This window comes from Mixophyes fleayi, chromosome 2 (assembly GCF_038048845.1).
Source record: "Mixophyes fleayi isolate aMixFle1 chromosome 2, aMixFle1.hap1, whole genome shotgun sequence".
Lineage (NCBI taxonomy): Eukaryota > Metazoa > Chordata > Amphibia > Anura > Limnodynastidae > Mixophyes > Mixophyes fleayi.
In genome coordinates this window covers 158,396,429-158,973,144 of record NC_134403.1, presented here as the reverse complement: position 1 = coordinate 158,973,144, position 576,716 = coordinate 158,396,429, and the positions used below count along the sequence as shown (strand labels likewise).

The window sequence follows — 576,716 nt, the reverse complement described above, 5'->3', positions numbered from 1 at the left end:
CTTCAAGCGCAAAGTACACTTACAACAGCCTCCGATTTCGGGGAGGATACGGGGCATTCGCCAATCATCAACGTAGAGTAAGGGTGTGCCAATTTTCAGACGCGTCCAATTCAAGCTCTGGTCATCTCAAAAGTACTTGCTTCTTAGCCTTATCGCTTGCTCCAGCTACAAGTCTAGTCCAAGTGCTGCTTACTAATGAAGATAGCTGATTAAGCATGCTATTACATGTGTTTGCAATCAACTGTAAAAGTTTATTTTATGTAGACAATCATAACATACTGATAAATGTATTTTATTTGGGGGGGGGGGAGATACTATTTTTTTCAATGTTTTATCATTAGTGCCTGCATTAACAGGACAGGCGACATTAATTGAATTTATTTTTTTTGTTCGTTCTTTTGTGATTTTATATTCCACATATGTATTGGATGTATCATGCAGTGTCTTGTGTAGTAGAGCAGAGTGGATCTACACCTGTATTCATCACCACACATCTTCATACCCACTCCTTGTTCCAACAGTGTGTACGTATACCAGATTTACATGTGTTTTAGGCAAACGTACACTGCACTCAGCATGCGTGCCTTGATGAATCAGGCCCATTATGTTTAAACAAAAACTTTTGCGTTTATGTAGTATTGTGCTGGATTCAGGCTTTTTCAAACAAACACAGACTTTGGTGGACACAACTGTAATTCACAGAAGTGCGAATGTTTAGTGCATGTTAAGGTAAGAAAGCACATCTGACTTTCTACTATCATCTACAGCAGATGTGTTACTTTCACCATTTATTAAGCACTCTTTAGATGGTGTTATGTAGGGGAGGGAGGGGATGCATAGAAAATTGTGCAGGCCAAGTTTTAAGTTAAGTTTAGACAATAGAAAATGCACCTAGCCGCTGCATAGATTCCATCATGAGACATATGGACCGATTTGGTCTAAAACCAAGCTTACATTGTATACTATCTGTAATAACCAAGCTTGAATATGGTAGAAGAAGTATTTAACCTGCAGATCTAGATATCCATGAATGACAATATATGGCTGAATATAGCCAAGTCAAGCAGCAGCTGCAAGAGCAAATAAAATATTGGCATGCATGAAAAGGGGCATAGATGCAAGGGAAGACAGAGTAATTTTGCCATTGTATAAATTGTTGGCAAGACCTCACCTTGAATATGGAGTATAGTTCTGGGCACCACTCTATATAAGATATTTTGAAACTAGAAAGGGCAACAAAATTGATAAAGGGTATGTCATCATTAAGTTATGAGGAACGATTAGCCAGTTTAGGCATATTTACTTTAGAAAAGAGGCATCTAAGAGGAGATATGATTACTATGTACAAATACATTAATGGTCAATACAGAGAACTTTCATGGGAAATTTGTACCCCAAGGACTATGCACAGAACACGTGGTCACCCCCTAAGGTTAGAGGAGAGGCCGTTTCAGAACCAGCAAAGAAAGGGGTTCTTTACAGTAAGGTATTGAATTCAATGCCAGGGAAGTTTGTGATGGCAGATTCAATAGATATGTTTAAGAAAGGGTTAGACAAATTTTTAGCGGAAAAGTGTATCCAGTGATACGACAGTTAATTAAAAAGGATAGTAGTGAATCTATGGGGGGGGAAATAGGACTGCAATAATGGGTCCGGAGGGATTTTTCCCCATTTGAAACAGATTGGTAGTTGCTTAATCTGGATCAATTTCACATATAAAAGTCAGGGATCGCAGTAGATCCAAAATAGGTTGAACTTAGTACTGGTGTCTTTATTCAGCCTCATGGGCTATATTACTATGTTACAAAAAAGCATGAATGTCACAAACCGATGGTGACCTATAAAAGTTCTCAAACAATGCCAGCCTCCACCTATCCCATTTACTTCTAACATAAGGATTTGTACACAGGAGCACATCGTACAAATGGCAGCACAGCATAATGGTAAAAAACAAAAGAAATACATGTAAAACTAATGGATTCAGGTAATGTATCAATAAATATTTGGAAAAGCTACACTCGGGAGAACAAGTTAATCACATTGTGGTGGTGGTCTCACTAGTTGCGTAGAAGTTACTGTGGGGAGACAATCTAATGGTTACTGGGAAAAAAAAAAAACTTCTATTGTGTATACTATGAATTAAAAGTTATTACCTACCTGGTAAATAAAAGGGACATAAAACAAAACAGCAATCTCATCATGACAGCATGAAGTCCTAGCAGTGAGAAGTACACAGATGGAAGGTGGCCCTGAACTACACCAAGCATACAGGAAGTAGAAGGAGCTGCCATGTAGAAGAAGCTGCCATGTTTGCCATTGTTGCAGGTGTAGAGAAATACTTTAGTTTCAGTTTACCAATAAATGAAAGTTCACTGAAGCAAAGCAATTTCTCTTTATGCATCTCTCAAGGGATTTGTAAAGCACTCCCAAGTAACAGTTATGACATTAATAAACTAACAGCTAGAACAGCAAATGTAAATAAAATACATTTATAGACAGCGTGACAAGCACAATTAGAAATATAGATGCAAATTGGGCTTTGTTCCACTTAGAAATGTAGCATTTTTTCTGTGAACAATTAAGCTTTGTTCAAACTAATGAGGTTTACAAGCTTTAGACTTTGCAGCTATTTCCAGATCCATCACAGAGCCATGAGGCATTTTTAGAAAATGTAGAGATGACAAATTAAAATAAACTATAAAATACTCCAGATTCCATTTTATAGGAATTATGTGCACATTTCGAGCTTCAAAGTGGTTTAGGGCACAGCCTGATGAAAGTCCATGTTCTTTAGATCCATCCACAATTTGCAGACGACATTATACATCTTGTTGCTACTACCTGATCTTGCTGTTTATACACACTTCCCTACACATTATGGATGGATGGATGGATGGGTGGGTGGGTGGGTCAAGATGACTGTCCACATAAATAGAAAATTCAGCATCTTCTGATGAGAACCTGGGAGGATCGGGCTGTTCCATGAATGTACAGAATTATACTTCCACATGCAGAGAAAAGGCAAACCTGAGATAGGCATATTTTTATAATTTCAATGGGATGTCTTTTAAGGGACAGTAAGCACCTATAAGTGTCAGAGTACACACATAGAGCAAAACCAAGCAGTATTTTAAGAGGAAAAGAGAAAACAAATGAATTAAAAGGGGCGGTCCTAAATTAGATTAGTAAGCTTTTGTAATATATCAGTAGGACAAAAAGGCGCATTTGCAAAATTAGAATTCTGCATGCCAGCATATTTTGTGGTTTGAAAATAGCCCATTATGATGGAAATGTCTCCACAAAAAAGAAAAACCCAAATACTCCGGACAGTTTACGCAATATATTTAGGTTTTTCACCTAATCATCCTAATAACTGACAGGGTACCTCTAAGGCCTAGAGAGCCTCGGACATTTTTTATTTATATTTACAAATTCCAATTTTAGCAATGGCAACTTACTAAAACACTCCAGCAGTTCCGAATAGTTCAACCTCTCCAATGCATGATCGTCGATATCAGTACGGACAGTTTTCAAACACATTTTTAGCGTTCAATAAAAAAAAAAAAAAAAAACCCTCTCAAATCATTAAAAAGAAAGATAAATAATAGACCACTGAAAGTAAATTGGTCCACATAAAACTCTTACAATTTATTGATTTTGTTTAAGCAAAAATAGTATTTTCTCAACTGAATTGCAACAGATACCCATTTGGGAAAAAAAACCTGAAATGCTACAAAACATACTTAAAAACACAAAAAACAAAAACAAAAACAAAAAACAGAGCTATACGGTGCATTAATTCCTTTTTCTGACTTAATTTAGCTTTGGAACAATACATTTTTTGTATTTCGTTTGTTCATTGTGCTGTAAAGAACAACTCATTTCAAATAACTTGCCTTCTTTTACCAGCTATGTTAACAATGCACACCATTATTAAAAAATAAAAAAAAACACACACTAATAGAAAGATGTATTTCATTTGAGGAAACTATTGCTTTTTATAATGAGCAATCAACTGCAAGAGGCAATATGGAAAAGACCCGTACATTTGTCTGTTCCATGTACAAGTATCACCAAAGCAGTAAACATTTACAATACACACTGGTAACAGATAATGGAACTTTATGACAATGCCTGCAAAAGTTCACTAAATATGCCTGGTTCCTAATGGGTACTAAGGGAGGCAAGTTAGAGAGCACTTTTTATTTTATTTTTAGGCAGTTGTCACAAGTCTCCGATTCTTGTGCCATCTGCACTCTTGATGCGCCTTAGACGAATGTAAAAATTCAGAGCGGCAAAAAAAACATGTTAATTCGCACTGCAAAATCACAGGTGTGAACGGATCCTTGACATAAAATTATAATAGCACTGGGGAAGGGTGGGACAGACAGTGCAACATGTACGATTAACACTTGTGTCCGCTTTATTAAAGTTTAAAGGATAACCACCCAAGACTGCATTAGTTTTGGGTGGAGTTGGCCTTTAAAGTTAAATAAGTTGAACCCTACAAACTAGCTGTAGTCCAGAGAGAACAATCTACTGTAGATAATTACACATCTGCTAGTATTAAGAACTGCATACAGTACAAAAAAGGATTTCTCTACCCTTCCCACACAACCCAAATCTCCAAAAGCCTTTCACTGGAAAAGGTAACATTCAAAGTGTCAAAACTATTCAGTGACATTCACCGATAAATCATCTTGTGCAAGTACACAGCCATAAATTGTATCCAAAACATCCACAGAGATTTTATTAAATATAAACACAGGTATAAGCAGCACAGGTATGAGGGGTTGCTTTCAGCACTGTCATAAACAGAAAGCATTCAAAACACTATCTTCTTGCTAAGCCTCACTCTTCCAAGGATTGGGAAGAAAAGGTACAGTTTCTGAAACTAATAGGCAATTTAATATCTGGCTTTTGGTTAACCTTGCTTTAAAAAAAAAAAAAAAAAAAAAAAAAAAAAAAAAAAAGAATAGAACAGGACTGTTGCATGCAGAGAGCAAACAGTTTATAATGGAACATGACTGAAGAGGTATGATACAGATTCGCCATTATGAGTCCTTCTAATCGCTTCTGCCAAAATCATGGATATGTCGATCACCTAGCATGAAGGGGAGAAAAAAAAAGTTAATTTGTTTACATTTACAATACGAATTAGTTTTTAACCTAACTAATTCTCCATTCCTTATTTATCAGATAGGCACTGAAAAATAAATTAAGTGGCAGTGAAGATTCACACAAGGATTGTGTAACTCTGGGTAGTTATGACTAAACTGCACGAGATAAGAGACTTCTTATCTTAATAGAATTCGAACCATAACTAATGAAACATGCAGCACTTCCATACATAAAGTTATTTATGTAGAGCTAGACAAATTTCTAAACCTTTTCCAAAGCACTAGAAGTGCTCATGATAAAGCAAAAACATGGAAAGCAAAACACTAGCTTTGTCAGACATTGTAACAATGTAGTGGAAGGTTACCCTATCCATGTAACTGGTGGGGAGGATAGGGTTGCCACTATTCACATTAGTGAAAATAAACACAATATATTTGTATATTGTTAGGAGTCGCGGCTCCTCGCTGCGACTCACTTCCGGTGCATTGGACGTCCCCATGACGTCACTTCCGCCTCCCACGTCCCGGTTGCCTGGGCAACAACCGGGACGCTCTGTAGTCTGCCGCAGCACCCGGCCAGCTGTCCTACAGCCGGGCGCATGTGCGCAGTAGAAGGTGGGTGGGTGTATAATATATATATATATTTATTATCTTAGCAGGATATGCTTTCTAGGGAAAATATTTCCCACATCTGAGAACTTTGTTTAAGAGGTTTATCTTGTATTTCTAACGCATATGTCTGTTACTTGGATAGCCTGATATGCATTGGGAGGAGTCTCGCTGCACACTGCTCTGATTGGTTCTTCTCACTACTTAAGGCAGTGAGGACAGAGCCTCACTGCCAGTTCTAGCTCCCAGTGTAGCTAGGCTCCCTGTTCCTGTTCCTTGACCTGATCTACCGTGTATGACCCCTGGCTTGTTTCTGGACCTTGTAGTATTGCCTGTGACCTCTGACCTCAGCTTTCCCTGGATTCGTTGTCTGCTGCCGGCCCTCGACCCTTGCCTGGATTTCACGCTGCTGTTTGTTTCTACACTTTATTGCAGGGTTCTCCCCAGTCAGAGCACATCACACGACCCTCTGTTTGTCTGCGGCCAAGTCTGTCCCCACCACTAGGGGCTCCAGTGAACACCAGACTTTCAAAGCAGACTCCGGGTTTTGATGTACTGGCTGGAGGGGTTCCTAACATATATATGAGTCTTACCAACATATGGAGCCCAAATTATTCCAAAATGAAACCAACTGGGGTGCCATTTGTGTTCAGGTGACTCAAGGTAGACTGATAGAATTTGAGACCATTCATTATGGATCCTTTTTATCCCCCTCCCTGTCAATAACTTCTTTAAATGTGCAATGTTGGGTGATCATTGAACTTTAATTGAGGAATTAATCCGTTATCCAGATTCACTAAAAACCATAGCAGTATTCTGAAATCAGAACACATGGGAAATCCTGGTTCTGTGTGAAAAGTAGATAGGTAGTAATCCTAAGCAAGGCACTAATTTCATGTCCTATCTTCTACATCACTCCCGTACATAGACAAAGCCCATGTTTTCCTGCAGTCTGTTTGCTGTAGCTGCAACACAAATGACTAATTACACAAATTACAAATTGTAGACTTCACTAAATAAAAATGAACTTTGGCTGATACATGCTACTTCTCATACAGACAAAGAGTTCAAACATCGCTCAAACTGCATGTCCACAAATTCTAGTAATGCTTTATAATACTGGGGCTCCAAAAATAAAAGTTATGTAACTGAATAGACCTTTACACTCATTCTCAATTTTGATGCTGCAACAGTTAGCGGCTGGTAAAAATATTGTGGAGTGCTTTGGGAAACCTCTGCTATACATTTTACTGCTTCACAAATATTATAATATATAAATATCATTTTCAAATATTGTATTTAAATCTGTAAATGCTAAACAGTACAGCTTACAAAATATTGTGTCACAACAAGTGTTTTTTCATTAGACTTGTTTATAATTCATGAAAAATGTAATTATTCAATAATATGCATGAATGAAAACAAATCTAATCTAAGTGTGAAACACGTTATTGCAGTACCTGAATCTTTGAGCAGTGTCTCATTTTATCTTCTTGTGGGATAGTGTTAGTTACCACTACAGCCTCAAACGCTGCATTATTGATACGAGAAATGGCGGGTCCAGAGAAAATGCCATGGGTTAAGATTGCATAAACCTTTGTGGCACCAGCCGAAAGTAGTCTGTTAGAGGAAGAATAGAAGGAGAGAACAGATTTTTATTACATATAAAACCATTTTTTATTCTGCCGTCAGTGGGGGCACCATTATGATGCATGCATTATCCACTGGGCAACTACCAGTCAGCAAAGACTGGTGAATGTATAAAATAGTCAGTGTCAACCGGACCCATTTTATCTAGATATGGGTCTGCTCCTGTATTTTGCAATTATTTTCTGACTGGATCAATTACTTGATGAATAACAAGATTTTAAAATGAACTGAACACAGGTTAATACAATGGGAAAGTACAAAATATAAAAAACCCCCCAAAAAAACCCAGACAAATATTTTCTGGCGTGAAATGTGACAGGTTTGATGTTTCTGCATTTATCACTACACATAGCAAATAGATGTACTCTCCAACATTAAATATCAAACCATTTATAAATTCTATTTGCAGTATCATGGCTAATTACCTTTTATGAATGACAACAATCCAAAAACTTCAAAATTAATAAAAAATAGCATCATGCAACTCCCAAAGCTTCTGTGGCAAGGTGTAAAAAAAAACAAAAAAAAGATGCCTGTATTTTGTTGCCACCTCAGTGATCTCAGTATAAATGGACAGGGGATCATAAGACCCTCATTCGCTATACCATAATAGTAAAAATTTACAATTTTCAACTAACCAAAATCACCCAACATTAAAAGATGCAGGTTACATCTGTATGCCATGCTTTTAGGAATCTCCCCCCAAAATTCTCAATGTTTTCTAAAAAAAACTAAAAAATAAATAAATAAATTTGACTTTTTTCCTCTACTGAAACACATTTTATTTGTTCAGTCTGTTTTCAGGCCATGCTAAGAGATCTATTCTGCAGTCAAAAGGGGACTATTCGGATGCATGGGGACAGTAATCTTTAGGAGATTGCTTTTCCCCATCTGTCAATTAGTAACTGGGTAGCCAGGATTATATTTAAGCACTATTTACACACGAGACAGATGCCCCCAGGCTCACAGAAGCTGCAGCCAACATAGATTCTATGCCATTGGCCAGGTAAATGTGTGACATAGAATAGACACTAATAACTGTAAAAAGGTAATTGATAAAATGCTTGTCAGTAGTAGCAGCAATAATGCCAAGAAAAAAAAAAAAAAACTAGGGATGTGCACCGGCGACTTTTGAGGTCTCGTGTTTTGTGTTTTGGATCCGGATTTTCGTTATTTTTGAGGTTCGGATTTGTCTCGCAAAACACTTGACGAAAGGTCTCGGTTCGGATTTAAGGTATTGGATTCGGATTTTTTTTGAAAAAAACATAAAAAGTTTAAAAATCAAGTTTTTGGGCTTATTTTCACTCCTAGGCTATTATTAACCTCAATAACATTCAATAACAAGCATTTCCACTAATTTACAGTGTATTCTGAACACCTCACAATATAGTTATTAGTCCAAAACGTTGCAACAAGGTATCTTTCTGGACTGCGTAGAGGAGTGGGTCACCACAATATATATTAAAAACCCTGAACTTTTCTGAATCGCACCAATAAATGTACCTGGACTGCGTAGAGGAGTGGGTCACCACAATATCTTAAAAACCCTGAACTTTTATGATTCGCACCAATAATTGTACCTGGACTGCGTAGAGGAGTGGGTCACCACAATATCTTAAAAACCCTGAACTTTTATGATTCGCACCAATAATTGTACCTGGACTGCGTAGAGGAGTGGGTCACCACAATATATTAAAAACCCTGAACTTTTATGATTCGCACCAATAATTGTACCTGGACTGCGTAGAGGAGTGGGTCACCACAATATCTATTAAAAACCCTGAACTTTTATGAATCGCACCAATAAATGTACCTGGACTGCGTAGAGGAGTGGGTCACCACAAGATATATTAAAAACCCTGAACTTTTATGAATCGCACCAATAAATGTACCTGGACTGCGTATAGGAGTGGGTCACCACAAGATATCTTAAAAACCCTGAACTTTTATGATTCGCACCAATAAATGTATCTGGACTGCGTAGAGGAGTGGGCACTGGGCACCACAATAAAATATATAAAAAACCTTCAACAGATCTGCATTACACTACACATACGGCTGCTCCTCCATCCTCTCCATCATATACATGTTGGAGTTTTAGCGTGTGACAACCTCTTGTTTTTGATAATGTCAGTGCATTTGGAATATTTTTCAATTTGCCCCACACCACTGAATGTACTTTATCTATGATACGCAATACGCATCTATCTATCTTGACTGCGTAGTGTGGTGGCCCCGGTACACAATTTGGTACCGAGGCCACAATATAATTAAAAAACCCTCCACGTGTCGGAATTCCACCAAACAAGTATCTGGACTGCATAGTGGGGTGGCCCCGGTACCCAATTTGATACCGGGGCCACAATACCTCCTCCAAACATGCTACAGACAATTCGTCATTGAGAGACCCCAGACAGACAGGGTCGAAGTGTTATTGTTTGACTTTGTAAACCCAAAAAAATGTCCCTGTTGCACTTGCACATAGTCGTGCAATGAAGACTGACTTTTTCATTTAAAGGCACGATCTTTAAAGTGTCAGAAAGAGAGAGAAGACACAGGAGAGGAGAGTTGTAGCTGGGGACCTGGGGTGGAAGCTCCCAGGCTACCCCAGCATTGCCTGGAAGTCTGAGCGTGGTGACTGAGCCAGGGCAAGGAATGTGTGCCCTGGATGAGGGGGAGAACTCCATGCCACTATAGTGAACCCAAGAGAGAGGGGGACACTGCACATGGAAGAGGCCCTGGAGTGAGGGCTGCTACAAGAGGCATGGTAGCTGTAGTGTCAGATCCTGAGGCTGAGAGTACACAGAGTGACGTGTCAGAGCACAGGAGACATTATCCCCGCAGAGGAGGGATGAGCTGCAGTTGAGAGGTATGTTGTTGAAATAGGACATGCACACTTTAACAAACCAATCATTTCAGCGACAGGGCCTACCAAACAACTTTGACTGAAATGATTGGTTTGTTTGGGCCCCCACACCAAAAAAGCTATTCATCTCTCCCTGTACAGACTAAACAGGCTCTACTGAGGCAAGATGTCGTCCTCATCCTCAACCTCTGATTCCTCTCCCCCTACAGTGTCTACTTCCTCCTCATCACACATTATCAATTCGTCCCCGCTGGACTCCACAACCACAGGTCCCTCTGTAGTATCTGGAGGGCAGTGCTGTACTTCATTGAGGAATTGATTATTCATTTTTATAAACATCATTTTTTCAACGTTGTGAGGAAGCAACCTCCTTCGCCGCTCACTGACCAGGTTCCCCGCTGCACTAAAAACTCTTTCCGAGTACACACTGGAGGGGGGACAACTCAGGTAAAATAGAGCCAGTTTGTACAGGGGCTTCCAAACTGCCTTTTTTTCCTGCCAGTAACAATATGGACTGTCTGACATGTCTACTTGGATGGTGTCAGCAAAGTAATCATCCACAATTTTTTCTATTGTCACAGCATCCAATGCAGCGAGAGTAGACATGTCTGCAATGGTTGGCAGGTCCTTCAGTCCGGACCAGATGTTATCAGCATCCCCGCCAGTGCCTCTTTTGGGAAAACTGAGCTTTTTCCTCGCAGCCATAGATGTGGAAGAAAATGAGGGTGGAGCTGTTGGCATGTCACGGTCCTCTTCAGAGGACAATCTCCTGACCAGCAGGTCTTTGCACCGCTGTAGACTTGTGTCCGCCGGAAACAGAGACACAACATACGCTTTAAACCGAGGATCGAGCACGGTGGCCAGAATGTATCCCTTTGACTTTAAAAGAGTGACCACCCTCGGATCCTGGCAAAGCGTACGAAGGGCTACATCCACAAGAGCTACATGCTTGCTGTAATCGCAATGGCTTACCAGCTCCTCCCTCACTTTCTCCAGCTGCTTCTGCAACAGCCTGATCAGGGGAATGACCTGACTCAAGCTGGCAGTGTCGGAACTGACTTCTCGTGTGGCAAGTTCAAATGGCTGCAGAACCTTGCACAACACGGAAATCAGTCTCCACTGCGCTTGACTCAGGCGCATCCCCACTCCTTTGCCTATGTCGTAGGTGGCTGTGTAGGCCTGAATGGCCTTTTGCTGCTCCTCCATCCTCTGCAGCATATAGAGGGTGGAGTTCCAGCGCGTCATAACCTCTTGTTTGAGGTGATGGCAGGGCAGGTTCAAGCTTTTTTGATGTGCCTCTAGTCTGCGGTAGGCACTGGCTGAATGCCGAAAGTGTCCAGCAATTTTGCGGGCCACCGCAAGCATCTCCTGCACACCCCTGTCACTCTTGAGGTAATGCTGCACCACCAAATTAATGGTGTGGGCAAAACATGGGACGTGCTGGAAATTGCCCATATTTAATGCCCGCACAATGTTACTGGCATTGTCTGACACCACAAATCCCCATGAGAGTCTAAGTGGGGTAAGCCACTGGGAGATAATTTCCCTCATTTTCTCTAATATGTTGTCAGCGTTGTGCCTCTTATTAAAGCCTGTAATGCACAATGTTGCCTGCCTTTGCATGAGCAGCCATTTTGTAGATGCTGCTACTGATGCAGCTGTTGCTGCGGAAGGGGATGCATCTACCCAGTGGGCTGTCACAGTCATATAGTCCTTCGTTTGCCCAGAACCACTTGTCCACATGTCCGTGGTTAAGTGGACAGTGGGTACAACCGCATTTTTAAGAGCACTGAGGACACTTGATCGTACTTCTCTGTACATTTTTGGTATCGCCTGCCTAGTGAAGTGGAATCTCGAGGGGATTTGGTACCGGGGACACAATACCTCCATCAACCCTCTAAATCCCACTCCACTGATGGCGGACACCGGGCGCACGTCTAACACCAACATTGCAGTTACAGCCGCAGTTATACGCTTTGCAATAGGGTGACTACTATCGTATTTGGTGGTCATGGCAAACGACTGTTGGACGGTCAATTGTTTGGTGAAAGACTTAGCGGTCTTACGACTTCCCCTCTGGGAAGATGACCGACTAACAGCAGCAACAGCAGCAGTGGCAGTAGTAGGCGTACCGCTGCAGGATTCCTCGGATGAATCCCGTATTGAGGAGGACTCAGTCTGGCTGCTGACTTGGGCTGCAGGACTGAATCTGATGGAGATTGTGGAGGAAGTTGACGAGGAGGGTGTTGCTGGTGTGTATCCAACTGGACCACGGGATTTAGGTGTCCCTGTACCGATGAGGGTCCTAGCCCCAGTTCCTGAACTAACCACTGAACTATGAAGGTTATTCAGGTGACGTATAAGGGAGGATGTTCCTAGGTGGGCAAGATCCTTACCCCTGCTTATTTGAGCTTTACATAAGCTACATATTGCCATACATTGGTTGTCTGGATTTGGATAAAAATAACTCCAGACCGAAGAGGTGCATTTTTTGGTCTTCTGACCAGGCATGACGATGGGCTTTTTCATCCCATGGACATCAGCTGTTTCCCCCCCTGGTGCCTCATTTACAATAACCACATCACCATCCTCATCATCAAGTTCCTCCACAGCGCCAGCTACATCATCAATAGCCTCCTCCCGAGCCACCTCTTCCCGTACAGTGATGGGAAGGTCAGGCTTGACAACCACCAACACCCTTGGACTCGCCTTGGGGATTTGTGATAATTTCTCTTTAGAAGGCAGAGTTGTTTGCTGTTTTGTTGCTGACAGCATAACTCTCTTCAATTTTTTGTAGGGGGGGGGAGGAGGAGGAGGGCTAAGATCCGTGGGTGAAGCTGAACCACTAGTCATGAACACGGGCCAGGGCCTAAGCCGTTCCTTGCCACTCCGTGTCGTAAATGGCATATTGGCAACTTTACGTTTCTCCTCAGATGATTTTAAGTTTCTCTTTTTGCTACTTTTTCTTAACTTGGGCTTTTTGGATTTTACATGCCCGGTACTACGAGATTGGGCATCGGGCTTGGAAGACGACGTTGATGGCATTTCATCGTCTATGTCATGACTAGTGGCAGCAGCTTCAGCATTAGGAGGAAGTGGGTCTTGATCTTTCCCTACTTTATCCTCCAAATTTTTGGTCTCCATTATATGTAGCACAAGATACTGCAGAATGTGTGAACTTGGTAATATTGCAGTACCAATGGACTTATACTGCTGGATTGGTTTTGCAAATTTGGTTATAATTATTATTTTTTATTTTTTTTTACTTTTTTCTTATTTTTAAAAAACTTGGGAATAGTGGGGAAATAACTATGCCCTTAGAAGCACAGAGCACAGGACACAGCACCACTGGACTGATACTGCAGAATGTGTAAACTTTGTAATATTGCAGTACCACTGGACTTTTACTGCTGAATGTGTGAACTTGGTAATATTGCAGTACCAATGGGCTTATACTGCAGGATTGGTTGTGAAAATTTTGTGGTAATTAAAAAATATTAAAGTAGTTTTTGGTATTTTTTAAAAAAACTTTTTTTTATTTTTTTAAACACAGGGGAATATTGGGGAAATAACTATGCCCTTAGAAGCACAGAGCACAGGACACAGCACCACTGGACTGAACAGGACACAGCACAGGACCCAGCAGCACCACTGACCTCAGAAGGACAGAGCACAGGACCCAGCACCACTGGACTGATACTGCAGAACACAGCACAGCACAGCACAGCACAGCACAGCACAGCACAGCACAGCACAGCACAGCACAGCACAGAACTAAACAGCACAGAACTAAACAGCACAGAGGACCACCTAACACACCCTCCCTCTACCCTGATCAATGCCCGAGTGAAGATTGCGGCGACTAGCGGGGAATTTATAGGATCCGAGTATCGCGAGATCCGACAACGGGATTATGAGTCAGAGCCTCAGTTTCACTTTTGAATTTGGCGCCAATACCCGGATCTGTCTCGGATCCGACTCGGATCCGCAACGTTCGGGTGGGCTCGGATTTCATAAATCCGAGTGCGCTCATCCCTAAAAAAAACACACCAAAATCACTTCAGAGATATAAAAATTTTTTTTTCATTTTTTTTAAAGATAACAGCGAAAAAATATTGAAATAAATGGCTGATAACACAGAAAGTTTAAGTATCATGAAAAAAAAAAAAAACAACCTGAAAGACAAACCATATTGCAAGATACTGATATTACAATCTTATTTAAAACAAGGTACATATACAGCATATAAAGAAGCCCTCAGGGGTACGCATACAGGCATATTAGAGGTGAAAGTAGTATAATTTTTTTTGGGTGGTCTGAGGTTGAAACTTGAGTGGTATAGTGGCTGTTTTAAATTAGAGATCTGAGGTAGCATTATGTAGTTTGTTGCAGAGCTGTATCATGACTAAGAGTATGGTTAGGTTTTCTTTCATAAAGACACATTGTGCTTGTTTAGCATGCTGCTCCTGCACGTTGGGACTTACTAATCTCCACACGCACCCTTCTTTGGATATATCCAAACTCAGTCTCACATTTGTCACCAGGGCTTATGACTGCAATTTCATTATATTTTTTGACAATCTTAATAGTAAATCATTAACTTCCATGGTAGAAAAGATTAGATTATTTTTTGTTTTTACAATGGAATAATAATGGGAATACCAAAGTCCAAGTGAAAAACTGTTGTATAGTTTGAAACAAACAGACGAGACGAATGAGACATTTGTGAGCTGCACTTCCTATGAGCAAGTCAGACTGTCTAAAAGTAAATGACAATGTTCAGAAGCCTATTGTCGCTTTGTGGTGGATTATGAGTGGGAATAAAAAGTTTTTTTTTTTTAAAGATACAATGAATGCACATTATACCACAATGCCGTATATATATATTAAAAAAAAAAAAAAAAAAAAAAAAAGGCTAATCAAGTGTGCAAGGAAAGCTTTTTACGGCCTGCTATAGATTTCATTCAGTGTAGACAGATAGCTACTATAACCATTTCTGTGCTTTAATGCCACTGTGAATAAAGAATAGAGACAGATACCATAGAACTTTTTTCTAATTGCAGGACCATAGAGCTCACATGCCAAGGACCCTCGTAGGTCCAGAAGACTAGCTCTTCAGCCTCACAAGGCTTCTTGAACCGGCATTGGCAACTAAGGGTGAATCAAATTCTATTGTCATTGTATTGGCGTTTCTAACAAAGGCACCAAATGGACATTGCTGTGATAACTGCTATGGCTCCGATAGCTGCTGCAGCAGCCCACATGGCTCTTGCACTTGGGGTGAGGGAGATCCTGGATAAAATTATACTGCGTGCTACCCTTTAATATATGTTTCATTGACTTCTTGGCTCATAATAATGTTTGGAAAGATCCAGCACTCACTTGTCAACAGCATGGCATACGGTACCACATGTGTCAGCCATGTCATCTACTAGGATAGCAACCCGGTCCTTCACATCTCCAACCAACACCATCCTGTCTACCTCATTGGCTTTCTTCCGTTCCTTGTGGATTAGGGCAAACTCAACATTGAGTCTATCAGCAATCGATGTCACCCTGTCAACAAATAAAATGATGATCAAATACTAAAAATCAGAAAAGACATTTAAAATTAACATATCTAAATTTATTTTGCTGACAACCAAATACCAATTACTTGTTGCGAAGCAATATTCATTAACTCAAATGCCGAGTAACATGTTTACACTTTTTGAACATAACAGAAAACTGGGATAATTTGCGTAAAAAAAGTGGACTAATCATTATTATATATGAAATTATAAAATGACTTCATCTAGAACAGTGGTCAGGGAACAGGGGTAAATAACCCCAAATGTGGTAAAAATGAAATTCCTGGGGGTAATGTTGCCAATTCACATGCTGTCAGTTGGATTGTAGACCCTTTAAATGTGAAATTGCTGTTGTACCAGAAGAGCCTCATGGGTTGGCAGAGGCACTTCTTGAGCTTTGATGCAATAATGAAGCACTTATTGCATTTGAAAACAAAGCAGATCTGTCATATTTTCGGATGTCAACAGCTGCAAAGGCATTCAAAATTGCACATGAGGAGGCAGTCAAAAAGTTGCTGCCTTTTCCAACAACCTACCTTTGCGAACAAGAATTTTTCCACTCTAACGAACATAAAAACAAAGCAGAGAAATCGTTTGGACGCTGATGACTGTATCCAAATTGCTCAGACATCAAAATGCCCCAATATTGATGCTCTCGTAGTTTAAGAAATATTGAATAGATTCAATAAAATTTTGAATTCTAATAATAATATACGATTTCCTTCCTTTCAAATCAAGGGGGTAACGTCGGCGTATCTAAATATATTTTGGGGTAAGGGGTAAAAAAGTTCCCTGATCTAGAAAGATGTGGAGTGGGGGGGGGGGGGGGGGGGGGTAGGTTGACTGCTGCTTCCTGTTCTCTTGAGACTAGGGAAAGTAATATTGACCTTATAATTTAATTACATTACTGTGTTAGAGCCTGGAGAGTAGACAAAGGGCTAAAACCTACAAAACATGAGGATATTGCAGTTCTCACTGCAGTAATAAATATGAAAATCTGATTAAAAATTATTTGGCGGCCTCTAGTGGACATTGGTTTTTAAACTCAGACGTATTAAAGAAAATGATGTTGAAATAGTGTTAAACAAAGGCACCACAATTTTCGCTGTATAATGGTGACTAGATGGCAAATACCACTGCTTCTGTACCTCTGTTCCACCTCAAAACGCACAAAAGTGTAATGCAGAGGGAAGGCCAAAAAAAAAAAATTAATCTTCAAAACATTTCTAATCAGCAAATATGGGTTATTCAGTTACAAAGTGTGTGTGTGTGTGTGTATATATATATTATATATATATATATATATATATATATATATATATATATATATATCTGTATATCTGTATAAATAGATTGTTGGGCTTGGGAATACCCCTCCTCTCCCCCCATCCCAGCTGCAGTATCATACAGTCCACTTCTGCAGGTGATGTGACCTTTAATTGATATTGTAACTGCCATCAAAGAGAGACCGTGGTAAGGGCAGCTCATAATGTGGAACAGTTGTATATAGAACAGTGAAAAAGGCTGGCGACGCTCAATGATAGAAACGTAGCTAGTAAGGATTCCATGAGGACTAGAAAGTTACTCATTTTAGGTGTAGCATTTAAGAATAAGCACAGAAGCTATTGGTTTCCCAACCTTTAAAACCTTAACCGATAAAAAGTGCTTATATTCAAGACAATGTATTAAAACACTTTCTGAAAAACGACAGCCTTGTTATTGTGTATGGTCCTAGTATTATTTTTTAAGAATGTGCAAAAGTCTTGGTGACCCAATGCAAAAAAGTAAGGCTCACTTGACTTATTTTTATAAAACATGAAGATCCTGAAGTAACAATGGTATTTTAAGAAATACAGTGTAAAAGTACAACAAAGTGGAACATAAATCGGAATATCATACTACCTCTTGGCACCACCAGCATCAGGAGATACAATAATACAGTTCTTCCATTCAGGGATGTTCTCTCTAATCCACTGGAGTACTGCCGGTTCAGCATATAGGTTATCCACAGGGATGTCAAAGAAACCCTGAAAAACAAAAATTCATAGTTTCTACTTAACACATTTACCTAAAAAGACAAAAGACTGCTAGTAGGGCAGCAAAGTAACAAAACATTGAAAACAGAGGTGGTTTATTACTGTCTTTAAAATTATCCATTTTTGATACTCAATGATAAGCATGCATTACATAAAAAGATTAAAAAGGCCAATTCTACATTAAACTCTGGTCCCAATACTTGAAAAAAAGACAGTTTACTTAAAATACCCAAAACACAGAATGTTCAGTTTTTGGCAGTATTATCCTTTAAGAAGTATAAACAAAACCAATAAATATAAAATATTGGTGTGCATGATCTGGACACGTTATAAACGAGCACAGTTAGTGACAGGCATCCCTTATTCTGCCCTAGGTGTATATAAAATTAATGAGCAATGTATGCGTGCTTATAAGTAGAAGAGCAGAGCAAACCTGTATCTGGGAGGCGTGGAGATCCATGGTGATGATATGATCAGCTCCAGCAACAGAAAGCATGTTCGCAACCAGTTTGGCAGATATAGGAGCCCGGCTCTGTTTAAAGAATACACAGCCAATGACATAAAGAACATATGCAAGAAGAAACAGATTGGAAGCTTTTCTGGCACTGCTGTACAAAGTACGAAGAGGAGTTTAGCAATCCGAAGCACCTCAATTTAGGCAGCAAAAATGAGCACTTGCAGCTCACATGTGGACCAAAATACATACAATTTATTTCACCATGCTGAACAAAAGGCTTTGAGGGTATCCATCATACTGGCAGTCATCAAACCCAGAAACATTGCAGCTGTCTTTTAATGCTATGAGTAATTATGTTCTATTACCTGGCTACCAGATTCTTATCAGATATTGGTGCTGCCATAAAGTCAAATATAAATAATATTTCTCATTAATCTGTAGACTAATCTGCATATGTCACTGTTGGTTGCAAGAGTATATATATGCACCAAGATTACATCCTGCAAAGGCTTTACAATAAATTATTTCTATGTTATAAACCTAATGTGAGAGCATAGGAAACTTGTGCATGCTGCGTTCAGGTTATTACAACCAATGTTTATGGCCAAACTGACAAAAGGGTCAAAAGAAATGTTCAATAGATTAAATGTATTATTTTGCTAAAGTCAAGTTTTGGATTGATAATTGCATTATTTTTATATTTGAGCTCATTAATAAAGTTGAAGAGCATGAAATAGTTTGCAAAAAGACATACATTAATAATGGCTGCACACAATTTTTATTCATTCTGGAGATCAAACCTAAGAAACATACAACAAGCACTGAACAAGTGCAAGGTACATGTTTTGGAGGAATGTATAAAAACATTAGTTTTCTATGAAATATACAAAGCCTGCTTACATCATGTTAAACCCACATTTCCAGTATTCTGCTAGGGATCCACAGGTTCTTAAACTCACCTAGCAGAAAGAAGGGCCGATGCATGCAAGAAAGGCAATAACACTTTGTAATATTTAGCAGGTCTGTCTATGTCCATTTTCTTCATTGGGTGGGTAAAGAATTTCTATCCGGTCAGCCAATGACAATGTTCATAACACAGATTAATTTGGGAGGCAAGTGTGCTGATCTTGTGTGAGGGAGTGACCATTTCCCCAATTGTGTAAATAAGGACTTGACTGCATGTGACAAAGAACGTGCCATGATGTTAAGATAATAATAGAGAGCTAAACCCAAAGAGATAGGTGCCACTGCACCTTAAATATTCCTATAGGAAGCATAGACTTCCTGTTCTTACCATAAAACTTCTCTACAGTTCTCTGAAGTGGAACCGAGCAACTCTCCCACCCCCAGCCACCGAGCAACTCTCCCACCCCCAGCCCAATAACAGCTGAAGCCCCATCTTGTGTTTTAGTACACTGTCCTAATAAGACCTGAAACAAGGATCCAACACTCTGGTCTATACAGAACACATATGACTTCACCCTGTTCTAGAATAAAGGTAAGAAAGAAACATTGCCCTCTAATGCAATTGATCTTTGCTCTGAAGGATAGAAGAGACAGGATGACAGACATTAACCAAGTATAAGTACAATATTCATTTCTGGCATGTTTAGTTCAATAACAGGCAGTTATAGTGTATTTGTTTGTTAAACTTTATTTTTGGTGTGTTCCTTTTGTACTTCGCATAGTGTCCAACTTAAATCTCAAAATTTTCCTTAACTAATCCCTTAATCTACACTATTTATCCATTCTGACTAAAGAGAAACAAGTCTTAAGATGTACTTTTTGTTATTTACATATATGCACGAGTAGTAGTTTATCTAGCCAAATTATTAACAGATTTCACTTGCCAGTCTTGAATGCCTGCAAAACCGTTATTAAAATAGGTTGCCACCTACTGGCCAATACACACCTGCACACACTAAAAGGAAAACATTTTATAGAACAGGTGTTCAAGATTTGACATCAGTCCAATTTTATCAAATGCTCAAAAGAGGCTGTTGGACTGATGTTTTGTCTTTTTTTTTTTTTTTTACTGAAAAACATAAAATACTTTATAAATTACACTATATTGAAGAAAACAATCATTTAAAAAACAACCCATCTATTATGGAGTTCTTAAGGCTCTATAGCACAAGTATTCCTCTTTGTGAGAGCACTCTCACATTTTCTATACAGTGCAATTTGAAGTGGATGCCTGTGTGAATTTAGCATTGCAAATCCATGTAGCTACAGAGAATATTAATGGATATTTACGTGGCAAGAAAACTGCCAAGCCCACTACAATATATATATATATATATATTGTATCGCTGTATTGTGACCACCACTTGAGACTATGCTGTTTACATAAAAATTATGTTTTTATTGTTAATAACACTACAATTCTACATTGACATGATATTTTGGTGTTAATCAAAACCACCTACATTTCAATCTTCGTATTTCAACTAGTATTTATTTATTTAACCAGGGGAGATAGGAGTCTGATGCAAATAGGTCTCTGCTATTTTTATTACAAATGGACACAATACAAATAGGATCTATTATTAGATTAGTAGTTAATAGGATTCATATCAGAATTCCAAAACTCCAGCAAACTGCTGCCTTTCATTAACAGCTGAGGTTCAGAAATGGGAAGTCGTGCAACAGTTCCCATGAGATTAACGCACGGGGATATTTACATTTACTTGTCCCACGTGACATTCACATTTAAATAAACCAGAACATATTGGAAATTGCAACTCTGTGTACATTTGTTTCCCTGAAGTTACAACTGCACAGTCCTATAAAAATGCTTTAAGAGACTGAAAACTAAACAGTCAGACAGTAATTTCCTGCTAGATAAAGGTTATTTAAACATTATTGTAACAACTAGTAGAACAATGTTCACACTTGTAAAGCAAAGAGAAACACCTTGGGAATGGTCATCTTGTTATGTCAAACAGCAGCAAAATATTTTACTTTTAAGAAAACTAGTTGAAAACATCAAAATTGTTCCTGTGTGAAAAAGAGGATAACATTCCAGGCATTTATCAAGATATACAAAATAAGAATTATAAAGGAAAATGGCATGTTTTGCATTTGACTAAACTTTACATTTAAATATAGGTGTTTTGGGCTTTTTGACGAAAGCAAAATAAACATTGCATAAAAGTATCAAAGTGTTTGCATTAGGTTTCATGTAACCCTGACCCTGTTCACAAGAAAACCTTGAGAACAGATATTAATAGTAGTAGAAAATAGATCTCTTATAAGGCAATGTAATAAAATATTTTAAAAAGGCCATAAAAGCCAGAAGAGCTTTAAAGTTTATAAATAAGTCATTGGTTCAGTAAAATAGAAACTACCAACTTTTGTGATCTTCAGTGAACTGAACCAGAATGAACACTTTTGGGAAATAAATGGCACATCCATTTACAATAAGTTACATTTTAATAACCTTCTCCCTTCCCTAGCTGGAGCCCCAGTGGCTTCTGCGTTATGGAATGCAGAACCGGCAATCAATTCAGTTCAACACTTTAAAAAGGCTGTAGTGGGGTGGACAGGTGAGTGGGAGGACCAATCAGCAGCCACAATACCTGAAAAAATGAAAACAGAACGCATCTGAAATTCTGCCAAAGTTTGGGAACATTTACATATATTTTTAGTCCTTCTATAAATGCACATTTTAGGTTCAGTGTTCCTTTAAGCTTGATAAGGCTACTTACACAAAGATGTTTCTATACACTGTAAAGCGGAGTTGTCAGTTTAGCAGACATAGGGATAAGGATCAGCCCTACACAGAACAGAAAGTCTGTACAAACACACTTATAAAAGTCCTTGACAGAACATAAAGGAAAAAGTTCATATTCTATGTATTCTATCCAAAATGTCCTCTAAGAGGGAGATACAATTCAGAGCTATGCATCCCCGGAGCATCCACTGACAAACATCGTGCAGACGTTACAGCTGGGTCATTCCATGTCCATTCATCCAGGGGTGTCCACCACCAATCTCAGATTTGTTTGAAAAATTTTTAGTTAAGGGAGGATGTCAAAACAACTATTTCTGCCAAATATCTCCACTGTGACAATTAGTTGAATAAATATTGATTTTTTAATTTAATAATTTACTAAATCACAGCTTCTTTATCCAGTTTATTTGAAGTATCACGGGTGTTTATCAAGGAATCACCACAAAATGTGGACCCCTAAGATAACTTCCTCTCGAATCCAAAACAAATTACTTTATCAGACACCTTTTTTGCTTTACGGCAAAAATGCACATTTTTAGAATAAAATTTAAAAACGCTAGGTTCAATACACATTAGGGATCCCATTATTTTTTTTTTTTTTGGGGGGGGGGCCTGTATTAAAAAAAATTATATATATATATATATCTACCACGAAAAAAATAAAAAAAAATTAGCAGGGCGCTCCTCTTTCATAGTGGAGAACACAAATGAATGAAGTTGCTGCCCGCTACTTACTACATACATAATTAACACAAGGACATGAAATTTAAAACTTATACAAGCACATCTTGTTCCTCCTCATTACATTGAATAATATACGCAATGTACCAGATGTTATCATACACTGCTGCTATGTATGTTCCAGGTTGCAGATCACTTTTGTCCACATTTTTTGTGACTGGTCATAGTGACACCAACTCTGGTTCCTGCTGTCTTTATGCCATCTGATGACAATCGATATATATGTGTAGCTCATCATTGCTAATAGGCCGAAATCTGTGATGAGAACGTGTTCCTGCCACAGTCTTTCTACACGGCTATGCAGCTTGGTTTTGCAAACAACATTGTATTTCGTTTTGTGACACGTAAAAAAATTTTTTTTGCCATGTACATTTTCATTTGCTCAGCTATACAGGTTCAAAAGGTGTCAAGATGTGATGTCTTTCCACTGCTTGCAGACTGGTGCATGTGGCTAGACGTTTAACTGTCCCTCCAATGTCATCACATGGACTCTTACCATGAGATGTGGCTAAAAAAAAAATCCATTCAACTTGAATGTTGAAGTCATCCTTATGGAAGCATAAGTTCAAAAAGTTTTTGCAGTTCTTGTATTGTACACTAGCACCATCACTAAAGTAGTAAACATACACCAATTTTGGACATTAGTTTTGCCAAGTGTTTCATAACTACGGTAATGAAGGTATGCACAGTTATGGCTACATGGTCACGGGTATCGCTAATAACGCACAGGCTCACACAGTTTAAAGTGTCACAATCATCTTGCCAAAAATATACAACAAATGGGTGGAGTGTTTCTAGTGAAGTGTCCCAGTGGAATCCTTGAATTGCATACTGACACACGAATGAATAATTTTCTGTAAAATCTAGTAATACAATAGCTTCAGTTTCTGGGCGAATGGTTTCCTTCAGCCGGCATAGGTATTCAACCTGCGACTTTGCTGCATACAGATGGGCTGTTGCATCAACAGCACTACAAATAACTTCACGGAATTGTTCCACATTACTAGTAATCGTAACCAATTTTGTTTGGTCAGTGTAGACCCACTGCTTATAAACAATTGTGTCATCATCCATGTCACTATCATGAAAAAGTTCTTCAACTGTTTTCTGAAGTGCTTCCAGACCTGGGCATTTGTCACATTGACGAAGCATACAAGTTATTGAGACTAAAGAACAAACAACGATTTCAGTTAGGTCTTTGTAGTCCATCTTTAGTGGTAGAGGAGCAACCAATAATTGTAAGTTTTGGTGAATTTCGCACACAGAGAATGCATACCTCTTGCCGCAACACTACCACCACGTAGGTCGTAAGGAACAAAATTTAGACAATCCAACTTGAATGTATGGAAAAAGGGTCCTTAAAAGCAAGATTATGCTCTTTCAAGTTTAATAGGAGTAGCCTTTTCTGTTTGTTTCTGTAGAAGTTCCAGGAGGAAAAAGGATTCACAAACTCTTTCTTTCCAGGGCACATGCAAGAATGTTCATCTTCGTAAAACTGCTGTACCTGATGAACGATGTCTATAGGAAGGGCTTTCCCTCTATATTTTTCAGGTTCTGCAGTATACCATGGGTGATGTTGAATGACCCGGCTGGCATATCTGCTTATTTTTCCTTGCACATAAAGGTACAAGGAAAAATGAGCAGATATTCCCTACCGTAATGGGCAGAAATGTGCGCAGCTAGAAACCATGGTGATGTCCGGCACACTTCCAGTTACTACGGTAGAGAAATATTGTCTCATTCATGCTCAAATCCATTTTAACCTGAATGAGTATCGTTGCACATGGCTATTAAGGGATGAAATTAAATGAATTCCCACTTAAAATGCACCAGTAATTAGGCATTTGCTTTAAACTACAAGGAAACATTATGCAGTAGCCCGAGGCCTCATTCATACCATACACTATTATTACCATTTATACACGTTAGTAAGTGCACTAAAAAAATAGGACAAATAAGAGTCAACCATGCCATTTCTACCACTACATTGTACCATTTCAACATTGTGTTAATACCAGTAAAAGATTTTATTGATAAACAACAACTTATGTAAATCATGTACATTAAATATTAATTGGTAATATATATCTAAACCCCGCATTTTCATGCGTTTTTTAGCCATTTTTTCCAGCGCATTTGTGAGAATAAGCCCTTATACTCAAAAAACAAACAAAAGGAAAAAAAAACAAACTACAATTTTTAGAGACGATAAAGAAACATATTAATCTAAGAAGCTCTGAATCAAATGCACCAAAATATTTAATCTTGTGCTAAAGTAAATCATGCCACATTATATACAATACCACATCTACAAGAAGTATTATATACCAAAACGTTTATGCAGCAAGACTGGTTAGTTTAGTCAATCCAGTGCAAAAGATAACAGTAAAACATGGCTTCTAATCATGCTTTGAATTATTATCACAAACACTGTGTACCCAGAGGCAGCACAGCATGACGATTTATATGGTGAAAAGCAATTATAGCTCCTAATGTGAGCACTTGCTGTCAGACTCTACACTAGCTCTATTCATTTGGCAGGAAACTCAATTAATCGTTAACCCAGTGATGCTTATTAGACAGACAGTCAAGCTTATCATGCAATGCATTTTTAGAAATGACCAAATCATACAGTTTATGTGAAGTGCTCAAGTCAGTACTGTTATAGACAATCAATATATAATTCAAGCCACCTGCCCAGAAAACATGAGTGGAGTTTATATTATGCTAGGTGTATCTCGGACTGCCCAAGGGGGCGTAGACTACACATATAAGGTATACAAGTACAAATACAAGTGCCTTATACAGGTATAAGGCATGGACTACACAATGTGGGGATTAGATTACTGCAGCAACACAATATCCTGGTTAACATGAAATACTGGGAATTTCCAGGATAAATGATCGGGCTGTGCATGTGACAAGGGCATAAATGATAATTAAGACAAACAAAAAAACAACCTACTGTTAGAGAAATTAATTTGCTCAAGAATAGGAGGGTGGGGTTTGTGAACATGGATGGTGCTTATACCCATCAGGAATGTGCGTCTCCTCAAACTAGGAAACACTACCTCCAACATGCCTTATGCCTGAACTACAACTTAAAATGTTCTAGGCACTGCAGAATTTGAATTGCACGATTAGCTTATATGATCTGGAATCTCCCTCTTAATATACAATTTAAAAAAAAAAAAAAAAAAAAAAATTCAGCAGGTGACCACTGCACTCCATGTGGCGCTCCGCACACTTCTGACCACCACTAGTTTTTACATTAGGTCACATATATTATGTGCATGCAACAGGTTGACTTCTTTTTAGTTTTAAGCTTTTCTTGGAACAAAGCATGGGGGGGGGGTTCTTTATTACTGTGTGTTGGGGGTACCTAGTGGTCACAAAATATGGGATAAAGTTTGTCACTTGGAAACATGTTTTTTGTTGAGCTCCAACTACTTTTGGAGTTTCCTAAAGAACAGAGCTCATCAGTATCTAAATGTGTGCCCCACAGTTTTTGCATTTTGCTGTTCAGTGGAAACACATCCACCATTTGGCTGTATCCAATACAATGTGCATGAATGAAAACTATAGTAATATAACTGAAGAGTATCAGTCTGGCAGTGTTTGGAATGGCCATCCTTAAATAGATATACACATCCAAAAGCCAGGCATTCATGAACAGCTGAATTTCCTGAATTAATGGTAACTTAGTCAAATCAGGCTTACATAGGCTTTACTATGCAGTAGTAGCAACCATTAAGTGTAGTGAGGATTGCACAATAATGATACATGTTCACAAATTTATTTCAATAAAAACATATTTCAATGAAGATATATAATTGCCACGGTCTACAGCAAACATTGATGTATGACCAATAACGTTTTAAATTTTCTTTTTTTTTACTGACTTTCATATAGTCTGGTTGCCAAACAAAAGTGCACAGCGCCCTAGCTAATCGTAATGGAAATGCATAAAACACTTCTGAAAATAAGACCTAAACTTCATTCTGATTTTTTCAGAATTCAAATGGACCAAATGAGAAGATAATGTGTAAATTAACGTTTTGTCTGCCTACTTGTGAAATAATTAGCATATATTTAATATGATTTAAACATTTAAAAAAAAAACAAACCCAAAACTAAACATTGATGCTCTGCACTCACCAAATACACAATTAACACTGTTCTAACTAAAGCTATATATAGTGTATTACAAACAGGCAATGTTAGTTCCACACATTACAATATATGTTAAACTGATCAACTCACGTCAAAGTCTTCCTTTTGTGGTCATTCCTACACTAAATAGAATCATGATCATTGCTGCGATTTTTATCTGGGTTGAGGATTACCTGCACAGCTTTTAAAGGCAAACCCTCCACAAGCAATAACAGCCATTGGACACCTAGGGACTCAGCTGACACAAGTTGGATTTAACTAAAGAACTAGAAATAGAAAGCTGTGACATATATTGTATAAACATGAAGACATTGAAAGACACAGCTCTCCCTTTATAGTTCTTTACATTAATGAAATGCAATTTGTGTTAGGCGAGTCTCTAGGTGTAGAATGGCTGCTATTGCTCATCACAGACAGTCAGCAGCAGGTGCGGGGTTACTGATGAAGGATTTTTACCTCCTTTTATGGGTTTTAATCTCCTTAATATTCTGGCAAATGTATGTATGACCATTTAATACCGTGTTATATATATATATATATATATATATATATATATATATATATATATATATATATATATATATATATATATATATATATATATATATATATATGACTATTACCGTCAACCAACTCCTCGCAGAAGGTATTTCTAAATTAACCCAAGAAACATCATTCTTATATTCCCTTAAATCGACAGGCTTCAAAAATAACCACAGCACGATATAACTTCATTTAAAGTGTGTTACGCTGTTTAATGTTCTATAATATAATACAATATTCTCCACAAAATATAGATTTTGGTGCCATATATCACACTTACTGCCTGTAATATAAATATATAAGTGTGTGTGTGTGTGTGTGTTACACTGGGAGGAGGAGGGGGGGCAAGAAGACCCATCTGACCGGGGGGTAGGGAGACCAAACACACATACTCCATTTATCTCATTCAAAGTCCAACGTTCATTTTTAACACATGGTATTTCAACCACGTACTCAGAGCCACAAACTTTCCTATAAACTGACAGTCCAACAAAACATTATATTTATCACTTTCTATGCATCTACATTAAACTGCATAAAGCAAACTATTTCCAGTCAAAAACTCCATTGCAGCATTAAACCAACACAGAATCACACAGACCTATGTATAACACCAATGCTTCCATGACTCCATTACAGCTTTAAACCAACACAGAATCACACAGGCCTATGTATAACACCAATGCTTCCATGACCAAAACTTAACCAACACAGAACCATGTATAACACAAACGCCTCCATTTATATCAACAATCTATCCCAAACACAACAGGAATTCCAAGAATTGTACAGAACTTCAGGCAATTCCGATCACATTTACCAGCTGTATAAGTGATCTTTCATGCTCATATACTCTACACATATGCGTCTTACGTTCAACAACACATTCACACTCGCCTTTAATTTCATTCAAACTCCATCATTCACACTAGTCAGGGCCTAAGGCCTGTTCACCTAGGAGCAAAAGCAGCATGTCTTCAGTCTGGGGATCAAGCATGAAGAGAGAGAACTATTTCTGAATCGTGTGTAAAACCTTCTTGTGGGCAGATACTACCTTTTACAGGAACCACTCACAGCATTCATATGCTAATTACTGGCCAACTAATCCAAAAACCTGATTATCTGGTATCATGTTTCCCAGTGGGGGAAGGATTTTTATGTGTACAGTCATTTATCTAATTCCATTGTGGTTGAATCTGTTCGTATATTATGTTCATATATAAAATAATAGATTTATATACTCTTCATCAGTTACAGACAAGTAAGCAGCGGGTTTAGTGGGGCTGAGCACCACAGAGGGACATTTGAAGTCAGCTTGGACTGAACTCAGTTGCTGAAATGGGATGAATTAAACCACATAGGCAGTGTTGACTATAATAACACTCAATTAGAAAGTCCAGAACACTCTTGGCTGCCTGCTTCATATAAACAATCAATACAAAAGTTAAAAAAACCAGTAACACTGCATGTCAAACGTGAATGTACGTGCTGTTTAAGAAGAGCTTATATTTGCATTTTGGGAGATCACTGTAGGACATTAGCTTGATCTCAATGCACTAGACTTTCACAGAATAGGAGGGGAGAAAAAAAAAAAAAAAAGGAGTAGACAGCGACCGAAAAACTGGGTCACAAAAACACAACACTGGAAATAGTGGGTTTTCCACTTTGTCCTTTCCTAGTAACTGGACTGATTATAAATTCGACTTAAAGAAACTTGCTACTTAATGCAGGTCCACCTGGTACATGAGTTTGCTCAATAGTGTTTATCTGGGTAAAGAAATGGATAACCTGTTTGATTGACTGTGTGAATGCACTGCAATAACTGAGATATCAGCCCATTTATCAGCTTAGTCTGCAACTGGATGGTTAGGTCTTCCCACCTGCTTGGCTACTCCACATAGCTAATCTCCTCCGCGAGCACTTTACGTTGCTTCCCGAACGCAAAAACACAATCTTCGCATTCTTTGTGAAGTTGCAGAAGAACTAGAAGATCACCAGATTAACACCACACAACAGTTCATACCAGTTTACATTTAATCTCCTTTTTTGTAGTCAAATATATCTGAACCCTGACTGGATCACATATACCCCACTAAGCCCCATTTCCCATTGCTATCTGTCTGTCAATACCTTTGTTTGTTGTAGAGTCTTGTTTAATTACTGTGTTTATCCCCAGTTGTGAAGTGCTATGGAATATACGGACACTATATACAATAAATGTTTTTGTAATGTTTTGCCTTGGAGGGCAGAGAGCCATATGCAAGACCCTTTTAAATTATGTTGTTTACTGAACTAACCTGAACACAGCTGCTTACTAGTTTCTATAGGTCTCTTTTACACCTATGTCAGCTCCTTACTCTGGAGTACAAAATGTTGCTGATGTATGTGTACTGGCTTACCTTGTCTTTTTTATCTTGGCGGGCATATGGAAAACATGGAATGACAGCAGTGACCCGGGATGAGGAGGCAATCTTGCACGCATTTATCATGATGAGGAGTTCCATCAGGTTGTCATTGATTTCACCACAGCCACTCTGTATGATGTAAACATCTTCCCCCCTCACACTCTCGCCGATCTCTACACTACAAGAACCAAAATAAGAGAAATAAAGCTTTATGCAAACATGATACACGTTAATCTTCAATAAAAGCATCTGAAAATGTTTACATGGTAAAGAAAATGCATAAAATATAGGAGTTTGACAGAAATATAAAAACCATCATTAATGAAATTGTGGCCAACAGGCTCATATTTAACTGGTTCAGGAAAACTAATGCCAAATGTACCTCTATATTAAAAATCATATGTTCAACCTATTTGTAATCAAAATAGACTGGTATAGTCATGATCTTAAACAAATGTAACAGGAAACAAAAACAAAAAAAAAAAAGAAATTTAAAATACCAAACTTAATATATACACGGAAAACAGCTCTAATAATTTGGAACACGTAATATGGAACAGGTCTCCCCAAGCAAAAAAAAACAAACCAAAAACATTTGGGGTAGGGCATGTCAATGAGAGATTTTGTTCAGAAGTTAAAAACCGCCCAATTACCCATTACCCATCAATCTATTAAAAAACTATTTGAAATTCAGTCGATTTTGGATGATTTTACTATGCTGAGCAACCACCATTATTGCTACAGTGTTTTCCCGATAAGACGTACCCCGATAATAAGACCTAGCTAAATCCCCATTTTGCTCGGTCCCAGCGCTACAGTACAATGACCCCAGCTCCGCCCCCCGCATGAAATGAATGCCGCTGTTCAAGATTTAACAGCGACATCCAATCAAGCTGCAGAGTCTCACTCTCTCACAGTGAGCACGCACCTTCCCCTCATTTTCTGTGAATGACGCTGGCATGTGTCCCAGCGTCATGTACAGCAGCGCCGCGGAGGAGAGTACAGAAAGAGGAAAGTGAAGACATAAAAAAAACGTTAAGTGAAGTATTGTAAAGCAGGACTGAGGAGCATGATGGGGAAAAAAAGCAGGACCAATTAAAATAAGACCTACCCCGAAAATAAGCCCTATGCTGTTTTTTGGACCCAAAAAAAAATAAGACAGTGTCTTATTATCGGGGAAACACGGTATAAATTTCATTAGACAATGCATTTACAATGGGTGCAGAAAGCCAATAGCATGAGTGGCAAAACCAATGAACTACTATTGTAGAACTGTTCCAGTATGCCTTGGCTGACATGCCATGCTGAAACTTATAGTTCCACTGTACGTTTTTTTTTGGGGAGGGGGGGTAACTAATATTAATTCAATATAGCATTTTCCCATATGCATTTCTACAGGCTGTGATCATTGAAATGTGTTTTCATTAGAAATAAAGGGAAATCCCACTCAACTGAATTTCAGGCAATCTTGACTTTCTGAAATGGATTTTGTCTGCTCTACATCTCACAAAATTACTGATTACGAGATGTATGGAAATTGTTTTTCTGGGATATTCAATAGAATGTAGATTTACATGGCGATTTGCATCTATCTAGGTTAGTCAAATTCCAAATCGCCTCTTAAATAAAGTTAAGAAATTTGATCAAAATCAACCTCTGATGTTACAAAGCTAATTTGCAGAAGTCATAGAATTTATGGATGGCCAAATACACCTGTACAACAATTGCTTTTCCAGAATACAGAAATAGGCTTGTCTATTGTCAAATATGCAACTTATTGTATACTTTTCATACCAACTATTACAGTCCACCATTGACAACCTGATGACATCTGAAACGCTCTAGTGTAAAAAGGCAATTTTAAAAAAAAAAGTTGGAACTTCTATATTGTATTCCATATAAATAGAGCATACAAAATATGTACAAAGCATGGAAATTTTATGTACAGTACAAGTAAATTAAATGGGTTTCAATGGTTTAATACACGTTTAACCTCCCCCACACACAAATAAAAAAAAAAAAAAAAAGCAGCATTAAGCTTTATTGCTGGCTTGGTATGCTTAGTATAATCTAAAAATTATACACTGATTTAACCTCTGCAGTACTCAATCAGTCCAGTTCTATTCAATAGTCACAGCCAAGTTGTATAGTTCACCTGCATTTTGAACTATTGCCTGTAGAGGTAGACACCGCTCATATAGGCTTCTCCCAGTGTCAGGTAACAGGAGGAAGAGTTTTAGGGGCAGCAAGGAAGGGGGGGGGATAATGAATGTAAAAAGAAACACTTTATATTATATTACAATGTTTAATCCAGCATTCTTGTATGCTGATCACAAAATGAGACAGGAAAGTATAAACATGCAATGCAAATATTGCATAGTCTGGACCAATTCATCAGCCAAATGTTTTTGATTTGCCATTTCACACGCTGATAGCTGCTAGAAGTAGCACCACTACAGGTACCTCAAAAAGCACATACTATCCAGAGGACATTAAACAGGTTATGCAGGTTCTACATAGAACTAGTGTGAACAGACCTTTGTATCTTGATTAGAGGTTAGTAACCAGTCTCCTGACTTTAAAGCCAGTCTTTCTGAAGCTATGTGAAGGTCAGACACACACAGACAGGAAAACAATACAAATGGGAACAGGACAGAAAGATAACAATATTGTGAGATGGATTTCTGAAGTAAAATATGACATAACAAATCTACAGCCAGCAAAAGGCAGCTGAATTTTCTACAATATACACAAGCCCCCCCCCCACCAAATTTAAATAAGCACATTTATAAACATATCTAAATAGACCAATTTTATCAAAACGAGTCCATCTCTGTAATGCCAATTTCTCTCTCATTAGAGGGCAAGTCTGTAATAGCACAAACGTGGTTGCATCTTTTACATACAAGGGCCCAAACCCTCCCTTTCAGCCTGAACATGTCAGCTGTCATGTTGGACACATCTGATCATATCACAGTGCGACCGGATCACGTGGAGGCCTATTAACCACGTTGACAATAGATTGCGGTTACCATATGTGACCAAAAATCATTAATTTAGCTCTGATCATTCTCAAGCATGACAGTTTCAGGGCCACCCTTTCAGGGCCACCCATATAGAGATTTGAGACCAAGCATGTTACTGAATGCATTTACTGCACAGCATACAATACAGTATACTCTTTCCCTCGTCTTGCTCTGGTAAAACTTGCTCATCTAGTTAAATGTATTGTACTGGTGTCATCTTTACTACCAAAGCTGTTGCTAAGTAATTTGTGGAGCAGCCACATAACACCAAGTAGAAGTATTGATGCCAAACTGTTTACAGGAAGGTAAAACAAAGGAAGGTTATGCACTTCGGAGCTATTTAAGCAAAGAGATTTAAAATCAAAACTTGGCAGTTTATTCAAGACATTTAGTATGATCATGGAAGGACAGCATCTTTACTGGAAAGGAATGCACGGGTTCTGCTAGTCAGAAATACTCCCTTATTTAAACTTGTATTATTTCCCAATGACATGCTCTGCTTTGCCAGCCAAATAGCACATTCTGAGGTTGGTACAACAAGAAACAAGGGAAATGTTACTCATGCATGAGCCGCAGCCAGCATTCCATCAATTCATTCAACGCAAACATAATGTTCTAATTCCACTGTGAAAAGGAAGTGCTAATTGTGCAAAAAACATTCTAAAATTGTTCCACGGTCCAAGTGGATTAGTCCCGAGTTTATACTACGGGAAGAAGCGTGATCCACTGGATTAAACAACTGAAGCAATTTTATATACAACCGGCACTGCAGTTCTACTTAACAGACCACAGATCAACATACAGTAGTGTCTAATGTGAAAATAGAGGGTTTGTTGTGCCAAAATGTGAGTATTTGGTGCACTGTGTATATTTTCCTTCCCGGTCTATTAATAAACTAAAATTAATTACTACAGCAAGAACCCAAAATAACTCATGGTGCCATTTGCAGCCGTCCTATACTAAAGGCACCAAGAGATCTACAGTCCCATCTTCAGTTGTTCTCAAGTTGTGTACACCATACTGTAAATGCAGTGCATAGATCTGGCCATGGGTCAGTAAAAGCCCTAAATCCTGCTCTTGGAAATGTACATACCAGTGATGCAAAGAAACAGAACGCATTTAAAATGAGGTGAAAATGCATTAAAAAAAAAAAATGCTTTAAGTGAGCAAAATATTAAATGTATAATAAGGTGCGGTTTTTGAAGGAAGCTACTTTTTAAGCCGGGTTTATTCTGAATATCTAGCATGACATGACGTTAAAACCTGGTCTTGAGTGAACAAAAGCCATCTTTAAAAAGATAAAATCTCGGCTTGGGTGTGCGTCTAAAGCAGAGGTGTCCAAACGAAGTGTTCAAGGGCTACCAACAATTCATGTTTTCAGGATTTCTTTAATCAATCACAAGCGAGTTAATCTACTTAGCTGGGTCAGTAGATATCCCACTGGTTTCTACAGAGAAATCCAGAAAACGACCTGTTGGCAGCCCTTGAGGACTGAGATGGGGAGGTAAATGTATCAAGCTGAGAGTTTTCCAGCGGGTTTGAAAAGTGGAGATGTTGCCTATAGCAACCAGATTCTAGCTATCATTTTGGAGAATGTACCAAGCTTGAAAACGCTCAGCTTGATACATTTACCCCCTGATCTAAAGCATCTAATCTCTAGAAGACATGCTGAAATAAACAAGTTGATATGACAGGGAAAGTGGACACACAACTGCAGTGAATGATTAAAGTTAAAATAAAGTAGTAGCCAAGCCCTTTAGGGAAAAAAAAAAAAAAATCTCTCCCCACACTTTCTGGAAACTTCCCCTGCAAAAAAGACCACATGAGAATCTGCCACTGTGGGGGTGCCTGTAACCAAATGCTTGTAGTTCTAGTTGTTGGGAAGATGACTAACAGGGAGGGAGGGAGCGTGTGTGTTGTTCAGAAATACAACTAGCTAAAGTCTGATGCTCATGGGGTTTAAAACCCAATGCCTGTTAAAAACACACAAAAAGTACTTGAACAGAACATTTGGAGGGTGTTCGTAAAGCCTCAACAGCATAGGGTTAAGGGAGTTCAATTTGCTGTGATGTTCTTTACAGAAAACTACGCTAATTTTTCCCTGAACCCTATTGAAGTGCAGAGATTTTACCGTAGTAGGAGGTAAAAATGGGCAGTTCTGATGTCCTTAAGGAACACTGCGGCTAACTGAATTCCCCCCATAGTGTAATATGTACTTAACCAACACTCCCATAAAATACAAACAGAGCTACTACACATCGCAGGTAGCATTTAAATTGGAATAAACTAATGCAAATTACATATTTTACATTATTTTTTGGATCATAAGCATTCATGTTAAAAGCATAGAATATTTGCCAACAAGCATTTGCTTTGCTGTAGCTTTCAAAAAAAAAAAAAATCAAAAAAAAAATCGTTGCCTAGATAAAAGGAGTACTCCAGTAAACCTCATTAATTTCACAAGTTGGCAGGTTAGATTTGAAAATACACTTTAAATGCCCCAGCAAAAAAGCACAATACAAGGTTATGTCTATGCATTTAGCTAGCAATTTTCAATGCCCATTTATTCAAATTTTAAGAAGGAGTACATTTTAAAAAAAATTACATATAAAATATGAGAAAGAAGTAAACATAAGAGGGGAAAAAAAACCAAAAAAAAACCAATGGTCTCTAATTCACCTGATTTCCAAACTAATTCAGTGTGTATGATTACATATTTATACATGGAATAACGTAACTTTGGGAAAAAAAGAAATGCTGCATCTCTAAAGTTGCACTAGTGTTAAACTAGTCCAGCTTTATCTTTCCACGTCACATTGTGTAACAAGGCGGAAACAGGGCCATTGACCATGTTGTAAGGTCGTCACTAACAGCTGACATATTTGTTGACAATTATAAAAACTAATACACAGGAAAAGTGTGGTGTAGCTCATATAGATAAGATGAAAATGACAGAATCTGATTGGTAGCTATAGGAAACACCACATACGGCCTGTGCACTAGAATTTGTAAAGGTTTCCAGTTAAGTTCGGAAGAAGAACATTACTACACCATACAAAACACCAGTACAATGCACATATGAAAAAGGTCTACTAATATTACATGAATATAATAGGCATGAAGTGTACCGATTTGTTAACTGCTATTTATACAGTGATCACACTTATTAAGGCTAGGTACCCACCTAAATTGAGTTTAAGATTAGCAAAAAACATGAGCAACTAGGGTGATATTAGAAACAATTGTTAGCAATAGGTTGTACGAGCGCAGTTGGGTAAGAAGCCTGAACAATTAGTAACTTTCACTGTAAACTTTTGGGCATATGAGTGACCTAGCAACATAAAAACATCAGACAAATCAAGTAGGACTATTCATCGAAAACCACATTGCTTCTGCTCCTGGTTTAGTAAAACAAACTGTTGTGGTAAGACATATGAGCAAAACAATACTACGTTAATGTAGACTATTCATGAGATTCGCTCTGCTGGAGAAACAGGCATATTGTATACCATATCTCTATATAAACAAACAGAAGAACGTCGACATCTAGACAGTCCATTTAAAAGTGGATCCATTACCTATATAGCAGAGGCGACCATTCCTGAGAATGCAACCTATTAACTAGAAACTTATAACTGTAGGCAAAAACAATGTCATATTATAATTTAAAACACAAATACAATTCATGTGTTTCTAGGATTGCCTCAGAAAAACACCATCATTAAAATTAGTGAGCAATCTGTATGTTCTGAACACCTGGGTCCTGGGTGAAGGTGTCAGCCTCTACTGTTTACTGGTGGGGCAAAATGCTATAAATGCAAAAGCTATGTATAATCAATAAAATTACTTCAACAACGTCAAACATCCATCCTTATTAATACCAGCATTTAAGGTCAGCATTATTCTTAATTTTCAGTATGTCAGTGTGACAGGATGGACCGCCTATCCAACCCTCACCGTAGGAGGGGCTTATAATGCTCCTTAATGGCATCCAGAACCACGGTCCTTCTGGGTAACTGTCGCTGCTAGTGTACCCCCTTGCTGGTGCACCCAGGCTGGTACCCCTGACTTCTTTCTATAGGGTTGTTGTGGATGGATACCCCCCTGGCCTATCACACTGGCCAGAGCTGCTGGGTAGTGGGCAATGTGATGGTACTTGGAGCTGGGTACAAACTTCAGAACAGCCGAAACGGATTAAAGTTGGGTCTAATCTGTAGGTCACAGGAAAGTACAGCAGGGAAGAAGTTGTCAAGCAGGTCTTGAAGCAAGTGATGTTTATTAGTTCACACTGGTTGAAGCTACCAGTGATCAGAAAGTCAGAGGAAAAGTCAGATGAAACAATAATGATACATTTCAGTATAAACCAGTGCTGTTTTATACAGTTTTGGACACAGCCTAACAGGAGGTAAGCAAGCCCCCTGAACTCTTTGCTGGCCCCAAGAAGTGGGAGATAGCTTTAGTATCAGGATGAAATATGTTTCCCCAAACAGGGATTTAAATGCATATGCCTTATCCTGTGCCGTTTACAATGTTTAGACAGGTTCTAACACTCTGGACAAAAGGCCACTCAGGAAAACCAGTAATGACCTCCTGTGGTGCATTTAGGCTAAAAAGGACATGTTGGTTACTCACATGAATAGACTTAGGGGTATATTTATTAAGCTGCGGGTTTGAAAAAGTGGGGATGTTGCCTATAGCAACCAGATTGTAGCTTTCATTTATTTAGTACTTTCTACAAAATGACAGCTAGAATCTGATTGGTTGCTATAGGCAACATCCCCACTTTTTCAAACCCGCAGCTTAGTAAATCTAGCTTAGTCTTAATGAGGACTTCCTCTCAAAGCTACACAACTGACTTCATCAACAAATGCTTATTGTATCATAAATAAAAAAAACACAGAAATTAATGTATTTCCTATACAAAGTGCCACATGATGTAGTAAAATCAGTACATTGCAATGATGTAAATAGGCACCCTGCACTATTTTTTTTAAATAAATTCATACCATAAGCTATTTATAAGTGATCCAGCCACAGTCAGCATGAGATATCACTTAATTTGAATGTGAAATGTTATTCAGCAACATGAGCACGTAGAGCTAATAGCTCAATGTTAATTTTATTGCTGCAATATTTGCATACAGTTTCTAAAGTTAGTTCAGACCTTTGGCTCTGTACAAATGTGAAAGACAGTCTTTCACTGGTTGCATTTTGAGGCCTTATCACTCATGAACATATGATATGCAAGATTGTCACCTAGTCTGTACGCATAAAACACCCATGATACAGAAACTGTCAGTTCCATCATTCGTAAAGGATAATGCCTCTGTCTGAATAACAAAGATCAGCTGACTGATACAGATACACTTTGGTAGGGCTGGGAGGAGGGGAAAAGGATCCCAATGGACTACTGCAGCTTCTTACAATAAACACTTGTCCCCACCAACTACCTTATGTGAGAGGCACTTCCCGATATATTTCCTTAGGCCAGTATACTATCCAGCAAACAGTGTGTCAATTTAACCCTTTTTCAGCTTTCCACACAAGTGGCTGCAACTTGACAGCTGAAAATCCTATCCAATATGATCCGAACCCATATGTCAAACTAGGAAAACAAGTCAGCCAAAGAAGCCCATCCGGTCGTTCATGAGGCTGATCCTAAAGTGGAGAGTAGGTCAGAGTTGCCCTAAGTACAGGATGCCCATTTCCCACAATCTGGCTAAATTAAGCTGGGTGGAGGAGGGGAGGGGGGTTGCGTAAGCTACCATTTATAAACCAAATTGCCCAAAAAAAATCACTATCATTACATCTTCTAGGAGGTTTGGTTTTACTTAATTTAAGTACATTCATAAGGCTTATGACCCATCTTATAATGCGCATGTTGCTAGTCTGGCAGAGGTGTGTACCATGTTATTTTTAATTGGCTTGTGTCATGATCCCTCGATGTACATCCCCGAGTAATTTGTTAGCCCAACAAGATAAATATAATTTTAAAAAAAACAAAAAAACATTATTGGGTGAAAATAGTTTCAGATAAAGAAAAACATACAGATTTTTTTTTATTTTTGAGACATGGAGTCTGTGGTTGGATCACTTATAAATAACTTATTGTATGAAATTATTTAAAGGGAAATAGCGCAGGGTGCTTATTTATATAACTGCGGATGTACTGGTTTTGTTGTATCGTGTGGCACTTTGTATAGGAAATGCATTCCTTTCAGGGGTATATGTCTGATGCAATAAGCATTTGTTTGAGGAGTCTGTTGTGTAGCTTCGAGAGGAAGGCCTCATTAAGGCTAATTAAGTCCATTCATGTGAGTAACCAACATGTCCTTTTTATTCTAAATGCACCGCAGGTCGTCATTACAGGTGTTCCTGAGCAGCCTTTTGTCCAGAGTGTTAGAACTTGTCTAAACATTGTAAAACAGCACAGGATGTAGGGTATCACAGAAAAGTGTAAATTTTGTTAAGTACAAAGTGCATTTAAAACCATGTTTGGGGAAACCTATTGAATCCTGATACTAAAAATAACTGACTTCTTGGGGCCAGCAAAGAGTTCAGGGAGCTTGCTTACCCCCTGCGAGGCTGTGTCCAAAACTGTATAAAACAGCACTGGTTTGTACTGAAATGCATCATTGTTGTTCCATCTGACTTTCTGATCACTGGTACCTTCAACCAGTGTGAACTGTCCTTATCAGGACACTGGAGCTAACAAACATCACTTCCTTCAAGATCCTGATTTGACAACTTCCACCCTGCTGTAATCTCCTGTGACGTACAGATTAGACCCAAATCTAATCTGTTTCAGGCTGTTCTGAAGTTAGGACCAGTGCTCTGCCCGCTACCAGCAGCTCTGGCCGGTGTGATAGGCCAGATGGGATCTATCCACAGCAACCCTGATCTATAGGAAGAGGTCAGGAATACTAGTCCAGGTGCACCAGCAAGGGGGTACACTAGTAGCATCAGTTACCCAGAAGGAACGCGGTTCTGTATGTCGTTAAGGAGTCCAGTGGTGGCTGCAGCTTAAGCCCCTCCTACTGCTGTTAGAGGGCACATTTGAGATAAAGAAATGGAATGGTCGCAAAGTAAGTCCAGCCGGTTACCAGCAACAAACAGGGTGGCGTAGGCGGTCCATCCTGTCATGGAGTCCTTATATGCATACCTTGTCCCCACGTATGAGGGAGACCCTTAAGTCTTCCTTTCTGGTGGAATAGCTCAAACTGTTAGGATATTGGGAACATTAAGATTGAAAAGAGCGATATAGAAAAAGGTGGCCGTTTAGATACAATTTAAAAGGTTTGTAGATTTCTTTTCTTTGCTTGAGATTTATCTCTTGTATTATTGTATAGCAAAAAAAAACCAACAAACTAGAAAGCAAATAAACATTTGTCTACTTGTAGCGGACTGTGCTGTACCTTAGTTGCTCCATTGGCTGGTTATAAAATGACTTATGAAAATGACATTATTTCTTTCTGTAGTATCGGGCATTGCATTTTACCACAATGTCGGACAGAGTAAACTTTATTTTTCAGTGCAATTAGTTTTCTTATGGAAGAAAACAGCTTTCCAAACTTGGTCTTATAAGGAGCGAGACCACCGTTGCAGAGTTATCGGAGTTTGTTTGTTCTCCGGAGCTTCGGTGGGTGGCCTTGCCCCTATTTTATACGCTTTATTTACAGATAGAGTTTTTAATATAGTTTTTATACTTATTTGTATGCAAACCATTTGTGGTTTAAATAAAAAAAGATATATATACTTTCTCCTACCTCTCTTATATCCTTGGATTTTAATTACATCGAGGGGATTTCGGAGAGAGAACTATGTGAGAATTATTGGTAATATAAGGAACCTGCGACCAATTTTCACAATAGTGCCTCATCATCTATACCATGTGTATTGTGTAAGTGTTTCTTTTGATGATATTCTATTCATCGATATATATACCCCTTTTTCCTGCATGATATTGTGCTAATGATGGGGTTTTCCTTCACTCACTCCTGGTAATTGAAGTGCGAAGTTTGTGATTCACACAGGGTGTTGATATGTGATATATTATTTACATAACACTCTGATACCAACTTCTCTTTATTTTGAGGATAACATCATAAGTGGACTTAACTTCTTGGAGATTTTAACAGCATTTGTACCAAGGAAGAAATATTGGAAGAGATACATATTCTATTTTATATATGAACTAATGCACATTGAAAGAACATACTTTGAATGCTATATAACTGTTTATATTTCATGACCTGGAGATTAGCGCCATCTATTACATAATTGTGTTGTTTTAACTTACCAAACTTGTAGCTTACAGAACTTCATTTTATGGAAGATTAGGTATTGATTTCAATGCATACAGTTTTATATTATTGCTATAACAATAAAATACTTTCTGGAGACCCTTGCTGGAATAAGAGTACTTTGATGTTTAACTTGCACTAGTTACTTTATCTCCATGTCTGAAATAAAAAGATATTAAGGGCAGCATACACATTCAATTGTTTAAATAGAAAAATATTTTTTTTATTCAACCAATTGGCAGCAACTGTGTATACACACACAACAACCATCACCATAGATTGCGTTAACACATGTACGGGCATTATCGATTTTGGATATAAATTGTTATTTTCACGACTACATACTCTTGACCAGTACTGTAAACAGAAAAACTGTCCGTGTCAATGATATGCTGGGAGTTTGGGGGGTGGTCTATGCCATGATGGAAACTTGGAGAAGCATGGGAGTTGAGAGACGGTATGGTAAACAGAAAATTTGGGCAAGAGGTTTTTGTTCCAAAATAGGAATAATTAGCACAAGCCTGTGTAGTAAGGTGGTAAAAGCAGCTTCTGAATGTACCAAACAAATATAGCAGTTTTGTTATTAAATGCTCAATTTGTAAAAATAAGCAAAGTATTTTCTGTAAGCACAAACCGTATTAAACAGGCACAGTGCAGGGAAATGAACATGTTAGGGATATGAAATACAATTGAATACATTGAAAACAAAATGGTACACAGAACCAATTAGACTATTTATGCATAATATGTTATAGAAGAATTTGATGGCAGATAAGAACCACTTGGCCCATGCAGTCTGTCCATTTCTTAACCTATGGTAACCACAAAATGTATTTGATCTTTAGATCTCTAACATCCTTATGTCTATCCCAGGCATGTTTAATTAGCTCTAGTGTATTAGCCTTTGCCACCTCTGATGGGAGTCTAGTCCACTTATCCACTACCCTTTCAGTGAAGTAATTTTTCCTCAAATTTCTTATGAACCTACTTCCCTCTAATTTCAGAGCATGTCCTCATGTTATAATACTTGTCTTCCTTTGGAGAATGTTGTTCTCCTACAGGAAAAAATATTTGCAACCAGTTTTACTTGAAAGTCCTTCACGTCTTGACATATATTGGAGTAGCGGTGAAATGCTGTTTTGCCTGTGAACACAGGACATTAAAAAGAATTGCTGGGAATATGTATTTAATATGAATATATATTTGTTTGTATGTAGAATTTAGGAGCAAGCCATAAGATGATATGAGTTCACAAAAGAAAATAAATCCAAATGAAGCATTAGAAATAAAATGGTGGTTGACTGGCTGTAGGAATATGGACAGAGTAGCTGCACATGTTTTTACTATAACTTTAGTGATGCCTGGAATTTTACACTAACAAAACAGGTTTTTGACAACCTGTTAATGTAAACAGGTTATTATTAATAGCAATCACAGAGTAACACTTAAATGAAGGAGGGTTTTTACAATAACATGACATTTGCAGTAGACAGACAAGCATTTTAGATCAGTTTGCCAGCAGTAATGGGATGTGATAACTACATGTGGATTCAATTTGAACAGTATATACAAAGTGGTTTTATAAAAAGCAAATATCTTTTCACTGTATGTATTATAACAACGTAATAGTTTACTTTGGATAGCAACTGATTCTTAACAAACCACTGTATTAATAGCAATTGATATTTAAAACTGCCACAATGGAGCAAGTCACAATAATGCAATGTTAATATACTGTCACCATTTATAAACTGTATTATTGCCAGTATAGCTCGAAGTTTTATTTTATTTTTATTTGTTAAAGTATGCCCAAGTTACAAATTAGCATTACAGTTGTGATCACAATGACTGAATACAAAGCTTTGATGAATCCACAAACAAGTAAATATATCACTATGTGTAACTACAATAGTCACAGCTCAGCAGGTTGCTGGATTTTAAATACCAGTAACTCTATATACATTACTCTCTATCCCCTGGGGGTGTAGGAGACGAATTCCAACATTAGCTAGCTGTAATCAGGAAACAAACAGTGAAAGCATGGTCTACGGACTCTATGTTGTACTCAAAAGAAATAAAACATAATAAAATGGTAGCAAGTAGCTAGGGAATAATCATTCAGCACATGATTGCCCCTGAAAAGATAAGGCATGTTTTTGATTACAACAAAACACCTATGAAACAAAAACGTTATACAAAATTGATAAAGTTGCTCCCAACTGTCTACAAATGGGATTTATAGGTGCCAAAAGAAACAATTCAAAGACTGCTGCAATTAATACCGATAAACGTATTGTTTAACCCCTTGGTATACAAAGCGGTCTGAATATGAATGACCTCCCTTTGCACACACACACTGGTACTAAGGACAATGTGACTCCTGAAGCATGGCCATGTTATCAAGTCTGAACGAACATGTTGTGAGTCAGAAAATACACATGAGGCTGCCTTGATGATGCAATTAGATGATGCATTTTAATTCCGATCCTGTCACTACATATGAACCCGGCACTGCATGACCCTACGGGGCTCCCGTTTCTCCACACCCGGCTGCTCACCTGGTCTCCTGGTTGCTGAACTTCTTAGTGACCACCTTACCCAGCTCCAGCCCCAGGCGGTCCGCCACTTTCTGGGAGAGATCTTGGTGAGAGCTGCCGCTGAAGAGCACGATATTGGGCATGTCGACTGCGTGCAGACACCGGTGCTGATGAACGAGGAAAGCACCCTGAACAAGCAGAGAGCAGAAGGGGGAGAAGGAGGCGGGAAAAAATCCGCGGTCCTGGTGATAGAGGAGGATTTTCTATTGAATATCCTTTCTTCCCTTCTGCTTTCAGGGTGCAGACCTCAGCAGTGTCATGTGGCTGCCGTGGAAGCGGCGGCGGTAGGGGGAGTTACTAGGTTGAGAGGAAGTGATGGCAGTGTCTGTCCTGTCTCAGGGACGGGCCTCCCTCTCTCCTCCTGTCCAATCTCCGCCTCAGTCAGTGCTCACTGTCTGGTCTCCTAAGAAGCAGCACACACAGGACTATATCACGTTGTGTGCTCTGTTCAGCTGCATGACCGGCTGCATGACCCTCATGGTGGAAGTCACAGTAATGAGTATTGTTATCACTTACAGCCAGTAATAGCTAGTGTAACAGCACCGCCCTGTTTATTGGCTAATGCTATTAATAATTAATACTCAGGGTTGTGTTGACCATATAACAAACTATGTGACTAGGGCAGCTCAATTTAGGGGCAGGGCAGAGATGACTTTATGTAAAAATCAGAGCTGGATTAAGGCTCTGGGGGGCCCGGGGCACTTTAGACAGGGGGGCCCCTATGATGTAACATGGTTATCATTTTAGACAAACACACAGGCAATGCTGTGTGCACTACTGTTAGGAGCACGCAGCTCTGCCTTCACAAGCAGTACAGGGTGAAGCAGGACATACCTTCCAACTGTCCTTGTAGTCGGACCCAATCCTGACTACGCGAGACAGTCACCCAAATTCAGGACTGCCCGAGCAGATTCAGAACAGTTGGCAGACTGTCCTGCTCTCTTCTAACTGTTCTTGTCACTTTCTCCATCTGTGGCTGCTGGTGTCTTTAGCTCAGTTGCTGCTTGTCTGGATCTTGGAATGTTGGGGGCACTATTTGGAAAAAAAAATGGGTACATGAAAATTAGAAAATTCTAACCAACCCCGATGTTAAATCAATAGTATTCCCTTTTAATATATAAACATATTTCGCTCTCTCGAAAAAGCGCCATCAATAAATTAAATGGCATTTATGTTTAAAATATATAACCATTTTCTACAATCATCCACGGCATTAAATAATTAATATTCACATTTAATAAACAGACCTAATTTTCCCCAAAAAGCCCCACAGTCATTTATGAGCTTCCAAACCACCCAGCATCAAATTTAAAGGTCCAATCACCCCATCTTAAATTGATAGCCCACACTATTAAATTAAATTGCCCCACCATCACTCCACAAATAAAATAGCACCCATTAAATAACTAGCATCCACCTGCAATCCAAGTTAAATTAAGAACCCCCCTTCCCTCCCACATTATATTAAGAACCCCCCTTCCCTCACACATTATATTAACATACTACCCCCCTCACACACACACACACATTATATTAACATACTACCCCCCTCACACACACACATTATATTAACATACTACCCCCCTCACACACACACATTATATTAACATACAACCCCCCTCACACACACATTATATTAACGTACTACCCCCACTAACTTTGTTTTATCTGCACGCTGTATGACCTTGTTTCTCTTCACAAATGGGACGGCACCTGTCACGTGGTGCAGGTCCCATGTGACACCAATAGCAGGCCACACATGGGGGAAGGGGGGGGGGAGGATCGTAAGGATCCGCTGCCAATGATAGAAGGTAGCTGGCCCTGGAGGAGGGGCCAGCCACCAAGTAATAGAGACTTGGGCTGGCCCAAATTAGTCTTTTTCGTGTCTGGCCCGGGGGGCATATGCCCTCCTGCTCCCCAGCCTGCCCCTGAAATTAGCATTGATACCGCGTATTAAAAATACCATTGATACTGCACATTAAAAATACCATTGATACTGCACATTAAAAATACCATTGATACCGCACATTAAAAATACAATTAATACCGCACATTAAAACTACCATTGATACCGCATATTAAAAATACAATTGATACCGCACATTAAAAATACAATTGATACCGCACATTAAAACTACCATTGATACCGCACAATAAAAATACCATTGATACTGCACAATAAAAATACCATTGATACCGCACAATAAAAATACAATTGATACCGCACATTAAAACAAAAATACTGCACATTAAAAAAAAAACTAAACATTGATAACATAACACCAATTTTGACAATATATACAGTATGTATGAGTGTATTTCTATATATATATATATATATATATATATATATATATATATATATATATGTGTGTACATATATATATATATATATATATATATATATATATATATATATATATGATACAGTATATTTTGTGAAACATAGCTGAAAATTTTTTATATGTATATACACATTCAAGAAGACCCTTCATAGTGTTACTATTTTACTTGATCAAATATCTCAAATGTAGCCTATAGCAGCTAGAATGATTGATATATATATATATATATATATATATATATATACACACACAAATATTATTCTAGCTGCTATAGGCTACATTTAACATTCAATCAAGTAATAATCAATGATGAGGGTCTTCTTGAATAAGTATATAGATATGATTGTTTTTTTTAATCTGTTTAAATATGTACATGGCCAGTAGAAGTGTGACACTTACCTAGTCACTTTCGTCACAGTTCTAATGCTGGGAGGAGCTGCTGCAGCTGCGCATGCTCAGCAGCTCCATTCTGGCTATTTTAAAATGTACAGCAGCAGCGGTGCTGCTGTACATCTATTAGATATTATTCTGTCGGGTGGAGGATGGTGCGCATGCACCCGACACAGCAAGAGACCACCCGCACAAACTAGAGAACAATCGGATCACCAAATGAGAGGTGAGGTGATCCGATCAGCGGGGGGCCCTCGGAGAGAGGGGGCCCGGGGCACGTGCCCCCTGTGCCCCCCCCTTAATCCGGCCATGGTAAAAATGTAGTACTTCTGTTGCCTTTCAATAATTCTTTTGCTACTTGCTCTTTAGCAGCCACTCATTTTTGCTCATGAAAACAATTGAGAAAGGTATGTGGGATAATGGGCCTTATGCATGTTGGGTCTTCTGGAGGACTTGCCTCTGAGCAACAGCTAGTGGGTGGTAGCAGACCCCCAAAAAAGCTACACAGTAGAAAAAGAAAGAACTAATCGCTCATCATCCATAGGTACTCCTCCCAGGATAAGCCACCAACAGCTGCAGTGTCATCACAGGAGGAGTACGAAATCAAGCAGGTTTTAAATAGCCGCAGATACAGTGGTACCGTTCAATATCTGGTAGATTGGAAGGGATTTAGCCTGGAGGAATGAACCTGGATGGGGGCATCAGATATGCACGCTCCACAGGCAATCATTTCCTGAGCAAATTCCCCCTTAGAATTCGAGGGTGTCTTATTGCCACTCTTTTAGGAGGGGGGATACTGTTAGAGCCAGCGGCTTTAAAACACTTGGGGTCATCTTTTCCATTGGGCACGATGGGCAAGTGCCCGGGGGCCCCAGAGGCAGGGCTCTTTAATTAGAATAAATAATCCTGCAAAAGAAAAAACCTACAAAAAAACCTTCAAGGGTCACTGAGCAAGTACATCTATCTATCTCTATCTCTATATATCTATATCTGTATCTCTATACATCTATATATATATATATATATATATATATAGGGGCCCCGGTGCACTGCTTTGCCCGGGGGCCCATAATGTTGTTAAGATGGCCCTGTTGGGAAGTCCACTGATTGCTGGACTTCCCAACTACAATATGTAACAGAACTCAACTGGGCTCAGGCTAAAAATTACATAACACCTCTCACATGAGTTACCACTAACCTCTAGTACTGATGACACTTGCAGGGAATCACCAATCAACCAACCACTATAGGAACCTGCTCAGTGCACCCCTCAAGTACCTGATTATCAATTGTGTCCAAAAACGATACTCCCGCTCCAATACTATACTAGAAAGTATAGCTGCTATTCGTGTTCTTCAAATGCTGTGTCCTGTCTCCCTGGCAGCAGCACATCCATATCCGCATTTCCATCTGGTGTGTTTTCGGTAGAGCCCTCATACCAGCTAAGTACTGTGCTGCTTTCAGAGGGAACCAACTGGACTAGGTCGCGATCTGGGTCCTCACTGAAAGAAGTCCATTTTCTCTTGTTGAAGTCCAGTGGTGATGTTAGACTCTGCGCCAGTGTATTTGATTGTGCCAGTCCCGCATTCTAGCAATTGTCATCTGTGCGAGTGATACCCAGAAAACTGCTGGGCAATAGGAGCCAGTGGACCAGGACTGTCTCATAGCATGATATCGGAAAGACTTTAGGACCCAGCGTAAATCCAGTTTGTGAGGGCTGCTTTAGAGTTCTGTGTTGTGTGTGGCAAGAAAGAAAGATATACTGTGAAAAGTGATTAAAAAAAAGCAGGGTAACAGAGAGAGGGCCGGGGAGCCTTGTGAAACACGGAAATAGAGGAAAATAGATTGAGAAAAAGACAGCTAATGAACTGGAGTAACAGCAGTAGTGACCAGGAAAACAGTCAGAGTGACAGAGGAGCAGCAGTGAGCAGAGGTGGTGAGACACAGTGAGAAAGAAATCTGAGAAAGACATTAGGGGTTCTATGCATCAAGCTAAAAGTTACTTAAAAGATGTGGAAATTGCCGTTTACGCATCCGCATCTTTTAGGTATGTAAGCTATTCATGACATGACTAATGGAGGAGATATTGCAGACATCTCCTCCGTTGAGTCAAATAACATGCAGCAACGCAGTCCCATGACTAGCCATTGGGAATGCGATCTGCAAGCTATACATCAAGCTCTGAAGTGAAAGACTTTTCAGATCTTTGGCTCCGTAGCTAATTATATGCATCCTTAGATGGCGTTAGCATTAGAAAGGAGGGTCTTACCTTCATGTGGCCTCTCCTCGCTACAGGAGCCCTTCCCTGTCAGCAGCTAAACTCCTTTCCTTCCTGTTTATTCATGTGCAGTAAGCAAATGAAATTAGAGTGCAGGAAAACCTGCACAACAATAATAAAATAAAAGTATATAAAATTTAGTAATTAAATATAATGATTAAAATATCAGTAGCATAAGTAACATTGTCAAATGTGATGGTAATAGAACATTCATTTTATATGTATGATTATATGAAAATGTACCAAAAGGTTGGTGCATTCCTTATTTTTCCTTCCCCTCTCATTAATATTTAATAGTGCAATTTAGGTCAAACTTATTGATATATAGATATGTATATATGTAGTTGTTAAGGTGTGTGCATATATATATATATATATATATATATATATATATATATATATTTATTATTAAAGTAATTTTATAGTTTTCCAATAAGCATTGTCTAAGCGATTTCTTGTATCCAAAGCACAAACAATTTATTTAGCAGATGCAAAAGCTTTAGCAGTTCAATACATAATTATAATACAGTACAGCCGATACCAAAGATATATACATACCGCTGCGCTCCACTGGTACCAGCTACAGTACTTCAACCCAGAAGACTGTGGTCAGAGATGACTGGGCTAGCTAGTCCCAGGGAGCTTGTATATATACACTGTCACGGGCACTAGGAGTCTTTACCCAGGTATCACCAGATGATGGACTTACCAGAGCAGTATAGGTGGTAATATGGTACTCTGGTAGCGGGGTGATAACGGAACAGGAGACAGCAGATGGTAAGAGAATGCTCGTGGAAAGTCTATGACTAGCAGCACTGGTAATATATAGATAATTATACACGAGGAACTGGATGGACAAGGAAACGTGAGAGTAGTCAGTGGTCTGCGGATAGCAAGTTGTACCACTGCTATAGTGAGGAGGAATGTCCAGAAGTAACGAGGAGGTGATAAGAGTCAGCGGTCTGCGTATAGCAAGTGGTACCGCTGTCTAGGTGAGGGAATGGAATCCAGGTGAAGGTATCCGGGAAGTCAGTGGTCTGCGTTAGCAAGTTGTACCACTGCTATGTGAAAGGATACAGGAAACTGGTGACTCAGGAAACAGGGAACAGTGGTCTGCCTCTAGCAAGTTGTACCACTGAAATATATCTGTGAGGAGGAGCACGGGGAGGTAAATGCAATGCAGAGTATACATGGGCACACTGAACTTGATCCCACGATGATATGCACAAAATAGTAATAACTGAACAGCACTGCACAATTATACAAAGTCACAAGAACTATCCAGGCTAAAGGTAACACAGTCAAATGATGGCAATACATAGTAACATAGTTGATGAGGTTGAAAAAAGACACCAGTCCATCAAGTTCAACCTATTTTGGATCTCCTGCGATCCTGCACTTATATTTGAAATTAATCCAGAGTAGGCAACCGCCCATCTGTTTCAATTTTGAAAAACCCCCCAGACTCAATATTGCAATCCAATTTTTACCCTATATCCACTACTATCCTTTATTTTAAATTAACGGTCGTATCCCTGGATACACCTTTCCGCTAAAAATTTGTCTAACCCTTTCTTAAACATATCTATTGAATCTGCCATCACAACCTTCCCTGGCAATGAATTCCATATCTTGACTACCCTTACTGTAAAGAATCCCTTCCTTTGCTGGTTGTGAAATTTCCTCTCCTCTAACCTTAGGGGATGACCACGTGTCCTGTGTATGGTCCTTGGGGTAAAAAGTTCCCATGAAAGCTCTCTGTATTGACCCCTAATGTATTTGTACATAGTAATCATATCTCCCCTTAGACGCCTCTTTTCTAAAGTAAACATGCCTAAACTGGCTAACCTTTCCTCATAACTTAATGACTCCATACCCTTTATCAATTTTGTCGCCCTTCTCTGAACCCTTTCTAGTTCCAAATTATCTTTTTTATAGAGTGGTGCCCAGAACTGTACTGCATATTCAAGATGAGGTCTTACCAATGATTTATACAGTGGCAAAATTACACTGTCTTCCCTTGCATCTATGCCCCTTTTTATGCATGCCAATACTTTGTTTGCCCTTGCAGCTGCTGCTTGACATTGAGCACTATTGCTAAGTCTACTGTCTACGAGCACTCCCAAATCCTTTTCCATTATAGATTCTCCCAAATTAATTCCATTTAATTTATAGATTGCGTACTTGTTTTTGATCCCTGAATGCAAAACCTTACATTTATCTGTGTTAAACCTCATATTCCATTTAGCCGCCCAATCCTCCAGTTTATTTAAGTCCCTCTGTAGAGAAGCTACATCTTGCTCTGATTTTATTACCTTACAGAGTTGTGTCATCTGCAAAAATAGAAACTTTACTCTCTAAACCATCACCAAGGTCATTAATAAATATATTAAAAAGGAGTGGTCCCAGCACAGAACCTTGAGGAACTCCACTTAAGACCTTTGACCAATTAGAAAATGTTCCATTTATCACAACTCTCTGTTCCCTATTCTCTAACCAGTTTTCGATCCAAGTACAAATTTTGATTTCTAGACCCAGTTCCCTTATTTTGTAAACCAACCTCTTGTGTGGCACTGTATCAAAGGCCTTTGCAAAACCTAAGTAGACCACATCTACTGTCCTGCCCTGGTCTAAGTTCCCACTAACTTCCTCGTAGAAACTAATTAGATTAGTTTGACATGACCTATCCCTCACAAATCCATGTTGATTCCCACTAATAATTTTATTGCGTACCAAGTAATCCTGAATACTGTCCCTTAAAATACCTTCCAGTAGTTTCCCCACTATTGATGTCAGGCTTACAGGTCTATAATTCTCTGGTTGTGATTTTGTCCCCTTTTTAAACAACGGCACCGCATCTGCTATTCGCCAATCCCTTGGTACTGAGCCTGATGAGATTGAATCTCTGAAAATTAAGAATAGCGGTCTAGCTATTTCCGAGTTTAATTCCATAAGGACCCTTGGGTGTATGCCATCTGGACCTGGAGCTTTATTTATCTTAATATTCTTCAGTCGCCTTTGGACTTCTTCCTCGGACAACCAAGTATTAATTAATGGCATGGTTTCATTTCCATTTTTATGTATTACTCCTGCCATTTGTTCCTCTCTGGTAAATACTGAAGAAAAGAACGTGTTTAATATCTCTGCTTTTTCCTTAGTATCATTTATCAATTCACCCATCTCACTTCTTAGTGGTCCTATATTATCTTTTTTAAATAGTCTCAGCGGATAGGAAACTCCAGAGGAGAACAACTCAGTCCAGCAAGATATGCAATACACCAGCACAGTCAATGAGAAGTATGCATACCGTGGTTCAGGAGAGCAGGCTGTCAGACAGAAGTGCAGGGATACCTGAACGGCTGGAGGCCGGCAGGATACAAAGTCCCAGGAGGGTGGAAGCGGTAATCAAGTAGGTGCAGCGCACAGGTAGGTAGACCAGCAGAGATGGAAACAATACTCAGGAAGCAGTAGTATATAGAACTGGGCACCTGAAGAACACTGAAGAGTAGAGATGGTCTAGCCGAGATGAAAGCAGCGGAGCGTTGATCCAATGCAGACAGGCGAGTTGACACAAGCGGAGACACTGTAGAAGCACGGAGAGCGGATCAGCTGGCTGCAGACACGAGTACTGGAGGGTTGCGATGAGCAGGGCACTGCAGATACACGGAGGCAGCGGATAGGAATCAGCTGGTGCAGTCACGATGAAACACGGGAGAGTTGAAATGAGCAGGATACTGTAGATACACGGAGGCAGCGGATAGGAATCAGCTGGAGCAGTCACGATGAAACACGGGAGAGTTGAAGTGAGCAGGATACTGTAGATACACGGAGGCAGCGGATAGGAATCAGTTGGAGCAGTCACGATGAAACACGGGAGAGTTGAAGTGAGCAGGATCTTGTAAATACACGAAGGCAGCGGATAGGAATCAGCTGGTGCAGTAACGATGAAACACGGGAGAGTTGAAGTGGTCTGGAAACTGTAGAAGCACGGAGGCGGCGGATAGGAATCAGCTGGTGCAGTAACGATGAAACAGGAGAGTTGAAGTGGTCTGGATACCACAAACGAACAACAGGAATCAGCAGAAGCTGAACACACGAGGAAACACAGGAACACCTTCAGAGGGTCATTGTCACGTACCAGTAGGGTTAAAACCGGATCCTAGTAGTTCAGCCGGGATTGGCGTTACTCTCGCTAGGGGCGCGGGGTCTAACAAGTGAAAGGTGTTCACCAGTGATTCCCGCAAGGGAATATGGGCTTTTGCGGCTTCCACTTGCAGGTCGCGGTCCCCTAAGGAAGTTCCCAGTGAACCACAATAGAGAGAGCGTAGAATCAATGAGGGATAAACTTGCCACTTGATCGAGATGATGCTGGTAATGTTTTAGCGACGTTGCCACTTGGGAGTGGAAATAGCAGGGAGATACTCCAACGTAGATACTTGGAAGTTGGCTTGCAGACGTAGAATATAGTTGCCACTTGGGGGGTGCTGGCCGGAGCTTCGGTAGCGAAGCCACCAGAGGTGGTGTTCCCGGAGGAATAGCGGCTTGGAACCTCGGAGAGGAGCAAAACACAGGAGCTGTATCCAATACTAGAGTCAGGGACTGACTGAAAGAACCAGCATTGAGTTCTGGTCATAGGGTTTAGATATAGTGCAGTTCCTATTAGGCAGCCAATAGAGGGCAGTGAGAGCACAGAAAAGGACTAGACAGTTCTGCGCATGCGCAGAACACTGAGCGCTGAACGGAAGAGGGGAACAGACAGCGCTGGACGGTGGCAGCGGCGTGGAACCAGGTAAGTGAGTTTTTGTTAAACAGGGGGAGAATCCTGGTGGAGGAGACCTCCAGAGTCAGCGGGGACAGGCGCCGGCTCCCGCGGAGACAGCGGGAGTCCGGCGTGTGACAGTACCTCCCCCTTTAAAGGTGGGCACTGAACACCTAGGACCTGGTTTTTTCGGAAAACTGGAATGAAATTTTTTCAGCAGAAGAGGAGCATAGATGTCTGCAGCGCGTACCCAGGAGCGCTCTTCGGGGCCGTACCCTTTCCAGTCAACTAGATACTTGATTGTTCCCCTAGAACTCTTGGAATCCAGAATATGGCTGATCTCGAATTCATCAGTTTGTTGGAGGGAAAGAGGAGTAGTAGATGTAACGGGCACAGTGAATCGATTAATGATGAGCGGTCTCAATAGGGAAATATGAAAGGCATTAGCAATACGCAGAGTGGATGGTAGTCGTAACTTAAAACAAACCGGACTGATTACTTGAATGATCCTATAAGGACCAATGTAGCGAGGAGCCAGTTTCATACAGGGTACTTTAAGACGAATATTCTTTGTAGATAACCATACCTTGTCGCCAATCTTCAACAGAGGAACAGCTCTGCGTTTCTTATCTGCCGCTAACTTGTAGCGAGTGGAGGATTTTTTAAGCGCCTTCCGAACTCGAGACCAGATGGATAGAAAGTCCTGCCGAAGAGTGTTAACTGCTGGTACTTGGGTGGGAGGGAGGGCTGAAAATTCTGGCATGCGAGGATGGTGCCCAAATACCACGGAGAAGGGAGTGGATGATGTGGATTCATGAAAGGAATTATTGTGAACAAATTCTGCCCAGGGCAATAAATCCATCCAATTCCTCTGATTGGCTGAGGAAAATATCCTGAGAAACGTTTCAAGATCTTGGTTTACTCTTTCCGTCTGGCCGTTGGTCTGGGGATGATACGCGGAGGAGAATTTCAGACGGATGCCCAGAAGATGACAAAGGGACCTCCAGAACTTTGAGACAAACTGCACCCCACGATCCGAGACAATCTCCGCGGGACAGCCATGCAGTCGGAAAATCTCCTTTACAAAGTGTTGAGCCAGGCATACTGAGGACGGAAGGCCGATGAGTGGAACGAAGTGTGCCATTTTAGAGAAGCGGTCCACAATGACCCAGATGGTATTGAATTTATTAGCTGGGGGTAAGTCAGTGATAAAATCCATGCTAATATGAGTCCACGGTTTGGTAGGTAGTGGAAGAGGGTGGAGTAGCCCCTGTGGGACTTGGCGGGGGGTTTTGTTTTGAGCACAGGTAGGACAGGCAGCCACGAAATCTTTAACTTCAGAGTGGAAATTGGGCCACCAGTACTGTTGAGAGAGTAATTCTGATGTTTTACGGGAGCCAAGATGGCCTGCGAATCGTGAAGCATGGGACCAGCGTAGGAGACTCTTCCGTAAATGAGGAGGAACAAAAGTTCTCCCCTGAGGGGGAATAGGAGCTGGAGTTGTTGAAAATAATTTTAGACATTTAGAGTCCAAGATAGGACGTTCCGGCAAAGTGTCTGTTCCCAGATTACCTGGAAAAGCTCGAGATAATGCATCCGCCTTCTTATTTTTTATTCCGGGTTTGAAAGTGACCCGCAGATCAAATCGGGTAAAGAAAAGCGACCAGCGGGCTTGACGTGGATTCAGGCATTGGGCTGTCTGGAGATAGAGTAAGTTTTTATGATCCGTGAAGATCGTAACTGGATGACGAGCCCCCTCCAAAAGATAGCGTTTAGGGCCAATTTCATGGCCAGAAGTTCTTTGTCCCCGATGGCATAATTACTCTCTGCTGGCAGAAATTTGCGGGAGAAGAATGCACATGGATGGAACCTGCCTTGGGAGTTTTTTTGAGAAAGGACTGCCCCCACACCGGCGGAGGATGCATCCACTTCTAGAAAGAAAGGAAGAGAAATATCGGGTTGCTTGAGGATAGGTGCAGAGGAAAAGGCTCTTTTGAGAGAATGGAACGCTTCCAATGCTTCTGGGGACCAAACCTGTGGTGTTGCTCCTTTACGGGTAAGAGCTATCAGAGGTGCCACAATAGAGGAATAACTAGCAATAAACCGTCTATAGTAATTGGAGAAACCCAGGAAACGTTGAATGGCTTTGAGTGTGGTTGGTTGGGGCCAGTCGATTATAGCACGAACTTTCCCGGGATCCATTTGTAGGCCTGATCCAGACACTAAATAGCCCAGGAAAGGCAATTTAGAGGCCTCGAAAATGCACTTTTCCAATTTGCAGAATAAATGGTTGATGCGTAATCTGGAAAGAACTTCAGCCACATGTAGGCGGTGAGAGGAAAGGTCTCTGGAGAATATTAGGATATCGTCTAGATATACCACTACGTAGGAATATAGTAAATCACGGAAGATTTTGTTAATAAAGCTTTGAAAAACAGCAGGAGCGTTGCATAGGCCGAACGGCATTACCAGGTATTCGTAATGCCCGTCCCGTGTATTAAAAGCCGTCTTCCACTCATCCCCAGAGCGTATCCGAATCAGGTTGTATGCACCGCGGAGGTCGAGTTTAGTGAAGATCCTCGCACCCTTGATGCGATCGAATAGCTCGGTGATCAAAGGAATAGGGTAGCGGTTTTTAATAGTGATGGTGTTCAAGCCTCTGTAGTCGATGCAAGGACGGAGTGCTTCATCTTTCTTCTTCACAAAGAAAAACCCCGCTCCGGCAGGTGATGAGGAAGGTCTAATGAAGCCGCGTTGCAGATTTTCCTCGATGTAACGTGTAGTAGCCTCTGTCTCGGGTAGTGAGAGCGGATAGACTCGGCCTCGAGGAGGGGTTTTCCCCGGAAGGAGATCGATGGGACAGTCCCAAGGTTGGTGGGGTGGTAGACGCTCGGAAGAGACTTTGGAGAAGACATCCACAAACGAAGAATACTGGTGCGGTAGGATAACCGTAGTGGGTTCTGGAATTTGCGTGAAGCCGAGAGGCTTGACTGGTGTCAGGCAGTGGTGAGAGCATGCTGGGCCCCATGCGATGATTTGTGATGAAGGCCAATCCAGATGGGGTGAATGAAGATGGAGCCATGGTAATCCAAGGATGATTGGGCTGATGGTCAATGGCAGGACGAGAAAGGAAATTTTTTCCCAGTGGAGGGCCCCCACTTGCATGGAGATAGGTCTGGTACGTCTAAGAATACTGCCGTGAGGGAGACGGGAGCCATCGATGCCAGTAGTGGCCATGGGCCTCCTCAGCGCAACAGTGGGTAGCGCAAGTTGTGTTACTAACGATTGTGATATAAAGTTCTCAGCTGCTCCTGAATCCAACAAGGCTTTGGACGACCTGGGCCCTGAAAGAAGATGCAAGGTGACAGGAAAAGAACAGGTTAGATCTGGAAAAGAAGTTGGAGAGGAAGTAAAAGTCCCCAGACTGACCTCTCCAGTGCAGGCTAGGGTTTGTCGTTTCCCGAACGCCGGGTGCAAGAAACCAGGAGGTGACCAGAATCTCCACAATATAGACATAATTTGTTTTTCATCCTTCTCTCCCTTTCATCCGGAGTTAAACAGGAGCGCCCCAGTTGCATAGGCTCATCCGTAGACGTGGGTGGCTGAAAGCGAGGAGCTAGCCGGAGGGTAGTACGTCTAGGAAAGTCTTTCTCGGACGATCTTTCCCGAAGCCGGAGATCTACCCGGTTGCAGAGAGAAATTAATGCGTCTAAGGTGGGAGGTAATTCTTGAGTTGAAAGGGCATCCTTGATTTTCTCTGACAGCCCTTGCCAAAAGGCAGCGACAAGCGCCTCATCATTCCACTGGAGTTCGGAGGATAGAGTCTGAAACTCAATAACGTATTGAGCCACAGACCGTGAGTTCTGACGGAGTCTTAGGATGCTTGTAGCAGCAGATGTTACTCGTCCTGGTTCGTCAAAAATCCTCCGGAATGCTGAGGTGAAGGCTGTAACATCGTTGAGGAGTTCGTCATTACGCTCCCATAGAGGAGAGGCCCATGCTAGGGCTTGGCCGGATAGGAGTGAGACCATATAAGCCACTTTAGACCTGGAGGTAGGAAAATTCTGAGGTAATAACTCAAACTGGATGGAGCATTGGTTTAAAAAACCACGGCAGGAGTTAGGGTCACCATCAAATTTGGAGGGAGTTGGCAAACGAAGAGAGGAAGCAGCTGCAGGAGGACCCTCAGCGACTTGTGGTTGTGGTTGAATAGCCGGCTGAGGCGGAGCCACCTGTAGTGCGTCTAAACGGGTAGCCAGAGTTTGCAGACATTGTAAAAGTTGCATCTGAACCGCATCTTGGCGCTCCACTCTTCCAACCAAGTGTTGAAGCATATCCTTGGCGGAAGGTTCTCTATCAGGATCTGACATGGCTGGTTCTTAGTGTCACGTACCAGTAGGGTTAAAACCGGATCCTAGTAGTTCAGCCGGGATTGGCGTTACTCTCGCTAGGGGCGCGGAGTCTAACAAGTGAAAGGTGTTCACCAGTGATTCCCGCAAGGGAATATGGGCTTTTGCGGCTTCCACTTGCAGGTCGCGGTCCCCTAAGGAAGTTCCCAGTGAACCACAATAGAGAGAGCGTAGAATCAATGAGGGATAAACTTGCCACTTGATCGAGATGATGCTGGTAATGTTTTAGCGACGTTGCCACTTGGGAGTGGAAATAGCAGGGAGATACTCCAACGTAGATACTTGGAAGTTGGCTTGCAGACGTAGAATATAGTTGCCACTTGGGGGGTGCTGGCCGGAGCTTCGGTAGCGAAGCCACCAGAGGTGGTGTTCCCGGAGGAATAGCGGCTTGGAACCTCGGAGAGGAGCAAAACACAGGAGCTGTATCCAATACTAGAGTCAGGGACTGACTGAAAGAACCAGCATTGAGTTCTGGTCATAGGGTTTAGATATAGTGCAGTTCCTATTAGGCAGCCAATAGAGGGCAGTGAGAGCACAGAAAAGGACTAGACAGTTCTGCGCATGCGCAGAACACTGAGCGCTGAACGGAAGAGGGGAACAGACAGCGCTGGACGGTGGCAGCGGCGTGGAACCAGGTAAGTGAGTTTTTGTTAAACAGGGGGAGAATCCTGGTGGAGGAGACCTCCAGAGTCAGCGGGGACAGGCGCCGGCTCCCGCGGAGACAGCGGGAGTCCGGCGTGTGACACTCATGGGGAATGAGACTCCAAGATGAGGTAACGAGGTATTGACCTCAGGTGCTTTAAATAGGGAGTGTTGCCTGATCAGCCAATTAACTAAAAGGAACATGTACTGAAGGTTTGGAAGGGCTGCACATGCGCAGACCCTCAGGATGGTGGACGGCCACGGTTCCTAAACACACGAGAAGTAGCACTCACAGTCCAGTGAGTGACAGTACCCCCCCTTTTAAAGGTGGGCACAGAACACCTGTAACCGGGTTTGTCCGGAAATTTGGAATAAAACTTCTTAAGAAGAGTTGGAGCGTTGAGATCTTCAGCTTTGATCCATGAACACTCCTCAGGACCAAAGCCCTTCCAATGAACGAGGTAACGAAGAACTCCTTGCAAAATTTTTGCATCCAATATATGAGTAATCTCAAAGTCTTCCTCCTGATGAATTTGAACTGGCCGAGGTGCTGAAGGAGGGACCGAGAAACGGTTGATGATGAGAGGTTTGAGCAAGGACACATGGAAGGCGTTGGAAATACGAAGGTTCTTAGGAAGTAGAAGTTTGAAACAAACTGGATTGATCACTTGAATGATCCTATACGGACCAATAAAACGAGGAGCGAATTTCATAGATGGGACCTTCAAACGAATATTTTTGGTAGATAACCAAACACGATCTCCAATTTTCAGTGGTGGAATAGCCCGCCTCTTTTTATCTGCAAAAGACTTATATTTGGCAGATGTCTTCTTTAAACAGGTTTTGACCTGAGACCAAATATTTTTGAAAGTTTGACAAACAGTCTCTACAGCAGGAACTTGGGTGGGAGGGAGGGCAGGAAATTCCGGAAAAGACGGATGGTGACCGTAAACCACAAAGAATGGAGTTTTAGAAGATGACTCATGGTACATGTTGTTATGAGCGAATTCAGCCCAAGGAAGCAATTCTACCCAGTTGTCTTGATTGGCTGATGAGAACATTCTTATAAACGTCTCAAGATCTTGATTGACCCTCTCAGTTTGTCCGTTTGATTGAGGATGGTAGGAAGATGAGAGTGCTAATCGTATGCCCAAGGTCTTGCAAAGGGCCCGCCAGAATCTGGAAACAAATTGTACGCCTCTATCTGACACAATCTCAGACGGACATCCATGAATACGAAAGATTTCTTTGATGAAATGCTCAGCCAGGGTAGAAGAGGAAGGTAAACCAGACAAGGGGACGAAATGCGCCATCTTCGAAAATCTATCCACCACTACCCAAATAGTATTGCAGTTTTTACTAGGAGGAAGATCAGCAACAAAGTCCATACTAATATGGGTCCATGGCTTGGACGGAATGGGTAGTGGTTGAAGCAAACCCGCTGGAGTTCTGCGGGAGGTCTTGAACTGAGAACACAATTCACAAGCGGCTACAAACTCTTTGACATCTCTCCTCATAGAAGGCCACCAGTAACTTCGAGAGAGAATCTCAAAGGTCTTGCGTTCACCATAAGTGTCCAGAAAAACGAGAAGAGTGGAACCACGAAAGGATTTTCCTCCTAAGAGTAGGAGGCACGAGGGTTTTCCCAAATGGTAGCACCTTAGTGGAAGAAGCAGCCAGCGAAACACATTTGGGGTCTAGTATAGAGTGGTTGGAAACCTCTTCAACGTCAGAGGACGTCACAAAGGCTCGAGATAGAGCGTCAGCTTTTTTGTTCTTTGCAGCTGGTTTGAAGGTTATGATTAACTCAAAACGAGAAAAGAAAAGAGACCATCTTGCTTGACGAGGATTCAAACATTGAGCAGACTGTAGATATGACAAGTTCTTATGATCCGTGAAAATTGTCACAGGATGACGAGCTCCCTCCAACAAGTATCTCCACTCCTCTAATGCTACTTTAATAGCCAGCAACTCCTTGTCCCCGATGGTGTAATTCTTCTCCGCAGGCAGAAGACCCCGAGAGTAAAAGGTACAAGGATGGAATTTCTGTTGCTCCGATCTTTGGGAGAGAATGGCTCCTAAACCAACATTAGAGGCATCTACTTCTAGGAAGAAGGGAAGCGTCACATCAGGCTGTCGAAGAATGGGAGCAGAGGAGAAGGACTCTTTAAGAAATTGAAAGGCTTGAAGAGCCTCAGATGACCATTGTTTAGTATTGGCCCCTTTACGAGTCAGGGCCACAATAGGAGATGCAATCGAAGAGAAATCTTGAATGAAGCGTCTATAGTAATTGGCAAAACCTAAAAAACGCTGAATGGCACGAAGAGTAGTTGGCTGAGGCCAATGTAACACAGCATTCACCTTTTCTGGATCCATTTGTAGACCAACTCCGGTGTCGAAGTCAGCAAATTGGATAAAGTCATTTCAATTAAAGTCTAGCAAACTTGGTTGTCTTTGTCTGAAAAGATGCGTACAGTACGCTATGACGCACAAGGGCACGCTACGGCGTGAAAGGGCGTACTCATCCACTACACGTGGCAGCAACAGTAATTGGTCTTTTACCATACATTTGCACAAACACGCATACTTATAAAATAGTACACATTATTGGTAGTTGCAACACATAGTCAGTTATGTCGAAATATAGTAGTATTTATATGTTATATCAGAGTTACATGCATATTAGTGAAATACACAGAACGGGTTAAAGGAATAACATCATGAGTGGTATCATAATGAACCTTGTTACATATCCTACTGTTTGGTGCGCTCTGCGAGGGAATCGCAGAGTGCATACGCAAGTTATGAATGATAGGGAATTATGAACTACTTAAGACCAAGGAATTCTGGCGGGAAGAGCAGAGCATACCCCCTGCAGAGATGACCCCCTCCTTTGGATTCCTTAGGATGAACCAGCCAATGATTGACGACCCCTTGGACATTCCTGAGACCCGGACCAATAGATGCAAGCCATACCATCTTCATTGTATTACTGTACTTGATTGTGTATATAAGCAGCAGCTTGTGATCCAGAGTGCAGACTTCTTGTCCCCAGACTTCAGGATTGAATGACTGCACTGGATCCAGAGCGCCTGCGTTAAGTAACGGCTGTATTTACTATTACATCGCTTGAGCATATTTTTTCCACTTATTACGAATAAATCTTTGTGCGTTGGAAACACAAATCGAGGTTCGAAAATCGTTATTGGTTAGCGACAATACGCACATAACAATTTGGGGGCTCGTGAGCTTTGGAGGTTTCGTTGCCGATGATACGCAAGACCAACGGATTTCGGTTCCTCAACAAAGGGTGGAGACGCGTCATAAACGGGTAAGAACGCATGGAGTTCAAAACCTGAATTTTACTCTGTGTTGTGAAACCGAATGTCCGTTTTGCATTATCTAGGGCACGCTAACTAGAACCTAGGGACAAAAGAGAAAACTGTTTCTTTTTTCTGTCATTGTGCGTTTTAACTGTATTGCATTGTTTAGCGTATGTGTACTTCCTGCTGTGCGTACGCGAACTTCCGGTAAACTTGCCACGTGGTTAAACAATCGTTTTGATAGTTATTATACATGCATAGTATAATTACTTGTGAAAGCCTCTGAGACATTATTACTATTGTTGGGAACTTTTGATTTTCTGCGCAGAAAAGGTGTATAGTGTGTGATGTTGTAACGTAGATACACTGTTTTATTGTTGAGGTGCTCAGTTGCTGTCTGACGAGGCGGATTGCCCAACTGAAGGACGGTATACAGGGCAGGTATACCGAATGCGAAAACAAAGTTTTCGCGAAAGCGCTACCAATAGATCGCAAGGTTTGCTAATAATTAGTATTGGTAGGCAGTGCGATCCGGTCGCACCGTTAGTGCGAATTGGTGAAGCAGCTAGGAGGAATTATACTGGAAAGGCAGGTTGATTGTATCGACTTTGTGCTCCCAGCGATAATAAACTCAGCAGATTTTGTGGTTTAGCCAGGGTATCGAGGAGCTGATAGCCCTTGGGGCCCACAGTGATATTTCTGTATTAGGGAAAAGCGAGTGAGCGCGGCTAAAGGAAATACGTTCACCGAGGATTATAGATCTCTAGCGGTGAGTATAGCAACAGAGTTGAAATTATTAGGTGGAAAGAACAGAGCATTGCGGTGTGTCTGTATTTCACATTTGGCCGGAAGGAACAGAGCATTGCGGTGTGTCTGTGTTCCGGGTAGAAGGTATATTGTTCAACATGGGTGCTAAGCATACGCTAGAGATGGTCAGTGTACTGCCTAAGGAAGGCCCTATTGGTTCAGCGAGGTTTCTCATGTGTAAGAAGTATGGTGCATATGCAACTGTGTATTGTGACACGTGGGTCGGGATGACCAAAGCTTGTGATAGGCCTTTCCCAACAATAGGGAGTTTTAATGCAGAGGTACTGAATACTGTAAAAGATAAAATATGGTTGATCAAGTCAACGAAAAAGAGAAATAGACATAATGATTGTTTAAAATTGTGGCAAATGGAAGGTAACACGTGGCAGAGCAGCGAATACAAACCGGAAATAGGCGTGGCGAAAAGCGCGCGCAAGGCGGATGTAACCATTGAGAAGCGTGGCGAACTCAGCGCAAGCGCGCCCCCGCCACCTTATGTGGCGGGAGGGGTAAGTACAGCCGTTGTTAAAACTGAAAATAGAAAAATTACTAAATTGTACCCTGTTTTAAATCAATTTCAATCAAGTGTATCTGAAAACGAAGATGAACCCACTGTGATTTCGGCCATTGCCCATGCTGTTAATGTACTAGAGACTCAGCGCAAGTATGAGAAAATGGCTGAGATAGGTGAGAGTAGCGTGATCACTAGGAGTGAAAGTGTTCTAAATCTAGGGCCTGTAAATCCTGTAGCGTCCCCTGAAGTTAGTGTACCAGAGGGTGTGTTCCCGGTCCGCACAATATCAGTTCCCAATGGGAAACCGGATAAGGATGGTGTAGTTCCTTTAAGAAATGTTACAATGCATTGTCCCTGGACTAGATCAGAATTACGTTCCATTATGACTGAATTCCCAGATCCTAGAAAAGAGTTAGCTAAATGTCAAAAATTTGTTAAAGACTTAGGGAATGCTCATGAACCAACCAGTAAGGATTGGCGGGTAGTGTTGAGGGCGTGTCTTCCTCCCAATACTAACATACAAAAATTTATTGGAGATTGTTTGTTGGAGGAAGATGACACCCTGACTGATGAGATTAACCAACGGAATATAGAACAAATTGTCAAACACTTAGCCATCTGTTTTCCAGTAGTAGTAAATTGGAGTAAGATTTTCACCATCAAACAAAAAGATAGTGAAACTGCCTCAGATTACTTTGCTAGAGCTATAACAGCGATTGCACGATTTACTGGGATATCCAACATAAGTGAGGACCCACATCACAGAGAGGTAGCTGTAGGGGTACTGATGGATGGCCTTAGGGAAAATTTAAAGACGAGAGTACAAACCACATTACCTAATTGGAGAGGCGTCACGGTAGACTTCCTTAGGGAGTCTGCTGTGGAGCATGACAAGAACCTTTTTAGAAAAAGGGAAGAGAAAAGTGATAGGTTAATGACGGTAAGTATACAGGCTCTAGAAGGGGTGCATACACGACCACCAGCATACAACCCATATAACAGGAAACCTAAAGTGATCAGGTGTTTCAACTGTAACGAGGAAGGACATTACAGGAGAGATTGTAATAAAGAAAGACCCAATACACATAAGGGTGGGTCACATAGATATCCTCCAAGAAAGGATTCACATAGACTAGAAGACTCACATCTACCCGCGCATATTACGGCAGCAAATGCTGCGCGGGAAATCACTAGTCAGCGCTAGGGGTCAGGTCATACCTGTAGTCTACAGCCAGTGAGGTTAACTGAGAGTCAGAGTGAAGAACCAACAATGATAGTTGACATAGCTGGCAGGAAACAAACTTTTCTTGTAGATACAGGGGCGGCCCGATCTGTGATAACCTCTCCTTTCAATCTACAGGTGACCAGCAAAACTATTCCAGCTATGGGGGTGACGGGAAAAGTGTTACATTATCCTCTAACTAAACCCGCCGAAGTTACTATCGGGCCTCTGCATACTAAGCATTCGTTTCTCTTGGCTGCAGCGGCTCCTACTAACTTGCTAGGGAGAGACTTGTTATGTAAAATGGGATGTGTCATATACTGTACTTCAGATGGTGTGTTCCTAGATATACCCGAGAAGGTTGCACATGAGGTACAGGACATATTGGACACCCCTCCAAGGTTAATGTTACACTCTCCTGTTATAGAACAAAGTCCATCTCAAGTAAAGGGGATGTTGCTGGAAATACCAGGTTCCCTATGGACCAGAGATGGACAGGACACTGGACTGATGGCAAACGTAGCCCCTGTCATGGTCAATCTAAAAAGTGGTAGGATAGCTCCAAAAATCCCACAGTATCCATTAAAACCAGAGGTGGAACTAGGGGTATATCCTGTTATTGAGGCTGTTACAACAAGGGATTTTAATTCGTACAGCCAGTACAGCAAATAGTCCCATTTTCCCTGTGAAGAAGAGTGGGGGGAGGGGCTATAGATTAGTCCAGGACTTAAGGGGAATTAACAAAGTTGTTGAGAGCCAATTCCCCGTAGTGCCGAATCCAGCTGTCATCCTCATGCAGATTCCACCGTCTGCCAGTCATTTTACTGTCATTGATCTATGTTCTGCTTTCTTTTCAGTCCCTCTTCACCCTGACTGCCAATACCTTTTTGCATTCTCCTACAGGGGAGTGCAATACACATGGACCAGACTACCCCAGGGGTTCATTGACAGCCCCAGTATTTTCTCCCAAGCCTTACATGACTGTTTGCAATCCTTTCAACCCCACAATGGGTCTGTTCTAATTCAATATGTGGACGATTTGTTGTTGTGCTCTGATTCTTTTATGTCATGTTTACATGATACTAAATTGTTGTTGCTTCATCTTTCACAAACAGGGCACAAGGTGGCAAAGGATAAATTACAGCCATGTCAGACTAAGGTCAAATACTTAGGACACTGCCTCACTAAGGGGCTAAGACACCTGACAACCGACAGAATTGAGGCCATACAACACATGACCCTGCCGCAGAGCCAGAAGCAGATTCGTACTTTCTTGGGGATGTGTGGATACTGTAGGTCCTGGATCCCAGGTTTTTCTATTCTAGCATTACCATTGCAGGAGCTAGTCTCTTCCTCAAAACCAGAACGTGTCGTACACACAGAAGAGTCAGAGCAAGCGTTCTTTAATCTTAAAGATAGTCTGACAAGAGCACCTGCATTGGGAATACCTGATTATGAAAAGCCTTTTGAGCTATTTTGTACAGAAGCTGATGGCTGTGCAGCAGGTGTCCTCACACAGAAACATGGTGACGCTAGCAGACCGGTAGCATACTACAGTGCACAATTAGACAATGTGGCAAGGTCACTCCCAACATGTCTCAGAAGTGTAGCAGCAACGGCCCTTCTAGTAAGTAAGAGCGAGGATGTAGTATTAGGACATAATTCAACCATCTATACACCCCATGCTGTATCAGCTCTGTTAAATTCAGCCCAAACCAGACATGTTTCTTCAGCTAGATTCACAAAGTGGGAACTAGCCCTGATGGCACCCTCAAACATCACCATCAAACGATGTAGCACCCTAAATCCAGCTACATACCTTCCGTATGTGTCTCAAGAGACACAAAGGGTGGGAGGTGAGGAGACCCTGGTTGATGATGAGTTAGGCAAGAATACTGACACGCACGACTGTATGGAACACCTGAATCAGACCTTTACTGCAAGGCCCGACATACGTGACACCCCCTTAGAAAATGTAGATTTTACGTTTTATACAGACGGAAGTTGCCATAGACAGACAGAGACAGGAGAGCTATGTACTGGTTACGCTGTTGTAGACGATCAGGATGTGGTAGAAGCTGAACCCCTTGGTCCACCTCACTCAGCCCAGGTGGCGGAACTAGTAGCACTAAGGAGAGCGTGTGAATTGGCAGAGGGTAAATCAGCCAACATATATACTGACTCTAGGTACGCCTTCGGGGTAGTGCATGATTTTGGGGCCCTTTGGCGTCTTAGAAACTTTACGACAGCAGCAGGTACACCAGTGGCACACTCACAACACATAAAAGGACTTCTGACAGCGATACAGTTACCCAGAACAGTAGCCGTCATAAAGTGCAAAGCCCATACCTTTGAAGAAGACCCAGTGTCATTGGGCAACAGCAGGGCAGACGAAGCTGCTAAATGGGCAGCAGGGCAACCTATGACTGTATCGACCGAGACTATGATGGTTTTTCAGACATTAGACACGCAGAAATTAATTGAAATGCAAGATTTGTGTTCCCTGCAGGAGAAGGCGGTCTGGAAGGCGAAGGGATGTGGTCAAGAGTCCTCAGGACTCTGGAGGGATGGACAAGGTAAGCCTGTAGCTCCCCGAACATACTATCCAAGCCTGGCTGAAGCAGCACACGGCCTGACTCACCTGGGTAAAGAAGGTATGTGCAAACTGGTGAGAGCATACTGGTGTGCTCCCGGATTTTCCTCTCAAGCTGGTAAGAAAGCAATGTCATGTCTTACTTGTTTGAGGAAAAATGTTGGGAAAACTATTCCAACTGAGCCATCCCACATCCCTCCTACAGACGGACCTTTTCAGGTAATACAAATTGACTATATCCAACTACCACCGTGCAGGAATCTAAAGTATGTGTTAGTGTGTATTGATGTGTTTTCCGGTTGGGTAGAAGCATATCCGGCAGCCACTAATACTGCTGTGTTCACTGCAAAGAAAATTGTACAAGACTTTGTGTGTAGGTTCGGTATCCCTAGAATCATTGAAAGTGATAGGGGTACCCATTTTACTGGTGATGTCTTCCAAAATATGTGTAAACTCATGGGAATCAGTAGCAGACTTCACACCCCTTACCGACCACAAGCCAGTGGTAAGGTGGAGAGAGTAAACGGTACTATCAAGAACAAACTAGGTAAGATAATGGCTGAAACTGGGTTGGCATGGCCTGAGGCTTTGCCGTTGGTCCTCCACAGCATTCGAACCACTCCTAGACCTCCTTTTAATCTGTCCCCCTTTGAGATACTGTTCGGACGACAACCTCATTTGATCGTGAGTCCACAAGACGACTTAAAGTGTAATAATGAAGTGACTGTACAATATCTTATAAGAATGAGTAGACAGCTGAAACAACAACAACAAAAACTAAAAATGCTGTCACCTGGTATGCCAGAAACGAACTGTCATGATGTTGAACCTGGAGACTATGTTATGATCCGCAATTTCTTACGTTCAGGTTGTTTAACAGACCGTTGGGAAGGCCCGTACCAAGTGCTGCTGACCAGTACTACATCACTGAAGGTTGCAGAGAGAGACACTTGGGTCCATTCCACCCACTGCAGGAGAGTCCATAATCCGGAGAAAGTGCAAGACAAGACTCAGACCGACGACATAGAGCTGTCACTTGTGAGCCTGTTCCGGGAGACCTAAAGCCTGCAGTTAAGACACCTGAACCAGAGACGTTGCCTCAGAACTATCTTTCCAGCGATGGAGTGGCGGTTTTTGTTTTTCTTTTGTTCCAGGATTTTCCTTGTTTTTACTTTTTCTAGGACATTCTATTTTTGTGAAGGAGAATGGAGGATGGAGGAGAGTTCTGGGAGTGATACGGATGAAATGGAGGCCGAAGAAAAGTTAATAGGATATCCTGAGCAGCCCATTATCAAACTTGGTCCAGGGGTTATGAAAAGGTCTGCTAGCTCAGGAACTCGGAGGCAGTGTGAGGGGCTATTGTCTGATGAGTATTGTATCTGCAAGTTCTGCAACTCCCTAGTTGACGAGAGATGCATCCAACGATGCCAGTCCCCCAGTACTCTGAATATAGGCGGACATCCTTTGGAGGATTATCACTCCCTGGTGGGTAAGGTGCTAAACCAAACTGAGTGTTGGGTGTGCTCTCACGTGCCTCAAGGGCAGCATAACATAGGACTAGTGCCATTCCCGCTAAACATATCCGAAGTACTCGAATTAAGGGGTGGGAGGCCCATAGAAGGGAGGTACAATAACGCTAGGTCCCCTAGTCTGACGCTTCGACAATACTCCATAGGCAGATCGTTGCTGTGCCTAAACATATCTCATGCAAAGCGCCTGGAGAATTGGGAGGCTGACCTATCAGATCAGACAATGGCTCGCCACACTCATTTTAGAGAGAGACTCACAAGGTCACTCCTAGGCAGGAATGCTGATGGAAGTCACAAGTTAGGGCGTATAACCAAACATAAGAAGGTATCTATTGGAAAAGTCTCTACAGATAAATGTGAAAATATCATTAATGCCGACACGTGTACAGAGCAGATGGAGACACTAGGCATGGGTAGTTTTATCAAAACTCTGTGTGATATAATTCATGGGCATACTGTTCCTTATGTTCTCCCTGATGATGTGTATTTTGTTTGTGGGAGAAAAGCTTATTCCTGGGTGACTCCGAGTTCCAAGGGCTTGTGTTTCTTAGCTAAACTGGTTCCTGAAATCATGACTATTACTCATGAAGAAATGGTAGATATTCACAAGACTACATCACCACCATACATACACACACAGTATGAACACCGTGGCAAGAGAAATATGATTCTTGGTGAGGAACCCATAGCTACAAAATTGATTAGTGAAACTGCTGGTTTCCAAGTTATGGTTGCTCTAGATCTCACCAGGACCGCTCGGGGAACATTAAACTTTAAATATATCCAAGACCTAGCTAAATTAATAGATAATATCACCGAGATGTATGATGACACTTTCAGGTATACTGGAAGGGAGCTACAAGCGTACAAGAAGGAGTTGGTGCAACATAGACTGGTACTAAATTATCTCACCTCCATTACTGGTGGGTACTGTGTGACACTGGCCACCCAGTTCGGTGTCAAATGTTGCACGTACATTACTAATAATACGGAAGACCCTAAAGAGGTTATAGACCGGAAGATGGATGAAATTTTGCAGCTGAAATGGGAATTTCGAAAGAGCCATAATTCTTCGTTATATGAGGTCGGGGAAAAGGTGGCGGGTTGGTTCTCATGGTTGAACCCAGCAAAATGGTTCTCTGGTCTGGGGGAGTGGGTACAGGAAATGATTGCGAGTGTAGGTAAGCTCCTTCTCCTTATACTGGGTGTCATCTTAGCAATTGGTTTAGTTGTCAAATGTGTTCCTACTGTGTTGAAGTGTGGAAAACGGTCTCATAAGAGTAACACTGAGAAAGAGACTGAAAGGGTGGTACCAGATACCGAGATCATGGTCTGTGAAGAAGTATTGTATAATCCTGAACTTGAAACGGTGATTGGGTGATAGTTTATTACACTATCAAAGGGTGGAACTGTCGAAGTCAGCAAATTGGATAAAGTCATTTCAATTAAAGTCTAGCAAACTTGGTTGTCTTTGTCTGAAAAGATGCGTACAGTACGCTATGACGCACAAGGGCACGCTACGGCGTGAAAGGGCGTACTCATCCACTACACGTGGCAGCAACAGTAATTGGTCTTTTACCATACATTTGCACAAACACGCATACTTATAAAATAGTACACATTATTGGTAGTTGCAACACATAGTCAGTTATGTCGAAATATAGTAGTATTTATATGTTATATCAGAGTTACATGCATATTAGTGAAATACACAGAACGGGTTAAAGGAATAACATCATGAGTGGTATCATAATGAACCTTGTTACATATCCTACTGTTTGGTGCGCTCTGCGAGGGAATCGCAGAGTGCATACGCAAGTTATGAATGATAGGGAATTATGAACTACTTAAGACCAAGGAATTCTGGCGGGAAGAGCAGAGCATACCCCCTGCAGAGATGACCCCCTCCTTTGGATTCCTTAGGATGAACCAGCCAATGATTGACGACCCCTTGGACATTCCTGAGACCCGGACCAATAGATGCAAGCCATACCATCTTCATTGTATTACTGTACTTGATTGTGTATATAAGCAGCAGCTTGTGATCCAGAGTGCAGACTTCTTGTCCCCAGACTTCAGGATTGAATGACTGCACTGGATCCAGAGCGCCTGCGTTAAGTAACGGCTGTATTTACTATTACATCGCTTGAGCATATTTTTTCCACTTATTACGAATAAATCTTTGTGCGTTGGAAACACAAATCGAGGTTCGAAAATCGTTATTGGTTAGCGACAATACGCACATAACACCGGAGACAATATAACCCAAAAATGGAATCTGGGGCAACTCGAATGAACATTTTTCTAATTTGCAGAAAAATGAATTTCTCCGGAGTCTGGACAGAACTTCTGCCACATGTTGGTGATGAGAAGGCAGGTCCTGTGAAAAGATCAATATGTCGTCCAGATAAACGACGACACATACATATAACAAGTCCCGGAAGATATCATTAATGAAGCCCTGGAAAACAGCGGGGGCATTACATAACCCGAAAGGCATTACTAAATATTCATAATGCCCATCTCTGGTGTTGAAAGCTGTCTTCCATTCGTCACCGGACCTGATTCTAATTAAATTGTAGGCACCACGAAGGTCCAACTTGGTAAAGATCCGAGCTCCCTTAATCCAATCAAATAGCTCAGTAATCAGAGGAATAGGATACCGATTTTTAATAGTAATGGCGTTAAGTCCACGAAAATCTATGCAGGGGCGTAGTGATCCATCCTTCTTTTTTACAAAGAAGAACCCGGCTCCAGCGGGAGAAGTAGAAGGTCGAATAAATCCTCGCTGGAGATTCTCTTGGATGTATTCAGATGTAGCTTGAGTTTCAGGTAACGAAAGTGGATACACACGACCCCTAGGAGGAGTCTTGCCAGGTAGAAGATCAATCGGACAATCCCATGAACGATGAGGAGGAAGACGTTCACACTGAGTTTTATCAAAAACATCAGCAAATGAAGCATACTGAGGAGGGAGTCCCGGTGAGGAAGGTGAAATGGAGGATTGCTGTATTTTAAGAGGAACGACTTGGGAGAGACAACGATGATGACATTCAGCTCCCCAAGACGTAACTTGAGGAGTGCGCCAGTCAATCTGGGGAGAATGACATTGAAGCCATGGAAGGCCTAAAACAATCGGACTTGTAGTAACAGGAAGAATTAAAAACAAAATTTCTTCTTGGTGTAGCACACCAATCTGAAGCGTTACTGGAGACGTACTCTGGGTGATGAGACCATTGATAAGACGTGATCCATCAATAGCAGTCACAGTAATAGGTATCTTCAGGGTAATCACTGGTAGGGACCATTGATTCACTAGGGATTTAGAAATAAAATTTCCCGCAGCTCCAGAATCAAGTGCTTGGGACTCAAAGGATTTGGTAGCGAAGAAAATTGTAACATCAAAAACGCAGACTTTTAATTTCGTAGAAAATGGAGAGGACTCCAGGGACCCTAACTTCACCTCTCCAGACTAGTTAGGGCCTGGCATTTCCCGATTTTTTAGGGCATGAATTGAGCATATGTGTGGAATCAGCACAATAGATACAAAGTCTATTCTTTACTCTTCGGTTCCTCTCTTCAGTAGTTAATTTGGAGCATCCTATCTCCATGGGTATCACAGGAGATGAAGCTGAACGAAGTTGAGAGGTTGAGCGAAGAGGTGCTTTAACTGAAGTTGTTTTTTCAGACTCCCTTTCACGAAATCTCATGTCTACACGATGGCAAAGAGAAATCAAATCTTCTAAAGAAGTAGGTAGTTCTTGAGTAGTCAGTGCATCTTTAATTTTATCGGAGAGCCCCTGCCAGAAGGCGGCAATTAACGCTTCAGTGTTCCACTGAAGTTCAGAGGCTAATATCCTAAATTGAATGACGTACTGGCCTACTGTACGAGAACCTTGACGTAAACGGAGAATGCTGGATGCAGCGGAGATGACACGACCTGGTTCATCGAATACACTTCAGAACGTGGAAATAAATTTGGCACTATCCTGTAATAATGGATCGTTTCTTTCCCACAGAGGGGAAGCCCATGCGAGAGCTTGTCCAGAAAACAATGAAATAAGATAGGCCACTCTGGAACGATGAGTAGAGAAATTTTGAGGTTGGAGCTCAAAATGAACAGAACATTGATTGAGAAAACCCCTACAAGTTTTGGGGTCTCCATCATACTTTGACGGAGTAGGCAGGTGAAGCGTGGAAGTCGTAGACACCTGGGATGGCACTGGGGAAACGGAGGAAAGCCCAGGAGCATCAGCATTAGCTGTGATATTCTGTCCAGATGTTCTTTGGGAGGCTAACGCCTGGTAACATTGTAACAACAGCTGTTGGCGAGCATCCTGTTGCTCCATATGGGTGACCAGATGCTGCAGCATCTCTTTAGCTGTAGGTTCCGAATCTGGGTCTGTCATGGCCTGATCTTACTGTCACGGGCACTAGGAGTCTTTACCCAGGTATCAACAGATGATGGACTTACCAGAGCAGTATAGGTGGTAATATGGTACTCTGGTAGCGGGGTGATAACGGAACAGGAGACAGCAGATGGTAAGAGAATGCTCGTGGAAAGTCTATGACTAGCAGCACTGGTAATATATAGATAATTATACACGAGGAACTGGATGGACAAGGAAACGTGAGGGTAGTCAGTGGTCTGCGGATAGCAAGTTGTACCACTGCTATAGTGAGGAGGAATGTCCAGAAGTAACGAGGAGGTGATAAGAGTCAGCGGTCTGCGTATAGCAAGTGGTACCGCTGTCTAGGTGAGGGAATGGAATCCAGGTGAAGGTATCCGGGAAGTCAGTGGTCTGCGTTAGCAAGTTGTACCACTGCTATGTGAAAGGATACAGGAAACTGGTGACTCAGGAAACAGGGAACAGTGGTCTGCCTCTAGCAAGTTGTACCACTGAAATATATCTGTGAGGAGGAGCACGGGGAGGTAAATGCAATGCAGAGTATACACGGGCACACTGAACTTGATCCCACGATGATATGCACAAAATAGTAATAACTGAACAGCACTGCACAATTATACAAAGTCACAAGAACTATCCAGGCTAAAGGTAACACAGTCAAATGATGGCAATAGTCTCAGCGGATAGGAAACTCCAGAGGAGAACAACTCAGTCCAGCAAGATATGCAATACACCAGCACAGTCAATGAGAAGTATGCATACCGTGGTTCAGGAGAGCAGGCTGTCAGACAGAAGTGCAGGGATACCTGAACGGCTGGAGGCCGGCAGGATACGAAGTCCCAGGAGGGTGGAAGCGGTAATCCAGTAGGTGCAGCACACAGGTAGGTAGACCAGCAGAGATGGAAACAATACTCAGGAAGCAGTAGTATATAGAACTGGGCACCTGGAGAACACTGAAGAGTAGAGATGGTCTAGCCGAGATGAAAGCAGCGGAGCGTTGATCCAATGCAGACAGGCGAGTTGACACAAGCGGAGACACTGTAGAAGCACGGAGAGCGGATCAGCTGGCTGCAGACACGAGGAGTACTGGAGGGTTGCGATGAGCAGGGCACTGCAGATACACGGAGGCAGCGGATAGGAATCAGCTGGTGCAGTCACGATGAAACACGGGAGAGTTGAAATGAGCAGGATACTGTAGATACACGGAGGCAGCGGATAGGAATCAGCTGGAGCAGTCACGATGAAACACGGGAGTGTTGAAGTGAGCAGGATACTGTAGATACACGAAGGCAGCGGATAGGAATCAGCTGGTGCAGTAACGATGAAACACGGGAGAGTTGAAGTGGTCTGGTAACTAGAAGCACGGAGGCAGCGGATAGGAATCAGCTGGTGCAGTAACGATGAAACACAGGAGAGTTGAAGTGGTCTGGAAACTGTAGAAGCACGGAGGCACCGGATAGGAATCAGCTGGTGCAGTAACGATGAAACACAGGAGAGTTGAAGTGGTCTGGAAACTGTAGAAGCACGGAGGCAGCGGATAGGAATCAGCTGGTGCAGTAACGATGAAACACAGGAGAGTTGAAGTGGTCTGGAAACCACAAACGAACAACAGGAATCAGCAGGAGCTGAACACACGAGGAAACACAGGAACACCTTCAGAGGCTCATGGGGAATGAGACTCCAAGATCAGGCAACGAGGTATTGACCTCAGGTGCTTTAAATAGGGAGTGTTGCCTGATCAGCCAATTAACTAAAAGGAACATGTACTGAAGGTTTGGAAGGACTGCACATGCGCAGACCCTCAGGATGGTGGATGGCCACGGTTCCTAAACACACGAGAAGTAGCACTCACAGTCCGGTGAGTGACATACACTCAGTGTTACAGAGAAAACAATACAGATTACGTAGCTTGCTTCTATAGGTCCAGACTTCAGGAGGGTCCAGTGTAAACAGGTCATAGGCTAGTTCAAACAACCCCCTCCAAGGGTGAGGGTCAATATTCCAGATGATTCTCCCGCCCAGAAACCAGTTTGAGCTAGTCTATTCACAATACACAGTCAGTAACATTTTAAACATTTATTCCCTAACATTGCTAACTAGAGTATGCAATGTGCGATCCCTTCGGCGAATGAACCGGACAACTGCAGATGAATAGGGGATTAAAATGACACTAAACATGACATGTTTCCTGTAACCTGAACCTTAAATATCACTAGAGTGTACATATAACCTTAATATATATATATATATATATATATATATATATATATATATATATATATTGGCTCGCATTGGAGTTTCCGGGCCAGGCCGAGCCCAGCGCTATCACCAATGGCGCTATGATAAAAAAAAACCGGTCAGAGCGCAAGTGGCTGAGCTTTCTAAAATTTTAAAGAAATGGCTGCAGCCTGAGGAGAATTCGCTTTCTTTGATTATTGAAGTTCTGGCGATAGATCACTGCATCCGGGGGCTGAACTCCGATTTGCAAAGGTGGGTTCTGCAATCAGACCCAAAAACTTATGAAGAGCTTGCCACCGTGGTAGAAAGGTTTTGTGCGCTACAGCAAATGACTAAAGAACCTGCATTTGTGCCAAAGCCGCTGCCACGCCAAAAGCCAGGTTTGACAATTCTTGCTACAGGGCCCAATGGCAAAACTGCTACGTTCAGAGGGCCAGGTGCAAAGCTGTCTAATCTGAAGTGTTTTGAATGTGGTGAGCCAGGCCACTTTAAGGCAGAGTGTCCTAAACTACCGGAACCCATGGACTGTTCCGTGGCACACATTGGGCCTGCTTTTCCAAGCTGTTTTACCATGAGTCCCACATCAGGAAGTCCTTGTTTGTTCCGGGTGACTGTGCTAATCAACCAAAATCTTGTTCTGGCCTTGGTTGACTCGGGGAGTGAACTCTCATTGGTTTCCAGCTCTGCCTTACCCGAAACCATAACTTCTCGGTTGCCCAAGGTGAAGGTTCTTTGCGTACATGGCACGACAGAGGAGTATAAAAGAACAATACTACCAGTCACACTCAAAGACAAAACTGTTATGGTGGTAGCTGCCATAGCACCTAAACTCCCATATCCACTCATTTTGGGGCGAGACTTCCCACTGTTTAATGATGTCCTCGGTGAGCGGATCCGGCCGGACATGCCGGCAACTGATGCAACGGTCGGAAGCCCGGTCTTAAAGGAGCCGCCTAGGAATCCACAACATCTGGACATCGATCTTTAGGAACCGCCAAACCGGAATGCCATCCTGGGAGTCACAGCAGGCGTTCCACAAAAGCATCCACCTGTGGGGAAACATGGACAGTCTAAACTAGCATTGGTCGGCGATGTCGCAGATGAGCCCACCCCGCCTGTCAGTGAGGATATGGACTGGTTCGCAATACCAATTTTGTTTCCTCTGCAGGACTTTGCTTGAGACCAACTTAATGATGCCACTTTGGAACATGCCTTTAAAAGTGTGACTGAACTAAATGAGGTAGCGAAAGCCGCCCAGCCTGCAGAAGGTATACCATATTTTATTGTTAAAAATAATTTCCTGTATTGAGTTGCTAAGGTGCAGGGGGAAAAAGTAGAACAATTAATGGTTCCTCAGGTCCATGTAACCCTAGTGTTAAAAGCAGCACACACACATGTCTGTGGGGGACACCTAGGGGAGGATAAAACAAGGGAACGAGTTCTGCTTACGTTTTACTGGCCCGGGGTACACATGGCAGTGGAAAAGTATTGCCGGTCCTGTCCCATTTGTCAGAGAACCTGTCCCAAACCCATGTACAGGCACCTCTCATTCCAATACCAATAGTACAAGTTCCCTTTGAACGGATAGCTATGGACCTTGTGGGGCCACTGGAAAGATCCGCACATGGGCACCAATATATACTAGTGGTGCTTGACTATGCAACCAGGTATCCAGAGGCAGTTCCCCTACGAAACATAAAGTCCAGCACCATAGCTAAGGAACTTGTATTGATGTTTACACGTTTGGGAGTACCCAAAGAAATTCTCACAGATCAGGGTACTCCATTCATGTCTAAACTGATGAAGGACATGTGCCAGTTGCTAGGGGTTACGGCGCTTCACACCTCTGTATACCATCCACAAACAGATGGCTTGGTGGAACGCTTTAACCGCACATTAAAGCACATGCTCAGGAAAGCAGTGGCTCAAGAAAAAAAAGATTGGGACACTCTTATTCCCTATTTGATGTTTGCTATCCGTGAAGTACCTCAAGCTTCAACAGGGTTTAGTCCCTTTGAGTTATTGTTTGGGAGACAGCCCAGGGGTATCTTGGATATGTTAAAAGAAGGGTGGGAGCAGCAAGGGCCCAGGGAGCCAAATCTGGTCCAATTTGTGTCCCAAATGTATGAGAGGCTAGGAAAGATAGGGCCCATTGTGCAGCAACATGTAAAAGAGGCTCAGGAACGACAGAGAAAAAGTTATTATAAAAGTGCTGTTGTTCGATCTTTCAAGCCTGGGGACAAGGTCCTAGTCCTGGTTCCCACCCAGGAAAGCAAACTTTTCGCCCATTGGCAGGGTCCATATGAAGTTCTAGAGGCTGTCGGTCCTGTCAATTACAGAGTCTGCCAGTTAGGTAGGAGAAGGGAGGAGCAAATATTTAATGTGAACCTCCTTAAACCTTGGCATGATGAGGAAACCTCTCCTCAGGTAGTGAGTAGTGCCATTGAAAAGTCTGAAGTGCCCATAGAGCCAGCTTTGTCCATTCAGCAGAGACAACAGACTGAAGAAATGATTCACCGGAACAAGGATGTCTTCTCTTCCATTCCTGGGCGACTACCTTAATCGAACACGACATTGTCACTGTGCCAGGAGTCATTGTAAAGTAGAAGCCGTATCGTATTCCAGAAGCTAGACGGGTGGACGTGAGAAAGAAGGTTGAGAAGATGCTCCAGTTAGATGTGATTAAAGAGTCCACTAGTGAGTGGAATAGTCCCATTGTGCTTGTCCCGAACCCCAATGGGACAATTAGGTTCTGCAATGACTTTAGGTGCCTAAACAGTATGTCGCAGTTTGATGCCTATCCGATGCCACGTGTGCATGAACTAGTGGTTAATCTTGCTGGTAGCAATTATTTAACAACCCTTAATCTAAGAAAGGGTTATTGGCAAGTTCCCCTGACTTCCACGGCCAAGCCAAAGACTGCATTTTCCACCCCTGATGGTCTCTATCAATATAAAGTCTTACCCTTTGGGTTGCATGGGGCACCTGCCACCTTCCAAAGGGCCATGAATAAATTGCTACGACCTCACACAGCTTATGCAGCCGCTTACCTGGACGATATAGTGATTTATACCCCAGACTGGAGATCACATTTAGCCAAAGTTAGGGCGGTCTTAGCTTCATTAAGGTCAGCAGGGTTAACAGCTAACCCAGAGAAATGTGCCATAGCCATGAGAGAAGCCAAATATTTGGGGTACATTGTTGGTCAAGGGCGTGTGAAACCCCAGCTAGATAAAGTGGAGACAGTCAAAAATTGGGTGTCAGGATTTCCCAGGTATGACCACGGAGAGGGGATAAGTGGTTATAATGAGTTTATTAACAAACACAGATGACAAGGTAATTCACGAGACAGTTCAATGTGCAGATGAGAAACAACAGGTAACTGCAATAGTAGATTTCAACAGGCAGCGTGGAACTATAAGAACCAGGTATAATGGTTGAAGATGCAGGAGTCCAGTAGCAGGTAACAGCAGTAGAGAATACAATGAAGTAATTTGCAGGAGTCCAGATAGCAGATAACAGCTGACAACTTGGTAATGCAGACAGTAGCTAACAACTTGGTAATGCAGACTGGAGCTGACAACTTGGTAATGCAGACTGGAGCTGACAACTTGGTAATGCAGACTGGAGCTGACAACTTGGTAATGCAGACTGGAGCTGACAACTTGGTAATGCAGACTGGAGCTGACAACTTGGTAATGCAGACTGGAGCTGACAACTTGGTAATGCAGACTGGAGCTGAGCACATGGAAATGCTCACAGGAACAAAGCACATGGAAATGCTCACAGGAGTGACCTGATGATCTGGCCCAGACCGTATGAAGCAGGCAGGTTAATATAGGCCTCATGCAGGTGATACAACTCTCAGTAATCAAGGAAAATGATCAAGGTAGCACAGTGGCCCCTTTGGTGGGCAGTGGTACTACAAGTAGAATACATAATGAATCCAATAAAGTCACTGCAGACAGCAGCTGCAGAGTGCAAGTCGTGACATTAGACAAGACCAGAAAAAAAGTCGCAGTTAATAACCTTTTTAGGCTTAGTAGGTTACTACAGGCGGTTTGTAAGCCACTTCGCCACTAGAGCTGCTCCACTAACGGACATGTTAAAAAAAAGTTGTCCAAATAGATTAACCTGGTCTGACTCTGCAGAAACCGCCTGGTCTGATCTTCGGTTAGCTCTTTGTTCCTCCCCAGTTCTACAAGCACCGGATTTTACCCGGAGGTTCTTCCTCCAAACTGATGCTTCTGGTGTTGGCTTAGGTGCAGTCTTGTCACAGGAGAAGAATGGAGTAGAAAATCCTGTCCTGTACCTAAGTCGTAAATTGCTTCCAAGGGAACAAAAATATGCCACTGTGGAGAAAGAATGTCTCGCCATAAAATGGGCTACAGAAGCTCTGCGCTATTATCTCCTAGGCAGAGAGTTCACCTTAATAACAGACCATGCACCATTGAGATGGATGCAGAACAACTGGGAGGTAAATGCCAAGGTAATCCGCTGGTTCTTGGCACTGCAACCTTTCAAGTTCTCAGTAGAACATAGACTTGGGATTCTGCACAAGAATGCAGATGCATTGTCACGAAAATATGCGCTCCTCGCAAAGTCCGCGTCCCCCTACTTGGAGACGCTAGGGGGAGGGATATGTAACAAAGGGAGGCATGTATCTGACAAGAGGCAGAGAAAGTATATGGGCGTTTCCTTATAAAGAGAAGGTGGGTGTGTCACCTGCCCATCAAGTTAAGGCTGGGGGAGGAGTATCATGTATAAAATCTTGACTGTGTTACTTGTTCAGGGAGATCAACGCTGGGGAAGCTGGCTGGTCTTGAGAGAGCTGAGCTATGTCTAGCTAGTGTTTAGGGTCTCCAAGTATTGCTGTGAAATCTGAACAGTGTCAAAACATTTACCATCCTGACAATAAAACTACAATAAAAGGAAGAAGTTGTTCGCGTATGCTTCAGCAGTAGCGGGCTCTTGCCACAATATATATATATATATATATATATATATATATATATATATGTATTTAAGTGAGTATACCACTGCCCTAAATAAATACATTTCTCGCAAATTACCAAATATAGTTCACAGCAGAGGGTGGATTTTGGGAAGTAAACGTAGTAGCCCGAGCATTATGAAACTCAGCAGTGCTTCATTTTACCAGGGCTTAATCACTGCAACATAATAATAAAACACCAGTAATATTTCTGGTACTTTATTATTACTGTGGTCTATGCCTCATTGTTGCCAGTGGCACAGCGTGAGTAGCGCTAGTGTTCAAAGATATTCTTTATACTATTTGCTTTTTATATACATTGGGATAAAAATCACTTGTATGTATCAGTCTGTACAAATGTTTACTACTGTAATTGCTCTACGTAAATAAAAAGTAAAGACATAAATTTTTACATAATTGTATTATTTTTTCATTGGGTTTATCCGGTAATTGTTGAGAATACGGTAATCCATACAATACCATTATGGAGTTTTTCCTTCAGTATCTGATAATCTGTTTCAGAATGCAGATTTCTGCAGTGACAACAGCAGCCTCAACTGACACAGATGTAATAGAGAATGATGAGACTAGGAGAATAAACACATGTGTTCAAAATACGCCAAACTCTTGATGGTTTACGCGTTTAAGACATACCGTATATACTCGAATATAAGCCGACCCGAATATAAGCCGAGGCACCTAATTTTACCACGAAAAACTGGGAAAACTTATTGACTAGAGTATAAGCCTAGGGTGGGAAATGCAGCAGCTACTGGTAAATTTCAAAAATAAAAAAACTTCTCAGCTGACCCATCGCCACTGTGTTTGCAGGAGAGACTGTTATAATAGACCATAATGCTAAATCAATCGCTGCTGTTCTTGATTAGTAAATATTAATTCAACTGGGTTTAAAGAAACTTTGTAAGATACTCAGATCCTCCTGATATATGTATTTTGGTGTTGACTGAAGTCAATTGAGATGTCCACGTAGTGAGTCAATAAAAATAATTATTGTCCGAGAAGTCTCCATACAGATTGCTAACAAAAAAGCAGAGGCTGATGGAAAAAAACACAAACAAACTGCGGGTGAGAATGATCGCCCAACTTACAGATACAGCGTCTCACTCTCTCCGGTTCCAAGCATCCTTTCCTAGTGTAGTCCGCACTAGTTTCTGCCTCCCAGATGTGCAGTGCAATCTCGGCATTTGTGGTTCTTTCATCGCGCATGCGTTTGATGTTCCGTAGCGGATAGATGCTGCCGCCGGCTAGAATCTGCCGATGTTAGAAATAATGTTGATGAGAGAAACAATGTAAATAGTCCAATCCTGTGCATTTCGCCAGTTAGACTGGCTTCCTCAGGTATGGTTGAAATGTGTAGCAGGGTTCCTTTTAAAGATATAGATAGGGATCCTGTTGATTTGTGGTCCTTCACAGCAGAGCAGCTGTGTAGCATTTAGCTTATCAGTGTGTCACAGCTGCACTAATTACATCTAAATCAGAGAGGAGAGTAAATGTGCCCCTCTCAGTCCTGATAATAGAAAAGTTCCATCGGGTAATAATAAAGGCACCCTGGATTAACTCTGTCCCATACTGATAGGTACCAGAGGTGCATTTAAAGCAAGTTGTAATGTTTTGTGCACCCATACATACTTTAAATATTTCAGAAAGATGCTGATGTAAACAAATAAAATGCATAAGCCTTAATGCACCAGATTTTTTTTATAGTATTCCTCAACATATGCATGCATAAAGGTACATATATTGAGGCACCTGTAGGGCCAATAATCACAACATCAGCAAAAACATAAATGTCATAGAAAATGTAGCAGGGTGTTCACTCTCTGATGAAATGATCAATGTAGGATAGGAGCACTATAAAATATTATGGATTCATAAACTGTCTTAGAGGAAACAGGCCATCTCAAAATCAATATTCAACCCATAGGGTTATAAATCCACCTGCTCTCTTCTCTAGATATGCAACTAATAATCTCCTCCCTCCAAGGTTTTGGAACTTTGCATATTACTACAAAGTTCAATACTGAGGGATCCTTCTGATGGCACAAAGCAAAGTGGTCAGAGACACTGTGTGCCTCAAACCCCTTTCTGATGTTCCTGTGGTGTTCTGAGATACGTATATGCAGTAGAGATGAGCGCACTCGGATTTTGTGAATCCGAGCCCACCCGAACCTTTCGGATCCGAGTCGGATCCGAAACAGATCCGGGTATTGGCGCCAAATGAAAACTTGAAACCGAGGCTCTGAGTCATAATTCCGCTGTCGGATCTCGCGATACTCGGATCCTATAAATTCCAAGCTAGTCGCCGCCATCTTCACTCGGGCATTGAACAGGGTAGAGGGAGGGTGTGTTAGGTGGTCCTTTGTCCTGGTAGATCTCGTGCTGTGCTGTTTAGTTCTGTGCTGTGCTGTGCTGTGTTCTGCAGTATCAGTCCATGGTGCTGTGTGCTGTGCTCTGTCAATTTTGAGTTCAGTGGTGCTGCTGGGTCCTGTGCTGTGTCCTGTTCAGTCCAGTAGTGCTGTGTCCTGTGCTATGTGCTTCTAAGGGCATAGTTATTTCCCCATTATTCCCAAGTGTTTTAAAAAATAAAAAAAAGTTATAAAAAAAAATACAAAGAAAATTTTTTAAAAAAAATGAATTACAACAAAATTTGCAAAACCAATCCTGCAGTATAAGCCCATTGGTACTGCAATATTACCAAGTTCACACATTCAACAGTAAAAGTCCAGTGGGGCTGTGTGCTGTGCTCTGTCAATTTTGAGTTCAGTGGTGCTGCTGGGTCCTGTGCTGTGTCCTGTTCAGTCCAGTGGTGCTGTGTCCTGTGCTCTGTGCTTCTAAGGGCATAGTTATTTCCCCATTATTCCCAAGTGTTTTGAAAAATAAAAAAAAGTTATAAAAAAAAATACAAAAAAATAATTAAATTTTTTTTTAATTACAACAAAATTTGCAAAACCAATCCTGCAGTATAAGCCAATTGGTACTGCAATATTATATTACCAAGTTCACTGATTCAGCAGTATAAGTCCAGTGGTACTGCTATTACAAAGTTCACTGATTCAGCAGTATAAGTCCAGTGGTACTGATATTGCAAAGTTCACTGATTCAGCAGTATAAGTCCAGTGGTACTGATATATTACAAAGTTCACTGATTCAGCAGTATAAGTCCAGTGGTACTGCTATTACAAAGTTCACTGATTCAGCAGTGTATAAGTCCAGTGGTACTGCTATTACAAAGTTCACTGATTCAGCAGTATAAGTCCAGTGGTACTGCTATTAAAAAGTTCACTGATTCAGCAGTGTATAAGTCCAGTGGTACTGCTATTACAAAGTTCACTGATTCAGCAGTATAAGTCCAGTGGTACTGCTATTACAAAGTTCACTGATTCAGCAGTGTATAAGTCCAGTGGACTGCTATTACAAAGTTCACTGATTCAGCAGTATAAGTCCAGTGGTACTGCTATTACAAAGTTCACTGATTCAGCAGTGTATAAGTCCAGTGGTACTGCTATTACAAAGTTCACTAATTCAGCAGTATAAGTCCAGTGGTACTGCTATTACAAAGTTCACTGATTCAGCAGTATAAGTCCAGTGCTACTCTCCTGTGCCGCATATAATTTTTAAAGGCTTTGCCGAGTGTGTGTGGCTTAGGGGTACGCTCTCTTGGGCTACTCTTGTGCTACATATAATGGAAAACCAAAATTTGGAGGATAAAGTAGGGAAAGATCAAGACCCACTTCCTCCTAATACTGAAGCTGCTGCCACTAGTCATGACATAGACGATGAAATGCCATCAACGTCGTCTGGCAAGCCCGATGCCCAATCTCCTAGTACAGGGCATGTAAAATCCAAAAAGCCCAAATTCTCAAAAAATAGCAAAAAGAGAAACTTAAAATCATCTGAGGAGAAACGTAAAGTTGGAAATATGCCATTTACGACACGTAGTGGCAAGGAACGGCTTAGGCCCTGGCCCGTGTTCATGACTAGTGGTCCAGCTTCACCCAAGGATCTAAACTCTCCTCCTCCCCCCCCCTACAAAAAAATTAAGAGAGTTATGCTGTCAGCAACAACAACAAAACAGCAAAGAACTCTGCCTTCTAAACAGATGACATCACAAATCCCCAAGGCGAGTCCAAGGGTGTTGTTGGTTGTGAACCCTGACCTTCCCATCACTGTACGGGAAGAGGTGACTCCATCCAGCATTTGCAGCACGCCCTCTGCATATGCTGGAAGGATCACCCACAGTCCAGTTACAGATTTGGCTAATGAAGGTGTGAATGTTGTACACCGGGAGGAGGATATTGATGTAGTTGGCGCTGAGGAGGATGTTGATGATTATGATGCAGACAGATACCAAATTGCCATTCTCAATTTCTATTTATATTCTAGATTATATAACGGCTGAATAGTTTTCTGGTTTACTCCTAGTGGAGAGGGGATCTTATGCAGACAGATACCAAACTGCCTTTGTCCATTTCTTTGTATATTTGAATTTCTAGTTCTACAGTCTATGCAGGCTGCTTTATTTATATTCAACTACAAGTGTAGGGCGGGGGCGGGGGGGGGTTGCATAGTTAGCCACCAAAGTAACGTGGTCCATTTAATTTCACTTTCTAGCTCCACAGTCTGTGCAGCCTGCTTTTTTTATCTTCAAAGTATTTATATTTACAAGCCTTGCAATCTAAATTAACTAGAGGTAGTGACGTGGTAGAACTTCAAAAGGCAGTTTGGAAGCCCCTGTACAAACTGGCTCTATTTTTTAACTGAGTTGTCCCCCCTCCAGTGTGTACTCGGAAAGAGTTTTTAGTGCAGCGGGGAACCTGGTCAGTGAGTGGCGAAGGAGGTTGCTTCCTCACAACGTTGAAAAAATGATGTTTATAAAAATGAATAATCAATTCCTCAATGAAGTACAGCACTGCCCTCCAGATAGTACAGAGGGACCTGTGGTTGTGGAGTCCAGCGGGGACGAATTGATAATGTGTGAGGAGGAGGAAGTACACACTGTAGGGGGAGAGGAATCAGAGGTTGAGGATGAGGACGACATCTTTCCTCAGTAGAGCCTGTTTAGTTTGTACAGGGAGAGATGACTTGTTTAATTGGTGTGGGGGCCCAAACAAACCAATCATTTCAGCCACAGTTGTTTGGTAGGCCCTGTCGCTGAAATGATTGGTTTGTTAAAGTGTGCATGTCCTATTTCAACAACATAAGGGTGGGTGGCAGGGCCCAAGGACAATTCCATCTTGCAACTATTTTTTTGGCATTATGTGACCATTCAACAGTCGTTTGCCATGTTCAAAAAGTAAAAGAAAATGCCAACAAATTCAATAAATTAAATCAAAAGTTAATTGCCCTGTCATTATTTAAAATAAGAGGTTTTGACGTGCTAGAATTAGTGTAGTGTTAAGATGTTATAAACACTACACTTGGAACTTGGAGGAGGTATTGTGGACCCGGTATCAAATTGGGTACCGGGACCACCCCACTACGCAGTCCAGATACTTGTTTGGTGGAATTCTGACCAGTTGAGGGTGTATTTATTTTATTGTGGCCCTGGTATCAAATTGGGTACCGGGGCCACCCCACTACGCAGTCCAGATACTTGTTTGGTGGAATTCTGACCAGTTGAGAGTGTATTTATTTTATTGTGGCCCCGGTATCAAATTAGGTACCGGGGCCACCCCAATACGCAGTCCAGATACTTGTTTGGTGGAATTCTGACCAGTTGAGGATTTTATTATTATATTGTGGGGACCACTCTATACCACACTACCACTCTATACCACTCTATTTAATACTTTAATTCTATTTAATACTTTAATTCTATTACTAATTCCCATAAATAGGAACTGCTGCTTCTATTTAATACTTTAATTCTATTAGTAGTTACCATAAAGAGGAACAAATTAAACAAATTTTACCAAAAGTATAATATGACTTACAAACACTACACTTGAAAGATGGTGCCTTTAAATGAAAAAGTCAGTCTTCATTGCACGACTATCTGCAACAGGGACAGTTTTTTGGTTTGCAAAGTCAACCAATAACACTTCGACCCTGTCTGTCATTAACATACTTGATGGGATCTCAATGACGAATGGTCTGTACCATGGTTGGAGGAGGTATTGTGGCCCCGGTACCAAATTGGGTACCGGGGCCACTCCACTATGCAGTCCAGAACCTTTTTTTTGGGAATTCAGACCCGTGGAGGGTTTTTTAATAATATTGTGGCCCCGGTAAAAAATTGTGTACCGGGGCCACCCCACTACGCAGTCCAGAACCTTTTTTTTGGGAATTCAGACCCGTGGAGGGTTTTTTAATTATATTGTGGTGACCACTCCTCTACACAGTCCAGGTACATTATTGGTGCGAATCATACAAGTTCAGGGTTTTTAATTTATATTGTGGTGGCCCACTCCTCTACGCAGTCCAGGTACATTATTCGGTGCATTTCATACCAGTTGATGGTTTTCTTATTATATATATTGTGGTGACCCACTCCTCTACGCAGTCCAGGTACATTATTGGTGCGAATCATACAAGTTCAGGGTTTTTAATTTATATTGTGGTGACCCACTCCTCTACGCAGTCCAGGTACATTATTCGGTGCGAATTATACCAGTTGATGGTTTTCTTATTATATATATTGTGGTGACCCACTCCTCTACGCAGTCCAGGTACATTATTGGTGCGAATCATACAAGTTCAGGGTTTTTAATTTATATTGTGGTGACCCACTCCTCTACGCAGTCCAGGTACATTATTCAGTGCGATTCATACCAGTGGATGGTTTTCTTATTATATATATTGTGGTGACCCACTCCTCTACGCAGTCCAGGTACATTATTGGTGCGAATCATACAAGTTCAGGGTTTTTAATTTATATTGTGGTGACCCACTCCTCTACGCAGTCCAGGTACATTATTCGGTGCGATTCATACCAGTTGATGGTTTTCTTATTATATATATTGTGGTTACCCATTCCTCTACGCAGTCCAGGTACATTATTGGTGCGAATCATACAAGTTCAGGGTTTTTAATTTATATTGTGGTGACCCACTCCTCTACGCAGTCCAGGTACATTATTGGTGCGAATCATACAAGTTCAGGGTTTTTAATTTATATTGTGGTGGCCCACTCCTCTACGCAGTCCAGGTACATTTTTTGGTGCGATTAAGACCAGTTGATGGTTTTCTTATTATATTGTGGGGACCACTTGTTAGGAACCCCTCCAGCCGGCACAACACAACCCGGAATCTACTCTGCCAGTCAGGTGTTCACTGGAGCCCCTGATGGTGGGGACAGACTGGGCCGCAGACTGACAGAGGGTCGTGAAGTGCGTACCAGCTGGGGAGAACCCAGGCAAGAGGAGTCAGGTCCACGCAGAGGTCAAGGGCCGGCAGCAGACAACAGTATCGATGAACAAGCTGAGGTCAGGGGTCACAGGCAAATAGCAGAACGGGTAAACAGGCCAAAGATCAGGGTCACAGGAAACACGAGCAAGGTCCAAATCAAAGCCAAGGGTCATACACGGGGAGTCAAATAGAGATATCAGGATACAGGACAGGAACTAGCAGGTTAGCAGACTGGAACACAGGAGCTATAACCAGCAATGAGGCAGCAGACCTCATTGCCTTAAATACCAGTGGCCACCAATCAGAGCCTAGCTCTGAATTAGACACAGCCCCCAGCATAATTAATAGGCTGCATTAATTAGCCCACAGGCTAGAACATGGTGAGCTCTGCGCCCGGCTTCCACTCATTGCCGGGACGCAGCGCTGAAGCGTCTTCTCGTTGCCCCGGCAACGGCCGGGTCAGGGCCGGAAGTGACGTCCCGGTCGCCATAGCGACGTCCGGGACGCAGGTGAGTGAGTCGCGGCGGCTGGGCACCGCCGCGGCTCGTAACAGTACCCCCCCCTTGAGGAGGGGTCGAGGGACCCCGACATCCAGGTTTTCTTGGGAACCTCCTGAAGAATTCCTTCAATTGTTTAGGGGCATGGAGTTGTCTTCGCGGAACCCAAGATCGCTCTTCTAACCCGCGGTTCCTCCACTGCACCAGGAAGTGCACCTGTCCTTGCACTTTTTTGGAATCTAAAATCCTTTGAACCACATATCTTAGTGGCTTACTCGAACTTCCCCCAGGCACAGTTGAGGATTGGCTAGGATACAATACCGGCTTCAACAATGAACAATGAAATGTGTTCGGAATTTTTAGTGAACTAGAAATCTTCAATCTAAAAGCTACCGGATTGATCTGTTTGGTAATCATGAACGGCCCAATAAATTTAGGCCCTAGTTTTTTACAAGGCTGTCTGAGCCTAAGATTTCTAGTTGATAGCCATACTTTCTGGCCCACTTTGAATGGGCAGGTGGTACGGTGGCGATCCGAAAAATTTTTGGCCGACAATGAGGATTTTTTCAAGGAGGACTGAACTTTCCCCCAAATTACTTTCAGATCAGCAGCTGTGGAATGAATCTCCGGAATACCAGCAGATTTGAGAGAGTACAGAGAATTAGACCTGGGATGGAAACCGAAGTTACAGTAGAACGGGGAAGTTTGAGTAGATGAGTGAGATGAGTTATTGTAGGCAAACTCTGCCCAATGCAGCAAAGATGACCAGTTGTCATGGAATTCTGAGGAATAACATCGGAGGAACTGTTCAAGTGCTTGGTTAACCCTTTCAGTTTGCCCGTTAGACTGAGGGTGGTATGCAGATGACAGACTGATCCGGATTCCGAGGAGGGTGCAGAAGAATTTCCAGAATTGTGCTATGAATTGTGAACCACGATCAGAAACAATATCGGAAGGAAGTCCATGGAGCCGGAAAACATGTTGTATGAAGAGAATGGCCAGATCTCAAGCTGTAGGAAGCCTGGTTAATGGGATGAAATGTGCCATTTTACTGAAACGGTCCACCACAACCCAAATAGTATTATGTCCTGCAGAAGGTGGCAAATCAACAATAAAATCCATGGACAAATGTGTCCAAGGTTTTGCAGGAATGGGCAATGGAAGCAATTGACCCACCGGGCGAGTCCTGGGGACTTTGTTCCTGGCACAAATTTCACACGAGAGGACATGACTCTTGACGTCAGCGGACAAGGATGGCCACCAGACCGTACGGGAAAGGATCTCCAGCGTCTTATAAACTCCAGGGTGTCCAGCAGACCTACTATTATGCGCCTCTGCAAGAACCGCCTTCCTTAGATGGACTGGAACAAAAAGAGGTTGTTCCGGAGTAGTATCAGGGGCTAATTTCTGGAATCTCTGAAGTGTGATACTCAGATCTTGGGTTAATCCAACATGGATTATGGAAGGAGGAATAATAGGCTCTGGGTTCGAAACTGGAACGTGGTGTGCCAAGAAACTTCTGGACAGGGCATCTGCCCGGACATTTTTGGAACCCGGTCGATAGGTGATCAGGAAATTGAACCGGGTAAAGAATAACGACCAACGGGCCTGTCTGGGATTTAGGCGTTTGGCCGATTGTATATATTGCAAGTTCTTGTGGTCGGTAATGACAGAGATCTGATGTGGAGCACCCTCCAGCCAATGTCGCCACTCCTCGAAGGCCCATTTGATTGCCAACAGTTCCCTATTCCCGACATCATAGTTGGCTTCTGCTGAAGAGAACTGGCGGGAGAAATAGGCACTCGGGTGTAGACGATTAGTATGAGGGTCCTTCTGTGATAGTATAGCCCCAGCACCGACGTCAGAGGCGTCGACCTCAGGAACAAATGATTTAGCTGGATCCGGGTGTCTAAGGACCTGAGCGGAGACAAAGGCTTTTTTCAGGCTTTCGAATGAGGCTACTGCTTGAGGCGACCAATTAGTTGGATCCATTCCTTTACGGGTTAGGGCGACAATGGGAGCCACGATGTCCGCAAAACCTGGAATGAACCTTCTATAATAATTGGAGAAGCCCAGAAACCTCTGCACCGCCTTAAGGTTGTTTGGTTGCACCCAATCTAGAATAGCCTGAACCTTAGTTGGATCCATGGAGAATCCCTCAGAAGAGATTATGTAACCTAAAAAGGATACTTTCTGCACCTCGAACTCACACTTTTCTAGTTTGGCGTAAAGGTGGTTCTCTCGCAGTCTTCGTAGAACTTGTTTAACGTGATTCTGATGTACAGACAGAGATCTGGAATAGATGAGGATATCATCTAAATAGACGACCACGAAACTACCAAGAAAGTCCTGAAGAACCTCATTGATTAAGTCCTGGAATACTGCAGGTGCATTGCTAAGACCGAACGGCATAACCAAGTATTCATAATGGCCAGAGTGCGTATTGAATGCCATCTTCCACTCGTCTCCCTCCTTGATACGGATGAGGTTATACGCTCCACGAAGATCGATTTTTGAGAAGACAGTAGCACCTCTCAGCTGATCAAATAATACGGAGATGAGCGGAAGGGGATAGGTATTCTTGATTGTAATAAGATTCAATCCCCGGTAATCAATACAGGGTCTTAGTCCTCCGTCCTTTTTGGATACAAAGAAGCATCCTGCTCCTACGGGAGATTTAGATGGCCTGATGAAGCCCTTCTCCAGATTTTCTTCAATGTATTCCTGCATGGACTTGGTCTCCGGACCAGAGAGAGAGTACAGGCGACCCTTAGGCAACTTGGAACCAGGAATAAGCTCGATGGCACAGTCAAAGTCACGGTGAGGTGGTAAGGTGTCAGCAGCTTTCTTGGAGAACACATCCCAGAACTCATGATATTGTGAGGGAAGCTGCTCCGGAATAGACTGAATCACCCGCAGGGGCAGTGACAAGCAGGACTGTGTACAGTAAGAGCTCCACTGGACAATTTCTCCTTTTACCCAGTCCATGACAGGGTTATGACGGGAAAGCCATGGGTGGCCCAAGATCAAGGGAACTGATGAACAATCGATAAGAAGGAAGGTTATTGACTCTGAATGGAGAGCTCCGATTTTTAATTGTAGTGGCGAGGTCTCCCAGGAAATCTTGCCACCAGGCAACGGACCTCCATCTAATCCACAGACAGTAATAGCGGACTTGAGTTTTACCATCGGAATTTTAGCAGCACGGGCGAACCCGATGTCCAGGAAGTTGCCTGCAGCTCCACTATCAACGAAGGCGGACAGGTCCATTGAACGAGCACTAAACATGACCTGTGCAGGGATCAATACGGCGTTTTTCGGGGAGACAATCTGCAGACCTAGGTGAACTTTCCCCTCGTTCCCTAGGCATGCTCTTTTCCCGGCTTATTCGGGCAGGAACGGGAGAAGTGGCCTTTTGTGCCGCAATAGAGACATAGGCCCTGTGATTTTCTCTTGTCTCTTTCCTCAGGGGAGAGACGAAACGCCCCCAATTGCATGGGTTCCTCACCATCCGTGGGAACAGGAATGAAGCCGGATAGAGGTGATGATGTCTCCTTTTCGATTTTCCGCTCTTTAAATCTCCTGTCGATTTTAATGGAGAGGTGCATCAGATCCTCTAGAGAGGTAGGAGATGGGTACTGCACCAAAGAGTCTTTGACCTGTTCCGACAGGCCAAGATGGAACTGACTCCGCAAGGCAGGATCATTCCATCCACTATCAGGTGACCATCTACGGAATTCAGCGCAGTATTCCTCTGCCGAGCGCCGGCCTTGTTTCAAGGCCCGTAGATGAGTTTCAGCGGAGGCAGTACGGTCCGGGTCGTCATATAGTAGACCTAACGCCTCGAAGAAAGCGTCTACTGACTGCATGGCAGGACTGGTCTGCGGCAAGGAAAATGCCCAGGACTGGGGGTCACCCTGTAGAAGGGAAATGATAATCCCGACTCTTTGATGCTCTGACCCGGAGGAGCGGGGTCTCAATCGGAAATAGAGCTTGCAGCTCTCCCTGAAATTCCGAAACAGGGATCTATTTCCAGAGAAGCGATCCGGCAAGTTCATCTTAGGTTCACAGACGGAACTTGGAGTGGGTTGTGACACTTTTGCGGCTTCTTCTTGAACAGACAGACGCTCAGCCAATCCCTGGATCATCTGATATAAGGACTCAACATGGGCTGCTAGGGCTTGTGCCGGAGACGGTGAGGATCCACTTGCATCCATTCCAACCTCGTCTCCGTGAGTGGGCCGGTTATAATGTTAGGAACCCCTCCAGCCGGCACAACACAACCCGGAATCTACTCTGCCAGTCAGGTGTTCACTGGAGCCCCTGATGGTGGGGACAGACTGGGCCGCAGACTGACAGAGGGTCGTGAAGTGCGTACCAGCTGGGGAGAACCCAGGCAAGAGGAGTCAGGTCCACGCAGAGGTCAAGGGCCGGCAGCAGACAATAGTATCGATGAACAAGCTGAGGTCAGGGGTCACAGGCAAATAGCAGAACGGGTAAACAGGCCAAAGATCAGGGTCACAGGAAACACGAGCAAGGTCCAAATCAAAGCCAAGGGTCATACACGGGGAGTCAAATAGAGATATCAGGATACAGGACAGGAACTAGCAGGTTAGCAGACTGGAACACAGGAGCTATAACCGGCAATGAGGCAGCAGACCTCATTGCCTTAAATACCAGTGGCCACCAATCAGAGCCTAGCTCTGAATTAGACACAGCCCCCAGCATAATTAATAGGCTGCATTAATTAGCCCACAGGCTAGAACATGGTGAGCGCTGCGCCCGGCTTCCTCTCATTGCCGGGACGCAGCGCTGAAGCGTCTTCTCGTTGCCCCGGCAACGGCCGGGTCAGGGCCGGAAGTGACGTCCCGGTCGCCATAGCGACGTCCGGGACGCAGGTGAGTGAGTCGCGGCGGCTGGGCACCGCCGCGGCTCGTAACACCACTCCACTACGCAGTCCAGAAAGATACCATGTTGCAACGTTTTGGACTAATAACTATATTGTGAGCTATTCAGAATACACGGTAAATTAGTGGAAATGCTTGTTATTGAATGTTATTGAGGTTAATAATAGCGTAGGAGTGAAAATAAGCCCAAAAACTTGATTTTTGAACTTTTTATGCTTTTTTCAAAAAAAATCCGAATCCAAAACCTTAAATCCGAACCAAAACCTTTCGGCAGGTGTTTTGCAAAACAAATCCAAACCCAAAACATCGCGGAAATCCGAATACAAAACACAAAACACGAGACACCAAAAGTCGCCGGTGCACATCTCTAATATGCAGGCTTTGAATAGTTCTGCCTACATATTGTTTTCCACATGGGCATTCCAGTAAGTAGATGACTCCCTTGATACTGTGGGTTTGGCCCGTGACATTGGACATGAAAGTCTTAACTGGTTTAATGCTGTTGTTCCGATATGTCTTGCAAGCAAGATATCTGTTACAATAATAAAATCCAGGACTGTTCTCTCCTAGCCAGGAATTTATGGAGCCATGTGTGTCGGCAGGGAGACTACTTTTAACTAGCCTGTTTCTAAGATTATCTGCCTTTTTATAAATGAACCTTGGTTTTACCGGCAATATGTCCTTCAATTTTTTATCACAGAGCAGAACCCAATTTTTTCTAACAATATTTTCAACTATCCTTGAATCTCTGTTGAATTTAGTGACAAATGGAAGGTGTGTAGAAATGTCATGGGGTCCCCTGTTTCTTTTGGTGAGAAACCTATCTCTCTCTGTATTCCGTACCTCTGTGTAGGCTTTCTCTACAAGTTCCTGATCATAGTCTCTCTCATGAAATCTCTCTTTAAGTTTGGTGGCTTGCAGGTCATAATCCTCCATCCTAGAGCAGCTGCGTCGAAGCCTAATGAATTGTCCTTTAGGAATGTTACGTAGCCTATTGGTATGGTGGCTGCTGGAGGACGGCATATAAGAATTGCAGTCCACTTCCTTAAGGAAAGTTCTGGTTTCTATCTTGTCCTCTGTGTATATGTCAAGATCCAGAAATTCTACCCTAGTGGGACTGATGTTGACCATAAAATGAATGTTCAGATTATTGTCATTTAGGTATTTCACAAATGAGTCCAGTACGTCTCTAGGGTCTGTCCAAGCGCATAGAACATCATCTATAAATCTGTACCAGTGAAGGATGTGGTCCCTAAATGGGTTGTTATCCCATATAGACTGATTCTCCCAATGGGCCATGAACAGATTCGCGTAACTGGGCGCGAATTTCACACCCATAGCAGTCCCGCGAATCTGTCTGTAATACCCACAGGTGGTCCAAAAAATAGTTGTGATGTAAAACAAAATTGATACAGTCAAGTATAAACTCAATTTGGCCGATAGGAAGCTTGGCATCATCCATCAGAATGGATCTCAGATGTTAGCATCCAGCTTTGTGGTCTAGAATCGTGTAAAGTGATGTTACATCACAAGTCATTAGAAAAAGCCTTCCTTCCATTCCGTACTTTAGTATCTCAAGCGTATGGCTGGTATCACGGAGATAACTCTTTGTTGAGTTACTAAAGGTTGTAAAAAGCAATCTATATAGCTATATCGATTGGTGGTAACTGAATTGATGCCTGAGGCAATGGGTCTCCCAGGTGGATTAGTCAGAGATTTGTGAATCTTGGGTAACTGATATATCAACGGAAGCCTCGGGTAATCTATTTTCAGAAATTCTAATTCAGATTTGTTGACTATAATCAAACGGGATGCTCCTCTAGACTCTTTTGATAATGAGCAGTAGGGTCGCTGAGGAGACGCTCATAACTGTCAGTATCACTGAGCTGCCTTTCTAATTCCAATACATAGTCCTTTTGGTCCAAAATGGTGATCCCCCCTTTATCTGCTGGTTTGATAATTATACTCCGATTAGTTTCTAACTCTTTGATGGCTATCCTCTCTGTCCTACTGATATTGGTCTGGGCTCTTCCTTTTTTGGTGTTTAATTTATCCAAATCTTGCTCAACCAGTTTTTGAAAGATGGTAATAAAGGGACCTTTACAATGCTGTGGATAAAAGGTAGATTTTAAAGAAGAAGTTAGAAGTCAGTAGAAATCAGTGTGGGTAAATATATCTGGGGGGTCATTGATTATATCTGTTGTCTGTATGTGGCCCCTAGGACATGTATCTCTCAAGTCTTTCATAAAGAATTTCTTAAGTGTCGATTTCCGGATAAACCTATGCACATCTATGTAGGTTTCAAATTTGTTCAGAGGTTTCTCTGGTGCAAATTTGAGGCTTTTCCTTAATATGGTCTTTTGAGGTGCGGTCAATGTGGTGCTGCTAAGATTGAAAATCACCTTCCGTGATTTACCTACTTCTTTAGTTTTGGTACGGTTCTTACATATTCTTCCCCCCCTCGCTTCCCTCTGATGGTTTTTGTCTTTTCTTCCCATGAAATGAAGTGGGTTCTTGTGTTGGCATGGGCTCTGAAAGGGTGGGCTGGTAGTGTCCTGGGGTACTCTCGATGGGAGCGATGGCTCCTTGGTTAGTTCTAAAAAAAAGGTCCAAATTTCTCTCTGGATCTGAATCCCATGTGGTATGGTCCACCTCTGATTTTTCCTGTGCCCTTTCTATTCTCTCCACAAATTCCCGTTGTGAGCGAGTGATTTCTTTGGAGGCTATCTCCTTTCCCCTATTATATCCTTCCTTAACTAGTCTCGTATACCCCTTTCTGGATGTTCTCTGTTTGTGGGTGGTGGTGATGTTCCTGGGATCTAATGGTTTGTAAATCCTTGTGTGTGTTTCCCTTTTGGGGGGTTCTTTTATAAGTGGAAATCTAGTACTCTGATCTTTTAATGAGTGGTGATGTTTGGGGACACGGCTGTACTGTGTGTGTGTCCTCTGCTATTTTAACTGATCGTGGTTCCCACTTTTCTTGTTATTCTTCCCTACCCATTTGGTTTCAATACCACCACTATTTTTGGGGGGTCTGGGATTTATGTTTTTTGGGTCATGATGGTTTGGAAGAGTCAGTTCATAGTTCTTAATGTCCCTAAGGATTTTTTTCTTTGTTCCTAATGATACTTTCTTCAATATTCTTGATCTTATTTAGAGTTAATTCCTCTAAATTCTTGTAATCCTTAGCTCTTTAAACCTACTGTCTATCATTTTGTGATGTTTATTGGCAGATATGGTATGCTGATTTATGAGGTTTTACACTTTGTCAGTTTTATTAAACCATTTAGGACCCAACTATCAGGCGCCCTCGGAATTTCTTGCATTCTGTCTCACCTAGGAGGGTTGGAACCCCCTCCTCCCATCCCATAATCCGGCTGCCGCCATATACGCTGTCTCACAAAGTGCAGACACCTTTATCTTTTATACATCAGGATCATTCCAGCCTACAGTGGCAGCTGTGAGTGGATGTTCCCAGTCAACATTTTGTCGATTTTTACCAAAGGTCATCCACACCATCCTCAAACACATTGATAAATACATCTACTATCAACATGACCACAGTGAGTGGCAGCAGGTTAAGCAAGGTTTTTATGCTATTGGCAAGATCCCAAATGTAATGGGAGCTATTGACTGCACTCATATTGCCTTTAGACCCTCCCACGACATGGATGAAATATCTCGCAATAGATAGCATTTTCATTCTATGAGTATACAAGTAATATGTGTTTCTAACTTTCAGATTATAATGTATTTGCTGCTTTTCCTGGATCGACACATGACTCATACATTCTTTGTAACTCTCAAGTTTTTAGAGATTTTGAAAATTCAACACTACATGGAGGCTGGTTGTTGGGTGAGTGAATCAAAATGTATAGTAATTGTAAATTAAGAATTTAAATAATGTCTCAAGATAATGCTTTTTTCGTCATGTTTTCTGCAGGTGATTCCGCATATGGACCTAGAACCTGGTTTCTTACGCCAATCTTGAGACCAAAAACTTGAGCGGAAATTAAATATAACCAGGCACATCTTGCGACAAAGGGTGTAATAGAACGTACATTTGGAGTTTTAAAAAGCCGTTTTAGGTGTCTGGATCGGTCTGGGGTCGCCTTGCAATACTTTGCTTCAAAAATTTGTGAGATTTTTACTGTGTGCTGTATATTACATAATATATGCATCCGACATAACATTTAATGTACTGAAGAAAACATCTTAATGGGGATCCAGAAGATATTCCAGAGTGTGAAGACAATGGAACAATCTTTGGAAGTCAAGTCCGTTAGAACCTTGTTTGAGACTTTTTTTGTATGTGAGTAACTATGTAAATGTTTACTGTTAAATGGTATAAATTAAAAAAATTTAATACTTACCTATCTGATTTATGTACATTATTGTGTTATATATATCATAATCATCAATTTACAAGTAGCTGTAATAATCTCTGTTTATTTCATATTTTGTCGAAGAGAAATGCTTACGATTATGCTAAGGGATGTCATGTGACACATTAATAAAGGTCAATATAACTCCTGAAGTACTCTGTAAAGTTTCAAGAACTTTTGTATGAATAACATACACCAATTTTAAATTTATAAGAAAGTTAAAATATGATAGTTACACAGAAAATAGTTTAAGAAATGTGGTTCTATACATTGCATACAATCGTCTATGTGTCAAACAGTAAATGGTAATAATTTGCAAAATACAAACCTACGTCACGTTATTGTGTTCTAAATTGTAGTTTATATGTTGAAATATGTAAATTGAACTTATTTACTTAGTGTGTTCTGCCAGTCATAAGCTTAAAGTAAGCAAAATGTGTAATGACAAATAGGCTGGACAATATTTCTTTATTGGTTTATAGTAATGCTTGTGATAAAATATTGTGTATAATACATTTGTTTATTCTGAAATAAATATTTACAATATTTAATTGTCTGAAAATATAATAAGTTATGTTGTCTTACTGTAACAAAAGGAGGCATTTAGCTGGCAATATGCAGAGAAAGCAGGGAAGTAGAGTAAAACATTGGCACAGTTATGTACCTAGGTGGAGATTAAACCAGGTAAAAACATATGTGTAGTTTAAAATTGATTTACTTACATGATTTAAAAGCTGCTTCCTCTCAGCAAACAGACAGGGTGGGTCTGATAGTCTAAACAGAGCCAGGGATGGGCGTTTCCTTTTAAAGAGAAGGTGGGTGTTTTACCTGTCCATCAAGCTAGGCCTGTGGGAGGAGTGTCAGGTATAAAACCCTGCTTGTTTCATTGTTCAGGGAGATCAATGCTGGGCTAGCTGGCTGATCTGGACAGAGAGATGGACTATGTATAGTAAGCGTTGAGGGTCTCCATAATTGCTGTGCAAGTATACGGTGTCAAAACATTATTACCATCCTGACAATAAAGAACCATAAAAAGGAAGAAGTTGTACGCGTGTGCTTCTGCAGTAGCGGGCTCTTGCCACATTACATATATACACACACACACACACACACACACACACACACACACACACACACAAATAAACAAAGATATAATGGAGTAAATGATATTGGTTTCATTTTACTAGTGATTCAATTTAGTCCAGAAACATCTTTAATTGGAATTGTGACTTAGAAGCTACCTAACAATCAATAATGAATGACAAAACACAGTGAGACATTTCAAATAGTATTTTTACTGTCTTGTAATATATTTAATATACAAATTGGACTAAAAAATATAAAACATCCACTATAGTAATATAATACAACATTCTATAGGTGTACAATTTTACATGCCTTCAAAAACTGGAATAAACATCTTATAAACTTTAAAATCTACATAAATGACCTAATAGTATGCAATAAACCTCAACCTCATAAGTTTGTTACAATATACAAAATAAATACTGAATTTTAGTAAACATTTATTCTAATGGAATGTTAAGGTCTGTTTCCATTAATATTTGTACAAAGGTGACCACTCATGGTTTTGTACAACTGGAAGTAGAAGAAGTTGGAGATTCATCACCTACACGGGAAATAACTTGTGAACCAAACACTGATAAATCGTTGGATATTTTTTTCATTTGGCCAAGCATCTCTAAATGATGTATTTGTTGTTCGTGGCCAATACTTTCAATGCCTTCCACTATTTTTCCTGTCATCTGTGACATTTTTTTTATTATAATTAGCATTGTATTGCAATGTTTTTTTAATTTCGGTAAGTGTCCCCAAAATATTGCTTTCAATCCTTGACATGGCCATAACTTCACAGGATCTTTTAAAACTTATTCTTGCTTTCACATGTTTACTTTTCTTTGGATCTGTACATGGCAATTCTTCTCAAGCTTTTGGGGTAGATTGTTTTTTGCATTTGGTTCATCTACTACAAATAAAGTTACATAACGTTCCTCATCTATCACATCACTATCATTTATGAGGTTTAAGTCTTCTCCCCCAAGTAATAGGTCCTGTTTTAAACATACTGGTGGGCTCTATCGTACGTTCATAATTGTCTAAAGTAGTTTCTGCAGATCTATCTTCATTGGTTAGTTATTGAAATAAACTCTCCAGTTCTGAAAAAAATAAATAAATTAATAGTTAATATTTTTCTATATCCTTTTTGTGGATATTTTAATCTTGTTACGATTTTCAAGTTACTGTCAGATATCTAAGAGATGAACTATACACTTTGCATAAATTGTACCAAATTAGCGAACATTACTCATGCATTACAAAAAATAAACTTTTATGTGGCTGCTTTGCACTTACCTATATTTTAACTAACTTTAATGCCGCCTTGTTTACAATTATTTGTTCTTCTATAAAATTAGCTCTTGTACAACAGCTAACTACGAACACATAATATATATATATTTAATAATTTAGTTCACATGTGAGATTTAAGCAACATGCATTCACCCATCTGAAATGCATTATAAATAAAATTAAAATTGAACAAAAAACCTTAACCTCTGTAAATAGGAAATTTAAATCTGTTCAAATTTAATGTGTATACTTTTTCAATTTTTAACTTAACACCACATTCTTCAAACAAATTCATAACAATAAATAGAGTTATAAAATAAAATCTTAGTTTATAGACACTTTCCATTAACATACCATTTGAATCTCACTTGGCGTGGTCCATTTGGATGTTTATCAGAGCTAAAATAAAGAAATTGGACATTACATGTTGGACAATAAATAATAACTCTCTAGATTTTTCAATTTAAACATAATAAAAATATAAAATGTTATTAACTGTGTTTTTAGAAATCTGTTGGACTAATCCATCTGGTATCTTTTGGGCAACTGTTTAGTCCTTTTAACTCTGGACGATCTTTCACTGATCTTTAGAAGGAGTACCACTAGCAGATATGGATACCTCAATGACACTAGATAGTTCTGTAATATAGATTTCTGGATTTCATTTCAGATAACATTTCCTTTTGTGTTTGCAACATTTCTTGGTGTGTTTTCGACATGTCACCAAAGGCATTTGCTATCACAGCAAAGGAGTTACAAACCCCTCTGTGCGAAGTAGCAGCATCTTGTACAATTGATTTCATTTAATTTAATTGTTTTTTTACACCTACAACCTTGTCCTGTAAAACTTTAGTAAATGTATTTAAAGTTCCAATGAAAGCATTGTCCACATCCTCCAAACTTGGCATCATATAGGCAATATTTACATTCCTGCTATCTGTCGTTATTTACAGGGGTTGCAGTAATTTCACTAGATCCAGATGCGGAATTTGTATCCTCTTCTGATGTAAGTTCACTGAGGACGGTAGATTGTTTGCCTGCAATTGTGTCTTCAGTACTTTCACATTCATCTGTTGAATCACTTTTGCTTTGGGTGGATATTTCAAGGTTCGTTGCGGATTCTTCCTGTACCTCCCCCTCCTCTATTAATACATAAATTGTAATGTAGTAAAAAATCTGGTATCTAAACAAAATGTCCTATAAATATTATATTACAACATAATTGTTACGCAACTGATCAAAACAAATAAAAAATGAATGCTTTCAAGGTACAGACGAGTTAACAGACTATTGAACTTACTACATTATGTTAACTTTAGCCCAACAAATTTAATCAATCAATTTACCATGGGACTGGGCTAATTCGTCATCCTCAGTGACTGTAGTGTATTCATCCTCTACATTTGGGGTATCTATAATTAAAATAAATATGAAAAAAATATTACATTTCACATTAGTGTACTAGAGACCAATCACTGTCATATGTAAGTAACCCGACAGAAACATATGTACTTTGAAAGCAAAGTGTAATTTCTTATGTAAGCTCATAACATTGTACTTTTTTATGTACAGTTCATTGTGCAATAGTATGATAAATATATATTTGTAACCAAGCAATATACAGTTTGCAAACTCTTACTTTCTAAAGTAAAGTAGATTGTTGAAAAAGGGGCTATTGAATGATAACAGCTCTATTTCTTCAGATATATAAATAGTATACAGAAAAATATTTAATTATGTGGTCTATGATTCGATTCGGAAATTATAAATAAATGTAAAATATATCTATATTTAGAAACATGGTGCAACTGTGTTAACACAATAATAAAATGGTAAAAAGTTTAAAACGTGTGACATGTATTCAAGTTCAATACCTTGGAGGATTACACTGGATTGGGTACTCTTTTTATGCACTGTCAAATGATGCAATATATCATAAGTTAATGGTCTGGGATTAGTAATGCTCATATTTTCCAGCATCACATTCACATCTTTTTTTTGAGATATCTTGTGGGATAGTCCTAAGAAGGCAAAATGAAGATTATTTTTGGTTCATATGAAATAAAAATATATGTGTCATTATTTTGACAGATAGAACCTTCACATACATTAGTTTTTGTTTGTGTCATATTTATTTCACTCTAATAAACTGTAGTTTTACACTATGCATCATTTATCCGTTTGATGCATTTTACATAACACATAAAAGTAGACTTTTTGAATGTTTTCACAATTTCTTGGAAAGCTTCTAAATTTATTGAAATATGTTGTTGCATCCTTAACAATTTTATGGTACACTTCATTAATTACCTTTGTAATGATGTTTCTCTTATTGTTTGTGCATTAAAACTGTAAAAGAAAGATAACATTAGGTAGATCTAAATTTCACAACACAAATCAATGATCATGATAATATGCCTATACTGTACAATGTAGTGAATACATTTTTAATAAGCAATCAAAATCAAATCAATATTTCTTTGTAAAAACAACATTAGACTTGGTACAGCCTTAAAAATATCATACAAATTTACAAAAAGTTGTAAGACAATTATTTCAAACAATGCTATTACGTTAAAAAATAAAAACTTGGTTGACCCACACAAAAAAAATAAAAATTCAAAGTTAAGTTTTAAAAGTATGCGTAACACCCATTCTGGTGTTGTTGATGCCTCCCAAGGTTGGTATAGGAGGAGCGGAACCTTTATGACCATAGTTGCCATTTCCGCTTATAACAAGCGGAATTGGGCTTCTTTTTTTGTGAAGTTGCAGGGTTATTTTCACTGCCGCGGGTAGCATGTTTTTGGGCTTGGAGATGTCCGCATAAACGTTTTTTTTTTTCCTCCGTTATTATTTTGTGATTGGTTGCCTACAAAACAGTGATATAATTTTTAATAAATAGTTAAAAATATTAATAAATTGTTAGTAATATTCATAAATCCATTAACATTTGCTTTATAAACAATATAAAAATGCCCTTTATATATTAATTAGAAAACAATGGGCTCTAATCACTGCCGCGACAACTTCTCTTTTGTATCACATCCATACATCTTCTGTGGTGTTCAAAATCCTAATACATATACATACATATAGTATCATGCTGTCTCCTGTCTTTTCTTATGAAATTTGATTTCTAATGCCAGTGAAATAACTACAAACAATTATTTCTTGTTTTAGACATCTATAAAAGCTGGAACCACTCAACACGGAAGTGTTACAAATCATAAAAATGGAATCAAAGTAAAAAATAAATTGATGCAACATGAATTTTCTACAGTAAAACCAAGTGATAAACTGTAAAAAATTGCCAAAAGAATGATATTGACAACAAAAAAATGTAAACAATAATTGGTTTATTATTTTCCTTGCCTAATAATTGTTCCACTTACTTTAATGATAGTGTTTTGACTATGGAAAAAAATATCTTGCCTTTGCAGGAAAAAGTTTTCAGTGTTTTATTCTGCATTAATGTGGCATTAAATTGCTTCACAGTTTTTTAAATAGGCAAAATGTTTCCTGTGTATTTGATATAGGCAAAAATGAAGATTCCAGAAAGTACCGTTCTAGGGGAGTTACTTGTGATATTCTCACCTTGCTTCCCAGCCCACATCCCGCTGTTACTCCACCTTACCGTCCACTCAATATGTTATGATTTTTTTTTTATTTGGTTTTGAAAAACAAACAAACAGATCCTATTAGAGTCACAATGAAAGTTACATTTCTCAGCGTCTTTGTACATATGAAGAGCATAACAGCACCAGGCCAATGAAAGAGTATCAGCAGCCAAGTATATTAAAATATTACAATCAAACAGCAGAAAACATAAAGACAGAAGGGGAATGGGAAAGGTGAGGACAAGAGGGGAGAGGGATGGGAGGGGGGGGGTAACAGAGTATTTAAGTACCGGCATATTTCTAAATGTGTGGGAAAAACTCTCAGAGGACCAGGGGTGTTGCAGAAAAACCTCTATACTCCTAAATAAAAAGATGTTGCAGAGGATAGGGCCAAGAATTTGGCAGAGTCTGTGAATTTGAGCCAGGAACCCCAAATGGCGTAGTACACCTCAGATGAGTCTGCCGCTGAGAGAAGCATTTCATCCATAATTCCAATATCTTAAACCAGTCTTGAATAGTAGGCGGGGAGGTGGATCTCCATCTAACAGGTATAACAGCCCTTGCTGCTATACAATTTATTTTGAGGCATATTTATTTTGTTAAGGATCCAGAAGGAATGGGAGTCAGGGATTGGTCTACCTAGCAGTTTCTGTGAGAGGGTTATTACTTGAGACCAGAAGGGCCGCAATATAGGGCATTCTCACCATATATGGAGTGGGATGCCAGGACCTTGAGTGCAACGCCAACAAGAGCTGCAGACCTTGCGGTAGATTCTAGCCAAGTGGCCGGGACATCTGTACCACCTGATCCAGCTGCCGACTCCGAAACTTCCAAGAAGCCAGCGGTCGAGCTCGGAGAGGACCCCCTTCCACAGGTGAAGGCCCTGGAAGAGATGGTAGAGGAGCTGCTGGCAGCTCAGGATTCTGAAACGGAGGAGAAGTTGGATGTAGACGAATTCCTGCAGCTGCCCGAAATCTGCCTTTTCGATCAGCTGGAAGAGTGAGGCCTGCTCCCATCTCAACATGGGAACACGAGCAGACCGAACCAAGTCCCAACTGACAAGGATGGTAACTGATGTATTGTGCTAACTAATGGCTAACTTTTCTCTTTTTACCATTAATGTGAGGAGTGTGAAGGATAAGATTAGACGTTAGTCTGTGTTTACCTTCCTTGACAGTCAGAAATGTGATGTTTACATGTTGCAGGAATGTTCTTTGCCTTTCTCTAGCTCTTATAGACATCTGGGTAGGCAGTGTTCTCATGGGCCCTCCTATTGGTCTAGCAGGGAGTGACTGTAAGTCTGCGGGGGTCACCATACTTATCAGGGGAAGCCTTTTCACACTGGATGTCTGTGGCATATTGTTTATCGTAGACGGCTCTTGGGCGGGTGAGCCTATAGGCTAATATGTGGGTATGCATCACCTGGTACTGGGCTCGCAACCACCAGGGCGGTAGTGATGGCCTGGGATTTTACCTGTCCTATACAGGAAGGAGGACATAGTACTAACAGCACAGCTAAACTCAATGTTTCTTCTAGGTTGCTTCAGGAGATGGTAGCCGAAGCATCCTTGTGGGATGCAGTGGAATCCTTGGCTGCTGGCTCTGTACATTATACTTGGAGCCGCCCTGATGGCTCAGTGCGTTCCCGGATTGATTTTGTGTTTAACTCGAGAGTAGTATGACAGAACAGGCATGCCATGGTTCCCTGCTTCTTCTTGGACCACAGGACCATTCTTTTCAAGGGGGTTCTGGGCCACGGATTTCTTCCCGGCCCAGGCTCCTGGAAATTGAATTGTGCTCTGCTGGAGAGGGAGGAGCTGAGGGATGGCTATATCACGTGGAAAAATAATAAATTGTACTTTGATTGCATGTCTAACTGGTAGGAATAAATATGTCAAGGTCAAGATTCGCAGTTTCTTTCAGGCTAAGGGAAGACAGCAGGTGTGTGAGAGGAAGAGAAACTTCAGGAGGCTGCAGCGTCAGCTGTAGTTCCTGTTGGATCTCCAACTTTGCGGCTGGGACGTGAATGATCTGGCGGAGGTCAAGGGGGGCCTGAAAAGGCACTTAGAGGAGGAGTCCAGGTTCATCGTCTTCCGTTCCAAGGTGGAGAACCTGGTAAAGGGAGAGAAATGTATCTCATTCTTTTTCAGAATACTCCACTCCTGCCACACGCCCCTGATTGAGCTGCGGGACAAGAATGGCATTCCCCGAAAGGGGAAAGAGGGCGTCATGGGAGTTGACACAGACTACTACAGCAGCCTCTACTCCCCCAAGACCATCGACACAGATGCGGCTGAAACATTCCTATCAGGTATCACTAACACTATTGATCCTACAGGTAAAGAAGCCATGGACGCTCCCTGACATTGGGGGAGTTGCATTCTGCCGCTAGATCCTTTAGGGCGGGAAGGACCCCAGGCAGTGACAATCTCCCAGCGGAGCTCTATGTAGCATTGTGGGACCTCATTGGCCCGGACCTACTAGAGCTGTACGAGGAGATGGTGGTGGAGGGCAGAATGCCTCCTACTATGAGAGAGGGACTGTGTCAGGCCGATGGCCTTCTGGAGAGTACAAAGGAGCAGAACACTAACCGGAATTAGCACTACTGAACTAGTAGGTGCGGAGTCTAACCTACCCCTGGTATTCGCCAGGAACCCCGCAAGGAGGTTTGGACTTCGCTGCACAGGGTACGCAGGTCGCGGTCCTACTAGCCAGTTGCCGGTGTAGTGTAGAAGAGTCAGACGGACCGGGTCACTCCAAACGGGATAATACGGTGCCAAGGGAAATCCAAAGAGTAGTCGCCAAGCCGAGGTCACAGTACAATATGGGTCACATAGATAGCAGATTAGTCGCCAAGCCGAGGTCACAGTACAATATGGGTCACGTAGATAACAGAATAGTCGCCAAGCCGGGTCACAACGAAGAGCAGGAACGGATGAAGCACACAGGAGCACTAACCAGGAACACAGGCTGATAATCTGTTACTCTGGCACCCTAATGGCGCCAGAGCCAGATTTAAAAAATGGGGGAAAGCCGCTGATAGGAGAGCTCAGGAGGCGGCACTGATCGGCAGCAGAAGCGTCCTGTCGCCTAGCAACGGGACGAAGGCAGAGCGCATGCGCCCGACCTCAATCCCAGGAGGTGGAGGTCGATGCCGCCACGGAGGATCAGACGTCCGTTCCCCGACTGACAGGGAATCAGCGGGGACGGCGTCTGACAGACTGATCACGATCCTGTATAAGCACAAGGGGGAGAGATGTGACCTTAAAAATTGGTGGCCCACCTCTCTCCTCAACGTGGACTACAAGATCCTCGCCACGGTACTAGCCAACAGGCTAAAGGTTGTCATTGGGCAGATTGTTCATCCGGATCAGACTTGTATTCCTGGTCGCAGGATTGCAGACAGCCTTGAGCTGTTTAGGGACACGGTCCATTACATCAAAGATTGCCATGCACACGTGGCCCTGGTCAGTCTTGATCAGGAGAAGGCCTTTGATTGTGTCTCTCATGATTTTATGCGTAGGGTTTTGTGCAGGTTTGGCTTGGGTGATATGTTTTTTTCTTATGGTAACCTTATGTACCTTGACATTTACAGCTCTGCGTTAGTGAACAGTTGGAAGACTGACCCCTTTTCCGTAATGTCTGGGGTCAGACAAGGCTGCCCTCTTTCACCTCTTATTTTTGTTTGTTGTATAGAACTCTTAGCGATGTGCATCACATGGAATCCAGAGATAAGAGGCACCTGTGCACTGGGTCCAGGCCGACTAGAGGCCAAGTGTTCGCTCTACATGGACGACTTCACTGTCTTCTGCGCTGACCAGCGTTCGGTGACAGCACTCATCCAGACCTGCGAGAACTTTGGCCGAGCTTCAGGGGCAAAGGTCATCGGGCAGTGGCACCTGTCATCCCCTGCTGCATTCCCCTTCACAATCAAGTCGAACTTAATCAAAATTCTTGGAATTTGGTTTGGTGGAGAGGAGGCAGCCCTGAAGTGTTGGGAAGAGACACTGGCCACAGTCAGACAAAAGATTGGCTTGTGGAGCCTCAGAGACCTCACCATCGAAAAGAAAGCACTGGTATTGCACAACGATATCCTTCCCGTTCTGCATTACACAGCCCAAACTTGACCACCTGTTGCTACCGTATGCAAGACCATCACTAGCACAGTCTTCCACTTCATCCGGGGCTCCAAAATGGACAGAGTTAAGCAGTTGGTTATGTACAAGGAGCCCCTTAATGGTGGGAAAGGGATCCCGGATATCCTTATCATGTTGCAAGCCTTCTTTGTTTGTAACTGCATCCACAGAACTCTTATTGAAAAGAACATTTGCTGTGCTGGGAAGTCGATGTCTCGCTTTTTCCTCCTGCCTCTTTGGAGGACCCTTGGTTGGGACAAGGGGGACAGCTCCTTCCCTTACAACTGGACTACACCTTGGTTTTACCTGGATGTTGGACAGTTTGTGAGGGAGAACTTAAACTAGACTTGTGGAGGCCAAACACTGTCCACAAACTCATCAGAGCATAACACAGTATGGAGTCTGTTCCATGGCTCCCTGTTGCTACAGCCAAACACATGTGGGAGAATGTGGCCTCCAAGAGACTGATTAATAGACATAAAGACATTGCATGGATGGCTATCCATGGGGGTCTACCTCTCAGGACATTCATGCACTCCCGGAACCTGTGCAGATATGTTCACTGCCCCTTTTGTATCACCAGAAGGAAAACAGCACAGCAAATTTTTTGGTACTGCCCCACTGAACAAGCACTGTTGGATGCCTTGGAATATGAACTTAAGGACAGTGTGCCCAGGACTTGCTTTTCATATCAATCAGTATTTTATGGATCAGTTCCTGGGACCCACGCCATGGGGCAATCCAGGAGGCCTGTGTTAGGCTGCCGGTTTGATAACTAACTTACAGAACAGATGACAGAGGTCTTCACCTTTAGCAGTCGCCTTTTCCGTAGAGCGTTGTGCGCTCACAGATACTCAGATGCCCCCAGGACTTAACTCTTAGTGTAGTGCTAGTTTGTTATACAACACCGCAGCGGCAGGCCAGAGGAGGCTGAGTAGATTGTAGCGGATGGTCAGACATAGCCAAGGTCATGGGTCACAAGCAAGGTAGAATGGTCAGATAACACGCCAAGGGTCAGGCTCACAGGCAAAACAGTGGAGCCCAAGATACAGGCCAAAGGGTCAGGGTCACACGCAAGCAGGCAAGGTCCAAGGTACAGGCAAAGGGGAACAATGGCAGATCAGATAATAAACGGGCAGAGTATTAAAAGGAACAACAGGGACTGGACAAAGCAGGTCAGCAACAGAGTAACTACTCGCTATAACTGGCATGGAGGCTAAGCCCTCCCTGCCTTAAATACTAGTACTGGCCAATCAGGGCTTTGCCCTGTAACAATTCTCAGTGGCAGATTAATTAATGCACTGATTCATCAATCAGTCCACAGGCTGTATGATTCTTAGTGCATGTGCCTGGCTGCCCTGTGTTGCCGGGGTGTGCTAATAGAACGTCATGGAATCTCGACTTCATGGAAACAGCCTCAGCTCACCCTGGTGTGACAAGGTAGATGTGAAGAAAGATTATCTGTGTAAATGACTTCTTGGTCATACTCAGCAGTCCCAATAGAGCAACAGCTAGCACACTCAGGGCAGCAGATATATTAGAGATAAAAACACCATATAGTGAAGTATAGTATAGTATATGGTATTTTTATCTCAAATATATATCTGCTGAGCTTATTGTACTAGCGGTTTCCCTATTGGGATTGCTGAGCATGACCAAGAAGTCATTTACACAGATAAGCTGTCTTCACATCCACCTTGTCACACCAGGATGAGCTGAGGCTGTTTCCATGAAGTCGAGATACAGATAAGCTGTTTTCCTTATTTCTTTTGGTATGCTACCACTTGGTGCTTTATATTGAACTGTCACTGGTGTACTGATTATACTACCCTACATTTGTTTTTTGTCTGTCTGTCTATTGGTCTATGGTTGGAGGCAGTAGAAGCTGTACGGCATTGATTAATTCATCATATGATGAGCCTTAAAGTCTCCACCTCTGGTACGCATATATTACAATATTTTTGACTTGGGAGTATTCCCCGGCGAACATTGCACTATCTGGCGCCAGTACTCCTCTATTTTGTTTATAGTGGTTTTTGACCGGAGTACCATCCGGATTTTTGGAGTAAGGCCGCCACCTCTCAGGGAGGAAGTGCATATGATTATGGACACTATTGTTATTTTTTCACAATTCTAATTTGAGCGCCATTGTTTATCATTTATTTATTTCTACATGTGTATATATATATATATATATATATATATATATATACAGTGCTCAAAGTGTGCTGGTATAAGACGGTATGCCACACCGGCACTTCTAAACTGGGCAGTGTTCTCAACAGTCTGAAAACATTTTACAATTCTGTTCTGCCCTAGTGTTTTTTTTTTCCTGCGGGGTTGCATGGGGATGGTTTTCCATGAGGCGTGCAGCAAGGGGGTGGGGGGGCTGGATGCCGAGAGTCGCGGGAGGTAGGGGAAGGAATGGATCGCAGCTGGTACTGGTCAGCCATGTGATCGGTGGGGGTGGGGCGTGGCAGAGCTCTCACAGTGCATCAGTGTGACCTGCTATCAAGTGTCACACAGCTTCCTCTTCTGCCGCAGAAGTGGGTCTCTACAACACTGCTAAAAGTGAGTTTATAGGAGCAGCATGTTTATGCAAAGTAAGTTGTTGTCAATTTGTTGTTCTACCTCTCTCCTCCAGTCTGACAGGATGCACCTACAAAGCATTAAATCAGATCATACAATACTCCACATGATTTTTATTGCTAAACAGACATTTTTGAGAGTCTACTCAAGATTTAACTATACAGGTGTACACCCCATCCCTAAAGAAGGGGCAATTTGGAAAAAAATAGCGGGAGGTGTTTTTGATCTAAAAAAAGTTATAAGCATGTAACATGGTTTTGGACATTATCAGGCAGTAGCTATTTATTAATATTGGGCCCAGTGGTCGAATTGAGCCGGTATACAACGGTATACCATACTGCAACTACTGTCATGTTAGCTCCCAATGTGTCGTCTATCACATATATGTAATGTGTGGCCGTGAACCACCCTTCCCCCACACCCTTCCCCCGCACTCCCCAGCAGTGCGGCCGCACATAGGTACAACATTTTTGCGTTCCACCTGCACTTCATTCACTCTCACCGAGTGAGCAGAAAAGTCAGCAGAAGAAAGAAAATTGAAGCAGACCTATATGCATAACAATAACTGAATATCCAGGGGAGAGCTGTGAAAGGGCAAAAGGACAGTGCCCATGAGCCAATTAAAAATGAAGACTGGGGACAAATAGAAGGATCATCTAATTTCTTTTCAAAACCAGCAGTGCAGTCACTGCAAGCAGAACTTTTTCAGCTGTTTACTTCTTGCAGGCCAATACTAGACATCACACAGCAAACTTCTCTGCTATAGTCACATCCATCATTATCTTGTAATAGGATACACTTTCTGGCTCATGAGCTGCTACAGTATCTCTTTATTCATTCTTATAACAGTCTATTAATGTAAGCATGTGAGTATATTGATGTACTACCTTTTGCTATTCAGATAACCATGTTAAAGCCTTTCCTGCTTCTGCCTTATGTGTGTCACAAGGGGTTATTATTTCTACTGCAAACATATCCCTCTGCAGGATGTTTCTTAATGCGGAACTAAACTCATTTTCTGAAAGAAATTATGTGAAACTCCAAAGTTGTGGACAAAAATATGTAATTTACGAAATAGCAATTATAAGGATGAGTGAGAGGCTTCGCTGGTCTAAATGGCATTGAATGTGGTGTCCAATATAGTTTTCCTTGTGATTGGAGAAGCTGGGCAGATCAGGAATTTCATGGTGAGTGTTGGCTAGGAGCAGACTTATGTGCTAAGTTGCCACATACAAATGTAAGATTTCATTTTGTGGAAGAAAATATTTAAGGGAATTTCAAGCAATGAAGAGAGTGTATTTAGTGGGATGTTCCTCTGTACCTGTGGACCCTGGAGTCTTCCTCCCCATAAAAGGACTTGAATTTGACTCATCTTTGGAGGTGGTTGAGGCCTATACTGTCAATGGGACACCATTTCCACCTCTCTTTACTGTTCCCGAGGTACATTATATTCAAAGACAAAAAAGACCAATTCTCGCCTGCTGGCAACCAAACCCGTCGTTGCTCGGAGCATCTGCTCCACCCTCTACACCCTTGAGTGCACTTATTTTAAAAACAATTAGTAGTTGATCATATTTCTATTTCTATGCACAGGGTAAGTTTTAGATTGTGGAAGTTGATTGATTTTAATAAGCTTGTTAATCTTTTAATTTTTAAGTTAAGCTGCTGTCAATCCATTTTGATTTGGGGAATTTATGGGATTGTTTTAGGGCCTCCTAGGATGCTGGTTTTGGTTTGTTTGGTGGTTTGCTCATTTTTTTAAAATGTTTTTGCCTATAGTACTTACACTTGATTATGAACCATTGAAATATTGGTAGAAGCTCGACCACTGGCCATAATGCAGGAATCACAAGAATAATAAATGTGCTTTGTAAAATCTGCTGCAGCGACTTTTCTCTTCCATTGTGTTGCGTGTCCCGGCTGCTGCCTGACAGCCGGGACATCACTTCCCCCTATGTGTCCCGGCTGTCATTAGGGCAACAGCTGGGAGGCTCCTGTCAATCACCGCCGCAGCCTGGCTAGTTTGACAGCCGGGTGCGCGTATGCACTCATCTTTACTGTAATTAATAGCCTCCTGAGGCGGATTGCTACTCCTGTGGCTCCCTACTGCTCATTTGCACCTATGTGTTTATAAGGCAGGGAGAGCTTAACCTCCCTGCCGATTATAGCATCCACTGTGCTAACCTGCTCTGTTCCTGTGAATACTTTACTACTTGACCTGATTATTCGTTGTGACCGTTGGCTTTGTTTCCAGACCCTACTTGCACTCTGTTCGCCTTGACCTTTGGCTTTGTCATTGGTAAACCCTGCTTGCTGCCAGCCCTGACCCTTTGGCCTTTTCCTGAATACTCTCTCTGCTACGGGCCCCTGACCCTGGCCTGCTTCTGACCACCCACTCCAGTCTTGGCTACCGTCTCCTATTCCAGCTGCGCTATTGCCGCCATAGATAAACTTTTACTACGCTAGAGCTTAAGATGTGGGGACATCCAAGGACCTGTGAGCACATAAAGCTCTACGAAAAAAGGTGGTTGCTAAAGATGAAAACCATTATACCATCTGTTCTAAAAGATTATTTTGGTAGCCATTAGCCCTAATATCATCTACAGCTTGCCTATGTAATTATTTGTGCCATATGACTGCCTCTTAACAAAGAAATAATGGGAACTCCCTGGAAAGTTGACAACAATGCTATTGATGAGGAAAAAAACATCATATATAGCCTGGACATAATGGAATGAAAATTAGTCTGATTCTGAAAAATGTATTCAAATCCTGGTGGTACCAGGGCTACACGAGTACCATCCACTTCCCCTATGATGTACAGAAATTGAGCAATGTTATAAAATTATATGTTTCCCCGTATTGTCTCTGTTTCTTAGACAACGAGACACTATAACAGTAGCAGAGTTTACAAAAAGCCCCCTTGGGAGACATCAGATTGTGATAGACAGAAATGAGTTATAACAACTAATCAGATCAGATCAGTAAGCTCCGATCAACTATTACAAACTTTGTACAATAATTATTGTAGCTAAGTTCAATACCATATGAACAATACATTATAACGAAAAATCTAGAGGGATTGCTATTTTTGGAACTGTATTATTTTTTAACTGTACTCACTTCAGACAGTATTTTCTTTCTGGATACTATATTGTTTTTGAAACAGTATTATGGTTGTATATAGTGTATACTGAACACTCAGCCAATGATTTCTATTAACAGATACATTACATTTAATGGTAATACTCAAAGGAAAACTATATGATTTGAATGCAAAGAACTACTTATAATATACGTATCATTTCAATTGGGATTTACTTGCCAGACCTAGCACTAACCACATAAGACACCTGTCTAGGATAGATAAGAGCACTACTCGTTTTGGTTTATTGATATCAAACTGCTGCAAAATGAATTCCTCATCCAATGACTAACAAATAATCTGCTTGATGCATGACAGGAATGCTCATGGTACCCATTTGAGTACCCGACTGAAAACATTCAGAGATATTCCTGCAGCCACAGCTACTGTGGTCTGGAATGATCCAGAAGCAAAGAAATGTAACACCGCCAACAATTTAGTCAACAATTGTAATGCTGTGCGAATGCTGATCATAGGCTCTAAGTCATTCTGCGCAATTGCAGAGTCTCCATGATGACATAAGGTGGTAACCAAAATTGGCATATCAACTCTGTGTCTGGCATCCCAAGGAGACTTATACATGTAGACAATCTCCATGGGTTGTTAATGGTGCTGTTGTCAAAGGCGACATTGGTACAAAATAATAGAATATGCCAGAAATTATTTTAAACAGCACTAATAAAAAATACTGACATTATTTATAAAAGATAAGTTTAATGTTAGCTAAAACTTTAAAAACAAAATATAAAGGTATGCCATGACAAAAATACATATGAGAGATTTGAAAAAGAAAAATGACATAAGGTTGACATGGGTAATTTAATCATCAGAGAAAAATATAAAAATAATATTACAGTTAGAAATCCTGGCATGTTGTTTTCCCAAAGCACAAAAAAATCTAAGGAGAAAATAAATAACAATAGTGGGCCTGAATCATTAAGGAGAAGAGAGCATAAAAAGGAGTAACTTTGCACCTTATGAAAATAAGACAGATTTATAGTTGGGAGAGGGCATATGCTAGATGAACTTAAAATTTCAGTGTAAAAATTAAGCTATCAAGTATTTGTGTGCTACATAAAAATAAGCCAGGATTTAACTTATATGCAAAATAGTAAACTAATTTGCACCCTTTCATTGTATCATGGTTTGTTCCAGAGAACATTTACTCCCTTTTTTGCCTTACTTTCATTAATTACTCAGGCTCAGTGTGTTTATATTTTTGATTGACTTTGGGGCAGATTGAATTCAGAAAATATTCCTCCGGAAAGGCCATGAGACATCTAGCACGGATATTTTCTTACAGAAGTAACACTGATTTCTGCTCGCGCCCCATAGAGGTGCAAGCAAAAACTGTGTTACTTTTTACCATAGTAACGGTAATAAAGTGCGGCCGCGATGTTCTGAGGAACATCGTGGCCAATTGAGTTTGCCCCAATATGAAATATATTCTGACATATGCTTTGCTAGCAAGGCAATCATTCGCTATTCAATGTAATAAAAAAAAAAATACATACCTCTACAGAGCTCCAGTCTGCCCACAAAATGCAACAAAGTCACACAAACATGCATCCGCTAAATCCTTTAAAATAGCCACAAGAAATGAAGTAGGTGATATCTGCTGGAGAGATTAATCCACAGTCACTTAATCAAAAGTATTTAGCTAACAGTGGCAGTTATCATCATAATCAGTGTGTATTTGCACCCACCCTCTATCAGCACAAGTGATACGGCTCCTGACAGGAGTACAAGCATATCCGTGGTGGTCTGCCTCAGCCGCATTGGTATGAAAATGTACTTGGTACCGTATCGGCCTATGTTGGACCGTCCCATTCCGTCTCTCCAAGTTTAGGAGGTGCAAGAACCAAAAGTGTGCAAATTTGTTTGTGTACATATGTGTTCAGTGCATGTTCATTGCAAATTTGCATACTTTAGTATTTGTGGAAAATACACAAATCTGCAATGTACAAACAAGCATAGTTTCCACTCTGTATCAGCCACATAGTATTCCTTCCTTTGTGCCTAATCTCAGTGTTGCTGCAGAAACCCTGGCAACCATTGGGTACCTAATGGAAAGATTCTTTCTGTGGGATCTACATATTCCTGGGGATTATAAAACTGTGATGTAAAGGAAGCCTTCTCTGACTATAGAAGTGTGTATTCTGAGGAAGATTATACCGACTCACTCCTCTTCCTGCAGTGGTGGTAATTCCTAACTTCCTCATCCTTAAGGCAGTTTAGTTGACATGAAAGCTCTTGTTTTTGAATATTTACTTCTTCTTTCCTAAGTAGCCTAGATCTTTCTCTACTGAAGAATTAAAATTATGTCTGATGATGTTGTTTTATTGTTCTGAAAGAAGATCAACAGACGTGGGACTTACCGAAACAGACAGTAGTGTCCATTAAATTTCTTAGAGTCATAATGTATTGAGATGAATCAGATATACCTTCAACAGCTGCCTATGGGTAACAATAGTAGTCCTGAAGAATACTGCTTTGTGTTTCATTGTTGGGTCATTAACAAAATGGACCAAGCCTATATTTAAGTTTTAGTTAGGGCTTGTTAAATGCCTTCAACTATATGCTGGTTCAAACTCCTAAAACCGCCACTCTGGATAACTTATACAATTAACAATCTATATAGACCATTTAGACCATCATCATCATCATCATCATCATCATTTATTTATATAGCGCCACTAATTCCGCAGCGCTGTACAGAGAACTCATTCACATCAGTCCCTGCCCCATTGGAGCTTACAGTCTAAATTCCCTAATATATACACACACTCACACAAAGACAGACAGAGAGGGAGACAGACAGAGACTAGGGTCAATTTTTGATTGCAGCCAATTAACCTACCAGTATGTTTTTGGAGTGTGGGAGGAAACCGGAGCACCCGGAGGAAACCCACGCAAACACAGGGAGAACATACAAACTCCACACAGATAAGGCCATGGTCGGGAATCGAACTCATGACCCCAGTGCTGTGAGGCAGATGTGCTAACCACTAGGCCACTGTGCTGCCCATACAGACCAGACCAGATACATAAGTAGATACTGCTAAAATATCTAAATCCAATAATACAATGTATTCTGATACGCTTGTCTGGAGAGCCTTTTCCACATCCTCTGATATGGAATCTGGTAATATGGTATGTAATTTGGGCATATTTGCCTCGCAGCTGAGACACGTCAATGACACTGCAATTTGATACCTCTATATCTACTGAGAGGAAAAGGGAAACTTTCTGAAATATACCACTATTATTTTGGAAACTTCAGGGCCTAGATGCAATGTGAGAAGGAACACCCAACCTCCATCTCTGCTATGTTGTCATCCACACAATTATACTATTGATTTTATTATTGGATCTATTACTCTGAGAGTGTTGATATATGGGTCATTCCATGTCAGTTCAACCAGGGTTGTCCACCACCCATCTCAGATTTCTACGAACATTTTTTAGTTAAGAGAGGATGTCAAAACAACTATTTCTGCCAAATATCTCGACTGTCTGACAATTAGTTGATTATATATAGATTTTTCAATTTATTAAATAATTTACTAATCTTGACTTCTTTATCCAGTTTATTTGAAGTATTACGGGTGTTTATTAAGGAATCGACACAGAATTTGGACCCCTAAGGTAACTCTTCCTCCCGAATCCAAAAATCTAAACCAAATTACTTTATCTGCCTCATGTTTTGTGTTACGGCAAAAACGCACGGTTTTCGAATATCATTAAAAACGCTAGATTCAATTGACATTAGGGATCCCATTTTTTTGGGGGGGGAGGGGGTGTTTAAAAAAGGTATAAATTACTACCACAAACAAAATCAGACAGGTACTCTGTTTCATAGTGGAGAAAAAAAATAATGAAGTTGATGCTCGATCACTGCTGTACAGCATACATAATTTACACATTGTTAAAAACCATACCAAAAAAGTGAACTAAATTGAGGCAATGGGATAAACCTCCCATAGAGGAAATGAAACAAACAAACTGATGGGAAGGGGATTCCCTTTAGAGAGACCAAAACTGAAACTTTCCAGAGAAAGAGAGAGGGAGACACAGAAAGAGTCAATCATGGCAGCTGCTCATTTGGTAGTCTTTTAAATACGGGCTGCCATATTACTATTTACTCAAAAACCATTGGATTACATAGCTGGGACCACTCTACAGATGAAGAAAAAGAACTTTTGATTCTGAGAACTGAAGTTTCAAATGCAGTAACCAATGATCCTGAAACCTCAGTCTGCTACCATCATGAAAAGCTTCTTCTAAGATATGAAGAATTTCAGAAAACATGCTGTAATCCTTTTTTTGGACAAGAAGGAAAGAAAAGAAGTGTATAGAAGGGGCACTCCGATTAGGTCTATAATAAAATAAATCTTTATTGGATATGCATTAAAAAATGTTCTGGTTAAACAGGAGCGAAATATTTAAAAATACACATATAGGACAAACAAGTGTGGAGGTGAATTAAAATGCAAATACAATTTGCATTGCCTCTGCTATCTATCAGAATGCGCCTTTATAAGTGCAAAGATCCCAGCCTGAATAAATGCTCCAAAGTTGGAATAATTACCATATGAGGTCACAAGAGCCAAAAGGTGATTCTAATAATATTATTAGGTAGTGTAGCCCAATAATAGTGGCATAAATAAGTTCCCTACGATCGCAAATATAAAGGAAATCCCTGCTTGAATAGGTAACCTAGAGCGATCAGGGAGAGATATTATACTACCTATCAAACTGCCCCATAATAAGTGCAAAAATCGAGTACTCAAAAAATTAGGTTAGTTGCCATATAGAGTTTGAAAAACCCAAGGTATTTCTAGTAGTATTAGGTAATATAGCCCAATAGCATTGGCATAAAAAAATGAATGAAGAGACAAAGTATTATTAAGTCCCCTATGATTGCGGGTATATGTGAAAATCCCTGCCTAAGTAGGTAACTGGGGAGCGATCATAGGGAGAAAGGTGCAGGCTGGATGATGAGGATAGCGAGACAAAACGCCAAAGTGCATTTCGCTCTGTAGCTTTTTCAAGCCTGATTGTTTTTTCATGTAGCACACAAATATCAACTTTAAACTTCAGTGTACAAATAAGCTATCAAGTGTTTGTGTGCTACATGAAAAAACAGTCAGTATTTAACTTATGTGCAAAACAGAATACTAATTTGCACCCCTTGCATTGTAACATGGTTTTGTCCAGGAGACTGAAATAAGAAGTTTCTCAAGTTAAGATCCTTAATGAATCAGGCCCAAGATGTGCTGATACACTTAATGAAACCAATCAACAAATGTGCTGTCCTGGCCTTCAAGAGATAAGTGTTTTGTTCCTTTTATTCACGTCCTCTGTGTAACGGAAGTGCCTACTATCCAAGGAAGTACTGGAAGGCAGTATTCACTTTCTGCTGACACTTTAAGGAAAATTACAGACCGTTACAAACAAGGGAAAAATAATGAGATTGTTGACTCAACTTCAGTTAAGGGCTTAAGTTATGTTAAACGTTTTAAATCTCATGATTTGTTGTGTTAATTATGTATGCGGTACAACAGTAATCGAACATCAGCAGCAACTTCGTTATTTTTTTTCTCCACTATGAAACAGAGTACCCTGCTGATTTTTTGTGGTAGTAATATATACCTTTTTTAAACACCCCCCACCCCCCCCCCCCAAAAAAAATGGGATCCCTAATGTCAAATGTAAAGTGGTCTCAGCTATGTTATCCAATGGTTTTTGAGTAAATAGTAATATGGCAGTCTGTATGTAAAAGACTACTAAATGAGCAGCTGCCATGATTGACTCTTTCTGTGTCTCCCTCTCTCTTTCTCTGGAAAGTTTCAGTTTGGTCTCTCTAAAGGGAATCCCCTTCCCATCAGTTTATGTTTGTTTCATTTCCTGTATGGGAGTTTTATCCCATTGCCTCAGTTTAGTTAACTTTTTTGGTTCGGTTTTTAACAATGTGTAAATTATGTATGCTGTACAGCAGTAATCGAGCATCAACTTCATTATTTTTTTTCTCCACTATGAAACAGAGTACCTGCCTGATTTTTTTTGTGGTAGTAATTTATACCTTTTTTAAACACCCCCCAAAAAATGGGATCCCTAATGTCAATTGCATCTAGTGTTTTTAATGATATTCTAAAACCGTGGGTTTTTGCCGTAACACAAATCATGAGGCAGACACAGTAATTTGGGTGGGATTTTTGGATTCAGGAGGAAGAGTTACATTAGGGGTCCAAATTTTGTGTCAATTCCTTAGTAAACACCCGTATTACTTCAAATAAACTGGATAAAGAAACCGCGATTACTAAATTATTTAATAAATTGAAAAATCAATATATAATCAACTAATTGTCAGACAGTCAAGATATTTGGCAGAAATAGTTGTTTTGACATCCTCTCTTAACTAAAAAAATTTCAAAAAAAATCTGAGACGGGTGGTGGACAAATCATGTTTTTTTGGGTGATCTGATGTGGAATGACCCATATATGTTTTCTTAATCAATTATCAAAGCCTTTCAGAAATATTGTAAATGAAGCTTAGCTAAATAATTTGTGCAGTCTTTACTAACTTGAGCTAAATCTGTCTTTCCTGCTAATAAAATAATGAAATAAATTCACAATAAAAGCTTAGTATCATCTGCCTCTTTTCTTAAGGGAGTATACATTCATACTGAACTGAAACTTTGAAGCTTTGTAATACAATAACTACATTACATTGATATTACTATGTAAACTATTAGTGGGATGTAAACTAGGAATTACATAAAATACATAATTATATCAATAATAAAGATATAATGATATTAATGACTCAATAGCAGAAGCAATGCCAATGCATGGTATTTCTGCATCCAATGTAATGTTGCAAAAACTTTTACTTCCCTGCTCTTGTCTATTCTCTTCATGGTTCCTTTTTTTAGTTGACTCTTGATTTCCTGTCATTATACAATGTTACCTCCAAGGAGTACCAGCGCCAAGCCACCTTACTGCAACCATATGAATGACTGTCCCCTTTTCTATTCTACTAACCAATGGCACAGCTTATTGTTACAGCTGTGTCATTCAGACAATAGACCACAGCAGCAGCTAGCTGGGTCCATGTATTGGTGGGAGGGTGGGATTTATAAATTAATATACAGGCTACTGGTAGAAAGATTAGCACTGCCCCCATATATACTATATTGAGGTTACTTTAATTAACCATGCAGGAGCTTAACTACATGCCAGACTGTACATGTGTAATTCAATGTAATAAAAATGTGCTGTATGACTACTGTTTAATAATAACTCTGTACTTAGAGCAAAACATATAGCTGAAAATCATTATGCACATTCTTTCTTGGATATATTTACACATATTAATATCAATTAAAAATCAAAACAGTATTACCCATTATTAAAAACAACTTTACAAATGTATACTTTTTTGTAAGTAAATCAGATCATTGTAATGATTGTGATGTTGTTGAGACTAATATGAAAAGTTATCTTTCATGTACCCCGGTTATGTAGGGGAGTGCAATTCTGTGAAGCAGTACTGACACATGATCACATGTCCTAATATGTAATGCATAGCCTGCAGCATGTCACATAATCTAATGGTAAATTAAGCTCCACACACAAGCTCCGTCATCACTTAGTCTCTGACTGTATCCAGAGCCGGATTAACAATAGGGCTAAAGGGGCTACAGCCCAGGGGCCTCGGGCAGCTGGGGGGCCCACAGGCATTCATCGGGTCGGGGGCATCCAACTGTCACCTGTTCAAGAAAATGGCAGGCAGCTAACAGCAAATGTTATACCGTTAGCTGCCTGCTGTGACTGTACGACTTAATCGGCGCACAGTAATCTCATTACCGAGGAGGTCTCGTGAGAGTGAGACTATGACTCATAGTCTCACTCTCGGAAGCAGGTAAATTCACGGGGGGCGGGGGATCTCATGGCTGAAGGGGCCCTCACAGTATCCTTAGCCCGGGGGCCTCCCTTCCTTTAACCCGGCCCTGACTGTATCACAACAGCTGTGATATTATTGCTGCATGTAGATTTCCTGCTTGTATGCTGCTCAATTGATTGCTTTAACTAAATAGTGATTATTGATGTGCTGTACAAATCATTCTGGCTTTAAACAGGCCATTTACTAACAGTGTTACTCTATCCCACAACTGATGGTGGGAGTCCATAAAGTGTACTTGTCGTACGTGTGCCTATTTCTAACCACTGATGTGTCTGATGAAATGAAAAATAAACTGTTCACAGGAGATGGGCAGATTATGCTAGTTCTGAAATATTGCTGAAAAGCGGATTAAGTACAATGATGCGCCTTATTATGTGAAATGTCTGTAAATGTGACCTTTTGTTTTACAGAATGACACATTTAAATGAACTAGTAGGCATGGAGAATGCATATATAAGTATGTCTTCCTGATTTTACATAGGAACCCAGCACTTTTAAGTCGTGTAAATTTACAGTGCTTCTCAGGAAATGTTAATTAAATCCCTAATGCCATGTAGTGGCACATCTGCAGAGTCTAAGGTACGATGGGTCTGAGTCATTAAGGAGAGCAAGGCAAAAATCAAAAAGGAATTAAATTTGCATCTTGGCAAAATCATGTTGCATTGGAGCGGGAGGTAAATTTAAAACGTGGGGACAGATTTATAGTTGGAGAAGGGCATGTCCTAGATCAGTGATGGGCAAACTACGGTCCACGGACCAGATCCGGCCCACTTAGAGGTTCTATCCGGCCCGCCAATATTTTAAAAAATTTCATTAAAATATGCATAAAATTATTAGGGCCGACCCTGTGTGTCAGAACCTTCATTTTTATGCCTTCCCAGCTATTTCCTCCATTACACTTCATCCTCCTTCCTAAAAGGACACTTCGTATGTCAGTCACTCAAACACCTGCCCGCCCCCTAATGGCTGAAAGTCATGTGAGAAGAGATGGGCTGGGCCATATACTAAAGCGGATTTCGATTGGTTGCTGTGTTGTCAGTTAGTGGCTCACCAGAAAGACGGATCTGCAACAACTTGCTGAAATAAGTGCTGTGTCTGTACGATCACTGCACTTATAGAGGTAACACTGCCATATAACACCCTCCTGTCCCATTCAAAAAATTTGTATTATATATTTCGATATTTGAGTTTTTTAATAAATTATATTGGCCCGCCTAAAGTTTTTCTTTTTTATTTGGCCTGCTCCTGAAAAAGATTGCCCATCACTGTCCTAGATCAACTGTAAATTTCAGTGTAAAAATAAAGCTATCAAATATTTGTATGCTACATAAAATAACAGGCAGTACTCAACTTATATGCAAAATAATAAAGTAATTTGCACCCTTTGCATTGTAACATGGTTTGTCACATTTACTCCTTTTTTTGCCTTGCTCTCCGTAATGACTCAGGCCCGATGTGTGTATATTAAGGAAGCTCCAATGTCCTCTTATAAATAGATTTAATTGATGATGGGGGAGACACAGATGTCAAAGTAGGTCGAGCTTTACTCATTCACATGCTGCGCTGTGGACATTCCAAACCATAATAGGAAAAAGGGTAAAATGAGGGTGGCTGAGATATGAATATAGAGCAACTGTTAAAAGTATGGTTAAGTATATATTAGTAAATGGTAAGCAGCAAGATGGTTTAGTGAATAAGTAGAAGTGTGAGCATACGGTGATGCGAAAAAAAAGTATGAGTGACTGTAATGCAGAGGAAGTTGATGCTTAAGGGATAGTAAATGGAGGCATGTAAATGGTGCAGTTGTGCATGAGAGTAATGGTGAAGGGTATGGTGAACTGAAACAGGCTGCATGTTACAGTCTGGTTGCAGCATAAATTTGGTAGTGTGAGTCCCAAGCATGTACTTAATGGGGGGAGGGAGGACAGTTGCCCATGGCTCAAGTCACTACTGCAGTCAGCAAATGCTGCTGCTGTAACATATGTAAAATGCTTGAAACCGAGCTGCTGTACATGTCCAGTGGTGTCAGCTCTTCCTATCTAGTTGTGCTTTTGCAGATCTGACCAGTCTACTGCTCAGTCCTCGCATTGGAGAACGGTAAGTTAGTGAGTTGCAGTAAGTGAAATAGAAGTAAAGCTTGTGGTTAAAATAAATTGAATGCATGGGATATTCAGCATATATTTGTAATGGCTTATTCAATGGATAACAATCAGACTGGAATGATACACTGAATCCTGTTTAGTAATATGTGACATTAATATAGGGAGTTATGTTACTATGTTAACAAGTCATAATAAAATGCTAATAAGTCAATATATTAAGCTGTTAGTATAGTGTTATGTATATGCCTGTCAGGCCGGCAGAGCCTAGATAATTTAAAGGGTTGAGTCACAGTTTCAAAAAGTTCTTTAAAGCTGATTTATTTTTATTTATTTTAAAATACACTGCTAGTTTCAATTTTGATAAAAGATAATGTCTTACTCTGTGAATAAGCAGTACCTTGTGACTCAATCGTATTTAAAAATTGTTATTTATAAAAAATAAATAAAATAAAAACAAGTTGACTACACTGTTTCAGGCTTATTGTAGCAAGTGTCATTTTTGTTTTGTTGTAAAATCAAGCATTCGGAAAACCCTTCCAGTATTCCTGAATTAGCCCCTGAGTTCTTGTGAAGCAGTGGCGCACGCAGGGGGGGTTTCTGAGTCTCCAGAACCCCCCCCCTGCGCTAACTAAATGGCCACTATAGCGGCACTGTCTTATACAGCAGCCGCAGCACTGTCAAAGAAGCGTCCGCGGCGGTGCTGTAGTGTATACAGCACCGCCGCGGACGCTTCTTTGACAGTGCCGCGGCTGCTGTATAAGACAGCGCTGCATAAACGGAGCTGCTGGGGCATGCGCAGTAGCTCTCGCGCGGGATGGATGTTTTTTTTCTTTTTTCTTGTGTCGGGGGGGGGGGGGGGGGTCCGACAATCCTCCGTGCGCCCCTGTGAAGGTATATAGTTTTCATAGATTTGTAAAATTTACTCTGTTAAGAACTTTTAAAGTGTCTTGCTCTTCATAAATGACCCTAAATGAACATAAATGTCCTTGATTTTATGTTTTCGTTTATGTGTCAGCCATTGTAATTGTCTGTTCTCACACAGTAGATAAAAATATTAAATTAACTGTGTAGCCTTGGTGAAAACTCAATGTTAATTGCAATGTTTTTATTATCGTAAAGCAGTGAGCAGTCAGATAATAGACACTATACAACAAGTGTTGTGCACTGGAATAATAATAATATCATCATAAACTGTGATATTCTTGGGATGACATTCCTTTAGTGTAAAACAATGCATACTTTAAATAGTTTTCTTGTGTATGAACAACCTCTCTGCGACTGTTATTAACAAGATGTTGTCCTTTGAAGATGAGTGATATTTCATTCCCAGCTCCATTGTGCGAATTGGAACCACGTCTGTAAGTCAACAATTGAAAGAAGAATATGAAGCGGCAGCTTGCAGATCAATAAACAGCATTCCATGCTTATTTTAGAAAGCTTTTTGAATGTGTGCCAATGTACAGAAGCATACTCTAGTTCAATATAGTAGAATAAATAAATAGACATTGAGCAATATGTCAAAATAAGGTAATGTGCCAAGCAGGGATAAAGTCACACACATTGGTGCAAAGTGCAATCCTTGTCTTCATTTCAATCTTTACGTGTAACTACCTATTCTATAAAAATATTATAAATATATATATATATATATATATATATATATATATATATATATATATTATATAAAAATTTACATCATCCTGGTGTAAAAAAAACATGCTGCAGAGAATAAAGAGTTGCAGAAAACACATAGGGGGACATTTATGACACCTGTTCTGCAGATAAGTTTGTAGAAAAGAAGGTCCTATTAGCAAGGCTAATAGACTAAACTGCGGGTTTGAAAAAGTGGAGATGTTGCCTATAACAACCAATCAGATTCTAGGTTTCATTTGTTACATTTAGTACATTCTAAACAATGTTAGCTAGAATCTGATTGGTTGCTATAGGCAACATCTCCACTTTTTCAAACTGCTGTTTAGTACATATACCCCTAAATGTAACTTTTCTAATACAGTTTAGAAAATAAAAGCAAGCATCTGATCTGGTAGTTATGGGCAACACCACCTCTTTTTTAGTTCTGTGTCCCCAATTTGTTACTTAGCATAATTTAAAGAGACTGAAGATAATGAAAAAATTATATTTCTTTTTAATTTTAATGTGGCTAAGCACTGTTAAGTGGACTGTGACAATTGTCAGGGCCGCCATCGGGGGAGTACAGAAGGTACCAGTGTATGGAGCCCAGACTGACCAGGGGGCCCGCCGTCTGATATTAGTGGGTTTTTTTCCATTTCAATAACCTGTTGAAGCTCTCACTCATTCTGAGTAATGGGGGCTTTGCTCAGCATTATCGGGACCAACCCAGTCCTAAAGGGGGGGCATGCCCATCATTGCTGTACTTTCAATTAGCTTACTTCCTTTCTAGTCCTGCCCCTTCCCTATGTGTCCCATCCTCTACTTTCTTTTCTCCCATGCCACTCATCTCCTCTGCTCATATTTCCCTCCCCTCTCTACATGTGGCTCAGTGGCTGCCTCCATCTGCTTTGAATATAGCTAAGTGACATGGAATCATCATTATCATCATCATTTATTTATATAGCGCCACTAATTCCACAGCGCTGTACAGAGAACTCACATCAGTCCCTGCCCCATTGGAGCTTACAGTCTAAATTCCTTAACACACACACAGACAGACAGAAACATACTGGTATGTTTTTGGAGTGTGGGAGGAAACCGGAGCACCCGGAGGAAACCCACGCAAACACTGGGAGAACATACAAACTCCACACAGATAAGGCCATGGTCGGGAGAAAGGGTCAATATTTACAGTGTTGACCTTTTTTTTTGAAGACCTCTGCAATTCGCCCTGGCATGCTGTCAATAAACTTCTGGACAACATACTGACTGATGGCCGAATATTCTTGCCTAATCAATGCTTGGAGTTTGTCAGAATTTGTGGGTGGTTTTTTGTCCACTCGCCTCTTAAGGATTGGTCACAAGTTCTCAATGGGATTAAGGTTTTGGATTTTCCTGGTCATGGACCCAAAATTTTGATGTTTTGATCCCCAAGCTACTTAGTTATCACTTTTGACTTATGACAAGGTACTGCATCATGCTGGAAAAGGCATTGTTTGTCTCCAAACTGTTCTTGGATGGTTGGGAGAAGTTGCTCTTGGAGAATGTTTTGATATCATTCTTTATTCATGGCTGTGTTCTTAGGCAAAATTGTGAGTGAGCCCACTCCCTTGACTGAGAAGCAACCCCACAAATGAATGGTCTCAGAATGCTTTACTGTTGACATGACACAAGTTTGATGGTAGCACTCACCTTTCCTTCTCGGGACAAGCGTTATTCCAGATGTTCCAAACAAACTGAAAGGGGATTCACCCGAGAAAATGACTTTACCCCAGTCCTCAGCAGTCCAATCCCTGTACCGTTTGCAGAATATCAGTCTGTCCCTGAAGGTTTTCCTGGAAAGAATACAAAAGTGGAAGTTGCTCAAATCAATTTATAGGCCATAACAGGTGCTTGAAAGGGTGGGGTTATCCTGCAAGGAACATACACACAACATTTTTTCCCCCAGCACACTGCTATAGCCAGCAACAGATCTGCCATTTCTATTGTAGATAAAAATGCAAAAGTCTTTGTTGCACACATTTGCAAATGTATGTTGAAGCCATCCGCCACGCCAAGGCGCTTTTGCTAATAGGATGGTCCTACTCTAAACAATGAGAGTCCCATATATTTGGGCCATACATATGTGTTTTTAAATTGACAGCCAACTTACCAAAGAGGTACCCCAGAAGCCTCCAAACAGCAATTCAGTGCCAGTACCCCCTCTCAGCTACTGACACCAACATGCCTCTCAGACAAATACAAAAGTGGAAGCTGCTCAAATCAATTTATAGGCCATAACAGGTGCTTGAAAGGGTGGGGTTATCCTGCAAGGAACATACACACAACATTTTTTCCCCCAGCACACTGCTATAGCCAGCAACAGGTCTGCCATTTCTACTGTAGATAAAAATGCAAAAGTCTTTGTTGCACACATTTGCAAATGTATGTTTAAGCCATCCGCCACGCCAAGGCGCATTTTTATCTACAGTAGAAATGGCAGATCTGTTGCTGGCTATAGCAGTGTGCTGGGGAAAAAAATGTTGTGTGTATGTTCCTTGCAGGATAACCCCACCCTTTCAAGCACCTGTTATGGCCTATAAATTGATTTGAGCAGCTTCCACTTTTGTATTTGTCTGAGAGGCATGTTGGTGTCAGTAGCTGAGAGGGGGTACTGGCACTGAATTGCTGTTTGGAGGCTTCTGGGGTACCTCTTTGGTAAGTTGGCTTTCAATTTAAAAACACATATGTATGGCCCAAATATATGGGACTCTCATTGTTTAGAGTAGGACCATCCTATTAGCAAAAGCGCCTTGGCGTGGCGGATGGCTTAAACATACATTTGCAAATGTGTGCAACAAAGACTTTTGCATTTTTATCTACAGTAGAAATGGCAGATCTGTTGCTGGCTATAGCAGTGTGCTGGGGGAAAAAATGTTGTGTATATGTTCCTTGCAGGATAATCCCACCCTTTCAAGCACCTGTTATGGCCTATAAATTGATTTGAGCAGCTTCCACTTTTGTATTTGTCTGAGAGGCATGTTGGTGTCAGTAGCTGAGAGGGGGTACTGGCACTGAATTGCTGTTTGGAGGCTTCTGGGGTACCTCTTTGGTAAGTTGGCTCTCAATTTAAAAACACATATGTATGGCCCAAATATATGGGACTCTCATTGTTTAGAGTAGGACCATCTTATTAGCAAAAGCGCCTTGGCGTGGCGGATGGCTTAAACATACATTTGCAAATGTGTGCAACAAAGACTTTTGCATTTTTATCTACAGTAGAAATGGCAGATCTGTTGCTGGCTATAGCAGTGCGCTGGGGAAAAAAATGTTGTGTGTATGTTTCCTGGAAAGTGGCTTCGTTGCTGGCCTTCTTGACACCAGGCCATCCTCCAAAAGTCTTCGCCTCACTGTGTGTGCAGATGCACTCACACTTGTCTGTTGCCATTCCTGAGCAAGCTCTGCACTGGTGGTACCCTGATCCCGCAGCTGAATCAATTTTAGGAGACGTCCTGGCACTTGTTGGATGTTCTTGGGTGCCCTGAAGCTTTCTTCACAACTATTGAACCTCTCTCCTTGAAGTTCTTTATGACCCAATAAATGGTTGATTTAGGTGCAATCTTACTAGCAGCAATATCCTTGCTTGTGAAGCCCTTTTTGTGCAAAGCAATGATGACTGCTCGTGTTTCCTTGCAGATAACCATGGTTAACAATGATGTCAAGCACCACTCTCCTTTTAAAGCTTCCAGTCTGTTATTCTAACTCAATCAGCATGACAGAGTGGTCTCCAGCCTTGTCCTCGTCAACACTCTCACCTGTATTAACGAAAGAATTACTGACCTGATGTCAGCTGGTTGGTCCTTTTGTGGCAGGGCTGAAATGCAGTGGAAATGTTGTTCTTGGGATAAAGTTCATTGTCATGGCAAGGAAAAACTTTGAATTAATTGCAATTCATCTGATCACTCTTCATGACATTCTGGAGTATATGCAAATTGCCATCATAAAAACTGAGGCAGCAGACTTATAATAATATATATTAATATATAATAATAATATTTGTGTCATTGTCACAATTTTTTGGCCATGACTGTACTGGGCATGTGGAGAGGTTTTACGGGCACATAAAGGGCATGTGGGGAGGTCTCTGGGGCATGTACAGGGCATGTGGGGAGGTTTTATGGCATGTAAATGACACGGGGAAGGTCTGGAGGCATATTGTTGCTCCGTGTGCTAAGGCTTCATACAACACCTCTGCGTCCAAAAGCCCGAGTGGGTTGGCGTGGTCAATGAGAAGGGGGGCCCCTGTCTGTTTCATTTGTAATGGTCCCCACAATTTCTTTTGGTAGACCTGCCCCTTGTTATGGACAAGAAAAAGAACAATCACCAGTGTGGGATTGAGATTTAGCAGAGCAGTGGGGACAACCAGAGAACTGTGTAGACTGAAAGATATGCTAGTCATGTGGCAGACACATGACCAGCATATCTCTCGGAGAAAAGCAAGTGCTGTGTGGAGCTGCATAGATAGTGTGCCAAACCTGATACTATCAATTTACTTACAGAGTAGAAACTGTGAGGACAGGACACCTAAGCTTAATGACAGAGCCCGTTACCAGTAAGCTGTGTGGTTCACCCATGTCTAATGAAAAGGACAATGGAGAAGTGACATGTTGATTGTCTTGCTGTTAAAAGGTCAATGGAGCTGCTGAGAACTGTATAGTGATCCTGAGGCAAAGGGACAATCCCCAAGACAAGTGAGTGGTTGCTCTTGTGTGGAATTTATTACTCACTGTCAAATTGAGATGCTAGAACCAGCTGCTTATCATTTCTCAAAAAAAGTCAACAAATATGCACAAAGATGGTTCAATCAATCAAACTGGTTTAAATGTGTAACTGCTAAAATTGATAGATTTTATGTATTTTTACTGGCTAATAGCGAACCTCAAATGTGAATGGTGAACTTCAAAACCGGTAGTGTTCACAGTTCAAATGAAGAAAAGTAAACATATTTAAATTATTTTTAAACACTAATTTTAAGAAGGAGAACCACAAACCTTTAATGCAAAAGTGAATGACAAACACGATCAGCAAATCTGTAGAATATAAACTGTGAACACATTTTTAACTGGTGCAATTTTTTTTCACTAAAATCTGAGATGTGTACTGCCCTGCTACACCTGTTTTAACTAACAGTCAAACTCACTGACAAACTTGCATGTGCATTGGCTGTATTACACATTAAAACACAGGACCTGTATATAAAAGAGTGACTGATGTAGCCTGGAGAAGCCCGTGTAAGAGGTAGGTACATGTATGGAAGGCACCTACATCATACATATAAAGACAATATAACAAATCTGAAAAGTTAGATGTATCATTTTCTGAAGCAAAACAGAAAAATTATGTCTGATTTTCAGTTGAGATGCATTAGAATGTTTTTTTCTACACAGTGGAATTACATATGTATTACACTGCAAAACTGCAGCATCAGTGGAATTACATATGTATTAGACTGCAAAACGGCAGCATTTGTTGTATGGATACACCTCACATAGGCCTTAAATCCAGTACCATTCATCTCTAAAGCTAAATAACCCCTGGTTGTCTTACTCTTTATTTGGAGCTTACTTAACTTTCCAGTGCCACATACTGGTACATCATTAGCACAAGGGCTTACATTTGCTAAAAAGAAGGGATTCACTTATCAACCCTTTTCAGTCTAAAGTATTACAGATAATGCTAGCTTTCAAGCAGTGTAACATGCTACCATGACCATTTTATAACACTCCCTCATTATTCTCTTTTTCTCTTCTATATTCTCTGCTATAGAGGTAATCTGCTTTTCATTTTTAAAAATGTCAGCAAACCTGATATAAGTCAGTTCTAAATCAGGGACACTTCATTTACTGAAAGTTGACGAAAGTATCTTTTGTATACATTTTACTACTAAGGTGTTTTTTTTTTTTACTAGAATAAGTGTCCTCTACCTTACTTAGTACTCTCCTCGCTGTCTCTCTCTCTTTGCCTCCCTTTCTCTGACCAAACCCACACTGGCAATTTTGACAAAAATCATTGGAATGAATAGAAATATCGGTTGCCACCTTTTTAGTCCTATGAGATTTGTCCATCTTCATCTTGCTACATGCTACAGGTAACAAATTAAAGCAAATACCTGAGTAAATGAGTTTGTGAAAGTACTATTAGAAATAATACTTTACACATCACTACCAGTGGGCATATTACTAGACATATTACTGCAGCTGAAAATATTGCTGAATGTATAACTATAGGTGGACATAATAGTGAGGATACCACATAATATTCATGTGACTATTATCACACCTGGATATATCACTGGGTATATTAATTCTATTGGGGGTATTGCTGGGCATTACTATTTTGAGTTCATTTCTATGGCTTAGGAGTCTATGCTGGGTATATGCCTTGGATCTCTTGGGAGCTTAGTGACATCTTTTTCTAGGGTAGAAGACTGCATTCTCCATATACAGTTTGCACCCTCATCTGTCCGTAGCTGTGGAGCGCTGCATGCAGGATGTTATTGGGTTGTTGTACAGGGGCTTTGATTTGTAGATTGTGGATATGGAGATGCGATCACGGTTTGTAGAAGGTGGATAGTTGGCTGAGTGGAAGAATAAGATTCCAGGAATAAAGAGGTGTTGTGAGATGTAGTAAAGTGAGTAGTGGACTGAGCACTATTAAGGTTAAAAATTTTGGCACTCTCTAATGCCTTCGATACTGCTGCTCCAGCCGTCCTACTTCATCTCTGACACTCTGAACTTCCACTCTACAGAGCACCATTAGAGAAAATCCCACTCTGATGCTGACTTCATCTACTTTAAATTCATCCTTTCTTCCTACTACACTGCCCACTCCCTCGCCAAACAAATCTACTAGAAATCCCTTTTCTTCTCCCTATCTAACAACCCCTCTGCCTCTTCGCCACTGTCAATTTGCTTATCTCTCCTCACTCATCTCCCTTTCTATCCTCACTAATCATTAAAGGCTTTGCCACTTACTCAATAATGGCCCTACCCACCTCAAAATCTCCTCTAGCCAGACACAGCCCACCTCACCCAGGATCTTCACCTCCCAAGCTGCCACCCTAAGTTCCTTCACTTCTTTTACTGAGACTGAGATACTCACTCTCCTCTCTACTTCTTAACCCACAACCTGCCTCTTCAACCCAGTTTTGTCCATGCTACTCCATTCCTTCTCCCTTATTGCTTACTGCACCTTGCTCACCTCTTTAACCTTTCTCTCTCCATCTGCGTCTTCCCCTCTGCCTTCAAATTTATTATTATTACCTTCATGTTTCTGTCATCTATGTTCCTCCTGGCCCTTACTCCCAAGTTCTTGATAACTTTGCTTCCCATTTCCTCTCTTCTGATCTTCCCACGATTATTATCGGTGATTTTAACATAACTACTGAATCTCCTATTACTAATGCTGCCTCTAAAATCCTAACTCTCACTTCTTCCTATGGCTCCTCCCAATGGACAACTTCCGCCACCTTCCGTGACAGCACTACCTGGACCTTGTGTTCTCCCATCTCTGTGACATCTCCAACTTCTCCAATTCTGTCTTCCCACTCTCTGACCACAATCTCCTCTCCTTTACTATCTCTTCACCTATTGCCGCCCCTCTCCCACCCAAAGTCACTTGCATGCAGCGTCCCATCAACAACATTGACCCCATCATCTATGTTTCCTCCCTCCAACCACTTCTCACTCACTCCCATTTCTTTCCTATCATGCCCCAATGTGCTGTAACTCTTTGCAATGCTTCACTCTCTGTTGCCCTTGATACTGCAGCCCCAGCCACCACACTCCATCTCTCACAATCTAAATCCCAACCCTATTCATATCTTCCCCTCACCCCCTTTTTTTCATGAAACCCTCCCTTGACTCATCCTCTCTATCCAACTATCACCTCGTATCTCTGCTTCTTGAACGACTTGTCTTCAATAGTCTGACTCACTTTCTCTCCCACCACCCTCTTCTAGACCTCTCCAGTATGACTCCCGTCCCCTTCACTCAACTGAAACTGCCCTCGCTAAAGTAACAAATGACTTACCCTCAGCTAAGTCCAAAGGTCACTTCTACCTTCTCATACTTCTCAACCTCCCTGCTGCTTTTGACTTCATCAATAATTTTCTTCTCCCCGGCACCCTTCACTCCATAGGTCTTCATAAAACAGCTCTTTCCTGGTTTTCCTCCTATCTCTCTGGCCGCTCTTTTAGTGTCTCTGCGTCTGACTCCCCCCCCTTCCTTTTTCTGTTAGAGTCTCTCAAGGCTATGTCCTTGGCCCTCTGCTCTTCTCTTTCTACATCATCTCTCTCAATGAACTTATTCAATCATTTAGCCTTCAATGCTGATGACACGCAAATCTATGTTTCCTCCCGTGACCTCTCTCCAGCCTTCCTAAGCCAAATATCTAGCGGCCTCTCTGCTGTAAATACTAGGATATCACAGTGCTTCCTCAAATTCAACATCACCAAATCCAAGCTTATCATCTTTCCTCCTGCCAATGTTGCTGTCCCTCCCAAAATCTTCCTCTTGTGTGAAAGCATAACTCTCTCTCTCCTGTCACACAAGCCCGCTGCCTTGGAGTCACCCTTGACTCTGCCCTCAATGTTTACCACTCATATCCAGTCCCTCACCAAATCCTGCCACTTCCTCCTCCATAACATCATGAAAATCCATCCCTTCCTCTCTCAGGAGGCAACCATAATCCTGGTACATTCAATCATCATTTCTCGTCTCGACTATTGCAACCTCCTTCTCACTGGCCTTCCCGACTCACATTTCTGACCTTTAATCAATACAGAATGCTACAGCTAGGCTCATCTTCCTCTCCCACCACCCTTCTTCTGCTTCTCCTCTGCATAAATCCCTTCATTGGTACCCATCTGTTTCAGAATTCCGTTAAAGCTCCTTACTCTCACTTACAAAGCCCTTGCCAACATTTCTCCTCCTTACATCTCTAACCTTGTCTCGAGGTACATACCTACCCGACCACTCTGCTCTGCTTGTGACCTCTGCCTCAGTTGAACTCTCATTACCTCCTCCAAGACTTCTGCCATGTTGCCCCCATTCTTTGGAACTCCCTACCCCACCTCCCTCAACTCTCCCCCAACCTTCAGTCCTTTAAACGTTCACTCAAAATTCATCTTTTCAAATTCGCCTATTCTACCACCTACCGACCATCTTATCCATCACCTCCTCTTCCTTCGCTTGCCATCTCACGGGCAAGGTCCTCTCTACCTATTGTCCTATGTCTGTCCACTGTCTGACCCCCTTGTACATCCTGTCATGTATTTTGCTGCAGTCCCCATAGCATTACTCACACTCATCTGTGCTACTTATGTGTGTCACCTCATCTATTTGTTAATTGCTTCTGTATTCGGCACTGTGGCGCCTTATAAATAAATAAAATAAATAATAATCTGAAGTTTTATATATTGGCATTTATTTGTCTAATAATTGTTTTCTGCCTTTATTGTGAACTACAGTCAGAAGGATCTATATAGTCACATATTTTTAGACTAATTGTTCTTGTTGGTAATGGGTGTCTGTGAGCATTGATTTTGTTTGCTGTATAACGGTAAAACATGCTAAACGTTTTAGAAAAATGTTTTTTAAAAAAAAAACTGGCGACTAAGGCCCAACTTATAGTAAGCTCTAGCTATAAATTTTAACGAGAGACAGAAAAAATGCCAAATCAGTAGACTGTTGACAGGCGCGGGCTGGCAAATTTCAGCCCGGGGGGTGCACAGGCGGCCGCATCACATGACACGCGATGCGTGTCATGTGATGCGCCCGCCTGTGCGCCGCTGGTAATATTGCATCCACAGGGGGGGTGGCCGGCCCAAACAGCAATTAGACTGAGCGGCCCGGGGGGACGATGCCCCCTTGCCCCCCGGCTCAGCCCGCCCCTGACTGTTAACCTGTCCTTTCTGTAAGTCAAACAATGTGAGTGTAGGTGTTTTGAGAAACACCTGTGCAGTCTGAGGCTGCACTTGGTAATGTCCCAGGTGTTAACTGAGGATGGAAGGAGGTACCCAGTGCAAAGGAGTAAGGTAGTGTAACTGCAACTGTAAAGGGGCAGATAAGTGAGAGTTAAAGTGTCAGTCCCACTATGTTATAACATTAGCTCTTGTGTCATGTAACTATTGCCTAAAGTAACTAAATAAACTCTGTTGGAATGGGAGGTTGTACGATATAAAGTATTTTCTCTATTATTCTTTCATGTGGAAAGATTTATTAAAACTTTGGGTTGAATACAATTTGTACTGTCACAGACCACAATAAATGAAGGTCCTCTACATCAGTAAATATGTATTGTTCATTATCTTGTCACACAATCCATCCACACTGGAACCATATGATAGATGAGGAAACTTTACCCGTCTGCCTCCTACACAAATTTCATGCAAATAGAAGGAATACAATGTTCGAGTTCAGCTTTTACTTCACCAGTGCACAGAATTCCTGTTTGTATTTATATATATCACAGTCTACATTTTAGGGAAGTTTTCATCTATAAACAGAGCAGAGACGATGATGATGTCAGTACATTCTGCTTTGTGGCGTGGTTAGAATTCTGGGTAGAATAACAATGTTAGGGGGAATTCCATGCAGAACACTTAAGGTCTCATTCCACTGGAGAAACATGTAAAATTCCACTTCCAAATGTGGAAACTTCACTCATTTCTATCTGGAAGTTAGAAAAGTCTCATGTCAGACACAACGGCTAGAAAAAAACAGTATTAGAATAAATTATAAATGCCTAATTAATTGTTGATTTACTTTTACTCTTTCGTCACAATTAATAACACAGAAAAGACAAGAATTGTCTGTATAAACAAAGGTATGACAATGTAACTTACAGTTCCATGAGCTTTATATGTGAAGCTACTTTACATTAGCCAGCACTTAATTAGCACAGACAAATGGCAGCAGCACATATTGATTATCACTCTTCATGATTGCAGGCAATATTTCCCCTAGAGACCTTTGTTCTTTTTTAGTTAAGAATTGTATTGTAATGTTTACATAGTTTAGTTAACTTTGCATTTGTGAAACTGACCTATGATCTACTTGGCTGTGCAATTTTTTACAGACATATTAAGTGGAATTATCACACCTAAGAAACAGGTACAATAAGCGATCTTGAAGATAAAAGCAAATTGCACAAAACATTTATATAGTACAAGTTAAGCATTTTCAAAGCTTTTATCTTATAGGGGTGTCTAACACCACAGTGTAAATGGAGTAACATTAAGTGACATTAAACATATTCAGACCTGTCATCTTGACTTACCTATCTGGGGTGTCATTGCAATTGTTTAATCTGAGCACTTTTTTGCTTTTACATTTCTATACAATAATGAAGTGACTATTGATACATAGGGGTATATTTACTAAACGGTGGGTTTGAAAAAGTGGAGATGTTGCCTATAGCAACCAATCACATTCTAGCTGTCATTTATTTAGTGCATTCTACAAAATGAAAGCTAGAATCTGATTGGTTGCTATAGGCAACATCTCCAGTTCCTCAAACCAGTTTAGTAAATCTAGCCCATAATAGCTTTGAAAAAAATATAATTAACTCAATGTTATCATGCTTACATGTAGAAATGAGTACTACTTTCTAATGAATTAAATGTAGCTATATATAAATGGAATGTCCTATATCTCATAATTCACAATATTTACATATTTAAAATATATTTTAAAGACACGTCAGAGGGTTCTTCATCTCATGATCATATTGCAAGAACTTATACTACGTTCTAAGGCTGGGTACACAAACAGAAAATTTCTCCTAATGCCATATTGTTAACAATTTTACCAACATCTTAAAGTCCCAATCAGCATGCTGATTCATGCATCAAAAATGCATGGATCGGTGATCCATAGGACTGAACCGATATCAAATGTCAAAATTAATATAACCAGCATAAATATTGCAGAGTCAGTGTTACTTTATATAAAAACAAGTTATTGTAAGTACTAATATGCAACACTAGAGGTAATATAAAAAATGCTGATTCATGTGTAGACACTATACACGTTTTGCAAGATATACCTTCAGATCTTTGCTCTTCATCTGTCATAACCATCTGCTGAAAAGATCTCTACGGAGATCTGCCTGCATTGCTGGTCATGAGTGCATACACACTTCAGAATTTGCCCGACATCGTTCTACCCTTCATAGTGATTTTTAGTCAGTTTACAAGATCAAATCAAATGATACTATGTGCTTTGGTATAATAAAATATGGTCGTGGGAGTGTACACACGAATGCAATATTAGACCTAACAGTCGTTTATCGTGTGATTTGCACAATAATCGGGTGAAAAACCATGAACATAGCAAACATAGGATATCTGACAGTCAAGCGTCAGAATATCATAGATAAGTCTTACTGACAAGTTGTGGCAGTGAGACTCTGTATGTTAAGTAATGGAGTAAGGCATGAAAAAATGCCTTTGTACTAGGATGAACTCACTAATTGATATATGGTTATTCAGGACTTAGCAGATATGTATGCTTTAGCAAATAACACAAGTTATTAAAGCATCGGGACATACAGTCCAATAGACAGTGCATTTATGGAGCACATACCTCCCAAGTGTCCCAATTCCAGCGGGACAGTCCCGATTTCAGTGGACCGTCCCGCTGTCCCGTCCGACTTACAATTTGTCCCAGTATCGGAGCTCCGATACCAGGACATAGCAGCCAGTTTCCCCAATGGTCTAGGAGGAAATGGGGCAGGATGTGTCCAAAAACCACTACTGCGCATGCGCAAACTGTGCACAAACAGAAAGTTCATGGGCAGTGATTAGGTTCGACGAGGGGCGTGGCTTATATGTCCCTCTTTAGAGACTAGGGGGCATATTCAATTGTTGGCGGTTTCCGCCGCGGAAAAAGTATTACCGTTATTACTAAGCCGTATTTCAGCTCGCAGCCCCCTGAGCCACGAGCTGAAATCCAGCATGAAATGTACCGTAATAACGGTATTTACGCACACTATTACCGTAATGACGGTAATAGTGCGCGGGGCGCATTGCTTTTGTGAGGTACCCTCACAATTGAATATGCCCCTACAAATGTTGGGAGGCATGGGAGTAGAATATAATGGTATCACCTCAAATGGTTATTCATTGCTGTTAAAAGGTGCAGGTCCAAACGGAGCATATTCTGATGAGATCAACACCATGATCTGGCAGCCCTTGAAATGCAGTGTACCCACCAGCTCACACTGCATACTCTATACACTCCATCCTACACTGGTAATACTGTACATCAACTCATCGTAAGGCACTATTTTTCTAACATGTTGCATCTGTGCTCTGCATAGTATGAGAGCAGTTAAAGATATTCATCAGACATGCTTGGGCATGGTCTTATCATGCTTTATTATACATTTGTCTATTATTCACACTCATAATTTGTACTGCATGATGATGGTTTAGTATTCTTATTTTTTTTATGTTCTTTTAGTTCTTATGACTGGAGAGCATGTAAAGTTTGAAAATGTGCAATAGCTATATCCTGATTAACATTAACAGTGCCATCTAGTGCCTAACTGTGCTTATTACCATTTAGTAAAAAAAGGCAATTACTTGTTATATTAGTCTGTGCTTTTCTCATTTTTGCAGCATTTTTTAAAATCCTATCTGCCAAAAGGACATCCATAAAAGTCCAAAAGGTGATGGCTGTCGTTGAGGAAACCAGCTACCGTTTCCCTTGTCTACCTGGTCCAGTATACATGAATGTTAGATGATCCTTTGATTAAAAAAGTACAAAGTAAATATGCTTTTATTTTTGGTACCATAACTGATTATACTTGATTAATTGACATATATTTGGTATTTCTAAGAGCAGTAGAACTAGATGATTACATTTTGTTATAAATAAATGGACACTGCAAAATGTGTGTATGCATATATGAGTAGAAACATAATACCTTTGCTTGACTTATTGTCATTATAAAATGATCACAAACAAACATATTTGTATTAATATTTTATTAAAAGCATTACCTCTCCTAAACCTAAATAAGTAAAATTTGCTGAGCCATGTTAAAAAAAACCCCAAAAAGGTTGTTCCTGCCGAAACCAACGCTGCACGAAATGCAAAAAACAGTTGTGCGAGCCTATAAAATGTATCATCACTTGATATGGCCAGGTGAAAAAGTGGAAAAAGCTAAGATACATGGTTAAAGCTTACAGATAAAGAAAAAAGCATTGTTTGTTTGTTTTTATGACAATTTTGAAAATTTAAATCAGCAGTATTAGGTTAATATTTTACTGAACATTTGGTAAAATAAACGGAAAACACAGTAAAAAAAATATTTAAAAAAATAATTTCTGAAGTAAAGTGATAGGAAAAAGATCACAAAAAATATTTAACTTAGGGACTATAAACAGTTCACTGCTATAAAGGCTAATTTCAGTCAAAACTAGTAAATTAAATGAAATAAAATATTGATGTTACCTTTATGCGCTCCACTGGTCTGATGGGTCCCTTTGTGAATTTAAGGGCTCATATACATGGGTGTTTTCCCTGTTAAACTGCAAGATGGCGTTATTGCACACTGTGAAGAAAGGGTCAACAGTAACCAAAATGTGGACGCAATATGTCCTGTTGTGTTGTCATTTCCTGTTGTGTGCTGTCTCCTCCTTCTCCATATGGTTCAATGAACTATTTGCAGTGCTGGTTGAGCTACCTACCTTCACCAAGCAGTAAGTGCAGTTCAAAACACATGCACCAGGTGCATAGGAAAAGTGTCCATGTGTACAAGCCCCAACAGTCTTGACAGGATAGGGCTGGCAAATTTTAGGGGGGGTGGATCAAACCTCGACTCTGCAGCCTATTAGCTACATTTTAAAGGAAAATGATGCCCCCCTGCCCCCCAGCCGAGCCTGCCCTGCTTTTAAAGCTGCAATCCCCGGACCCCACGCCTATATAATGGAATACAGGAGTGGGGTCCGAGTATTGCCTCTTTAAAAGCACCATTTTCACTGTGCCCATTGTAAATGACGTAATTTTGTACTGTAGATGTTTGTGACATTCAGATTTCACACTGGACGGTGATTTAAGGTTTCGGACAAACTATGTGTGTTATATGGTAAGTCATGATTTTATAATTCTCTGACTTATAGTAATCAATATTGTTACGTTGTTTTAAACTATGTCGGCATTTCCACATTAATTTGATGAAGTACCTGGAATCAAAACATGTTTCTTTGAACAGAGTATTAGTTGCAAATTTTACAATTTAAATCTTTCAATAGTAATGTCATATACATAAAAGATAATTCCATGTTAAAATAACATATGTAATAAAGCTACACTTTGCCTAAGAAATGTGTTTTTTAATTATTTTCGTGACCCCAGAAATATATTTTACATGACTTTCAGTAAATACCAGTAGCAGTTTTCTGGCTAACTATATTTTAAAATGTATGTTTAGGCTCTTTATATTTAATGAAATCTTGGTTAAATCCTGTAAGATATTTTCTTGTCAAACCAGGGGTGTCGAATGTGGATGATAATCTGATTTTTCAGAAATAACTGCAATCAAATCTATACATGTATGGCCATCTTATTATGTACATGACAAATGTGAGTCTCAGGGTGAGATTCGAAAAGTTCTCAGATACGTCAGTATTTACATTGTCTATTATGGCAAAGAGGAATAGGAGAATAACAGAAATATGCTGTTGAGTCTTTGAAAACTTCACATCCTAAATCACTTGCTATCTTCTTAGTCTCAATGCATTATACAATCTACTGTTTTTATGCACACTAGCCAACTCTCCTGGAATGTCTGGGAGACTCCCGAAATTCGGGTATGTCTCCCAGGCTCCCGGTAGAGCAGGCAAATATCCCGCATATGGCATCTGCTCCTCAAAATGACACAAATTGTGGTGAATTGCATCATTTTGGCCCCGGCCCCCGTAAAAAAACGGCATTTTGTCGTGGGGGGCGGAGCCGAAATCAAGCGAATTACTGCGCCCCGCCCCTCTCGCCCACCAACCACGCCCCCCTGCCTGGGATCTCCCGGAATTAACTTGGTAAGTATGTTTTTATGCTATTACCAGGCCCTAATTCATGAAGAGGCTAAATAGGCCTGAGTGTTCTTTTTTAATAATTATTTACATATTATATTTAAATATGGACTGAAATAGGCTGATTAATTTTGATTTATTTCTTTCCTATAGATAGTGTGAAGTGGATGTTAGGACTATGGAGAGGTACAGCCTCTATGTGTGGCTATGGGGCCACAGAGTAAGAGTCTACAGGGATTACTATCTTCTCTCTGCTCTCTGTATTACCATGTTAAAGAAATGTACCTGTGAGGTGTCATTTTCTGATTATGTACTCTATTCTCTATGATTTATGCCATTTGACATATGGTTTATTCTCAGGAAATCAAGAGTATCCATGAGGGCACTTTTGTGACATGTTTAAATTCTCATTGTTAAGTAAATAACAAGAAATACACGGCATGAACAAAAAAAAAAATCAATTTATTTGTGTATATATATATATATATATATATATATACTCTAGTAAATCATAATACCTTCTTTGAATTGAAACATATTTCAGAATTTTCAGAGCTTAAAAATTATAATTTAAAATATTAAATACTGTCTATTTACAGTATGATTCCATTGTCTATTTCTAGCATGACTGGGAAGGAGGAAAAGTGGAAGATGCAGCAAGGGTTAAATGGTAACATGATGTGCCTGCGGATAATGGAAGATAAGTAATCAAGGTTCATTAGGCTCCAGAATGCTGTACTTTTTACATGAGGATGCATCACATCAGCATTTTTGCTATTGTCTAGGTTCTGTCTCAAAAGGAGGGAAAAAAATGTGTTTTAGAAGTTAAGAAGGAGGTTATGCAATTTACATTGGTCTATACACATGTTTATGTATGGCTTTGTCAAGGTAGTTTATGAAATGACTATCTTAGTTTATTTGTTCAAAAGCATTTTAAGAGAACGTGTTAGTGTGCTTACAACGGCAGCCATAGTACTAGAATGTCGAGCCATAAGTTTAACACTGGGATCGCTGAACATCTTGACTGATGTGGTCTCTGCAGCCCTCAGCAAGCAGATGTAGTTCATTACCACCTCATCTATTTTCGCTACAATTTCTTGTTGCTGTGTTTCAGAGTTCACCGCTTTTACTAATCGCATGCAAGCTTCTGTTAGACAACAGAGAATTTGAAAGCTTGAAGTCATAGCTGACAGCATTTCTTCTGGGTCCTTGTCTGTGGCAGCCATTTTCCTGCAGGCACTTCCTAGTTGTCTTGATTCCAGGGACAAACGTTGTTTATAATGAGACAGTTCCTGGTCGTAGGTATCTAACCTTGCATCTTCCCCCTTTCCAGGGTGATTTGATCGTATTAGGCAAAGTAACTCATTAGCATCTCGTTGAGCAGCATGAAATCCATCAGGTATTGCATAAACTTTTTCTTTTAGTGCATTTATTCTGGCAATCTTTTCATCAAACTCCATATTCTGGACATTTAACTCAATTTGTCCAGCAAGTTGATCATCCTCAGTAGATTTTGTGGCTCTTTCTATAGTGGCCCTGGGAGATTCTATGTCTTTACTTCCGCTCTGTGTGGAGGAAAGCAGATCTCCTTTTTGCCCTTCCGCTGGTGATTGTGGTAAGTACACACATGATAGTTCTTTCTTTTCATTATTATTCCCATTATATACCTCTTCACACTCATCCTCTTCTTCATCACCATTATTTCCCCTGTTTTGGAAGCAATAACTAAAGGGCCCTCGACATTTCCAGTTACTTGCATCTATTTTCAACAACGGCAGAGACCTAGATTGTTTTTGTACCTTTTGCATAGAACCGGTAGTAGCAGATCTTTTACTATCTTTGCTTTCACTGATTGAATTCACAGAACTGTGGGAGCAACTTTTTGATAACTTTTTCCCCAATGGAAGCTCAAATCTCTTTTCAGATCGAGAGAGTTCTGTCTGTACTCCATCCAAGCACAAGCTTATTGAAGAAATTTTTTTGTCAGTTGCCTCCATGCCTGAGGATCTTGTTATGACACTGCTGCTGCGTCTCAACACTTTTCTGTTATGTGGCATTTTTAGACTTCCACCTAACATGTCATATTGGTGTGACTGTGAACTTATATCTGCTGTACAGGCCTGGCTCCGTTGGTGAAAAGAGTGAGAGTCTTGATTCTGAGTTGGCACATTTGATTCTGAGCGAATGCAGGATGATGCAATAGGGTCACCTTTCAGGGGTTTAGTAGTAGCTTCAGGCATGCCATCTCCTCTTCGTCCTTTTGCAGGCTCTGTCAAAGCTACACTAGGGGTAGTAGAAAAGCAGAGATATTTGTTAAGCATTTCAGAAATAATTACATACCACCATTAAAAATAACTGTTCTGGACTAACTTTTGATTGGTGCAGTTAAAGGAGAACTCCTGACCCCACCCACCCCCTACCATAGGGAAACATCCCCCTTGTAGAGGTTCTTCTATCAGGATTCTGCTCTTTACCTTACAATTGCCTCTGGAAGATTTCGAGAGGTGGAGCAACTGAATTGAAATAGTTGTCAATGGGGTTTGTGCAATGAACTTGATTAGTCATTACACAAGTCAAGTCTAATCACTTGTCAAGTGACAAGTGATTAGAGATTCAATCAGATGGTACTTTGATGCACCCTCCTATTGACAACCATTTTACCCTTTGCTCTTCCTTTAGGGTTCTGTGGCAATTGTTAAATAAGAGAAAGGAGTAGGGACTCCATTGTATTTTTACAAATGGGGTGGCTTCCTTATGAGGAAAACTTCATTTTTGACTTGTAATATGTTGCGCAGAGACTTAAATATGATGAAAACTCTGGCTCTGTCAATGCAATAAGATATACATATAATTGAACTACACATGCAGTCAAACATACATTGACAATAAAATCAAATACATATTTATGTATATTTGAGAACTAACATTTCCAATAAAATAGTACAAGAATTCTTTTTTCACAGAATACGTTTTTTCATCTGTACACAACTTATGCTGCTGTCATACTGGCATTATTAAACGGTGTGTGTTGTGTTTTCAGTCAGAAAAGTGTGGTTTTCTGAAATCATAGTATAATAGACAGTTTCCTTGTCACACTAGAACTTATCAGCTGCTGAAACACTGTCTGCCGTTTTAGAAGCTGAAATGGTCTGAAGTGCTTCTTGTGTGGCAGGAAAATAGTGCTTTTCTGGCTGAAAAAACATTGCATTCTACAATGCTCATGTGATAATAGCCTAACATTTTTAAAAAAGGTCTGCCCCTGACTTTCATGGGAATATGTTAAAGACTCAGTCTAAAATATATATTTTTTACTATCCTAAAATACATGTGAAAAAGATTGAAATGCTCATTATGAGGTCCTCCTGAATGCTGTGTGGTTTGCCAAATATCCTCAGCTTTTAGCACTGTTTGAGAACAACATCTATTTTAATTTGGTGTCCTCACTATGACATTTTCAATGCTTATTTTTGTCCATTGTCAATTTATGTTAATTATATCGATATTTGCAACATTTTTGTGACTGTTTGCACAAATGCTAATAGCTATATTTGAAAAATCTGATTTTTAAAATTGAAAAAGTGAACATTATGTGCTGCATTATGTACTAGTTTGAACTGGAAATCCTGGACTTCTCCCAGCAGAGGGCGTTCACACTGCAAAGCAGGAGAGACCTGTATCACCCCAGCTAACATTATTAGATCCATATAAACTGCATCTTATATAAGCAGTTTTATTAGATGCAGTTTGTGCAGCCATTATGCTTAAAACTGGCATCCTTTTTCTCTTCCAAAATTGAGGCTATCAGACTGAACATCTCCTCTTCCCCTTCTCCCGCCACCCCCATCGCTTCACCTCCCTCCAACAACCAACTCTGGTGCTCCTTTTGCCCTACAACAGGTGAAGAAGTTTGCTGCCTTATTCTTTCCTCTCCACCATCTACCTGTGCTCTCGATCCTCTCCCCTCTCACCTCCTTCGCTCTCTCTCTCCCACTGCCTGCTCTTACCTCGTACACCTCTTCAACCTATCACTCTCCTCTGGTGTAGCCCTCTCCTCTTTTAAACACGCTCTTATCCCTCAAAAAACCCAATCTCGACCCCACCTCTCTTGCTAAGTATCGCCCAATCTCACTTCTCCCCTATGCCTCCAAATTACTTGAGCGGATTGCCTGCAGCTGCCTCGCCAGACACCTCTCGGACAATTCCCTCCTTGACCCTCTCCAATACGGCTACCGTCCCCTCCACTCCACCGAAACTGCCCTGGCCAAGGTTACTAATGATCTCCTATCAGCCAAATCCAAGGGTCACTTCTCCCTACCCATCCTCCTTCACCTCTCTGCAGCCTTTGACACCATGGACCACCCCCTCCTGCTGCAAACTCTTCTCTCTCTCTCGGCCTCTCTGGTTCTGTCCACGCCTGGTTCACCTCATACCTCGCTAACCGCTCCTTCTCTGTATCCATGTCTGGTTCTTCCTCCTCCCCCTACCCTCTCCCTGTCAGAGTCCCGCAGGGCTCTATTCTCAGCCTTTTACTCTTTTCGCTCTATACTTCCTCCATTGGTGCTCTTATCTCCTCCTTCGGTCTTCAGTATCACCTTTATGCTGACGACATTCAACTCTACATCTCTTCTCCTGATCTTTCTTCCACCCTCCTCTCTCGGGTATCCTCTCCGCCATCTCCTCCTGGATGTCCGCGCGTTTTCTCAAAATCAATATCTCTAAAACTGAACTCATTGTCATTCCTCCGCCTAGACTCCCATCCCACCATGATCTCTCTATTGTCGTCAACAACACCACCACCTCCTCTGCCTGGATGTCACCCTTGACTCCTCTCTCTCTTTTGCCCCCACATTCATTCCCTTGCCCAAGCCTGTCGCTTCCAACTACGCAACATCGCCCGCATCCGTCCCTTTCTCTCTCAGCATGCCGCCAAAACTATCATCCACGCACTCATCATCTCCTGCCTCGAATATTGAAACCTCCTCCTCACTGGCCTCCCCCACTCCCATCTCTCCCCACTCCACTCTATACTCAATGCGGCCGCAAGACTCATCTTCCTCTCATGCCGCTCCTCCTCTGCCTCCCAACTCTGCCTTGCCTTACACTGGCTTCCCTTCCCCTACAGAATCCTTTTCAAACTCCTCACCACCACTTACAAGGCTCTCTCCCACTCTACTGCCCCTACATCTCTAACCTCCTCTCCATTCACACTCCTGCCTGCTCCCTGCGCTCGGCAGCTGATCGCCGCCTCTCCTCCACTCTTATCACCTCTTCCTACTCCAGAATCCAAGACTTTTCCTATGCGGCCCCCCTTCACTGAAATGACCTCCCTCTTTCCATCAGTCTATCTCCTACTCTGTGCTCCTTCAAACAAGCACTCAAAACTCGCCTCTTCCTCAAAGCCTACCAACCATCCACTTAACCCCCTCATCTCCACCGCTTGCTCTGCCTTCTCTCCCCCTTGCCTCAACTGGCTCCCCTTGTGCCTGGTCTGTTTACCCTCCCTTAGGATGTAAGCTCACATGAGCAGGGCTCTCTTCCCTCCTGTCTCCTTACCTGTTCTTCTGCTCCGTGTTTATTGCATTAGCCTGCCTGGAGTTTCTGAAGTATTGGTATTTTTTGTTTATTGTTCTGTACTGTTTCACCCTGTATAGTCTACTGTTTGTACTGTGTACGGCGCAAATCTTGTGGCGCCTAACAAATAAATGATAATAATAATAATAATAATAATCCTTGAACACAAAAGTATTAAATCTGTAGAACTTTGTGAAGTTGTGCACCAAAGACCAGGTCATCATATTAAAATCCTTGGTCCTATTCACATAGGTTCTCAAGGTCCTAACCAAATCCAGAGATTGAATAGAGCCCTCTCACTCTGAAAACGTATCCTGGTCTAAAGCTGGAACCACAAGGAAGGCTTGGTCCAAATCAGTACTCTGTCCAAGACTCTTCTGACAGAAGAGATAGCCAAAAGAAAAACTGTCTTCTGGGTAAGGGATTATAACTTCACCAAAGCAAGTGGTTCGAAAAGAGACTGTTGCAAGGCTGTCAATACCAGATTGAAATCCCATGGAGCCACTGGAGTCACATACATCCCTCCCTGCAAGAAGGTCTGCATTTCAGGTAAAAGAGCCAGTTTTCTCTGAAAGAAAACTGAAAAGGCTGGGCCTGGACTTAGAACTTCAACTAAGTTTTATCCCCCATTTGAGATAGTCCTGCAGGAACTGCAGCAACTGGTCCAACCTGAAAGAAGCGGTAGGAAACCACTTCAGTCCACACCACAAAATGTAGATATTTCAGATCGTGGTAATTTATGACTGACACAGGCTTACGAGCCTTGATCATGGTCTGAATCACCTTGTCAGAAAACCCCTTGGCCTTAAAAATCATGGCTTCAACAGCCACACTGCTAAAGCTGAGGTAAACTCTGGTTGAGGAAGGGTCCCTGACTTAACAAGTCTGATCTTATAGGCAAAAAAAGCGCCACACCGGCACCTTTCCAAGACCTCCTGGATCAGTCTGGTGCAAAAAGAATTGTTATTATTTATTTATTTGTAAGACACCACAGATTGGATACAGAAAGCAAGTCACAAATAGACGAGCTAATACACCTAAATAGTACAGATGCGTGTGAGTAATGCTAAGGGGAGAGAGTGTAGCAAAAGACATGAAAGGACATAGAAGAGAGTCAGACAGTAGACTGACATGAGACAATAGGTAGAGAGAGGGAGGGTTGGTGAGAGACAGTAAGACTGACTGGGATACAATAAAGAGGGTGTGCAAGGAAGAGGAGATGATGGATAAGATAGTCATGAGGTGGTAGGATTGGGGGGTTTGAAAGGTGAGTTTTGGGTGAGCATTTAAAGGATTAAAGGATTGTAGATGGGGAAACTACGAGTGAGGCAGCATAGGGATTTCCAAAGATTGGGGGCAGCACGGTAGAAGAATCACCAAAATGCCCCCTCTCTTTGCCTTTTTTAGCAAACTAGTTAGCATTGCTAATGGAGAGAACAGGTATACGAGTTGGAAGGTTAATGGAACTGATATGGTGTCTAATTGACACGCCTATGGATCCCTAGTCCTGAAATAGAAGTACTCCATGTTATGGTTCAACCAAGATGCTATCATGTCGATGTTTGGTTGACCCTAACAGACTACAAGCTGCTGGAATATCTTTGGTAAATAAACCATTGCCCAGGATAAAGTTCTTGCCTGCTGATAAAGTTGGCCTCTCAGTTCTGTATTGTAGGGAGGAAGACCGCTGAAATGACCAGAACATACTATTCCACCCAACAGAAAATTCCGGCATTCTCCCTCATTGCTAAGGCAATCTTGGTGCCCCCTTGGTGATTTATGTACACCACCACTGTGGCGTTGTCTGACTGAACTTTTATGGCCCTTTTCTGAAGCGAGGTCAGGGAACTTGCCTTGTTCAGGTCATCAAGGTGCAGAATGACCTTCATCACTATGGATCAGAAAAGGGTTGCCATCAGTGCTATGCTCTTTGTGAACATTCTCAGCACTGTCACCAGGCCAAATGGTAGGGTCCAAAACTGATAATGGCAGGAATGAACGGTGAATATGACAAGGCATTGCTGACCGTCCCAGATTGGAAGATGTAGGTATGTGTCCTTAATGTCCATGTACACTTCCCGTTCCATGCTGTTGATGACCGACCTAAAGAACATGTACTTCATCTTAAACCTGTCCACCCTTAATTGTACATTTTAGGGATTTCAGATTCAGAATAGGTCAGAAGCAGCCGTTTGGCTTCAAGACCAGCAAGAAATGTCAGCATAAACCCAAACCATTTCTTTGAATGGCACAGAAATACCCCCACTTAAGTAAGGGACTAAATGGCTTCTCTTAGAGTTAAACACTTTGCCCTGCCATATCAATGGTAGCCCCCACAAGAAATTCAGAGGCCTCTCAGTTATGCTCCAACTAAATTAGCAAATTCAATCTGGTTCTGTCAGACTCCAAACCCTCAGTCAATTGCTCCTCCTATCTTTCTTCGCCATATTGACCAAACTGTAGCTAAGCTGGGGCTAAATGAAGCCCCCTGCGTCTGTGTAAATGGTATTAAGGGTGGCTTCAATTTTCCTATCCATGCTGTCCCTTAAGGTAGCAATATTAGTAATAAGAATAGTGATAGTCTTGATAAGGTGAGCTATGGGAGCATTAACCTTGGATTCCCATTTACCTACATCCTACATGATAAATGGACTGCAACCTGCGGGAGATCTGAAATTTACAGTCAAGTCTTGCCCACGCCTCATCTAAACAGGTCCTCCAGCTGAATGGATGAAGGATATTGCCTGTTTATTTTTCTTATTAAATAGTGACCTCTGATTGCACACTGTCCTTGATCTCTAGTGTCTGCCTACCAGCACGCACTCCCTCTTTCTTGTAGGATCCTTAACATAGCTTTTAAATCGACACCTCTGGTCTGCACAAGATCTGCATCCAGAGCCGTAACTGGGGTGAGAAGCAAAATTGCTGCTCCCCCTAGTCTCAATTTTATCCAAATAATCATAAAATTTTCATAAACTGCACTCCCCTTCAGCGTTGCGCCCTGGGCGGTCGCCCCTCTCGCACAGCCTTAGTTATGGCCCTTTCTGCATCTCTAATTCACACTCATTATCTGCTCCCATTCCATTTTACAGGACTTTTAATGGGCTGTACTCATTTTGTGGAATTCCCTCCCTTACATAATAAGTTTTTCCTCTAGTCTTCAAACCTTCAAGCGTTCTCTGAAAACCCACCTCTTCAGGCTAGCTTATAAAATTCCTCAACCACCCTCTTAACCTCCTTAAGGTATCCCATTACCACCCTTTACACAGTTCACAAAAGATAACCCTTTGACCAACATTGCTGTGTGACTGGATCATATAGCCCACTAAGCATGTTTTACCTTTGCAATCTGGCTGGACCAATATACAATATGTAGCACTTAGCCTCATGTATCAAACTCCCATTGTCCATTACTGTATTTGTTCCCAATTACAAAGCACTAATTTTCTGGCGCTATATAAATAAATGTTGTTGTTGATGATGATGAATTCTCCTCAAGAAATGAATAAACCCTCTAGATCAGATGCTGAAGTGGTGGAAGATGACAGAATCCTCTGAAGGAATAGGAAACCTTATCTAAGCCCTGCACTGATTTGACAGGTCCGGCTCATCAAGTACCAAAAATGCAGAACCAGGTTCCAGGGAGTTAGCTCAGGGGAGGAAACAAAAAATATACACTCTTACCAGAGTAGGTGCACCTTGATAAAGACTCTCTGGATTCGAAACATGATGGAGCAGGAGAGCTGTATAGAAATATTTTTAAGAACTATTCTGAGACACTTCCTATAAGAGATTCCATTGTGAGGAGACTACCAGTGATAGGGAGATCAGAGCCGTGACGAGGCCGGTGCCACCGCCCCGAGCGCAGTCCCAAGGGGGCGCAGTGGCCGCCCGCACCGACCTCTCTGTGAGGATGAAATTTTTTTTTTAAAAAAACATAAACAGACCTCAGATTCAGACTGCCGGCCGCCCGGCGCATCCAAGATGGCGGCCGGCACCCGGCTCCTCCTACTTTTTAACTCTGCCCTCTGTCCCTGCAGCATCAGAGGTCATGATGCTGCTGGGAGCAGAGGAGCAGAGATTTACACAGGGGGCTGGGCTTGACTGCAGGCGCGCAAACAGCAAGGACTGCCTGGCTGGCTGAACAGGAAAAAATCATCAGTGAGCAGGAAAGAAAAAAAACTGAAAAGAAGCTGAAAATGTAAGTAACATGAGAGGGAGAGAGGGAGAGAGGGAGAGGGGGGATGGTGGGGGATAGGGGGGGGGGAACTTTTAACACTTTAATGTTACAGTTTATAATTATCACCATGCCATTGATGTTGATTTCTGCAGATGAGCAGAAACACAATGAAAAAAAAGTGCCCATCCATGAGGGGTAAGGAGATTTAAAGTGTGTCTCCCTAAGGAGGGTTATATAAGAATATATATATATATATATATATATATATATATATATATATATATATATATAACACCCTAAGGAGGGTTATATAAGAATTTACTGTTTTTAGGTATTAGAAGGCTATGGTCTGTTTTAGGGGCATTAATGACGTTGACCATTATAAATCTACCTGGCTTGCCTAGTGCTGGTTATGGTAAAATTGGGGGGGACCAACTGTAATGCCACCAGACCAGCCGGCTCTGAAGGAGCTGACAGATATGTACCTACCTGCAGCGTCCTGTGTAGTAGAGCACAGCAACCCTGCACCCAAATTCAACGGGGCACGTTCCTTGCTGAATTCGGGAGTGCGCAAAGCCTAAATAAGTAAGTGTGTACAATACTGAACGCGGGTTGTGATCAGAATGAGGAAAAGTATGTCCCGGCTTCTTTGTACAGTCTATAATGTATTTATATCCCTCTGGAGATATGGCGTCCAGAAATGGACACAGTATTTTAGATGAGGCCGTACCAATGACCTATACAGGGGCATTATTACTTCTTTCTTTCTGCTACCGCTTTTTCTCCATATGCAACCAAACACCTCTCCACCTCTGCAATTAATAGATTTATTATAAACGTTTCAAAAAAATACAAGGAATTATTTTATTTATTTCTGCAAGGACATCTTTAAAATCAGAGAACACATATTTTCTTATGGCCAAAACACCTGAATGAGAACACTGTCACCTGCTGGACCTATTAGTGGAGTCTGCTGCTTATTAATGCATCAAAAATAAAGATTTTTACTCCATATATTTTAATATGCAGGAAAATATAAGGCTGACATCGCCATTCAATCAGTTGTATTTCTCACAATATACCATCACCTTTCACTCTGCCAAGAGTGTTGTTTGTATATTTTGCTTGGGATTGTAAGGGCAACATGTACAGGAAAATATTACACTGTCTGGGATTGCTATATTATTTGTATTTTTGATTGAAGCCAATTTTTTTTTCGGGAACACCTCTCTAGAACGGCTTACACCTGTGTCCCAGACCAGGTACAACAACTAGAGAAGAAGAAACATGCCACCTGACCTGTCTCGGCACCGTGGACAGACCAGTCGTTTCATTTGCACCCCATCACTGAAAGAGGGACGGTAAGGCCAATTCTAATATATAACACATAATTAGGTTTTGTGTGTATATATATATATATATATATATATATATATATATACATATATATATATATATATATATATCTATATATATGCATTGTGATGCATATATGTGTATATATATATATATATATATATATATATATATATATATATATATATGCATTTTGATGCATTTGGCTTTTTATGCATTTGCAAATGTGTGTAACTGAGAATTCTGCATCTCTATTATACAAATGGAGAGGCAGCTCTTATACTGTTAGTAGTGTTGCTGGGGGAGATCCCTCTCTCTCTCTTTCTCTCTCTTTCTTTCTCTTTGATACAAGTTTTTTCACCTAATCCTGGAGGAACATTACAATTTTCAGTGAGATTCACAGCTAGCTTATTATTGGAGCATCGTTGGGTTTCGGTTTAGTTTTCAGGAATATTAGTGAGACACATTGAAGGTTAAGCACTTTGTGTGTGGTCATCACGACCAGTGTTGCAGTCCACTGTGTTGTCCTCTGTTCCCTTATTGTACATGGTTCCCTTCACAGCTTAATATCTTCTGGGACTGTCTCTTTATTTAATTTTTAATCTTCATGATGAGTGCAGAGTATTGTATGGTATTACATCACACCACTAAAGTCAAATGTATCTTTTAGTAATAAACGATGCCCCCAAAGAAGCCATCTGGTGCAGAATTCCGAAAGCTGAGGAGAGGTAGAGAAGAGGAAGCTCGTAAGCTTTCCCATCATTTTCAGAACTGGCTCACAAAGTCAGCCAGCGATGAAGGTGCCGGGAGCTCTAGAGCAGAGTCAGCACCACTAGAGATCTCTCATTCTGAGCCAGAGAGTCAGGAAGACGTTTCTGCCGTCACTGGTACTACTGACGTGGACCCTAATGTAGAAAATGAGACTGACAGCACAAGTAATGAAATTTTGGGCCTTAGGTTTAAAGATCCACATTCTTGGCCTAACATAACGGACAATGTGAGGTGCTGTTTAGTGAGACATGGACCAGAGCAACAGAAAGATTCAAATTTTACACTCTCAACCACTAGTGACGGGAGGCGATTTAGTCAGGATTGGTTCATTAAAACTGCACCTAATGGAGAAACAGTAGAGAGAACCTGGCTTATGTACTCTGAAATGCAGAGAGCTGTATTTTGTTTTCCCTGTATGCTTTTTGGAGTTAAATCTGCATTAACTCCAAGCATTGCAAACCCACATAAAGGCTTCTCTAATTGGAGGCATTTAAATCCCAGGATTGTAGAACATGAAAACTCACCTGAGCATCTACAAAATTATTTAAGTTGGAGGTCTTTAGCGATGCATTTAAAACTTGGTCGTGGAATTGACCATGAACTGCAAACCGTTATAGCTTCAGAAAAGGAGAAGTGGCGCACTGTTTTAAAAATAATTCTGGATGCAATTATTTTCTGTGCCATAAACAATTTTGCTCTTCGGGGTTCATGTGACCAAATTGGCCAACCCAACTCAGGGATATTTCTTAATGCGCTGGAAATGATTAGCCATTACAATGCTGAGTTAGCTGGTCATATTGAAAAGCATAAGAAAGGCAGTGTTTCCTATTTTTCACCAGTCATTCAAAATGAATTTATTAACCTTCTTGGTAACACTGTGAGAAAAGAAATAATAAACCGAATCAAAGAAGCAAAATACTATTCCATTATCTTTGACTGCACTCCGGACACCTCACACAAGGAACAGCTCTGTGAAATTATCAGATATGTTAGAATTGCAGATGGACAATGCAGTGTTGAAGAGAGTTTTATAGACTTTATTGAAACCACTGAGAAGACAGGTAGTGGTCTTGCTGTGGAAATAGAAGAGAAGCTCTGCAAGGATGGATTAGATCCTGATAATATTCGTGGACAGGGTTATGACAACGGAGCAAATATGGCAGGAAAATATAATGGTGTGCAGGCAAGAATAAAACAAGTAAACAATCTGGCTAGATTTGTTCCATGTGCTGCACATTCCCTTAATTTAGTAGGAGTTCATGCAGCCAGTTGTTCTGTTGATATGGCATTATTCTTAGGAACTGTTCAGAGACTGTTTAATTTTTTTGTAAGTTCAACACGCAGATGGGAAACCTTAACAGGCATTCTCAAAATTACCCTCAAAAGTCACAGTGACACCAGGTAGTCCTCAAAAGCACGTGCTATCAGGTCCTTAAGTAACCAATTGCCAGGAGTTCTTGAGGCACTGCACAAGATATACGATCAGAAGACATGTGGAGAAACAAGTTCTTCAGCTGAGAGCCTTGTGATGCAAATTAATTTTAAATTCATTTGCTTACTTCTAGTGTGGGGTAGAATTTTGAACAATATTGATTTTGTCAACCAAGCTTTGCAAAAGAAAGGATTATCTGTTGACCTAGCTGCAAAACTGATAATTGGACTTCAGAATGGACTACAGCACATGCGTGAAGAAGGTGTTGATGTTATACTGAAAGATGCAGCTGTTCATGCTCAGTCTATGAACCTTCCTATGGAATTTCATATGAAGAGGAAAAGGAAGATACGAAGGATTGACTATGATGAAGCTGAAGATGAGGGTTCCAGTATGTCCACTGAGCAGGTTTTCAGAAAAGAATTCTGTAATGTACTGGACACTGTGAATGCACAACTGAAGTGGCGTTGTGAAACATTGATGGAAATATCTTCAGACTTTGAGTTTCTCACTGGGTCTGCCCTCTTCAACATGCCACTAACTGATCTGAAGAAGTGTGCTTCTGACCTGGCACAGAAGTACTCTAATGATCTCAATGCCACTGAAATTGTGACAGAGATCGAAAGCTTCAAATTCCAAGCAGTTTCCATCCTCCCAGATTGCAGCACAGCAACACCACAGGATATTTTAAACCTCATACATGAGTGGTCCCTGAGTTCGGCATATACAAATATCAAGATAGCTCTGCGCATCTTCCTCAGTATACCTGTTACTGTGGCATCTTGTGAACGCAGCTTCAGTAAATTAAAACTAGTGAAGAACTACTTGAGGTCTTCAATTGGACAACAACGCCTTTCAAACTTGGCAATTCTTTTCATTGAACATAAACTGACAAGTTCCATTAACTTTGACACTATCATAGAAGAGTTTGCAAGTGTGAAGGCTAGGAAGGCACCTCTATAAACATATAACATTTATTTATTGTATTGTATTGTTTATTTAAGATGTTTATTTTAGTTACAAAGTTCTAAAGAGAAATATAGTTTATTTGTTACAATTTGTTTCATAGTTTTATTTCAATAACCAATTAATTTTTTTTACACAGCTAGCATGCGATAGCTGCATTGAAAGTACTGTGATTCTATGAATGCTCATTACATAAATATCCCTACAAAGCCAGAATGTGAAGAATGGGGAGGGAGGGGGTTTCAGTGCTGTCTAGCACTGGTAAAGCACTAGCCACACCCCACAGGAGGTTGGACACGCCCACTCAAAAAATGACACTCCCACTTACATGGGGGCGCCGGTGCCCTGTCTCGCCCAGGGCACCAAAATGTCTAGTTACGGCACTGAGGGAGATCCCTGGGTCCCCATTTAACATCATTATCTACTGCTGTGTACGTTCTCTGCTCTGGTAGGAGTTTATATTTTTGCATTGATTTCAACATATTTTAATGTAGTTTGATCACATATGTTTTTGACTTCTTATGTGCAATAAAAACGGTATTATGCTAGATGCTCCTTCTCTTGTTTTGTTTTTTATATGCCATATTGGATGGAAGGATTCCTGATGGTTTGAATCCTCAAGAGGGAGAAAGAGAGAAATATACAGATTTGATATCAAGTATTCTATATCTATTACTTTCTTGTGAGTAGCCTGACATCAGGGAGTGCTGCATTTGGGTTCAACTGAAGATTCATCTTATCCTCTGCATAATAGAAACACTTCAGAAATTTTGTTATAAGAGCATGAAGTGCATACAATATTTCTTTATTGTGATTTTATCTGTTTTTCTGTATGTGAATTCAACTGGAAGAGATATCTATCATCATCATCATCATCATCATTTATTTATATAGCGCCAACATATTCCGTAGCGCTTTAAAATTGGGGACAAACATAATAAACTAATAAACAAACTGGGTAAAACAGACAAAGAGGTGAGAAGAGAACCATCACTAGTATAAGATAAGTCATCTAAATATAAGTATTTTCTTCATTATTTACTTATAGATGTATTTAAGGGATATTAAATGCGCTTGAGAGGATTCCTATTTTTTGTGCTAATATTTTTAAAGTACAGTATTGTTTGCAAAACATCTAAGGGCTTCGTCACATCAATGTTTGAAATGTGTTAATTATGACTTGAAAATTGCATTATATTTAAATTATGTCATTCTTAATTAGTTTGTTCACACCTATGCTGAGGAGTACAGAAGTTATAATGTGTGTTGAGAAAGGTTGCATGTTACAGGTATTATTTATTTAATTAATTTTCTATTAATACCTGTGGCTGGATCACTTATAAATAAATTATTGTATACATTTATTTAAAGGAAATAGCACAGGACGCTTATTTATTTAATTGCAGATGTACTGGTTTTGTTGTATTTGTGTGGCACTTTGTATAGGAAATGCATTCTTTTCTGAGGTATATGTCTGATGCCATAAGCATTTTTTGAGGAGTCTGTTGTGTAGGTTCGAGAGGAAGTCCACATTAATGCTAATTAAGTCCATTCATGTGAGTAACCAACATTTCCTTTTTAGTCTAAGTGAACCACAGGAGGTCGTTACTGGTGTTCCTGAGTGGCCTTTTGCCAAGTGTGTTATAAGCTGTCTTAACATTGTAAACAGCATGTGATGTAGGATATCACAGATAAGTATAAATTTTGTTATGTATAAATTGCATTTAAATCCATGTTTGGGGAAACATATTGCATCCTGATACTAAAAATAACTCAGACTTTTTAGGGCCAGCAAAGAGTTTAGGGGGCCCCTGCGAGGTTATGTCCAAAACTGAATAAAACAGCACTGGTTTGTACTTAAATGTATCATTATTGTTCCATCTGACTTTCTGATCACTGGTACCTTCAACCAGTGTGAACTGTCCTTATCAGGACACTTGAGGTAAATAAACATGACTTGCTTTAAGACCTGCTTGACAACTATCTCCCTGCTGTAATTTCCTGTGACCTACAGATTAGACCCAACTCTAATCCGTTTCAGGCTGTTCTGAAATATGGACCCAGCTCCTAGTACCACCGCTCTGCCTGCTACCCAGCAGCTCTGGCCAGTGTGATAGGCCAGGGGCAAGTTTATCCACAGCAACCCTGATCTATAGAAAGAGGTCAGGGGTACCAGCCCAGGTGCACCAGCAAGGGGGTACACTAGCATCGACAGTTACCCAGAAGGAACGCGGTTCTGGATGTCGTTAAGAAGTCCAGTGGTGGCAGCATTGTAAGCCCCTCCTACTACGATGAGGGCACAATTGGGATAAAGAAAGGGAACGGTGGCAAAGTAAGCCCAGCTGGTTCCCAGTAACAACAGACAGGGTGGCAATATGTGTTCCATCCTGTCACAATACCATAATTGCTCAACAAATCAAAAATGCTTGAACAAGATATGCACTTTAAAAAATATGGATTTGTTGAAAACCTAACAATGCATTGGTGTGAACTAGCACATAGGTGAACTTAAGTAAATACAATGCTCCATCTGACTTCATTTTAAAATTTTTGTGATGGACCCTCTTTAAACACACCCTACTGAAATATTAGAGATTTCTGGGTAGTGCACCACGATGTGACCATGTTCCTCTTCCGAGGTGTCCTGGTTCACAAAATTTGACTTGTGTATTATAAGGAATGTACCCCGTTACTGTAAAATAACTGTGGCATTGTCACAAGCTGCGTGAACTAGCAGCTGGGCGTGTACTTTAGTTTCTGTGCTCTGTTATTATCCTTGTGGCATAGATGTTAGAGGGTGTAGGGACATCCTCCAACACCAGGGGGAGCTCTCATATGATTTAAACTGGTTCACTTATATTTTTATACATGCTTCCTGGTTATGTTATTACCTATGCTAGTTCTAGCTAGTAATTAATTAGCTGCCTCCTGAGGCTGATTGTCAGCCCTATCCTCCTCTGTCCTGATTGGCTCTTAGGACTATTTAAGGCAGTGAGATCTGGGCCTCACTGCCGGTTATAGCATCCAGTTTGCCTGTCAGCCTAACCTGCTCCTGCTCCTGCTCCTGCTCCTGCTCCTGCTCCTGCTCCTGCTCCTGCTCCTGCTCCTGTGAATCCTGTTGGACTGATTGCCTGTGTATGACCCCTTGCCTGGATTTGGACTCTGCCTGTGTTTCTTGTGACCCCGACCTCTGACGTGTTTACTGACCTTCCTGTTTGCTTGTGACCCTTGACCTTGGCCTGTTTACTGGATCTGCTGTCTGCTGCCAGCCCTTGACCCTTGCTTGGACTCCACTTTGCATGCCTCGGTTCTCCCTAGTCGGTACACACTTCACGACCCTCTGTCAGTCTGCAGCCAAGTCTGTCCCCACCACTAGGGGCTCTAGTGAACACCTGACTGGCGGAGCAGACTCCGGGTTGTGCTGTATCGGCAAGAGGGGTTCCTAACAGGCATCTAACGAACACAGTCTGTTCTGATAAATGTTATGTTTACTCTGCTTTTAAGTAAAACCTTTGCAGTGGCTAGTTTTAATGAAGAAAATAAGATTGAATATGGGAGGCTGATTTCCCAATTCCTAGGGCAGTCCATCTGTTCCAATTCCATTCAGCCTGTAAAAGTTTCCTGAATTTATCTGTCACTCATGAACAATGTTCCCCATTTTGAGATGCCTCCTAGCTGCCTCTACTTATAGGTGCCTTCTAGCTAATCTGATGCTACTGAACACAATTCAGATCCTAGCAGATTCTAACATTGGTGCTGAGAGATCTATGGATATTATGGCTACACAGGCTTGGTTGGCAGCATATTTCATGAATGACTCAGCATAAAATCCCATACTTGTAGAACACACATATTTCTTTTACAGACATTCTGCAATGGACGTGCAGATTGGGGCATTTGGGGTGCAGACACAGCAAACCCTGTTAAAGGGTGCAAAAGTTAAACACTGGACATGTGGCTACACCTATTGTTCCATTGACATTCTCCATTCCACATTATAAAATATTTTGCTGTTAAGCTGTTTCAGTTAATAAATAAATTATTTTCACCACATTAGACAATTGCATTACTAGATGAACTAAATATTTTATTTTTAATCTCTAATTTGATTGTAATTGTTTTTTTTATTATTCTTTTATTGGTGCCGAAGACAATTTATCTCTGCTAGTCTCTGATATTGTACTTGTATGTAATTTTGTATGTATATATATTGTATATTTTACAGACTTTTTATATCTGCATTCAATAATGTAAGTGGTGAAATCACAAAAAGTATGTTTAAAGTTTCATAAGCGCAATTTGTTCCTACTGTAATAAAACCTCTGATTTGTAAAACAATTAGTGATGTACCTGTGGTTTCTTTAATCTTAGAAATCCGATGGCATCCATCTCTCAAGGTTCCAAACAATGGGTCTGCATTCCCTGACGTATGTGCAATAGGTACACTCATCCTGTGACAAACAGAGTCACCTTGTTGATGCAGTTCTGGATATGATGCCCCATGGTTTGTAAGCATAGATTGTCTTTCATCTGAGTTTATATAACTCCCACTCTTTACTGATGCATCAGAGAGAATATGTTTAACATCAGAAGTACACAGTGGAGACTCAACAGGGGTTGCACATGAACTGCTACCAGTACTACAGCCTGCATCCACTGAAGAACACTGGGAACTCTGAAGAGAAAAATGTCCTTCACTTTGGAACGATGACATGTTCTTGGCGATGTGGTACTCACAAATCCTGTTTATGCTCTGCTCCGTGTCTACTAGCTTAGAAATATTTTCTGCAGATGTATTGTCATCTTCAGAGTTACCAAGGTCTTTGGAAGAAGAAATGAAAGCTGCATTGGAAATAAATATATCCTCTTGTTCAGCAAGAGCATTTTCAGTATGTACATCGTCCTTGCTATCACTTTCAATTTTTCCTAACCCACAAAGCCTTGGCAATGTCTTAACATACACTGTGCCTGCTGGTAGTTTCTCTATTGCTCCCTTCTCAGTGGTGTTATACCATCTTTGATTGTCTTTACGAAAAGCAGTTCTTTCCAAGTTAAAATTACTTAGCTGTTGACAGTCCTTTGAAGGAAGTGTTTCAAATTTTGCTTTTAATTCACTATCATTTTCTGTTCGTTTACCTACTTGTTTTTTGACTGTAACGTTTATATCAAAATGAGTCTTTATTTCTGTGTCTGGTTTATTTTTTCTTTTGCAAGCATACACCAAAGACCCCATTTGCGTTTTGTTAAAGTAGTCGGTGACAGATTTAATCTCCATAGTTTCTGGCTCCATTTCTATGTTGTCAGAATGAAGTATTGGTTTTGAAGGCACAGCTTTTGATTGAAGTTCCACTGCCTGCCGATTTGTTAATGAGGATGAAAATTTAACAGACATACATCCAGTTTGGTTCTTAGCTAAAGAAATTTCAGTCTGTTCTGTCAACAGAGTCTGATGTCCTTCACTGCTCTGCAGAACTGCACGGGCTGGATTTTCTGTTTGTTTCTGCGCTGAAGCTAGTTCTGAACTCTCTGTCATCTCGGAGGAATTTGTCTCATTTCCAGAATCGGAGGAAGATTCAGGACTGTATGCTCTTAACAGTGTTACACCTGTATGCCAGAAAAACAGAGAAGCGTTTTAGTAAATGTAGCACATTACTACAGGAATATTTTCGATATGATCTACGTTGTTTTACACCACGACCATACCTTTTTCAATAACATTTGCCTTTTATATAAAAAGCCAAAAATCATAAAATGAATGGCAGGTCCAATGGATAAAATAAAAGATGACTTGAAAATGAAGAATCGTAACACAAATAAATGGAAAACATATGATGACTCAAAGGGATGATATGATGGGTGTTGTACGCTAATGAATAAATGTCACAATGGTGAAAGAACCTGAGGTGTCATCTGCTTGGCTTTCTTCCGAGACAGCCAAATCTTGCATTGCTTGAAGATTTGAAACTACCGCTTCTTCTAGGATTGTCTCACATTTTTCGTCTGCACTCGTTGGAACGGCATCGATAAGAGACACAGGAATGTCATCATTAGACATACTAACAGCAGACGCAGACTGAGCCTGGCAGTCCTCTTCATCAGAGCTGTCTCTGAAGCCAGGAGGAGGAGCAGCGATAGCCATGTTCAAGGAATGCAACAAGAAATCATCTTCGTTGTCATCCCCTTCAGGTGGTGGAAGTGAGGTCAAATCAATGATATCATCACTGGATCCTGACATGCTAAGAATATCTGTTCTATTATCCTCTGGCACTATAACATCTTCCTCACAGCTTGCCTCATCCTCATCCTCAACATCATCTGTCGTTTCAGAATAACAGATATCATGTAACAGAGGTTCTTCAATCCCTTCTGTATTTCCAAACATTTTAGCCTCAGAAATATTTGCATAAACAGCGTTAGCAGCAAAATGAATGCTTTCAGCATCTGACGTCAAGTCTAAGTCTTTAATGTCATTGGCATTATTTAAATAAATTACATTTTGTTTGTCTAACATGTCAGGGCTTTCATCCAGAAGTCTTTCATAACCAAGTGTCTGTGGGCTTATGGAATCCAGGTTGTGATTCCCAAATATAAAAGACACTTTTGCACTCCTGGGAGAGTCTTGTGCTGTGCTAGAGTGTTCCAGCCCAGAGAAAGATACCAATGATGTCTGGCTTACACTGAGGCTGTTTTCTAAATCTATATGGTCACACTGTTTGGTTAATTGCTGATCAAGTTCTCCTGAATTAAATGTAGTCTCTATGTACAGACTCCGACGGTCTTTGTGACATAGCGGACTATCTGAAACATCTACATTTCGTTGTTTCAAGTCTGTATATATTTGATGTACTTCCTGATTTTCTTCAAAAGCAAAGATGGTTGATTTTGGTAAATAGTTCCAATCACAATCATGATAGTTAAGTTTAGTTCGAATTTCATTTCCTAAAAAAAATAAAAAAAATAATAGTTAACGACAAATATTGATTTTTTTATTTAGATTAATTTAAAAAAACAGTCACCATGTAATATTTTAAAGGAATAAAATATATGAATTTACCTGCTTCTCGATTGGCTGTGTTTTTATTTGCCACATTAAAAATTGATCGTCTTGAATCAACCAAGAGTCGGTAATAACCTGCTGTTAAGCAGGCTAAATTCATGGCATCAGATGATTCCATAAGCAGCGTTATAGGCTGTAAATAAAAAGATTTTTATATAAAAAATAATTGATCATTATTTATTCTATGGTAAAATAGCATATGATTTGGTCCAATATGAAGGCTGATTTTCTAAAATTTTGCAGAGACTGTAGAGATCACCTATGCCGAGAACTCTTCACTATAAAATGGCCTTGTTTCCATCTCTGACCTTTAAAAACAATGTTGTTTCTATCAAAACCGATCAGTTAAGTTGGAAGTGATCCAACCAGATATTAACTGATATGGCAACCCATGTGTGTGGCCAAATTGATTCATGGGGGAGAGGACCACTTAGTTATTTTTACAGAACTGCTTCCCAAGTTCTCATCCCAACTTTGCATTTTTCATTGTTACAAGGCCTTGTAGTCCTTAGTTGCATGGTGGTAATTAGCACCTTTACACGTGTGCCTGAGTTTGACACTCATTTCATACTTTGTTTTAGAATTTTTTTATTGTTTAGGGTTCTATTATTAATATTATGCTAGTCTAAATAATGGAATTTAATGACCTGGATACATGCTGTCTACAATGCATCATTTTCAACATTGCCTGTAGAGTTCATGAAAGTTATGAAGATTATGTTATAAAGATCTGTAGGAGCACTCATTAGGTACATAGTAAACTATGCTGCAGAAATGCTTTGAACGCTATGCTAAAAGCTAGGGCAAAATACAAAATTTTGTCTACACTTTTAACATACTTTTAACACCTGTAAGTGCCTGCCGTTAAAGTGAAATGCACAAATGAACAGGATAGAGTAGTAGCCTATACGTGGAAGTGGTTACATAAATGAGAAAATAAAAGTAAAAAACACTTTACTGTTATTTATAGAATGTTCAGATATACTGCTAGATTGTGTTGTGTCACTGATGATGTTCATCAAGATCCCAAATATCTTCCAACCAATCTTACATTTTGCTTTAAGGACTGCCAGCAATAATGAAAAAAATATGGTATTAAAAATGGTAGGTCACACAATGTATTATTGGTTAGCACTTCTGCCTTACAGCACTGGGGTCATGAGTTCAATTCCCGACCATGACCTTATCTGTGAGGAGTTTGTATGTTCTCCCCGTGTTTGCGTGGGTTTCCTCCGGTTGCTCCAGGTTTCCTCCCACACTCCAAAAACATACTGGTAGGTTAATTGGCTGCTATCAAATTGACCCTAGTCTGTGTGTCTGTCTGTCTGTCTGTGTATTAGGGAATTTAGACTGTAAGCCCCAATGGGGCAAGGACTGATGTGAGTGAGTTCTCTGTACAGCGCTACGGAATTAGTGGCTCTATATATATTGGAGCTTACAGTCTAAATTCCTTAACATACACACACACAGACAGACACTATTAGGAAAACTTGCTAATGGTAGGGTTTTTCCAAACGTATTTCAAGTAAAGTGACCAGAGAGTTAGTACTGAATTTACACTCCTTAGCCTTACTTTATTTCCTTGTTGTTCCTATCTTTGCTATTAAATAGCTTTTCCTTTGGTATTTTCTAACTGTCACTTGGGCTTTTATGCCTACATATTGGAGGTCCCCAGGTATCCCCTCTGCAACTCAATCGATTAAGGAACTCTATTATATTATGAGAATGGCTTCTTCGTAGACAGTCTCTGTCTATATTTCAACCAGAATGGATTTAAGTCTACAATGGCACCAAAATTATAATTATGCAGCCCTATTAAATTCAGCAAAATCTACATTATATAGTGTTGATGTTCCACATTCTCCTCCTTCCCCTTCCTTTACTTATCACCCTATCCCCTGTTCTTCCAATTATTTATGTTTCAAATTGAAAACGTCTTAAATATTCTTTAAGTAAAGATTACATAAACAAAAGTGTGATGTCATTGCATGCACAGAAAAAAACAGATATTCCCCTGGAAACAATTCCATTTCTGAACAAAATTGATGAAATAAACGGGGCAAGAATTTTTTTTACTTACTTTCACATCAAGAACATGAAGCTCTACTCTAACTGTTACATCGTCTTCTGTAAACATCTCAATCAGATTGACGTGGCTGAAATCCGCGAGTAGGGCAACTAGGTTGGTCTTTGTGTTGATTACATGGCTGATGCCATACCGTGGACCAGCTAACAAAGTGACATCTGAATGTTTTTCTCCCTGCTGTAAATACAAGGAAATAAAAGGGTTACCTTTTTCCAAATCCTCTGGTGGTCGATCTAACGCAAGGTTAAAAATAAATGGCACCATCAGTAATAAACATTATACATGCATTTGCTGATTAAATGAATATGGATAGGTAAATGCATTTAAATCTAAAGCAATGAAGCAACATGTATATTTGCGTAGCTGTGAAATTCGATAAATTTCCTCGTCTACTTGCTCTAGGAGACATGGGAAATTGCCAAGGAAATATTGATGGCACTTTTACTAGCTTTCACAATTAATTTCACATTGATTATTTCTGCAACCCTTTTTATGCAGTAATAAATTATAGACAGACTGAAAATATGAACACTGTATATAAACTTTTCCATAAAAAAAATCACTTACAACCAATTTTGCTTTAAATACACGTCCTCCATATAAGCGCAGATCGCTAAGGAACTTCAGATAGTGCACTTTGGCTTGTAAAGCAGACAGCTGTAAAGATAAAAGGAAAGGGACAGTTTGTTTATCCAAATCATGGTATTGAGTTTTTCATTGATTCAATTTTAATTATTGATATCAGTAAACATTATGGCAAAGTTTCTTTTGCTGCTTAATAGTATTTAACATAGTCCATAATTAAGGATAAGTTTGTAGGCTAAAAAAATATACGGAGAATTCAACATTATATAAATTAGAGAACATATATATGTGAGAGAAAAAGTGCAGAATACAATCTCAGTTACTGCAAATCAGGAGCAGTGTCTTATACTGCTCACCCAATTACAGATAAAAGACTGTTTCTGATTGGATGCCCAGCTATTAAGTAGTTGAGCTCACCAGGGATTAATACATTTTGTGTCGGTGCTCCACGGGATTGACGTTTCCACCCACAGGTTGTTTTTAAAATTCCTTATATGGATTACATTTGAGCAAGAAAAGAAGAAGAGTTTAGATAAGCATTTAGTAGGGAGGCAACATTTAATAACTAATTATGAGGGCCATATTAATTTATATAATATAATAACAATATAAATTTAAAAATAAATACAAGTGGGCACTATTATTGGCTTTAAGAACTGGGGAAATATTAATGAATTATTAAGTACTGAGGCAACATTATTTATTTAATACTGGGGACATATTCTTTCTTTTATTTATGTTAGTTCTCAGCTTTTGTAGTGCACAGTTCTGCTACTATAAACTTTCTCCCAAGCTCCAGCATGCAAGAACAGTCATGGGATTACATGCTGGCACATGTAGTATCACAAGTGCTTGCACACTATTTTTTACAGTATTTCCCTGGTACCCTCCAGCCAGGGGTACCAGGTGGGGCCCAGTGCTACTCAGGATAAGGCCTGTCCTCTCTAGATGCGAGAGACAAATAATTTTTTCAGGTCATACATAGAGGGGTGGGCCCAATGCTGAAAAGAGGTAAAACCAGTGCTCTAAGTGTGCTTGTATGAGATGGTATAACATACCGGTTCTTCTAAATTCGCACTGTCTCTGGAGTTTCTCGACAATCTGCAAGTATGTATTTTACTTGCAAACTGTTCAAGCGCAAATATGCTCCAGTTCTGCCACAGCAGAATGCAAGGCTCCATTGATCATTTTGTGGCTGAGCAGTCTCATCAGTGAGGGTGGAGTGGAGCTCCAGCCCTGCAGCAGTGTGACCTACTTGGTCAATCAACTGTCCCTTCCTGCACAGATAGTGATGTTCTCAAAAGGGTCCTGTCAGGACTGCGTAAGTCTGTGTGATAACTTGTCATGTCTGTGTGGTTCTGTGTTAGAACCTGTCATGCCTGTGTAGGTCTGTGTGAGAGCATATCATGCCTGTGTAGGTCTGTGTTAGAGCCTGTCATGTCTGTGTAGGTCTGTGTTAGAACCTGTCATGTCTGTGTAGGTCTGTGTTAGAGCCTGTCATGTCTGTGTAGGTCTGTGTTAGAGCCTGTTATGTCTGTATAAGTCTGTGTTAGAGCTTGTCATGTCTGTGTAAGTCTGTGTTACAGCCTGTCATGTCTGTGTAGGTCTGTGTTAGAACCTGTCATGTCTGTGTCGGTCTGTGTTAGAGCCTGTCAAGTTTGAGTCTTCCAGCTTGTGCTCAGCGTTTAGCTTCTATATGATAATGTTGTAATTTTCCAGGAGTGAGTAAAGATATGATGGAGGATCATTGGTCATCTTTGATCTGTGAAGGATAAATTCCAACTTCATATTAAAGTACTGTTCCAACACTGCTTGTATGGCAGCACCCATGCCAAACTGTTTAAGAAGGTGGGCTACTTTTGAAGGATTAAAGACAATTATTAAGGGCATATGCACCTGAGCATAATTAATTCCATTTTGCATCAATTTCATGTGTGAGGAGTGATGGAGTGTTCACATAGGGATGACTGTTCTCCATGGAGAGATGCTGATGTACTGCATATGGCACACTTTCCAAATTGCATGACAGAGCAGCGACAGGGAAATGTAGAATCTGCGGTTTCATAATTCTACCTCCATGATGCAGGATAGTAAATCTGGATCTGATGTGTGGGGATTTGCAAACAGCATCAAAAAACATCCTTTATTACTCTGTCCTAAAGACATTGTATATATCTGTAGTACATAAGCTGTTGATTAAGTGTCAACAGCAATTTAACTACAATTTCAGCGTGGCGGTTTTATTTAATATATATTTAGAAAGTAAAAACAGCAAATACTCTGCTCTTGCAAATGATCAATAGAGAAAAGTTTGTCTTTTACTTGTTTAGGAGTCTTGCATAGTTGAGTCTTGAACATATACATTTATACATTTATTCAGTTGCATCCCTTTTGAATGTATGCTCACAATTTCATTGTGAGCATGAACCACTCCCAATTTCTATTAGCCAGGTCATTATTATATCTTGTTTATTTTTATTTGTGCGAAGCATTGAAAAAGGCAATAAATATATAAAGAAATGACAATACCAGACAGAAAAATGCATGAAATTACTCCAATACATAAAATCTGTTTCCCGGATGATGACATGTTGGAAACTTATGTTTGCCCTAAACCCTTTAAATGGGGTAAATGTATCAAACTGCGAGTTTGCCAGCGTGTTGAAATCGCTGGTCATCTCTAGCGATTTTGAGCGATGTAAACACTCCCGAGTTTAGCTAACTCTCCTGTGTTTGGAAAACTCTCCTGTGTTGTAACAGTGAGTTGTAAACACATCACTGTTACACTGCCCCTGTCATACAGCTGCCGGAGCTCCAGCAGCTGTAAAAACTGTAAAGAACAGATCAAAGTGAAAAAAAAAAAAAGCGTGGGGTCCCCCCTCTATTCCAGCTTAACCCTAGTGCTGCCTCACTAGTGCTGGTCCCGTGAAAATCGGGGAAAAATTTGGCGTGGGGTCCCCCCGATTTTCACTTTACCAGCACTAGGCAAACCAGCCAGGGTTGGCGGCACTATAGCAGGGGGACGCGCGGCAGGGGTCCCCCTGCCATAATGACTAACCAACCCTAGACTGTTCAGCGCTGGGCTGGATTCCCTAGGGAGTGGGGTCCGCCGAAAAAAACGAGCGGATTATGGCAGGGGGACCCCTGCCGTGCGTTCCCCTGCTATAGTGCCGCCAACCCTGGCTGGTTTGCCTAGTGCTGGTAAAGTGAATATCGGGGGGACCCCACGCAAAATTTTTCCCCGATTTTCATGGGACCAGCACTAGTCAGGCAGCACTAGGGTTAAGCATGAATAGTGGGGGGACGTCACTTTTTTTTTTTTAAAACTTTTGTCTGTTCTTTAACTTTTTAACACTGCCAGGGCAGTGTAACAGTGATGTGTTGATACAACACGCTGCTATCAAGCAGCGTGTTGTATCTGGCGTGTTTAGAAGCAAACTCTCCTGAGTTTGCTAACTCGCAGCTTCATACGTTGAAGACTTGTATAGCTGCAGTGGCAAACAGTGGTGAGTTTGATCTCTGGCGATTTTGCAAGTAGCGATTTTGACAGAAGCAGAACTCTGGCGATTTTGTATGAAAACTCAGCTTCATACATCGGTGAGTTTCAACTCTCCCGAGAAAATCGCTGGTGTTGCAAAATCGCACTTTGATACATTTACCCCCATGTCTTTTACACAAAATATTCTGCAGCTTTCCAGTTCTACCACAGAACAAAGTAAAGGCAATCCCCTACACTATTCATGCATGCCTCCCTTAGAAAAGTCATGTTCCTTGGGTAAACTTCCGTCCACACAGTTCATTTATCATATTTCCCACTTCAGTTTAACTTTGCATCCCCTACATTTTCTCAAATAATCAGTTCACTTTTCTTGGAGGGTTCAAGAATACGAATAAATTATTGCATTGTGCAGGAAGAACTAATTCTAACTTTACCCATAAGTAAATTAAAAATAGTTAAACTTTTGATCAGTTCTCTACTTTTCTACTTTACTATACTAAGGAGTATATTTACTAAATTGTGGGTTTGAAAAAGTGGAGTTGTTGCCTATAGCAACCAATCAGATTCCAGTTATCATTTATTTAGCACATTCTACAAAATGACAGCCAGAATCTGACTGGTTGCTATAGGCAACATCTCAACTTTTTCAAACCCGCAGTTTAGTAAATATACCCCTAAGTATCTGGGGCTAAACGCTATCTCGAGTATGGGTAGTTCCATTAATTGACTTGAACATCTGATGAGCAAAACATTGTCTTATAAATAATATGTATATATTTCTAACAATTGGTCTAAAACCTTGTAATTTAATAATGTGGCAATTCAGTATGTGAATTTCTAGTACTTAAGAAATAGTACCAGTGTTGCCTATAAAGGAGGACCACTGAGAACAAAGTTCCTTGTAAGGAATTATTTGCCCAAGACCAATAGAATTTCATATAAACATGGTCTCTAAAGTCCAGGCTCTAATATATCAGTATGGGTGGATATGACAGGGCAATGTTCCCATGATATCCATTCATTAATAATAGGGGTGTAACAGCAGTAGCAACTGCAACGGAGCGTAAGGACTGTGGGACCCTATAGCATTCCCTTTTTGCTACATTTGGCTATTTGTTTCTTCTCATCTATTTGCGACTGATTTCCTAATATTTAACTTGGCTACATCACTGACTATCTTTGTTTGATGGTGTTAATGATAATGGATCTGTTTTCTCTTCAACACTTCATCAGCAGCCTAGAGAAGAGACTTGCTTGGGTACTACAACCTAGAGATGATCAGAAGCTAACCCCATGTAATCTTGCAGTTATCTCAGGAGTACCTCTGAATCTCTATGTACCAGGTGTAGCCTGGGCGAGTCTCTATAATTCAACCAGATCAACATATTGTTACATAGAAACATAGAATTTGACGGCAGATAAGAAATACTTAGCTCATCTAGTCTGCCAACTTTTTATTAACCTTTAGTAACCTGAAACCCCATTTGGTCCTTTAATCTTTTTAAGGATAACCTTATGTCTATCCCAAGCATGTTTAAATTGCTCTACTGTATTAGCCTCTACCACCTCCGATGGGAGGCTATTCCACTTATTCACTACCCTTTCTGTAAAGTAGTTTTTCCTCAAATGTCCTCTGAACGTATTTCCCTCCAGTTTCAGTGCACGTCCTCATGTTCTAATATTTCTCTTCCTTTGAAGAATGTTTCCCTCCTGTACCTTGTTAAAACCCTTGATATATTTGAAAGTTTCTATCATAACCCCCCTTTCCCTTCTCTATGCCAAACTATACATATTAAGATCTTTTAGTCTTTCTGGGTACGTTTTAGTTGCCCTTCTTTGTGCAGTCTCTAATGTATTTATATCCTTCTGGAGATATGACCTCCAGAACTGAACACAGTATTCTAGATGAGGCCGTACCAATGGCCTATACAGTGGCATTATTACTTCTTTCTGCCACTGATTCCTCCACACCACAAAGGCAAATTATGCAAATTTTTTAAGGTCTTTTAATGCATATGCAACAGGAGAATTTGCCTTTGGTCAACTAAGTCAGGGGTGCATTTAATAAAGCAGATGGTGGATAGGACTAATAGGCTGCTATCTTGACTCCTTGGGTCAAAATGTGTCTGGAAATTCTTTTGAAATCTTGGAAATGATGAGCATGTGTGGTAAGCCTCAAAAATGGAGAGCATATATTAATGCTTTGTAACATTGTGCATATGCATATTTTTTTCAGTATGTAGCGGGTAGGTTCAGTTTAAAATTGCAAAAATGGAATAGACAACCTTCAGTACTTCAGCGAATATCTCCTCAAGCAGCAGATGCTTGCAAAGTATCATGGGAAATGTAGTGTAGCAGCTGGAGTGCCAAAGGTTGATTAAAACTATTCTAGTCAATTATTGCAGACCAAGAGATTTCAATGGTTTTTGCAATGCAAATATGTCCACATCTAATGTTTGAGTAATGAATTAATTCTTCACTTACTCTTGGACGCAGAGAAGTGAATCCCATACTTTGCACATGTTATACTATTTTTTACATGCTCTGATTTCTTATAATTAACTTTCTTTAGAGGTAAATGCTTTACCTTTTTGCCCGGAGGGACCAGATTTTGATTAGCTTTGACAAGGTGTGACAGCGCTTTCTTTATGTTCTTTTCTTTCATGCTTTGTAACACAGCAGATGGAAGGAAAGTCTCTAATCCCCATTCTTTTCTACAGGAAAAGAAAAGCATTTAAAAGTGTTTATTGTCATATTTATATCTACATTAATTTACAGTTCAGCAGATTCTCCAGCAATGCAATGCTAGCATAATGTTAAGTACCAAACAGCTACCTACTTTCAACCACAAATAGGCACAAAGGTGATTATGACTGGATGAACAACCCACAACTATACCTTGTATGTAAGCAGAAACTGTTTTCCATTTCATTTTCATTAGACATAAATTACATGTTGAACTGTAATATTCACATATGTTGTAACAAAATGTAAGCCTGAAAAATTGTAACGAAATAGTTTGGGCCCTATCGGATCTATTTATTATATTTATCTCTTTTTTTTATACATGCCAATATTAATAGTTGTCACTGGTTCCTGCAAACAAATAACTTTAATTCTACTTTTGAGCTCTATAACATATCCAGCCAGTGAAAAATACCTATTAAATCTTGTTTATTTATTATTAGAGCAGTGTTTCCCAACTCCAGTACTCAGGGACCCCTAACAGTGAAGATTTTCCAGGTCACAAGTAAAATAATTAGTACCACCTTTGGATCTGTGCTCCAGCAAAGAGATATGGAAAACATGGACTGTTAGGGGTCCCTGAGGACTGGAGTTGGGTACCAGTGGTCTTGAATCTGCAAGGGTGGACTGGACCAGGGGGCAGAGTGCCCCCTGCCGCCGGGGTGTTTCCATATTGGTCCAGTTCTGCAGGTCACATGTGATATTTTTTTTACATACCCTAATAACATGCTGGAATTGCCCAGCACAGTTATGACAACCCTGTGCATGCCAGGGGTACAGCTTGTTTACATAGGGGGTGCAACCTCTTTCTGTGCACAGTGCACATGTGCATCCCTTAAACCTACCTCTGTGCTTCCTCCACTGGGTAAGTAGTTCCTTGGCAGCTTTCCTGCCCATGCTTCCTTATTGCTCTGCTGCCTGCATCCCCTCCTCCATGTGTCTGTTTTTCTCTATCTATCAACTCCTATCATTGTCTTCCCCTTTGGGTTTTCTCTCTGTCTCCAATTTTTATATGTACCTTCCTCCTGAGCGTGCGATCTTTACTCCTCTTTGTGTGTCTGTCTCTAATTATGCATGTGCTCCTCTGTCATCCCATCTGTCTCTCTTTATCCCCCATCTTTGTGTTTCTGTGTCTCTGTGTCCACATTGCAGGTATCTGTCCTTTCTCTCCTCCATTTTGTATGTCTGTCTGTCTCCATTTACCCCTCTTATTATATTATACTTTTCCTCTGTTCCCCTCATAACCCACATTTCCTATTGCCCTGCACCGTCTCCCACCTCTCCTTCTTCCAGTTATCCCCTCTTACTTTCCTCCTCCTCTTATGCTGAAGTTGGAGGTATCCTGGTGGCTGTTGAACAGAAGTGACGTGGATAAACCTGAGAAGGGCAGTAAGCACAATCTTTTGAGCTACTGAATAGAAGACATTACAGATCCTATTCATAAAGGTCAAAAACCCCATTAGCGCACTCGTTAATGTGGAATTAAGACACTGCCAGTCAAATGCATGAACTAAAAGTTAGATTTATTAAAAGGCAAAAAGCCCTATTACTGGTGATAACCCTGCTATCGCCAATGATAATCCTTGATGGAGGAAAGAGTCACCAACTTTCGCAAGTAAAGGCATCCCATGTGAATTAAAGTAATTAATTCACATTAATTAAGTATTACAACGGTACTTGTACTGCTACAATACCTGCTCTGTTATCACCATCTCATATTGGTGATAACAGATTACAATAATGTTAAAAATGCTCTATTCTTTGAGTAAAACATTTTTATTGTATAAAGGTTTTAAATATTTTTTCAATTTTTTTAAATCAATGTTATCTATTTTTAAACTTTTTAGAAAATATTTTTTCACTTTAATGGAACTAAAATCCCAAATCTTGCAAGATGGCTCAAGCATGCGGACATCTGCAAAGAGTGGCCTGGCTAAGAGGTAAGTTAACCCTTACCATTACCAGCCAGTATATTACCACTTAACTGCCCTGGTAATATTTTCTTTACAGAATGTGAAAACAAAGGCTTTTTTACCAATGTGATATTTACATATTGCCATGAAGGGATTGTTTATGCTAAATAGTTCACTATATTTTTGCACTGGATCTCTATGGCTTTAAACATAAATAAAATTCATCAAGCTACCTTGTCATTTTGATAATACTAGTTTGACTAGTGTTATTAAAATTATGATGCAATGAAAACACAAATAATTTATAAATACCTGCTTTAAATGTAGTTATTGTGACACAGGTCTTTTAATAATAGTGAAAGACCTTAAAATATCCAACTTGCGATTGCATAGCATATTTTTTTTGTATAGCAAAGCAAGCTTCCCACATGGATGGACTACACTATTCAGCACTGCCAGGGCCATCTTAACAACATTATGGGCCCCCGGGGCAAAGCAGTGCATCGGGGCCCCTACATATATATATATATATATATATATATATATATATATATATATATATATATGTATAGAGATACAGATACAGATATAGATATAGATAGATAGAGATAGAGATAGATAGATGTACTTGCTCAGTGACCCTTGAAGGTTTTTTTTGCAGTTTTTTTTCTTTTTGAAGAATTATTTATTCTCATTAAGAGCCCTGCCTATGGGCCCCCCTTGCCTGTGGGGCCCCCGGGCACCTGCCCATTGTGCCCAATGGAAAAGATGGCCCTGAGCACTGCTCCAGAGAAGCTACAAAGGTGAAGCAGACAGGCCAGAATACAAGCTGCAAGGTAGGTGGAATTTCAGTCAGTGACACTTAACTTTTATCAATGCCTCTGGCTCTTCCGTGTTGTGGAGCTACAAAGCAAAGGGCAAGCTGGAACCTATGGAGATCCATAGGTTACACTGTATACAGCCAGCCACATAATATGCTTAAAATGGAACTGTCATCATAGAGAGGGGCCAATGCTCATGCACTATGAGCCAGTGCTGTGTGCTCATCCCCAGGATAAAACTGCCAGCCAACCACTGACAGTAGAAGGTGTAGTTGCCAACTATCGGAAAATGTGTTGTCAGTCATTACAAAAATAATTATAATTTTTGCTCCTCAGTAAAAAATTGTCAAAAATTGACAACCGAAATAATGACACCCTACTAATTACACTAAATTACACATACCATGTACTACACTTGGTTTGGGGACCTGAACAATGTCTTTGAACCTTTAGATACAGTTAATGTAACCCCTTGTCCTCAGGACTGATCCTAATTTCAGTATTTGATGCATCTTAATTTCATGTTCCCCATCTGCATACCTGTATTTGTGTTTAGTATGTTGGAGGATATTATATATGAGATATAGTAATGAAAAAGTATGTTAATGGCTTCAAACTTTTGCTGCAGCTAATTATTGTAAATAAGCACTGTACAGCAACATGAAATAGGATTTCTATATATACTTACTCAATGTATTTCAGAGAGATTTTCTGTGTTTGCTTAGTGGTGACTGTTGCAATGTACATCTGTAATGCTGCTAGTCTCAGTGCAATATCATATTTCAACTCTGGTCCAAATCTCTCTTGAACAACATCATTGCAACTCTGTAATAAGCCAACAGATGGGGTATCAGGCTCAAATTTCCACAATACAGCATACAGTATTTTCAAATGAATAGGCATAACAGTGAAGCAGTGCACTACATAAAATTATTTGAACTACACTGGAATGCCATGCATTGTGTTCTTTTATAAGCAAACACATTTATGATTATATAATTTATAATTTAATATCTAGAAATAAAATCCATTAAATGCATTAATGAAAAATGGTAAAAATCAAAATTGCTGGATAAGTTATTATTTATTGTAACTCAGTTTTTCACAAATACAAAAACCAAACATTGTACTTTAAATTGACCAATGAAAAATACACCCATAAATCAAATCAGTTTTGGATCATGTGTCAATGTAGAGAATAGGTTAGATCTTACCTGCACATATAAATATTCAAAGGCAACAGGATCCCTCCGGAGTAAATCAATTGGATCCTTTGGAACAAAACTAATTCTAAATAGGCATCTCATCATGTGCGAGCTGGGTCTTTGAGTCACCTAGACACAATCCAACAAATATGAATTGAATTATATTTCTAGTAATCAAGTTTTAAATTGTTCATTTAAACAATTCTGTTTAATCCCCTGTCGTGAACATAGAGAACTTATAGCCATAAGGGTTAACCCATCCCATAATTGTGGGGAACAAGGCCTAAATCATAACTGCACTGTAAATGTCACGATCTGCATCCTGCAGCTCCTGTCTGCCAGGTACTTTGTTGGACCTTTGTATATATTTGTATCCTGCCTGTAGTACCACTGTCCACCAAAAGGGCCACTGTGGTACTTAGACTGCTCTTACCTGCCAGAGCTGCCTCGTTATTTCTGGAAGTTTAAACACCTGCCTCTGGGCTATATAAGCCTGCCTGTCCCAAGCAACCTTTGCCAGATCATCTGTTGTAATTACCTGTGTTGCTGTGCCTGTTCCCTGGCTCCTGTTTGCTGCCTGCTCTCTGAGTCTCCAGCACATTTATCCGCAGATCATGTCAGCCAATGTGACTACTCCACTATCCTGTGATAACGCTCTGCAGATTATTGCTACCTGTTCTCTGAATCTCCAGCACATCTATCCGCAGATCCTCACAGAAACTGTGACTACTCCACTATCCTGTGATAACGCTCTGCAGATTATTGCTACCTGTTCTCTGAAGTTCCCACGACATCTATCTGCAGATCATCACAGTCACTGTGAATACTCCACTATACTGTGGTAACGCTTTGCAAATTACTGCTACCTATTCTCTGAATCTTCAGTGCCTTGCTCTGCAGACCGTAGCACCTTGTGTGCCATCTCTACCACTTCGTAGTAAAGTCCTGCGGGCCATCGCATTCTGCACCTGTGATCCACTGTGTTCTTTAGCTATTTCTGCCATACCCTATCGTACTGCAACCTGAAACCTCTGTAATCGGTGTTAATAAAAAACACTTAATTTAAGTACGCACTTTCTGTGCTTCTTATTGGGAATCCTGATAGTAAATATGGTATATCAAATGAATCCATTGATAAGTTGAGCTACTAAAGTGTAAAATGTGAAGCCAGAGAGTCTGTTGTGTATGTCTTTGGTGGCTCTGCACATCCCAGGGTTAGCAGTGTCATCTGTAGCAGGTTCAAAGGCCCCTGCGGTGAGAAATTCCTGGCCTGTTATGGAGTTTTGACACCTGAACAGACTTTTAGGAACCGCTCAGTATGGTGTCTGGCTCAAAGAGCCCATGTGCTGACTTGGCTATACTTTATATAAACAAGAATAATTCAGTTTTAAAATATGCCACTTTAAATCAATAAAAGTAGTCATCAACCACATATTCCTCAATGGCATTATGAAGAGAACTTCATATGTCAAATCAAGAATTCTGCCACACAGAGAAATTGAGGAAATGAATATAAGCTCAAACTGACACAGTGTACCTAACCTTGTTTGGTATCAATTGATGGGTAAATTCATAGGGGATCTATTATTAATACAATTGGGTCTGACGTTCCTCAGTAAAGTTAGGTCACATAGTAGAATATGGTAGCAAATCAGGCAACATGCAAATGGTGATTGAAAAAAGTGTCACAGACCACAACCCCTGGAGTCCGGGACAGGTGTGGAAGTGTATTTAAAAAGATATGGCCAGCTATCAACAAGTTGACAGTCTTTTTGGAAAATCAATCCACATTGATAAGCTGTCCATCTTCCAAGCTAATTTCCCATGGCAGAGATTATACTGTAAGTGATACTCTGAACTTATTCCCTTTTATTTTTAAACTGTTTTCCTTGTGTATGTTATGTTAATTGTTTTTTATATGTGAATGTCCTGTACCTTTGTATATTAAATCTATAAAATGAATAAGTGGCTTCTTTGATACTCTAATGAATCCATTAGCATGTTAAGAAGAATATAGCTCGACCAAGTTAACCCATTGAATGTCGGTGTGTAATTTATTAATACATTTGACTAACAAGCCTAGTGTGTGCTTGCATTTACATTTGTGTAACAGTCTGGAGGTGTGATGAGTTAACCCTTTGATTGCTGGTGTGGGTTTTGCTAACCTGTGGGAAGCCAGAGGCCTTGTGTGCAAGTGTGGGACAGTATTTTTGGGTCCTATTGCCCGTATTCAGTAGGTGGTGGCAAACCTGAAGTGTGTGGGGGGTGTGAGAGCACTGTGTTGGGGCGACTCAGTAGGTCTATAACCTGTGTGATAGGTAGAGAGAGAGACTACGGGCTGGAATCTTGTGTAACCTCATACAGCAAACACCCAAAGTCACAGAAGCTGTGAGCGTGTTTGTGACATCCCCTAACATTCTCTAGTAGGAAGGACTATTTTGGGGGCCAGTAGTGTAATTATGAACTTATATTTACAGTGAGTGGACACTTAATTATGTATGCACTGTATTACAGGCCAGAAGTTGCCACTATTCCCCTATGCACAACATTTTAAACTATGATAAAAGGACAAATGACTAATCTGACCATATACAAGTCGCAAATATGAGAAAAACAATTAGGCTTATTTACTATCATTGCTCAAAGGTGCACATTTGCATTAAAACCACAGCAAATCAGCAATATAATTTTTATCTGTCTAGATCGGACATGTAAAACTCACAGGCTGCATGCAGCCCAAAAGCATATTATTTTGCAGCCCAGCCAGGGCTGCAAAAAAATAAGCAAAAGCAGCATGGAGGGCACAGTGTGAAACGGGAGGCAGGTGAACGGGAGCAAAAGCAGCATGAGGGCACAGTGTGAAACAGGGGACACAGGTGAAGGAGAGCAAACGCAATAGGAGGGCACAGTGTGAAATAGGGAAGACACTTGAAGGGGAGCAAAAGCAGCATGGAGGGCACAGAGTGAAACGGGAGGCAGGTGAAGGGGAGCAAAAGCAGCATGAAGGACACAGTGTGAAACAGGGGACACAGGTGAAGGAGAGCAAACGCAATAGGAGGGTACAGTGTGAAATAGGGAAGACACTTGAAGGGGAGCAAAAGCAGCATGGAGGACACTGTGTAAAATGTGGGAGACAGATGAAGGGGAGCAAAAGCAGCATGGAGGTCAAAGTATCAAACATCGGAAAGAAAACATTAAAGTTTATTTTTGTCTTTTCTTAATAATAAACCTTACAAAATTGCATATTAGACTTTTACTTTTTCTTGTGGCCCACACAATCTTAGACTTTAATTATTTTGCCCATTTGGGGTTTTGAGTTTGACATGCCTGGTCTAGATCCAAGTTAGACATTAAGGTTGTTTTATAAAAATTAAAAAGTGCGAAAAACACATGACAAAATAATCCTTTGTGACATGTTTAGTTAATGTGAGTAAATGAACAAGATTATTTAAATGAGATAAAGGGGCGGATAGGACACATTCAGAAGGGTTGTTCCCTACTTTTTAGCAGTGCACAGATACTTTTTCCTCCCAGAAAAAGGTGCTTAGGAGGTGCCAGTGATCTGGAATGCCCCCTAGCCTGACAATGGAATTACTTTTTTTGCCATCTAGGCACATCTGATGTGGGCATGCACAAAGATTCCCATGTAATTAAAATATTCAAACATTCAAACATGCCAGCGTTTCTCACTCTCTTGATTAATTAGAAACATACATGAGGAAGGAATGAGCAGTGTTTTAGGTACAAATGTGAAATTGTAAAATTAGGTTTGGACTGATTTGACAGGAACAATTCCTAAAACTGGAATATGGGCATATACCTATGCCAGTGCGAGGCAGATAAGTACATATTGTCACAAATATAAAATGATTTTGAGGGGGACATTTTTTGCACAATTGTAAATTAACTTTAATTCGTGTCACTATTCATTTTTAGAATTTGTTGGATGTTTTGTAATTTTAAGAGTATATAATTCATTTTGGGAATAAAACTGGAAGTTCTCTTATGGTGATCATCACTAAAGAATCAATTCCTGAAGCTCCTCTTTTATCCCACATGGGGAAAGTGTGTATAATGTAGGGATGAACGCGCTCGGATTTCTGAAATCCGAGCCCACCCGAACGTTGCGGATCCGAGTCGGATCCGAGACAGATCCGGGTATTGGCGCCAAATTCAAAAGTGAAACTGAGGCTCTGACTCATAATCCCGTTGTCGGATCTCGCGATACTCGGATCCTATAAATTCCCCGCTAGTCGCCGCCATCTTCACTCGGGCATTGATCAGGGTAGAGGGAGGGCGTGTTAGGTGGTCCTCTGTGCTGTTTAGTTCTGTGCTGTTTAGTTCTGTGCTGTTTAGTTCTGTGCTGTTTAGTTCTGTGCTGTTTAGTGCTGTGCTGTGCTGTGCTGTGCTGTGCTGTGCTGTGCTGTGCTGTGTTCTGCAGTATCAGTCCAGTGGTGCTGTGTGCTGTGCTCTGTCCTTCTGAGGTCAGTGGTGCTGCTGGGTCCTGTGCTGTGTCCTGTTCAGTCCAGTGGTGCTGTGTCCTGTGCTCTGTGCTTCTAAGGGCATAGTTATTTCCCCAATATTCCCCTGTGTTTAAAAAAATAAAAAAAAGTTTTTTTATAAAATACCAAAAACTACTTTAATATTTTTTAATTACCACAAAATTTTCACAACCAATCCTGCAGTATAAGCCCATTGGTACTGCAATATTACCAAGTTCACACATTCAGCAGTAAAAGTCCAGTGGTACTGCAATATTACAAAGTTTACACATTCTGCAGTATCAGTCCAGTGGTGCTGTGTCCTGTGCTCTGTCCTGCTGAGTTCCGTAGTGCTGCTGGGTCCTGTGCCGTGTCCTGTTCAGTCCAGTGGTGCTGTGTCCTGTGCTCTGTGCTTCTAAGGGCATAGTTATTTCCCCATTATTCCCAAGTTTGTAAAAAATAAAAAAAAAGTAAAAAAAAATAAAAAATTAAAAAAAAAAATAAATATATAATAATTATAACCAAATTTGCAAAACCAATCCAGCATTATAAGTCCATTGGTACTGCAATATTACCAAGTTCACACATTCAGCAGTAAAAGTCCAGTGGTACTGCAATATTACAAAGTTTACACATTCTGCAGTATCAGTCCAGTGGTGCTGTGTCCTGTGCTCTGTCCTGCTGAGTTCCGTAGTGCTGCTGGGTCCTGTGCCGTGTCCTGTTCAGTCCAGTGGTGCTGTGTCCTGTGCTCTGTGCTTCTAAGGGCATAGTTATTTCCCCATTATTCCCAAGTTTGTAAAAAATAAAAAAAAATTAAAAAAAAAAAAAAAATTTAAAAAAAAAAAAAATATATAATAATTATAACCAAATTTGCAAAACCAATCCAGCATTATAAGTCCATTGGTACTGCAATATTACCAAGTTCACACATTCAGCAGTAAAAGTCCAGTGGTACTGCAATATTACAAAGTTTACACATTCTGCAGTATCAGTCCAGTGGTGCTGTGTCCTGTGCTCTGTCCTGCTGAGTTCCGTAGTGCTGCTGGGTCCTGTGCCGTGTCCTGTTCAGTCCAGTGGTGCTGTGTCCTGTGCTCTGTGCTTCTAAGGGCATAGTTATTTCCCCATTATTCCCAAGTTTGTAAAAAATAAAAAAAAAGTAAAAAAAAATAAAAAATTAAAAAAAAAAAAAAATATATAATAATTATAACCAAATTTGCAAAACCAATCCAGCATTATAAGTCCATTGGTACTGCAATATTACCAAGTTCACACATTCTGCAGTATCTTGTGCTACATATAATGGAGACCAAAAATTTGGAGGATAAAGTAGGGAAAGATCAAGACCCACTTCCTCCTAATGCTGAAGCTGCTGCCACTAGTCATGACATAGACGATGAAATGCCATCAACGTCGTCTTCCAAGCCCGATGCCCAATCTCGTAGTACCGGGCATGTAAAATCCAAAAAGCCCAAGTTAAGAAAAAGTAGCAAAAAGAGAAACTTAAAATCATCTGAGGAGAAACGTAAAGTTGCCAATATGCCATTTACGACACGGAGTGGCAAGGAACGGCTTAGGCCCTGGCCCGTGTTCATGACTAGTGGTTCAGCTTCACCCACGGATCTTAGCCCTCCTCCTCCTCCCCCCCCTACAAAAAATTGAAGAGAGTTATGCTGTCAGCAACAAAACAGCAAACAACTCTGCCTTCTAAAGAGAAATTATCACAAATCCCCAAGGCGAGTCCAAGGGTGTTGGTGGTTGTCAAGCCTGACCTTCCCATCACTGTACGGGAAGAGGTGGCTCGGGAGGAGGCTATTGATGATGTAGCTGGCGCTGTGGAGGAACTTGATGATGAGGATGGTGATGTGGTTATTGTAAATGAGGCACCAGGGGGGGAAACAGCTGATGTCCATGGGATGAAAAAGCCCATCGTCATGCCTGGTCAGAAGACCAAAAAATGCACCTCTTCGGTCTGGAGTTATTTTTATCCAAATCCAGACAACCAATGTATGGCAATATGTAGCTTATGTAAAGCTCAAATAAGCAGGGGTAAGGATCTTGCCCACCTAGGAACATCCTCCCTTATACGTCACCTGAATAACCTTCATAGTTCAGTGGTTAGTTCAGGAACTGGGGCTAGGACCCTCATCGGTACAGGGACACCTAAATCCCGTGGTCCAGTTGGATACACACCAGCAACACCCTCCTCGTCAACTTCCTCCACAATCTCCATCAGATTCAGTCCTGCAGCCCAAGTCACCAGCCAGACTGAGTCCTCCTCAATACGGGATTCATCCGAGGAATCCTGCAGCGGTACGCCTACTACTGCCACTGCTGCTGTTGCTGCTGTTAGTCGGTCATCTTCCCAGAGGGGAAGTCGTAAGACCGCTAAGTCTTTCACCAAACAATTGACCGTCCAACAGTCGTTTGCCATGACCACCAAATACGATAGTAGTCACCCTATTGCAAAGCGTATAACTGCGGCTGTAACTGCAATGTTGGTGTTAGACGTGCGCCCGGTGTCCGCCATCAGTGGAGTGGGATTTAGAGGGTTGATGGAGGTATTGTGTCCCCGGTACCAAATCCCCTCGAGATTCCACTTCACTAGGCAGGCGATACCAAAAATGTACAGAGAAGTACGATCAAGTGTCCTCAGTGCTCTTAAAAATGCGGTTGTACCCACTGTCCACTTAACCACGGACATGTGGACAAGTGGTTCTGGGCAAACGAAGGACTATATGACTGTGACAGCCCACTGGGTAGATGCATCCCCTTCCGCAGCAACAGCAACAGCTGCATCAGTAGCAGCATCTACAAAATGGCTGCTCATGCAAAGGCAGGCAACATTGTGCATTACAGGCTTTAATAAGAGGCACAACGCTGCCAACATATTAGAGAAAATGAGGGAAATTATCTCCCAGTGGCTTACCCCACTTAGACTCTCATGGGGATTTGTGGTGTCAGACAATGCCAGTAACATTGTGCGGGCATTAAATATGGGCAATTTCCAGCACGTCCCATGTTTTGCCCACACCATTAATTTGGTGGTGCAGCATTACCTAAAGAGTGACAGGGGTGTGCAGGAGATGCTTGCGGTGGCCCGCAAAATTGCTGGACACTTTCGGCATTCAGCCAGTGCCTACCGCAGACTAGAGGCACATCAAAAAAGCTTGAACCTGCCCTGCCATCACCTCAAACAAGAGGTTGTGACGCGCTGGAACTCCACCCTCTATATGCTGCAGAGGATGGAGGAGCAGCAAAAGGCCATTCAGGCCTACACAGCCACCTACGACATAGTCAAAGGAGTGGGGATGCGCCTGAGTCAAGCGCAGTGGAGACTGATTTCCGTGTTGTGCAAGGTTCTGCAGCCATTTGAACTTGCCACACGAGAAGTCAGTTCCGACACTGCCAGCTTGAGTCAGGTCATTCCCCTGATCAGGCTGTTGCAGAAGCAGCTGGAGAAAGTGAGGGAGGAGCTGGTAAGCCATTGCGATTACAGCAAGCATGTAGCTCTTGTGGATGTAGCCCTTCGTACGCTTTGCCAGGATCCGAGGGTGGTCACTCTTTTAAAGTCAGAGGAATACATTCTGGCCACCGTGCTCGATCCTCGGTTTAAAGCGTATGTTGTGTCTCTGTTTCCGGCGGACACAAATCTACAGCGGTGCAAAGACCTGCTGGTCAGGAGATTGTCCTCTGAAGAGGACCGTGACATGCCAACAGCTCCACCCTCATTTTCTTCCACATCTATGGCTGCGAGGAAAAAGCTCAGTTTTCCCAAAAGAGGCACTGGCGGGGATGCTGATAACATCTGGTCCGGACTGAAGGACCTGCCAACCATTGCAGACATGTCTACTCTCGCTGCATTGGATGCTGTCACAATAGAAAAAATTGTGGATGATTACTTTGCTGACACCATCCAAGTAGACATGTCAGACAGTCCATATTGTTACTGGCAGGAAAAAAAGGCAGTTTGGAAGCCCCTGTACAAACTGGCTCTATTTTACCTGAGTTGTCCCCCCTCCAGTGTGTACTCGGAAAGAGTTTTTAGTGCAGCGGGGAACCTGGTCAGTGAGCGGCGAAGGAGGTTGCTTCCTCACAACGTTGAAAAAATGATGTTTATAAAAATGAATAATCAATTCCTCAATGAAGTACAGCACTGCCCTCCAGATACTACAGAGGGACCTGTGGTTGTGGAGTCCAGCGGGGACGAATTGATAATGTGTGATGAGGAGGAAGTACACACTGTAGGGGGAGAGGAATCAGAGGTTGAGGATGAGGACGACATCTTGCCTCAGTAGAGCCTGTTTAGTCTGTACAGGGAGAGATGAATAGCTTTTTTGGTGTGGGGGCCCAAACAAACCAATCATTTCAGTCAAAGTTGTTTGGTAGGCCCTGTCGCTGAAATGATTGGTTTGTTAAAGTGTGCATGTCCTATTTCAACAACAGACCTCTCAACTGCAGCTCATCCCTCCTCTGCGGGGATAATGTCTCCTGTGCTCTGACACGTCACTCTGTGTACTCTCAGCCTCAGGATCTGACACTACAGCTACCATGCCTCTTGTAGCAGCCCTCACTCCAGGGCCTCTTCCATGTGCAGTGTCCCCCTCTCTCTTGGGTTCACTATAGTGGCATGGAGTTCTCCCCCTCATCCAGGGCACACATTCCTTGCCCTGGCTCAGTCACCACGCTCAGACTTCCAGGCAATGCTGGGGGAGCCTGGGAGCTTCCACCCCAGGTCCCCAGCTACAACTCTCCTCTCCTGTGTCTTCTCTCTCTTTCTGACACTTTAAAGATCGTGCCTTTAAATGAAAAAGTCAGTCTTCATTGCACGACTATGTGCAAGTGCAACAGGGACATTTTTTTGGGTTTACAAAGTCAAACAATAACACTACGACCCTGTCTGTCTGGGGTCTGGCAATGACGAATTGTCTGGAGCATGTTTTGAGGAGGTATTGTGGCCCCGGTATCAAATTGGGTACCGGGGCCACCCCACTATGCAGTCCAGATACTTGTTTGGTGGAATTCCGACACGTGGAGGGTTTTTTAATTATATTGTGGCCTCGGTACCAAATTGTGTACCGGGGCCACCACACTACGCAGTCAAGATACTTGTTTGGTGGAATTCAGACCAGTTGAGGGTTTTGTTATTATATTGTGTGGACCACTCTATCTATACCACACTACAACTCTATACCACTCTATTTCCTACTTTAATTCTATTTAATTCTATTTCCTACTTTAATTCTATTACTAATTAATTACCATAAAGAGGAACAAAAAAAACCAATTTTACCAAAAGTATAATATGACTTAGACTTACAAACACTACACTTGAAAGATCGTGCCTTTAAATGAAAAAGTCAGTCTTCATTGCACGACTATGTGCAAGTGCAACAGGGACATTTTTTTGGGTTTACAAAGTCAAACAATAACACTACGACCCTGTCTGTCTGGGGTCTGTCAATGACGAATTGTCTGGAGCATGTTTTGAGGAGGTATTGTGGCCCCGGTATCAAATTGGGTACCGGGGCCACCCCACTATGCAGTCCAGATACTTGTTTGGTGGAATTCCGACACGTGGAGGGTTTTTTAATTATATTGTGGCCTCGGTACCAAATTGTGTACCGGGGCCACCACACTACGCAGTCAAGATACTTGTTTGGTGGAATTCAGACCAGTTGAGGGTTTTATTATTATATTGTGTGGACCACTCTATCTATACCACACTACAACTCTATACCACTCTATTTCCTACTTTAATTCTATTTAATTCTATTTCCTACTTTAATTCTATTACTAATTAATTACCATAAAGAGGAACAAAAAAAACCAATTTTACCAAAAGTATAATATGACTTAGACTTACAAACACTACACTTGAAAGATCGTGCCTTTAAATGAAAAAGTAAGTCTTCATTGCACGACTATGTGCAACAGGGACAGTTTTTTTCTTTACAAAGTCAACTAATAACACTTGGACCCTGTCTGTCTTTAACATACTTGATGGGATCTCAATGACGAATTGTCTGTAGCATGTTTGGAGGAGGTATTGTGGCCCCGGTATCAAGTTGGGTACCGGGGCCACCCCACTACGCAGTCCAGATACTTGTTTGGTGGAATTCTGACACGTGGAGGGTGTATTTATTTTATTGTGGCCCCGGTATCAAATTGGGTACCGGGGCCACCCCACTACGCAGTCCAGATACTTGTTTGGTGGAATTCTAACACGTGGAGGGTGTATTTATTTTATTGTGGCCCCGGTATCAAATTGGGTACCGGGGCCACCCCACTACGCAGTCCAGATACTTGTTTGGTGGAATTCTGACACGTGGAGGGTTTTTTATTTTATTGTGGCCCCGGTATCAAGTTGGGTACCGGGGCCACCCCACTACGCAGTCCAGATACTTGTTTGGTGGAATTCTGACACGTGGAGGGTGTATTTATTTTATTGTGGCCCCGGTATCAAATTGGGTACCGGGGCCACCCCACTACGCAGTCCAGATACTTGTTTGGTGGAATTCTGACACGTGGAGGGTTTTTTAATTATATTGTGGCCTCGGTACCAAATTGTGTACCGGGGCCACCACACTACGCAGTCAAGATAGATAGATGCGTATCATAGATAAAGTACATTCAGTGGTGTGGGGCAAATTGAAAAATATTCAAAATGCACTGACATTATCAAAAACAAGAGGTTGTCACACGCTAAAACTCCAACATGTATATGATGGAGAGGATGGAGGAGCAGCCGTATGTGTAGTGTAATGCAGACCTGTTGAAGGTTTTTTATATATTTTATTGTGGTGCCCAGTGCCCACTCCTCTACGCAGTCCAGGTACATTTATTGGTGCGATTCATAAAAGTTCAGGGTTTTTAAGATATTGTGGTGACCCACTCCTCTACGCAGTCCAGGTACATTTATTGGTGCGATTCATAAAAGTTCAGGGTTTTTAATATATTGTGGTGACCCACTCCTCTACGCAGTCCAGGTACATTTATTGGTGCGATTCATAAAAGTTCAGGGTTTTTAATATATTGTGGTGACCCACTCCTCTACGCAGTCCAGGTACATTTATTGGTGCGATTCATAAAAGTTCAGGGTTTTTAATATATTGTGGTGACCCACTCCTCTACGCAGTCCAGGTACATTTATTGGTGCGATTCATAAAAGTTCAGGGTTTTTAATATATTGTGGTGACCCACTCCTCTACGCAGTCCAGGTACATTTATTGGTGCGAATCAAACAAGTTGATGGTTTTCTTATTATATATATTGTGGTGACCCACTCCTCTACGCAGTCCAGGTACATTTATTGGTGCGATTCATAAAAGTTCAGGGTTTTTAAGATATTGTGGTGACCCACTCCTCTACGCAGTCCAGGTACAATTATTGGTGCGATTCATAAAAGTTCAGGGTTTTTAATATATTGTGGTGACCCACTCCTCTACGCAGTCCAGGTACATTTATTGGTGCGATTCATAAAAGTTCAGGGTTTTTAATATATTGTGGTGACCCACTCCTCTACGCAGTCCAGGTACAATTATTGGTGCGAATCATAAAAGTTCAGGGTTTTTAAGATATTGTGGTGACCCACTCCTCTACGCAGTCCAGGTACATTTATTGGTGCGAATCAAACAAGTTGATGGTTTTCTTATTATATATATTGTGGTGACCCACTCCTCTACGCAGTCCAGGTACATTTATTGGTGCGATTCATAAAAGTTCAGGGTTTTTAATATATTGTGGTGACCCACTCCTCTACGCAGTCCAGGTACATTTATTGGTGCGATTCATAAAAGTTCAGGGTTTTTAATATATTGTGGTGACCCACTCCTCTACGCAGTCCAGGTACAATTATTGGTGCGAATCATAAAAGTTCAGGGTTTTTAAGATATTGTGGTGACCCACTCCTCTACGCAGTCCAGAAAGATACCTTTTTGCAACGTTTTGGACTAATAACTATATTGTGAGGTGTTCAGAATACACTGTAAATTAGTGGAAATGCTTGTTATTGAATGTTATTGAGGTTAATAATAGCCTAGGTGTGAAAATAAGCCCAAAAACTTGATTTTTAAACTTTTTATGTTTTTTTCAAAAAAAATCCGAATCCAATACCTTAAATCCGAACCGAGACCTTTCGTCAAGTGTTTTGCGAGACAAATCCGAACCTCAAAAATAACGAAAATCCGGATCCAAAACACAAAACACGAGACCTCAAAAGTCGCCGGTGCACATCCCTAGTATAATGTGTGCCAAGGGCTTCTGGTTAGGCCTGTACATAGCATGAATAAGGAAGAAACATTCACAATTAGACATTTGCATTGATCTTCCTTAGTTAAATGAAAATACAGCTTTGCCCGTGGCACACATTAGGTTGCAGAACAAAACTGAATGTATAGGCTCATCTATAGTACTTATTCCTGCAAGTAAACACTAAGTGACATAAAACATACTCAATATATGGTTAATGAATATAGAAGTACTGATTTATAACTATTAAGCAGCAGCAGTAATTGTATCAGCACTCACATAAAGCATGATTTATATTTATATATATATGTTTAGACATTAACTTAATATGATCTATAAAATGCATTATCTAACATATATTTCTCTCATCCTGTTAATAATGGCCAAATAAGATGAATAAACCTGAGTTAGTGTCTCTTGTTCATGTAACAAAAGAAGTTTGGTTCCAGCTCCTTCCGTCCTTTGCTCCAGCATCAAGGAAAAGTGTTCAATGCACTTTATTGAAAGCTTTTCTTGGAGTGTTAATATAACATCCTGTAAGAACATCATAATACTTTAGTGCAAATCAATCATATTCACATTGTTTACACACTACCATATCTATCTATTTATCTATCTATTTACTGTATTTATATGAGATGAGTGCTGCAATTTTTCATGCTCTCATGGCAGAACAGGCCATTTCATAGAGGAGCAAAGTTCCTGTGATTCAACCTTGGAGTTCTGGTTTTGCTTTGTCATTCTGCAGAACTCCATTTCACACTGTATTGGGAAATGTGCAGAATTTATCATCTATATATAGAGCTGGGACGTCAATGGTCATTTCATCCTGCTGTGTGGTGAGGTTGGGGGCGGGCCTGGGAACACGTAGAGCCAAATTCTGCCAGCAAACCATGTGAAATTCAGCTTTCAAATGTGTAATGGAGCAAATATTTTGCAGAACATTTTTGAAAATGTTGCTCTTCTCTACTATTTATCTATGCAGGGCCAGCGTGTTTCTCTGGATGATGTATGTGACACCTTGCGCACGTCATGTTGGCTGCTGCTCCCCCCCATGCTGTCCAAGCCAGCATTACCACTACTGTAGGCAAATCTATACACTTGCCTAGGGTTCCAAGATGTAGGGGCTCCTAAAACACTGAATAAGTGACATATCACTGATTCAGTGTCTTTATTATCACCTGGGCGTCCCCACACTAAGCGCTGTTCGCTGACATGGAGGGGCAGCAGCTGGCATTTTCATACTTGTGAATCTTGCACCTGCTGCTCCTCGATGTTTGTAATGGGCTTGGGAATGGTGCTTGGCTATGATGTCACAGGTCAGTGCCACACTCCCAAGAATAGAAAATACCAGGGGCACCACCCTTGGTTGGGTTGGCAACCAAAGAGGATTGTGGGCACCTAGGGCACTCACAACCCATGCAATGTCCCTGTTCCCATCCCAGTTCCTACCTTTTGTGGAGATGTGGTGGAGCTGCATGTTGTATAAGGAGTGTGGCATCAGGCACACTCTCAGCCAATTACTAACATGGAAAAGCGCAGTCGACAGTTTCACAGGTAAGAAGCTACCAACATCTGCTCTCCATGTCAGCAGCTGGCACATAAAAATAATGGAATTTTTGTTAATTTTTAGTAATTTAAGGACATAAATACATAGTGAAAGCTTAGAACAAAATAAAATAAACATTATTTTATAATTAAAAGAAATCACAATTATGTGTTTCTTGCAGATTTGAAAAAAAATATATGTAATAAACTTATTATGTATTATGCATTTTAATCAGCCCTACAAAGATTTGCTTCTGTTTGTGGCATAGACAGATGGCAAGGATTGTTAAACTTAAAGCGTTAAGTACAATGAAAGAATTAATGGGAAAGCAGATAGATATATTTTGGATTAGGTAGATTATGGCCCCAATTAAACAATCCTTGTTGCAATATCACGGCTTAGAGGCTCATTGCTATCCTTAATGAGAGAGAGAGAGAGAGAGAAAGCTGCTGATGATCAAACTACTTTAAAGTCAACTACAAATTCGAGCATTAAAAGTTGGTCAGAAATGTGATGCCCCTAATAGGAGGATATTAAAACATAATATACTTATAATAGCAATTCTAATTAAAACAACAAAAGAAATGGTGGCTGGTATGTATTATTGATTATTATATGATTAATAACACATTACACAGCAGTGTTATTTCTGAGATTCAATTGCCCTTCATGTTCTAGAGTGAAATGTCACATAGTTTCTGTCCTAGGGGGAGATTTAATTCTTAGCAAAGTGCTATCGGACATAACCGTGATGTCCGACTGCACACTACCAGTTATACAGCAAAAGAATCTCCGCTCATTATTCCTCACACCTGTATGGAGTATGAGGAAAAATGAGCAGAGCTTTCAGGCTGGACATCGATGCGGGGTGTCTTTGTGGACCATTCCAAAGAAACTTTGCACCACCTTAGGGTGGCAGTTTTGTAGGTGTTGCAGTCTTGCCACTTTTCTCTACTTATTTTATAAGAGAGTGAAGCTGTGTGCTTTAATACACGTCTACCAGAATAGATGTATGAATCTCCACGAAATGTGTTGAAATTCAAATTTTTCTATATTTATCAGCAAATTTCACACTTCAATTTGCCCGATTCTAGTTGTCACGTACTGTAGTGATGATGTCTGAAGCTCAGAGGCCTAGGGCAGTGGTGTCCACAAGAGCGACCAACAATTTACGTTTTCAGGATTTATTTACTCATGCACAGATGCAATTAATGTATTTGGCTGGGTCATTAACAATCCCACCTGTTTCTACAGACAGAAATGCTGAAAACATGACCTGATGGTAGCTCTTGAGCACCTCTGGCCAAGGGTGACTTAATGAAGAAATCGCGCACTGATATGTTTTCTAGAGATTATGGCTAACAGACATTTGCTAGACTGGCAGTCGGTCTAAGGCAAAGGAAACAGAGGAAGAATTAACGCCATGAGGATCTTGATGAGCAGCAGAAAAGCAGATAACAAAATGGCAGATAACAAAATGGCAATAAGCCAATAAATTAACGAACATGGATTATTGCTAATGCACCTATTAATAACAGCAGCCAGGCAACTAGAATGAGGAAAGAGACAAATGGTGGTCAGTATGAATAGCAAGTTCAATATGGCAGGCAGCTAACAGTTATCTTTCCTACCTATCAGTAGTCCCACCCTACAAATATTGCAAAATGGTTATCTGCTTCAACACTTGTCTAGTAGTTGATTGTAAAGACTTACTATCTTACTGTATCTTACTGTAGGGCAGATGAGCTCAAGCCCAGTCCTCAAGAGCTACCAATAAGTCATTTTTTCTGGATTTCTGTCGAAGCAGGTCAGATAATTACTGACCTGGAAAAATAGCTTAACTCACTCTGACAATTATGTGTTATGTCTAATCACTGATTATTATTTTCCCTTGGATCTTCATGTATGACAGTGTCTATGCTTTATGTAACCTTTGAAGGTGTGTTTTGCTAGATGACATGAGTCTAACCTATGCAAGAGTTAAGATTCTTTTGAAAGTGGTCAGGCTAGAGAGACAACCTCTTTGAAGCTTTACAGAGTTTGGGTCAACAATATGAAAATCCAGAGGTGAGAACTCAGGCCCTGTGAACATTCCAGATCTCAGGATCCATAACTCACTTCAAAAGCCCTGTGTCATCTTGGGAACCAATCTGACCTTATTGAAAATGTAATTCCTCAGCTAGGAGTGAGAGCCATGTGAGAAAGGTTTAAAATCTCCTTTCTTACACAGTAATTTTTTCGATTCCATTACATGTGTATGTGATTTAAGTGTGAAACATTAATAAGTGGTTTTGGTGAACGCAAGGACACCATAGTAAATCCTTTGTGGTGGCAGAAAAGGTGTATTCATTGGTAAGTAACTAAGGTGACTCCAGTCATGGCCAACTGTTCAGATTGCGTATATAATAACCAAAAAAAGTGATTAACACCTGAGTGCTCCTTACTGCTGCTGCCCTGGAGAGGTATCTGGATTGTCACTCACTTACAATCCTTCAAATAACAAATATGTTCAGATTGCTGTATCTGAGACAGGCTGGGTGTTTGTGACACTCACTTGTGCATGATTAAGAATATCATGAATACATGAGCTGTTGGTAGCTCTTCAGGACTGAGTTTGAGCATCTATGTTGTAGGGTCTTCAGAATATTAAGTTAAGTCATTAAAGCATTCCTATGTTGCTCCTGGACAGTGCTATGTCTATAGTGCCTATATGATGCAGCCTTGTAAATAAATTCTGCTTTACTTTCTTTCTCAACAAGACACAACAGTATGTAAACAAAGAATTACGTAAACTAAATGTTACTCATGGACACTTCTGTATACAAATTAACTTTTTTCCACTCATAATAAAAAGACCCCGCAATATATGACAAGAATAGCTGTTCCTCACTTGAAGGTGTTGCTTGTAATATGGTATATTTCATATGCGATATAATACACAAGGATGCATTTTGTTTGTTACTGTTACAAGGTCAAGTAAGGGTAGGTTGAAAGCTAGGCATTTGGTGCAGAACATCTATAACAGTATGTTATTACAGTGCTTTATTGAAGCATACATGGGCCTAAAAACCATTAAAGTAATGAGTATAGCTGAGTACAAAAGGTTATAAACCAGGGTCACAAAGAACATTAGAGAGGAACAGTAGTCTGCTACATAGCCTTCAGAACACAATTTGATGTCTATAAAAAAAGTGCTCATGTGAAAATTGTGAGAGCACACTAAAATGATCCTGTTATTCTGAAATAATCATATAACACTTATTTACATGATAGTTACTTAATAAAGTAAAACGACATGTGCTATAGTCCATGACTGTCCGAACAGATCACTTTTCTTGCGAAAATATTTAAGCTTACATTTCAACACACTGCTTGTATAACACGTTTTTACCTGCTTAAGGTATAATCGTCATTTTATTGGTATTCAGACTGAGATACAGCATGTAAAATGTATATTTATAACATTATATATATTACTATAGAAAATAAATAAATGGTTTTATATGTTAAAGGGAAACTTTGATCTCACCTTTATAGAAGTACCACTGTCGAAACGAAAGGATTTGGTTTGTCCATTTTCTAAATATACCTTTAGGACATTTGGCATGAAAAGAAGGGAATTATCCTTGACTGTTTCCTATGGAAATTTAAGAAACAATTATAAATGATAAAGATCAGTTAAGAGAATAAAAACAGAAATTGAAAAAAAAAGTTACAAATATAAATACTGCATATTTCAAATGAAATATCTTTTAGTATGCCCCATACATTATTTTTTATATATGAAATTTTATGTGCATCTGTTAATTAGTTAACAGGTAATTTATATTTACTTTATATTCAACATTTTAATTAACAAGAGGGCTTGACTTTACTTTACAATGTATAGAAAATTGTGTTCATTAAAACATATGCAATTTAAAATATACTACATTTAGCAAGTGAGCAAGCAATTCCATTAATTGAGTGAAACATCAGCGAGATAAGTTTCCCTGATCACACTGCACTGAATCTGCATCGTACATGTAGCCACACTAACAAGTTCAATGAAGGTTTTTTGCATGCTTAGATATATATATATATATATATATATATATATATATATATATATATATATATTTATATATATATATATATATATATATAAAGAGAGAGAGAGAGAGAGAGATGGAGAGATGTCCCAGGCTGTCTGTCTTATGTGCTTTAAAACCCCAGGCAAATTGTGTTTGGGAAAGAGCTTCCCAAAGATTGTGTTCGGCTGTAGGAAAAGCCAAGATATGGGTCCCTGGGGTTATGAATGAAGAGAGAAAGGCGTGCTTCATTCATCAGACCCATTCCAACATACCAGACACTGTGCTGGTAATCAGGAGTTGCACCTGTAAGGTGCTGATAAAAAGCTGCTAGGCAGTTTCCTCACTCTCTTGTTGCCTGCCGAGCAGGTCAGATGCCTGTTGAGAGACACTGCATTTTATTACCAGTTAGTACTGTTCTTTTGGTCCTTCACTTTAGAGAGGGTGTCATTGTTGTATTAGTTTAAAGCCGGAGAGGCTAGGACTTTTATTTATGTTTTGCATATTTTGATGCTGGTGAATAAAACTAGCTAAGGCTACTTGAAACAAGGCACTGGACTGGTGTAATATACTTGGCTGATGTGTGTGAAGTGCAGCCGTCTTCCTCAGGAGATGATAACCCTAACCCGACCATGTGACAATATATATGATGTCACAAGTGTGTTTTGGCTACTGTTACATTTGCAACCATAGGTATAGCAGTTACTGTACGACCTGGGTAGCTGACAGAACTACTCTATTGTTCCGTGGTTTTATAAGGTTTACAGGATAGATCTGTTCCTGCTTTCTTTTCCCCAGTCGGTACACCTTATAATTAACTTCACCCACTTTTTCCATGATTTCAAATGGTCCTTGCAATTTGGCTAAAAATGTGCTTTCTACTGTTGGTACCAAAATAAGCAATCTGTCCCTGGGAGCAAAGGTGTATAATTGGGCATTACTTTATACATCTTTTGTTGTGCCCGTTGAGCTTGTTCGAGGTGCTCTCTCACTATCAGCACCACTGCAGCTATCCTTTCATGTATCTGGGAAACATGTTTGATCTCCGTTTTACAAGGATTGGGCGGCCCCTCCCATGCTTTCTTTGTAATATGCAGTAATCACCTAGGATGTCTTTCATACAGCAAATCAAAAAGTCAGAACTTCTCTAATGACCAGTAATAAATAGGGTAACAAAAAAATTCCAATTATTCCCATCATTATCCACTACCTTTCATAACATATGCTTTGAAGTTTTCTTAACCCTCTCCACTAAACCATCAGTCTGAAGGTGATACACAGAGGTTCTCAGTAGTTCTAAACAGATGACACAATTCTTTAATAATTCTGGATGGATACCAGAATATATTGATGAACGTGTGCAGACTTTATTAGAGGTCGGACTAAAAACATAGCTATCCAAATGGGACCTCAATAATGGGTAACAGCACAAGTTGAATTTTATAATGTGGCCTAGGAGCATGGTATTGACACTCAGGGCGGGAGGCACAGTAGTCAGATACATCTATATGGATGCCTGGCTAGAAAAACAACTGAAAAAATTATTTCTGGATTTTTCTAGCATAGTTGCCCTGCAGTTAAGTGACCATGAGCCAGGTCTAACACCGCCCTCTTATATGCCTTAGGAACTATTCATTGTTCCAAAATAACTTCTTCCTTTGTGGACATTTGATACAGCAACCCTTGACTCATTGCCAGTAGGAGGTACATTATCCTGTGCTCTACTGCTGGCCTCGTCATTTTCCGACTCCCCAATCATGTTTGAGAAAGGGAACACTTCAGACTCAGGAAACACTCCTACAGCCACTGCATCAGTAACATTATCAAATGAGTCTGGGTTATTTACTTGTGTAGCCAAATGGGTTTCCCAAAGCTTCTAGAAGTGGAAACAAATCTATCCCCAATATAGCATCAAACCCCAAACAAGGAGCTAATCCCACAATGAATACCATCACTGTGTTTCTATGTTCACTTTGGTGGTAACATGATGCAGAGCAACTCCATGTATACAGGTTACCCCAGTATACTTCTCTTGATGCTTTAAAGGGGCTCTCCAACTGGGCTCTTACAAGACTAACAATACTACAAGAATCTTGCAGAGTCTTTACCCATTTGCCTTCTAAAGTAATTACACAGTTGTTTGTCTGGCTTAGCCTATCGGACTGCAGTGCAGGCTAGCTGGGCAAAGAAAGATAATATGCAATATATATAAGCAGTATCACAATGCATAAGTTCAGAGGCAAATGGACAATTAGCTACAATATGACCTAAGCCATCACATCTAAAACATCTAATCACATTTTTATCAAGTCTCATATGAGGCTGGAACCTTCTTGGGATTACTGCCCAATCTCCAGGTTCTGAGCCTACTGTCCCTGAATGTTTCCCACTTCCCAGCACCTTTTTCCCCTGGAGCAATCTTACTAGATGTCACTGGAGTGTCAGGCGCCGTCTCTGCACTGACACTTGGGGCAGGAGACGGACGCCTGCACCTTCCAAGCAACCACGTCCTGTTGCCTAGCAGCAGGACGCTATCTCTGCTCACCTGTCTGCAGCCAGCATGTGTTACCGCCAAAATCTCCCTAACCCTATCAGGAGGCACCTTAGGGTATATAAAGCAGCCTCTGACACATGTCTAGTGCCAGAGTATTTGGTCTTCAGCCTTGCTCCAGCATTTGTTCCTGTGTTGCTGTTACTTGGATTCTGACCCGGCTTGTTCCTGACTTCTCCTTCGGTTCCTGATTCTGGCTTAGACTGATATTTGGTATTGACCCGGCTTCCTGACCATTCTCCTGCTTCTGATTTGGCTATATCCGTTCCTCTGGTTGTGACCCGGCTTGTTGACTACTCTTCCATCCTGCATCCTGGTGGGCTGTCACTGCTGCCTCAATTGTTACCTTGCCAGCTGACTGATACTGAGGGCCGCGACCTGTGCGTCCCTTGCAGCGAAGTCCATACCTCCTTGCGGGGGTTCCTGGTGAAAACCAGGGGCGTGTTAGACTCCGCGCCTCAGTACTCAGTAGCGCCAACTGCTGGCAGGTATCATCAATTCCACAGAGTAATTCGGACATGGAGATTGCCATTTCGGAACTAGGGGCCAGTCTGGTGTACTCATCAGTACTTCAGTTGACAGATACCTCTCCACCATCTCCACAAGTTGGTCTGCTGTTATGGGGTCCCCAGGGCTTACCCACTTGCGCAGAAGAGCAGACAGGGACCGTAGATATTGATCCATCACGATTCTTTCCACAATTTGTAGTCCTGTCAAAGTTTCTGGTTGTAGCCACTTCTTAGTGAGGCGGATTAGGTCATACATCTTAGAGTGGAGAGGTTGATCCACCTGCTATCCCCAGTGATGTACTCATTGCATCCGGACAGTCATTGTGACACGAAAATGAGTCAGAATTTTGGCCTTCAGTACATCATAATCCTTGTTGTCAGCAAGGCTTAAATCATAGTATGCCTTTTGTGCTTCACCAGACACCCAGACAGGAAGGGAGCCAATAGACCTGTCCATTGATCTTCAGACCAGCTTTCCCTTTCAGCAGTCATTTCTGCCATTAATACGGCATCCCCATCATCACCCCTGGTCATATTTTGAAAAAAAATAAATAACCTGTATGGAGATTGAGCTGGAGCTAGTGGTGACTTCTGGGGAAGAATTAACTGACAAGGCAGCGAGAGACTGCATCACCTCTTTTAGAGATCTACAGTCCTGGCGCTGTTGCCTCTAGTCCTCCTCAATGGCTAACTGCTGTTGCCTCTGGAGCTCCTCAATATCCAACCATTGATGCACCCTGGTAGCTTCTTGCTGAGTCGTAATAGCTGTCCAAGATTGTCTCATGAAGATACCATCTTGGATCTCATTTCCTGTTTTGGCCTATAACAAACACTTCCTGTTTTGAAGCCTTTGCTTGAGTATTGTGTTTGAATCTGAAGTAGATGCTTTCTCAGAAACTTGCTTCCTCTTGTGATTTGGATTGCAATTATTACATACTTCTACCGGACCTTTATCTGCCTTGGGACTATTGACTTCACTTGTTGGATACTTGAGATCAGTATATAAAAAAAGCCTGTTTACTTTAGAACTATGCCTGGCTATTGGATTCTACAGTACAAAAACACACAATGGTCAAGGTGGGCCAGCATATAGTGGTATGCATTTGATTGTAGAACCATAAAGTTCCATTCACTTACATTTTCCATACCACCACTTCTAAATTTCTTCTTCGACCACTGTGTGTATATATTTTGGCATCAATAAGTGAGTAGTGCTTATTAATTGTTTTTAAAACAAACTAAGAGATAAATATTAGTGTTAGTAATTGAGTTTTCTCTCTCATCATTGTGAAACACTATTATGATTACAGAGGTTAAAAGTGTTGCCTCTATGTGAAATGTATTGTGCTCTGTGGGGAGCCTGTAGGTGTTTTTTTATTGGCATTTTTTTTGGTTTAAGAAATCAATGAGATGAATGTCTTTAGCATGCTGCTGGGCTTCTTATCACAACACTGGGAATTGTATGACAATTGGTGAATCACTAATTTTATGATGATTTTAATACTAGACTTTGTTGTGCCTGTGACCCAGGTAAGATTTCCAAAAGCATAGCACCTTTTTAGCGATATCTTTTTCTTATTAAAACACTAATTGAGATTCCTATTTTAATCAACAACTCACATGATTGTTATGCCCAGTGATTATTCTAAAAAAATTATACAATCTGATCTATAGTGCTTATTTAGGACCTGATGCTGAGTTGGACACAGAGACGTAAATTGCACCCAAAAAATACACATTTTATGTAGCAAACATAGCTGCACGTATCTTAACATACGTGTGACTCAACACACTGTATTAAATGTGCATACTGAATGGAGATACACTATGACTGATGTGAATGCGTTCTCTGTACAGCGCTGCGGAATCAGTGGCGCTATTTAAATAATTGATGATGATGATGATATGATGCAGGAAATCATGCAGCAAAGAAGACAGTCATCAATAAGTTGATGATGATGGCCGGCATTTAAATGTATTATTTAAAATTAGTTAAATAAATAATTTTTCTAAGAGCATGCCCCCACCCCAAATATATTGGTGAAAGAGGGTGGGTGTGGGGGAATGATTATTTTTAAGAAAGTGTCTTAATTAAGTGTGTGTTTTTTTACAGCACTATTCCTTGGAACACTACAGGTCCCAATGGTCCTGGATGTCAGGGCATGCTGGGGTGTTTAGTTCTACAAATGCCAGCATGCTTTGTCAACCATGAGTAGGCAGGGACTTGTAGTACTACAGGCGCCAGCATACCAAAACATTTTCAACCTGCCATGGCTTGCTGGGTCCTATAGTTTCCCATGCAAAAATGCTTGCACTTATTTTTACAACATATTTTACCCCACATCCACCACACAAGGGTTGTGAGAGCCCTATTGCTTAGAGCACAGGGCTGTTCTTAGGGAGGGCCAACTTCAATCGACGGAATTCAATATTGTGCTACAATGGCAAGGATTGGCTGCCATTTTAGCACGGGGACCTCATGCTGTAGACTTCCATGCTACATTGGCACCAGCCCTGCCTGTTTAAGCCTAGTGCTGGCTTTTTCCGGGGGAACCCCACAAATTTTCTGATGACAGCCTAGACTATGAGCACTAGAGCTGGTTGATCATTGTGTGTGCAGGGGGGGGGGGGGGAGGGGCACGCTTTTTTAAATTTACTATTTTCTTTTTACTTAGTAGCAAGGTCTAAGCTGATAATCATCATCATCAGCACAGCTCATGTACCAGGTGTAGCTCCTTCAGACAGGGGTATCTGCAGCTACTTCCACCTCTACATAGGCAGCAAGTTACTAGTATTACCCTTAATGTACTTGAGCTACACATCCCTCTCCCATTCAGCCACTCTAAGCATGGAGAGTAGTAAGTCAGACATATGTCTCACTCTACATAGGGACTTATGCTCACATATTTTTTGTGTGTAAGTGCAGTACGTAAATACACATACAACCAACTCAGCATTGGGCCCTTAATGTCAACGTGATTTTACATACCACATATGCTTTGAATCTTAATTTTTTTGTTTCATCATGCTATAATGAGACAACAAAACACAGCTGATCTTTTCACCTTACTCTCGGGACTGAATCGATCATTTATCACCTTTATTAGGATTATTTAATAAAGGAGGAAAAGGCAAGAGCACTTCAATTTGCTTCAACACTGGATTCAGCAGCTTTTTCAGTCTCTTGATGAAAAGACACAATTAGGTTTTTGCCAAGAACATCCATGATATGATATGTAGTGGAATATTACAATGTAATGAGATAAAATATATCCATATGTTTACTGTATGCATTCAAAACAACTAAATTAAAACAAATATCTAGCTACATACTAAACAGCAAACAACAAGCCAGCTAAATTACATCTATACAAACTAGTAATCTATAATATAAATGTCTAGTGGCGTGTGTTAGTCTGTCTGTGTGTGGAAAAAATAAAACCAAGCTGCAGCGCCACCTGCTGGGCGGAGTTATACACTGACCTACTAAATTCTTAGTGTGTGTGGGAAAAAAAAATCCGAAAGGGCTGAAATTTGGTATACTAAGATTTTTTTAATTTGTTAATTTAATTTGTTAATTGTTAAAAGTGTTTATAAAGATTTTTAAAAAAATATATATATATATTTCTTGAAGGAGAAGTAACAGTTGGGAGTGGTTGGTGGTTGCCGGGGGTGACAGTGGGGAGTGGTTGGTGGTTGCCGGGGGTGACAGTGGGGAGTGGTTGGTGGTTGAGGCCTGGGCTATGGCCCAAATGCATGACAAGAACCTTTTTAACACCTTAAGTAGTTCGATTTGACTAGAATGCATGAGTATCATGCACGGGTTAACTTGTAGCTAAATATAATTTTATTTTCAAAACAGCCACATGACAAACTGATTTTTTCTTCTTATGCAATAATAACTTATGAGTCACACGTATGTTAAGTATTGTAGGTTTTCGGTTTTTCAAACAAGACAAAAATAGGTTTAATAGTTGTTATAGCATCACTTAAAAATGTATATTACATTTTATCACAGTATAAATGCAAGGACCCATACAGTCTGTAATACTATGATAGAATAACAGCAAGGTTTCAATACAAAGCGGTTGTGAGTACAAACATAAATAAACTCACCCTGTTGGATTTAATAATATTGAATCGGAGGAATTACTGATATTCTATGTATACATCACCATAGTATCTTAGCATTTTTATTAGTTCTGTGACAGTTTATAAAATATTTAAAAGACCATTTGTAGTGTTTAAATATCACATTAAAACAATTGTCTAGAAGTTATATGCATGTATTACATGAATGCTAGTTGTAGGATTACCTATATTGACAAAAACAAAATATAATTTCTTTTAGTAATGAAAATGAATGTCACAAAAAATTAGTAGGCATTCTGGGAGACGCTTTTAAAACAATAGTATACGAAAGCTATACATAACACTTCACATACTTACCGAAACTTGTCCGTTGATTATAACTTCCTCTGAAAATCGAACTTTCACTGGATTAGACTTCAACCTTGCCTTTTTTGCAGCACTAATAAATGCTGATTTTGGTGACTGGTAAAGAAGATAAGATGGCACATTAATACTGAAAAATAAAAATAATGCTTCTAAAATACACAAATATTATTTATTTATTTTATTATTTATATAGAGTAGACTGTGGAGTGGACACTCTTGGCGCAAAGTGAAGGTGCAGTGCAATTCATTAAGTTGGACACCAGACCATCTCACAGCACAATAGAAGAAAACGTTATTTATGTAGCTTCACTTCATCCAGAACATAAGGTGTAAATGGTTGCAATAAAATATATTCACATCTCACCAAACTCTTCCTCCTGTCCCAATCATATTGGTTATAAGTACAGCTAACTCCAACTCCTCCAGCATACTCTTAAGCAGATGTAATTGCTACTTGAACTCCTCACCCCTACTGTACACACTCAGTCACAATAGTTGCCGATATATGGATGACAATTACATATATAGTGCTTCTGGTTACAGTAGTTCCACAGCATGTCAGGTCTCAGCCTCTTAAACTCACAGGAACACAGTGAGCTAAGTATCAGAGGTTCTTGCATAACATCCCCTCTAACAAGGACTCTCTTCTCCTATTATAACATCCCTATATACAGGGATTCTCCTCCATATGCGCACACCATCCCCTACACCATTAACCCTCTCTCTCAGTCACCACACTGTTGCTTTAAGCACTCCCTTTCTCCAGGAGATCTACATATGATCATCGAATATCCAGGGATTCTGCCGCTCCCATATATCTCATACTCCAGGGATCTTTCTTTATGACAATGTTGGAACTGCCTACACTTCTCCTGCTGCAGAAGATGATCAGACTGGTTTTCCTTAATCCATCCCAGACTACTGCCAGTTTAAAACATGTTCCTAATCCAGGTTACTGTTGCACTAAGCTCAGCCACACTGCTACTGTAGTTAACACCCTTCTCTATAGGGGCACTTCCCATGGAGCTCTGTATATGGGGTCATTTTTTCCCCCATATATATTTGTAATGGTTCCCCCCCCTTTTGGTAGACCTGGGGGCTTCTCTTGATTGGGGTCTCCCCCTTTTTTAATATGCATGAGCCCTCATGCATTCATAAAAACATATTTATAATGTTAGGAACTCCCAAGTCAGCACAGTGAAACTCGGGAACTACTCTGAAGGCCAGGTGTTCGCTGGAGCCCCTAGTGGTGGGGACAGACTGGGCTGCGGGCTGACCGAGGGTCGAGTAACGTATACTGACTTAAGGAGTTCCCAGAAGTGGAGTGATTGGTGGACAGTAGTATAAGAAGAATCCTAGGTCAAAAGGTCACAGGCACAGATGCAATATCCAAGGGCAAGTGAAGGGTCAAACTCACGGGCAGAGAAGCAAAATCCGAATTCCAGGCAAAAGGTCAAGGTCAGAAGAGAAGGGTCACAGGTCCAATAACAAGCAGGGGTCAAAACACGGGTAGTCAAATCCAAGGTAGCAGGAACCAAAAATGGATAGCACAAGCAGGCAGCAGCACTGAGGACAGAACGCTATAACCGGCAGTGAGGCTGCAAACCTCACTGCCTTAAATACCAGTAGTGGCCAATCAGAGCCTAGCTCTGACATCACATGGGCAGGCTCAATCCTGCCATATTAATCAGCCCACAGGCTTGTGGGCGCTTCTGCGCATGCGCCCGGCTGTTCCCAGCTGCCGGGATGCAGCGCCCCTGTAAATAGCGTCCGACCGTTGCCCTGGCAACGGTCGGGTCAAAGCAGGAAGTGATGTCCCAGTTGCCATAGCGACGACCGGGACGCCTGCAGGAAATAGGTGAAAGTCGCGGCGGTGCCCGCGGCCGCCGCGACTGCTAACAGTACCCCCCCCCTTGAGGAGGGGTCAAGGAACCCCGACATCCAGGTTTCGTGGGAAACTTATTAAAAAACTCTTTAATGAGCCTTTCAGCATGGAGACGCCTCTGTGGTATCCAACACCTCTCTTCTGGGCCGTAACCCTTCCAGTGGACTAGGAATTGAACTTGGCCTTGAACCATCCTAGAGTCGAGGATCCTTTCGACGATGTATTCCTGGTCTCCGTTCACAATCAAAGGCCGCGGCCTGTTAGAGGAAGGCTGACTGAATTTGCTGGGAGCCGCAGCTTTCTTTAGAAGAGAACAATGGAATGTTGAAGGTATTTTTAAGGAAGGTGGTAGTCTCAGCCTGAACGCCACTGGATTTATCTTTTTCTCTATTGAAAATGGTCCAATGTAACGGGGCGCCAGCTTCCTGCAAGGTTGCCGTAACCTGATGTTGCGTATGGACAACCAAACCCGATCCCCCACTTTCAATGAACATGGCACACGATGGCGGTTCACGAAAACCTTGGATTTTTGGGAGGCTAGACCTAATGCAGAGTGCACCTTTTTCCAGACACCCCTCATCCTGGCAGTAAAAGCAGGTGTTCCGGAATCCCCACAGGAAACAGCAGTAGCGAACGAGTTGGATTTCGGATGGAACCCGAAGTTGCAGAAGAACGGAGATGTGTGTATAGTGGAATGGCAAGAATTATTATACGCGAATTCCGCCCAGGGTAAGAGAGAGGACCAGTTATCATGGAATTTAGACACATACATGCGTAAGAACTGTTCCAAGGCCTGATTGGTTCTTTCTGTCTGACCATTCGACTGAGGGTGATATGCCGAGGACAGACTGATAGTGATCCCAACGGATTTACAAAAAGATCTCCAAAAGTGTGCAATAAACTGGGATCCTCGGTCCGATACAATGTCTCCGGGAAGCCCATGGAGACGAAAGATATGTGTGAGAAACAAGGTGGCCAAGGTCCTGGCATCCGGTAATTTGGGTAAAGAAATAAAATGTGCCATCTTACTGAATCTGTCCACCACTACCCAAATGGTGTTATGACCTGTAGATACTGGCAGGTCAACAATAAAATCCATCGAAAGATGAGTCCAAGGCCTGGTTGGAGCAGGTAAGGGTAACAGTAGACCAGAAGGACGGTTTCTAGCAGATTTATTTCTGGCACATTCAGGACAGACACGGACATAAGTCTCTACGTCATCTGATAAGGTAGGCCACCAAAGCCAGCGAGAAAGAATTTCGATAGTCCTACTAATTCCTAGATGACCAGCAGAGCGGTTATTGTGACCTTCTATGAGAACCGATTTCCTAAGGTGCACCGGAACAAATAATTTGTTGGCAGGTGTCTGCACCGGAGCGATTTTCTGGAAATGACGGATAGTGGCTCTTAAATCCTGGGTGAGTCCGAGATGAATCGTGGTTGAAGGAACAATAGGCAACGGGTCAGGTGACTGAGGATGATGGGCCAAAAAACTTCGGGACAACGAATCAGCTTTAGAATTTTTGGAACCTGGACGAAATGTGATGATGAACCTAAATCTGGTGAAGAATAGGGCCCAGCGAGCCTGCCTGGGATTTAGAGTTTTTGCGGTCTGAATATATTGGAGGTTTTTATGGTCTGTGAAGATGGTAATGGTATGTGCAGCTCCCTCCAACCAATGTCGCCATTCCTCCAATGCCAACTTAATGGCCAATAATTCACGGTTTCCAACGTCATAATTACATTCCGCAGGCAAAAACTTTTTTTGAGAAAAATGCACAAGGATGTAACTTTTTACTCCGTGGGTCTTTCTGAGAGAGAATGGCACCAGCACTGACATCCGAAGCGTCCACCTCCACAATAAATGGAAGTCCTGGATCAGGGTGTCTAAGGACTGGAGCGGAAATGAAGGCAGCTTTGAGAGCTGAGAAACTTGCCAGTGCTTCTGCGGACCACTCCGCTGGGTTAGCTCCTTTTCGAGTGAGGGCAGTGATAGGAGCCACTAACGAGGAGAATGAGCCAATAAACCTTCGGTAATAGTTGGCAAAGCCAAGGAATCTTTGGATCGCCTTCAAGTTAGTAGGTAGGACCCAATCTTGAATTGCCTGCACCTTGGCGGGATCCATAGCGAAACCTGATGAGGAGATGATATAACCCAGGAATGCCACTGTGGACACCTCAAATTCGCATTTCTCCCGTTTTGCGTACAGATGATGCTCTCGTAATCTCAATAAAACCTGGCGGACGTGTTGACGATGCTGAGATAAGGATTCGGAATAAATTAAGATGTCATCCAAATAAACAACAACTGTTTTTCCCAAGAACTCACGTAATACATCGTTAATCAGGTCCTGAAAGACTGCCGCAGCGTTGCACAAACCAAATGGCATTACGAGATATTCGTAATGTCCCGAGTGGGTATTAAAGGCAGTCTTCCACTCATCCCCTTTCTTGATTCGGATAAGATTATAGGCCCCTCGGAGGTCAATCTTAGAGAATACAGTAGCTGTTTTTAATTGATCGAACAGAACAGAGATCAAGGGTAACGGATACATGTTCTTAATCGTGATGCTATTTAGTCCACGGAAATCGATGCAAGGCCTCAGGTTGCCATATTTTTTAGAAACGAAAAAACAACCTGCGCCTACCGGAGACTTAGAAGGGCGGATGAACCCTTTCTCCAGGTTTTCTTTTACGTATAATTCCATGGCCTGTGTTTCAGGAAGGGATAGAGAATATAAATGCCCTTTGGGCAACTTAGAACCGGGTACTAATTCAATCGCGCAATCGTATTCCCGGTGTGGTGGAAGTGAATCAGCTTTCTTCTTGCAAAAGACATCACTGAAGTCCTGGTAGGGTACCGGCAACAATTCTGGACTAGGCTGTATAATTCTAAGAGGCAAGGTCAAGCAGGACGTAGAGCACCCGAGACTCCAACGGACAATCTCCCCTGTTTTCCAATCAATAAGGGGGTTATGACTGCGAAGCCAGGGATACCCCAATATCAAAGGAGCAGAGGGACAAGAGATAAGATAGAAGGAGAGCTCCTCCGTATGGAGGACTCCTACAGACAACCGAACCATTGGAGTCCTGGCGAGAATCCTTCCCCCAGGCAAGGGGTTACCATCCAAACCACATGTGGTGATGCTTGATCCTAACCTGATATGTGGAATATCAAGTGTCTGAGCCAAATGTATATCCAGAAAATTACCGGCCGCACCACTGTCAAGAAAAGCTTTCAGGTCCATGGATCTCTCACGGAAAGTTATACGTCCAGGGACTAATAAAGAATTGTCTGAAGGGGTAATCTGAAGACCCAAGCGCACCTCTTCACCTGCACTTAGGCTTTGGAGTTTCCCGGCTTGCTGGGACATGAACGGACTAAGTGGCCTGGTTGACAACAATACATACACAAGCATAGTGAGCGTCTTCTGGAGCGTTCCTCCGGAGGCAAACGATAAGCGCCCAACTGCATGGGTTCAGAGGAATCAGGCAAAATATTATCAAGTTTAGCAAAAACGTCCATAGGAGCAGAGGACTCCCGTTCGGCCTTCCTCTCTCTGATCCGCCAATCAATTTTTATAACGAGTTGCATCAAATTCTCCAACGTGTCGGATATCGGATACTGGACCAAAGAATCCTTTATCTGCTCAGTGAGTCCTAAGCGAAATTGACTTCGCAATGCTGGATCGTTCCAGGCACTATCAGTGGATCATCGTCGAAATTCCGCACAGTACTTTTCCGCTGAGCGACGTCCTTGCCTCAGCGTACGGAGTTGAGACTCAGCTGAGGCTACCCTATCCGGGTCATCATACAATAGCCCCAGGGCTTGAAAAAAGGCATCCACTGACTGTAAGGCTGGACTTGTGGAAGGCAAAAAGAAGGCCCAAGATTGAGGGTCGCCCTGGAGCAAAGAGATGATGATCCCTACCCTCTGTTGTTCGGAACCAGAGGAACGTGGTTTCAGACGAAAGTACAACTTGCAGCTCTCTTTGAAATTACGGAAGGCTGGCCTGCTTCCAGAGAATTGGTCAGGCAAATTCATCTTAGGCTCCGGTGTGTTACCAGCGGGAACTTGCTGGAGCTGCCAGTCTCTGGAGGCCCCTTCTTGGACTGCCAGGCGCTGGGATAAATTCTGCACCACTTGGGAAACCGCCTGTATCTGGTTGGCCAGAATCTGGGCTGGGGACAGATTCGACTCCTCTCCGTCCATGGCCGTATGATACCAATCTTCCTGGGCCGGTTATAATGTTAGGAACTCCCAAGTCAGCACAGTGAAACTCGGGAACTACTCTGAAGGCCAGGTGTTCGCTGGAGCCCCTAGTGGTGGGGACAGACTGGGCTGCGGGCCGACCGAGGGTCGAGTAACGTATACTGACTTAAGGAGTTCCCAGAAGTGGAGTGATTGGTGGACAGTAGTATAAGAAGAATCCTAGGTCAAAAGGTCACAGGCACAGATGCAATATCCAAGGGCAAGCAAAGGGTCAAACTCACAGGCAGAGAAGCAAAATCCGAATTCCAGGCAAAAGGTCAAGGTCAGAAGAGAAGGGTCACAGGTCCAATAACAAGCAGGGGTCAAAACACGGGTAGTCAAATCCAAGGTAGCAGGAACCAAAAATGGATAGCACAAGCAGGCAGCAGGACTGAGGACAGAACGCTATAACCGGCAGTGAGGCTGCAAACCTCACTGCCTTAAATACCAGTAGTGGCCAATCAGAGCCTAGCTCTGACATCACATGGGCAGGCTCAATCCTGCCATATTAATCAGCCCACAGGCTTGTGGGCGCTTCTGCGCATGCGCCCGGCTGTTCCCAGCTGCCGGGACGCAGCGCCCCTGTAAATAGCGTCCGACCGTTGCCCTGGCAATGGTCGGGTCAAAGCAGGAAGTGACGTCCCGGTTGCCATAGCGACGACCGGGATGGCTGCAGGAAATAGGTGAGAGTCGCGGCGGTGCTCGCAGCCGCCGCGACTGCTAACATATAATGTGTACATATTTTGGTTGCTATATTTTTCTACTTTATGTTGTCACCTTGATTACAATAAAGATCTGTCCATACACATCAAGGCTATGGAAGGAGGAGAATGAATGAACCATTGCAATAATGTTACCTTCCTTCTGCTGTCAGTATAGAAATGTATGTTGGTGCAATTAATGGCTTTGTATGTTAGTAGAAGTATTTTATATTAGATTCTGTAAAGGAGAGGAAACCATTGCAGGGTCTGGCAGAGCAAAACAGCAGTACATGAATATTTAGCAAGGAAAATGAGTCTAGTGTGAGCTAATCAGTTCAGGGTTACCATCTTCTGGGGTAGACGGCTGCACTTCAGACAGACCAGCCAAGTATATCACACCAGTCAATTGTTTTAGTTTGACTAGCCGCAGATATTTTTATTTTTCAGCCATAAAAATAAAAAAACAGAAATAAAATCCTTGTCTGCCCGGCACTAACTAAACATACATGAACCACCCTCTCTCAAGTGAAGGACCTTGTGTCTCACACACATGTAAAATGCAAGACTTACTGGTCACTGTTTGCTGGGTCTCTCAGGAGGCATCCAACCTCCTCCGCAGACTGTAAGACACAGAGGAAATTGCCTTTTTGTCAGCACCTTACAGGTGCATCTCCTGATTAGTCTGATGTGAGACTGGGAGATCAGAAGACGTGGATTGGGCCTTATGTTTGAAGCCCACACTACTCTCTCCATACATAATCTCAGGGACCCTTACTAGTTTTTCCTGAAGCTGAATACACTTTTGAGAAGCTTCTTTCCATACAAGACAATCTCACTGGGGTTTTAGAGCATAGAAGACAGAAAGCCTGGGACATATACCTCTACCTTTCACTACTTGCCCAGTCACACAAATCACTAAATTCTACTTTCAAAATAGGTTGCAAAGGTGAAAGTTTGGTTAGGGGAAGACCATAATAACGGAATTGCAACAGTCAATGCAGGAGATTATGAGTGCATGAATTAGAGTTTTTGCAGGGTCTTGTGTGAGATATGTGCATATTCTGGAGATATTTCTTATATTTATATACCAGGATTTGGATACTGACTGGGTAACATATTCTGTGTGTGGAACAAAGGACAGCAACCTTGAGGGGTAGGGTTTATTGCATTGGCAACAGAAATAGAGATGCCAAGCATGTAGCTTCTATTGACTGATTGCTGATTTCGTGTGGGGTGGCTAGAGAGCATCCAAGATGAAATGGCAGAAAGACAATCAGTAACATGGACATACACAGACAGTAAAAGTTTGGAGAGGATAGGTACATTTGAGTGTCATCTACATAGAGGTGATATTGAAATCCAAAGGAGCTTATTAATTTCCCAAAAGGCATAGTATTTATATAGAGGAGCCAAGGATATAGGACTAAGTCTTCTGGTGCTCAACTGATAGAGGAAATGGAGAGGAGGTTGGATCGAAATAAATAACCACTGAAGGAGTGGTTTGATGAGTAAGATGAGAACCAGGATAAGACAATGTCCTGCAGACCTAGATAATGCAGTACTTGCATGAGGAGTGAGTGGTCAACCAGAAGTGGGTGGCAAATGCAGCAGAAAGATCCAAGAAAATTAGAAGTGACTAGTGGCCTTTACATTTAGCAGTGATCAAATAAAAAAAATGCGAGATTGCACTGACTAGGGCAGTCACTTATTTGATCATTGCTAAATATGGAGTGTTGGGAACTAAAACCTGTCTGAATAGGGTCCAATAATTTGTGTGATGAAAGGAAACTTGTGAGATGACTGTAAGGAATTCTTACAAGAAGCTTCTGGTATATGAGAAACAGAACGGTAATCTGAGAGATAGTTTGGGAAGCAATTTATTTAATAATAACAGTATTATTTGTATACTTAAATAATGATGGAAAGATACCACTTGGAGAGGGAGAGATTATAGATGTTAGTTAAGACTGTAATCAAAAATAGCAGACAGTGATCGACTGATTTTGAGGGAATAGAGTTAAAAGGACAGGTAGTAGAGTGGAAAGTGAATAGATATGTAATTGTCAATGGAATTAAAAGTATGTGCTATTTGGTGAAGGTGATGAATTACTCAGGTTGTTGCTCAGGGAAGAGAATAACATTTCATAAAAGATTTTGCTAATCTTGTCCTTGAATTAGTAGTCAAGATCATGGGCAGTGATGTTGTCAGACAGGTTAATATGGAAGAGATGAGAAGAGATTTAAATGTATTAAAGATGTGTTTAGGGTTAGAAGCCGGAGCGGAGATGAGAGATTGTAAAGCATATTTTTACGTTTCACATTTTCATTTAGATTTTGTTCTCATTTTAACTCGTCCATCTAAATTCCATACCATGGCTTACAACAATAAGGAGGCCAAGGAAGAATCAATGCTGCTTTGTTGCAGTTCACACTCACTATTTCATGGACTTATTCTAATGCATTTCCCCAGTAGGCCCTTAACTTCCCAGTCCAACAATGTTTCAACATCATCCAGAGCACCCCCAAAAGATAAGGCCTTAGATTTAGCAAAATATACCAAAAACTCACAAATTGCCCTTCAGTTACTCAATAATGTTCTTACAAATGAAAAGGATTGTACAATAAATAAGGATATTGTTGGCAATTGCTGTTATTCTCAACTCCTAAGTACCTTAGTTTGTACATCCAAAATCAAAGTTGAATATGCATCTCAGCAATGCATCTAGCCCTATACTAAAAAGCAACAGAATTTAACCCTGATAACATTATTTAATAAAATCTTAGAGACAAGTGATATTCCCTTGAGATGCAATGAAGCAAGGGTCATTTTGTATTCTAAACCTAATGCAAATTCAGAATTGGCTTTCTCTTAATGCCCCATTTATTTATTAAGCCAAAATAACAAAATATTCACTAAAATAATTGCGTCTGCAGTCTAGTGAACCTAAGGGATATTAAAAAATTTTCTGATGTCCAGATGGGATTAACTAGAGGAAGGCAATCAGTAGTAAATGTCAGGAGAGCTATTGCAGCGATAACTGTTTCTAGAAGAGCCAATTAGATAGCATCTTACTCAGTTTAGATACCGATGAGGCCTTTGACCAATTGTCTTGGCCACACCTAATCAGAATTCTGAAATGTAGATACTTTTTAAATGCAATAAAGGGGATTTATTGGAAACTGAATAAAATGGTGATTGCTAATGGTTACACTTGCTTCTTTTCAAATTCAGAATAAAAAAAATAGAGTGAAGGAGCAAGACACTGGAAACCAGAGACTAGCAAAATAGTGGAGAGAATAAAAGCAACAAAGGAGATTACTTATAGTATTTTGTACATTACACATGTTGTATATAGTATATTATAGTGTATATATCTGTATACATATATATGACATGTCTATATATACATGTATATGTATATATAGACATGATTTGATGAGTTCGATGTGGAAGAACTATTTCACACATGACTGTGCCCCAGTGCACAAATCAAGGACTACAAAGACATGGTTTGATGAGTTTGGTGTGGAAAATCTTGGCTGGCCCGCACAGAGCCCTGACTTCAACCCCATTGAACACCTTTGGGATGAACTGGAATGGAGATTGCGAGCCAGGCCTTCTCATCTAACATCAGTCCCTGACCTCATACATGCTCTACAAATGAATGGGCCAAATTCCCACAGAATCACTCCAACATCTTGTGGAAAACCTTCCAAGAAGAGAGGAAGCTGTTATCACTGCAAAGGGGGACCAACTCTATATTAAAGTATATTGTGGCTGAATCACTGATCAATAACTTATTTGTGGCTGGATCATGTGGAAATAATTTATTGTAGAAATGTATTTCAATCAGAGGTGCAGGCACCAATGTATAATTTGAAATGCACTTAGCGTGTTACATTGGGATGTGTTTTGTATGGAAGTGTTATTTTTGGGTTTGTAAGGTTGCTAGAGGAAATCTCCAATTAGGTATATGTGGGGAGGGAGTCTTATAGCACGAAATGCTATAAATTTTTTGATGGAGTGTCCAATGCCTACTCTGGTCAAAGGCCCAGCAGGGGGGCCGTTACTGTGTGGCCTTTTGTCCAGAGTGTTCAAACCTTTCTGAACATTGTAAACAGCATGCGATGCAGGAAATCACAGCAAGTTATAGGATATCACAGATAAGAGCAAATATTGTTAGCTTTAAATTGCATGTAAATCCATGTTTGGATAAACAAATTGCATCCTGATTCTAAAAATAACTCAGACCTCAAGGGGGACGGGCTTATCCAGTGAGGCTGTGCTCAAATATGTATAAAAACAGCACTGTTTTGTATTAAAAGCTTTTCTTCTGATTTCATCTGACTTTAGCATTGGGACCTCCAATCAGTGTGGCTGCAAATAAAAATCACTTGCTTCATAGACCTGCTTGAAAATATCTTCCATGCTGAAAATCCTGTGACCTACAGATTAGACCCAAAATCGAATCCGTTCCCGGCTATTTCTGAGGTTTGGATCAAGCTTTTCCGGTACCACCGCTCTGACTGCTACCCTGCAGCTCTGGTCAGTGTGATAGGCCAGGGGGGATCCATCCACAGCAACCCTGATCCATAGTAAAAGGTCAAGAGTACCAGCCCAGGTACACCAATAAAAGGGTGCACTCGCAGCGTCAGTTACCAAGAAGAAACCCGGTACTGGATAGGAGTCCAGTGGTGGCAGCATTTATAAGCCCTCCTACTGCGGCAACAGGGCCCATTTGGGATAACGAAAGGGAACAGTGGCAAATTATAAGCCCAGCCAGTTCCCAGCAGCAACAGACAGGTTGGCCTAGGCGGTCCATCCTGTCACTATATATATATATATATATATATATATATATATATATCTATATATCTATATATAGATATATATATATACACACACATATACACACACACGCACACACACCGTATATATATATATATATATATATACACACCATATGGGCAAAAGTATTCAGACACTTGACCATTACACCAACAGGAACTGTAATGACATTGTATGCATACACTTTAATATAGAGTTGGTCTCCCTTTTGCAGCGATTATAGCTTCCACTCTTGATAGGCTTTCCACAAGATGTTGGGGTGTTTCAGTGGGAATTTGTTCCCATTTATCTTGTAGAGCATTTATGAGGTCAGGCACTGATCTTGGATGAGAAGGCCTAACTCGCAATCTCCATTCCTGTTCATCCCAAATATGTTCGATGGGGTTGAAGTCTGGGCTCTGTGTGGATCAGTCAAGTTCTTCCACATCAAACTCATCAAACCGTGTCTTTGTAGTCCTTGATTTGTGCACTGGGGCACAATCATGTGTGAAATAGAACAGGACCATCCCCATTCTGTTGCCACAAAGTTGGAAGCATAGCATTGTCCAACATGACTTGGTATGCAGAGATTAAGATTGAACTTCACTGGAGAAAAGGGGCCTAGCCCAAAACTTGGAAAACAACCTGGTACCATTATCCCTCCTCCACCAAACTTCACAGTCTGCATAATGCATTCAGGCAGATAACGTTCTCCCGGCATCTGCCAAACCCAGACTCGCCCATCTGACTGCCAGACAGAGAAGCGTGAATAGTCACTCCACAGAATATATTTCCACTGCTCCACAGTCCAGTTTTGGTGTGGTTTACACCACTCCATCCTATGCTTGGCATTGGTCTTGGTGATGTGAGGCTTGCATCCAGTTGCTCAGCCATGGAAACCCATTCCATTAAGCTCCCGCCGCACAATTTTTTACATTAATGCAGTGGAAATTTGGAACTCTTCAGTTATGGAATCAGCAGAGCGTTGGCGACTTTAATGCACTATGCGCCTTAGCAGTCCTTGACCCCACTCTGTGATTTAACATGGTCCTCTGCTTTGTGGCTGAGTTGCTGATGTTCCTAAACGCTTCCACTTTCTAATAATATTACTTACAGTTGACCATGGAGTATCCAGCAGGGATAAAATTTCACGAACCATCTTATTGCAAAGGTGGCATCCTATCACTGTACCGTGTTTGCAGTCACAGAGCTTGAGCTGAATGGCTTTCCATGGGCCGTTAAGAGTAGAATCAGCTATGTAGCTGACAGTCTGCAGATAAGAACTAGAGACCAAGTTACAGCCAGGCATATATATCTATATCTATCTATCTATCTATCTATATATATATACAAGTTAACCCGTGCATGATACTTATGCATTCTAGTCAAATCAAGCTACTTAAGGTGTTAAAAAGGTTCTTTCTTGTCATGCATTTGGGCCATAGCCCAGGCCTCCTCAGGGGAAGAGCGTTACTTCCCGACGTAAGTGTGATACTCAGGACCGCTGAGAGAGATCTCTGTGTCTGGATAGACATCTGGATAGATGTGGCGATGAAAATGAAGGATGAGGTGATGGAGAAGAAGGATGAGGTGGTGACATGTGGACAAAACCACGTTAAAAAAGGGCGCTTACGTCGGGAAGTAACGCTCTTCCCCTGAGGAGGCCTGGGCTATGGCCCAAATGCATGACAAGAAAGAACCTTTTTAACACCTTAAGTAGCTTGATTTGACTAGAATGCATGAGTATCATGCACGGGTTACCTTGTATATATATATATATATATATATATATATAAATATATATATATATATATATATATATATATATATACATATATATACAGTATTGCCAATGGGAGTAATTTAGAAGTGCGCTGGACGCACATCACAAATGCTTTAATTTTCTATCAGTGTGCTTTGATTAGACCCAGTGCACATCAAGACCAGGGATATCATGCCCGCGAGGGGAGGAGGGCACTGTTGAAGAAGCGGGAGTTGGCAGGCAGGGGAGCTCCTCTCAGGTTTGGCATCCCCCGCCATGCTTTGCTTATTCTGATGACCACGTTCCAGAAAACTTCTTTGGCTTTTTTCTTATAAGCAGCTGCCATCCTTGCAGCTACTTTGCAAAATAAAAGATAGGAAAGAAAAAACAAGAGAGAAGAGAAGGGAACTGATTTGCACGTATGTCTTAAAAATAATGAGCATTGCATTTTGACCTTATGAACACGGCTGTATCCCTCGCAAGGATACTACCAGTTCTTAAGTGCAGGGAATAATTACTTTAACCCCGCACTTAATGCTCTAAAAATTTGAAAAATCCCACAAGTTGCCAACAATTGTCAGGGATACGCCCCTCTTGCTACTCTCTGATTAGATATCTTATCATATATATGCCCTCCTCCTGACACTGTCCATAAAATACATGTTTACAGTTACTCTTGATTGCAAACACATGTTCCAGCATACAAACTCATAAGTAGTAATCAGCACTTAGACTAGACCTGTAGCTGGAGCAAGAGATACGGCTGAAAAACAAGTACCTTTGAGTTGCCCAGAGCTTGAAATTGGACGCTGCAGCATGTGCTTGAGCTTAGCATGTCCTTACTGTTCACTGTCTACGGGTATATGCCCCTTCCTTTTCCCGTTCCCTCACTGAAATCTTAGGCTGTCATAAGTGTCCTTTGCACTGGAAGGTGAATTGAATTCTGCTGTGCTCTGTGGAGTATGTTCCGGTTCTGAGCATGCGCAGCTTAATTGTGTGCATTATACTTAAACAACAGTAACAATCCTTAATGAATCATGCCTCATGGCAGCACATGAATTGATAAAGTGTATAATATTGATGATTCCTACAGTTCAGTAAGAAAATAAGGCTATCTCAGCTAAAAAGATCTGGAGAGAATATTTATCTGTAATCATTATGCAGTATAATACCACTAGACACATGGTATTAATTAGCTCGGCTAGTGGGGTGCACTTATTGCAATGTATGCTGTCAGACAGATTTCTGTAAGAGTGCTGCTTAACAAGTCAGTCCCTGTTCTGTTGGAGCAGGAAGAGGATGTTTTCACACTGCTCCAATCCCTTTATTATGTAATCATTATACAACTATACCTTTAAGCAGCACCAGTTCTATGGCATGATGTCAGCTGGCAGGAACTGGCATCTCTGAAAGGTTACCATGGTGAAAGGCTGGGTCCAAAACAATCCAAAAGACCAAGGCTTATACAAACAGCTGATGTCATCCCTGGATGGTGTTCTGGTTGCAATTACTTTTTGGGTAAAGGAAGAATGAGTGGTTGGTGGAGGGAGGCTCAGTTGAAGCCACTTTGCAGCTGCTGAAAAGTGGTGACCCTTCATCTGTTTTCTCACCAAAGAGTAAAATGTAGAGTTACTCCATCACCATTATAGCATACCTCCCTACTTTTTATACCACCCCTCTGGGAGATCCCAGAGGGGAGGTCAAAGGGGCAAGTGCGGGGGGCATGGTAACACAGTTTTCACCATCATGGCCCACCCCGCACTGCGCAATACCATGATTTGTGAACCTGTGTAGCAATTTGTTGCAATTTGTAGCTCATTGTGTCATCATGGCCCTGCCCTCTTTGCAAGAAGATTGGGGGAAGGATCCGTGAGGATCGCCTACTCATTCTGAAATTTTGAAATTCGAGAGTCTCCTAGATATTCCGGGACAGTAGGTAAGTATCTCATTATAGATATTATAAATAGAAATTTTCATAGTAGGAGTGACTATAAATGTAGTGACCCTGGCTGTGGCTCCAGGTCCTTTTGAGAACTTAGCTATGCCTCGCAGTTTGGTTGCTCCTCCAGACAATTGTTAGCTCAGTATTTCAGTTATCAATGACACATCATTCTGAAGATAGAACTTTAAATATATTTTATATATATATTAAAATATATTTTTTTTACAATTTACGAAGTCATTTACCCTAATCATACATAAAATAATTTTAAAATATTGTATGGTTTTTTTTTTATAATAGGGATGCTGTTTTCAAGTAGCACCATATGTATTTGGAATTACTGGTATAATTACATTTATACATTATAATTAACTTATAAAATTTGTAAAGGAAACTGTAAATAGGAGAATAAATTACTATGAGTTCCTTTATATGCAAATATAATTTCTTTTAGATAACTTTATTTTTATTTGCTCATGGCTTTATTCTTTTCATTGACTAGACACCAGCTAAGAAATAAAAAAAAATGTTCCATTTACAAAAGTACCCTTAAGGTATGTAGAGTAAACTAATTGGCTAGTGGCCACCAGCATACTGTCATGTTTGAAAATGGTGCTGGGAGCATACAGTGATGTCAGTATGTCACTACCCCTTTGTGTAAACTTGTATTCAGTCAACCTCAGAGAATTCATGTCTATGAGGAGAAACATCCACAACAGAAGTTTTTGCTGCTGTGCTGTATCTGTGTATAAGGAAGTAAAATGCCCTCTGGAAATAAGCTAAGAAAGACAATGAACAAATTAAATACATTTATAACTCAGAGCTGCACTTAGAAACCCTCCCAGGATCCAATCACATGATCTGCTGGCTTCTAGGAACTTAGTTAGTATTTGTGTGACAAGATGGGGTATCAGAACTTTGAAACTAGGGGTTTAGCATCCCAAACTGTGTTTACCTTTGCTAGTATTGTATTTCCTTGCATGTTTTGGATATAGTGTATAACATTTGTAATAATATTGTGTTTTTACATATTCTTAAATGCCACCAGGTGGGGGTCACATATATAAAGGTAGCTCGATTGTTAGTACCAAGGGACTGGTAAAGCATCTTAACTGTAAACAAACTATATTGGCATTTGTTACAGAGCCTGAAAACAGGGAAGCAGATGTTAATTAATGTTTTGTCTCAGCTAAATGAGGGGGAGGATGTTATCTGGATCATCATATTCCAAAGATGTGATCTTCCTATGGGATATCTCAGTATTAAAGGTTACTGTGTTAAAATAGCTACTTTAATGCATATTGTGTGTTATATATTGATTATATATTAATATGAGATAAGGCAATGCCCATTAAAGCTATCTCCTGCTGCTAAATATGAAGTATGTAATGACTCTTTTATACGCTCTCATGTGTCTTGAACAAGAGAGATCTCTGAACTACAGGGATCAAATGAGCTAGACACTCTCAGCAGAATGTTCATTGGCTCAGTCATATCCCGTCCTGATTGGTTAGGTCTGGCAAATTACCTCCCACCATTTCCTTCTTAACAGTGCTGACACAAGGTTACAGCATCAGTTGGTCTGGTAGCAGGGCAGGGAAAGTTTGGCCGCATGTGGATTGTGAAGTCTCCATTGCCTTTGAAACTTTGTGCACCCATAAAAGTGGGGTGACATTGAGCTTAGTCCCTTCCATGTGGGTAAAGGAGTGAAAAGCGTAGCTCAGCAGGCGAGATTGTGAGTCATAGTGACTGGGAAAGGACGCTGGTGAGAAAAAGGAGTGTGTGGATTTCTAGTGTGATGACAACCTTGGTATTTGCCACATTTTCTCTATTATTTTGTGTGCTGTATATATATATATTTATATATATATATATATATATATATATATATATATATATATATATATATATCTATATCCCTTAACAATGTAGCATTATCCTTGTTATCCTCACAACCTGCATTAAATAAACTTTAGTACATTGTCTACTAATCAGTATTTGGCTATGTTTTAATGAACATAGGCCACAACATAATGGCCGCTGATCTTACTGAGCTTTTGGCTCTAGTTTATTGCTTTTACTTATGGTTTGGATCTAGTCTGCTAGTGTTTCTCTGATATATAAGAATGTCAATGTAGAAAACAAATGATCTGGACTGTTTGTTAATGTGAATCACTGCTTGAGTAACTATAAACCCACTTTTAATATTTTTTATTTTCATTGGTTGTGAGGCAAGATTAATATTAACTTTACACAGTAGTATTAATTTGGGAAGATGTAAGATGGTAGGAATGTAAAGGGATCTGGGGGTTTTAAATTAATGTACAGCTTACTTTATGTCTCGTTCTTTTTTTATTTAACATTTTATACCATTTATGTACATTTTAATTTTTGTAATTATAGTTTTCATATTTGACTACTTCCTTATTTCTGGCATGCAATCCTGAATTTGTTTATTATGCTATTTTCAGCAGCTGTTCTGCATGACTGGTGCACTTTCATTGTTTTGTATACTCTGTGTGTCATTTTACGTAGAGTTGTTGTACTATTGATGGCTCCATGCTTGTGAATGTCTTGGGCTCTTTTACTGTAATACTAGCTCTGGGTCTACACTTAGAATAAGGTTCCATCACTTGTTTCAAACTCTGTCAGTGCTCCCCGCCTCATCCCTGGTTTCACAGAGCAACAGGTGATATTGGCTAGTCACACAGCTCTCTTTAATGTAGGGTGAAACTGGAGGGAACCACATGACAGATATATCTGTTGCTTAGTTTCTCTATTGAAAGTGACTGGAATTACGGTGTGGTCAAGGCACACACTCCTCATAGTACTTCTGTTTGAGTAATATTCGCATAAGTGGTCACTAATATTAATTTCCAGTTGTTATTGGATAACATCTCACACCATGTAAACAAACATTTTGTGAGTCAACTGAACTTGTTATTTATAAGAAAAACATTTTGACTACAAAAAGGTGTTTGTTGCAGGTTTATTGCAGTTTTGCTTTGTTACAAAATAAAACATTACGAAACCTCCCTCTAGGAATCCTACGTTTGCCCCTGTAACATTGATGAATTCTAAAGGAAGGAAGTAAATTCCAAATCCTGTCAAATGTATTACAGAAATTCAGTATAATAAGTAATAAAAAAAGTTTTTTTTAGTATAACTGATAACAATCAACAATACCAATATTGCATCTTGTTGCACTCACCGGGTATGGCTGCACAACGGTTAGGAGTATTGATTCCTTGCAGCTTCTGCAAAAGCAAAAACACACACAATATGAATATAACACAAGTTTTGTCAGCTTTGTAATAATTGAGTCATAACCTTGGAAGAGATTATGTATATATTCATAATAGAAAAGTGATTAAGGTATGTCATGCTATCAAAGGACTAAGAGCAGCTATGAAGTAGCTGAATGCTATAGAGATGTATAGCACTTATAGGTAAAGGTTAAAATTTGGAACGTTTGAACAGATCTGCTTTTACCATCTATGTTATCATTAATAATATATAACATATTTTATAAAATATTGCTAAAAAATAAATGGAGATCCCTGTTTGCATGGAGAGGAAGATTGAGCATAGGCTGGGCAGCAGTATTAAAGGATTTCTCTACCATTGAATAGTTCCATTATTTATTTAATGTTGCTTATTTATATAGCACCAAAATATTACTCTGTGCTGTACAACATGTATTTAGCATCAATTCCAGTGCCGGCCCCAAGTGTAAATAGTGAAATGCATTATTAAAAATTATTGCTGTGAACTCATAGCTTAGCTTGATTTACAGTCATGGCCAAAAGTTTTGAGAATTATATAAATATTATTTTTCACAAAGTCTGCTGCCTCAGCTTTTATGATGGCAATTTGCATATACTCCAGAATGTCATGAAGAGTGATCAGATGAATTGCAATTTATTTCAAAGTCTCTCTTTGCCATGACAATGAACTTTATCCCCAAAACAACATTTCCACTGCATTTCAGCCCTGCCACAAAAGGACCAGCTGACATCAGGTCAGTGATTCTCTCATTAACACAGGTGATAGTCTTAATGAGGACAAGGCTGAAGATTACTATGTCATGCTGATTGAGTTAGAATTACAGACTGGAAGCTTTAAAAGGAGGGTGGTGCTTGAAATAATTGTTCTTCCTTTGTTAACCATGGTTATCTGCAAGGAACATGCAGTCATCATTGCTTTGCACAAAAAGAGCTTCACAGGCAAGAATATTGCTGCTAGTAAGATTGCATCTAAATCAACCATTTATCTGATCATCAAAAACCTCAAGGAGAGAGGTTCAATAGTTGTGAATAAGGCTTCAGGGCGCACAAGAACGTCCAGCAAAGTCCCAGGACCATCTCCTGAAGTTGATTCAGCTGTGGGATCGGGGCACCACCAGTGCAGAGCTTGCTCAGGAATAGAAGCAGGCAGGTGTGAGTGCATATGCACGCACAGTGAGGCGAAGACTTTTGGAGGATGGCCTGGTGTCAAGAAGGCCAGCAAAGAAGCCACTGCTCTCCAGGAAAAACATCAGGGACAGACTGATATTCTGCAAAAGGTACAGGGATTGGACTGCTGAGGACTGGGGTAAAGTCATTATCTCTGATGAATCCCCTTTCAGATTGTTTGGGGCATCTGGAAAAACGCTTGTCCAGAGAAGAAAAGGTGAGCGCTACTGTGACAGGATGGACCACCTATGCCATCCTGTCTGTTGTTGATAGGAACCAGCTGAGCTTACTTTGCCATCGTTCCCTTTCTTTATTCCAATTGTGCTCTCTAACCACAGTAAGAGGGGCTTAAGCTGCTGCTACCACTGGACTCCTTAGCGACATCCAAAAACCGTCTTCCTTCTGGGTAACTGTCGCTGCTAGTGTACCCCCTTGCTGGTGTACCTGGACTGGTACCCCTGAACTCTTCCTATAGATCAGGGATGCTGTGGATGGATCCCCTCTGGCCTATCACACTGGCCAGAGCTGCTGGGTAGCAGGCAGAGTGGTGGTACTGGAAAGCTGAGTCCAAACATCAGAACAGCTGGAAACAAATTAGATTTTGGTCTAATCTGTAGGTCATAGGAAATGCAGCATGAAAGAAATTGTTAAAGCAGGATTTTGAAGCAAGTGATGTTTATTCGCACAAGAGTCCTGATAAGGACAATTCACACTGGTTGAAGGTATCAGTGATCAGAAAGTCAGATGGAAAAATAATGATACATTTCAGTACAAACCAGTGCTGTTTTATACAGTTTAGAATACAGCCTAGCAGGGGGTATGCCAGTCCCCTGAACTCTTTGCTGGCCCCAAGAAGTCTGAGTTATTTTTAGTATCAGGATGCAATATGTTTCCCCAAACTTAGATTTAAATGCAATTTATACTTTACAAAGATTACACTTATCTGTATTATCTTACATCACTTGCTGTTTACAATTTTCAGACACGTTCTAACACTCTGGACAAAGTAACGACTTCCTGTGGTGCATTAAGACTAAAATGGACATGTTCGTTACTCACATGAATAGACAAATTAGCCTTAACGAGGACTTCTTCTCGAAGCTACACAAAAGACTCCTCAAATAAATGCTTATTGCATCAGACATATACCTCAGAAAGGAATGCATTTCCTATGCAAAGTGCCACATGATACAACAAAACCAGTACATCTGCAATTAGATAAATAAGCGCCCTGCGCTATTTTCGTTACATAAATTCATACAATAAGTTATTTCTAAGTGGTCAAGCCACAGCTACCATCAGTCCTGTGTCATGCCAACAGTAAAGCATCCTGAGATCATTCATGTGTGCGGTTGCTTCTCAGCCAAGGGAGTGGGCTCACTCACAATTTTGCCTAAGAACACAGCCTTGAATAAAGAATGGTACCAAAACATTCTCAAAGAGCAATGTCTCCCAACCATCCAAGAACAATTTGGTGATGAACAATGCCTTTTCCAGCATGATGGAGCACCTTGCTATAAGGCAAAAGTGATAACTAAGTGGCTCGGGGATCAAAACATTGAAATTTTGGGTCCATGGCCAGGAAACTCACCAGACCTTAATCCCATTGAGAACTTGTAGTCAATTCTCAAGAGGCGGGTGGACAAACAAAAACCCACATATCCTGACAAGCTCCAAGCATTAATTAGGCAAGAATGGGCGGCCATCAGTCAGTTTGTGGCCCAGAAGTTGATTGACAGCATGCCAGGGTGAATTGTAGAGGTCTTCAAAAAGAAGGGTCAACACTGCAAATATTGACTCTTTGCATAAACTTAATGTAATTGGCAATAAAAGCCTTTGACACTTATGAAATGCTTGTAGTTTTACTTCAGTATACCATAGCAACATCTGACAAAAAGGTCTAAAAACCCTGAAGCATCAAACTTTGTGAAAACCAATACTTTTGGCCACGGCTGTATTTACACCTCTCAGAATGCGTTCGTCTAGGGCTGCATTGGTCAGTATACAGCAGAGTTATTCACTCTATTTATATGTCCTTAGATGATAACTGAAATTTTATAAAAGTATAAGCACTTTCTGTAACTAAATGCTTAAAGCTGACCTATCATCAGGTCCTTTGATATATATATATATTTGCTTTATTTGCCTTGTGCATTATGTAGTATTACAAATATGGGGTGCTCCTGGACCCCCTTTCATCCAGGACAGGGCATTTTGTTCAGCACCCTATGCTCTGTGCTAGCAATATCTGCAGTGATCATTATAGGACATGTTGGTACATGCAGTTGGGAGATGATCAGAGATGATTGGTATTGGTGTCTATGTGTGGTCATCTAACAGACCCCAGTGATGTCGAAAGAAATAAAGCTTCTCAGTTTGAGCGCAGCATAGCCATAGCCCATCTAATTTTCCTACTTATTTAGATGGCCAGATTGGAGTTAGTTCCTTTTAGGATCCTACTGTGGTGTGGCTGGCATAAAGTAAACAAGTAACAGCAAAAAACAGCTGCAACATATTAAAATGTAATCCACACAAAATAGCTCCTAACTGTAATGTGTACAATTTGATGATATTGTCTCTTTAAGACATAATTTACAATTATGCAAAGCCTTTCAATGACATCGCTAAGGTTTTTACTAACATTGTGCTTGGCTTTTGAACCAAATAATCAGCAAGAAGCATTCATAAGTTACTTTAATTTTGTATTAGTATTATATCAGAATATGCCATGGGCTTAAATCGACTAAGCTAAGTAAATCTTCTTTCATTCTTTAATGTCTTTCATTAATGTGAAATTTATGGAACACAGACATTTGAGCAATGATTTGTATTGCAATTGCAGTCTGAAAAACAAAGGCAAAGCATTCAAACCAGCGTTTTCTGGTACATCATAAGAAACATACTAAAAATATCTATGGCAATGGAATCTGAGATAAAAACAAAGAGGGAAATTCTAGAACATTAAATTAACAATATATAGCCTTTTCATAAACAGCAGTTGTAACAGTAAACATAGAAATCTGATTTTTAAAATTGTTTCTTCCTTAAGTTAGATAACATTTACTTAATTTGATTAGGCTTATGGCATAATTTAATAAATTGGTGCTATCACTTTTATACTTTATAAGTCACACCCAGGGCTGCAAAGAACTGTTCTGATACTTATCTCCTACTTGCCAACTCTGCCAGAATGTCCGGGAGACTTCCGGATCCCGGGAAGGTCTTACAGACTCCCGGGAGAGTTTGACAGATTTAGATCCAAAATGAGGCGATTCTCATGGAATCGAGGAATTTGGTCCCGCCCCCCCACTGTAAAATGATGTGTTTGTATCATTACATCACGGGGGGGAGGCAAAATTACATGATTTGTATAGCCACGCCCCCAAAAAGGCCACCTCCCCCAGGCAGCTCCCGGACGCCGACATGAGAAAGTCGGCAAGTATGACTTATTTGGCCTAATCATGAACATCACTGGAACATCACTGAAAAAGCAGAGATTGCTTTCTCTTTCCAGTAATCAACTTCTGCTTCTGGATATTGGTGGTTAACACAGTTGACATAGTGGTTTTTGTTTCTAATGTAAATCAGATATTATCTTTATTGTGATTAAAATTTCATTTTATAAATTCAGCATTTTCTCCACCTCCTTTTTAGTTTGATGATCTCAGGACTCGAAGTTGGTAAATGGAGGCATTTGTAAGTTTTTTCAGAGCTAATTAAAGAGAAGCACAGCAGAAGATCATACACTAAGGGGTATATTTACTAAACTGTGGTTTTCAAAAAGTGGAGATTTTGCCTATAGCATCCAGATTCTATTTATCATTTATTTAGAACATTCTACAAAATGACAGCTAGAATCTGATTGGTTGCTATAGGCAATACCTTCACATTTTCAAACCCGCAGTTTAGTAAATATACCCATAAGACCTTATTTCAGTGGAATAACTAAGCAGTTCCAGAAATGAAAATGGAATGAGGTCTTTTGTCTCAGGGGCTTCCATGTCATTTGACGCATACTTAGTATATCATCAATTTACACTAAATGCTGTATGCATAATAAAGAGTCTCATATATATAATCAAAGCTATTTTAGAAAGCTATAGGCATTTAAAATACTAAAATATTGTGGGAGTGTGGTGTTCTTATCATATTTTGCAATCTTAAACATTACACTCCTGAATCACGAATCACGTCCATAATTTATGTATATAAAAAAAGCATGCAACTTGTGTGTAGTTCCACCCGTATTCAAATCAATGTGTTTCTTAAGATACAATACTATTTGAATATGGGTGGAAAATATATAATACTATTTGAATATGGGTGGAAATACGCTCTGCAAAACTGCAGTATCTGTACATAGACAAACATAACAGAATGAAGTATATGCACATGCATATGTACAATAATTTCACATCAGCACGCACGTAACTTTTATTTGATCAAAAGATAAAATATCAATTGCTAACAATATAATTAAGAAAAAAAGTCACGTAATTTACAATGGAATCAGAGCTCCTTCACACCCCAAAGTGGAACCCACTGCCTGATTAGTGGCCACCCATTCACCCGGGTTCAGCTTGCGGCTGCAGCATCCATGGCCGGAAATCGCTGCATATCACTGCGGGCTGCTGCTGGCCTACCCTGTCTCCTAGGACCCTCTAGCCCACCCGAGAATGCCACACACACTTACACACTTACCTGTGAACTAGCAAAGTCTGCACAAATCATCTGGTTGGGCCCGCACTGCCGCCTCTGCCCCCACAGCTTCCACTCTAAACTGAGGTACTGACCACACTTAAAACCTTGCCCTCCTTGTGCCACCACCTGCCATGGAGCTCTATACCACTGACACCACATGATCAAGGCAGGTCAAGGATGCCTCATTGTGACAGTTTAGACACCTCGTTCCTACGCCTCCCCGGGCCCTGGCAACATATAGGAATATCGGTCCTATCCAGTGGGAACTTACCATCTTCCCTCATCATACAACCGGTATCTCCCTTCCTCCATCACTGGAGCTACTCTGTGTTCATAGTTATCGTTGGACTACCTCAGTGCATCACCCTCCACCTAGGCCTGCTATCATACTGTAATTTCAGACCATCAAAGTGGTGCACTTGTTTCCCCCTCATCCTACCCAGCTTCACTTCTTTAGCTTGCTTTGGTTTTGACTCTCGTGTGGATGGGCCACATGTCGGTTTAATGTGACACTTGGAAAGTCCCTCCTATCCAGAGCTACATCCTAACTGCAAGTCCCAGCACCAATTATCAAACCCACACTATTATTATGATGCAGAAACCTCATCTCATCAAAGAAGCCTTCCAATGCCGAGATTACCCATCACTTTTAATGCCGGAACAAACGTTTAACCTCTGCTCCTTCCCCTCCCTCCCCATGAGAAGCCCATGACAAAGACTCAGACATGGAGGAGATCCAGGCGACTAATAAGAACATCTCAGATCTCTGAGCCCCCTTGCTTGATCTAAAAACCTCCCTTACTACCGAGTTCCAGAAAACGGTGGGGGAGCTGAGTAAAGACATTGCGGATTTTGATCAATGCACATCTGTTCTCGAGAACCAAACTTCACAACACCAATCATTCCAAACTGAAGCTGGGAGGGATCTTGAGTATCTTAGCAGTGTGTTAGATCTTTTAAAGGACAAAAATAAGGATCTTGAAAACCGAGAATGCAGAAATAACTTCTGGATTTGTAACGTTCCAGAAACCGTGGAGTCTACAGATATTGAATCATATATACTGAGGCTTTTCTCCACTTGGTCCCCTCTCTGTCTGACTCTTAGATAATCATTGAGCGGGCCCATAGGGCTCTCTGACCCAAGCACTAGTACTCAGACCCTCCCAGAGACATCTTTAAGTTCCTATCATATTGTATAAAAGATCGGATTGCTCTGGCCTCAAGAAATATAAACTTTATCCATTTTGAAGGGTTGACAATCCAGATCTTCCAGGACTTGTCTCCTGTCATGCTGGCCAAAACACGGGACCTCCATGACCAAGGCTACAAATACAACTGGGAATTTCCTTTTCATCTTTTGGTGAAGTTCAGTGGTAGGAAAATACTCCATACGGACACTGGAAGATGGGAGGAGTCTTCTGAGGCTGTGAAACCTTCACTCGCCCTGTGATCCTGCACCTCCGTCCAAAGTTCCTTCTACATGCTGCTGGTCATATTTTTCAATATGTAGATTGTCTGTTGCATTTTATGAATACTGATATACTCTTGTGTTTCTTTCTCTACTGTGCTGGGGCACAACTTGGTTGCTGGATCTCTCCTCTGGCCTCTCCTCTGTGCTCTTCATTATCTAAACCTCGCATAATGATGTTTCCCATTTTATGTGTTTACATATACCAAAGTGTTTGCGAATACTTAGAATGTGAATGTTTATTGCTGGTGCCATTTACATGGTCCTAGCCAGGCTCCTGGGCGCCTCGTTTTGTGTGGCATACTTGCTACTTACTAAGATATGTGACTAGGGCTTCATTGTGGTGCTGTTGTAGCCCATGGATGATAACCCCCGGCCGCTATGGCCTTTCCAGCAATTTGGTCACCACTCTGGGGATCAATCTGGGGCTTTCTTTCTAACTCTCTCTTCAATGCATCTTTGCTGTTTGCCACACAAAGCACTTGTTCTACTACATCTGCTCAAATTGGTTCTCCTGTTTCTATACTGTTCTCCTCATGCTCTTGCACTTGTTTCATGGGTGACTTTCCCTCTCAAGCTCTTAAGTTCTGGATGGCACTCACTTTCCCACCTATGGTCTCCTCCCACGCCTCCCTTCAACCAGGGATTATCCTCATATTATTTCTTCAGAACATACTCTTTAGACCCTTCGGGTAGTTACCAATCCTAACCAAGAGCCCTCCTGTTTGGGTTTTCACTGAGTGACCATCTCCCAGCCATGAGGGGGGCTCACACCCACTCACTTTCCTGACCCTACTTCCTTTCCTTCTTACCCTTATCTTCCTTCCTTCCTACCCTTTCCAACTCCCGTACCCCTGCTCCCGTTGCATCATTTTGATTGGCCTCAGCATTTGGCTATCTGTGTCTGAACATACCCCAATAGAGTCAAACTTTCCCACGTTGAGTCATGCCTCTTAAACTCCTGTTCATCAATACTAAGCGCCTGTACACTCCACAGAAGCGCTCCCTTCTCCACACCTGTATCTCAAAACACAAAGCCGATATTGTCCTCCTACAAGAGACCCACTTGAAGAAAGTTGACCATCCCTCTCTGTCCTCCAAGCATTTCCCTTTGCTCTTTTATGCTAACCATACCTCTATGCGTAATGGTGCTGCCATATTAGTGCATGGCTCTGTCCCCCTCGTGGGCTCCAAGGTCATAAGTGATTCAGAGGGCTGCTCCCTCATTTTCCAAGCAAAATTGGCCTCCATAACATCACGCTGCAAATGTTTATACACCCAACACAACACCGGTCACTCTGTTTTCTTTCAATCCTTCTTCCATTCTCTCTCTATTAAACACTTCAGCAATGTTCTTTTAGGGGGCAATTTTAATACAGGTCTTTCGCACATGCTAGACTGTTTGGGAACCCCCAACCGTGGAGCTCATGTCCCAGGCTCCTAAAGACTCAACCTATATATGGAAGAGGCAGATATGTTTTATTCCTGGCAAGTGTTGCATCCAACAGCCAGGGACTATTCTTTCCACTCCCACACTCATGATTCCTACTCCAGGATCGTTTTTTTCCTTTCCTGCGCCTCCCTTATTCCCTCACTGTTGTCAGGTTCTGTTCATGTTAACCACTGGTTGGACCATTCGGCAATGGAACTCCTTTTCGATCTTAGGGGGTATTCAATTGTTCCTCCGGGCGCTGCCGGAACGAGCGCGTTAAAACTATTACCGTTTATACGGTAATATTGTGCGTAATTACCGTTCATACAGTAATTTACTCGATCAATTTCAGCTCGCTGCTTAGGGAGCTGCGAGCTGAAATTGAGCAAGTAATTACCGTATAAACGGTAATAGTTTTAACGCGCTCGTTCTGGCGGCGCCCGGAGGAACAATTGAATACCCCCCTTAATGTCTCTCCCGGGGGCAGGTCTACTTGACATATCAACATGACCATTCTTAAGATTCCCAAGTTTATAGAATTGGTCACTAACAAGATCATAGATTACTTTGACCTTAACACAACATCTGAAGTTCAGTTCTCCACAATCTGGGAGGCACACAAGGCAGTGGTGAGAGGAGAGATCATTAAAAATGCTTAATATTGGAAAAAACAGCAGATGGAGCTGATCGATTCCCTTTCCTCCCGGATCCAGGGGTAAGAACAGATTCTCAAACACACTCTTTTCAAGCGGGTACTTGGACAGCTGTCCCAGCTTCAGGGAGAAACTGTACAATTTGCAGGTGGAAATAACAGCGAGAAACCTCCACTGGTTAGAACAAAGGTTCTATGAGAAAAGCAAGAAGTCCAACAATCTGCTTGCTAATAAATTGATATCCAAGATGGCCATGCAGTCAATCGTGGCGATCCGGGTCAAGTGGAACTCTCTGATCTATGATCTTAGGGGCATTAATCAAACATTCTGTGATTTCTACAACAAACTGTACAATTTGCTCCCCTCTAGGGATGATCATTCACATGGTGCCGATCCTAAAGCCTACCCAGCCTCGTGTAACCTTCCTCGACTCAGTCGAGCCAGGGTCTATATCTCAGAGGAGGAGGTAAAGCTTGCTCTTAGCTCCCAAAAACCTTTCGCTCCTGTGCTTCTCACCAGGATGACACAGCTCTGAATTCATATTCTTAATTGCAAAGTTTTCCCTCCAGACACCACCTCCTCAAAGATCATTCTAATTCTAAATCTAATGACATCAGTTTCTCAATTTAAGCTGTCTAATTGTCATGAACTCTGTTTTTAGGCAAGTGACCCCGACCCCAGTCTTTCATAATTATTTTGAAACAGTGCTTCCCACCCTGACCTTGGCTTATATGACTTGTGAGATAATTAGAGTGAAGTTCATCACTCCCTTGAGGAGTTCCCTGCTGAATACCTGGCTAACAATTAGACTCAGTGCCTCAGATTTAGCCAGTGCCAATGGTAAGTACCATGGCAGCTTCACATGTGGAACAATTCGTAGCAATATTATTAGGCTCTGCCTCTTTGGTGGAATAGCATCACCCTCATCACTTAACATAGATACAAATATTGTAAAAATATAAAAAAAAAAAAATACAATAAAGTAAACCAGAAGACTGGGACAGAGAACACACATGGGGGTATATTTACTAAACGGCGAGTTTGAAAAAGTGGAGATGTTGCCTATAGCAACCAATCAGATTCTAGCTATCATTTATTTAGTGCATTCTACAAAATGAAAGCTAGAATCTGATTGGTTGCTATAGGCAACATCTCCACTTCTTCAAACCCGCAGTTTAGTAAATCTAGCACATAGACTTTATTTATTTATTTATTACGCTCATGTAAATACACAATAGTATTACAAAAAATTTAGGGGTATATTTGTGGAGTAGCACTACTGCATGACACATAAAAAGTAGAAACGTCATTAACCATTGTTAATTTTTCTTAAATCTATTTATTTTAGAATTAACTTTATCAAAGTAAGTAATATATTTGGCACCCAGTAAAGGAATTGGCACATTAGTCAATGTATCAGCTATATCCCGTATATATTTTTAACATTTCAAATATATTGTTTTTAATAAAAATCAATACAATTTTCTGAAAATTGAAATGTAAGCAAACCTTTTAAGTCAACATAATAGTGCAATTACATCCACGCTAAACAAGCGTTAATAACCTCTTTATGTATTTATGCAACCCTATTCATTTATCAACACTGCACGATCTTATAGACCTAATACTGATCTGTACAAGTATAGGCGTTAGTATTGTACTGGGCATTTAAATTTATAATACATGTCTTATAGTTGGAGGTCATATGCACGGCAAGTAAAGTCAATAGTTATAGTTCTTTATGAGACCAAACCATGAGTGTGTGAGAATTACAAGCAGCTTGTTCAGTCATCTTTGTTGAAACATGAACAATAGCTGTGCCTCAAGACATAATTATAACTGCAGCACATTGAGTCTACTTTTTGTTAAATTAGCAAATAATCAATAAAACTGCATTTTCCAGCGAGGCCTAGGGAAATATACAAGAACTTTTCAAAGACAAATCACAAGTGATATCTAAGACATGATGATTGATTTTTTTGTGCAATGAGAAATTGAGAATTTTGAGTTACTGCATTGATAGCTGTATAACAAGCATGTGCTTTGCATAGCTGAAAAGATACCTGATGGTGCTAACAGGTGCTATCACTGCAGTGTGGACAGATGGTACACAATATTTCCCTCCCTTCTATGAACCTGCTTAAAATGATGCGTGGTAGATGGCTGAGCATACTCATTGTTTCCTCACTCCTTCTGCCAGAGTCTGGCACATGCAAGTTTTACATCAGGCATTTTACATTCCAATTATTTTTAATAAAATTTAATGAAGATGTAGCATAAAATTAATGGTACATTAAGATCTTTACATCAGATCAGTAGAAAACTTTTTATAAATATGTTTGGGAACATTTAAGAAAACGAGTGGACAGGAAAAAGGTGCTGTTGCCAAAGCAACCAAACGGATTTATTTTTATAATTTTCTAAACAATACCTGGAGCATTGCATTTAAATCGTATTCATTGCCGAGGGTTGTACCATTTTCCCGTGCATCTGGTTTTTATTAAGGACCCTATACATTTTTTTTATCTCAATAGATTTTTTTTTGATATTTTCAAACAAAGGGGATGCAACACATTTAGGAATGAAGTGTGTGCCTCAAGTTCAAGGGTGAATTTCGGACACAAAAGGTACCAGAGGTCACATGAGAAAAAAATAACTATAATACTTCGCTTTGAATGGCCTTGTGGATATTTTTGTAAATGAGTACAGGATGTCAACTCTACATGACTCCTCCTCTGAAGATACCCCTGCTTAGAAGGCTTATTTTTAGGACTTAGTCGGACCATTTATGTGCATGCATATGCTGCAGCTCACAGTGCAGTAAAAATCATCATCAACAGCTATTTATATAGTGTAACTAATTCTGCAGCGCTGTACAGAGAACTCATTCACATCAATCTCTGCCCTATTGGAGCTTACAGTCTATATTCCCTAACACACACGCATACCGAGAGAGACGAAGGTCAATTTAACAGCAGCCAAATAATCTACTAGTATGTTTTTGGAGCATGGGAGGAAACTGGAGCACCCGGAGGAAACCCACGCAACACGCGGAGAACATACAAACTCCACACAGTTAAGGTCAGGAGCAACCGAGCTCATGACCCCAGTGCTGTGAGGCAGAAGTGCTAACCACTAAGCCACTGTGCTGCCATCGGCTGCCCCGTGCCACCGTACAGTCCAATTCAATAGAGCAGGACAGGATATTTCTATTGCGCTCTATTGAACTGGACTGGATAAATAAATGGTACAGTCCAGCTCCCACATTTTGAAACATGTGGGACGGCAGAGGGGATACCCCATATTATCTACATGGGTTTTGTTAGTACATGATGAGTGGTTTGCCCAAGAGTGGACAGCTTCTGTAAGCTTCTATATGTAATGGCACTTTGGACTGCTTCACTGCTAAGAGTAGTAGAATTAATTGTACCAAAACTTTTTAAGCATGTTAAGGATGAACCTCGCTTGTCCTGGCGTTCAGAAAATTAGAGGGGATGATTGTCTTTTCCCACTATCATGGGTTAACTAGCACAGCTAGTTAATCACCCACACCTGAAGGTCTCATATACATACCTGCCTCTTCCACCTTTCCTTGCTGGTCATTAATGTTCCTGAGCCTGTTTATGTTTGTACCTTGGATTACTAACATGCTTTCTCTATTTCTGTGGATATCAATGCTTAGCCAGTTCCTGCTTCTTTGTACAGCATTAATCAATCATCTGTATCTTCTCCTTGAGGTAAGCTGACATTTGCATTACTCCTGCTAATCTGCTATACCTAAAAATCTGTTTTAACTGTGGCCCGGTCTGTGTTCATTGCATCACCTGGATTGTTGTTTTCTCTGCAATGAACAGTTCAATGTTTTCATCATATGCTTGGCACCGAAGCTATAATTGCAAGACCTAGTTTGTGGAACAGTTTTGTAACAATCCTACTCTTCTTTATCACATTCAGGACAAATTAAAAAGCGAGGGCTAATGAAAAATATTTATTCTTCATTAAAATATATAATATTTACATTACTCTACACTATATATTTTTACATTGAGGTTAATAAAAGCAATTGAATATGTATGAAATGCTTTGTTAATGAGTAGAACACATCTTCCTGATGACAACATGTACTATAACCTAGAATCATAGCTGCATATAATGGCAGCATATAGCAGACAGAGATCCCCAAGCATTGAAAGAAACAACTGAATACATTAAAAAGGCAAAGAATATCAGAAATAAATATTACCTCTACACAACATGTATGCTAACATAAACACATTTTGTGAAATTATATTTGAGTCCCCGATGATGTTCTCTTTCAAGTGGCTGCAGATTTGGTAAAACATATCCATTTCACTCTTTTCAGACACATCCATGACTAAAACATCCACTTAGATTTCAATACAACAATTTGTTTGAGTAGGCGGCAAGTGAAACCAATTGAATCGAAAATCATTTTGCAACTCTATTTATGCAAAGACAATTCTGAGGCTGTTTGTAAAGCTGCTAGATAACCCTCAGTGTATGTTTCTCGCTACAGCTCCAAAGCAGAAGTGTTACTTCCTGTTGAATCACTGTGTCTGACTCTGATGGCCTCACTGTTATAAAGCTGTATACTTTCTTCTCTCCCCTATCACACTCTGCGCAGGAAAAGTAATAATGGAATTGCTTATATTTTCAAACCTGTCTCATAATCATTTTGAAAAAAATTATACAATTACAAACTGTAGTTCATTTATCAAAATAAAAAAAGTAGCTTAATGTGTCTTGAATTAGTTTGTGCGCAAATGCAATGTAATTATCATATAAGACTTTGGTAGTGTGGCTGGATCACTTATAAATAACTTATTTGTGGCTGGATCATGTATAAATAATTTATTGTAGAAATGTATTTCAATTAGTGGTGCAGACACCAATGTGTATAATTGCAAATGCACCTATGGTCTTACATTGGAATGAGTTTTGTATAGAAATGTCTTTTTTGGAGTTTTAGCTTTCCTTTGGGAATTCCCAGGTTAGCAATAGAATGGAGGGGATGTGTTTTTGAAACTGTCTAAAGACAGGTAAACTCATGCTAATTGTTAGGCTGCTAGATAACGAACCTGCAGAACAGACTGGCGGAGGTCTTCGCCTATAGCAGCCGCCTTTCCCGTAGAGCTAGACGCGCTCACAGGTACTCGGATGCCCCAAGGACTTAACTCCAAGTAGTGTAGGTTCATTATACTAACCGCAGCGCAGGCCTGGAGACAATACAGATGGTAATGGATAGTCAGACGAAAGCCAAGGTCAGGGGTCACTTGCAGAGTAGAATAGTCAGAAAACACGCCAAGGGTCGGGGTCACGAGCAGATCAGCAGAATCCAAGGTACGGGCCAAAAGGTCAGGGTCACAGGCAATAAGGCAAGGTCCAGTAAACAGGCAAAAGGGTCACAACAGAAATCCAGCAGAATAACAAGCAGGTCAGCACAAGTAACAAACTAGGATGCTATAACCAGCAGGGAGGCTAAGCCCTCTCTGCCTTAAATAGTGCCATAGACCAATCAGAGCTTTGCCCTGTAATAGCCCACAGGAGAAGAACCTTACTTAATTAATTAATCAGCCCACAGGCTGTACTAGTAGAAGTGCATGCGCCTGGCTGCTCTACAATGCCGGGGCGCGCTGTTTAGGAGTTTCGGCGTCTGGCCGTTGCCTTGGCAACGGTCAGGGCTGCAAAGCCGGAAGTGATGACCGGGACATCGGAGCAGCGACAGTGCCCGTGGTCGCCGCGGCTCCTGACACTAATTAGCCCTGTTCATATCAGTGGCCAACACGTTTGTTTAGCCTGTATATGCAGCAGGAGGGTGCTGCCTTTCTGTTTGGTGTGGCTGCATCTCAGATAATGCAAGCAGCAAGTTTTAGCATATAACAGAGTAGTGTTAATATTGTTAACTTTGCATTGCATGTAAATCCATGTTTGGGAAAACATATTGTATCCTGTTACTAAAAATAACTCAGATGTGTTGGCGGAGGGGAGGATCAGGGGGGCAGTGATATTCCCTGCCAGGAGTTATGTCAAAACTGTATAAAAAGAGGGCTGTTTGAGCATGTCATGTTTATACCATCTGTACCTTTATGGATGTCACTAGTACCTTCAACTAGTGACTGTGAGCTGTCCTTGTTAGGACTACTTGAGCTAATAAAACATAATTTTGCTTCAAGAACCTGCTTTGACGACTACTTAACGTGCTGTAAATTCCTGTGACTTACAGATTAGACCCAAATCTAATCTGTTCTCCAGTTGTTCTGAGGTGGACCCAGCAACGTTTTGTCCGCTAACTGCAGCTCTGGCCAGGGTAATATGCCAGGGGGGACCATCCACATCAACCTTGATCTGAAGGCAAGAGCTCAGGTATGCTATCCCAGATGTACAAGCAAGGGGTTACCCTAGCACCGAGAGTGAACCAGAAAGAAGCGGTTCTAGGTGCCGGTGTAGGAGCCCAGTGGTGGCAGCAGGCTCCTTCTATTGCAACAGGAGGGGCTGATTTGGGATAAAGAAAGGGGACGGTGACAAAGTAAGCACAGCCAGTCCCCATTGACAACAGACAGGGTGGCATAGGCGGTCCATCCTGTCACAGGTAGTAATTAAAAGTGAAACTGAAAAAATACTTTGTGTCTTTATTGAACAAAATGATCCACCATTCACTGCTGTCCCAATCGTGCTGAAAAGTTGTGAGCTATAGCAGAGCAGCAGTGAATGATTGCTGCGCACATCTGCCCCCGGTGCATATGTCATTCCAAGAGTGTTTTTAGTGGAATTGAAGGGCACAAAAGCTGGCTCATTACGTCAGAAATGTATACATCAGTGACAAATGACTACACTCCTTCTACAATTACAGGTGTTTGTGTTGTAATTTGTGAAATCAAGATAAATCACGGCAGACCTTTTTTCACCTTTAATGTGACCTGGCAACTAACAAAATTTAAGTGAAAAATAAAAAGACAATGTTTAGGCAAAAGCAGTGAAGTAAAAACATACAATATTCTGATTGCATAAGTGTGCACACCCTTAAAATAATTGTTGAATTATAATGGTTGAAGCACCATTTGCTTTTATTATAACAGTGAGTCTTTTTGACTAAGTCTCTATAAACGTTGCACAGCTGGACTTAGCAATCCTATCCCTGTCTTCCCTGCAAAACCGTTCAAGGTCCATCAAATTTTGAGGGGATATATTGTGCACAACCCTCTTCAGGTCATTCCAAGATTTTCAATTGGATTGAGATATGGGCTATGACTGGGCCATTCCAAGACTTTGATCTTCCTTTTCTGAAGCCAATCCTTGTGTCACGGTCACTAGAGTTCTTGACCCAGCGTTCTGCCAGTTGTAATCACTACTCTCGAGGCACGGAGTCTAATGTAGCGACTGGTCTTCTCCAGGGACCCCCGCAAGAGGGTTTGGGTTTATGCGGCATCACTATGCAGGTTGCGGCCCTCAAGAGAGTGCAGCAGTGCAACGGAGTACAGCTAAATATAGAGACAGACAATAATAATGATGCGAGAATATATAGGATAGCGATTTGTAAATAGATGTATATAATGATTGTAGCAGCAACTGTCCAGCCAGGAGGAGAAATGAAACGGATGCTGTGGGATAAACAAAGGTAATGTTACCCCATGTGAGGCTAACGATGTCAGTCCAACAAGAGAGTTACAGCATGGGCTATAGTAGGCAGCAAGAGGTAGTTACTACTACTGACATAATGGGAGATGGCCAGCAAATAATTAAAGAAACAATAATAGCACAGAGTCAATGAAAGATGAATTTGCCACGGATGTGACTACAAGTATCTGGGCCAACAGGTGAGAAGCAGCGGTCAATACAGCATACAGCAGGAGGCAGGTTTACCACAGAGGTAGCTGAGAAGTATCCGGCCAACAGGTGAGAAGCAGCGGTCATTACAGCAGGAGGCAGGTTTACCATGGAGGTGGCTGAGAAGTATCCGGCCAACAGGTGAGAAGCAGCGGTCATTACAGCATACAGCAGGAGGCAGGTTTACCATGGAGGTGGCTGAGAAGTATCCGGCCAACAGGTGAGAAGCAGGTGGAACGGTAAAAGACCAGTGCAATGAGGCAGGAACGCTGAGAGTAACTGCAGCCACAGGAACAGAGACACAGCTGACACGAAGAGGTGAGAATCAAGATCAGACAATTAAGGAGGGGTCAGAGGTGCTTTAAATAGGGAAAGGGCTAATGAATAGCCAATACCAATAAGAAAAAAGTTATAAAGGACCCTCTAGGTTTGCACATGCGCAGAACACAGTCAAGATGGTGGACGGCCGCGGTGCAGCACAGGCGCCGGCAGAAGAGCAATTGGCCTAACTTTAGGTCTAGAAGTCAGGTGAGTGACACCTTGGTTGAATTAGATGTGTGCTTTATGTACGTTGCTCTTTGTATGTTGGAAGGTATCTTCTTTATCTTCAGATTTCTGTCTGAGACAAGTAGGTTTAGTAAAAAAAATCTTGATATTTTGAGCTATACATTTTGCCATCTGTCCATACTAAAGCCTCTGTCCCAGATGAAGAGAAGCAGCCACCACCATGCTTCCTAGTAGATATGGTGTTCTTTTGGTGGAGAACTGTGATGTGTTTGCACCACACTTATCTTTTAAGATTAAGGCCAAAAAGCTTAACCTTGGTCTCATCAAACCATTAGACATTTTGCCTCATGGCTTGCGGTGATAAAATGTATTTATTTGCAAAATTTATATGGGCTTGGGTGTTCTTTTTTGTGAGAAATGGCCATACTACTGCCCAGATAGAGCTTGAGTGTTAAGCAAACTTGGTTGCCACTGCAAGGCAGACTTCTAAATCTTGTGGATCTCACAAACTTGTGGCTAGTGTTGAGCAGACCCTCCAATAGGCTGTCTAAATTAGAAGTGGTTGTCAAATATAGTGGCTAGTGCTACCTGTAACTGGGTTTTACACAGGGGCGGATTGGTAATAGGCTAGACAGCCAATCACACTGCTGCCATACTGCCTGTTATTTCACAGCGCGGGGCTTTTTTGGGAGAGAAGTCTACGGACCTGCCTACTGTCAGCAATAAACTTCCATCAATGAATATTTGCAGACAGCAGCTAAGTGCAAGGGGCCGGCGGTGGGGGTGTTATATGTCTGTGATTGTGTGTGTGTATATGTCTTTACGATAATAATATGTATATGGTAATAGTATATATAATTGTCTATACATGTACATGGTAATGTGTATGTATGTATGTTGCATTGGCTATGTGTGTATATGGTAATGTGTGTAACTATGTAAATGGCTCTGTCTATGTATTTATATGTGTATATGGTAATGGGCATGTATGTATGGGAGTGTTATACGCCTGTTATTGTGTGTGTGTGTGTGTGTGTGTGTGTATATTTATCTATACGCTATTTATGTATCTATGATAATAATAAAAATAGTATGTATGTATATGGGAATAGTATATACCATTGCCTGTATGTATATGTATATATATATATATATATACATACATACACACAATGCTATATATATATATATATATATATATATATATATATATATATATATATATATACACACACATATAGCATTGTGTGTGTATATGGCTTGTGTGTGTGTGACATTGTGGGATGTGGATATATATAATATATATATATATATATATATATATATATATATATATATATATAGCATTGTGTGTGTATATGGCTTGTGTGTGTGTGACATTGTGGGATGTGGATGATAGAATCCCTTGTAGCTGTGATTGACAGCAGAGAGTGTGATTCGCTATATTTCTTAATTCCACTATGGCTGTGAAGTGATCCTCCAATGCCTCATCCTGCTGAGATCCCCATAGAAAGCCAGAGGCTTTCTTTACAAAATGCAATATGGGGACAAAATACCTGCAATATGCTGTTTTTTTTATCCATGTGATCTCCCGATCAATTGCTGCATTTTTATCTGTATCAAGTTTTAAGCATCCAGTAGAAAAAAGTATTTGTGCTCTGAGTGTACATTTTTCTGTGTTGACCTTTTTCTCTGGTTCTTTATTAAGTGGCTACTAGGATGACCTGTGTATTGTGTGGCAGTCACAGGGATCTGACAGGCTCCTCCTTGTATTGCTATGATAATGCTGTGATAACCCCACCTACAGTTGATTTGGTTCCCAATCCGCCCCTGGTTTCACATAACATGAAGTGAACAATCGGTGTCCAATAAGGAGCCTTCCGTGTTCGCATGTCACTCACCCATCCCCTATTCCACTACAACTCTCCTCAACTTTTTAATTAAAATAATGCAATCATGCCAAAAAAAGTTGCTATGGACATTTGTGTTCTCATGGAGTAAACAGATGTCTATGTACACACAGGATACTGTCACCTTTGTTTACCACATTCTACAGTTAATTTTTAAAAAAAAGCAATGTCAGAAACAAATAAACCTCTAACTAGACCATTCAATCCCTCTGATCTACCTAAACCCAATATCCAATGTCCAAATTCTGACATATATTATTCACATTTTCAAATAGGATCACCCATATCCTATTGATATACTGGACTGTGACTCATTTGCAAGAATGATTCAGTGGTTATATGTGTCAAAGTTGAATAATTGGATGAAATAAACTATATTGATTGATATTGTTATGACGCAATCGCACGATAAATAGCGCACACATACACTTACACATTCACTTGTAAATAGTTCACCTTAAAATAGTTCCAACACACAGTTGTTTATAATCAAATGTAATAGAGTTTACAGTTAAATATAATAATGTTAAAAGCACTTTAAAAGTATCTAAGGCTCAGGATTTAGCAAATGTATCATGTTTAGTGTCATTTTGATCTGCACATTGCCATCTCTCATCCTATAATTTTGGCTTTGCGATCGCTTCCTGCAATCAATAGTTATGGAAGATAAAAGATTGAATGATCAAAATGGCATTGTGTTTTAAGTTGTTTAGAACTGGTTTGGGTCAGTTTCCTTGAGAAGCACATGTTTTCAGCTGTTGGGGGAAGGTGAACCCCTCTTCCCAGAGAAATCCTTTGAACTGACCTATGACCTGCATTACATTGGACTGTCCTGAACCCTGAACCAATGGAAACATGCCATGACATCCTCAGTAGTTTTTTTCTATACTGAAACTGGATACTATATCAGCCAAAGCTCTCTCTTTCTCTCTCTCTCTGAACCTGGCTACATGTTAGCATGGCTGTGTTCCATGGACATCGGTGAAGCTCTATAAGGAAAATGTAAAGTATTCAGTGTTTTCATACTTTCCTGCTTTAATGTAACATCTTTAATAGGTATCATGTATCGGCTATATTGTACTGTATTGTACTTATTTATTGAACTGCTAAACAAATTGCTTTTGCTAAATAAATTGCTTGTGCTTCGGAAACACAATACAATCGCTTGGGCGATGCTTATTTGAAACCGATAAAATTTTCTGAGATTTAGTGTTATGAAGAGAAATGGCGTTGAACTAAAAGTTACAAGCCTCACCACTGACCTAGTAAATACAGTGAATAGTAACATAGGTTCTGAAGTAACCATAAATCCAATGATCCTAACCCTATCCTTGTTTGTTTGATATTATTTAAGACCCGCATGCTCACTTTTAAGGTCACATGCTCACAATGAAACATTGGCTATAGACACTATAAGTGGCCCGATATGTCAGCCTTTCCCCAAAATGACTTCTATAACCCCCATCTAAAACAAATTTATATAGAATTTATACTGTTCAGATCATTATCACAAATATTGGTACTTGAGGTTTGGAGATGACTACTACTAGCCTGTGTGTCAAACAACGTTTGCACAAACAGGCTCCAGTGATGACAGAAGACATTGGTTGCTTGGCCATACAACCAATGGCCATGTCTCATCCAATTCAGCCACCAACAACTGTGACAATGTATGGCCAGCACAATACCTCATTTTAAAAGAACCTGCAATATGTCTGCTGATATCTGAGGTACTGGATAAACGGTCTTCATTTATATGAAAATTGGGAATGATGCTGATGATGATTATTCATTTTTGCCAATGGATTATTATGGAAGATGTTAATATGGCTGTGAACACAATCAATTTTTTTCAAATGCACATTTCTTCTTCAACAATCCCTCTGAGCGTTCGAATTACTGCAAACATTCTACTTAGAATAATAGATGGCAATTAACATATTTTTTTAATTTATAGTAGTGCACCAAATCCTTAATCAAACTTATCATATTTAGTTAGAAACTTATGTTATGTTAGGGAGATTATGTGAATGCATACATATGTGGTTTATTAGTTTTTCATTATGTTCCACCTAATTGAGGACTTAGCTTTTGACAAAGAGATATTTGACTTTATTGTGATGGTAATCTTACTAAATGCTAAAATCATAATTTACTGGCTCAAGATCTACATATTTATAGAGGTGAGTCACTACTTAATTTACTTATGTTACTGTATGGCAAATATAGGCAACCTGGTACACTTCATGGGCCACAGTGGTGGACCCCTTTCCTTCAAAAGCCTGCACATCACTTTTAATCTCTGCAATAAGTTAAAACAAAATTGTATCACATAATTAGTAAGGCTATCCAGATTTAGGGTTCAGGGACAACTATTTGGAATATCACATGGTACAGTGTTTCTCACTCCAAATTATATTACTATATATCACTTTGTTACAATAAGGGGTAACTTTGAATCAGTTTGGGAACATTTCTACATTAGAGATGCTCAGGCTCGGTTCCCCGAGAACTGAACACACCCGAACTTAGCAGATCCGAGTACTGAGCCGGTATTTTCGCGCGAGCTCGGATTTGAAAATTGCCAACATGCCATTCTGCACACGCAGTGGCAAGGAAAGATTGAGGCCTTCACCTTTCTCTATGAGTGCTAATTCTGCAACTTTCACTGAGGCATCTTTTTGTAAGGTCAGACATGACCAAGCAAGACCTTGTCATTCGGACTCCAAAAGTGGTGTCCAAATACTTTTACGTGTAAAAGCCGAGCTGGAAGAAAACCGTAAGGCAATAGAGGAAAATGTATGTCTAGATAAAGAAATGACACAAATACCTGAGGAGAGTCTATCCATAAGTGCTATGTGTAATTCTGACCTTTCTGATAGTGTACCCATAAAAAAAGCTCCTTTCAGCATTTCTGCAGATGTGTGCATGAACAGCCCAAGTGTAGCCGGAGATGCACAAATTGACATTGGAATTGCAACAGGATGAGGGGGATATTTGTGTAGCTGATGAGGGTGCTAATGAGGATGTTGATGAGGATGATGTTGTATGTGTAAGTCCTACACTAGTTGGAGCAGTTCTTGCATGTGATAAGAAGAAGGCCATTGTCATGCCTGGGCATACGACCAAAAAATCCACCTCTTATGTGTGGAATTATTTTTATCCAAATCCTGATAACAATTGTCTAGCCATTTGTAGCGTTTGTAAAGCTACAGTCAGTAGAGGTAGGGACCTTAACCATCTAGAAACCTCATCCATGTTACGCCATTTGGCAATCTGTTGGAAAAATTGGAAACTTATGCTAAAAAAACAACAACAAGCAGTTCATCATCAGCTAGGTCCCTTCTCTCAGTTAGATCCCGACACCTGCAATCTACACCCACAACACCATCCTCCTCAATATCCTCAGCAGCGTTCGAAATTAGTCCTGCATCCAAGTTGCTAAGGCTAGATGACTCCACCACTATCCTGGAGTGCCACTGCTGCTGCTTCTGCTGGGGGTGAATCTTCATCCCAGAAGCAGACCAAGAAGAAGACTACTAGTAGATTACAAAAATTGATTGTTAAACAATCCTTTGCAAGATGAAGTATGAAAGCGGTCACCCAGTCGCAAAGCGGATCAGATGTCATTCTACCCACTGTACACTTAACCCCAGATATGTGGACAAGCGGAATTGGGCAAACTAAAGATTATATGTCTGTGACAACCCACTGGATTGTTGATTTGCCTTCACCAGCAGGAACAACAGCAGCATATACCCAAGTACGTCACATTTTTCAGAGGCAGGCTACTCTGTGTATGACCGGCTTTACTAAGAGGCATACAGCTGACAATCTGTTACAAAAACGAAGGGATGTCATTGCAACATGGCTTATCCCGCTTGGACTCTCCTCAGGATATGTCATTTCTTATAATGCCACCAATATTGTGAGAGCATTACAGCTGGATGAATTCTATCACATTCTCTGTTTTGCTCACAGAATAAATTTGGTGGTACAGAGCTTTTTAAAAAATGACAGGGACGTGCAGGAGATGTTGTCTGTGGCCCGTAAAATATCTGGACATATCCGGTAGTGATGGGAAATCTAGTTCATTTTGAATATTAGTTCATTCTGATCTAGTTCACACAAAAGATTAGTTCAAAAGATTAGTTCATTTCACTCATTTGACTCAGTAGTTAATTTCACTCATTTCACTCAGTAGTTCATTTCACTCATTTGACTCAGTAGTTCATGTCGAAGTCAGCAAATTGGATAAAGTCATTTCAATTAAAGTCGAGCAAACTTGGTTGTCTTTGTCTGAAAAGATGCGTACGGTACGCATCGACATACAAAGGCACGCTACGGCGTGAAAGGGCGTACACATCCAGTACACGTGGCAGCAACAGTAATAGGTCTTTTACCATACATTCGCACAAACACGCATACTTATAAAATAGTATACATTAATGGTAGTTGCAACACATAGTCAGTTATGTCGAAATATAGTAGTATTTATATGTTATTATTAAAGTTACATGCATATTAGTGAAATACACGGAACAGGTTGAAGGAATCATATCATGAGTGGTATCATAATAAACCTTTTTACATATCCTACTGTTTGGTTCACCATGCGAGGGAATCGCAGGGTACATACACAAGTTATGAATGATAGGGAATTATGAACTACTTAAGACTAAGGAATCTTGGCGGAAAGAGCCGAGCATACCCCCTGGAGAGGTGACCCCCTCCTTTGGATTCATTAGGATGAACTAGCCAATGATTGACAACCCCTTGGACCTTCCTGAGACCTGGACCAATAGATGCAAGCTATACCATCTTCTTTGTGTTACTGTATTTTTGTGTGTATATAAGCAGCAGCTTCACATCTAGTGTTCAGACATCTTGTCCCCAGACTTCAGGATTGAATGCTGCACACTGGATCCAGAGCGCCTGCGATAAGTAATGGCTGTATTTAATATCACTTCGCTTGAGCATATTATTCTACTATTTGCGAATAAATCTTTGTGCGTTGGAAACACAAATCGAGGTTCGACAATCGTTATTGGTTAGCGACAATACGCACATAACAATTTGGGGGCTCGTGAGCTTTGGAGGTTTCGTTGCCGATGATATGCGAGACCAACGGATTTCGGTTCCGCAACAAAGGGTGGAGACGCGTCATATGCGGGTAAGAACGCAATGTGTTCAAAACCTGAATTTTACTCTGTGTTGTGAAACCGAATGTCCGTTTTGCATTATCTAGGGCACGCTAACTAGAACCTAGGGACAAAAGAGAAAACTGTTTCTTTTTACTGTCATTGTGCGTTTTAACTGTATTGCATTGCTTAGCGTATGTGTATTTCCTGCTGTGCGTACGCGAACTTCCGGTAGATTTGCCACATGGTTAAACAATCGTCTTGAAAGTTATTATATGTGCATAATATAATTACTTGTGAAAGCCTCTGAGATATTATTACAGTTGTTGGGAACTTTTGATTTTCTGCGCAGAAAAGGTGTATAGAGTGTAATTTTGTAACGTAGATACACTGCTTATTATTCATTGTGCTCAGTTGCTGTCTGACAAGGCGGATTGCCCAACTGAAGAATGGTATACAGGGCAGGTATACCGAATGCGAAAACAGGATTTTCGCAAAGCGCTACCAATAGATCGCAAGGTTTGCTAATAATTAGTATTGGTAGGCAGTGCGATCTAACTGCACCGTTAGTGCGAATTGGTGAAGCAGCTAGGAGGAATTATATTGGAAAGGCTGGTTGATTGTATCGACTTTGTTCTCCCAGTTATAATAAACTCAACAGATTTTGTGGTTTAGCCAGGGTATCGAGAAGCTGATAGCCCTTGGGTCCCACGGTGATATTGTCTGTGTTAGGGGTCCTTGTTTAATACAAGAGGAAGTGAGTGGACGCGGCTTGAGCAAATACGTTCACGGCCAGTAAGAGATCTCTAGCGGTAGAGTGTTTGTAGCAAATTGTTGAAAGCGTTCTGCATAGATTGGTGTTGTTCAACATGGGTGCTAAGCACATGCTAGAGATGGTCAGTGTACTGCCTAAGGAAGGTCCTATTGGTTCAGCGAGGTTTCTCATGTGTAAGAAATATGGTGCATACGCAACTGTGTATTGTGACACGTGGGTCAAGATGACCAAAGATTGTGATAGGCCTTTCCCAACAATAGGAAGTTTTAATGCAGAGGTACTAAATGCTGTAAAGGATAAAGTATGGTTGATCAAGTCAACGAAAAAGAGAAATAGACATAATGATTGTTTAAATTGTGTAAAATGGAAGGTAACACGTGGCAGAGCAGCGAATGCAAAGTAGGCGTGGCTAAAAGCGCGCGCACAACGGATGTGGCTGTTGAGAAGCGTGGCGAACTCAGCGCAAGCGCGCCCCCGCCACCTTATGTGGCGGGAGTGGTAAGTACAGCCGGTATTAAAACTGAAAAAAGAAAAATTGCTAAGTTGTATCCTGTTTAAATCAAGTGTATCTGAAGATGAAGATGAACCCACTGTGATTTTGGCCATTGCCCATGCTGTTAGTGTACTAGAGGCTCAGCGTAAGTATGAGAAAATGGCTGAGATAGGTGAGAGTAGTGTGATCACTAGGAGTGAAAATGTTCTAAATCTTGAACCAGCAAATCCTGTAGTGTCCCCTGAAGTCAGTGAACCAGAGGGTGGTTACCCAGTCTGCACAATATTAGTTCCCAATGGGAAGCAGGATAAGGATGGTGTAGTTCCTTTAAGAAATATTACAATGCATTGTCCCTGGACTAGATCAGAATTACGTTCCATTATGACTGAATTCCCAGATCCTAGAAAGGAGTTAGCTAAATGTCAGAAATTTGTTAAAGACTTAGGAAATGCCCACAAACCAACCAATAAGGATTGGCGTGAAGTGTTGAGGGCGTGTCTTCCTCCCAATACTAACATACAAAAATTTATTGAAGATTGTTTGTTGGAGGAAGATGACACCTTCACTGATGAGATTAACCAAAAGAATATAGAACAAATTGTCAAACACTTAGCCATCTATTTTCCAGTAGTAGTAAATTGGAGTAAGATTTTCACCATTAAACAAAAGGATAGTGAAACAGCAGCAGATTACTTCATTAGAGCTATAGCAGCGATAACACGGTTCACTGGGATATCCAACATAGGGGAGGACCCACATCATAGGGAAGTAGCTGTAGGAGTATTAATGGATGGCCTTAGAGAAAATCTAAAAACCAGAGTACAAACCACATTACCTAATTGGAGAGGCATCACAGTAGATTCTCTCAGGGAGTCTGCTGTGGAGCATGACAAAAACCTTTTTAGACAAAAGGAGGAGAAAGGTGATAGGTTAATGACGGTGAGTATACAGGCTCTAGAGGGGATGCATACACGACCACCAGCATACAACCCACATAATAAGAAACATAGAGTGATCAGATGTTTCAATTGTAATGAAGAAGGACACATGAGGAGGGATTGTAAAAAAGACAGATACAGCCCTAGAGGTGGGACACATAGATATCCTCCAAGGAAAAATTCACATAGAATCAAAGACTCACATCTACCCACACATATTATAATCACAAATATTGCGCGGGAAAATGATAGTCAGCGCTAGGGGTCAGGTCATACCTGTAGTCTACAACCAGTGAGGTTAACTGAGAGTCAGAGTGAAGAACCAACAATGATAGTTGACATAGCTGGTAGGAAAGAAACTTTTCTTGTAGATACAGGGGCGGCCCGGTCTGTGATAACCTCTCCTTTCAATCTACAGGTGACCAGTAAAACAATTCCAGCCATCGGGGTAACGGGAAAAGTGTTGCATTATCCACTAACTAAACCAGCTGAGGTTACTATCGGGCCCCTGCATACCAAGCATTCGTTTCTCTTGGCTGCGGCGGCTCCTACTAACTTGCTAGGGAGAGACTTGTTATGTAAAATGGGATGTGTCATATACTGTACTTATGATGGTGTGTTCTTAGATATACCGGAGAAGGTTGCACATGAGGTACAGGATATATTGGACACCCCTCAAAGGTTAATGTTACACTCTCCTGTTATAGAACAAAGTCCATCTCAAGTAAAGGGGATGTTGCTGGAAATACCAGGTTCACTATGGACCAGAGATGGACAGGACACTGGACTGATGGCAAACGTAGCCCCTGTCATGGTCAATCTAAAAAGTGGTAGGATAGCTCCAAAAATCCCACAGTATCCATTAAAACCGGAGGTGGAACTAAGGGTATATCCTGTTATTGAAAGGCTGTTACAACAAGGGATTTTAATTCGTACAGCCAGTACAGCAAATAGTCCCATTTTCCCTGTGAAGAAGAATGGGGGGAGGGGCTATAGATTAGTCCAGGACTTAAGGGGAATTAATAAAGTTGTTGAGAGCCAATTCCCCGTAGTGCCGAATCCAGCTGTCATCCTCATGCAGATTCCACCGTCTGCCAGTCATTTTACTGTCATTGATCTATGTTCTGCTTTCTTCTCAGTCCCTCTTCACCCTGACTGCCAATACCTTTTTGCATTCTCCTACAGGGGAGTGCAATACACATGGACCAGACTACCCCAGGGGTTCATTGACAGCCCCAGTATTTTCTCCCAAGCCTTACATGACTGTTTGCAATCCTTTCAACCCCACAATGGGTCTGTTCTAATTCAATATGTGGACAATTTGTTGTTGTGCTCTGATTCTTTTATGTCATGTTTACATGATACTAAATTGTTGTTGCTTAATCTTTCACAAACACGGCACAAGGTGGCAAAGGATAAATTACAGCCATGTCAGACTAAGGTCAAATACTTAGGACACTGCCTCACTAAGGGGCTAAGACACCTGACAACCGACAGGATTGAGGCCATACAACACATGACTCTGCTGCAGAGCCAGAAGCAGATTCGTACTTTCTTGGGGATGTGTGGATACTGTAGATCCTGGATCCCAGGTTTTTCTATTCTGGCATTACCATTGCAGGAGCTAGTCTCTTCCTCAAAACCAGAACGTGTTGTACACACAGAAGAGTCAGAGCAAGCGTTCTTTAACCTTAAAGATAGTCTGACTAGAGCACCTGCATTGGGAATATCTGATTATGAAAAGCCTTTTGAGCTATTTTGTACAGACGCTGATGGTTGTGCAGCAGGTGTCCTCGCACAGAAACATGGTGACGCTAGCAGACCGGTAGCATACTACAGTGCACAATTAGACAATGTGGCAAGATCACTCCCAACATGTCTCAGAAGTGTAGCAGCAATGGCTCTTCTGGTAAGTAAGAGCAAGGACGTTGTATTAGGACATAATTCAACTATCTATACACCCCATGCTGTATCAACTCTGTTAAATTCAGCCCAAACCAGACATGTTTCTTCAGCTAGATTCACAAAGTGGGAACTAGCCCTGATGGCACCCTCAAACATCACCATCAAACGATGTAGCACCTTAAATCTAGCTACATACCTTCCGTATGTGTCTCTAGAGACACAAAGGGTGGGAGGTGAGGAGACCCTTGATGAGAAGTTAAGCAAGAATACTGACACGCATGACTGTATGGAACACCTGAATCAGACCTTTACTGCAAGGCCCGACATACGTGACACCCCCTTAGAAAATGTAGATTTTACGTTTTATACAGCCGGAAGTTGTCAGAGACAGACAGAGACGGGAGAGCTATGTACTGGTTACGCTGTTGTAGACGATCAGGATGTGGTAGAAGCTGAACCCCTTGGCCCACCTCACTCAGCCCAGGTGGCGGAACTAGTAGCCCTAAGGAGAGAGTGTGAATTTTCAGAGGGTAAATCAGCCAATATATATACTGACTCTAGGTACGCCTTCGGGGTAGTGCACGATTTTGGGGCCCTTTGGCATCTTAGAAACTTTACGACAGCAGCAGGTACGCCAGTGGCACACTCACAACACATAAAAAGACTTCTGACAGCGATACAGTTACCCAGAACAGTAGCCGTCATAAAGTGCAAAGCCCATACCTTTGAAGAAGACCCAGGGCTAGATTTACTAAGCTGCGGGTTTGAAAAAGTGGGGATGTTGCCTATAGCAACCAATCTGATTCTAGCTTTCATTTATTTAGTGCCTTCTACAAAATGACAGCTAGAATCTGATTGGTTGCTATAGGCAACATCCCCACTTTTTCAAACCCGCAGCTTAGTAAATCTAGCCCCCAGTGTCAATGGGCAACAACAGGGCAGATGAAGCTGCTAAATGGGCAGCAGGGCAACCCATGACTGTATCGACCGAGACTATGATGGTTTCTCAGACATTAGACATGCAGAAATTAATTGAAATGCAAGATTTGTGTTCCCTGCAGGAAAAGGCGGTCTGGAAGGCGAAGGGATGTGGTCAAGAGTCCTCAGGACTCTGGAGGGATGGACAAGGTAAGCCTGTAGCTCACCCGAACATACTATCCAAGCCTGGCTGAAGCAGCACACGGCCTGACTCACCTGGGTAAAGAAGGTATGTGCAAACTGGTGAGAGCATACTGGTGTGCTCCCGGATTTTTCTCTCAGGCTGGTAAGAAAGCAATGTCATGTCTTACTTGTTTGAGGAAAAATGTTGGGAAAACTATTCCAACTGAGCCATCCCACATCCCTCCTACAGACGGACCTTTTCAGGTAATACAAATTGACTATATTCAATTACCACCGTGCAGGAATTTAAAGTATGTGTTAGTGTGTATTGATGTGTTTTCCGGTTGGGTAGAAGCATATCCGGCAGCCACTAATACTGCTGTGTTCACTGCAAAGAAAATTGTACAAGACTTTGTGTGTAGGTTCGGTATCCCTAGAATCATTGAAAGTGATAGGGGTACCCATTTTACTGGTGATATCTTCCAAAACATGTGTAAACTCATGGGAATCGGTAGCAGACTTCACACCCCTTACCGACCACAAGCCAGTGGTAAGGTGGATAGAGTAAACGGTACTATAAAAAACAAGCTTGGTAAGATAATGGCTGAAACTGGGTTGGCATGGCCTGAGGCTTTGTCATTGGTCCTCCATAGCATTTGGACCACTCCTAGACCTCCTCTTAATCTGTCCCCCTTTGAGATACTGTTCGGACGACAACCTCATTTGATCGTGAGTCCACAAGACGACTTGAAGTGTAATAATGAAGTGACTGTACAATATCTTATAAGAATGAGTAGACAGCTAAAACAACAACAACAAAAACTAAAAATGCTGTCACCTGGTATGCCAGAAACGAACTGTCATGATGTTGAACCTGGAGACTATGTTATGATCCGCAATTTCTTACGTTCAGGTTGTTTAACAGACCGTTGGGAAGACCCGTACCAAGTGCTGCTGACCAGTACTACATCACTGAAAGTTGCAGAGAGAGACACTTGGGTCCATTCCACCCACTGCAGGAGAGTCCATAATCCGGAGAAAGTGCAAGATAAAGCTAAGACCAACGACATAGATCTGTCACTCGTGAGTCTGTTCCGGGAGACCTAAAGCCTGCAGTCAAGACACCTAAATCAGAGACGTTGCCCCAGAACTATCTTTCCAGCGATGGAGTGGCGGTTTTTGTTTTTCTTTTGTTCCAGGATTTTCCTTGTTTTTATTTTTTTTTAGGACATTCTATTTTTGTGAAGGAGGATGGAGGACGGAGGAGAGTTCTGGGAGTGATACGGATGAAATGGAGGCAGAAGAAAAGTTATTAGGATACTCAGAGCAGCCCATTATCAAACTTGGTCCGGGGGTTATGAAAAGGTCTGCTAGATCAGGAACTCGGAGGCAGTGTGAGGGGCTATTGTCTGATGAGTATTGTATCTGCAAGTTCTGCGACTCCCTAGTTGAAGAGAGATGCATCCAACGATGCCAGTCCCCCAGTACTCTGAATATAGGCGGGCATCCTTTGGAGGATTATCACTCCCTGGTGGGTAAGGTGCTAAACCAAACCGAGTGTTGGGTGTGCTCTCACGTGCCGCAAGGGCAGCATAATATAGGACTAGTGCCATTCCCTCTAAACATATCTGAAGTACTCAAATTGAGGGGTGGGAGGCCCATAGACGGGAGGTACAATAACACTAGGTCCCCTTGTCTGACGCTTCGACAATACTCAATAGGCAGGTCTTTGCTGTGCCTAAATATATCTCATGCAAAGCGCCTGGAGAATTGGGAGGCTGACCTATCAGATCAAACAATGGCTCGCCACACTCATTTTAGAGGGAGACTCACGAGGTCACTACTAGGCAGGAATTTTGATGGAAGTCACAAATTAGGGCGTATAACCAAACATAAGAAGGTATCCATTGGAAAAGTCTCTACAGATAAATGTAAAAATGTCATTAATGCTGACACGTGTCTAGAGCAAATGGAGACACTAGGCATGGGTAGTTTTATCAAAACTCTGTGTGATAAAATTCATGGGCATACTGTTCCTTATGTTCTCCCTGATGATGTGTATTTTGTTTGTGGGAGGAAAGCTTATTCCTGGGTGACTCCGAGTTCCAAGGGCTTGTGTTTCTTAGCTAAACTGGTTCCTGAAATCATGACTATTACTCATGAAGAAATGGTTGGTATTCAGAAGACTACATCACCACCATACATACACACACAGTATGAACACCGTGGCAAGAGAAATATGATTCCTCGTGAGGAACCCATAGCTACAAAATTGATTAGTGAAACTGCTGGTTTCCAAGTTATGGTTGCTCTAGATCTCACCAGGACCGCTCGGGGAACATTAAACTTTAAATATATCCAAGACCTAGCTAAATTAATAGATAATATCACCGAGATGTATGATGACACTTTCAGGTATACTGGAAGGGAGCTACAAGCGTACAAGAAGGAGTTGGTACAACATAGACTGGTACTAAATTATCTTACCTCTATTGCTGGTGGGTACTGTGTGACACTGGCCACCCAGTTCGGTGTCAAATGTTGCACGTACATTACTAATAATACGGATGACCCTAAAGAGGTTATAGACTGGAAGATGGATGAAATTTTGCAGCTGAAATGGGAATTTCGAAAGAGCCATAATTCTTCGTTATATGAGATCAGGGAAAAGGTGGCGGGTTGGTTCTCGTGGTTGAACCCTGAGAAATTGTTCTCCGGTCTGGGGGAGTGGGTACAGGAAATGGTTGCTAGTGTAGGTAAGCTCCTTCTCCTTATACTGGGTGTCATCTTAGCAATTGGTTTAGTTGTCAAATGTGTTCCTACTGTATTGAAGTGTGGAAAGCGGTCTCATAGGAGTAACACTGAGAAAGAGACTGAAAGGGTGGTACCAGATACCGAAATCATGGTCTGTGAAGAAGTATTGTATAATCCTGATCTTGAAACGGTGATTAGGTGATAGTTTATTACACTATCAAAGGGTGGAGCTGTCGAAGTCAGCAAATTGGATAAAGTAATTTCAATTAAAGTCGAGCAAACTTGGTTGTGTTTGTCTGAAATGATGCGTACGGTACGCATCGACGTACAAGGGCACGCTACGGCGTGAAAGGGCGTACGCATCCACTACACGTGGCAGCAACAGTAATAGGTCTTTTATCATACATTTGCACAAACACGCATACTTATAAAATAGTACACATTAATGGTAGTTGCAACACATAGTCAGTTATGTCGAAATATAGTAGTATTTATATGTTATTATTAGAGTTACATGCATATTAGTGAAATACACGGAACAGGTTGAAGGAATCATATCATGAGTGGTATCATAATAAACCTTTTTACATATCCTACTGTTTGGTTAACCCTGTGAGGGAATCGCAGGGTGCATACACAAGGTATGAATGATAGGGAATTATGAACTACTTAAGACTAAGGAATCTTGGCGGGAAGAGCCGAGCATACCCCCTGGAGAGGTGACCCCCTCCTTTGGATTCCTTAGGATGAACTAGCCAATGATTGACAACCCCTTGGACCTTCCTGAGACCTGGACCAATAGATGCAAGCTATACCATCTTCTTTGTGTTACTGTATTTTTGTATGTATATAAGCAGCAGCTTCACATCTAGTGCTCAGACATCTTGTCCCCAGACTTCAGGATTGAATGCTGCACACTGGATCCAGAGCGCCTGCGATAAGTAACGGCTGTATTTATTATCACTTCGCTTGAGCATATTATTCTACTATTTGCGAATAAATCTTTGTGCGTTGGAAACACAAATCGAGGTTCGACAATCGTTATTGGTTAGCGACATAACGCACATAACATTAATTTCACTCATTTGACTCAGTAGTTCATTTAGTTAATTTAGCTCAGTTAGTTCAGTTAGATCACTGGCTCTGGAACACTGCTGAGAGAAGTTATTGGAGACATAGATCTAGTCTATTACACATACTGTAGGCATATATACTACATCTCATTAGATGAGTTATAGTCCTGTTAAAATGATCAGATAAGTTTAATATGTCAGATCATTTTTAATATTTTAAAAAGGGCAATCACTTATACAAAAACTAGTAGAGACATGTTGAGCTCTGCAAAGTTAATTACATTTTTATTATTATTTTTTATTTCTATAATATGCGAATGAAAAAGACCCAAATTCAGAGTATTATAAAGTGTCAATTTTTTGCTTTTAAAATTGAGATCAGTGCAATCAGGATATAGGGGAGATGTATCAAACCTTAGGGGGGAATTTTTACAGCTGTAAAAAGACCCCAAATAGGCATCAAGTCACTGGGGGCGGGGCCAAAAATGGTGCAATTCATGAAGCCACGCCCCCTACGCCAATACCCCGCTCCAGGAACTCCCAGACGTAAACAACATAATGTTGGCAATTATGACTAATCAGCTTCTGTCATTTATCTAGCAGAGTCTATAAAATGACAGAAACTGATTAGTTGCTATGGGCAACGCTTCCCCTTTATCTCTCTTAAAGGTTTAATACATCTCCCCTGTATATATGGTGGAGCAAACAGAACTACAGTATATAACATGCAGCACTCAGCAGTGCAGTGTGTCTTGAGCTGACAGGGAAGGAAATGTATCCTGTGACTCATGAGCTAAATGATCTGAATGATTGAAAAGATTCGAAAGAGTGGAAAGATTCGAAAGAGTGGAAAGATTCGAAAGAGTGGAATGATTTGAAGAGTGAAATGATTTGAAGACTCATATGAGTCACTGAGTGAAATGAATTAGATGAACTAATGAACACCTGAGAGAATGACTCATGACTCATAGTGATCAGCTCCAGAGTCTCACACAATGTCTGAGCACAGCAGTGCCACCTTTGGTAGTTTAGAGGTACTGACTCATGAGTATTAAATGAGAGAGCTGAATAGAAACAAAAGAGCCAGTGTGAATGAGACAGTGAGTGAGGCTGCTGGAGCTGCTCGGCTTTATCTCTAACTCCTCCCACTTTTTTTTAGTTCCTGGTGAGCTAATCTTTGTCAGAGCTGTGAACTAAATGATGTAGTTCACTTTGAAGATTAGTTCATTTGAACTAATCATTCGTGAACTACCCATCACTAATATCCGGCATTCGGTAACAGCATGTAGGTGATTGCAGCAGCTACAAGAGCAATTTAATTTGCCCTGTCGCCAAATGAAGCAAGAGGTGGTGACAAGGTGGAATTCCACACTATATATGCTTCTGCGGATGAAGGAACAGCGAAAAGCCATCCACGCTTACTCCACAAGCCATGACATTGGGAAAGGAGGGGGGATGTAGTTTAGTCAACCACAGTGGAGAATACTTGCCACTAAGCAAGGTGCTGAAACCATTCGAAGTATTCACCTGTGAAGTGAGTTCAGACACTGCTAGTTTAAGTCAAGTGATTCCCTTAATTAGACTTTTGGAAAAGCAGGTTGAAGAACTGAAGGAGGAGATTAAGCACAACAATTACGCTAAGTATGTCGGACTTGTAGATCAAGTACTTTATTCACTTCGCCAGGATCCAAGAATTATGAAAATCTTGAGATCGGATCACTATATTTTGGCGATTGTGCTTGATCCTGGGTTTAAGAGCTATGTCTTCTCTTTGTTTCCAACTGACCAAGATCTGAAGAGATGCAAGGAGCTCCTGGTGAGCAAGATGACAGCTCAAGTGTTACGTGACAGGACGACGTCTCCTCCTTCAGTTTCTCACTCAACTGCTGCTAGGAAAAGTCTTAGCTTTCCCAAGAGACCCAGGGATGATGCAGATGACTCAGCACAACATTTTGACATCTGGTCTGGTCTAAAAGAATTGACCAAAAATGTGACACCTCTGCCGTAACTCCACTTGATCCTACTATCGTAATCTAAAGGATGGTGGAGGATTATTTTAATGACACCTTAGAAATAGACACATCAGACAGTCCCTTTACATACTGGGAGGAAAAAAAGGGAATTTGGAGACCCATGTACCATCTCACTTTGCACTGCCTAAGCTGCCCACCCTCCACTGTGTACTCGGAAAGAGTCTTCAGCGCAGCTGGGAACCTTGTCAGCAATCGGCGTAGGAGGCTACTTCCTCAAATGTGGAAAAGATGATGTTGATAAAAATGAACTTCAATTTTCACAAGGAAAGCCTTTCATGCCAATTACATCAAAACACTGAGACTTCTGTAATGGTGGATTCCAGTGATGATGAATTAATGATGTGTCAGGATGATGTACAAACTGATGAGGGTGGGGATGAGGCTGAGGATGATAACAACAACATCTTGCCACAGAAGAGTTCATTAACAGCACTGTTACCTTAGGTACCTTAAGGCCATTGTTAGCTTGTTTTATGGGAGCCCAAACAAACCAAGCACATCAGCCTCAAAATTGGCACTCCTTGATGCTGAAGTGCTTGGTTTGCTAAAGTGTGCATGTCTTTTTTAAGATTCAACATAAGGCTGGGTGGTTGGGGCCAAGGACAATTCCATCTTGCACCACTTTTCCTTTCAATTACCGCTGTGTGCCAATGTTATCTACATGTGCTATATACTATTGTGTGCTTTGCAAAAGTCTTAGACACCCATTGATTATGCAGATGACTCAGGACAACATTTTGACAACTGGTCTTGTCTACTGTAAAAGAATTGACCAGAATTAGTGAGACCTCTGCTGTAACTCCACTTGATCCTTCTATCGACTATCAACATCCAAAGAATGGTGGAGGATTATTTTTAATTTTTTTGAACGGTATAAAGACAACAGTTTTCTTAACAAAGAACAACGTTGCTTGCAGAAGTAATGTAAGTATGGATGTCTAAATAGATGTATATATGTATTACCTTCCACTTTGCTGTTGTTTCTTTAGTATTGCACAAAGTGTTTGTAATCTGCACTTTACATCAAAGGTACCTAACTATATTATAATTTTTTGGGAATTGGGGCTAATTCGAAGCTCAGTGATGAACTTGCTTTTTGCTGTGAATAACAATGGCTTTTTTTAGTACATTTTCTGTCACCCTGGATTGGTTTGGGTCTGATAAAAGCACGCATCCTGGGGGGGTCAGCGCTCCTCGCCATGTATTAGCTGTAGAATTACCACAGTTATCCAAGGAACGGCTGGAGCGATCAAATGAACCATAATTGATTTCATGATCCAAGGACAATTCCATCTTGCACCACTTTCTTTTTTCTGCCACTGCTGTGTGGCAATGTTTCCTAGATCTACTATGAACTGCCATGTGTTTGAGTCATTGCTGTCACTTAGCATCCAGCCAGGTCGCTGCATTCTTTGTTTGAAAAATGATGTTGTGAACTGTGAGGTGGTCAAAATTGACTGCAACTTACTTGAAATTAGTGTTATTATGGTTAATAATAATGTTGGGGGGGGGGAGCAAATCCACATACTGTATGCCAATTAACCTTATGCACCTGGCAAATCTGGCAAACTGGTGCTGTTAAGTTTCCAGAAGATCTTTGATTTGATCCCATAACGGTTTCCTGCTTAGGCAATGACAGAATGGATACAAACAAGTTATGAACAGACTAACTTATGTTTAAAATGAAGATCTTAATGATTATCTCCTATATTTCAAAGCCCCAGAAAGGAAGATACATTCGAGTGCTGCTTTACTGCACAACAAATCTCTATGTTCTATGATGACTTCACTTGCCAGTCATTGCTCAGACTGTTCAGCTGCTGTCTGTTACCAATACAACATGGATACTATAAAAACAAAACCAGAATTTATTTCACAATAAGGAATCTGGTCTTTCCTGTCATAGCCTACCTTGGACATACGTGTCTGGGAGCCATAGCACTTTTTGCACTGCTTTTTGTTCTGCCTATGATCTGGAGCAATACAAGTTAACATATATAATTAAATCAGTTCTGGAATGGAAACAAATATGTAAACATTCCTTTGTTCACTCTACAGGTAACAAGTGTGCTTCTGCCACTATCAAAGATGTGCACTTTGCCTTTACTAGCAAAAAACTTCACTGTTGTCCAAGAGTGAGTACATGGAGGTTAGGTCTAATGGGCTGGTGGTTCATGCAGGCATTTTGATGTACTGACCTTTTAAAAAAATTCAGATTTGTTGCTAAATTGACAGATTGATTCAAGCAATAAAAGCAGTGATGTGAATTTATTACTTAAACAGTGCTGTAACTGTGTAATAAACGATTCTGTAAATAGGTGCTGGCACTGAAAATCACCTAAAGCACAAATCAGCAGTCCATTTAAATGATAAGTAAAGGGGTCAGTATACATTTATAACACAGTTTCCCTGTGTAAGCTTGGCATTGCAGCACTACTTCTACAACCAATGTTCTTTAAGACTAGCGTACCTTTGTGACATAGATGAAGACCCAACACTGTACCAAGCCTAGAGGTATTGATCCAACTCTAAAAGCAAAAGTAATTTATTGACCATTTTAACTATACTCATGCCCTAACATCAGCACTCCTTTAGAACAGAAATGCAACTAATATCAGAAGTCTTCTACCTTTGGACAACTAGGCTTTACAAGATAAATGTTATCATTCTTGTGGTCGCTGTTTTGTAGCTATGAATGTGAACAAAATAAATGTATTTTTAACCAGACAGACATTTTCTCTATCTTTATCTTAGAGTAGGCAGTCTCATATTACACATGCCTATGGGATATACATGGTTCTCAAATAATTCCATCTACAGAGGATGTATCATTTTAATAAATGACAGTGAAAGCTGTGTGTTTTACTTTTGCAATTACTGTGTAGGTTTACATGGAACACTGTGCTAGAACTCTAAGTATGCTATAAATTGGTCTCAGAGAGAGACCTTTTACATGTCATTTTCAATGAAGTAAACAAAGACGTAGAAGCTTAAAATAGAAGAGAGGATGCAGCAGACAGCAAATAATACTGAAGAATTTTGCTGACGTTGAAATACACATTTCAAAGGGAAACATTTACTATTTATAACAAACTGTACATTTGTGATTGTTTTCTTACTAATAGCATATTGAATATTGTAATATTTTCTTATATAACCAGTATTTACTCTTGTCATGATTGGTCATATAATACACATTACAGCATTATTTTCAGCTTTTAAAAAAAATATTATTACTGTATAATATTGATGTAGCATTCATAAAAGGGTAACCAGCAAATTCTAGAGAGTAGATGTTTATGAAAAAGCTAATTATATTTTTAAGATCTGGTGAAAGAGGTTTGATGTTGGAAATTGCTTCATTAGATACGAAAATATTTCACGTAAACTATGTTGACTAAAGTAACTTCATATTATTACTGTCACACGCCGCACTCCCGCTGTCTGGCGCGGGAGCCGGCGTGTGTAACTGTGGCCTCCGCTGCTCCCCCCGCCTGATGTCCTGTCTTACTTATCTGGTTCCACGCTGCAGCTCCCCTCCAGCGCTGTATCTCCTTCCTGGTTCAGCGATCACTGGTTCTGCGCATGCGCAGAACGTCCTATCCTTTTGCTGTGTTTCTACTGCCCTCAATTGGCTGCCTAATAGGAACTACACTATAAGACACCGTCTGACCTGAAATCTGTGCTGGTTCTTTCAGTCAGTCTCTGACACCCGTATTGAATACAGCTCCTGTGTCGTTTCTAGTTCCCGGGGATTCCTGCTCTGCCTTTCCAAGTTCCTGCGCCTCCGGGCTTCCACGCCACAGTATACTCCGCCTATTTCTCCTAGTGCCGATATCACATCATCTTCACTACCACCTCCAGTGGCAACGCGACAGGCTATCCGGTAGATCCGCTCCTAGCAACATTCCTCGGCTCATCTTCTCACCAGTTGCCAGTAGCACCGCATACTACCTATCATCTGTCTACGCTCTCGCTCTCTCGTGGTTCGGTGGGAACTTCCTGGGGGGCCGCGACCTGCAAGTGAAATCCGCGAAGTCCAAATTCCCTTGCGGGAATCACTGGTGAACACCAGTGATTTTGTTAGACTCCGCGCCCCTAGCTGAAGTCACGTCAATTCCAGTGAACCACCAGGATCCAGTTGTCCCTCGTTGGAACCGTGACAATTACACTATTATATTCAATTGAAAGAATCAGATCCTTTTGACCTTGAAAAAGTCGTTCTGTTCTCATGACACTATACAACACATTGTAAGATTGAAAAGAAAATGGTGTATCATAAACAGTATGTACTTAATTCAATTTAGAATTGTATTAAGTACATAGAGTTTATTATACCTCCTACCATGCCGGAGATGTTCTTGAATCTCGGGAATTTCTCCTGAACTCCGAGATCCTGCATCACGTCCTTCAAAAGTGGGCGGGATCTTGTTGGCACAATTTGATGCAAATCGTGTCCTCAGGGCCATGCTGTGCAATGACATGATTCAAATCAATGTGCACCGAGTTGCAGGGCTGTGATAACACAAATCACACCCTCTACCCTTGTTCTTTGGACTTCCTCTCTGAGATCACCTGGGCGGGGCAGTTCCAAAAAGTAAGCAGGTTTGCTTCCTTCTGTGCCCTATCTCTTTATAAAAAATTAGGCTTTCTGTTTATTGATAAAACCTACAGTATCCTTATAACACTATATTCTTTCATGACATTTTTATACCATACAATTACTATACAACTTGATGCTTGACCATTACACCATCAGGGACTGTAATGGCATTGTGTTCAAATACATATATGTGACAGGATGGACCGCCTATGCCACCCTGTCTGTTGGTGGGAACCGGCTGGACTTACTTTGCCACCATTCCCTTTCATTATCCCAAGTGCGCCCTCTAACCACAATAGGACGGGCTTAAGCTGCTGTCACCACTGGACTATTAACGGCATCCAGAACTGCCTTCACTCGGGGTAACTGTTGCTGCTAGTGTACCTGGACTGGTACCCTTGACCTCTTCCTATAGATCAGGGATGCTGTGGATAGATCCCACCTGGCCTATCCCACTGGCCAGAGCTGCTGGGTAGCGGGCAGAGTGGTGGTACTGGAAAGCTGAGTCCAAACCTCAGAACAACTGGAAACGGATTAGATTTGGGTCTAATCTGTAGGTCACAGGAATTTCAGAATGGAAGAAGTTGTGAAACAGGTCTTTGAAGCAAGTGATATTTATTTAGCTCCAGTAGTCCTAACAAGGACAGTTCACACTGGTTGAAGGAACCAGTGATCAAGAGGTCAGAAGAAATAATAATCATACATTTCAGTGTACAAGGGCTCTCTTTTTATACAGTTTTAGAGACTAGTCTTGGAAGGAGATAAGCCAGCCCCCTGATCAGATGACTCTGCACAGACTCCATCCCCACATATGCATAATTGAAGATTTACTCTAGCAAAATTACAAAATGCCAGCCACGACATTTCCATACAAAACACATCCCAATGTAACACGATAAGTGCATTTGCAATTATATACATTGGTGCCTGCACCACTAATTAACATACATTTCTACAATAAATTATTTCTAAATGGTCCAGCCACAAATAAGTTTTTTTATAAGTGATCCAGCCACAATATTCTTTAATATGGAGTTGGCCCCCCTTTTGCAGTGATAGCAGCTTCAACTCTTCTTGGAAGGCTTTCCACAAAATGTTGGAGAGATTCTGTGGGAACTTGTGCCCATTCATTCTGTAGAGCATGTATGAGGTCAGACACTGATGTTAGATGAGTAGGCCTGGCTTGCAATCTCCGTTCCAGTTCATCCCAAAGGTGTTCAGTGGGGCTGAAGTCGGGGCTCTGTGAGGACCAGTCAAGTATTCCACACAGAACATGTTGGAATAGAATAGTGCCTTCCCCAAACTGTTGTCACAAAGTTGGAAGCATAGCATTGTCCAAAATGACAATGGTATGCTAAAGCATTAAGATTGCCCTTCACTGGACATAAGGGGCCTAGTCCAAACCCTGAAAAACAGCCCCATACCATTATCCCTCCTCCACCAAACTTCACAGTTAGCATAATGCAGTCAGGCAGGTAACATTCTCTTGGCATCCGCCAAATCTAAACTCGCCCATGTGACTGCCAAACAGTAAAGCGTGATTCATCACTTCACAAAACACGTTTCCAGTGTCGGTGTGCTCTGTGTGGCTGTGAGAGCTCTGTAATGAACTCTCTGCTCTGACAGCCTAAACTGGAAACTAACTGACACCCCAGAATGCTGTGCATATTTGAGCTTAACCAAAAGGACAAAACGAGATTGACATTTTAATCTCAAACTTGACATGGTAACTGGATGTAAATATATATGGTATCTGGCAGCTATATCAGAGATCCCTTGTTTAATTCACAAGGACGACATTACTGCACAGATCTACCTTACTCGTAGAATAAGCAAACACTTATAACTAAAAAAAGGTATTTGAAAGATCCATTCTTATCTATCGATGAATGCTCTGCTGATCGAGAAGTGCAAAATACTAGTCTTTGAATTTTTAGTATGGATGCAGACCGTCTTTGTCTATATACTTTTATAAATGTCTCACTCCATGCATTCATACCACTGTCCATGCAATTTACTCTGCCTGTCTCTGTAGCAATAGTGTCTATGATGGATGCCCTATTATGTTCAAAATGTTTAAAATGTATTGTGTGCATAGTCTTTGATGTTTTTTAGTATGGGTGCAGGACACTTTTATCTATGATTATCAACATTTATTTATACATCACCAGCAAATTATGTAATACTTTACAATCGGGTATCTATCTACTTGTCTAAATATCTACTGATGCTGCTGTCCGTCTAATGACATCTAATTGTTACTGTTTCTTCACTCTCCGTGATGCATACTGTCTCACGTTACAAATGGAATTTGTAGTTCATTTTATGGCAGAGCTGTCACGATTTTTGGGCAATCCTTTTAGAGCAGAGCAAATATCAAAATATTGTACTGACTCATGTGCATCACCACTGGGTGTCTTGGGAAAGCTACGTTTTTTCCGAGAAACAGGTGCCAGAGAAACTGAAGGAGTAGACGTCATTACAAGAGGTTGATATCTGTTGGATCCTGGCGAAGCAAATTTAGTACTTAATCTACAATATAGTTAGCAGATTTACTTAGTTTTATTTCATCCGTAAAATTTCTCTAGCTGCTTCTCAAAAAGTATAATTAAGGCAATCACTTGACTTATGCTAACCATGTCTGCACTCACTTCACAGGTGACTACTTCGCTGAACTAAAGCACATTCCCTTGAAATCCTAGTCTTCTTGCAGCTGTTGCATTCTCCTACATGCTGTTGCAGAATCCCGAAAATTACCCTAAATTTTTTCGGGACACAAACAGCATCTCCTGCATGTCATTGTCATTTTTTAAAAGTTCTGTAACACCAAGTTGATTGTGTGAGCAAAACAGGAAATGTGATGAAATCCCCCCTCCCCTGTAATGCTCTAACAATAATGATGTCGTTATCAGAAATTACATATCCTCAGGAAAGTCCAAGCAGGATTAGCCATGTTGCAATGACATCCCTTACTTTTTGTAACAGATTGTCAGCTGCATGCCTCTTACTGAAGCCGCTGATACACAGAGTAGCCTACTTCTGAAAAATGTGACGTACTTGGGTACATGCTGCTGCTGTTCCTGCTGGTGAAGGCGAAGGACCAACCCAGTGGGCTGTCACAGTCATATAATCTTTAGTTTGCCCAGTTCTGCTTGTCCCCATATCTGTGGTTAAGTGTACAGTGGGTAGAAATGCATTTTGTAGTCCAATAATTACATTTTTATGAACCTTCTGGTAGAGGTGAGGAATAGCTTTTCTATTAAAATGGTGTAGTGATGGAATTTGGTAATAGGGACAGAAGACCGCAAGTAACTGTCTAAAACCAGCTGCATCAATAGTGGAAATTGGACGCAGATCTAATACTAGCATAGTCCCCATGGCGTCTGTGATCCGCTTTGCGACTGGGTGACAGCTTTCTTACTTTCTTCCTGTAGCAAAGGATTGTTTAACAGTCAAGTGTTGTAAACTACTAGTAGTCTTCATCTGGGTTGAAAATCCACCCCCAGAAGCAGCAGCAGCAGCGGGACTAATGCTCAAGAATTCTTCAGAGGAATCATGGTTAGTGGAGGAGTCATCTAGAATTAGGAACTTGGATGCAGGACTAACTCCCATCACTTCTGGGGATATTGATGATGAAGGTGTTGGGGGTGTAGATTGCAGGTGCTGGGATCTAGATGAGAGAAGGGTGGTAGATGATGCTGGACTGCTTTTTGTTATTTTTTTAAGATAAGTTTCTGATTTTCCCAACAGCTTTCCTTGAACTCGCTTCAAATGCCGTAACATGGATGATGATCCTAGATGGTTAAGGTCTGTACCTCTACTGAGTGTGGCTTTAAAAACACTATAAATGGCTAGACAACTGTTGTCAGGATTTGTGTAAAAATAATTCCACACTTAAGAGGTGGATTTTTGGTCTTATGCGCAGGCATGAAAATGGCCTTTCTCTTATCACTGCAAAGAACTACTGCAATCGTTGTTTGAAAGTGTATGAAAATAATATTGTGACCTGTGAGGTGGTCAAAATTGAATGGAAATAAATGGAAATTAGTGTTAGTGAGGTTAATAATAATGTAGGTACAAAATAATACCTAATTTATGTGATTTTAGCCCCAAAAATGTAATTTTGAAAAAAATTGCAAAATAAAACCAAAACACACAAGGGCGGTTTTGGCAAAACCAAAATCAAAACCCGAAGGTAATCCAGATCCAAAACCAAAACCAAAACACAGGGGTCAGTGAGCATCTTTAGTTTTCTTAGACTTGCAGCCATTTAGGTCTGAAGAGGCAGAACAGGGGTGGCCAAGCAAGAGTATAGCAGGTTAATGAGGTCGGTTAATAATGATGCACAATGGGGGATTTAATAAATATTGATACAGAGCTTAATGATGAAGTATTGGGGATAATTATGAGGCACAAAAAGGGATTATTAATTAATGATAGTTGATTGGTTTAATGATGACTTGTGGATAGGGGGATTATTTATTTTAATTATAATAACTAAGGGGAGATGATCATGGCAGGGTCATGATGGTGACGGAGACAGGATGATGATAGTGATAGAAAGGGCACACTAATAGGGGGATAATGCTGGTAGAAGGGTGAAGTGGGGGGTAATGCAATGGAGAAGGAGATTAAGTGAGCAGTGAATGGGTGTCAGGAATGATAGGAAGCATAGAGGTGAAAAGAAGTGGATTGATGTAGGTATATTTAAGGATTATGATGTTTATCGAAAGGGGATGTAATGCCTGTAAGAGGGGTGCGCTATTTGTAAATTGTAATTAGTAAACTGTGGGGGCTATGTAAATGGTACACTATTTATTTGCGGATATCATATTCAAATATTTTCACATTTGCCTGGCTCCTACCCACCTACAGCTGGTTCATAGAACATTAAGAGATCTTAGAGGCTAGAGAGAATATGGATAGTTTCAGATTAGATTATGGATAGAGGACTGGTGGCTACAGCTGATTCAGCAGGATTTCTCAACTGATGCCAATGAACCACAATCTTGGACCCTAAGGGCTAGATTTACTAAGCTGCGGGTTTGAAAAAGTGGGGATGTTGCCTATAGCAACCAATCAGATTTTAGCTGTCATTTTGTAGAAGGTACTAAATAAATGACAGCTAGAATCTGATTGGTTGCTATAGGCAACATCCCCACCTTTTCAAACCCGCAGCTTAGTAAATCTAGCCCTAAGACTTTACATCTGAATAGGGTAACAAGGACAATAAAGACACCTGACCAAGGAGCTGACTGTCAGCTAACTGATCTACTTCCATGTTCTGATGTACATCCAGCATTACACTCATAACACTCACAAGTCCTGACCAAGTGAATAAAACAAACTGTGATCATCAGTTAGAGGATGTTGTCATGACCTAACCCATTTGTGAAGTTCAAGAGCTGATATATTTTCAGTTAACCAAATAATTTACTTATATTTAACATTATAAAAACCAAAACTATTGGCATGTGAAAGTTTTATGAACACAGAGACAGAACATCATTAAATAAGGTTCAATATGACAAAAAGTAACATTGCTTATTAATTAAAAATGGTGATAACAAAATTACATACAGAAAATACAAATAAAAAAACGTTTTCTTATAGTAAAACAGGAATGAAAACAGAAACTGTGGTTGGACAATTCATCAGTAAAAGACTGAGCCACAAGAACTATGTTCTAAAATCATTTCCTTACATTTTTACACTCTCTTCTTTGCCAAAATCGACCTTTACTTGTGACATGAAATCGGAGGTGTGCTGGTATACTAATTAGGTTACCCAGTTTTATTGTCCTTTTGTTCCACAATACTTCTAGTAATTCTATAACTACTAAAGCTCTTTTCTGGAACATAATATTACGTCCACTAAACAAGTTATGGTTTTCCACACATATGCATAGGAAACAGGAATATATTTAATGTGGCTATTGTAATGAAATTTACACCAAATGTCAGCAACAACTCTTGCAATCCACACATGCAAATAAATCAAACTATAGATGTCCATAATTTAAGTTTTGTGTAATAATGTGGAATGACATAGGGAAAAAATATTAAACGCATTAAGAAAGGGAGGTGCAAAAAGGCATGGAAAGCCAAGACACCAGTTGAAATCTATTAGTAGTTGGAAAGCAATCCTGCCAGCTGGTTCAACCACAACTGATGGCCTAAAAGAAGGTGTCTCATTAAGAAGGTGTCACACAAGAAACATCTCATGATGGGTAAAATCTCAAGACCTTTGCTACCTTATTGTTGCAAAACATACAGATGGCATTGGTTACAGAAGGATCTCTAAACTGCTGAATGTTAGAGTGACCAACTACTTGTGGAAAGCTTCAGAAAGACCTGGAATTAGCAGGTACAATTGTTTGAAAGAAAACAATAAGTAATGCACTCAACCGCCATGCCCAGTATGCACTCTCACCAGGCAAGACTCGTTTGCTGAAGAAAAAAATATGTTAAAGCTTGTTTAAAGTTTGCTGCACGACATTTGGACAAGCCTGTGAAATACTGGGAGAATATAGTTTGGTCAGATGTGAGCAAAACTGAACTGCTTGGATGCCATAATACACACCATGTTTGAAGGAGAAATGGCACTGCACATCACCCGATAAACACCATACCAACAGTGAAGTTTGGAGGTGGGAACATCATGGTGTGGGGCTGTTTTTCTACATACGGTACTGTCATACTGCATGTAACTGAAGGAAGGATGAATGAAAAAATATACCTAGACATTCTTGATACAAATCTGCCAGGATACTGAAGATGAAATGAGGATGGACATTTCAACAAGACAATGATCCTAAACACACAGCCAAGGACACTCTCAACTGGTTTCAGAGAAAGAAAATAAAGCTGCTAGAATGGCCCACCTGACTTGAATCCAATCAAAAATCTATGGAGAGAACTAAAGATCAGAGTTCAAAGAAGAAACCCACTGAACCTTCAAGATATGAAGACTATTTAAGACTATTTGCACTAAATAATGGGGCAAAATCACTCCTAAGCAATGCATGCGACTAGTTTCTCCATACCAGGTGTGTCTTGAAGCCATCATTACTAACAAAGGCTTTTGTACACAGTATTAAACAGTATTAAATAAATTTCAGGAAGCTTGTTCAATACGTTTTCCCTGTGCCAGTATTACATTACATTACATTATTACACAAAATTTAAATTATGGACATCTATGGTTTGATTTCTTTGCATGTATTTATTGCAAGGGTTGTTGCTGACATTTGGTGTAAATTTCATTACAATAGCCCCATTAAATATATATTTTCTGTTGATGTGTTCAATACTTATTTCACCCACTGTATGTGTATGTGTATATCTATCTATCTATCTATCTATCTATCTATCTAGCTATAGAGAGAGAGAGAGTGAGGCCCAGGCACACTTCTGGTGATGAATATACAAACAACTTCTTGCTGAATAAATGGTGCTTTTATTGCCCACTTCACAGATAAAAACACTTTCCATCAAGATGACACCAGGCTACATAACACTGCCTAGACACAGCCCTTCTGTCTAGACACCAGCCACTATCTGGTATCAATGAAAAGGAGAGGTTTTTAACCTTTACAATCCTCCTACAGTCCTAGCTTGATTGGTAAGCGACACTCCCACATTATCTTTAAAAGGAGTTCTTTGCAGGTGATCTGTTTAATCACTCTATCAGAATACTGTTAACTTGGAAATATATGCTTTTAAACCACTTCAAACATGTAAGTTAAAGCACTTCCTTTATCACAAATCCTTCACCCTAGGATCACCAAGTAGGGTACGTGGACTTCGCGAGGAGTGCAAGGTTCTGTGACATTGCATCTGCGTTTATGGCCAAATGCCCTGGTCTACTGTGAATTTGAAAGGTTTCAGTGCCAAATACCAGCAGGAAATACCTCCGGGTAAAGTCAGGTGCTTGTAGTACTGGGGAGGAACAGATGGCTAAGCAAAGATCTGACCAAGTAGCATCTACAGAGTCAGTCCAGGCTAACAGATCTGGACAACCTTTCTTTAGCAAGTCCGTAAGTGGAGTTGCTTTAGTGGCAAAATGGGTTATCAATCGCCTATAGTAACTTACCAAACCTAGCAAGGTTCTTAACAATTTCTTCTCTGGTCTTGGGCAGTTTTTGACTGATTCCACCTTGTCTAGGTAGTGATTTCACTTGCCCTTGCTCGACAATGTACCCCAAATAACTGGCTTCTCTCATAGCTATGGCACATTTTTTCGGAATAGCTGTCAAGCCCGTGGACCTCAATGAAGCTAAGACTACTTAGACTTTGGGCAGATGTGACTTTCAGTCTGGGGTAGAAATCACTATGTTGTCTAAATAAGCAGCTGAATAGGCTGTATGGGGTCTTAGCAATTTATTCATGGCCGTTTGAAAGGTGGCAAGTGCCCCATGTTACCCAAAGGGTAGCACCTTATACTGGTACAGACCATCGGGGGGTGAAAAATGCAGTATTTGGCTTGGCTGAAGCAGTAAGGGGAACTTGCCAACATCCCTTTGTTAAATCAAAAGTAGTCAAGTAGTTATTAACAGATAGAATTTCTATCAGTTTGTCCACCCATGCTATAGGGTAGGTATCGAACTGGGACACGCTGTTCAACCGCCTAAAGTCATTGCAGAACCGAATACTATGATTGTGTTTTGGGACAAGCACAACAGGACTGGTCTATTCACTACTGGCTTCTCAATGACGTCTAGCTGGACCATCTTCACAAGCACCTTACTCACCACAGTCCATCTGGCTTTAGGAATGCTGTACGGCTTCTGTTTTATGACAACTTCCAGCGGGCTAACATTGTCGTGTTCAATTAAAGACTGTGCCCAGGAATGGGAGAGAAGACATCCCTATTCCTGCGTATCATTTCCTTAGTCTGTTATTTTTGCCTAACAGAAAAAGTTGGCTCTATGGGAACCTCAGTCTTTTTTTCGATGACTGTACTCACTAAAAGAGCAGAGGGGTTTTCATCATAACAAGGTTTAAGAAGATTGACATGGTATATTTGTTCCTCCCTTCTCCTCCCCAATTGACATACCCTGTAATTGACAGGGTCAACAGTCTCTATAACTTCATATGGACCTAGCCAGTGGGTGAAAAGCTTGCTATCCTGGGTTGGACTAAGACCTTGTTCCAACGCTTGAAAGATCAAACTACAGCAGTTTTATCATAACTTATTGAAATGTGAAAAAACAGTCAGTATTTAACTTATGTGCAAAATAGAAAACTAATTTGCACCTCTTGCATTGTAACATGGTTTTGTCCAGGAGACTACTTACTCAATATTTTACTTCATTTTCCTTAATGAATCAGGCTCAATATCCTTTAAAAATTAATTTATTAACAGATCACTATATAATATGAAACAGAAAGTTAAGCAGAGACTGCTGATATGTGTGCCTATTACACCTTGCTCAGTTAGACACTCTCTAACACAGTTCTATTTGAAGAAAAGTCTAAAATTATTAATGTATTACAAATGCATGCATCAGACCAGGTCTATGGACTAAATAAATCAGATTTTAAAGAACACCCCAAAATTTCAAAAGAACAATTTCTGTCTGTTCCTGCTCGAGGCTGTTATACTGATATCTGAAACCTTAGTACTTGAAAAAAAGATTTGCATTTTATGGAAAGCTGAGTACATAGATTTACCTCACATTTTAATTTATGATATTACATATCATTTACTTTGTTGTGTGTGCTCTATAAACAATTACTTTTTTTGCTTTCAAAGGTAACAACAAAAGCTTTATGTACCACAGGTTTAAATACCATATAATAAAATGTGTCATATTTCCAAAAAAAACCAAAAAAACATTTCAGACATATTTATTAACTTCATGAGTCACAAGATTAAACGCCCACTATTTGTATCTCTTTTGCTGTGCAATTCATTGATTCATTGTGTTCTGCTGGGTTAACCATTGTTGTGATGTAAATATATTATTGTGCTTCCCCATGCTAAAGTTTAGACCAATGTCTAGCATATACAGATGATAATTTAAAGGGACTGCCCCTTCAAATGGGACAAGCAGGAAGCGAGACATGTATGCTGATGTAGTTTTGCAGGAAAGTATGAGCCTGTTATTATAGCACTACAGGACTCCATTGGAAGCAGGGGTAGAACACTACATCACCAGATCCTATAGCTCTAAAGCAAGTGGCAACCACTGTAACTTTTTCAGCGGTATTGCCAGTACACAAGGGTAAAGACCGAACTGAGTGCATCAATAACTTCAATGTGTGGTTAAGGAAGTTGTGTAATGAGGAGACATTTGGATTAATAGACCATAGTAAGGTAATCTGGCAAGATAGTGGCCTATGTAAAAGTGACGACCTGCATCCATCTTCAAGGGGAACCAGAAAACTAGGTGAGCAGTTTAGAAGCTTCATCGGGAACTATTTAAACTAGCAGAGGGGGACAGGGGACTAAATAGGAATAAAGCAATCTGCTCCCCAAACAAAAAGGTATTGTTTCTGCTGGCTAATAGAACAGAAAACATATCCACAGCAACAGAAAACAATGCAGATCAAAATAAAATAAACATAGACAGAGAGATGAACATAGCTAGGAATATGAGATGCATAAACATAGCTCCATTTCTCCATACTCATTCTCCTGGACCCCTCTGCTGCTTCTGATACTGTTGATCACCCTCTTATCCAACACACCCTTCACTCCATTGGCCTTCATGACACAGCTCTTTCCTGGTTCACTTCCTACCTATTGCACCACTCCTTTAGTGTTTCTACCTCTGACACATCCACCCCTCTACTCCCACTATCTGTTGGGGTCCCATAAGGCTCTGTTCTTGGCCCTTTACTTCTTTCATTTTATACCTCTTCTCTTGGAGCACTAATTTGCTCATTCGGCCTCCAATACCACCTCTATGCTGAGAACACCCAAATCTATATCTCTTCCCCTGATCCCTCTCCTTCTGTACCATCTTGTGTAAACAACTGTCTTTCTGCTATTTCCACATGGATGTCCCAACACTACCTAAAGCTCAACATGTCCAAAACAGAGCTTATTGTCTTCCCTCCTGCCAGAGTCACCACCTGCCCTCAAATCTCCCTCACTGTCAATAACACCACAATTTCCTCAGTCTCCCAAGCCCGCTGCCTTGGTGTGACACTTGACTCTACCCTCTGCTTTATTTTTCAAATCCAGACTCTCTCCCAGTCCTGTCGACTCCACCTTAAAAACATCGCTAGAATACGCACTTTTCTTACTCAACATGCTACCAAAACTCTTATCCATTCTCTCATCATTGTCACATTTCAATGCAAAAAATCAAAGCTAAACAGCCCAGAATATGGTGAAATACACAATATTTATTGCAGATATGTTTTCTGAAAATGCAGTAAGATACAAACCAGATGGTGTAGATATAACACATGGATTGCAAAGAGATGCAGAAGGCAGGAGCACAACAAGGAACATGTAGCAACAACAATGACTAGCATGGTACATAGGAAGGAACAGACATAAATACGGACAGACACAGGTGTACCATTAATGAGGAGCAGAGATTAACTCCTACTAGTGAGTAAAAATGTCCATAGTGAAAGAGCAGTACCTTTGGCGACATGGAGGTACTGCATCCAGGAACACAAACACGGCAAGACTAACACAGTTCAAAACAAACAGGGTCAGCAGAAGGCAAGCAGCATTCTAAAGGGACATGTAGCAAAGCAGACGGAGGCAGATCGTGACAATCATCTACCGTCTTGACTATGGCAAGCTCCTGCTATCTGGCATTCTTGACACGCATATAGCCACACTTTAATCAATCCTAAATGCTGCTGAAAGACTGATCTACCTCTCTCACCACTCCACATCTGCTACACCACTTTGCAAATCCCTACACTGGCTCCCTGTGTCCTCCAGAATCAAATTCAAATTACTCACCCTCACAAAGCCCTCAACAACACTAGACCCTGCATACATCTCAAATCTCATATCCAAATACTATACCTCATGTCCTCTTAGAGCTAACTCTGACCCGTGCCTTGTCTTGTTTCTGGTAACCACTTCTCACTCCCATCTACAAGACCTCTCCTGTGCTGCTCTCCACGTATGGAATTCTCTATCAGACTTTCCAACAGCCTTCAAATCTTTAGACACTCTTTGAAATCCCATCTCTTTTTTAGAGGTGACCTTATCTCTGATAACACTATTCCCACAAATGCACATTCACAACTGTCCCAATCTCCACTCTAAACCACATTTGCTCCTCTTGTTTCAGCTGTACCCTCTTCCACTTAGAATGTAAGCCCTCTAATGAGCAGGGTCCTTCATACCCTTTGTTTTCATGTCTTTGTCTATTTTGTTTACCTTTATGTCTCTGTTTTATGTATGTACTGTTTTCCATACTGTACGGTGCTGCGGAGCACTGTGGCACCTTACAAATCTACGATAATAATAATAATAAGAAGAAGAGGAAGACCTGGACAGGAACCTATTTCAGGACATCACTAAAATGGCATTAAAAGGTAATATTCATGGGAGACTTTAATCTACCTGATGTGAACTGGGAGCGGTCTTTTGCAAGTACCACTAGAAGTAGGGACATTCTGAATTCCTTACAGGGAGGATCCCTCAAACAAATGGTGAGAGAGCCCACTCATAAAGACTAAAATATTAGACTTAATTGTTACAAATGGTGAATGAATATCTAATGTAAATATGGATGAGAACCTAGGATCCAGTTATCATCAAGCAGTATGGTTTCATATAAAGAAAGAGAACAACTCATACACACATGTGTAAATGACTGTTTGGCAGAGTGGAGGAACTTGAAAGAAGTGCAGGAGAGGTGGGAAATATTAAAAAGTGCTATATTAAAAGCAACTGACCTTTATATCAAAAGGGTTATGAAAAGCACAAGCAAAAGGATGCCACTGTGGTTTGCAAAAGCATTGTGAAATTAAAACAGCTGGCCTTTAGGAAATATAAGATGACTCAGAATAATGAAGACAAAGAGCTGTATCTTGTTAGACAGTATGCGGCTAAGAAGGTAATCAGATGTGCAAAGGCACAAGCCGAAGAGAAAATGGCCCAGTCAGTAGGTAAAGTGGTCAAAACTATTAGGAAAACAAAAGGAGGAATAATAAGACTAAATACAAAGTGTGAGAGTCTTGTTGAGGGAGAAAAGGTAATAGCAGATCATCTTAATAATTATTTTGGCTCAGTGTTCACTACAGAAAAAGAAGGGATGGGGCCACAGTTATGTTGCAAACATATAAACAAAAATGAGGTACAAGTACATTTACAGAGGAAAAGGTCGTAACAGAGCTCCTAAAATTGAAAGTGGAAATTCAATGGGGCCATATGGAAGGATACTAAAAGAACTTAAAAGGGTGCTGGTAACACCATTAACAGAATTATTCAACCAGTCACTAGCTACAGGAGAAATTCCAGAGGACTGGAAAAGAGCAAATGTAGTCCTACTGCACAAAAGTGGAAGCAAGGTATAGGCAAGCAACTACTGACGAGTGAACCATACATCAGTAGTAGGAAAATTGATGGAAACACTCTTAAAAGAAAGAATTGTAGAATATCTGAAATTCAGCGACTTACTGGATCCTAAACAGCATGGATTTACTGGGGGGGGGAGGGGGGGCAGATCTCCAGGGATTCCATACTTGGACCAGTGCCAAGGGGCGGGCTGGACCGGGGGGCAGGAGGGCAGCGGGCCGCTCAGTCTAACGGCTGTTCGGGCCGGCCGGCTGGCCCCCCACCCCCCTCGTGGATGCAGTAATAGGTTAATTTTACCGGCGCCGCATCGCGTGTCATGTGATGCGGCCGCCTGTGCGCCCCCCGGGCTGAAACCTGCCAGCCCGCGCCTGACCAGTGTTTTTTAATATCTCTATTGTTGACAATGCAAATGATTTTGAAGGGAAAGTATGCCTTTTTGCAGATGACACAAAGATATGCAACAGGGAAGACACACCAGAAGGGGTAAAACAATGATTGATGATCTAGGTAAACTAGAAGGATGGTCATGAGTGTGGCAACTACATTTAATACCAAAAAATGCAAAATCACTTGGGTCTCAAAAACCCAAAGGCTAAATATAGTATTAACAGCCCTATAATGAAAACTACCTGAGGATGAAAGGGAGTTACTAATTCAGATGACTTAAAGACAGGTAAGCAATGTAACAAAGGAATGAGAAAGGCAAGCCAAATGCCTAGTTGCATAGAGAGAGGAATCAGTAGCAGAAAGAAAGAAGAATTAATGCCAATGTATAGGTCATTGGTACGGCCTCATCTAGAATTCTGTGTCCAGTTCTGGAGGCTGTCAGGCGCCGTCCCCGTGCTGTGTCCGTCGCACAGGGACAGACGCCTGCTACTGCTGCCGAGCGCTTTCCACTAATTCCGGCGGTGGTGTTCAGCGTCACCACTGCCAATGATAGGGCAGCCCTCCTGTATATAAGGGTAGCTCTGGCACCTGGAGGGTGCCAGAGTATTAGGTCCTAATCTCCAGCGTTCCAGTGTGCTTATTATTTGCGCTTCCTGTGTATGACCCGGCTTGATTCTGACTACCCCTGTTTCCAGTGCTCCTCGTGAATTGACCCAGGCTATGTTTGACCATTCCTTATCTCCAGCGCTCCTGATATCTGACCCGGCTAAGTTCTTGACCATGTTTACGGATTCCCCTACTGGCATCTCCTGATTTCACGGCTTGACCCGGACCGCCTGACACCTCTTCCATTCTATCGCTTCACTGGTTGCTCCCTCTGAGGACCGCGACCTGCGTGTCTCCCGCAGCAAAGTCCATACTCCCTTTTGGGGGTTCCTGGCGAAGACCTGGGACACGTTAGACTCCGCACCTCTTTGGTGAGTAGTGTTGAAACCAGTAAACTGAATACCTCTGAGTTTCGTGACAGTATACTCTGGCCATGACGTCAGATGGAACAGGTGAGCCCTCGGCTCGGGAGCTTCTTCTCCACCTTGCTCGCCGAGTTGAACAGCAGGAGGCGGATCAGGCTAGCTTACTTCAATGTGTACAAGGAGTGGTGTCTCGACTAGTTTCCTTGCAGGGGGTCTTAGCTACACCTCCGACGGAACCTCCTATTGCCCCAGCCACTCCCTCTCTCTCCGCTGCGGCTCCGATGGTTCCATCTACTTCCTCGTCTCCCTCCCCGGGGCTCAGGATTCCTCCTCTGGAGAAATTTGACGGAGATCCAAAGAAATGCAGAGGATTTCTCAATCAGTGCGCCATCCACTTCGAGTGCAATTCCTCAGCCTTCTTCTCCGAACTCACCAAGGTAGCCCTCATGATATCCCTGCTCAGCGGACAAGCCTTGGCCTGGGCTTCACCTTTATGGGAGCGTAAAGATCCCTTGTTGGAGAATTCAGCGGCATTCATCGATATGTTTCACAAAGTGTTCGATGAACCTGGTCGGGTCTCCTCAGCCGCCTCTAGCCTCTTGAATCTTTGACAAGGTTCCTTGTCAGTCGGTCAGTATGCGGTACAATTCCGCACACTCGCCTCAGAACTTCGATGGAATAACGAGGCCCTCATAGCTACCTTTTGGCAGGGTCTTATTGACCGAATCAAAGACGAACTTGTCACCAACTTCCCTCCGAATTGGATTCCCTTATTTCCCTGTGCATTCGGATCGACCTACGTTTCAGGGAGAGAACGTCGGAGAGATCCTCAACAAGACGCCCTCCTCGATTGGCACCCACCTTCCAAAATCCTATATCTTCTACGGAAGAACCCATGCAGCTTGGCCGCTCAAGATTGACGCCTGAGGAACGCGAGAGACGGTTCAAGCAGAGACTGTGCCTATACTGCGGGGAGTCCGGTCATGTGTTAAGTCTCTGTCCAAAGAGACCGGGAAACGCCTCCTCCTAGACGGTAAGAGGGAGGCCGCCTTAGGAGTAGCTGTTTCCACTTCCCTACTCTTCTTCCAACCCTGAGTTTCTTATGTCTGTACAACTGGTTGCTTCTAAGGGACCCCAGCAGACCCTAGCCTTTGTGGATTCCGGTGCCGCCGGGAATTTTATCTCGGCCTCTCTTGCTTTGCAGCTCCAATTATCCATCCTGGACCTTCCCCAGGTGCTCACGCTGACGGCTGTGGACGGGAACCGCATCAGCAACGGTACCATCTCCGGCATTACTAGCGCTGTGCAGTTGCTGTTTGGAGCCTTACACCAAGAGTTGATCCAATTCCTAGTGCTACCTCAGTCAGTCAATCCACTTGTTTGGGTCTTCCCTGGCTCCGAGCCCACTCTCCGCAATTTGACTGGGCCCGCGCTCAATTTATCTCCTGGGGCCCTCAATGCCATAACCAGTGCATCCTCTCACCTCGTCCACGAGTTTGTCTTACTCAGATTCATTCCGAGAAGGTCACACTACCTTCAGCCTACCAGTCCTTTAAGGATGTCTTTTCCAAGTAAAGATCGGAGATTCTTCCACCTCATCGCCCTTGGGACTGTCCGATAGATTTAATTCCGGGAACACAGATTCCACGTGGTAGGACTTATCCCTTATCTTTGCCGGAGACTCAAGCCATGTCACAATATATCTCCGAGAACCTATCCAGAGGCTTCATCAGGAATCCTCTTCTCCTGCTGGAGCAGGGTTCTTTTTCGTCAAAAAGAAGGACGGGTCTCTACGTCCCTGCATCGACTACCGACAACTAAACAAGATTACCATCAAAAACCGCTATCCCCTGCCCCTTATTGCCAATCTTTTTGATAGGATCAGTGGAGCGCAAGTCTTCACCAAACTGGATCTACGAGGGGCATATAATCTTGTACGAATCTGTCAAGGAGACGAGTTTAAGACAGCGTTCAACACGCGGGACGGACACTTCGAATATCATGTCATGCCCTTCGGGCTTAGTAATGCGCCTGCTTTCTTCCAATCTTTTGTTAATGAGGTCTTCCAAGATCTTCTATATTACTTCGTTGTTGTCTACTTGGACGACATTTTGATTTTTTCCCGAGACATCATCTCCCATCGCTCTCACGTTAAGGAGGTCTTATCCCGTCTGCAAACCCATCAATTTTTTTGCAAATTAGAAAAGTGTATTTTCGAGGTCGATCAACTCTCTTTCCTTGGGTATATTGTATCAGGCTCTGGACTATGAATGGATCCAAAGAAGGTATTTGCCATTACTAGTTGGCCTCTTCCTTAAGGCACAAAGGCCATTCAAAAATTTATTGGATTCGCCAACTACTACAGGCAGTTCATTAAGAACTTCTCTTCCATTATTGCTCCTATAACTGCTCTGACGCGAAAGTCATCCAATCTCAGAAGCTGGCCTCCCTATGCTCTGAAGGCCTCAACCTCCTGAAACAAGCCTTCTCGTCTGCCCCAGTCCTTTCCCAATCGGAACAATTAGAACACTTTTTTCTGGAAGTTGATGCATCCGCCATTGGTATTGGTGCCGTACTATTCCAGAAATCCAAACTTGGCATGCATCTCCCCTGTGGGTTCTTCTCTAAAAAGTTTTTGTCTCATGAAAAGAACTACGGCATTGGCGACAAGGAGCTTCTCGCTATCAAGGCAGCCCTGGAAAAGTGGCGGCATCTCTTGGAAGGCTCTCGTCATCCAGTGACAGTCTTAACAGACCATAAAAACCTGCCTTATATCAGTGAAGCACGGTGTCTCAACCCACGCCAGGCTCGGTGGGCATCTTTCTTTGCACGTTTTGATTTAATCCTGACCTATCATCCTGGGTCCAAAAACATTTGAGCAGACGCCCTGTCCCGATCCTTTGATAGCACCGACCTTTGCACTTCCTTGGAGCCTCTGCCTATCCTAACTCCCACCAGAATTATTGCTCTTACCAACACCTCTTCTAAGACACCCCCTAGGGGATGTTCCTTCCTGGAGCCTAATTTACAAGCCAAGGCATTACGATGGACACACTCCTCCAAATTGGCTGGGCATGCTGGAGTTAAAAAGACTTATGAATGTCTACGTCGACGCTTTTGGTGGCCTGCACTGCATTATGACGTATGGAGATTTGTGGCCTCCTGTGCCACTTGTGCTCGTTGTAAAAACCCCAAGTTGGCTCCACCAGGCCTTCTGCAACCCCTCCCTATTCCAGACCTTCCTTGGCAAAGTATATCCATGGACTTCATTACTGATCTTCCTTCTAGCAACGGTTTCACTACCATTTGGGTTGTTGACAGATTTTCTAAAATGGCCCATTTCGTATCCTTGACCGCTATTCTGTCTGCTTCTCAGCTTGCCCTTATCTTTATAAAGGAGATTTTTAGGCTTCGTGGCTGCCCCCGTGAAATTATCTCGGACCGCAGGGTTCAGTTCGTTTCACAATTCTGGAGGGCTTTTTGCAAAGCACTTGGTTCTGACCTCAAGTACTCGTCCGGCTATCATCCACAAACTAATGGCCAAACTGAACGGGTTAACCAGGACCTTGAAGTCTTTCTACGATGCTTCTCTTCAGACAATCAAACGGAATGGTCTAACCTCCTATCTTGGGCAGAATTCTCCCATAATTTTCATCATCATGAATCTTCTGGCTCCTCTCCATTCTCTATTGTCTATGGAACCCAACCCACCCTCCCTGAATTCTCCAGTCATGTTCCTTCTCCAGTTTCGGCTGTTGATAGCTTAATGCGGAACTTTTCTCAGATTTAGTCAGCTACCAAAACCAAGCTTCAGGAGACTTCCCAACGCTACAAGCAAGCTGCGGACCGCCATCGATGGCTTATTCCTCTGTTTCAGGTTCACGACAAAGTATGGTTGTCTACATGTAACCTCAAATTGCGGGTAACTTCTCAAAAATTGGCTCCCCGTTATATTGGTCCCTTTCCCATAACTCATGTTATCAACTCAGTGACCTATAGGCTCCGGTTATCTCCTTCCCTGAAGATCCACAAGGTCTTTCATGTTTCTCTTCTCAAACCACTCATACTCAATAAATTCCATCATTTGCCTCATCATCCTGCTCCTATTCGGACTTCTACTGGTGAAGAATTTGAAGTGAGTCGCATCCTGGACTCCCGTGTCCTCCATGGACGACACCAATTCTTGGTCCATTGGAAGGGTTTCGGTCCAGAGGAGAGATCCTGGGTGGAGAAGAAGGATCTTCACTCTCCACGGCTACTAAAACAATTCCTTGAGGAAAGATCTATCCAACAGAGAAGGAGAGGAGGTACTGTCAGGCGCCGCCCCCGTGCTGTGTCCGTCGCACAGGGACGGATGCCTGCTACTGCTGCCGAGTCGGGTCGGCAGGGGCCACGCGTCCTGTTGCCTAGCAACGCTTTCCACGCTTTCCACTAATTCCGGCGGTGGTGTTCAGCGTCACCACCGCCAATGACAGGACAGCCCTCCTGTATATAAGGGTAGCTCTGGCACCTGGAGGGTGCCAGAGTATTAGGTATTAGGTCCTAATTTCCAGCGTTCCAGTGTGCTTATTATTTGTGCTTCCTGTGTATGACCCGGCTTGATTCTGACTACCCCTGTTTCCAGTGCTCCTCGTGAATTGACCCAGGCTATGTTTGACCATTCCTTATCTCCAGCGCTCCTGATATCTGACCCGGCTAAGTTCTTGACCACGTTTACGGATTCCCCTACTGGCATCTCCTGATTTTTATGGCTTGACCCGGACCGCCTGACACCTCTTCCATTCTATCGCTTCACTGGTTGCTCCCTCTGAGGACCGCGACCTGCGTGTCTCCCGCAGCAAAGTCCATACTCCCTTGCGGGGGTTCCTGGCGAAGACCTGGGACACGTTAGACTCCGCACCTCTTTGGTGAGTAGTGTTGAAACCAGTAAGCTGAATACCCTTGAGTTTCGTGACAGAGGCCATATCACCAGAAGGATATAAATACATTAGAGACTATACAAAGAAGGGCAACTAAAATGGTGCATGGTCTACAGCAGAAAAATTACCGGGAAAGACTAAAAAAATATTAATATGAATAGTTTGGAGGAAAGAAGGGAAAAGATGATAGAAACTTTCAAATATATCAAGGGTTTTAACAAGGTACAGGAGGGAAACACTCTTCAAAGAATAGAAGTATTAGAACACAAGGACATGCTCTGAAAGTGAAGGGAAGTAGGTTCAGAGGAAAGTTGAGGAAACACACCAGGTTTCAATCTGATTTTTACTAACACAACTAGCATGCAAATTGCTACTTCATACAGGTTATACTGGATATATTGGTAGCGTGATTTGTGTCTTCCCTGCACAATATTTCTTTTCAGCAGAGTGATATGGAGATTAAAGAGTTAATCGCTTCATCTAATGATAGTTTCTGTGGGACTGCATTGATAATCTGCTGTTCAGTTCAAGCCAGCACAATGTTTTTTTCCCCCACAAGATTAGTTTTAAAAAACTATAGTTTCCAGATCATTCATTTTATTTTACACAGTGAACAGTTCAACTGTACTCCCTGGCTCCTCACAAGTCCTTTATCCCCTGGACTTCAGCAAGTATCATCATGCATCATAGAGTAACTTGAAGCAAACAAGTAATCCCACCTTAAGGACACATCAATTGCATTGAATATTATGGGTCAGCAAACATTGATCCAAAAACAAATCAGTCAATTTGTCCTCTTACTAGACATTGAGCTGTCATTCACCGGTTGGGTTCAAGGATGGCAGTGCTCACCGAAGCCATTACCAGCTGTTATGAGCACCATACTGACATGAATAGAGGGCAATTTCAGGAAGACAATACCTACCTTTTCTTTTTAACCTACCTTTTCTTTCAATAAATAACAACTTTAAACAGTGAACTCCATTTATTAGAATGAGATGTTATTTTAATAAGTTTTCCTGTTAGGGTAATTTTAAAATTTCTAAGATAGTCCACTTTCAAAACGTATTTCATTAAGAATATTTTAACTTTCAATGCAAAACAGGTGCACATTTTAAGACTAAGGAAAATCTCATAAAACATCTGCAAGAGTAAACTGTTTATTAAACTGATTTATCTAATGCAGGGACTATATGACGAGTAATAACGAATCAACTCAAACTATTTATGATTCCATATAGCAGAGCTGCTAATTAAATAAAAAATAAAACATGTGGAAAACTACAGTATTGAAAGAACCTCCAGTTCTGAAAATAAGCAAGAATTTTCCTACAGCAATAATTTTTCCTCTGTGTGACTTCTGTGTTTATTCCTCTAGCGTCTTATTATGATTCCTCATCACAGGTGCCCGGATTGTTAATTGACAGCTTGAAGCTTCAGTGTGTGGGAATAAACAGAAAGCTATTGGCCTACATATCTCTTAATAGCCAGTATTTGACAGTTGTCACAGACGTCCAGTGTTTTGCAGATAACCATTTCACTGTAGCACATTGTTCAGGAAATTCACAGATCCATGTATGGCCAGGAGCTTCCTGGCTCCATAGCCCAAAAGTTTGCAAGTTCCATACTTTGTGACTTATCAATTGATACATATGTTATAAATAAATTAATTGCATATGTCATATGTGCTTCAATTTAAATTTTCATTAGTTCAGTGAGCTGAATAAATATGCAAAAAAGAACCATATGTACTACTGAGTGTTAATATTTTATTACTAGTGGCCACAGGCTCAAGGATCTTGCTGGGCACCATGAATTAATAGTAGAAACATATCAAATACCTGACAAGGTCGATCACTCGCTCCCTTGGAGCACTGCTGACTGGCTCCTCATTTATCATAATGATCTGGTCTCCAGGGACTAATTTCCCTTCAGATGGTCCACCTGTAGTCAGAAAATGAGTAAATTAAGCAAACGTCACCCGACTCCAGGAAGGTTTAATTGAATTTTGTTATGTTTTTTTCAAATATGTTTCTGTTTAAAACAAATACTTTGATTTGATAACATTTAATAACAGAATTAAGCAAGATACCCAATGGAAAATAATGCCTTATTAATGATGTGAAATAATTCCTTCCTTTCCACAATATTTAAGACATGCTCACATTCAGTGTAGGCCAGGGGTCTCAGATCCATAATTAACTAATATTGGTCACATTTTATTCTGTACTGTAAAGTATGCATCATCCAACCACCAGTAACTGGTGGTAATAGGTAAACGAAAAGCAAATACAAAAAAATATTATTAAATGATTCTGAAAAAATTGCTAGCTTATGGCCAAAACGGGTGCAATAAAATAATGCTGCTTCAATGTCAATTATTTTGGAAGCTGTGTTATTATTTCTTACTCCTTAATATTGTAATTTACATTCCCTAAAGACAGCTTAGTTGGGTGGACAAATGTTCCCTAAACCAGTGCTGTCATGATAAGTGAAGGTCGAGGTCTTTTGATGTCATAGTACTAAATAATTCTAAAAAAAAGTATTAGGGCACAGATTACCATGTTCTTTTGAGCTCTACTTTTAAGTGTTAAATTTAAAATATATTTTCAACATCTTTCTCCCCCCTGCATTATTATATTAGTTTTACTATTTAATTTTGTTAATGTTCAATGTGATTTATTAAAAATGTTTTAATCCTGTTTTACATACACTTTACCCAGAATGCTGTATTATAAAAAAATCTCATGCAAAATCATATTCTTTATCACAAATGCATTAATTCACTTTTTAATCTATTTTCTGAAAATATAATGTAAATAGATTAAAAAAAACTAAACATATCAAAACAACAAAAATGCAATGAAAACAGCTATATTGATTGTAAGCAAGTCTGTCTGACAAATATAATCAACCATATATAGAAAAAATGACCATAGAAGTCTATTTAACAAGAAAAAAAACATATTTAATTTGTTACACAATTTTTAAAAGCTTAAAAATTGAAAGGAAAAAAATTAAGTAGCCCTTACTTTTGTAAGCTGCTCACATCCATATTGAAGTCAGATTGGTTATGTAGAGATGGCCCCTGAAGCATATGTAAAATTACCAAAATTAGATTAACACATGCCCAGTGGGTATGGCAGTGTAGTTATTGCCATTTTGGTAATTTCATATAAAATTCAGGGGTGTAGTTGTTTTACATAAAAATTTTAATTTTATTACAGAGTTCACCATTAATGTATGTGGTTTAAAAACATCAAGTATATCAAAGACATTGGTTAGGGACATTACACATTAACATGAGGGGCTAACATTATTACAGAATTTTATTTTTATTATTATTGTATCCTTCAAAATTATTATAATTGTAATGCAGGTATATCATTATATATCACTATGGTATGAGAGCCAAATTTTGGGCTTTCCACAATAGGGAAAATTGGACTTATTATTTATGTTATTATCCATTACATAGCATCATATAAAAACTATACCACACTAAACATATCAGTCTCTACCACAGGTACACACTAATACATCTAATACATATCCTATCAGTATGTTTTGGACTGTGGGAGTAAACTGGAGCAAACATGGGCAGCACATATAAGCTTCATGAAGTGCCCTGGATGGAATCAAACCCTTAAACACAACACTACAAGACAGCAATGCACAGAGTTCTTCACTTCACGACTGGTCTCTTGAAACAGGTCTTACTCTTTCATCTTAATAAAAGCATTGCTTTATAATACATTGATCTCCATCTCAGTAGCACAGGGCTACTCCTATCAGGGAAAATGAATTGTGAATGGATAGATGATTAAATATAAATTTCCAAAATGGGGATCAATACATATCCTGAGGAAAGTGAAGACCACAAGGATCTTTACTAATATTATCTATTTTACATGAACAAACATTTTACATGAACAAACAGAATAGGGCAACGGCTGTAACATTCCAGTCTCAACCAAAAGTATGCAAATTGAAGAAATTAAAAAAAATCCAGTCCATCTCTGTATTAGTTTACTCCACTCATTTGAAATGCATCCTCCTATAGGGCCTGAGTCATTGAGGAGAGTAAACCATAAAAACGGAGTAACTTTCCATGTTACATTGGAGGGGGAGGTAAATTTAAAATGTAGGGACAGATTTGTAGTTGGGGTAGGGTATGTCCTAGATCAACTTTAAATTTCAGTGTAAAAATAAAGCTATCAAGTGTTTGTCTGCTGGATGAAAAAATAGCCAGTATTTTCCTTACATGCAAAATTATAAACTCATTTGCACCCCTTGCATTGTAACATGGTTTGACCCGGAGAACATTTACTCCTTTTTTTGCCTTAGTTTCCTTAATGACTCAGGCAGATAGTGTCTTGAACCCTTCAACCCTTATTTTATGTCCTGCTGTGATTTTGATTTGCACTTCAACTAGTAGTAAGAAGTCTGTCGCCTCCTCCTGTTTTTGGAAAACTCATTAATGCCACCTTTGGCCTTACAGAAGGATTCCGAAGCTTTAAGAGAGATAGAAATGTGCTCCACAACTTCTTATTTTACTATATTTACAGTAATTATTGGTATTGATCCTATTATATGAAACAAATGATGCAATGAATAATTATTGAACAGATGCCATTGCCTGCTTTATGAAGCCTTATATTTGAAAATGCCTGCGGATATATGTTCAATCAAGCCTGTAATTATTTATACAAGATAATTAAATTAGCATATAAGTTACGTTTCAAATATGATTTCATTTTAATATAACCCATCCCGAGCACTAACATCTTCCGTTGCTTTTAGTAATGTGGTTACCCATCTATGGACTCTAATTCAAGTATAGTTGATGTGAACAAAGTGATTTCTATGTCTGTTCTTTATCCTTTGTTCCAGACTGGTGCTTCTCAACTTTTGTTTTCATCAACAAGGATTGATTAACTTAATTTAAATTAAACTAACTTAACCCAACAAAGGCCATTTTAAGAAGTGAGTTGTTGCATTAGTCATACATGATTACCTACAATATATAAACAAAGTAAGCAAACATAAATGTCTGCATGGCTTACTGTTTTATTATATTTGTTCACAAGCCCCTGTACTGTGTCTAACCTGTACGAATCCAGAGTGGCTTTTATGTATTTTATTTATATTATTATTACTATCATTATTATTATTATTATTATCATCATGAGTGCCTCTCCCACTCTTCCAATCTAATTGAAGTGGCACATTTTTCTTTATTTTTATGGACAAATATTTTATTGACATAAAACATTATATATATATATTAGGAACAGCAGGTTTTATATTTTCCAAAAAAAGAGGTAAATAAAAAAAAGCTAAAGTCCCTATAAATCGATGTATTGTTTGGAATCTGTTGATTACTTAAAAGGAATCAGATCATATTGGGCCTAATTCAAACTGGAAAGTAACTTGTACAAGAGTTGTGGTTTCAAAAACAAGTTAAAGGTATTTCCCATTGTATTCAAATCAAATAGGATACCAATATACATTACGATTTGAATGTGGTGTAAGTACTTTCTGCTTAAACAATTCTTGCCTTCCGTAGACAGAGCAGAATATGCACAAGCTTATAAGGTGACATCAGAACACATACAAAAAATATTCTATTATAAAATAGATGAACAACTCTAAACAGTATAATTATTAATAAAAAAAATGTTGTTTTTTTAAAAAAAATTATCATTTTTATTACAATAAATACATAAATCAAGATGTTTTTAATGAGTACTGTACATACAAAGAGTTTTTATGGGCTATCTTACTTCCATGTTCTGTGGTAGCTAGTGGCACGTGTATGTGTACTTTTCTAAACAAAGACTATGCCATGCCAATCATAACTACCAGTCAGCACTTACACCTGCCCTGTAGCTGGTGCAAATGATACCTCTGAAACCAAGTGTTTTTAAGAGAAACACAGGACTTGAAATGGCTGCATCTGCGTTGTCACTCCATCACTCCATCAGCACACCCTTACTGTACGTTCTATCCCCTTCCCCCATTTCCATTCCTTGAGTGGTAGGCAGATGCAAGAGTCATTTGCGTTCGGACATGAATTGCAAGCAAATGCGTTCATTGGCGCATATGCAGGGCTATTTCATGCAAGGTAGGGAATGTAGATAGACTTGTTTCCGAACATGAATCAGGCTCATTAAATTGAAGTTTACATATGTCAGGATGTGTTCCAATTAGGGATGCTCAGGCTCGGTTTTCTGAAAACCGAGCCCAACCGAAATTAGGGGAACCGAGTAGGCTCGCGAGCCGGCTCGTTACTTTTGTGCGCCCTCGTATTGAATAGAGGCAAAACGTTATTGTTGCGTTGTCGGATCTCGAGGGTTTTGGATTCCTTAAGTACCTCCCTCCCCAGGAGATGCAGCGCCATTGCTCACACAGAAACAGGTGTAGCAGTGCTCTTGTCACTCTCTAGTCTCCAGTGACATTGCTCAGTGCCATTGCTCACACACAAAAACAGGGGTAGCAGTGTTCTTGTCACTCTCCAGTCTCCAGTGCCAATGCTCATACAGAAACAGGAGGGGTAGCACTGTTCTTGTCACTTGACAAAAATTGACTGAAAATTATTGTAAATTAATGTTATTGAGGTTAATAATAATGTAGGGATAAAAAAAAGAGCCAAATTATGTGATTTTAGAAAAAAAATAGGGATTTTAGAAAAACGAAGTGGGATCCAAAACCAAAGCCAAAACCAAAACACGTGGGTCAGTGAACATCTCTAGTTCCAATCTACGACCAGTAGGATAGAACTGAAGTTAGAGGAAGTGAAAGCAGCCATTAGAACCTCTGCTGCATGCATTCACCCTGCAAGACATGTACTTATTTATTCAGCATTATAAAGCTTACCAGCCATAAGTGTCCAAAAGTAGCTCAGGTGGATAAACATAATAATGCCTCACTAAGAAAATCTCTGGAATAATCTATGAGAACCAACTTTTGCTCACAACAACCAATGACTTTTTAACAAGGTTTTCATGGCCAACATCACAACATTGTTACTGCTGCTTAGAAATAAAGTTCTAGGAGGAGTCAGCATTCTTTAATGTTGTGATGTTTTAAAGACAAGGCAAAATCTCAAAAGAATTGTTGTGAAACAAAAACAAGGCTTCAAATGTGTGAATTATTTAAATGACTATCTGTCTGTTAATTAATCTTTTATCAGCTGTGCTGACTTCTTTATTTCAATGTCAACATAAACTTGTACACCATAAAATCTTAGCACTGTACAGCATCCAAAAAAAGGAAAGACACAGAAATAAATATTAGTATTGTTTATCATGCAATGCAATAATCTAATCATGTTAATTAACACATTATGTTCATATTTAATCCATGTTTATTCAAGCTTTTGGGGTTTTATTATATTACAAATGGTGAAAATTTTGCACTGTGGCCATTTAGGATGTATACCTCAAAGTTAATTTAGAACTGTCTGAATTAAATAGTCTTAATGGCTACAGCTTGCTAGAGTTAGCTTATGTCCCTGTCATGACTGCTGCAAACAGTCAAAACCCTGAAATTGCTGGCTACATATTTATATAATCAGAACAGAATACAGAGTACATGGATCAGAAATACACAGTGCCAAACTATTAACTGTTTTAAATTGCGGAAGAAGAATGCTAGTTCTTGAAATGTGTAATAATGAAACTGTGAAAATCTAACTGACACATCAGCCATCTCCTTGAACAAGCATACGGGAAAGATAAAAGAAAAAAAATCAGCGCTCAAATCCAATGTGTCGGGGTTCCTCTGTGTGATTATGGACTTGTACAGTGTTTGATAGTAAAATGTGCCTGTTTATTCCAAATCGCAAATACGGGATGTCAGGCTAATGTGCTGCACATGATTCTGACAATTAAACACAATAATAACAATAGAAAAAGACAATAATTAACAAGTCCTCAGCTTGATAATAGTTTCAAAAGACAGTCATATAAAGTCCATTCTTATCCGACTGGGTGGATTCCCTGATACACCACACTAGAGTCTTATTAGAAATAGGCTCAACAAGAAAGAGGTGGAGCTAATACAGACTAATAAAAATAAATTACTACGAGATAAATTTGTGATCAAGGGCCCCTCCACAAGAAACATAGGTCTACATCTCATTGCAACCTTTCCAAACCCAAACACAATTTTCCTGCTACTAATAAGGTTAAATCCACCAAAACATCTCATCTCAGTACTCTAACATGCAAAAAACTCAACTTAACAAACCAACAGTATATGAAGCAGATTCACGCTAGGGCTAAATCACAAGTAAATAGGAGATTAAATGAGGATTTATTGTCCCCACAATCCTTGTCTGACAAAGATATCTCATTCATTGGAATAAACAGCAGATAGTATACAACTAAAATAGAATTTTATATTTCTTTGTTTTTTCTCACACTTCTGCTGGAAAGTTTATTTTAGGGTTAGGCATTGTGACTTGTATTACATTTTTTTAAAAAAGGTTCAAAAAAACTCCCTGCTACTACAAATTAGATAATGTTGGTCCAAAGGTAAATCACAGATGATTGTACACACCACTAGAAATGCAAGCACTCACATAGGGCCAGTGTTAAGGCAAGAGCAATGTTCAGTACAGGCATGAGGCAATCAGAAGAGTGGTCAGGTCAGTGTCCAGGTAGTGGTCAGGGTAGGAAACAATCAGAAGAATTAGAATTAGTACCAAACAGTGGTCAAGGCAACCAGAAGGCAGAATAGTCAAAATGTGCAATGAGCGCAGGCTAGGTACTGTACCCCTATAAAGGGCAGTGAGAAGTATAGCTGCCTTACAATCTCTAGGAAGTGATAGCAGTTCAAACTATGTAACCAACCATTCAGAAGCATCAACAACAACCAAGTGGTCAGCAGAGGAAGAAGAGCTTGTTTGCATCCACCACTCCTGACAGTACCTTCCTCCTTTGTTGAGAGATCAATTAACCCATTAATGAGTTTTTTATATTAAAAGACATACTCAATTTTTCAGAGTGAACATCCACAAAAGGACACTACAACCTGGCTTATGAATGAAAAATGTCCCAAGTCCATTTGGAATCCAATAACATTCCACCTTTATATTTAGGTAGTACATCAACAATGACTGGAGGCAGCTTATAGGGTACTTTGTTAGGTCTTGAGAGGATCACAAATGTACACAACTGAGAAACAGAAAGTTGAGTGAACTTTCTTCTATGCTTGTTTCAACCACTGACTAACATGTTGAACCACAGAAACATCAGATGCTCGATGACCAGAAATTTAAAAAGACTTTGGGTGATGCTAGTGGAATGGTGATAAAGCAATAAAAGTGTATGAGAAATGATTGCAAACAAACTCCGCCCAAGACATTCCTTCCAGTAATCATGCAAAAAGCATTTCAAGCAAGGTCACGGAAATTGATTTGTATGTTCAGTTTGCCCATTGGTCAGTGGGTGATATGCAGAATAAATCAATCCCTAAATTTAAACAAAACGCTCTCCAGAATGTGGAAATGAACTGGGATCCTCTGTCATAAACAATATTTACCAGACCACCATGTAGTCTGATGAAATGCTAAATGAAAAGGGAGGCCAGAACTTTAGCAGAAGGTAATCCAGTAAGGGGCTCAAAGTGACTAATTTTACTGAATTGATCTACATTTAGCCAGATGGTATTAAAAGTATCAGAAGGATATATAGATAAATGTGTCCATGGTTTAGTAGGCACTGGTAAAGGCATCAGTGATCAAATGGAAGAGTCCTAGGGTTAGATGCCAGGATTTCCCAACAATTTATTGTCATTTATTGTCATTGACCTCAGAAAAAAAGGGCTCAAAAAGCGAGCAAAGAGAATATGGCGTGAGTCTCCTCAAGAGACCTTTTGGCAATAACAGAAACATGACTCACACAATGTGCCTCATGTGCAGCTCTTTCACACTGTAGTTTCTACTTTACCCGGTGGTATTCAGCATAATAATACTGACAACACCGACTGTGGAGAGGCCGACATGATAACACCAAAGGTGTAATCCATGACAGGCTGATAACACTGACAGGTTGAAAATAACACTTGAAACAGCTCCGATGAAGGAACATCCCAGCAGGCTACAATGATGTCAGTTTCAAGTTCCCCACTGTCATTTACTGCTAATCTAAGGAGGCACTGACTGTACATTGCTCTTTACAAAGCCTACACCATTCTACAGTCAGCGCTTCCTTCAATTACCACCTTAACAGACAGAATGACAGTGGGGAACTTGAAACTGACGTCATTGTAGCCTGCCGGGATGTGGAGGTCGTACTACCCCTTTCCCATGTTGCACTTGACAGTTTTACCAAATGTTCCATCACTTAAATTCAAAACTTTTGAAGGACATGCTATCTGGATTTTTACTCTCTCTAATCTCCTTTCTCAAACTCTCACAGTGAAATAATTTTTTTACTCACTGGGATATCCATTGCCTCGATCTTGTTTTCTCTAGAGTATGTTCAGTTTATAATTTCCTTAACACTTCTTTCTCCACTCTTAGCTTGTCACCTGCACACTCTCCTCCATTACTTTAACCTTTCTGCTGTCGAACTCTACCAAGGATCCTCATACCCGCAACTCAACTCCTCCACTCTGTGCAAGATCTACGCATCTCATCCACACCCACCACCACTCCCATTCGAGATTACAGGACTTTTTTGGATAGGAAGGAACAGATGTATAGAACCCTTGCTCCTGTTTTCTTTCCCTAATTTACCAGTCATTTTTGATGTCTAACGGCATTAAATTCTCTAGGGTCTCTGGACAAAAAATGCTGGATGAAGAAATCTTTCATCTGTTCAGACAGACCTAGTCTAAATTGACTGCACAATGCTGGATAACTCCAGATGTAATCTGTAGCCCAACAATGAAATTCAGCACAGTATACCTCTACAGGGCAATGACTTTGTTGGAGATAGTGAAGATTGGGTCTCGGTAGGGAGACCAGCCCGGGTTCTCATAGTGGAGTACCAAGACTTCAAAGAATTAATTTACACATATGAACACAGATTTCTGCAGCTCGAGACCAAAAGCCCAGGATTGTATATCCCCTTGTTATAGTGAAAAATTTATACTAACTCTCTTCTGACCCAGATGAGCAAGGTCTCATCTTAAAGTACAGCTTACATTTTTCATGAATGTTCTCAGGAAAACAGTCAGGTAAATACAACTTGGGTTCTGTTATACCAGCAACAGCAACTTGTGGAATTCTAGAAGTACCATCCTCTTGAGCTGTGACTCTAGAAGACAGGCTCTGTGCCAGTAGGGTAATTACCTGAAGTTGACTGGCAAACATTTGAGCAGGGTTTGTCTACATGTAAATGGCTAAATGGTCCATTATAATGTATGCCAGACATCCAGATGGTACAGGACCTGTCTTCTATAGTCAAAAAAACAAGCTCCTAAGTCTAGGCAGAGGTCAGGGCAGGTAGCAACACAAAGAGTTGTCAGTGTCCATGCAGAGGTCAGGGCAGGTGGCAAAGAATGATCAGCGAATGGACACTGCAGGTATCTATCAGAATAGTCAGATTCCGTACCAGGCAGAGGTCAGGGCAACCAAAAAGCAGGATAGTAAAAGCAGGCAGCAAACAGAAAACCAATCAATCTAGGTACACTGCACCTATAATGGTCAGTAAGCTGCCTGTACTATAAAAGTGCAGGCAGCCAATTGAAATGCTCCAACCCCAGCAGTCAGTGGAAGAGGAAGGACTTTGCAGTGGAGAACAACTGCAACCACTACTTACAACACCCCCACAGATGTATTAATCTGAGTAAAGGTTTTGGGGTTGTCTAAATCTCCCCAAATTTAGAAAAACTGTTTAATTCCAATTGATTATGAAATATGTTCTTTCTTTCCATCATATTTCTTATTTATGTTAATGAATGCTAATTTATATATAATATAATATGAAAATAAATGTAATTTACTATACAATATTATTTGCTTGTTCCCCATTAAGGTTTTATAACATCAGTGGAACAGGAGGAAATTCCTGACCCACAAGTTAATGTATGTGTTAACTCATTTGTATTCCTTTATCGCAATCGCTTATATCAGCAGTGTCCCGAAATGTGTGACGTCTAGTTACTTGGAACAGTCTGTAACAGGCTGTATGCAGCATATGAATGAAGCACCAAGCAATGCAAGATAAAATGCCTCTGCATGCATCGGTTAATTTATCAGCTGTTACACTTCTATCTGAATTTATGTTTGAAAAAATAATGTTTGTAAGGAAATAAAAATATTGTGTTGGTGGTGAATTTTGATCAGAGAAATGTATATTTAAACCATGATTGACTGAATTCCCTTTTCTATTTTCTAATCAATCTCTTAAATGCACGGCTGCTCAAGAGTAGAAAGATGGCTATTTTGTAAGCATAACAAATATGCATCTAAATAAAACTAATTATAGCTCTATTCCTATTCACTTGGCTAAGTATCTGATTTGAAGTTAAATTACAACCTCGCTAAATCATTCCACTCATTTTAACTAAAGGGATATATTTACTAAATGGCAAACATTGTTGTAGTTTGTTGCAGTGTTATATTGAAATTTAGTTGGTTGGACAATTACAGCATTTATTAAAAAAAGGTTGGCTCCCTGCAATGCCCACATACAAGGCACATACTGTATTCGATTGTAGGGTCTACAATAACCATTTACAGAAAGGATATTTTTCTTTCCAAGTCTGCTTCATATAGTTTACCTTATCCGTAGGGAAGCATATTTGTACATGACCCTGCAGTCAGCAAGTGCATTATTTTGTTTACACAATCTTTTTTGATCTTTCATAACTATTTAAAAAAAAAACATTTATAAAAAGCTGTCTGGGGAATTTCATAGTCAGATGTCCTGCTGTTTTTATTTGTTTTTTATAGGTGTTATGTTCAGTGAGCCAAACCTGGCAATGATGGGGGTTTCATCAGCCAAATCCAAGTCAGTTTGCAAAAAGGGATGGTGTTTTATTTAAGTTTTACACAAAACTGGGCCAAATTGCACAGATCTGCAATATATTTGCAGAACAAAAATGTCTAAAAACAGGAGGCAATTCTTGTTTTCTGTTCAACCAATGAGACCCTTGGTTTGCTTTTAATAAGGTGCTTGACCCTAATTGCTACTCAGTCAAGTCAAATTTGCATATTTTACGCTATCCAAACCAGTGCATATCCCAGTCTCCATCAGCCCCTATAGGTCTATTACACTGAACTATTAAAAAAAGTTGGCAAATGTGGATATATATTTTAATTCAGGCCTGGTTTGCCCATATCCAATCAGCACAGGTCAAATTAGTCTTTGTTTGTTTCTTAGAAATCATTTTATTTTGTATCCCAGTGTAGTCTGTTCATCACAATGAACAATGTATTCTTACTTTGAACCCCAGTGAAAGCTCATTGTTGTCTACTATGTCTACTAGGCACCAACATTTAATTGCAAATAGTAAATGTAATACATTGTGCAAAAAAGTCTGCTATATTAAAGATTGTTAGGAATCCACAGGAATTTGAGGTTGCAGTAAAAACAATATATTTATTTTCGTTCACTGCATAAAATGATAGTGTGGATATTGTAGTATACAAAAGAAAACAGATGAGAACACAAGCTTTGAGACAAGTCACTGCCAAAAGAAAATGCAGAAATATAATACTATATTTGTGGCAATGCAGAAATATAACACAGTCTTTGTGGCAATGCAGGAATACAACCCAGTCTTTACTACGAATGCCTTGCAAAGTCTGCAATGATAATTACTGTAGTCATGCCTGAGGATACTGTGTAGAACTATATGAATAGCATGCAGATGCCAGATATCAGGAACCAGCAGATTATAAATTGCAAAGCCAGATATCAGGAATCAGAAAACAATAAGTTGAAAAGGCAGGTATCAGGAACCAGGAGACTGCTGAATACAGAGCCAGTAACTGCTTAATGCAAGGTTAGAGGTACAAAGGACACAGATACAGAACTAGGAAGCTAGCATGTACTGGCAATAAGTGTAGAACAGAAGGGAGCTCAATGCAGCCATCCCATCAACACTCAGAAAGAGACACACCTGAGCTGCATAACAGATCTAAGTAACAAAGTGAATGCCAAGTAGATGAAAACCTTACACTAATGCACATATAATTAATCTAGAAACTAAAAGAGGCGACTAATAACTTGATATAGGTGGCGGATTCAATTAGCCGCGAGGTTTCGTAGGAAACATATATGATATGTTCTTGTGCAAATAACCATACTTTATGGTACAGGAAACTGCTCATTTGTGCTCGCACTGAGCAAAAAGAAGGAAAAGAATTTTACCTACATCTACCTATGGAGACACATTATGCGAGATTCCGACGGGAAATTGAATTTCCCCCATAATGAGTCTTATAATGCAGCACATATTTTCTATTCATTACAAAAAAATCATATCTTCATGTCTTACTATGAATATTAGCCTCAGACTACATATCAGGGTCTATTCACCAATGACCTCTCTATGTTGAGCCATCTTAGCACTTACTTACAGATCGTTCAGTTTATAGCGAACAGTCACATTCACTGTTTGGTGCCGTAAAAATCTAAAGATGCTTGCAAGCAGTGGATCCACAAAATATATTTAAATCTTAAATCAATTTGAATTGATTATTTATGAGTAAAAGAACAGTTTCCTGTTTTGCCAGCTACCAGACTGTTTAAGATGAACACCTGTGTAAAATTTGCTAATGAAAAATTACTGGTATACAATCTTGCTTCATATATTTGAAATACTTCACTGTATTTAGCCTATGAGAATAGAAATGGAATATAATGTAAATATACATATAAAATAAACATAAATTCAATAGAAAAACTTACCCGGGGTTACTGAACGGACAACAACTGGTTTTTCGCTCCCAGCAACAAACCCAAAACCTAGAACTGGATCTCTCCTCATTTCCACGTTGCGAGGCGTGGGAGGGTTGATTTGGCAGCTTTCAATTCGCGGATCTTCAAATGTCGCTGCTTGTGTCAAGTGACTGGAAAAAAAAAATCCAACAATAAAGCCATGTTTCAATGATTTGGTTTTTGGCGTAACAGTTTATTGAGCAACTGAATGAAAAAGGAACATCCAATATCCTGTATTGTAAGTGACAATTGGCCAAACTATTTATCCCAAGAAAATACAGTCTTATTATTTCGATTACTGGTTTGCTCATTAAGTTAAACATGTCCTACAATTATACATTTAACAATGTGAATATGACAAACTGTGTTAATTACATTAATATGTGTCAGCCCAGAAGCAATAAGGATTGGAGAATGTAACAACATGTTAACCTCCTTTAATAGAATGTGATGACCTTAAAAAAGTTATAAAATAAGCAATGAACAGTGTAAACCTCTATGGTATTCTTCAAAAGACATATAAAACAGAACACGTAATAGCCACTCAAATAAATGTATGCATCTTCTAGAGTGCTATGTAACAACAATGATCTATAACAAAGGCATTATTTTAATATATTTTTTGTTTTCTTTCTGTATACATGCTCAACTTTTCAGCTCACAGTTAAATTGGATCTTGCTTCTAGCTAGCACTATGGCACTAATAGACCCATGTTACATTCCCTATACAAAAGGCTGCATATTTTTTGAAAATGACAATTTTATCTGTTACTTTGATCCATAGAATTATCTACCGTCTATTACAGTACTAGTGCTGAATGAAGAACATTACAAAGATCATTTATGAAGGGCAAAATGTCCACTGCACAGTGTGAAACTAGTTTAAGATCCACCGTGTGCCTCGTTTTGTGCTAAAAAACAAGCACAATCTGTTGCCCAACCCAAACATTGTCTAGTGCAAGTTAGACAATGAAACGTGTCTGAAATGCAGAGATAGAATTTGACCCTTACTGACTTTAACCAATAAATAAAATGTTTTGATATATTGCATTCTTCATCATATTTTTATGTTTTCTTTTACAGTTTACATATCACACTCTTTCGAGTGTGACATGTTTGACATTTGTAACAAAGCATTTCCATTGCCATAGAAATTTCATTGGTCTTAATACCATTCAACAGGACTCCAAGTGTCCCTGTTATTCTAGGACAGGCCAATTTATTGCCACTTGAATCACTTAACTGCAAACAATGAAGACTCCTGAATTACCTGGTTTTACCTTCATATTTATAATATTTGCCCCATAAGCCGATATTGCATTACAGCCAGTCTCTAATCCCCTATCCCTGTATAGTTTTATGACCCCAAACTCTACAATGACTTGTATATCATTTTTAAAAAATAAATGAATATGTGTTATCAGTAATTCAAATAATCATTGATTTTTTTTTCTGCTGACAGACATGCAGAAGATAAAAATCGTGAAAAACTGATGAAACAAGGGATAGTCTGTTGCTCTAGATAAACATCTATGTAGCTACCAAGAATCCAAGAATCCTTAGTGGCTTGTTTGGATTAATAGGTTTGTGGGAATAAATACCCATAAATGCTTTACTTCTTTTGACACCCACAAAAGACAGGGTGATTTTTGATGATTAATTAGGCTTTATGTTATATGAATATACTGGTTTTCTGCTTCAAATAGGAGGGCCTTAAATTTAAAAGACAATAACATGGCTGCCTATGTTAGCAAAGATTGGGATTGTAGAGTACATGTAATGCTAGATAATGCATATGGATAATAGAAAGTTACCAAGTGGTTCTGTGATGATATAAAAGATCAAGACTGTTGGACGAGTGCTTTTATAGAAGTTACATAATTCTGAGGCTATATCCACAAATTATAGTAGGGGAGTATTATTGGTTAGCATACACAAATTTTCCTAATTAGCACTGAAATAATGATAGTAGAATTTATCATTTATAAGCGATGATATAAAACTCACACTGTATATAGAAATTATTTAAAAGAGCTTATATAATTTATTATTTGTGTATTTTTGTGTACCAGTTCTCGGCTTGTCTGACTACTCTCTGCTTGATATCCGTGTACCAGTTCCCGGCTTGTCTGACTACTCTCTGCTTGATATCCGTGTACCAGTTCCCGGCTTGTCTGACTACTCTCTGCTTGATATCCGTGTACCAGTTCCCGGCTTGTCTGACTACTCTCTGCTTGATATCCGTGTACCAGTTCCCGGCTTGTCTGACAATTCTCTGCCAGCTGTTCCGGTACCTGCACCACGTTGGTACTGCTGCTATTCCTGCAGCCACCTTCCTACTCTCATTTATCAGTTTCCCATGTATGAATATAAACCTTCAGTTTGTTTTTTGATTTATTTTTCTACTTTAGATCCGATGCTGTTAGTTAACATGGGTTGAATACAACTTTCATAAGACAGACAGCTTTGATGAATCATTCCAAGATGAAAAGAGGTCATTGATCTTCAAAATTAAGATAAGCATTTTATACTGTCAGTCTTTTAAAGAAAATGGTATTGCTGAAACTGATCTCACTACTTGACTTGAGAGGACGCATCACTGGATGAACGAACTCATTTTGATTTTTAGAAACCTTTGTTTGTTAAGTTGAATTTCAGAGTTACTATTTGTTTGAAGATCTAAATAAAAGTTTAAAACTTTGATATATTTATTTTGTACATTGAGCTCTGGTTCAGTTCTTGAGCTGATTCCGAAGTAGAAGATAGATATGACCTTGCTTATCATTGCGACAAGTCAAATGAAAGCATACAACAGTAGATTATGTTATGGATTTGTGGTATAAAGGATGTTGTAAGGAGTGGACTTTAATTATTTAAAAGTGACAAGTGTTTAATTACAGATTATAAAAAAATCCAAGTGATGCAATAAAAAATTAAAATAGATCATTAACTGTATTCAGATCAACAGATCTAACGGATTTTATGGTCTTAAGGCTTGGTTGTGTACGATTTTCCTGCAGACTTTATTTAATGATTGTCATGTTCTTAAAAATATTATTTCTATAATTCAGGTAGCAACATAAATTATTTTATGATAAGCTTTATCACTGTAAGATAAATCAGAAAAGACTTTGATAAACATTTAGCACAACTACGCCACAGAATAGAAAAATCCTTCAAGAGCGTTCCTTATGATGTGGATGAATACATCTCAGGAATGTGTCGGTTGTGTAGTGGCAGGAGAGGAGCATTTAAAATATTCACTCCAGTGCCCGGGATGCACTGATGGGTGTTACAATGTTGTATATATATATATATATATATATATATATATATATATATATATATATATATATATATATATATATATAAATATATATATATATATATATATATATATATATATATATATATATATAGAGAGAGAGAGAGAGAGAGAGATGAGTGTGTGTCACAAAACTTACCATTCCACGCTACAACGCTGGCTTCTCTGTGCCGCATGCGGCACTCCACGATAGCAGTGCTCAGACCGCACTGATTGGGCACTTACCTGTCAATTGCTCCAGCGCTGCTCTCTGAGTGCCGCAATCGGCTTTTCTAACTCTTTCTCTATATATCCATGCACTGACACTTGCTTGGTGTCGGTGCAACTAGTTTGCTGTGCCTCTGACTCCCCTGACGTTCTCTATTGCTGCATTATCCTTGGATCAGTTATCACCTGTCTGACCAAGTCTGTGGAATCTCCTAGTGTACCTATTTTCCAGAACCGTGTACCAGTCATCACCTGTCTGACCAAGTCTGTGGAATCTCCTTGTGTACCTAACTGCCTGATATCCATGTATCAGTTCCCCGCTTGTCTGACTACTCTCTGCCTTATATCCGTGTACCAGTTCCCGGCTTGTCTGACTATTCTCTACTGGCCGTTCCGGTACCTGCACCACGTTGGTACTGCTGCTATTACTGCAGCGGTTCATTCTACTTGAGACCTCCTCCTTTGGCTCAGACCTTGTGCTACATCCTGAGGAAGTCCTGAGGGCTGCGACCTGCGGGTTTCCGGTAGCTAAGTCCATCCCGCCTTGCAGTGGTTCTTGAACACCGGGGTTGTTGGTGAACACCAGGGAATCCGTTAGACTCCACTTCTCTGGTTTGCCAGCGCTAATCAGGATTGATACAGGTACATAATCAAAGTCACTGACAGTCAATAACATTGATTATCTTGTTACAATGGCACCTGTCAAGGGGTGGGATATATTAGTCATCAAGTGAACAGTCATTTCTTGAAGTTCAAGTTTTGAAAGCAGGAAAAGTGGTCAAGTGTAAGGATCTGAGTCATTATAACAAGGGCTAAATTGTGATGGCTAGACAACTGGGCCAGAACAACTCCAAAAGAAACGGCAGGTCTTGTGGGGTGTTCCCAGTATGCAGTTTTTAGCACTTACCAAAAGAGATCCAAGGAAGAACAACTAGTGAAATGGCAACAAGGTCATGCAGGCCCAAGGCTCATTGATGTGCGTGGGTGTCACGGGCACTAGGAGTCTTTACCCAGGGATCACCAGGTGATAGGCTTACCAGAGCAGTATAGGTGGTAATATGGTACTCTGGTAGCAGGGTGATCTCGGAACAGGAAATAGCAGATGATGAGATGCTCAGGAAAGTCTATGACTAGCAGCACTGGCAATATGGAGGTAGTAATACACGAGGAACTGTATGGACAAAGGACACGTGAAGGTAGTCAGTGGTCTGCGGTAGCAAGTTGTACCACTGCTATAGTGAGGAGGAATGTCCAACAGAAACGAGGAGGTGATGAGAGTCAGCGGTCTGCGGATAGCAAGTTGTACCGCTGTCTGAGTGAAGGAATGGAATCCAAGTGGAGGTATCCGGGGAGTCAGTGGTCTGCGTTAGCAAGTTGTACCGCTGCTATGTGAGAGGATACTGGAACAGGTGAAACTGGAAACAGGGGTCAGTGGTCTGCCACTAGCAAGTTGTACCACTGAATATATATATGTGAGGAGGTGCACGGGGAGAGACTGCAACACAATATATACACGGGCACCTTGACTTTGATCCACAGTAATATGCACAATATAAATGTATATATGACTGAACAACACTGCCAATATAGAAAGTCTCTTGAAGTAATCCAGCACGAGATAACACAGTCAATGATGGCAATAGACTCAGCGGATAGCAAACTCCAGAGGAGAACCAACACAGTCCAGCAAGGTATGCAATACACAGCACAGTCAATGAGAAGTATGCATACCGTGGTTCAGGAGAAGGCAGTCAGACAGGAGTGCAGAGATACCTGAACGGCAGGAGGCCGGCAGGATGCAAAGTCCCTGGATGGGTGAAGCGGTGATCTAGTAGGTGCAGCGCACAGGTAGGTAGACCAGCAGGGAACACAGGAAAGCGTGGAGAGCGGATCAGCAGTAGATGGATGAGTAGCGCTGAGGAGTAGCAGCAGCGGGTCTCTGCGGGAACACGGAGGTAGCCAATAGCAACCAGCAGGTGCAGTAACGATGGGACACGGGAGAGCAGAGTTGAACTGGAACTGTTGATCACGGAGAGTAGCGGGTAGCAATAGTGGCAGCAGACTCAAGGAAACACGGGAGAGTAGACAAGGACTGAAGACTGAAGCGCACAGAGGCAGCGGATAGGAATCAGCCAAACAGTCACGATGAAACACAGACGGGTTGCAGGTTGAAGACTGTAGTGCACGGAGGCAGCGGATAGGAATCAGCTAGCAGTCACGATGATGAAACACAGACGAGTTGCAGGTTGAAGACTGTAGTGCACGGAGGCAGCGGATAGGAATCAGCTAGCAGTCACAATCATGAACAGGTGAGTGGATGTGAATGAAAGACTGTAGTGCACGGAGGCAGCGGATAGGCATCAGCCAACAGTCCCAATAATACATGGTATAGTTGAAGTGGTTAGAAGACTGTAGTGCACGGAGGCAGCGGATAGGAATCAGCTCACAGTCACGATGATACACAGAAGGGTAACTGTGGTATGGGAACCACAGTAGTAGAAGTGGTTTGGAAACCACTGAGGTAGAAGTGGTTTGGAAACCACAGGAATCAGCTGGGCTGAATAAACGAGGAAACACAGGAACACCTTCAGAGACTCATGGGGAATGAGACTCCAAGATCAGGCAACGTGGTGTTGACCACAGGTGCTTAATATAGGGAGGTTGCCTGATCTGCCAATTAAGTTAAAGGAACATACACTGGAGGTATAGAAAGGGCTGCGCATGCGCAGTCCCTCAGGATGGAGGACGGCCATGGTTCCTAAATGTCCGGGAAGAAGCACTCACAGTCCGGTGAGTGACAGTACCCCCCCTTTTAAAGGTGGGCACAGAACGCCTGGAACCGGGCTTGTCCGGATTTTTGGAATAAAACTTCTTCAGAAGGGCAGGAGCATTAAGATCTTCAGCTTTGATCCATGAACGCTCTTCAGGACCAAAGCCCTTCCAATGAACGAGGAAACGGAGGATTCCTCGCGAAATTTTTGCATCCAATACCTCAGTAATCTCGAAATCCTCCTCCTGATGAACTTGAACTGGCTGCGGTGCTGAGGGAGGAGTCGAGAAACGGTTGATGATGAGAGGTTTGAGCAAGGACACATGGAAGGCATTGGAAATCCGAAGATTCTTAGGAAGAAGAAGTTTAACACATACTGGATTGATAACTTGAATGATCCTATATGGACCAATAAAACGAGGGGCAAATTTCATAGATGGGACCTTCAAACGAATATTTTTGGTAGATAACCAGACACGATCTCCAATTTTTAGTGGTGGAATAGCCCGCCTCTTCTTATCTGCGAAAGACTTATATTTGTTAGATGTCTTCTTTAAACAGGTTTTGACCTGAGACCAGATATTTTTGAAGGTCTGACAAGCAGTCTCCACAGCAGGAACTTGGGTGGGCGGGAGGGCAGGAAATTCCGGAAAAGACGGATGGTGACCGTAGACCACAAAGAATGGAGTTTTGGATGATGACTCATGGTACATGTTGTTATGGGCGAATTCAGCCCAAGGGAGCAATTCTACCCAGTTGTCTTGGTTGGCTGAAGAGAACATCCTAATAAAGGTCTCAAGATCTTGATTGACTCGTTCCGTTTGTCCGTTAGATTGCGGATGGTAAGAAGATGAGAGTGCTAATCGTATGCCCAAGGTTTTACAAAGGGCCCGCCAGAATCTGGAAACGAATTGTACTCCTCTATCTGACACAATCTCAGACGGACATCCATGGATGCGAAAGATTTCTTTAATGAAATGTTCAGCCAGAGTAGACGAGGAAGGTAAACCGGACAGAGGGACGAAATGGGCCATCTTCGAAAATCTGTCTACCACTACCCAAATAGTATTGTGATTCTTACTTGGTGGCAAATCAGTAACGAAATCCATACTAATATGGGTCCAAGGCTTGGACGGAATGGGTAGTGGTCGCAGCAACCCTGCTGGAGTTCTGCGGGAGGATTTGAATTGAGAACATAAATCACAGGAAGCAATAAACTCTTTGACGTCTCTCCTCATTGAAGGCCACCAGTAACTTCGAGAGAGAATCTCAAAGGTCTTGTGTTCACCGGCGTGTCCAGAAAAACGAGAGGCATGGAACCACGAAAGGATTTTCCTCCTCAGAGTAGGAGGCACGAGGGTCTTCCCAAATGGTAGCATTTTGGTGGATGAAGCAGCCAGAGAAATACATTTGGGGTCTAGAATAGCATGGTTGGGAACCTCTTCTACATCAGAGGACGTCACAAAAGCTCGAGATAGAGCGTCAGCTTTCTTGTTCTTAGCGGCTGGTTTGAAGGTTATAATTAATTCAAAACGGGAAAAGAAAAGAGACCATCTTGCTTGACGAGGGTTCAAGCATTGGGCAGATTGCAAATATGACAAGTTCTTATGATCCGTGAAGATCGTCACCGGATGGCGAGCTCCTTCCAACAAGTATCTCCATTCCTCTAATGCAGCTTTGATGGCCAGCAACTCCTTGTCCCCGATAGTATAATTTTTCTCTGCGGGCAGAAGACCCCGAGAGTAGAAGGCACAAGGATGTAATTTTTGTTGCTCCGAGCGTTGGGAGAGAATGGCTCCTAAGCCCACATTAGAGGCATCTACTTCTAGGAAGAAGGGGAGTGTCACATCAGGCTGTCGAAGAATGGGAGCAGACGAGAAGGACTCTTTGAGAATTTGAAAGGCTTGGAGAGCCTCAGATGACCATTGCTTAGTATTAGCCCCTTTCCGAGTTAGGGCCACAATAGGAGATGCAATGGATGAAAAGTCTTGAATGAAGCGTCTATAGTAATTGGCAAAACCTAAAAAACGCTGGATGGCACGAAGAGTAGTTGGCTGAGGCCAATGTAGTACAGCATTTACTTTGTCTGGATCCATCTTCAGGCCAACTCCGGAAACTATATACCCCAAGAATGGAATCTGGGGTAACTCGAATGAACATTTTTCCAATTTACAGAACAATGAGTTTTTCCGTAGTCTGGAGAGGACCTCTGCCACATGTTGGTGATGAGAAGGCAGGTCCTGTGAGAAGATCAATATGTCGTCCAGGTAGACAACGACACATACATATAATAAGTCCCGAAAGATCTCATTGATGAAACCCTGGAAAACAGCGGGGGCATTACACAGCCCGAAGGGCATTACTAAATATTCGTAATGCCCATCTCTGGTGTTAAACGCGGTCTTCCATTCGTCACCGGAACGGATTCTAATTAAATTGTAGGCACCACGAAGATCCAACTTAGTAAATATCCGAGCTCCCTTGATGCGATCAAATAGCTCAGTGATCAGCGGAATGGGATACCGATTCTTTATAGTAATGGCGTTAAGTCCACGAAAATCTATACAAGGGCGTAATGATCCATCCTTCTTTTTGACGAAGAAGAACCCAGCTCCAGCGGGAGAGGTGGAAGGTCGAATGAACCCACGCTAGAGATTCTCCTGTATGTACTCAGATGTGGCTTGAGTTTCAGGTAACGAGAGAGGATAGACCCGACCCCTGGGAGGAGTCTTGCCAGGTAGAAGGTCGATCGGACAATCCCAAGAACGATGAGGAGGAAGACGTTCAGACTGAGCTTTATCAAACACATCGGCAAATGAAGCATACTGAGGAGGGAGTCCCGGGGAGGAAGATGAGATGGAAGATTGCTGTACTTTAAGAGGAATAACTTGAGAAAGACAACGATGGTGACATTCAGACCCCCAAGACGTAACTTGAGGGGTGCGCCAGTCAATCTGGGGAGAGTGACACTGAAGCCATGGAAGGCCTAAGACAATCAGACTTGTCGTAACTGGAAGAATTAAAAACGAAATTTCTTCATGGTGTAGTACACCAATCTGAAGGGTTACTGGAGACGTACTCTGGGTGATGAGACCATTGATGAGACGTGATCCATCTATAGCCGTCACAGTAATGGGTGTTTTTAAAGTGATCACTGGTAGGGACCATTGATTCACTAGTGATTTAGAAATGAAATTTCCTGCTGCTCCGGAATCAATCAATGCCTGTGACTCAAAGGATTTGGTAGCAAAGGAAATCGTAACATCAAAAGCGCAGACTTTAGATTTCATAGACAATGGAGAGGACTCCAGGGACCCTAACTTCACCTCTCCAGAACTAGTTAGGGCCTGGCATTTCCCGATCTCTTAGGGCAAGAGCTGAGCATATGCGTGGAATCAGCACAATAGATACAGAGTCTATTCTTTACTCTTCGTTTCCTCTCCTCTGAAGATAATTTGGAACGTCCTATCTCCATGGGAATCGCAAGGGATGGAGCTGGACGAAATTGAGGGTTTGAACGAAGAGGTGCTTTGACAGCCGTTGTTTTCTCAGACTCTCTTTCACGAAATCTCATATCTACACGATGGCAAAGAGAGATCAAATCTTCTAGTGACGAAGGAAGCTCTTGGGTAGTCAGTGCATCCTTAATTTTATCGGAGAGCCCCTGCCAGAAGGCGGCAACTAATGCTTCAGTGTTCCACTGAAGTTCAGAGGCTAAGATCCTAAATTGAATGACATACTGTCCTACTGTATGGGAGCCTTGTCGCAAACGAAGAATGCTGGAAGCAGCGGAGGTCACACGACCTGGTTCATCGAACACACTTCGGAACGTGGAAATGAATTTGGCACTATCTTGTAGAACTGGATCGTTTCTCTCCCACAGAGGGGAGGCCCAAGCCAGGGCTTGTCCAGAAAACAATGAGATAAGATAGGCCACTCTGGAACGATGGGTAGAAAAATTTTGAGGTTGGAGTTCAAAATGGACTGAACATTGGTTAAGGAAACCTCTACAAGTTTTGGGGTCCCCGTCATATTTTGACGGAGTAGGCAGGTGAAGCGTAGGAACTGTAGACACCTGGGATGGCACTGGGGAAACGGAGGAAAGCACAGGAGCTTCAATATTAGCTGTAACAGTCTGTCCAGATGTTCCTTGGGAGGTTAATGATTGGTAACATTGAAGTAACAGCTGTTGGCGAGCATCCTGTTGTTCCACACGGCTGACCAGATGCTGCAGCATCTCTTTAGCGGTAGGTTCCGTATCTGGGTCTGTCATGGCCTGATCTTACTGTCACGGGCACTAGGAGTCTTTACCCAGGGATCACCAGGTGATAGGCTTACCAGAGCAGTATAGGTGGTAATATGGTACTCTGGTAGCAGGGTGATCTCGGAACAGGAAATAGCAGATGATGAGATGCTCAGGAAAGTCTATGACTAGCAGCACTGGCAATATGGAGGTAGTAATACACGAGGAACTGTATGGACAAAGGACATGTGAAGGTAGTCAGTGGTCTGCGGTAGCAAGTTGTACCACTGCTATAGTGAGGAGGAATGTCCAACAGAAACGAGGAGGTGATGAGAGTCAGCGGTCTGCGGATAGCAAGTTGTACCGCTGTCTGAGTGAAGGAATGGAATCCAAGTGGAGGTATCCGGGGAGTCAGTGGTCTGCGTTAGGAAGTTGTACCGCTGCTATGTGAGAGGATACTGGAACAGGTGAAACTGGAAACAGGGGTCAGTGGTCTGCCACTAGCAAGTTGTACCACTGAATATATATATGTGAGGAGGTGCACGGGGAGAGACTGCAACACAATATATACACGGGCACCTTGACTTTGATCCACAGTAATATGCACAATATAAATGTATATATGACTGAACAACACTGCCAATATAGAAAGTCTCTTGAAGTAATCCAGCACGAGATAACACAGTCAATGATGGCAATAGACTCAGCGGATAGCAAACTCCAGAGGAGAACCAACACAGTCCAGCAAGGTATGCAATACACAGCACAGTCAATGAGACAGGAGTGCAGAGATACCTGAACGGCAGGAGGCCGGCAGGATGCAAAGTCCCTGGATGGGTGAAGCGGTGATCTAGTAGGTGCAGCGCACAGGTAGGTAGACCAGCAGGGAACACAGGAAAGCGTGGAGAGCGGATCAGCAGTAGATGGATGAGTAGCGCTGAGGAGTAGCAGCAGCGGGTCTCTGCGGGAACACGGAGGTAGCCAATAGCAACCAGCAGGTGCAGTAACGATGGGACACGGGAGAGCAGAGTTGAACTGGAACTGTTGATCACGGAGAGTAGCGGGTAGCAATAGTGGCAGCAGACTCAAGGAAACACGGGAGAGTAGACAAGGACTGAAGACTGAAGCGCACAGAGGCAGCGGATAGGAATCAGCCAAACAGTCACGATGAAACACAGACGGGTTGCAGGTTGAAGACTGTAGTGCACGGAGGCAGCGGATAGGAATCAGCTAGCAGTCACGATGATGAAACACAGATGAGTTGCAGGTTGAAGACTGTAGTGCACGGAGGCAGCGGATAGGAATCAGCTAGCAGTCACAATCATGAACAGGTGAGTGGATGTGAATGAAAGACTGTAGTGCACGGAGGCAGCGGATAGGCATCAGCTAACAGTCCCAATAATACATGGTATAGTTGAAGTGGTTAGAAGACTGTAGTGCACGGAGGCAGCGGATAGGAATCAGCTCACAGTCACGATGATACACAGAAGGGTAACTGTGGTATGGGAACCACAGTAGTAGAAGTGGTTTGGAAACCACTGAGGTAGAAGTGGTTTGGAAACCACAGGAATCAGCTGGGCTGAATAAACGAGGAAACACAGGAACACCTTCAGAGACTCATGGGGAATGAGACTCCAAGATCAGGCAACGTGGTGTTGACCACAGGTGCTTAATATAGGGAGGTTGCCTGATCTGCCAATTAAGTTAAAGGAACATACACTGGAGGTATAGAAAGGGCTGCGCATGCGCAGTCCCTCAGGATGGAGGACGGCCACGGTTCCTAAATGTCCGGGAAGAAGCACTCACAGTCCGGTGAGTGACAGTGGGGAGCGAAGGCTACTGCGTCAGGTCCAATTCCACAGAAGTGCTACTGTAGCACAATTACTGAAAAAGTTAACGCTGTCTATGATATAAAGGCATGAGGGGGACCTACACAATATTAGGCAGGTGGTTTAAATGTTGTGGCTGATCAGTATATATATATCTATAGATATAGATATAGATATTGTGACCGTGTGAGGGGAATAGGTACCATCTCTTGGGGTAGATGGGGACGAGCAGCAGCAATAAGTTACTTGAATGCAGGGCTTTCGTTTTAACTGGCCTCAACCAGTTTTATTAGCATAATCAAAGTAAACAAAACATAAAAGAAAACCTTGCCTGTCCGGCATTTATTTAAATATTTGTGGAGACCCTCTCTCCTGTGCCTTATGTCCCACACACAAATCAAACACGTATTGCTTCCCACAGTCTCTCAGGAGGTAACCAACCTTCTCCCCAGCTCTGAGCGACTGATTGCACATTCTAGCTGCATTTTAATAGGCACCACACAGGTGCAACTCCTGCAAGACCCGGACTGGGCTTTATGTATGGAGCCCATTCTGCTCTCTCCATATAAAACACCAGGGACCTTACCAACCTTTCCTGAGGCCGAATATTCCTTTGGAATCTCCTTCCTATACAAATCAATCTCCCTGGGTTTAAAAGCATGTAAGGCAGCCATTCAAGCCAGTGCCTCTGTATATATATATATATATATATATATATATATATATATATATATAAAACTATATAACACCCCATCCCCATATAACCCCATCCCCCTTTCAAAATTCCATAATTGGTCCTGTAAGTGGATGGTTGAACAGGGCTTGGTGGAAAAGGTACATGCCTATTGTTTAGAGAATGTTATACTTCAAATAATAATTACATTGTTATGCCTCACTACCAGGGCTGGACTGGCCATCTGGCTCTTCTGGCAAATGCCAGAAGGGCCGATGGGCAGACGGGCCGGTCTGGCCCCGGGCAGCCTGTGCATGGTGTACTGACAATGTACGCCGTGAACTAACAGCCTGTCGGTGCACGCTGACAGGCTTCCTGGTGGCTAGCTCCTCCCCAGGAACCAGCCACCAGATCACATGTGCAGCGTCGGCCGGGTCAGAGGAGCGTAGATAAGAAGAAGACAGAAGACAGAAACAAGAAAAGAAAAGAAGATGAAAAGGTAAGTACAGTAAAATGGGGGGGGGGGGTATGGGGGTTGCAGATGAAGGGTGAAGGATACAGAAAAAGTTCAGTTGATGGTAGATATCAGCTGAACAGAGTAGTGTATGAGGCACTCCTGTCCATATAGGTTATGAATAAAAAATCAAGTTTATTGATAATTATCCTAAAATTTAGACAAATAACCGGATGACATCAAGGTCGGCGAATTTAAAAAAATAGCAGTGAGAAAGATAAGAATAAAGTGTTAAAGAAATAAAAGTTGGCCCGTAGGGCAAGCCGGTCACAATTATTAATCAATTAGTTTGTTTTATAAATATATGGCCAAATCAATAAAGATTAATCTGGTCTCCAATTAAATTATTTTTTTGAAATTGACATATCATAAGACCAAGGTTGGCTCATATATTCTGACTCACCAAATTATTTCTTATGGTATGTGCAGTCACCTTAATGGCTATCAAGGGTTAATTATAACACCACACAAACTTGGATGTTATTATATGTGCATATATCATATTCTAGTGCACTATTAATACATCCTTAGTTATGTGGGTAAAAAAGAGGCTATCAAGGGTTAATTATAACTCCACACAAACTAGGATGTTGTTGTATGTGCACATATCACATTCTTGTGCACTATTAATACATCCTTAGTTATGTGGGCAAAAGAAGGATTGAAAAGAGCTTACTATAAATTGAACGTAGCAAGAAACTTTATTAATGAGTGATCTATCACAGGGACATTGTTATGTATCAAGAAATGTCAATGTGTATAATTTGGTCTTTGCGACAAATCCCAGCCAGGATATAGTTAACCAGAGAGATCTAGGGCTAGATTTACTAAGCTGCGGGTTTGAAAAAGTGGGGATGTTGCCTAGAGCAACCAATCAGATTCTAGATATCATTTTGTAGAAGGTAATAAATAAATGAAAGCTAGAATCTCACTGGTTGCTATAGGCAACATCCCCACTTTTTCAAACATGCAGCTTAGTAAATCTAGCCCTTAGTGTTCTATCATGAGAACCACCATGTTAATTCATATGTTTTGTAAGTATCAAAGATATGTATCCTCACCAAAATCGTGTTTTACAGTATATAGTCTCAGTTATAACTCTCCAGTGGATTATTATGAGTGGAGTGTGTAAGACACCTGTAGCACGAGAGAGATGTCCTTTACTGCAGAGTAGTTGCAGGGAGGAATTCTATTTCCGGTTGGCACTCGATGAAAGTCATAACATAATTAAATGGTAATCTATTTACAGACCGTCCCACCGTAGGGTATATCTGCAAATAAATTAAATTAAGGCCACCTGTTATAATGATTGGATTTGGCCGACACTGAACGTGTTACCCTGATTGCAAAAAACCCTTGGAGATAGCTATATAAAGCTGCTTAATAATTGCTGTGACTTTAATAAGAACCTTAATCGTGAGACGCGATCGCGGAGAACTCCTGCTCCCTAGTTCCGGGTCTGTGACGTCATAAGGGTGAAGGATGCCAGAAAAAGGGAAAGGAGGCTAAAGAATGGCACACAGAAAAGAAAGAATGGCACACAGAAAAAGGTGAAATGGGGGGGGGAGGATGGCACACAGGGAAAGGGGGGAAAGAATGGCACACAGGGAAAGGGGGCTAAAGAATGGCACACAGAAAAGAAAGAATGGCACACAGAAAAAGGTGAAACAGGGGTAAGGATGCCACACAGGGAAGGGAGGGGGGGGAGAGGAAGAGAGAGGATGCCACACAGGGAGGGGGAGGGAGAGAAGAGAAATGATGCCACACGAGGGAGGGGGGGGGGTGCTGTATATTTCTACTTGATATTTATATAAAATCACAGTTTATGCAAATATAATTTAGTTTGTTAATATGTTTACTCTGTGGCATAATATGATTTGGGGCACTACTGTGGCATAATATGATTTTGGGGCACTACTGTATGGTATACAATTTGGGGGCACTATTGTGGCATAATATCAACTGGGGGCAGTATTGTGGTATAATATAATTTTGGGGCTACTAATTGAAAGTGGGGTTATTTGGGAAAAAAAAACGTTTATTAAATGTGATTAGGAATTATTTAATGGCAGTGATGGTTGCGGGAAATGGGTATATTTCTTAAACGTAAATGTGATTTAATTTATTGCTGGGTTTGTTTGGAGGGAGGTATATAGGTTTATTTATTAAACGTGAATACTAGAATTTTAATGTTGTGGCTGGAGGGAGGCATAATTAAAAAACATGGGTTGCATTGATTAAACACCAGGGCTGGTTGGAGGTTTCTAAATTACATGTACCCGTTTTTTTTTTCCCAAATAGGGCCTCCAGCATTTGAGGATCCAAACAAGCAGCAACTAAAGACTCTAGCAGCCACAGGTGGTGAAAGTGACAAGAACACCGGTGGGGAAGTCCCGAACTTTGGTGACTGTCTTGTTTAGTGAGAGTTGGTCCAACTACAAGGACAGTTGGGAGGTAAGTCCCACTTCACACTGTACTGCTTGTGAAGGCAGAGCTGCCTGCACACAGTATTGCCTGTGTATTTGTCTAACATTTTGTCTAATATGATAACCATGTTACATAATAGGGGCTCCCTGTCTTAAATACCCCGTGCCCCCCGAGCGTTAATCCAGCTCTGGTTAGCAGGAGGAATCTGATAGTTGCTCCCAGTTCTTGGATAGAACACAGCCTGCAGAGCAGGCCGAGGAGCTCTAGGTCTCACAAGATTTGGTAATATCGTGAGACTAAGAGCTTCCCTGCTCACTCTACAGGAAGTTCCCACCCTGATGGATGTCAGCAGCACCAGAAGCATAGATAAGTGGGCTGGGGGTGTCATAATGTGTCTGGGAGGGCGTGATAAATGTAATGTTTTATTATAATGTATGTATCAATGCCCCATGTTGGCCACACCCACAACACAATGTGGTCACGCCATTTTCGGCGCTGCTGTTGCGCGGCGGCACACGATTTCTTTCCTACTTGACCTGAGGTGGGCCTGTTTACTTTAAATGCCAGGGCTGATTTTTAGTCCCAGTCCAGCCCTGCTCACTACTTAGGTAGTTATAAGTAGTAAAGTAGTAGTTATATTTATTACAACTTCTACGGTGGATAATTAATATGTTCTGTTTCAGTCTTCAAATATAAACTCACAACTGCAGCTTTCTGTTACTACAATGTCTAAACGGCTTCATTTGTCTCTTCCTGTTTGTGAAAGGGGGGGAAAGGATAAACCTCATTACTTTTGACAGGGTAAGATTAAATATCATGTTTTATCATGTTTATCATGAGAATTCAAAAGTGTTAATGAACTCTTATTGCCTATGACACACTACTGTTTCATTGGTCAAATGATTCATTCAAAATTAATAAAAAATAACAGATATTTCTATTTTTCTTACAGTATTTTCTTTAGAAACTTGAAATGCATTTAGTCGACATACATTTCCACTAAACCTTACATTGAATGTTTTAAATAATACTTTTAGAATACAGTGTTTCGTAATTAACATTTTGTGTAATAAGAATATGTAGTAAAGTAGTAAAAAAAATTGCAATTATTATTGACAGAAGCAATTGCAAAATTCTATATATGAGACTATACTTTGTTTTTAATGTGTTGTACTGTTATTTCATACTAAACACAATTACATTTTCCAATTGGCCTATTCACTTTGACATTTAATAGAAGGTCATTTTGCAGCACCCTGGGAGATTTTGGTTTAAGCCATCTGGAGGAGCATATGCTAGGAAAAATTACTTTATTGCTTGAAAAAAATATATCAAAATTTAAGGTAATGGCAGGGCTGGTATTTTAGAAGTAATTTAGACTAGTACAAGATACAAGAAATATTTTGAAATGGTAATTTAAACGTGAACATATCTTATTGTGTGTTCATTTTACTAATGAGCATGCTGAGCATAAACTAATTTACTTTTAGCTTCATTTTATAATTGACTAATATGAAAAGTAAGCCGCACGGAACCAAAGTATGCAAATATTTTTTTTTGCATAAAGTAAAAAAAAGACAAAAAAAGTACTATAACTTGAGAACATTGGCATTTTCCTATTCTGTCATAATATAATCAAGGCTTTTATATGCCCTTCAAATATCAATGATATTGAGAAATGTGATTCTGCTGAACTGACGCCATCTTGTTACCTGTCAGCCATTTTGTCCTTTCACAGCTTAAAGACAGCTTAAAGACAGCTTAAAGACAGCTAGTTTGTAGAAGTTATTCATTATTAGCTTGTTGCTTGCAAAGAGCTGTGCCCACGGCCTTGAATATAGCTGAGAGGGGATAAACCACCTACCTCCTCTGGGAGAATGTAGCAAGATCTGGGCAAAGAAAACATGCACAATATGGGGTTAAGACAAGACAGAAGATAAGATATTTTGGGGCGTAGTTTCCTAAAGTGTGAAGATGCCCCATGTATGATTGTTTGTACTGTAATTCAGCAGAAGGACAACTGTGCATAATATGTTAGTCCCCCTGGACAGTGTCTTGTAGACCTTGTTACACAAGCCAACTACCTACAGGACCTAAAACAAATTTAAGGGGATATAAAGATAATGCAGGAAAAGAAAATACATTTGAAAAAGAAAAATACTTGGAGGTGCGATTGTCTGCAGATACATTTGTGGAGGGACCCAACCTGCACAACATGTAGGGCAACAAAATGGGATAAGATATTGACCCCAACAGCACCCCCACTCTCATATGAGGGTACAGTTGCAAAAGAAGTCCAGGCCCCCCAGTTACAGGATTATACCCTTTGTATAGTCAAACCACCCCAGGTAGACCAGCAGAGGGTACTAATCCTGCAATCCCTGATCAAGTGGTCAATTGGTTGAAACCATGGTCACCTACAGATCAGATGTCATTGGCAAGAGATGTCCCAAGGTATATGGCACACTTGCAAACCACTTATAATGCTACATGGCTAGATTTGGACCAGATGACAAAAGTCACAGTGGGGAATTATGCAGCTGCACAAAAGGCAGAAACCCCAGCTCAGCACAACGCTGCAGATATACCTGTTGTGACAGGATGGACCGCCTATGCCACCCTGACTGTTGTTGCTGGAAACCGGCTGGGCTTACTTTGTCACCGTTCCCTTTCGGTATCCCAAATGCACCCTGTAATTGCAGTAGGAGGGGTTTACAAATGCTGCCACTACTGGACTCCTTACAGGCATCCAGTACCAGGTTTCTTCTGGGTAACTGATGCTGCTAGCGTACCCCGTTACTGGTTGCCTGGGCTGGTACCCCTGACCTGTTCCCATGGTTCAGGGTAGCTGTGGATGGTTACTTCCTTGCCAATCACACTGGCCAGAGCTGCTGGGTACCGGGCAGAGCGGTGGTATCGGAAAGCTGGGTCCAATCCTCAGGACAGCCGGGAACGGATTAGAGTTGGGTTTAGTCTGTAGGTCTGTATCTGTCAGCAGGTTAGTACTGACCTATGGGTCAAGGGCAAAATAGATGTAGGCCTTATGCCAGTACAGGCCATACAAATTAAACTGAAACCAGAGGTACAACCAGTAGAATTTAAACAATACCCCCTAAGGCCAGATCAAATGGCAGCCATAAGCAAACAGATAGGGGACTACCTAAAGGCGGGTGTACTTAAGGAATGCCGCTCCAGTTGGAATTCACCCCTTTTCCCAGTAAAAAAAAAGTCCAATAATACAGACGGGACACCATCTTTCAGAATGGTACACGATCTAAGGGAAATTACCAAAGCGTATAATCATACACTCCCCTATCGTATCTAATCCACACACACTGTTGAGCAAGATTCCCCCAACCCCACAATGGTTCACACTAATAATAGACCTTGCAAATGCTTTTTTTCTCTGACCCTATCACAGAAGGTAGTCAACTGTTACTTGCATTTAAACACCAAGACAAACAATACACTTGGACAAGATTGTCACAAGATGGTGCAAACAGCCCAAGTGAATATTCAGAAGCCATGGCCCTGGTATTAAAAGATTGGTTGCCATGTCATGCTTTTACTGTAGTCATACAATATGTAGACAAACTTTTACTATGTGCAGATACACAAGAACAAGTGTTTCAACAGCTGATGCAGGACATACTTAATGCCCGAGCACTTGCCCTGCCAGATTATGACAAGCCCTTCACATTATTTTGTCATGAGGTTTGTGCACATGCACAAGGGTAACTGAAATAAACGTACAACTGCAAGCAAAAGCCACTTGCATATTACTCTACACAGTTTGACCCCGTCATACAGGCAGCACCCACCTCTATAAAAGCAGTAACTGTAGCTGCACTAGTGCTTGAAAAAAAGTGCAGATATTGTACTAGGTCATCCAGTTACCTTAATGGTACCACTTGCTGTGACAGCATTTTTAAACCAAGCACAAACAAAACATCTGTGAGCTGTCAGACTCACTAAATATGAAGTTGCACTCCTCACCCCAAGCAATGACATCTTAAATCATTGCACAGTATTGAATCCTATTACATTACTCCCCCAGGATTCAATAGATGGGAGGATAGATCAAGATTCCTCTAGGGATCTAGAGGAATCTTAGCTTGAACAAGAAAACATACACACAATTTTTTTCTGAACATGACAGTGTAGAATTTATGAGGCAGGAAACTTTGGGTTATCTGACATTAAAGATACACCATTGCCAGATGCAGATTTCACACTTTTTGTAGATGGCTCACACTACTACATATATGGTGTTCCTTATACAGGATGTGCTGTAACCACAGGCACAGAAATAGTAATTCATCAGACTCTCCCGAGTCACATGTGTGCACAAGAAACTGAACTGAATGGACTGACGCTTGCAGGCATATATGCTGAAGGACAGAAAGCAAACATCTACACTGATTCAAGGTATACGTTTGGAATTGCGCATGACTATGGTCCCATATGGAAAAGTAGGGATTTTATGCGATTAGCAGGCAAACCAGTCAAGCATGCTGAACATATCGGGACACTGTTCACCGCATTCCAACTACCCTGTAAGTTATCAGGGAAATAGGTTGGTAGACCAAGCCACACGAGAAGCCGCCATAGCCCCAGTACCCAGAGCTGGTTTAAGGCTTCGGTGGGCCCGGGGCACTTAAGACAGGGGGGCCCCCAAGATCTAAAATTAAGGGCATAGTGACACATCCTGCATTACATCACCTACAGCCCACAGTATGACACTTACAGCTCTCCCAGAGGGCTCACTTAGGTTGTCTGCATAAGAAAAATCATTGCTTCCACAAACTAAAATACTGTACATTAAAACAATCATCAAAACACCACATTAAAATGGGTATTGACACCACACATTAAAACTAGCAATGATATCACACATTAAAAATACCATTGATAATGTACACTAAAACTAGCAATGATACCGCACGCTAAAACTAGCAATGATACCGCAAATTAAAATACCATTGATAATGCATCACTGGGCATGGCCAGGCCACCCTCCTACAGACAAAAAAACTGCATTGTTGTGTACACCATTGAACGGTCACCAAAAATTGGGATTGTCCCACTAGAATCACAACATTTCACAGACTTTGCTGCTCTCTCCTACCTGTTCTTCTCACTTTCACCACCTGTGCTGCAGGTTTCTTTAGTTGCGGCTTGTCTGGATCCTGGAATGTTAGGGGCCCTATTTGGGAAAAAAAATGGGTACATTTAGAAAATTACAGCCACCCCCGGCGTTAAATCAGTACCACCCATGATTAATAATTAGGCCTTCCTCCAGCCCCAGCATTAAAATAATAGTATTCACATTTAATAAATAAACCTATTTCCCTCCCTACAAACAGCCCCAGCAATAAATTAATAGTATTTACATTTCAGAAATATACCTATTTCCTGCAACCGTCACTGCCATTAAATAATTCATAGGCACATTTAATAAAGGGACCTCATTCTCCCCAAACCACCCCATCTTAAATTAATTGTCCCCACTATTGTGTCTCCCCCCCTTTTTCCTCATGCTGTGTCTCTCACCCTTTTTTCTTATACTGTGCCTTTCTCCCCCCTTTTTTCTCATGCTGTGCCTCTCCCCCTTTTTCCTTACTGTGCCTCTCTTCTCCCCCTTTTTCCCCCATAGTGTGCCTCTCCTCTCCCCATTTTTCCTCCATAGTGTGCCTCTCTTCTCCCCCTTTTTCCTCCATAATGTGCCTTTCTTCTCCCCCTTTTTCCTCCATACTGTGCCTCTTCTCCCCCTTTTTCCACCATACTGTGCCTCTTCTCCCCCTTTTTCCACCATACTGTGCCTCTTCTCCCCCTTTTTCCTCCATACTGTGCCTCTTCTCCCCTTTTTTCCTCCATACTGTGCCTCTTATCCCCCTTTTTCCACCATAATGTGCCTCTTCTCCCCCTTTTACATCATAATGTGCCTCTTCTCCCCCTTTTTCCACCATACTGTGCCTCTTCTCCCCCTTTTTACACCATACTGTGCCTCTCTCCCCCTTTTTCCACCATACTGTGCCTCTCCTCCCCCTTTTTCCTCCATACTGTGCCTCTTTTCTCCCCCTTTTACCTCCATACTGTGCCTCTCTTCTCCCCCTTTTTCCTGCATACTGTGCCTCTCTTCTCCCCCTTTTACCTCCATACTGTGCCTCTCTTCTTCCCCTTTTTCCTCCATACTGTGCCTCTCTTCTCCCCCTTTTTCCTCCATACTGTGCCTCTCTTCTCCCCCTTTTACCTCCATACTGTGCTTCTCTTCTCCCCCTTTTTCCTCCATACTGTGCCTCTCTTCTCCCCCTTTTACCTCCATACTGTGCCTCTTCCCCCCTTTTTCCACCATACTGTGCCTCTTCTCCCCCTTTTTCCTCCATACTGTGCCTCTTCTCCCCCTTTTTTCTCCATACTGTGCCTCTTTCCCCTTTTTCCTCCATACTGTGCCTCTTCTCCCCCTTTTTACACAATACTGTGCCTCTTCTCCCCCTTTTTCCACCATACTGTGCCTCTCTTCCCCCTTTTTCCTCCATACTGTGCCTCTCTTCTCCCCCTTTTTTCTCCATACTGTGCCTCTCTTCTTTCCTTTTTCCTCCATAGTGCCTTTCTGCGTTATTCCCTTTTTTTTTTTACTTACCTTTCTGTTAGCTTCATTCTTCTCCTCTCTTCTGTCTTCTTTTTTCTTTCCTGGTCCTCTCCGCGCTGCTCCTCACTGAAGGACAGGCGTGACTTGATGACGTCACGCCTGTCATTCAGTATCAACAGTGCAGAGAGGAGGGAGGAGGAGGGACGCCAGCGCCACGGTGAGGTGAGTAGTGTATCTTTTTTTTTTTTTTACTACCCGGCTCCCCCCACCAACGAAGGGAGCCCCGAACCCCCCTCCCGCCGGCACCGCCACCGCCGCTGGCGCCATTAAAAAAAAAAGAGTTAAAAAAAAATCAGTAGAAGTTAAGCGGGCGGTGTCGGGGGGCCCTCTGAGAGAGGGGGGCCCGGGGCACGTGCCCCCTGTGCCCACCCCTTAATCCGGCTATGCCAGTACCCCAAGGGGAGTCTATTTACATGGTGACCCCTGACCCCAAGTTTGACCGTACCACACTCCAAATTATGCAGAAACATGCAACAGAGAATGAGAAAAAGGCTTGGGCAAAGCACGAAGTACTAAAAGTGCAAGGAGAGTGGTGTCAGTGTTTGTGTCTACCAAAAGCACTTTATCCCATTATGGCCAATATAGCACATGGGAAAGTGCATCAGGGGAAAGATGCTATGGTTGCATTCACCAATAGATTATGGATAGTATCAGGGTTCGCCCAAGCAGCACAGGCGTTAGTGGCAGGATGCCTAATCTGTGCACAAAATAACCTGGGTAAGTCTGTCCCAACTTTGCAGAAAAGCACACCCTGGACGCAGTATCCCTTTCAGAGGATACGGATAGATTTTATTAAACTTCCCAAATTCTCAGGCTTTGAGAATGTGCTTGTCTGTGTCAACCTCTTTAGTCACTGGCAGGAGGCGTAGCCATGCAGGAATGCAAATGGAAAAACAGTAGCCAAGAAAATCATAAGTGAAGTGATATGCAGATATGGGGCACCAGAAGTCATTGAAAGTAACAGGGGGACACATTTCATGGAGCAGGGATTTCAGGAATTACTAAAAGACAAGGAAATCATTTCTGCCCTTCACACCCCTTATCGGCCCCAGAGTTCTGAGTGCATGGAGCGCCTTAACTGCACTTTAAAATTAAAGATACAGAAAGTAAAGGCTGAAACAAGCCTACATGGATCTCATGTTTACCTATGGCCCTACACTTAGTAAGAAACACTCCTAGGAAACACACGGGATTAACACCATATGAAATCCTGTTTGGTACAGCACAGAGAACTAGTTATTATTTCTCACAACAACTACAGCATTCACATGGTGATTTGTTGAACTATGTTGCCCTGTTGCAGAAACAACTAACTGAAATACATGGTCAAGTGTTCTCTTCCATTTCAGACCCTAATTTAGATACAGGTACCCACAAGCTGCAACCAGGGGATTGGGTGGTCATTAGAAAACAAAGTCAGGAAAAGCCTTGAGCCAAGATACGAGTGTCCTTTCCAGGTTCTGTTGACGAATCCTACCTCGGTGAAACTGAACGAAAAGACACCTGGATCCATGCCTCTCACTGCAAGATCTTCTTACAAAGGAAGTTGGGTTCAGAAAAATAATGATGCATAATAACACTAGGGTAATATGTAACAAGACAATGTTATCAATAGTGATGAAATCATTATTAATGACAATAGGTGTAGTGCTTGCAATGTATGCTGCATCTCTAGCAACAAACAAAGGGTTCAGAAACCTTGCACAAAGCAGTCATGACGCTTACCCTTTTTGAGACTTGTAAAACAGACAATGGAGTACAAAACTGTCTGTGCCCCTATAAGTAACAGAAACAGGAGGGTGTGTATACATATGCAATAACAAAAAGGGAAAGTCTGATAATGGTTTTCTGTGTATGCATGGCCTTATTGGTCAGATTATCAGCAATAGCTCATGCTGGATATGCACTCAACGCCCACCCACATCTCGACTGTTCTCTTGGGTAGCTATTCCATGATCCTTCTAAGAGATGAAGTGACTTCCACATCAATGGGTATACAATGACTCCCTGATAAGTCATTACCTTACTGAGCCACATTATATTCTGATAAGCCATTTATATCACCCCACAGATGTGTGCTTTCAAGTAAGAGCCACTGTAAGGGTGAAGGTTAACATGAACTTTTGGGTTTTCAACACAAACAATGATCCCACCGTTAATTTGACACTGGTTGTGACTAACATGTCAGCAGGTATCACTGATTGCAGAAAAGCAAAAACAGTATACACCAGAGTGGGAAAGGATAGCAATCACCTTACAGTTGTAAAGCTTAGAAAATCAGGAAATAAAGCACGAATGTACCTAGAACACTGGCAGAAACAGGGCATAAAAGGAGAATACAACAATGAGGAAGAAAATGAAACCTGTCTCGCAACAAGCAATCATAGCCTTTCTGCTATAATGTTCACTCTCACTGGTACCTGGCCCTATCAGCCATCAGAAGATATTTACATCATATGTAGGAAGAAAGTTTATAAATATTTGCCTTTCGGGTACACAGGAACAAGTACATTTCTTAGACTCACTGCACAGACTATATTTTTACCACATAAAGAACTGAAGGCCCTAATCTTTGGAGAATCAAGTCCTGTGCATCATTACAGAGACAGAAGTGAGATCAGAGTTGCCTCTAAAACTGAGGGAAAGTACAAAGACCTATTTCACACAGGCTTTTGGATGAAGGTAGGATTGTCGGTGGGAAACACTTTCACATCAATTGATTTTGGATTATCTTACAGCACAGATAGATATTGTCTGACCCTTCTCACACACTCAGGATCTGTCTGTTCCACCTATTTTACTGATAATAGCACTGCAGATCCGAAAGATGTTATTATACAACATATTGATGAAATTAGGGAGCTTAATTTCTGAGGTAAATACGAAGCCAGGATGGAGATTTGATGTCAGTGGCCTATCTTGGCTCAATCCCCCCAATTGGTTTGGAGGGATAAGTGAATGGATATCTAACATATTATCGATGACTGCAAAAGGCTTAGTTATATTATTATTCTATGTAGCAGTAGTAAAGCTTGTAATATGGTTGATAAAGAAGTTACTGACGCTCAAATGTTTTCTTTTAAGAATCAAATGACGACACCAGAACCGCCAGAGGCTCTTATGATCTCAGATATAAGTGAAGATATGAAATCAGAACCAACTAGTGAATTCTGGATGCTGCAGCTATCAGAAGGACAACCTAGGTGTAGTATCTGTGAGAAACTATTGAAACCCACAGAGAAAAAGACATGCAGTGGATACAAGATGGTTGTCGACTCATTGATCATTTCTTAATACCAGCTAGGAAAGGGATCATGGACTTGATATTTGGTGGGGGATGGGTTGTTCTGTGTATCCAATTTTAGGCATCCCTATGCATATGTCCTGTTAGAAGAGTGTATGTTTATAATTACCCATTAAAAGTGACAGCAAGAATGTGATCTCTGATAGGTAGTATTAAATAATGAATAAAAACATAGGAAACGAGAAATGTGATTCTGCTGAACTGGCGCCATCTTGTTACCTGTCAGCCATTTTGTCCTTTCACAGCTTAAAGACAGCTTAAAAACAGCTAGTTTGTAGAAATTATTCATTATTAGGTTGTTGCTTGCAAAGAGTTGCGCCCACGGCCTTGAATATAGCTGACAGGAGATAAACCACAAATTTCCCCTGGGAGAATGTAGCAAGGTTTGTGCAAAGGAAACACGCACAATATGGGGTTAAGACAAGACAGAACATAAGACATTTTGGGGTGTAGTTTGCTGAAGTGCGCAATTCTGTATAACCAGAGTGCTATAAAAATGTGAAATTGTAAACAATAAAGCAGAGAATACTTTAAAAACTGAGAACTTGCAGTGTGTTTCATTTTCTCCAACTGTATAGAGCTCAAACTGATAAACTGACTGGAGGGTCTTGGATCCAACAATATACAAATAGGAACACCTGCGTAAAAGAGGAACACAAAGCAAACTGAAAGAAAGAGCTTCCTAACATTTGTGGCTCATGTTCTAATTAAGCAAATAACTTCCCAGAATGGTCAGGGTCATGTATAAAAAAGCTGGCTTGCTCTAGTTGGCTGGGACTATGGCTAGCATGACTGCAGAAGGAGAAATCAGTGACCTTGAAGGATGCTTGTTGGCAGGAGCTTCAGTGACCAAGATATCTCAAGTTGCTAGTATTTCATGAGTAATGGTGTCAAAGATGATATCAGCATTAAGATCCAAGGGAACAACATCATCAGCAAAAGGTAACAGTGGACAGAAGAGCATACTCCAGGATTGTGTTATCCGTGCATTAATTAAGTACAATGCAAAACAATTCACTGCAAGTTTTAACAGAAGGTGTGAGCAACCAGTTTAATCAAAATCGATTTTTTAAGAACCCAACAGAGCAAGATATCAAAATAGTGTTCTTAAACCACTCATCACACCTGGCAATGCACTTGTAAGTTCAGAAATGCAAAGCGCACAGGCAATGGACTATAGAACAGTGATTTGGTAACCACCTAAAGAACTCTACAGCCCTAAGTGCTTGTTTCCATCAGTGAATGGTACTGGTGGTTCCATAATTTTGTGCTGAGCATTTTCCTGTAGAAATTCCCTCACAAAGCAAGGTCATTTCTTATCACTACTTAATGGTATGAAGTGATCATCTTCACCCTATATTGCAGCATTTCTTCCCTGATGGGAGGAGAGTCTTCCAGGATGTCGATTCCTAATCCACAAAGAACATTTAAACACTCAGGGATTTGATGACACTGACATTATCCATATGTCATGGCCATCACTAGACAATGGACAATTTATGGAAAATTATGAATGATCTGAAAAAATCACCAATTATGCAGCGCTAAACAAACTTTCTAGTTCTGGTAATCATCCACAATATTGAATGAATTGCCTTTCACGGTCACCAATGCAAAATAACTAAAAGTATTTATTAACTATAAAAGCCATCAATACAATAAAACATGTTAAATAAATGATCAAATCAAACCCTATTAGCACATGTGCACATGTAAACAATAACACTTTGCTGAGTTAGTCTCAGTGTAAATAGCAACTACTCTAATGAACACAATAAATAACTCTTACTAGAGCAGATCGATCTGATAGAAATCATATATGGATCTATGTAGTGATATAATGTCGGATTTTAACTTCGTCGTTTGCAATTATTTTCTATTAAACTGTGGACCCACAGTTGTATAATGTATTTCCTATAGAGATTGTAGTTGTAATCACAAATTTATTCAATAAAGGAATAACAATGTATTTAGTGTTCATTTGGAATTTTCAACAATAGCTGGTAATATCAATTCCCCATTGTGCATAGATACCAATCTCCCTTATAGCAGAGTGACAAAAGTCTCCAATAATTAGTGTGGTACATTTTGAGCATACATACAAAATATATATGCAAGATTCAATATCTCAGTGGTGTGACCATTAACCTGGCCGGCATGCATGAGTTTAACCTAACATCCCACCCAGCAGACAAAGAGATTCTCACACATGTTCTTAAATAATGCCTCCTATACATCTGGAAGTTTACCAGCTGTTAGCTTTAGGGGGAACAGCCTGCTGGCAGCTCTCAACTGTCAGGCTGGGGTGTCCGCTTGGAACTTTCAGTGGTAATTTGTATCTGCAAATAATTCTAATCTCCAGTATCAAGCATCGATGCTTGCTATGTCGTTGTGTTTGAATGGACCGGAGACCTTAAGTTAATCAGTATACTTGCATAAAGTTAACCAGAAACAATCCGCAGTTATAGCCGGTAGATCTCTTTGCCAGGAAGCCAGCAATGCAATTCACACTAAGATTGTTTCCACAAGGTAAAGAGGACTGTAACTAGTCTTCATAGAAATATATGTGAGCCACTCGCCATCTGGTATCCAACAAACAGCAATAGTAATCTCAATAGGATTAACTATGTCTGAGTAAAAGTTATCCTGACGCGTTTCATTACACAAAGTAATTTCTTCAGAGGGAACTTTGAATAACCCACAAACTTACTGAGCTTTACTAATAAATTGCAACTCATTAATTCAATAACCTCTCAGTCGTAGCTAGAATGATGGACAGGCTGTGAGAGACTAAACAGGGGTATGTAACACTCATATTAAACCACAAATAATCTAGAATATAAAAATAATATATAATGATACAAATATGAAGAAAGTTTTATAAAGAAATTATCAATTCATTTGTACAAAGCTGTAAATTACATACATAGACATAAATATATAAATATACTGTACACATAACGTACATTTTAGTAGTGTTAAATGTTGTGGTACAGCAATACTAACATACCTAATTCAGAAACTAAATAAATAAGTAAAGTTACTGATGAATAAAAATAAAAAACAATATAAAAATAAAAAAACCCCATTGTGAATGATGCCTTAGATAGCTTTTCCCACCAACATTAACCATGTGTCAGTTGAATTACTTTCTTGTGGAAGAATGGGGATGTATTATTCCTGCACAATTGCAGATATTGGTAGACTGGATGCCACAGCATGCACAGACTACACTGACCATATGTGTTGGTCCAATGCCAGATTAAATGACTTCTCGTGTTTTCATATTTTATCCACTACTTGTTCCATGCATTATTGAACATTTTACCATAATACGCACAAATGAAAAGGCATACGTTTATGTTAAAAAAACAACTGAATCATGTTATTGATTTTAAGCATAGTCAAAAACTCCAAAGTACATTGATTTAAGATGATGATTAGAGAACATGCACCAGGTCTACTCGTATAACATGATATAACATTTCAATAAACTTCCTGAGCTGTCTGGACTATATTTAATAATTTGTTTAGTTGAGTGAAATTATTTTTTTTTATTCAAAAGAAAATCCTGGCAAAAGTACATTAACATGCATAAACAGTACCTAACAAGTATACAGCTATGCCTAGCACATGTAGAATGGGAACTATTAATGTCAAAAACTGATTTGCCAATTTTAGAAGGTGTATTACAACAATACCTGTGAAAATTTCCTGTGTATAATTTCATGGACTTTTTATGAGGGTGCTAAGACCACCTTTTTCTGTGCTGTTAGGCTGACAGAGGTGGTTCTGAGAGGAGATGCTTCTTTCAGGGTATGTCACACCTGCCTATTCCCTCAGAATTTTCAGAGGCTCACAAATTTTGACTCCTTGGATGAGTAAACACCCTAACGGATCCCGGCAGAGGAGGGGCATAATGATGCAATTTGCGTCATTAGTCCCGTCCCCACTACGCAGTGTCATGAATCTCAGTATTACATAGCAGGGGGCGGGACGACGGTGACGTAATTTCCCATGTTTCCCTGCACTCTAGAGGCGGCCAAAGGGTTGCTGTAGAGTCAAGGCTGCATAGATTAGTTCCAGTATACTCTAAGACAGAAGGGAGAGGCAGAAACTTTGGTATCAGGCAAATGAAGTGACTAACATACATCTCCAGTGTTACTGTATTGTTTCCAGTTGTTATATACCATTGGTGTTAATAATGGATAAGTAAACCCCTACAATTATATTGATTATGTGATTGCAAATCCTGCAGGGAAAAAAAAAATCCAATTGTGATTTTGTTTTTATTGCACATTGTAGTTTCTCCCCTCACAAAGGTTCCAGCTTGCAGACATTCTTTCGATTTTTGTATCTAAGTCTACTACTTTACTCTTTGCTTCTTGAGTGCTCACCTTTCCTCCCTCTGACAGCCTCAGATTTACTTTTTTTCTACTTCAAAACACTTGGCTAACAAATCCAATGTAATATGTACTTTATATTAGAATAATACTTAATATTTTTAAGGAGCCAACATATTCCTGTCAACAGTCACCGCTGCCGGTCATTGTTTTCAGTCTGGCCGCATGCCGACCGTCGCTATGGTGACCAGGACATCACTTCCCTCTTTTTGTCCCAGCCATCGCCAGGGCAATGGCCAGGACGCTTCTCTAATCAGTGCTACGTATCGGCAAGTGACAGCCGAATGCGTGCTTATTCTGTGCACATTAATTAGTAGCCTTCTGAGGAGCTTCTTTTTACACACTTGATCCATATCTCTGTGGATACTCTGCCTGTAATCTGACTGATAAATGTTGTGACTTCGGCTTGTTCTGCACCCTGCTATTTGCTGATTGTCCTCTTCCTGTTTACTGGATTCCCTTTGCTCTCAACCTGCCCTGACCCTTTGCCTATCCCTGGTTATTCTGATTGCTTCGGACCCATGACACTTGAACTGTTCCTGGTTAGTCTCTTGTATTTCAGTTACTCCTCCCATCTTCTGCGCTGCGGTTTCTGTGCATAAGCTCCAACTACGCTGAGTTTAAGACCTGAGGGCATCTGAGCACCTGTTACTGTAACAAGCTTGGCTGCTAAAGGCGAAGACCTCTACCATCTGTTCTGGGAGTGCATGTCATTACCGTCAGCCATAACAAATCCATAGCACAATACAAGTTATAAATGCAAAAATCACATTACCCTATTCATACACAATATAATGTAATGAAGTGTCAGAAGGGTAAATAATGTGTTTACAGTGTTAGCTGCAAATACAAAAGTCACATTCTCATTATGAAATGTAATGAAATATAAACATCTATACATTGTCATTTACCACTTATTAAATCCAATGAGAATCTTCTTTCCTGCAGCAGTCCAAATGGAAATTTGAAATAAGTATTCCAAATAGATGGCTGGACTTAACATGATATAGCTACAACACCAATCAACAAACTACTATCAGCTGGAGGAGTCAGTACACAAGCTGTCAATCAGAATCTGCTAGATAGTACTGTTGGTATCACTGTAATCAGCAGATACTATATATTTACACTATGCCTCCAGTATCTGTACAAGATACACCTGTTAATGTGTGTATCTGAAGATGCATCAAGGTCTACATGGGTCACATCTCTAAGTACCGTGCTACACTTATGTGTACACACAATTACTGTACTCTACTTACATTAGCCCACTCCCTTTCCACCTTACCAGGTATAAGGCAAGTCTAAATATGGATGCATTTTGGTACGCATGCACAATATCAAAATGTATATTTTTACTACACTCAAATGGACTTACATTCAGCTCTAAATGAGGCCCTTCCTCATAAAACTTACCATTTAGTATTCGAAGTCTGAGACATTGGTAGTTGAAGATGTCATCAGTAAATGAATAGCAAAATGATCTTTGAAATATGCATAAAAATGTAGTGGGCAGTAAATACAGATATACAGTAGTTTAAATTGCTGTATCACTTGTGAATCACATATGATTTGAAAATATATGATTGACACCACTGAAAATTATGCTGAGGGCTCTGATTAATAGTAAAATATTACAGTTAGCATTTTTCTATTTTAATATTTTTTTCATTTTCATCATTTAGCAGATCTCTTTTACAAAATATACATGCATTTAAATGCAATTAAAGTTACAATTCCAAAACAGGTATGTTTTTAAACTGGCAGAAAATGTGCATGAGTGCCTATAGAAAAAGTTGAGAATGCTCAGAATATTAGGGTTTATTAGTCCCTTTAGTTAATGCTCAGTCTGTTTGTAGTGTTGCCTCATGTCCAAAGACCACCTGCCTGTGTATAAAAGAGCAAACCCAACGCATTTTAAAGCACAATGCTTTATGAATGCCTTAGTGGTAGCTGTGTTTATGAGACCTAATAAAGCTTTGAAAAAGACTCAGTTCAAATTCTGATCTCATGTAAGTGAAACAGCAATTATAAGATATTAGATAGGCATAATCAATATACTGATAGTTTGTGTCCTAAGAGTGCAGCACTCATTGATTAATTACCCTGTCCCCTGCATTTGCTAATGAGACTGTTAATCTTGATGGTTTTGAGCCGTGAGCAATTACCAAGACCCCTGTTGGGAAAACAAATCTACCGGGATCTGGAGTCTAAATTAAGATCATCAATACAATTCAACTAAGGAACATGTAGCTTCGCATCATTTTGTTTATTGATGATCTCTATGCTAAAGTGGGCTAACTGGTACAAATTTGTTTGTCACAAACTATTTGCTTTGTGTTCACTGTGAGCAAACAAATGATTACATATCTCATTACCGACACTTATTTCAAAGGACTAGACCAAAATAAAAGGGGGTATTGTATCAAGAAGCAGCACTTATACAAAATGAATATTCATTCAGTTCATTTACTAGCTATACTAATGCAACAGTTACTTGTAATGAATAGCAAGCCAAATATTTCTTTTTTGCCAATAAACTGAACATTCCCATTTACAATACCTGTACCTTGGTAAATCAGGATTTTCTCCTCCAGGAATGTTTCTATATATAAATAATAACTATATTTTAACACAATATGCTAATTAGGGCTATCATATGATATACATCCCACTTTAATACTCTGTTATCTTTTCTAAAAAAAAAACAGGTTTATACAGGTTTACTTTCAGGGGCGAATGGGCCATAGATGTCACATGGAGTTATGCCAGTAGGCCGTCCGCCGCTTAAGAAGTTGTTTTAAAAAACTTTTTTCTGGGCGTCATGGTCTGGATGGTCCGAGTCAGGTGGAGAAAAACAAACACTTTCACATATAATCTTTGCCTGCACTGCCTGGGAATACCAGGATGTGAAAGGTGGGTAATACTACTACAGCTTATTTCCTCCTCTACCTTCGTTCTTTCCCTGCTCACTGCAGATTGCTGTCGAGAAAAGCTAAGTCTGTGAAAGTTTTACGGGACTGACAAAGTGCACAGACAGCTGTGTGTCATTAGTAGAGACAGAAAAATCTTATCGTCTAAGTCTGTGTAAGCACATGCAAGCATTTATACATTGAATATCTATTATGTACTAATGCTGAATATAAAATATCTCTAACACCTATATACATAGATCATATCATACTTTACTTTATAACAGCCTGAAAGTAATGCTAAATTACACTCATTACTTAGAATAAATATTAACTAATTAGTATTATAACACACGGAAATCTTCACAGTTCACAGTATTGATTCTTGCATCATCCCTCACTTACAGTGCAGGCTGTAATTGGTGCACTTATAATACTGTTGGTAGCTACTTTTCACTTAATTAATTGTACATTTTATTTTCTCCTCATATCTGAATTCCATAAATTTAAACAAATATTTATACTGATGCAGCTGTTAAATCTGTATCTCCCTTTCACTTCAGGTTTATGTAATATAAAGATATGATCATTTCCCAGGTGTCACGGGCACTAGGAGTCTTGCCCAGGAATTCACCAGATGACTGGGCTTACCAGAGTAGTGAAGTTCACACAACGGTCCTCTGGTAGCAGGGTGACTAGCGGAACATATATCACAGCAGATGGAGAGAGAATGCCAATAAAGAATAGGAAAGTCAGTGACTTGCAGCAATCTTGGTCAATGAATCAGCGACTAGCTGATATAGTGGAAAGGCAGATTTGAACACGGAGATCAGGATGGACGTGAGCAGATGCGGGAAGGTAGTAGGGAAGTCAGTGGTCTGCGTACAGCAAGTTGTACCACTGCTTATGGTGAGAAGACTTGTCCAGGTGCAGGTAGGTAGCGGGGAAGTCAGTGGCCTGCGTACAGCAAGTTGTACCACTGCTTATGGTGAGAAGACTTGTCCAGGTGCAGGTAGGTAGCGGGGAAGTCAGTGGTCTGCGTACAGCAAGTTGTACCACTGCTTATGGTGAGAAGACTTGTCCAGGTGCAGGTAGGTAGCGGGAAATCAGTGGTCTGCGTACAGCAAGTTGTACCACTGCTTATGGTGAGAAGACTTGTCCAGGTGCAGGTAGGTAGCGGGGAAGTCAGTGGTCTGCGAACAGCAAGTTGTACCACTGCTTAATAGGTGAGGATGTGTACAGGTGTCGATGAGTGGAGGCATACAAAGGATAATAGGATGCAGACACTGAGAGCACAGAGGAACTTGATCCCAATAGATATGCAGCGTATCCAGCAAAGTCTATAACAGTATGTGGCGCTGCTTGGTAGAGACTTGCTCAGCACAGATATGCAGGCCAATAGAGGATAGTCAATCACAATTATGCATATAACGACTGAGTAGTACGGTTAATTCCAAACAGAAATGCAGCGTAACAATAACAGTCTATAGCGGGTATGGATACCGCTGCTGTGGGTGGAAACTTGTCCTAGCGGATATGCAGAGTAAACGTAGAAAGTCAATAACAGATAGGCATACCGCTATTCAGTAGAACAGTCTGTCCACAGGAAGATGCAGGGACTGCAGAGACGCTGAACGGCAGAGACAAGTGTAGGAACCACAGGTGAGTAGATCCGGTAATCAGAGTCCAGCTGAGGACACAGGCAGGAAACAGGAGACTGTAGCAGGTATGGAAACCAGCGATGAGTAGCACAGGGAATCCACAGGAACTGAAGACACTAGTAGTACACAGGAGACAGTAGCGGGTATGGAGACCAGCGATGAGTAGAACAGGAATCAGCAGGAAACTGAAGACACTAGTAGAACACAGGAGACACCTTCAGAGACTCACAGGGAATGAGTCTCAAGATCGGGCAATGAGGTAATGAGCACAGGTGCTTTAAATAGAGAGAGTTGCCTGATCAACCAATTAGATTAAAAGCAACAGTCACAAGAGTTCTTGGGTGCTGCGCATGCGCAGTCCACCAGGATGGCGGATGGCCGGGGTTCAAGATAGGTTCCGGCAGGAAGGCTAGGGAGCCACGCACCAGTGTAGAGGCACTCACGGTCCGGTGAGTGACACCAGGTTTACTCACAAGAACTAGGGTTTGATTATACCAATACCGCTGTTCTCGCTATTTCTTTCCCCAGAGGGTTCATTTTTTTTTCGAAATAATGTTATTCCTCACAGACGCTTTGGCTTTGTAGATATGTATTTGAATTCCATATCACTAACGATGCAGATGATTTAATAAATTGATATATAGTTCAGTCTCTGAAGCAAGTACTTCTAATGATTGTGACAATATATTGAATTGACCTATATCAAAGTCCCTGAAATAAACATTTATACTCATGCAGATGATATCTTGAATTGATCTATATCACCATCTCCAGGGTTTGCTTATATTTGATTATACCAATACCGTTTTTTTCACTGTTTCTTTTCCCAGAGGGTTATTTTTTTCTCAAAAATTACGATTACATTTTTTTTTTTAAATGACGTTTCTCCTCACAGATGATTTGGCTTCATAGATCTTTACATAAATTTCTATCATCGGATGCTTTTTCTCATAAATGTTGATCTCCATAAATACAACCTTTTACATTTACATCTCGTAATGGATCAATCTTATTAATATATATCTGTCTTCTCACAGATCTGTCTCAATTGGTTGTCCCCTCTTCAAATAGGTCTGTCTTCTTTCTCCCTCACCCTGGTGTCCTGTAAAGCCATTATTCCTCCTCTCTCCACTGTAGCTGACACATTCACTTGTGAGCTCCAGCCGCCGGGGACTATGGGATATGTAGTCCCAGCCCACCAGTTTCTATATTTATTTTTAATCTCTGCTCAGCGGTGGATGTTACAACAGTATTTATCCTTCCCTGCTGTAATGCAAAACGCTAGACATAGATATGAAGCATTAATTGGTAAATAATGGTAGCACACCCAGTGTGTAAGCTTAGTTCTAGAACAGAGTATGATTATTTAAAAAAAAAAAAAAAATGCATTAGTTGTGTAAGAAGTTAACTTGATTGTAATAGGAAAAACATATGGTTGACACAGTAGGAGTATCTAGTGATATCCAAGCTAAATGTCTGAATATTGAGACTTTGTTATTTATATTATTAATTTAATACTTTGTTATATTTTATTATTGTATTAATTAATGTGCTAATATATGTATGGTTATTTTATTTAATGTGTAGTGTTCTTAAGGTCATTGCTCCCATTTTCCAATGCTTGCTATTTTTGTTTAATTAGTCCTTATCCAGAAAGCACTAAGCCTGACACATTATGAATTAAAATCCCGACATTTGTATTATAAAAGTTAGAACAATAACATTATATCATGTTTGAACAACTTGCATTGCACATGCCATGAAATGTTTTGCACTCATATTATCACAATTACTGTTATATACCATAAAATACTTGGACTGGTCATCCAGTTAAGTATCCCTCTGTGAACCCACAACACAAGTGGGCCCACTTAGGCATGATTTGCTCAAGGAAAACAGGCGAAATGTGACTTAATACTTTATTACCTAAATCTCCCAAAGTATTTCACAATTGACAAAAAAGTAAAGCAAATTTTAAAATGGGTGTGTACAGGTCCATTTACTTAGAATACCTACATTACTTTGTGGACTATCATTGTCAGAGTACATTTACAAAGCTATGAGAATGTGCATTAAGCACTTAACAGTAACACCTGTTTGTACAAGGGATAAGGAAACTTCTTAGTCTAGCAATAAGCTTCCAAGGGTATCAATACTGTCATTTTATATTATATTTTTCTATTTTATAATGCATTTTTTTCTTCAATCTATAAAATGAAAAAAATCACTTGACAAAGTGTGCTATTTTAAATCTGTAAGACTCTGTGGTCCAGTAAATTGAGGTACTTAAATTAAATACTAAAACTTTAAAATGTGATTATTAAACCTGAAATGTAGAATATTTCACTTATTTCAGTTACTTCATGAAGGTAAATTGCTCTGTAAATGAGCTAAGTGACACGAGGAGTCAATCATTCAAGTCAAATGTCTCACCAGAAATGCTACCCCCATTTAACTTCTCAATAAAGCTTCCTTCTTAAAATCTGCTGTGATAATTACATCTGAAATTACTACAATTAACTATTCTGTGTAACAAAAAAAGGCACATTATTGAAAATGCATCTAAACAAAGAGTGAAATGATGACTGCATTTGCAGCTAAGCCAAATAGAATGTTTCTGCTTACCTTATTACTAGAACAGGAAGGGCTATATCAGCATCCAAACCTCTTTGGCAACATGTTGTAAGCACCGCACCAATACAGCAATCTATGTAACCGTAAAGATATCCAACATAGAACTAGAACAGTGACAGGAATTCCACCTCCTTCCACTAATGACAGGGAAATCATGTGTTTTAAATTTAGCTCTTCTTATTATTGTCGTCCAAGCAACTCATTTTCTTTGAACTCCAATGGCACAAAACTGTCAGCTGTAGCTGTTGCCTACAGCAAAGCATTATGTGTTAAAACCCACAGTATTAAGTAGCATCATATGATATGACGTGAGTGAATTTGATCAGCATGAAGTGACAATTATGGTGCTACAATTCTGCTTAATATCTCTTCTGTGTATTGTAGCATGCACACTATCCACATAGTTACCAAATAGTCTGATACACATGAAATATTCTGTTATGTTGTAATAAAATAAACACATAATTCTCAGAAATAAGCAATGTACACGCACAATTTTCAAATGACGCGTGTAGGTGAAACTCCTTTAAAATACAGTTTGCTCTTTTGTACAGTCTGGAACAACGGGAAATATACATATAACAGGTCAACATTTTTTACTATGCAATGCAAATTTCCATTTGGACAACTGCAGGAAATAAGATTTCCATCTATTTTTTAAAGGAGTAAACAAAAGATGTGGAGGTGTCTGTATTTAATTACATTTTTGTCAAGACAAAATTCATTTTTGTGTATATGACACTTCATTACATTATTATATTGTGTACAAGTAGGGTAATACAAGTTTAGTATTTACTACTTACATGGTCAAGCCACATAAGACATATGTGTGGAGCAAAAACTACTGGTTTACAGCATACTTGCCAACTCTAACCTTAATGGCAGAGAGACTCCATGAAATAGGGGTGATATCCCTCACTCCCTGAAGAGTCTGGCATTCTCCCTGATGCTGAGCCAGTACAAGACGTTGTTGGCTTCGCAATCTGTGGCATGATGACACAGTTCAGAAATTGTGTCCTATGTCCATGTATTGATGCCTATGGAGGTGGCCATTTTCATGGAGACCAAGATTTAATCAAAGACTGACAGGTAAGACAACATAACTTCAGTAATGGAGACAGAAATGTAAAAGACACTTCAGTCTCTAGATATTCATTAGCTGCCTTTCTTTAACGCATAGGTGCCTACTCTCCCGGAATGTCCGGGAGACTCCCACATTTCTAGGGAGACCTCCCGGGAGAGCAGGGCAATCAATAGATAAGTGACGGGGGACATGGCTTAATGATGCAAATACAGCATTATCTTAGCCCCACCCCCTGCTGTAATTGGCCGAAAATGTGACAATCATTTAGGGGGTGGGCCAACCGATGTGATTTGTCAAGCCCCGCCCCCGCGCACCCACCTTCCCCTGGGATCTCCCGGAAGCCAACAAGGAAAAGTTGGCAAGTATGGTTTACAGGTAGACACATTTTCAGATGGGTCAGAGTAAAAATATACACTTAAGTATGTTTTGTTGAGGGCTGCCACATACACAAAGAAATATAAACAAAAACAAACAAAAGAAAATGTATGCGTGAGGGGGCAGTACATGTCTTTGCATTGTGTTTATATAAAGTGCATATGATTCATCTGCCTAGCAGCAAAGAGGCTCATTTAGAGGTGCACACATTTGTGCTCTGAACATGAATAGAAAAAAATGCCTCAGATGATTTAAGTGGAGGGGATGCCTCTGATTAAGCTCTTCTGACAGCAGGCCTTATTGTTTATTTAATAACATAGTACATTTAACTACTGTATAGCAACCTAGCAGATGGTAGCATTCACTGGTCTGACTACACTGGACTAGCTGAAGTCTAGTATTTGTTTGGTTGCTCTGAATAATACAAAACATTTAGACTTTAAGAAATGAAATAAATCATTCAATATAAAATACTGATAAACTCAGAGCGAATGTGCAATGTTATTACCATATAGTGGCATGCTGAGAATGTTCAAATAAACATAAAATGATATATCAGTCCAAATATTGTGAAAGCACTGAAGCACTTAGACTGTGTAACCATAAACAGTATCATTTTTTTCTAGATGGTATAATAGAATGTTCTATATCAAATGATCCACAAAGCAACTAAGTTACCAATCTCCTGGATAGATGGAAATAGTTGCTGGAAAAAAGATAATACCCTGGCAGGGAATATGATAATAATGCAATAATCTCACCAGTCAGTTGAAAATATGCACAGCTCCATGTGTATGGCAATGCGGAACACCGGAAACAAAAAAACTGCAGCGGTGGGCAGTGTGTGGACTCTTCCTCCTCTAATATAGGGGAACCAAGTTGGAAAGTAGCACAGATCCGTGTGCACCACTCTGCAAAACGTGTGCAATGTGGCATAATATAAATCTGCAATAATGTTAGTACCTCCTGCCTCGGGTCAGGGGAGTGGCTAATGATGTTAGTACCTCCTGCCTCGGGTCAGAGGAGTGGCTAATGATTTTAGTACCTCCTGCCTCGGGTCAGGGGAGTGGCTATTGATTTTAGTACCTCCTGCCTCGAGTCAGGGGAGTGGCTAATGATGTTAGTACCTCCTGCCTCGGGTCAGAGGAGTGGCTAATGATTTTAGTACCTCCTGCCTTGGGTCAGTGGAGTGGCTATTGATTTTAGTACATCCTGCCTCGAGTCAGGGGAGTGGCTAATGATGTTAGTACCCCCTGCCTCGGGTCAGGGGAGTGGCTATTTTGTACCAAAACAAGACAATAATGAAATTTTCCTCATATTAGGTAGGAACTGGATTAAGGTTTTTACTACTATTTCAATTGTAATTGTCTATTAATGTCACCAAAATTGCAATATATTTTTTAATTTCCTGGCAATCAAATCATCAGCTTTTCCACAGTATCGAGAAGTACTGGTCGCGAGCAAAAGATGCTATTTAATTCATTGGCGCAGATTCAGTTAGCCGCAATGTACCTGAGAACATCGCGGCTGCTCATTTTTACCGTTACTACGTCTAAAATATCCGCTCATTTTTCCTCACACAGCGAAGTGTCTCTGGAATTTACACGAGACACTTTATGACTAATTGAATCCCCATTGTGTACATTAACTTTATTGCAAGCATGCAAAAGTATTATGTAAATCTACTTACCACACTTTTGGTAATAGTGAAAAGATCCATTTTTTTATTTTATATTAATATGGTTAACTAAGTGTTTTGGTAAGTGATCAATGAAACTTTATTTTAAAACATGTATTTTGTTTTAGTTTTTGCTATTGTGGAATTATATGTTCTAGCATGCACCAGAAATTATTGAATGTAAGTGCTTGCTGGTGCTTGTGGTGCAACCAGCACCAGTGTGCCCTTTCAGGACGTAGCTGCCAGTATATGCTTGAAGGTATATTTCTACAATAGCAGTAATTACACAATAGATTAGACAAATGCATTTGATCACACAAAACTTTAAGTTTTGCATCCAACTTTCCTGCTCGCCAAAGCTTGGACTTTTTGCTGACTTCTGGTGAGCAAACACTTCTTTTGAATTGGGTGATACTTTGGGCACAATAAGTAGAACTTTGGGTGTGAAACAGTACATGAAAGGAATGTTCTGTGGATTGAATCTGCCCCAAAGAATGAAACTGAAAAGGGTTCATTAATTTTTTGCGAAGTTTGATTGTACAATGTACTTAAGATGCATTAGTTAATGTTAACAGTCAGATTGTAATTTGTAAAACTTCACAGCTACATCTGCTCAGGAGTGAAAGGCTCTTCAGAGGAAACACTGATTTCTGGATTATGCTAATTGCTGTGAACACAGAGACTTTACAGTTATTTATAAGGATTAACCCATCACATAATTGTTTGGAATAAGGCCTAAGTCATAACTGCAGTGTAAATATGGTATATCAAATTATATATTACAAATTGATAAATTGAGTTACTAAAGTATAATATGTGAAGTCAGAAAGTCTCCTGTGGGTGTAATTGGTGACTCTGCACATCCCACTGTTAGAAGATAGCAGTGTTATCTGTAGCAGCTTCAAAGGGCCCATGCTCTGAGCTATCTCCTGACACAAGTTAGTTTTTTGGACACCTGAATAGACTTTGTGGGGCCGTTCACAGCTTGACATCCTTGCAGACAAAGGCCGCATTTGAAAGCTGCCTATACAGGTATATAGAAATAGGAACTTCAAAAGGAAAATGTCTTCATATTTCATACTTTGGGAAATCTGGGTGCCACTCCATACTGTGGGGCAAAAACAACACCCGAATTGTGAATTATACTTACTAGAGTTACCCGGACTATAATCACATGTCTTTGAGAAAGGTATTTTATATTGCTATGATTCCACCATGTTTGGTATTTAAATGTACGGGAGATTATGACCGGTTTATTGACGGGGGAGTTATGTTTCTGGGATATATCTGGGAAAAGCTAAGACAGGTCAAAACTTAGGAATAGTTTTGAACAAGCCTTAGTTGTGAAGAGAGAAATTGTCAGTCTTTTGGGAAATGAATCATTCATTGATAAGCTGTCCAGCTTCAAGTCCATTTCCCTTGGCTCAAAATATACCACTTCGATGTAAGTTATACTCTGAATCTAATCCTTTTTATTTTAAACTGTTTAGCTTGTGTATGTTATGTCAGTTCTTTATTAAGTGTTTTTTTTATATCTAAATGCCCTGTACCTTTGTATATTAAATCTATAAATTTAGTAAGTGGCGTCCTTGATACTCTAACAAATCCATTAGCCTGTTAAGAAGAATATAGCCCGACCAAGTTAACCCTTTGAATGCTGGTGTGTGATTTGTTAATATATTTGACTAACAAGCCTAGTGTGTGCTTGCATTTACATTTATGTAACAGTCTGGAGGCGTGAAGAGTTATCCCTTTGATTGCTGGTGTGGGCCTTGCTAACCTGTGGGTAGCCAGAAGCCTTGTGTGCCAATGTGGGACAGTATATTGGGGTCCTATTGCCCGTATTCAATAGGTGGTAGCAAACCTGAAGTGTGTGGGGGTGTTAGAGCGCTGTGTGGGGGCGATTCAGTAGGTTTATAACCTGTGTGATAGGTAGGGAGAGACTGTGGGCTGGAACTGTGTGTAACCTCATACAGCAAACACCCCAAAGTCACGAAAGCTGGGAGCGTGTTCGTGACACTAATGTTATAGTTAATCTGTGTAAATAAGACTAAATAGGAGTATTTATGTATACTACACTCTCTGTCATCTCTATTTAGCATCATAAACAGTTGAAAACCATTAAAAATTTAAAATGCAATTCAAATGAATATAGATACGCAAACCTGAGCCCAGGAACAACAGCAATCTTATAAGAAAAAGAATCATCATGAGCAGTAATTTATACAGCGCCACTAATCCTGCAGCGCTGCACAGAGAACTCAATCGCATCAGTCCCTGCTCCATTGGAGCTGACAGTCTAAATTCCCTAACATACACACACAGACAGACAGAGAAGAGAAACTAGGGTCAATTTGATAGCAGCCAATTAAGCTATTTTTCGAGTGAGAGGGGAGAATATACAGACTACACAAATAATGCCATGGTCGGGAATCAAACTCATGACGCCAGTGCTGTGAGGCAGAATTGCTAACCACTAAGCCACCATGCTGCCCACAAAGAATCACCATAGTCTTACATTGTCTACTAAAGTTAAATGCTAAACACTGTGTCACTTCTCTGATGCACCAGTGCCTTGTCACACAGAAAGATATGATCTGCTAGACATGTATACTGATTGTATATAACATCATACTGACAACTACATTCTTAAAAACATTTATTAACCATAAGACATTAGTAGGTATATGGTATAACTAAAGGAGAAACTAATCCGTTAATAGCGACAAGAGGGCAGGACTACAGCGTCTCCACACCACCTTCCACACTTGCCACATGACCTCCTTTCTGGGAGATCCTGGAGTTCTAAGTTGGCAAGTAGGCTATTTAAAATGGCAGAGGGTTAAGTTGAGTGGTAGTTTTTGTTGTAAGAATTGCAAGGCCTAAAAAAAGGCCTCAAATCTCCATTATGCCTGTTGATAGTTTATTCTTGATTATGAGTAGAGATGCTCACTGACCCCCGTGTTTTGGTTTTGGTTTTGGATCTGGATTACCGTCATGTTTTGGTTTTGGTTTTGCCAAACCGCCCTTGCGTGTTTTGGTTTTTTGTTTTGTATGGGTTTTGTTTTGCAATTTTGTTTAAAAATCAATGTTTTTGGGCATAAAATAACCAAATTTAGTGCTCCACCTGTTTCTTGGATAAGTAATGAAATTGTAAAGCTATATAGTTATGAAAAAAACTGTTTAATTCCTGGTAGGCCGTCATTATTTCTACACACAAACCAGATTGTCTTCCTCTCCATCTATGCATATTGGCAATGCAGCCATCGTCTTTGGGTGTATATTACACCCTACACTTATAGTTAAATATCTAAAGAAATGGACAAAGGCAGTTTGGTTTCTGTCTCTCTAGGCCCCCCTCCACTTGTAGAACATGCTAAAAAATTCAGCCGTTATAGACTGTACAATATAAATAGAAATGGACAAAGGCAGTTTGGTTTCTGTCTGCATCAGATCCCCTCTCCACTAGGAGTAAAATAGAAACCTATTCAGCCATTATATAATCTAGAATATAAATAGAAATTGAGAAAGGCAATTTGGTATCTGTCTGCATCATAATCATCAACATCATCATTTGTACCCGCGTCGCCTACACAAATCTCCCCCTCATCCTCTTCTAATTCCAAAGTGGCATCCTCAATTGGTGTATCACCAGCTACACTCGGGCTGTTCAGGCACACATCAGCAGAACTGCTGAAAGGGCACTTCTTTATGGGTACACAAACAGAATGCTCACGATTAGACATACCACTGGTGGATGGACTCTCCACAGGGATTGGTGTCATTTCTGATTCAGAGCATACATTATCCTGTAATGCCTTACTGTTTTCTAGCAGCTCGGCTTTCCCGCATAACAGTAGTTGTGCACCACTTTTAGACTCCAATTTACTTGGTCTTGCTTGGTCACGAGTGACCGTACAAGAAGAATGCTCAGTAACACTTTTTTGATCTGGCACTAAGAGAAAGGCGAAGGCCTCATTCTTTCTTTGCCACTGCGTGTTTAGAATGGCATGTTGACAATTTTTTTTTTATCGGCAGTTAACTTTTCCTCAGCTACACTTCCTTTTCGCTTCAAAACAGTACATTTTTTTTGGTGTGTGTTTTTTTCCCTGATTTAAAAAGACTATGTACTTTTACATTGGCTTTACCAGATGACGTACTGGGAACACTACCATCAGGACTGGTGCCAGCACCTGCTTGCTAATTCTGCTTATATGTGGACTGCTTTGAATCCATTTTAATGAGCCCAAACCACTTGTAGTGAAAAATATTGTATAGATACTACTGATTAATATCACTTTTGACAGCCAGAAAAATTAGTGTTTCACACTGGGGAATATGGGACACCCCAAAGCACTTGTAGTGCAAAATATTGTATTAGATACTGCTGACAAATATGACTTTTGATAGCCTGAAAAATTAGTGTAAAACACTGGGGAATATGGGACACCCCAAAGCACTTGTAGTGCACAAAATTGAATTAGATAGAAACTGCTGACAAATATGACTTTTGACAGCCAGAAAAATTAGTGTTCCGCACTGGGGAATATGGGACACCCCAAAGCACTTGTAGTGCAAAAAATTGAAAAAAAGCCTCCTCTATCCTCCTCTCTTCCTGCTCTAACAATTGCTAATAGAATTGGAATTAATAATAGAATTGAATAAATTAGAAATGAAATAATAATACAAAGAATCAGGTGTACAATTATTGCTCTGTCCCTGATCTAATACAGTCTGTGACCTAACCCTGCTCTCTCCCTCTGTCAAATGACGATGGATTGCTGTGGAGGCTGGTATTTATGCTTTTCAAATCTCGCAAGAACCAAGCTCTTTTGATACCGAACGGGCGGGAGAGTACCGAGCCTGCTCGGCTCGGTACTCGGATAGGCAAAGTTCGGGTGGGTTTGGATCTCTGGGAACCGAGCCCGCCCATCTCTAATTATGAGTGATACAAGATGCAATGACTTAATCCCCTTAGATGAACCTTCTCTAGGTTACCAGCAGGGAGATCTAAGCCCTGTAAGCATTTGATTATCCAAGCTAGCGTACTGTTGGGCATTGATGCATGGTGCCCCAAGCACACAGACATTCAACATTGCCACTGGTAATGAATGCACGGTATATTGAGTGGATGTACATTACTTCATGTGATGGCAGAGACCCTAGGTCAGTGGATCCTATATTTTTGTGACACATCAGTTTTAAGTATAATAAAAAAAAAATGCAGCATTAAATAGGAATCTGTTGGAAAACCATATCGTAATGCAGCTAGTTTAATTAACCATTACAATTAAAATTGAGTTCACAAGGAATCCCAACTGCATAATTTTAACTTATTTTGAGAGTTTTCCTGTTTTGATCATAAATTCTTGTGAAACCTCAAACTAGCAAGTGTTTTCCAAAACCAGTAAACTTTGTTCTGTTGTAAGAGGGATATTTTACACTCAAGTAGACTGAAAGGCTCCCCCAGCAGCCTGACAGATAATGTTTATGGCCACATAAACATCACAGTGATCAGCACATGTAAAGTCATTTTAAAGTTACAAAAGAGATACTAGCTGTAAGGTCCAGCATGTCTTATATATTCAAATATGAATGGTGATACATCAAAGAAATAGTATTCATGGTTCATACTGACATCAGTGCCTGTATTAATTTCTAATCAGTGAAGATAGGCCCATAACATATGCCAAGCTTAAATTTAACTCTATAGAGAAGGGACAGTAATGAAGTCTTTTCTCAAATAATGCATTTAAAATGGTCATATTTCATATGTGTATGTGTGTAAATGTATGACTAGTTGATTGAATGTAAGATAATATTTCTATGATGTATGACCAAAAAGATATTTCATAGTCAAAAAAGGTTTTCATAAACCCCCATTAGGATATACACAGGCCACTTCTAGTGACCTCACAAGGGAGAATGACTGGGGCTCAATAAGCATGTTTAAAAAGTTACAATTTGTTCATTTCCAGAGGAGTAATGTTATATTGGGGATTTATGCCACAATACCAGAGATACAAAAAATTAGACAAGGTTTCTGTTACTGCATTTCTACTTTTCATTTTTAGTAACTTGTTGCATAATTATTTTACTTAAGTTATTTTCTTATATCTTTGTACCTTAAGCATTGTGATATATTCATCATATTAAACTCTATTTAAATAATGTTCTGTCTTTGTGTTCTTAGCGTATTCACATGCTAGATAGCTTATTTATTATAATGCATAACTAAAGTACAAGATTTGGTTTATATACTCTGTTTAATTTAATGACTTCAATGGTAAATAGGCGCACAAGGGCAGGGGTGCTTGGACTATGGTTAGGTTTGGTGTGATTTGCAAATGCTTACCCTAAAAACAAAGGTTTTACCCTTATGTTGTATGTAGCAGGTAACCAAAGTGTACACAGTGCCATACATAGGGGGATGAAGAGCGTACAAATTTACAAAGGTAAACGATGAATACAAAATACATAGCTAAACGATGAACAGACAGATATGAGTTACTAGTTTACATAACAAATCAAGCAAAAAAAACAAGAGAAAAGTTAGCATACATGGTCTAAGTAAGCACACATGGACACGGATAAGCAGAATAATAAATATGTGGATGCAATTAACATAATTAACATAACAAATTTCATGACATACAGAAACAATTAAGTATAAAGCATGACAGGAACAAATGAGGAAGACAGAAAGTGGACACACAGAAGCAAATTGGACAATAGGTGTAGTGGGGTCAGCTATGGTGCTGAAAACTGTAAGAAGCCAAGGCAAGGATGATGCAGACGCCTAGATAGGGCCATGATGGTGTAGAATCTGGGCCTCTGATCTGGGTGGTTAAGGATTATCGGGACTGACCCAGTCCATTGCTGTGCTTATCAGTGGCAAGTCCTTCTCCTGGACCAGCCATCAATGAGCTACCTTCCATTTCAGTAACGCCCTTCCCCTTTTGTCTCCTGTCCACCACCTCTCTTTTCAATTCTACCCTCCTTCTACTTCCCCTCCTCTCTCCTGTATTCTCCATTCTTCTCCTCTCCACATGTGGCTGTGGAAGATAGGTAAGTGTACATGGGTGATTAATGTTATGTGGTGGTGGGAGTTTATATGTGGGGTGGATACTATTGTTAAGGGTGGTGGTGTTATTCATAAAATGTGGGGTAGGTATTAATTATAAATGTGGTGGGGGTAAATGTAAGGCGGCATCAATGCTATGGTATGAATTTTTATTAAATGTGTAGCTGGTTTGACTATTTAATACAGTTTGGTGGAGATTTGGACCATATATATATATTTATTTATTTATATATATGAAATTTTTGTGCCTTCATGGATCTGAAAATTTATGTAAAAGCTATACAGAAGGATATTGCTATGTAGGGCAGAGGCAAGAGGCAGTAAGTATTTGTAAGACACCTATATAAAATCCAAACTAGCATCTTGCCTTGGACCCGAGGGTTCTTAATCTGGTTCTGGAAAGGCAGGTGGGTGGTGCTTAAATATGACTTATATTAGGACATTGGTTGCTGACAGGTTATACAAAGAGGTTGGAACTCCATGGTGCATGGCAGAAAATTCCAGGCAAACTTACTTACAATCTGGATGTGCACCACTGTATGCATATTGATTCACAGAAAATAGAGGAATGTACAAAAATGTGGAATCCTACATTTCGCAAGATATAACATAATGCTCTGGGTCACACAAAATTCCAAAAGCAGAACACAGACTCAAATGTCAGACCATGGGAAATTCCTACAGTAATAAGTAGACCTGCTAAGCACGGCTCCAATCTGAGCAAGTCCTCATCATTGTATTAAGGTTTTTTGTTTTTAAACCCATGGATTGCCAACTGGGACAAAAGAAATTAGGTGTGCAATAAATTGATGAATGAGGGTTTGTGTGGGGGTTACTTTATTTCTAATAAACAGAATTTATCAGTGTGTGTTTTCTTTTTTTACAGGACTTTGACATGGTGCCAGAGGACTCGACTTTCAGTTCCTGCACATTTCCCTTGAGACTGGATAGGTGAAGTAGTAAGTTAACTCTTACCACTCTTGTCTAGTATCGCAGAGAAAGCTGTCTCAGCAAGGTTTTAATAATAAATTATGGCGATAGGTGATTTTCTATCACTGCCAAAGGCATCAACAGAAAATCAGCCCTATCGCCAGATCTTAATAAATAGCACCCTTTATATCTTATTAATTTTTGGATAAGATAGACTAATATTACTGTATTAGAACAAATATGTGCAGAAATTCGTTTTATTGATGCACTCATTACTTCTCAATTTCCTTTGCAAACAGAGCAGTCAGTTTGTTAAAATTGAGTTTTGTTTTGCAATAAAAATAAAGATAATACAATATTAACACAATTTTCAAGACTGCTATTATGTTATCAGTATGTTAAAAAAAAAAAAAGTGATATAAACTGAAATAACAGACTCCAACTTAGATTAGTCTAGATGGGACTGTAGGCGATGTGGGGTTTGTAGACAAAGTGCTGTACAGTAAATATACTCACAATATACCTAAAAGCAAAGTACTTGATGTTATCTTCTGAGTCAAACTATTCAAGCACCATAGTATCTGTTATGTTTAAGTCTACTGGACAGGGATAGAGATCTAAAGTTCTATTACCTCAAAAGTAAAGCATTAAAGTCTGTATCTACCCCTAGGAATGGGACTAGAATAGAACCAATCACATGCATGAAAGAAAAACAACTATGTTGCTGAAGCAGAGTCTCCTCTGTATTATTATTTACCTAAAGGTACTGTTATCTATGTATTGAGTGCTTGTTGTGTCTGCATGGATGCTTACATTTTGTTTACAGTTGTGACTCTTCTTACATAAAGAGCCCAGTGGCAAAAGAATGTCTAGTAAAAGAAAAAGTTTATATACCACATGACTCTCAAACAAGAAAAGCTGATAAGTATATTTATTGTGTACACATGGCCAAACACAGGGATCAGACAAGATAAGTGGGTAAAATAAATCAAATAATAGTTTCTAGCCGAAAGTAAAGGCAGTTTAAAGGAATACATACCCCCTCTTAATAGTAGTTAAAATAGATTTTAAAGCACAAACAAATCTTGTGAAAATATTAGTAATTTAGCAATATTTTTAATTAAAAGCTTGCTTGAAACATAGGATTTTGCTCAAAATGTTAAAACAGTGCATTGAAAGATGGAGATTCATATTTGCTTTTCTGGAAGCATTTGGTGAATATTATGCACATAGACACAATTATGTGTTCCTGTGCCCAGTATCATCCTTAGAGTTTATTATTTTTATTTAATGTTTGTATAAATATGTTTGGTAGAGGTGCTGATGAAATTGACCAGCTGATACTATTAGCATTGGTTAGTTTGGTGTAGTTTATGGTTTGTTTGTTCTTTGTTTAATTTTTAAGTAGCAAAAAATAGCACTATTAAATATATTTTTTGGTGTCTTTGTACTTTTTTTTTTTTCGGCGTTTTACTATCTATTGCGTATTGCATCAGTCAACAGGCCACCTTATCCACCTCTCTGACACCTGTTAGGCACTCTTGCTTGCACAAGTTCAAAAGAATCCCCAACAGTAATGGTAATGAGATTCATTATTCAAATTTGATCGAATAGGATCAGATTGTGACTGATCATGTTGATCACCGTAGAGAACACACACAGCACGAAAATGGGCCATTTCAGTATAAAAATATATAAATGAGCAAATAAAATGTAAGTAATAATGATTACAATTAAACAATTTCCTTAGTATCTCTAATATTCTATTGTTACTGTTTTTTTCCACTAGCAACATGAAAATGGATTTTTTTTTGCTTCTATCATGTTCAAAAAACTATACATCTTTGAAAGGAACTTGTAAAGTAAAATAAGCAACAAATAGGCATTTTTTAACCATAATAAAAACAGAAAGTTTCATTGGCTTTTTCGTGATTATGACAAAATTCCATTCATTATTGTCCACAATAATGATGAAATCATTTTTAGTGTGCAAAGAAAGAAAACAACATTCCCTACGCTTCTGTTGTTTACCATGAATCATATAGATAAATTGGCTCAATACTGCATGTGGAATGAACTTTATGATCTCATCTCAATAGCTTTGAAAGCCTGCTTTAGAAAACCTTTACAACAGTTACGGTATTTAATAGATGGTTATGCATTATGGGTGGAATACAACTATCTTAAAGCAAAGCACCTGCACCACAGCACCCTGACAAACTGCAACAAGGAAAGTGAGACAGAGTTAAAATATGATAGGAAAATAAATGTGATATAATTATAAACCATAGAAGGAAACATGGAAAGAAAATCCTTTCTACATTTAAGTAGGAACTATGTCATATAACACATACACTTCATTTCTGAGTTGTTCATGGTGGCAAGTCAATCACAATTCAATTCAAGATTACATGCATACATTAAACTCAAGTTCAGTGAACACATCAAAATGTGGGATGTAGTACCCTAAATTCTGCAACTCCCATGAATATAATTATGTTCAAATATGATACATAGATACATATTTATTAGAGACAAAAATATCCATTTTAGCACTTGAAAGATGTTAGGTCAGTCTCTATGGCAACTGTTTGCTGTGTCCAATTCTTATTACAGATGTGATAAAAAAAATTCTGAGTTAGAATAATTAGCTCCCATTAAACAGACTGAATGTTTGCACCATTATTTGCTACTTTTTCCTGTAGTGACAAAATAAGTTGCTTCTCTTTTAACCTGTAAATAACAGTCCCGTATTCTTGAAGAGCCTGTTAATAGTGTTTTTTATGGAAAGATGTATCTCCAGAAAGGCTATATCATACTTGAATCCTGTAGGCCAGAACACGTTAACATAATGTATTAACAATTTACTGTAAATTAGTAAATGCACCATTGCTAGAGGCCACTAGTCCATTTCTCTCTAATGCATTGCTGACCTTTTGGCCAGAAATAAATTTGTAGATGTCTCTGCGGAATTAACGTAACCTTCACTCTGCCACCATAGATGCATATTTATACAGCTAAAGCTTTTAATGAATCAAGGTCTAGTAATGGTTACATGCTGCACATATTAAAGAACAATTAATTTATCTTTAATAAACTGAATGCAATAGTCTCCTACATAGTATTGCTCTGAAGCAGTGTATTTCAATTTCGGCAGGTCGCAGTAGTTATAAATGTAACAAAAGACCACCTCAGACCCTTCAAATGGTCATATAAATTAGCAATCTAAAGGTTCATAAAGTAACAACAATCAGGGCAACAATCAGTGAGGTACAGCCGGTACAGATGTAAGGGGCCCTCTCTGTCTGTCTGGGCTCCTTAGTCTGACCGATGTGGCAGCTCCCAGACACTGGGTGACGTCATCACTGTGCACCGTGCTCCCAGTCTGTCAGTGACTGGAGCCATTGCATCACTTCAAAAAGGTAAGGTAATGGGATGGGGGAGAGGGGAACTGGGATGGGGGAGAGGGGAACTGGGATGGGGGAGAGGGGAACATTTACTGTAATTGGAGGGGGGGGGGCATTTACTGTAATTGGGGGGGGATATTTACTGTGATGGGATGAGGGGAGGGGAACATTTACTGTGATGGGATGGGGGAGAGGGGAACATTTACTGTGATGGGATGGGGGAACGGGGAATATTTACTATGGTGGGATGGGGGAGCGAGGGGAACATTTACTGTGATGGGATGGGGGAGTGAGGGGAATATTTACTGTGATGGGATGAGGGGAGGGGAACATTTACTGTGATGGGATGGGGGAGCGAGGGGAACATATACTGTGATGGGGAAGGGAACATTTACTGTGAAGTGGGGGGAGAGGAGAACATTTACTATGAGTGGGAAGCAGAGGGGAACATTTACTGTGATGGGATGGGGCAGAGAGGAACATTTATTATGATTGGGGGGAACATTTACTGTGATGAAGGGAGAGGGGAGCATTTACTGTGATGGGATGGGGGGAGCAAGGGGAAATTTTACTATGATGGGGAGGGGAACGTTTTCTGTGATGTGGAAGGGAACATTTTATGTGAAGTTGGTAAGGAAACATTTACTGTGATTTGGGGGGAGGGGAACACTTATTGTGAGTGGGGTGCAGAGGGGGACATATACTGTGAGTGGGGGCAGAGGCAGGGCCGCCGAGAGGGGGGGGGGAGCGGGTACTAATTACCCGGGCCCGGCATGTCAGGGGGCCCGGCCCGGGCCCTTGCGCTGCTGATTTTTTTTAATTTTTTAATTTTTTTTTTGAAAACGTTTTTTTTTCCTTTCCTTTTTTTTTTTTTTTTTTGGCGGGGGGGGGGGGGGGGGGGGGGTGGGGGGGGGCTCGGTCGTTGGTGGGGGGAGCAGGCTAGTTTAAAAAAAACAAAAAACATACTCACCTGATCGCGGAGCCGGCATCCCTCCTCTCTGCTGCTCTGTGCTCTATTCAGACTGTCTGAATGCTGGGTGTGATGTCATCATGTCATGCCCAGCATTCAGTCAGTCTGGAGCACAGAGCAGCAGAGAAGACCAAGAGAGGAGAAAAGGTAAGTGAAGGGAGGAAAACGAGGGGGGCACAGAGGGGTTAAAAAATGGGGGGGGGGCAGCATGACAGAGGGGTTAAAAAATGAGGGGGAGCACAAAGGGGTTAAAAAACGGGGGGCAGCATGACAGAGGGGTTAAAAAATGAGGGGGCACAAAGGGGTTAAAAAACGGGGGGGCAGCATGACAGAGGGGTTAAAAAATAAGGGGGGGCACAGAGGGGTTAAAAAACGGGGAAGCAGCATGTCAGAGGAGTTAAAAACGGGGAAGCAGCATGTCAGAGGGGTTAAAAAATTAGGGGGAGCACAGAGGGGTTAAAAAACGGGAAAGCAGCATGTCAGAGGGGTTAAAAACGGGGAAGCAGCATGTCAGAGGGGTTAAAAAATGAGGGGGAGCACAGAGGGGTTAAAAAATGGGAAAGCAGCATGTCAGAGGGGTTAAAAAATGAGTGGGGGCACAGAGGGGTTAAAAAATGGGAAAGCAGCATGTCAGAGGGGTTAAAAATTGAGGGGGGAGCACAGAGGGGTTAAAAAACGGGAAAGCAGCATGTCAGAGGGGTTAAAAAATGAGTGGGGGCACAGAGGGGTTAAAAAATGGGAAAGCAGCATGTCAGAGGGGTTAAAAATTGAGGGGGGAGCACAGAGGGGTTAAAAAACGGGAAAGCAGCATGTCAGAGGGGTTAAAAAATGAGAGGGGCACAGATGGGTTAAAAAATGGGAAAGCAGCATGTCAGAGGGGTTAAAAATTGAGGGGGGAGCACAGAGGGGTTAAAAAATGGGAAAGCAGCATGACAGAGGGGGTGAAAAAATGAGAGGGGCACAGATGGGTTAAAAAACGGGGCAGTATGGCACAGTGGGGTTAATAAACAGGGGTCAGCATGGCACAGTGGGGTTAAAAAATGGTGGGCAGCATGACACAGTGGGGTTACAAAGGGGGGGGGGGAGGCATGGCACAGTGGGATTGAAAAAGGGGGGGAGCAGCATAGTATAGTCTGATGAAGGGGAGCCAGATGAAGGGGGCAAAAACAGCATGGAGGGCACAGTGTGATCATAAGGCATGGCGATGATGAAGGGGCACATTATTGTAATATTGGAGCTGGAGGAAGGCCTAATTATTATTCGTGGGTGCTATTGATTTAACGCTGGGGCTGGCTGTAATTTTCTAAATGTAGCCATTTTTTTTTCAAAATAGGTCCTTCAACATTTCTGGATCCGGACAAGCCACAACTAAAGAAAGCAGCAGCCACAGGTGGAGAAAGTGAGAAGAACAGGTAGGAGAGAGCAGCACAGTGTGTGAAATGTTGTGATTCTAGTAGGGACAATACCAATTTTTGGTGAATGTTGTGTCCAATGTAAGGTGTAGGCCAAGACTGAACTGTTTGTGTACACACTGCATTGTTTGTATACTACCCTGTGGTGGTAGATGTCCTGAAAGTCAGGAGTGCTTAAACATATGTGACGCTCCGGCGAATTGAGAGCCTAGTGGTTTTTATGTTAGCCACGCCCCAATGGCACGTTTGCCACGCCCCCAAATGCATGACCGCACCTCCCAAAATTTTTGCACTGCCGTTTGGCTAGCCACGCCCCTGAATATATGACCATATACCTAATCTTTTTTGCGCCGCCGTAAGGCGGCGCAAAAAAATTTTGGGGCTTACTTCACTATGAGGGGGGCCCCATGAATTTGTTGTACCCAGGCCCTGAATTCTTCTTGGCAGCCCTGGGCAGAGGGGAACATTTACTGGGATGGAGGAGGGGAACATTTACTGTGATGAGGGGAGAGAACATTTACTGTGATGGGGGAGGGAGACATTTACTGTAATGAGAAGAGAGGAGAACATTTACTGTGATGTAATCAGATAGAGTTAAGAGGGGAACATTTACTGTGTGAGGTGGAGAGAGGAACAGCGGAGCATTTGTTGTGATGAGTGGGGGGGAACGGAGCATTTACTGTGAAGAAGGAGGCATTTATTGTGATGAGGGAGTTGGGGGAGACATGTACTGTGATGAGCGTGAGGGGGAATGTACGGCGAAGAGGGAAGGGGCATGTATGGAGAGGGACGGGCCCTGTCAGATTAGTTAGTATTGGGCCCCACATTTTCTGATGGCAGCCCTGATCACAATTTCTCTAATATAATACATATTAAAATGACATATAATATAATAGTAACATTAATTTACATGGTCCAACGAGAGCATTGCCACAGCCAAGCTCAACAGGAGGATCAGCCGCCCACTGCATCGGAGCACCTGGTGATTTACCGGCACTCACCCTCACTCAACTCAAATGGCCTACTTGGCTTCCACACTCTACTCCAGACCTTCAACTGGCCCTCTTCTTGTACCACTGGAGCCAGTACTCGGTCAGTCTAGGGCAAGTACTTGGTAGATCTTGGGGCCTAACACCCATGTTCACTCCACTGCAGGGCTCTTTTCCAATAGAATGAAAACTCTGGCAGTGGAGCATTTACATTCTGGCCCAGGACAACTTGAGACCCCTGGTGCAGCCTACATTATGTAAAACTGAAATGCTGCAGCAAGGCCTGTGACTTATGTGTACTGTGGATCTCCACACCGCCTAAGCCCCTACATCCCTTCACCTTTGTGGCCCCTGCTCCATAGGATCCCCTGCACCAGAGTGGCCCTTGCAGCATCTAGGTCAATACACCATCTAGGCCCTTGTACCATCTAGGCTCTTGCACGATCCAGTCCATAGAGCCTTCTGCTTCACCTCTATTGGACACTATCTTGGCCTTTGTACCCTCTAGGCCTCTGCAATAGCTGGACATTCCAGGACTCTGTACAATTTAGGCCTCTACACCATCATGGCCCTAGCTTCAGCATTTTGCAGACCTTGACACCATAGTGGACCACACTATGCCTATTGTCCCATTTGCTCCTATTGTTTCTTATTACCCCTCCCTTTACAATTTAAGCTGTCATGGGCAGGGTCCTCTAGCCTATGTCTCTTGTCTCTTCACTTAAGTCTTCCCTGTTTTTCTCTGCCATGCTTGAATTGTTTCTGTATGCATTGCCAGATTTATTGTTCTGCATATCTGTGCCCATATATGCTTACTGTTCTCATGCATGTATTTTTTTTTTGCATGATTTGTTTGTTAAAAGGATCCCCTCACCTACATCAAGATAGTTGCTTCTAGGACAAAACAAGTGTTTCTTTTTTGTGTTAAATGTGTATATAAAACAAAAAAAGCAAAATACATTAATGGTAATATCCACCGTCAGACAACCATTCCCTTTAAGCATCCACCACTGGAAGCCACATCTGTTACTATATATGGTAATCTTCCCCTTGTAATCACAAATTGCCTGATCCTATAAATATCAAAGTTTTCAAACAGGGCAACTGTTCTCTTCTGACGAATATGATCCTTTTCATTGGCTGGCTGCTCCCAACCAATGAGTGGCAGCAAACCAATGACATTTCTCAATAACTGCAGATAACCAGTCAATTACAATGCAGTAGACTACAGCTTCATTAATATCTATTTAAATCAGTCATCAGTCTCATCTGACAAATACTGCAGATGGATTAAATGCGTACACTTGATTTACAGAATTAATTGCTGCCAGGATGAGAATCAATTTGGCTTTTAAGAAGAGGGAATCAAGAACTAGCAACTATGGTAACACATACGGTTTAAAGCAAAATTTTGTTTGTTGTTTAATTTATCATTAAATCAATGTATAGCTTTTCTTTACCTTCAATGAAATGACTGACAGAGTTGGCATTTAAGTTCAAAACTTGTTGGTAATCTTGTTCATGATAAATATTTTCCAAATTAAACATATTATATACACAATATTTTTCCTGTAACATTTGTTGCTGCATTTAATTATTATGATACTATATCTAGAATGCTACTGTAAAATAACTTTACTACACTAAAAATAACCCTTTATATTAAATTGTTATCTAATGTAAGTGGCAAGTTAAAAAAAACAGTAATGCTCTGTAAAATGTATCACTCTGGTACAGACACTTCTCGGTCATGCAACTTGTATAATTTTCTATTAAAGACAATGGGTCATATAGTATAAAAAGTAGAATATCAATTTCTTCAATTTCCTCTTTAAATGTATTCTCTTCAAGATTGATCTAAGAGTCTGGACAAACAGGGTCAAGAAATCTGCCCTGAGAAAATAAAGTTAGTTACATGACACTAAGTGCAATTAAGGTTAACAACACTGCCCCCATGGTAACTTGTAGGTTTTTCTCAACACCTAAAAACAGTCTCCTGTTAATATGTCATTGTAAAATACAGCTGCATTATGGCTATGCCATACCTTCTGTATGTATTCTATCAGCACATCTTAGATTAGGTAAGATAAATGAAAGGATATACAATGCTGGATGTACAATGGGCCCTCCAAACGAAGATCCAGCTGATGAACAAATGGGGGTATTGATTGATTGATATAAAAGTTCATAATTCCAAACATTAAAATGGGAGAATAACACATGGAAGAACCAATGTTTTGTCCTAAACAGGGCTGGCGGAACATGGTAAGCGGGGTAAGCAAGGCGGGGGATGCCAAGCGTGAGGGGCACTCGACCCCCACCCCCCCCCCCCCCTGCCTGCCGCCTGCCTTAAAAAAAAAAATACAATCACCTGATGCCTGAGCGGCAGCGCCCTCCTCCTTTTTCCATCACTTTTCCAATGAATGTCGGGCATGACGTCATCACGCACGTCGCGCCCGACATTCATTGCAATTGGAGAAGGGAGAAGTGGATGAAGAGGAGTGCCGACAGAAGACAGAAAAAGAAGAGAACTTGAAGAAATCAAAACAGAAGACAATAGAAAGTTAAGACAGAGAAAAAGAGTGAGAAAGGGGCACAGCTTTAAAGAAAGGGGAGAAAAAAAAAGCATTGGGGAGAAAAATAATGAAAAAGGGGCGTAGCTTTAAAGAAATTGGAGAAGAAATAAAGCAAGGGGGAGAAAAAGAATTAAAAATGGGCACAGCTTGAAAGAAAGGGGAGACACAAAAAGGCAAGGGGCAGAAAAAGAATGAGAAAGAGGCCCATAAAGATAAAAAAAACAGCATAATGTGCGCAGTGTGAATGTGGGGAGACATAAATGGCATAAAAACAGCATGATGTGCGCAGTGTAAATGTGGGGAGACATAAAAGGAATAAAAACAGCATGATGTGTGCAGTGTAAATGTGGAGAGACATAAAAGGCATAAAAATGCATAAAAACAGCATGATGTGCGCAGTGTAAATGTGGAGAGACATAAAAGGCATAAAAATGCATAAAAACAGCATGATGTGCGCAGTTTGATGATAAAGGCGCACAGTGTACTAAATGGAGGGGGCATATGTTTATGAAGGCGAAGAGTGTGATGAAGGAGGAGACTTTCCCCTCTATTTAAGCTTTTATGTTTTTATTTTGGCCTAGGGTTGCCTCAGACCAAAAAAGTTTGGAACCTTTGGAGAGGGGAGACTTGCATCCAGGACTCCTAAAAAGTAAGTGACAATAACTTCTTACCCACTCCTACAATTTCTATGATCTTATGAGTTTATGGAGAAATTATTTTATTGTATCAGTGTCCTTAATAATAGCAGTGTCCTTAATATAATAGTCATATTTACATCACTGTAATTTGCAGAAAATGTAAAATTGTATTACAAACAATACATATTCTTCACTTATATTTTTCATATATCAATAAATGTTTTCTGTTTCATGCATAACTCTCTTTATTAAAGTTTATTATATAATATGTATTAAAATAAGCAAAGCATTATTGAATTAAAAAATAATTTATACAACAGGAGGGCGCAATTTTTTTTTTGCAGGGGGGCGCCAGACATGCTAGCACCAGTCCTGGTCCTAAATACTCATTCTACTATTTTCACCAATTCTGGCCAAACACGCTGCACTATATGAAGCAAAAGGGACAATTGGCTCAATATCGCAATATGCATACTACCAAAACAACCCCCACTCTGCAAAATCGGTCGAGTACAGATGCTTGTCAATATGTATTGAAAAGCAAAGTTGTACAACACCTCTCTAAGTCATGTCTTGTGCATCACATGTCACATTTTTCTATTGGCTGGATTAGATGATGAAGGCTCTGTGGATGTTAGTTTTTATTGCTAGAATGGAATCAGTTTTCACTGCTTGGGTCAAATCATTGTTTCCTTCGAGCGGTGCTCTCTAGAAAAAGTTATAAGTTCAGTGTAAAGGTCAGGAATCATTCCATTTGGTTTAACATGTGCACAAAGCATTCACACTGAAGGGTGACAGATTTCACATTATGAAATGTCAAGGGACTCTTGGATATTCTACAATTGGAAAATCCACTGTCTGCCCAAATGTCTATAAAGTGAAGCAAATGAGCCACACATAAAATGAAAATAAGCCATACCAGGAACACCAGCCTCACAGCCTCATATGTATAACAATTGGAAAAAGAATTCAAGTTTCATTATTCGGATGGACATGGTTTCCAGAGATACACATTCCAAGGGTACCTATATTCTAGTCTTCACAGCATAGATTATTTTAGTATAGTGCATGCGTTTTTTTAAACATATGTTTAATGGACAGATCAAGGTCTTGCACATGCTTGAGAAATTAGGGCACAAATTCGAATACTAATACACACACCCTTTCCTCCTACTCCAAGCACCTTATCCTTATCCTTACCTTCTTAAGCACCATGACACTGACAGCAAGATTGTGTGACTGCTGGAAAAATCCAACTACTGATGTTACAGCCAATTCAATATTGGGACCCATATAGTTATTGCCCTGTTTCTAAGCAACATGGCTCACATGAACAGTCAGAGATATTTGGCACTATTGATTACGCACTAGATCAAAATAAAGGGGTTTCAAAGAATAGAGGGGGTTCAATAATATACAAATTGATCCCAATAAAAAGATTTTGGGGGTCATTCACAAACATGTAATACAAATACATTGTACATTGCAAAATAGTATGATGGCTTTCCGTTGATAGTTACAAACATTACCACTGAATTGGTATAAAATCTTGTCCTTGGTGGAAAAGCCCTATGACAACTCTCAAATTAGGCAAACCTTCAAGTTCTCCCTATCCCCATCCTTTGCAGCTCATTTTAATATCTTGCATGCATAACAAAATCACATTTTTGGTACTGCAGTATACAGACAAGTGTAAAGCTGCCACTAGATTATTATTCATAGAATATACAGGGTCAGATATACATAATAGGGGCCAGTTGGAACACACATATTCTCCAACCTATGGACTACTGACACCTATTACAATTTTGTAAAGCAGTCTCACCAGTCTTGTAGAGAGTAGAATTTGATGCTCCTACTCTACACAAGTCATTCCCACCTCAGTTACATCATATTTTTTCTTCATTTCCCAGGTTGATTTTATTTTATTTGATGAAAGATAATAAGTTTGACAGGGGTGCTTGGCAGGTAGTTGGCAGGGAGAATGCTCCTCTTAGTCTCTGCCTCCTGACGGGGTTAATGCTAAATGAAACCCCAATCCTACCATATCCAGAAATAAAAAGTGTAAAAGGTGTCATCATTCCACACAAATCAGGTCACACTGGCATAAAACCTAGCTCAGCATGTACATTTACAATGCATTGTGGGCATCACTGCCTAGAAATACAACATATCACCAAGGGCAGCGCACAAACATGCCACAACATAAAAATACACTGTGTTGGATATTAGAGTGGACTGTAGTTTTATTTACACAAGTAAACACAGGCAATAAAAATGCAAATAATTATAAAGATAATAAAATAGTACAAACAATGGCAAAATTGATGGTCCCTGAATGTGTCAATGCATGTGGACACACCTTGTTCTCAAGACACATACTTGATAACAGCCATCCTAGTATCAAATTCACAAGCTCAGAGTGGCATGGCTGTTTCATTACTACCCATGTGGACCAAGCCCTAGAGGTAATTGTGGTATATCATTTAGTGTGTGTGTGTCCGTGTGGTAGATAACATATACTATAAGCTCCACTGGGACAGAGACGGATGTGATTGACTAAATATTCTCTGTAAAATGATGCGTACTATGTAACTGCTATATAAAATCTGTTAATAGAATAAATATATCTCATCTTGGAAAGAAGAAAGAGAATAAATAATGTTACAGAACTGATGAGTAATCCCTACTAATCTTCAAACAACCTAAAATGATCACATTTCTATTCAATAATCTAGCTTTAAATATGAAGAAAAAATAGTGACACTTATAGAAAAATAACAAATCTGTCCATGATGTATTTAGCTTTTATATGTCGGTGGCAATCTAATATCTATCAAAGCATTAATATCTCTGCCATGACATTGCACTGGATCCCCTTTGAGTGGCCCACACTCACCTTCACTGCACAAATTTACAATTGACGGTGAAGGTTCTAGATTAATCCACCCCCTAAAAACAAACACATAACCTTCTAACTCCGACCCCCCCAGATCTACCCCCAACCCGTAGCTAAGCCTCAACACTCTTTTCCCCATGAAATTGTTCATATGTTTTTATACATATGTTGTATTGTTTGATATACAATGTTATGTCTGCTCTCCACTATGTATTCCCCTCCCCCCCTTTTTTATTTTTTCTGCAACCCTGACTCCTTTACTTTCAAAAATTTTATAAAAATTATTGATGTAAAAAAATATATAAAGGGTGTCAAATAATATGCATTTCAGTAATAGATGTTATTGTAGCCCAGTAGAAAAATTGTAGCTTGACATTGTTAGTAGAAAATAAAAGTGCATTTACCATATAAAATATAATTAAATTCAAACTCAAATAATAAATACAAATTAAAATTATTTGTAATAAATTGAAATACATACAAAAATATGTTGTTTTCCCCTTTTAAAAAACACATGTGAATCTTTTCTGCCGCAGTCCAAACATTACTTTGAAGCTAGTTCTCAGTGCCAGAAAAAATATCACTAAACTGAATGAAGTTAACATAACAATGTTTTTTTTTTTGTCTAAATGCGTTTTACTCCAGTTTAATATCACTATCAATGTAAAATTTTGACATTATGTTGAAATTATTCTTTAAATGTAAGATTTTGGTTTAGCAATAATATTTTTAAATTTTGGCAAGAATTGTTGTCAGTAATTGACAGTTTTTAAACTATGTATGCAAAGAAAATAATAAAAGTATATTAATTTCAGTTAAACAAGTTGACACATTTATTATGTAGCAGCTGTTCACCATAAACAGGTAGCTATTATTTACTACAATCCATCATAGTACTTGAAAGTGGAAATGTAGAATAAATGGTATAAACAACAACCTCAGCTCACATATTGTCATGGTGCCAAGGCTGGATATTGGATCCCTAGGCTCTGCTGAGCATAGCTAGGCCTATTCACGGGCGCGGAGTCTAACAGGAAGGTGGTTTTCACCAGGAACCCCCGCAAGGAAGTATGGTCTTAGCGGCACCAAACCTGCAGGTCGTGGTCCCGCGAGTGAGTGGACAGCAGAGTGATGTGGAGGAGCCAGATAAGGCAGACACAGGTACCAGAAGGTAAGTGGTAGAGACACTGGAACTGTGGTAATACAATGTCAGCCACAGAGGTGGATGTAGTGGTGGTGACACAAGACTATAACAGGGAAGTCACAGGAACAGCAGAAGCTTAAGAGGCAGTATGCTGACACGATATAGTACTCAAGACGTGGTAACTAAGATACTTGGGACAGCGGTAATTCTATACTGGCCACAAGCTGAGAGCAGACTGAAATAGCGGTGGTAACTCGGGACAACAACTGAGGAGTCACAGCAGCAGTAGCAAGTCTGAGAGGCAGCAATGAGAGAACCGAAGCTGTCACGATGTAGTACTCAGGAGATGGTAATAGAGATACTGGAACAGCGATAGTTCATCACAGGCCACGAGCTGAAAGCACACTGAAGTAGCGGTGGTAACTCGGGACAACAGCTGAGGAGTCACAGAAGTAGTAGCAGCTCTGAGAGGCAGCGATGAGCGAACCGAAGCTGTCACGATGTAGTACTCAGGAAATGGTAATTGAGATACTGGAACAGCGATAGTTCAACACAGGCCATGAGCTGAGAGCACACAGAAGTAGCGGTGGTAACTCGGGACAACAGCTGAGGAGTCACAGGAGCAGCCGCAAACCACAAGAAAGACAGGAACCAGAACCACAGACTGCAGGAAGTGAGCTTGAAGAACAGGCATCAGACAGGTGTATCCAGGAGGTTTAAATAGTGCTCCATAATTCTATAGTCAATAAGGAAATAGAGGAGGTCTTAAAGGGGAACAGATTCTGCACCTGTGCAGATCTGACTGCATAGTAACTTATGGTATGTACCTGATGCCAGGTATGTCGGTTTCATGGTCTGTGAGAGGCAGGTAACGAGACAGGTACCCGTATGCGGGACCGGAGAGTGACACATATACCATGTAACATTATGTATAACTAGTAACAAGTAGAAATGGCAAATAATGAATGAAAAGGGCATTCAAACACATAGAAAGGACAGAACATGCTAGTCATTGATGAAAAGTTTAGAGAAGGGGGAGTTACTGTGTACTCAGAGAATGCTGTCTTGCCTTCGGGCGGAAGTGGCTTGGACTGTAAGACGCCCGATAGCTGTCTTCCTGAGCCATAAGGCCCTCTTATTTTGGTCTCCCTGCTGCCAGGTCATCTTGTTACCCCCATAAGTTGTGTGTGAGGAGTAGCAGACTGGCGCTTTATGAAAAAAAACCTGAGTACCTGAGCAGATTGAGCAGGTAGGAGGAGTGTGGAGTTCCCTTGCTGTTTCTACACTGCTTCGCTCCATTCAGTGCTCAGTATTGTGGATAAGAATAGAAGAGGAATTACAGCAGGGGTGCGGGTGCAGTTGCCAGAATTCCTGGAGTTCCATAACTGATGGAGGTGGTGGATTTACGGAGGATTTTGGGGATTGCAACTCAGAACTGTGGGGGAATGGTTGGGTTAAAACTGGATTCTGGAGGTGCCTATGATGTCAGCTGCCCAAGTAGACATTGCCCCGGAGGACATTTGCGACATCAGGACACTGGAACATCAGAATTCTGGCACAGTGATCAGAGTATCTTACAGGTAGGATGGTTGGCAGTAATCGACCTCACATAGCTGCATTTGTGATATGACCACAGGTGTAGATGTGGTTTCTGACTCTGTCATGCTTTGAATGTCAGATTGAGACTGAGAAGTGTGGCAGAGATATATCATCAATCCAGCTGTCGGCGTCCTTATGTTCAGCTACCTGCTACCTGCTACCCAGCTACATAATTATCTGCTGTTACCTGTTATCTACTTGCTAACCTACTAACTACTAACATTCTAGTTTGGATAATCTGGTAACTATTTGGTAACTGCCTGTTTAGCACCTGGTATCAGCTATCCGCTTGTTACAAGCCACGGGGGTACCCAAAGCTGCTGTGATTCATTTCTGTCTGTAGCTCTATGTCTCTGCCTTCTCCATGATGACCGGGATGTCACTTCCTCTACACAATGGTTGGGACGCTCTGTACATTAATGCCGCATCCTGGCAGTAGAGACAGCCAGGAGTGTTCGCAAATTCAGTTATTAATTAAGCAGATCCTGAGGCTGATTGTCATGCCAGGATTCCTTGCACTATGATTGGCTCACCTAGGTAAAAAGTAGGGATAAAGTAGGGAGGGCTTAGCCTCCCTGCCGGTTATAGCTTCCAATATCTGATTACTGACCTGCTGCTTTTGGCTCCTGATTTCTGATTGTCCCACACTTACTGATCTTTGGCTTTCGTGACTCTGATTGTTTGCTCGTTGCCCTGACCTATGGCCTGTTTCTCGGATACTCTTGTTCGCTGCCAGCCCTGACCCTTGCCTGTTTTTGACCATGCTCCCTGCTATGGACCCCTGACCTCGGCTACCTCTGACTACCCGCCATCATCCTGTCTCCTATTTCCAGTTGCGAAATGGCCGCCAAGGATAAACTTCTACTACACTAGAGCTTAAGACCTAAAGGGTACCTGAGTACCTGCGAGCACATAAAGCTCTACGGGTAAGGCAGCTGCTAAAGGAGAAGACCTCTAAACCATCAGTTCTAAAAGTTTATTCTGGTAATCGTGAGCCCTAACATTATAACCGGCCAAGAATTTTGGAAGAATTCACTTGATGGATGACAGCATGACTAATCCTACCCTAGCCCAGATACTGGCTAGCCAAATTCAGACCTAGTCCCTGATGGTTCAGGAGTTATCACACTGTTTGGCCGTGTAAGAAGAAGTACCAGGGCTTCGCAAGTCTCTCTGGCGCCTGATCGATTTTCTGGGAACAGAGCGTTGTTCTGTAATTTCAAGGAGAGCTCTAAGATCTATTTCTGTTTTAAACCTCTTTCCTCAGGCTTTGAACAACAAAGAGTCAGTATTGTCATCTCCCTTCTCCAAGGTGACCATCAGTCCTGAGCTTTTGACCTTGCCTCGACTAGTCTTGCACTGCAGTCTGTGGATACTTTCTTTAATGCCCTGGGTCTGCTAGATGAAGATCCTGACCAGAGGGCCTCAGCTGAATCTCATCTTAGAGCCTTTGGGCAGGGCAAATGAACTGCTGAGGTGTGCCGTGCTGAATTTAGACGCTGGTCCACGGATACTGAGCGGAATGACCCGGCTCTTCTGAGTCAGTTTCGTCTTGGCCTCTCTGAGCAGATCAAAGACTCCTTGGTGCAGTATCCCTCACCTACTACCTTGGAAAATATGATGCAGTTGATAAATACTGACCATAAGATCAAAGAGAGAAAGACCAAAAAAGACACGTCCTCCTTCTGCTCTCCTCTGGTCTCTTACCCTGCACCACCGGATTTCCCGGAACCCATGCAGTTAGGAGCTTATCACCTATCTTCAGAGGAGAGCTCTAGGTGACGCTCCATCGGTGTCTGTATTTATTGTGGCAATAGGGGTCACTTACTCCACTCTTGCCCTAACAAGACAGGAAAGACCAGGCCTTAAAAAAGAGGTGCAGCTAGGTCTTCAGATAATCTCTTAGAAAAACGATGTTTTGATTCCGCTCAGCTTGATTATGGAGCCTATTCCTCTGCTGTTTCAGCTTTCCTTGACAGCGGTGCAGCCCTTAAATTCCTTGATCTTAAATTTGCCCAAACACTTGGTATTCCCTCGAGTAAAGCATTACCATCTGAGGGCTGGAAGGTAACCCCCTGGTTGGGTGCAGGATCCTTGCCAGAACTCCTGTGCAGTTTTTTTTAGGTACCCTCCATTCCAAGGTCCTCTCTTGATCTCATGTCCTTCTGTTCAATTGATTCTGGGGTATATATGGCTTCAAAACTACAACTCACACATCGATTGTAATAAGGGAGAGATCATACGCTGGAGCCCTGCGTGCTCCTCCACATGTTTGATCCTGCTTCTTCAGGTTCTTCAACCCTGTTTGGAACACCTTCCTGCTCCATACCGAGAATTCCAATATGTATTCTCGAAGAAGAAAGCGGACTCTCTCCCTTCTCATCAAGATTATGACTGTGCTATCAACCTTATTCCCAGGTCTAAGCTGTCTAAAGACCGATTGTATGCACTCTCTTTCCCAGAGACTCAGGCGTTGGAGCAGTTCTGATGATACCAGGTTTAATGTAACACTCTGCACCACACAGCTGGCCTACCCGGTACCTATCCAAGGTTCAAAAATCACCCTGGCAATATCCAAAATAAAATAAATAAGTTTATTTAACAAAAGGGTAGCACCAAACAGCAATAAATATAGTTAAATAATAACCTGCAACATTAACACAGCAGTCTGGCACGGACAACATAAAGGGTATAATGAAAACACCTCATCAGTATCCTAGCCCCTTTCAGAGACTCCTGTCTATCCATTCAAGCTTCTCCCCTCTCTCCTTTAAGGCTACCAGCAAGGTAATGGTCCTGAGTCTCTGTCACTCTGCTTTTGGCAGACACACAGCTCCCCAAGACCTGGAGAGGTAGATCAGGGCAAAGGCAGTACTCCAGGGACCGATTGTCACTTTCCTGTCAGGGTAGAGATCTGGATCGCAACACCGGCCTGACTTCAGCTATCGCTGGGTAGTGAATGCCAATTTGCTGTTCTCTGGAGTTGGTATTTAAAGGCAGAAATGACCTTCCTTGGAGTTCTAGGACCTGCCTGATTGGTCCTTTTCTGTTTGTACCTTTTCACAGATAGCAGATGATTTGCTCTTGATACAATTAGCAACAGGTAGTTCTGTGGCTATACAGCAGAAGTTGTTTTAAGAAGTACGTTTACAATGCAGAGACATTACATTTAAATACATAATGTAGTCATCTATCTGTTGACATTATCCCTTTGCTAGCACAGACACACAGCTAAACAAAAACAAGAGACCCACCTGGTGTGATGTACATTCATACAGGACTGGTGGACAATAATCCTTTGCCTAGGCTGAGACAATGGACTAGTTTGCAAGATAAGAAAACCATGCTGGCAGACATTTTAACTACAAATAGAACATATACAAGTATAAATATAACTGACAAATATGGGGAACCAGAGGGATAGAAAAAGTATATGTTTTTATATGACCTGTAAGCCTGACATCAATAGTGGGGAAACTACTGGAAGGTATATTAAGGGATAGTATTCAGGATTACTTGGTGCGCAATAAGATTATTAGTGGGAATCAACATGGATATGTGAGGGATATGTCATGTCAAAATAATATAATTAGTTTATACGAGGAAGTTAGTGGGAACTTAGACCAGAGCAGCACAGTAGATGTGGTCTACTTAGATTTTGCAAAGGCCTTTGATACAGTGCCACACAAGAGGTTGGTTTACAAAATAAAGGAACTGGGTCTAGGAAACAACATTTGTACTTGGATAGCAAAACTGGTTAGAGAATAGGGAACAGAGAGTTGCGATAATGAAACATTTTTGTAATTGGTCAAAAGTTTTAAGTGGAGTACCTCAAGGTTCCGTGCTTGGGCCACTCCTTTTTAATATATTTATTAATGACCTTGGTGATGGTTTAGAGAGTAAAGTTTCTATTCTTGCAGATGACACTAAACTCTGGAAGGTAATAAAATCAGAGCAAGATGTAGCTTCTCTACAGAGGGACTTAAATAAACTGGAGGATTGGGCGGCCAAATGGAATATGAGGTTTAACATAGATAAATGTAAGGTTATGCATTTAGGGATCAAAAACAAGAACACAATCTATAAATTAAATGGAATTAATTTAGGAGAATCTATAATGGAAAAGGATTTGGGAGAGCTCGTAGACAGTAGACAGGCCCGGCGCTCCCATTAGGCAAGGTTAGGCACTTGCCTAGTGCGCCGGGCTCTGGAGGGCGCCTGGAGGGCGCCACAGAATAGTAAAAGACTTTAAAACTGTGTGGCGACCGCTGACCATACCTGTCACGGCCGCTGCACAGCATTCAGATGCACGGGGAGGGGGGAAGAGGCTATTTTGTCACCACCGCCGCCTCTCTGCTCCATCTCCGCCCCTCCACTTACTAGTGTCAGTAAGTGGAGGGGAGGAGACGGAGCAGAGAGGCGGCGGTGGTGAGACAAGGTAAGGAGAGGAGGGAGGAGGGCGGCGATTTTTGCAGGGGGGGGGGCGATTTTTGCGGCGGGGGGCGCCGCTTTTTTAAAAATGCCTAGGGCGCCGTGGACCCTAGCACTGGCCCTGACAGTAGACATAGCAATAGTGCTCCATGTCAAGCAGCAGCTGCAAGGGCAAATAAAGTATTGGCATGCATAAAAAGGGGCATAGATGCAAGGGAAGACAGTGTCATTTTGCCACTGTATAAATCGTTGGTAAGACCTCATCTTGAATATGCAGTACAGTTCTGGGCACCACTCAAAAAAAAAGATAATTTGGAACTAGAAAGGGTTCAGAGAAGGGCGACAAAATTGATAAAGTGTATGGAGTCATTAAGTTATGAGGAAAGGTTAGCCAGTTTAGGCATCTTTACTTTAGAAAAGAGGCGTCTACAAATACATTAAGGGTCAATACAGAGAACTTTCATGGGAACATTTTACCCCAAGGACTATACACAGGACACGCGGTCACCCCCTATGGTTAGAGTAGAGGAAATTTCACAACCAGCAAAGGAAGGGGTTCTTTACAGTAAGGGAAGTCAAGATATGGAATTCAATGCCAGGGAAGGTTGTGATGGCATATTCAATAGATATGTTTAAGAAAGGGTTAGACAAATTTTTAGCAGAAAAGTGTATCCAGGGATATGACCGTTAATCAAAATGAAGGATAGTAGTGGATATAAGGTAAAAATAGGACTGCAATATTGGGTCTGGGGGGATTTTCACAATTGAAACAGATTGGCGTTTGCTTACTCTGAATCAATTTCAAATATAAGTGCAGGACCGCAGGAGTTCCAAAATAGGTTGAACTTGATGGACTGGTGTCTTTTTTCAACCTCATCAACTATGTTACTGTGTTACTATGTTACAATCCACAGTTTGTGAGAAACGAGGTGCAGACTGGTTGAGGTGATATTAATAACTCTTTTCACCACAGCAGAATGTGGAAGAAAACCTTCAGAAAGGATTCATCCGACCTTCTACTTTATCAGTAGGAGCTGAGTTTTTCTTTGTAGCCAAGAAACATGGGAGCCTGAGGCCCTGTATTGACTATTGCAGCCTGAACAATATTACGGTCAGAAACACATAACCGCTTCCTCTCATCTCTGTTCTCTTCGATCAACTCAAATTAGCCCCTATCTTCTCTAAGATCGATCTACAGGGTGCCTACAACCCAGTCCGGATAAGTGAAGGAGATGAGTGAAAAACTACCTTTAATTCTCACTCGGGGTATTCCAAGTATTTGGTAATGCCATTCGGTCTCTGTATCGCCCCAACAGTTTTTCAAGATTTGATTAATGATATTCTGTGGGAGTTTCTTGGTAAATTCGTTGTAGTCTACCTAGATGACATTCTTATCTAGAAGGAACAAACACACAGAGAGATCCCCCAGCACACTGCTATAATATATATGTACATTCTTATCTATTCACAGTCCTTGGCTCAGCATCGTCAGCATGTCCAGGAGGTGTTCCTCGAACAGCATGTTTATGCCAAACTTGAGAAGTGCAAGTTTGAGGTCACGCGTGTTACCTTCTTGGGACTTGGCACTGATTTAAAGGCCATTCAAAGATTCCTTGGCTTTGCTAACTATTACTGGAGTTTCATGCGCTCCTTCTCGGTACTCATGGCACCCATTACTGCCCTCTGTGTTGGTATTCTACTATAAGATTTGGTCATACTCAGCGCCATTTTGTTTTTCATTTGTTTTGTGCTTATTTCTGCTTACAAATTCCCTTTAGAGTATCTTACAAATTCCCTTTAGAGATTTTTTTCTAACTTTTTAATTATTATTATCATAATATTTAGATTTTTGATATTATTTAGACCTGCAGTGCACCATGGGGGGTTTTGATTTCCAATTCCTTAAAAGTTGAGCTAAACATATTATACAAAATCAAGGATTCATGAAAATGAAAAGGAACATTAAAATGCAAATATTGCAGTAACTAATTTAAAGTTTTTATTAAGCAACCTCTTTAGACCAATAAGGACCTATGATCAGATTTCCAGGAAGGCCTTTTATTTACTCCTGACTGAAAATTACTTGGCATTGTGAAACCCTATTTGGGTGAAGTTTACAATTGCAAGGAGCTTGTTGATCAGCTGTCACAACGTGCTGTGCTTGTACTTCATAAAATCCAATGCCACAGAAAACTTCAGAAACTAATGTTAAAGTTTTAAATTAACAGTACCCAACCATGCATATGGGCATATGACTACACAGGCAGATGAGCATAGTTTCTCTGAATTTCAGTGTTTCATAGCTGTCAAATCAGTTTGTAAGGGCTATTCTGAAAACTTTTTTGATTTTGGCACAGTTATGTTTTAAAATGTCTTCTTTATTGTTTGAACATGTTCTAAAATATCCATTAATTTGATTAAAATTGAATTAATAGCCCATTATAGCCCAATGACCTGCGGATCAAAATGCGTGAGCCTCATTTTTAATATGCAGAAACCTCACAATGATACAGAAGCTGGATATGATTATGAATTTAAAATGCTGTGAAAGCATATAACAATGTAAGAGGTCCACAAGAAGGAGAATATTATACTCTCAAGAAGTAAAGTGTATATAATAATTGTGGCTTTTCTAAAGCTAAAGCTGTTCTAACAAAGTTCATTTATTTTGGCAACAAATGCGTTTAGTTTTAAAATATATAATGAAAACACATTTTTTCACATGATTTATAGGATATAGATGATATATTTTTATTAGTGAAATACTATCTCTATTAATTATATTATCTTTCACAGGTTAATGGTAAATCTGTGTCTATGATATCAGATTCCTTCAACAGAATATATTTTGCAGAGCTATGGATTTATATCCATTTTTGCTAGGTGTTAACAATTCCTAATGTGCCATCTGTACAGTTACCCACAGAACTGGAAACATGCAGTCATGCCATGCTACAAATGTTATTTATTATTTTAGAACCAAATTCACTTTCCTTACGTGGTCACATTAATCTACAGTATATATTATTTATTGCATTTGAAGGAAAAGCTACATAGAAGACACTAGTAAAATTTGCTAAAATTGTGCATGCCACTCCCACCATGTTTAGTGTGAGGGAGTATATGTTAGTAAAGCACCTATACCTTTGCTCTCTCTCGCCCTCTTCTATCATATGTGGATACAAATGTTGTAGGGTGGTGGCGCAGTGCAAATAGGTATCATAGTAAATTGGGCATCAGACCATATCTTCTATGCAAACAAAACCATCCTTTATTTATACTTTTCCTCCAGCTTTAAACTTAGGTTACAATTACATAGCAATCTGATCTATGCAGTTTTCCTCTTTGCTCCTGCACTGTACATAGTCGGTAATTGCACAAAAGTATTAACTGATTTCACAGGATAAGTCCATCCCCTCTCCTCCTGCACAATAACTTATATAGAAAGTTTAGTTTCTGATTAAATATGGTTACTCACATAGCATACCAGGCTCTCCTCGGTGCAGTGGTTCCCCAAGCCCTATCAGACAAAGCCCCTCCATCCTCCCTTGCTAATGGCTCTCTGTAAGGCTATTGGTGATTACTTTTATCAAAGATACAACTCTTTTTCTCTCTCTTAATGCAGGTGTCTTTGCAATCCACACACATGCAGGCTATCTTTTAGCTCTTTGCCTCTCACACTGGACAGACTCTGCTGCAGGCCTTGGCTTCTCCTCAGGGGCTCCTTGACACCTTTGGAGCTGCTCCTGGGGTTAGCTCCCCTTCTCTGAATCTATCTTTGAGGCTTTAAAACTATATTTGTAGCCCCACAACCATGCCCACCTACCCCCACGGGGACCTGAGGCGTCCTCTTACTTGTCTCGACCCTCGGCTCTGCATTTCCCATGTGGCCAGCCCAATAATTGATCTGCCACAACATTGATCTGTCATCCTCCTGATGACCTTGGTCTTCAGTCACCAAATAGCGTGGCCACAAACCTTCAACACTCTGAAAGGGGTGCTACAACTGTCTTTCTATGGGTTTTATTAGTTCAGATAAAAGCATCATAAAAGCCTTGGGACACTATTCACTAATCATACCACCACCGGGCTACTTACCTTTACCTTCCAGTGAGGAATTTTAACAGCTGTGTTGACACCAGCTTAAAAAATATTTCTTTCTTTCTTGAATTGTAGGTAGCAATAACTGTATGGATACCAGGTTTATATGGCTGAATTATACATACTTTATGCTGACTGGCCTTACTATGCCAGGGAAGCCTACCCAGTACCTTTTATGGTTCTTATTATCACGCAGGCAAATGCAGTTAGAAAGTACAACAATACATTTATTGTAATAAAAACAACACATAATCTACTCCACTAGCTTAAGGAGTTACAGTCATCTGGCTGTCAGGACTTGCAGAATCCGAGACCTATGGATTTCTCTCAGCTGCAGATTTAGTCTCCTGTTAGAGAACATAAACACAGCACCAGCCACCCTGCATCGTCCAGGAATCAATCCCCAGAATGATCATCTCCTCTCCCCAACTGGAGTTGGCTCGTTATATACAGCGTCAAATTTCCACTGTGTTTTCCCCCCTGGGCGTCTCCCTCTTTAATGGGTTGGAGGGGGGTGGAGATGAGGTGTCCTTCCACAGTGCACCCCTTGCTGTGCCCCTGACAGAATGTCTGGCCAGTCCTGTGGAGGACAATGAACACTATTTGGCCTTCCCCAAATCCTAATGTAGGATAGCACTCACCCCCTACTGAAATTAACCCCTTACAAGCTTTTTCAGCCAGACCTAGCTTTCAGCTGTTCAGGACAACCTGTAGAGAAAGGAGGGGGGAAAACAAATGCAGCTACAGCCCCCTCACCTGTATCCTGGACACCTCTTGATCCCATAACCCACCTGGCTTCACTTTAAGAACAATAAAAAACAGCGAACACATTTCTAAAATGGGTAACATGGAATGAAGAAGTCTCCAATATAGGCATAGCTACAATGTCCACTTATCCATATTTAATTATACACTGCAGTTGTACTCTGGTGAGCTGGGAAACAGAAACAGGAGTATAAAAAGTATATGTTGTGATCCACATTTTGTGAAAAATGAGGGACAGGCTGCTTAAGGTGTTATCAAACTTGTTTCGTGACAATAACTGATTTAATATAAGCACTATTGTGCACCTATATTTGCTTATCTAACTGTAACCATTTTGTTGTACGGCTTCTGGCCTTTTATATTATGTAATTTTATCTGACACTGTAACAATTTACTTCTCATTTTTATTATTTTATAGACAGTGAATTGGGCAAATGTTGGACATGGAGTTTATAAATGAACTGAATATCTCAATCTCGGTCAATGATAAAACAATGTTAGACTAAGTACCAATTTCTATATCCTCTTTCTGGTTCTTTTCTTTTTCCAGTTTTCACTTCGTTTCTTGTTCTGCCTCAAATCCCTTCATATAACTTCATATAAACTATAAATCAAAACAACATAGAAGTAACACATACTCATTGTGTAAATATAAATATGTTTTTTTATTTCGTATGCTATTTAAGACTTTACACACTGGACATGGCTTTTTTGCTTTTTCTTGAAATAAAAAATGTTATTTTTTTTAAAAAAAAAATAAGAGGTCATATAATACATTTACTATGAAGTGAATAATCCATTTGAGCTTGTCCTGTTGTGGGAAGTTCAGTTACTACAACCTACAAGTGTTTTATTTAAATGATAAGGAGACAAATGTTTACACTTTCTTAAAGCAGTAAAAATATTGTCATTTGATATAGGACAACAATATGTACTGCTGATTAGTGGGCAACACTGAAAATGTAATTAGGGAAATTCTGGGCCAGTTGCGTTTCCTATTTTTTTAATATCCATGGATATAATTACTGAGTAGGATGAAATGGGTCCATCTAGACTTTTTGCAATTTTACCTTGCACAAAAGACCTGTCTTTAGGGTACAAAAAAAAAATCAAAAAAATTACTCTGAATTACCAGTTGAAATAAATGGTAGCAAAATAAATGATGGAGCTCCATTTAAAACAGTAATATTTTCTATTTTTAATCCACCTCACATGCATCCATACATATGTATCCATACCACAAAGCTTTCCCCCCAAGAAGCAAGTGTCTACTTAACTAACCTCATTAAATAACAATCAATGGGATGCAAATTGTTTTGGGAATAATACCTGAAAGTTAAAAGCACCAGAAAATAAATAATTAAAACTATGCAATAAATATGGCATTAACTACTTGAATACAAATGCAGCAAATACAGAATAAACACTATTTTATTCATTAGTGCTACCAAGAGCAAACATCATAAATACTATCAAGTTAATCAGTGACATGACTTCAAATGCCATATTTTAGTCTGCATATCTTGACAATCTTTTTTTTTTTAGTTAAGAGCTAGAGCATAGGCATCAGTGTAGCTATATGGATAATTTAAGTTTGAGCTAAAAATAATTACTTTGAATTTATTTAAAAAGTGGCATATAGTCAGAAAGACTATAAATATTAGATATAACCATATAAAAGCAAACCCAGCAACATAAATGTTACTTTACATTTAGAGAAAGTTAAGGGCAATGATGCAACACTGTCTACAATAAATTAACTTACACAGAAATAGCTGTAATTTTTGTTATCAAAACAATAAAAGTTCCTTGAAAAACTTCACCTTCTAAGCTCCAATTTCAGCCATAGATGATGATGTCCTCTCTAAGATGAAGAGCTTGGAAATAGAGCTGTGTAGAAGTTATCCATAGAGATGTACTGAAGAACTATGGATGGAACTATGGATTCCGCACTTGGTAACTCTCAGCTAAAGAAAACAGGTGGTGGATCTCCTCTGTGTGTCATATGTAGGGGACATGTTAAAGGAAGCATTTCAAGAAGTGGGTAATCCCTTTAAAAATGCCTTAAACAATGTCATTAATATAATATTTTATGAGAGGTGGAGTGTTTTTATGTACTTTTTTAATGTCTTTAGTTAAGAGGCGTTATTGGCTACTTACAATAAACTAATCAATTAACAAAACATAATCACTTTATTGTATTTATTGTATTGCTGGGATAAAAAGTACTGGATAAAATGTATGTTAATATTTTTCAGTGTCTTTGCCAATATTTAAGGCTTTGTTATATTAATTGTTGTGAAGGTAAATATATTGCTTTTCCTTACTTGGTTTATTACTAGCGCATTTTTTGTAAATTCCTTTCTGTTAGAATTGTGCAATGATCTCAACCCCTAAAGAGACTCCATTCCAGGAGCTGGGTGCACACCCATACCTCTGTCCTATTGGGCATGAAACCTTTCATGTGCTGCTACATGTAATAGGTGTCAGTGGCATTGCTGGCAGATGTCAAGCCACAAGAAGCTTCTAGACCCAAACAACTTGTTGATTTTATTTCAGAACTTATTGTAACAGATGATATATACATATATACAGTTGCTCACATTTGATACTCACTGCAACAGACAGGCAGTATGACAAGCTTCTGCAGTTAATGTACCTAACACTATTATAGTACATTCATATATGCAGATGGTATTAAGCTTATATTATGGACAATGTGTGAGATCAGGTTGCTCATATATATTTTGTGCCTCCGATCCATTTATATATTTATATATACGTAAGAGAAGACAAAATGGATGCAACTTCAGTTATGATTTCTTTTACTGTTCAACTGTCACTGAAAGAACCCTGCCAAGAGCCTTCCGCACGCGAATGCCCAGCAGAACCACCTGGATGGACATAGGCCACCCCACCCCTTGTCCCAACCAGACCACAGGGGACACTACCACCAAGATGGGAGACGACATGACCATCTATCTTTAGTGACATGAGTAGGCGTTAAAATCAATAGGTCATTCAGTGCATAGTACTGTGTCTGAGCAACAGCTTATTTTGGATATTTGTGCTAGTCTTTGATCTCCCCATTCTGACCTGACCATACCTGTGTACATGTTAATCTAACCTTCAGCTCTTATACTGACATTAAATCTGTGCAGCAGTGTGATCCTGATAGCAGCAACCTGTTGGTGTCCCACAGAAAACTTCATCACCTTCTTGCGCGAGTTGAAGACCGCACACTCATTTAGACACTGCATCTCAGTGCCAACTGCTAAGGGCACATTGGGCTACTCATACAGTCTGTAACATTTCCCACAGTAAGTGACAGATTTTTTTTTGTTTCAACATGAGAGCTACTGTGCATTATCCCCTAGATTACAGATAGAGATGATTTAACTTCATGCAGTTTGTTTCCAGCCTATCAAGGCAAAGGTTCTGTTCTCATTTAATCATTCAATCAAACTATAGGCTGGAGGTAAAAAAAACTTCTAATGGATGCTCAGTGATAGACAGCAATGCTTCTCACTTGGCAGCCTGCATTTAAGTAGCAAGTGACAACTATTAATTTAAGACCAAAATCTAACACATTATAAAAATTACTTAATTGTTTTACTAATTCCAATAATAGAAAGTCAAAGAGCTGAGTAATATAATACAGTATGTCACTGAGCAATTAATATGCCAAATAAACATAAAAGTCTAAAAAATATTGTTTAAATTAAAGTAAGGATTACATAATAATTTCGAATTTTATTTCATCTTACTTGAGACAATATCATTAAATAAACCAGATTACACAGATAAATTATGTTGTTATTAATGCAAGGATTTTTTTATTAACCAATTCAATTTTCTTAGCTCAGCTACATTCCTGGCTCTTAAGATTAATTTTTGCTACATAATTTTGTACATACTACATTGTGAATCTAGCAAACAATAAGATGACCCATTAAAATACTGTAAAGCTGAAATACATTTTATTTCAGTATGAAGTGAAAGTTTGTAGCATTTACAAATATACTCAATATATGTTAAATTAGTTAATGTTTTCACATTCTACTGTTATTGTCACCCCTTACATTTAACAGTTATTGTGTACTTATAAGCTATTATAAGTTATTGTTATACTTAGGGGGACATTCAATTGACGGCAGGATCGCCGAAAATCCCGCGCTCCAAAAATATTACCGTAAATACGGTAATCCTGCGCGTAAAAACCGTTAATACGGTAATTTACTCGCTGGATTTCAGCTCGCAGCTCAGGGAGCTGCGAGCTGAAATCCAGCGAGATATTACTGTGTTAACGCTAATATTTTTGGAGCGCGGGATTTTCAACGATCCCGCCGTCAATTGAATATGCCCCTTACTGTATAAGCTAAAATGAAATTCCAGTTTAATTCTCAGAAGTGGCTATTGTATATATTTAATTCAAGATTTATATAAATACTGATTTTAATACCACAAATAAAAAAGCTGTATTGATCGGTCGGTCTCTATAAATATGGCTATCAAGGGCTGCATTCTAAAGCATCTACAGGTTTCATTCTAAAGCATCTACAAATTTCATGTTAAATCTTCTACAGGTTTCATTCTAAAGCATCTACAAGTTTCATTCTAAAGCATCTACAGGTTTCATTCTAAAGCTTCTACGTGTTCATTCTAAAGCATCTACAGGTTTCATTCTAAAGCATCTACAGGTTTCCTTCCAAAGCATCTACAGGTTTCCTTACAATAATTCTTCATGTTTCATTTTAAAGCTTCTACAGGTTTCATTCTGAAGCATCTACAGGTTTCATTCTAAAGCGTCTACAGGTTTCCTTCCAAAGCATCTACAGGTTTCCTTACAAGAATTCTTCATGTTTCATTTTAAAGCTTCTACAGGTTTCATTCTGAAGCATCTACAGGTTTCATTCTAAAGCTTCTACAGGTTTTATTCTAAAGCATCTACAGGTTAGCTTCTTTACAAATTTCCCAGCTATGCTCACATGATTTTCTCCATTACTCTTTACTCCATTTTTTTTTCAAAAGACTAATGGGTGGTTGAATGATACCCATGAGTAAGAACACATAAAAAGGAAAAGCACATTTCACTTTATTCTCCTGAACAGCTAATATAGGGCCAGTCATTTCTAGGCTTACTGTAAATTGAAGCTAGAGCTCTGTTTCATGACTCATCCATAATTAGTTCATAGTGACAACTGCTATTTTCCTCGCAATTATTACAATAATATTGCAGGAAATTAAAACAGCCTGGCAGTCCCATTATGATAGCACGTGCATTCAATGAGGTGTTCAGAAACATCATTCAAGCTAAACACTGTATTCAAGTCATAGAAAGATTCAAACATTAAGGATTATCTATGAAAGTGCAAATGCTGGTTTGGGGCATCACGTGCCTACTTTTGAGCAAATGCACTGGTTTCTACAAATAGATACATTTGCAGACCAAGATACCAGCTTCTGCAGTGGTGCAAACTTTTTTTGTTAGGAGCAGAGGCGGAACTAGTGAGCTGTGGGTCCCTGTGCAGGGAGGTGGGGAGGAGGGAAACGGGGCCCCCGACCCTCTGCCCCGGTGCACAGTACGTGCCGCACCAATGGTACTTCCACCACTGATTGGGAGGCATTGGGCAGATTCCTTGCTAAGTGTAGATTAGACACACAAGTGTGAATAGCTTTGCACTGAAGCTGAAAATGAGATTTAATTTTGCATATCTAAAATTATTTAAATGTGCTGGCAGGGATACAGCACATTTTGATAGGTGTTTCATGTTTTACAGCTGGGCACACAGCAAAAGGAACTGTATTTTCTGGTTAGAAGTGCCAGAAACCCAGCCCTTTATAGATTTAATGGGATGCATTTTGAACCTTTTGGTTACAGTTTTGCAGAAAAGAACATTTCTAAGCACACTGCAACCAATGTAATAGATACAAGCAAACACAAAAGAGACACACTCTCATTATTAATTTAATATGTAAAAGAGAGTAAACCCAGTAAGAAATTTTAGGGGATCTATTAAAAAGGTGGTACTAACGTGGTGAGTTTTTACTCTTTCTACCACGCACATTTTCCATGGTATCTGAATAAACCATTAATAAATTCTCTTGTACAGTAATAAAAACTGCAATAATTTTCCTATTGTACATAAAGATAGAAGCTTTCTCTTTACACCCATTATTCAATAGTCAAATTTTGTAATAGAATTTTCAGTTACTTTTCTTCACATAGCTTTGCCATAGATACCGTTGCAGATAGCATAGTCACATGAAAGCTACTTCTTCTTGATATACATAAGCACAATTACTAAAATCATTTGCATAATAATATTTTTCGAACTTGTCTACAAAAGACATGTAATGTACCTGATGAAGAAGTCTCTCCCGTCTCTGTTTGTCGCCATCTCCCATCCATAAGGTGGTCCCTGAGGCAAACTCCAGGTCCCAGTGGGTGGAGACCACCCTGAAGACTTTGTTCTGTGACTAAAATAAAAATAAAATACTTAAGACTTTGAAATTATTTACCATGACACTGATAACCAACTGTGTAAAACTGTTACATAAATAATATAGGCATGGTGACCTGGTAATATTCTAGGGGTAGACTGCAGCAGTTTCACTCAATGCCAGTCAAAGTGAACATCAGAAAATATACCACTGGTCCAAGAGTGAAAACATAATAATAGTAATAATAATAATAATAATAATAATAATAATAATAATAGCCACTGAAGCAAAAGCAAAACTTTATTAATCTGCCTAAGAAACCATGTTCCTTTTGTACTATACTCTACCTTGGCAAAATATCCTTTTAAAAACTCCAGCCTTTAATCTGCTTGTATTGTCCAAACCCTGCAATACTGCAGCAAGCCTTGTGCAAATCCAAGTGCACAACATTATTTTCCACAGCACATTTGACATTTTATATATGACCTCCACTGTATCACATTGGATTGTGCCACATAACTTGTATACTGTTGATTTGATCTTCAATTCCACTTAATCGCATGGCAGACTGAACTCTCATTCCCTGTGATCTCACTGATCACTGTAACAGAACTTGGCTGACAACCAATACTGTGATACCACATGACAACAAAACATTAAAACTTCAAATCATATTAAATCAAATAAGAGAAAATACTGCAACCTTCCCTTTTAAAAGTAGTATTCAACTAGCCGAGAACTGTCTCTGGAACGTCAGTGAGACACTTCGCGGAGGAGATTTGACAAGCTTGACAGAAATTTTTGTTAATTTTTCCTCGCACCAGAGAATGAGTAGAGTTTTCTACCATAACTGCCGGCACTGTGCACGGTGCGATGTTCAATTCCCCCCTAAATGTTATTTTTCAATCATAGAACTCCCGGTGAAAGAATAACAATGTTAGCAATTGTCTTATTGAGAATTGAGGAATACGAATGAAAGAAACAACAAGGAGCATCTCTTTTATACAGTATATCCACATAAATGTTTTATCCTTTTTAATAAAATGTGTGGGTGAAGGGGACTCACTTTCTCAGAGGTCCTCCTCAGCAGCTTTTTAGCCCCAGGAGGTAGCCGAGGAAGGTGAATAGAACTTTTTTTTTACGTTTCTTTCACCCACACATTTTATTAAAACAATAAAACATTCAAAACATAAAATTAAAAACATAAAATGACCTCAATTAATCATGGCAATTAACATATTTATAAATGACTTCCTATTTTTCAGTAATGTGTATTCAGAAATCAATTTTATTGAAATGATATATAAAGATTTCCTTTGCCTTATTCATACTGCTGAATTACATAAATAGAACTTCTGCAAAAAAAGGGACCTTTCCCATTTTACATAAAGCAATTTTTATCTATTACATCCCTTTATTACTTTAATCTGTCACTCATATATTGCACTTAAGAGCTGAAATATACTCTCAACAGTTGTTACAACAGTTATTGGTTTTGTTTAATAAAATAGTGCAAGTTAAATTTTTTATATAGCCCAAAAGAGCCATTTAGACATTAGCGTCCTGTAGTTTAACTAAACTAGATGGTTAAAAGCTTATATCTGATTGGTTGCTATCAATTATATCAACTCTTCGCATCATGCAATTGAATAAACTTCATTATCTTTTTGGAGCAGTCTCCCTCTCATTCCTACTTATAAAGTATGCAGTAATGGCTAGAGGTTAGGTGAATTTGTTTTACAAGTGACTTCCTGGAACGGCAATATGAAATGAATAATGTGCCAGTAGGACTTATTGTCCTAAAGTGGGTCACCTCTTTTATTATTTTTTTCAAGCTGCTGATTTATAATATATTGATGTCTTGATGCAGCATATGGCATGTTAAACTACACTGAGTAACAAATTCTTTCTTTTGGCTTGTGTTCAGGCAGAGTTTTGAGTTAGCAGCTTATGATGTACTTTAAAAGCCTTTGGAATATTGGCTGAAATGTCCACAGATTTTGTGAAACAGGACCAAGAAGATTTGCACAATGAACAATACTTATAGTGTTCTCCCAGATGGCTTTTTATTACTGTTGTTGGCAGCTACGCCAGTAAATTTATTGCACACATATCAAACAATTAGGCATGTCTGTAACTATATTGAACAGATATAATATGTTCTTTTCGGTTGACTTTATTGCATTTTGGATGCAAAATTATGGATTGTGTGTGACACAAAATCTCCCTTTATAAATGCACCCCAACGCCAGAGAAAAACAAACTGGACTTCAACTTATATATATATATATATATATATATATATATGTGTGTGTGTGTGATAGAAAAACAGGTCTTTACAAGAAGACTAGTTCACCTAAACAATAAATGATTAGTGTTGTACCTAAATCTTTTCCTAAAAAAGTCAAGTCTACCAGAGGCGGAACTAGGCGCCCTGGTGCAGGGAAGCCGGCAGAAGGGAACCGGGGCCCACAGTTCGCTAGTTCTACGTGCAGCAGGCCCCATTATCTCCATGGGCCCTGGCGTACCGCACCTGCTACGCCAATGGCAGTTCCGCCATTGAAGTCTACCTCTCTATATATTCAGCAGTCCTGAGCATTCCATGCCTAGATTATATTCCCATTCACACAAACCCCATTGAGGAGATTTTGCTGTCTACTAAGCCCAGTATAATTTAAGGACCAAAGACAATATAATGATGAGAAAAAAATTTTCTTCAAAATTAAATAAAGGCTGAAGCAAGTTGTGTTTAAGAAACAAAATTAATCATTCTTTTTTTCCAGCAAATACAACTGCTTATTTAGCTTAACATTGTGATTAAATAATCTTTCTAGTACAATGTATCTGACAGGTAACTGCAGATGTAAAAATCATTACCATGAACCAGGATGTGTACAATTGCATAATGTTAATGAGTTGCACCATCCCCTTGCTACAGTTTTGCACTGCGATACTATAACATAACTATCTAAATCAGCATTACTGTTTTCCTTGTAGTACTAGCAGTGGCTGCTTAAGGGACTCTGTACTGTAAAAGTCATTCATTCATAAAATCTGTTGAGAATAATTTAAACAAATGAAACTGACGGCGTGGCTTCCCCCAAATTAATAACCTGCACTAGAGCTTATAGACTGGGCTGGTTACTGCTAATGCAGGGGGCCAAACAGAGTGCAGTCCCCCTATAACATCAGTAACCGGCACCAGACTATGCCAGGCTGGGCTGGTTACACCATAAAAGGGAAACCTGCAGAGTATCATAATGTGAGCCAGCCCCAGCTCGTCAGCATCGGCTGAATACACAAGGATGATTCGTACCTGGTGGGTTAAATAATAAAAACATTAGTTTAGTGTGTGGAACTACAAGCCCCAGCAATCCCTGACAGTCATTAACTGCTTGGGTATGCTGACATTTGTATAACTAGAAGTGCCAGCATATGCATGTGTGCCAGTGACTGCCAGAGCCGACCAGCACTTGAAAAACTACAAATGATGGCATGTCCTGACAGCCAGAGCCCTCTGGAACCTGTATTTCCACACAATGGTAAAGAAACACACATACAATGACTTTCAAGGCATTTTTATTTTAAAAAAAAAATTATCCCAAGCGCTTGTTAACCATTTCATTATTTTATTAAACACTTAGATGCAAAGGAATCTTCTTTAAGAACTAGTCCATGATATAATCCAAAAGGAAATAAAATAAAATACCAGGGTCGGACGTAATTGCTCCTTACAGAGCACCACCGATATATGAAATAGAACTGAATGGATCTATCCAAGAGCACTGCTGTATCATGTATTATACAGTTTTCATTAGATACGATGTAATGCTTCATGAATACACTGAACACTGAACCCTGACCCCCAGAATACTAATAGTCAGTGCTGTGCATGTGTGTGGCGCCTCTTTGGGGAACTGGGGTGGCCTAGGCAGGAGGTGGAGAAGGATCTTCGCACTCAAGCACCAATAGGGATAATAGGTTAAGAGAGAATGAGAAAAATACTAAATTTAAATCTAAAGAGGAAATTACTAAAGCTTTCATTTTATGTACGATTTATCAGAAATGCCTGTGCCGACCTCCTGAATTACTTAATTAAATGGGCCATCTATATTCACATAACTCTACATTAAGAAATTGACTGCTTTCCATATATTATAAGCACATGCTCCTTCCCAGGTACCGATGCTATTAGCAAATAACCTCTTAAAAAGGTCTAAGCAGTATAACGGGATCTTCATTCAAAATATAAAAGCATTTGTCCCTTCTGGCTGTAATCCTTAACAATACCTAGACCTTTTTAATGCTTAAATCTTTTTAAGATATGATTTCCAGTTGATAGGAATGAGTGAGTTGATATGTTATATGTGAAATAAGACCCCCATCTAATGCAAGATACTTATAATTAATTAATTCAGTAGGATAGCATTGTGCATAGGTTGAACATGTTCTCTCACTTGTAATGTGACCAATGCTGTGTAAAATAGATTAATTTAATGAACTATTGTAGACACAGATAGATAGATGTTAACAATATACCTAATTACATAAACAGTTGAATATGTGAAGATGTTACAGAACATATTATCATTTGCCTTTTTTGCTAGGAAGTGTCACATCAAGATGATTGGTCTAATATAATCGGAAATGTCCTTCCTATGGGACTATAACAACTACATGCAACCAGTAATCATATAATATAATACAATATTATAAAAGCAAGTAAAACCAGCAATGTTCATGGATTTGAATAATGGATTTGGGTGTCATTGTGTGAGTTGAAAACTATAATACATAATATATATAATCACTAGAATGTTGAAAGCACTTTCCTGAGATAGTTGCAGTATGTGTAAAGGGGGATCGGGGGAGGGGGTTCACCAAAGTCTCTTTTTGCCCTAGCATCCACTTTGTCTAGAACTGGTCCTGCATATGTGTCACGGGTAACTAGGAATCTCACACCCTGATCCTGCCAATAGCTGTTTCTCACCAGAGGCGCAGAGTCTAACGCAGCGGCTGGTCTTCTCCAGGGACCCCCGGAAGAGGGTATGGATTTTAGCGGCTTCCGCTACGCAGGTCGCGGCCCTTGGGAGAATATGGCAGAATCAACGTTAGTTCAGCTACACAGGGAAGATGGTCTGCGGTCTGCAGGACAGAGAGCTGAAAGGTGAAGCGATGGTCTACGGACTGCAGGTTATTACCACTGGAATGCTGAAGATTCTGTGGACAGCAGGAGAGAGAACTAGAAGGTGCTGCGAAGGTCTGCGGGCTGCAGGCTATTACCACTGGAAAGGTGGAGATGTTCTGCGGACAGCAGGAGAGAGAACTAGGTGTTAAGCCACAGCTTGTTCTTAGAAGAGTGAGGTCCAAGAACAGGCACTTAGGGTAAGGAGAGGGTGCCTTAAATAGGGAGAGACAGTCTGCAGACCAATGAGTAGAGAGGGGAGTCTTTAAGAAGCTTTCGGGTCTGGGCATGGACAGACTCGTACCTAAGATGGCGGCCAGCCGCGACGCTGCAAGGACGCCAGCAGGGAGATAAGCGAGCCGGGTCTCGGTTTAGAGGAACCGAAGACCCGGCATGTGACAATATGGTATATATGATTAGTTATATTCATAGTTTACTGTCTGCGTTGTGCTGAAGGGTGACATTTATATGCAGTAATTGTATAACACTAAATCTTGAGATTCTGACAGTATATTCACATTAACCTTCATTACACATGTTAAGCATTCTACTTATAAGTACACTAAAGGAAACAAAATACTTTAAAAAATGTATTTCCTAAAATTATGGTTTACATTAAATAAAAATGCAAATGATAGTTGCTGTAATACTGTATTATTTAGACAATACCTCCAATATGAACCCTTCCACTTAATTCAAAATACTCTGCGCCCAAACTTCCCACTTAATTTACTTTTGCACTAAGCTGTGCTGAATTAATTGATTCTCATCAGTTAATGAATTTATCACAGATAACTGCAATAGTAAATTAAGTGGAAAGTTCAGAAGCAGAACATTTTGTACCAGGTGAAAGGGGTCATATTGAAGGGTCTGGCTTAAGATATCTAAATAACAATGCAAGTCAATCTTCTTGCAAATTGTAAGCATACTTAACTTAATTTCATTTCGATCACACTGTAGATTGTTGACAGGGTGAGGAAATTAATGAATACTACAGTAAATCAAAGTTGCAAGTAAAAGACTGCACATGCCGTGCTGTTATTGTTGCCAAAAATAACCTGTCAACTGAGATATAGGACTATTATAATTAAGTAAATACTTACAGAAAATAATTTCCTTTCCCACATCATTTCTTTGAGGATCCAACAAGCAGTGAGAACAGTATATTAATTAGCTCAGATTGCTATGATAAACGTTCAGCTGGGCAGAGGTCTGTCTTTCCATCCTTAATCTATGTCGCACTTCCTAGAGCAGGAAGGAGCTCTGAGAGTGCTGATAGTAAGCACGTGGGCTGACAATACATCTTCATCATCATCATTTATTTATATAGCGCCAACATATTCCGTAGCGCTTTACAATTGGGGACAAACATAATAAACAAACTGGGTAAAATAGACAAAGAGGTGAGAAGGCCCTGCTCGCAAGCTTACAAGCTATGGGACAATGGGAGATTGACACATGAGGTTAAGTCTACATTTTGCATTTTGGCCCAGCCAGACTGCAAAGGTAAAAGTGACTCATAAGCTAAATGAAACCGTCACACAACAATGTTGGTCAGGGAGTAGTTGTCTTGTGTGAAATTGTGTAACAGGCTAAAGGTAGCGAGGTTAAGAGGGTGGCTGAGGAATATTATAAGCTTGTCTGAAGAGGTAGGTTTTCAGAGAACGCTTGAAAGTTTGTAGACCAGAGGAGAGTCTTATTGTGCGAGGGAGAGAGTTCCATAGAGTGGGTGCAGCCCGAAAAAAGTCCTGTAACCAGGAATGGGAGGATGTGATGAGGGTGGATGAGAGACGCAGATCTTGTGTAGAACGGAGTTGCCGAGTTGGGAGATATTTTGAGACAAGAGAGGAGATGTATGTTGGTGCAGCTTTGTTGATGGCCTTGTAGGTTAGTAAAAGTATTTTATATTGGATTCGGTAGAAAACAGGCAGCCAGTGTAGAGACATACAGAGTGATTCAATAGAGGAAGAACAATACACTTGAGACGCCTTGCCTCATGAAAGTAGGAGGTGATGCGGGAGACTGAGTCACCAAATCACCAAAGGGGAAGGAGTCATGCAGCAAAGCACGAAAGCCTGTTCACGGCTGGCTATGTGGGACCCAAATTTATAAAGGAAGAGTATAAGAGACAGGGACCCAGGATGGGGGTGTGGAGGTTGCGGAATCCCCAGGCGTTTCCTGGTCATGGGTCCATGGCTGTAAGCCACATGGGCGAATAAATATTAAGGGGAGAAGCCCTTACCACCAGCTCACCTGTGTCTTCCCTTCTATCATCAGCCTGTAGCTCTGATCCTGTTTGCTGCACCCACACTACTGGGTATGTATTTTTATAAATAAGAGAAAATTAATCATTTGCAATCAATTTGAATTCAAGTTCTGTGTAGACTGCAGGACTATTTACCATACATATGAATGTGTACATGTTTGTACAAGAGTCCACTGTTATACATTCAAAATGTAAAACAATACTAAAAATTAACATTGCCTCCCCATACACATAACAAATCATGGCCATCTTAACAACATTATGGGCCCCCGGGCAAAGCCGTGCACTGGGGCCCCTACCTACCCAACCACTCACAGGAATAAAAATGTAAATTATCGATAAAATTAAGCTAATATTTATTTTTACCTGCAACAAAATCACTGTTTAAACAGTAAAAAAAACATGCTGTACTACAGAGATTAATCCACATAAATGTTTTGTTTATTACAAAATAAATTATTATAAACTATGAATTATTATTAATCAAGTGTTCAACACAAACAAAATTATTCTGCTATTCTCCTCTTCATCACGCTTCTGGTCACCCCCTGTATCAGACTCTGCCTTCCATTATTCTATTATTTGTCCCCCTTCATCATGCTTCTGGTCTCCCCCTGTCTCAGACTCTGTGCCTTCCATTATTCTGCTATTCTCCCCTTCATCACACTTCTGGTCTCCCCTTGTATCAGACTCTGTGCCCTCCATTATTCTCCTATTTGTCCCCCTTCATCATGCTTCTGGTCTCACCCTGTGTCAGACTCTGTGCCTTCCATTATTCTGCTATTCTCCCCTTCATCACGCTTCTGGTCTCCCCCTGTATCAGACTCTGTGCCTTCCATTATTCTGCTATTTGTCCCCTTCATCATGCTTCTGGTCTCCCCCTGTGTCAGACTCTGTGCCTTCCATTATTCTGCTATTCTCCCCTTCATCACGCTTCTGGTCTCCCCCTGTATCAGACTCTGTGCCTTCCATTATTCTGCTATTTGTCCCCCTTCATCATGCTTCTGGTATCCTCCTGTATCAGACTCTGTTCCGTCCATTATTCTGCTATTTTTCCCCCTTCACTTACCTTTCTATCACCTTCTTTTCTTCTCTCGGTGCACTCCTCACTGAAAATGTCGGACGTAATGACGTCAAGCCCGACAATCAGTGAGAGCGCAGCACGGAGGAGGGGAACAGGGAGGGAGCTGGATTGACACCGCAAAAAGGTTTTTTTTCTTTTGTCTTAATTACTTCAGAGCCCTGCCCATGGGGACCTGGGCAATTTCCCAGCGTGCCCAATGGGAAAGTCAGCCCTGTCACAAATACTGCATAATCAGGACATCAAGATAATTAAATTTGACTTAATAATATATGTAATATTATATGTAATCCCAATCTTGCAAATCTAAAAATGTTACAAATTTGTGAAGGCATAGGAAAACTACATGGTAGTACCATGAAGTGCCATCACACCAAGGACAGGGTTGTTTTGAACATCTACTTGAAAACTTCGGTTCAGCTGCTGAACCTAGTGAGTATAACTGGTACTGCAGTTGCCGTTATGTTTTTCCTCTGGTGATCTATGCGGCTTCTTTGTGGACAGTTGTAACTGACATCATAACTGTAAATACAGAAGACAAGTGTACTAGCTTTCTGCCCAGCAGTTAGCATGATGACGAAGGAAAATACCAGACACATTGATACTCCAAACTGGCTGATAACCCAAAGAGTGCCATGCAACACAAAAGCAAAAGCCTTCTCCAGCACTCAAAGATAATATAAATGGTGAACGACAGTCATAGTTGCCAGTAACTGGCTGTCTTAAAATTTCTATAATGACTAATTAATATTCCATGTCTCCATTTTCCACCGTCTCCAATTAATCCCAATATACAACAGCTGCATAAAGTGCCAGACTTCAAAAGTTGCTTTAATATTGGTGGTTGATAATGCTTCTGTGCTTTGTATTAATTTTACCCGCTTAGAAAGTAAGCTCATTAGGGCAGGATTATATTTACTTAATGTTTCTTGTCAATGTATATATTTATATCATGATTCCCACAATATACAGCACACATAATATGTTGGCACTTTATAAAGAACAATATTAATAATAATAATAATAATAATATCAATATGTTAACATTGTGAGGTTTTTCACCAAAAATCATATGAGAGAATGCACTGTACAAGAAAATGTTGAAGAAGGAATCACTTTCTAACATTTAGCCTCTCGTCTTACACAATTTTCTATATTCAATACATTTTTTTAGCATATAAAAGTGTTACTGTAGTAAAGCGTATTACACATAATGTTAGTATACCCCCTTTTGGTATTTTTGGGAATTCTTGCCACAGGTCAACACAAAATACTGTGTAATGTCAAATTAAAAAAACAAAAAACTCTCATTATTCTCTCATGATTAAACTGCTTTAATTGTTTTCAAACTAAATACATCTACCAAGAAAAAGTTGTAACCGCACAAGGAAAAGGACTAACCTCAAACTTAAACATCAAAAGAAATGTATTTGGATTATATAGATGAGCATGTGCTCTTCCAACATATAGCAACTATTACTCTTTTTTCCCCTAATAAAGGCTATATGCCAATTAATGCCTTTATATAAGTTGTCTGTCGAAGAAGTTTGATTAACATTATAAATTGATGAACACAATATATGTTATTATGTATTATTGGACTGGAGTGCCTTTTTGTCTTTAAGTTCCAACTCTGGTCTTTATGAGTAATAAAATAAATATACCTGCAAGGGAGAAGTCAGAGTTTGTTTGGGCATTTCCAAACAATAACTTCATCATGAAGACTAAATAACATTCAAAGCAAATCCGATAAAAGTTTATTAAAAAGCAACAATCAAAAACAGAGTATAATAAAATATAAAAAACATTTAATATGCTCCAGAGCACTGTCAAATCCATCATAAAGAGTTTGAAAGAATATGGCACAACCATGAAGTTATCTGGAATGGGCCATCCTCCACACATTGGCATCTATGCAAATAGTGCACTTGCTAAAAGGCCACCAAGTAGCCTATACTCACACTGGAGATACAGTCTTCTATGGTAGAGATTATTGAAATGGTCCATGTGAGTGAAATAGCCTGGGCACTTCCTTTAACTCACTTGAAATTAATCCTACAATTTTCCAGAAAGAAAGCATGTGGAAGAATCCCATATTAAGTGGAGGAAAATAATGTGGTCTTATGAGACCAAGGCTGAATGTTCTGGCCTCAACCTTTGGTCGACGTATACTGGTATATGTTGGTATGCTTCATCACCACTTCTCCCACTGCCTTCATTTTGAGACTATCAAATTCCATTCACTTACATTTTCCATATCACCACTTCCAAATTTCCACTTCGAACAGTAGTCATCAGCCCAAAAAAAATCCTCTGCTGTGAAGCAAAGTAACAGAAGCAAAATGCTTCTTCCCTGTTTCATGGACTGGAAACTTGTCAAAATAGAGAGCAAAATAGTTGAAGTAAGATATAGACAAATATTGATGAAAAACATTCTGCTGTCTACCAGCGCAAAACTTGAAGAGACTTACCCAAAAGAGTTTAACAAGAATTCACAAATATATCTGTAACAGGACAGATAGTTAGCACCCCAGAGTTAGTGTAAGGAAGGCTTCTACGGGCCTGGTGGTATAGTAGAGAGGCAAATGTCCCCACAGTAGTTTTGGAATGAAACAAGGAACACAGGGCTAAAACTGCACAAACTCGTGAGTTTATTCTCTTTACTTGTGGCATAAGGTTTTACCACAGTGTCAGATAAGTAGCGCTAGTTTAGGGAAGTAATAAATGACAGGCGGGGCCGTCCATCGCCGCTTTAAGCCAAGTCGTGGGTGGTGATGATGTCATTTTCTCCAGTCGGCAACAGAGCGAGTCGGGAGATGAAGTAATCTGCAATCCGGTAAGTACTTTTTTTGCCAGGTCGGTGTACTATTGAATTGGACTCCTCATGTCGTTGTCTTCTCTTTTGGGGTAGTCAGTACCGTTAATAGGTACTACACCCCAGAAAATCAGTAGAGCTACAACAAGGATTAATCCATGCTTTAGCAGAAATGTCTTTAGTTTAGGGTAACTTTGTAATAGACATAATCAACAGGACTAAATTGTAATACACAGGTTAAAGTGAAGTTTCTGCTGGACACATGAAACTTATTTACTTTTAGACTAAATCAATAATCAATCTCTCACAGCAACTGTAGCGTTAAACAACTTGCAATTCTCTCCTCAGCAACCATTTCAAACTTCTGATGCAATATAGACAAACTCTTGTGTCAAATGATTTCTCTCTATGTCTATGCTCACTGAGTCAGCTTGCAGATAACTTTGAATACAGCAGATTTGCTTTGAATAAACTCTTCCTTCAGACAGCACCATAACCTCACAATAGCAATATTACAGTCCCAGTCAGGGGAACTCGGCACATTGCAGAACTAATCACCATCATGATCAACAACATTTATTTATATATTCTGTTTATATTCTATTAACAGACATTAAAAGGTGTATTGAGATTCTTATGCACATGTTTAAACATTCATAGCAAGACAACTCACCATTTCTCTTGACTAACTAGATGAATTATGTTCATCATGAAGTCAGTCATTTGTATTCAAAAGAACAGTCTGCTTATTTTTAGAAGCAAATTAATCTGTGACGGTGTCTCCATTAAATGACACACTGATCATTACATTATCTTTAAAACTCATTATAGATAAAAATGTCAATAATTATACTTGTGTACAGTATGATGAATTTAGAAGTCACTAGAATTAAAAGACAACACATTTTATTACATTTATTTAATTTAGCTTTCCTTAATCATATCAAAGTGATGAGGCAAGCGTACAAATCACCCAGGATCCATTTACTTAATTATACAACTGCATCCTGTAATATAAAGGTGTCATTTGAAATTGTGTAATTTATTTTAACATGTTATAAATTATGTAGGTTGTGCAAATGTAGACCCTGATTCATCTTCAAACGCAATGTGAACACAACTTGCATTTAGAAAAGGTGCGCGTAACTTGCACGCATATACGCAACTGCAAGTGGATCTCAAGAAATGTTCCCTATTGAAAATGGGTATAAATAGAGACTTAAATTAAAATTTTAGCACCTGGTGCGAGAAAGAAATTTGTCACCCCTTCGCCCTCAAATTTAACCAAATTAACCTAAAATATTCATAAACTGCGGCCCCTTTCATCGTTGCACCCTGGACAGTCGCCCCTTTTGCACAGCCCTAGTTACGGCCCTGGGTATAAGTACGCTCCGGCCGTATGCACACGGACACACCACACTGCAGAATGTACAATACAATATTCCCATCTGTATGCATGCCCAAAAAAATCCGTTAAATAAATGAACAACTTTTAATACTATAATAATTAATAAAAATACATGGTTAAAAAAAATTTTTTTTTTTACATGAAATACATAAATCAGGATTTTCTTAATGTGAACTGTACATAAAATGCATTTTTTTATTTTCTCTTACTTGCAAACACATGTTCTGGCATAAGTGTCAGTGATCACTATTGGACAGCTAAAAAGCATGCACCAAGATGCCCAGATCTTGAATCAGACAAATGTGCATGTGCTCAACCTCCTCACACTCTTACTGTACATGGTTTACGTGCACTCAACTGGACTTATGTCCGAAGATGAATTAAAGCTCTCAATGTATAAAATCATTTCCACAGTGATTCAATGTAGTTGTTACATATTTCCTTCTTTCCTAATGTAGTCTTTTACGCTGATAGTAAGAACAGCTTATGTTAGAACATTTGTTGAATATCTTTCCTGTGAAAGTTGTTCCTGTGTTTTCAGTCTGCAGACACAAGCCATGATGGACAACTGCAGCCCTAGGAAAAAATCTATTTCTGTATTGTCCTTATGTCAAACACTACTCAATCTGATTAGTAAAAAGGCTGCCTTTTTTACTCTTTTTTGTGAGAAACTGTTGTTTCCACTAAATACATTCTCACTAAATGAATTCTTTTTCTTACATGCCAATTTAACTCAGCTTTAAATCTATTTATTCTTACATTATATTGGAACAGATGAATTTAAAAGTTTCTGAGTCTGATTATTGTTAAAAAAACAACAAAAACAAAAAGAGTACAATAAACATGCAAAGCATAACATAGGTAGTTTCTCTCATTAAAAGTATACAGTTAAGGAATGATAAAGCTATTCAGTATTCAGTATTAAGAACACCGAAGGCAAATTAATTACCCTCACTATCTTACATTTACGCTGTCCTTTTTCTCATTTCTGTGCAGAGATTCAACTGGGGTAAAAATGCTACCTAACTGCAGCGCTGGGCAACCTGAGATACTTCAAGGCCCCTGTAATTTCAAGAATGCCCCTCAACCCCCTGACTTGCTCCACATTTCCATCACATGCCCATCAGACCTCCCACATGCCCATCAGACGTTTCCACATGCAAATCAGACCAAATCAGACCTCCCCACATGCCTTGAGACCCCCCACATGGCCATCAGACCTCCCCAGATGCCCATGAGACCCCCCTACATGGCCATCAGATCTCCCCACATTTGTATCAGACCTCCCCACATTTGTATCAGACCTCCCACATGCATATAAGACCTCCCACATGCATATCAGACCTCCCACATGCATATCAGACCTCCCCACATGCCCATCAGACCTTTATCACATGCAAATCAGACTTCCCTACATGCCCATCAGACCTCCCCACATGCCCATGAGACCCCCCCACATGGCCTTCAGACCTCCCCACATGTGTATCAGACCTCCCCACATGTTCATGAGACCTCTCTCACATGCCTCTCACAGGTCTCTCACACCTCACCCATATGCCTCTCACACTTCCCACAATGCTTTCTTCCACCCACATGCCTACTCACACACCCTCTTCTCATGTCTTCTCACCACACCTCCCGTTCATTTTCTTTCTCTGCTTTATAACAAAACAGAGAATCAGTCAATTGCATTTACTTAATGTATATGTTTATATAGTGTTATAGATAAGTTTTCAACATAAAAACAGCAGAAACCAGAAAACACCCATAATCGAAAATGGATTATTTATATTTATGGTTCAGGTCAGAAGAAATGTATTGTGTTTGATCTCAGATTAATCCACATTTCACCAGCAGGAATCTGGTATCATCGGCTAATTGCAATTGCTAGCTATGATTAGTATAAAATTAATACTCAAAATGTTCTGTACTGAATATGTTAATTGGTTAGTTTAAACTGGATTTTGGCGTTCTCTGAGGCAAGACACGTACACAGCTGTTGGAGTAATTTGGCCCCACCTTTGGAGAAGCATCGCTTGAACTGACCAATGATCTGGATTGTACTGGACTATTCTGTACCCTGAACCTGTATCCTGAAAAATGATCTTAGTGTTATCATTGTGTACATCATGACATCATCACTGTTTTCTTTCAACTCAAACTTTATATAAATGGGCCACTGTGTATAGTAACTCTCTCTCACTACACAGACTTCAGGATTGATGAGCTGTTACTGAATACAGTGCACATGCATATGTATCGGTTATACTTTGTTATATTTTGCTATTAAATCTCTTTGTGCGTTGGAACCACATTGAACGCAACGGAAAATCTTTATTGGTGATGATAGCTGCGGACGTAGCAGTAGTATGTACCTTACTTCAACATTTTACATTTAATACTGGCTTTCTTAACATTGCAACTACAATAGTATTTAAACAATTCAGCATGGTGGCACAGTGGTTAGAAATGCTGACTCTTAACAAGGGATTCGATTCCACCAAGGGCCTTATCTGTGAAGTATGCATATTCTCCCTGTGTTTTTGTGGATTTCCACCTATACTGCTCTTACTGGTAGATAAATTGATTTCTGAAAAAACTAACCATAGAAATTTGAACTTTCTGTTTATTAGGGAATACAGATTGTGTGCTCCACTGGGGCAGAGACTGAAGTGAATGATTAAATATTCTCTGTAAAGCACTGTGTAATATGTAGGTGCCATAAAAATGTTAATAAATAATAAAGTAAGGCACTATAAGGGTTCACAACAAACAGGTGTTTTTTAAGCAATGCCCATTAAAAGAGTAGACATGACCTTCTACTTTTCATTGTTTTTAAGAATATTATTAAACTTACCCTACAAGATAGTGTACTATGTACTTAATAAGCACTGTCATATACTCCATTATATTATACAGTGTTAACATTCAACACTGAGGGTAACATTAAAAATGATGTGAAGCAAAACAAAGTAAAGTGAATGCTTGGCAGAAAGTGTGTGTGTGTATAGGCCCATTCACTTACATTATTTTTTGGACTATCAGCGTTTACCAGATTTTAGGGCGTGATTATCCAATATGCAATATGCTAACTTGGCTGTAGCCTAGGGCATAATGTTTTTTTAGGGGGAGGGAGAGGGGATTTGCGAAATTGTAACATGAGGCATAGACTGAAATTAATTTTAAAATATAAGAGAATAGTTGTTCTCCTAAGTAAAAAGAAAAATGGTTTTATTCTTGACATATTTCCATGGTAACGGCTGAAGACAATGAGACATAGGATGGGCGCTTGAGGACAGGTGAGTCGGAGAGACAAGGAGAGCGGCAGGCTCCGCCTTCATGCTTTTATCATCAGTAGCGCTTGCCCACACCTCTGTTCTGCTGTACAGTTCTAATTTTAATGAAAATACAGTAATATGAGTGACAAAGATTGCCATGATCCATTTAAACATGAATTTGAGCTGAACTGAGAAAAGCATGAACGTAAAGCCAGATTTTAAATTAAGGACAAGTTCGTTTTTGCTTATTAGCCTGGCAGGAAAGGCAATGGGCACTACAAGAATATTACCCTAGGGTGGTCTGAACCCTTAATCGGGCTCTGAGAATGTGCATTGAACATGTAATTTTATTGTCTATCTGCATGAGAGCTAAGACAACACTGTTTTAATGCAGTAGGACAGGATACTTTTCTTTGAACAATTTTGTGATTCACAGTTTCACACTTAGTACAGTAGCTGCAATACCTGCTAAGAGCGCTTACTTTAAATCTATTATGATTACTGGGTTCTTTTTGTTCTTTTTTTGTGTTAGATTGTCTTTAGACTTTGGCCACTGTGAAATACTTATTAGCACACAATTTCAAACTCCACAGTAACAGCTTGAAGCTCCCATTATTTGCTTGTTTAGAAATGTTCTTTTCAATCAATGAAAAAGAAAAAAATAATACTTGACATCAGGTGTTATTTCACATACACATTAATTGAGTTTCTAGGCTGTACCAAAATCCACCTTGTACTACAAAATAATGTTTCCATCTAACAGATATAACCAATACCTTATACAGCAACGTCAGTCTAACTGATGATAACATTTAAAAAGCAGCACAAGAAATTGATTATTTCGGAAATAATATTGAGGGGTTTCCAGAGGACTTTGTATTTACTTGTAAGAGAATTTATTAAGTTTTGTACTCTCGAGCAATTATACATCCACATGCAGTGTGAAAAAAATGTATTAAAAATCTGTCTAGTGCCCAGTAAATACAAAGAGTTCCTCACACTAGATCAGTATTTTGAGGTCTGCTTAAGCTGCATTTAACATCTAGTGTACACTGTGCAGTGCTACAGAAAATGTATAACTATGTAATATTAATGTAAAAACTAACGATGAGCGGGCTCGGATTATCGCAATCCGAGCCCACCCGAACAGTGCGGATCCGAGGGCGATCCGAGCACTGTTCGGGTATTTCCGGCGGAGAGAAACAATGAAAACGAGGCTCTGACTCCAAATCCCGCCGTCGGATCTCGCGATACTCAGATTCTACAAATTCCCCGCTTGCCGTCGCCATCTTCAGTCGGGCATTGATCAGGGTAGCGTGAGGTTGTGTTTTTAGTGGTGCTGTGTCCTTCTCCTCTGTCCTGCTGAGTCCAGTGGTGATTTGTCCTGTGCTCTGTCCTGCTGAGTCTGTGGTGCTTTGTCCAGTGCTCTGTCCTGCTGAGTCCAGTGGTGCTGTGTCCTGTGCTCTGTCCTGCTAAGTCCATTGTAAAAAAAATTCTAAAAAAATTCTACAAAAATAATAAAAAAAAATTATACATTTTTTTAAAAAAAAGTATAAAAAAAATTCTATGGCAATATCTAACTACGTTCACTGTTCCTGCAGTCCAGAAATATTACTACTGCAATATTTAACTACGTTAACTGTTCCTGCAGTCCAGAAATATTATTACTACAATACTAAACTACGTTCACTGTTCCTGCAGTCCAGAAATATTATTACTGCAATATTAAACTACGTTCACTGTTCCTGCAGTCCAGAAATATTACTACTGCAATATTAAACTACGTTCACTGTTCCTGCAGTCCAGAACTATTATTACTGCAATATTAAACTACGTTCACTGTTCCTGTAGTCCAGAAATATTATTACTGCAATATTAAACTACGTTCACTGTTCCTGCAGTCCAGAAATATTATTACTTCAATATTAAACTACGTTCACTGTTCCTGCAGTCCAGAAATATTATTACTGCAATATTAAACTACGTTCACTGTTCCTGCAGTCCAGAAATATTAGTACTGCAATATTAAACTAAGTTCACTGTTCCTGCAGTCCAGAAATATTATTACTGCAATATTAAACTACGTTCACTGTTCCTGCAGTCCAGAAACATTATTACTTCAATATTAAACTACGTTCACTGTTCCTGCAGTCCAGAAATATTAGTACTGCAATATTTAACTACGTTCACTGTTCCTGCAGTATAAAGGAATTTGTACTGCTGTATAACTCCAATTCAGTGGTACTGTCCTGTGCCGCATATAATTTTTAAAGCCTTTGCCGGGTGTGTGTGGTTTAGGGGTACGCTCTCTTGTGCTGCATATAATGGAGTACAAAAATTTGGAGGATAAAGTAGCGAAAGATCAAGAACCACTTCCTCCTAATGCTGAAGCTGCTGCCACTAGTCATGACATAGACGATGAAATGCCATCAACGTCGTCTGCCAAGGCCGATGCCCATTCTCTTAGTAGAGGGCATGTAAAATCCAAAAAGCCAAAGTCCATTAAAATTAGCAAAGAAAGAAAATTAAAATCATCTGAGGAGAAACGTAAACTTGCCAATATGCCATTTACGACACGGAGCGGCAAGGAACGGCTTAGGCCCTGGCCCGTGTTCATGACTAGTGGTTCAGCTTCACCCAAGGATCTAAGCCCTCCTCCCCCCCCCTCAAAAAAATTTAAGAGAGTTAAGCTGTCATCAACAACACAGCAAACAACTCTGCCTTCTAAAGAGATGTCATCACAAATCCCCAAGGCGAGTCCAAGGGTGTTGGTGGTTGCGAAGCCTGACCTTCCCATCACTGTATGGGAAGAGGTGGCTCCTTCCACCATTTGCAGCATGCCCTCTGCATATGCTGGAAGGATCACCCACAGTCTAGTTAAAGATTTGGCTAATGAAGGTGTGAATGTTGTACTCCGGGAGGAGGATATTGATGTAGCTGGCGCTGAGGAACTTGACGAGGAGGATGCTGATGTGGTTATCTTAAATGAGGCACCAGGGGGGGAAACAGTTGTTGTCCATGAGATGAAAAAGCCTATCATCATGCCTGGGCAGAAGACCAAAAAATCCACTTCTTCGGTCTGCAATTATTTCTATCCCAATCCGGACAACAAATATATGGCCATGTGTACCTTATGTAAAGCTCAAATAAGCAGGGGTAAGGATCTTGGCCACCTAGGGACATCCTCCCTTATATGTCACCTGAAGAAACTTCATAATTCAGTGTTTAGTTCAGGACCTGTGGCTAGGACCGTCAGCAGTCCAGGGACATCTAAATCCCTTGGTCCTGTTGTACCCACACCAGCAACACTCTCCTTGTCAATTTCCTCCTCGATCTCGATTGTAGATAGTTCTGCAGGCCATGTCACCGCCATGAATGAGTCATCTTCAATCCGGGATTCTTCCGGAGGATCCTGCAGCGCTACACCTACTACTGCCGCTGCTGCTGTGGCTGCTGGTAGTCAGTCATCTTCCCAGAGGGGAAGTCGTAAGAACGCTACGTCTTTCACTAAACAGTTGACCGTTCAACAGTCGTTTTCCATGAGCACGAAGTACGACAGTAGTCATTCTATGGCAAAGCGGATAACTGCGGCCGTAACAGCTATGTTGGTGTTAGACGTGCGTCCGGTGTCCGCTATCAGTGGAGTGGGATTTAGACGGTTGATGGAGGTATTGTGTCCCCGGTACCAAATCCCGTCGAGATTCCACTTCACTAGGCAGGCGATGCTCGGGATGTACAGAGAAGTACGAAAAAGTGTCCTCAGTGCTCTGAAAAATGCGGTTGTACCCACTGTCCACTTAACCACAGACATGTGGGCAAGTGGTTCAGGGCAAACTAAGGACTATATGACTGTGACAGCCCACTGGGTAGATGCATCGTCTTCCGCAGCAACAGCAGCAGCTGCATCAGTAGCAGCATCTCCTAAACGCCTGCTCGTTCCAAGGCAGGCAACATTGTGTATCACTGGTTTCAGTAAGAGGCACAACGCTGACAACCTCTTAGAGAAACTGAGGGAAATCATTTCACAGTGGCTTACCCCACTTACACTCTCCTGGGGATTTGTGGTGTCGGACAACGCCAGTAACATTGTGCGGGCATTACATATGGGCAATTTACAGCACGTCCCATGTTTTGCCCACACAATAAATTTGGTGGTGCAGCATTACCTGAAGAGTGACAGGTGTGTGCAGGATATGCTTGCGGTGGCCCGCAAAATTGCTGGACACTTTCGGCATTCTGCCACTGTCTACCGCAGACTTGAGCAACATCAAAAAAGCCTGAACCTGCCCTGCCATCACCTCAAACAAGAGGTTGTGACGCGCTGGAACTCCACCCTCTATATGCTGCAGAGGATGGAGGAGCAGCAAAAGGTCATTCAAGCCTACACAGCCACCTACGACATAGGCAAAGGAGTGGGGATGCGTCTGAGTCAAGCGCAGTGGAGACTGATTTCCGTGTTGTGCAAGGTTCTCCAGCCGTTTGAACTTGCCATACGAGAAGTCAGTTCCGACACTACCAGCTTGAGTCAGGTGATTCCCCTGATCAGGCTGTTGCAGAAGCAGCTGGAGAAAGTGAGGGAGGAGCTGTTAAAGCATTGCGATTCCACAAAGCATGTAGCTCTTGTGGGTGAAGCCGTTCATACGCTTTGCCAGGATCCGAGGGTGGCCACTCTTTTAAAGTCAGAGGAATACATTCTGGCCACCGTGCTGGATCCTGGGTTTAAAGCGTATGTTGTGTCTCTGTTTCTGGCGGACACAAGTCTACAGTGGTGCAAAGATCTGCTGGTCAGGAGATTGTCCTCTGAAGAGGACCGTGACATGCCAACAGCTCCTCCTTCATTTTCTTCCACACCTGTGGCTGCGAGGAAACAGCTGAGATTTCATAAACGACCCGCTGGCAGGGATGCTGAGAACATCTGGTCTGGACTGAAGGTCCTGCCAACCATTGCAGACATGTCTACTGTCGCTGCATTAGATGCTGTCACCATTGAAAAATGGTGGAGGATTACTTTGCTGACACCATCCAAGTAGACATGTCAGACAGTCCTTATTCTTACTGGCAGGAAAAAAAGGCAGTTTGGAAGCCCCTGTACCTGAGTTGCCCCCCCTCAAGTGTGTACTCCGAAAGAGTTTTTAGTGCAGCGGGGAACCTGGTCAGTGAGCGGCGAAGGAGGTTGCTTCCGCAAAACGTTGAGAAGATGATGTTTATAAAAATGAATTATCAAATCTTCAATCAAGACCAGCACTGGCCTCCAGAGACTACGGAGGGACCTGTGATTGTGGAGTCCAGCGGGGACGAATTGATAATGTGTGAGGATGAGGAAGTACACACTGAAGGGGGCGAGGAATCAGAGGATGAGGATGAGGACGACATCTTGCCTCAGTAGAACCAGTTTAGTTTGTACAGGGAGAGATGAATAGCTTTTTTTGTGTGGGGGCCAAAACAAACCAATCATTTCAGCCACAGTAGTTTGGTAGGCCCTGTCGCTGAAATGATTGGTTTGTTAAAGTGTGCATGTCCTATTTCAACAACATAAGGGTGGGTGGGAGGGCCCAAGGACAATTCCATCTTGCACCTCTTTATTTGCCATTATGTGCTCTTTGGGGCCTAGTTTTTCAAACTGCCATCCTGTCTGCCACTGCAGTGCCACTCCTAGATGGGCCACGTGTTTGTGCCACCCACTTGTGTCGCTTAGCTTAGACATCCAGCTACCTCGGTGCAACCTTTTGGACTAAAAACAAGATTGTGAGGTGTGAGGTGTTCAGAATAGACTGGAAATTAGTGGAAATGAATGTTATTGAGGTTAATAATAGCGTAGGAGTGAAAAAAAAATATATATGGATTTTAGCACTGTTTATGCTTTTTTTAAAAAAAAATCAGTACCCAAAACCCAAAATCAGAACCAAAACCTTTAGTGGGGTGTTTTGGCAAAACCAATCAGAACCCAAAACCTCAAGCTAATCAGAACCCAAAACCCAAAACACGAAAAGTGGCCCGTGCATACCCCTAGTAAAAACATCAAATAGCCACATATGATACTGTTGTGCTATTAGTTGGAAACTGTGGTGTTTATTGGCAAAAAAAAATATTTCTCCTTTCAAGACTAGCTCTTAAGAGAATCAAGACAATGCGGAATTTCTGCTCATTTGTAAATATGGATCTTTGAAAAAATTGTCTTCGACGGACATAACAATGGCACATTGTCCCTCCATATGTCAACCCCAAAAACTTCTGAAAATGGAATTAAACCCCAGATCTACTTAATCTTTGGTGAGTCATACACAGATCAATAAAAAAAGGATTTCACCATCTTCACTAATCCCCAGCTGGAGAACTGAGTTTTGTTATAGCGGTCCCTTAAGTCTATTCTCTTGGACAGGAGCTGGTCATTGCCTTGTCTCTGTCAGGCGCCGTCCCTGTGTTCTTCCATCCACACAGGGATGGTCGCCTTCTTACTGTTCGGGTGCTACTGAGCAACCGGACACATCAATTTTGGCTGCCGGGCAGCCTCCTCTATGTGTGTGCGTCCCATTGCTAGGCAACGGGACGCTACTCTGGGGCCCAGCGGCGGCTGCTTACGTCACCGCCGACATTATTTAGTGCTCCGGCCCTCTATTTAAGGATGACTCTTGCACCATTAGGATGCCAGAGTATTAGGTCCATTAAGCTCCAGCATCTTGGATTTTTCATCGCTATCTTGGGTCTGACTCCTGGTTCCTGACTTGACTATTCCTGATGCTGTCTCCTGATTCTCTCTTGGGCTCTGTGACTGTTTCCTAGTATTTTATTTCTGCCTGACCATTCTTTTGGATTCTTGTGTACCTCACTGACCGCTCGGCTTGAACTCGGCTCTCAGGAGCCATCTGACCTCCTCCCCAGACAATGAGAGACTCACTGAACTGCTTATCAGGTTATTAACAGCACCTTACAACTAATTAGTCTACTGTGAGACAGAAGACCCAGACTGGGCCTTTTGTATGGAGCCCACCCTTCTCTCTCCATACATAACACCAAGGAAACTTATCATATTTTCCTAAAACTGAGAAACACTTTGAGAATCTTTTACTCAAACACAGACAATGTACCTGGTGTTTAAAAATACAAATGACAGGAATTAAGGATTTATATACCTGCCATTCACTTCTTTCTCAGTGATTCTGTCACATCCCCCCCCCCTCCTTGACCTGTGGGACGGGAAACTTGTAGTACCTAAAAACTACCTCGGGTCAATGCATCTGCATTGGCCAGTTGGCTTCCTGTCCTATGCTCTACTGATAATTAGAGCCAAGAACCACCTGGTTATTCTTCAGTTAGTTTCTTTTTTCTCAGACATCCATTCCAATAGAGATATCCCTACATTTGAAGCATCTGTCTGCACAACAAACTAATTTTTAAAATCAGGTGTCATTAAAACTGGTTGTGTGCACAATGCTATCGTTAATGCCTGGAAAGCATTTTCTGCTTCCAGACGTCATTTAATCATAACCGACTACTCTTAATGAAGTCAGTCAATGACAGAGCAATGGTGGCAAAATTGGGAATAAAACTTCTAAAATATCTGGTGATTCCCAATAAAGCTCCAACTTGTTTCTTGTTTAAAGATCTTAGCCGGTTTTGTATTGCCTCAATTTTATTACCTTGGGGCTTTATCAGACCTCTGCCTATGGTATACCCCAGATATTTCATCTCCTCCATTCCTAAATAACACTTTCTTGGGTTCGCTATTAAACACGCCTCACAGATGGAGTCCAACACTGCTTGTACCCCAGGCAGGTGAGATTGCCAATATGGACTGTGGATGAATAGATCATCAAGTTACGCTGCAGCATAGTATCTATGGGGCCTTAGTATCTTAACCATCATTTGCTGAAACTTGGCAGGTGCCCCATGTAACCAAATGGTAACCTCTTATACTGAGACAGACCCCCCACGGGGTGGAAAAAGCGGATTTCTCTTTTGGCTCTGTCTATCAACAGTACCTCTTTGTTAGGTCTAGAGTGGTTAAATACCGTGCCGTTCTCAACATTTCTATAAGGTCATCCACCTGAAGCATTGGGTTTGCATTAAACTTAGACACCTTATTTAGTTTATAAAAGTCATTGCAGAAGTGTAAACTCCCATCAGGCTTCAAAATGAGCACAATGGGACTTGAGCATTCACTATGTGACTCTTCAGTTACATTTAATTCTAACATTTTTTAAATTTATTTAGACACTAATTCTCGTTGAACCTCCGGTATTCTATAGGGTTTTAAATTAACTTTAATCCCCGATTCAGTGACTATATCATGTTTAATGATTGTTGTTTTACCCGGTATGCCCAAGAATAAGTCTCTGTTTCTTATGAGAAACTCTTTAGCCTCATGGTATTGACACACAGGGCAGGACGAAAAGTAGTCAGCCACATCTTTTAGATTTTTTCTATCCTTAGATGCACTGCCGTTATATGGCCAAGAGGCAGGTCAAACGCAGTTCTTCTATAAGCCTTAGGAACTATTAGCTGTGCCACAATATCCTCTCCCTTTTTGAACATTTGATATTACAACCCTTGACTCATCGCAATATGGGGGTACGACAACTTATCATCAGGCTCTAGAGGGTTTCCATAAACCACTTTTACGTTTTCTCTAGCCTTTAACAAGGTGGGGTCCTTTAACTGCTCTGAGACAAACATATCTTTTCCCACTTCAAATTCAGGCATACAGTCAACTGATTCAACAACATTTCCTACTTCAGCAGGAGGTACATTATCCTGTGCTTCACTGCTGCCCTTGTCACTTTATGACTGGAAACACTGCCACCACCACTGCATCCATAATGTTATCAAACGGGTCTGGGCTATTTACTTGAGTAACCAACTGGGTTTCCCACAGATTCTAGAAGTGAGAAAAATCTCTCCCCAATATTGCATCAAGACCCAAACAAGGATCTAACCTCACAGTGAATTGCATGGACCCACACTGTGTTTTTATGTTTACTTCAGCAAGAAATAAAATATCGAGTATCCCAATGTATACAGGTTACCCCAAAACTTTTCTCTTGATGTTTTATGGGGCTCACCAACTCGGCTGTCATCATACTACTAGAATCTAGTAGAACATTTACCCGTTTGTCTTCTATGGTAATTGCACAAATTTATTTGTCTGGTTCAGCGTGTGTCTGTCTGCAGTGCAGGTCAGCTGGGCAAAGAAAGATACTCTGCACTGTACATAACCATTATCATATTGTATCGGATTAGAGGTAAGTGTACAATTAGCATCAATATGGCCTAATTCCGCAGATCTTAAACATCTTATCACATTTTTATTGAGTCTTATATGGGTTTGGAACCTTCTTGGTATAACTGGCCAATCTCCAAGTTTGCAACCTTCAGTCTCTGAACATTTCAGTTCATTCCACCACCCAGCACCCTTTTTCCTTGGAGCAGTCCTACTAGAAGTCACTGGAGATCGCCGTAGCTGAACTAGGGGTGTACTCATCAGTTCCTTGGCTGCCAGATACCTCTCGACCATCTCCACTAGCTGGTCTGCTGTTTTGGGGTCCCTGTGACTTACCCACTTGCACAAAACAGTAGGCAGGGACTGTAGATATCGATCTATCACAATTCTTTCAACAATTTTGGGCCCTGATAAAGTCTCAGGTTGTAATCACTTTTTAGTGAGGTGGATTAGGTCATGCATCTGAGAGCGGGGAGGTTTCTCCACCTGGTATCCCTAGCAATGTACTTGTTTTGCCCGGACATACATTGTGAAAACCAAACAAGTCAAAGTTTCAGGCTTCAACTTATCATATTCCTTGGCATCAGCAAGTCTTAAATCAAAGTATGCCTTTTGTAACTCCCCGGCTAGGAAGAGTGCCAAAAGGCCTGCCAACTGGACTTTAAGACAACTTTCCCTTTCAGCAGTTGTCTCCCTTGATCAACTTTGAAGAAAATGACTAGCCCATATAAAGTTGTGAAAAGCCTTTTAAGAGTGGAGTTATCGCTGCAAAAGGGGGACCAACTCCATATTATAGTATACAGCGGATGAAATAAGTATTGAACACATCAACATTTTTCTCAGTAAATATATATTTAATTTGGCCATTGTAATGAAATTTACACCAAATGTCAACAACAACCCTTGCGAGGTGGCCGGTTTATGGTGAATTGATGGTCTATACACTTCCGGATTATGGCCCCAACAGTGCTCACTGGAACATTCAGCAGTTTAGAGATCCTTCTGTAACCAATTCCATTAGTATGTTTTGCAACAATAAGGTAGCGAAGGTCTTGAGAAAGCTCTTTGCTTTTACCCATCATGAGATGTTTCTTGTGTGATACCTTCGTAATGAGATACCTTTTTATAGGCCATCAGTTGTGGCTGAACCAGCTGGAAGGATTGCTTTCTAATTACTGATAGATTTCAGCTGGGGTCTTGGCTTTCCATGCCTTTTTGCACCTCCCTTTCTTCATGTGTTCAATACTTTTTTACGGTGTCATTTCACATTATTGCACAAAACTTAAATTATGGACATCTATGGTTTGATTTCTTTGCATGTGTGGATTGCAAGGGTTGTTGCTGACATTTGGTGTAAATGTCATTACAATAACCATATTAAATATTTATTTACTGAGAAAAATGTTGATGTGTTCAATACTTAGTTCACCCACTGTATGTGTATTTGGAAGACTGAACCTCTAATCTGTCCTTTGAGAAGAAACCCATCATAAAAGGTGAGCTCAACTCTCATGGAGAAAAAGGGGTGTAGGTCTTGCTGGAGTTCTCTAGAAGATAATGGCCAACCTAGTAGTATAGTATGTGATAAATGTTTATAGTGGCCATTAGGCAGGTTTGCTTTAATGAGTTCTATAATCCTGATGGAGGAAAAGATCTGCACAATCATAACACAATCAAAACATAAAATTTGGATTCCTAATTTATGTTGTCACACAGAGGGTAAGTGAGCACAGGAAAAAAACGGCAACTACAAATAGAAGTTTGCTGAGCTTGTAAATCACATCCAGATTGTATGTTAGCTATGTAGCTTCAATAATCTCTGTATGTAGAAAGATGAGAGACTTCTGCAGGATGGTAAAAGATCCAAAGTACAAGGTCCCACCAGTCTTGTTTTCAGGTGAAGGCTTCTTTAGAAGAGAAAATAACATTTGTTACTGTCTCCATCTGATGACACATATGGAATCATAATTAGACATAGAGATTTATGGATGTCTCTTCACTAAAAGAACAATTGGGGGGTATGACCTAGTAACAGTTAGTGCCTTAATTTGTGAAAATAAGTGATCTTCTATAAAGCATTTATTAAAATTGTATACTGTGTACAAAGTATATTGAAGTAAGTATTTTAAATAACAGCTATACATACAGTATATGAATGAAACATTGCATATAGGCCCTGTCATATAACATTCTGATGGGCCTATAAATCACCATAATTATGAACTGCAACAGTTGCAGTAACAAAAATTAATATAATTAAGTATCCCATATTGTATTGTCTTGAGTTATAATTAAAACAGGGATTTTGCTATGAGACTTGGCCACTAATAAACTTATTGCATACCAAGCACAAACTATTTTAATTACCAGCAAAAAATATAATAAGCCTTTTTGACATACTGCAGTACTTAAGCTTGCAAAATATTATACCTCACTAGAAGCCATCTAGAATTCTCTAGGTACAGTGAGTGACTTACATAGAGACTGGAAAGAAATATAATTTTAACAGAAAAAATTAATTTCTGTATTAAATACAGATAAAACCCAATTAAATATGCATATCACTGCATCATCAATATACAGAAATAATATAAAATAAAAATACATATTTGAAGTTAACAATAGTCTGGTCATCATAACAGTCATGTTGAATGGGAAAATAATACAGCTATGGACTTATTTTGTATTATTATGTAGCTGTAGAAAGGTACAAATTAAAGTAAATGTTTTACTGTATATATGTGTCCTGCCAATGAAGAAATAAGTCATTGGCTCCTGCAAAGAGATATTTTTAAAGCAAGCCTGTGTATGATTCAGATCTTAAAGAAGGACAGTAGAGAGGAAAATGGATAAGACTAATAGAATATAAAAATAATGAGTACACATTTCTATAGCACAAAATAATACATAGGAGTGAAATATTAACATTTTATGAATGGGGAACTGGAGTGCTATTGAAAAACTAATAGTAGATTTAATATAGCAAAATAGTGCATTTTCATATGCCAAATGGAAAAGTTACAAATCACTCTTTGCAGTACACTCCATAGTCACAACATACTTATACTTGGAAATCTGACTAGGCTGTAAATTATGTCTTATATTATTATTTATTTATTTATAAGGCGCCACAGATTCTGTAGCGCCAGATACAGAAGCAATTAACAAATAGATGAGGTAATACATGTCAGTAGCTCAGATGAGTGTGAGTAATGCTATGGGGACTCACACAGAGTGCAGCAAAAGACGTGACAGGGCGTACGAGGAACAGGAGACAGACGTGGGGCAATAGGTAGAAAGGACCCTGCCCACGAGGGTTTACATTCAAAAGGGAGGGATGGTGAGGGACATTAGGACCAACTTGGAGAAAAATTTCGGTGGCAGACGAGGACGAGGAGGTGATGGATAGAATGGTTAGGAGGTGGTAGGATAGGCAAGCTTGAAAAGGTGAGTTTTGAGTGAGCGTTTGAAGAACTGAAGGTTGGGGGAAAGTCGAGTGAGACGGGGTAGGGAGTTCCAAAAATTAGGGGCAGCACGGCAGAAGTCTTGGAGGCGGGCATGGGAGGAGGTAATGAGAGGTGAACTAAGGCGCAGCTCAGAGGCAGAACAGAGTGGTCGGGTAGGTATGTACCTCGATTATAAGATCAGACCACAGAAACGTCTTAGTTATAATCTGAAACACAGGTATTTTGTATGAGTTCATTATTATGACTTTATTTTTCATATGTAATACTAAATCATAGCCAATATCAAAAATTATTAAAAACTTTTTAACTGGGCATATCAAGACATTTGTAGTCTCCATAACAACATTTTGAAAAGCTCCCCATGTATTGCCCAACGGTGACAAATTCAAATATACACATGATATGGAGGGCAGCCCCCCTAAACTGTGGGCCCCATAGCGGCAGCCCCACGGTACTATTGCAGTTACAACTTTGCCTATGAATAATGAATAAGGCTAGTGTTTCTAAATACATTTTAAGGAAAAGTTTTGTTTGCTTTTTTTTCTCCGCCATTTATGATGCTGTACTATAGGTTCTATATAAGTCTATAAGCACATATAAAATGAATGAATAAATAAAAATAAAACATACTGTATATTTTAATAAAATGTATCAGCATTACAGTTTACAGTAATATTTGTCTTATTTTAGATTAAAAGACATCACAAGGTTACTGTTTGTTCAAACACTGAGAAAAATAATATTTTTTTTAATCATAAGATAAAAATAACACCTCTCTACCTCCATATTCTTCAGCAGTTCTATTGTGTGTCTCTAGATAATAAAATATCTCCTTTAAGGAACTATTTATTAATGGCCGCATATCCCTCTCTGTTAAATATCATCCTTTGACATATTGATAAGGGTATATTTCGCAGCCATTTATTGAAAAATCATCTTGGCACAGTGCATCCAATAGGATTCTATCCCGGCGATTACTATCCTTACCTGTAAAATCTGCATTCTGTTCCGGTGTCTGTACTGAGCATGTGCAACCTTGAGTCGCGCATGGGTAAAGCCATTTTGCAATAATAACTAAAGGGGCAGGGGCAGATTTGCCATTACCCTTACCGGGAAGCTTCCCAGTAGGCCGGTGGCCAAACAAGGCCGCCCAAGGGCCGCCTTTTTTTTTTCTTTTCTTTTCTTTTTTGTGTCACCCGGCGTGGTCGGAAGGAGGGTAACAATCAAAAAATTGGTGGTCAGTGGTAAGCACCAGGCAGCCTCATGCATCGCGAGGCTGCCTGGTGCTACAGCACTGTGGGTCCTACAGCACTGTGCACCGATCAGACAGGAAGCAGGAAGTATTCACTTCCTGTCTGCCTGATCAGGTCTGCGGAGCAACACTGCAGAGCGCGCCGACCACCGAATCTTAAGGTAAGGGAGAGGGGCTATATCTGAGAAAACTATATGTGAGGGGGCTATATCTGGAAAAAGTATATGTGAGGGGGCTGCATCTGGAAAAACTATGTGAAGGGGCTGCATCTGGAAAAACTGTGAGGGGGCTACATCTGGAATAACTATATGTGAGGGGGCTACAGCTTTTTCCCTGCATTGCTTTAGAAATGACCCACTGTGTATTAAGTCATCACATCTAGGTTTTCCTAAATGTTTCCCCAACCAAATTCCGAGTTCTAAATCCCACCTACTTTTGTGTTGGCCTCACCTACATTTGAGTTGGTCCCGCACACATGAGGCCACTACAAGAATTTTTTCCAGGTCCACTTTAAGTTCCCAATCCGCCCTTGCAAAGGGGAGAGTAGGAAGGCTGCGGTGAAAGATCTGAAGATTCCTTTACCTCAGTGCTCTCCCCATATGCTAGAATGACTAACGCCACTTTGAGATGAGGTTAGCCAACAGGCTCAAACTTGAAAAAGCTAGGCTTTTAGGAACTTGTTAGATTGCTCCCATTGAAAATTTATGGGGACTACAGTTTAATGTGAAGTTTATTGTAATGCAGGAGATATCTATGATATCTCCTCCGTTAGGCATTTGTTACATAGCTTTGGAACTGAACAATTCCTAAACAATAGCTGTTTCCGCCTGGTTTATGACTTAATAAATAGGCCTCTTAGAAACTAGTAAATCATATAGCTAAATGCTTTACATTTCTTTCAAGTCTAGCAATTTATCATCAGATTTTTATATAATTGTATTTACATTGAAACATATCTCAACTGCTCCAGAATAATTTTATTGTTCACATATACAGTAATTTCCATAAAACGCTACATTTTAACTGTCAAACTAGCTATAATGTACAGTGGCTTTCTGTCCTTTATTTATTAATATGTTTATTTAATTTCACTCTGTTCCTTGCAAGAAACAATTCAAAGATTATATTCTGTAAAAAATGGATGAAATATTTTAGTAAATGTAACTCCAGGCATAATTGTCAGAAATGTTTTGCTATAAATAGAGTATTGCCCTGAATATACTTTTGGATGCAGATGTGGTATCATCCAACTAGAAATGTACATACAGTATGCAAATATTATTTCTAAAAAAAAGTTTAAAGATGCATGAAGGCTGGGAACACACTACAGAAATATCCTCCCAATGTGTTAACAACGACTAATAAAAAAAATGTCCCAATCAGCATGCCGATTCATGTGCACACACTATACAGGTTTTACAGGATTTACTTTCAGATATTTGCACTTCATGTGTCATAAACATCAGCTGTAAAAATTGTGACTCTGCACACTCCATAGAGATCTTTGGACACTGCTGGTCGCGAGTCTCATACACACTGCAGAATTGGAAGGATATCTGTCACAATTCAATGCACAGCTAAGGAGCCCGGAATATGGTGAAACATACAATGTTTATTGCTGTAAGGTACAAGCCGGATGGTGTAGGAATAAGGATTGTAGGAAGAAGCAGAAAGCAAATACCAGGATCACAGCTGAAGCAGGTAAACAGGTAATATGAAAAAATCCCAGGGAACGGGTGAACTAGGAGCACAGCAAGGAACAACAGGGAACAGCAACAACAATGACCAGCACAGGAAAGAGAAAGAGGCAGGTATAAATAGGGAACACTCAGGTGCTGGAGATAATTGGTGCAGCAAGGTAAACTCCTAAAAAACAGAGAAGCAAAGCACAATAGCAGCACCTCTGGTGGATCAGAGGTACTGCCGATAACACAATCAGTGAAACACAATAATAAAGTCCAATCCCGGAGGCAGTAGCTTCTGAGATGAAGCAGCATCCTGACACGATGCTGCAGAGGAAGCGAGACAGATCCTGAAAGTACCCCCTCCCTTTAGGGCGGGTTCTAGATACTCGTATTACTAAAAGTGGTTGAAAGTGTCTGAGTCACAGTCCACTATGGGGAGCCCAGCATGCAAGTCCTCGTCCAAGGACAGAAAGGCGATGAAGACCATGCCAGAGGGAAGTTGAGGCACCGCAGACCCTGCTCTCTTCTTTCGCCTTGTGAGGATTACCCAGAACAGCAGTCTGAACCAATTGGGTGGAGCATAGTGGTATCTCTTGGCCAAATGAGATAGGTGGTATTGCCGAATATACAGAGGCCCAGCGAGATGGCATAGCGGGAGATGTTACAAACTTGTCGATTACTGCCTCAGTAAAGGATTGCAAGTCCGATAGGATGGGATGATCCGTCTCAATAAATGAGTTTGCCCATTCCAAAGCTTCATTTCTAAAATGCGAACATAGGAACAGTTCCTAAACATTTGCACCTTTGTGAACAAGAAAGATCCTCAAAGCATCACAAGAACGCAGGCTTCTCTTTATAAAGAATGTTTTCTCCAGATGCATTTGTTGTGCTGAATAAAACCACGGAAACAAAACCTTTCTACATGATAGGATTTGTGATTTGACTCTATAGAACACATCAAAGATGATAGCCTTATGCAGTGCATGTGCTGTGTGCACAAGACACAATATTATATTTATAAGAAGCCTGTGTATTATCTCTTGCTGTACCTGTCTCTTAGGTTCATCAATGAGGCTCGCTACATAGGGAATATGTGAAGCACAAAACTTTAGAATGGAACTAAGTTGGGAAAGGTGCCCCTCAAAGAAAAGTGATGCCTTGGACTTGGCACCCTCGGCAAAGGATGGCTCGGACTTGCCACCCTCGGCAAAGGATGGCTCCAACTTGGCACACATGGCAGGAGGCCTGTACTGTTCGGACGACTTGGCAGGGGGCCCGGATTGGGTGGACGACTTGGCAGGAGGCCCGAACTGAGCGGACGACTTGGCAGGAGGCCCGGACTGGACAGCAGAGTGATAAGCCTCAGAGCGGACAGCACAGTGAGAAGCCTCAGAGCGGACAGCACAGTGAGAAGCCTCAGAGTGGACAATATTAAGTGTCAACTCAGGCTAAACTGCATCAAGTGGCTATTCGGGCTGAACTGAATTAGGCGGCAACTCGGGCTGAACCGAATTAGGTGGCAACTCGGGCTGAACAGCATTAGGAGGCAACTCGGGCTGAACCGAATTAGGAGGCAACTCGGGCTGAACCGAATTAGGAGGCAACTCGGCCTGAACTGAATTAGGCGGCAACTCAGGCTGAACTGGACTAGGCGGCAACTCGGTCTGCGCTGTCAGCAATGTTTCTGGGGGCATTGCCCTCTCTAAAGCAGGCTGTAGGGGCAGCGCCCTCTCTGAAGGCAGCGGTTGGCGACTCGGATCTAGAGACAGCGGCTGGCAACTCGGAACTGGAGACAGAGACTGGTGACTCGGAACTGGAGACAGAGACTGGCGACTCGGAACTGGAGCCAGTGGCTGGCGACTCGGACCTGGAGACAGTGGCTGGCGACTCGGAACTGGAGACAGAGACTGGTGACTCGGAACTGGAGACAGAGGCTGGCGACTTGGGAGCAGAGGCAGAGGCTGGAGACTCAAGACAGGAGACAATGGCAGGAGACTCAGGACTGGAAGCAGAGGCTGGCACCTCAGAACTGGATGGCAACTCGGAACTGGAAGCAGAGGATGGCAACCCAGAACTGTAGCCAGAGGATGGCACTTTGGAACTGGATGCAGAGAATGGCACCTCAGAGCTGGAGGCAGAGGATGGCACCTCAGGACAGGCAGCAGGAGCTGGCACCTCAGGACAGGTGTCAGGAACTGGCACCTCAGGACACACAACAGGAGTTGGCACCTCAGGACCGGCGGCAGAGACTGTCATCTCAAGACAGGCAGCCGGACCTAGCGCCTTGGGGTCTGCAGCCGAAACTGGCACCTCAAGACAAGAAGCTAGAACTGGCACCTCTGGACTGCCGGCCGGAACTGGCACCTCAGGACCAGTGGCAGAGACTGGCATCTCGAGACATGCAGCTGAAACTAGCACCTTGAGATTGGCAGTCAAAACTGGCACCTTGAGACAAGCAGCTAGAACTGGCACCCCTGGACAGGTGTCTGGAGCTGGCACCTCTGGACTGCCAGCTTGTGACTGGAAGCTGGAACTGGCGCCTCAGGACAGGCTGCTGGAACTGGTGCCTCAGGACAGGTGGCTGGAACTGGCGGGCTAGGCCTCATCCCAGAGAGCAGAACAGGCAGTAATGTGGGAACAGGTAGTGAAGTGCAAACAAAGCCAGAAGTGAGAAGCAAAATCTGACAGTCTCCTTAATGGGTCCATAAGTAAGGCAGAAAACTGAGCCAGCTGAGATCCCAATAAAATGATATCTACTTGTAGAGTCTGTAGCTGAGGTAGCTCAGTGATTTGTAAGGCAGACATGTTGCAGGTGTAAACAAATGAAAAAAATTGCAGGTAAAGTCCCAGGAATAAAAATCTAACGCAGAATCTATCACACGGCTCCAAAGCTGTTTATTGGGCTGGTCATACTGTCACACTTCAATGCAGAGATCACAGCTGAGGAGCCTGGAATATGGTGAAACACACAATGTTTATTGCTGGAAGATACAAACCGGATGGTGTAGGAATGAGGATTGCAGGGAGATGCAGAAAGCAAATACCAGAAACACGACTGATGCAGGTAAACAGTTTATATGAAGAAATTCCAGGGAATGGGTGAACTAGGATCACAGCATTGAACAAGCAACAGCAATGACCAGCACAGGAAAGAGAGGGGGGCAGGTATAAATAGGGAACACCCAGGTGCAGGAGATAATTGGTGCAGCAGGGTAAAGTCCTAAAAGACAGAAAAGCAAAGTACAATAGCAGCACCTCTGGTGGATCAGAGGTACTGCTGATCATACATTTAGAGAAACACAATAATAAAGTCCAATCCAATCCCAGAGGCAGAAGCTGCTGAGATGAAGCAGCATCCTGACACAATGCTGCAGAGGAAGCAAGGCAGATCCTGACAACATTGTTCCATCGTTGAACAATATTTTCAGTCCAGTTTAAAAATTAAATGCAGCAATATAATGAACTTTGGAATGATAATCGTACATCGTTGTACTATATACATTAATGCAATATAGGGCTAAACAGTCATTTATCGGATGATTGGCCCGAAAATCAGCTGAAAACCTTGTTTCATAAACATTGTAGTTGTCTGTTAAATAATATTTTTTTCAATATTTCTCTTGAGAATTGCTCAGCACAGTCAGTGATCATTTTCAGCACAGAGTAATGCTCAAACAATAGTAGCCTGAATACAGGGTAATTTGTAGTATAGAAGTAATCTATTATTTTCTACACAAATAAATTGGAGATTTACTAACATAAGAAGTTAATTCTTTTTCTTTTGTTTTTGATCAGGATACTTTTTCTAGCCCCAATAGCAATGTATTAAATACATCTCCGGGCATGATCTCAGGTCACTCAGATTTTATGCCCTCTGAATAAATGAGGGAAGAAAAGACTGTGCTTTGGTTCTAGAGTTATGGTGGTGGATGTTGTTTGAAGTCATGTAATGTCATGTAATGTCAAGGAAAAGTAAAACAAGTCTAAGTAGAACCATAATTGTAGGGCACAATTAATAAAAAATAGTATTGAGTATAAACAAAAGATTGTAGTAAAAAAAATTAAGAAAATTGCCATATTGCCCACTGTTTGCCCATAAGAAAGGCAAAAATTCTCCTCCATCTTATGGTCAGTATTTCATTAACCAGTCATTTTCCCCTGATCCCAAAATGCTTCATTTTTTTTAACAGGTAAGGTTATATCCTCCTTAAAATAGAGCTGGGCAATAATAGAAATGATTGGTGGTACATCTCTACGCATAAGTCATTGCCCTACCAAATACCACTTCAGGGATTTCAAGCCAATGAAAAAAGGGTAGGTAACTTTTAAACGATCTTATTACTGATTTGCGTTACATAATATTAAAAGATTAAAGGTCACTGCCAAAAGTGCCTGCCCCTGCAGCGCAAATGCCATTTGCAACTTTTTTTTTGCATTTACTTAATGTAACAGTCACAGAGTTTGCATGTCATAATGGAAGCATCTGCAGGAGGTACAAAATGTTGTATGTTCTGATGGAGTGACCTTAAAAAATCAGGGGTAATCACAACTTAATGTGAGAAAGGAGCATTTGTGCACAGATGCAAAAAAATGGGATTTTATTTTGAAGGATAAGATATTGAAATTAATTTCTAAGGCTGAAGAGGGTTCATTTTGCATGAATTCACTGGTTTGTAATTGGCTGTAGAAATCTTATCCCTGAAAAAAAGTCTTATTTTTGCATGTCTTTGTAGGTGGGTGAAGCCAGGCCTATCCTTTAAATTAAATGTTTTTTATATCTTCTAGGCGATTTATACAGGAAAGTGCAATTATAGTTACATTTTGACCAATATAGTATGTATGTACTATATCCTATGTACTAAATATACAATTGTTACCTATGCAATAAAGACAGTCACCTCACACGCAGGATTAATAAATAAAGTCATAAATGTGAAAACAGAAATGTTCAAATTACTAAAGAGGATAGTGTCACAGTTATAGTAGATTGATGGACTATGAAGACATCAAAACCCGCAAAAGATCATGATGAACAATTTTACTGGGGCAGTTCTAAAAAATGGATTATTGTTGTTAGTAAATCACGCTTATTGTATTCTTTTATGGCAACCTAAGGTGTTATTCACTTTTAATTTGAATGTTATGAATATATAATGAAAGGTTCCTGCTGGAATTTATAGCTAACCATTATAGTTCACACAAGTTAATCTGTCCAAGAAAAATATAAATGACAAAAAAAACAAAGGTTGTCAAACGTACTTTGCTGACTTCAGGATTCAGAAAAATACTACCTACAATCAACATAAAAACTGGCACAAAATGACCTGTCAGATGTTGTATGTTGCGTATATCAGTCATGGTAATGGCCATTGTTATACATCCTCTGTAGGATTGTTGTAAATCTGAGTTACAAAGAATACTGAAGTAGAAATATAAACAACATGTCCCTACTGAGGCTTTTTATTTCACTGTCATTAGCATCGGTAGAGCTTGTTTTATATTTATAGTGCAAGTTACACAAAAATGTAAAAAAAAAGTATTATAATAAACATGTGCATTCCAGCAGTCTCAGACACTGTGTCCCTGTGCACCTCTTCTTAGGCGTGCATGCACTAATAAGCACTTACTATATAGATGTTCCCGTTTAGATGCTCCCTGTGATGCTTCTCTATTTAAAACTGGTGAGATACATCTATGCTGGCTATAAAAAGTATTTACCTTTGCATTTTTAATGTTATTTACATACATCATAGAATCAGTTAAAGGGTATGCTATCCGTCCTCTGATACCATAGACGGTCTAATAGTGAGGCAAATATGCTAATGAGCATTTAATTACTATTTACAACTAATCATTAATAAACTGCTTGCAAAGGTAGTTTCCAGTTTAACCCCCCAAAAATACCATTCTTTTTCTTCTCTAAACGATATCTTATACGTATTATAAGAGGATAATTAATTATCTGCTCCAAACCCCAACCCTGGCACTCCAAATTTACCCGCTTCCTCCAAAAATGCTCCCGTACCACCGAACGTCACTGGAGAAAATCCCGCTCCCTGGCTGACTTCCTCCACTTTAAATTCATCCTTTCATCCTACAGCTCTGCCCTCTCACTCGCTAAACAATCTTTCTTTAAATCCATCATCTCTTCCCAGTCCTCTAACCCCCGCCGCCTCTTTGCCACCTTCAGCACTCTCCTGGCCCCCTCCCCCCCTCCCTCCTCCCTGACTGCCTCCAATTTCGCCTCCTTCTTCTCCTCTAAAATCGAGGCCATCCGACTTGAAATCTCCTCCTCCACTCTCACTTCCACCCCTCCCACTCTTCTGTCCATCCCCAACCACTTTCCCCTCCACTCCTTCCCCCCCACCACCGGCAAGGAAGTCCACTCTCTCATTTCATCCTCCCCCCGCTACCTGTCCCCTGGATCCCATCCCCTCCCACCTTCTTCGCTCCCTTTCTCCCAGCACCTGCTCCCACCTCGCTCATCTCTTTAATCTCTCCCTCTCCACTGGCATCTTCCCCTCCTCCTTCAAACATGCTCTCGTATCCCGCATTCTTAAGAAACCTAATTTGAACCCCACTTCTCTCTCAAACTATCGTCCCATATCTCTTCTCCCTTTTGCCTCCAAAATTCTCGAGAGGCTCGTCTGCAGCCGTCTCACCTCCTACCTTTCTGAATACTCCCTCCTTGATCCTCTCCAGTCTGGTTTCCGCTCCCTCCACTCCACTGAAACTGCCCTGGCTAAAGTCACCAATGACCTCCTCTCTGCTAAAGCCAGGGGCCACTTCTCCCTTCTCATCCTCCTTGACCTCTCTGCAGCATTCGACACCGTTGACCACCCCCTCCTCCTTCACACCCTCCAGTCTTTCGGCATCTCCGGCCCAGTCCTGTCCTGGTTCACCTCTTACCTTACTCACCGATCCTTCGCTGTCACCACCTCTGGGTCTCTCTCCCCCCCCATCCACCCTTCCAGTCGGGGACCATCAGGGCTATGTTCTGGGACCCTTACTCTTCTCTCTATACACCTCCTCCCTGGGTGAACTCATCAGCTCCTTCGGCTTCAGCTACCACCTTTACGCTGACGACACTCAACTATACCTCTCCTCTCCTGATCTCTCTCCTTCCCTCCTCTCTAGGGTGTCCGCCTGCCTCTCTGCCATCTCCTCCTGGATGTCCTCTCGATTCCTCAAACTGAGCTCATAGTTTTTCCTCCCTCTCATACCTCATCCCCTTCTGACCTCTCCATCACTGTCGACAACACCTCTATCTCCCCTGTCCCCCAACTTCGCTGCCTTGGTGTCATCCTCGACTCCTCTCTCTCCTTTGGCCCCCACATCCTTTCTCTTGCTAAATCCTGCCGCTTCCAGCTGCGTAACATCGCTCGCATCCGACCCTTCCTCTCCCAAGATGCCACCAAATGACTTATCCACTCTCTGATCATCTCCCGCCTGGACTACTGCAACCTCCTCCCCCACTCTCATCTCGATCCCCTTCGATCTGTTCTTAACTCTGCCGCTAGGCTTATTTTCCTTTCTCGACGCTTCTCTTCTGTCTCCCCCCTCTACCTAGCCCTTCACTGGCTCCCATTCCCCTTCAAAATCCTCTTTAAGCTCCTCACACTCACCTACAAGGCCCTCGCCAACTCCACTGCGCCCTACATCTCCACCCTTCTCTCTATTCATGCTCCATCCCGCCCTCTCCGTTCTGCCTCTGACCATCGCCTCTCTTCCCCCCTTATAACCTCCTCCCACGCGCGTATCCAAGACTTCGCCCGCGCTCCCCCCCTCCACTGGAACAAGCTCCCTCCCTCCATCAGAACTTCCCCTAATCTGTCCAGTTTCAAACGGGCCCTAAAAACCCACCTTTTTCTTAAAGCCTTTCAGTCTCCCACTTAACTTCCTACCTTATCTTCTGCCTCCGTCCCCCTACTCTCCCTCTCTCCCCTGTGTCTCTCTGTCTGTCCACCCCTCCCCTTAGATTGTACGCTCCTCTGAGCAGGGCCATCTCTCCTCCTGTTTCCACCACTTCTAACTCTGCTCTCCAGCTACTTAGCCCTCCTCCTCGAGGGTCCTCCACCCCACGTCCACTCTCGCTCCCTCCTCCCCCCTGGGGGTCTCCCTGTCTTCAACACCCTCCTTCTTGGGCCCCGTCGTTTGCGGATCCTCCCTCCCCTTCCCCTTCCCCGCCCTCTCTAGCTGTGCATTGAGCTTACTGAGTTACTGTGCTTACTGTTTACTGTACTGTGCTGTCTGACATTGTATTGTAATTTTTTTGTCCCTGTACGGCGCTGCGGACGCCTTGTGGCGCCTTATAAATAATAATTAATAATAATAATAATAATAATAATATTATCAAGACAGACTGCACGCAGTATGTAGTTTTATTTAAGATATTTTGTATTAACATATTGTCATAACACCTTTACACATAATATCATACTTACCAACTTTTGACTGGCTCCCTCCGGGAGATCACTGAAGAGGGGTGTGAAGGGAGGGTGGAACGGGGCGGGGCTTCGTGATTTGCGTCATTTTGGCCCTGCCCCCAGTGACATATGCCTGTTTTTGCAGTGGTAAAAAGGCCCAAAGCAGACATTACGTGCATCACGACGGTCCGCCCCCTTCCGCCCATACAACCCTCCATGCCGGCAGATGCGGGAGAATTGCCAGCTCTCCTGGGATTCCGGGAGACCTACGTGGAATTCGGGAGTCTCCCAGACATTCCGGGACAGTTGACATGTATGCATAATATACAGCAGTGTAGTATGTATAGATGGTATTATGCATAATATAATACATATGTCTGTGAGGGATAGTTCATTATAACATAAAGCAACTCCCTGATTTACTATTTGTGAGGAATAGTCAGTCTGTTATAACTGACAACCCCACAATATAGGAGTATAATGACTAGCTTCTTAATCAGTGATTATTACAGGATCTAACTACCAATTCAATTGTTCTACACTTATATATCACTGCAATAACAACTGATTCTCATTTTGAGGACATATTATATTAACATACTATTAAGAAATATATCACAATATTGAGACTACTCCTAATGTGCTTTTTTTAATTCACTACACCTCACAAATTTTAGCAATTTGCTGAGATACTATATCTATCTAGATAATAACAGTTTATATTTTAATAGATCTAATAAAGATAAAGTTGTGTTTTTAAAATTATTGAAAGCTACAATTAATAAAATCAGGATTGTTATTGTTTGTTATTGTACCACAGTATAACATTTATTTTGCTCTTTTCTTTGTGAATCTATACTGGTTAAAGTGGTAGCACCTTCCCTATAATTATATATTATGCAAATAAATAAACTGATAGTATATTAACCAGAAAAAGGTAATATATATATATATAGGGGCCCCGATGCACTGCTTTTTTTAAATGTACTCGCTCAGTGACCCTTGAAGTTTTTCTTTTGCAGGATTTTTTTTTTGCAGGATTATTTATTCTTATTAAGAGACTTGGAAAAACAAAGAGGGTGGGTTGCGCTATCTATGGATGTGTAGAGCAGCCAAATAACGAACCTGAAAATGTATGGGAGGGAATCCCTACTCTCCCGGAAGGTGGACTGGTAATATGAATATGATAGGTTCAAGGCGCTAGTGAGTAGGATGTATGTAGCAGGGTAAAGATAATTGCATTTATTGAACCATTATATGCACAGTGTACTTTCCGGCCGGAAAAGGGAAATAAAATGGCATAGGTACAATCATGTACGGTATATAATAAACATATAAACAACAGTCAGAGACGAAAATTGCAGGATGGATATGTCAGTCCATACATATTGGTGTATCACTGAATGGTGAGATTTGTGCACAGTACAAAATATAAAAATAAAAATAAAAACACCAAGCTCATCGCTCTACACTTTAAGTACACAGTACACTTTAAGCCTATTATGATCATAGACTAAATAGGTCAGTTATCCTCATCAATTTGATGATGATACCTAGGGCTAGATTTACTAAGCTGCGGGTTTGAAAAATTGGGGATGTTGCCTGTAGCAACCAATCAGATTCTAGCTTTCATTTATTTAGTACCTTCTACTAAATGACAGCTAGAATCTGATTGGTTGCTATAGTCAACATCCCCACTTTTTCAAACCCGCAGCTTAGTAAATCTAGCCCCAAGTGTTTTAATGTACATTTTTTAAAAACTAGAAAATGAATGCAAGCTTGTTTTCGGCTTTTACATTCTTTGAAGATCAAAGTTTTGTTTCTGTAATAAAATAGTCCCCTGAAAAGAAGACTAGACAGTTTAATTTTTATGTCGATAACAATGAGTTGAAGATCATAGTTCAATACCATACAAAATTCTATTCACTATTCAGCAAGTCATTAAGTCATTATTTGCTTCATGACAAATAAACAGATATATAACTTTTTTACTGCTTACCCATGAAAGTCGTAACTGTATATTTAAAGCAAATCATGTAGAAAATCCCATATGCTCATTAAGAAATATTAACATACTAATACATTGGGTAACATTGAGCTGATAAAATACAGAAACAAGCTATACTTAATACCTATTTAACATTGTTGTCCTGATTTTGCGATAATAGTGATTGTAAACCAGCAGTTGAAATAAAAAATAGAAGTTTAACAAAAAACGTCTCAAAGCATTTTTTTTTACAAATTTTCTGTTGTATTGCTTTTGGTAATTGAAAAACAGCCCCGGTTTCAATGTTTGGTGTTTTTCTAATCAATCTTTAAAAGTAGCTGTAGTAAAATAAAATAGTACTGTACTAAAATAAAATAATGAATCACTAGTATTACAGCCCATATGATTATTTAGAGATTAGTGTATTTCCTCAATAACATTCATATATCATTTATCAATTTGTGAACACTTTTAAAAGTGTTTTTCCGTACTATATTTTTTGTTTCCTTGATTCATTGAAGATGACAGAATTGAATGTATTTTAGCACTGCAATAGTAGAAAATGCTAACTGTACATTTTACAACAATGTATCCTATCAATTATTTATACTGTTTAAAATTAGGCACTCATAGCAAACAAAAAAGCATACAAAAGATGCAAGGATCTGTTTAAACGACAATCTCATTAAAAACTGAAAATACAGTGAAACCTGGTGCCAAAAGAATATTTACTTGGGGTCCAGCACTCAAGGGATTGAGCACTTCTATGGCTGCTTAGCTCATCCTACTAGCTTCTACTGGCAATGTATTGTCAGTGGACAATGCAAAGCCTGTCTGAAAACAAGTTTACATCAGCAGAAGTGTAGAAGACATCACAAAACTCTCATGGAAACATCTGTCTCAGGCTTTTTTCAGACAAGACGTGTGTTGTCCACCTAAAACACACTGCCAGTGGGAACGTGCAGGAGCAAGCTTTGCAGCGGTGAGCACGGATTTCAGATACCCTTCTGGTTTGTGTGACCTAAATTTTCATTTTTGGATGGCCTTGTCCTTTAAACTATGACTCCTTGATCTGGAAAGGTAACTCAAATAACCAGTAAATCATAAAGAAAAAATAACGTGGAATGCTTAATTCAGTTGAGAAAGTGATAGATTTAAATGTAACTATACTATAACTATACAGTTTAAGTTTTACCTAGCATTTAAATTACAGGATTTATTTTATGGTTTAATTTACAAACATAGAATAATATGGACTTGCAGTACAAATACCATCCTCATTCTTTTGTGACGCTTTGGGGACACTATATAAAGGGGGCAGCAAAATATAGCTCCTTCTGATGGGAGAATCTAAGCATTCCATGCTGAATGTCAGATTGCTGTATTAATGCACCTGATTTTGCAGCCAAATGTAAAAATAAGATTGTCTAGAAGGACAAAATAATCTAATGAACTTTAAGACTCAACATTTTGGGAGGCATTACCAGTTCAGTGGATACCCAAAGAGCCAATCATGCACATTTAATAAAAGTGAAGACTATATGGAAAATTGCAGTTATATATATTTATCCACTTACACTTGTGCCATGATTAAGAGTTAAATAAATCTCAAACTGATTTAACTAGCAATTATAGTTAATTAGGGGTTGTGACCAAAAGTGAAAGTAAGTGAGTCTTTACAATACTGTTTTTACTTTTGCCGACATAACATTATGATGGGCTGCAAACATATGAATTTTCAAATATCATGTGAACTGTTAAGTGGCTGAGATTCAAGAAACAGCATGAAGGCATGCATCTGAGTATGTACATGGTTGCTAAAAGAGGCAGAAAATATGGTCTCAACATTTTTTTCTGCTTCCTGAATGTCCATCATTGCTAAAAAACTTAATAATATATAATAAATACCATATTTACTGAGCATCAGCATTGGTTTACTAACACGTACATAGTAATTAAAGCATTTGAACAGACTAATCTTCATAACAAAAAATGAAAAGAATAGTTACATTTCCACACATTGCCATTGTCCATAAATAAAAGAAAACAATCATATTGTGAGCTATCTCTTTATTTTCACTAATGTAGAATTATACTACTTATTTTTAGGATAGTAAGACACAATTTTAAAATTGTCTCGTTAGAAATGCAATAACACAACACTGCATTGGCACATTTTGCAGACATCCATGGATGTAACTTATGGGCACCTCCACTTCTGTGATGTCACAGGGGCATCATGATATCATACTGGTCTCTTTCCATCCTTAATTCCAATTTGTTCCCTTAATTAATTTTTGTGTGTCATTGGTGAATCAAGCCACTGTCAAGCGTTAAATGCCTGAGCTAAAACTGTTTTACCATATATTGTTTTTTTTTTTCCTTCACCTAGCCAGAGCTACATGCATCCGTCAGATCTTTCCCAGGGGCCCTCTGTTTGTTTTATAGCCCTATTTGAAAATAGGTTGAAGGGAGGTGTGAGCAGCAAGACCAGTAACAAGCCACAATCAAGTGCAGCTTGTGATTGGTCCTCTTGCTCACACCCCCCCTTTTCACTGCCAAATTACTGTCAGAGCCCTGGGAAAAATAGCTGCATGAAACAGTCCCCAGGACTCTGGTTGGGGGAAAACTAGCTAGTAGCATTTTATAGTAGGCTATAGTGCAGCTTTAAAAGGTCTGTGAAAAATAAATAAAATTTCCTATCAGATTCCAAAAAAATCTAAAATTACATTCAGTAAGTTAAAAACTATGGGCATATGCAAGTATGTCTGTTTTAATGCTTTAGTAATGAAGATGGTGAAAAGAAATAGCGACCCTCCTCAAAGTTTAGCACCAGTGAAGGATTTAATCTCAGACACATTCTCCTGACAGCAATTAATTGACAGCAATCCCTATTGCAAATTCTTTCAACATGGGGCCAAATATCTTTTCCACGTACTTCTTACTCAGAGTCTCAGTCATTTCACTGACTCCTCCTCCAGCTAATAATGTATCATTAAAATAGGATTAAGGCTATTAGGTAGCAGGCTATTAGGTAACACAATTATACCAAGCCCATAAAAATACAGAATTCACCCACCTGCTACTTTTTTTCTTTTTTTGCTTTGTGTCCATTCAAGTATTTTGTTTTCTTGAAGTTTTAGGCTGGCAGTTTAGACACAAGGGGCCTGATACATTAAGGAACATCAATGCTGATACGTGCTGTATTTTGCGTTTAATTGCTCTGTGGATTTCCAGAAATGGATTATATGCCAGTGAACGCAATAACATTCAACTTCATCTTCGAGCACAAAGGACACTTCCAACAGGCTATAATTTCATTGGTGGAATGGGGGTGGGAAGGGGAAAAGTAAACATAGTCAATGTACAGTAAGGGCGAGCCAAGGTCGAGTGCGCGCAGCAGCATCTGATTCCAGCTTTGAGCATCTCTATCGTACAGGTTTTTCAGTCGCATCATTTGCATCAGCTACAGGCCAGGTGTGAATGGCGAGTAGTAGTGACGACTGTCGCATCCCGTATGCACGCCAGAATATGTGTTTACAATCAAGAGCAACCGTAAAAAATGCATTTTATGTACAGTAGACATTAAAAACATCTGATAAATGTATTTCATGGGAACAAAAATGAAAATCTTTTTTTTCTATAATGCTTTTCATTAATGATTATATTATTAACAATTGACAATAACAGAATACTTTTTTTTCTGTACGTTCTGCTTGGACTTTATATTCCCTTTATGTATTATATGTATCCTGCAGTTTATTATGTCTGACTCAGTATGACAAGTGCCATATCGGCAAAGCGTATTCAACAAAAGATGTTTCTTGCGTTTCATGCATATACCCAAATTACGTGTTTTTAAAAAACAGCCAATATTTTCTTTCTGTGTACCTTAGTGAATCGGGCCCAAGATACTTAAATATTTTCAAGTTGTAGGTCTGATACTATACATCATCCAACTCTGACAACCAGGTGTATTGCATTTGCACAAAATTTAAAATGCATATAGTGTAAAATATAACCATTATTATCAAGGAAAGGGAAAAATGTAATTATAAACACAGAATGGATTCCATTAAAAATTATATTAACTGTGATATCTATTAAGAGAGCATTGGGAGGATATGCTTTTGCATGAACCTTCCCTCCCCCTTCCCGCTTCTCCAGATGAAAGGAGCTGCAAGTCTTCATTGAAGCACATGCATGTGTTTTCATTGTGGGCATGCGCAGTGAGGATTTGCGCAATTTATGCTACACAAACTGGAGTAATTTCAATTCAGCATCAAGCACTTAGCGTGTGATAAACACAATGAATATTTCTACTATTTACTACTTTTTCACTCTAAAGAAATTTCAAATTTTTGCATCATTGCTAGAGATGGGCGGGCTCGGTTTCCCAAAAACCGAACCTACCCGAACCTCGGGGATCCAATTACCGAGCCGAGTCAGCTTGGAACTTTTGCGCTATTTCGGATTTCAAAACGAGGCAAAACGTCATTGTGACATCGTCGGATCTCGGATCTTGCGAGTTTTGGAATCTATAAATACTGCCCTCCATGGCGATCTAGCGCCATTTGAGAGAGAGATACAGATTGGGTAGGATAGAGTGGCAAAGAAAAGAGCTCCATTGCAGGCTTCTTGTTAGAATTTGTACCAATAAGTGTAGGGTGTTATATACACCCAAAGAGAAGAGCTGCATTGGTAATTTTGTCATTGCTAAAATACAAATATACAAGCTCTTGCAGGCTTTTTTTCTGAATTTGCAGGCAAACTTTACTGCGTTATATAGGTAAAAGACAAAAAGGAGTACTCCATTGCTAAGAGTCATTGCTGAAATACAAATAGGAGGGTTTAGAAGGCTTGTCTTCTGAATTTGCAGGCAAATTCTACTGCATTATATAGGTAACAGACAAAGAGGGGTGCTCCATTGCTAAAAGTCATTACTGAAATAGAAATTATAGGGCTGGCTGGCTTGGTCTAAATCTGCAGTTACATTTTACTGTACCATAGCTCACTCAGAAACAGGAGAGGTAGCAGGGTTCAGTGCTGAAACAGAAATTGTAATAATAGGCGTGTCAGTGTTCTTCAAAGTCTCTAGTGACATTGTATTGTGCCGTAGTTCATACAGAAACAGGAGGGGTGACATTTTTGTTGTCACTCTCCAGTCTCAGTCATGATGATACTAATCCCTGTACCTCATGTGCTAAAGTCTATGTTCAAGTGCATAGTGGTTTTAAGTCAGGGAAAGAAAAATTTAAATAAAAAGCTTGTACCTTTTTAAAGAAAAAAAAACCTCTCTAAAAAAAGCTGAAAGTTTACTGTATAAAAACATAAAATTGCCAAGATACCATTCTACCCAAAATATTACCAGGCATAGAAGCATCAGGTAGCTCCCTTTTCTTAGCTAGATTTCAGCACCTGCAATCTACGCGGTCATCATTTTCACCCTCATTATTGAGTACATCTTTTTCAAACAATACAAATTCATCCACGCTGGAATCCACCATCACAGAAGTCTGTGTACTATGATGTAATTGACGATAATGGCCTTCCTCATAAAATTCATAGTTAATTTTATGGCAGAGCTGTCACGATTTTTGGGCAATTCTTTTAGAGCAGAGCAAATGTCAAAATGTTTTGCTGACTCATCTGCATCTCCACTGGGTGTTTTTCCGAGAAGCAGTTGCCAGAGAAACTGAAGGAGGAGACATCATTACAAGATGTTGATAGCTCTTGGATCCTGGCGAAGCAAATTAAGTCCTAGATTTACAATTACAATATAGTTAGCGGATTTGCTTAGTTTTATTTTATCCTTCAATTTCTCTAGCTGCTTCTCAAAAAGTATAATTAAGGCAATCACTTGACTCAAGCCAACCATGTCTGCACTCTCTTCACAGGTGACTACATCGTTGGACTAAAGTACATTCCCCTCAAATTCTGGTCTTCTTGCAGCTGCTGCATTCTCCTACATGCTGCTGCAAAAACCCGAAAATGACCCTAAATTTTTCGGGACACAGACGGCATCTCCTGCATGTCATTGCAATTTTTAAAAAAGTTCTGTAACACCAAGTTGATTGTGTGAGCAAAAAAGGAAATGTCATGGAATTCCCCCCGCTGTAATGCTTGAACAATATTGGTGGCGTTATCAGAAATCACATATCCTCAGGAGAGTCCAAGCAGGATTAGCAATGTTGCAATGACAGCCCTTACTTTTGTAACAGATTGACAGCTGTATGCCTCTTAGTGAAGCTGCTGATACACAGAGTAGCCTACTTCTGAAAAATGTGACGTACTTGGGTACATGCTGCTGCTGTTCCTGCTGGTGAAGGTGAATCACCAACCCAGTGGGCTGTCACAGTCATATAATCTTTAGTTTGCCCAGTTCCGCTTGTCCCCATATCTGTGGTTAAGTGTACAGTGGGTAGAATGGCATTTTGTAGCCCAATATTTACATTTTTACTAACCTTCTGGTAGAGGTGAGGAATAGCTTTTCTAGTAAAATGGTGTTGTGATGGAATTTGGTAATAGGGACAGAAGATCTCAAGTAACTGTCTAAAACCAGCTGCATTAATAGTGGACATTGGATGCAGATCTAATACTAGCATAGTCCTTATGGCGTCTGTGATCCGCTTTGCGACTGGGTGACCGCTTTCTTACTTTCTTCCTCTAGCAAAGGATTGTTTAACAGTCAATTGTTGTAAACTACTAGTAGTATTCTTCTGTGTTGAAGATCGACCCCCAGCAGCAGCAACGGGACTAACGTTCAATAATTCTTCCGAGAAATCATGGTTAGTGGAGGAGTCATCTAGCCTTAGCAACTTAGATGCAGGACCAACTCCCATCACTTGTGAGGATATTGATGATGAAGGTGTTGGGGATGTAGATTGCAGGTGCGGGGATCTAGATGAGAGAAGGGAGGTAGATGATGCTGGACTGCTTGTTGTTAATTTTTTAACATAAGTTTCTGATTTTTCCAACAGCTTTCCATGAACTCGCTTCAAATGCCGTAACATGGATGAGGATCCTAGATGGTAAAGGTCCCTACCTCTACTGGGTGTGGCTTAAAAAACGCTATAAATGGCTAGACAACTGTTGTCAGGATTTGTGTAAAAATAATTGCACAATTAAGAGGTGGATTTTTGGTCTTATGCCCAGGCATGACAATGGCCTTTCTCTTATCACTGGCAAGAACTGCTGTGATCTTTGTTTGAAAGTGTATGAAAATAATATTGTGACCTGTGAGGTTGTCAAAATTGACTGCAAATGACTTTAAATTAGTGTTAGTAAGGTTAATAATAATGTAGGAACCAAAAAAAGCTAAATTATGTGATTTTAGCATATTTAAGCAATTTGTCTAAAAAAATACAAAACCAAAACCAAAACCAAAACACACACGGTTGGTCTTGCCAAAACCAAAACCAAAACGCAAAGCTAATCCAGATCCAAAACCAAAACCAAAACCACTCTACGGGGGTCAGTGAGCAACTCTAATCATTACTATCACTGGACAAACGATGACTGCATGTTTCAGACAATTTCAGATTTTACACAAAAATTGGAAAATAATTTAATGTCATTGCTCCCTTTTTAAATACAGGGCATGAAAAGATGATTAAAAATAGAAAATGGCATCTGCCGTTCTAAATACTACACACACAATGGTATGTTTTGTGCGCCATAGTACTAGAGCTACAAGTCTGCTTTGTAAGAAAAACACAAAAAAAACCTGGGTCACATTTTTTGTCATTAGATTGGTCCATGTGCAAATATTTTCAATCTTTCACTAATTTTAATAGCCCAGAATAAGTTTCTTTGGGGGCAATGGGCCATATTTCAGTGTGTGTTTTAAACCTTAGAGGAAGATTTTTAAAGTACATAGGTTTTCAGATCCTTGTTTGCCTTCATCCTGTCCAATCAGTTGTCTTTTCCCCCCGCACCTGATTGGACAAGCTGGATTGGATCCATCAAGCTATGTGCTTTCTTAAATAACGTCTCTGGGGTGATCATCCACATAGGAGAACTCTCCAATAAATATACTAATACTTGATTTTGAATAGAAGCTTATTTATAGTCTATAAGAGTTTAAACTTTGTTTTAAGATTGGTTTATATAATTTCTCCTGCATTTCTTTGAATGAGGTAGAGAGAAAAGCCTTGAAAAGCAGTGTTTAGCCCCCCAGTCCATCTTTTAGACAGTTGTGATATAGGGAAATGTATAATTAAAATGCAAACCTTTATCTGCAGGGCTATGTATTTTAATTCTAATACAATGTTAAAAATAGTACAATTAATACTAAGATTTCAAAATTAACATATTCTTTATTTAACTTTTGGCATAATATATTCTGCTACAAGATATTGCAATGCACATTGCATATTTGATATTACTGCACCAATTGGACAGCATCTTCCTACAAAGCCAAAATAATTAATTCTGCTTGCAGCAGAAGGACAGATAATGAAATGCCCAATCTAAAGTCTTGCAGCTTAAAGCGGCTATCTTCTGCTGACCATGCAAGCAAGTAGTTGAATTCTTTATGTGATTATTTGCAGTCACGTCACCACACACAGTACCTACTTGTCATATAAATTCACAATTGAAGTAGTGAGAGTGCAACCTGTGCCCTGAGGCATCTAGTTTCTGAATTATTAGAACATATCTTTACATGAATAAAAAATGAAATCTTATTTGTAAAGAAATACAATGAAGGACATACATTATGAATATGAATGCTGATAACATTACAGATCAATAGTTATGTGATTGTTGAATAGGAAAAGGTTATTTTAAACAAAAAGGTAATTTAGGAGCAATGGGAGAAAAATAGAACTAAAACAATATGTGATATAGTCTATTATATGTATATATATATATATATATATATATATATATATACACATATATATATATATATATATATATATATACATATATATATATATATATACATATATATATATATATATATATATATACCGTATTTCCCCATGTATAAGGCGCTCCCATGTATAAGACGCACCTAAATTTTCCCCCCGAAATTTGAAAAAAAATATATTACGGTAGCTGTCAAAAAAGGCAGGGAGAGTGTAATGGCCGGCTGGTTTTATTGTGATCAGAGCAGCCGGGCAGCACACTCTCCCTGCAATCAACCCCCCCCCCCCCTCTGCCACTGTACCACTGTCCCCCCTCCTGGATCCCCGCTGCCATTGTGCCTCTGTCCCCCTCCTCCTGGATCCCCCCACTGCCACTGTAACGCTGCCCCGCTCCCTCTCGATCTCCCCCGCTGCCACTGTAATGCTGCCCCCCCCTGCATCCCCGCTACCCCTGTATAAGACGCACCCAGGTTTTAGACCCAAAATTTTGGGGAAAAAGGTGCGTCTTATACATGGGGAAATACAGTTTATATATATATATATATATATATATATATATATATATATATATATATATATATATATATCAATAATGAATATAGTGTATCAATTGATTGGAAATGAAAGTTTGATCAAGGTTTGCATATTACTTTTATATTACATGCATTGCAGGTAAAATTTATATATTCTTCATATTTTAATGCCTGAATGCACCTATTATACCCTAAGAATGTTTCATTTAATCAATGGTACTCCACATGTGGCTGCAACAGCTCCTGACCCCAAGTATACTACTTCTATAGTATGAAATAGGAACTGCGATAACGTGACTTATTGTAGGCTGCTTCACACAAGCCTCCAGTAATGCTGTGGCCAAAACAGTAGCACAGGGGGGTGTCATTCAATCACTCCAGGAAAGGTAAGTGAAGGTGTATATGTGTGTGTTTGTGTGTGTTCGTCTGTGTGTGCGTGCGTGTGTGTGTGTGTCAATATCAGTTTGACCATATCTGCTTATACATTTTTTTCGTATTCTATGGTGAGATATATATGTCTCTCAAGACTGATGGCTTCATTTACCAATCCAATCCAATCCTGAAATAGCTACGAGGTAGGTGTAAGTGTTGATTGACAGTGATGACGGACACGTGTGCATGCCCCAACATGTGTTAAATTAAAATGAAAAGGAACTGTAAAAATGCATTTTATGTACAGTAGGCATTAAGAAGATCCTGATATATGTATTTCATTTTAAAAAAATAAAAAAAAAGTTTTGTTTTTTTAAATTTATTTTTATTATCGATTATAGTATTTAGAGTATTTAAAATATGTTGGCTTATAATTATGGGTAGCTGCACTCTAGAAGATATTCTTAATGACTATGAAAAATAGTTAATTTAGCACTCCTTTTGAAAGTGTTTCAGCATTAAAGTCAACTCAACCTGCAGACTTTTCATGAGCATGTAATCTATTATTTTCGTGAAAAGTCACAAATTACAACAATGGTGAAAAAGTGCGTTCTTGGGAAAGTGTCAGATCTCAGTACTGATTCACAGCAAACGACAAACAAATCAAATGCTTATGAAAAACCTGTAAAATGCAGCTGTTTTCAGTACAATTGGATTAATTATGGCTGATGCTGCTGCAGCTCTGAGCAAACTGTTGATGAAGTGGGCCCAATTCAGACACAAACATATAAAAAAATGGCGTTTTATTTTTTAGAAAGAGAAACATTAACGATACCTAAACCCATCCAGCAGAAGACATAGGCTGCTGTCTATGATAAATAAAGTTTGCCCTTCCTTTGACCTTGGGCATATCATTATATAATGTTTTAACATAGACATGACTAATAACATTACTTTTATAGATGCAATATATCTGATTTACTTAGAATGTCTTGATTACTTGTGGGGTTTTTTGTATAATATTGAATTCATATTATCATAGTATTCTGCGTACAGATGCATTTAGATGGTCAGAATTACTGGAGATAGTGTTTTACAGTTGGTTTATAGTAAATGGTACCCAAAAGGCTGGCTTCTAGAGCATATGTCAGGCTGTCAAGAAATGTTGCGGTACAATTTTACTGCAGACTATGGTTTATTAAATGACTTTCCACTTTGGTACAGGCACCTCACATTTCTTTCCCGTAGCAATTTGGTATTGGTAAATAACCCAGGGCACAGGCAGTCTGCCACTGGACAGCAAGCACAGAATGTAGCCTTCAGAGCTGGAGATTCTATGGATATATACTAAATCCAGCATCTGAATGAATGGCAGCTTATGTCAGGTGTCATATTTATTTCCTCATTCCTGCTAGCAAATTAACTGACCCAGTCCTGCACTAAAAACTGTATGGTTCGCCTGCTGTCACACTGTCAAACTCAGTTGTTCATATTAGAACATAGTGGGGAGGGGGGGGCGGGGTCCAGCTATTTAGTAAAGGTAATGGGGAAGATGTCCAAAATGCATAAGTATTTAAAAAACAGATTTTCCTTTTAACTTTATTGATTGTAAGGATTTCTCACAACCGGAACACGAGAAATACAGTTGTTTTGTTTGCTTGTAGGCTTTGAACATGGTGGAGTACATATATCATATGTTCATAGTGTGGTAGAGGACAGAAGAGTTACTTTGATTATTTATTTATTTATAGCAAGACTAAAAATATATCTGGATAAACCTATAATAACCACAATGTAACATATTGCTTTTAAGTTGCAATAATTGTAGAATCAAAAAACACTATAAGGCTGTAAACAAGGTTTACTACAAGGAGGCTTTATGGCCCTGTTGCTGAATTAGGAGCAAAGCAAAGAAAAAAAAGCAAATTTGCAACTGGACAAACCATGTTACAATGCAAGGGGTGCAAATTGATTTCTTTTTTTTTGCACGCAAGGAAAATACTGGCTGTCCCTACATTTTAAATTTACCTCTCCCACTAATGCAGTTGGCTAACCTGTGACACTCCAGGTGTTGTGAAACTACAAGTTCCAGCATACCCTTCCAGCAATAAGCTGCTATATATTGGCAAAGCATGCTGGGGCTTGTAGTTTTACAATACCTGGAGTGTCACAGGTTAGCCAACACTGCTCTAATGCATCATAGTTTTGTCAAGGAGCAAATTTGCGCCTTTTCTTGATTTCCTCTTAACTTAGTGTCAGGCCCTATGTCAGCACAAGTAATTTTAAGCATACTTGCCAACTCTCCCGGGAGAGTGTGGCAATATCCCGGATCTGCCCACTACACTAGTAAGTGCCCACTTCCTAGTGAAGTGGGCACAATTAGCTCCCAAACGCCGCGATTCCCGGTGACGCGCATTTTGGAGCCCCGCCCCCATCACGCCCACCTCTCCCGGAAACCTCTCCCGAAAAGTTGGTAAGTAAGATTTTAAGAGATATTTTATTAATACAAAATATTGATATATTTGAAGGAAAAGCACTACTGTTGTATTAATATTAATATGTCCCTGATCTTTCAGCTACATATACCAATCTGATATTTGCTTTGATCGGTCTGATGTAATAAAATCGGATTGTTTCAAATAGAAAATATATAACTCATATAGGACTGCAGACCAGGGATTTACCTCAAATTGTCCATTCACACTAGAATACAGGTAGCTCTGCATCATAAACCTCACAAATCCATATGTAAAAGTTCCCATACATTGCCTAAACTTGCTGTATGTGCAATTGTACTAACATTTCCAATCTAGTTGTAATAAATCAATTGTTCTCTGTTTTCAGAATTTCTGATAGAAAGTGGCTCTCCATACTGTCCTTCAATAGGCATAAAACAGGGTTTTTTTTATGTGCAAACTAAAAACATTCACCTCCCACAAGCAAAGTTCAAATAAACTCCTCCAATTTTTGACATATACATTTTTGAATCTTACCCCTAGCTCTTTTTAAGTGTTTTGCATTTTACTTTTAGTGGTCCTTTACTCCTTTTTGTGCAACATTGTATATTAAAATAAAGTTAGTTTTATATAAAAGTGTATAGTTTATAATATGTATAGTAAAAAAAATAGTTGCAGATGTAGCGCTATTGCACCTGTCACTCAGAATGTTAGTGGTGTCTATCAGGTTTAACCAGGCTGCACTACTATTGGAATACAATGGAGTAGGCAGGGATCATGCTATATAATCCGGCACAGGCTATTATTTTTACATATATTTAGCATTTTGCCACTGTTATCCTTTTTCAGACAATGTGTTTATATTATATTATATTATAGTATGGTTTTTCTTTTTATTGTTGCCTAGTTGGATTATGTGCAATTTAGTATCACTTGTTAAAGTGCTATTCCTTAGTTCTTGTCCAATGAAATATAACATTCTAAAAATACATTCTCATAACACATCCAGAGTGACTTGAGTGTATTTGACGACATTGTTTATCTCTCGGTCAAGTGAAAAAATTGTTTCTGAAAAAATATACAGCAGTTATTAGTCCAGCAAATTAAACATGTAGTATCAGTTTAGAAAAGGAAAATGAAAGCAATAAGCTTAATTTGCATAAATACATGAAACTAGATGATTGTGGAAGGCATAGGAAGCTGCTAATATTCCTTGTAAAATTGGCAGTTAAAAATAGCAATTTAATTGAGCATTAGTGTGGTCTATGGCATTATTTATCCTTTTACTCTCGTTAAGTAAAGTTTTGTAGGCTATCTCCAGACGTATGTCTCGTTGCATGCCGTAATTTGTGTGAAATTGCTCTGCACAAGCTCAGAAACGGACTTTACGCCAGTGAGTGCAAGGTCAAGCGCAAATGACACTTCTGACTGCCTACGATTTGAAGGGTGGAATGGGGAGAGGGAAAGGGCGTATGCATGTAGGCGATCGTGTATATATATATATGTATAGGCATGCCGAAGTCGAGCGCACGCACATTCATATGATTCAGAGAAGGGCATCTTTGGAGTATGTGTTTTTTAGTCATATCACTTGCACCAGCTACAGGTCAGGTGTAAGTGCCGATTAATGGTGATGATGGTCACATATGGATGCCAGAATATGTGCTTGCAATAAAGAGCAACTGTAGAAATGCATTTTATGTACAGTGGGTATTAAGAAAATCCTGATATATGTATTTCATCTAAAAAGAAGATTTAATTTTTTTTAATTATAATTATATTAAGAGATGTATAATTTTATTTTCCATGAGTTCCGATGGGATGTTATATTGCACATGCATTGTGCGTATCCTGCAGTCTGTTTTGTTCATCTGGATACGGCAAATACTTCATAGCCAGAGGGCACTTATACCCGTATTCAAAAGGAAACATTTCTTGAGATCGTCTTTCACTTGAATACGTACATACGTACATGCTATTTCCATCCGACTTTAAAAAGCGCAAATTGCGTTCACTTTGTGTTCCTTGATGGTCCAAGTCCTATATGTGCAAACTATACTTTAAGGGTCTATTTTGCAAATATAACTGCTAACCTATATTTAACTGTTATTCATATGCAGCCTCTAGTAGCACTAACCTTTCCTGAAGCTTCTGCCATCTTTGACAGAGGACTCACTACGCCGCCCCCTTTGAAAATATATTTGTGTTACACACGTTTAAACATGACGAGTCAGGTTTGTGAGAAGGCAGAAAGTGTCGACCTTAGCGGACAGGAGCTTCAGGCCCAGTAAATGCTATATACACAAAAATGGTTAAAGACATACTGAAGCTTGTATTTGATGTATACACTATACTATTGAACAGGGGTCAACAACCCCCGGCACGCGTGCCAGACGTGGCACACCGACCACTTCTGTCTGGCACGCCGAGCTCCACAACTACCTCACTAAAGCAGACAATTATGGTCGAAATGGAGCTTGGCCATCAATGGCTGCTTTAATGAAGCAGCTCCCAGGTTTCCTTATGGAACAGAGGACAGGTGCTGGCTCCAAAGGTAAGTATGTTGCATACTATGAATTGGGGGCACAATTATGTGGCATACTATGAATTGGGGGCACAAATATGTGGCATACTATGAATTGGGGGCACAACTACAGAAATATAACATGATATGATTTGTGGGCACAACTAAGGGGCATATTATGAATTGGGGCAGTGGCATACTATGAATTGTTGGCACAATTATGTGGCATGATATGAATTTGGGGCACAACTTTGTGGCATAACATGAATGTTTATTTGTTATTTGTTGGTCCCTTTACTATTAATATTCTGATATTAGCATCATAAAGAAATAATTCAATGTAATATATAAATATACACACCTGACTAGATTTGAGCGGGCACATCAATAGAAAAAGGTGGCCAACCCCTGCTATAGAATGTATATAGAAATGGCTAAAGATAGGATGAGGGTTATATATACAAAATAGATACTTAGATACTTTTTGCACATATAACCACTAAAATAAAAAGTCCATGAAAGTGTTGTTTGTATTGTGTGTCTAAAGAAAATGCCCATATTATATCAATGAAATCAAATGTGCTTGTTGTATGTAATACAATTGCTGTTTTTCACACCATGATTCTTAAGAACCCAGCTTATAACACATGTCAAAACTTGCAGTAAGTGTCCATTGGCATTAGAAAGGGATTATTATAAAAAAGGTGCATTGTTTTGCAAAAAATGTTGAGCTATGTTTATACCATTGTGCTACAATAACCCAGTGTTCAAATAATATTTAAATCATTGAACATGTTAATGAAGAGTATATGTATTTAACTGTTTTAAGGTACATAACTGGTGTTTTATGTCAAATATTACACAGCGTTGTTGAAGGAAATATTAGGGGGACACTTATAAATACAGCTGAAAAAGATGCAGAAAGTGAAGATCAACAAAATAAATCCTGTATATTTGGCAGTATTAAAGATAGCATTTTTAAATTGTTGTATATAAACTGTATATGAAATACAGTTCATGAAAAAACAAATGAAAGCAATAACAAATAGATTAATTAATGTTAATTTGCAACTGGTTGGAAATTCCATCGCTCCATAGATGTACATTTATGTATTGGAGAACAGTAACAATATTAGAGACAGCATGGTGTTACGTCATATTATAATTTATGCTTAAAATTGCCTTCAATAAAAAAAAATAACATTTTTTTATAAAGGGTCTACATATGGATCATATTGCCCTCAAACATTATTTTCTATTTCTCATAGATAGATTGAGACATAGTAGACCCATTCATAACACAAAATAATGTTTGTTTCCTTTAAAAGAATTACTCCAAACCCTCTACTGTCCAGCTCATGGGGCGTTACTTACTCCTATCAATCCGACACATAGCTTACATAACTTCATTGCCGTTAATGACTGCATTTATCTGATATCCCTTCAGCAATAACCGTGTAAAATGTGACCAACCATCCCCTCTGAAGAAAACAGAAATGATGGAATGAGTATGATAAGCACTGGTTATGATCAAATTTTAGCACTGCTATTTGTGTCACAATTTATATTTATAGTTGAATAAACACTGTCTGTGGGGAAAGAGGCAAATCTTTTAAATTTTAGTGCGCAAGAAAACTAAATTTTGGGACGCTCTTTCACAAGCTAGCAAATCCTGGTCTTTTTTTTCCAATATCTTAGCAGTAAAAGTCTCATTCAAGTTGCAAACATAACCAAATTGCAGGAATGAAATTGTTAATTACACTGTGGGCACTTTGCTGCCAGAGGTACCAACAAATGACTTGTATTTTGGAGGCTCATGATTCAGCACATTTTACATCAAAATAAAACAGAAGAAATGTACTACACATTGTTAATAACATTTATAACTCCAAGTTCATATTCAAGTAATAAGTCATATTTCTGTTTCACTAGCTTGGTAATGCCACTTATTTAATTATTTAATTATTAGGTTACTGTTTTACCATTAGGCATATAAACAGCAAAATACTCTCAGTTGTGTTCCTTATGTAACATTATGAACACTACACAATAACTATAGGACAGTATTTAAAATTTGCATGTAACATAAACAGCAATAGACAGCAATAGTGACAAAAAAAAAAAGTAACACACCAACCAGTGTTAGACACATAAATATCATACTGAAAGAAAGAATCATGGCTTGGAAAAGACCATTATGAACATTATGAAGATGAAACAAAAGCTATATTTCAGAATTTCATGAGACTTTCATTAAGCTGAATTTTATAATGTATGAGGGGGGCAGGGGGGGGGGGGGACTACTTTTTTTTTGATAAACTGCACTCATCAACTTGGATGTCAAGAAACACATATTCTGCTAGCAGGAAAAATGCTCCGACACCATAAAAGGCACCCGGTGAAAACCTATTCAGAATAATTTATCACAATGTTCCGGGATCTGTGTCCCAGGACCATTTGTCTTCTGCTTGTTTTGAACCTTTCATCAAAAGAAGCTAACATTTATCTATATAATCATTCAGCCATGGCCGATGTGTTATGAAAGACGTGCTTAAAGCAAAAGCATCGCTATACAATAAACAATAGCAACACATCAAAACATATCAAAGCATATATTACAAACAGTATGGAAATAAGCAATGGATGTCTTGTTACATTTTTTTTGGAAGATTAAAAAATATAAATACTTTGTAATACTGCAACGTTCGGTCACAGAGATAACGTTATTTACCTATGGCGTTACTAAGAGATAATGTTACTGTCACAATGACAAATTGCTTCTTTCTTCTCCAATAAATGGATATTGTCACACGATCTGACTACAAATAGAAATAGTTTATGTGTAATTAGAATTCTTACCTTCCTCTTGCTGTTTTCAGTGTGAGTCCCAAGAGTATGGTAGAAAAGTAATGTCTGCAGCTCACAGAGAGAGGGGTAGCTGTCTCTGAACTCTGCAGCTCCCTTTGAATGCATTGTGGATAAACATGTCAAGTTTACATTTAAGAATCTCCTGTCTTCCCTCTCTGATGCAGCTGCTTCTGCCCATTCATTCTACATAAAATGGTTCCTGGGCTGTCACTAAGTCACAGCTTCTGCCTTCAACCTTGTTTATGAGACACAATAGTTCAAAACAAAACAGCTACTGCTTAACAATCGGTGTTGTCAAAACATAACTGTGAAAATGTCATTGGGCTTGCTCCTGATTTGAACAACAAATATGTGTTTCCCATCTTCAGTGACTTGGCATAGGAAAGCAGAATACAACAGGTGAAGACACTTGATCCAGTGATGTAAGCTCCAGCCCAGGGAGTTATCCTGTGTTGCTGTCCTCTTAGCCTCCATCAGGTAGATCACGCAATACTGCAGTCCATAATTCTAGCCAAAAAAACCTAACTATATCTAACTGTGAATGTTCAGCTCACATGAAACACTGGGTGACAAATCCTGCAAATGACTATATATTTGCTGATTGTTGCTTATGCTAACATTCACTTTGAAGGAGGAAGAGAAATGCACTGCCCATCCTCTCATGAGGGCAGAATGCATTTATGTGAAACACGAGGAGAATGCCTAATGCTGAAAGATCCAGGACTGCATTCCCAATGAGCTCTCATTACAGGCATGCTGTTGAGTTACACTGGCTGATATTACCAGCCCCAATTACTGTGTTTCTTTACACTGAACAACTCTGGATCATTAAAAAAGGAGAAGCAGACTTTAAAGATCAGTCAGTGATCAGGACATACTGCCCTTGAAATTGTTGTGAGATGAGGATTTCAATGCACAATCAACCATGTTTCTGGAATAAAATAATGAAGAATGTTTACAACGTGTGTAATTTATTTGTATCTATTATATGAATGAGTGTTTTAGTATCTGCTGTGTTTATTTCCATAATTAACAAAAATATCAGTGCCAGCGATCCATAATATACAGTATTTTAAACCTGTAGATACTGTACCAGCCCTAATTCTGCTTGACTGCAATGTTTACATATAATTCTGATACTACACTTGGATCTGATTCCTCTACTGACGTAGCCAACACGTAACTTGTTTTTAAAATAATGAGCACGGAACTTGAGCGTAGCTCCGACCATATACAAATACAAGCAGATCTCAATATACATTTCGATTGAATCTGGGTATAAGTACGCTATGACTAGACGTTACTTGCCATATGTGGATAGACAGAACAGAGTGCAGGAAACACACAAGCATATATGCAATATAAAGTTCCATCAGAATGCAAACTATATTATAAAATAAATTCTTAAACTCTTAATTCTATAATCATTAATACAAATATTTGTTATTTAACAGTAAATACATAAATCAGGATGTTCTTAATGCGTACTGTAGATACAATTCGGTTTTCTTATATTATCTTCCTTGCATATACATGTTCTGTGCTATCTAGTGGCACGCATAAGTGTAGTATTTAATAGAATTATGAGAGAGGCCATTAGCCGAAGGAGTTTAAAATCATGTGTTGTGAGCTGATAATGTTACTCACCACTGGGGGGTTTTAAGGATGTAGTGTAATCAGCCAATTAGGTAGGAAGTGGGAGTGTCGTGGAAAGAATATATCAAGCAGTGTGAGAAGGAGAGAGCTTCCTGTCTCCTGGATCCGGAGAAGCTGCACCATCAGGCTTAGTATCTGGCTCCTCTGTATTTGTAGTTTTATCTATTGTGGTTTGTTTTTGCTTTCTCTACCTCTCTCTCTGTTCTCTCCTTTTTCGTTTGGCTGTTTCTCCTGTCTATTTTTCCCCCTTTTTCTTTACTTTGTCCTCCCTTCCCCAGCATGGCATCATCCCGCCCTAGAAGGTCCCGCTCCATTCCCGCCAGGTTTGCGGGGTCCCCTCCCCCCCCGTCGTCGCTGGCTGCGACTTCATCCCCAGCAGTTCCCCCTGGTCCCCCCCCCCGTACTGCCCAGTTGCCAGTATGCCCCCCGGGTCCTCCCGGCGGAGGCATTAGCCTGTCCATAAGGGCAGCCGCCCGCCGCCCACGTGACTCGGCCGCCGCGAGTGTGTCTCGCGGGGCGGGGCCGGGTTGCGCACGCAGGTCTAGGGCTCCGGAGCGGGGGGTGAGGCCGCTCGTGTCCGGAGCCGTCCACCGCATTAGGCAGGCTGCTAGAACCCGAGGCAGGGGATCGCCTTCCCCCGCGCCTGGGGTTCCCTCCGTGGCCCTGCCAGCTTTAGCCCCCCCTCCCTCCTCCGTCAGGTCTTCTGCCTCTCCCGCCATCCCTCCTGGTCATGGCGCTAGTAGTGTGGTCCTGGGCCAGCCTGCGGTGGAGCAGGGCCAGGGGTCCCCTTATAGAGGCCTGGGGCCCGTTATTGTCCATTCTGTTTGTTCTCCGGGGTCACAAGGTCCGGGGGCGGTTACAGGGTCCCCCTCCTTGGCTCCTTCCGGGCAACAGTTTCCTGGGTTCCATCCTCATACCCTCCATTTTCCGTCCCAACTGGCCCCCCCCCTTCCTTCTCCCTCTCAACCCCCTTTCCTCCATGTCCTCCTCCCAGGTCAGGGACCCCCCCCCCCTCCTCCCTCCTCATCCTCCCCCCTCCTTTTTTCCATGGACTCCTTGCATCAGGCTGGGGTGGGGATATCATCCAACAGGGCCCCTGGTTTGCTGGGCCCAGCCCCGGTGGGTTTCCCCCTAGGGATGGGGGGTTCGGCCCATCAGCAGTCCCCTTCTGTTTGTTCGGCTCCTAATCGATCACTGGCCTCTGACACAGCCGTGATGTGGCTGTTGCAGCAACATGTCGGCCAGCAACACAGGGTGGAGGGACCCGCCCCCTCTTGGTCATTACCGTATCCCCCTAGAGGTTATGGGTCCGTAGTGGAAGCGGGGAATTTGTGGTCGGCCCCTTATCCAGCCTTAGCGGGTCAGTACGTGCATTCTTATCCTCAACCCTCCTTGTTTAATAGTCCTAGCGTTTCTGGTACGGATTCGTTTTCTATGGTTAGACAACAAGGAAGTAGGGATCAAGGGGTTCCCCCTCAAGCGGGTTTCCTAGGTCACCTCATGGTTCCCCCCCCGGGGCCTACCCCGGATGGGGTTCCTACTCAACAGTTGCATAACCTGTCTTCCCCACTTGCTAACATGTCTTCTTATCCAGTTTCACAGAGGCAGCCGTCTTCAGTCGCAGGGCAGACGGGCGTGGACGGAGCAGGGTCGCAGCTGCAACAGGAAGAGGCAGCGGGGACTTCGACAGGGCAGCAGGGGTCGCACCAAGTCGTTTCGGAAGGCGAGGGCGGAGCGAGATTGGATCTGCAGGAGGCGCAGGGAGCGGTCGGTGAGTATGATGGTTCTACTGTAAGCAACACCTACATGTCCAGTTCTAGCATAGCCACCACCAGTGATGAGTCAGCCCCATCTTCTCCCAGGCAGGGTCAGCACAAGCTCATTAAAATTCTTAACACCCACTTCGGGGGAACTAAGAGGAAGAGCGTAGATCGGCGGGAGGCAGCGTCTCCCACTCCGGCTGGAGGTCCCCTGGTTAGATGTGAAAACACGGCATTGTTGATAGGAGTTAGGCGCAGCATGAGACACAAGATCAAGAGAGGTCATTATGTTGATATATTTGAACTGACGAAGGTCGCTCAAAAGGAGTTGGCGGCTGCGTGCGCGCGAGGGGGAGTCGGGGAGGATGCTTACAGAAACTTTTCGAACTGGCTGACAGGGTACTCCATTTTCTCAGCTTGTTATTTGGAAACTAGACCTGATGCACTTATAGACGTATGGAAATACCTTCACCTTATTAATGAGATGCATAGTTGTGAACGCCCAGGTACCTGGAGATTGTACGATAAGCTGTTCCGCGAGAAGGTACACGGTCAGCTTTATATGCCCCTGGCTTTTAAGGATGTTGAGATCTGGTTAAGATTAAATAGAGCCCAGGTGTGGGAGGTGAGCATGGGGTACGGTCCCCCTCAGTTAGCCAGGTTTCCGTATGGGGGGAGACGAGGTGCTCCCCAGTCTTCCAAAAACCGTTGCTTCGCCTTTAACAATTCCTCATGCGGGAGGGGGGATTCGTGCCGGTATAGACACGTCTGCACCAATTGTAGAGGTAGTCATCCCCTTAAAGAATGCCCTAGGGGCTCCGTCGGAGTCGGTAGGGGACGGGGAGGGGCGGGGGGTTCTGTCTAAAGCGGACTCCCCCATTATATTCCCTATCCTCTGCAAGTGGCTGTCCCTTTACCCAGATGCGGCGCAGGCCTCTTTTCTTAGGGAGGGTTTTCGCCTTGGTTTTCGTCTTCCCATAAATAGTGGGGTGGCGGGTACTGCCGCCAGAAACCTTCGCTCAGCGTATGTACACCCTGACATCCTAGCGGAAAAAGTAGGTAAAGAGATAGGCCTTGGTCGCATGGTGGGTCCTTTTTCATCCCCTCCCATTCAAGACTTAGTTATTTCCCCGGTGGGAATAGTACCTAAGAAGGCCCCAGGAAAATTAAGGTTAATCCAGCATTTATCTTACCCGGCGGGTAAGTCAGTTAATGATGCTATTGACCCCCAAATTAGCTCAGTGGTGTACCAGTCCTTTGATGATGCGTTAGCACTAGTGAGAGAATTTGGCAATGGTGCGCTTATGGCCAAGTTGGACATAGAATCGGCTTTTCGCCTCCTTCCGTTGCATCCAGAGTCCTTTAAATTTATGGGTTTTAGAATTCAGAACCGTTACTATGTGGATCGGTGCCTGCCAATGGGCTGTTCAGTATCGTGCGCATATTTTGAGGCGTTTAGTTCATTCCTCCATTGGTGTATCGGGGCAGGGACGGGACATCGCGGCGTTGCGCATTATCTGGATGACTTCTTGTTTATAGGTCCGGCTAATTCCCCTAGTTGTAAGGAAACACTGTATGCTGCGCAAGCGTTATTTCGTGTGATGGGGGTGCCAGTAGCTGCAGACAAAACGGAGGGCCCGGCCACATGCCTGAGGTTTTTAGGTATCGAAATTAGACATTGGAAGGTTGTTGTCGTTTACCATCTGATAAAGTGGCCAAGTTACAATCCCTGATACGAGAGGTCTTGGCTGTTCCATCTTGTACGTTGCGTAAAGTTCAATCATTGCTAGGTTCTTTCAACTTTGCCTGCCGAGTAATACCCATGGGCCGAGTATTTTGTAGGAAGCTTCAGCTAGCAACATCAGGCTTGCGTAGTCCCCATTCCCAGGTGCGTTTGTCGACAGAGATCAGGGAAGATCTAGGCATATGGAGTCGTTTTCTAGTGGTTTTTAACGGTGTAAGAGTATGGCCAGCACACGCAGTAGCTAGTACATCGTTGGATTTGCATACAGACGCATCAGGCTCGAAAGGTTTTGGTGCCTTTTTTCAAGGGGAATGGTGCGCGGCACCCTGGTCGGAATCATGGAGATCCGAAGGCCTGGTGCGAAATCTGTTAACGTTAGAGTTGTTTCCCATCGTTGTGGCTTTGGAGCTGTGGGCTGTCCGGTTGCGCGGCAGGAGCGTGGTTTTTTGGTGCGACAACTTAGGTGTGGTGCAGGCTATTAACAAGCAAAGCGCCTCCTCACGCACGGCGATTAATTTGCTCCGTGTCCTGGTGTTGAGGTGTTTAGAGTCTGACATTACCTTTCGGGCACGTCATGTTCCTGGCGTGGACAACCAAATAGCTGATGCTCTTTCCCGCTTTGAATGGCAGCGTTTTAGATCTCTGGCTCCACATGCAAGTTTAACTGGCTTACAGTGTCCTCCTTATGTTTGGCAGATGGTTCGTTAGGGATAAGGTGGCTAGCAGAAGCGTCCCTGGCTCCGGCAACTAGAAAATGTTATCAAGGGGCATGGGAACGTTGGTTGAGTTACTGCGCATCTTGCAACAGCGACACTTCAGGTCAGATTCCCTCCATTACGGGTTTTATGTGGAAGTGTTACAACGAAGGGGTTTCTAGAGCAAAGATGGGGTCCCTTTTGGCTGGTATTTCATTCACGGCTAAGTTGAACAGCGCGCAGGATCCCACAAAGTCATTTATCATAACTAAAGCGCTGAAGGGTTGGTCCAGGATTCAGCCTATAAGTAATGACACTCGCCGGCCGATTGACGGGCAAATTTTAGCCAGATTGATTGCGGCTTTGCGTTATTTAGCTACAGATGACTATGAGGCTTTGCTATTCGGGCTGGCTTTTTCAATGGCGTATCACGGAGCCTTTAGGGTTAGTGAGTTGGTAGCCAGATCTAAGAACGACATAGGGGGAGCTTTGTTGTTTAGAAATGTTATTTTACAAACTAATGTGATACGTTGTAAGATAGTCAAGTCCAAAACGGATCAGTTAGGCAGAGGTCATTGGTTAGCGATTACGGAGCAGCAGGAAACATCCATATGCCCGGTCAAGCTGGCCAATCAATTCGCTAAAATTCGCCCCCCAGGGGAAGGTTTGTGGTTAAGTCATTCGGACAATACGCCAGTAACTAAATTTCAGTTTAGTGCTTTGTTAAAACGGGCCCTTGGGGAGGTTGGCCTTAACCCTGTTGAATATGGCACGTATTCTTTCAGAATAGGGGCGGCCACCGCCGCTGCAGCCAGAGGGGCATCTGTCAATGAGATTCAAGCGCTAGGGAGATGGAAGTCACAGGCCTATAAGAAATATATCCGGCCGGATAAATGAGCCTTGTAAGGGCTCTTATATATATGGTCATGTTTTCTCCTTATGTCTCTCATGGTTCTTTATCGCTTTCATCTCTTCTTTTCTCATCTATCACTTGGTGACCCAGGGTTATGCTGCTCGCTGTGTTAAACGGGGGCATGGAGGGATTTTTCCTCTTGTTTTCCTTGGCAAGGCCTGATTAGTGTGTGTGCCTCCCGGGGTTTACAAGGGGTTTTTACCTTCATATGGGTTACCAATTTTCCTTTTCATTTTGTTAAGAGTTAAAGAATAAAGATAATTTCAGCTTAGCGAGACAAAATAGATAAAAATAAATAAATAAATCAGTCAATAAACGAGACAAAATAGTTAAAATCAATTGCTTCTAGAACTAAAGATAGGATCTTTTTTCCTTTTCCAATATTCGAATTTAGTTGGGGTGGCCCCTCTGGTAGGGAGGGGATACCTCAGCGAAGTGTTAAAATTGAAATAAAAATAAAAATAAAAAAATAATATAGTTCTGTTTCTTAACACGGTTGTTTGGTGGATCATTTCTCAGATACGGTTATGATTGATGAGACTATTCATTTTGTTTTAGGTTTTTCGATGAAGAAGACAAGGATATGGGTCGTGGGTCATTCATTTATCTTTTGGGCTGCGAAGCACAGGATAGCGGAGAGGTGGTCCGGTTTCACACACCCAGTTGACATCCGCTGGTTGGGTAAAAGGGGCATGGTATGGGCGGCTTTGATTCCCACGTTAGGGGAAGAAATAGAAGTACACGGTACCCCGGATATAGTGGTCATTCATTTGGGAGGTAATGATGTAGGAAAGGGCAAATCCCTTGATTTAATCATTAATATTCGTGAAGATCTCGCACAGATACATGCCCGATGGCCTTCAATGAAGGTTTGTTGGTCCAACATAATACCTCGATTGTCCTGGAGATCATCTATCCCCCCGGCCACATTGATAAAGGTGGTTAAAAAGATAAATGGATACGCAAGGCAGAACATTAGGGGCACGCAGGGGGTTGTCATTAGTCATCCTGGGTTAACGGTAGACAAGAGGCATCTTTTTAGAGCAGATGGGGTTCATTTGTCGCCAGTAGGAACGGTTTTGTTCATAGAGAGGATTTTTTCAGAGCTCAAGGGTTTAGTTTTTTCTTTAGGTGGCGGGCCGCGTGGTCCGTAGGGCACTCGGCTGTGGCAGGAGAGCATGGCAGTCATAAGGTTGTTAAACATACGGTACTTAATGTGTTGGCAATATAGCCTTGGTTCCCTCAATGTTATTAGACTCGTTGGTACTCTTGTAAGGAGTATCAGGTTTTTGCCTAGAAAGGGCTTGACCAGTTTGAGTTCAGAGGGTATTGAGTTAATTTATAGTGTATAGTACCGGCCAATAGTTAAGGTGTTAACCTAGGTTGGTGGAAAGGAGGCAATCTTCCACCGTATTGGTTCATGTTGGTTTTAGCTGGCTGCCCTTGCTCTTCGCCACCTCTATAAAGAAAAAGGTCCAAATTGCTTATAGCTTTTGATAGTATTGATAGATAAAATAAAATAAAGATAATTAAAATAAAATAAAATAAACATATAATTTAAATAATAATAATGTAATAAAAGGACCTTTTTTATTCCAAACTTAAGTCGGTGTCCGTGTCTTTATTTTATGGTTGTATATGTGGGGATGTTTAAACAAAGAGGGGAATGCATTTGAAGGGTAATCAACACTATGCATTTTATTATGAGAGAGGCCATTAGCCGAAGGAGTTTAAAATCATGTGTTGTGAGCTGATAATGTTACTCACCACTGGGGGGTTTTAAGGATGTAGTGTAATCAGCCAATTAGGTAGGAAGTGGGAGTGTCGTGGAAAGAATATATCAAGCAGTGTGAGAAGGAGAGAGCTTCCTGTTTCCTGGATCCGGAGACCCACCCACCCGCCCTGGTTCCAGGTTATTGGTTATATTCCCTCGTCACGAGGAGCGAGGTTTTTGAATGGTAGGAGAGCATGGCAGTCATAAGGTTGTTAAACATACGATACTTAATGTGTTGGCAATATAGCCTTGGTTCCCTCAATGTTATTGGACTCGTTGGTACTCTTGTAAGGAGTATCAGGTTTTTGCCTAGAAAGGGCTTGACCAGTTTGAGTTCAGAGGGTATTGAGTTAATTTATAGTGTATAGTACCGGCCAATAGTTAAGGTGTTAACCTAGGTTGGTGGAAAGGAGGCGATCTTCCACCGTATTGGTTCATGTTGGTTTTAGCTGGCTGCCCTTGCTCTTCGCCACCTCTATAAAGAAAAAGGTCCAAATTGCTTATAGCTTTTGATAGTATTGATAGATAAAATAAAATAAAGATAATTAAAATAAAATAAAATAAACATATAATTTAAATAATAATAATGTAATAAAAGGACCTTTTTTATTCCAAACTTAAGTCGGTGTCCGTGTCTTTATTTTATGGTTGTATATGTGGGGATGTTTAAACAAAGAGGGGAATGCATTTGAAGGGTAATCAACACTATGCATTTTAAGACTATGCAGTAACAGTTATCACTATCAGTCGGTACTTATATCTGCCCTGGAACTGGTGCAAATGATCTGACTAAAGAACATGTACTGTAGAGAAACCCAGGACCTTAATTTACATTGTCCACAATCATCCGGCCCTTTACTCCCCCGTTCCACCCTTCAAGGTGTGAGCAGTAGTAAGTGTCATTTGCGTTCAGACATGAATTGCATTTAATTGCATTCATTTGCGTAATGTCCGTTTCTGAGCATGTGCTGAGCTATTTTACGCAAGAAATGGTACACAAAGAGGAATCAGGTTCTTAGTTACAATGTTAAAGAAATAGCTAACTGCAAAACATATGAAATATGAACAGAGGACTAGATACAACATGAAGCTGGACAGATAGAAATATGACATTTATCAGTGAGATAGATTTACAAAACAGACTAAGTAGTTAAGGAGGATTCCATGCCACGTATATTACAAACAGTCCAAGGGGTAGAAGTCGCCGGAACTCTGCGACCTTGCAGGGGAAATTTAAAGCGGCAAAGGCTTTCCTTTACAAGCTATCGCTGCTTTAAATTTCCCATGCTAAGTCACCAAATTTCTGGCGACTTGCAGAAACCGACGTTCCATACATTTACCCTCTAATGTCTCATTAGTCTCATGATTAATTTAAGCAATAAAATAAGCCTAAACCATGCACGATTTTAGGAGGGATAAGAACTATATAAAACATCTTTAAAACCACATTTTCATTGAAGCTGCACCATTACCTAGGAAAATATTTTCCTAAAGTGCCCCACCCCCTACATGAAGCATTTTGGCTCTTTTTCCAGCTGCGAACATGACACTAAAGAAAGAACACCAGGGTACACACAGTTATTCCAAGATGACAGATAACCACAAGAGCATAAAAGCCAAAGCCTTATGTAGCAAGTGTTCCTGCAACTCTTAAGATTGTAAGCTCACTGGTGCCATCTTTACCTTCTGTTTTATGTCAGTATACGGAATTTGTTTGTGTCATGGTCCCCTGAATGTACAGTGCTGTGTAAAATGTCATAATAATGTCTATTACATTCAGTATGATAAAACGCCATGATGCCACTATAAAGCATGTAAAGACCATAAAGCCTTCAATCATTCACTCTTAGACTAAACCCTATTATCACGCTGCAGCTGAGTCCACTGTTTTGTATTCTACCTGACATTTTTAGTAAACAATCCACAGTGTATTGTATACACAAAATTGTAACATCAATTCCTAGGGGGGTATTCAATTGTTCCTCCGGGCGCCGCCGGAACGAGCGCATTAAAACTATTACCGTTCATACGGTAATTTACTTGCTCAATTTCAGTTCGTTGCTCAGGGAGCTGCGAACTGAAATTGAGCGAGTAATTACCGTATAAACGGTAATAGTTTTAACGCGCTCGTTCCGGCGGCGCCCGGAGGAACAAATGAATACCCCCCTAATGTCCTATGCATAAGAACATTCAAGAACATGTTAGCCTTGAACATTTCTTGATTATTTTTCTTATTATTTTACACTTCAAAATCTCTGAGAGGTTAGAATCTACAATCTGATGACCTAATCAATTTGATATTGAACACTGACTTAGTAATTCGATCAAAGTTCCTAAAATCCTGTGATACTCTTACTCTGTTCTGCAGTGCCAGAGTGCATGGTGCTCACCTTCCCTGAGTTACTTCTTATCTTATTGATTTATACCTCTTCAGAGATTTCTTGTGGATGAGACAGGAGTTTATTGTTCCTACTATAAATCCATGATTACAGGCACATGTGGAATACATGCCCTAGGCAAACACAAATAAGAAATGCCCAATACTACTGATAATTTTCAGTAAAACAATACAAATCTGTCATTATGTGAGCCCTTATGTTATCAGTAGCTCACTAGTATCAATAAGAAGGACACAATGCTGCCTGAATACACTGCTATTGTTATTGCATTCAATGAATACTTTGCATGGAATATTATTCCCTTATTGACAAGGTGTAACCACGATCTGAATTCAGATCCCTTGCTTTACTACTTTTGTGCAACACCTTACCCATCAAAATGTAATCACAAATTCACACATACTTCATTATGTGAAATGGTGGTGGCTTAGTGGTTAGCACTTCTGCCTCACAGTCATGAGTTTGATTCCCGACCATGGCTTTATCTATGTGGAGTTTGTATGTTCTCTCTGTTTTTGAGTGGTTTTTCTCCAGATGCTCTGGTTTAATCCCACACTCCAAAACATACTAGTAGGTTAATTGGATGCTATCAAATTGACCGTAGTCTGTGTGTGTTAGGGGATTTAGACTGTAAGTTCCAATGGGGCAGGGTATGATGTGAGTTCTCTGTACAGCACTGTGGAATTAGTGGCGCTATAAAAATAAATAAATTATGAGGTTGTGATATTTTTTAGTTATCTGGTCAGATTCCTGAGACATAGAAAAGAACTAGAGTCATCCTGATCCACAAAAAATGATGACAGAAACATTATTTCAAACTATAGACCTTTGTTGCCTATATTATCCAGTCATGGAAATGTGTCCATGCCCACATCAGCTTTTACAAAACAGCAAATTTCTTCACTTTGTTTTAATCTGGCTTTCAATCAAACCATTACACAGTAACAGTCTTATTAAAAAATCTTCAATGAAATTATCTGTGAAATGGAATATAAAATGGAACACATTTGACTGTGCATTATTCCTAGGTTTTGCAAACACTTTTGACACTGTAGTATACTGTTAACCAAACTTCAGTCCTAAGGTATTATACATTTACTAAAGTGTTTTATCTCCTAGTTCACAGGAAGATATCAGTCTGTGTCAATCTATAGCTTAACTTTGGATACTTGTATGCTATTTGTGTGATCACTCAAGGCTTTGTTCTGGGAGCCACTAAGGTTTTTTGTATTTACAAATGACCTACCAATAGTCTATAAACTGGCTTATATCCATTTTTGTACGGGTGATGCTATCCTGTATGCACATATCTCAAACTTATCTGACCATAAAAAGTACTGCAATCGATTTCTGTTAGGTGGAACACCAGAAAACTCAAAACAAACTTTTTTTGAGCACTGATAGAACAGTATCCATATTATTTGGGGAAAGGCTTGTACTACAACTAATGTGTCATCATCATCATTTATTTATATAGCGCCACTAATTCCGCAGCGCTGTACAGAGAACTCATTCACATCAGTCCCTGCCCCATTGGAGCTTACAGTCTAAATTCCCTAATATAGACACACACTCCCACACAGACAGGCAGAGAGAGAGGCAGAGAGACAGACAGAGAGGGAGAGACTAGGGTCAATTTTGATAGCAGCCAATTAACCAATATATTAATTAGAACAATATCCAGCACATCTGACACCAGTATCCAAATATAAATACTTGGTTATATAGCTTGTTCCTAACCTTATATTTGGTTTTCATATGGACATGATGATATCCAAAATGTATGCCAAACTGGCTTTTTTCTAAAGAAATAAATTCTGCCTAACTCCCAAGGTCAGAAAGTGCATTGCACATCAGAGGCTAATGTCAATTATAGACTATGGTGATGTAGTTTATGGCATGGCTCCTCAAATCCACCTTAACAAGCATTATACACGTTATAACTCATTTTGTCTTGTTGTGTAACTGTAAAATACAACATTGAGATATGCTATCAGATCACTGCTGACAGTCCCTAGAGCCTAGAAGTAGAATTGTTTTCCTGTTTGTTCTTCAAATATGTTCTGGACAAGATCCCCAATTCCCTGAACAGACTTCTCACTCCTGCAGCTAGCATTACTTACCACCTGAAATCTACCTCCGGAAGCCTGCTAATGGTTCCTACATTTAATAAGGAACGTGGATGCTCTGCCTTCTCCTACTGAAAATCCCATTTATAGAACATCTTTCCTGAGCCACATAAATCTGCTACTTGTCTGAGAGCTTTTAAAATTTATGTTTTGGTTTGATTTAGCTCTATAAACATTGTTATGGTGATGCTTAATGTCTTTTTTTCTATGATTAGGTCACAACTGTATATGATGTATCAACGAGATACTTGAAAGCAAGAGGTGACTCTCAATGAATTTCTTCCTGGAAAAATACTTTATAAATAAATATATATGTTACCATTATTCCTCATATACTGCCATACTAACTTATACCACCATAATTCTTCACATGTCAACATATATCCTCAAATCAATACATTTGATGTGATTAAGGAAAGGACTGTGCCACTCAAGGCTATCTACAGTATTGATTTTTAGCCACTTAATTATTGTTTTGCAGTGTGCTTTGGTAATTGTCCTGTTGAAAGATAAACTTCATCCCAGTTCAAGCATTTTAGTTGAGGGTCAGGGGCAGGCTGGGCTGGGGGGCATCTGTCCTCCGGGCTGGTCCCATAGTGTGCTAACTTGGGCTGGGTCACTGGGCCACATGCATTTTTTTTTCCCTTTAAAATAGACTGCTAAGTCAAGTATTGCCCCCAGGCTAAAAATGTTCAGCCCTCCCCCGCTGAGGGTAAAAAGTTTTTGACCAGGATTTATCTTTAATGTGTGCTGCTAAAAACACCCCATAACTTGAAACTACTACCGTCATGCTTTATAATGTGATGGTGTTACCTGGTTGGTGTGCCCCGTTTGATTACACCATACATATCATTTAGCATTCAGAACAAAGAGTTCTACTTTAGTATTGTCAAACCACAAGACTTTCTACCACATCTCAGCAGTATCTTGTAGATTGGACTTTGCAAACTCTTTGCAGGCAAGGTCATGTTTGTTTGTTTCAGCCAAGGCTTCTTCCTTGCACCCTTACCATAATAATGGCCCTTTTTGTGGAATGCCTTGGAGATTATTAACCCATATGCATTAGCTGTCATTGCAGTCACTGACTTCTGTAGCGTACTCAATATCACAGTCGGCCTCTCAGCAGCTTCTCTGTTAAATGTCGTACTTGTTCAGCAACTAAGTTTAGGGGGTGGCCTGGTCTAAGCAGTATGGATGTATACTTCCAAAACTGAACTAATCTCAGAAGCATGTTCAATGCCTTTGCAATAGTCTTGTAGCCTTCCAAAGATTTGTGCCTTTCAATAATTGTAACTGATTTATTTGGAATGCTCTTTCATGTTAATTTTGAATATTATTAAATTCAATCATTTCTGATTTTAAGTTTTAAGGTTTTGTAATATCTATTTTCATTTCACATAGTACTTTGTGACTCGGTGCTCAAAAATTCAAATCTATTTCAAATTCAAAACCTGTGGCAACCAAATGTGAAAAATGTGTAGTATACAGTACATTTGTGATATTTTTATAAGTTATATGTAATAAAGGTAAATAGTTTTAATGGAATTAAACACCAGCATTACATTATGTCTATATTTAACTGATTAAACATGATTTACTGATATCAATTTTTTCACGAAAATATATTTGAGGTAATTTAAAAAGTGCAAAGCATTAGTCGTACAGTGTATAGTCAGTTGTGGTCCTGCTGTGTACCTCACTCTGTGTAAGTGTGCCTAGATTTCCATTCAGAGATGGACAAAGGGTGAGGCAACCATCAGCATCTTGAAATTAAAAAATAAAATAAACACTTATGCAAGATATCTCCATATTGAGATATGTATTCTGTTATAATGTAGCAGGTAGGTCAAAATGAACATGTGTCTCAAAGTACTGGGGTCATGGGGTTTGATTCCAACCAATCCCCTATCTGTGTGGAGCGTGTATGTAAAGAATACTGGTGGGGGAGTGTTTGTGTGGTAGGGAATTTAGAATGTAATCTCCAGTGGGGAAGGGAATGATGGGAATGATTATATATTCTCTGTACATAATATGATTAGTGCTATATAAATAATCATTTAATGTACCGTAAACCACCACATTTCCTGTAAAATATGCAATTCCACCACCTCTCCAGTATAATGGCCACAGGTAACAGTGCACATATTGCAAAATGGAAAGCTACATATACCAGTGAGTCAGTAATTGGCAACTGGTTCAAACATCTTTACATTTTGTGAGGAAAAATGGGTAGAGTGGAAAATATTCACACATTGTTCTCTTGTGGCATGCTGGCCAAGGGCCTCTCAACACTGGACTGAAAACATGAGAGATAATTTATACATATCTGCCTGTAGAAGTTTGTATATTTTGGAAGCCATTTGTTGTGGCTAAAAATTAAGAGTTAAAAGCATTAGAAGGCTTAAATAAATTGTATTTTTCTGGCATGAATGTATAAAATTGCCACAGACCTGAATAAGAATTTTAGTAGCTTTAAATTTTGCTTTGTCTAGTAAATCATGGACTAACAAATCACCCTATGACATTCTAAAATCCCATCACTGTGGCTTAGTGGTTAGCACTTCTGTCTCACAGCACCAGGGTCATGAGTTTGATTCCCAATCATGGCCTTATCTGTGTGGAGTTTGTATGTTCTCCCTGTGTTTGCGTGGGTTTCCTCCGGGTGCTCCGGTTTCCTCCCACACTCCAAAAACATACTAGTAGGTTAATTGGCTGCTATTAAATTGACCCTAGTCTGTGTGTCTGTGTTTAGACTGTAAGCTCCAATGGGGCAAGGACTGATGTGAATGAGTTCTCTGTACAGCACTGCGGAATTAGTGGCGCTATATAAATAAATGATGATGATGATGATGATCACCTTGGAGGAAATCACAATTGAAAAGAAGTGAAAGATGAAGCTGTACTTGATCAGGTGGACCTCAACAAAGGATTAAAGGTGTTTGTACATAATTGGAGTATAGCCCAATATGTACTACAATTTGTTGCATGAATGATCCTTTAAAACACTATTATCATAGATTTTTATATCTCTGTTTAGCAATGAAATTGAGCTTACATACAGCATAAAGGGACATCTTTATGCTGCTTTTCTATCACTGTAACGTGAGCAAGTAAATCTTGCTTAAGAAAGGGATCCTGTTTGGAGTTATCCTTTGTCAACAAAGCTTGTGACAAAGCTAGGGGCAACATGTGGTGCTTTATTTGCTATAAAGTAATTTATTTAAGGTACAAGGTGACTGGATAAGGGGATCCCTTATTACTGATGGATTCAAATGTCATATCCATTCTCCATTTATAGGGAATTGAGATGAACTAGTACATGCTCAGGTACATGATATGATCAATTCATAATCTCAATAGATAAATCCAAAACTGAATGAAAACTAACCGAAAATATTTTACCAAATTATAATCTATCCTTGTGAAACCTGATAAAGATGGTAAAGGAAGGTATAATCTATATCAATTTGATGCAGTGCCCTGCAACTAGCAAGAAAATGTTAAATATGTGGTAAGCATTTCAGAAGCATCAGAGTATTATTTTTTTTTTATTATTATTATTATTAATTTTTATTTATAGGGCGACACTAGGTATCCGTAGCGCCATACAGGGACAGACAGAAACACGATACAGGGTGAGACAGCACGGTACAGTTAACAAAAAGCACAGTAACTTAGAAGCTCAATGTACAGCTAGATGAGAGGTGAGAGCCCCCAGGGGGGTAGAAGGGCAGGAGGACCTCACGGAAGAGACAAGGAGCTGGAGAGCAGAGTTAAGGTGGTGGAGAACAGAGGAAAAGGAGGCCCTGCTCAAAGGAGCGTACAATCTAAGGGGAGGGTAGGACGGACAGAGACGCAAAGGTAAGAGGATGGAATGGGGAGAACGGAGGCTGAGACGGAGAGGGGGGGAGAGGAGAAAGAAAAGGAGGGAGGTAAGAGGGGGACAGGAGGGAGGGCAGGAGTGGGAGGGGGGTAGGCGGAGACTGGGAGGAGGACAATTAGGTGGGGGACTGGAGGGCTTTAAGGAAAAGGTGGGTAGTAGTTTTAAGTACTGTATATCAACTGCGGGGAACATGTCTAGGAGGTTTCATGGGGGTATTCATATCCCCACCTACCAGCACAACGCCTTCCAGAAAAGTCTCCAATTTATGTAGAGTTGTATGGATAGTAGCCAACTTTTTAAAATAATTGGTGTTCCTCATGTTACCTCCCCAATGTAACCGAAAAATGCCATGCAAAGACATAGTTAATGGCGAGCACCCACAGCACCCAGAGAGCTGGTCTTATGAACTCTACATACAACTATATATACCACTCTACACTCTGCATTGGGTAAGTAAATAATTACAATTAGAAACAAGGTATTAGATATAAGGCCCTTGACAAACACCACTTTCCTTGCAAGTTTTATCTCCTTCTGCTGCAAATGGAAAGGGAAAGGGACCATTGGGAAGTATCTTTATTTCACTGTGAGGCTTTGTCAGCTCTAAATTGTATCTTTTCTATACAAGCAATGTTCACTTTATCCCTATGTAATAACTGGAGAAACCACACCATTGAAAGAGGTCAATTTCATCCAATTACCCATGACAAATCAGGGACATGAACACAACTAGTACATAAATAAAAGTCATTCTAAAGTCAGGATAGGGAAATGTAGAAAGGAGGGGGCAAATAAAAAGTGTAATATATAATGTTACATCCAATGCATGCTTTCATCGTTTCTGGCGTACAAGGGTTAAAAAATATAATGTCCACAATCGAACAAATTTTTATTATGCCTAGCACGACCAAGACACATTGTTCCCAAAATTACCTGCATGCATTATGCCGAAAAGTGCCCAGAGTCTCTTATTCACTTTCTTAACAAAGTAATTGCAGTGCTGATTTACAGAGATCCTCTCCTTACTGAGACATGGGGACAATGTTATCAAGACACTGTACACAGTGTTTACTATGGGGGAATCGCTCAGTCCATGGACTGCATACACACTAGCCTTGTTTAGGACGATAAAGGGAAGAGCGGACGTCCCTTTAGCGACTTTTTACAGCCATGTTGTCGTGAGCAATGACTGTAATTTCGTACTCGCTGTTGTGGATCGGTTGGAAGTTTATACACACTACACAGCGGAAACGAGATTGGAACGAAAATATTAAACGGTACGACCAACCAAATGAGGCGAGAATCGTCCATTTGGGCAGACTTTCGACCATCATGTAACTGTACACACTAACCCGACTTTTGAACGAGCGGTCATATATGGGCAGTTTGAGCCGATCTTTGGAAGAAAACAGTGTAGTGTGTACCCAGCTTTAGACACTTTGCAGCGGAGATTTCTGTCAAATCTCAGTTCATAGGGGTGCGAGGAGAAATGAGCGAATTTTTTTACCGTAATTGGCAGAAATTACCTTCAACTAATTATATGGAGTTCAACTAAATCCAGTACTAAGTAGTCTAAACTGTCACACTATTATACCCTGGTCAAAACAGCCCCCTACCTTGTACCCCTTAACTTGTATATCATGCTATTAGGAAATGCCATTGCCTCTGCAACATGTCACTAGTCAAGTGAGTTGCACTAGATCATAAACCTGTATTTCCAAGTTTGTTATTTATGGGCAACTACACTTTAATACATAGGACCAGTGGTTAAAGTAGGCTGGTATACAGTGGTATGCCACACTGCCACTTCTCCTACTGCTTTGATTGATAAACTATCAAATTCCATTCACTTACCTTTTCCATACTGCCACTTATACATTTCCATCCCACCACAATTTCCACTGTATAGGACTGTATTTAACTTACTGAGCTTTCATAGTCTACTATATGGTTGCACAGTTACAGTTGCCGTATTAAAGTATTAAACTATTTAATGCTAGCATACCTGGTAAAATGTATATTCTATCAATTTTCACCACCAAATCTCCCTTCTGCACAATGCAACAATTTATCACTTGACAAAGTCTTCAATTTGTTATGTGTCAAGAAGTCTTTTAACATGTGCACTGCATCCATTGAAGTTTAACTGATTTATTATGCAAAACTCTGTCAAAAAGCAATCTCTTGCTATCATTCTTCAGCAACCTCACCAGCAAAAGTACTTCATCATGGTATAAAAACTATGTGTAAACTTGCATCTTACAGATAAGAAAAGACATATGGAAATTGTGCCAATGTCTTTAAAAATCTAACAACTTCTTACAGTAACTAGGATGTTAAATTTAAACACAACTGTATGATTTTAATTAGAGAAGTATTCCTGACTTGACAATTCTGTTTCGTAATGCTTGTGTAGCTAAAATGTTATGATAGTCTTATGGCCACTTATCATTAAATGTATAAACTTGGAAGCTGGCACAAATTTACTATGCTTTAAAGTTAACCTGTCATTATCATATATAGCAAAACAAATGGTTGTCTTAAAAATATTTCATAATGATTTATTTTATTTTTTAGTCCTCACCACTAAGCAAAGTGGCAGATGCAGTTTTCCCTTTTTATATCATTGTAGATTTATTTAAAACAATAGGAAAGTGTTACGCCACTTTGAGCCCTTCAGAGCTAGTTTGATTGGGGGATGTGTTTTAATTCAGTGGCGCTCAACCTTCTTGTCAGCTGGGGCTCTAGGTGACAGTGTGTTGCTATACTTGTGCCCCAAGTGTAAGTGGGCCATTGTTCTCCCAAAGAGCTGGTTCCCAAGAGAATGTATTATATAAATTACACTCAGGAGACCCCAAAATACAAATTCTAAACCCCATTTGGGGTCTCTGCCCACAGTTTGTGTCCCTCTGGCTAAAAATTATCTTGTCTTTAATGCTTATGTATGTTTAACCCTCAGGTAAAAGATATAACCAGGACAAAGAGTGTATCAACCCAAGATTCAGCAAGAAATGATCCAGCCAATTATGTCGAACCAACTTTAAATTACAATTAGGTAAATCACCTCTATAAGACTAAAGAGGAATTTATTTGCTGTCGAGTGCCTCCAGAAATGGTGTGAAGATATAAAGTAACAGATTTCTTTTTGTACCTGATGAACATATCCATCAGCCCACAACAGGAAATTGAATTATCCTCTAAGAATGTGAAGTATTACATTATAATGCAGATTGGGTATAATACTGATATATACAACTTCAAAATATTTTATTATAATATACTTTAAAGGAAAGATTTGCATAATCAGCGCATTGTGACATCAGAACCTGCTGATTGTACTTCTTACTTACTTCCCCCAGCAGAACTCCCTTGCCATTGTAGCATTTGCTACTGGTGCTTTGACTCTGAACCCAAATGCTGTATATTTGCATTTACTCCTGGCCTAATCATTGATACATGCAGCATTTACACTGCTCATACTTTGTTCCTATTACTGAGAAGCTCAGAAGAAATGGTGGTCAATGCTCAAAGCAGGTCACGAGATTGGTAGCTGTTAAGAAATAGGAGCTCTCCTGTTTGTTCTATCATCTGTGCAATTACTGCTACTGCTACGTTTATCATTCCTGCAGTTCACTGATTCAGCTGGTGCTAGGCAAATAGTTACAAGCTTCATTCAGCTCTCAGTCTGGCAGCTTCAGGTGTGCAATCACCTATCACAGCTAATCCTCCTGCAATTCTGATTGGTGGTGCCAATTTCTTCCTGGAAGCATACCAATGCTGGTGATAGTTCCTGCTTGACCTAGTGTGCCTAGTATCCTGTCCTGTTCTGCTATCAGTGTTTGACCCGGATTGTTTATAGAAATTGCTGTCTTTTCCACACCTGACTCTTGGCTTTGTTAAATGGATATATTTCTACCTGCCCTGAACCCTGGCTTGTTTAAAAGACTCCACTGTCTTCTCTACTCCTGATCTCTGCATGTCTGCCAAATACATTCTGGTTGCTCACTACCTGTTATCGTAAGCTGTCCACGTCATCAGACAAGTGGCAGACTACTTCACATTAACCGTTGCCTGGCTGGCTCATTACATACTACTGCATTCTGTCTTCTCCACCGAGCAGGAGCTAAATCAACAACTGCGAATACCCGAGCCTAAATCCTGGGGGCAACTGAGTACAGTGATATTTAACAAGTTTCTCGAAAAGGGGGCTGCTACAAGTGAACAACACACAAAGTAGATCTAGCAGTTGAGGATCTCACACTACTCTGTCCTTAGCAGTAGCAATTGCTACCATAGTAAGGTAAAACAATATGAACAGAACCTGCACACAGCACAAGATGGTGAGTAGAGAGGAGGTGAATGCTTGACATTCTGCACATTTTGTGTGCTTGAAAACTTGTGGTCTTGCCTAAAATCAAACCCCTGGAAGTTCATTTAAAAATCTAGTCCCACAAAAAAAAACATTTTTGCTACAGTAGCTCAGTATTTCTGAAACAGTGGTGTGGGTGGTGGGTGGGTTCTTGACATCTGTAATGCCAGTGAAAAGATAAAATCCACTTGACAATTTAAATACTAGCATTATTGCAAAAGGCAATGTATTTTATTGTACTCTTAACACTATATTTATGTAGTTATCATACACAAATGTGATTGGCTCTGTGTCACTTTGCTTTGTTGTAGTCGGTATGTTTAACCCTCTCAGAATGGATGAGTGAATTTCTTTGGTTAAGTTTGGCAAACTATTTGCATTACTTTCCCAAAAATACATAATAATTGAACTAGCCATTTTAAATCTGTTACTCATTTACAAAATGTTCAGGAAGCAAATAATTTGTAGGAATATGTGATTTGCTGTAGTTAGTGTAAATTGCCCATTTTCTAATTCATAGTAATTGATCCACATTGAGAGTTATTTGCAAACATGCATAGTGCATTAAAAATGCTCATTTGAGACATATTGTGCCTACTTTTGTGCAAATGCATCTGTTTTTATGGGTAAGCAATGTATTTTATTGGAAGTATCCATAAAACTGAAAACATAGTTTGATTTTACAGGGGTGATGTGGTTTTAACCCTTGAAAGGTGCTTTGTGAACAGATAGAAGTACTTGCACATCAAGAGAAGCATCTAGGATCTGCATTTTCTGTAGTTCATAAATGAGCACTATTGTCTCTCCCGTGTATCTTTAAAGAGCTAAACCCAAAAGTAAATGTTTTTATTTAGATAGAGTACAATATGTTAAAATCAAAACTAGACTTTTATGTATCTGCCGTGCAGATTTCTCCTGATATTGTGGGCCCTCCGAAGCCTCCAGAGGCTATACTCTATGCTACTGGGGCTGCCTATTTTGTCAATGTTGAATTTTCACTATGCATGCACTGGCAAGTTACAAGGAAAGAACACTGCAAATACAGCAAGCTTTCTGAAGCAGGCTACAAGCAGTAGCACAATAATGCAGTAATGGTCTGACACATCTGATTCAGGCTCTGCCCAGGGATGTGAAACTGTGCATTTTCTTAACGTACTGAACGCCACCCAAAACGTAATTTTATGAGAATAGTTTCACAGAGTCAAACAGAACATCCACTGTGACATCCTGCCAATAGTGGCAAAGAGATTAAGTATAGAAAATTGTTTGTTATATTCTATAACTTTCCTTTTCTTAATCTTATTTACTCATATTTTCCAATATCTCTATCCACTACTTTTCACCAGACTCCTCTGTCTTAAATTACATTACTTACTGAATATGTTTTTATGTTATTATTTTGTACAAAATCTATTAATCATATTGTTTTTCATATAAAGTACTACATTTGTAGACAGTCATAAAGTTAATAAAAGGAAGTAAATGGTCCAATGTTTGTGCTCCTTTGGGTAAATTAAGTTTAACCAGGAATGATTATATACAGTACACGTTTTGTAGTATGGACATAAAATGGAAGGATAGGTCACAAAACTGATTTGTGAAGCTAATTTGGGTCTCATACATTTTAAATCCCTTTCTCTAAAGGTTGCAGATACCTTTCATACCAATACAAATACATTCAAATCAATGAGGGGTATATTTACTAAACTGCGGGTTTGTAAAAGTGAAGATGTTGCCTATAGCAACCAATCAGATTCTAGTTATCATTCATTTAGTACATTCTACAAATTGACATCTATAATCTGATTGGTTGCTATAGGCAACATCTCCACTTGTTCAAACCCGCAGTTTAGTAAATATACCCCTGAGACTGGTGAAAAATTTCAACCAATGTGAAACCTATGCAGCATTAGGAAGAGACATTCTGTGCATGAGATTATACTTTAACCTACTTATCAAGCATTTGATCTAACTCATTGTACATGTTTTTGTGCAGGGTTTACCATTTGATACAGCTGCTGAATACTAATGAGCATTCTTCTTTTAGTACTTTCAGTACCATGGAATAAGTGGGCGTGTTTAGCTATTTGCAATGAACTGGAATACTTGTCAAATTAAATAATTCTGTTCTTTACAAATTGCTTTAATTACGTTTTAAATACAGTAGGCAGGCAATTGTATGCATGAGCACTTTGTTTTAAATGATATCATTCTAATATGGATAAAATACCACTGTTTTACAAAATCCTAAAGCAGAAAAAAATAAGGATGATGTCTATAATAATAATAATAATAATAATATTAATAATAATAATAAAAAAATTTGTATTATTAGTAGTAGTAATAAAATATATGTCATATATTTTAAAAGTACATAGTGCTTAGTGATGTCATTAATTATTAATTAACATAACCACTTTATTGTGCATTACAAAAACATATAGGGTAATTCCTACCATACATTGCAAAGTATATTTTAACAGTGAAAAACACCCTCTATGGGTGTGTATTCAAGTATATTAATACACTATTAATACATGAGGGGAGGTGCACCCACACAAATCTTGAACAAGAAGTAGCAACTAGAAAGAAAGTAGAAATTGTGTATAAAGGGCACTCTTTTAACAAGTGGAAGATAATGCAGTATTAAAATAATTCATCTTTATTAGTAAATATTATAAATCATTATAGTGAAATATTTAAAAAAGGAATAATGGATTATTGAGAAAATAGCCACAATGCTGCTAAAAAGTAAAAAAAAACTACCCTGCTGGCTCACTGTCCTGATTATAGTACAGATAAATAATAATAATATCTTTAATTAAAGTTTGTTGAAGACAAACAATCATACAATATCACTCTGTAGATTTTATATGGTGTTGTCAGTCACTATCTGACTTGAATTAATCTGTATCATGGATTGTTGAACCTCTTATTAGAGTAATGAGGGATCAATCTGCAGAAAGAACCAAATATTTTGCTCCATTGTAGGCTATCAAGGCAAGTATGTCCCTATAACAATGCAACATTGTTATTAGGGATGTGCACCGGCGACTTTTGAGGTCTCGTGTTTTGTGTTTTGGATCCGGATTTTCATTATTTTTGGGGTTCGGATTTGTCTCGCAAAACACTTGACGAAAGGTCTCGGTTCGGATTTAAGGTTTTGGATTCGGATTTTTTTTGGAAAAAACATAAAAAGTTTAAAAATCAAGTTTTTGGGCTTATTTTCACTCCTATGCTATTAGTAACCTCAATAACATTCAATAACAAGCATTTCCACTAATTTACAGTGTATTCTGAACACCTCACAATATAGTTATTAGTCCAAAACGTTGCTACGAGGTATCTTTCTGGACTGCGTAGAGGAGTGGGTCACCACAATATATATAATAAGAAAACCATCAACTTGTATGATTCGCACCAATAAATGTACCTGGACTGCGTAGAGGAGTGGGTCACCACAATATATATTAAAAACCCTGAACTTGTATGATTCGCACCAATAAATGTACCTGGACTGCGTAGAGGAGTGGGTCACCACAATATATATTAAAAACCCTGAACTTGTATGATTCGCACCAATAAATGTACCTGGACTGCGTAGAGGAGTGGGTCACCACAATATATATTAAAAACCCTGAACTTTTATGATTCGCACCAATAAATGTATCTGGACTGCGTAGAGGAGTGGGTCACCACAATATATATAATAAGAAAACCATCAACTTGTATGATTCGCACCAATAAATGTACCTGGACTGCGTAGAGGAGTGGGTCACCACAATATATATTAAAAACCCTGAACTTTTATGATTCGCACCAATAAATGTATCTGGACTGCGTAGAGGAGTGGGCGCTGGGCACCACAATAAAATATATAAAAAACCTTCAACAGGTCTGCATTACACTGCACATACGGCTGCTCCTCCATCCTCTCCATCATATACATGTTGGAGTTTTAGCGTGTGACAACCTCTTGTTTTTGATAATGTCAGTGCATTTTGAATATTTTTCAATTTGCCCCACACCACTGAATGTACTTTATCTATGATACGCATCTATCTATCTTGTCTGCGTAGTGTGGTGGCCCCGGTACACAATTTGGTACCGAGGCCACAATATAATTAAAAAACCCTCCACGGGTCAGAATTCCACCAAAAAAGGGTATGGACTGCGTAGTGTGGTGGCCCCGGTACACAATTTGGTACCGAGGCCACAATATAATTAAAAAATTGGGCATCAACTGTCACCGTTGTTTAATATCTGATACACCTAAATATGGACTGCACAGTGGAGGGGAAGGTCAGGGAAGGTCAGGCTTGACAACCACCAACATCCTTGGACTCGCCTTGTGGATTTGTGATGATTTCTCTTTAGAAGGCAGAGTTGTTTGCTGTTTTGTTGCTGACAGCATAACTCTCTTAAATTTTTTGTAAGGGGGGGAGGAGGAGGAGGGCTAAGATCCGTGGGTGAAGCTGAACCAGTAGTCATGAACACGGGCCAGGGCCTAAGCCGTTCCTTGCCACTCCGTGTCGTAAATGGCATATTGGCAACTTTACGTTTCTCCTCAGATGATTTTAAGTTTCTCTTTTTGCTACTTTTTCTTAACTTGGGCTTTTTGGATTTTACATGCCCGGTACTACGAGATTGGGCATCGGGCTTGGAAGACGACGTTGATGGCATTTCATCATCTATGTCATGACTAGTGGCAGCAGCTTCAGCATTAGGAGGAAGTGGGTCTTGATCTTTCCCTACTTTATCCTCCAAATTTTTGGTCTCCATTATATGTAGCACAAGATACTGCAGAATGTGTGAACTTGGTAATATTGCAGTACCAATGGACTTATACTGCTGGATTGGTTTTGCAAATTTGGTTATAATTATATATTTTTTTTTTAATTTTTAATTTTTTATTTTTTTTTACTTTTTTTTTATTTTTTAAAAACTTGGGAATAATGGGGAAATAACTATGCCCTTAGAAGCACAGAGCACAGGACACAGCACCACTGGACTGAACAGGACACAGCACAGGACCCAGCAGCACCACTGACCTCAGAAGGACAGAGCACAGCACACAGCACCACTGGACTGATACTGCAGAACACAGCACAGCACAGCACAGCACAGAACTAAACAGCACAGCACAGAACTAAACAGCACAGCACGAGATCTACCAGGACAGAGGACCACCTAACACACCCTCCCTCTACCCTGATCAATGCCCGAGTGAAGATGGCGGCGACTAGCGGGGAATTTATAGGATCCGAGTATTGCGAGATCTGACAACGGGATTATGAGTCAGAGCCTCAGTTTCAGATTTGAATTTGGCGCCAATACCCGGATCTGTCTCGGATCCGACTCGGATCGGCAACGTTCGGGTGGGCTCGGATTTCAGAAATCCGAGTGCGCTCATCTCTAATTGTTATAGGGACATTGTTATCTTCCACTTGTTAAAAGAGTGCCCTTTATACACAATTTCTAACTTCTTTCTAGTTGCTACTTCTTGTTCAAAGTATATTTGAAGTCACCATGGATAATTTTAGCCAGGTATGTGGTTACAGATATTGTAGAGGACTTTTCATTTCCTTGTAAACTATAATGGTAGACCAATTGTTCAATACATAAATGATATTAATTTGTAGAGAAACCTTATGTATATGCCTTTCTTTAAAATTCAAAAAGTTTCTTCCCTCAATCATAGTGATGTATGTGTTTTACAAACTTGCTCATATAGAACCTCATTTAGAGTCGGCGCAATGTGCGTCTAAGATGTGTAGGAGTGGGAGTGTGCCGCAGCTTGGTAGGGTATTATGAGTGGCATGCAACCCCAGTTTCATCCCACTCGTAATACCCTACCGAGGTGCGAACAGTTCGTGGAGGTAGCTAACTACTTACGCCACCTAATTCCTGCCGCACTATTTTAGCCCTTTTTTGACGTGTGTTGTGTCTGCGTCCAGGATTTACCTACGGGGTCACACCCTCTTTATCTATATTATCCAAGTTCACGCCTTTACAGTTCCGCGTTCCGCCCTTTCCCTAGCAGTGAGCCACAAGCTGTCGCAAGTGTTAATTGCGTCCAAGAAGCAGGCGGATATGGTGCTTGCTGCACATGCGTGATTGTGGTTTTGTGGTTGATGCGCCTAAAACGGACTTTGCGTTCGACTCTACATGAGGCCCATATTTTGCTTTGACAAAGGCATAATGAATCTTAACTTTAACTAAGAATTTTAACTTTCAATTTTTGCAGCTTTATCAGATAGGTTGTCATCACAGATTTTGTGAAAAAACTAGGTTTGCTTAAGTTTTAAATATAGTTTAAAATTGCTTATGCAAGTTGTTTTAAAGGAAATTATAAAAATAGTATTTGATTGGCTATCATAAAGTATTCAAAATATAATTCTGAATTAATGTGGTTTTATGAACATATATATCCTATTTACCAGAAACACTTTAGCACATCAAATGTATCTAGGAAACAATTTTACTATGGAAAAAGAACTATAGACCTGTTACATTTTATGCTGTGGGAAAGCTATTATTATACTTATTTTTCCCATGACAACCCTCAAAGACAGTTAACCTCCACCTGTGGAGTCTCGAATTAGATTTAAGTATGTGAAAAGAAACTGAGCAAGAACTCTGGAAGTAGTATAAACAATCAATGCACATAACTGAGGATTCTCTTTCTGCATGTGTATGTCTAGAAATCAACCTGATATGCTATGGACTACAGGAGTCATCACTTTTACTTCATAGTGAGCATCTATCTTCATTATGTTTAGGTAAACTAGTCTGCATTGTAAGCCATCCGTTCCATGTTTGTCATATTTGATTACTCTAATTTCACATTAATTTCCCAACCATTAGAACTGGCACGAATGAGATAATTTACCTGAATCTTATTTTTAATTGATACACTCATTTCACTCACTTTCATCAGCTGGGCTACACAGAGGGCCTGATTAATTAAGGAAAGTAAAAAAAAAGAGTAATTTTGCACCTTAGCAAAACCATGTTGCATTGAAGGGGGAGGTAAATTTAAAATGGGATGGCAGATTTATAGTTGGGGTAGGGCATGCCCTAGATCAACTTTAATTTTCAATGTACAAATAAAGCTATCAAGTATTTGTGTGCTACATGAAAAAACAGCCAGTATTTAAATTATGTGCAAAATAATAAACTAATATGCACCCCTTGCATTGTAACATGGCTTTGTCCAGGAGAAAACTTACTCACTTTGTTTCCTTACTTTCCTTAATGAGTCAGGCCCAGAGTATTCATTTAACCAAGCCATAGAGCAAGAGTTATGTTTTGCAACCTAGTTGATGTTTTTGTCTCATGCTACGACGAAAGAGATCAAGTGGGACATTAGATCCATATCTCTTTTATATGAATCAATATGGCAGCACAGTGGCCAAGTGGTTAGCACTTTTGCCTCACAGCACTGGGGCCATGAGTTCCATTCCCGACCATGGCCTTATTTGTGTGGAGTTTGTATGTTCTCCCTGTGTTTGCGTGGGTTTCCTCCAACCCTCCAAAAACATACAGGTAGGTTAATTGGCTTCTATCAAAATTGACACTAGTCTCTCTCTCTCTCTCTGTATGTGTGTGTATGTGTATGCTAGGGAATTTAGACTGTAAGCTCCAATGGGGCAGGAACTGATGTGAATGAGTTCTCTGTACAGCGTTGCGAAATTAGTGGCGCTATATAAATAACTGATGATGATGATGACGATGATGATACTTTCTTTTGATGTACTAAATTTTAAGTTTTGTTTATCATGTTATATTTGCTTTTCAGTATGTTCAGAAAAAAAATGTGGCAGACAGGTTAACTTGGTATAGTGCTGCTTAGGTTCTTTTCCATGTACAGAGTAACACGTATAGTATCTAATTAGTGATGGTGGAAAACAAATGCAACATTGCACAAATACATGCTAGGGAACTTTCTATGTACACATAAATCTGCACTCAGAGAAATATGGGATAAAATAATAACTAAAGCATATTTATCTTACTGTTAATCAAAATATTGATTAGAAATTGCTAACAGCCATAGGAAATGATGCATGACTGCTCTGAATTAAAATGTTTCAAAGCAAGGTCCGATAATGAATCGTTTCTTAAGATTTTGTGTTCCTTTGACCTGAGCATATTATTTTAGCCCATATACCATATTTTGCTTTAAGTAAACAAAGCGGTTCATTTATTATCTGCCCCTTCACTTACAGTACCCATTTGAAAAAGATAATATGCCACTGGTGTGTGGTGGTATATATGATAAGATTGATATATGATATGATTACATAATATATAGAAAAGATAATACAAAAATGAGAATAATGTCTCTTGTTAATACAATACTATAAGATAATTCTAAATTCACATGTAAGATGTTTCCCTCCTCAATGTAAAATGTACGATGGGATGCTACAAGCTCACAAACTTCACGAGGTTAGCTCTCGTGCTCCATTGCCTATGGGGTATATTTACTAAACTGCAGGTTTGGAAAGTGTAGATGTTGCCTATAGCAACCAATCACATACTATTTATCATTTATTTAGTAAATTCTACAAAATAACAGCTAGAATATGATTGGTTGCTATATGCAACATCTCCACTTTTTCAAACCCGCAGTTTAATAAATATACCCCCTAGAGTGTCTTTCTAATTGACACAGAAAGACACAGATTTTAGTGCTGCTTTCTCTTTCTTTGTATCCGCTTATGGGCAATATGTGCAATTTTGAAAAATTATAATTGTATGTATATGTACTTTTTAATGCTAGCTCTTATCTGCAGGTTTATGGATGATTAGCCAAGGCACATTTTATTGTTGCTTTGTAGATTATTTGATTGCAAACAATTGATCTAGTGGCAATTCAATGAATATGGAGAACCTGTAGAAGCTTGTTGCTTTATCAACATTAGATTCTTATTCATAACCTCTGCCTATTGTTACGAGCCACGGCGATCCGCGGCTTGTCTCCCCTGCTTGTATCTCGGCTGTCATGGCAACAGCCGGGACACGTGTTTCGTACCGAAGTTAGGTGCCAGCTGTCTTTCGGTGAGACTATGAAAATTTCAGCTCTTGTACTGCTGCTTAATTAAGGATGATTTAATACTTTCAATATCTTTATATACCTTGGATTTAGAATTTTATACAAAGTGTACTGGCCACACACTTTGCTTTTTGATGTAGAAAACATAAGTGCATGTTAGTTCGTCTGTTTTGGATCCATTTCTTTCTTTTGGAGGTCATATATACACTTCTATTTTAGCATATGTGCAATATTGTATTTGAATTTTAGTTGATATTGTGTATCGCAAAAAATATTTTTAATTAGAACGATAACCGCCATCGGTCACTATTTTTAATATGGTCTGTTCTACTGTATACCAGGGAGCTCACATGTTATAATGAGGAGGAGCAATAACGTTGCATTCAAACCACAAAAAATATTTAGGTAATATGCTGCGCTGTACCTATCATCATCATCATCATCATCATTTATTTATATAGTGCCAACATATTCCCTAGCGCTTTACAATTGGGGACAAACATAGTAAACTAATAAACAAACTGGGTAAAACAAACAAAGAGGTGAGAAGGCCCTGCTCTCAAGCTTACAATCAATGGGGAATGAGGGACCTGAGGCAGTTGTCTCAGACAGCAAGTTTTGTGGACATCAAAATGAACGGAATTAGTAAAAAATGCCACATTTCCTGATGCAAAAGTTTAAATTAGAGGCACTTACTTGTGGGTAGGTATAAAATTGCTTAAAAATTACAACACTTTAAAAGTGTATCCTATTCATATACATGAACATATTTATGGTATTTTGTATAGGAGATGAGAAGGGTGCCAATTCAGTTGCCGACTCAGGCAGCAGAATGGCTAAGCACATCGGGCCTGAGTAAAGCAATAAAAAGGAGTAACTTTGCTCCTGGACAAACCATGTTAAAATGCAAGGGTTGCAAATGAGTTTATTATTTTGCACATAAGGAAAATACTGGCTGTTTTTTCATTCGCATACTTGATAGCATTATTTTTACACTGAAATTTAAAGTTGATCGAGGACATGCCCTACCCCAACTATAAATCTGTTCCCAGATTTTAAATGTACCTCCCCCTCCAATGCAACATGGTTTTGCCAAGTTACTCCTTTTTTTTTTCCTTGTCTCAGGCCCACCATTATTAAGAAGATAGCAGTGAAATGAGAATATTTAGTTAATACCGACACTTGTAATTTTTGTACCAGCATAAACCAGGTGTAAATTTTGGAGCTGATAATGGTGATCATTTGCGCATCTTTGCTCCACATGCATCTCTACACACTAGATTTAAGGAATTGAATTCCCAACGCACTAGGAGATCAAATACTCAGTCTGTCTTCACTCATATAATATGATTATCTACTGACTGAGTTGGTGCACCCTACACATGTATTATTAGTTCATGAATTAACAAGTGCAGAGAGGAAAATCATGTAACGTAGGAGCACTCAATGATAATAGAATATTTAAAACTTGCATTTTATTAATTTTATTAAAATAGTAATGAGTCCCAATATGGTACCTGTGACACCAGTTGCGAAATAAAAACAAAAAAATAGGGGATAAACAAAAAAATAAATTTAAAATGGCAGAAAACACCGCCAAGCCTCGCAGTGTGATGAGACAGCTAATAAATCTTCAATATAGTCTATAATAAATGACAAGATATTTAGTAGCTGTCTGTACATCTATAGATGTAGAGGACCATTGAATTTCTTAGGTCCTAGACGGGAGATGTCTTGAATACATGATAAATTATCATTAACGGAGTTATGGTAGTGTAAACAAAGTTATTCCCTTATTTTTATGGAATGATTATTATAGGGATATGTATCAAATTAATTGATCCTTCATATTCCACAATAGAATAACCTCCGTTTAATAGGACATAATCTCTGGCAGTGACAGTTTTGTCGCTATGGGCCAAGCTCAGAAATGCTATATGAATAGATAAATTATCTCATAATTATTGCCAACACCAAATATATAAGCCGCGAAATGCCACACTATAAGATGTTATTTTTAACATCTAAATTCATATAATTCGTTATGACTTATATTGAGGCATCAGTCAGGCTAAATCCTGCCCTAACTGATTGCTATAAATAGGTTGACGTTGGACTGATCTATATGTCCCTCTTATTGGTATAGAGGCTCTTGTCTGAGCATACAGTCTAAGCAGTCAGTCAGGCTAGATCCTGCCCTAACTGATTGCTATAAGTATGATTAACGTTATGACTCATCTATAAGTCCCTCTATTACTGATATTGAGGCTCTTATCTAAGCATTCATATACACGCCAGAGACTAGTCCCCTCCCTATAAAGCTAGTATTGATTATTATTTGATTAACATAACACTGCGAGGCGAACGCCGACGCGCGTTTCGCTCACTCACTTTAACCTAGCCTCTATACCAAAAAGAGGGACATATAGATCAGTCCAACGTAAACCTATTTATAGCAATCAGTTAGGGCAGGATTTAGCCTGACTGATGCCTCAATATAAGTCATAACGAATTATATGAATTTAGATGTTAAAAATAACATCTTATAGTGTGGCATTTCGTGGCTTATATATTTGGTGTTGGCAATAATTATGAGATAATTTATCTATTCATATAGCATTTCTGAGCTTGGCACATTGGCACAAAACTGTCACTGCCAGAGATTATGTCCTATTAAACGGAGGTTATTCTATTGTGGAATATGAAGAATCAATTAATTTGATACATATCTCTATAATAATCATTCCATAAAAATAAGGGAATAACTTTGTTTACACTACCATAACTCCGTTAGTGATAATTTATCATGTATTCAAGACATCTCCCGTCTAGGACCTAAGAAATTCAATGGTCCTCTACATCTATAGATGTACAGACAGCTACTAAATATCTTGTCATTTATTATAGACTATATTGAAGATTTATTAGCTGTCTCATCACACTGCGAGGCTTGGCAGTGTTTTCTGCCATTTTAAATTTATATTTTTGTTTATCCCCTATTTTTTTGTTTTTATTTCGCAACTGGTGTCACAGGTACTATATTGGGACTCATTACTATTTTAGTAAAATTAATAAAATGTAAGTTTTAAATATTCTATTATCATTGAGTGCTCCTACGTTACACTAGATTTAAGGTATCATGTATCTTAAAATGGGTCAAAATACAGATATGGAAGAGCAACAGGGCATCTTTAGGTTCAGCTATGAATCAAATTCTGAACCTTTTTAATTTGAAGTTTTATTAGGAGAATTTAACAGATTAGCCATAAAAAACACTGTTTAAACATGCTTTTGAAATGCTTTATAAATCTCAATGCTTTTCATAACTACTACCATACTTTGAAAAATAGTAACTAGTTCTAAAAAGCGAAAATATAAAATGCCTATTTATAATCTGCACTTTCATATAGACTTTATCACAATATATTTGATAATTCTGTTCTGGTGCTTTCTGAATATATTTATTTATATATGTTTAAGATGAACGAAAAATTATTTTGCCGACAGTCACAAGAAATTATATATACAGTATATTTCTAGGGAAACACTATGGGGAGTATTCAATTGTCAGCGTTAACACTGAAAAATGAGCGCTCAAAAAATATTACCATTTATACGGTAATATTGCGCGCGAAAAGAGTTAATACAGTAGTTTACTCGCGGAATTTCAGCTCGCCGCTCAGGGGGCTGCGAGCTGAAATTCTGCGAGTAATTACCGTATTAACGGTAAGATTTTTTGAGCGCTCGTTTGTTAGCGTTAACGCTAACAATTGAATACGCCCCTATACATTTACTAATCGGTTATCAATGTAACATAACATAAGTTTCAGGAAGCACTATTGTTAACATCAATGTCAGGATTGTCAGAGTTATATTTATTAAATGTGGTCAAGACTGAAAAATCAATTGTTTTTCACTTTTTTAAACCAGTATTTTGGCTGGAATGATTTCAATTGACTGGAAAGACAAACATTAAAGCATAAAAGTAATGTTTATTATAGCAAATTGGATAATTTTTTTCCATAACTTTACATTACAAATGAAGAGGAAATTTCTACGCTCTTCTTATCTTCCTACTCTACCTCCTGTCCTCTTGATCCTATTCCCTTGCAAATTGGTAGATCCCTGTCTTCTGTGCTCATTTCACCTCTAACTCAAATCTGTAATCTCTCGCTCTCTACTGGCATCTTTCCATCACTATACAAGCATGCAGTGATTACTCCTATTCTAAAAAAACAAGATTCCGACCCAAACTCTCTATCAAATTACCGTCCCATCTCTCAGCTGCCGTGCCCTTCCAAGCTTCTAGAGAGACTTGCCTACACTCGCCTCACATGCTTTCTTTCCGCTAACAACCTGTTGGATCCTCTTCAGTCTGGCTTTCATTATCAACACTCCACAGAGACTGCGCTGACCAAGGTTGTCAATGATCTGATCACTGCTAAAACTGAACGCCATTACTCTCTCCTAATTCTCCTGGATCTCTCGGCTGCATTTGACACCATTGACCACTCTCTTCTCCTACAAACGCTGCAATCCCTAGTTCTTCAAGACACTGTTCTATCCTGGTTCTCATCCTACCTTTCTAATCGCTCTTTCACTGTTAATTTCTCTGGAGCCACCTCTGCTCCGATTCCCCTATCAGTTGGAGTACCACAAGGCTCAGTGCTAGGTCCTCTGCAGTTCTCTATCTATACCGCTTCTCTTGGAAATCTAATAAGTTCCTTTCAGTATCATCTCTATGCGGATGATACCCAAATCTATCTATCTTCTCCTGATCTCTCGACATCTGTGTTGTCCCGTGTAACTGACTGTCTTTCTGCCATTTCATCTTGGATGTCCTCTCGCCAACTCAAACTTAATCTTTCTAAAACAGAGTTAATAATATTCCCACCCACCAACAAGAGCATACCTGACATTTCTATCTCTGTTGATAACATGACCATAAATCCCACCCCACAAGCTCGCTGCCTAGGTGTAATCCTTGACTCACACCTATCCTTTGTTCCCCACATTGACTCTATATCTAAATCCTGCTACATACATCTAAAGAACATTTCCAGAATTTGCACATATCTCACGCAAGACACTGCAAAAACCTTAATTCATGCACTCATCATCTCCCGCATTGACTATTGCAATTCCCTCCTTACTGGTCTTCCCAAAAACAGACTCAAACCTCTACAATCTATTTTGCATGCTGCGGCAAGACTGATTTTCCTTGCAAATCGTTCTTCCTCTGTTGAATCACTCTGTATGTCTCTACACTGGCTGCCTGTTTTGTACCGAATCCAATATAAAATACTTTTACTAACCTAGGCCATCAACAAAGCTGCACCAACATACATCTCCTCTCTTGTCTTAATATATCTACCAACTCGGCAACTCCGGTCTACACAAGATCTGCGTCTCTCATCCACCCTCATTACATCCTCCCATTCCCGGTTACAGGACTTTTTTCGGGCTGCACCCACTCTTTGGAATTCTCTCCCTCGCACAGTAAGACTCTCCTCTGGTCTACAAACTTTCAAGCGTTCTCTGAAAACCTACCTCTTCAGACAAGCTTATAATATTCCTCGGCCACCATCTTAACCTCGCTACCTTTAGCCTGTTACACAGTTTCACGCGGGACGGCTGCCCTCTGACCAACATTGTTGTGTGACGGGTTCATTTAGCTTATGAGTCACTTTTACCTTTGCAGTCTGGCTGGGCCAAAATGCAAAATGTAGACTTAACCTCATGTGTCAATCTCCCATTGTCCCATAGATTGTAAGCTTGCGAGCAGAGCCTTCTCACCTCTTTGTCTGTTTTACCCAGTTTGTTTATTAGTTTATTATGTTTGTCCCCAATTGTAAAGCGCTACAGAATATGTTGGCGCTATATAAATAAATGATGATGATGATGATTACATGTATTGACTGTGTCGAGATCTAAATTCACTTATATCTAAGGAAGACTACCTGCTAGGTTAGCTGTTGTATGTATTTTGTGTCATTCTGTGTAAACATTAACAGTGAAATGTTCATGTAATTGCTAGAGGAGAATTCCTTGCTGCCTGCTTTGTTTAGTGCTACTTGTTACTGGTCAACAATATATTTTTAACATTTAAAAAAAAGAAAAACAGTGGTTATGGCACACAACGAGGCTTGTTGTCAAAATATTCCCATAATCAGATAGGTTGATTAGTGAGCAGCATAACTTAGTCCTTTAGAACAGTTATTATTATTATCTTTTATTTATAAGGTGCAACAAAGGGTTGGCAGCACCATACATAACATTTACAGTAGTATACAATAATCAGGCAGCAATGATCCAGAACACATTGCAAAGTATATAAACAACAAAATAATGCAAACACCAGACATACTGATGAAACAAATAGTATTCAGGTAACTTATTTGTTATTTACGGGACAGTGAGTGAGAGTGATGGTAATGTCCAATGTGAAGTAGGCCAGAGTTCAAGAAAACAGGGCTAGGGAAGCAGATCAAGAGGTACAGAGGGTTTTGCAATAATAGAAGGAGAACACAAGAAAAGAGGGCCCTGCTTGTGAGAGCTTACATCCTAAAGGCAAGGTGATGACACAAATAAGGTGGTACCGTTGGGAGGGTGGATATGATAGCTGAAGCAAAGGAGTTAAGAGAAGGGTTGAATAAAGAAATGAGTTTTAAGGGCATGCTTGAAGCCTCGGAGAGTAGAGAGGGTAATCTGAATGGCGGCACCAAGGAGTTTGGATAGAGATCAGGTTGGAGATGTAGGTGGGAAGAATTGGTTTAGAGCTTTATAGGCAAGAATTTTACATTTAATTCTGTTGCTACAGGGAGCCAATGTAGTAACTGGCAGAGAGGGACAGCAGAGACAGAGCAGCAGGAAAGAGAAAAAAGGTGGGCAGAAATGTTGAGGATAGACTTACCAGGGGCAAAACGAGAGTGGGATAGGCCAGAGAGAAGGAGGTTACAGCAATCAAGGTGAGAGATTACACAGGAGGGAATTAGAAGTTTGGTGGCTTCCATGGTGAGAATTTGGTTGAACAGTTAATTGATTTGTTTGTTTATGATGAAACACTCAGAACATGTAATATAACATATCACACCTACATTTTACACATTTAGAATGCAGTCATTTATTAACTGAAAAATTGTGGTTGCTAATTTTTGCCCATTTGTATAAGCAATTTGTCTCTTTTTTTCACCATGCTTGTACATTATGGCATACTGTATACCATACATGTTAGACAGTCTCAACATCACAATTCGACAAACTCTCCAAATGCAGATATAAAGGTAAGTTGGCATAGCTTTCATTAATGGGCAACAAGTGGAATGAACAAAATTATAACAAAGAGAATTTGGTAAACATGAGATTATCATGGACATAAATATAACATTAAATACTAAAAGTTTGAAATATTCAGTTTGCTTCCCCTCCAGTGATAAATACAAGTTTCACAGGACAGTGTAGAGTGGTATAAAGTATTGTATGTTGTGAAAATGTATTACCCAGAGCCGTAGAGATGTGCAGAATAAATACAGCAATTATACAGTGCCACTGCAGAATAGATATAGAGACCAGTACATACAGATGGAGTAGAGTTTATAGTAGGAAGTGGTGCACCATGTCACAAGTTTTTGTTTGACAAACTACTTAAAGAAAAAGTAATCAGATCTGTCACAAATTATCGAAAACTCTCCACTCAATCCTTAGCCTTCCATTGCAATACAATTTGCTATTTGTACAATCACAGAGCAGTTCACATTGTGATGAGCCATCACAGGCCAGTAAATAGTATCACAAACCACTATAAGTTAGTAGCGTATGTAGAGACATTACAGGGGCTACAGTGAGTCCAAGTCATTGGCCAAGTGTCAATGAATGTTTTGTCAATAATACCACAGAATGGAAAATATGTCCATAAAAAAGCATTTAATAAAAACATAAACAGTACAGAAATTGCATATTTCTTGAATTTAGTTAAGATAGTTATCAGTAATTGAAGAAAAGGTAATATGCCTGATGCAATAAATAAATTGATCTTTTTGTTCAAATTGTTATTATTATATTTTTACCTGTACCACTTGTGGCAAGAGCCCGCTACTGCAGAAGCACACGCAAAACAACTTCTTCCTTTTTATGGTGCTTTATTGTCAGGATGGTAAATGTTTTGACACCGTATACTTGCACAGCAATCATGGAGACCCTAAACGCTAGCTATACATAGACCAGCTCTCTCTCAGGACCAGCCAGCTTTCCCAGCGTTGGTTTCAATGAACAAATGGCACAAACAAGCTTTTATACATGATACTCCTCCCCCAGCCTTAGCTTGATGGACAGGTGAAACACCCACCTTCTCTTTAAAAGGAAACACCCACCACTGGCTCTGTAATTCAAACAGACACACCCTGTCTGTTTGCTGAGAGGAAGGATTTCAAGTCATGTAAGTTAAACCAAATTTAAACTATTGCTTTTCATACATAGGTCTTTACATTCAATCTAGGTGCATTACTGCACAAATGTTTTACTCTACTTCCCTGCTTTCTCTGCATATTGCCAGCTAAATGCCTACGTTTGTTACATATCCCTCCCCCTAGCGTCTCCAAGTAGGGGGACGCGGACTTCGCGAGGAGCGCTTATTTTCGTGACAACGCATCTGCATTTTTGTGTAGAATCCCGGGTCTATGTTCTACTGAGAACTTGAAAGGTTGTAGTGCCAAGAACCAGCGGGTTACCTTGGCATTTACCTCCCGGTTGCTCTGCATCCATCTCAATGGTGCATGGTCTGTTATTAAGGTGAACTCTCTGCCTAGGAGATAATAGCGCAGAGCTTCTGTAGCCCATTTTATGGCGAGACATTCTTTCTCCACAGTGGCATATTTTTGTTCCCTTGGAAGCAACTTACGACTTAGGTATAGGACAGGATTTTCTACTCCATTTTTCTCCTGTGACAAGACTGCACCTAAGCCAACACCAGATGCATCAGTTTGGAGGAAGAACCTCCGGGTAAAATCCGGTGCTTGTAGAACTGGGGAGGAACAAAGAGCTAACCGAAGATCAGACCAGGCGGTTTCTGCAGAATCAGACCAAGTTAATCTATCTGGATAACTTTTTTTTAACATGTCCGTAAGTGGAGCAGCTCTAGTGGCGAAGTGGCTTACAAACCGCCTGTAGTAACCAACTAAACCTAAAAAGGTTCTTAACTGCGACTTTTTTTCTGGTCTTGCCCAATTTTTGACTGCCTCCACTTTGTCTAGCTGGGGTTTTACACGCCCTCGACCAACAACGTACCCCAAATATTTGGCTTCTCTCATGGCTATGGCACATTTTTCTGGGTTAGCTGTTAACCCTGCTGACCTTAATGAAGCTAAGACCGCCTCAACTTTGGCTAAATGTGATCCCCAGTCTGGGGTATAAATCACTATATCGTCCAGGTAAGCAGCTGCATAAGCTGTGTGAGGTCGTAGCAATTTATTCATGGCCCTTTGGAAGGTGGCAGGTGCCCTGTACATGGGTTTGGGACAGGTTCTCTGACAAATGGGACAGGAGCGGCAATACTTTTTCACTGCCATGTGTACACCGGGCCAATAAAACCTAAGCAGAACTCGTTCCTGTGTTTTATCCTCCCCTAGGTGTCCCCCACAGACACAAATGCAGGTTCTTTAGTCATTTGCTGTAGTGCACAAAACCTTTCTACCACGGTGGCAATCTCTTCATAAGTTTGTGGGTCTGATTGCAGAACCCACCTTTGCAAATCGCGGTTCAGCCCCCGGATGCAGTGATCTATCGCCAGAACTTCAATAATCCGAGAAGGCGAATTCTCCTCAGGCTGCAGCCATTTCTTTAAAATTTTAGAAAGCTCAGCCACTTGCGCTCTGACCGGTTTTTCTTTATCATAGCGCCATTGGTGATAGCGCTGGGCTCGGCCTGGCCCGGAAACTCTAATGCGAGCCAATATCTCAGACTTTAGGCACAGATAGTCAGAGGCCCATTCCTCATCTAGATCCATATAAGCTCGCTGAGCTTTACCAGTCAGATATGGCGCCAGCCTCTCAGCCCAATCTTTAGGAGGCCATTTTGCCCTTTTTGCAAGTCTCTCAAAGGACACCAGATATGCTTCTATGTCATCACCTGGTGACATTTTCTGGAGAACAGGACCAAGTGGTTCATTTCTGTCATGCCTCACCTGGCTTAACTCTTCTCCTAAGAGCCTTGTGTTTTCCACCTGTGCCTCGGCAACTCATAGCATCTGAGCTTGCTGTTCTTGCTGCGCAGCGGCCACATTCACGAGGGTTCTCAGTACTTCCTCCATGTTGACGTCTGCGCGGGTTGGGTAGCGGAAACTTGCTTCCCGGAGCATTCCACTTCTGACACCACTTGTGGCAAGAGCCCACTACTGCAGAAGCACACGCAAACAACTTCTTCCTTTTTATGGTGCTTTATTGTCAGGATGGTGAATGTTTTGACACCGTATACTTGCACAGCTATAATGGAGACCCTAAACACTAGCTATACATAGACCAGTTCTCTCTCAGGACCAGCCAGCTTTCCCAGCGTTGGTCTCAGTGAACAAATGGCACAAACAAGCTTTTATACATGATACTCCTCCCCCAGCCTTAGCTTGATGGACAGATGACACACCCACCTTCTCTTTAAGAGAAAACGCCCATCACTGGCTCTGTTTCAAGTAACAGACACACCCTGTCTGTTTGCTGAGAGGAAGCAGCTTTTAAATCATGTAAGTTAACCAACTTTAAACTACACATAAGTCTTTACTTGGTTTAACCTGAATCTAGGTGCATAACTGTGCCAATGTCTTACTCTGCTTGTATGTTTTCTTTGCATATTGTCAGATAAATGCCTCCCTTTGTCACACATTGTATTGTTGTGTTGTACTAGCTATGTAAATAAAATAATATATTTAGGATTCTGTGTATTTTAATATATGCATAGTTTGTATTGACAAAATGCTGCCAATTTTATGAATCATTATACCAGAAATATCATTATTAACAATAACATTTCCATTTTAGAATATTCATTTTAATGTGTTGCTTCTGACATTAGCCTTTATACATTTTGTACTTTAGGCACCTTCTGCTCAGTCAAGCAGTAAAATATCTTTAACATTTTAAATACATTTAAAATGGTATTTTAGTCAATCATCTAGTCCCATGAATTAAGCATGTGGTTTATGTAAGAATGTATAGATGCCAGTAATTTAGTGATGGCACTTAAATGAATCATGTTGAAAAAACACAATGTCTAGGAAAGACATTTTTTTTCCTAGTAACTATATTAGAGGACATTACCATTTCCTTATGGGTGGTTGCTGCTTCTTCTTTAATATTCTACTATCTGATTTTCCGGTCTGTAAAAAGTATTATACAGGGGTTCAACTATGATAACTGATGCACAGGTAACTCTCCTTAAAAGGTGATGTAAATGAAAGCAAATAATCAGATGTTTACCAAAATTTCTAAACCCATACTACAAACATGACAGTAAACTATCTATTGATAATATTCACATGCTTGTAGAAGGTTAGAAGCTTATAACTTAAGGAATCTACAGTTTTATAAAAGTTAGGAAAGCTGTCAAATTTATGATACAGTATTTGAATTTACAAATATAAGATATGTATTACATACTACAAAAACTAATACATCTAGAGACAGAAAAAACATGTGAATGGGGTGCAACAAATAATTATCTGTATTGTAGTGAACCATTATTTAGTATACAACTATACAACAAATGATAAGTCTAAAACATATTTTCAGTCTTTTAGGATGTTCTTAAAAGTTTGACCTCCTATGTAGCTATATATATATATATATATATATATATATATATATATATATATAGCTGTGTAGTATGAATGTTCTTCCCGTGTTTTTGTGGGTATCCTCCACATGCTCCGCTCTCCTCCCAAAGTCCAAAAACATATTAATTGACAGCTGACTAAAAAAATTGAACCACATGTGTATGTTTATCTGGTAGGGGGTTTAGACTGTAAGTTCTATTGGGGTAGGGACAGATTTGAAGGACTAAATAATCTCTTTACAGTACTGTACAGTACTGCATGATATGATGGCCCTATATGTAATAATAATAATAATAATAATAATAATAATAATATAATAATAATTATAATATGTTTTCAATGCAATTATAAAAAAAACTAATATCTATTTAATATATGTTTATTGAAATAACATCAACAGTTTCTTTGTATTTGTTATTGTGCTGTCATCTTGTGAGGGATAATCGGATGGTAACAGTAAATTGATACAATATTTTTTCTTACAAGGGTAGACAAGTAAGAGGTGATTTTAGATATATGTAACAAAAACAGAGTTATACAGTAGTTTGACCTTGTTTCTTAAGAGAATAGGGGCTAGATTTACTAAGCTGCGGGTTTGAAAAAGTGGGGATGTTGCCTATAGCAACCAATCAGATTCTAGCTGGCATTTTGTAGAAGGCACTAAATAAATGAAAGCTAGAATCTGATTGGTTGCTATAGGCAACATCCCCACTTTTTCAAACCCGCAGTTTAGTAAATCTAGCCCTAGATGTCTTATCTATATTAAATGTTTTGACAAGTTTCCGGAATGAATGAGAAGTAGACAATACACTGATCCTTTGTTCACTATGTATTTATTTTTTTAATGATATCAAATTGAAAATGTCTTTTTACAATACAATCAAAAGTTTACCCCTAGTACTGTAGACTTTGGAGAAGGAACAGTATTTAAACATGCAGCTAGGTGAGAATGCTCCATAATTAATTTATTTGTACTCACTTATAATAAAGAAACCTTTGTCAATGTAATGTTCTTAACATCTCAAAGTGGCTATTCTTACACAACAATTACTTGGAGTTTTAATCAGGAAGCAAAACAGCTAAAGTGGAGGACTACAAGTACATGAGACTGCTCTAAATTAATCCCAGACACACCACTAGGTAAGAGAAATTTTCTCAATGAGCATGATCTCAATTACTGCTTTCTGTCATATCTATGCTGCCAGACCATATTATGTCTGGCTAGTAAAATCCTTATTGATAAAAACTGTCCCCTGTAATGTTGAAACTACACTCTGAATATATAGTTTTACCTTTTCATCTTTTATTCAGGAAATTCTGTTGTGGTAATATCAGGAATAATTATATTTTATTGCATGCAGGATAAAGCATATTGCTACATGTTAAGGTTTTGTATGGTGAATGCATTATTGTATGGGGGGAATTCAATTCCCCGTGTTGTTCTAAAGAACAATGCGAGCTGCACACAATTACCAGTAGTACTGTAATTGCTGCACCTTCTTACCATTACTGCGGTAATTTTAAGGCAGATTTATGTTTGCGGCTCAGGGAACTGCGAGCAAAAATCAGCATTGATATTACTGTAGTAACAGTAATTTTTCGCATATGCATTGTTCTTTAGAGCAACGCAGGGAATTGAATTCCCCCCTAAGAAATGAGGAACACTTATGGTTTCAGAGATTGTGTGTGACTGACCAGAGGTACATGCTACCATTAATGTTTATCTTACACCCTGTGAGAACTGGCCCATTTAGGTGAGTAGATTTAGGCCAACAGGCTGTGCCACAGGTCGCATGCCATATGTACAGTTCATTAGATTTCATTTTTGTAGGATCAGGTTCAAGATCCAAATGCTATAATCTGTCTTTTACGCTTTTATTTTTCTTTTACATATACCCTGAAGATGGAAGTTCTAATGCTTTCACGTTGTTTATTAATTTATACATATATTCTATATTATACAATGTGTGTAGGAGTGAATTAAGAATTACAAAATGGGGGGGATAAAGAATAATAAAGACCCACTTTTTGGCACACCAATAGGATATATATGTATACATTGAAAGGAAAATTGCAAGTAAGTGCAGGATTGGCACATCTTTTACAGTTGGAAAAAAACCTATTCCCCCTTCAAGGTATTTTTTAAGTTAAGAGAAATTAAAATGTTTCTGAGCATTAAGAGGCACTTCAGATTGAGTGCATTCCTTAATTTCTGTCAATATGTTTCTCAGGGATATTTATGCTAAACTTTTGGGAGAAAAGAAGAAACTAGTGAATGATTTAAGTGACTATGTAAGTAATGATTATTGAATTTTAGAAATTTTTGGCCATGCACTCGCCAATTGCATGCATTAAGTTGTTTTTTTCTATGTCATAGAAGATCAAAAAGTATGCTTTTAAAGAAAGAAACATGAAACAAACTAATATAGTTGATTAAGAAATATTATTTTTTTTTTTAAAAAAAAAAATCAAATTTAATCTTACATTATTTAAAATAGCTAACACATAATCAAAAACTGATCCACTTAATGGAGATTTCCTAGGTTTACGTATACAACCGTCCAGCTCTTAACTAATGTTTGAGCAGCAGAAAAACAAGCCTCATCATCCAGATTTGCAGAAATCAGTCCAAGTTAAATGGTTGTAAACAAAACAAAGGAGTAGCAGATTATTTTAAGAGATTGAAAGAGAAATCTTTATTAGACAATCGGAAATTTAAGACTCCTGCTATAGTTGCAGCTTTTGAGAATGGTTTTTGAATTCTGTACAGATTCAAAAAAAAAACTATCACTGTGTGCTAGCAGATGTCTGTTCGTGAGATTAGGTAATATATACTGAAAATTTCAAAACAAATTTATTTCCAAACTTTTACAGCAGTGAATGTCTCTAACAATTCACCCTGTCACTTAGTCTGTACCTGTTTTTATTGGTCTTATATCTAAAAGATTTAGGGGCTCATTTAGAGCTGGACATATGCAATTTTTTGTCTAAGATAAAAATGTATGTTCTGTGCATTTGCACACGAATGCTTATGCATGTGTTTGTGTCGCTGGATCACTTATAACTAACTTATTGTAATAATAGATTTAAATAATTAGTACTGTTTGCCAAATTATATTGTTGCAAAGAGTTCAGGGTGCTGGCTTACCCCCTGTTAGGCTGTGTCCAAAAACTATATAAAACAGCACTGGTTTCTACTAAAATGTATCATTATTGTTCCATCTGACTTTCTGATCACTAGTACCTTCAACCAGTGTGAACTGTCCTTATTAGGGCACTTGAGCAAATAAACAGCACTTGCTTCAAGACTTGTTTGACAACTACTTTCCTGCTGTAATTTCCTGTGAACTACAGATTAGACCCAACTCTAATCCGTTTCCGGCTGTTCTAAGGTTTGGACCCAGCTTTCCAGTACCACCGCTCTGCCCGCTACCAACAACTCTGGCCAGTGTGATAGGCCAGGGGGGATACATCCACAGCAAGCCTAAGCTATAGAAAGAGGTCAGGGGTACCAGCTGAGGTTCACCAGCAAGGGGGTACACTAGCAGCGACAATTACCCTGAAGGAACATGGTTCTGGATGCTGTTAAGGAGTCCAGTGGTGACAGCAGCTTAAGCCCCTCCTCCTGCGGCTAGAGGGTTAATTTGGGATAAGGAAAGGGAACGGTTGCTAAGTAAACCCAGCCGGTTCCCAGCAACAACAGACAGGGCGGCATAGGCGGTCCATCCTGTCACAGTTCGTATCTAGATTTTTGTGTATCATTTGCAACCCCTTACACCTACAGAGGTGGAGTAGGGGTAAATGGGGGAGCTACGGGATGGGCAAACCAAAGCTGAGTACAGTAAAGGCCTGTTTACATAACTGCAAAATAATTAGGCATGGATGTATCTCCAGATACGCCTTGTCGAAGTCAGCTGATTGGATAAAGTAATTTCAATTAATATCGAGCAAACTTGATTATCTTTGTCTGAAATTATGCGTAGAGCACGCTACGGCGTGAAAGGGCGTATCCAGCCGCAACACGTGGCAATAAACAGTTTCTACACTTTTACACACATTCGCACAAATATAAACATTTGTAAATAGTACACATTAATTGTAGTTGCAACACATAGTCATTTATGTCGAAATATAGTAGAATTCATGTTTAATAAAGAAGGTATATGCATACTAGTGAAACCTATGGTTCAGGTTAATGGAAATGTGTCATGTTTGATATCATATTAATCCCCTTTACATCAGAAGCTGTCCGCTGCATTTGGCAAAGAGATCACACATTGCATACTCTGGTTATTGATGTTAGGGAATAAACCTTTAATATGATTCTGACTGTAAAATGCAAATGGACTGGTTGTAATTGGAGTTATAGTGGGAAGAACAGAGCTCATCCCCTGGAGAGATGACCCCCACCTTTGGATTCCTTAGATTAAACCAGCCTATGATCTACAACCCCCTGGACCTTCCTTAAACCTGGACCAATAGAAGCAAGCCACATCATCTGCATTGTTTTACTGCATTTCTGTTTGCATATAAGCATGAGCCTCACATCCAGTGGACAGACTTCTTGTCCACAGACTTCAGGATTGAATGACTGTTCGCTGGATCCAGAGCGCCTGCGATAAGTAACGGCTGTATTTATTATTGTTTCGCTTGAATTATTCTGCTACTTATTGAGAATAAATATTTGTGCGTTGGAAACACAAATCGAGATTCGACAATTGTTATTGGATAGCGACAAAACGCTCTTAACAATTTGGGAGCTCGCTGTGGGGTTTCGTTGCCGGACGATACGCAAGACCAATGGATTTCGGTTCCTCAACAAAGGGTGGAGACGCGTCATATACGGGTAAGAACGCAATGTGTTCAAAACCTGAATTTTACTCTGTGTTGTGAAACCAAATGTCCGTTTTGCATAATCTGAAGGTGCGCTAACTAGAATCTAGGGACAAAAGAGAAAACTGTTCCTTTTTCTGTTATATTGCGTTTTGATATATTGTATTGCATAGCGTATGTGTACTTCCTGCTTAGCGTATGTGAACTTCCGGTAGATTTTCCATGTGGTTAAACAATCGTTTTGATAGTTATTATATGTGTATAATATAATTACTTGTGAAAGCCTCTGAGACATTATTACTATTGTTGGGAACTTTTGATTTTCTGCGCAGAAAAGGTGTATAGTGTGTGATTTTGTAACGTAGATACACTGTTTATTGTTGAGGTGCTCAGTTGCTGTCTGACGAGGCAGGTTGCCCAACTGAAGGAAGGTATACGGGGCAGGTATACCGGGAGCGAAAACAAAGGAAGTTTTCGTGCTCGCTCCCAATAGTAATCGCAACGTTTTTTATAGTTAGTATTTGTAAGCGTTGCGATCGGACCGCACGGCAAGGAAAGCCGTGATTGTAACTTGGGAAGGCAGTGGGGAGGAATTACATTGGAAAGGCTGGTTGATTGTATCGACTTTGTGCTACCAGTTGTAATAAACTCAACATATTTTTGTGGTTTAGCCAGGGTATCGAGGAGCTGATAGCCCTTGGGTCCCACAGTGATATTTTCTGTGTTAGGGGTCCTCATTTGGTACGAGAGGAAGCGAGTGGACGAGGCTTGAGCAAATACGTCCACGGCCAGTAAGAGATCTCTAGCGGTAGAGTGTTTGTAGCAAAGGGTTGAAAGTGTTTGTGGAAGTGTGGTCTGCATAGTCTGGTACTGTTCAACATGGGTGCTAAGCATACGCTAGAGATGACCAGTGTACTGCCTAAGGAAGGGCCTATTGGTTCAGCACGGTTTCTTATGTGCAAGAAATATGGTACATACGCAACTGCGTATTGTGACACGTGGGTCGAGATGACCAAAGAGTGTGTTAAGCCTTTCCCAACAATAGGGAGTTTTAATGCAGAGGTACTAAATAACGTAAAAGATAAAGTGTGGTTGATTAAGTCAACAAAAGTGAGAAATAAACATAATGTCACTCACCGGACTGTGAGTGCCGTTTCCCGTGTGTTCAGGAACCGTGGCCGTCCGCCATCCTGAGGGTCTGCGCATGTGAAGCCCTTATCAAACCTTCAGTACCTGTTGCTTTTAATTGATTGGATGATCAGGCAACCCTCCCTATTTAAACCACCTGTGATCATTACCTGGTTGCCTGATCTTGGAGTCTCATTCCCCATTAGCCTCTGAAGGTGTTCCTGTGTTCCTCGTGTATTCAGCTCCTGTTGATTCCTGTTTACTGCTATTGTGGTTTCCAGACCACTTCAACTCTCCTGTGTTCATCGTGCCTGCACTCAGCTGATTCCTATCTGCTATTACTACCGGACTCCTGTTCGTTTCAACTCTCCTGTGTTCATTGTGCCTGCACTCAGCTGATTCCTATCCGCTGCCTCCGTTACTACTACAGAGTTCCTGATCGTCTCAATGCTCCTGTGTTTATCGTGTCAGCTCTCCGCTGCCTCCGTTACTACTACAGGGTTCCAGACCGCCTCTACTTTCATGTGTTCAGCGTGCCTTCTCTCCGCTGCCTCCACCACTACTACTGGATACCAGACAACCTCAACTCTCCCGTGTTCTTCATGTTTCCAGTTCCACTTACTATTGCTTCCTGAGTATTGCTTCGTTGATTCTGGATTACCTGCCGTGCGCTGCACCAACTTGATTACCGCTTCCACCCTCCAGTGGTCTCTCCTCCTGCCGGCCTTTAGCCGTTCAGGTATCCCTGCACGTCTCTCTGACAGCCTGCTCTCCTAAACCGCGGTATGCATATTTTCCATTGACTTTGCTTTTGTATTGCATATCCATCTGGACTGAATTGTGTTCTCCTCCGGAGCCTCCTATCCACTGAAGCTATTGTTACCATTGACTTTGTTTCCTATTGCCTGGATAGCTATTGTGACTTTGTATACTTCAAGCAGTGCTTGTCAGTTATCGTTGTATTGTGGATATCATCGTGGGATCTAGTTCTGTGTGACCCGTGTATACTCTGCTTTACATTCATCTCCTCGTGCCCCTCCTCACATATATATAGCAGTGGTACAACTTGCTGATGCAGACCACTGACTCCTGTTCCCTGTGACACCAGTTTCAAGTATCCTCTCACATAAGCAGTGGTACAACTTGCTATACGCAGACCACTGACTTCCCCGTTACCTACTTTCACTTGGATTCCATTCCTTCACTATAGACAGCGGTACAACTTGCTATACGCAGACCGCTGATTCTCACTACCTCCTCGCTACTCCTGGACATTCCTCCTCACTATAGCAGTGGTACAACTTGCTATATGCAGACCACTGACTTTCCTCACGTTTCCTTGTCCATCTAGTTCCTCGTGTACATTCATCTACTCATTACCAGTTGCTGCTAGTCATAGACTTTCCTCGAGCATTCTCTCACCATCTGCTATTTCTCCTGTTTCGTTGTCACCCTGCTACCAGAGAACCATAGTACCAACTATATTACTCTGGTAAGTCCATCATCTGGTGATATCCTGGGCAAAGACTCCTAGTGCCCGTGACACATAATGATTGTTTAAAATTGTGGCAAATGGAAGGCAAGACGTGGCAGAGCAGCGAGTGCACAGCGAAAGTAGGCGTGGCGAAAAGCGCACGCACAACGGAAGAAGCCGTTGAGAAGCGTGGAGAACTCAGCGCAAGCGCGTCCCCGCTACCCTATGTGGCGGGAGGAGTAAGTACAGCCGTCATTAAAAATGAAAAAAAAGGAAATTGCTAAGTTATATCCTGTTTTAAGTCAGTTTAAAGCAAGTGTTTCTGAAGAAGAGGATGAACCCACGATCATTTCAGCCATTGCCCATGCTGTTAATATGTTAGAGGTTCAGCGTAAGTACCGGTGAGTACGTATCCAGTCCGCACAATATCAGTTCCCAATGGGAAGGCGGATAAGTATGGTGTAGTTCCTTTAAGAAATGTAACAATGCATTGTCCTTGGACTAGGTCAGAATTACGTTCCATTATGACTGAATTCCCAGATCCTAGAAAAGAGTTGGCTAAGTGTCAGAAATTTGTTAAAGATTTAGGAAATGCACACAAACCAACCAATAAGGATTGGCGTGTAGTGTTGAGGGCATGTCTTCCTCCCAATACTAACGTACAAAAATTTATTAAAGATTGTTCGTTGGAGGAAGATGATACCTTGACAAATGAGATTAATCAAGAGAATATAGAACAAATTATCAAACATTTAGCCATCTCTTTTCCAGTAGTAGTAAATTGGAGTAAAATTTTCACCATTAAGCAGAAAGATAGTGAAACAGCAGCAGATTACTTTAGTAGAGCTATAGCAGCGATAACACGGTTCACTGGGTTTTTAAACATAGGTGAGGACCCACATCATAGGGAAGTAGCTGTAGGAGTATTAATGGATGGTCTTAGGGAAAATTTAAAAACCAGAGTACAAACCTCATTACCTAATTGGAGAGGCATCACAGTAGATTCCCTTAGGGAGTCTACTGTGGAGCAGGATAAAAATATCTTTAGGAAAAAGGAAGAGAAGAGTGATAGGTTGATGACGGTGAGTATTCAGGCTCTAGAGGGGATGCATACAAGACCACCAGCATACAACCCACATAATAAGAAACATAGATTGATCAGATGTTTCAACTGTAATGAAGAAGGACACGTTAGGAGGGATTGTAAAAAGGACAGATACCACCCTAGAGGTGGGACACATAAATATCCTCCAAGGAAGGATTCACATAGATTAGAAGACTCACACCTACCCACGCATATTATAGCAGCAAATGCTCTGCGAGAAAGCGATAGTCAGCGCTAGGGGTCAGGTCATACCTGTAGTCTACAGCCAGTGAGGTTAACAGAGAGTCTGAGAGAAGAACCAACAATGATAGTTGACATAGCTGGTAGGAAACAAACTTTTCTTGTAGATACAGGGGCGGCCCGATCTGTGATAACCTCTCCTTTCAATCTACAGGTGACCAGTAAAACTATTCCAGCTATGGGGGTAACGGGAAGAATGTTACATTATCCTTTAACTAAGCCCACTGAAGTTACTATCGGACCCCTGCATACCAAGCATTCGTTTCTCTTGGCTGCGGCGGCTCCTACTAACTTGCTGGGAAGAGACTTGTTATGTAAAATGGGATGTGTCATATACTGTACCCCAGATGGTGTGTTCTTAGATGTACCAGAGAAGGTCGTGCATGAGGTACAGGATATATTAGACACCCCTCAAAGGTTAATGTTGCACTCTACCGTTATAGAACAGAGTCTATCTCAAGTAAAGGGGATGTTGCTGGAAATACCGGGTTCACTATGGACCAGAGATGGACAAGACACTAGATTAAGGGCAAACGTAGCTCCTGTGATGGTAAATCTAAAAAGTGGTAGGATAGCTCCAAAAATCCCACAGTATCCATTAAAACCAGAGGTGGAACTAGGGGTATATCCTGTTATTGAGAGGCTGTTGCAACAAGGGATTTTAATTCGTACATCCAGCATAGCAAATAGTCCCATTTTCCCTGTGAAGAAGAGTGGGGGGAGGGGCTATAGATTAGTCCAGGACTTAAGGGAAATTAATAAAGTGGTTGAGAACCAATTCCCCGTAGTGCCTAATCCAGCTGTCATCCTCATGCAGATTCCACCGTCTGCTAGTCATTTCACTGTCATTGATCTATGTTCTGCTTTCTTCTTAGTCCAACTTCACACTGACTGCCAATACCTTTTTGCATTCTCCTACCAGTGGGTGCAATATACATGGACCAGACTTTCTCAGGGGTTTATTGACAGTCCCAGTATTTTCTCTCAAGCCTTACATGACTGTTTACAAACTCTCCAGCCTAGGAATGGGTCTGATCTAATTCAATATGTGGACGATGTGTTGTTGTGCTTTGATTCTTTTATGTCATGTTTACATGATACTAAATTGTTGTTGCTCCATCTTTCGCAAACAGGGCACAAAGTGGCAAAGGACAAGTTACAGCCATGTCAGACTAAGGTCAAATACTTAGGGCACTGTTTCACCCAGGGGCTAAGTCATCTGACGACTGACAGAATTGAGGCCATACAACACATGACTCTGCCGCAGAGCCAGAAGCAAATTCGTACCTTCTTGGGGATGTGTGGATACTGTAGATCCTGGATCCCAGGTTTTTCTATTCTGACATTACCATTGCAGGAGCTAGTCTCTTCCTCAAATCCAGAACGGGTCGTACACACAGAAGAGTCAGCGCAAGCGTTCTTTAATCTCAAAGATAGTCTGACTAGAGCACCTGCATTGGGAATACCTGATTATGAAAAGCCTTTTGAGCTATACTGTACGGAAGCTGATGGTTGTGCAGCAGGTGTTCTCACACAGAAACATGGTGACGCTAGCAGACCGGTAGCATACTACAGTGCACAATTGGACACTGTGGCTAGATCACTCCCAACATGTCTCAGAAGTGTAGCAGCGACAGCTCTACTGGTAAGTAAAAGCGAGGATGTATCAGCTCTGTTAAACTCAGCTCAAACCAGACATGTTTCCTCAGCTAGATTCACAAAATGGGAACTAGCTCTGATGGCACCCTCAAACATCACCATCAAACGATATAGCACCTTAAATCCAGCTACATACCTTCCATATGTGTCTCGAGAGACACAAAGGGTGGGAGGTGAGGAGACCCTGGGTGATGATGAGTTGGCAAGAGTACTGATACGCATGATTGTATGGAATACCTGAACCAGACCTTTACTGCCAGGCCAGACATACGTGACACCACCTTAGAAAATGTCGATTTTACGTTTTATACAGACGGGAGTTGTCATAGACAGACAGAGACGGGAGAACTATGTACTGGTTACGCTGTTGTAGACGATCAGGATGTTGTAGAAGCTGGACCCCTTGGCCCACCTCACTCAGTCCAGGTGGCGGAACTAGTAGCGTTAAGGAGAGCTTGTGAGTTGGCAAAAGGTAAATCAGTTAATATATATACTGACTCTAGGTACGCCTTCGGGGTAGTGCATGATTTTGGGGCCCTTTGGCGTCTTAGAAACTTTACGACAGCAGCAGGTACGCCAGTGGCAGACTCACAACACATAAAAGGACTTTTGACAGCGATACAGTTACCCAGGATGGTAGTCATCATAAAGTGTAAAGCCCATACCTCTGAAGAAGACCCGGTGTAATTGGGCAATAACAGGGCGGACGAAGCTGCTAAATGGGCAGCAGGGCAACTTATGACTGTATCGACCGAGACTATGATGTATTTCAGACACTAGACATGCAGAAATTAATTGAAATGCAAGATTTGTGTTCCCTGCAGGAAAAGGCGGTCTGGAAGGCGAAGCTATGTGGTCAAGAGTCCTCAGGACTCTGGAGGGATGGAGAAGGTAAGCCTGTATCTCCCCAAACATACTATCCAAGCCTAGCTGAAGCGGCACACGGTCGGACTCACCTGGGTAAAGAAGGTATGTGCAAACTGGTGAGAGCATACTGGTGTGCTCCTGGATTTTCCTCTCAGGCTGGTAAGAAAGCAATGTCATGTCTTACTTGTTTGAGGAAAAATGTCGGGAAAACTATTCCAACTGAGCCATCCCACATCCCTTCTACAGACGGGCCTTTTCAGGTAATACAAATTGACTATATCCAATTACCACCTTGCAGGAATCTAAAGTATGTGTTAGTATGTATTGATGTGTTTTGCGGTTGGGTAGAAGCATATCCGGCAGCCAAATTGTACAAGATTTTGTGTGTAGGTTCGGTATCCCTAGAATCATTGAAAGTGATAGGGGTACCCACTTTACTGGTAATATCTTCTAAAATATGTGTTAGCTCATGGGAATCAGTAGCAGACTTCACACCCCTTACCGACCACAAGCCAGTGGTAAGGTGGAAAGAGTAAATGGTACTATTAAGAACAAGCTTGGTAAGGTAATGGCTGAAACTGGGTTAGCGTGGCCTGAAGCTTTGCCACTAGTCCTCCATAGCATCCGAACCACTCCTAGACCTCCTCTTAATCTGTCCCCCTTTGAGATACTGTTCGGCTGACAACCTCATTTGATCGTGAGTCCGCAAGACGACTTAAAGTGTAATAATGAAGTGACTGTACAATATCTTATCAAAATGAGCAGACAGCTAAAACAACAACAACAAAAACTCAAAATGCTGTCACCTGGTATGCCAGAAATGAACTGTCATGATGTTGTACCTGGGGACTATGTTATGATCCGCAATTTCTTACGCTCAGGTTGTTTAACAGACCATTGCGAAGGCCCGTACCTAGTGCTGCTGACTAGTACAACATCACTGAAGGTTGCAGAGAGAGACACTTGGGTCCATTCCACCCACTGCAGGAGAGTCAGTAACCCGTAGAAAGTGCGAGATAAAGCTGAGACCGATGACACTGATCTGTCTCTCGTAAACCTGTTCTGGGAGACCTAAAGCCTGCAGTCAAGACACCTGAACCAGAGACGTTGCCTCAGAACTATCTTTCCAGCGATGGAGTGGCGGTTTTTGTTTTTCTTTTGTTCCAGGATGTTCCTTACTTTTTCTAGGACATTCGATTTTTGCGAAGGAGGATGGAGGACAGAGTCAGGTTCTGGTAGTGATACGGATGAGATGGAGTTAGTAGAATACCCAGAGCAGCCCATTATCAAGCTTAGTCCAGGGGTTATGAAAAGGTCTGCTAGCTCGGGAACTCGGAGACAGTGTGAGGGGCTATTGTCTGATGAGTATTGCATCTGTAAGTTCTGTGACTCCCTAGTTGAAGAGAAGTGCATCCAGCGATGCCAGTCCACCAGTACCCTGGACATGGGCGGGCATCCTCTGGAGGATTATCACTCCTTAGTGGGTAAGGTTCTAAATCAAACTGAGTGCTGGGTGTGCTCACACATGCCTCAGGGACAGCATAACGTAGGACTAGTGCCGTTCTCACTAAACATCTCTGAGGTAGTCGAATTGAGGGGAGGGAGGCCCATAGAAGGGAGGTACAATAACACTAGGTATCCTAGTCTGAAGCTTCGACAATACTCCTTAGACAGATCTTTACTGTGCCTAAACATCTCTCATGCAAAGCGTCTGGAGAATTGGGAAGCTAACCTATCAGATCAGACAATGGCTGAGGACTAATAAGCAGGACTGTTGATGGACACCACAAATTAGGGTGTGTAACTAAACATAAGAAAGTATCCATAGGAAAGGTCTCTATAGGTAATTGTAAGAATGTCATCCATGCCAACACGTGTCTTGAACAAATGGAGACACTAGGCATGGGTAGTTTTGTGATATAATTACTGGGCATACGGTTCCTTATGTTCTCCTGTCACTCACCGGACTGTGAGTGCTACTTCTCGTGTATTCAGGAACCGTGGCCGTCCACCATCCTGAGGGTCTGCGCATGTGCAGCCCTTTCAAGCCTTCAGTATCTGTTGCTTTTAGTTAATTGGCTGATAAGGCAACACTCCCTATTTAAAGCACCTGTGGTCAATACCTCGTTGCCTGATCTTGGAGTCTCATTCCCCATGAGCCTCTGAAGGTGTTCCTGTGTTTCCTCGTGTATTCAGCTCCTGCTGATTCCTGTTATTCGTTTGTGGTTTCCAGACCACTTCAACTCTCCTGTGTTCATCGTGTCTGCAACCAGCTGATTCCTATCCACTGCCTCTGTTGCTTCTACAGAGTTCCTGCTCACTTCAACTCTCCTGTGTTCATCATGTCTGCAGCCAGCTGATTCTTATCCGCTGCCTTCGTGCTTCTACAGAGTTCCTGCTCACTTCAACTCTCCCGTGTTCATCGTGTCTGCAGCCAGCTGATTCCTATCCGCTGCCACCGTTGCTTCTACAGAGTTCCTGCTCACTTCTACTCTCCTGTGTTCATCGGGTCAGCGCTTCGCTGCTCTCATCTCTGCTACTGGATATCAGACCGCTTCAACTCTCCCGTGTTCTTCACGTTCCAGTTCTTCTTACTACTGCTTCCAGAGTATTGCCTCGTTCATGCTGGTTTACCTGCCGTGCGCTGCACCAACCTGATTACCGCTTCCACCCTCCAGTGGTCTCTCCTCCTGCCGGCCTTCAGCCGTTCAGGTATCTCTGCACGTCTCTCTGACAGCCTGCTCTCCTGAACCGCGGTATGCATACTTCTCATTGACTTTGCTTTTGTATTGCATATCTAGCTGGACTGAGTTGTGTTCTCCTCCGGAGTCTCCTATCTACTGAGACTATTACTACCATTGACTTTGTTCACTATTGTCTGGATAGTTATTGTGACTTTGTATATGTAGCAGTGCTGCTCAGTTATCATTGTATTGTGGATATCATCGTGGGATCAAGTTCTGTGTGTCCGTGTATACTCTGCATTGCATTCATCTCCTTGTGCCCCTCCTCACATATATATTGCAGTGGTACAACTTGCTATATGCAGACCACTGACTCCTGTTTCCTGTGTCACCAGTTTCAAGTATCCTCTCACATAGCAGTGGTACAACTTGCTAACGCAGACCACTGACTTCCCTGTTACCTACCTTCACCTGGATTCCATTCCTTCACCTAGACAGCGGTACAACTTGCTATACGCAGACCGCTGACTCTCACCACCTCCTCACTACTCCTGGACATTCCTCCTCACTATAGCAGTGGTACAACTTGCTATACGCAGACCACTGACTATCCTCACATTTCCTTGTCCATCTAGTTCCTCGTGTACAGTCATCTACCCATTACCAGTGCTGCTAGTCATAGACTTTCCTCGAGCATTCTCTCACCATCTGCTGTTTCTCCTGTTCCGTTGTCACCCTGCTACCAGAGTACCATATTACCAACTATACTACTCTGGTAAGTCCATCATCTGGTGATATCCTGGGTAAAGACTCCTAGTGCCTGTGACATCTCCCTGATGATGTGTACTTTGTTTGTGGGAGAAAAGCTTATTCCTGGGTGACTCCGAGTTCCAAGGGTTTGTGTTTCTTAGCTAAACTGGTTCTGGAAATCATGACTATTACTCATGAAGAAATGGTTGGTATTCACAAGACTACATCACCACCATACATACACACACAGTATGAACACCGTGACAAGAGAAATCAGATTCCTGGTGAGGAGCCCATAGCTACAAAATTGATTAGTGAAACTGCTGGTTTTCAAGTTATGGTTGCTCTAGACCTCACCAGGACCGCTCGGGGAACGTTAAATTTTAAATATATTCAAGACCTAGCAAAATTGATAGATAATATTACTGAGATGTATGATGACACTTTCAGGTATACTGGAAGGGAGCTACAAGCGTACAAGAAGGAGTTGGTGCAACATAGGTTGGTACTGAATTATCTTACCTCTATTACTGGCGGATACTGTGTGACTTTGGCTACCCAGTTTGGTGTCAAGTGTTGCACGTACATCACCAGTAATACAGATGACCCCAAAGAGGTTATAGACCGGAAGATGGATGAAATTCTGCAACTGAAATGGGAATTTCGAAGGAATCATAATTCTTCGTTATATGATGTCGGGGAAAAGGTGGCAGGTTGGTTCTCGTGGTTGAACCCTGTAAAATGGTTCTCCGGTCTAGAGGAGTGGGTACAGGAAATGGTTGCTAGTGTAGGTAAGCTCCTTCTCCTTATACTTGGTGTCATCTTAGCAATTGGTTTGTGTGTCAAATGTGTTCCTACTGTGTTGAAGTGTGGAAAACAGTCTCCTGGGAGAAACACTGAAAATGAGACTGAAAGGGTGGTGAGAGATACCGAGATCTTGGTCTGTGAAGAAATATTGTATAATCCTAAACTTGAAACGGTTATCATGTTATAGTTTGGTGTACTATCAAAGGGTGGAGCTGTCGAAGTCAGCTAATTGGATAAAGTCATTTCAATTAATATCGAGCAAACTTGATTGTGTTTGTCTGAAATTATGCATAGAGCACGCTACGGCGTGAAAGGGCGTATCCAGCCGCAACACGTGGCAGTAAACATTTTCTACACTTTTACACATAGTCGCACAAATATAAACATTTGTAAATAGTACACATTAATTGTAGTTGCAACACATAGTCATTTATGTCGAAATATAGTAGAATTCATGTTTAATAAAGAAGGTATATGCATACTAGTGAAACCTATGGTTCAGGTTAATGGAAATGTGTCATGTTTGATATCATATTAATCCCCTTTACATCAGCAGCTGTCCGCTGCATTTGGCGAAGAGATCGCACATTGCATACTCTGGTTATTGATGTTAGAGAATAAACCTTTAATATGATTCTGACTGTAAAATGCAAATGGACTGGTTGTAATTGGAGTTATGGCGGTAAGAACAGAGCTCATCCCCTGGAGAGATGACCCCCACCTTTGGATTCCTTAGATTAAACCAGTCTATGATCTACAACCCCCTGGACCTTCCTTAAACCTGGACCAATAGAAGCAAGCCACATCATCTGCATTGTTTTACTGTATTTCTGTTTGCATATAAGCATGAGCCTCACATCCAGTGGATAGACTTCTTGTCCACAGACTTCAGGATTGAATGACTGTTCGCTGGATCCAGAGCGCCTGCGATAAGTAACGGCTGTACTTATTATTGTTTCGCTTGAATTATTCTACTACTTATTGAGAATAAATATTTGTGCGTTGGAAACACAAATCGGGTTTCAACAATTGTCATTGGATAGCGGCAAAACGCTCTTAACAGCCTTTAAGGATGTGCATCTCTTGCCAGTACTGAAGGGCTGGTGCAACAATAAGCAAAGATGATGATGACTATCTTGTCTCTGCTGAATGGCTGATTGCGTATTAACACCTCCAGCTGAATGTACTTACATTATTAGCATTGTAACAAAATAATATCAAGTTGCGGCCATCTATTTGCATTACTTGACATTTCCATTTGGACTATTCATAGACATCGGTTTAGTCCACACGATGACAACCTTCGTTGTTTGTTGATGATGGGTTCACATTAAACAGCTTAGCATTACTATTAGATATAGCACACCGATGGCACTCAACTCTTCAGCATTAAACTGGTTTGAGCTGTCGGAGGAATCCCAAAGTTTGACCAGGCTAGGACAAGTTTTATATTATGACAGAAGGACCCCACACTGTGTGTCTCCATACAATAGCATGACCAGCCGCACCTGTCATACCCTGGTGCTGGCTGCCACTTTTGTCACTGCTGGTTTTAGTGGCAGTCCACTGCTGTAATGATAACCAGTCCAGGCAATAGTACTTATTTTAGAGGGGTAAGCTTTTTAAATAATGTATTTATTTCATCAATATATTAAACAGTCATCGATTGTATACAGCTGTATCTTTACTCCAACCGCATCAATATATGTTTAAAACATTTACTGATGCTGCCACATATTTACAACTCAAAAGATACAATTTTTGCACCCTTAATTTTACTCTTCTATTAAGGCCACAAAAATGCTGCCTTCTATGTCAATGTCTATCTCTATGCATCTATATTTGCTTCTTTTATGTTATTATGTCACTATCTCGCAACAGACATTGGCTTGGCTCCAAAATGAAACACACACCACAAAACATACATGTTGCAAGTCTTCTATTGGTGCTCGACAAGGCTTTAGATTTAGGGTATTGATAGTCTCTTTCACCTCTTAGAAAATGTTTTATTGTAAGGCCAATTGGAATATATTGCTTAGACTCAATATTTTTCAGTGATGGAATGTATAACCGTCCAGGTTACCAAATAAAGAAAATTGATATCTATATCTAAATATTTGTTACCTGTGAAAGTAAATGAAAAGATAAAAGAATACTGTACATGGAATATAACTTGCTATTTGCCAAAATTATTAATAGTTTTTACTTGTTAACCACTTGTTAACTGATTATCTTGCTGATATCACAGACATTAATGTACCTCCCAGCAGTTTCTGTGTCAACATGCAGCCTGCTGAGGCGCTGTAAATCAGTTCCACAGACACCCTGCATATGCTCCCCGCAACACTTTGCAAGGGAAATTCTATGCTTCAGTGACAACATGTCAGATCTCTTCACTTGTTTAAATGGATGCCTGCTAGAGGACCTGCCGGCTTCGGTTTAGTTGTGCTCTTGCTGTACACAAGCCACCATCAATAATAACTTTCTATGAGGAAACTGGAAATCTAATTTGTTTCCTGCATTAGTTAAAATGTAAACATTGAAATAATAATTTCACAAATGACTGCACACTGACAAACACTGTAGAAGATGCACAGATCTGACTCAGCAAATTGGAGAAACGTACTGATGATGTATGGCACCAGTTTTGCTGAAAATAAACTTTCCATATGACTGGAGCTTTGATTTTTCTAACAGTAATCTGGGACATTACTGTTATCATAAGAGCCACCAGTTATCCTTCCTTTTTTATATCAAATTAATAAAATCTAATATATTATTTAATATTTACTAACCCTGTTAATGTAGATATATTGGATGTCTACATTCTAGGATAAAAATATTTGTAGCCTGTACATTTCCACTAAAAAGAAATTAGGACAATTGTTGGAAAAAATGTGACATCCAATGGCCCTTAAATATCACTGCTATAGGGAAGACTATGTTCAAAAAAATCCAACTTTAAATCATTGAAGCCACTGCTGACACCTGCACTCAATCAATGTCATTAAGCTAATTTACTGTCCTGCACCTGATACGCACCTCCTAGTGACATGATGAACATTAAGGACCTCATTTAGAGTCGGACGCAAAGTCCGTGTAAGAAGTATAGGAGTGGGAGTGTGCCGCAGCTTGGTATCGAGTTGTGACCAGTTTCTGCAGCTAGCTAACTGCTTGCACCAACTAATTCTTCCCGCACAGTTTTAGCCCTTTTTTGACGTGTGCTGCGTCTGCGCCTCACTGAGACTAGGATGTATTTACATGGTCACGCCTTCACAATTCCACGTTCCTCCCATTCTCTCCTAGTGAGTCACAAGCTGTCGCAAGTGTTAATTGCGTCCAAGATGCAGGCGGATATGGTGCTTGTTGCACATGTGTGATAGTGTTTTTTTGTTGGATGCGCCTAAAACGGACTTTGCTTCCAACTCTAAATGAGGTCCCAAATGGTTCTCCAGCCCAATCTCTGTCTCTCTGGTGTGTATGCACCTTTCTTCTGCTAAAATGATCCACTACCCCCCCAAATCTGAGCCTGACTATTTTCCTGAAACCTGGATCTGCTCATGGATGTCAAAGTTTTAAGACATCCCCAGACTGCTGGGAGTTAAAGTTTGTTTATGACTTAAAATCAGTAACCTGGAACATGAATGTCTCAAAAAATATTAACTGAAAAGGTTACCTCACCATTTGCAATATTATCCCTTTGCATATTAAATAGTAAAGTTATCTGAAAAGGCTCTGTATGTACAATTAGTAAAGAATATGGTTCGAATTTTGTGTCAAATTTCAGCGGTTCGATAGCCCAATTCATGTTTGCGGTACATTTGTCAACTTGTGGCTTACTTTCTTTATTCGCTGTTCACGTTCAAGGTTCAATCTATGAATTTAACTTTCACCATTCACATTAAAATTAGAAATGTCTTTATGTAAAACATTATAAGGGGTTTTTTTGTTAAAAAAAAACAGTATTTAAAAAAAAAAACAGTTTGCCATTCGTGTCTGAGGTTTGTGGTTTAGTATCAATTTAAGCATCGAGCGAGTTTCATACAGTTTGCACATGTGCTAACCAGGCTTTTTTTTCTAATTGATCAGATATTTTCACATTTTTGGATCAATTTGTTAAATGGTTCACAAATTATTCCATTTGAGCATCTCTACCAAATAGTTTCCTCATTTTCAAATGTGCAGTTATTTAAAGCACTGTATCTAGGGAACATAGGTCATTTTTGTAAAGAGTTTATCTATCTGTTTTTTCAGTGCAATAATTACAGATCTTGCAATAGACCCAGCATTTACACTGTTTACAATTTACTGCCTGCTATTGAAATATGCCTATATTCCATATACTTTGGTTCCCATCTTACAATACCACATATAGTACCAATAAATCAAATTTTTTTTAATAAAAATGGTATTATAAATTCTGGTATAGAAATTTAAAAAGCCATTTGTAGGTATTCCATTTCTTGTTTGTTTTGAGAATGTAAAAGTTTGATTGCAATCAAATCTTTAGCGCAGATCTTGTGACATAGTGGTGTGGTATATCTGTACTAGGGGAATACCAAAATAGAATTTGAAGTAATAAATGTCAATACCCACTGAAAATCTGCTGCATCTGTGTAAAGAAAATCATGGGTAAAATTGCATATAAGCGCTATGTGGATGATATGCGCTGGATAACTTAACATGCATTTGCAAGAGTTTTTCAAGTGTACTTACATACTGAATACACTGAAATGGAACAAGCAATGTTCAAAAAACTGTGCCACTGTGAGACTGGAAGCTTTCCTATGTTTATCAACCTACTAAGGAATCCACAAAGACAATTGAATTTCAGTGTCAGGACCAGGAGCTTCTGCCTAAGTAGACTGTTGATCTGCTGACTGAGCTATTCTGGCTGCTGGCAAGCTACCTGCATTTAATCTGTGTTCTAGCTCAGTTGTCCTAGCTCCACTCCCTGACTTCCTATAAAAGTCTTGCCCTTTCCTGTCTTCTTGCCAGGTTATTGTGTTCCTGCCAGGAATCTAGTTCCTATTGTTGTTGCTACTTTTCTGCCTCCAGTCAGCCACTATTTATTTATTGTGTGCGACCTTGGATTGTCCTTAACTGGTCCTCTGCCTGAGCTCTGTACCTTATTTCTTGACTGTGTACAGACCTTGGATTGTCCTCTGCCAGAACCCTTATTGCGTAACTGTGTACCAAACCTGGCTGCCGTTGACCATTCTTATAATATTATCCCCATGTGGCCTGCCTTCCATCTTGCCACTGGACTCCTATTCAGTCTTCGGACCATTACATGCAGTGTATTTCTGGAGGCAATCTGTACTGTTAAGCCATAGTTTATGTTGCTCTCTTTAGTGTTTCTGGCATGATTCACATGTTCTGTTCAACATTCTGTGTTTATGCTGTATGTGCATTAATCATATAACAGAAGCTGGTGACATAATTTGCTTTACAATAACAGTTTTATAATTATACTATTTGATATGCCACTGCATACTGACACATAGTTTGAATTCCAGCAAAGATGGTACTGATTTTATTGTGAAGTTGACGTATGTCATCAAGGTAATAATAAAAATGATTTTGACATTCTTCCCAAGTCTTTTCCAACAGAACTTTATATTGTCTTAAATGCCACTCTGAACAGTGGTTTCAGTGCCAAAATAATTATTGTAGGCAACTGATGAAAAGATATCTTTACTTTCTAAGTTACTTTTGAACGTGTTTTTATTGTGCAGTAGATTGTGACATAAATTAGAAACCGAATTAGTTTATTTCAAGGTTTAATCTTTAACAAACATATTGACATACTGTAAATAAAGCATCATAATACTATAAATACCACATATTAAAGTGACTGCTGTGCCATGTTTGTTATGATCTGCTTTAAACTTTGTTTTGAAATGTTGTTTCAAACAATGTATATGCAACATATTGAAAGCGCCAGTTACAATATTTACTACAGCGAGCACAAATAATTCCTGATTTTTACATCCATGCTTTTTTTGTACTATGCTACTATTTTTCAAAATATTGCAGAGAAACTATATGAATAAATGAGGCCAAAATAAAAAGTGAATCATACTCTGATGCCAGTGAAAGACCATACATCTGTTCATCTCATGATGATTCAATATGGCACCAATTGTTAAAAATTAGAGTTTGCCAAACAATTCAGGAAGCCTATTATTTCTGGCAAAGTAAGAGGAGATATGTGAGTTGAATCAACATTTGTACGTTTTACTTTTAGTAGACTTTTATAGGTTTTATATATATGTATAATTCATTATTAGCAGCAGCAGCAGTAATATAGCAGTTGGTGAAAACTATAAAGATGTTCAAGGTTTGTGTAGAATAGAGCAAAGATGTCCATCTGTAGTACTAGGGGGCTGCAATCATACCAGTTTCAGAAGTTCACTTATTGAATTAAATTTGTCAGAACCGTTCCACCATAGCTGCATATTTTATGTTTTTATGCAAATATAATGGACATAATTAATGCATATTTTCAATTTTAGGCATTGTGATTGCGTTACATAAGTTTGCCCTCTATATTCCAATTGTTAAAAAATAGTCACTATTTAATACAGAACAACAATATTATACTATTTAAAATATATTTTAAAACTATCAAAGTTAAATTAGTAAAACGTGTGATTTTCTACCTATATTTTCCTCAAAAGACCATTTTATGGCACAAATTGGAATTTTAGCAAAGAAACCAGGAGCTCACTTTATGGGTGAGTGATGAAAGTGTAAAAGTTGGGACTCATTGCACAAAAGGTATTTTTTTATGGTATGTTCCTATTTTTTTAAAAATCCACTTATTTATACTGATGTTTTTGTTCACATGATCATATGATATATTTTATTATGATCATGTAAGAAGATAGGAAATAAATCAGAACAAGGGTATGCTTCCACAGATAGACCATGTTTAACTTAAATAGTGTAAGACTGGGTGAACACTACAGAAAATCTACAGAAAATTTCTATGCTATATCGTTAATGATTTTACCAAAGAGATAAAGGCCATCGTGGACTCTGGCTTTCGACATAATTATCTGCAATATCTGGTCGATTGGAAGGGTTATGGCCCTGAGGAGAGGTCTTGGATCAAAGCCTCTGATGTTCATGCTCCTGCCTTAGTCAAAAAATTCCATCAGAAGTATCTTGCTAAGCCCCATGTTAGGTGTCCAGTGGCCACCCTTCGAGGGGGCAAGACTGTCATGAATCGGGGTCTTAGTCCTGTTTACACTACTCGACTGTACCATATCACCGTACATCTCCCTCCTGGTCGAATGACGCATTTTATCCTGGGACAAGCATGACTTCTGTCTGCAGTTCTGGAGGCTGCCATCTTGGGTGAGACATTTGCCAAACATCCTACTGAGTCTGAACACTTGATCTCATTCACCAATTGGCTTAGTCTGCAGACTATAAGAGTCTCCTCCTACACTCAGCAAATTACCAGTGCAACACTTTCCTAGTTCCTGAACTCCACAGTTGCTGTATACAGATCTCAACCCTTCATGTGAATATACAGATCTCCACCATTTATCCTGCTGCTGTGTTATGGACTTCTCTGTGTGAGTTCAACTTCATCTTGCTGGCTGTTATATGAACTGCAAACCAATAACCCTTGTGTGAATTCAGCTTCATTCTGCCTACTGAAATAAATACTTTGGTTATTTATTGCTTGTGTGGATTAACTTTCATTCTACCTGCTTGTGTACAAACTCCAGCAGTTATCTTCTCTGTGGTTCCTCCACCTAACATCCTGTACACAGGATTAGAGCAAGCTCTATGAGCTTCCACAACTGGTCTCAGGGGTCCCAAGACAGATCCCAGAAACCCTATTGCCTTGACAGTGATTCTGTAAACTCTGTGGAGATCTGCCTACACTGCCGGTTGTGAATTCATACACACTGCAGAATGAGCACGACATCATTCCATGGTTTATAGAGATTTTTAGTCCATTTCATATCATTGTGCTTTGGGACATTAAAGCATGATCATTGGAGGGTAAACTCTAATGTAATATTGGACCTAAAGGTCATTTGCAGTGTCATTGGCACGGTAATTGGCTGAAAAACCTGTAGTGTGTACCCAGCCTTAGATGGTGCTTCTTGCTGTGGGAGAGTGGCATGCCAAATCTACACAAATGCAATGCAGTCCCTTAAAAACTACACGCAAGAGGGCTAAAGCAGTTGCTTATTATTAAACAATTATTGTAAATCAAATTCTATACAGAAACTCTTGCGATGATTTTAACAAAATAAGTTTTACCAGTACAGTCTTCAATCGCAAAAAATGTATGACTGAAGGATAGCATATTAAAATCTTTATAATTATGTTTTCCTTAGAGCTTTCAGCCATTCGTTTAATTAAAATAATAAAACACAAAAACTCAATCAGCGATATACTTCCCTTTGAGGGTGAGATATCAAACATTTTAAAGTTTGTATTCGGTTACAGGGAATGTTGCCTGTGAGAAATTTATTTTTGAAAATGATAAAAGAGCATTTAAATATCCGTATTTAATAAAGAAGGATAAAAAAATAGGAACACAGTATATCACTCTCACTTAACAATTAATGGAAAGTCAAAATGAATTCTTTAAGATACCATATTGTATTCATGACTAACTGAATTAATTTTGAGTTATGATACATCTTTATTATACCAGTGTTGGTCTTATAACTGATTGACTAGCAATTTAAATACTTTAATTGATAATTAAGGGATCGTACACACGGGCATTGAAAACCAACACCTGTTAAATCTGTAGATAAGTCCTTGTGCTTTATTTTTAACAAAGCTTTAGAAACGTGCTTTGGAAACCTCCCTGCAGTATGTTACTATACTATGCCCTTAATCAGTACTCCCATAGAATTACATCATAGTGTACTGTTAACGCTTGTGAACGCTGCAGACAATGTCAAAATTGACAGAGAGCAAAGTGAAAATAAAAAATAAATAAAGCAAAGCTTGTCAGGAAGTCTGTTGTTATTATGATAGCACCACCAAATTATACAGCGCTGTACGAGAATATTTGTAATTCATACAGTTGCTACCCCATTGGGGCTTATAGTCTAAATTCTCTAACACACACACACACTAGGGTCCATTAGTTAGCAGTCAATTAACTTACCATATATGTCTTTGGAGTGTTGCAGAAAACCAGAGCATTTGTAGGAGATGGGGATATCATTCAAACTCCTGGCCCTGGTCAAACTCATGACCCCAGCACTGTGAGGCAGCAATTTTAACCACTGTGCCACCATGCTGCCTAACAGAATTAAAACATATTTTATAGACATATGGGCAGCACGGTGGCTAAGTGGTTAGCACTTCTGCCTCACAGCGCTGGGGTCATGAGTTCAATTCCCGACCATGGCCTTATCTGTGTGGAGTTTGTATGTTCTCCTCATGTTTGCGTGGGTTTCCTTTGGGTGCTCCGGTTTCCTCCCACACTCTAAAAACATACTTGTAGGTTAATTGGCTGCCATCAAAGTTGACCCTAGTCTCTCTCTGTCTGTGTGTGTGTGTATTAGTGAATTTAGACTGTAAGCTCCAATGGGGCAGGGTATAATGTGAGTTCTCTGTACAGCACTGTGGATTTAGTGGCGCTATATAATGGGTGATGATGATAATGACTTTAAGAATACATGTTGAATCCATAATTCAAGTGTGTACACATCCTACCTGAATGGAGAAGGATGGTTTAATGGGGATAACAAGAAATTGCTGCTTTTGCTCAAATAGGTTTTATATTACAGTATAGAAAAGGACTTGAACATAGGGGTCCTGTGTAGAAAAACACATTGGCAATCCGCAATCCCTTCTCTGCCCACCAATAATTCCCCAGACCTGTTCGTGACCCCCTCCCATATGTATCCTCTGACTTCCATAACTTGTGGCATATCTTCCGAAATTTCACATAGTCAAAGAGATTTATCTTTGTTACCGTAGACACCTTCATACAACACCACAGATTTTCAGATACAAATTCAGAGTAAAAAGAACAACAAATATAATAAGGGTGCTTTAATAAATTTAATAGCAAAATAGACATTGTATTTTAGATGAGGACATTAATAACATCTAGACATCAAACCCAAAGAATAGATGGAAAGAGTTCAAGGACATCCAGTACGTACATTACTGATGGCAAATCAATATGTTATTAATGTATTTTAATACATTTGAACACAAATTACCAAAAATTACATTTTTAAATCATCTAAATCGTCATTATCAATTTTCCTTACAAATAACTGTGGTAGTCACAATCCAATGCTTTTTGTATTAGAGCTGTCAACAAAAAACCCAATGTTTCAAATCATTCTTTCAAACACCTACAATATAGTTTCACAAAAATATTAAACCACAGTTGTCAACTGTCCCTAATTTCGAGTGGTCCAAATTGGGGAGAAAAACAGCTGCGAAATAACTGAGTGATCAAGACTCCCCTCCACTGCCAGCCAATCACAATCTGCTATCTTCGATATACGCTTTTGATTGACTAGTGGTTAAGGAGAGTTCCAGGGAAACTCATCTTTGGTTATTTTGCTGCTGTCATTCATAGTCAATGGGTAGCAAGATGAGGTCATGCTGTCAAATGATTTTGGAAGGGGGCCTGCTTCCCATTTTTTTTAAAAAAAAAAATATATATTATACAGGGCACTGTGTGATATGTATATTGTGACCTTTTACTGTGAATTCATAATATGTTTTACATGTCTGAGATAATATAAATTCAGTTTTTCCTAAAACTAAATAAATTATTAGATATCCAAATTTAGTCAAAAAATCATAGCATACATAGCTACATATATCCCTGAGGAAGCCTAAAGGCGAAACGCGTTATACATAGCTCTAACCCAAACCACAACTCCTCGTCTATATGATCGCCTCTATACCTCTGTGATTCAGCGAGGGATTTGTTTCACCTAAGCCCTGCATGCGCATGCACAGCCTGAACTCGGCCGCGGCCGCGACTACTCTGTCTCCAGGGCTACCACCTCTGCATCTTCATACACACTGCTTACAGACGGGACGGAAGAGATTGGAGAGAATGAACACATCCCCAACATCACACTGGGGTAAGTCTCTGGTACCACCCATCCAACTACCGGTCGGCTGCAGCGATTCTGACCCACCAAGTTTATGTAGCCTTTTGACATATGGACATTGTGTTAGTTCTTGCTCGCTATATTATGCTGGCACGCCATTGACTTGCTATCTACAGCGTCCACATATCAGCCCCCTGGCTTTTGGAAATTTACGCTAGCCCTACAGACTCTCTATTCTAAAGAGCCTGGATGTCAGTCCTACTCAATTTGGGGTCACCGGGTTCTGGACTCTCGAGACTTTATTCTTATGAACTGAGACTATATGACATACCGGTCCTCTATTGGATGACAATGTCTATTATATTGAAAACTTTGATACGAATTTGAAGAGACATTTTGAATTATTGCGTCTTGAATTTATGTATGTGTTACCATACAGTTCTAATTATCGACTGTTTTGCCACGCTACAATGTCTCTTTATATATAATGCACAAGAGTTGCAATTCTGGTTTTATATACTACTTTAATACACGTTTATTTGTATGTAATAATCTGCTTGACCATCATGTTGGACTGCACATAAACATATTGTGTTGCAATTTTCACCTCTATTCTGAGCTTTTATCGTTCTCTACACCACCAGCTCCATATCAATTTTAATACCGAACACTTTTGCACCTAGGGGAATCTACCTCCATACTTACATCTGAAGGGTTTGGGACTTCCCTTTATCTTCACCCTCTTTCTTAAGGCAGCAATCCTCATTAGTCAATAGGAAGCGCTGGTTCCTACCCCCGATTTCTTGTAAAAAATCATAGCATGATACATAAAACACTATAAAAATATAAATTAAAAGAGAAACTTATTAATCACAAATGCATCCGATAATCGTACCTACAAAATTATAATTGATACAGCCTCATTAAACATGTTTAGCTGATATATAATCATGAGGTAGTGGGTGGGAATCCTTTAACACTCTCAGGCAGTGTTTGTGAATGAATGATCCATACTCACTTGCTGAAGCTGATTTGCATATTACATATCAGCTAAAAAGCAATGCCCACTTCATGCTACCTAAAGAATTTTAAGGAGTTCATTCCACCCACAATTATTAGGGTGAGGATTAAATCTTGCATTCTCTGGTTCTGTGGGTTAGAGGGGATGGGAACGGCATTACATCTCAATAGTTATCATAAATAACTGGGTGACTAGGCAGCAGCAGGTTTGTACTGAAGAGGGCATCACAGGATTGGATGTGACTGCCACGTGACTGACCACCACCACTGACAGTCTAGCAACCTATCTAGAAGACCAGTCTACAAAAAGGCAATAAAATAGCAAACAAAATCATTGAAGGGGTTCTAAAATGGTGCATATGCTGCATAACAAAACTTATCATGAACGACTTCAAGAGCTGAACATTTAGGGTTTAGAGGAGAGAATGGATAGAGATGATATGGTACAACCATTCACATATATAAAATGTATAAGTTGAGTTCAGGAAGGCATTATTTTTAAAAATAAAAGGATTACTAGAACAAGGTGCCACACTTTGAATTTGGAGCGAGTAAAACTAAAAGGTAACTTAAGGAACAAATTGTTTGCAGAAAATGTTATAGACCAAAGACACAATATCCCAACAGTTGTGTACTGTGACACAGGCACACTTAAGGTGGTGCACACACAAACTTATTGCTGTATAAGTGGTGTTTTTATTTACATCACTATAATCAGAATGAAACCAAGCAACCTAACACTGGCTACACATAGTCTTCCTGTCTGGACACTGGCAACTGTCTGGCACTGGTCGCCCTGCATTCAGGTTTATATAATTAACACTCCTTCCACAGTCCTAGCTTGATGGACAGGTGACACTCCCACCTTGCCTTTAAAAGAGAGTTCTCTGCAGGTGTTCGGTAATTACTCATCACTGCAGACACTTTCAAACAATTTCCAAAGCATGTAAGTTATATCTCACTTTCTACTTTTACTTTGTCACAAGTGTTAGTTGGACACCTATTTCCTATTTTAGATGCCTGTGTAAAATCACTGCCTTTGTCACAGTAAAAGGTAAAAGAATTCAAGAAAGCATGGGAAAAACATATACAAAATATAAAATATTAATAAAGAACAAACCTACCAACCACACAGCATGAACAATCTGACAAAAATATGATAGTTTAGCTCAGGGGTTGGCAACCGGCGGCTCTTTCAGTCATCTGCTGCGGCTCCGGAGTCCGAGTGGTAGTGGCAAAGGGGGTGACAGAGCACCTCTCTGTCACCCCCTTTGCTAAACTAACTGCAATTTAAAAATAAAAAAAACGAATGGGAGCCGGCAGAGAAGAGAGCGCTCCTCCCCGCCGCTGCTCCCTGCTGGCTGAATGACGCTGACGTGACCCTAAGGTCGCGTCAGCATCATTCAGTTGACATAGAGTGCGCCGAGGAGGAGCAGGGAAAGACCCAGGACCGGGACACCACCTGAGTGAAGGTAACTAAATAAGTGCTTTGTGGCTCCCAAAGTTTTTTTTCCTCAAAAAAAAGAGTCAAAATGGCTCTTTGAATTTTGAAGGCTTCCTACCCCTGGTTTAGCTGAACATCTAGTGGTAAATTTATCAAGCTGCATGTCACGAACGCCCAGCATGTCCCAGATACATCAATCTGAACAGCTGTCCGTGACTTGCGTCACCTTAGTCACTTAGCAATGAATACACCTTTTCTGCCACCACAAAGTATTTATTATGGTGTGCTTACGTTCACCAAAACCAATTATTAATGTTTCACACTTAAATCACATACACAAGTAGCATGAGCCTCCCTGGGCTTCGTAACATCACAAAGAATCACGGAGAATACACTAGATTAAATTGATTTAATCTGAAAAATGTTTCCAAGGCTTATTTACAAAAATGAATAACAAGACATACAATATGTTACACAAATGAGTTTCAGGAAATTAAATAGGAAATAAAATCAAAGTCACTACTTACTAGTTAAGACTTGATGTGTGAGGGAACACAATTGAGGAAAATGGGACGTTTCAGTCTTGATAGACCCCCTCATGAAAATGCATAATCTGATGTCTAAAGCAGACGGTTTTAAACCATTTTTCCACGTAGCCCTCTCCCCCCACCTTTGGAGTTTAGCTGTCAATAAAGACAGATGGATCTCCCAAATGTCACAGGGCTTTCAAAGGGAGCTAGGGATGTTCTGAGATCGGAATGTTCACAGGGCCTTGAGATCTCACCTCTGCTCCTTTTGCTTTGCTACATGGATTACAACTTTGGGCTTCAAACTCCTCCAAGAGCTTATCTATCATTGGTCTGTCTAATTTCAACAGATATTGACACTTGCATAGGTTCCAGACTCATGTCATTTAGCAAAGCACACGGTGAGATTACATTACAAGGTTACATAAAATATTCGCATTGTCATACATGAATTTAACAGAAAATAACAATCAGTCATTAGATATGCTACATAATCGTTACACTGCGGGTTTGAAAAAGTAGAGATGTTGCCTATAGCAACCAATCAGATTCTAGCTGTAATTTAGTAGAATGTACTAAATAAATGATAGCTAGAATCTGATTGGTTGCTAAAGGCAACATCTCTACTTTTTCAAACCTGCAGTTTCATACATTTACCCCCTACTTTTTTTTTACTCTTTTCTGACATCAAATTGTATGATTCTTGTTATATGTTACTGTAATGACAACTCACAACGTGGACTACAATGGAATGAATGATTTGTTTTCATCAGGTGTTCATCAGGTAGCAATAGGACAATAGGACATTGAAACAGATTACCTGAGTTACATTTTAGGCAAAAGTGATAAATGTATATATGAATGGGTGGAGCTAATGTTGTTTCTCTTGGAGGCATCAACAGACATATATAATTTACATATTATAACAATTTCAAAATCGGGTTCACAATCTGTTACCTGCAGTACACCATGGGGTATATTTACTAAACTGCGGGTTTGAAAAAGTGGAGATGTTGCCTATAGCAACCAATCAGATTCTAGCTGTCATTTTGTAGAATGATAGCTAAAATCTGATTGGTTTCTATAGGCACCATCTCTATAGCTATGTCTTGGAAACCATCTTTTTAATTAAAAAGGTTGCAACTGGTACTCACTATATATTTCATTGGTTCCCAACCAACCTTTTTTATGATATAACATTATTCCTGACATGTCATCAATGTAATATTTACACGGCAAAATTTAAATGTTCTAAGACAACAAGGCCATACTCAAATACATATAAATGTAAACAAAACAAGCCAATTCAAGACTGAGGGCCTGATTCATTAAGGAACTTAAATTAAGAAGTTTCCTATTTCAGTCTCCTGGACAAAACCATGTTACAATGCAAGGGGTGAAAATTAGTTTTCTGTTTTGCACATAAGTTAAATACTGACTGTTTTTTCATGTAGCACACAAATATCAACTTTAAATTTCAGTGTACAAATAAGCTATCAAGTATTTGTTTGCTACATGAAAAAACAGTTAGTATTTAACTTATGTGCAAAACAGAAAACTAATTTTCACCCCTTGCATTTTAACATGGTTTTGTCCAGGAGACTGAAATAAGAAACTTCTTAATTTAAGTTCCTTAATGAATCAGTCCCTGAATCTTTTTTGTGTGAAATTAAAATATGGTTCATATACAATCGACACTACATAATTTTAAATAATTTTAAGTCATTAGTCTTAAGACACCTACATTTTTTTGTCACACGTGTAGTCTTGTCAGCAGCACACAATTTTTTCACAAACACTGGTTGGGAATCAATATGTTCTGAATTTATTTTCCTCCAATTAAATAAAATGAAAATGTCATAAAAATGAAACCAATACAACACTGTACATTTACTTCCCCCATTTAGTCCATTACTCTGTCTGTGTTTCACATGATTTAGCTTCAGTATTTTCTTTGGAAACTTGACAATTTCCAAATATAATTGAATATGTTTTAATATTATAATTGATTTATCTCAATATAGATGCACTTACATAAATGATTACTGAACAATGATAATAAATGTGCTTTAATTATACTAGAGAGCTCAAATGCATTATCTCCTCAAAAGAGTTACTGTTCAAGCATTCACTTACTAATTTATGAGTTCAAACAAATGGAAAAAAATATTTGAAAACTACAGCTGGTTTATAAAATTTTAAGTAGTGGCTAGTGCAAAGTAAGTTAATTATTTATTGTTGGTGTAGGTTAGAAATGTAAATCATTTTTGAAAACTGTATTTGTATTCAATAGTTATGGACATCTTCCCACATGTATCTGTATATGCCTGAGAAAACAGATTAATTTATCACAAACCAAAGCTAGAGACCTTTCTATTATTCATAGATGTATATTGCATACAAATTGTTGTGTGCACTGGCCAGTAGAATAAAGGACATGACCACACATAGAAATATTAATGTTCTGGACACAGTAGAAGCCACAAAGTGTCAGAATAGCAGAAAATCCTGGTGGAAGAGGCATTAGACAGCCATTGGGAGGTTGAGTATCTCCAAAAAAGCAGCAGTCCCAGGAATTAGGCCACTGGTATTTTGATATTTATGGAGAGGAAGGGTTTACTTGTAAAATATCTCAGTCGGTGGAAAAGTGATGTGAGTTAGTTCCCTGTACAGCGCAGCAGAATGAGTGGCATTATATAAATGAATAGATGATGATGATGTGCTGTAAAGTGGATCTGTCATTTTAGGACTCCCCAGTATGCTAATATCTAAGGCATGTGTTCCTGCTTTTGCAGGTCAGTCAGTTTGCCATAATTGCTACTTCTTATGAAGCCAGATTAACATGACATGTTGGTACAGAGCTTCCTATAGCCATTTTACTGTATAAACTTCAGGTCACATCGGTGTCCTAATTTTTAATTTCACAATTATAGGAGACTCATTGCTAACTTAATCTGGGCTGTATTATTCTGTCTTCCAGGGTAGCCATCTTCACATGTAACAACTTCCAATACCTGTAAACAAACCTCACAATGTATTTATGTCAAGCTAGCATATAAAGGATTTCAGTGTGCATTTACTTAGTGGAGGAGTCTGGACCATTAGATTGCAGGGCGCAGCCCCACTCTGCTAGGAAGCCCATTGAGCTATTAGCATATTGGAGGTAGTACATTGCAAATTGTTTCCGGTTTGAAAAGAGGTGTAAGAACATTTTATTTTCAGTATGTTTATTACACTATATACTTCATTAAAGATAAGCATAAACACATACACCCAAAACCCTCAGCCAGGTCCAAAGGCATCATTTTTATATTTGGAAATTTTGATTGAAACTTAACGAACTAGTACCACAAGAACATTGTGTTTTTATTAAGTAAATTTGCTTAGCTGTAATTGTGTTTCATCCATAGCGATGAGAGACCTAACTATGTTCCATTTCCAAAAACATATTTTCATTGAATCATTTAGTCAAATTTTTGTTTTGGTTTGAACCCTCAAATCAATCAGAAACTAAGATTTTTCATGGCATTTCTTTATCCACATTACAGGAAGGTGTAGCCACCTACCCATTTTAACCTTTACATATATGATAAAAGGGAAGAAACAGAAACAGCAATAACTAGAGGTTAACACAACAACATTCTTATTGGGACCCATGTGTGCATCATGGAAAGGATGTTTTTTTTAAAAAAAGTAAAATGTGGAGTTCAAAGAAAATGGGGTCTCAGTAATTTGATATGAGGTTGAGAGAATCATTATCCTACTCAAATCAAAAACATTGGTGTGTCTTAGCATATTATACGGCTTACTAATGATAGTAGGATGTCAGCAAGATTTTAGGTATGATTAATATAAGTGAGCTTCCATAAAACAAATGTATTATAAAACAATAAAACAAATGTATTATATACCATTAGAGCACCCAAAATTTAATAAATTACAAAGAAGACAAATCAATTTACACATATTTTATAATAACTATGTTTATCATTCAGTGGATGAGTCATTGATGACGCAACAGTAAACATTTTTAAACAGACCAAAAAGGGTATCAAGAAAAGTGTCATTATTTTATGGAAATGTAAATTTTTAACTCCATCATACTAAAGTGCCAAATATCAAACTTGTCAAAAATGTAAAGTGAATATATATACACTAACCCAAAATCACTGAGGGAAGGGTAGCCATTAGAGCTGTCTACAGGTACCAACTATCAAACTTTTGGGGTAGCACCATAAGTCCAAAAATAAGAAGTGTGGATGTCAAGTACTTATTTCCAGACAAATAAAGAAGGGACTCACATGAACATTTCCATTGTAGAATTCATTTGTTTGGTGTAATCAATTCAAAGTAAGTCATCAAGAAGATGACATCCTCTGATGTTCTTATCTTCCAAATTGACTGAAACAGTGGTTAATAAGGCCCAGTTCCTGCAGAAATAGCATTGTGGCATTCCCCTTTCATCACACAAAGAAGTACTGTAGACTTTCTACACATTGGTGGAGACCCAGGCACCACTCCTTTTGACAGTGGGCAATATACTTAATCGGAACAGCACACAGCTTGTCATTGCTTTTTGGTGGTCATTGGATGTCAATGACAAATAAAAAAATAAATACATTGCCCCAATAAAGTCATAGTGCAAGTAAATTAGGTACATTTTCTTCAGTATATACAGATCTATCATATATAGATATATATATATATATATATATATATATATATATATCAATGTAGATTGATATACAGTATATCATATTCTACGATAATTATACAGATTGACATATAATACCTTTAGCAAACAATTGGCAAAATATAGTTAAAAATGCAAGTTACCAAATACTTATTATTATATCAACTGCTTTTCAGGTCTTTTCTAGAATGAATTATTTGAAGCTTAACTGCATTTGATCCCAGGACTGCTGTTTGGTAACTAGGTAACTATGTGTTCCATTGTGGTTTTATATTTGTGACCTCTTTATGAACTTATAAGGATTGCAAAAAGAATTTAAATTTAAAAAACTTCACTTCCTTTAATTTACAGATCACAGCCAAATTCCTTTCAAACGTTCCACCTGCAACCAATTACTGGCAATTATAGACTTTGATATGCCAAGAGCATTAATTACTTGCAGTGATAATGTTAATTTTTCTCTGACAACAATCAGAAAGAACATGTGTTTTAACTCCTAAACTTGTCATAGATATAGGAAAAGTGTTGCTATAAAACATATCAAACCCTGCTGTTAGTATTTATTTATTTTACTTTTTTTATTTTACATCCAAATTCGGCAAAGTTGCAGATTGTAGAGTAAAGCAAAAATTGCTTCTTGGAAATTACATTTTGTGGGAATCAATATAAAAATATCTCTTTAAATCAGGCTGAACTTTTCTACATTAAAAACAATATGATACAGTGTTTACCTTGTTATCGCTCTAGTTCCTGTTCCATCATCTTATAATAGTGTTTGCCAGGAACAGCTCTTGTAAACAGCCAAAAACATCTCTAGAGGAGCTCACACATCTAATAGCCTTTCAGGGAAAGATGATTGTTTTTGAGTCCTTTGTGCATCTTATCATTTATTAAAACTGAAGGTTACAATTTTGAAAATAAAATGTAAATATATAACTACAAGCATTTGCCCAACATATTAAACTTAAAATCAAAACTTTATTTGGCTAAATAAACATTAATGACAGAGGCGCACGCAGGATTTTTAAAGGTAACCCCCCCGAAAAGAATATAGAGAGCTGCTGCGCATACAGCCGCGCATGCGCAGCAGCTCCATTTCGGCGGAACTGTATTGTACAGCAGTCGCGGCACTGTCAAAGAAGCGTCAGCGGCGGTGCTGCACCGCCGCGGACGCTTCTTTGACAGCGCCGCGGCTGCTGTACAGTAAAGTGCCACTATGTAGGGGCACTGTTTAGCCCCCATTCTTCGCCGAGGGGAGGGGTTTCTGGAGAACCAGAACCTCCCCTGCGTGCACCCCTGAATGAAATAAGAATATGTCTTAAAAGACTCTGTGGTATTTCTCAGTAGCTGATTCAATGGTGAACAAATGATCAGATATAAAATCAGGACCATGGACACCAGTAACGTACACTTAATAAACTTGATTGGTTATAGCACTTGATTGTGATGGCCACAAAAGTTTGCAAGGCTTCTTTCTTAAAATCAAAATCTATACATGCATACAAAATGCTAATGCAAAAATGATGCTATTCTTAACACTGACCCCAAAATAACAAAACATTCCTAGCTATATAAATAAAATATTATTGTTATCCCTTATTTATAAGGCACCACAAGATTTCTGCAGCGCCGTACACAATACAAACAGTAGACCATACAGGGAAAACAGTACAGAACAATAAACAAGTAATACCATGACTCCAGAAGCTCCAGGCATAGCAATTATGGTGAAGTTGGAGCAGAAGAGTAGGTTTAGATACATGAGGGAAGAGGGCCTGATAAGAGCTTCCATTCTAAAGGGAGGGTAACAGACAGATGGCACAAGGGGAGAAAGTAGCCGGGATCAAGCGCAGGAGGAGCAAGTGAAGGGCCTGGGAAGAGAGAGGTAATGAGAACGAGGATGGAGACAGGGTTAAGTGGAAAGCTGGTAGTCTTTGAGGAAGAGGTGAGTTTTAAGTGCCCGTTTGAAGGAGCACAAATTAGGGGACAATCGGATGGAGCATGGGAGGTCATTCCTATGCAGGGGGGTAGCTCGGGAGAAGTCCTGTCTTCTGGAATGGGATGAGGTGATCAGAGTGGAGGAGAAGTGACAGTCACTGGCCGATTGCATGTCGCAGGAAATGGGTGGGAGTGTGATTGGAGAGGAGATTGGAGATATAAGAGGCAGTGGAGTGGAAGAGGGCCTTTTAGGTGATGGTAAGGAGTTTGAAAAGAATTCTGTAGGGGAAAGGGAGTCAGTATAAGGCAAAGCAGAGAGGGGCATCAGAAGAGGAGCAGCGTGAAAGGAAGATAAGTCGCACAGCCACTTTGAGTATAGAGTGAAGGAGGAAGAGGTGGGAGCGGGGGAGGCCGCTGAGGAGAAGGTTGCAGTAGTCAAGATGGGAAATGATGAGTGCATTCGCCAGTTTGCGTAGCATATCTTGCTTGATTTCACACTGCTCATGTCCAGAAACCAAACCTGCACCTACACGGAATTCACACATCTGACACTTATGGTCCCTTATGGCTTGAGAAGTGGAATGAAGGAGGGAAAAGGCAGACTAACATAGGCCAGGTACAGTACGGATGTTTTCACACACAGGCCGCTAATTCATATCCTGCGTAAGTACGCTCATTTTTTAAGCCCTATCTTTTGCACCAGTTTACTACTTTTCAAGCACGCACCTCAGTAACTAGCACAGAACAACTGTACACATTGAGGATTTATTTTCAGCACTAATTCTATGCACTGTATGCATTGAAGAGTTATTTATTTTATTCGTTATTTTTAAATAATAGATGAAATAAAAAAAAAACAATTTTCAAATTATGGATTATATTGAGAAAAATGATAGTTAAATCTGTTCTTGTTCTTCAGTTTGTCCGTAATTATATTGTTACCAATTGTTATCTTAACTTATGATCATATACAATTTTTGTGCTTTTTGATTGATTTCTTTGTAAATAATACTTCAGCCTGTATGTGTGTCTACGCTTACAGAAAGTACACACTGTTTATACAGAGCGTATCACCACCTCTAGTCAAACCGCAATGTATCTTACGAAATCCTATGAGCATGAATAGAACTACGTGCAGATCATTTTTAAACATGGAAACGACATCCAATTTGCCTTCCAACTTTTCAGATGCTATATTTTGCTCATTTAGAGATTTACAGTGGATTTCCTGGATCAGAAATAGATAATGGTCTATTAGCGACGCCAAAGGGGGGTTCCCAGGTGATAGCTGGGGAAATGAAAATGTGGGTCTGAGGGCACAACAATCTAAAACAGAGATAATGTATGTGATTGATTATGAAAATCAGAATTCTATGAGTACTACCCTCCCTTAAGGGAACAAAGCTTGGGAAGCTGTGCCGAGTACACTATAACACGTGATCCACTTAAGGTACTGTCAGAGATTTGATATGGTCGGGGAACCTCTAGTCTTTAGGATAATGGTCCTGCCATCCTTCTGACAACTCCACAAACTTGTCTCTGTTTATTAGACCTCATATATGGTCCAAGTTTTTTGTTAATGTTCTATGTGGTTTTACTACAAGAAAGGTGTCCCATGAACATGGAGAACATACTAGACAGTTAGGTTCTTTTACAAGAAGAAATGAGAAGGACATCAGTTTGAATGATAAAGACTACTCTGATCTGGAATAGAGAACTCTGAAGTTGGGGATTCAAGGCTGTTGCTGTGACAGTGACTGTTGCATGTCTGCTATTTGTTGAAGTTTTTATGGTCTAAATATTTGTTAGCCCTCAGGACTCTACAACAGAATGCATACGAAAGACTGTTACTGAGTCTAGATGAAGAGTATCGGTTAAACTTTGTTTTTGTTGTAAGGAAAATAAACCTGCTTCACTGCCAGGTCATTTGTTTTGCAGTGGTGTGTGATCTTTGAGAAAGTTCTTCTTTTGTATGTCTACGTGAAATCTTCCTTCTGTGTAGTATCCCAAGTACAACTCAAATGTATTCTCCTACTTTCACATAAATGGAAAATAATTATCTTATGGTAATGTCGAGTGTCCATGTTGCATTGATTCAAAGCACATGCCAACAATTTAAGTATAATTGGAAATCTGATTCTGCTATTGTACATGTACACATAAACGTTTAGTCTACCGACACTTTGTCATAATTATATGAATGTTTCTTGTGAATCTACCCTACAATGTTATTGTAGGAAATATGCTAGAAGGCAACAAAGTAAAGAATTGATGACTGCAATATATGTTGCTCAATTATGTTTAAATTTAGCCAATATCTCACAAAACAATGTAGATGTTTGAGCCCTGACTCCACAGATAGAATAGTACTAGGAAAATAAATAAGGGTTTAATGGCTGGTTTCATCTATTCCATAGCCCTGTATCCATATTAAAATCAATATGGATACTATACACATTATCTAGAGGAATTTCTATTCATATTGTATATGTGCTAACATTTTCTATTGATCTTCAATATAATGTCACTTTTTCAGTATCTTTTTTTTATTTTGTTAATTTACTATCATTATCAGCTAAAAGACAGTTTCAGGTCCTGAGTGAAGTCTAAGTCAGTCATGTGAGCGCTTAAGTCAGCCTTTGTCAGTCAAGTCTGATCGCGCCTTTATTCTAGTGTGCCCAAGTTCCAGGCCATGTGCAGTATATTTTATACATTTTGCAACAGTAGATTTAGTTTGCAGCATTACATTATGTTACTTTGCATTTATATTCTAGACTGATCTACATGGTTGCTGTAACATGCCTTGGGAAGTGATTGAGGTGTCTGGATCCAACCATCACCTTTACTTACTATACCATATGGGTATCATCTATCTATCTCTTTACACACATATCGGCTCGTACATGAATTTAAATTTGTGGAGTCTCTTCAACTTGATGTAGTCAAACATCAATAAAATAATCTGCCTCGAGCTGAGAGAAAAACTTGGAGCAATCACTTGGTATTGACCTTGGTAGTGTCAGGCAAGGGTGGTGTTGTCCTCTATACACAACACATTCCAAATAAAATTAGACTCACCTGTACCTCAGAATTTCTTATTTATGTTTTGATTTGCTCTGTGGACTTTACTATGTGATGAATTCTGCTTATAAGCTGGGACACTACAGCTCATTCTCTAGGTCGGATACCTTACAGTGAAACATTACTCAAAGACACGGTGAATCCACTGATTAAAAACACTTTCAAGACATGGTTTAAATGGGAAACTGCTGCTGAATTTTGATGACGTTTTTGAAGTGGGTCTGCATAATTTTCTTATGAATTGGAGGTATGTTGGGAGGCCCAGGTTTTGGCAAATCTGCATACCCACTCATTGCTTACTACTTTTCCATTTTTTTCCATTACACCCCCCCTCCCGCCCCCCTGTTTTACTGCCTAACTGCTTTTTTACACAGACCCTGTGCTAGTGTGGATGCCTTTCTTTTTTTATTAATTTTTGGATTGTAAGTACTCTTTTGACATTTACCCTGCAGACAATAATTGTTTCTGTGACTTGCCTTTATCCTATATGTCTTTGTTTTACAGTGTGCTCTCTGATGCACCTACATCAGCCCCAATCAGTATTTCTTAGTAACATCACATGTTTTTATCTGAAGTTTGAAGATAGATGCCGAGTATTACAATGTGGCATTGTTGCAATAAATATTGCATCCCACAAGATAGGTGCACATACGTTTTTATTCAACCGTTTTTTTTGTCATAATTATATGAACGTGTTTTGCAAGTCTTAAATGTTTGAGCCATGACTCCACATATAGAACAGTAATAGGAAAATATATACGTGTTTAATGGCTGGGTTCATCAATTCCATAACTCAGTATCCACAAAACGTCAATATGGTACTACATACATTGTCCCCAGGAATGTCTATTCATATTATATAAGTGTTTCCATTTTCTATTGATCTTTAATGTAATGCTACTTTTTTCATTTTTTTATTATTTTGTTCAATTACTTTCATTATCAGCAGAGAAAGTGCATGGTAAAAAAACAAATAATATGTATTGATGGAAATGTAATGCATGGTCCTAAATGCAAATTGAAAACAGATACAATAATGGAAGCTATTGCAATATTCAAACAGTCCTCAATACTATAGGTATATTAAGTTCTTCAACGTCCTGTGAAAAAAAAAAAATGCCAGGAATATCAACAATATGGATATTTTGTTCCTTAAACCACCAGATTGCCTGAGAATCACTTTGAATCCTTCGAGAGACATATTGCAAAACATATATTAGGAAATGTTCCTTTCCAAATTATTTTTAGCAGCAAAGAACAGATGTTTCAGATGCCCAGATGTAAACCAATTATCAAAGCTCTGAAATTAGCAAATTATCAACCTGCAAAGACTACAATAATCCCAAGCATATCACAAATTCCTACACACATCCTTATCATTTATTAGAAATTATAGAGATTTGAGAACATATAAAAAGATGTTTTACTGTTTCTACTATTCCTAACAAAATCATGTATGGTGTTTTAGAAAATGTTATATTATATCTGACTGTATATAACTGTACATATAAGTGTTTAATTTTATATGTAGTTGCAACTACTTTGTAATATAAAATCATGCTAAACATGCAGTACAGTATCTGTTCATAGTAACATGGAAATGGCCATATGTGCACAGATAATCTGTCATTTCTAACAAAGCACTGTGATACTCCAAATGTTTTAGCACTAGAAATCATGTCTAAAACAACTGCCTAATTTACAATAGTTGCTTCTTGACAGCTCTTACTAAACAGACCACTCCAGAACAGTCCAATTCTCTGCCACATCATGTCCTTTTACAGATATAGATAGACCTGTCAACTTGCACATAGTTTTCACACTATGATTCCCATGAAAATGATAGCATGAGTGTGCATGTCACCCCATTTACATATTAAATTAGTACAGTGTGGACAGCACGCTATGGCCAGCACGCTAACAAAGTATAAAATAAGCACACCACTATAGCAAGAATTATAAACCTAGTACATAAGTACAGGGCAAACATATGAAGATGTGTGATATGTTAAAACAAAAGTGCTGCATCTGTCCTATGGAAAGTAGGATAAAGTATGTAAGATTTATATATGTGTGCAATATGATAAAATGTACTGTGCACATTAGACCCAACTTTCCTCTCATAACATCCATATAGCTTAAAAATGTCAATGTATAGTCTCACAAGCTACTCTTTAGCCTCATGTGCCCCCAAGTTCCCCACAATAGTTTATTGTGTTGTCATGTAGGTTCTTATGCCCATACATAGCCAGACAACCATAGTCAAGGTACTAACACCTTGGTCACAGGTTCTCTGGATTTTATGCTCTCCAGAAATAGACACCAAACTTAGGTGGAAGTAAAGCCTACTTTATTACTGTTATGTATTTAAAAATGCTAAAGAATGTACTTATACTCTGTTGGCTTAAGTTCCGAATTACTTCCTGTTCTTTTTTCTTACTGGTGACCAAAGTTCACGGGGTGAGGTGCTCCAGTAACCACGTGACACAGTTGCAAACTATGGGGTACATTCAATTGTCCGGAAGTCCCGCCGCGTAAAAACTACTACTGTTATTATGGTAGTAGTTAGCTGGATTTCAGCTCGTGGCTCAGGGAGCTGCGAGCTGAAATCCAGCGAGAAAATTACCATATTAACGTTTTTTCCGCACACCATTACCGTAATAACGGTAATAGTGCGCGGACCGCGGGATTTTCTGCGTTTCCGCCGACAATTGAATACGCTCCAATGTGTCAAATCATTCAACCATGTGGTCAGGTTCCAGTTCTGCAACCAATCAGTTATTAGTTTTCAGTAGTCTAACTACACTAGACTGCTAAAAATATGTATCTGATTGGTTGCTATGCTTTTTGCACTGTGTTTTTTAAATATGGATCAATGTCGACTGTTTTAGCACCGGTAATATAATCTTGGCCTCATAGAGTTTGTTTTATCTCCTTGTTATAGCAATACATTGCTAAATACATTTCAATGATTTGCTTAATAAAGTAGAGGTTATGTTAGTGTTCTGAACTTCCTCTTTCTTAAATCATCACTATTTGTTTCTGAATCATTGCAACTTTTTGGCACACATGGAAACGTTTAGTTACATTAATCAGTATCTTGTTTATATTATTAAAATATTTATTTAGCATTGTAACATAAACTAAGCCACCTTTTTATATTTTTGTTTCAGTTGTTCCATAGGGACATACTTTACAGACATAAATTGTATTTAAATAATCATTAGACAGAAAATTAACCAAACCATTGTATATAAGGGACAATTCCATTAAAAATTCAGCACCAACCCCCCTTAACTGAATAGTGGGTGTGGTCAATGTTCAAAGCTTCCCACAGTGGAGTATGTATGATTGGCCAGCCTGTCTTTGTGTCAGTTTGTTGCTTCAATCCCCTGGTGCAATAGCCATTGAATGTATGATCAAGCACATCATGGTGCGGGGAAAATGTGTTGTGTTTCACTATGTAAGTGGTACCCTCTCACATACAATGTATATTTGAATGTATATTGTGCACCCTATGCAGCTTGATGTCTATGTGCCCATGAATAAAAATCTCCCGGGGCAGTATTAGATCTATGTGTGGTACATTGCCTTGTGCATCATTCTCTAGATGCTAATCATAGTTTAACTTCCCTCAAAATAGTTTTATTTTTGGGCCATTAAGTGTTTGATTAAAGTACTAAGAGCATAGAAATTATTTTCTCCCTAGAGTTACTTGTCCACTACTATAAGTTATCTTAAAATTGACATCACCCATCACCTCACCACATATTAGTATGATCCAACAGTATACCCAGCTGTATACTGTATACTTAGCAAATGTATAATAATCACAAGACCTGTCAAACTTATTAAAATAAAAAACAAACACTTAAACATTAAACCAGTATAAAAAAATAAAATATACTTACCAAACTATATCTTGTAGGGCTGTATGGGATGTTCATTACGACAAGAGAGTGGAGAGTGGAGTATGAATTCACAGGTAGTATACAAAATTAGATACCCACTCAGAAACTGGAACCTCTGAGTCACTCAGTAGCATAGTTTGATTTAGTAATAGACAGGTAGGGTGTAGGCACCAGCATCCCTCCTGTCATAGTACAATTTACTAAGTGCCCTTTATTATCTGCATATGGCCGAAGGCACTTGATGTAGTGGGAGGAGCCAATATTTATAATGAAATAATTGGTTTATATAAATACTAAGGCAGCTACTGTTCTGCATGTTACCATACTAAGTTTGAGCACTAATCCGTTAAGTTCATTTGAAACCAAGGATACTGCTATATACAATAGCTTTTGATGATATTCTAAAATAAATTCAAATTTATTTTATTCTATTTGATTTAAAATCAAATTTATTTTATTCTAAAATATTTAAAACATGTTCAATTTATTTAGGAACTATACCAAAACTGTGCCTTGGATTTTGTGGTATTGGCATCAGACAAATGTCTGATCTCTCAATTTACCATCTAAAACGAATGTCTCACAAGTGTGAAGTATTGGGAAATTACCATCCACCACTCCAATTTTACTTCAACACCAATAAAAAGTCAGTAGTATATATAGTTCAACAGTATTTCTCTCTGTCTTGACATCTTGTGATTTTTTTTGTCATATATACACACATCTTGTTAATTATAGGACTCCAGATGCAGTTTATATATTTATAGAACTGTAGAATATCATTAAAGCAAATAAAAGATGTAAGTGTAGAACATTGTTATCAGCTACAGCGCTATTATCTCAATATATCTTGGCAGCTGATCTGGCCTATGTACCCCTGGGGAACTTGTCAATTTAAAAATCCAGTTTAGTGACATTACAAATGCTTAGTCTGGAAATCCTTAACACACTGGAAATGTATGCTGCTATATATACCTGACACAGTATTGACAGCACTGAATAAAACTGAAAACTGTCTTGATAATATATACATATCATAATGTTATATATATCTCCCTGTAACTTGATAGATAGATAGATAGATAGATAGATAGATAGATAGATAGATAGATAGAGAGACAGGTTTGGCGCCATACAACACAGGAGATCCCAATCTACTTCCTTTTTGGTATACAATGTTTCTATTACAATATAATATACAGTAATCCACAGAATAAAATATAGAGATCAGTTATTCGCTCCCTCTTTCAAGCAAGATGGCAACAGTTTACCCTACTGTAACCCACTGCTTGCAGGACACAGTCTGTATGTATAAGTAAGACAGTGGCGCCCAGATGTTGAAGTACTCTTTGAATAGTCTTCCCACCTATTCAAATGAAAAACGGTACCAAATATAAACTTACAATTAGCTTATTGTGTATATATGTGTAACCAAACCAAGAAGTACACAATGGCTCATGGTACAGTAACAACATCCACTCTAATGTGTAATGTGTCTCATGATATGCAGCATAACTTGCGCTCAACCATGATATTCATCTATATTAAAAGTATGCTAGCTGTATTTGCATATTATTATTATCATATTTTATTTATAATGTGCTGAAACATTCAGCAGCCCTGTACATTGAGAAAATCATGATATAAATACATACCATGAGTGGAAACAGAAGGTAATGATGGTTCTACCAAATTACCTTACAGTCTAACCAGAGATCTTGAATAGACACAAATACCACTATTTGTTATTGGGCTGAAACTGAAGTACCTATATGAGTGCACATCGATATCTTCAGGGAAGGCAATATTTTGTTAATTCTGGATAAATCCAAAGTAATAAAAACAGAATAACACATGCATGGCTACTAACTCATTGTCATATGCAGTATAAATTATATCTAGTTCACTAATACTGTACATGGGAACAATGCATTAAAATATATATATATATATATATCTCCATGTAGTCATGTAAATCATTGCCACAAGTACCTTAATGTGTAATGACGTGTTTAAATGCTTTATACATATATATATATATATATATATATATATATATATATATATATATATATATATATATATCCTAAAACATCAAACAAACAGGGGCGCTTCCATGGTTTGTTATCCAAGTTAAAAGGTTTATTCAAAAGAATAAAATTGCACGTACCAGATAATCAAAGGTTTCAAGCATAGGTTACAATATAAGTCACTTCTAGTCTGCATACACGGACATCATTTTCGAAGCGGCTATAACATGTAAGTATTCCACAAACACCTCTACGCGTTTCATCTCAAGGACTTCGTCAGGAGGTGTGGTTCTAAGTTCAAAAGCTCACCTATTTCTAGGATAATCTTAATTGACACCACATGTGAACGAGACAGACCTTAACATATGCACATATCAATTTTAAAAGATACAATATCCATACTATTCAAGTAAGAAAGAAAGAAATATTCAATGTTTTATGAACTGTAATACCACATATGTGGTGTACCTATTGGAATGTGGATGTGGAGAAAAGTACATAGGGAAGACCAAGAGAGCTGTGAAAATAAGGGTGTTTGAACATTTACGCAATATTAAACATAAGATTGAAAATCATAGTGTCCCAAGACATTTTCTCGCCTGTCATAATGCTAATCCTGATACTGTCCGATTTAAGGCAATAGAACACATTGAGGTGAATGAAAGAGGAGGAGATCGCCTTTTAAAATTAGCTCAGAGAGAAACTTACTGGATCTATACTCTGAACACATTTGTACCGTGGGGGTTAAATGAAGGTTGTGAAGTCACACCCTTTTTATAAGAGTTTATATGTATAATAGTTTATGTTATGCTATTTTTATATATTTTATATATTGTGTGTATTTTTATCATGCTTGTTTCTAATTGTTACCATTCTGTATTATATCTATGTAATTTGAATAGTATGGATATTGTATCTTTTAAAATTGATATGTGCATATGTTAAGTTAAGCTAACTAGTGAACGGAGGTTTGTCTCGTTCATCTGTGGTGTCAATTAAGATTATCCTAGAAATAGGTGAGCTTTTGAACTTAGAACCACACCTCCTGACGAAGTCCTTGAGATGAAACGCGTAGAGGTGTTTGTGGAATACTTACATGTTATAGCCGCTTCGAAAATGATGTCCGTGTATGCAGACTAGAAGTGACTTATACTGTAACCTATGCTTGAAACCTTTGATTATCTGGTACGTGCAATTTTATTCTTTTGAATAAACCTTTTAACTTGGATAACAAACCATGGAAGCGCCCCTGTTTGTTTGATGTTTTAGGATTTGCTATTTCCCCGTGGAGATCGGGTGATAAAAAGGGAAGGACGCGCAGAAGAAAAATCTGCTGGTGTTGGATTTCTTGTGGAACTATTATCTACCACGAATTGGCACGACGGTGAACTTATTATTTCTGCTGTGCGCACTGTTTGTTGTGTTGTATATATATACATATATACATTTAAATATACCGGTATATGTATTTAAATAAGGCATTACATATTAAGGTCCTTGTGGGAATGATATGCACGACTACATGGAAACATCACATGTTTATGGGGAAAAGTATGTATTCCAAACATACTATACGTTGCACATTCCATCTTGTTCCTATGATTGAAATAAGGTAACAATTTATTTGCCTAGCTACCCCCACCCCATATATACTATCATAATGGCCTGTATTTCATGTGTATCATTGCAAGTACTGTACCTAACTAACCTTGGGTATATAAATTATTTTTAAGAAGCTTAACAAAGCACATGTGAATATATTTGCAGCTACTGTACCAAAACTAATGCTGGAGATAAACAAGAAGAAGGTAGATAAAGGTAACCGATGTTTGAATTAATTAGTGAAAATAAATGTATCTATGTTATAGTTAAATACATAAATTATGTAAAAAGAAAATATTGGCATATTTTTTATATAGAGTTATATTTGACACCATACCGCACCACAGTACTCCTGAATACAAGTGATAGCAGTAGCCGAATAGTGATGGGACTTATAATGATTAGATTGTTAGGATTGGCTACATGTTAATTTTGCCTCTCCCACTTTGAGACCGCTTAAAGAACCACTTAACGTAAAATACAAGTTAACTTAGCTAGTAATAGCATCTACAGATAAACTTGTAAATGTCCAATGAGCTTATCAGAATGGAAGATAATTGATATAAAGTTGCAATTGTTAGTGAAGATTTTTTTTTCCCATACACAGCAGACTTCCAGTCAGTAATCTCATTGAAAAACACTACAGTAAGCCTCACTTAGCCCACTTTTCCATAAAATGTCTGAGAGGAATAGCTTGTTCTCAGTCAGCTGCATTGTAAATATAAATATAATGTCAGATATCTGAGGATCTGCCAAGGTATGTGAACATTTACATATATATTTCTTGTAATGCTATTAGTAGCCATGTTTGATATGTATTTATTTTTTTAGATTTAATTATGGTCACACTGGAGATAGCTTAGCTGTGCGTTAATGATGGCTTTGACACTCAAACAGGTGTGGGACTGTATCTTCTAGAGCAGTGGATGCCAAACTTTCTCAGTTCGTGACACCTTCAGGGTCTCCACAATTTTTTTCAAGGCACCGGTCAGCCAAAATGATTACCAAGTAGTCCCCCGCCCTGCTTACCACCGGACATGGCCGCAGCACCCCTGTGAGAGCGCCGCGGCTCACTGTTGTGCCGCAGCACATAGTCTGGGAACCACTGTCCTAGAGGATTCAGCAGTAAATCACACTGGATAGTTTGGGGTGGAGCATGTCACAACAGATAATTAATTAACTTCATAACCCCCTATTAAAGGAGGTCTCAGATATATGCAGTGAGGGTAGTCACAATATATGTGAGATTTGTATACTTTATATCCTACCTTGTGTGTAATGAATCTCTGCCTCAGTATATGTGCTCCAGGATCCAATGCCCCTACTCTACAAATGCCAGCTCCTGGGAAATATGGAGACATAGGGCCTGAGTCATTAAGGTGAGCAAAGTATAAAAAAAGGAGTAACTTTGCACCTGGGCAAAACCATGTTGCTTTGGAGGAGGAGGTAAATTTAAAATGTGGGGACATATTTATAGTTGGGGTAAGGCATGTTATATATCAACTTTACATTTCATTGTAAAAATAAAGCTATTGAGTATTTGTGTGCCAGATGAAAAAACAGCGAGCATTTCACTTATGCGCAAAATAATAAACTGATTTTCACCCCTTGTATTGTAACATGGTTTGCCCAAGAGAACATTTACTCCTTTTTTTACCTTACTTTCCTTAATGACTCAAGCCCATTGAATCTATGAAAATGCCCTGAGGTGTTAGACTGCAAACACCTTAGGGATACATTTCTTCCAACAATTCAGAAATAAAAATCAGGACGAATTAGATCAGGCCTGCTCTTTCCAGACCATGGCACTAGTTACCCTGCTCTTTCTTGACATAGCACAGATTGTTTGCCAACAGAATTTGGGAATGTGCAACAACAATTGGAACTCCAGAGCTAAATATCAAAGGGAAGAATGCATCAGGTTTTGCAAAATTACTTTTATGCTTACCATCTCTAGTGGTAGATGGTATCCAGCTCAGTTTTACAGTAATTTATTGGAATATGAGAGTAGATGGGCAACTATTACAGATGAAAAAATGGTATGTTTATGTTAGGCTGACGTTCTGATCACCAACTCACAGAACCAGATGGCGGAGGTCTTCACCTATAGCAGCCGCCTTTCCCTTAGAGCTTTATACGCTCACCGGTACTGAGATTCCCCCAGGACTTAACTCCAGGCGTAGTGTGAGTTAGTAATACAGGTCCGTAGCAACAGGCCAGGAGGCTGAATAGAAGGCAGCGAATAGTCAGACTGTAGCCGAGGTCAAGGGTCGCAAGCAAGCAGAATGGTCAGTAAACATGCCAAGGGTCAGGGTCACAGGCAAAGAAGCGGAGTCCAAGGTACAGGCCAAAGGGTCAGGGTCAGGGGCACACAGGCAAGGTCCAAAGTATAGACAGAAGGTCACAACAGGAGATCCAATAGCAGAGTATCCACAGGAACAGGGTCCAACAGACAAGTCAGGAGCAGTTCAGCAAACTGGTAAGTAAGCGCTATAACTGGCAGGGAGGCTAAGCCCTACCTGCCTTAAATACTAGAATCCACCAATCATGGCATGCCCTGAACCTACACTAAAGTGTAGGCTAATAGATAATGTGCCCTGTTAATCAGCCCACAGGCTGAACATCCTGCACATGCGCCCAACTGCTAGGCTTGCCGGGGCGCACAGAACCTAATTCGGCGTCCGGCCGTTGCCCTGGCAACGGTCGGCCCGAGTTCCCAGAAGTGACGTCTCGGTCGTCATGGAGACGACCGGAACACCTGAGAGAGAGTGGGGCGGTGAGTCGCGGCAGTGCCTGCGGCCGCCGCGGCTGTCTAACAGTTTATTAGTGGGTAGCACTAACTTCATCATAAAGGCTCAGTCACCAACGAATTACCAAGGAAGCAGCTCTGTCAGTTACTCTCACAGTTACTACCTCTATATTGACAGACCCTGGGTCTGAGTAATGGTTCAGGTTGACCTAGGCTAATACACTCATAGCACCTGATCACCTTTCACACCAGGCTAATACGCGGTAGGTAAAAACAAACTTGTCCTTAATTTAAAATTCAGCTTGCTCCACCCCCACCCATTGCTTATGTCCCAGTGATTTGGAAACTCAGTTGCACTTGTTTTTTTTAAAAGGGTCACTGCAATCTTTGTTACTCATTTCTTTTTCATTAAAATCAGAAACTGTATAGCAGAATGGAGGCATGACCGACTACTACTGAGGGTGAAGGTGGAGAGGCTGTAACGTCTGTGGCTATCGCCATTCTTTTTTATCCTACTTGCTTATCTTCAAGCACCCACCCAAGGATAACTCATTGCCTTCAGCTTTCATCATGGGAATACGTCAAGCTTAAAATCTTACTACATTTTGTTCTTTAGAGTTTTCTTTTTTCTTTGGTGAACAAATATTTTGTTATAAAATTAATTTCATTGTCAATTTCCAAAAATGATACCCCCCAAAAAAAGAAAAGCCTTGTGCCTTAGTGCCTTAGACTCAGGGCCTGATTAACCCAAGGTCTAACTAGGCTACAGCCCAGGGGCCTCGGGCATCCAAGGGGCCCTTAACAGTGCTCAGTGGCATTATTGATCAGTGCGGGGTGGGGGCACCCCCGGCCTGATCAATGCTGCTAAGCCTGTCACTGTAGACCTTCTGCGGCGCTCAGTAATCTCCTTACTGAGGAGATCTCGTGAGTCTCACTCTCACGAGTTCTCCTCAGTAAGGAGCTTACAGGACACAACGGAAGTATTACAGTGACAGGACAACAGAAAGAGGTAAGTGTTTGGGTGGGGGGCGGTGGGTGGCTCACGGGGGAGGGGGCGTATCACATGGGAGGCCTCACGGGGGAATGGAGGCCCCCTTAGCCCAGGGGCCTCCATTCCCTTAATCCGGCCCTGCTTAGACTACAGCCTAGTCATCCTATTGGATAATCAGGTCATGGAAAGATTATTGTTAATAACCCACACATTTAGAAAACCCAAGTGTGATGAGTTGAGAGAATTGTCTTCTTGCACTGTTACACGCACTTGGGTTCTGCAGCTACAGAGAATCATTTTAGGTGAGTAAATGTTTTTTTTATTTTAAATGTTTACATTTTTTTTTATTACCACATACTAAGGGTCATTTATAAAAGAACAAAAATGCACTTTTCACAGTGCAAATGCTGCACAAGCTTACCTTTAGTGCACATGTGCCTAATTTTATGCAATGCACATGGATTTTATATGTGGAAATGGTGTCTCTGGGGGTATAAAGTTTGCATCTTCTGCTGGGTGGAGCTGGGAACATCAGGGAATTACCTTCTGAATGTAGTCAACATGCATGTATGCACCTAGTTAATCAACTAGATTCAAAAACTAGTATCTAATTTGCGGAACATGATTGTTTAAATAAGATTCAAAGATGCAGACATTTTCTCCCTGTGAAAAAAACAGTAGTAATGGTATTTACGATACTGTAAACACCGGCAATGTTTACAGCTACATAATTATTACAAAACTGAACACAGCGACATGGAAAAAATACCTACTTACCTGTAAACAGACACAGCCCAGGTCTGATGTCAGGAGAGGCCGACACTTCCAAATGACGTCACTTTCAACTGCGACTTGGACATTTCGAGTTTTAAAGCGAAAACACACGGATCTATGTAACTACTAACTTTAAGTTACTGGTTAGGGTTAGGCAGCGGGTTAGGGCTAGCCTGCGGGATAGGGTTAGGCTGCGGGTTAGGGTTAGGAATACAATTAACATTACCATCATGAAATGGATCTGTGCGTTGCCGCTTTAAAAAAAAAATCCAACTCGTGGTTGCAAGTGACGTCATTTGAAAGTGTCGCCCTCTCCTCACATCGGATCTGATCTGTGTCTGTTTACAGCTAAGTAGCTATTATTTACATGTCGCTGTGTTCACTATCGTAATAATTTATGTAGCTGTAAACACTGTCGGTGTTTACAGCATCGTAAATTCGTACTACACCCAAAAAAACGGATTTGTTAATTGGACTTTGTAGATGTTAGCCAAGACTTGGCCTATACTTTCAGTGGTAAACCTTTTACGCCTTCCTGATGCTATTTATAAAGAAATAGAAAGTCATAAAGTGGTAATAACGTGAACTTTGTAGTAACATTTTTCTTTTCCCAACATGAGCATTTCCAACTGGACCCGCAAACCCAGGAAAGGCTGCACAGAAAGCGTTTTATGGGGGCTGATCCAAAATAGAGAATGGAGGTCTGCTGAGAGTGTGCCTTTTGTTATGTGCAAGTTGGACAATTAGCAACATTTGCACAAACAGAAATCTATTGCTTCCCCACATCCTATTAGAAAATTATACATATTATCTTATTGTCAGAAGATCTGTGTTCTGATAATATCTCTTTTCTTTATTCTATATAGTAATAAAAATGTTTGTCAGTCTATTTTTGTTACTAAAATTATTTTTAAGAGTTTAACTGTTTTTACAGTTTCGCTTTTCTTAACTTTGGATGGAATGAAGAGCTTGTAATAAATGTAAGGTCAGCGTACTCTTGTAAATAATGTGAATAAGGTAGTGATTTAAATATATTAATTCCATCACGGTCCTCCGGGCTCAAGCCGGGCTCAAGGACACTAACATCAAAACTGTGTACAATTTACATTTATGCTTAAAGAAGAACTATCCTGAACTTAGAAGAACTAAATATAGATGCACAACTTAAAAATAAACTATATTTTAGTTAACCATTATTTAATATTTTGAATGTAAAATTCTATAAACCAGACTTTGCTATAAACTCTTGTGCTTGACACACACAGCGTGCCTATCTTTAAAATTAAGATGAGGCAATTTCTGTTTCTGTAGTGGCACCAAAAATTTATTATTTAATTATGATAAATCTGCTTTTCTCCATGAAAGTTCTCCCTTAATTATAGTTTGAGAGCTTATGAATTCATATGTGGTGGGAAAATTGGTACATATAACCATCTATTTATATAGCGCCACTAATTCCGCAGCGCTGCACAGAGAACTCATTCACATCAGCAGCACGGTGGCCAAGTGGTTAGCACTTCTGCCTCACAGCACTGGGGTCATGAGTTAAATTCCCAACCATGGCCTTATCTGTGTGGAGATTGTATGTTCTCCCTGTGTTTGCGTGGGTTTCCTCCGGGTGCTCCGGTTTCCTCCCACACTCCAAATATATACTAGTAGGTTAATTGACTGCTATCAAAATTGACCCAGCAAACACGGGAGAACATACAAACTCCACACAGATAAGGCCATGGTCGGGAATTGAACTCATGACCCCAGTGCTGTGAGGCCCACGATGTATGAAAACTGATGCACGCTGTAGACACATTTTAGTGATGCATCTTTAAAGTGTTTTTTCATACATTTGCATGTGTTGCTCTGTTAGTAATACAATCTATTTTAGTGGTGGCACATGTAACACATTGGAAATAGGTTGTGCAACATTCTAATATTATAATCACTACATTCAAATTTTAGAAGTCCAATGGTGGTAACAAGTCCATAAGAAACCCTTTTAATGAACTTTCAGGCATTCGTTAGTGGCATTTACAGCACATAATTCTGAAAACGCCATTAATGTGGTATAATTATTATAAATTTATAGGTCTACTTATTATGGAGCTGCAATATTATAGATTTTCAATTACTGCTTATTGCAATGATAGAAAATCCAATTTTCGCCGCAGTTTACCAGTAAAATCTCCTGACTGATACTCAGTACCCTGGCAATGTTGGCTGGTGTAAGTGGTCTCTTACGGCTTGGCCAGCCAATCATGGATGCCTCTGCGCATTCACTGGTTCACACATGCGTAGTGGAACTGGAAGCCCTGACTTCTGATATATTACTGTAATAAATACTACTGTTTGACGGAGTTATATTGTTGCGTCATGCAATCGGTAACAGCTGTACCACTAATTACGTGAAAACATTATGTACTGAATAGTTAGACTGGGTCAGAGTAATCCAGTGAGTGGAGCAGGCGCCATCACCAAACGGGTCAAGAAACCGACAAAAAAAGATGTTAAAAATTCTTATAATAGTTTGATCTTCATGTTAGCAGCCGACCAGTTGGAGAAATTGCTAGCTTCTTCTCCAAAATAAAGGAACACAAAACACAGATTACAAGAACAGAGCTGTATAAAAACAGATTCCAAACCAATGATAGTAATGCCAGTTCAATATTCAAAGATATCTTTCCATCTGATATTGAACTGTGTGCTGCTATCACTACTGTCTTTAACTGGACTTGGATGCCGGAGTTGATTCATTTTATCAGACAGAAACATAAGACATCTTCTGATGAACACAACTACTTACTGCTAACATTCCTCTTTGTGCTTGATACTATCATTGCTATACACCTAAGGATCAAAGAAACTTTCCATAGTCTAACATGTAGGCAGGTGGCTTCTAAGCACATTGCTTTCTCTGCATTTTCTGCAAAGGAGCTATTACTGTATGAACCATACAATACTAATGCTGGAAAGATGTTCCATAGGACACAATACAGGCAGGTGACTGCTAAGCGAATTATAATTCTCCCATATGCATATTTTACCAGCTTTTGGGACTGTAGTTTCTCAATACCGCAGTGTATGAGTATGGATTTGGATTAACTAGGATGTATAAAAGATCAGTCTATGTATGTGTTTGTTAAAATATGTAAGCGCCATTTATAGCTAGTTACATGCAGTGGTCAAACTAGAAATTTCGAAGCAGTATGGAACATGTGTATTGGAGAATGTTATAGTTAATAAAGTTACCTTATTTGAAAAACAATTTCAGGAGCTTGTAAATTCTGTCATTACTAGCATATATTTGGAATCCCTATTTATACAGTGCACTCCATGTTATCTGTGTTTTTCATATGGCCGAGATCTGATTTTTGTGCAAGCCTCTTGTGGAGACTCATAGTAAAGTGCTGCTTGCAAAATAAGGCAGAGTGAAAACATATTGACTTAACATTTTGATTTTGTAAAACTGAAAGCCAAAGCAAAAAATGCAATCTTTTGTACATTACAGGCAGCTATATACCCTTTGAATGAAGGGTAAATCCACCATAAGCTGGATGCAGAGTAGAGGACTTCATAAATGTAAGATAAAGACTGGTATTTGCATTAAAAGTGCATATAAAATGCATTGCGTTTAGGTATGCGCTTGACAATTCCATCCAATCAGTTTTTAAACATGCATCTGTTGAAAAATCGTTTAACCGCATCCCATTGCATTTAAAACACACTGCAATTGAGATGAATGTAACATTTAATCTGCATTGCACTAAAATTAACCAAGAAGAGTTCCCAAAATAAGCACTTATTTTCACATCCATTTATATGTGCATTACTTGTGTTAGAAGTGCAACTTAAATGCAGAATGCAAATGTGTACTACATTAATAATCCTTCTCTAATTAATGTTTCTAATTACTTATTAAAATGAAAAGGTATAACTTGATCTGGATACGAAACAAACTTGGCTGTTTATATTGCTCTTGTCATATTGTAACTTGTCATATCAGACAGTTTTACTCTATGGCTTTTTTAGAAGTACACTATTCCTCAAGGTGTTTTGACTTGTTTATTTTTATTGCATCATAGTTTCTACATAATTCATCTGAACACTACTCATGTTTTTTTGAGTTGGAAAAGACAGACCTTGATAGCAATGGTGTTCTGTTTTCCGGCAAGCGATAAAATTCAGGCTATCATAATACATCATTCAGGCAGTTCAATCCATAACGTGGCATGGAAACTTAAAGAATGAACACAACAGTTTGCTGACAAATGTAACTTTATTCTACACTTTTCATGATTTTAAATTAACTGCAGTTGTCATTTCTTTAGATCACCTACAGCTTTCCTTTTTGAAAAGGTCACTAGTCCATTCTGACAAAATTTCTGACTGTGGACCTGGCAACTGACAATTTTCTAAATGTTTTCATAATGTGATTGGTTAAACTCAGTGCTGCAACGAGGGTTACATTAGAAATGGCAAAATATGAAATACTTGTCATGCCTGTTGAGCAAAAAGGATTTAATCATTACATTACAAAATTTGATTTGTAGCACATGCATTCATGTATAAAAATATAGACATAGTATGGTAGGCCAAATAGCAAATACTAATCTTGCATAGTACTGCAAATAAACAAACTGTGCACATCAGGCACAAATTTCCAGCATATTATATTGTAATATACATAGCATACAGCACAGCATCTAGCACATGCAGTATAGGCCCATGCCCACCACAAAGAGTCCCTATAAGCATAAAATACATTAATATGGCTGGCACAAGAGCTTCACACACACACACACACACACACACTATGGGGTAAATGTATTAACATGAGGGTTCTTTAACACCCGCGAGTTCAGCGTCTTCGGCGATTAAATTTAAAGCGGCGCTTCATTGTAAAGGGAAGTTTCCCTTTACAATGCAGCGCCGCTTTAAATTTAATCGCCGAAGACGCTGAACTCGCGGGTTTTAAAGAACCCGCATGTTAATACATTTACCCCTATATCTCCTTGCTTACAATACACAGCGCCTTTATGTCACAATATAGAACCATAATGTCAGCAATAAATCTATAATTCACCATGTACCTTAAAACCTTAATGTGCCACCATTTAGCCCCATTATGTCACCTTATTGAGCTTTCATCAAAGCTAAGCACTGTAATTTGTTACATTTCTTATTGAATTCCAATTGACGAGAGACTATTTTAGGAAGTGTAATTGTAACAATCTAACTAGTGACAGCGATGTGGCTGCTTCCGGCAGCAGCAGACTTTTTGTAGATAGTGGAACTTACGGTGTAATGAGATTGGCTAATCTAGTGATAGGTGAGACCATGTAGGCTGACTGTCTGGGACTGTTCAAGTTAGGGAAACAGATCTGTATTCTTTCTATAAAGAAATGGGTATCCCCAGTAGTGGAAGTGGGGGTGTATACGGTATAAGCTTTACCAGGGCCGCCATCAGGGGGGTACGGGGGGTACTGTTGTACCGGGCCCAGGCTCACCAGGGGGCCCGGTACAACGGCTCAGCAAAGACTTACCTGGGACCCGCCGCTGATCTCCGCTATTCTGTCTTCAGCCTGGCTGTCACCGTGACAGCCAGGCACCAGGATCCGATCGCAGGGGTGGAGGATTCATTCCCCCTGCGATCATGTGATCTGTCACAGGCAGAGCACATGATCGCAGGGGGAATGAATCCTCCACCCCTGCGATCGGATCCTGGTGCTTGGCTGTCACGGTGACAGCCAGGCTGAAGACAGAATAGCGGAGACCAGCGGCGGGCCCCAGGTAAGTATGTGTTGCTCAGGGTGGGGGGGAAACTCATGGGGGGGGCGCTCATGGGGGGGGGGCCCGGGTGGCACGGGGGCCCGTACTGGGCCCGATTTTTTCTGAAGGCGGCCCTGAGCTTTACCACCACTTATCCTACTGCCTTCATTGTAAAATAATAAACTTACATTCACTTACATTCCCATTACATTCTCCATACCGCCAACTTTAAATCCCCACATTGACCACTGGGTATCCCACAAGCTCTACTTTGACCCGCCGCCTTATTTACTTAAAAAGATACAGCAATCTATCAAAAAATGCAATAACATAAAATAAGCAAGTAAATACTGGTGCCGTCCAATCTCAAAACCATATCGGCATAATAAAAGGGGATCTTAGTCAAATTATATATTCAATCATACCGTTTTTCAAATAGTCTTGAATATGTTGTTTCTTCTTTAGATTGATTCTTAAGAAGAAATTGAAAAAACGTGTGGGGAAAAGACAAAAACCAAAGGAAAATATGATAGAGTGTAGTAGGTTATATTATCCTTGAGACATACTGAACAATCAGGGGAATATAAAGTATATGACAAATTCTATCACCTAGGGAACATGCTCACCCCCCTTTGTGAATGCACTTACAAGCATAAGGATAGAAATGTGTGTATTAAAATAGACCAAAATGGTGTACAGTCTTGTTCCCCCAACAAAACTCTTTGTCATATCCCAAAAAGATTAAAACCGCTATTAAGCAATAGAAAAGTCCAAAGATGTTATATTGGCCTTCTGAAAATATTTTAAAGTTCCTGGGATGTTGAAGTGCCACAAGATGAGATCCTTCTGTACTCCCTTCTCTTTACTACAGATACATTTCAACTTTCAGTCTATCTGAATGCAGTATGGGGTATAGTTCTTACAGGCCCTTTATAGGGACTTCTAGGTGACCAGTGCTTGAATATGAGTCATCGGGATAACAGAGGTATAGAATTTACTTAGTTGTGTTTGACACCATAATTTAAGACCTAATATAATATGACAATATAAAATGACATCCCCACCCGAAATGGGAGCAAAGGGTAGAAGGATTTAGAGAACATTGGAACTTCTAACCTTAACTCTTTTAAATATGTATATTTCCATAGATAGGTAACCACCAATACACCAGAAAGAGATAACAATTTTAGCATATTTAACAAACACCACAGGGATAGCCGAAACACGATCCATAGAGGAGGTCTATACCCACTTTACAGTTTAGAGATTTAATCGCAATTGCAGATCTAGAAGAATTGATGTAGAGAGTACAGAGAGCAAAGTGAAAGTTAGATATCAAGAAAATAAGAACTATGGATAATATGTGGTAATAATGATATTAGTTTGAATCTAATAATATCTGGAGATTAATCGATGACTATGATATTATTACCAACAATTATATAATGATCCCACTGGAGTTTTTCAGGGAGAATTGGAGATTATCCTGCAAATCATTGGCAGGTGGGGTTATTTCAGAGACTGTATTTCCTATAATATCCATCTTCTATTTCCTTCCAGTCATTCGCCAAATTCAGTAAATGCCCTTAGCAGACTAAGAGTGGCAAATTTAGAGGTCTATACGTAGGAAAAGATGTACTTACATGCATATGTTGTGTTGGACGCACCAAGACACACCTGGCAGTACAGAAGTGATTATATTACACAAAAGAAATCTGACTTACATCCAAATCATAATGAGACCCATAGTGTCCGCCAAAGAACCTTCTGGATATGTGGATACATTCCTTTAACCTCAAGGGGGAATCTAGTATCTACTTGTAATTCTACAAATTTAGAAAATTGTCAGATTGTAAAGATTATTTTATTAAATCACCATGAAAACCTCCGAAAACAAACGTATCAGTGAAATAAGTGTGTGTGTGGGGGGGGGAGGGGATGTTTATGCATGTATGGAGTTTACCCATTCATTTCAATTCAGTTTCCATCAAGGGCGTTCCATGCAGAAATGACAATTACATGGTGGCCAGCATCGGAAAATGCTTGTGATTGGCTAAATTGTCTAAGTGGTCAATTTAGCACGCGGTCATGCATTTTTTTTTAATCTCTCATTGGATTACAAATACGATAATTGTAAAGGAGGAAGAAATAAAAATTTTTTTACGGTAAAGTGATAAACCAATGCTTTTGGGGAATATTTTAATTACATTTTATTTTATAATCATATGTCTGTGTGTTTATTTACTCTACTGGTATAATAGGCAGGGGTCTTAGGCACCCCATGCCATTATACTGGGATGTATAATTTTGGAAGCAAAGGTATAAAAAGAGATAATCTCTGATGCCTTTGTGACTTTAATAACCAATTGGCTTGAATCGTAAATTGCACACAAAAGGGATAAGTGTGTACTAAAGTCAAGAAACTATTTGAACCATTCAGTTTTCTCACATGATACAATGGGAATTATTTCTGAATGAACTGAATAGTAGAGTCAGAATTCAAAGCCATTTCTACTCTAGTGTACCACACTATCTCATGTGCACAGATGTGCACTGCAAGATCATACCTCCCAACATTTAGAATCCTGATAGCAGAACAAAGTAAGCTGCACCCACATTCAGTGAAAACTGGCAAATTTCTGTGAAACACCAACTTTCAGGTTAAACCCCGTCCCTTTTGAGACCCCCTCCAAAATCTGGGCCATTGGAAGGTATGCAAGATGGTGCCTTTTGAAAAATAGACAATAGTTATTAGTTATTCTTGCTTTTATGAAGATTTAGTCAGCTTTTTAGGCATATTTTTGCATTTATATGCCTTTTAAGTGAAAAAATAGATAAATCAAAAGTTGTTATAAATGCAAAATATGAAGTGGATGCATATAGCACACATCTGAAGGTATTCACAATTTTGTGTGATATTGAAGAGCAATGAAGATTGTTTAACACCACCTTGTAACAGATGTTTATAATAAGATGCAATGTGTTCAGTTTAGGTGCATAATATAGAGCAGTGATGGGCAGCAGGTATCTCTAGGGCCACCTGTGCCCTTCAGATCCTTCCTGATTTATGCTGAATTGTTCTCTTATTGAATAGAATCTGAGGAAACAGGAAGTTTGACGGGTCACAGAACATCTGGGATCAGTCTATAATTCATGTTCTTCCTCCTTCCTTTGCAAAGAGCTGTGTGATCGTGTTTACTTCATTAAAGCAAGGTAAGACTTTTAAAGCAGGTGCAAATATGCATCAAAGGAAAGGAAAAAACTAGAAAAGTTTTAACTTATTGCAGAGATTAAAACTAATATGTGGCCCTTTTAAAGGTTACAAGGCATCATTTCGGGCCTTGGAAGTGTATGTAACAGGTTGCCTGTCACCGATATAAGACATGTCAACCAACATATTTACCATATGAAAACTAAAAAATATGGCACTTGAAAAAAGCACTGATATCCCCTTATATTGTTATACTAGGGTCAAATGAACACTACATTGGACGAAAATAAGAAAAGGTAAATTAAAAAGTGTGATACTAAGCGGTACTTTGAGGTGACCTTTTCACTTTTGCACACAATCTGCATTTGAATCACAGCAAAAAGTGTGTGTAATGGCTGTGTAAAGTACCTGAGCAAATGGACCATGAAATTACTCTAAGATGTAACCTATTTATGAGCTATCTTTTACTTTTGTAAATGACCCCCAATGGGTTTTTTTATATGTCTTTAAAAAATGTTTTAAACAACAATTGTCAGGTTCACATTTCATGGCTTTTATTAAAAGGATAGCATTATAAAAATACAAGTTTGTTACTTACTTTCGTATGGAAATAAACCCCAGGCAAATGTCGACATCATTTAATGTTTTATTATATCGTATATTTCTCCTCAAACCTCTGCTTTGTGTGTCCCCCTGGCAAAATCCATACTTAGAGATCTTATCTCAACCTTTCCAATCTTTTACTTTTCTTTCTTATGCATCTCAACAATAGAACACATGATGTAAGTTTATTTTCACATGCAGAAACACTAGAAGGTAGATTGGAAAGGCAGTAGTGAGAAATAGTTGAAAAGTGGTTTTATTCTATTTATTTTGTAGCAACAGATTCTAAAATTATCTGCGACACAAAGTTGTACATCTGAGTAAATTTATTTGTGTTCTGAATGGAAAGCACACACACATAAGATACCTAAATGCAAAGTACTGCAGATCTAAGGATCATTGATCCATATACTGTGCCAAATGTTCCACATGGCTCAATATGCTTAATGAAGCACAAGCCAAAAAGGAGGAGCTTTTCTCCTACCATTGGACCATGTGGATAAGAAAATATTTGCTGCAGTACTAGTCAGCATGTTTCCATAAGATATGACTGATTCCTGTTGAAATAAGATACTGTATATGCCATAAAAGTGGCCCATTATTTAGGTAGGACACTTTTCATATGAGATAAATTATTGCAGCTGTGACAGTTTGTTAGACAACAGTAGCATATAGGTTACTAAATGCTGCAATTCAAGTTGCATCTTTTTACTTTTATGTTGGGCCAGAACAAGTTGCATTTTTTTCATCCTATTATGGTGGGCCAGAGCAAGTTGCATTTTCTTCACCCTATCATGGTTGGCCGTTGGCCAGATCAAGTACAACGTATTCATAGCATTATGGTGGGCCAGATCAAGTTGCATCTTCTTCACATTTTTATGGTGGGCCAGATCAAGTTGCATCTTCTTTAAACTATTGTGGTGGGCCAGATCAAGTTGCATCTTCATACTATTGTGGTGGGCCAGATCAAGTTGCATCTTATTCACATTTTTATGGTGGGACAGATCAAGTTGCATCTTCTTCATACTATTGTGGTGGGCCAGATCAAGTTGCATCTTCTTCATACTATTATGGTGGGCCAGACCAAGTTGCAGCTTCTTCATTCTATTGTGGTGGGCCAGATCAAGTTGCATCTTCTTCATACTATTGTGGTGGGCCACAACAAGTTGGATTTTCTTCAGAGTATTATGGTGGGCCAGAGCAAGTTGCATCTTCTTTATACTTTTATGGTGGGTCAGATCAAGTTGAATTTTTTTCATCCTATTATGGTGGGCCAGATCAAATTGCATTTTCTTCATCCTATCATGGTTGGCCAGATCAAGTACAAAGTATTCATAGTATTATGGTGGGCCAGATCAAGTTACATCTTCATTATACTATTATGGTGGGCCAGATCAAGTTGCATCTTCTTCATACTATTATGGTGGGCCAGACCAAGTTGCAGCTTCTTCATTCTATTGTGGTGGGCCAGATCAAGTTGCATCTTCTTCATACTAATATGGTGGGCCACAACAAGTTGCATTTTCTTCACATTTTTATGGTGGGCCAGATCAAGTTGCATCTTCTTCAAACTATTGTGGTGGGCCAGATCAAGTTGCATCTTCATACTATTGGGGTGGGCCAGATCAAGTTGCATCTTCTTCACATTTTTATGGTGGGACAGATCAAGTTGCATCTTCTTCATACTATTGTGGCGGGCCAGATCAAGTTGCATCTTCTTCATACTATTATGGTGGGCCAGACCAAGTTGCAGCTTCTTCATTCTATTGTGGTGGGCCAGATCAAGTTGCATCTTCTTCATACTATTGTGGTGGGCCACAACAAGTTGCATTTTCTTCAGAGTATTATGGTGGGCTAGAGCAAGTTGCATCTTCTTCATACTTTTATGGTGGGCCAGATCAAGTTGCATTTTTTTCATCCTATTATGGTGGGCCAGATCAAGTTGCATTTTCTTCATCCTATCATGGTTGGCCAGATCAAGTACAATGTATTCATAGTATTATGGTGGGCCAGATCAAGTTACATCTTCATTATACTATTATGGTGGGCCAGAGCAAGTTGCATATTTTTAATACTATTGTGGTGGGCCAGATCAAGTTGCATCTTCTTCATACTATTATGGTGGGCCAGATCAAGTTGCATCTTCTTCATACTATTATGGTGGGCCAGATCAGGTTGCATCTTCTTCATACTATTATGTTGGGCCAGATCAAGTTGCATCTTCCTCATGTCATTATCATGAGCCAGATCAACACAAGTACTAGTGGAGTTCTCAGCATAACCCTCACTGCATCCCCTCTGCCTTCTCCCTCTCCTGACAGTGACTGTGGCGCTACTAGAGTATTGCAATATAAGAAATGTATATATCTCTTTTGAGGCCATACATTTGGCCTCAAAAGAGATACCTTTTGAATACAACACCTAATTCATTACACAATTATTTCCAGGATTATGAACACAGAATTCATTGTGTAATTATGTGGAGCAGGCAGGGGCTCTATGCAGTGAATGGTTTCAATAATGGTGAATTAATTTCACATAAGAAAACTTATAAAAATGGATTTGCAATTGGTGAGCATATTCTATAACTTTTATTGTCTCCTAAATATATCATCTGTCTTCTTGCATCATTACCACTTTGTTTTCTCCATGAGAATATAAGCCTTTCATACAGCAGTATTTTTTTTTGCATTCTTGCAGGAGCCATGTGAAGTGATGTCATTAAAATAATGTAATGTGATAGGAACCTGTTTTGTAGTAGGTGACAATACTGATTCATCTCCCTGGTCTTTAAAGGGCCTGATGCACTGCAGGTATTCCAGAGATTTGATGTATGTGGATGGTAGGAAGACAATCATCTAAAAGTCTTATCTGACGATAAAAATCTTAAGAGTCTCATCATCTTTACCTCCTGACATCACCTTAGACTATATTTTGATTTCCCACCCTGGGAAATGCCTCTGGTTGCATTCTGTTCATGTTTTAAAGTGATTATATTGTACATAGTAGTAGTAAAATAAGCTACCTCATAATATTGTATTGGACCAATCTCTAAAGGGCATTGTCTCAGAAGTTTTACATTTTGGGCCTATTTTAAAGTTAAATATAAAAATGAGAGTCCACCACAGGAACAAAAATTTCTCTGAATAGTTGGATGTGTATTTTGAGTTACCAGTATCTTAAAATATGTGCGACTTAAAATACAGCCTATATATTTAGCCAGAGTGTAATGCTGCATCCAGAAAAATGATATGCCAGTCATCATGATCAATGTAATAATAATGACTGGAATATCTTTAAACTATTATGCTTCCCTCAAATCAAGAGTCAGCGTTAGTATTATAGCATGGGTCTGGTTACCACTAAAGCAGGGGTGATGGGACAGGTGGGACTGGTCCCATTATAACATGAACACCTGGCATCAGTGAGCACAAGGGCGATAGTAATAGCCTTATGGAGCCCCATCACTACATAAATTGAAATGAATGGAGCAGATGAACCTTCATTGCTGCTTTGTGTGCCCCTTGGCAAAATCCATACCTAGAGATTTTGCCCCTGATTCATTAAAGAAAGTAAATGGCGATATGTGGCGTATTTTGAGTAAAATTGCTCTGCTCATGTCCAGAACAGACTATATACCAGAGAACCAAGCAACATCCAATACATCATTCTTTTTCATGGGTGAAAGAGGAAGGGGAATGGGTGTATGCACATCGTTTTACAGTAAAGACATGACAAGCTCAAGCATACGCAGCAACGTCCGATTCAAGCTTTGGGCATCTCAAAAGTACATATTTTTCTGTTATATCACTTGCATCAGCTACAGGACAGGTATAAGTGCCGAGTGATAGAGATGATGGATGTGTATGTATGCAAGAATATGTGTTTGCAAACAGAAGCACTGTAAAAATATACTTTATGTACAGTAGGCATTTCCAACATCCTGATACATGTATTTTAATGGAGTGGGAAATTGGGGGGAAAAAACACTTGATTTATTAATTACTATATTATTAAGATGTGACAATAATAATAGGAGTAACTTTGCACCTGGGCAAAACCATGTTGCATTGGAGGGGGAGGTAAATTTAAAATGTGGGGACAGAATTTATAGTTGGGAAAGGGCATGTCCTAGATCAACTTTAAATTTAAGTGTAAATATCAAGCTATCAAGCATTTGTGTGCTAGATGAAAAGACAGACAGTATTTAACATGCAAAATAATAAACTAATTTGTACCCCTTGCATAATAACATGGTTTGTCCCAGACATTTACTCCTTTTTTTGCCTTACTTTCTTTAATAACTCAGGCCCGTAGTGCAGTGTACTGTGTCTTTCAAAGCAGAGCGCATCTAGACCAGTATTCAGCAAGAGATGTTTCTTCAGATCCGCTCCTAGTTCGCTTTGCATGCCTTGAAGAATCCGGTCATTTATGTTTAACTCTAAATACGGATGCTTTTTCTGTGTGTGAACAGTATCTCAAAGCCCATTATTACACACCGCAAATGGACTTACCTTTGTGTCATCCTTTGTGTGGTCTATATTATGATCCCTTCAACAAACAAAATAATATAGTTCTGTAACAAAAATTGGTGTGGACACTTCTTCAATCCACCTCTACTATGGCAGGAGCCACAACTTTACAGAACCTTAATATATCACTTGATGTTCAAGCCTGCATACAGGAGGCAAAGTTTGCAGCCATTGGGAGTGGGGTATGAGTGCTACACTTATAAGCAAAATACATGGTGCCACAATAAATAAAAACCGTTACCTATACATTTTGAATTATTAATAATAAAAAAACTTTCTTTCTGTTACATAAATCTAATTTTGTTTTACATGGTATACAAATATACATTCCATTATAAGCAAGAGCATTTGCCATAGAAACAAGGTTGTTCATGCTTTATTTGTTTTTTTTTGTGTTGTACTGCAGTACAGAGCATCTATTGATTTCCCCACTAAAAGGCCTTATTGGTGGTTACGCTCGATAGATGAGCATATAATTTTCTTAATCAGCAAACTGTAGCTTGACCTCTGTGTGACAGTATAGTTTAAACTGACAGAAAAGAACAAATTAAACAGCTATGCTTTCAGTATAGCCAACCAATAAACGTGCTTTCTTACACATAAAGATAATTCTTTATTAAAATATAACATAGAGAAAAATATTTTAGCTAGATCTATTTTATTTAAATGTTTTAATGTATTTTTGTTTTCTCAACCTTTCAAATAAGTGTGATGTCCTAATGTAATGTATTTTACCTAACCCTTAGGGCTAGATTTACTAAGCTGCGGGTTTGCAAAAGTGGGGATGTTGCCTATAGCAACCAATCAGATTCTAGCTTTCATTTATTTAGTGCTTTCTACAAAATGACAGCTAGAATCTGATTGGTTGCTATAGGCAACATCCCCACTTTTGCAAACCCGCAGCTTAGTAAATCTAGCCCTTAGACTTAGCTAACCTCCCATTAGAGATGAGCAGAGTTGCTACTAAAGTTGACATTCACAGCAGAACAAGCCATTTCACAGAAGTCCAGTCTATGAATAGACCTAAGACAATAATGGACAATTTATTCTGCTGTGTGGTGTGGTCATAGTAGGACCGGGAACACAAATTCCAAAGCTGAAACGTTCAAAAGTTTGCAGACCAAAGACGAATATTTTATGGAGCGGTATTGAAAATCTAGCTCTTCCCCACCTCCCTTCATGAGCAAACCTTGGTAGTTGTTGCTACAGCTTAATGACCCTCACAGTTTGATAAATTGATTTATGTTAATGTACCAAATCATTCAATTAAGGAAACTGGTCTATTATGCATTGAGCCTTTGGGGAATTCTCATATTAGGATTGACATACCTCTTCAATCGTGACCATAAATTAGATGTAATTTATAGGTATGGTTTGTTTTCATTTTATTATTATTATTACTACTTTTAATATTAATATTAGAATTATGCAGCACTTAACATTGGGTATCACTGTATAAGAATTTTATTTCATCATTTCACTTTTTAATAGATGAAAGTAAATGCATTTGGTTTAAAATAAACCCTGCAGAGTTATTATTTGATGCAAGCAATCAGAAAGCACAAACAATGTATTTTCATCTCACCCACTTCTATAATACCAGACTTTATGGAATCACTCCATATATGCATACAAAAATGCGCCTTAAACAACCATGAAATTAACACAAGATTTTAGCGCGCAAAAAGTGGCAACACAATAGAGGTGATACAAGTTCAATTGAAAAGCTGCTAGAATTGGTTGAACAAAACTGGTACCTGGATCTTTGAAGTGTAGAGAGATCAAGACTTTCTTCCTCACAGTGATGCCAAGCTGGAAAGTGACATTGTATATCGCGCTGATACTTCTGAGTTTTGGTGATTGCTGTGTCTTGTAGAGCACCTGAGCTGTGAAATATGTATTTTACTTTATTTAACTTGTTACAAATTGCAAAATGTTAATGAAATACAACGAAAAATGGCTTTGACTTGACTATGAGATTGAAGTGAAGGTTATATTACATCTTGTATAATGAAGGCGTATGCATTTAGTCTTTCTACAAAATGCAGCCATATGGAAAAACACAAGAGGTATAGTACATTGTGATTACCTTTTTATCCAGAGATCACCACTGCAACACTGGATGAGTAACCTATGATAGATACTACATTACTGTGTCTCTTAATTAGATTTTCTCTATTACGTGACTTGTTTTCTATGTTGGCTAAATTAACTTACTAAATTACTGCACCAGAATGATTGTTCAATTAGTTAAGTTGATAAATGTCCTGCTTACTCCTAAATAACGTATTAGATGCATACATAAACAGTAAAGAATAGTTTGAGCCATGAAAAGAAAATGTGTAATTTCTAACCATCTTAAGCCTCTTCCATTAGCCTGATGCATTCCCTGGTTTACCAAAGCAACTAATTAGGAACCAGCTTTGATTGGCCTAGTTGCTATAAGCTACTGCAATTGTACACATTTGTATCGTATGTTAGAAAATCCCACACACTGGTATTTATTTAATAAAACGATGAAATGTAAATAAATGTGCTGTAATATATAGCAACCAAGCAGAAATTAGCTTTCATTTTATAAACTGTGCTTGAAAATTGGCTGCTAAAATCTGATTGGCTGCTTTGGGTTACTGAACATTAAAACACATTGCACTATGTTAATAAATAAGCCTCAAATTCTTTCTCACAGATCCTTGGAGATATTTTTTTATTGTCAACCTTGAATGTGATAAAATTATATTACATATTATTGCTGCTTACAGAATGTTGGTATATATAGTGATTTTATAGGCAGCCAATTAGATTTGTGTTGTGACTCAGATATCCCATATGTGAAGTTGCCTATCTGGACAATCATCAACCACTTCACAGTTACATAGGCAGCAATGTCTGAAGAGTTTTAAAAAAGGATACTCACACTCTACTAACAGGAATATAGAGCGATATATATTATAACATAATAATAGACTAAATTCATAAGGGGATTATCAATTATGGAAGCCATGTAATTAGAAGTAACAAGTATCCTGTACTGGTAGCAAGAGAATATTAGATTTTTAAACTAAACAACATAACATATTAAAACAAGTTGCTACAACTTTATTTTGAATCTATATAATCATTTTTGTATATCCAGTTGACATTCACCTAGCTAAAATCTTTCATCTATGATTCAAATGTTTCATTTTTTCCTTTACATGCAGATTGAATGTTCAAACACATTATTGGCAGTGCTATTTAATTAATTGATCTTTCCAGAGGCTATTAATTAAAAGCACACTATACTATAATGATGCTCAGAAATACCATCTGCTCATTCTCTGCCAGAATATGGAATGCTTTTGGCATGCATTTTCAATACTTCATGATATTATTCTGCAGAGAACATGTAAAATGAAAAGATTACACAATTACATGACTATCATTAATATTGTTTCTAATCTATGCTTTCAGGCAAGCACACATGGAGACAAAGTCATTTGTCCAAGGTACATGAAGCTGACACTTATATTTAAACCAGGGCCTCCAGAACGTCTGTCAATGTCATGACTTCCTAGTCAAAGATAGAATGCTGGTAATGTATAAATAAAATACATTGAGAGAATCTTAATATAAACAAATAACTTACAATCATGTGAGACAGGAGGTAAAGATGACACTGGCCAAATAAGCTTACAATCTAAGATAATATATTAATATATATATATATATATATATATATATATATATATATATATATATATATATATATATTTGACATCATTTATTCACTCGTGCCTAATGCATTCGATTTTTGGTGGCCTTTTAAATACTATTCATAGGACACTAGGTAATGATTAAACCAAGTCAGAGTAGTTTTATTGCCTAAGGCACCACAATACTTCACTCTAAAAGAATCACTGAAAGCATCCATATCCTGATGTAATTAAAAGCGTATATACAATGCAGGGAGCAGAGACAAATGCTGCTGAATGTGATTTAGCAGATCAAATGATGACAGAAATGGATTAAGTTATTTAGGTAAATATGCCATTAGCTGAAAGTATTTGTTTCCTGCTGGTTATTCATTCATTGTCAATAGTTTTTAAAAGCATTTTAGCTGTAGAAATAACCTATTTAGCCATAAATTGTAAATCCCTTTTACCCAATGATTAAGTGTTCAATGTTTAATCTAATACAAAGCTAAATAACAGTACAGATGCAATGTGTTAAACATAAACACTCTTTGTAGACTGTGCAGTTGTAGTTAGATCCTGTAGCAATGGATAAATATATGTTTACAAGTTAACCCGTGCATGATACTCATGCATTCTAGTCAAATCAAGCTAGTTAAGGTGTTAAAAAGGTTCTTGTCATGCATTTGGGCCTAGCCCAGGCCTCCTCAAGGGAAGAGCGTTACTTCCCGACGCAAGCCCCCTTTTTTAACGTGGTTTTGTCCACATGTCACCACCTCATCATTTTTCTCCATCACCTCATCCTTCATCTTCATCGCCGCATCCTTCATCAAGCTACTTAAGGTGTTAAAAACTCCCCACTGTCACCCCCGGCAACCACCAACCACTCCCAACTGTCACTTCTCCTTCAAGAAATATATAGGTCAGTGTATAACTCTGCCCAGCAGGTGGCGCTGCAGCTTGTTTTTTTTTTTTTCACACGCGCCACTAGGCATTTATATAGTAGATGGATGAGATCATGAGGAATATATATTTTACAAAAGGCTCTTGTGTATTGAAAAGAGGGAAACAGGGGGCCCCTGTCACATGACATATGTTAGGACCCTAAAACTTGGTCCATGTTTCCTAATGCGATTCAAGACAGTGCAGTAAAACAGCTACTGCATTTCATTCCTGGAATCAAGACAGACACATGGTAGATCATATACTTGGCTATTTATGTAAAGTATTTAAAATCACCAACCATCAATTGTTATTGCATCAGTCCTGCAACTGTCCCATGTGTATGCCACCATTTTTATTTCATTATTAACATATTTTATGGCTTTCACCATACCCTCAAGTTTACTTTCGTATCACCTGACTTTAATAAAAAGTTTAAATTGATAATTTAATATGAGATGCATTTTTTTTGCAAAATTGGGGTCACAATTACGGGATTAAAAAAAGTTACACTTGTACCACTTGTTGTGATTTGAACAATCATCCAGATATCTCTTAAATTAAAAGCCCTATATATATATATATATATATATATAGAGAGAGAGAGAGACAGAGAGAGATAGAGAGAGAGAGAGAGAGAGAGAGAGAGAGAGAGTAGATGAAACTACTTGATGTGCTCTAATCTTGTATATTAATTGATAGATAATAAATATTAGTTCATAAATATTAATTGATACATACACTTGAGTATTTAGAACAGCATTTAGAACATAGGTCATTTTGAGTGACTTTTAATGATCATGTGATATAAATTAATTATTATGTTTATAATGTTTTTGTAGCAGGTGATTGTGAGTACCTGGTAAAGTGATAGGACACTCAAAAGTTGTGGCAGCTTCACAGTAAACTCTGAACTAAATCTTGGAACACATCCCTATTCTACTTGGTAGCGTTATATTAGCCCTGGTTGCTCCACTGCACTAAGGGAACACAAGAAAGAACGCCATAAATGCTAAGGGCTATTACATTGTCCTTTTCCTACCACATAGATAAGTGTTTAAACTGTGACACCTTGTCTCCAAGTGCACTGACTGGGACATGTGTAACGAGATTGCTTGAACGCTATTAGGACTCCCATGGGAAAAATTTGATGTCAACATCTAAAAGATGGCACATTAATTCCATTGAGTTGAGAACTCACCGCACATTATCAATGGGCCCTGCGGCTTGTTAAACAGGGTTCTTCAAAATATAAATGCAATAATTATCTTTTACACTTAGACCAAAAACACAAAATATAAAAAAATGCCATACAAATGGATTTATAGTAAACAGATAAAATCAATACAACCTTTAAAGTAAAAATAAATCAGCCATTAGTAATCTGTATTTTGAAAAATATCATTATTGTATGTGTATGTTGTGTTGTTTTTTTTCTATATAGCACAGTTTAATTAAGATATATATTATGCAGATTTTCCTTATCTTACTTGACCTTGTAAGATGATATGGCCACGGTGAAAATGTATGAAGTGGTATTCCTAAAGCTCTGCATGATTGATAGGATACCATGATATCTTGTCAGCTCCTTAGCATTGATTCTCACTGATTTTTGCCCTGAGCACTTGAAGTGTATACATCAGTATGCAAAAGAAAAATAAAACCTCGAAATCTTGCAAGCTTTTTAATGTTCCTGCTCATGCTACATAACCAGAGTGTAAAAAAGGTCTGATAATCTATAGCTCATAACTAACATGTTCATATTATCAATCTGAATATGGTACTTATAGATGAAGCATTTAGTTAACTGTCCCCGTCAATGAGCACTAATTATGGAGATTGTTATTGCACTTTTGCATTGAAAAAAATAGGTTGTAGCTGTAACATTCTGTGACATCTGTACCATGGTGCACTGCAGAAAGTGAATCAAAGTCTGGTTCACCTGTATGTTAAGCAATGCATTTATGAATTTCAGATCATTGTGAGCATGCAGGCAAATGTATAATTATGATTATTTGTGCAGCATATTGTTACATGGTCACATTTTCATTAAAAAAATTTTTTTTTTTTTATTTCAATACAATTTTCAATATGAGTAGTAATGTATGTAGATTTTTTTTATTTAAATATGTAACATTATACATTTTAAAGTACTGCAATTATACTGCCTAATAGTTGAAAAACAACAACTAATCTGATTCTCTGTAGCATTAGGGGTTGACAGTTTTGTAGATCGCAGCAACATTGTTTCAACAAGTAAAAAATGTACAGTGATTGTGACTATCTGCTACCTTATATCTTAGTGGATGTAATGAGTGCTGTGAAAACCTAGACTATACTACCTTTCAAACTCCATTAATACATGTAGACACAGATAAACTAGTTTTTCTAACAGGAGGCAGTAGAAAAGTTAATAAATAAGAATGAATTGCAAATAAGTCTTATTATTATTTGAAGAAAAGAAAAACGTTTTCAACACAGTCAGCGTTATAACTTTTCAGATATTTTATTTATTTTACTTTTAAAAAAAGATTTACTTTTTTGCAGTATTAATTCCTTATGTTTATTAAAAAAATAATCTGAGTTGTGTAATTTGAAGATGAATGGAGTTAATCCTACAGAATCATTGAGACCATTATATTACAGTGACTGTCTTAAGCATTCTTAAGTATATTCTGAGTCCAAATTGACCGACTTATTTAACATTCTGTTTGGTAGATTTACAGTTCATTATCTGGATTTTTTCTGCTGACAGGATAAGCAGTGTAGACGCTTTCTTTTTCCTTTCAAGCGACATTGCTTATCAGTGGAATTGAAACAACGCTCCTAATACACCACAGTCACATAACTCAATCCATAGAATAATAGGCCAATGATTTCTTACAAAATAACTTCCTTATGCCCCATCTCTTGATTGCTGTCAAATTCTAAATAAAACTCAAACTCACATCTGTGCTTTAATGGCAAATGAAACATTATTCTCTAAAATTGGAAGATGATTTTGTAAAACAAACTTTGCTGACCTATCTGAAAACACCATAACATAAAATAATTGCAATCTTTCAACAGAAACAATTCACCGACAGATGGCATGGCTCAGCAGCACCGCTTTCAATAAAGACAACATATCCGCAAAAGGGCCTCTTATACTATACAAACTTTAATTAATAGTTATTAAACGCATGCTTTATTTAGGGCTTAATAAGAAAAAAAAATTTAAATTGAAATAAAGAAAACCAAGTTCACAGTGTTGATTAATAAGTGAATAAAGTCTATTATTCAAGAAGACTGAATGAATCGTTTTCAAAGAGATATTTTTTCCACTCTCTTCTTCTTCTTTAGATGTAATGCCCTTGTTATGCACTGGTAACATTTCTACACCCCTTGTGGGAAGCATTGAAACATGAGTTTCTGAGTGGTTTATGCTGGTGCTCTTCATAATCCTAAAACCAGCAACATCCATTGGGTATTTAAGGCCAGGAGATTGGTACATTTGTATAGCTTTAGTGACTAGGGACTTGATTCATTAAGGATCTTAACTTGAGAAACTTCTTAATTCAGTCTCCTGGACAAAACCATGTTACCATGCAAGGGGTGCAAATGAGTGTTCTGTTTTGCACAGAAGTTAAATACTGCCTGTTTTTTCATGTAGCACACAAATACTTGATAGCTTATTTGTACACTGAAATGTAAAGTTGATATTTGTGTGCTACATGAAAAAACAGTCAGTATTTAACTTATGTGCAAAACAGAATACTAATTTGCCCCCCTTGCATTGTAACATGGTTTTGTCCAGAAGACTGAAATAAGAAGTTTCTCAAGTTAAGATCCTTAATGAATCAGGCCCTAGGACAGTTTTTTGTGTTTTGCTCTATGCCAGCAGTTACTCTGCTGAGAGAAACTTGTTTAGTTTGACCCTACCTACTAAAGCTAAACTTAATTTTTATTATATTTAAAAAAAAAAAATCTTATTGATCTTAAATGGTCACATAGCCCCCCCGTTAGGTCTCTCCTACTGCTAGCAATAATAGGATACAGTGCAAAGTGAATGCATAAGTTACAAACTAGAAATTAGATTATGACTCCCATCCGGTCCCATGCAGGCTGATCAGATCTAATTATAGAGACCATTGATCGCTATGGGATAAGAACTGAAATATATACACACATTTGCTATATCAGCTGGCTGACCTGAAGGATGCTAGCAGTATTTTGTGTTCAGCCAGCATTCGAAACAGATAATGCTCAAAAATACTATCTATGGTCAGATGCATTCAAGCTACAGTTACTCTGCAATGAATTTGGGACACATAGCTGCAGTCAAATTTATAGTGGGTACATATCTTAAACCATCTCCATTTTACCACAAAAAGATTGATTGAGTTCTTTAATCACAATGAGGAAATACAGTTCCATACCAAACTGTTTAATCAGTTTACCATCATTTTTGTTCCACTGTTTTTTTTCTTTATAAATGTTTTTCTATGTCTTTCCTAAAAGCCTGAAATTGACTCATCACTCTTCCTGGACTGTTAGGATCTCTGGTGGTATCAAAACTAATTAACTGTGGCATAGACTTATTTATTCATTTGAATATATGTGTGTCTTGCCCATAGGTTGGTTATTGATGTTATGCTGCATTACAAATATACCAGCCAGGCCAGTTTTAAAATAAAGACAAGAGAACTTTTGTTCAGTCATGAAAAGACTTGAGGAGCGCACTCGCATTTCAGTAACAATTATGATAATTACTTTCATTATGAAAGGCAGTCTGTGACATCAATCAATTTTTGATGACATTCATGCACAGGGGAGTGAGTGTGAAGAGACAAATAAGTTCAATGGTCAGATTTGGAGCATTTTAATATTTAGGTCCATAGTCATGGGACAGAGGTTCAGTTAATATAAATGGTGAAGGACAGTCATGATTGTCAGTATCTGATGGTTTTCACATTTCTACAGTGAGAGGTTCATCTCTCATTTCTCCACCCTTCACTGTATTTCCTCATTCCAACTGTGCCACATCACCGGTCATCAATGGCTGCTTTAATATTGGTGGCTGATAATACATCTGCCTGACAATAGCCTCACATACTCTTCCACCCCAACAGCTACAATTGTAATTTCCCTACCTTATGTATAAATTGTTTCACACACCATTATAATTATCCCCTAGATGTATAGCTTTATATAATATGTTGCTGTTTTATAAATAAAGAGTAATAATAATAATAATAATTGTTTTGCAGAGTGCAACAATATAGCTGCAACAGAGTAAATACAGATAGTTTTGTCTGCCCAGCCAGTTCTATTGTAGTAAGTAGAGAAGTGTGGAGGATGTGAAGCCAAGTTTTCAAAATTACTCAATAAATATTGGCTGAAATATCCAGCTCATAAGTAAAAAAGGTAGAAACAGCTTTTCCATCAGACAGCAGAAATTTTAATAACAGTAAATTGCAAATCATCATATTACTATCCAGTGAGTATATATATGTCTTAAAAATCTTCATTTCCTTTCTTTTGGAGTAACATTGAACTGTGAAAGAAAAGTGGAAAGGTTTGGACAGGGGACTTCATTGAGGCATTGTTGGCATTGTGGGCAGCACAGTGACATAGTGGTTAGCACTTCTGCCTCACAGCACTGGGGTCATGAATTCAATTCCCGACCATGGCCTTATCTGTGTGGAGTTTGTATGTTCTCCCTGTGTTTGCATGGTTTTCCTCCGGGTGCTCCGGTTTCCTCCTGCACTCCAAAAACATACTGGTAGGTTAATTGGCTGCTATCAAAGTTTGACCCAAGTCTCTCTCTGTCTATGTATGTATATTAGGGAATTTAGACTGTAAGCCCCAATAGGGCAGGGACTGATGTGAATGAGTTCTCTGTACAGAATTAGTGGCACTATATAAATAACTGATGATGATGATGATTTCACTGGTGATAGGATTTTGACCTATATATCAATGGGTCATCGATTTGCGATAGCAGTGCTAATAAAAAAATCAGCCTTATTAACGACTCTATAGTCAGAAATGTAATGTTGATTTTGACTTTGTGTAAAATGATCAACATTGTATCCTGGAATATAAACTGTATTTTTAATATTATACTAATGGTTTAGTAATGTTAGATTTATACTGTGTTTTGCTACTGTACTGGGTTTTGCTTTATGTATATTTAGCTGAATGAAAGTTTAGGTAAAATAAATTGAGGAGGGACTGAGTAGAGAAACTGCCTACTCACAATAGACCTATGAAAGGGCATCAGATCACACTAGTGATGGGTAGTTCACGTATGATTAGTTCAAATGAACTATTCTTCAAAGTGAACTAAATCATTTAGTTCACAGCTCTGGCAAAGATTAGTTCACCAGGAACTAAAACAAGTGGGAGGAGTTAGAGATAAAGCCGAGCAGCTCCAGCAGCCTCACTCACTGTCTCATTCACACTGGCTCTTTTGTTTCTATTCAGCTCTCTCATTTAATACTCATGAGTCAGTACCTCTAAACTGCCAAAGGTGGCACTGCTGCGCTTAGACATTGTGTGAGACTCTGGAGCTGATCACTGCGCTATGAGTCATGAGTCTTTCTCTCAGGAGTTCATTAGTTCATCTAGTTCATATCACTCAGTGACTCATGCGAGTCAAATCATTTCACTCTTCAAATCATTCCACTCTTTCGAATCTTTGCAATCATTTAGATCATTTAGCTCATGAGTCACAGGATACATTCCCTTCCCTGTCAGCTCAAGACACACTGCACTGCTGAGTGCTGCATGTTATATTTACTGCACCATATATACAGGGGAGATGTATTAAACCTTCAAGAGAGATAAAGTGGATGCGTTGCCTATAGCAACTAATCAGTTTCTGTCATTTTATAGACTCTGCTAGATAAATGACAGAAGCTGATTAGTCATAATTGCCAACATTATGTTGTTTACGTCTGGGAGTTCCTGGACCGGAGTATTGGTGTAAGGGGCGGGGCTTTGTGAATTGTGCCATTTTGGCCCTGCCCCCAGTGACTTGATGCCTATTTGGAGTCTTTTTACAGCTGTAAAAATTCCCCCCTAAGGTTTGATACACCTCCCCTATATCCTGATTGCACTGATCTGAATTTTAAAAGCAATAAAGTGACACTTTATAATACTCTGAATTTGGGTCGTTTTCATTTGCATATTATGGAAATAAAAAATAATAATGAAAATGTAACTAACTTTGCAGAGCTCAACATGTCACTACTAGTTTTTGTATAAGTGATTGCCCTTTTTAAAATATTAAAAATGATCTGACATATTAAACTTATCTGATCATTTTCACGGGACTATAACTCATCTAATGAGGTAGTAGTAGATATGCCTACAGTATGTGTAATAGACTAGATCTATGTCTCCAATCACTTCTCTCAGCAGTGTTCCAGAGCCAGTGATCTAACTGATCTAACTGAGCTAAATGAACTAAATGAACTACTGAGTCAAATGAGTGAAATGAACTAATCTTTTGAACTAATCTTTTGTGTGAACTAGATCAGAATGAACTAATCTTCAAGATGAACTAGATTTCCCATCACTAGATCACACAAGTATAGCAATCATTCCTATAGCAGTGACTCAAGTGCAGGATTTTTTTTATGCTTGTGGCATCTTCATAGATAACTAAAAGTGAGTTTAAGAGCCGCAGGCTAAAACCTAAGCATCAAGCAACAATATTGTCTAGCCAGTGTCATCATTGATTAAAGCAAATGCAAGATCAACTTAATGTGTAATAGGAGACTTACTACATAAGTAAATAACGATCTACAGTGAGTAAGGTTTTATAAGTAATTAATTATGAAGAGACATGATTCTATTTCCTATCAGAAAATATAGCCAACATATTCTGCATTAAGATTTCTGGCTTTGAATTTCATAAGCTATTTATACCATTAGGTCAACTGTATGGGCAATTTATGTGTATATTTTATAGATATTTACTGCCGTTTGTACAAATAAAGAATGTATTTCCTTTCATTCTAGGTTAGTAATACAAACAAAAACAGTGTCCCAGAAAGCTAAACTAACTGTAAACAGAAGTCATAAAATCTCATATATATTCATCGGACATGGAGATTTATGGTCCAGATGCAAACAAAGGGTAAATAAAGAGATGATGACAAGAAAAACTAAAATCACAATATAAAGAAGTGAATAGTGTTCCAAAAATAAAGATACAATTACAATGGGAATAGAAGGAGGGTTGTTTTTTTTACATATACCTTCTCCACACTCTTCCTGTAGCTGTCAGGACTAAGAAAATACATCTTGCAAATTATAGCACACAGCCTATGAGAACAAAATGCTTTGAAAGTATAAAGTTGACATATCTGCACCCTAAAAAACATAAAAATCATATTAAAATGTTACATTGTGTATAGTGATACAGCATAAATTAGTTAATATCTTCATGGTCAAACACCATTATAACTACACATCCAAAGCCTAAAATCTAAGCTTGATTTCTAAAAAAAAAATCCTTAGTCTTTCCAACCCAAAAATACCACTTGAGAGCTATAAGAGTTAATAAAACATACATATTGGCCTCATCATCTTTTTATTTCCTATGGCCCTAATCAAGTAATTTCTGAGGTACAAATTATGATAACATAGATCAACACCGATAGGAAAAAAGCAAGCAGTAGAGAAATCCCTGTACAATAAAGCAATTACATTGCAAACACAATAGAGCATTATGCCAAATATTATCAGTGACATCTAAAAACATGAGGAGTTACTACATCAGGGATAGACAATCACTCGCACACTCCAGCTGTTACTTAACTACTCTATACTGCATCTCTCTGGGATGGCTCAGATTCATGGGATATGCTATTCGGTAGATGCTGCTTGTACTGGTTGGCTGGCTTTGAAACAGCTTAGCACTATGCGATTTTTAGTTGAGTTAAGCAGTCCAAAAATAACTAAAAATGAAAGTGCTTACATATAAAACAGTGATATATCAATACTGGGGAAAGTAATCCAGCATATAAAGTACATGAAAATAATCTTGTAGAGTTTTAGAGCCAGAAGCCCCTTCATACCACCCATCTATACTTCATCGGTCATCTTGCAACACCTTGTCCATGGTCACAGGACCACAGAACCAAATAGAAACACAGTATATAAATCAGCTTTGGATTCTTTTTTGAGAGATGAGACGTGTGACAAGATGAGAAGTGACACTTTTGTTTGATTTGCTGGTCATTTTGTACAGCATATTAAGAGCGGATAACAAGTGCTCAGGAAAACCATAGTTGACAGGTGCAGCATATTAGCGTGTCAAATGAAACACATGTCTTAATATACTGAGCAGGATTTCAATTTGTTTGTGGCACATGTCCAGCAGCAAGGATGATTTTCAGGAATGAAAGCCGCATCCATAGCTTGTTGCTATGTAACCAGACACTTTCTTTAGATGACCCGGAACTAGGGAGACATGTAATACAACCATATTCTTAGTAACAGGTAATTGTGCTGTTAAATTGATGAAAATATGATAGCTTGAACTGCACATCTCCTATTTTATACAGGGTGTTAAATAATATTATAGAGTTTTGTATACATGAATGTTAGGCAAACATGGTCATGGCTCAATCAACTTTTATTACGTATATAAGCGATTACTGTGACACTTAATGGGGCCATTACCTCTATCCTTTATGAAAGTACATATCCATTGGCAATACAAAAAATAAACCATTAGCAACACAAGAAATAACCCATAGACCATTAGATCCACCCACAATCTGTCATGTCCCACTCATCCATAGCCCCTGTACTTAAAACAACTGTAGTCGTACCCTCCACACCACCTGCACTAATTCTGCCTTAGCACAATTATAGTTATAACCTATAGATGGACATGCCCCTTCAATTTCACCCCCTCCCCACAAAACAAACTTGTACAATGGAATTACTTTAATTAGTCAGAGAAGAGAAAGCACAGCTAGATGTGATGATTACTTCTCTTACTGTGTGAATTATAAAAGCATATAATGGATGGCATGGAGCAGAGCAAATCTTATTGGTAGGGTACTTTATAGGTCAATGAAGGCAGAGCCAGCCTAACTCTTATTTTTAGATAAGTGACAAGGAATTGCATAGGCAACGGGAGGGGTGTGGTCTACTGGTTTTGTTGCACTGCATAATAGAGACTAAAGCAACTAATTTAGTTAAAAACAGAACAAAGTAACTACCCCACATTCCTTCCTACTGCTTCAGGTACTTGTTTTTTGTAATGTTATAATTCAGTTTATTACAGCTCATGGCAGGTCTCACTTTGGTTGTGAGTATTTCCTTACTAGGGGTACATTCATCTATCTGTAATACATTAGTACAAGTCAAGTAACATTTTGGTGAGTAATGCATATACTACACACACCTCATTACATGCTATCACTACTGTTAGAGCCATGCTTATGACACATTGAAAATAAAAACTCCCCCACACCCCTCTTTTACCAATGTATTTCTAACCTGAATTCAAATTAGAGTTCATCAATTACCTTGTAGTAGCTATGAATGGCTCAATGTGCATATTTAAAATAATATGCACATTTTTTAATTCTAGATCAACAAGTACCGATTTGCATGATACAATTTTGGCCAGGTTTCAGTTGTGCAGATGGCCTCACAGTTTTTTCTACAATATTCTGGTATAAAGGGCAGCACGGTGGCTAAGTGGTTAGCACTTCTGCCTCACAGCACTGGGGTCATGAGTTCGATTCCCGACCATGGCCTTATCTGTGTGGAGTTTGTACGTTCTCCCCGTGTTTGCGTGGGTTTCCTCCGGGTGCTTTCCTCCGGGTGCTTTGGTTTCCTCCCGCACTCTAAAAACATACTGGTAGGTTAATTGGCTGCTATCAAACTGATGCTAGTCTTTTTCTTTGTCTGTCTCTGTGTATGTGTATGTCAGGGAATTTGGACTGTAAGCTCCAATGGGGCAGGGACTGATGTGAGTAAGTTCTCTGTACAACGCTGCAGAATTAGTGACGCTATAAAAATAGCTGATGATGATGATGTTAAAGGGAAGTACATGGTGGATTCAATGATTGCAAGCCATCCTGTGGCTGCAAAGCAACGCCAAATCACCATCTCTCAATCACAGTGCTTTATGCTTGTATTAGATTCTTGTGGTGATAAGTTGTGTTTGGTTTTTCAACTGTCTCAAGGATATTGCTTCATAAGTCTTTTGTTCAGATGATTTCAATAGAAAATCTTTTTCTGATGATGGTCTTATAACACTTTCCAGACTGACTATCAGCAACAAGTGTTTATCTGAAACCACTGATGTAGAGAACAGGGGGGAAATGCAGAAAATGGGACTACTGGAGAAAATGGTTAGGGAGGGAGGTAGTGGTAACAGGGAGTGGTGGATCTTTGTCTTAGTAGAATTATCAGCAGACTCGGTCACATTTGCATTGTGCAGCAACTTGATGTAGTTCTATTCAGCTCTCCTCTCCTTCCTTCTCTTTATTTCAATCTGAATTCTATTATTTTGAGGTTGTGGCTGGTTGGGAAAAGTAGACCTATTTATTTAATGTTGGGGCTGGTGGTGGGGAAATTGTTCTATTTATTAAATGTACATGATATTAATTTAATATTGGGATAGGCATGTGTGTTTTGGGATTGGTGGTAGGTCGATTTATTAAATTGGAGTTTAAATTTAAGCTTGGGGGGAAGGGACCTATTTATGTGTTCTCTAAATGTTTGGCATTCCAAGAGGTGAATAGTGCCTACCTGTTTTTCAAACAGGACCCCAACATTCCAGGATCCAGATAAGATATAACTAAGCTCACGACACCAACAGGTAGTTAAAGCTGCAAGAACAGGTAGTAAAGAGCGACACAGCCTGCCAATTGTTCCAATTCTGGCGGGAAAGTTTTGCTTGACTGTCCCGCAGCGTCAGGGCTATGTGCAGAAATTTCCAATTAACGCTGCTCTGGTCGAGAAGGGGAAGCCGCGTGCACTTAACAGAAGTGCATGCTGCATTTTCTGTGTGTTTGAAGGTGAAGGGCAAGGTTTAATGGTGGCCTAGCATAGATAGGTGGACAGGTAGCCACACAAAGTTCAATAAGAAACCAAAAGGTGGAGAACAGGTGGGATCCGAGGAAGGAATATTTTGGTGGCCTAGTGCTAGCAAAGGGCTAGGCATACCCTCAAAGTAGGGGTTGCAAATCTTTTCATATACTATACCCAGGGCACTAAAATATCTAGCTACGGCTCTGCACATATCCATTAGTGTTTTTATTCCGTTTACTGCTAGTCAAAATGCATATAAAACACATACATTTTTACTTGCATTTTCATTGGAAGCTTTCTGATATACAATTAAATGTGGCAAATACAAAACATGGAACAAGTAATGTACCCAAAAATTCAAGAATGCAGGATAAACGACATTGGGCCGGGGTTAACAATAGAAATAGTTTTTAGATAGTTTCATGCCCATTTACATTTGTATTTCAAACATTAAAAAAGGCTTATAAATTTAATTCCATACTACTAGTGGGTATGAAAAAGTCATTGGGCACTAATTGTTTGGCACTAATTGATCATTCTTGGGCTCTAATTGATTAATTTTTTTCAGTCAGAAATACACCAGAATAATTTTAAAGAACCTGTAAAATAAAACCTCAGTAGAGAACTGTTGTGCTGCACTTCAGTGATAAATCCTGATAACATTGTTGCCTTATAGCCTGTTTTTTGCTGTATTACTGATTGTAGGAGTGCAATTGAAACTGAACAGTTTATAACACTCTTCTTATTCTAGCCTTTATACACCAGAAGAGGTCAGTAGGGAGCAAAATGTCTACACTGTAGGATCCCCCCACCATGCACTGTATAATGACATCCACACAAATACAAACACTCAATGATAAACACCCAGCATTAAGACTGTATGAGATGTAGTGGACACACTAAACAAACAATTAGCACAAACTAGGCAGTTTTATTTTAACACTAAAATAAATAAGACTCAGATCAATAATATGACAATATGCTGGATAATAGGGCATAAAGAGAAAATTAAATAATGATTTTTCAATTCGGAAAAACTGGTAAACACAAAATCAGATTTTACATTATTTCATTTTTGCTAAAATGCTGTTTTTCCCTAAAACTTTAAGACAGGGTGTACAGTATCTAACATCAAAACAATTGGCATTTTGTTTTGCATATTGAATTAGCATTGACACCATTAATCTTTAGTTCTTTTTCTGATCAATTGTGAAAGTTTTACAACATAATGAAATTTAATGAGGTCTTGTAAGGATCTATATATCTGCATTTAAATAGTTTGAACAGACAACTCAGGAGGAGAAATATTTAATGTGTTTTAATTCATTATGCTGACTAGAAACTGGCAAGGTCCAGTCATTTGGCCTGTGTACATATATGGTTGTCAGCTGATCAGGCTGAATTACTAGATAATATGGAAGCTAAACAGTGTGGTATATCTACACACAAACTCACATACATATTGCTGTCATCAGTATATCTGTTATTCCAGCATGGCCAATAAAAATCTGATCAACCTCAATCAGTATTTGATTGCATTTTCTGGACCATTCCTCTTCTTTATTTTAAACTTCAAACTTAAATTTCTTCTAAATTAGTCATATGAGTGAGAGGACATTGGAGCTATCTTTATTATATGTGTCACTTTGTGCTTTTTACAGTGAAAAGTATTGAAAGTATAAGACATCAGAAGAGATGGAAAAGTGAAGTGAAAGGTAATGCCCACTGAATGCTCCTTTTACACACATTTGTTCAATTTAAATAATCATATCCTGCTAAACAAAATGTTATGTTTGCCTGAGGTTGCAACAATGGGTGCACAGATGCCACACTCAACATGAAATGCCCCATTCTGAGTTATCACTTAACTAAATAAAATTAAATTCCTTCCAAAATTCTCTTATTTTTGAACACTTCTTGGTGTGGATCCTAAAAAAAACATTTTTAGAAGTCACTTGCTTATACTTCTATAATTTATCTTAGTGAATGAGTTTTTCTAAAGGTCCCTTAATACCATTTTCCCCACAGAAGGCCTAGCTTTACACAATTTATTTTTGTTTATATTTTCCACTGGCTCTGTTAAACATGGATGGCGGTTTGTTGCAAATCGGTTGAGCCCTGCAGTGACACTGAAGGAGGCCATTGTGGGCTTGTATGCTGCTTAGAGTAACCTGGTTTTCTGTGGTCCAGAATTTAAGGACCCATTGATGAAGTCAAAGACTGCCATGATGATGGGCTTAGTTTGTTGCTAGAAATAGTTATATCGAAAAAACAAACAAAAGTGTTTCCCCTACTTCCGATTAAGTGGAAATTCGAGAGTGGCACATTTTCAGCTGTGGGTCTCCAATGGGGGGAGGATCTAAGGAGAGGTCCCCCCAGGGGGGTGTATTATTTAGCTTTGATGCCTTTCACTATAAATACTAAATATCATGATTTAGATTCCTCTAGGTTAGCAAAGCTATAGTGGCACAAACCAATGTGTCCACCACATAACTGGACTTTTAACCTCCTAAGAGTTTTTAGATTGTAAAAGTTGCTTAAACCTCTGTCTGTGATTAACTGGAAGATATTAGGTATATATATATATATATATATATATATATATATATATATATATACACACACACACACACAAATATGACATTCACTGATCCCCTTATTCGTTACACCTGAACACCTGCTAGTTAATGCAAATATCTAACCAGCATGCAGACACGGTCAAAAATTGCAATTTTTGTTCAGATTAAAGACCCGAATAGAGAAGAAATGTGAACTAAGTGATTGTTGGTTCCAGACGAGTTGTTTCAGTACCTCAGAAACTGCTGAACTCTTAGGATTTTCACATACAACTTCACATATACCCTGTTGTCACATGTCACCTGTTGAGCTTGCTGTCACATATCCCCTGTTGTCATATATGCCTGTTGGTCCTGTTGTCACATATATCCCATATCCCCTATTGTCACATATCCTGTTGTCACATATGTCACATATCTTGTTGTCACATATGTCGCATATCCCCTGATGTCACATATCCCTGTTAAAAATAAATTGTTCCTACCTGTTGTGCTGAGCGCTAGTGACCTCAGTCTGAGCTGGGTGTAAGCACGAGTCACCTCTATAGGCGCAGCCCCCACCCCACTCAGCAACAGGCAGCAACGCAATTGGCTGCCTGTTGCTCTCCAATTATGTGGGTGAAAGGAAACCAACAGTGGGCGGTCCACATCACCACCACCACGCACCACTCATCGCTCAGACCCCCACGCCGGGTACCCTCACAAAACAAATGGTGTTTGTTCCTGGCTGGCCTGAGCCTATTTCCGTAGGTCTGGGGCTGCAGCCCCATCAGGCCCGTTGTTAATCCAGCCCTGGATGTAGCATGTATGTGTTTCTAATTTATAGTCAATATTTTAGTTAGTAGTTTCTCTATACTTCCAGTTATTTGCATCTACCTGCCTTTACTCCTGCTGTGCACAATATCTTTCGACATCTTTTTTATAAACTTTTTCTTGCTCTTGTCTTCCAGTTTATTCCTCTGTTCATTTTAAAACATTATGGATGAAGGCCCCAATGCTAGAGCCTTGTGGGGCTTTCATTTATACAGTACTGCATTGTTAAGAACAATGGTGCTCAGATGCTGCATGGGCCTATGCCAGTGTTCTATTCCTGCTGTCCTTACAGGCAAGATAATACAGATCCCAGATCTCTGGTGACCTTACAATCAGAATCTCCATATATTGGCTTTACAAGACAGAACACTAGATATCGGGTGGATTTATAATGCACATCCCCAAATCTCTGGTGGATTTACTTTGCATCAACACAAATCTCTGGTGTCGAAAAAATGGTGCCAGAGATATACATATTGCTCCTCCTATCTTGAAATATCTCCATGGACTGGAAAGAAAGTTCCAGGAAGCTGTTATGCCACTGTCGATTTACATTTGCTGCCAATTCTGGACCCCCATTGTCAATAATGAATTCTTGGAATTGGGACCAGGAACTAATAATTGCAAAGTGAATAATGTGTATTTGTATGCTGTAGCGGAATAATATGATGTTCTGTGAAGTTATGCCCACAGGAAGCAATTGCAACCTGAACAAGTTATCCTCAGTCAGCAGTAATAGATTTATGCTGCTAACCTGACCAAATAGCATCTGGCTTGTCATCCATTCCCCCTTACTGAGAAATTTTCAATTTTGCCCAGGTAAAAAAATCACGAGTTAAAAAAGGGTTCTAGTATCTAAATGGAGCTCTGCATATTCTACTCACAAAATGCAACCAGAAATACTTTTCTGACACAAAACATAGTGACTATTTGTGGACTGTTAGTGTTACCTAATTAATTTTATTTGAGAATATATATATATATAGTAATTATTTATGCACGGTGTAAAATGTAGCAGCTTAACATTTAATAGGCTACTGTGTACTTAGAAGGCCAGTGCAAGTATAAATTAGTGTTCTGATACATTGTGGAGTTAATTGAAATTTACTCAAACCGAAGAAAAATATCAATGCAAATTTCAATAATACATTTTCGCACCATTAATCAAATTTAATGCTCTGGACATAAGTGTCCATAACCAGAGGAAGTCTCTTTATCAATGATATGTTAAATACATTGATTTTCTTTCTTTTTTCTCTTTATTTTTTTAAATATTAAAGCTTTTTATTTCCCAGACTTTGTACCATAATACTACTATTGTATATTATTTTTCACATGTACAAAAAAAGTCTAAAAAACACAACTGTGCCTAGAACTTTTTACAGACAGGCAAATTACTTTTAAACCCTAAGAAAAATGCAGACTTGCACTGCTTCTTTATTTTGCTCACCAAGCGCATTTCAACGAGCTTGTACACTTCCCAGATCTTGTTATTGCCTCCCAAACATCAATCTTTGACTAGTTTTGCATATTTGCAAAGTATGAAAAGGAACATTCTACAAGCAATGAAAATGACACTTCAAAAATCAACCTACCGCTACAGTTTTCTCCTATATTCATGCTCAGTTTAGTTTCATTTATGTCTTACATTAATCATTAGCGTGAGGAGATAACAAGATTTTCTTTGTTACATGGCACTTTTTTGTGCTTGAAAGTTTTAATTACATTTGTCAAATTGTACCTAGATATGCACTCTCTGCAAAGTCCCAAATGGAAGAGGAAAACTGCTTTCCATTGACAGTACAGTATTAGGACTAATATACAGCAACTTTGAAGAGATGGAAAAATTAAGAATTTTTTGGAGGGAGAAATGTGCTTTGTACAAAACAGGAAACACTCTAAATCAGGGGTGCACAACTCCAGTCCTCAAGGGCTACCAACAGTTCACGTTTTCTGTATTTCTTTAATCATGCACAGGTGATTTAATCTATTTGGCTGGGTCAGTAGTTATCCCACCTGTTTTACAGACATAAACACTGAAAACATGACCTGTTGGTAGCTCTTCAGTACTGGAGTTGTGCAGCCCTGCTTCAAAAGAACCTCCTCCAGTCTGTAATTTCAATTAAATATTCTTGTCCTGCTAAATAAAATCTCACATTTTATTTGGGTGCAAAAGCAGCCGCTCTCATGCCTGCAATCTGCACTCAGCAAAGAAGGACCCTGGGCTGCCCAACTCGAAGTTACAAAATGTATCCCATTGAAAGTATAGCACAAATCCACTTCTCCAAAGTAGTGATAGAAAAAATTATTTACATTTGATGGTAGAAAAAAGGCTGTGCAACCTCCCTTAAAACCGGAAATTCACCTTCTTCTGCTCCTTGATCTTATTTAAATAATTCTGTCATACAAATCAATATTCTTGCAAAAGTATGTGCACTTATGTGCCTAATCTGCACTTAGCATTTGAGCCCATGCATCCATTCATTTAATCTCATTACACAGTGCAAAGTTTTGCCCCTTCAGAGACACACATCTATCTAGCCCTACAATTTAATGAGCTTACCTTTAAAACTAGTACCTTAGTACAGGGGCGGATTGGGAAGTTAAAGTGACCCTGGAAATTTTTTTGAAAAGTGGCCTAGTGTAGGCGGGACTAAACCAATGGTAAGCAGGACTAACACAAAAGTAGGTAGAGTTACAAAAAATTTGCCATTGCCATAACAGTTTTAGATGATGCAATACACAATGGTAGTCCGAGTCACTGCAACAGGTGAAACCTATCACAGATGCCAGAGCCAGGGCCGGATTAACCCGAGGTCTAACTGGGCTATAGCCCAGGGGCCTCGGGCATCCAGGGGGCCCTTCAAAGTCTGCAGCAGCATTATTGATCGGTCCGGGGGCGGGGGCGCCCCCAGCCCGATCAATGCTGCTGAGCACTGTCATTCCAGTCCTCCGTCCCCGGTGCTCAGTACTCTGCTTACTGAGGAGATCTCGCGAGTGAATTCTCGCGAGATCTCCTCAGTAAGGAGCTTACAGCGTGCCGGGGACGGAGGACTGGACTGACAGGTAAGCGCTTTGAGGGGGCCCTCACGGGGGACGGGGGCGGCAGGCGGCTCACAATGGGGGCCTCATGGGGGAATGGAGGCGCCCTTAGCCCAGGGGCCTCCATTCCCTTAATCCGGCCCTGGCCTGAGCTAACCATGGTTCGGTGCTCGCTCCTAGCCCCCAAAAAGAGGATCCACCCTCCCAATACCCTTTATACATCCCAATGCATCTGTACCTTGGGGGCAGGGTTGGCTTTCAAAGACAAAGCCGCCCACATACTTTTAAACATAACTGTGACTACTTGTAAACAATAACATGAACAATTCAAAAAGAGCTTTTTGTGACATAAATGAAAACACTCCCATGGATGTGTCATACAATATATTGTAAGATTTATACTGTTATACATGATAATTTATCCAGAATTAGTGATACATAATACAAAAAGCATTCTAATAACCACAATACAATGAGCATCCTAGTGACCGCTATACAGTACACACGGCATTCCTATGACCGCCATATAATACTAAGAGCATTTTTGTGACCGCCACACAATACCATCCCTCTCATCATTCATTAACCCTTCTTCCAAATCATTAACTCCTGTCTCATAATAACAACCTCATCAACATCATTAACCACCTTTATTATCATTAACTCCATCATCCTGATTAAAAATGAATCCCCACATCATCAATTTATTCCTTTCATATTCATTAATCCCCTCATTAGCTCCCTTAGTCTCATCAAAAGACTGTAATGGGTGTCCATTTTTGCACATCTGTAAATTAGCCTTAATGCTATGTTCAGACATGAACAATGCTTCTGGACTGTCCATAGTGATCAATGATATACCATGATCATACTTAGATTTATGGATAAGCTCTTAGAGGAATATTTACTGAAAAATTACTTATTTGAAATACAGATGATATTTCTCAGAGGTTATTACATAGGAGTCCCCTAAAAATTCTGACATTTTCATAACTTAGAATTTGGCAATATGATGCCTCTGTTTTTTTTGTTGTCTATGGATTATAATTTATTTTAATAGAGTGACCAATTGGACATTGATCCTGTTGCTTGGCTCTTTGGCCAGCGCAGGATCACTCAGTGTGTGGCCATCATTACATATTTATTTATATATTTTTTTTGTGTATTTTATATTTGTCTGAATAGCTTTTGTGGCCCATATATTATTTACGGAACCAATATATTTTAGATAATGGATTGGCGATTAAGAATGTGTACTTGACTAAACATCTATTCCATCACTTGGGGGTGGTCTTGAAAATATTTAGGTATTTTTAATATATATGTATGTTTTGTATATAAGGTTAGCAAATGATACTTTGCGGAGGTTTTTGGAACAAAAATATTATGACCAATCACGCAACACAAATAATTAAGGATTCTGTGCATATATGACCAATCACGTAATTTAAACAATTAAGGAGTCTGTGTATATATTGCACGTTCTATATTTATGTTACTGCTCTTGAAAAAGTTCTGTGACCAGAACGAGACGCTTAGAGATGTTGTATTTACTTTTTACATACGCTGTTCATTGTCATTGGCACTATCACCAACATACTTATTAGTGTGATAGTTGTTACAAAATTTTTATCTAAATAAAGTTATTGTGGATTGACCGCCCCACCTGCCTATTATGTGGGAAAGCCAACAATACAAACATCTAGTCACGTAGACTTCTCCACTTCGACTGGAGCCCTTATATCGACAACACAGAGAGGAAATCGATTTATTCTACTTATATGTAAGTATTGGATTTTCCTCTTTTTTGAGGTTTTTATATTTGATGTTGACTACGCCTTCATTCTTATTTACATATTTCCAACAGACTTTCTTCCTGTGGGGTCTGATGCATGTGGAGATGGACCAATGTTACCACACCTGATTACAGGACCTACCAGGACCGGACTGTAGAGACATCTAGTGGGACACTTTTGTGTGTGTATAGGTATACTCTTTTTTTATATATATGTGGTTCCACATTATATATATGTATACATGTCGCAATCACATTGTTTATGGTGTATATTGTATAGTTGAGTATTTTCATATGTAAGCTAATATCTTCAATCACAATATTCACAGATTGGCTGTGTGCTGTAGTAGTATTTATGGCTTATGTGAAATAGGAGGTTGGGAACTCCAAACAACAACAGCACGTCAGTTTATTAAAAACTATAGAGTTGGTGTGCAGTGGTCATATTGTTGTCCATTACATATATATCCAGGATTCCAGTTCATTAAAGGTATAGCCTATTGTTCTGGCAGGTGGTGTATTGACAGACTAAAGGCTCAGATACACAGGCTTTAAAATCAGGTGTTGAATGCATGCTTAATGAGTCTCAATAAAGTCAAGTAAATACTCTCTTATCCTGAGACGGCTAAAAGTAATGGAGGAGAATGGACCTGAACACACATTTTCTGACAATTTCAATATTGCCTGCGTCAATGCGTCAATTTCAATATTGTCGTGTTCACATTCATTAACTCTCAGTGAAATTTAAACACTTTGTAAAATCCATAGTACACATTGTTACAACACAGCCTTTATTAACATGAAAGCTCCCCAGAAGTGAGGTCAAATTACCTACACTGCGATGAGCGTTGCTTTTAAACACCTGTGTGCAGCCTAAATGTGGATGAAACAGGTAAAGAAGTAATTTTGAGAGCCTGATCTTTTATATACTTTGAAAGAAAGGGTCTTCTGAAGTGATCTCTCATAAATGTCACTACTCCCTGTCCTATGAAATCTTTAGGTGCTCTTCGGGTAAGCTAACATAACTTCTGTCATATAATATGTGTGGATTATGTATTTTAAGCCCCTGGATATAGAGATTTATTTTCTGCCGTTCATGGTCTTTGTGTCTGCTTATTACTCATCAGCAATAGTTGGGTCTCTGGTGATAATATCAGTTGATAAATGCTGACTCAGTTTAACACTATAGCAAATGTATTTATAACAGTAATGGCTAGTTTCCCATGTTTAAATTCATTCCTACATTGAATGACATTCCTAGAACACATTACCCTTTCCTACCTACAATCGTACCACTTAGGGCTAAGAGACACATATTGGTGTTTACAAATGATGTTTTGAACCAGCGGATCTTACAATTAGGATTACAACTTTCACAGCTGAGTTACGAGTGATGTATTTAACAGCTGGTATTTTTTCTGAATGGGAACCTTTTTTCTAAACAGGAACCTTATTCCATTGCACCATTGTATCACATGATCAGCGATAAAGGATTGGTTTACTATCCCCATGTGATTAGAAGCACTGACTATATAGAGAAGGCTGGTCTGTTCTGATAATTACACCTCTGATGAAACGGCCAGAGTGCCGAGAAACGCGTCAGGTATTTGCTGGATTCCAGTCAGTGATTGTAACAGCGGAGTCACTAACATACCCCGGGGTCGAAGAAACTTTCTCCGTGATTTGAATGGTCAAACCTCTATACAATACCGCTTTGAGGCTGAATCTCCATGACATTTGATTGCCTATTCGGGATTAACGTTAAGTATACAACATCTTAAAAGGCATCTATGTTCCTCTCATAGAGAGGGTGACTATTGTGTACTCAATTGGGGACTTTATACACGAAGTCTGGTTCATATGAACCTCTTGAATTATCTATGAGTGATCTTTACTATCACATTAGATTGCCTATCCGGGACTAACATCAAGTATATAACAACCTAAAAGGCAACAATGTTCCTCTCACAGAGAGGGTGACTTTTGTGTACTCAATTGGGGATTTCACACACGAGGTTTTTGTTCATATGAACTTCCTGAATCATTCATGAGTGATTTTATCATTATCATGGACTAAATAACCTGCGGTATGAGGATTTGTTTTTACATTTGTGTGCTCTAGTACATTCATTTTTCAGGATTGAGCCGTGTATTTGTTGGATTATCATCTTACACACTTTGTTGTGTCTACAAGTTTCAACCTATACATATACACGAGTATATCCAATTATTACTACATCTGCTGTGAATCCATTTAGGGAATATTTTATGTGCTCTGACACATTTTAGAGTGTTGAATCTGATATATGCCAGTTTTTTGTCATACCTAATACTGGCTATTGTTTTATAAATATGTGTAATGGTATATTTATATAATTTTTAAATACATATTATTTTATATAATAAATTAATTTGTAATTAATCCAACTAGTGGCTTACAGTTTTTTGCGCTCTCAGTTTTCTTTTTGTTTAAATTTAATTTTAACCTATTGATATAAGTCGTATGTTCCTGGCATGGGTCTCAATTACAATTATGTTTGTATGTTTTGTCTGACATAATTTACCCTGGGGGTCATTAGGTCTAATAATTTTATAGTATCAAATTCAGACATGAAATTAAAGTTACAGGAGAATCTTCAGGAATGCCCCAAGCCTAATGAGGCCACTACAACATATTTGCTACAAGGAAAAAAGGTCAAACTTTATTGCCCTTGGATATTACAAAATCTTTAACTAAATAAATCCATACTGCAGATTATGTGCATTTATAAAGTATTTGTGCAGCTTTAAATATATTTCAATTCCATAGTGGGCCATTCTAAATGGATTTCCTGCACTCTCAAGCTTAGTACAGTCAAACTTAATGATTTCATTCCACCAGAGAATAGCATTGGCCAAGTCGGTTGGAGTGGATACATTTAACACACTCTTACTTCCCAATAGTCACACATAACTGTTTGTTTTGACTATTCCAATTTGTGGACCCCAAAGGTGGCGTGCCTCTTAAAGATGTGGCTTCAGAAAAATAGGGCAATGCTTTGACATATCGGGTGTGTGATCGGGCATATCTGGGGGATGGCTTTGGATGGGTAGGGCAGGACTGAGTGGATGACTTTTTCACCCCCCAATGTAGAGAGATATGCACATGTCAAATCATATATTGTGAATAGTTCATAGACATGCTTGAAATCAATTATAATCTGAAGATTTATTTTGGTCCACATACACTGTATGGTTTTGTTTTCACTGCTTCACCTAACTCAAGTTTAGTTATGTTCGTTTCATATACTAGGAAAGCTGAAGGCTCTATAAATGCCTTACAGCGAAAGTATATGTTACAAACATTTCATATTGCATTAAATAAATACTATAAATGATGAAGTTAATTTAAAGTACAATAAATGAATAGTTTTGGTATCAATGATTTTTGTATTTCTGTTCACTGATACCTACCTAATTATTGCATATTTACAATAGATATATGGATACAAATAACTTTTCACTGTCTGGAAGACAACTGAGGTTTAGTAATTACCCAAGAGCAGAAGCAGTCATCGGACCAGGATAACATAGTATGTTAAAGCAACATCCCTTCACATTCACACTGCCTCAAGATGATTTTTGAATATTATTTTTAACTTGAATCTGAAATGCATCTTTTGACTGATCAAACAAGGTAAAAACATCACAGGTCCCCGAATGGCAAACATTGCCACTGAAGGCTTCACATCACTGTTCTAAACTACAATTCCCAAGTGGGCTCCATAGCTCTGTAGTATTAGCTATGGTATACACAAGTATATAACTTATTTTTGCAACAGATGGAAGCTTAAGGCAATATTTTCCTTGTGAACAAAAATACTATAGATAATATTTAAATACATCAAATAACACAAGTGTCTGTTTACAATACTAAAGGGAATATTTCATGTGAAAATTATTTTTCCTGATGCCCCTAAACGCTAACAGAGTGCATGAAATAGATTTAGAATGCTCAGGATAAAAACACCTGTTTTAGGGCTAGATTTACTAAGCGGCGGGTTTGAAAAAGTGGGGATGTTGCCTATAGCAACCAATCAGAATCTAGCTATCATTTTGTAGAAGGTACTAAATAAATGAAAGCTAGAATCTGATTGGTTGCTATAGGCAACATCCCTACTTTTTCAAACCCGCAGCTCAGTAAATCTAGCCCTTAGTCTCTTTCCTTTTAACACTTTAACTGATCAATCCCATGGACACCCGAGTTTTTGTGCATGGAGGATCAACAATTTCCATTCATTTAATTACTTGTGTTGCCTCCTTGTAAAAAAAAATGCAATAACATGTGAGTGAGACTCACTCTTTTTAAGTTTAAATATGATGTTTCATCATTAACAGACTCTTCCTTCTGTTAACAATGAATTATTTTTATATTTGCTCAGGTTAGTGTGTGCGCCCTGGCAGATCACACCTGTACAAAATTGTTTGATCACTGTTATTATCTCGGGCATCTTTACTTGTAGCCTGGCATGCACTTAGATTGCCCTCTTTCACCCTTAATATTTGATCAAACAAGTGATTATGTTACAGAAAAAGATTGGTTGAGCAGAAGGGTAAAATGCAATGACAAAACTATTACTGAATCCTACAACAGTGCTTAAGAAAATACCAAAACGGAGCACTCTCATTTGTAATGTGCTGAACAATGACATTCAGCAAGAGTAATGGTAGAAAAACACTGCAATTATTTGGCTGTTAATAAAACTGTTATTTTCAGTTCATTATCGTTATTATCAGTTTTTCTGGAATTTCACTGCAGGCAGAGATGAGGTGAGATTAGAACCTGTACCTGGCAATGCAGTTTGTTATTTTTACTTTACAAAAGGAAAATGCCCCTATGGTAGTGGTTCCCAAACTGTGTGCCAGGGCTGGTGATAAGCAAGGCGGAGGACTGCATGGTAATTATTTTGCCTTAGGGTGCCTTCAAAAAATTATGAAGACCCTAAGGGTGCCTCCAAGTGAGAAAGTTTGGGATCCACTGTCATATGGCATTGCATTCAATGTGGATTTTCCCACTAGTCTACACTTGAGGATGGAATCCAGTTGCTTGTATGAGGTGACCTCTTATATCAAGGTGTTCACAGACAGTTATGTATTCCATCATGGACCACAATATAGATAGGGTTGTCTTGAGCCATCCTTTTTCCTTGAGTGACTAGGGATTTCCCAATGAAAATATCTGTGAATTCAGATTTTAATTTATTCTATATATGTTGCATATTATAGTAAACATAAAATCATATAAAAGTATATGGCTTCAGGAAGATAGCAAGAAATAGGAATCTATGTAACAGTGGTGACTAGTGGTCGGCAGTAAGTATAATTTTGTACAAAATGTACTGCCGCTATTAATTAAAATGCCAGGACTCCTAATCTAACATTGCAGCTTAATAATTAGACACCTTTATTCTTTCTAGACTAAGAAAACTTTATATCATATGGAAATATTCCCCTACTGGTATTCTGTTTAAAAATTGGTGAATCTTAGAACATATGACAAAAGAGACAAACAGTTGGAAATTAGCAAAACACATTTCTTACTATTAGAGAAAAAAAAAACATTTTAAATGCTGCATCGTTTATTTATTCTTAATATATGTTATTTGTATATTATCATTTTTTTATACTACCACTATAATGTGCAGCACTTTCCAGTGAACACTCAATCATTCACACAAGTTCCTGTCCAATTGGAAATTACTTACATATTACTTTCATGGACAAAGTAAATGTCTGAATGTAACATATGTCATATTATAGGTGCTCATAGGGGGCTACACTCAGGGGTATATATACTAAACTGCGAGTTTGAAAAAGTGGAGATGTTGCCTATAGCAACCAATCAGATTCTAGCTGTTATTTTGTAGAATGTACTAAATAAATGATAACTAGAATCTAAGTGGTTCTATAGGTAACATCTCCACTTTTTCAAACCCGCAGTTTAGTAAATATACCCCCTAATATCATGATATGCCCATTACGACTTCTTCTGAAATAATTATATTGTATAGTCAATGAAACAAAGCTTGTAAGGCATACAAAATGAGTTTTATCCACAATACAGAAACATTTTACTTAAATGAGCATTCAATGCACAGGAATTTATAGACAATACCTTTACCCTAAAACACTATAAATGATGCTTCAGCATGTATTGATCCAGCCTTCACTGCATTGCAAATGTTGGTGCTTGTGTTGCTAAGATGCTCATTTAGAGTACACTTTTGTGCTCCGAATCTATGCAGAAAGAGATGGATGTGAAAAGAGCATACTTGCATATGTATGTTGAGTTTGATGAATCAGGAGAAGCATTCAGCTCAAAAATAGTAGCCAACTGTTCATTAGGTGTACAAGTGTGTATACTTATACCCAGGGCCGTAACTAGGGCTGTGCCATAGGGGGCGACCGCCCAGGGCGCAGCGCTGAAGGGGGGCGCAATTTAGGAATATTTTAGGTTCATTTGGTTAAAATTGAGGGCTAGGGGGGCCCAGGGCACTAGAATTCTAAGTTACGGCTCTGCTATACCTAAGGATAGCATAGAGATGTGGCTTGACAGAGTTAGTACTTTATATTCTAAAGTAACATTCCCCTGTTTGTACACAATTTAGCAAAGTAATACAAAGTATCAAATACACAGGAGAGAATATTGTTTTTCAATGCATAATGTAATTAAATGAAACCATCTCTTCATCTGTTGTTCACCACTTTTAAAAAAAAATGTCCTGCAGTAGTCCAAATGGAGATGTCAATTTAGCAATGCTAATAGATGGTCGCTACTTTATATATTATAGCTGCAGCGCTAATGATGTAAATACTGTTATGTGGGGGGAGGTCAATACACAATCAGTCAATCAGAAGTTTCTAGCTGATAGTCACCATACCTGCAAGAGATACATCTCATAAAAGGCATATCTGGTGATGTGTAATTGTGTAACTGTGTTGCAATAATCAGCTTACTCTTACCCGACCCACCCCACCCCACCCCCATTTTGATTCTGCAGGTATAAGTGGAGGTCAACAATACACAAAAATCTTTATACAGACATATGTGTAGGAATTTGTGGTGCACTTGTACAGAGCGTAAATGTGTATTGTAAGTAAGAAAAAAATGGGCATATTTCCAACACTAAATGAGCCCCTAAGTGAACATGTCACTGGCACATAATAGTAGATAGAAATAATATTTCAGCCCAGATAATAGACACAATTATGTAATGATAGGTGTTGTCACGATACCGTTGAACATGTACTTTTAATCCCCATGTCCCCCTAGTAGAGTGTCTGCCCTAACACCAGGGCCATCTTAACAACATTATGGGCCCCTGGGCAAAGCAGTGCACCGGAGCCCCTATATATATATATATATATATATATATATATCTATCTATATCACTTATTTTTTTACATGTGCTCATTTAGCGTCCCTTCAGCTGGAGAATCAAATCCCCCTTAACTTACCTTTCAATCGCCTTGTTCTCCGAGTCCGATCCCCTTCTCTTCTTCGTTGCTGTTGCTGTTCTCCCCTCCTCCATGCTGCGCTCCTCCTCCTCATCATGCCCGACATTCACTGCAAGTGCAGCACGGAAGAGGGGACCAGGGAGTGACCGCAAAAGGTAAGTTTTATTTTTGTTTTTGTTTTTTTACAAGAGTCCTGCCTCGGGGTGCCTTGCTCCCTGGGGCCCCGGGCACCTGCCCATCGTGCCCAGTCGGAAAGACGGCACTGCCTAACACACATTATGACTGTGACACACAGTATGTGTGTTTTCATTCCCATAGCATGTCTGTGCTCACCCCCATACTGTGTTTGAATATTAGCTTTAAGATTGGTAATATATGAGATTGTGTCATATTATCTATTACACTGTAGGTGAGGTATTCATGCTATTCCTAGGGCTTCCTATTGTTTACTTATGCCAAAACAGTAAGTCTATGAATATTCTTGGTCTGCAGAAACAATACATCAATAATTATATTATCAGGTAGACCAGACTATAGTTTAACAGAAACTATCTTTTTTTTACCTAAACAACAGGATACCTGCTATTTACATTGCTAGTTAACCACAGGTCACAGGCTAAAAATGAGAAACTTTAATATTGTGCTTTTAGCTACATCTGTAGGCAAACAATATAATGTTTAGTAGTGTATTCACAAGCCAGACATGGTGGCTTTCTATGTCTGATTTAAGCACCTTAATTAGGAAATGTGTATTGTATTCCTATGCCTGAATATCCTAAGACACAGCAGACAGTCAACACACCCCTACAGCCTAGGAGGACGGAGATCGGGATAAGTACTGTGAGGACCCTTGTTCCTCTTCCTTTGGATAACTTACCCCAGGTCTTGTGAATCTGTGTGCTCGCCAAAAGCGAGGTGACAGTGAAGCCGGACAACTGCCCTGCTGGCAGTCACTGGGGCTTTGCACTCCCAGGAAAGCTTAAGCCTATAGTCAGATTTCCCAAGATGGCCATAATAGGACTTGTATTGTATACCTGTAATTGTTACTCCTGTACATATGTTGGTTTTGTGCCTGTTGTTGCTGTTCCATTAATAAAAGCTACCATTGGTTAAGTTGAATATCTGCCTGCATGTAAGTATTTACCCATGTACAGGGGAACTCGGTAGACTGTTCAGCCTTGGTAGAGACCGTTCCCTCACAGGTGTATTTATTAACATGGTGCAAATAACATAAATATGCCAAAATCTATAGCAATCATCACTTATTTTTAATAACCTAATCGTGTGTCCATAATCTATCATTTAAATTATTCTTTGAACACATGGTACATTTTTTATTATTCAACTTTATTGCTTTATTGTACCATATAATAATATTGGGGCTCTTTGAGAGCTCAATGTATGCATTTCCTGACTGCACATGCGCATAATCATATGACATGGTCTCCTTATGCCTGGAGAGCTTAAATGGTGGCAGGCACGTGCAGGATGAGTACATTAAGGGGGCTTTCATATAACTGCGACACCATCATACATGGATGTATCTGCAGATATGCTTATTAAAAGGTGTATTTATTGCTGGTGCTGGAGGGTGGGTGCAGTAATACGCAATGATAGTGATGATGACTATCAGCAGCACTAACTAACCCCTCTTCTGTATTGACCCCTCCAGCTAATACTAATTAATTAACACTGCTGCTATATAATATCGAGTCACAGCCATCGTTATGTAGTTGACATGTCTGTTTGGATTACTGCAGGAAAGTAAATTCCCATTTGATTTTTAAATTGGAAAACAACAGATGTTTGTATTTATTTTAATTATTTTTATTTGTATTTATTTGCAATTTTTAAGCATGTGATATTTGCATTCATTAAAAAAACCTATCA

At 40.0% G+C, this 576,716-nt stretch overlaps 2 protein-coding genes across 3 annotated transcripts; both read right to left on the bottom strand.

Annotated features, from left to right (window-relative positions):
- Nucleotides 1-4,723: 4,723 nt before the first annotated feature.
- On the bottom strand, nucleotides 4,724-44,301 carry PRPS2 (phosphoribosyl pyrophosphate synthetase 2). 2 transcript variants are annotated; one of them, XM_075194816.1, is made up of 7 exons: nucleotides 43,794-44,301; nucleotides 29,901-30,084; nucleotides 18,285-18,383; nucleotides 17,718-17,842; nucleotides 15,628-15,801; nucleotides 7,190-7,349; nucleotides 4,724-5,104 (listed from the first exon to the last, which is right to left on the bottom strand). In XM_075194816.1, the coding sequence occupies exons 1-7, from the start codon at nucleotides 43,913-43,915 to the stop codon at nucleotides 5,012-5,014; spliced, it is 957 nt and encodes a 318-aa protein (XP_075050917.1). In that variant the 5' UTR covers nucleotides 43,916-44,301; the 3' UTR covers nucleotides 4,724-5,011. The 2 variants fall into 2 exon arrangements, with proteins under 2 accessions (XP_075050917.1, XP_075050918.1); XM_075194817.1 differs by lacking the exons at nucleotides 29,901-30,084; nucleotides 43,794-44,301 and adding an exon at nucleotides 28,456-28,475.
- Nucleotides 44,302-141,583: 97,282 nt separating this feature from the next.
- On the bottom strand, nucleotides 141,584-544,294 carry FRMPD4 (FERM and PDZ domain containing 4). The gene is made up of 17 exons (XM_075194815.1): nucleotides 544,194-544,294; nucleotides 374,968-375,084; nucleotides 294,939-295,099; nucleotides 281,907-282,009; nucleotides 219,711-219,756; nucleotides 201,121-201,225; nucleotides 193,071-193,178; nucleotides 188,395-188,526; nucleotides 175,274-175,393; nucleotides 174,748-174,884; nucleotides 171,168-171,294; nucleotides 165,064-165,153; nucleotides 164,491-164,673; nucleotides 162,408-162,543; nucleotides 161,252-162,292; nucleotides 159,704-160,957; nucleotides 141,584-143,355 (listed from the first exon to the last, which is right to left on the bottom strand). Exons 2-17 carry the CDS (start codon nucleotides 375,003-375,005, stop codon nucleotides 141,992-141,994), a joined length of 5,145 nt encoding a protein of 1,714 aa, XP_075050916.1. The 5' UTR covers nucleotides 375,006-375,084; nucleotides 544,194-544,294; the 3' UTR covers nucleotides 141,584-141,991.
- Nucleotides 544,295-576,716: the final 32,422 nt, after the last annotated feature.

Coding starts and splice junctions, on each gene's coding strand:
- PRPS2 (XM_075194816.1), bottom strand. CDS start 43,915: ATGCCCAATATCGTGCTCTTCAGCGGCAGCTCTCACCAAGATCTCTCC. Junction 18,384..29,900: donor GCCAAGATAAAAAAGACAAG/GTAAGCCAGTAC, acceptor TTCTTTAAACAG/AGCCGGGCTCCTATATCTGC. Junction 17,843..18,284: donor TCCACGCCTCCCAGATACAG/GTTTGCTCTGCT, acceptor TTTGTTTTTCAG/GGTTTCTTTGACATCCCTGT.
- FRMPD4 (XM_075194815.1), bottom strand. CDS start 375,005: ATGGCGACAAACAGAGACGGGAGAGACTTCTTCATCAG. Junction 282,010..294,938: donor TGTCCGTTCAGTAACCCCGG/GTAAGTTTTTCT, acceptor TTCTGACTACAG/GTGGACCATCTGAAGGGAAA. Junction 171,295..174,747: donor ATCTCTCTGAAATACATTGA/GTAAGTATATAT, acceptor CTTTTCCTGTAG/AAAAGAATGGGGATTAGAGA.